Raw genomic sequence first — 576,716 nt, 5'->3', positions numbered from 1 at the left:
CGGCCTCAGAATCCCATCCTGTTCCCAGCGCGGACACCTCCCTTCATTCCTTTCATAGCCTCAGGCCCTTTGATGCAAACCCCCTTTTCCTGTGTGCCCGTCTGTCTCCCCTGTTCTGAGGTAATATAAATTTTATGGTCAAGTTATGTTCCCTAGCGCGAACCCCACCGACTCCATGTACGAGTTAAAGTGCATGTAACTTCCCTCCTGTACCAGCTATGAAGACGCAAATACATTTGCGTCCAACGTTAACTTGTCCTCTTTCAGACCCACCATGAATGGGTTGAATGGTCCGTTCCTAAGTATGCTATGCCAACGTCTTTTTGAAGTGTACTCCTACGTTTTTCAGCCTGGCTGAACGTAGGCCCTGAATCTCTGCCACCGAGCCTCTTTTCTGGCTTCTGACTGCGAGGGCCCCTGCCCAAGCAGCCCCCGTATCCGTGAACTCTGACTTACTTCTAGCGCGGCCCTCCGTGCTCAGCTCAGCCTGCTGCCTGCCAAGATTGACTATAACCTTCGAGTTATCTGTTTCCCTCCCCGAAAATACATTCCTTCCTGCTAGCTTCAGTAAACATCCTTCCTTAGTTACAGGGCTAAAGGGCCGACCTATCTCTGTGCAAGTAATTCATAGCTCCGTTGCCATGCTTTCATGGAAGGCCCCTTGCCCCACGCTTCTCATACAGACACCCAGGCGCTTATACACGCACTCACAGCAAGTATAGAATAGCTTCTGCTCTAGAGACCTTTCTGCCCAGATAGCTTAGTTCCTAAACATCAGATATCAGATATGATAGAAGCACAAGTTGATCTGACATGCCAGACTTCTGTCTCTTTCCGTCAGTGTAAATGTCAAGTCCCCTGCACCCCTCCAATCACACGTCATGCAGCTGCGCGCGCATCCAAGTTTCCGATTTCTGCTGACATTGCCACCTTTTCTGTTAGTGCCACCCATTCGTGACACCTATCAGTGACGTTTCCAGAACACACCTCTAGTTCACGCCTCTTGATTACGCACATGCACCACGTGTATATTGTTATCTTGTCTTCTCTCAGCTGTTACGCCTCTTGCACTGTAAACCTATGTTATGAAATAAGTATATAAGCTATGTACTGTTAATAAAATGTTAGCGCGCTCATCTATCCCTTCTGACACCCTGTGTGGTGGTCAGAACACGATATCCTGATTCCTTTATGAGGAATAAAACCCTTAGAAACTCTTACACCACGGACTCTGTTTTCCTTCATTCTGATTGAGTTATTATTGATTAAGTACTTACCTGCATAGAAATTAAGAGAGTAAATTAATTATTTACGTCATTTTGGCGCCCGAACAGGGACCCCTCCCCCACCTCACGCGCCGGTTGGCGCGTTGCATACTGTGTCCCCTGCCATCAGTTAGATGGAATACACGTGTACCGGCAGGATTTCCTGCATCTCCCTCTGACCCACGGAGGTGACGAAGACTGCAATCAGTGCCCAGACGAGGCGGTGAGGAGTGCGGAGGATCCCGACCAGAGCCCAGCCGAAAGAAGCAAGGTCCGAGGTGTGAAGAGGCCCACCAGTTTTCCGAAGTTTTCCGAAGTTTTCCGAAGTTTTTCGAAGTTCCGAGTCGAGTCCAGTCGAGTTTTCCGAGGCCTTCTGTTTTCCGTGCTTCCCGGTGAGTACCATTGCTGGGTCGTATCTAGACGGGTTTGGGTACGCAAGTCCGGTCTGCACTGTTTTTAGGCAGTGTATCTGTACTGTTTAGCAGTATATCTAGTATTCCGAATTTCTGAAAGTCTGCACTGTTACAACAGTGTATCTGTACTGTGGAGCAGTACTTCTAGCATAGAGGGGTAGTCATCTATGTTTTAAATGTTTTTGTAATTAATGTCGTGGTATGAATGTGATTGTTTTTGTGCATTATTGTGTTTTCTTGTATAAATAGTTATAGTCGGCATTGAGTATCAAGGATCAAGCATTTCAGTATCAAGTCGGCACAATGCCGTTTTTCAACAAGTTAAAGCAGATAGGAACTAGGAAAGGGATGTTAGAGGAAGAGATTCCAATCCCCCCTAGGGACACTCCAGGTAATTTTATGTACAATAAACATGGCATAGATGCCATCCTGTATCTAGAGTTATGGACCGATTATACCAAGCACCTAGAGGAAAGATACCGATGGCCAGTTAACGGAACATGGGATGCCGAGTGCATCATAAAGGTAGAAGAAGTATTACGGAAAAAGAAAGCCAGACAATCTCAGAAAGACGCCATAGAATTTTGGCGTAAGGAATCACGTAAGCGTGCTGAAAGAGCACTCCGTAGAGAAGACAGACTTCAAGAATCAGAAAAGGCCCAAGAAAACGAATTAGTTACTGAGGGAATTCGAGTAAAATTAGAACAAATAGATCGTATCCAAAATAGCCAAGTGAACAACATGTATCTTTTGGCCGAAGGTACCCCTGACGCCATTTCAGAAATACCGAAAAATTTGCCGTCACCATTGGTTCCAACTAAAGTAATGCACAAGACCACTAAAGACATATTCCTAAATTCCTATCTAGACGATGTAGCACCAGCTTACACCAATCTGCCTGTTCGTGCCCTGCCTACAGACAGGGACGGGGGTGGTACTCCACCCCCAGGTCACGTTCCGCCGGTACCGCAACAGACTTCTCCTGTTCCGCCAGCCCCGCCACTTCCCCTACTCAAAACTGACCTACCGAAACCACGTTTGCCTGATCCACCTAAACGACAAGTTCACGTTCAGATACAGACTCCGCGGAGAGATAATGCCCAAGCATCCGCCTCAGGAGGTGCGACAGCGGGTCTACAGACCCCGCCACCGACACACAGATTGCATTTAAAGGACCAACAGAATCCTTTCCAGTCTCCCCACTACTCATCCCGGCTTGAGGCATTGAAAGATAGGATGTCATTCTGCAGATATGATCCAGTACCCGGAACAGACGATCTAATGGTATTAGCATCACTGCGCTTAAGATCTGCCACCGATAGCCTGTTATGCTGTGTGGGAATGCAGGAAGCCCTCGACAGACTATACAAATTCATACAGACAGGGAAAGACCCCGACAGTGTCCAAGCTGCCATGTATAAACAGAAAGTTGACATTCAAAAACAGATATTACGATTCTTCATTAATTGTGTAATAAGAGAACGAGACAGGCCCGGAACAGATCAGAGTGAATTAGACGCATTGAACAAGTGGGGCCAAAATATAGCAGAAGCAAAACATGACAAGGGGACTTGCATAGCCGCTATGTCCCAGAAAATCAGAAAGGCAGTATTAGCTGCACACCAGGAAGAAACTGATAAAACTTCCTCCGAGGAGGAAAATGAAGATGAGACATCAGGAAAGTCTACAGACATGATAGCATATGTAGGTAGGGGAAACTACCTTAGGAAAGGTGTCCGTCCGGAGAGCAAGAGAGTTTTCTTCTCTGCCTTAACAAATCCGAATTCTGCTGAGCATCAGTTCCAGGAAACTGATAAACGGCTTCGAGATCGAGTTGGGTACCATGTACTCAATTCTATGGATGAACAAGAACTCGCCCGATCAGCTGTATCATGGGCCGAGAATGCAGACATATATAATGATGATACCGTAGCACAGACATTTCTGAACCTCTCCCCCGACGAACAGAAATTAGCAGGTGTATACATGATTCAGCACCTTCTCATTAAATACAGAAAACATTATTCCGATCCAGGTCCCTTACACGAGACACTAGAAGCACTACTGATGGATAGATGGAGAGGCTTAAGTACCAAATTAATTCAAATAATTCTAGAACAACGACGCAGATATGATACCTTTGTAAGCTCTGAATATGTTCCCGCCCCACCTCCAGAGAGGAAAATGTACCATATGCAGTGCGGGGGTGGTATTGAAAGTCAGAACCCCTTACGAGAAGTGCACCCTGTTATGGGTGAGGATAAGGTCTTGAAACGCGTGTATGTACACACGCCTCTGACTAAATTAGAACTGTTAGAAATGAAGAAATTAGTCCCGTGCCATGACAAAGACCCTGCAGGTTTTCATAGAGAGCTCAAAGATATGTTACTGATGGGAGACTACACGTATGATGATATCATGAAAATGTTGAAAGTATTACTGCCTACGGGTATATTCGAGAAACTGAAGGAAAAGGAATGGGAGGTGGGAGACACAAAGATTGCCTGGGCAGAAATAGAAGAAGAAGAAAAGAAACGGGTCCCAGGGTTAGGCCTTGGGGACAAAACTAAAGCATTACCAGGTCTGATAGTACAGGTCCTGCCCAGATTATTGACAACTAGAAAGGAGGATTGGGATGCAATCTCGTCCTGTAAACAGAAACATGAGGAAGATACTAGTGACTTCTATTCAAGATTCGAGAAATGTTTTATTATTAATAGTGGCCTCCAGCCAAGTAGCGAGTCGTACCCACATCTTTTTGTATCAAAGTTAGTAGAGAATTCCCTACCGTTAGTTAAAAATAGAGTGTATAAAGTCGAGAGTACATGGCAAGCAAACACGCCATCCCAGATGTTACAAATGTTACAGTATCACCAGAATAGAATTAGGGAAGAACAAGATCAGGAACAGAAACGTATGAAAGACACGAAAATGAAAATGTTAGTAGCTCAGACGGTCCCATCCGACAGTCACAGAAAAGGTACGACCCAGACAAGTCACACTACGGCTCCCGTTAAAGGGACATGTAACTACTGCAAGCAGCCAGGTCACTACGTACACGAATGTCCAGTTCTGAAACATAACATAGCGACAGGTAAAACTAAAGAAAGACCGCATCCACCTAGACAAGACCATAGCCAGCATCAGTCTACACAGAATACACAGCCTATGCATACATCCGCACAGACAGCACAGACCGTAGCAGTACCACAGCCACAGCCCATTGCTGCAACTCAGCAAGTTTCACAACAGATGTACCAGTATGCCCAGTCAGCTTACCCCGAATATTCCCGATATACATGAAACAGCCTAGAGAGGGAAGGTGGCTTGCCTCTTATTGAGATTCCCGTAGATCAAGAAGGTCCTTATGTACATAGTCAAGTATTAGGAAAAGACAGAAAATTCTTAATTGACACAGGGGCAAGTCGCACGACAATAAGTCATGATGAAGTTCCAGGGGCACCCCTCTCAGGCTCACAGAATGTTTCCCTGGGTTTTTCAGGACAGCCTATTGTAAATGAAGTATCAGAACCAGTTCCCCTGGCTGTGGGTCCATTATCACGCGTTACAGACCTGTTACTGACAAAATCATGTCCGGAAAATCTGTTAGGAATTAAAACATTGAAGGCTCTAGGAGCCATAATCTGCTGTTCCCCGGAGGGAGTTAGACTCTTTCTGCGGGATTTCAAGGGTCATTACGTTCTTCGTGAGTTTGACGTCAGATTGAAAAATGTACCTGATTACTTGTGGGCAAAAGGCCCAACTGATGTAGGATGTATGCACATTACACCATACCGCGTTACACTCAAGGCAGGTGTTGTATTACCCAGAATCAGACAATACAAGTTACCACCCGATGCTGTAGTGGCTTTACTGAAAATCATTGAAGAGCTCATTGCCCAAGGAGTGGTCGTAGAGACCGACTCCAATATCTGTAATTCACCCATCATTCCGATTCTTAAACGTACTAATCCCAATGCCCCGCCAGTATATCGGCTGGTGATTGATCTTCGAGAATTAAATAAATGCATTATTCCACAGTATCCTGTGGTCCCCGATATATCATCCCTATTGACTGCTATTGATTCAGAAGCAACGTTCTTTACTGTAATTGATCTCAAGAACGCCTTCTTCAGCGTGCCTATTGATCCAGAGAGCCAATATCTCTTCGGATTCTGTTTAAATGGACGCAGTTTCAAATTTTCGCGCGCACCTCAAGGATTCACAGAAAGCCCCAGCATCTATAGTCAAGCACTGAAAAGACAACTAGATTGTATTCAAATGCCAGTTAACACCGCTTTACTGCAATACGTCGATGATCTGCTGATCACCGCACGAAGTGAGCCCGAATGTGAAAAAGCATCACTGACAGTTTTACATTTCCTGGCCGACAAGGGACACAAGGTGTCTCCTTCGAAGCTACAATTCTGTGTTCAGCAAGTTGTGTACTTGGGTCACTTGCTGTCCAAAGTGGGGAGACAGCTCACTCCCGATCGCATTCAGTTAATTGCAAATATGCCACAACCCCAGACACAAAAGGAAGTGCGGGCCTTCATAGGCCTCACCTCGTACTGCAGACAATGGATTCCCCAGTATGCATTTCTAGCTAAACCACTCATCCAGTTAACGACACAGGAGGCAGCGACTTCGACTGCCCTCCCGTGGACTCAGGAACATACACAAGCTTTTGAAGACTTAAAGAAAGCCTTATGCCAAGCCCCAGTTTTAGCAACACCATGTTACAGCAAACCGTTTACACTTTTTGTTACAGAACGTGATGGTACAGCGTTGTCTGTCCTCACTCAAGATCAAGCAGGTTCACATAAGCCTTGTGCTTATTTTTCTAGTACATTGGATTCAGTAGCCCAAGCACTCCCTGCGTGCTTAAAGTCAGTAGCAGCAACAGCGTTAGCAATAAGACAAAGTGATTCAATTGTTCTAGGTCATCAGTTAACAGTTCAAGTACCACATTCTGTAGAGGTTTTGTTAAACCGAACCCAGACTCAACACTTGACCATAGCACGATTGACAGGTTATGAATTAACACTATTCCAGCCACACATAGAAATCAGACGTTGCAGCATCCTGAATCCAGCAACACTGTTACCTACAGTTATGACAGATCCAGCTCCACATGATTGTATAGAAATAATTAATGCAGTAACAAAGCCACGACGAGACTTAACAGATGTCCCATTGACAAATCCAGACCTGACACTTTATGTGGACGGTTCATGCATGAGAACAAGTACAGGAGAATTAGTGGCCGCGTATGCCGTGACCACTGAAACTGAAATTAAAGAAACACATCGTATTGACACACTGTCTGCTCAAGCAGCAGAGCTCATCGCTCTGACCCGAGCTTGTATTCTAGCCAAGAACAGAAATGTTAACATATACACAGATTCCCGCTATGCCTTCGGAGTTGTACACGACTTCGGAGTCCTCTGGCAAGAACGAGGTTTTCTGACTTCCCATGGGGCCAAGATACAGCATGGCCCCCTCATTCAAGCACTGTTAGAAGCAATACATTTGCCCTCGGGCATATCAGTCATGAAATGTAAGGCACATACTAAAGTTACCGATTCCGTTTCCCAGGGTAACGACCTGGCAGACCAGACAGCAAAACATACAGCACTAACTCACACTCAGACTACTGATGTGACAAAGACAATAGTACCGACACAGTGTATGGCAGTTAGAGATCCCGCCCTAGACGTAATTGATATCCAGACACATGCTACTCCAGATGAAATAAAGAAATGGACTGAACTAGGAGGGATTCAGACAGATCAAGGTTGGGTGACGAAGGGAAAATCTATATGGTTTCTCCCCGACTCAATGGTTCAAGTCATGATAAATACAGCACATAGCCCGGCACATCTAGGAGAGAAGGCGATGTTAGACAGTTTACAGAATCTCTGGTACAACAAACACTTACGAGCAGCAGCAAAACAGAAAGTGCGTACTTGCATGATCTGTTGTCAGTTCAATCCAGGTAAAAGCGTCCCTGTAGAGCAAGGAGGATTCCATCCTCCCGATCACCCTTTTGAAGTCCTCCAGATGGATTATATCCAGATGAATAGCTGCCGAGGATTTAAGTATGTCCTTGTAATTGTTTGTGCTCTGTCCCGTTGGACCGAAGCATACCCAGTCCCAGACTACACTGCTCCGACCACTGCCAGACAGTTGGTTCGTGAATTCTTCCCACGGTACGGTTTGCCCCGTGTCGTGTATTCAGATAACGGACAGCCGTTCTCGTCCGAGTTGATGAGACAAGTTTCCCTCTTGCTAGGATATCAGTGGAGGTTCCACTGTGTCCGACATCCCGAAGCAGCTGGCCTTGTAGAAAGGCATAATCAGACACTAAAAATCCGCCTTGCCAAGATCTGTCAGGAAAAAGGGGTCGACTGGATAGTCGCCCTGCCCGTGGCACTATTCTACATGAGAATGGTCGCCCACTCAAGATCAGGGCTATCCCCGTACGAAGTGGTCTTTGGCAGACCACCGAATATGTGGGGGACGCCCATTCCGAAAAAGATCACTGATGTTGATTGTAACATGTTGACAGATTACCTTGCCTCCTTGATGTCTGCACTCCAATCATGTCGTTCACAGGTTGCCGCAGCCTTCCCTGACAATACCGATGTAAAGGCGCATGAGGTCCGTCCAGGGGACCTGGTTCTCGTCCGGAATTTCGACCGGAAAAGTCCGCTGGAGCCCCGCTGGAAGTCTCCAAAGACCGTCCTCCTTACCACCAGGACCGCTGTGAAGATCGAGGGGAGAAAGGGGTGGGTCCACACGAGTCACATCAAACTATGCAATGAACTAAAAAACGGACTGAAACAGGACTCTGACTCGTCCACCCCCACCAAAGACTGTGTTGAAGCGAAAGACGTTACCGTCTCTAAACGAGAAAAGACTCCCCAAGAACTATACCGAACGAAACTCCGATCTAGCAAGTCAGACAGTTTAATTGTTTAAGTCCTCCCCTAGGTGAATCGGTTAAATAGTTTCTGACATGTATCCCCTAGATCGAGATAGAGAGAGAGAGAGAGAAGCAAAGAAACTTACATACTGTAAATCACTGCGTAGTCACTGTATAGTGACGTTGTTAATAATGTTTTTTCTAAGTATTCTAATTATTATTGCCAGCATTCTGCTACCTATATATTGGCCTATTTTCAGGCGTGAACAATCTGCTTACAATGTCTCTGCTGAACACACTTTTAGTGAACTTCCTGCACATGAACTCTCTTACAGACTTGCGCTGCGCAACAATACATTCATTAGTATGTTACACCATTCCCATCAGACAAATAATGCCACCGACTGTTGGATATGTGGCCGACTCCCTCCCTACCAGAATTACAAGGGAGCTCTGCCCCTCTTTCCGTACCCGTTCACTCACAATGGCTCCTGTGGAGCATGGTTTAAAATAATTAATTCCTTGGATCCTGATATTGCTGTTTTCGATGGAGGCTGGGTTTGGGGAAACTTGAACTTAGTCCTGCTCAACGTCTGTTACCCTGATAAAGAGGGACTTCCCACTCGAATAGGAACTGATCTAGAAAATGAAGTATATGGATTAGGTAATTACACAATTAGCCTTATGATCCTTACTGTTGAATCTGAAACCGCTCCAGTTTTGCCCCATATGTTAGTATTACCGGTCACAGGTGAATTATGTGTTAGTAAGAAAGGTTCAGTACACGTAGGTCATAGTAAATGCACTACTGTGGTCGAATTCAGTGACCATGGTAAATCATCCTTCAAAGCTATCAGTCACTCCTATTTTGTTTGTGGTCATACCGCATACATACGTTTGCCTCCAGATTGGGATGGTACCTGTTACATTGCATTCCTTCTGCCACCTGTTTTTCTAGCTCCCCCTGATTATCATAGAAATACGAATCTAGCACCAAATAGACCCAAAAGAGATATTCCCCTTGTCGACTACACAGAAACGGCATGGGAACAGTACACTGATTTTAATAAAGGATTCTTTTTCTTCCTAGGACCTGTCCAAAACAGTAAATTAATACGCAGATTAACAAGAACACTTGAAGCAGTAGTACATGAAACTGCCTCCGCCCTAGGTAACTTAACAGAGGAGCAATCTGCTATGCGGGTTGTTGTCCTTCAAAATCGTCTTGTGATTGACGTCATCTTGGCAGATAGAGGTGGAGCCTGTAAGGTCATCGGGTCAAGTTGCTGTGTTTTCATTCCACAAAACGCACCATCTGTCTATCAAGCTATTACCCGTTTGCATAAAATTGCGAATCAGATACATCAAAATCCAGGCACCTGGACTTGGTCCGGTTGGTTCTGGACAACGTTAACCGCTTGGGGATGGAAGATCTTATCATTCCTAGGCATTGGCCTTGTTATAGTATTCAGTTGCTGCCTGTGCCTACAGTGTGGGCCAGCGATATGTGGACTGTGTGCCACATCCTGCATTGAGCATTCCAGTTGTCTCTCAAACAGTCAAAGAAAGAAAGATGAACATATAATGTTACAAGAACAGACTGATAGATTCATGAGGATTGATATATCATGAAGGGTCCGTAGGGAACAAGGAGGGAATGAGGTAATATAAATTTTATGGTCAAGTTATGTTCCCTAGCGCGAACCCCACCGACTCCATGTACGAGTTAAAGTGCATGTAACTTCCCTCCTGTACCAGCTATGAAGACGCAAATACATTTGCGTCCAACGTTAACTTGTCCTCTTTCAGACCCACCATGAATGGGTTGAATGGTCCGTTCCTAAGTATGCTATGCCAACGTCTTTTTGAAGTGTACTCCTACGTTTTTCAGCCTGGCTGAACGTAGGCCCTGAATCTCTGCCACCGAGCCTCTTTTCTGGCTTCTGACTGCGAGGGCCCCTGCCCAAGCAGCCCCCGTATCCGTGAACTCTGACTTACTTCTAGCGCGGCCCTCCGTGCTCAGCTCAGCCTGCTGCCTGCCAAGATTGACTATAACCTTCGAGTTATCTGTTTCCCTCCCCGAAAATACATTCCTTCCTGCTAGCTTCAGTAAACATCCTTCCTTAGTTACAGGGCTAAAGGGCCGACCTATCTCTGTGCAAGTAATTCATAGCTCCGTTGCCATGCTTTCATGGAAGGCCCCTTGCCCCACGCTTCTCATACAGACACCCAGGCGCTTATACACGCACTCACAGCAAGTATAGAATAGCTTCTGCTCTTGAGACCTTTCTGCCCAGATAGCTTAGTTCCTAAACATCAGATATCAGATATGATAGAAGCACAAGTTGATCTGACATGCCAGACTTCTGTCTCTTTCCGTCAGTGTAAATGTCAAGTCCCCTGCACCCCTCCAATCACACGTCATGCAGCTGCGCGCGCATCCAAGTTTCCGATTTCTGCTGACATTGCCACCTTTTCTGTTAGTGCCACCCATTCGTGACACCTATCAGTGACGTTTCCAGAACACACCTCTAGTTCACGCCTCTTGATTACGCACATGCACCACGTGTATATTGTTATCTTGTCTTCTCTCAGCTGTTACGCCTCTTGCACTGTAAACCTATGTTATGAAATAAGTATATAAGCTATGTACTGTTAATAAAATGTTAGCGCGCTCATCTATCCCTTCTGACACCCTGTGTGGTGGTCAGAACACGATATCCTGATTCCTTTATGAGGAATAAAACCCTTAGAAACTCTTACACCACGGACTCTGTTTTCCTTCATTCTGATTGAGTTATTATTGATTAAGTACTTACCTGCATAGAAATTAAGAGAGTAAATTAATTATTTACGTCAGTTCCCAAGCCGCCACCTGGCCCTACGGACACTGTTTATTACCCCCCCCCCCCCGTACAGTAGGAAGCATCCCCCTATCAAAGGACCTTCGGGTCGATCGAACACCCCTCACCCCATGAGATCCGATCAACTCCACACATTCCGTGAATCGGCGGAATGTCCAGCTGCGCGATAATCACCACCTGTTGTGACCGGGGTAGGGACTTCAACTGTAAATGTGTGGGAACGGGCTTGAAGCGGGGATTCCTAGGATGCTTTTCCGTACATCAAAGTACTGACAAATATGTGTTTCATGTAATAAAGCAGTAAACCTGAGTATAAGAGGCCAGGCCTCAGAGATGCGGTTAGAGCACCTCGTGACGATACTTGCTGTCTGAATTGATGTGTTCTCCTCCGGAGAGAATAAACCCTCGTTTCCTGCCTTTCAGTCTCCAGCGCCTGCTTCTTCATTTGTTAATATTTTGTGGGCAATAGAGGCGACACCGCCGGGCAACACAAAAGGGTCTTTGGTCACTGGTTGTCTTTGCACCCTTTTACACCTGCCCCTCTAATGACAGTCCCTGCCCCTCCACAGACACTCCCTGCCCCTCTACAGACACTACCTGCCCCTCTACAGACACTACCTGCCCCTCTACAGACACTTCCTGCCCCTCTACAGACACGCCCTGACGCTTACAGACACTCGCTGTCCCTCTACAGACACTCACTGACCCTGTAAATACACTCCCCACCCTTCTAAAGACGCTCCATGCCCCTCTACAGACACTCACTGACCTTTTACAGACACTCCCTGCCCCTCTCCGGGCACTTCCTGCCCCTCTACAGACACTCCCTGCCCCTCTACAGACACTCCCTGCCCTTCTACAGACACTCCCTACCCCTCTAGGGACTCTCCCTGACCCTCTACAGACACTCCCTGACCCTCTACTGACACTCTCTGCCCCTCTACAGACACTCCCAGACCCTCTACAGACACCCCCTGACCCTCTACAGACACTCCCTGCCCCTGTCTGGACACTCCCTGCCCCTCTACAGACACTCCCTGCCTCTCTACAGACACTCCTTGACCCTCTACAGTCGCTCCCTGCCCCTCTACAGACACTCCCTGCCCCTCTCTGGGCACTCCTTGCCCCTCTACAGACACTCCCTGCCCCTCTACAGACACTCCCTACCCCTCTACAGACACTCCCTGCCCCTCTACAGACACTCCCTGCCCCTCTACAGACACTCCCTGCCCCTCTAGGGACACTCCCTTCCCCTCTACAGACACTCCCTGCCCCTCTACAGACACTCCCTGCCCCTCTACTGACACTCTCTGCCCCTCTACAGACACTCCCTGCCCCTCTAGGGACTCTCCCTGACCCTCTACGGACACTCCCTGACCCTCTACTGACACTCTCTGCCCCTCTACAGACACTCCCTGACCCTCTACAGACACCTCCTGACCCTCTACAGACACTCCCTGCCCCTGTCTGGACACTCCCTGCCCCTCTACAGACACTCCCTGCCTCTCTACAGACACTACAGACACTCCTTGACCCTCTACAGTCGCTCCCTGCCCCTCTACAGACACTCCCTGCCCCTCTCTGGGCACTCCCTGCCCCTCTACAGACACTCCCTGCCCCTCTACAGACACTCCCTACCCCTCTACAGACACTCCCTGCCCCTCTACAGACACTCCCTGCCCCTCTCTGGGCACTGCCTGCCCCTCTACAGACACTCCCTGCCCCTCTCTGGGCACTGCCTGCCCCTCTACAGTCACTCCCTGCCCCTCTACAGACACTCCCTGCCCCTCTCTGGGCACTCCCTGCCCCTCTACAGACACTCCCTGCCCCTCTACAGATACTCCCTACCCCTCTACAGACACTCCCTGTCCCTCTACAGACACTCCCTGCCCCTCTCTGGGCACTGCCTGCCCCTCTACAGACACTCCCGCCCCTCTACAGACACTCCCAGCCCCTCTACAGACACTCACTGACCCTCGACAAACACTCCCTGCCCCTCTACAGACACTCTCTGCCCCTCTACAGACACTCCCTGCCCCTCTACAGACACTCCCTGCCCCTCTACAGACACGCCCTGCCCCTCTAGGGACGCTCTCTGACCTCTACAGACACTCCCTGCCCCTCTACAGACACTCCCTGCCCCTCTACAGACACTCCCTGACCCTCTACAAACACTCGCTGCCCCTCTACAGACACTCCCTGCCCCTCTAGGGACGCTCCCTGACCCTCTACAGACACTCCCTGACCCTCTACATACACTCCCTGACCCTCTACATACACTCCCTGCCCATTTACAGACACTCCCTGACCATCTACAGACACTCCCTGACCATCTACAGACACTCCCTGCCCCTCTACAGACACTCCCTGCCTCTCTACAGACACTCCCTGCCCCTCTACAGACATTCCCTGCCCCTTTAGGGACACTCCCTGACTCTCTACAGAAACTCCCTGCCTCTCTACAGACACTCCTTGACCCTCTATAGACGCTCCCTGCCCCTCTACAGACACTCTCTGCCCCTCTACAGACACTCTCTGCCCCTCTACAGACACCCCCTGCCCCTCTACAGACACTCCCTGCCCTGCCCCTCTACAGACACTTTCTGCCCTGCCCCTCTACAGACACTCCCTGCCCCTCTACAGACACTCCCTGCCCCTCTACAGACACTCCCTGCCCCTCTCTGGGCACTGCCTGCCCCTCTACAGACACTCCCAGCCCCTCTTCAGACACTCACTGACCCTCTACAAACACTCCCTGCCCCTCTACAGACACTCCCTGCCCCTCTACAGACACTCCCTGCCCCTCTAATGACAGTCCCTGCCCCTCCACAGACACTCCCTGCCCCTCTACAGACACTCCCTGCCCCTCCACAGACACTTCCTGCCCCTCTACAGACACGCCCTGACCCTTACAGACACTCGCTGTCCCTCTACAGACACTCACTGACCCTGTAAATACACTCCCCACCCTTCTAAATACGCTCCATGCCCCTCTACAGACACTCACTGACCCTTTACAGACACTCCCTGCCCCTCTCCGGGCACTTCCTGCCCCTCTACAGACACTCCCTGCCCCTCTACAGACACTCCCTGCCTCTCTACAGACACTCCTTGACCCTCTATAGACGCTCCCTGCCCCTCTACAGACACTCGCTGCCCCTCTAGAGACACTCCCTGCCCCTCTAGGGACACTCCCTGACCCTCTACAGACACTCGCTGCCCCTCTACGGACACTCACTACCCCTCTAGGGACTCTCCCTGACCCTCTACAGACACTCCCTGACCCTCTACTGACACTCTCTGCCCCTCTACAGACACTCCCTGCCCCTGTCTGGACACTCCCTGCCCCTCTACAGACACTCCCTGCCTCTCTACAGACACTCCTTGACCCTCTACAGTCGCTCCCTGCCCCTCTATAGACACTCCCTGCCCCTCTCTGGGCACTCCCTGCCCTTCTACAGACACTCCCTGCCCCTCTACAGACACTCCCTACCCCTCTACAGACACTCCCTGCCCCTCTACAGACACTCCCTGCCCCTCTACAGACACTCCCTGCCCCTCTAGGGACACTCCCTGCCCCTCTACAGACACTCCCTGCCCCTCTACTGACACTCTCTGCCCCTCTACAGACACTCCCTACCCCTCTAGGGACTCTCCCTGACCCTCTACAGACACTCCCTGACCCTCTACTGACACTCTCTGCCCTACTACAGACACTCTCTGCCCCTCTACAGACACTCCCTGACCCTCTACAGACACCCCCTGACCCTCTACAGACACTCCCTGCCCCTGTCTGGACACCCCCTGCCCCTCTACAGACACTCCCTGCCTCTCTACAGACACTACAGACACTCCTTGACCCTCTACAGTCGCTCCCTGCCCCTCTACAGACACTCCCTGCCCCTCTCTGGGCACTCCCTGCCCTTCTACAGACACTCCCTGCCCCTCTACAGACACTCCCTGCCCCTCTACAGACACTCCCTGCCCCTCTACAGACACTCCCGCCCCTCTACAGACACTCCCTGCCCCTCTACAGACACTCCCTGCCCCTCTCTGGGCACTGCCTGCCCCTCTACAGACACTCCCTGCCCCTCTCTGGGCACTGCCTGCCCCTCTACAGACACTCCCGCCCCTCTACAGACACTCCCAGCCCCTCTACAGACTTTCACTGACCCTCTACAAACACTCCCTGCCCCTCTACAGACACTCTCTGCCCCTCTACAGACACTCTCTGCCCCTCTACAGACACTCCCTGCCCCTCTACAGACACTCCCTGCCCCTCTAGGGACGCTCTCTGACCCTCTACAGACACTCCCTGCCCCTCTACAGACACTCCCTGCCCCTTTACAGACACTCCCAGCCCCTCTACAGACTTTCACTGACCCTCTACAAACACTCCCTGCCCCTCTACAGACACTCTCTGCCCCTCTACAGACACTCTCTGCCCCTCTACAGACACTCCCAGCCCCTCTACAGACTTTCACTGACCCTCTACAAACACTCCCTGCCCCTCTACAGACACTCTCTGCCCCTCTACAGACACTCTCTGCCCCTCTACAGACACTCCCTGCCCCTCTACAGACACTCCCTGCCCCTCTACAGACACTCCCTGCCCCTCTACAGACACTCCCTGCCCCTCTAGGGACACTCCCTGCCCCTCTACAGACACTCCCTGCCCCTCTACTGACACTCTCTGCCCCTCTACAGACACTCCCTACCCCTCTAGGGACTCTCCCTGACCCTCTACAGACACTCCCTGACCCTCTACTGACACTCTCTGCCCTACTACAGACACTCTCTGCCCCTCTACAGACACTCCCTGACCCTCTACAGACACCCCCTGACCCTCTACAGACACTCCCTGCCCCTGTCTGGACACCCCCTGCCCCTCTACAGACACTCCCTGCCTCTCTACAGACACTACAGACACTCCTTGACCCTCTACAGTCGCTCCCTGCCCCTCTACAGACACTCCCTGCCCCTCTCTGGGCACTCCCTGCCCTTCTACAGACACTCCCTGCCCCTCTACAGACACTCCCTGCCCCTCTACAGACACTCCCTACCCCTCTACAGACACTCCCTGCCCCTCTACAGACACTCCCGCCCCTCTACAGACACTCCCTGCCCCTCTACAGACACTCCCTGCCCCTCTCTGGGCACTGCCTGCCCCTCTACAGACACTCCCTGCCCCTCTCTGGGCACTGCCTGCCCCTCTACAGACACTCCCGCCCCTCTACAGACACTCCCAGCCCCTCTACAGACTTTCACTGACCCTCTACAAACACTCCCTGCCCCTCTACAGACACTCTCTGCCCCTCTACAGACACTCTCTGCCCCTCTACAGACACTCCCTGCCCCTCTACAGACACTCCCTGCCCCTCTAGGGACGCTCTCTGACCCTCTACAGACACTCCCTGCCCCTCTACAGACACTCCCTGCCCCTTTACAGACACTCCCTGACCCTCTACAGACACTCGCTGCCCCTCTACAGACACTCGCTGCCCCTCTACAGACACTCCCTGCCCCTCTAGGGACGCTCCCTGACCCTCTACAGACACTCCCTGACCCTCTACATACACTCCCTGCCCATTTACAGACACTCCATACCCCTCTACAGACACTCCCTGACCATCTACAGACACTCCCTGACCATCTACAGACACTCCCTGACCATCTACAGACACTCCCTGCCCCTCTACAGACACTCCCTGCCTCTCTACAGACACTCCCTGCCCCTCTACAGACATTACCTGCCCCTTTAGGGACACTCCCTGACTCTCTACAGAAACTCCCTGCCCCTCTACAGACACTCCCTGCCCCTCTACAGACACTCCCTGCCCCTCTACAGACACTCCCTACCCCTCTACAGACACTCCCTGCCCCTCTACAGACACTCCCTGCCCCTCTACAGACACTCCCTGCCCCTCTAGGGACACTCCCTGCCCCTCTACAGACACTCCCTGCCCCTCTACTGACACTCTCTGCCCCTCTACAGACACTCCCTACCCCTCTAGGGACTCTCCCTGACCCTCTACAGACACTCCCTGACCCTCTACTGACACTCTCTGCCCTACTACAGACACTCTCTGCCCCTCTACAGACACTCCCTGACCCTCTACAGACACCCCCTGACCCTCTACAGACACTCCCTGCCCCTGTCTGGACACCCCCTGCCCCTCTACAGACACTCCCTGCCTCTCTACAGACACTACAGACACTCCTTGACCCTCTACAGTCGCTCCCTGCCCCTCTACAGACACTCCCTGCCCCTCTCTGGGCACTCCCTGCCCTTCTACAGACACTCCCTGCCCCTCTACAGACACTCCCTGCCCCTCTACAGACACTCCCTACCCCTCTACAGACACTCCCTGCCCCTCTACAGACACTCCCGCCCCTCTACAGACACTCCCTGCCCCTCTACAGACACTCCCTGCCCCTCTCTGGGCACTGCCTGCCCCTCTACAGACACTCCCTGCCCCTCTCTGGGCACTGCCTGCCCCTCTACAGACACTCCCGCCCCTCTACAGACACTCCCAGCCCCTCTACAGACTTTCACTGACCCTCTACAAACACTCCCTGCCCCTCTACAGACACTCTCTGCCCCTCTACAGACACTCTCTGCCCCTCTACAGACACTCCCTGCCCCTCTACAGACACTCCCTGCCCCTCTAGGGACGCTCTCTGACCCTCTACAGACACTCCCTGCCCCTCTACAGACACTCCCTGCCCCTTTACAGACACTCCCTGACCCTCTACAGACACTCGCTGCCCCTCTACAGACACTCGCTGCCCCTCTACAGACACTCCCTGCCCCTCTAGGGACGCTCCCTGACCCTCTACAGACACTCCCTGACCCTCTACATACACTCCCTGCCCATTTACAGACACTCCATACCCCTCTACAGACACTCCCTGACCATCTACAGACACTCCCTGACCATCTACAGACACTCCCTGACCATCTACAGACACTCCCTGCCCCTCTACAGACACTCCCTGCCTCTCTACAGACACTCCCTGCCCCTCTACAGACATTACCTGCCCCTTTAGGGACACTCCCTGACTCTCTACAGAAACTCCCTGCCCCTCTACAGACACTCCCTGCCCCTCTACAGACACTCCCTGCCCCTCTACCGACACTCTCTGCCCCTCTATAGACACTCTCTGCCCCTCTACAGACACTCTCTACCCCTCTACAGACACCCCCTGCCCCTCTACAGACACTCCCTGCCCTGCCCCTCTACAGACACTTCCTGCCCTGCCCCTCTACAGACACTCCCTGCCCCTCTACAGACACTCCCTGCCCCTCTACAGACACTCCCTGCCCCTCTACAGACACTCCCTGTCCCTCTCTGGGCACTGCCTGCCCCTCTATAGACACTCCCAGCCCCTCTTCAGACACTCACTGACCCTCTACAAACACTCCCTGCCCCTCTACAGACACTCCCTGCCCCTCTACAGACACTCCCTGCCCCTCTAATGACAGTCCCTGCCCCTCCACAGACACTCCCTGCCCTCTACAGACTCTCCCTGCCCCTCTACAGACACTTCCTGACCCTTACAGACACTCGCTGTCCCTCTACAGACACTCACTGACCCTGTAAATACACTCCCCACCCTTCTAAAGACGCTCCATGCCCCTCTACAGACACTCACTGACCCTTTACAGACACTCCCTGCCCCTCTCCGGGCACTTCCTGCCCCTCTACAGACACTCCCTGCCCCTCTACAGACACTCCCTGCCTCTCTACAGACACTCCTTGACCCTCTATAGACGCTCCCTGCCCCTCTACAGACACTCGCTGCCCCTCTAGAGACACTCCCTGCCCCTCTAGGGACACTCCCTGACCCTCTACAGACACTCGCTGCCCCTCTACGGACACTCACTACCCCTCTAGGGACTCTCCCTGACCCTCTACAGACACTCCCTGACCCTCTACAGACACCCCCTGACCCTCTACAGACACTCCCTGCCCCTGTCTGGACACTCCCTGCCCCTCTACAGACACTCCCTGCCTCTCTACAGACACTACTTGACCCTCTACAGTCGCTCCCTGTCCCTCTACAGACACTCCCTGCCCCTCTCTGGGCACTCCCTGCCCCTCTACAGACACTCCCTACCCCTCTACAGACACTCCCTGCCCCTCTACAGACACTCCCTGCCCCTCTACAGACACTCCCTGCCCCTCCAGGGACACTCCCTGCCCCTCTACAGACACTCCCTGCCCCTCTACTGACACTCTCTGCCCCTCTACAGACACTCCCTACCCCTCTAGGGACTCTCCCTGACCCTCTACAGACACTCCCTGACCCTCTACTGACACTCTCTGCCCTACTACAGACACTCTCTGCCCCTCTACAGACACTCCCTGACCCTCTACAGACACCCCCTGACCCTCTACAGACACTCCCTGCCCCTGTCTGGACACTCCCTGCCCCTCTACAGACACTCCCTGCCCTCTCTACAGACATTACAGACACTCCTTGACCCTCTACAGTCGCTCCCTGCCCCTCTACAGACACTCCCTGCCCCTCTCAGGGCACACCCTGCCCTTCTACAGACACTCCCTGCCCCTCTACAGACACTCCCTACCCCTCTACAGACACTCCCTGCCCCTCTACAGACACTCCCTGCCCCTCTACAGACACTCCCTGCCCCTCTAGGGACACTCCCTGCCCCTCTACAGACACTCCCTGCCACTCTACAGACACTCCCTGCCCCATTACAGACACTCCCTGACCCTCTACAGACACTCGCTGCCCCTCTACAGACACTCGCTGCCCCTCTACAGACACTCGCTGCCCCTCTACATACACTCCCTGCCCATCTACAGACACTCTCTACCCCTCTACAGGCACTCCCTGCCCCTCTACAGACACTCCCTGCACCTCTACAGACACTCCCTGCCCCTCTACAGACACTCTCTGCCCCTCTACAGACACTCCCTGCCTCTCTACAGACACTCCCTGCCCCTCTACAGACACTCCCTGCCGCTCTACAGACACTCCCTGCCCCTCTAGGGACTCTCCATGCCCCTCTACAGACACTCCCTGCCCCTCTACAGACACTCCCTGCCCCTCTCAGGACACTCTCTGCCTCTCTACAGACACTCCCTGCCCCTCTACAGACACTCCCTGCCGCTCTACAGACACTCCTTGCCCCTCTAGGGACTCTCCATGCCCCTCTACAGACACTCACTGACCCTTTACAGACACTCCCTGCCCCTCTACAAACACTACCTGCCCCTGTACAGACACTCCCTGCCCCTCTACAGACACTCCCCGCCCCTATCTGGACACTCCCTGCCCCTCTACAGACACTACCTGCCCCTGTACAGACACTCCCTGCCCCTCTACAGACACTCCCTGCCCCTCTCTGGGCACTGCCTGCCCCTCTACAGACACTCCCTGCCCCTATCTGGACACTGGCTGCCTGTAGGAAAGTAGGATCTACTTTCAGGGTGACCCCCACTCTTTTCTTGGTGTCAGTATGTTTTTGATTATTCTGACTGGGATCCTGTTAATCAGGACCCCAGTCTCTGTCCTTTCTCTCTAAATTGACCATGGTAAGTACCTCTGTACATCCACAATTGTCTACTGGTGCGCCCTTGTAAGTCCCTAGTATATGGTACAGAGTTACCCAGGGCATAGGTACACCAGGGGTCTCCCATGGGCTGGCGCATGTACTGTGCCCCCCTTCAGAGTCCTCTCAATGTGTGACTGCAGGCCTGCCACTGCAGCCTGTGTGCGCTGATGCCAGCACCACTGATGACAAATATACATTTACTTATATCTGAGGTCACGGCACTTAAAACCTATAAGTCCCCCTTATGGCGAGCTCTTCAGTCCTGAAGGCAGGGTGCTTGGTTATAAGGGTGAGGGGGGCCCTGCATGAGCAGGACACCCCTACAAACCCTGGAGTTACTTTTACAGGCTGTTTACGTGCGGTCAGACATTGTAAAACATATAGTGGACATCAGTCATTACAGGATCTCTAACTCTATAGTGGCTGCCCCCCGAACCCAGCCATGTTTTGGTATCAAACATGTAATCATGCCCCAACACTGATTCCAGTGCTGGAAGTACGATCCCATGTACTGGGGGCCTCCCTTGGGGTACCCCCCTGTACTGCCGGTGATAGCCTTTCAGCGGGTGCCGCTGCCGACCAGACACGATTCTGCCCTCCTGCTGCTGAACCAAGCTCGAGCAGGGGAAGGTAGAACAATAGGTTTCCTGTCACAAGGAGGTGTGATCACCTCCCAGACAGGACCTGGTGTACTGGGCTCGCGTGGGGTCGCTCGCCAGCGCCACCAGACTGCTTTGAAGGGCACATTTGGTGCCCTCTTTGCATACTCCAGTTTGAGCCCGTTCAGGGAGACCGTCACTCCCGCTCTGGCATGAAACTAGAGAAAGGACATGGGAGTATCCTCCCCTCTGTCCAGCCCCTTCTCTGGGAGGCGCCCCTGAGTCCTTCCAACCCTTTCCCCAGTGTACTTAAGGGCTTACCTGTGTGTGGTTACTTGGATTTGTTGTGAGACAAGACTCGATCCTGAAACCACGTCCCTCTTCAACCGTCTGGAGACTTGGACTTCGCTGGACTTCTCCTTGAACCGAGACTGCATCACGGCAGACTCCCGCTGCCCCTGGTCTCGCGGTTCTGCAAGTCTTCGCTTGTGTCGGTGCTTCTTTCAAGACCTTCACCAGACCTGCGGGCATCAAGGACATCCGAAATAATCTCTCTTGGAGAGAAGGAGTCACTCCCCTGCATCTGCAGGCACCGCAACGAAGTCGACCGGTCTGCTGCACCTGACGTCCCACAGACTTCGAAAGGCTCAGCAGCACAGGTGGTGGTTCTGGAACCCAATTGAGGCCTGACTTGTCCTCTTTGCAATTTGGAGGCCAGCTGGGACCGAACCCCTGTGCAACATGTTGACTTGCCATTGACAAGGCTTGTTGGCTCTGGACTCCAGAGATCTTCGGGCCACAAGAAGCTCCAGCCTCCAGAATCTCTTCCTGCCAAGATCAGCATCCTCTTTATATCCTCTGCCCCATGGGCCTTCCCTCTTGGTGAGCTGATCGAGGTCCTCTTGCGACTCCTGTGCCTTCAGCCTGTGGGTCCTCCTGGGGTCTTCTCTTGCTCCAGTGCGCTCCCTTGCTTGCTCTGGGCCTGCTCTGACTATCCTTCTGTTGGTGAGTCCCTTGGACCTTGCTGTTCCCAATGTTGCTCCTTTTATGTTTTCCTCTCCAGTTGCAGCTACCAAGGCTTGTGGATATTCCCGCCATACACTGACCCCCTGGTCACTGACACCCGACGTGGGACAGCTCGCGCACCGCTCCTGGTCTTCCTCAGCGTCGCTTGGTCCTCACAGCTGCAGCTCCAAGGTCACCGTCATCTCATCTGACCCGTCCGACAACGGTGGGCATTGCTCTTCCATGCTTCCTCGTCACTCCCATGTAGCCAGGATTGAAGACCACTGTTGTAGCCTATTACATTAAGCATGAGAAGTACTTGTACAACGCACATCCTGAACTCAAGTATTTAAAAGTGCCCTCGTGTGATACGAAAGAAAGAGGCCCAGTGAATTATAATGTTTGCCTAGGATCACACAATTTGGACAAGCAGAGAAGCTGGTATTCATTCAAGGTTATCTGGTTTCACATTCTGAAATGCTGCATCCAGATGGGTGTCTCTGTCTCTCTTCTCTTTTCCACCAAAGGTCATTGTTTTGCCTTTTACTTTTGGTGATGACGAGACAACTCACAGACACAGCAGGCCGGACTGAGGAACCCAGACCCAAGGACGCAGCCAAGAATGGCCTCCAGCCCTGTACATCCTGCCCCCTGCTTCCCTTGTGATGTCACTCCCCCTGGCCTGTACATCCTGTCCCCCCACCCTTCCTCTGTGATGTCACTCCCCCGGGCCTGCATGTCCTGTCCCCCTCCTCCTCTGTGATGCGACTGCCCTACCTGCCACTGTACATCCTGTCCCCCCACCCTTCCTCTGTGATGTCACTCCCCCAGGCCTGCATATCCTGTCCCCCTCCTTCCTATGTGATGTCACTCCCCCAGCCCTGTACATCCTAACCCCCCTTCCTCTGCGATGTAACTCCCCCAGGCCTGTATACTCTGACCCCCCTTCCTCTGTGATGTAACTGCCCCAGTCTTGTATACTCAGACCCCCTTTCCTCTGTGTTGTCACTCCCCCAGGCCTGTATACTCTGACCCCCCCTTCCTCTGTGATGTCACTTCCCCAGCCCTGTACATCCTAACCCCCCCTTCCTCTGTAATGTCACTCCCCCAGGCCTGCATACTCTGACCCCTCATTCATCTTTGATTTCACTCCCCCTGTCCTGCATATCCTGTCCCCCTCCTCCTCTGTGATGTCACTCCCCCAGCCCTGTACATCCTAACCCCCCCTTCCTCTGCGATGTAACTCCCCCAGTCTTGTATACTCTGACCCCCTTTCCTCTGTGTTGTCACTTCCCCAGCCTGTGGGCGTCTGATTCCTCGGGACCTGACTTGATAGATGCCATTCCCACTGGGTGTGCCCTCGCCAGGATGGATAGAACTGGTCGTCGCGGAGGAGGCTTACGAATTCTATAGAAGGATTCCCTTATTTGTCGTACTGAGGCTCTGTCTACTCCTTCTGCCGCTTTTCAGGCTCTTTATTTGTCGATCAACTCTACTCCTTCCATCCCCTTCTCCGGCTCCTGTTTTATTGACAGCCCAGTCCTAGATAGTCAGGATATGATGAAATGAAATGAAATGAAATGAAAAGCAGTTTTTATAGAGCGCAACAGTTGCCCTGAGGCGTCCAGGCGCTAAAACCAGAACAGTGTCTTCCAGAGAGACGATCCAGGAAGGGTCCGAATTAGTTAAACAAAAAGGTCTTGAGCTGTTTACGAAAACTCGCCAAATTGGAGTTGCTTCTCAGATGACATGGAAGAGTGTTCCACAGTCTGGAAGCACTGTAGGCAAAAGAGCGGCCTCCTGATCTAGCTCTGTGGATCCTAGGGACTTTTGCCAAAAAGGCATTTGATGAGCGGAGAGATTTATTAGGCTGATAGGGAAGAATCAGGGCATGATTAATTTCTGGGCCAGTCTTCCAAAAGGCTTGGTGGGCAATACAGAGTGTCTTAAACTGTATTCTATCCCTGACGGGAAGCCAGTGAAGAGTCCTTAGGCCATGCCTTACCGAGGTTCTGCGTGGGAGTCCCAGCAAAGTGCGGGCTGCACAATTTTGTGTCCGCTGTAGTTTTTGCAAGCTGTACTCCGGGGCCCCGAGGTACAGGGAGTTGCTGAAGTCAAGGCGAGATTGAATTAGGCCTTGAATCACTATCTGCTTGGCCTCAAAGGGGAGAAGAGGAAGGATTTTTTTGATTGTCCTAAGTAGGCCAAAGCAGACCGCAGATACCTTGGTTGCCTGGGTATTAAAAGTCAACGATATGTCCAGCCACACGCCCAGACTTTTTATGTTATCTCTGGGAGTGGGAGGAGCACCCATGCTCAGAGGCCATAACAGCTCCAAGGTGGTGGGGGCTGCGGGGCCTAGGAGCATGAGCTCCGTTTTATCATCGTTGAGTTTCAGGCAAGACATGGTCATCCAGCTCTTGACCTCCTCCAAGCACGTCGCTAGGTTGGTTTGTGGTTGGCAGTTGTTCCCTTGCACAAGGGAGACCACTAGCTGAGTATCATCCGCATAGGTAATGATGTTAATACCATGCGGACGAACAATCCCAGCCAGTGGCCTCATATATGCATTAAAAAGCGTAGGGATCAACGAGGAGCCCTGCGGCACCCCACATCCCAGCGGTCTGCTTGAAGAGACGGCCGAGCTTTCAAACACCTGAAAGGTGCGATCACTCAGGAAGGACTTAAACCAGCCCAGGGCTTCTCCTGAAATTCCCAGATCGGATAGACGGTTTATGAGGATTTTATGGTTTACCGTGTCAAAGGCAGCGCTCAGATCGAGGAGGATCACTGCCACTGATCCTCCTCGATCCAAGATCCGCCTTGCCTCTTCTGTCACTGCCAACAGGGCAGTCTCCGTCCCATGTTTGGGACGGAGACTGCCCTGGACGGATGATCAAGCTGTTAGAGCCATTTATTGAGGGGTCTAACATCACCCGTTTGGGCGATTTTAACTTTCATCTGGAAAACATGGAATCCAGAGATACCAAGACCTTATTGGATACTCTGGTCTCCTGTGATCTGACGCAATTGGTGGGGTAGTTATGAAGAGAATAATTCAAAAGGCACTCCACATTGTCATTGCTTAGCTGTGTAGCTCAGTGAGTTAAGCTCTCCCTGCTAACACGTGCTGTGGCCTAATATCGTCGCTCTGAAGTCCACGAATAGATGACCTTTTATTGACAACGCAAGGAAGAAAAGAGAAAAGTGTGTTAACAGGCGATATGGAAAAAATATGAAGTGTATATACTAATAAAAACAAACGAGTCATCCTAATATAGAGCTGTTGTATTGTAGATTTAACTGAATGTAAAATGTAAATGCCAGCATTTGTAAAGCGCACAGCTACCTCCAACGGAGGCATCCCGGAGCTGGGGGTTGTCGGGAAGATCAAGCAATCTATTGCCCAGAGTCACATGGTGCTGGGCTAACCTGCCGTCGGAGCCGGGGATCGAACGGTGAACCCTGTGGTCAGGAATCAGGCACGCTGGCCTCCGCGCCACACCTCTTCCATCAATAAATGTGTGTATTTGTGCTTATGTTAGAAGTCTTTTGTGGCAATAAAGAATGCAAATGGTGATAAAATGATGCTTATTTGGGTGCTTTTGCTAGGTAACATCTAACCGGGAACATTAGAATAGTGGGAGGTAAACAGAAGGGTTAAATTCTAAAATCTAATTTCTGTTGTGTTTATTTTCACATTAGTTCCCATTGAGGCCTGCGCGGCCTCGTCTGAAAATGGCTGTTTAAGTGAAACAATGAAAGATGGCCCCCACGCATGCGCAGTGCACATGAGAAGTGTGAGTGAGCGGCCTATGCTCGGAGCGAGAGATGTCAAGGCCAGCTTGGCCTATGAACGGGAGATGTGCCACGGGATGCCTGCATTTAAAAGACAGGGAAAGGAAGCCAAGGAAACTTTATGATGTGCAAAAGATACAAGGAGTGAACGACAAGTACAAATTGAGAATATGAACGCCTTGGAATGACAGGGCAACATTTCAAACTGGTTTGAACAAGGAGGACATGAGGTGATCATCACCCCCCCCCCCCTAATGGACCAATAAGAAAGGAATACGGACCCTAAAAGTTTCAAATTGAGTTAGATAGTTAGTAAAAAGGTTATAAAGAGCTTGTGCGAAGGCGGTTAAGGATTGGGTCCATGGATTTTATTTTGCACCATGACATGTAGTCGGTTTGAACGATTTTTATGGTGCAAGAGAATTTGAACATTTTGGACTTTAACCATGATGGGACAAAGAAAATGATTGATCGTCGAGATTTTATGTCGGACAGGAGACATTGAGGAGATTAGAAAGACAGTCAGCTTGGGAACCTGTTCAATGTGGTTCTGTCATCTACCTATGACAGATTGGTAATATGCTTTTCTCATTTTTACTTCTTAAATGTACTAAATAAATGCTTAGAATTGTGATTGTCTAAAGAATATGCTATTTCCCTTCCGAAATGAAAAGTAGATAAACTATTGAAATTATAAGCTTGAGTCTGTTTTTATTAGAATAAAAGTCATGACAAAATTAAATGCTAAATAGTTTACAGGAACACTGTGATTGAGCTGGTCTTAATCGCCATCAACTGACTTCTGCTAGTTGGTCCATCAACCAAATAGCGGCGTACCTTGGTGTTTTGTTTTCCTTATGACAGTTGAGTAATTTCTGAAATGTATATAATGTACAGAATATAGAATTTAGATATTGGATAATGAGGTACCCCGCTATCCAGCAGCTCACCTTCTTTTTCACTGATTCAGGGGCATTGTGGTGTGTGAATGTGTGACTCGCGGTGCTATGGGCCCCACCGATGAGTGGGAATAAGTTGCTCCTGAGTTAAGTAGGATGAGTTTGAGGGTTGGTATGAAGCTTTGCTGCATCAATGTCACTCCCTCAGGCCTGCATATCCTGTACCCCCCCTTCGACTGTGATGTCACTCCCCCAGGCCTGCATATCCTGTCCCTCCCCTCCGTGATGTCACTCCCCCAGGCCTGCATATCCTGTCCCTCCCCTCCGGGATGTCACTCCCCCAGGCCTGCAAATCCTGCCCCCCCCTTCGTCTGTGATGTCACTCCCCCAGGCCTGCATATCCTGTCCCTCCCCTCCGGGATGTCACTCCCCCAGGCCTGCAAATCCTGTCCCCCCCCCTTCGTTTGTGATGTCACGCCTGCAAGCCTATATAACCAGAGGGGGCAGTGAGAGGTGTGGGGCAGCAGCCAGGGCAGCTGACTTCGGAGCACAGGACTCAGGGTTCGATCCCCGGCTCTGGCGGCAGCTCAGCTCAGCACTGTTTGACTCTGGGCAACAGCTCACTTAACTTCCACGACGGCCCCCGGTGCCTTGAGACCCGTAATGGTGAGTAGTTTTCTCTTTTCAAATACAGATTTATTTCTGAGTCCAAATCTTTATTTGTAAAGCGTGAACTACTCGCGATTACGGTTCTCAATGTGCTTGGGCCGTCGTGGAAATTAAGTGAGCTATTGCCCAGAGTCGCATGGTGTTGAGCTGAGCCGGGTCGGGGTTCGAGCCCTGAGCCCTGTGCTCCGAAGTCAACTGCCCTGGCAGCTGCACCACATGTCTCCACCTATCGAGACCCGTAAGGGTGAGTATTTTGCACTTTACAAATCTATTTAAATATATTCTATCCAGTGGTGGGCAGTGAGGGAGCAGGCTGCGGGGGGGCTTCGGTGTGTGCAGGGTTTGAGTGCGGGTACGCCCTCAGGCCCCCCTCCGATTCTCCTCTACCCTGGGAGGGGCCAGGCAGGGGCTCACCTTGGCCCCCGCTTCACTGTCGCACCCTCTCAGGGCCCCAGCTTGTGTCCTGGATCTGCTGCGATACGTTGGGGGGTCCCTAGGGGGCTTCCCAGCGTACGCCTGAGTCCTTGGGTTATGAATGGTGTGAATGAGGGTCTTTATGGGGTGGGGGGTGGGGGCATGGTGTCCCAAAAAAAAAAAAAAAAGGTTCCCAGGGGGAGGGGGTTTTGTAGGCCCCCGTATGAATGGTGTGAATGGGCAGTAGCAATGGTCAGAACCTTGACGTGGTGCTACTGCTCACTGGTTGTAACACAACCGGTGCTAATCTGACTTGTGTGCATGGAGTGCCGGTGGAGTGTTCTAAGTGGGGATCCGTAGGTCACGCTCGTCCGAGGGCGCCTAGAGGTGGAGCTTCAGATGCCCCTGCGGGACCACCCGTAGCACTGGTTGTAACACAACTGGTGCTAATCTGACCTTTTGTGTGCATGGAGTGCAGGTGGAGTGTCCTGGGTGGGGATCCATAGGTCACTTTTCCTGGAGACGGAGCTTCAGATGCGCCCTGCGGGACCACCCGTCGCACATCAACCTCAAGAGCTGGCTCTTCAGATGAATTCAGCACTTGGTCTGATCCTCTGTGCCCCCACAGCGCCTTGAGACCCTGACAGGTGAGTAGCCGCACTTTACATATGCTGAGTGATTGATCAGACTAGGCAGTCACCTGGTGTTAATAAAATAGCCTTATTTCTCCTTGGCTTTGTTTTATAAGTTATATACAGTCTGTGTAAAGCGCTGTTTGCACATATTTTTATGTTTTATATTGCACGAACCAGATCCCAAGGGATATCCGAGCGCTTTACAAGATGAAGAAGGTGGAGTAATACTCTAGTATCAATAACAAAAGAATGCCAAACAGTTGTAGTAACCAAAGATAAATAGAAGTGATACAGCATGAGAAGAGAAGAATACAGCTCCAGTAACGATATCAGAAAAGGATACGAAACAGTTCTTGTCGCAATCACAGACTGGTGGTAGACAGCGAGTAATGCAATAAATCGGTCAATACCAAGCTGCCACGGGGGCAGACCTTACATCCGAGAGGCGCCGAGAGCAAAAACACAGGATGATAAGGATTCCAATTGATTTATTTATCTAATAAAGTTATTTTTTCAAAGATGAATAACTTGCGGACATCAAATTTATTGAGTGTCACTTACTCTGCTGCTGTGTATCGATTTAGATTCCGAATGAATTTTCCCGATTCATGACCTTATAAAGGTACAATCCACATTGCCTTATATAGGCATATAAATCCAGCCCTTATTTAGGCATAGCCCATGCTACCCAAATACAGGCATGGCTTCTTCCATCCGTTCATCTATGTCACAACGAGTTCCTGGAAAACCAGACTCTTAAGCTGTAGGGACTTCCTCTTGCCTGGATATTGATTTCTCCAAGAACTCATTTATTATGCATGAACATCTATTCCTTAGGGGTTCATTCATGACGTTCATATGCCTGACTTTTACGTCAATACGGGCATTCCTAGCCACCTCCAAGGTATAAATAAACTTTCACTTGCTATGGCAAAGGACGCTGTGGTTTGGTGCAGTTCGATTAACTACTTGCACGACGCAGCTCGCTACAGCAAGTGCCGAAGGAATCCAACTCTCCAGCTGACGCACTGACTAGAAGCTGACATCCTCCTGCCGAGAATCCAGCTCCAGTGTTTCTGGCTCCCCTTGCGGGGTGTTAGAGATCGAGACCCAGGAAAGAGATACCAACCTCTCTCATTCTAAGGTATGGAGCTGATTAGAACCTAGAGAAACCTTTGGCTATTCTCGGCAAAACTAAACTATAACTAAAAGACAATACTTCTTCCCTCGTACTAGACCTAGGTTAGGTACACTGGGGTCGAATTATTTTGGAAGCACCAGTTGCGTATTTTAGCCTATGTTATTTATGTATGCATCTTAATGAATATGTGATAGCCACAAAACCATGCTATTGCAGTATTATTTTACATTACTGCTAACGCTGATTTGATTGATTTGATTTGATTTTGAGTTTTGTAGAGCGCGCAGCTACCCTAGGGCATCCCGGCGCTAGTGACCACAGTCCTGGAGGATGGGAAGTCAAGGGGGGAGAGCTCAGGGGAAGAGAAGAGTCTTCAGTCTCTTCCTAAATCTGAGGTGGTTTTGTTCTTGCCTCAGAGAGAGTGGGAGGGCATTCCACAGCCTGGGGGCGTTGTATGAAAACAGGCGACCGCCTGTTCTGGCCTTACTAATTCTGGGGACTTTTGCAAGGGAGAGGGAGTTGGATCTGAGTTGTCTAATTGAATGTTGATGAGACACAAGAGGCCTGAGGACGGGAGGGCCTTCGTTGTGCAGAATTCGATGGGCAATGCACAGAGTCTTGAAGTTGATCCGTTCCTTGACTGGCAGCCAATGCAGACTTCTGAGGGCTGGCTTAGCCGAGTTCCTCGCTGCGGTTCCTGTGAGTATTCTTGCCGCCGCATTTTGTGCACATTGAAGTCTGTGAACTACAGAGACTGGGGCCCCCAGATATAGGACATTCCCATAGTCCAATCTGGAGTTCACCAGCCCCTGCATCAAGAGCTTCCTTGATTGAAGGGGAAGTAGATGGAGGATCTTTCGAGCCATCTTCATAAGGCCGACGCACGTTCCCGCAGTTTTCCTCGCTTGTGTTTTAAAACTCAGATCCTGGTCCAACCATATCCCTAGGCTTTTTACCTCGGATTTTGGGGATGGTGGAGATCCCATGCATGGTGGCCAGGGAAGGGGTGAGGGGATTTTATTTGGGTTTCCCAGGAGAAGTATTTCTGACTTTTCCCCATTCAGCTTTAACCGGGACTCGCACATCCATTGGTGAACTTTTTCTAGACAGCTAAATAGATTGGGGAGGGCGTTGTCTGATTGGTTGAGGGACACGACAAGCTGAGTGTCATCGGCATACATTATTGATTTAATCCCAAAAGGTTTAACAATATCCTCGAGGGGTGCCATATACACATTAAAAAGTGTGGGGCTCAGGGAGGATCCCTGAGGCACCCCACACTTGAGTGCCTGAGCCTTCGAGATGGAGAGTCCATCAGTCACTTGAAAAGACCTGTCTTCAAGGAAAGATGAAATCCAAGCTAACGCGGAATCCGCCACTCCTATCAGACCCAGACGGTGAACAAGGGTTGCGTGGTCCACCGTGTCGAAGGCAGCACTCAGGTCGAGGAGGATCACTGCCACTGATCCTCCTACGTCCAGTATGCCCCTTGCTTCTTCGACCACGGCTAACAGTGCGGTGTCCGTCCCTTGTCCAGGTCTAAAACCTGTCTGGGTCTGACGGAGGAGATGATTGGTCTCTAGGAACTCCGAGAGGTGTTGGTTTGCTACTCTCTCGGCGATTTTACTAATCGCCGGTAGCAGTGAAATCGGTCTGAAGTTTGATGGGTCTGTTGGGTCAAGGTGGGTTTTTTTTATAAGAGCCTTCACAGTGGCTTTTTTCCAGTTTGCTGGGACTGACCCATTTTTGAAAGAGGCATTGATCAGGTTGGTGAGAGGAGTGGCAATGGTGGAAGCAACTTGCTTCAGTTTACTAATCGGGGCTGGATCTGATGGGGCGCCGCTTTTGACTTTGTGCAGGACGTTGAGAAAAGTTTCGGTGGTAATTTGGGGGAAGGAGAGCAGCCTCGGGGTATCTTGGGAGGCCGGATGGTAAGGGTCTCTTAGTTCAATTGGCGCCGCCGGGAGGGAGTTCAGAATTATTTCGATTTTTTTCGCGAAAAATTCAGCCATCTGGTTGCATTTTGTACCATCCAGGTCAGGTGATGGTGGAGGTTCCTGTATTTTGGAGAGGAGTTTGACTATCCGATAGGTCTCTTTTGCGGAGTTGGTCGCGGCTGCTATTTGATCCTCAAAGTAGGAGGCCTGTGCTGTTTTTAGTGCATTTTTATAGAGCCTAATATGAGCTTTGTATCCACTTCTGTCTTCTGTTGTCCAGTGCTTTCTCCATTGGCGTTCCAGCCTTTTGCCTTTCCGCCTTAATTCACATAGTTCATCAGTGAACCATGGTAGTTTGGATGATTTCCTATTGGGGGGGAGGGCTTTGAGTGGCAGGACTGTATCGAGAGAGTCGCTAATCCATTTATGTAATTGGATTTCGGCTTTGGATGGGTCGGGATCCATTATAGGTAGGGAGGAGGACAAAGAGTGTTCCCATAGGATGGTATCAAGTTTTTTCCATGGGCGTGACGGGGCCCGGGGGTGGGAAGTGTCCGTAATCTTCCCTGGTAGTTGGAATTTGAAAGGGACCAAAAGGTGGTCAGACCAGGGGATAGGAAGAGGGGTTTGGACAGATAGTTTGGAGAGATTAGAGAAGATGGGATCCAATAGGTGGCCTTTCGTGTGGGTGGGATCATTACTGAGTAGTTGTAGATTTAAGGATTTTAGATCAGTTTTTAAGTCAGTGGCAGGTTTGTTGCCAGGATCATCGAAGTGGAGATTTAAATCCCCGAGGATAGTGAAATTTGGCGTCCCACAAGCCAGCGAGGAGACGGCATCCATGAGTGAGTTTAGGAAACGTCCCACCTGTCCTGGTGGCCGGTAGATTAACACCCCAGTTAGCGTGGTAGATGGTGGAAGTTGTAAAGAAAAAAGGACATTTTCGCTATCAAGAATGGGGCTATCTTTGAATTGACATGCGAGTTTATCGCGATAGATAATCGCGATGCCTCCTCCCGTGCCCGTCGGTCTGTTAAGGGTTTTAATGAAATACCCAGGAGGTAGTGCTTGGATAATGTCTGGGTCGGAACTCTCGGACAACCACGTTTCTGTTAAGAACAGAATGTCTAGGTCTGATTCTGTTAATAGCAGATTGATTTCCGTGTGGTGTTTGGGGAGTGACCTGCAGTTCAGCAGGGCCATCTCCAGGCAAGCAGGTTCCGAAAGGGGCACAGGTAAAGCCCTGTAGGAGCATTTGGAGCATCTGAGAGGCACCTGTTCCGGGGTAATAGATCCGTTACATCTAGTGTTTAACGGTTCTCTAAGTAGGCACAGAGTTTCTTGGGAGTATATGAGTCGAGGCGGTTCCGAGCCGGCCAGGGGTGAGGGCTCTAGGCTCGGTCTGGCGCGGACAGGCGCAGACGGGCTTGCCTTAGGCGCTCCCGCTGCGCTCGTCCGCTGCGCTTCCGGTGGTGGCACATGATAAAGGGGTCAAGGGGGCGTGGCCTACAGGGGGCGTGGCCTGACTTCTCGCCGGGTTGGCGTTTTCACTCAGGGAAATGTTACAGACAGCGCGTGAGCGCTAGATCAGCTGCTCGCTGTGTTTACAAGAGTAGGTGAGTGCCCTGGCGCTTAGTGAAGTTAAAAGCACAAGATTTAGGTGACACAAACAGTGAAAGAAAATTTTAAAAATCTCCCGGCTTCCGCCTCAGGAGTGCGCGATCGTGGTATGCACATCTTCTATTTCGCATTCTGTCTTACGATTGTAGCAGTTCATATCTCTTGCATGAAAAATAAGACTGTTCAATAAACCCTTTTATTGATACGCCCGTCTCTCTATTTCTGTGCTACTCTGTAGAAACGAAACTTGCACGATTGACTGAGTGAAATAGTTACCTATTGTTTCCACGACTCTGAAGATATTGTTCCGAAGTTGTCATGTTTATGTGGTTGTCAGAGACTAATACCTTCTTGTTTATTCAAGAAGGTTCTAGTGACCTCTGAGTTAGCTGGCACACACAATTAAGTTTAATGTACTTGATAGAGACATACTGACCTCAGTCCTGTGTCAAATCTATAGTGTATATAATTCCAATGTGCAGAGCCTATCAGGGATATAGGACCTACAATACTGTGCCATACTATCAGAGTTTGGATCAAAGTCTCACTCCTGGAGTGAGATTTAACTGCTCGCACCCACTACCTAGAGAAAAGCAAGGGCCCAACACCGCCGGCCTGGCACGGGAAGTGGAGAAAGGGTGGGTTCTGCTGGATTTGATACTCTGAGGGAGGTTCTGGAGAAGGTTTGATCTCTTCCTTCTTGCCCTCACTGCCGGCCTGGTGATGCTACGGTTGCATGTTGCGTGTGTTCCTCTGGAGGTGATCACCTTAGCAGCCAGGTGTGGTGGGTCGCTGCTGGTATTATCAGCTGTGTAAGGGTGGCACCGGGTATGCGTGAGGGAAGTGGGACCAGGTGGACTTCTCTTGAGTGCTGGAGTGATTGTCATACGAGCAAAGACCCCAGATGAGGGGCAGATACAAGCAGAAGACCCTTATTGGAGGTAGGATGGTCTGAGGCACGTGTGCAAGGCTTTACCCATGTCAAGAGAAGTCAGACCCAGTGACACTGTTTTTAGGGCGCAGGTTCACTTCCTGCAGCAGCGTCAGCGGGGCTCTGCCGGTGTAGTTTGAAGTGCAATATGGGTCATAATGCCGAGTATTTGGGGTAAGGGAGGACTTTACACAGATAGCTGTGGCGTGAAGCAGCCAAGATTCCTATGAGACAGCCCTGTAATGGCTCCCTGCCCCCCTAGTGTCATCCCCTCCCTCCTTCATGATACTCCATGCCTTCTCATGCATCTTGCCCTTCTCTGGACACTACCTGCCCCTCTACAGACACTCACTGTCCCTCTACAGACACTCCTTGCCCCTATTTGTAAACTTCCTGCCCCTATGCAGACACTCACTGTCGCTCTACAGACACTCCCGGCCCCTCTACAGACACTGCCTGCCCCTCTACGGACACTCCCTGCCCCTATCTGGATGCTGCCTGCTCCTCTATAAACATCCACTGACCCTCTACAGACACTCTCTGCCCCTCTACAGACACTCACTGACCCTCTACAGACACATTGACCCTCTACAGACACTCCCTGCACCTCTACAGACACTCCCTGCCCCTCTACAGACACTCACTGCCCGTCTACAGACACTCCCTGCCCCTCTACAGACACTCCCTGACCCTCTACAGACACTCCTTGCCCCTCTACAGACACTCCCTGCTACTCTACATACACTCACTGACCCTCTACAGACACTCTCTGCCCCTCTACAGACACTCACTGAGCCTCTACAGACACTCCCTGCCCCTCTACAGACACTCCCTGCCCCTCTACGGACACTCCCTGCCCCTCTACAGACACTCTCTGCCCCTCTACAGACATTCTCTGCCCCTCTACAGAGACTCATTGACCCTCTAAAGACACTCCCTGCCCCTTTACAGACACTCCCTGCCATTCTACAGACACACCCTGCCCCTCTACAGACACTGCCTGCCCCTCTACGGACACTCACTGCCCTTCTATAGAGACTCCCTGCCCCTATCTGGATGCTGCCTGCCCCTCTACAGACACTTCCTGCCCCTCTACAGACACTTCCTGCCCCTCTACAGACACTCCCTGCCCCTCTACAGACACTCCCTGCCCCTCTACATACACTCACTGACCCTCTACAGACACTCCCTGCTCCTCTATAAACACTCACTGACCCTGTACAGACACTCTCTGCCCCTCTACAGACACTCACTGACCCACGTGGCTGTTTATTACAGAGACCTGGGCGTCTGATTCCTCAGGACCTGACTTGATAGATGCCATTCCCACTGGGTGTGCCCTCGCCAGGATGGATAGAACTGGTCGTCGCGGAGGAGGCTTAGGAATTCTATAGAAGGATTCCCTTATTTGGTGAGGGAGTGTGGCTCACTGGTTAGAGGCGGCAGACCCGAGAGCAGAGGACGGCCCGGGACCAGGGTTTGATTCCCGGCGCGGCAGGTTTCTGGACCAGGGTCAGCGGACTCGATAATTCTCTCACCTCGGTGCCCACTCTGATCAGCGATCACACTCGGCAACTCTGGGCATTAGCTTGCCTCATCCTCACTAACGGCCCCACCAGACCGCCGGGGATGCCTGGTCTCACCCTGGAGATACCCATTAAGGGACCATCTCTCAGGGAAGCCAGGAAGGGTTTCGCAGCGGTCGAAGCGCCTTGGGACCCTCCGGGTAAGTAGTGCGCTATATAAATGCCTATACATACATACACACATTTATTTGTCGTACTGAGGCTCTGTCTACTCCTTCTGGCGCTTTTCAGGCTCTTTATTTGTCGATCAACTCTACGCCTTCCATCCCCTTCTCCGGCTCCTGTTTTATTGACAGCCCAGTCCTAGATCTTCCTTTAGTCAGGATATGATCGAGCTGTTAGAGCCATTTATTGAGAGGTCTAACATCACCCGTTTGGGCGATTTTAACTTTCATCTGGAAAACATGGAATCCAGAGATACCAAGACCTTATTGGATACTCTGGACTCCTGTGATCTGACGCAATTGGTGGGGTAGTTATGAAGAGAATAATTCAAAAGGCACTCCACATTGTCATTGCTTAGCTGTGTAGCTCAGTGAGTTAAGCTCTCCCTGCTAACACGTGCTGTGGACTACGGGGCACTGGGCCTAATATCGTCGCTCTGAAGTCCACGAATAGATTACCTTTTATTAACAACGCAAGGAAGAAAAGAGAAAAGTGTGTTAACAGGCGATATGGAAAAAATATGAAGTGTGGGGATTGTGTGTGAGCATGACTGGTGATGACAGTCGAAATAAATGAACAGCCTTCTGCAGCAAGAGGACTAATACGTTGATACACTATATTTTGGGGGAAATAACTTTTAGGTTTTGCTCGTACGTATGGCATTATTTTTAAATATACAGTGCAGGAATTTCCTCTGTATCTAGAGCATAAGGCTCGGGTTAGCAATAAGTGCCCCAACCTTGAACCGGACAATAGTTGTCCTTTTGAGAAGACCCCTCACTCACCAACCTGGTTGGTAACATGCATCATCATTGGGGTCCCACCCCATAGGCCGAATGCCTATGGGGTGTGCTGCGACACCTGGTTACAGTGGAGCGGGTTCTTTTGTTTTTTATATGTGAAAAATAATAATAACAGTGAAAGGTGTATTAACAAGCATTTGCAATGCAATGGTCTCGGCATCATTAAAGGTAGAGCAATTGGCATTGCTCATGACATTTCTTTTTTTTTCTTTAAATCATAAATAAATGGCATTGTCATTTACATTGCCAATACACACCACTCTGCACCTGCACTCACTGCTCTGCACACTCACTACTCTGCACACTCACTACTCTGCACACTCACTACTCTGCACACTCACTACTCTGCACACTCACTACTCTGCACACTCACTACTCTGCACACTCACTACTCTGCACACTCACTACTCTGCACTCTGCACTCACTACTCTGCACTCTGCACTCACTACTCTGCACTCTGCACTCACTACTCTGCACTCTGCACTCACTACTCTGCACTCTGCACTCACTACTCTGCACTCACTACTCTGCACTCACTACTCTGCACTCACTACTCTGCACTCACTACTCTGCACTCTGCACTCACTACTCTGCACTCTGCACTCACTACTCTGCACTCACTACTCTGCACTCTGCACTCACTACTCTGCACTCTGCACTCACTACTCTGCACTCACTACTCTGCACTCACTACTCTGCACTCACTACTCTGCACTCACTACTCTGCACTCACTACTCTGCACTCACTACTCTGCACTCACTACTCTGCACTCACTACTCTGCACTCTGCACTCACTACTCTGCACTCACTACTCTGCACTCTGCACTCACTACTCTGCACTCTGCACTCACTACTCTGCACTCTGCACTCACTACTCTGCACTCTGCACTCACTACTCTGCACTCTGCACTCGCTACTCTGCACTCGCTACTCTGCACTCACTACTCTGCACTCACTACTCTGCACTCACTACTCTGCACTCACTACTCTGCACTCACTACTCTGCACTCACTACTCTGCACTCACTACTCACTACTCTGCACTCACTACTCACTACTCTGCACTCACTACTCACTACTCTGCACTCACTACTCTGCACTCACTACTCTGCACTCACTACTCTGCACTCACTACTCTGCACTCACTACTCACTACTCTGCACTCACTACTCACTACTCTGCACTCACTACTCTGCACTCACTACTCACTACTCTGCACTCACTACTCACTACTCTGCACTCACTACTCACTACTCTGCACTCACTACTCTGCACTCACTACTCTGCACTCACTACTCACTACTCTGCACTCACTACTCTGCACTCACTACTCTGCACTCACTACTATGCACTCACTACTCTGCACTCTGCACTCACTACTCTGCACTCACTACTCTGCACTCTGCACTCACTACTCTGCACTCTGCACTCACTACTCTGCACTCACTACTCTGCACTCACTACTCTGCACTCACTACTCACTACTCTGCACTCACTACTCTGCACTCACTACTCTGCACTCACTACTATGCACTCACTACTCTGCACTCTGCACTCACTACTCTGCACTCTGCACTCACTACTCTGCACTCACTACTCACTACTCTGCACTCACTACTCTGCACTCACTACTCTGCACTCACTACTCACACTCACTACTCACACTCACTACTCTGCACTCACTACAGCTTCCTTCCACAGCTAGAACTAGTGCATAATGTCAAAACAGAGAAAACAAGGAAACACACTGAAACTGTCTGTACCACGCCAAGTTCACATTTCGAGCAGCATGTGTTAAATCACGCTTTAGACTACTTCTCTACTCAAAAGTAGTACATTTCCTTCAAAAAGATAAAAATATGACATGCAAACAGTAATGCCGAAACAAACTGTTCAGCATGGGTTTTGATTTACATGAAAACATTAATTTCACTTAAAATAATAATAGTTTTTAGCTAAATTAAATTTACATTTGGATTTAGGGCATATTCACATATTTTTAGTCAATTTAAATGTCAGTGGCAGATGGACACGCTTTCATTTAGCAGCCAAATATACAATAACTTACTGCCCCCGGAATTCCGCCGCGGCCGCACCGGAAGTCAGGCAAGGTCGCCTGTGACGGGGGCGGAGCCGCGTCCGGACCGGAAGAGGAGGCAGGCAGAGGAAATGCGTGGGACGGCCCGGGGCTCCTGCGAGCGTGGAGAGCCCCCGGGGCCGACAACAGGACGTTGTACGCGTGTTGCGGGGCTCCCTTGACCAAGAGGGAGTCCCGGGATAGGAGCCGCAGCGTCAACTCTCCCTGCCGGTGCGGAGCAGTAAGTTAAAGGGGAGAGGGGGGGCCGGTGCGCGCGCGTGTGTGTGTGTGTGTGTGTGTGTGTGTGTGTGTGTGTGTGTGTGTATGTATGAGTGGGGGGGTTCTGTATGTATGTGCGTGCGTGAGCGCTTCTGTTTCTATGTATGCGTGTGTTGTGTGGGAGCCTCGCGCAGCGCTCGTGCTAATGCGCGTGCCAGTTTAGAATCGCCTGCGCGCGGCCAGGAGTGTCTCCTGGGACTGCTACTCGCTAACATAAGATCTCGGCGGAGACGCGCTTACGCGCGGCTTTTAGCCGAGACCTAAAAAGAGACAAAACTGCTCACTGCAAGACTTTATTCTTGAGTGCTTTGTCCCTATTAAAATATATCGTGTGGCACCAGTGCCTATATAGGAAGGCTGTGGTGTCTCAAAACGTGTGGTATATCTAAAAATAGCGTAGTGTGCTATGTGTGTTAATTAAAATTTAGGTCTACATGTTTCAACCATTTCAAAAAAATCTACTGGTTTTCGTCAGGACCGTGTTTTTGAACGGGGTGGTCCGCACACGCTAAGGCGCGTCCAGCCCTCGTCCAAAGTGAAGACCACAAATTATGGTCTTGTGTAAAAAAGTGTGTTTTTATCCTGGATCAGGAAAAAACCTGTAAGAAAAACATATATAGGGTTGGGTTTACGTACCGGGTAAGACAATACAGAGGTACACACTTAATGGATAGGTGAACTGGGTGAATTCACCAGAGCTATAGTGGTAAAAAACCTCAGGGTCAGGTCGTACCAGTGGTCTGTCTCTATTAGAAGACAGTAGTGCTCAGGCAGTATTTACCGCAGCGTGGATGTGCTGGACTTAACTGATTTGTTCACCAATTGTTGTTGTGGCAAACAAACTAGTTCGTATGCTAGTGGTAAACAAACTGTGAGGGAGAGGAGGTAAGGAAAGAGCGATCGCCACCATTCATGCGGCAAACACACAACACGCCAAGGCATAACTGAAGGTGATCGTTCAATATTCGGTTGTGCCTGAAAAAGCTGAATGCGTTTGTAATAAATACAATATATAAAGTGGTAGCGTTGCTTACACGTGAAGCGGTAAATTTGTGCTTCATGGGCAGCGAGTGTTCCAAGACGGCAAGTATCCGTCACCTGAAACAATGCAGTAAGCAGAAAGCACAAACGCAATTAAGATCGCGCCTCATGTTTGAAGCGTATTGGTCAGGAATGCACGACAAAAGTCGTGCTTCTGTTCCTATCTCACTTACTTGCGGCTTCTGCTCGTCTATCCTTAAAACCTACTTGGTTTCCACTCTGTACTGCCCCGTGGAGTGATCCGGAATGAGGACGCCGTAGAGAAGTAAGCAGTTTGCTACTTCCTGGTAGGGCGTGGCTGTAGTCAGGTGTTAACCATGGGCCAATAGGAGCGCGGTTAGGGGGCGGGTGTCAGATGACGCATTCATCTGCCGTTATTGCTGTAGCTGTTGTCAAGGCAACCGCTAGCTGGGTGCGAGTGGGGAACAGACCATGTCTATGCAGATCGAAGGGAAAAAGAGCATTTTTGGAACTGAGATTTCTTTTGGAACAATGCTTTCTTTTTAGAACAATGCTTTCTTTTTAGAAAAGGACCGGGGTGGTCATAGCCAAATGGGGAGATTATTCAATCCAGGCATAGATTGAATCGCGGGCAACAGGGACTTAAAAGATCTGGGTATCCAGATTGTGTGGCAAGAATCAGGGTAATTTTATAGATACATGAGACTATGCACGAGTCCATATACTTTCAGGGCTTTTTGTGTGTCTGATTCCATAAGACAAAATAGGAAAATTAACTCATTACAGAGTGCCATGGGATGTTATCGTTCAAACCGGTCATATGTGTCGCCAGTCTGTAAACCCATCGCTGCTCCTTTTCAAAAAGGCGTTGGCTTAGGTTTACACCTGATGTCACTTGCTCAATTATTGTCCATTGGATCTCATCAGGACTATGTCCCACCGAAAGATAGTGTTCGGTTAGTCTAGTATTGGCCTTTTTGCACCTGATGGTGCTCCTGTGCTCTCCAAGACGTGTTTTTATTTTTCTGCTGGTCATTCCTACATAGCGTAGGTTGCAGGGGCAAGTTAGTAGATACACCACATTTTCACTATTGCAGTTAGTGTGCCCTCTGATCGTCCATACTTTGTTAGGCTCCAGTTGTAAGGTTTTAGTATTTTTAGTGAAGGGGCAAGCACTGCAATTGCCACACTTATAGTGGCCAGTTACTTTTGGTAATCCCCAGGCATTGAGGACTGACTCATTTTCCATCGTAGTTTCTCTTGGTCTTGTGTTAACCACTGCATCTCTGATGCTTCTAGCTCTTTTATATGAAAACAGGGGTTTTTCCCATCTCATGTTTCCGGTGTTCAGAATACCCCAATGTTTTCCTATTATTTTTGTCACATCATTGGATATGGTGTTGTATGTGGTAACACATGTTAGAGGGGTTTGCTCCTCTCTTCTAATTGGATCCTCCAGGAGAATTGCACGTTGTTGGTTGCGAGCTCTTTTTTGACTTTTATTCAAGATCCTCTCCGGGTATCCTCGGTTTTTCAATTTGATAGTGAGGTCCTGAGCTTGCTGTTTGTAATTATCCAGCTCACTGCAGTGTCTGCGCAGCCGTAGGTATTGTCCATACGGTAAGTTTTCCCGCAAAGGTCTTGGGTGGAAGCTCTCAAAACGAAGTAGGGTGTTTTTTGCAGTCGGTTTGTGATGCGTGACTGTTGACAACTTTCCATCAGCTTTCGTTATGGTAAGGTCTAGGAAGACCAAGGAGTCGTGATCCTTCACATAGGTGAATTTCAGGTGATCATCTAGTGTGTTGATCCAGTTGAAAAATGATACTAGAGTATCCTCACTGCCTTTCCAAATCGTCAGCACGTCGTCTATATATCTTCGCCAGAGTAAGATATTAGAGCTGTAGGGGTTGTGCTGGTTGAGAATTAATTTTTCTTCAAAGTTATACACATACAGGCCTGCTACGCTGGGAGCAAAAGTACTGCCCATAGAAGTGCCGCCCGTCTGGAGAAAGATTTTGTCTTCGTATTGGAAATAATTACGCGTCAAGGCCAGTCTTGCACACTCCAGTATAAATTCCTTTGGGGTTCTGTGTGTCCATTCTTCTCTATCAAGCGCCTCTTTGAGCACCTCTAGAGTTGCTTCCTGTGGGATGCTCGTATAAAGGCTCTCAATGTCAAAACTTACCAGGATGGTGTCATCATCTATGGTAAGTTGATCTAGGAGTCGCAGTACACTCTTGGTATCCTGCAGGTAGGTGCTTGTTTTCTGCACCATGGTTTTAAAGAAGAAGTCGCAGAAACAGGATAAAGGTTCAAGTAGTGAGCCGATCCCAGAGACGATAGGTCTGCCAGGTGGTGGTATTATGTTCTTATGCATCTTTGGGAGCGTGTAAAAGTACGGAATCCTACCGTCACTTTTGCATAAAAAGTCAGCCTCTTGTTTTGAGAGGTAACCTTCTGCTTCTCCATGTTCCACTAGTGAGACGATCTCGCTTCGAAGATCATTTGTGGGATCCATTGGTAATCTGCGGTAGTTCCTTTCATCTCCGAGTAGTCTGAGACACTCAGTCTGGTACGCTAGTTTGTCAAGGATAACTATTCCTCCGCCTTTATCGGCCGGTTTGATGACGATGGTGTCTGAGTTTTTTAAGGTGTCAAGTGCAATTCTTTCATGTTTGGTAAGGTTAGTGAAAGGTTTTTTTGGGGACGCTTTTTCAACCTCATTAAATACCGCTTGTTCAAATGTGGATATTTCCACTGGAACTGTATGGGGTGGTGGCATAAATGTTGATTTTTTCTTTAGTCCAGTTTCATTGATGTCTGTGCTATCATCTGCGGTGGTTAACAAAGGGTTAGGCTTTGTACCAACTGTAAATTTGGATAAATTTAAGCTCCATTGTGAGCTAGCGGCATTCTTTAGAAAATTGAGACTGAAAGCCTTCTTTGAAAAGAAAACCACCGCAGATGATAGCACAGACATCAATGAAACTGGGCTAAAGAAAAAATCAACATTTATGCCACCACCCCATACAGTTCCAGTTTCACTAACCTTACTAACCTCCCACCCCCCCTACAACTAAGCCCCACTTACCTCCACTCCGGAATTCTGCAGCCTACGCGGGGCTCTCCCTCGGGCATGGGAGCCCCGTGTCACCAGCACTGCTTCTCTGGCCATTCCGAAGACGGAAGTCCCGCCCCACGGCAGGTTTCGGTTTCGTCCTTCGTGCTTCTGAAGTCCAGTTCATAACTTCTTCCAAATATCACATTGAAAAGCGGTCGGTCGGTCGGTGGGTGTCTGTCTGTTATCTTGACTAGTTGTCAAAATCCTACCCGACACTGCAAGATTCCATTTGTAGGGATTTTTTCGGTGTTTGCTGATGATGCTAAACAAGGTGCGTTTTCTCTTGATTTCTAGTACACATCTTACTAACTCATGATTGACACCAAGGCAGCTTTCGGCAGACTCCGTCATTTAAATTAGAAAAGCTGTTTTGTTGCAATAGGTTCTGTCCGATTTGGGCTGTGGCATCACCTTGAATTTTATTAATATAGATCCAAGAGTTGTATCCATTGTTAATTCAGAAAATGTAGCGTTGCGGACTTGGTACCCACTGTGTGAAGATTTCAGTGAAAATGTCTGTGGTATTAATATTTGATTAAAATACAATTGGTATGGAACAAGTCCACGTGTCATCTCAATATATCCCGAGAGGTCGGTGCCTCAGAATCCTGGTGCGGATGGGTGACCGCCATGTCAGACTCAGGCAAGGTCTTTACTAGCCCCTGAAGAACCTAAGGCTCTTGAGAAATGGTCACTTTTTCACAGTGCACAGGTCGGTGTTTTTTAAATGCCAGTGGGCTGGGTCCGTGTCAATGCACATGTGTGAATAACAGCTGTGAGCCCGTGCGTGAGGTGCATCATCTGAGCTGTGTGCATAATAACAGCTGTGAGCCCCGTGCCTGAGGTGCATCATCAGAGCTGTGTGAATAATAACTGTCAGCCCCGTGCCTGAGGTGCATCATCAGAGCTGTGTGAATAATAACTGTCAGCCCCGTGCCTGAAGTGCATCATCAGAGCTGTGTGAATAATAACTGTCAGCCCCGTGCCTGAAGTGCATCATCAGAGCTGTGTGAATAATAACTGTCAGCCCCGTGCCTGAAGTGCATCATCAGAGCTGTGTGAAGAATAACAGCTGTGAGCCCGTGCCTGAGGTGCATCATCAGAGCTGTGTGAATAATAACAGCTGTGAGCCCGTGCGTGAGGTGCATCATCAGAGCTGTAAGAATAATAACTGTGTCAGCCCCGTGCGTGAGGTGCATCATCAGAGATGTGTGAATAACGACTGTGAGCCCGTGCGTGAGGTGCATCATCAGAGCTGTATGAATAATAACTGCGTCAGCCCCGTACGTAAGGTGCATCATCAGAGCTTTGTGAATAACAACTGTGAGCCCGTGCAGGAGGTGCGTCATCAGAGCTGTGTGAATAACAGCTGTGAGCCCGTGCCAGAGGTGCATCATCAGAGCTGTGTGAATAATTGTGCCAGTCCCGTGCGTGAGGTGCATCATCAGAGCTATGTGATTAATAACAGCTGTGAGCCCGTGCCTGAGGTGCATCATCAGAGCTGTGTGAATAACGACTGTGAGCCCGTGCGTGAGGTGCATCATCAGAGCTGTGTGAATAATAACAGCTGTGAGCCCGTGCCTGAGGTGCATCATCAGAGCTGTGTGAATAATAACAGCTGTGAGCCCGTGCCTGAGGTGCATCATCAGAGCTGTGTGAATAATAACTGCGTCAGCCCCGTGCATGAGGTGCATCATCAGAGCTGTGTGAATAATAACTGCGTCAGCCACATGCCTGAGGTGCATCATCAGAGCTGTATGAATAATAATTACAAATCAACAAAAAGAGAGGTAGGGAAAGGAGTGAACACTCTTAGTCCCCACTGTAACTAGAAAGAAAACAACAAAAGAGTGTTCCTTGGTTTGGAGACACAAAAGTGAAAGAGCACAAGAGACCAACAATGACAATTAGGTTTGTTTGGAAAGCCCTCACTCACCGACCTGGTCGGTGACATGATTCATCATCGGGCCCCACTGGGTGTGACCGAATGTCACCCCAGTGTGCTACAACGCCAGATTTACTGCGGAGCGGGTAATGTGAAGATGTGAGGGCTAAGTGGTGAGTTACGTGAACAGAGTGAAGTGGTGAGTTAAAAATGCCTTGTATGTATCAAAAATTGATTTAATGGTTGATCATCAAGGGCAAAATTAAAAAATGTGTTGGTAAACAAGGCCAACTAATTTGGATGGTCTGTTTCCAATAACATTAAGTGATAGTGAGTGGTCAACATGTTTCTGCCAATGTTGGTATAGTTAACCTGGCATTCGTCAGGACCTAGAGTGAATAAACCCCGGCGGTATGGGCATGCTAAGGCCCACCCTACCAAGGGACGTGAAAGTAAAAAATGTCTGTGGAACTGCAAAATAAAGGGGGGCTTCACAAAACAAAAAGGCGGGAGGCACACACCCTCCTTGTCTTAAGGTCAGAGACAATAAAAATTACATGCACCTGTGAAGGCAAGAGGGTACAAACAGACATAAAGAGACAAACAAACAATTAGTTCTTGGTCAACAGATTTAAAACCGGTGACTTGTGCTCGTGTGGGCTAACAAGTGCACAACACACCACTAGTAGCAGAGGTGCGTGGCTCTGCCTGTGGCTGTATCTTACTTATATTACTTGATAGCATTAACAGTGTCAAGCCAGTCTCACGTGAAGTATGTATCGTTTGAGCACATAAGTACAATGCCCATCAGTGCGCGTGTGTAATATCATGCGCTGCAAGGAAGATACGTGTCATAATGGGGAATGGCGGTACGATAGGGGACCTGAACCGTAACACGCTCACTGTTAACAACCAAGCGATCAATGGCCAAAGGCCTGTGACCACTAACCCCATCCAAGCGTGGTGAGATAGACAGGTTCTCACTTCAAAAGGGATGAACTTTCACCCCATAGACCGCGGGAGGGGGGTGACGGCGTATTTGGCACATCCTGCAAAATGGGAAACGAACAAATAAAGAGACGGGCCTACTATTGAAGCTTCAATGGTACTTAGCTTTTATGGTAGAGTGCAGCCGGAACAGTACTCACGCCCACGCCGCCAGGCACCCGAATGTCCACCTGATCAAACCTCAGAACCGGGTCTCGCCGATCCGGACCTGGGAAGACAAGCCGGTATATGTAGCCGGGCTCGGTGAGCAGCGCGCGCTCTTCCGGGATGGGCGTGGCCTGTGGCACGCATGCGTGGAAAATAGCCAATGAGAGTGCAAGCCCGGGATAAACAAACCCGCAGAGGCATTCACAGACTAGAGAGCGCAATGCGTTGTTTCAACATAGGAACGAAGTAGCTGTAGACAGCGCAATGCGTTGAAACAACACGGAAATTAAGTGGCTCAGAGCGGGAGACTTGAATATAATACGCCCATGCTGGTGAAGATACCAAGTATTTTGGTTATGTTGGGAAGTCTCTCTCACTATTCACTAAGGGCTTGCTACTACAATATTAGGAATTGGCTAATTACTAATATGTGCCTTCTGCTCCTGGCATCAAAGGTCCCCTCGCTTCCTATTGGCTTGATCACTCCTTACCTGATCGGGATTTCACATCCGTTCATGCAAACAATGCCAAACGCTAGGAGAACTAGATTACTATGATTGAACAAGAATACAAGGCACATGTTACTTCACTAAGAACTGGGGTTATCTTTAATCACAACAATATAAACACATACACAGATCTGTATTATAATGGACACATCCACATGTAACTGACAAAGACTATAGATAGAACACACCGCTGCAAGGAAAAGGATTAGCAATAGAATGGCCTAGGGAATAAAGACAAGATTAAGATATAAGTGTAAAATAAACTAATATGACAGAGCTGATATCACCTGATTAGTGTGAAGTCTTGTTCTAGCTGTCATCTGGGTTCCTCTCTCGTCTGTGCCTTGGCTCATCTCAGACTCTCTCTCTCTCTCCTACTCTCTTGGATACACCTCTGCGCTGATCACTTTGCACTGGATTTCTCTCCCCCACGGACTCTCTCCACCTTCCAGCTTCAGTCTAATGGTTTCTGCCGCTCTGGTACTCGTTCATTCCACTAGCTTGTTCCTTCTGGATACGATCTCTGTGCCAATGTCCAATTAACTCCAGCTGCTCCCACAGGTTAATCCACGATACTTCAGTCTCTTCTAAAAGGCATTACTTCAGACTCCAGCTATTCACTCCTCCTCCTGATAAGTAACTGCTTCTGACTGCTTCCTTCAGTTCCAGCTCACTGACTGTCTGTTTGTCTTCTCTCTGTTCCAAGCATTTTCTGTCTCTTCTCCTCTTGCAATTCCACTCCTCCAACTTTACCAACACTCTCTGCTCCTCCAATTCAACTCAGATCTCTCTAGCTTGAACCCTCTCTCTCTCTCCTACTCCAACAGCTCCTCACTCTTCTACCACTCCAGCTTGACTCCTCACCGCTCCTCCAACTCAATTCGACTCCCTGACTCCGCCTCTGCACTTCACTAATATAGAATGCTGTTTCCTCATGGAAAGTTCCAGCCATCAGCCTGCCGCCCACCAGATCTCTGCACCACTTCGCATCAAGGACACACACCCAGCTGGCCAGCCTTTTGTGGTGTCTTCGACACAGAGAATAATACAGCCTACCGATAAGGGCTGGCCCAGACCGGTTCTCTCCAAGTGAACAACAGCTTTAACTATAAACTTTACCTTTACCCTTGCAAGCCTCTCAGCTTCATCAACATGGAGTCTGTTTAGTTTTGGGCCTATACGCCTGAGAAGGATGAAATACCCCTTAGCTCTGTCAGAGTACCTACATAAACCATACCAATGTGTAATATAAAGTCAGGACCACAGGATCCAACCTCTACTATAAGCAAATATATCAAAGCCAATAGGCAATAGACAGATTAGAGTCAAGAATAAGAGATCTATCATCATATTAAGCAGCTAGGTCTGGAAAAAGGGCTTAAAAGGGCCAACATAAGCTAGGAATACCTATCCTAGATGTGAGCAAGATTAAAGTCTATACTACTGCTAAATAGAGCCAAAAACCCTGCCGTTACAGGCGTGCCTACCATTAACAGGGGCATTAACACTAGGCCAATAGGCACCTTAGCATGACTTCCTCGGAAAAACACAATATGTCAAGAATCCCACCCCAGCTGGGGGTTACTCCTCCTTCAGCCCAGCCTGTAGGGGCTTAATTCAGGCTCTTGCCCAGTTCAGGACGTCTTAACAGGATTCTTAGGGCCAACGGGCCCTCGCAACAGTCACCCCAAGAGAAGGGGAGGGGGCGAGCACCGACCCTGTGCCCCGTTACCCTCTCCACCTAGTTTGTGGCCCCACTCCCTGGGCTCCTGATTTCCTAGGGGCAGGCACCGACACTGCCTCGACACCCCCCTTCCTCTTGCTCTGTCGCGGTGGGCGGAGCGGGGCTCTCCTCTTCTTCGTGAGAGCCTCGCCAACCGCTTAACTCCTCACCCAGGTCCCCCTCTCTCCCATGGGGACCCAGGGCTTCTGTCAGCCTCCTCGGGCTCTCCTCGGGGCAGTCTTGCGGCCGGCTGGGGCGGAGCGGGGCTCTCCTCAGCTTTGAGGCGGAGGGGGCAGGTACCGGCAATGTGCCTCGAGGCCCCCCCTCCTCTCCGGGCTCTGGCCGTAAAACTCGGGGCACTTCTCGCAGGCGGAGGCGGGGTAGGCTCCCGCCCTCCGCTCTCTCTCCTCACGGCGTTGTCTCCCGGGTTCCTCCCGGAGCCTCCTCCGGCCTCACCGACCGCAGGATTCCCTCTTCGGGGCACACACCGGCAGGGTGGGCTCTTGCTCCGGTCGCTCTTCACGGGGCTCCCCCTTGACCACGGGGGCCCCGCAGCAGCGCTTCACCCGGGTCCCCCTTCCTCATGGGGACCCGGGGCTGGGACGGCTTTTCCTTCTCGGGCTGCCCGGCCGTCAGCCAATCCCTGCGCGGGCTAATCCGGGCGCGGCGTTGGCGGGCCGATGACGCGACCCGGCGCCCCCGTCACGTGATGCGGGCCCTGACGGCTTCATGCCCTCACCTCTCCTCGGCAGCCCTCTCCTGGAACCGGAGGCCGCTGCAACGATGCCCACCACAGCGGGGGGCCTCCCCGACAGCGCCGGGCCGGGGCGGTGATTTGCGGCGGCAATAAGGGGTAGGCTCCCTTTTAATTAATTATTTAGTTGCTGGCCAGCGCACCAAAACCAGGGTAGGCTCCTCCAGCTCTATTCCCCTCACAGCTCCCTCAGGCCACACGGCGCTTCAGCGCTTACAGGCACAGCGCTTCCGGTGGCAGGTTGGCACCTCGCAACTTGCGGTGCTCAGGGCTTCGCAGCGCTTCGGGACCTCACAGCACTTCAGCCCCACAGTCACAGGGCACAGTGCTTGAGCACGCCACAGTCCCTTGGGGGCACAATCCTCCCCGGGCAGCTCCTCATGACCCAGCACTTCCAAAGGGCCGCAGCTTCACAAGAGGGCAGTAGACAGTCCCACTCCTCACCTCCTGGGCGCTTCTTCCACGCAGCGCTGGCGCAGTTCACGGTCCCCACATTGTCAGGGACCTGGGTAGGGGCCCTTCTTCGTCAGGTGCCCGGGGGACAGCAGAGAGGGAGGGGGTGCAGGGGTGCAGGGCCCAGCTCACAGGCCCATGTGGCGGTAACACCTCGAAGCAGGGCCCCTCTCTTTCCTGTCCCAGCTCTGTCTGTTTCTCTGGTTGCACATGCCCCTTACTTATACCCTCCTTCCAGGCAGTGCCAGAACCTTCTAGAATGTTGGCAAAGCTGGCCTAAACTGGCTCAAGGGGAGGGGTTGAGCACCCTGGGTGCCAGGCTTTCCCTCCAAAAGCTAGGGGTGGCTGGGTAATAATATCTAGACCGCTGACCTATGGCAGTCAGGTGGCAAAACCCATGGCCATGGCATCAATTTTAAATACAGAATATTGCAGTCAGGTGCATTTCTAACATGGGGGAAATTTACAAGTGCTCACACCATTACATGACATTTCATTTTAGAACAGGGCAACTCTTACCACACATGGCCTATACAGGTTTATTCACTTGGGGGAGACATCCCAAATTAGGGGGGCAAAAAGCGAAACATTTTGGGGGAAAGGGCCAAGTCAAACACCTAGGATCACACAATTTGGACAAGCAGAGAAGCTGGTATTCATTCAAGGTTATCTGGTTTCACATTCTGAAATTCTGCCACCAGCTGGGTGTCTCTGTCTCTCTTCTCTTTTCCATCAAAGGTCATTGTTTTGTCTTTTACTTTTGGTGATGACGAGACAACCCATAGACACAGCAGGCCGGTCATACTAATATAGAGCTGTAGTATTGTAGATTGAACTGAATGTAAAATGTAAATGCCAGCATTTTTAAAGCGCACAGCTACCTCTAACGGAGGCATCCCGGCGCTGGGGGTTGTCGGGAAGATTAAGCAAGCTATTGTCCAGAGTCACATGGTGCTGGGCTAACCTGCCGTCGGAGCCGGGGATCGAACGGTGAACCCTGTGGTCCGGAATCAGGCACCCTGGCCTCTGCGCCACACCTCTTCCATCAATAAATGTGTGTATTTGTGCTTATGTTAGAAGTCTTTTGTGGCAATAAAGAATGCATATGGTGAGTAAAATTATGCTTATGTGTCTGCTTTTGCTAGGTAAGATCTAACCGGGAACATTAGAATAGTGGAAGGTAAACAGAAGGGTTAAATTCTAAAATCTAATTTCTGTTGTGTTTTTTTTCACATTAGTTCCCATTGAGGCCTGCGCGGCCTCGTCTGAAAATGGCTGTTTAAGTGAAACAATGAAAGATGGCCCCACACATGCGCAGTGCACATGAGAAGTGTGAGTGAGCGGCCTATGCTCGGAGCGAGAGATGTCAAGGACAGCTTGGCCTATGAACGGGAGATGTGCCCCGGGATGCCTGCATTTAAAAGACAGGGAAAGGGAGCCAATGAAACTTTATGATGTACAAAAGATACAAGGAGTGAACGGCAAGAACAAATTGTGAATATTAAATCATGTTAAAGCCTTGGAATGACAGGGCAACATTTCAAACTGGTTTGAACAAGGAGGACATGAGGTGATCATCACCCCCCCCCTAATGGACCAATACGAAAGGAATACGGACCCTAAAAGTTTCAAATTGAGTTAGATAGTTAGTAAAAAGGTTATAAAGAGCTTGTGCGAAGGCAGTTAAGGGTTGGATCCATGGATTTTAATTTGCACCACGAGATGCTGTCGGTTTGAACGATTTTTATGGTGCAAGAGAATTTGAAAAATGTTGGACTTTAACTATGATGGAGCAAAGAAAATGATTGATCGTTGAGATTTTATGTCGGACGGGAGACATTGAGGAGATTAGAAAGACAGTCAGCTTGGGAACCTGTTCAATGTGGTTCTGTCGTCTACCTATGACAGATTGGTAATATGCTTTTCTCATTTTTACTTCTTAAATGTACTAAATAAATGCTTAGAATTGTGATTGTCAAAAGAATATGCGATTTCCCTTCCGAAATGAAAAGTAGATAAACTATTGAAAATATAAACTCGAGTCTATTTTTATTAGAATAAAAGTCATGACAAAATTAAATGCTAAATAGTTTACAGGAACACTGTGATTGAGCTGGTCTTAATCGCCATCAACTGACTTCTGCTAGTTGGTCCATCAACCAAATAGCGGCGTACCTTGGTGTTTTGTTTTCCTTATGACAGTTGAGTAATTTCTGAAATGTATATAATGTACAGAATATAGAATTTAGGTAAATGAGGTACCCCGCTATCCAGCAGCTCGCCTTCTTTTTCACTGATTCAGGGGCATTGTGGTGTGTGAATGTGTGACTCGCGGTGCTATGGGCCCCACCGATGAGTGGGAATAAGTTGCTCCTGAGTTAAGTAGGATGAGTTTGAGGGCTGGTATGAAGCTTTTCTGCATCAATGTCACTCCCTCAGGCCTGCATATCCTGTCCCCCCCCCTTCGTCTGTGATGTCACTCCCTCAGGCCTGCATATCCTGTCCCCCCCCCCCCTTCGTCTGTGATGTCACTCCCTCAGGCCTGCATATCCTGCCCCCCCCCTTTGTCTGTGATGTCACTACTTGAAAAACGTGATAGTTTGAAGGTTTATGAAATAAAACACCGCTGTGTGCCGCACGCGTGATCAATGCTCACACGCGTGCAGCAAACACAGTGGGGCAGTCCTTGGATTATGAATGGTGTGATTGAGGGTCTTTATGGGGTGGGGGGTGGGGGCATGGTGTCCCAAAAAAAAAAAAGGATCCCAGGGGGAGGGGGTTTTGTAGGCCCCCGTATGAATGGTGTGAATGGTCAGTAGCAATGGTCAGAACCTTGACGTGGTGCTACTGCTCACTGGTTGTAACACAACCAGTGCTAATCTGACCTGTGTGCATGGAGTGCCGGTGGAGTGTCCTAAGTGGGGATCCGTAGGTCACGCTCGTCCGAGGGCGCCTAGAGGCGGTGCTTCAGATGCCCCTGCGGGACCACCCGTCGCACATCAACCCCAAGAGCTGGCTCTTCAGATGAATTCAGCACTTGGTCTGATCCTCTGTGCCCCCACAGCGCCTTGAGACCCCCACAGGTGAGTAGCCGCACTTTACAAAGCCTGAGTGACTGATCAGACTAGGCGGTGGCCTGGTGTTAATGAAATAGCCTTAGTGCCGCTTGGCTTTGTATTATAACGTATAAACAGTCTTTGTAAAGCGCTGTTTCCACTTAGCTTTGTTTATCATAATTCCAATTGATTTATTTATCTAATAAAGCTATTTTTTCAAAGATGAATCACTTACTGGACATTGAAGTTATTGGGTCTCATTTACTGTGCCGTACCGTCTGAGTTTCGATCCCCGTCTCACCCCTGGGTTAAGATTTAACTGCTCGCACCCACTTCCTAGAGAAAATTAAGGGCCCAACACCGCCGCCCTGGCCCCGGGAGTGGAGAAAGGGTGGGTCCTGCTGGGTTTGAGTATCTGAGGGAGGTTCTGGCGAAGGCTTGGTCTCTCTTCCTTCTTGTACTCACTGCCAGTCTGGCACCAGAAGTGGAGAAAGGGTGGGTCCTGCTGGATTTGATACTCAGAGCGAGGTTCTGGAGAAGGTTTGCATCTCTTCCTTCGTGCCCTCACCGGCGACCTAGCGATGCTACGGTTCCATGTTGCGCGTGTTCCTCTGGAGGTGTTTACCTTAGCAGCCAGATGTGGTGGGTCGCTGCTGGTATTAACAGCTGTGTAAGGGTGGCACCGGGTCTCAGTGGTGATTCATGAGGGGAGTGGGATCCAGTGGACCTCTCTGTGTGCTGGAGTGATTGTGTCATACGAGCAAAGACCCCCGATGAGTGGCAGATACAAGCAGAGGACCCTTATTGGAGGTAGGATGGACTGAGGCACGTGTGCAAGGCTTTACCCATGTCAGTTTCAGTTTAAAATGCTTTATTCGGTTTATAAAACATAACCATATAAGCAAAACAAATAAACTTTTTCAGTGAATAAAAAATATTAAAAATCATCAATTAGCCTAAAATGGATATTTCATTTATGTATCCTTTTGACACTACAATTCATGAGCAAAGTTTCCCATCAAATAACAGATACAAAGAAAATATTTATATCACATTAAAACCCTGGAATACATAAAAATGTTGTCATACAAATGTAATGCTTCTTCTCATAATAAGGACAGGATGTTACCAGGGAGTATACCCTAAATCAAAGTATACATACAATTCGAATGTACAGACAGGTCAAATTTCTTCTTATAACACGGTCAAATAATATCAGATGACTATGGATTTCCTGGCAGCTGTACATTTCAATATATATGTCGCAACAAAAAAGCAAATGTCTGGGCTTTCCAAAGAACATATTAAGTTCATTGGTATTTTTGTGGAACGAACAAGGTTTTTTAAATGATAGGTTTTAGATAAAATTTCCTATATGAAGAATAAAAATTACAAAATAATAAAAAGTGGCAGCAACTCTGTCTTGAAGTGTTGTCACATGGACATACAGAGTCTGATCGGGATTTCATTTTGGGAAAAGCTACTAGATGGTGTGCAATACCCACTCTTAAGCGTGTTAAAACAAAACGGTGAGAATTTCGAGTCACGATGGAAAGGTAGGACTGAAAACCAATATTTAATTGTAGGTCCCGGTAAAAGGCCACACTAGATAGCTTTCCAGACATCTTTCCACCGTTTCCTTTTTATATGTAAGAAACATTGTTTTTATTTCTTTTTGGGGGTTTAAAACCACATTCTCGGGTTCAAGAAAAATATTACAGTCAAACCGGAGATTATTCCAGTAATAAATATATTTGAGCCAAGAAATACGGGATACATGATCAAGCCTCAGGCAGTCGCGAATAATCTCTTTTGTAAACTGGGTTTCTGTTTTGGCCCAAATAGAGCGCCATAGCAGCAGGGGGCGTAATGCAGCTATGTCAGAGACATATTCGATTCCTACCTCCTTATTTACTAATTCAGTGGATGCCGAGGTAGGTATGCAGAGTAGCTTTTTAAGAAATTTATTTTCATCTCCCTGGAGTGTTGGATTGTGCTGGTGCCCCCATACCCCAGCACCATACAAAGCCGATGAGGTGCATCGTACGTTGTAAATTGCCATCATGTCTTTTATACTTCTGACCCCCAGTTTTGAGGAAAATCTAAAAATACTACTGGTATTCCTGCTCCTCTTTAAACTGATGTTATCAAACTCATGTTGCCATTTGCCATCCCCTGAGAATGTAATCCCAAGGTAACAAAAAGTTTTAACGTGTTACATTTTAACCTTGTCAATAAAGAAACTAGAGCTTGCTGACTTGGCCTTTCTCCCACATGTCATCACAAAAGTCTTAGTTTTGTTCACCTTAAGTCTCCTGCTTTCAATAAATAACAGGAAATTGTCAATAAGTCGTTGTAGACCAATCTGTGTGCGTGAGATTAAAACAGCGTCGTCTGCATATAATAATATAGGGACCGCCTTCCCTCCTATGTGTGGTGCATCCGCAGGGATCCGACTCAACTCAACAAAAGTTGAGTCGGCCTGATTAATAATGAAAATAAAAAAGGAGCTAAAACACAACCCTGTCGAATGCCTCTTGAAACTTTAAGGGAGGGGGTACATTCACCAAGGGGTCCATAACGTACTTTACAAGATAGTTTCTCATAGAGCCTGGCTAGGAAGTGTATCATTTCATTGGGTGCACCTAAGTCAATTAAAATGTGCCATAATATAGAATGGTCCACGAGATCAAAGGCGCTGCTCAGATCCGCAAAGCAGAGAAACAGTGTACCGTCCTTAGCAGTGGTATATTTGTTAATAAGGAGATCCAAATTAACGCACTGCTCTAGTGTCCAAGCCTTTTCTAAAGCCGTATTGTACTTTGGTTAAAATTGCGTTTTCAGCGGCCAAGGCTTCTAACTTTTTCAACATTATCCTACTCATGGTTTTGATTGATGCATCTAGAAGGGAGATCGGATGGTAGTTACATGCTTTAGATTTTGATCCCTTCTTAAAAAGGGGTATGACTACCGGCTGACTCCATGAGGGTGGCAAACTTCCTTCCGCTGCCGTATTAAAAAATCTTACTAAAAGTTGCGCCCAAAGGTTCATTTTGGTTTTAAACAAGTCTACCGGGACCCCGTCTGGGCCCGGCGCTTTCCCTCCTTTACTATCAATTAAACCTTTGTATACCTCCTCTAGGCTATTTCCGAGGGGCACGGGCTGCCATGCAGAGTCCTCCTGAAGAACTGTTCCTAAAATAATCCTATCTGGGTTAAAAATATTGGTAAAAGGGTCTTCTACTCTCATGGTTCAGTATCTTGCTAGCGCCGGGAAACCCTTTTTGGGTAGCTGTCGCGCTCAATAAGCTAAATAAATAAATAAATAAATAAATAAATAAAATGTTCGATCCACGCATTGCAATCGACAAATGATGTTATTTCTGGTATACTATCGTTCTTTAAGAAGGGAATATTTATGGTCTCCCAGTAAAGTTTGCTGTTGTTCGTTTCAGATGCTAGATTAAGGTTTTGCCATGCCTCTTCTTGAAGCTCCTTTTTCCTTTTGATCAAGGATATTTTATACTTATTACGTAGCATTTGAATATTTATATTATTCCGGGGCTTTGTGCTCAATGCTTGTGTTAACTCATGTAGTGACCTTGTACAACTTTTGTTGAACCAGAGCCTCCTAACATCTCTTTTTCCCCTAGATTTTTTAGTGAAAATACTTTCTATAGTTTCATTAATCCTGATGAAATTTAAAAAGGAAAATTTCAGGGTTAACTTCGTCGCAAAGGCAGTACTCTGTCTCAGTTCTATATTTGTCCACTACCTCTTTGTGTATTTTGGAGGGATCAATGCCAGCCCATTTGCCTCATACCATTTGGTCTTGAGGCTACTATATCCTTAGAGCAGACATTAGTATCAAGCGGTTTATTAACCCAACAAAATAATAGTAAAGATATGCTAATATGATCACTTAAAGCTTCTTCATCAACCCATAAATTAGAGTATTCACTATTACTGGAGATTAGGATGTGGTCAACATTAGTGTTCGCATTCCTACCTGTGAACGTAGGGCAACTGATGTTATTCTTGTTCTTATTACAGGCTAGTAATTCCAGATCAAATTTTACTATCAATTTGTTTAGTAACGAACCATAGGTACAATGGGGGAAGTGTAGATGGTCTGTACCTTCCCCACCGTAATTATCTATCTCTTTCCTGAATCCGCATGGGTTCCCCAATGCCAATGGGCATGGTTGAATATTAAAATCTCCTGCCCATAAGGTGGCAACGCGCCTACTGGGTACTGCCAAAGCTCTTTCAATTTCCTTCTCTAAAGGTAACAACATTTTTTCCCTAGAGGCATCGAAATTATTATTATAAAAATTAACTAGAATTAAATCTGTGCCTCTATTACTTTACAGCCGCAACACCTGGCTATGGGATTCCACTTCTGTGTAACTTCTGGTTTTAAAAATAGTTAGTTTATTGGAAATCAACAGTAGTAGGCCGCCCTTTGCTCTTCCAGCTGAGGAACGAGTAGCATTTAAGCAATATGAGGAGTATCCTTCTATGTGGATCGGTTCCTGACTCCACGTTTCTTGCAGACAGATAATATCATACCCTGCAGTAATAAAATCCTTCCAAAACGGAGTATTTAACTTCCCCTTAATGCCCGCTAAGTTCCAGCTAACTAGTGAATAACCTCCTACTACTCCTTTGGTTATGGCAATAGTCTCTGTCCGTAGTGTTACCGTATCATCATCGAGGTCTGTTCTAGCGGCTCTATTTACTCCGATTGGGTTTCGATGTACTGTTTCCTGTTCTCCTTCAGCAGCAGGGATGTTTATTCCGGCCGTTGTACGGATAGTTCTAGTTGCTCTATGTCATTCCTCCTCATCGCTATTTTTCTGCGAGCATAGTAAGTTTAGGTTTAGCGGTTCGCAAAAAGGGGCCACTTGAGGCAAAGGATCGGTGGTATGTTTTCTGTCTCCTCTAAATATTCCCCTTTTGACCTTCCAGAAAGGTTAGTCTGTTGACGCTCTAACTTCATCCTCTGTCAATCGTTCTCCTCAAGTGAGTCCAAGACCTGGAACCGATTGTAAGTGGAAACAGTAAAGCATGGGCGGGGCCTAGGAAGCATTGGAAGCATCACCCGATGACATGATAGGGGAGTATTCCTGGAGTTAAGATTAGAATCCATTAGGTGCCTGTAAAAGTAGCCTAGAGGGAGTAGAGTCGTATTATACTCTCAGGGTGATGGGAGTGGGGCATTAGCCAACATATTCTGGGCCCAGTATGGAGATCTTAAATGTATAATTATGCAGTTCCCCTCAAATCTTTTCCTGAGTGGGCCCACCCAACCCACCCTTTGCGTTAGGATAATTTGATTGGCTTCCTCCATTGGAAAATTACAATTTGCAGATAGCCAATGGAGGATTCTATTTTTTTGGCTCGCAGAATTTATTTTCCGTTTGATCATTTCTTAATTTAGTGACATTAACTAAAACCGCAACATAGGCCCCGCATTCCGGGGGTAAATTAATGCGGGCCGGGACCTGTCTTGCTCTAGTTGCTATGATCTGTTCTTCCTTGTCTACTGGACAGTTCTTCGCACCCCTAACTACCTGATCAGCAGGTATCGTTTTGCTGTTGCCTGTGACTGGAGTTGCTCCTCCTGAGCTGACCACCTTTAATGAGCTCGGTTTTAATGGCTGTTTCACTACTGTTTGCGTGCTTACTATGGTTTTACTCGTGCACGGGATCGGAGCAGGGCTTTTGTTATGGGTAACTACTTTTTGATTAGTGTTGTTGTTTCTCGCTATAGTTCCACTGTTGCTAATCTCTGTGCTAATAATTTTTGCTATTTGCGCATCCATCACGCCCAGCCTTTTTTCAATATTTGAGATCTTAGAGCTAATGGGTCCTAATCGAGTGGAAAGCAAGGTCTCCATTCTCACCCAAAAACCTACGTTCCCCAACTCTGTACTTGCCTCAGGGGTTTTAGTAACAGTGTTGTTTGACTGACCCTTGCCCTTATCACCACTTAGTCCTATATTATTATGTGCTTCCCTCTGTTGTTTCCTGCTACCTTTGACTGTCTGCTTGCTTATTGGTAATTCATTTGTAATATGTTTGAGTTTATACTTCGCTTTTTGCCCCCTTGTTCGTGCTGGTGGACTATCAGTATTTTCCCTGTCCCCATTTGTCAAATCAGTACTTGGACATGCATCATGACCTTCTACTTCTACCGGGTCATCAACAATAAGAGGAGGGGGGGCTTGACTCACATTCACATTCCTACTTGGTGACAACATGGTGGGAGTTGATGAAAGCCTGCTTCCTAAATTTGAGCATTCACTTGGGGTTGTTTCCTGTTCAGGGCGGTTCTCATTAGTCTCTGCTCCAGGAAACCATGCAAAAGATACTGCGAGAAAGGAATCTGATAAGTTGGCCAAAGCCATAGATATGTTATCTGCATAAGTGGTGGCAAACTAGGGGGGAGAGAAAGACATCTTTCCGTATTCTCAATAGCTGTTACCACCACCCCTATGGTCTTCTGCAGCATTTTATCTATAGCAGTAAGACTAGGTAAAGGGGTAGTAGAAGTTGTTACTTCCTATTTTTTGGCCCTTGCGCAACAGGTGCATTTTTGCCCATGTTATTTATAAATACCGTACAACCACAAACTTAAGTTAAATTAATAGTAGATAAATCCCATAAAGCTGGGAGGCACGAAGGAATCTACAAGTGTTAGTTACCAGTCCAGTTGTATCGATAGCCTGACGGATCGGGGTCTATAAAAAGAATCCTGCCAAGGGGGGGTCCCAGCCCAGCCTCGACCGGCCACAGACGGCCCACCCTTTGCCCGGGCTTAGCCCGGCGCGTCCCCGTGCGTCCTCGCGGGACGAGATAGCACGCTGATCTTTTTGCGCCTCCTGGCGCAGAATGATGGCAGTGGCGGTGTCCTGGGTTGGGGCTGCTGGGAACCGTAGTCCTGACCAGCGGAGCAAAGCCCGGACAGACAGAAAAGCAGTGGGGGTAGGTCGCTCGGTAGAGCGAAGCCCGGCCGCTACACACAGCAAACAAAGGTGAGCCTCGAACGCCTCAGCGGAGTAAAGCCCGGCCGGCGTGAGACCCCCGCAGTGCAGCACAAGGTCCTCGAGAGCACGCTGATCTCTATGTACCTCCTGGCGCAGGATGATGGCAGTGGCGGCGTCCTGGGTTGGGGCTGCTGGGAACCGTAGTCCTGACCAGCGGAGCTAAGCCCGGCCAGACAGGAAAGCAGTGGGGGTAGGTCGCTCGGCGGAGTGAAGCCCGGCTGCTACACACAGCAAACAAAGGTGAGCCTCGAACGTCTCAGCGGAGCAAAGCCCGGCCGGCGTGAGACCCCGCAGTGCAGCACCCATGTCAAGATGGGCCAGATCCAGTGACACTGCTTTAAGGGTAGGTTCACCTGTTGCTGCAGCGTCAGCAGGGCTCTGCGGGTGACCTTTGGTGTGCGATGTGTGTCATAATGCCGAGTGTGTGGGGTAAGGGAGGTCACTCTAGAAGGAAAGGACTGTACTCAGATAGCTGTGCCGTGAAGCAGCCAAGAGTCCCATGAGACAGCCCTGTAATGGCTTCCTTCCCCCTAGTGTCATTCCCTCCCTCTATCCTGACACTCTATGCCTTCTCATGATTCGTGCCCCTCTACAGACACTCCCTGCCCCTATCCGGACACTGGCTGCCTGTAGGAAAGTAGGATCTGCTTTCAGGGTTACCCCCACTCTTTTCTTGGTGTCAGTATGTTTTTGATTATTCTGACTGGGATCCTGTTAATCAGGACCCCAGTCTCTGTTCTTTCTCCGTAAATTGACCATGGTAAGTACTTCTGTACATCCACAATTGTCCACTGGTGCGCCCTTGTAAGTGCCTAGTATATGGTACAGAGTTACCCAGGGCATAGGTACACCAGGGGGTCTCCCATGGGCTGGCGCATGTACTGTGCCACCCTTCAGAGTCCTCTCAAAGTGTGACTGCAGGCCTGCCACTGCAGCCTGTGTGAGCTGGTGCCAGCACCACTGATGACAAATATACGTTTACTTATATCTGAGGTCACAGCACTTAAAACCTATAAGTCCCCCTATGGCGAGCTCTTCAGTCCTGAAGGCAGGGTGCTTGGTTATAAGGGTGAGGGGGCCCTGCATGAGCAGGACACCCCTACAAACCCTGGAGTTACTTTTACAGGCTTTTTACGTGCGGTCAGACATTTTAAAACATATAGTGGACATCAGTGATTACAGGATATCTAACTATATAGTGGCTGCCCCCGAACCCAGCCATGTTTTGGTATCAAACATGTAATCATGCCCCAACACTGATTCCAGTGTTGGAAGTACGATCCCATGTACTGGGGCCTCCCTTGGGGTCCCCACTGTACTGCCGGTGATAGCCTTTCAGCTGGTGCCGCTGCCGACCAGAGACACGATTCTGCCCCCCTGCTGCTGAGCCAAGCTCGAGCAGAGCACAGACTCTGTCCCCTCTGCTTGTAGGATCTTCACTTCCAGAATCCACTGTTGGATTCTATCGGTCTTCTTCACCTTCTTCTCCAGAGCACTTTTCTCCAAGTCTCCCATTGTCGTCTAAGGAGGTTTCCGACGTCTCTTCACCCCTATGCACCTGGCTTCTCTGGTGTAGGTAACCTTGTCTTTGGGACATCCACGGGTGGGGTGGCACTCCAACCTTCCATCCTCCAAGGAAATTCTTCAGGGTCCTCTGGGAAGGGTGCTTCTTCTGTAAAACTGCAACCACGACTTCTCCATCGACTTCCACTGGGCACGGGCGGTGTTCCCACTCTGCACTCAGCCTCCGTGGTGTTCTTGGGTTCCTATCTTGGGGGATTCCTTGTGTCCTCAGCTCCTCCGGGTCGTCTGGTCCAAGTCTCATCATCTCCTGCAGTTTGCATTCCACTTCCTTGATATATGGTTTGGTCTCCCCCTGGAGACCACTGTATTTTGTGCTACTTACCTGATTGCAATTGAAGTGTCGGTGTGTATTTGTGATGATATCTCTGGACGGGAGATATACCAATGTGTTAGTGAGAGTTGTATAGTAAATAGGGATATTTTTATTTATACAATGTGGGGTTCTTTTTCGTGTAATCTACACTACATGATTGAAATAGTAAACAAGCTGCTGAACACCCCTTCAAGATAAGACTGAAGGCTGCTCTCCACAGTTACCACTTTGAGACCTTCCTGTGGTTATCAGAGACCACTAGAATCACCGTAAGGGTTGCACCATTTACTACGTCAGCCTCCTACACTGCTGTTCTCCTATTACCCTAAGTCCTTCATCGTACACTGCCTGTCTCTATCCTGACACTGCGCTCCTCTCTAGTGACACTGTGCACCCCCTCAGAACACTCTTCGACCCCTTCTGTAGTTTAACCCCTTGGCTGCGGGAATGTTTCCCCCGCTGGGCTGGGGGGTGCACACAGTGCCCCGTGCTCATGACGAGATCAGCTATTCATGAGCCACGGTGCTCGTGTGCTCATGACGAGCTGAGCTCGTCATGACCACACCCGTTTGTGTGGAACGATCGCACAGCAGGGGAATCAGCCCAGTGTGTCAGCGTTCCAACGGTCATGACGAGCTCAGCTCGTCATGAGCACATGAGCACCGTGGCTCATGATGAGCTGACCTCGTCACGAGCATAGGAGGGGTTAACACTCCCCAAACATCTAGTGACACTCAGTGACTCTCTAGTGACACTCCCTGCCTCTCTCCTGACACTTCCTGTGCCTTTCCCTACACTCTGGTTCCATCTAATGACATTGTGCACCCCCTCACAACACTCTCTGATGCCTCCCCTAGTTTAACACTCCCACTCGCTCCTCCGCCACCCCCTGCCACTCCATCGCCTCCTCCTGCCACTCCACTCCGCTCTCATGACACTGTACACCTCATGACACTCTACGATCCCTCCTTTTGGTCAACACTCCCTGGTTCTCTAGTGGCATGCCCTGCTCTTCTCTGGACACTTCCTACTAATCCAGTCACACTGTGCGGTTCGACAACGAATGCATCAAATTATGGGGACTTAGTCTACGCACGTCATCAAAATATGTTGGTCCAATTCCTGTCTAGCTCACAGTGCACTGTCTGGACCCCTAAACCTGAGAGGGTCCCGGATGGTGTTTGCAACCTCAGAACATGACCTCTGATCCCCTCCCAGGGAAAGCGTGGAAACAGATCTACCTTTTCGCTTGTACCTTAGGCATGCCCATAGGGAGACGCAAGAAATACGCAAAATGGCATTTCAAGCATTTATTGAAGCGATTGGTTCTTGTGTAGAAGACAAGAGCTGCAGTTATTAGCGGAAGGAAACAAAGCATTGTCACCAGCATTACAAGGATGTCGAAAAAGATGAATAATCCAACCATTATAACGTTGCGGAGAGTATTGTGTCTATGAAAATCTATCATAATGAGAACCCTACCTACCCCGACCTGACTCTAGAGAGCGTAATAAGTGCATTCTGCCAGATCTCCTGGAGTAGCCTAACTCCCCGTTCATCTGTATGATTGATGTATGTGGACGCCGGCCTGGTGTGGAGTAGGCCTCTGTCCTTAGCAGGATGGTTACAGAACTCAGCAGGGCTGGGAACCAGCCACGGGCGGACGTCTGGGATAATACACGGGACTGCTCCTCTGATGAGCTAAATACCAGAAGCAGTTTATACAATAAAAACTGGCCTCATTCACACTGTTTCTTCGGTCCTTAGCTATTTATTATTTGTATTTCTGACTCAGAACTGTCTCAGAATAGACAACATTGTGATAAAATGCTTATGAAGAAATGTGCTTGCAAGCAGAACACTTCCTAAGCAGGCAAAAACGTCACTTGTCTAGAAAGAGGTCAAGTTCAAACGTGAACATGTAACATCAATCAATCAATCAATCAATCAAGGAATTTGTAGAGTGCGCTACTCACCCGTTAGGGTCTCAGGGCGCTTGGGGAAAGAGGTCTGCTACTGCTCGAACAGCCAGGTCTTGAGTTGCTTCCTGAAGGAGAGGTGGTCCTGTGTTAGCCAGAGGTGGATGTGGAGGGAGTTCAATGTCTTGGCTGCCAGGTAGGAGAAGGATCTTCATCCGGTGGTGGCTTTGCGAATGTGTGGGGCGGTGGCGAGGGCGAGGCTGGTGGAGCGGAGTTGGCGGGTTGGTGTGTAGAATGCAAGGCGGTTGTTCAGGTACTTGGGGCCCGCGTCGTGTAGGGCCTTGTGTACGTGGGTGAGGAGTCGGAATGTGATTCTCCTGCTGACGGGGAGCCAGTGCAGATTCTTCAGATGGGCGGTGTTAGACCCGGGACCCTGGCCGGCCAAGACTCGCGTCGAGGTCAGTCAGGGATCGCCAGTTCTAAGTGTCAGGGCAAGGGAGTCACACACCAAGGCAACCCCTACTCGCCCTCTAGGTAACGTGGCGCGAGCAGTCAAGGCTAAACTTGGAGGCGATGTAAGTTAAGTATTTGCGCACGCACCCCCGCAACAACACCCAAGGCCCACCACAAAGAAACACTCCACACAAGGTTATGTAAAAATAGCCTTTGTATTATAAAAATATACATCAGATAAAACACACATCTTATTACACGGTGCCAACAGGCACGGGCGGAATTTACAAGGGATATTTGTACAGGACAGGGCCACCTGGACCACTGTCAAGGGTATCAGCACTTTTTAGAAACAATTACTGTAGCACAATATATAAAAGTAGAGCATACAACCAGTAATCACTGGTAACAGGACCTCTCTAGCACCACCTGTACTAGGGAGAAAACAACCACCTACATGTCACAATACCTATAGGGGTGCAAGGATAAAACACATGATGTATCAACATTCAGAGGTGTAAAGGCACATGACGCATACGCAATACATTCAGCGGTGCAGAATCAATAACCATTACCCCATACTCACAAGTCACCACCTGTGACTGTCCCGGTGTCCCAATGTCAGGGCCTAAATGTGGCAGTTGTCCACTAAGTGCTGGACAACTGGAGCAGGTAAAGTTAACACAAAGTTGGAGCCTCTCTGGACTCAAAGAACCACCACTGTGGCACTGGTGAGCCTCTCTTACCAGTAAGGGGGGCTGCTGAGCCTCTCAGGGCTCCAGCAACAAAAGGGTGCAGCCTCGCTGGGCTGTGGGGTCCCCCTCTCTGGGGACCCAAAGCAATAATGCTGGCAAAGAGCCTCGCTGGGCTCTAAATCAACTGGTGCCCCCGGGGCACCTCGTGGCTCCAGAACGTGGAGATGCCCCCGGAGCCCTCAGGCTCCAAAAACACCCAGGCGCGAGGTCGCGCTACAGAGAGGGGGCGGGGCGGACACCGGCAATGTGTCCCGACGCTCCCCCCCCCCTCCTCTGCAGGCAGGCACTCACCGAACTCGCGCTGGGCTCTCCAGCGGCGGCGGGTCTCTCCCGCTGGTCCCGGGGCTCTCCTCACCTCTCGGGGAGCCTCTGCAGGCTCTCTCTCGGCTCGGCGAGGGAGGCGGGACTTCCGGGTTAACTCTCCCGGGCCGCGCGGTGATTGGTCGACGATCCCTTCACTTCCGGGTCGCCGCGGGCAGCGCGGCGGCTCGCTTTAGGCAGGCAGGCGGGCTCCCAGATGATCCGAGGAGTGGGCTCCCTCGTAGATCAATCAAAAACCGGGCAAAATAAAGCGGCAATGAGCGGGGTGGCACCCGCGCCGTCCAACCACCACACGGGGCGATCGGAGGCCGGGTGGGCACCGGCCTCTGCAGACCACAGCGCTCCCCAGCGCTGCAGGCACAGATGAGCGCTCGTAAGCGCTAAAACAGCAGCACAAAGCACTCCCAGGCGCTGGGGGTAAAATCCAGCGTTTCCAAGCGCTAGGTAGGCGATCTCAGCGCTCCTAGCGCTGAAGGGCAGAGAGCAGCGCTCTCAGGCTGTAGGCAGGCGTCCTCAGTGCTCCCCAGCACTGGAGGACAGGACAGGGCTCCAGCAGGGCTGGAGGCAGGCAGGGGGGCAAGGCTGGGCCAGAGCCAGCACACTGGGTCTCCAGGCAGGGAGACTCCCCAAGTGGCGGTCCTTCTGGCCCCAGCAGCAGCAAAAGCCCCCTCTGGCAGGATCCAAAAGAAGAACATTTTCAGTGGGGACACAGCCCCTTCTTATACCAACAAATCCTTTGTTACAATGTGCAGGGTGGGGGGAAAACCAGTCGCAGCTGGTTCTGGAGCACTCTTGATGGCCCAACCACCCATTCCTTTCACTGGGGAGGCTAGGGTCATTAGACACACCACAGGGGGGCGGAGCCAGCATTGTGTGGGGAAAACCCAGCCCATCCAGGACCCAGGTACACTCCTCCCACACATCACTCATGCTAATCTCCCACTCACCACCGGGCAGACCCATCCAGACTTCCTGGAGCCTGGCATGCCAGCCAGCTCCAGCCAATCACGCTCCAGCACCCTCACTGTACACATATCTCAATGTCCAGAAGTAGCACTTCCCAACTAGACACATACATGCCGCAGACACCATCTTGCAGCATTCACTCTCACGAGTTCAGGCATACCAAACTCGAGCCTGCACTCCCCACGCATCAGGAACTACCAGGGATACACACATTCCCCATGCATTCCTATGGGAGGGCAGGCCAGCCACACTTCACACACGCACTTTCACTCTGGGACTCAGGGGAAAGTGCGCAGAGACCCAAAAATCACTAGCACAGGGTCACAAATAAGGCAAAAAGTCTAGGGGTGAACCTGCCCTGCGGGCCAAGTCCAACACAACCCCCTTCCAGCCAAAACGCAGGGGAGAACAATCACCACCGTGATGGACTTCCCTGCTTGGGGCGATAGAACACGGACGCAGGCCCGCCACTGCCGGGACACTCTCCTGTTCTATGCCACGGTGAACCCCTAGGGTTCCTTCTAAAGCTCCTGTAGGGACCAACTGGGCTACCCCACTGGTACTCCTCAGCTGTCCGCGGCCAGGACCCGGCCCTGGGCCACCCAGGTGCCCCCGGTCCTTGCCAATTCGCAGAGCGGGGGGTAGTAACCCCTGGCACATAGTGTCCATTCTCCACTCTCCCTGTCTGCAAGACAGGACTAGACTGCCACTGGTTCACCAACCTTTGGCCTACAACCTCAGGCGGACCAGGAGTCTCAGAGAAGGCTTTCCTCCCCTTACCTCTTCTTCCAGGGTTCCTCCTCCTCCTGCGAGGGGGACACCCCGAACGCCATTCCACCCTAGGGTTTAACCCCTCAGGTTGCACCGGGGTCAGAGGTGGGCTTTCCCATCCTCTGCACCCCCTTCCAGAGGTCTGCCCTCTCCCAACTGGAGAAGTTCCCCTGGAAGAACCGGTCAGGACACTGCTTACAGTCGTCCTACCCTTCAGGTCAGGCCGAACCTGCACCTGGCCTCCCAACCTCCGGTCTAAAACCTTTGGTGGAATAATTGCCTGGCACTCCAGGACTTCTGGGGACTCACACGCAATCCCCCTGAGGTTGACACATGACCCATGTGTCGTGTGACGGTCCGTCTGGCGCAGATCTCCCGCCTCCTGTCCACCTGACAGGGCGCAAAGATCCCCCAGGCCAGAAGTGGCGCCACCCGGGTCCACCCAAGACCTAGCCCAACTGGCTAGTCTCTGGTCCACTGGTGCATCCACTGGGAAACTCGTCCCCCAATCACTCCTCGCTTCGGACTTCTGTGCCCTCCCAACTGGAGCGACACTGCCGGACACTGGAACCCCTGGAGTTCTGGTTACAGACACTCCAGGTTCCCTAGACACTAGGAGATCCTCCTCAAGTGTACTAACAGGACAGCCTAGGTCCCCAACCTGGTGTTCCCTCAAGAAACCACCCAAGTTCTGAGACAGGGCCTCGGGCCTCGGGGTGCTCTCAGCCACCCCCTGACTCCTGCTCCACTGAGCCAGGCAGTCAGCCCCTTCACCCTTCTCACTATACTGGGACCTAGCTGGGCTACACTGAGCCTCTTCCACCACGCTGGGCTGGAAGCTCCCTGTACCACTACTGTTGGATTCACTCTCTAATGACTGTACAGCACCTCTGGCCCTCTCCCAGCGGTCTGCTTCCAGTGCAAGCTCCCATGGTTCAGACAATCCACACCCCATCAGGTGTTGTCGCAACCCTGGGGGACAACAACTGAGCATCTGCTCTCTGAGAAACACATCGAACAATATGTCCCAATCACATTTTGTGGGCTCCCGTACCCAATCGCACAGGGCTTCACAACAGCCCTCCTCAAAGTCTACCCAAGACTGGTGAGGCAGCCTCCTACTGCCCCTGAATTTCAACCTTAACTCCTCCTCTGGAGAAACAGGAACCATACTCTGGGAACTGGGAGTGGGACTGTCAATACCAACACTTAAAAAGCTGCCACCACTGGACTCCACCCTCCCTGGGGGATCCAGAAAATTCGGACTGCGGGCAGGGGATAACCTACTCTCTAGGGCTATCTTCTCCCTGGCCCAGGCCCTCTCAGCCTCTGCAATCCGCTCATTCACACCCAGCTGCGCCATCCTCCAGGCATACTCTAACCTGAGCTTCTCCATGGCCAGCTGGTGCTCCCTCTCTTCTCTCCTATCCACCCACTCTTCTGGGGACAGGGAAAGGGATGGGGGGCTACATCTGACACGGGACCCAGCAAGGGACTCCCTATCTAGGGGGTACTCGCTCTCTGCTGGCGCCCATCCACTGTCAAACTCACTCTCCACATCAGACTCTACAGGGTTCCCCTCAGACCCACCACCCTCATGGCGTGCGGTCCGGGCCCTCTCCCTCTCACTGTGCTCACGCTCCCAGTCACTCTTCTGCCGCAGGATCATGTTATCCCTAAGCTTGGACTGGGTGTCTGACTCACTCACTGGGATGTCTCTCTCCTTACATAACCGTACCAACTCATGCACACTGTACTTAGACAGGCCACACAGGTTAAAAGGAGATTCCATCTTGACAGGATGCTCACAGACACGTGCAACACAAGGGAACTAGCAATCTGAAGTAGAAGTACACAATTCCAAAACTTCCACTCTCCTTAAAAAAGAACTCACTTATGCGTCCAGGAAAACACACCATTCATCCACACACACCCTCCCCTCGGATCGGTAAGGCAGTTTCTACCACCCCTGACTTCTCAACCTAACCACATGTGACACAGGTACCAAACTCTGGAAGCAGGGCGGGGGACAAATGTACTGAACACAATTATCAAATGACACTCTTCAGGAGAAGCAATAATGGAACTTCACCAAAACACAATAATCCCCAAAATGTGATTTATCTAAAATGCAGAGCTTTGTAGTGGCCAGTTGCTACTGTGGTACAACGCAAACACAAATTCTCATCCCACCGCTGCCACCAATGTTAGACCCGGGACCCTGGCCGGCCAAGACTCGCGTCGAGGTCAGTCAGGGATCGCCAGTTCTAAGTGTCAGGGCAAGGGAGTCACACACCAAGGCAACCCCTACTCGCCCTCTAGGTAACGTGGCGCGAGCAGTCAAGGCTAAACTTGGAGGCGATGTAAGTTAAGTATTTGCGCACGCACCCCCGCAACAACACCCAAGGCCCACCACAAAGAAACACTCCACACAAGGTTATGTAAAAATAGCCTTTGTATTATAAAAATATACATCAGATAAAACACACATCTTATTACACGGTGCCAACAGGCACGGGCGGAATTTACAAGGGATATTTGTACAGGACAGGGCCACCTGGACCACTGTCAAGGGTATCAGGCGGAGATGTGGCTGTGGCGGGGGATGTCCAGGATGAGTCGTTGACTTGCTTGGTCATTGTGAGGGTGGAGTCCAGGATGAAGCCCAGGTTGCGTGCGTGGTCGGTAGGTTTGGGGACAGTGCCCTGGGCAGGTGGCCACTAGGAGTTGTTGCACGCCGAGGGGGGCGGTCCCAGGATGAGGACTTCCATTTTGTCTGAATTCAGTTTCAGACGACTGAGCTTCATCCATACCGCGATGTCCTTCATTCCTTCCTGGAGGCTGGCTCTGGCGGTGTCCGGGTCGTTGGTGAGGGAGAGGATCAGCTGTGTGTCGTCAGCGTAGGAGATGATGTTGAGGTTGTGTTTGCGTGCGATGGCCGCCAGGGGGCTCATGTAAACGTTGAAGAGGGTGGGGCTGAGCGAGGATTCTTGTGGGACGCCGCAGATGACCCTGGTAGCCTCGGACCGGAACGGGGGAGGCGGACTCTCTGGGTTCTACCGGCGAGGAACGAGATGATCCATTCTAAGGCCGCGCCTTGGATTCCGGTGTCGCTGAGACGTTGTATTAGGGTGCGGTGGCATACCGTGTCGAAGGCCGCTGAGAGATCCAGGAGGATGAGTGCAGTGGTTTCCCCGTTGTCGACATAGACCTGATGTCATCGGTGGCTGCGATGAGGGCGGTCTTGGTGCTGTGGTTTGCTCGGAAGCCGGACTATGACGGGTCGAGGGATCCGTTAGTCTCGAGGAAGGCGGAGACTTGCTTGTTGACCGTCTTCTCGATGACTTTGGCAGGAAACGGGAGGAGTGAGATGGGTCGGACGTTCTTGAAGTCCGTAGGGTCCGCGGTGGGTTTTTTCAGGAGGGCGCTGAGTTCGGCATGCTTCCAGCTCTCCGGGAAGGTGGCAGATACGAAGGAGCTGTTAATGACGTTGCGGAGTTGGGGTGCGATGATGGCGTCGGCTTTGTTAAAGATGTGGTGTGGGCATGGGTCGGTGGGGGAGCCAGAGTGTATGGTGCTCATCGTGCGGGCGGGGACTTCGGTGTTGACCGGGTTCCAGGTGCAGAGGGTGGCGGTTGGGTGCGCTGGTTCGGTGGTTGGTCTGTGCGCCGAAGCTGTCGTGTATGTCGGCGATCTTGCTGTGGAAGAAGGAGGCGAGTGCGTTCGCAGAGGTCTTCCGATGGTGTGATGTCGTTGTTGCAGGCGCTGGGGTTGGAGAGCTCTTTAACGATGCTGAAGAGTCCCTTGCTGTTTGTGTGTTGTTGTCCAGGCGCTGTCTGTAGGTAGTTCTCTTGGTGGTACCGATCAGTTGGTGGTGCTTGCGGGTGGCGTTCTTGAGGGCTGTCATGTTCTCTGTTGTCTGGACCTGACGCCAGGTTTTCTCCAGGGAGCGGCAGGTTTTCTTTGAGTTTCTGAGGTCATCCGTGAACCACGTGGCTTTCTTGCTGTGGGGCCTGCTGGGTGGTTTCTTCAGCGGTGCGAGTTCGTCGGCGCAGTCGGTGAGCCATTGTGCGAGGTTGCGGGCCGCTTCGTTGGGGTCCGTCGTGATGGTGGGAGGGTTCTGGCTAAGGGAGGTGGATAGCTGGTCGGCGGGAATCTTGCTCCAGCTTCTGTGGGGGGCCTGTTGCGGATAGTGGTGGGTCGTGGTTTTCTTGAAGGAGAAGTGGACGCAGCTGTGGACTGTCCAGTGGAGTCGGGTGGAGTGGCTGAAGGAGATTTGCTTGCTGGAGGAGAAGACGGGGTCAAGCGTGTGGCCGGCGTAGTGGGTGGGGGTTTTCACTAGTTGCTCGAGTCCGAGGTTGGCGAGGTTGTCCAGTAGGGTGGTGGTGTTGCTGTCATTGTTGTTTTCCAGGTGTAAGTTGAGGTCTCCTAAGAGGATGTAGTCTGGGAGGTGAGGGCGTGCGGGCATACGAAGTCTGCGATGGCTTCGCTTAATTGAGTGCGTGGTCCTGGGGGTCTGTAGATTAGGGTCCCTCTGAGGGTGGTCCTGGGGTCAGTGTGTATCTGGAAGTGCAGGTGTTCGGCGGCTGTGAGGGTGTCTTCCGAGCTGGTCGTGACGCGGATGGTGTTTCTGTGGACAATGGCGTTGCCTCCTCCGGTTTGGTTGATGCGGTCCCTCCGGGTGATCTTGTAGCCTTCAGGGATGGCTATGGCGATGTGGGGGGCTGAGGAGGCGTTCATCCAGGTTTCCGTGAGGAAGGCGACGTCCGGTGATGTTGTGTCTAGGAGGTTCAAAAGTTCGACTGCGTGCCTGTGGACGGAGCGGGTGTTGAGCAGGATGCACTTGAGGTGGTTCTTGCTGGTGGTAGGCTTGGCGGGTGCTGGCCTGGGTCGGAGGCAGGTGAATTTGCACTCTTGGCAGATGAAGGGTCCATGGTTACGTTTCGGGGTGGCCAGGTGGCAGGCGGGGTTCCGGCCGGTGTTGAGTGCGTGGAGGCTGGCGGCGTCGTATATTCGTCGGGTACGTTAAAACATCGGTGAGATCCAGGGTTGCTGGCACTGGGCGCGGTCCAGGCGTGGACGGGCGTAGACGGGCTTGCCTTTGGCACGCCTTCGGCGCGCAATCGGCACACCCGCTACGCGTACGTGTGGACTCCGCCACTTATCTGCTCCTCATGCCTTTTATACCATGTGTTCACTGCATTCTAGAATTGTTATCTTTATGGTATAGTGGGGCTGCTTGTGACTGCATTAAAAGATTAAAGCATAATGAACCTCCTGTCTTGTAATTAAATAAATGTCAAACATTGACCCGGTGCAGAGATCTGGGCCAAAATTCATTCTTTTTTTGCTCCCCATGCCATTCCAGTTTATACCCAGCCATATGCAGATCAGTCTTGACCCTGCTCCCCATGGGAACATTCCAGCATGTACTGCCAGGCCAGGTCCTCCCTGGACCAGAAACAAGCATCTTAGGGCCGGTTTCAGGGTATCACCTATAATCAGTACAAAAGGGGGTGGTGATGGACGGAGCCTCTGAACCAATCAAACACTCACCGTTCTTTAGCCCACTCTGTGTGAGGGTGTGTGAGGGGGTGAGGGTGAGGGAGTGTGAGTGTGAGGAGTGGGTGAGGGTGTGAGGGTGGGTGAGAGCGTGTGTGAGGGTGAGAGAGTGTGTGTGGGTGAGAGGGTGTGTGAGGGTGAGAGGGTGGGTGCGGGTGAGTAAGAGGGTGAGGAGATGTGTGAGGATGAGGGTGTGAGGGAGGGTGAGGGTGTGAGGGAGGGTGCAGGTGTGAGGGAGGGTGAGGGTGTGAGGGAGGGTGAGGGTGTGAGGGAGGGTGAGGGGATGTGAGGGTGAGGGGGTGTGAGGGTGAGAGGGGGTGTGAGGGTGAGAGGGGGTGTGAGGGTGAGGGGGTGTAAGGGTGTAAGGGTGAGTGAGGGTGTGAAGGTGAGTGAGTGTTGGTGAGAGGGTGTGAGGGTGTTTGAGGGTGAGGGGCAGACATCATAAGACAGACATGACTGTGGACTCTCTCCAACTCACATACACCCCTCCAACCACATGGAATGGCAGCTCCCGCAGGGTTCGTTTCTATCCATCAAATGTGTTCTCTCGCTAAACGCAGTGGTGGCCCTAACCCAACCATGGCAGGCGTTCATCCAACTATCTTAAAGATGCGGCCCTCCGTGAGGCACAGAAGTGCACCTCCCTCTCGGTATTGGTTCATCCATCCGCCGCTACCCTAAAGTGTGCCCCGCGCTCCATCAGGGGGCTCCATTCTCCAGATGTGCACACTCCATAGTACCTCCAAACCACAGGGGCGCCTACTTTAGGTGGGCACCCCAACTCAGCTCTTATGTGCACCCCTTCTCCAGCCACAGGTGTGCACTCCACCACCAGGCGTACACACCCCCTGCTCCAACCCCACATGCGCATATCAGCTTCACTAGCCTCCTTCATGCTGGGGTGATTTAGCTCCATCACCCACGGGAGGGTCCTTTCTTTCCCTAGGTGCGCACCCCTCTCCAGTCCCTAGGTATGTCATATTCCACGCCAAGGGTACGTACGCCTGGCTATTCCCAGATGTGTACTCCTCTACACCCACAGGGCACATCCTCTTTTGTTCCATGGGGTTTCCGGGCACCAACCCCAAAGAAGGAGCGGTGCCCCGTTGCCCCAGGAGGTTATCCCTTTAAATGCTCAGGCTTCCTTCCCCCTGGAGCCGGCGATACGTACGCCTCACTATCGCCAGGTGCGTAAACCCCGCCATCCTTATGTGTGCCTCTATCTGGTGCACACTCCTTCTCTTTCCTTCCCTGGAGCACACACCCCTTTCCGCCCAGGTGTGCCTCACCCCATAGAGCCCACCACCCCACCCGCGCACCCATAATACAGCGAGAGGCAGTCAACGCTGGACTCGTCAGGCGTGCCCACCCGCTGTGGTTCTGAAATTCTGGACCCTGCTGTAATACCGGTACCAAGGTCCAACACTCGTGTTTAAAATATCACCGTACCATGACGAATTTGGTATCGGCAGACCGGTAATGATTAGGACATTATCCCTATGCATTTGCGTCATGATTGAGCAATGCTAACACCCTTAAATCATGGTTTCCGTTCCAAACCCTCGGACTCCATTTTGTGAACGGCATCCATCTTATGACTTGCCCTCATATAAGTCAATTGATTGAGGTCAAGCTTGATCTGAAAGGACACGTCCACCTTAGCTGACTTCCCCATGACCTGGCCAAACTGACTCCACCGCCTCCAGCCAAACCTGTTTGGGCAGCTCCTCGCCCAGTGGCCGAGTAAGATATCATCAAGGCACAACATGCCATAAACCATTCACTACATACAGACCATGTTTTCCATACACATACACCTGTCCATGATTCTTGTTTATGACCAGTTTTACGACGGGAGGGTGCCCGACCTTATTGGTGTTTCATCGATATCTGATGGGAATTCTGGGCCTGGCGGGATAATCCATCACGATCTGGACATCCAAAATATGTGCTGACCAGCATGACTTCGCTCTTTGTATTATTGTAGAAATATGTGTATAACCATATCATAAACTCAAGAATTCTTGCCCGCAGCTGTTAATTCTGTATATAAGGAGAAGGCTGGTTCTGTAAAAACGAACAGTCTCCTGAGAACTTACAGCCCGTGCTGTTGTAATTCTAGGACACATGTTACTTGGTTGCAACCAATAAACCTCGATCTCTGACTTCAGCTAGAAGACTCTGTGTTTTTGTAGTCCGGAACAGGGAGAACCGAGAGGTCTTCGGGTGTGGTCCCCTGGCACCACCGGGTTCCTAAAAACCCGGCACCTCAGTTGGCGCCCAACTCGGGGCGGTATCAAGCGGTGACGGTCCAAGCCAGATGTTCGTGAGGAGCTTCGTCTGATAATTCCAGAGGACGGCCAGCCACTTCAGCGACCCCTGCATGTCGACGTGGTTCCGAAGGTCTTTGCTGCGAGGTTCCCCGCGTCCCGACGGCTACGAAGGACTGCTGCCCTGACTATCGCCCTGTTTTGGACCCAGTGATCCTTGGTAGAGCAAAACGATAGACGAGTCTTCTAGTGACGTCACCGATCTTCAATACTCAGTTAAGTATAAGTGGAGCGTCTCCCAGTTCTTAGTTTGGTTCTTAGTTTGGTTCTTAGTCTTGGTATCCTAGAGATACGATTTGTATTGGTTCTTGGTTCTTAGTTTGGTATCCCAGAGATACGGTTTGTATTGGTTCTTGCAAGCACCAAAACCGAGGGATTTGTGTATTCACGACAATATCATAATTAGATAATCCCTTGATGTTTGAAGCTAGACTAGTGAGCGAAGATGCCTGGTCTTAGCAGACTTGGAAACTTGTTTTGTCTTGGTTGTAGTAGGGACTCCCGATTAAAGGATTCGTGTCCGGTTCCTCCGATTGGAACTCCAACATATGAGTTATATATAAAACATGGAGTAGGTCCTATCACGTATAATGAAATATGGATAAGATACACCCGCAAGGATGGTGTTTTAAAATGGCCCCAATATGGTAGTTTTGACTCAGAAGTATTAGACAACCTCGAGATCAAACTGTTTAAGAAGAAAGCCCGGCCGGCGATGTTTGACTCTTTTCGCTTATGGCTCAAAGAAGCCAAACAGAAAGAAAGAAAATTAGCTAAGAAGAATAAAAGAGGTATGTCGATGGTGCAAGCCGCCATCGCATACAGGGATGATGAGGAAGAGCAGGAAAATGAACAAATGCTCAGAAGCAAGAAACTAGCAGTAGATAAATGCTACCCGATGTTACCACATGAGGGACAAGGCTCAAAGGGAACATCAGAGAAAGATCCGTTAATGTCCCACTTATTAAGCTCACCACCCCCATATGCGTTAGACGCTACTGCACCCCCAAAGCGCTTTGTTATACCACGCCCCAGTGCACGAAAAGCAGCTCTTGCGCAAGCACCAGCTCCTCTTCAGCTGGTTCCTACTTCTCCGGCGCAGCCTTCTCAAGGGCCGCCGCCTTTGCTGCATACTCCATCTATTTCTACAACTTTGCCTACCGCTCCACCTGTTAATTCTGATACTACCTCTGCTACTGCTTCGACTTCCTCTGCTGTTGCTTCGACTTCCTCTTTACATCAGCCTGTCTTTTCTGGCGCATTTGCCTCGCCGCAATCTTCTCCTTCTGTCAGACAGAGAGTGGCAAGTACTGTCACTGGTCTATTCTCACCCTTCTTTGGGTCGCCTAAAACGACCCCTAAAACGGGACGTAGACAGTTGCGTAGTCAACTGCCCGATTACGAGGAAAGAGAAGTGCTAAATGAGTTAGCACGCAACTGGGTTACTGACACTGCTAAATATGATGTTCAGTCCGTTATGGAAGTTTTCCGTCAGTGGGATGCGCCCACTCAGAGATACGTATTTGAAGAGATGTGTGTATATCTTTGTGAAGATTTGGAGACAAACGATCCCAAACGCAAAATGCAGGAATTATTTCGTATGCGTTTCAAATTCTATGAAGGCATGATCGTAGGTGCCGAGGTTGAAAAAGCAATAGATCTGTTATTATCCTATAGGAGTAAGGGAAATGTGTCTAGATCACTGTATGAGGATGATGTGTCAGGTAGGAAAAAGGCACGATACCCTATGAGAGAAGTTCCTCCAGTTTGGAGGGAAGGTGATGCGAATGCACAACCACCTGTTCCACCGCATTTCCAGCGTGTATGGGTACATGTCCCCTGGAAAAGATCTGAAGTGTTAGCACTCAAGCAGACATTACCCGATCCACGTAAAAATCCCGCAGGGTATTATAAGGAGTTATCACAAACCGCCAGCTCGTGTATAATGAATTTAGCAGATGTAGACATGCTGTTTGGGAACGTCGTTCCACAGCCTTTATGGAGTAAAATTCGTCATACAGATCATGACCAAGAACTAGGTGACTCATGGGCTAACATTACAGCTACCGATGCTAGACAAGTCGGTGGTTCTAAACCCGAGCCTTTAATAGCAGAACTTCCCGGTAGGATTATCACATACATGAAAACGTTAATGCCCGAACTACGTGTAAATTGGGACAAGCTATCTGCATGCAAGCAGAAGAAAGATGAGAATGTGTCTGACTTTTTCACGAGATTTGAGGAGACCTTCGTCGATCATAGTGGTCAGGATATGGCTACCGAGGGTGGACAAAGGTTGTTTGTGGACAAATTTGTACATAATTTGCTGCCCGAACTCTGCAACAAATTGAAAGATTCAGAGAGTGCTTGGGCTGTTTCCACGTCAGCGCAGATCTTAGCCACCGCCCAGTACTACGAAAATAGGCGCAAAGACGAGCTAGATAAGGCAGACAAAAAGACTAAAGAGTTAAAAACTAAAGTTCTTCTCCAACAAGCCTATCCGCCTCGCACTCCTAGTCAGCCCAATTATCAGCAACCACAGCAGTATTCGAGAAACGCGCAAGGAAACGAGTTCCCCCATCAGCGTTCTCCGTATGGCCCGAATCAATGTGCCTATTGCAAAGAAGAGGGTCATTTCAAAAGTAATTGTCCAGCTCTTGCGCAACGCTTAAACGGTGTTTCCGGTACAAGAGGTAGAGGTGTTCAACAGGCTCCTAGAGGTAGGGGCCGTGGAAATTTCCCACAGAACACCACTTCTTTTCCGCCTCAAAATTCCATGAATAGCTTTGACCAACAGAATAATGCGTCTTCCAGGTCAGCTCAGTACTATGCAGATGACTATTACGCAGAAAACGAGAATGAGGGTAACGATTGCTAGGACAGCCATGGACAAAGAGAGGGAGTTGTTTCAGTTCCAGTACAACAGAATGGACCTTATGTTGAGGTGATTACATCCGGAGTGTCGGAGCCATTTCTGCTGGATACTGGTGCTACAAAAAGTTCTATTATGCACTCAAAACTTCCTGGCGCACCTTTGTCTGGCGAAATGAATGTTTCAGTAGGTTTTTCTGGCGCCCCTGTTAGAAACCCGATCTCCAGTCCCATGCCCCTTTCTGTTGGCCCATGCGAATTAGAAGCACCCCTCATTCTTACAACAGGTTGTGGCGAAAATTTGTTAGGTTTGGATTTGTTAAAGAGATTATATGCGACTTTATACTGTTCTCCTTCGGGAGTACAACTTACCCTTGGTAAGAAAGTAATTACCCCGATGTATTTGTCAAAGGAAGATATTCCGACTGAATTGTCATCCCTACCAGATGTACTTTGGGGGAATGGTTCTAATGATGTAGGTCATCTGGAAATAGCGCCATATGTCATAACATTGAAAGCTAATGTTAGGTTACCACGCATTCCCCAATATAGAATATCGAACGAATGTGAAAAGGCTTTGTTAGCGATCGTTTACGATCTGATCGAGAAAGATGTAATCGAAGAGACAACAGGCAACATTTGTAACAGTCCTGTTTTGCCTGTCTTAAAGCGTACGGATCCTTCACAGCCCCCTGTGTACCGATTTGTGATTGATCTCAGGGAAGTGAATAAGATCGTTGTACCACAGTTTCCAGTCGTCCCCGACATTACTGCCTTATTGACAATGGTTCCACCTTCAGCCAATTGGTTTTCAGTGATTGACCTGAAGAACGCTTTCTTCAGCATCCCAATTGCCGAGGAGAGCAGAGATATCTTTGGCTTCAATTTAGGAGGACGAAGCTTCCGCTTTAAATGCGCTCCTCAGGGCTACTGTGAAAGTCCATCAATATTTAGTCAGGCTCTGAAAACACAATTAGACACGATTGTTCTGCAGGATGGTGCAACTTTAATTCAATATGTGGACGATCTGCTGATCGCTGCAGACACCGAAGAAATTTGCAAACAAACGACATTGTCAGTATTACATCATTTATGTGACATGAAGCACAAAGTCTCGCTTTCCAAATTACAATTTTGTCGACAAGAAGTAACCTACTTAGGTCACATCTTATCGAAGGAGGGAAGGAGACTGACCCCAGAAAGAATACAAGCAATTGCAGAACTGAGTGTCCCAAGGACACAAAGAGAAGTGCGTGCCTTCTTGGGCATTACATCGTACTGTAGACAATGGATACCAAATTTCTCACTATTGGCCAAACCTTTGCTGGCATTAATGCGCAAAGACACACCCAATCCTATGCCTTGGTCTGACGATTGTCAGACAAGTTTCCATGAGTTGCGCGAAGCATTGTGTTCTGCTCCTGTGTTGGGCAACCCCGACTACAGCAAGCCTTTTACATTATATGTCCATGAGAAGGAAGGTTGCGCATTATCAGTCTTGACGCAACACTTTGGGGACAAACAACGTCCATGTGCGTATTTCTCTGCGACTCTAGATCCTGTAGCTAAGGCATTACCAAGTTGCCTGAGGGCCACTGCTGCAGCAGCTGTCTGTATTCGACAGTCTGCTGGGTTAGTCATGAATAATACTCTGATCGTCATGGTCCCACATGCAGTAGACATTTTACTAAACAGAACGAAAACACAGCATTTAACTAGCGCTCGACTGTCCAACTATGAGCTGACACTGTTAGCGAGTCACATACACATAAAGAGGTGTGATACACTCAACCCCGCCACGTTATTACCTATTCCGACAGAGACAGATGAGGTTGAAAAACATGATTGCTGCTTTAGGACAGAAGAAGACACAAAAGGGAGAATAGACTTGCAAGACACTCCCCTTCCTGAATGTAATGATAACTTATGGGTTGATGGTTCATGCTTCAAGTTGCCAAATGGTGATACGACTGCAGCCTATGCTGTGACAACATTGCACACGATTGTAGAGACAGCTCGCATCCCCCACAATTCTGCGCAAGCAGCAGAGTTAGTCGCACTCACAAGAGCGTGTATGTTGGAGAAAGGAAAACGAGTGAATGTGTATACTGATAGCCAATACGCCTTTGGCGTAGCCCACAGTTTTGGAAGATTGTGGCGTGAACGTGGGTTCCTGACGTCACATGGTGCAAAAATTCAACACGGCCAGCTAGTACATGACCTTCTCGAGTCACTGACCTTGCCCCTACAAGTTGCGATTGTGAAATGCAGTGCACATAGAAAGATTCAAGATGATGTTGGTCGAGGGAATGCATTTGCCGATGAGGTCGCGAAAGAGACTGCAAGGAACACAATGAGTCGGATGTATGTTGTAGGTCCTGCTAGATGGACCCCTGATGTGGGTATGTGTGAGGACACCATCGAAAGCGTAAAATCTATACAAGCTGATGCTACTGAGAAAGAGGTGAATGAATGGAGAGAAAGCAAGGGTAGATTAGATGCAAATGGTTGTTGGATCGACCTGTCAGAACATCAGCGATGGATGTTACCTAACGCCTATGTGCTCGCAGTGGTGACAATGGCCCATGGAATGGCGCACATCAGTGTGAAAGGAATATGTAAACTGTTGGCCCCAGTATGGCAGAATGGTGGTATCCCAAAATGTGCAGAGAATCTGGTCAGAAACTGTATGGTGTGTTTGAAGCACAATCCCGGTAAGGGAACCCCATCCCCAGTTGGTCATTTTGCGCCTCCAACGTACCCGTTCGAGGTCTTGCAGCTCGATTTCATCCACATGGAGAGGTGCAATAACCTAAAATATGTGCTTGTTGTCGTTTGCGCCTTCTCCAGGTAGGTAGAAGCGTACCCCCTTAAGGACAACACTGCATTGTCAACTGCCAAAGCCCTTGTCAAAGAATTCTTCCCTAGATTTGGCATGCCTAGGATTGTCTGGAGTGATAATGGAAGTGAATTCGTGGGACGAGTAATGAAGAGAGTGTGTGAGTGTCTAGGTATCCACCAGAAATTCCACGCTGCAAACCACCCCCAATCGGCAGGATTGGTAGAGTGCTATAATAGCACGTTAAAATTGAAATTGGCCAAGATCCAAACCAGCACAGGTCTCAAGTGGCCAGACGCCCTGCCTTTAGCACTCCTGTCCACCAGAATGATTGTCCATTCCAGATTGGGACTTAGCCCACACGAAATTGTGTTCGGCCGCCCAGCTAACATCTGGGGTGTGCCCAGACCCAAGAGATTGAGTGAAATAGAGTACCCAGCACTGTCTGACTATTTGCACGAATTGACAACTAAACTGCATGCTTTATATCAACAGGTCCACAGCTCCTCTCCACCGGCGTCTGACGATCCAGGCCACGCCATCGAACCTGGCTCCTGGATCCTAGTTCGGAACTTCAGGCGAACAAAGAACGAGGAGCCTCGCTGGACCGGACCTTTCCAGGTCTTGCTATCTACCCGCTCTGCAGTACGTGTCCACGGAAAGAAACACTGGGTGCACGGCGCCCATTGCAAAAGGGTCCCGCTGCCCCTTCCATATGACCGGTGGGTCCGGCAAGGAGTCGCCGATTCCGAGACAGAGTTCATACCTCGCTTTGTCCCCTTCAGCGATGCACGATTAAAAGGAACTGGGACCGACAAAGAGAGCGATTGTATTTTGCAAGGATCTGTGCCACCGTCAATGCAGTTGGACATTACAGAACCTGAAACATTGTTTGAAGATCACACCGTACCTGGGAGAGAACGATATAATCTGAGGTCAAGACCAAGGAACTGACGTAATCAAATCAGTGCGATTTTCCCTTTTTCCCATGAACTATTTTTGATTCCACAGCTCTCTTGCCCAGGGAACTAGCTCATTTTTGATTTTCGAACCGCCATCCGGTTCTGCTGCTAGGGCCGCGGTTGAAGTCTGAGGAGTGCAGCCGGGGACGCCTAGGTCAACGGTTCTGGTCGGTCTGAGGGAATTACCCCGGACTGGACAGAGCGCACATCTTGGCAGAAGCAACCTCCCACCGCGGGCAGCAACCAGAGGATGGAGTTTCCGAGGGTAGAGAGACCTGCTAGACACATGAACTTTAACAAGAAAATGTGCATTGTAATGGCGAGAAGGAAATTCTTGATGACATGTATTTTGATGATATGTAGCATAACGATGTTCTTGATTGGTTATACTTTATCCACGTTTCGAGTCACCTTTGTGAACAACACTCAGCCCACACCTCCTCCAACTGTTTCTTTACACTCCTTTCACCCTCTTCCTGAACACGAGTCTGCCAGAAGACTAGAGTTCGTAAATAACTCCTTCATCCAGCTCCTACACCAGCACCAGTCTACAATGAACACATCGAATTGCTGGATCTGTGGACTCATGCCACACACGACAGATAAGGGCATTCCATACTTCATCTTGCCATTCAGTTATTATGGTTCTCTGTGGGCTTTCCAGACCATGTTCCTGTTCGTCCTAGAACCATACCCGCCCCGTTCCACAGAGAGCGATTCCAGCAACAAGGCACTAGTGGTAGGAATAAGAAATATGAGTAGGGATGTTGACACGTATCAAACGATTCCTAAAGATGAACTCACTCCCTACAGCCGTTGGAATGTAACTAAATACGGGATCTCTTTGAATAAAGGCCAGAAAACAAAGAAATCCTCCCCAGTCTGGATAGTGCCCCACCGAGGTCACTTATGTCTGCAAGGTATCGGTAGGGATCCCAAAGCTCAGTTAGGGAAGAGCGTATGCACGGAAACATATGTGTTTGCCTCCCAAACTTCCCCTTCATTCTTGGCGGCTAGAGGCACCTATTTCGTCTGCCACGACAAAGCCTATACATGGTTGCCCCCTGACTTCTCGGGCACATGCTTTATCTCGTTTCTGCTGCCACCCACCTACACGGCCGGGGCAGATTACCATCGGACAAGGACAGCTAGGGGTGTCGTGAGTCAAGACGATACTGCGGGTCAAGAGTTTGGGGACTTCGCAAAGGGTTTTCTGCCATTTTGGGGGCCTATGGTGAACAGCAGGAACATTCGACAATTGACGAGGATAGTTGAGTCCGCCGTGACTGAAACGGCCGGTGCCCTTAGCAACCTGACAGCTGAGCTTCAGTCGGATCGACTTATGACCCTTCAGAACAGGGTTGCCCTAGACCTCATACTTGCAGACCGTGGTGGTGTATGTAGAGTGATCCAATCTAGTTGCTGCATTTTCATCCCTGACAATGCTCCAACAGTGTACCAGGCCATCTCCAAATTACACAAAATCTCTGATTCCCTTCGCGTGCAGAAAGGGGATTGGTCCTTGCTAGGGTGGCTGTGGGAACTGATCTCTGCCTGGGGATGGAAAACCCTGATCTTCATTGGGATGATCCTGGCCGTTCTGTTTATGTTCTGCCTGTTTGTACAGTGCGCTCCTGCAATGTGTGGCCTCTGTGCTACTTTATGTGTAAGGAAGCCTGTATCAAGGGACGAATTGAGCAACAGAATGATGCTACAGCAGCATCTCCATGAATTCATCAATACCGATTTGGATTCAGATTAGCATGAGTCATTGCCTAATATGAGGGCAAAAGGAGGGTCTGTGGTTCTGAAATTCTGGACCCTGCTGTAATACCGGTACCAAGGTCCAACACTCGTGTTTAAAATATCACCGTACCATGACGAATTTGGTATCGGCAGACCGGTAATGATTAGGACATTATCCCTATGCATTTGCGTCATGATTGAGCAATGCTAACACCCTTAAATCATGGTTTCCGTTCCGAACCCTCGGACTCCATTTTGTGAACGGCATCCATCTTATGACTTGCCCTCATATAAGTCAATTGATTGAGGTCAAGCTTGATCTGAAAGGACACGTCCACCTTAGCTGACTTCCCCATGACCTGGCCAAACTGACTCCACCGCCTCCAGCCAAACCTGTTTGGGCAGCTCCTCGCCCAGTGGCCGAGTAAGGTATCATCAAGGCACAACATGCCATAAACCATTCACTACATACAGACCATGTTTTACATACACATACACCTGTCCATGCTTCTTGTTTATGACCCGTTTTATGACGGGAAGGTGCCGACCTTATTGGTGTTTCATCGATATCTGATGGGAATTCTGGGCCTGGCGGGATAATCCATCACGATCTGGATATCCAAAATATGTGCTGCCCAGCATGACTTCGCTCTTTGTATTATTGTAGAAATATGTGTATAACCATATCATAAACTCAAGAATTCTTGCCCGCAGCTGTTAATTCTGTATATAAGGAGAAGGCTGGTTCTGTAAAAACGAACAGTCTCCTGAGAACTTACAGCTTGTGCTGTTGTAATTCTAGGACACATGTTACTTGGTTGCAACCAATAAACCTCGATCTCTGACTTCAGCTAGAAGACTCTGTGTTTCTGTAGTCCGGAACAGGGAGAACCCAGAGGTCTTCGGGTGTGGTCCCCTGGCACCACCGGGTCTCTAAAAACCCGGCACCTCACCGCCACCCCTGTCCTGTCACGCAGTCCCTTATCTGTCCCTTGACAACCGTCTCACGCTCTCTCCTCACCTGCATGGCTGCTCTCTGCTGGACGCCGGCTGATCTTTAGGCTGTGAGAGGAAGGAATGGAATACACGGAGCACCAGGGCCAGCCCCCTGCGTGGAGGGAATCCCGCCCACCATGCCTCCCCTTAAAGGACGCAGTGAACTAAAAAGGAAAGGATGTTTAAAGAGATCTAGGCACTTCAGTCATGTATTGCTTTTAGACAAACCCTCTGACCACAGTATTCAAAGTTTGAGCTGGGCAGCCACCACAGCGAACACGGAAGACAGCGAAACAGAAAGCTGTGACTGAGAGGGCGGGGGCTGCCCACGCATGCGCACTGTCTGTTATGAAGAGGGAGCCCCGGCGCCGGCAGCAGAAGTCCGGGGTCCCAGGAGGGGGCCCGGGTGAAGACCCGGGTGAAGACCATGCTAGACTGACCCGCTGACTGCCGAGGGAAAGAGGGACACGCGGAAAGAGCCCGGTGAGTGGGGGTGAGTGGGGGAGGGGGAATGTGTGCGCGCGTGTGTGCGTGTAGCTGTGGGTGTGCGCATGTGTGGGTGTAGCTGTGTGTGTGTACACGCGTGTAGCTGTGCATGTGTATGTATATGTGTGACTGTGTGTCTGTTAGCTGTGCGTGTGTATATGTGGGGCAGTGTGTCTGTGTAAGTGCGTCCTGATGTGCCGGTGTATGTGTGTTTGTGCGCATGCGTGAGTGTGGCTGCGCGCGATTGAGAGAGCCTGTCTTGCTACGGAAGTTATAATGCACAGAAAGCTTTAACAATTTTATTTTTAGCTAGTCTGCACACGTCATGCAAACCCGCCAGCACAGGCGCGTGCCGCTTGCAGCTTGCCCCAAAATTTTAAAAAACGATACACGGAAGTCATTAGGCGCCCAGGAGAGTCTGCACACGTGATGTAAGCCCGCCAGCAGAAGCGCGTCCTCGAGGTGAAATCGCTGAGGTAAAGCGCGTAACCACCCCCTGTCCTCCATTCCCGGCAAACCCACAACAATAGGTCTTTCGCTGGAGCAGCGCTATGTGCTGCTAACACCAGCGAGACCTAAAAAAGGAAAAGGGTTGGAGAGCGGTTATAAACCTTCGGGAAGTAAACAAGAACCTGGATAACAGACACTTCAAAAAGGAGTGTATTCACCTCCTCAGGGACCTCCTCCTGGAAGGAGATTGGTTGGTCAAGCTGGATTTAAAGGACGCTTACTTTACCATCCCTATGGTGCTTTAATATAAACCCTTCCTTCAGGTCATCTGGAACAACCATCTATTCCAATTTCAGGCTCTCCCCTTCGGCCTTTCCTCTGCCCCATGGTGTTTCACCAAGATTATAAGAACCATTGTCTCTCTTTTGAGAGAAAGAGGTATTCGCTTAATTATTTATCTGGACGACATCCTCATCATGTCCCAACTCCACTCGCAACTCCTGAAGGACCTCAATACTGCCATGGGTCTTATAGAAAGTCTCGGTTTCATTATAAATCGGGAAAAATCTATACTTACCCCTCTAAATCCTTGGAGTTCCTCGGCTTTACCGTAGATACCTCGAATTGCCTTCTCCTTCTTCCCACCAAGAAAATTGCCAAAATTCGCAAAGAGATCAGGTTTGTTCTAAAACAACAATCTCTAACCCTCTGGGAGTTAGTCAGACTTCTGGGCCTACTTTCTTCTTCCAATCAAGCTATCTTTCCGGGACCTCTGAATTACCATGCTCTTCACGGAATAAAAGGAAGGGCTTTCAGGTCTGGTGTATAGTACGGAGACCTTGTGACCTTAGATCAGGAAGCCAGGTCGGAACTCTCTTGGTGGCTGGAGAATTTGGATGCCTGGAATGGCAAAGCAATCTTCGGGTCGGCCCCGGATTTTGCCCTGGAATCAGACCGAGCCTTCACAGTTGGGGTGCTCACTTCCTCGACCAAAAGATGGGTGCTGTATGGTCTCTTGCGGAATCCTATACCTACAACCAGAGCCTCCTCCTATCGGACACATATTTCAATATAAACGTGACCTAATGGGGAAACCCGAACTTCTCTTGTTTCCTTATTTATAGAAATTTCATTTATTCCTATAAGTCACTGTGTCATTGAGAAGCTTGCTGGCCACTCTGACTTTTATTCTGGGCTGCAAGCCTATCAAATTAAAAATGGCTCCTATTATATATATAGATATATATTATTATAGCCAACCTTTAATCAGATTGCCAACATGTTTCGTTGCTGTATGCTTTCGCAACTTCATCAGGGCTTACAGGGGTTACGTCCTTACACTCTTTCCAAGGTGTTTTTCAGTTCAACACCTACAATGGTAGACAGTAACAGGTGGAAAACATAAAAAATTGCTGTACAGAGCGAAAAAAGTGGTAGCCTATAGCGCATAGTAACTGTTGGATCATTTAAAACACAATTACCTGGAGGTGGCAAAGTTACCACATACCAGCACACCTCTTGTCTGGGTCATCGTGTCATTAGATCACGTTTCCCAACGCAAACCCACCGTGCTTCTGGGGATCTATTAAGGTGGACAGAGAGAAAGAGACAAAAGCGGTAAACCATGACAGTGCCTCGATAAACAGAAGCACGGTGGGTTTGCGTTGGGAAACGTGATCTAATGACACGATGACCCAGACAAGAGGTGTGCAGGTATGTGTTAACTTTGCCACCTCCAGGTAATAAAAGTCAGAGTGGCCAGCAAGCTTCTCAATTTTAATGGTGTGAATTACACTTTTGGTTGATTTTTTCACGAGGGGTGTCTATGTGGATGTGTGCACAATTGGGAGTTATTATTTGTGTCTCCAGAGTAGTGAAATTATCTATTAATTTCACTCTTGTCTCTTTCCTTTCCTCTTTCTTTCAACGAGTGAGAGAGAGTCACCGATGATGATAAGTGGGTAAGACTGGTAATCATCAGCCAGTAACCCCTTGTGGTGGTTCTTCCGTGAGGGGCTCTCTCTCTCTCCTCACATTTTTTCATTGTTTGGAAAGTGGGGTTTGAAGGTGGCAGTTGATGTGTGGTTTGTCTTTGAATTTGACACAGTGACTTATAGGAATAAATGACATTTCTATAAATAAGGAAACAAGAGAAGTTCGGGTTTCCCCATTAGGTCACGTTTATATTGAAATATGTGTCCGATAGGAGGAGGCTCTGGTTGTAGGTTTAGACTTTGAGTGGGGGGCAGCCTCCTCCCTTCTTTCCCCCTGTGCTCCAAGTTTAGTGAGCTCTTGCAGAATCCTCCCATCATATACATTTCTTAGAACTTACGGCAGGCTTATACACCCTAATGAGCTTCAAACACTCACTTCAGGGCAGATCTGTCGCCGTGAAGATGGACAACATCTCCGCAGTCTCAAATATCCACCGCCTTGGCGGGACCAGATCAGCAGACCTCTCCGATTTAGCCAAGAAGCTCTGGATGTTTTGCATAGAACACAAGATTTCCCTGAAGGCAGAATACCTCCCGGGAAAGTCGAATTTTTCTGCGGATTGTGTGAGAAGTTAGCCTGGCATATGGTGTCCACTATTCTAGTGGGGACATCGCACCAGTCTAATCGACCCTTATTGGTGGTAGGTTTAAAGACAACCTTATAGACAAGCTATCCTAGTGGTAGCATGGACCAGCAGTCACAGGCTAAGACTTCAGAGAGCATGTGAAGCAAGCTGTTTTACCAATTATAATCCCTTGAGTACCAAATGAAAGGACACCACACAAGATATATATCAAATATATATGTATGTATTTCTAACACAACCCCTCTGCACTCTTTAAGAGGTCAGAGGCCAAAGTACATCACAAGATACTCAATTAGCATACTATAAGTTGCACAAAATACAATTCCGCCCTAGGGGCCTCAGAAACCATATACTACAATAGTGGTATAAGAGCCACTACAGAAATAGTGAATAGGCCTAGGGCCTACGGAATCGCTGGGGCTACACTAGACCAACAAAAGTTAGGAAGTAGGAGACCCACGGGAGACGTGTGCAGTGTCTAAACACAGATGCGAGTTACCATTGACTTATAATGGAGAACGAAGAAGTTACAAAGTTACTGTTTAAGGGCACTTCCAGATGGACTACGACAAAACCCCTTTAAACTAGGACACTTGGAGAGTCAATACCCATGGGAGCACCGGAGTACTCGAGTTACCTCACCCAGGGAAGCCGGGTGCATAGGTGTCTTTTCGTGTCGGGTTTAGTTGATGCTTTTAATGGAGATCTGCAAAAGAAGTGCTGCAGGCGGCCAAAGGAAGAGTGTCCGGGTGGATCCAAGTGTGGATCGAAGAACTGAAGAACCTGAAAGCAAGGGGACATAGTCTGGGTCACTAGCCAGCGACCAGGAAGGAACAAGGAAGGAACCAGGCGATGTCACGATGAAATCAGGTGAAGAGGTGAAGCTTGTCTCTGCAGCCACGAGGACCAGGAGGTGTCGACGACAACCAGGAGCTGGATTCGAGCTGTCCCACAAAGGATCTAGTTGACTGCAGTGTTGGTATCTGGATTGGACCCAACAAGCCTTGGCAAATGCAATCCAAACAGTGAAGATTCGCTTCAAGTCAGACCAGCAAGGCCTGGGGAGCTTCTCCTTTGTAGGGAAGCTGGAGCAAGCCTGGAGCAACCAGGAAAGTAGTTTAGTTTCCAAGGTTAGCAACCGGGAAGATGTGTTGAGCTGAAATGCAAGAGCGGGCCCCACGCGGCACTCGTGGAGTGTGGAGGGCTGAGCTTCGGTGCAAATGGCGCTCAGGTCTGGGGCTTCTCGTATCCCAATGTACAACTGCGAGGGTGCCTCATTAGTTGCACTGTTAGCAAAATGCAGGATTTCCAGGGTGTCCTGTCCCATGTCTCTCATGTCTGCCAAGGGTCTCAGCTTTGCTGTGGATGTGGGTCGAAGTCAGAGAAGTCTGAGAGTCTAGTTCCTGAGTCGCTGAGTCTTCGGGATCCGTCTGGAGTGTCAACAAAGCAGACCGGCAAGTTACTGGTGGTGCCTGTTTACACAGGGTGGTCACTCCTTGACCACAAGGGAGATGTCTTCAGTCTTCCAGTCGAAATAGAATGTCGAAGGTCCAAGAGTTTCATTTCAGAGTTTCGTTCTAGGATAATCTAAAGTCCTGGGGACACAGCACCTATCTTTATACTAAGAAAATGGGCTGGATTACCTACTAGGTCCCTCCTATGGGTGGACCTGGGAAGTGGGTGGTTACACCCCTTTCCCTTTGTCCAGTTTCGCTCCAGAGCTGGGCTGGAGTGCCCCAGCAACTGGTTTGAACCGGGCTATGCATGGAGGACCCTGTGTGCCCCAGGCAGTGTCTGGAAAAGCATCTTTCCATTCAACCCACCCTGCCCCAATACACTACAGGCTGTCTGGGGAGAGCACCTACCAGGGGCTGCAGCATGTATTATGCCCCCCCCTGGCTGGCCCTCAAAAGTGACACCACAGGTCTGTTCACACAGCCTAGGTAAGGTGGTGTAATCACCCCTTACTTAGATATAGTATGCCTATATCTACCTTATATGTAGACACATAGTAACCTGTAAGTCACTCCTATAGCATGCCTTATCAATCCTGGAGGCAGAGTGCTTGGTTTTATGTGAGAGGGTGCCCTAGCATGAGTTGAGCCCCTCTGCAGTTTTTGGAACCATCTCCTTGTAGCTGTTCTATGATATAGCCATACCATTTACTCTTAGGTGCATTATAATCCTCGCGGTTAATGCTAACTTTGGTTTTGCTTTATCAAAACGTGTCATGAAGGTGTCAAACATTTTGAAAAACGACCCTCCCCCCCACCAGTCCTGGTGGAGGGGGTAGCATTCCACCCTTCTAGAGGGAAAAGATATGTATGTTACTGCTTTACCCGGTTAAAGTTAAACAGAGCCTCAGTGTTGGACCCGGCCTCGTGGCGTGGTCCCACTCATCCCGCATGGCGGGTCCCGGACTACCTCAACCCCTGTTCCCTGGCCGAGAGCAGCACCAACCACCCCCCGAGAGCCACCCCTCCGGGCAGCCCCCAGCTCTCCCCCGGTGGAACTCGACAACCTCTCCTCAACACCTATCTTTGTGTGGTGTCCATCTGTAGGGGGGTGATTGCTCATCTGTACGATCCTAGGAGAGGAACCTCACCAGGAGGCCTCTGTTCTGACATGGTTTTTTGCACTATTTCGGAGTGATGAAGACTTTAAGCTTGCTAACATCTATAATCTGTATTCTTACCTTGTGTTGGCCCTTTTAAGCCCTTTCTTCCAGACCTAGAAGAGGATAGCTGCTTAATACGATGATAGATCCCTTATTCTTGACTCTAATCCATCTATTGCCAATTGGCTTTGACATAATTATGTGTCCTTTGTAGTCCTGACTTTATATTACATATTGGTATGGTTTGTGTAGGTACTCTGACAGAGCAGAGCTGAGATGCTTGCAGGGTAAAGGTAATGTTTATAGTTAAAGCTGTTGTCCACTTGGAGAGAACCGGTCTGGGCCAGCCCTTATCGGTAGGCTGTATTATTCTCTGTGTGGAAGACACCACAAAAGGCCGGCCGGCTGGGTGTGTGTCCTTGGCGCGGAGTGGTGCAGAGATCTGATGGGCGGCGGGCTGATGGCTGGAACTTTCCATGAGGAAACAGCATTCTATATTAGTGAAGTGCAGAGGCAGAGTCAGTTAGTTGAGCTGGAGTTGCAGAAAGAGCTTGAGCTGGAGTTGCAGTGAGTTGAGCTGGAGTTGCAGTGAGTTGAGCTGGAGTTGCAGTGAGTTGAGCTGGAGTTGCAGTGAGTTGAGTTGGAGGAGCAGAAAGAGTTCGAGCTGGAAAGAGTTTGAGCTGGAAGCAGTTGAGTTGGATTGAAGCAGAGGAGAGGAGTGGAGTTGCAGAAGGAGTGGAGAATTAGAAAGAGTTTATGTTGAATTGGAGCAGAGGAGAGGAGTGCAGTTGCAGGAGGAGACGAGACAGAAGATGCTTGGAACAGAGAGAAGACAGACAGACAGTCAGTGAGCTGGAACTGAAGGAAGCGGTCAGAAGCAGTTACTTATCAGGAGGAGTTGTGAACAGCTGGAGTCTGAAGTAATGCCCTTTGGAAGAGACTGAAGTTATATTGTGGATTAATCAGTGGGAGCAGCTGGGGTGAATTGGACATTAGCACAGAGACAATCAAATAGAGTGAAGAAGCTAGTGGAGCGAACGGTTATCAGAGCGGCAGAAACCATTAGACTGAAGTTGGAAGGTGGAGAGAGTTCGTGGGGGAGAGGAATCCAGTGCAGAGTGATCAGCGCAGATGTGTGTCCAAGAGTGCAGGAGAGGATCTAAGACGAGCTAAGGCACAGACGAGAGAGGAGCCCAGATGACAACTAGAGCAAGACCTCACACCCCTCAGGTGATATCCTTCTGTATTTCCAAACATTAACCTTGTCCTTATACTGTATGTCTAATCCTTTTTCTTTCAGCGGTATGTTACAGTTCCTGTTAGTTACAGAGACCCCGCAGATCTGTGCATGTGTTTATTCCCATTTTATTGTTATTGTAATAAAGATACCCCAGTTCTTAGTGAACCAGTGTGCATGTGTTGTCCTTATGATAGAGCTAACCTTTCTCAAAAGGAAATAGGAGCGTTTAAATCAGGGAATAACTCTTGCATACAGTGTGTGTCTCTTGTTCTTAAGGCGCAGGTAACCTTTCCTTCTAGTCAGGTGTTACAGCCAGAACAGATGCTGCCCCTGATCAGGTAAGTAGCCACTGAATAATTAGGGAGAGAGAGGAGCCCTTGAGCTAAAAGAATAGTTACACACTAAGTAATTCGGCCATTCCATAATATTATTGTAGTAGTGAACCTTTAGTGAATAGTGAGAGAAACTTCCCAACATAGAGAGAGAGAGAGCTGAAGGTATTCATAGGAGAGTGATCGTCGTTGGTAAGCGGCGTTAATGAGAACACCAGGTGGGAGACTGGTACTTAGGTTCGCCGGATTGTGGACCGGGCTGTGAGTTAGAGAACACTGGGGGGGACACCAGTGCTTAGGTCCGCCGGATTGCGGATCGGGCTGTGAGGTAGAGAACACTGGGGGGGACACCAGTGCTTAGGTCCGCCGGATTGTGGACCGGGCTGTGAGGAAGAGAGCACTAGGGCTGCAGACCGGTGTGTAGGCACGCAGGATTGCGGAAGTGCTGAGCGAGCACTGACTGTAGTCAGTGTGTAATGGTAAATAATCAGAACTGCCCCAGGGTAGATTAGTCTGGACCCATGTGGTCGCGAGACTATGAGGTATGAGTGTGGTGTAGGGCATGGATGTCCTTAGTAATCAGTGAGTATTCCTAGTAATCCCTATAGATTTAGTCGTGTTTCTGATGATATGAGCTTGTATATTGCGAGTTCCCCATCCTCAGGTAGGTACCCAGGTGCCTGGACAGATGGGTCCTGAGGAGGGAGGTGGTTACGTTTTGGCCGGGTTGGTGGTGCTCTGATGAGAATCCGGTCATAACAGCCTCTCACCCCTGCTCGGCCAGCCCTAAGATCCCCTTTCCAACATTGGTGGCAGGCGGTGCGATCCGAGCCGATGCAGATCGTACAGAGAGTAACTCGCCCCACTACGAACAGAAACACACGACGACCATGACAACTGAAGAAACCGGACCAACCTCGGAGTTCCAGATGGAACGACTAGAAGATTATAGCCACAAAGAATTAAAACAGTTCTGCAAAGACTTAGGTATCGCTACCACAGGACTAAGCACCAAAGATGATCTCAAACAGGCTCTGCAGACCTGGGTGGAGACAGGAGCGTCGCCACCCCAAAACGAAGGCATCACAGTCACCGATCTGCACCCAGAGAACACCGCAACCCCAGCGGAGGAAAGAAACACGGGCCTCTCCCACGAGGATGCCCGAGAACGAGAAAGGAGCCGGCTCCACGAATTAGATCAGGCTAGACTTCGCTTAGATGGGGAACTACAACTGGCTGAAAAGAAGATAGCCCTTGAACAACTACGGCTACAGGGAGACCTGGAAGAGAAAAGAAGGCAGAGGGAGTTGGAGGAGAAGAAGCCCGCGTACGAGCACGAGCGCGGTTTGAAAGAACTGGAGATTAAGGCAAAAACCAGGGACACTGGCGTCTCCGGGAGCCGGAGCCCCCCTCCCTCTACAGACACCAAGGTCCACATCCCCAAAGATGTCGTCCGAGAGTACTATAAAAACGACGACATCCAGCAATGGTTTAAGGCCTACGAGGTAGCCATGACCTCACACCGAGTACCAAAAAAAGACTGGGGTGCCGGGTTGTGGGGGAGGTTCGTCAATGAGGGGAGAGACGCCCTGCTCCCCGACGCCGAGATGACCTCCTAGGAACACATGAAAGCCGCCCTCCTCACTCGCTATGGGCTCACCCCCGAGACGTACCGGCAGCGATTCCGAGACTGCAAAAGGATCCCCGGTACCACCTGGGTGGAATATGTGAACTTCTATAGTAGAGCCTTAGAGGGGTGGATCTAGGGCAGCCAAGTCACCACCTACGAACAGTTGTTCAACCTCATTGTATGGGAACACCTCTTCAACAACTGTTTCACCGAACTTAGGCAGCATCTCCTCGACAGTAAACTGACCGAGCCACGTAAACTCGCCATCGAAGCTGATCGATGGGAGAGCACCCGGGTCCCCCGGAACTGGATGGGAGACCAAGGCCGAGCTCACCAGCGATCCCACCATCAGGGAGGCGGAGGAGGAGGAGGCCAGGGCCGGGGCAGGGACACCGCCGCGGTGCCCCCCACCAACACTTCCCCTCCCCTGGCCGGGAGAGGAGCCCCCCCTGCACGGCCGGGGCCCCGCTCGAACGTTATATGGCACAAATGCCAGCGACCCGGTCACTACGCCAATGACCCCAACTGTCCCAGAAACCAGCCATCCAACCCCACGGGTCCGCAAAACCGCCAGATCGCCACCGCCTCCCTGGGGGAGTAGCAGGGCGAAGAAGAAGCAGAAGACTATGAACAGTACCAGACCGAGTGGGAGCCCGCAGCCATGTCCCTGGTATGTCTGGGCGAGAGAGACATTGTCCCCCGGGCCCCGATTCCGGCCAACACCCAGAAGTACAGCCAGTGGGTCACCATTAATGGACAACGGGCCGAAGCCCTCCGCGACACCGGAGCCAACGTGACGGCCGTCCGTTGCCACCTGGTGACCCCGGATCAAATTTTGCCCAATGTACTGTGCCCAGTACGGTCCGTGGATAATTCCGAGAGCCTGTGCCAGATGGCCCGCGTCCCCTTTGAGTGGGGAGGAGTGTCAGGCATACTGAAAGTGACTGTCCGAGACAATGCCCCCGTAGACTGCCTCCTCAGGAACGACCTCGAGAGCTCCCCGTGGGCTGACGTCGAGCGGAGGGAGCACCTGGGGATGCTTGGCCTCCCTGAATGGGCCTGTGCGACGACCCGCTCCATGGCCGCCCGAGCCATCACCCCCACCGAAGAACAAGAGTGGCCCGAGCCTCCACTGCCCGTCGTCGCCGAAGACACCGACTCGGAACCCGGTCCACCGGGGCCCAACTGTGAAGAAGTTGCCCCACTCAGCGACCTCCTGGAACTGGCCCAGTGGCGCCAAGAAGGTGGCCCCACTCGAGAACAGTTCCGGCAAGAACAAAAAACGTGTCCCTCTCTCGAGGGGCTCCGACAACAAACAGCGGCCCAGAGCACAGGGGATGCCTCGGGGGCTCACTGGGTCTATTGGGACAATGAGCTCCTCTACAGCGAGCAGAAGATTGCCGAGCTAGGGGCCAGCCGGGTGCTGGTAGTCCCCCTCCGATTCAGAGACTTCCTCCTGAACCTGGCACATGATGTTCCCCTCACCGGGCACCTGGGGCAGGACAAAACCTACATCCGCCTGGTGACCCGCTTCTATTGGCCCAAGATGAGGAACGATGTGATCAACCACTGCCGAACTTGCCCCACCTGCCAAGCCAGCGGGAAGAGCGGCGGAAAACTGAAAGCCCCCCTGCAACCTTTCCCAGTCGTCCACACTCCCTTCGAGCGAGTGGGAATCGACATCGTAGGGCCCCTGGAGCCCCGGACATCACAAGGTCACCGGTTCATCCTCGTCCTGGTGGACCATGCCACCTGCTATCCCGACTTTATCAAAAAACAACTGCCAGTGCTGCCAATGTGAATCACAATCCTCTTTTATATCAACCACATACGAATAAAACGTTATGTAGGTCCAGTCTATTGTATGAATCAATCTGTTAGGTTTTTATTTTTCATTATTTTGTCATTTTTCTTATATTTTAGCAATTTATTCAATAGTCAAAAGAGCAAACTTTTTAAAAAAAAACAACATCAATCAATATGCATCAAATTTTTATATACATCATTACACCCTTTCATAACTTTCATACACATTCTTTCCTAACAAATCTGTCACATCAAACACACACACACTCAGTCATACTGGTAGCAAAAAAATATTCAGTGCAATTCATATAATTTTTACACAAGAACCATAGTATACATTTTCAGATAACTTGATACAAATACAAATGTCACTTTTTCATATCCTTATGGTTCAAACAAAAATGAGGTCTTAGCATGCTATCCCGAAGCCATACCTCTCCGGACCGTGACAGCTCCCGTGGTGGGCCGGGCCCTGATGGTGAACTTCTCCCGGGTGGGCTTCCCCCGAGAAGTCGTCAGTGATTGGGGCACGAACTTCATCTCCCGATACATGAAGTCCCTATGGCAGCAATGCGGGGTCTCGTACAAATTTACGACCCCCTACCACCCCCAAGGGAACGGACTGGTGGAACGCTTCAATCGCACCCTCAAGGGGATGATCATGGGCCTAGAGGAGCCCTTATGACGCCAATGGGATGTGTTGCTGCCCTGTCTCCTCTTCGCCTATCGGGAGGTCCCCCAGAAGTCCCTGGGATTCAGCCCCTTCGAACTATTGTACGGGCACCCTGTCCGGGGTCCCCTAAGCTTGGTCAAAGAAGGATGGGAGGTGACCGCCCAAGATGCTCCCCCCGATGTGTACCGGTACCTCCTGACCCCCCGGAACCAGACTCGGCGGTTCCGGGAACTTGCCAAGGCCAACCTCGAAGCCAGTCAAGAAGACATGAAACGTTGGTATGATCAAAACGCCTCGTCCATTGAGTTCGAGCCGGGACAACAGGTCTGGATCATGTCCCCGGTTGAACCATGTGCCCTCCAGGACAAATGGACCGGGCCCTTCAAGGTAGTGGAGCGCAAGAGCCCCGTCACCTACCTGGTAGACATGGAGTCTCCCAGGAACCACCTCCGGGTCCTCCACACCAACAGACTCAAGCCTCACTTTGTCCGCTCAGAACTTAGCCTCCTGATGGCTACCGACAGTGGGGCTGAAGAAGACTCCAAGCCCCTACCAGACCTCCTGAATGCCCTCGAAAAAGACGGCTCCGTGGAAGGCGTCAACCTCTCTTCCACCCTGACCCCAGAACAACGCCAAGATTGCCAAGAACTATTGAGACAATTTGCCGATCTATTCTCTCTCACCCCCGGGGTCACCCCCTGGTGCCTCCACGATGTCGACACCGGGGATAGCCCGCCTGTGCGGCACCGGGCCTACCGAGTTCCCGATCGAGTGCGAGCCTGCATCCAGTCGGAAGTTTCCAAAATGCTGGCTCTGGGGGTGGTCGAGCCCTCCGACAGTCCATGGGCCAGTCCTGATGTCCTGGTCCCCAAGGCCGCCGCCCCTGGCGTCGCCCCCGAACTCAGGTTTTGTGTGGACTACCGGGGTCTGAACGCCGTCACCAGAACAGACGCTCACCCCATCCCCCGGGCTGATGAACTGATCGACCGCCTGGGGCGGCACGTTACCTGAGCACCTTTGACCTGACCACGGGCTACTGGCAGATCGGACTCACTCCAGGCGCCCAGGAGAGATCCACTTTCTCCACCCCCGATGGCCACTACCACTTCAGGGCAATGCCCTTCGGAATGAAAAACGCCACCGCCACGTTCCAGAGCCTAGTGAATAAGGTGCTGGCGGGGCTCGAGGAGTTCAGCGCCGCCTACCTGGACGATATCGCGGTGTACAGCCTCCACTGGGCTGAACACCTCCAACACCTCCGGGAAGTCTTGGCCGCCCTCCAACGGGCCGGACTAACCATAAAAGCCAGCAAGTTCCAGATCGGCCAAAGTTCCGTGACCTACCTGGGCCTACAACCCAAGATCGACGCCATCCTGGCCTGGGAGCCCCCGATCACCCAGACAGAGGTCCGAGCCTTCCTGGGGCTCACGGGATATTACCGGCGCTTCATAAAGGACTATGGCAGTATTGTGGGGCCCTCACGGAACTCACTTCCAAAAGACAACCACAGAAGGTACACTGGACACTCGAGTGTCAGACCGCCTTTGAGGCCCTCAAGACAGCGATGTGCACCGCCCCCGTGCTCCAAGCCCCCGATGACAGCCGGGAGTTCATAGTACAAACAGATGCCGATCACGGCATCGGGGCAGTTCTCTCACAAGTCAACACCGAGGGAATTGATCAGCCGGTGGCCTTCATTAGCCAACGCCTGCTGGCCCGAGAACAGCGCTGGAGCACCATTGAGCGGGAAGCCTTCGCCGTGGTATGGGCCCTCAAGAAACTCCGGCTCTATCTCTTCGGCACCCACTTCCGGGTACAAACTGACCACCGACCTCTGCGGTGGCTGATGCAGATGCGAGGGGAGAATCCAAAGTTGTTGCGCTGGTCCATCTCCCTGCAAGGGATGGACTTCACTGTGGAGCATCGCCCAGGCAACGACCACGCCAACGCAGACGGCCTGTCCCGCTTCTTCCGCCTCGGCGAGGAGAATCCCCAAGAAGATGGGTGACTCTCCCTGCCTTCAGCTGGGGGGGACGTGTGTTGGACCCGGCCTCGTGGCGTGGTCCCACTCATCCCGCATGGCGGGTCCCGGACTACCTCAACCCCTGTTCCCCGGCCGAGAGCAGCACCAACCACCTCCCCGAGAGCCACTCCTCCGGGCAGCCCCCAGCTCTTCCCCGGTGGAACTCGACAACCTCTCCTCAACACCCTCGGCTGGCCCGAACACTATCCCGGACCACCATCTCCGACCCAGACTCCATCTTGGGCCCTCCACGACCAGGCCTCGTCGCCTCGGCCCGACCCCAGCCGCAGGCCCAGCGAAGCCCCGACATCAAGGCACCACGATCCGTCCAGGGGGTAAAGAGACCACTTGACGGATCAATGGGGGAAGGAGTTTCGATGGTCCTCCAACCGTCCCCCGACGCCTGGTTTCGATCGCCCCCCAGCCTCCCTGGGCGCTGGCTCCACCCCCTTGCTGGGTGTCTGGACACGCACCTCCCGGCCCCTCCGACCTCCAAGTGCGAGGGTCCGGACATCAAAGGACACCAGACCTATAACTGTGGCAGCTCCGGAGCAGGTCGGTAGCTGTATCCTGGAGTCGAGAGACACCGAGACGAACTCATCCGCGTGGAACCCGCAACCACCTTGGAGCCCTGCTGGCGCTGCCACGGCCCATCTTCGTTGAAACCACCTTTGGAGCCCTGCTGGCGCTGCCGTGGCCCATCTTCGTGAAACCATCTCTGGAGCCCTGCTGGCGCTGCCGCGGCCCATCTTCGTGAAACCATCTCCGGAGCCCTGCTGGCGCTGCCGCGGCCCATACCGAAGAACCCCCCAGCTCGAGGATTGAGAGCTGAGCGCAGGGTATCCCTGTACCAGGCTGGTACCAAGACTGTCCCGCTACCCCCTTCCCTCAGAGACTAAGCTTGAAAGGATCCCTAGATCCCGTTATCCCTGTATCGTTACGATAACCTGCCTAAGAATACTGATAAAAACATTAAGAACCTATCTTTGTGTGGTGTCCATCTGTAGGGGGGGTGATTGCTCATCTGTACGATCCTAGGAGAGGAACCTCACCAGGAGGCCTCTCACCCCTGCTCGGCCAGCCCTAAGATCCCCTTTCCAACACTCAGCATCACAAAATGGATGCTGCTGCCACAGACACGAGTCTGACCTCCTGCTGCTGGACGAAACTCCTGCAGGGGAGGCCTGGACAATAGGTTTCCTGTCAGGGGAGGTGCTGGGACCACCCCAGACAGGCTTTAGTGTATTGGGGCAGGGAGGGCTGCATTCAGAAATGCTTTTCCAGACACTTCCTGGGGCACACAAGGTGCTCCATGCATAGCCCGATTAAAACCAGTTGCTGGGGCACTCCAGCCCCACTCTGGCGCGAAACTGAACAAAGGGCAAGGGGTGTAACCACCCCGTTCTCAGGTCCACCCATAGGAGGGACCTAGCCAGGTAGTCCAGCCCCTAACCTTAGTATAAGTATAGCAGCTGTGTCCCCAGGACTTCAGATTACCCTGGACGAATCTTCACAAGACATATCCTAGACCTTCAACGTTCCATTTCAACTGGAAGACAGAAGACATCTCCCTTGTGGTCAAGGAGGGACCACCCTGTGCAAACAGGCACCACCAGTAACTTGCCGGTCTGCATTTTCGAGGCTCCAGCCGGAACTCGAAGACTCTGTGACACAGGACAAAGACTTCCAGACATCTCTGACCCTTCTCGATGATCCCAGCAAAGCTGAGACCTGTGGCGGACACGAGAGACGTGGGACCGGAACTCCTGGACATCCTGCATTTTGCTAACTGCTTTACTCCAGAAGGTACCCTCGCAGTTGTGCATTGGGATACGAGAAACCCCAGACCCGAGCACCATTTGCACTGAAGCTCGGCCCTCCACTATCCACAAGTGCCGTGTGCGGCCTGCTCTTTCATTTAAGCTTGAGAGCGTCTTCCCGGTTCCTAGCCTGTTGGCTAGTGAGCCATCCAAAGACTTTCTTTTGATTTTTAACTGCTTTCCTGGTTGCTCCAGGCTTGCTCCAGCTTCACTGCAAAGGAGAAGCGCCACAGACCTTGCTGGTCTGCACCAAAGCCAATCTTCATCTCCTATGTGGATTGCGTTTGCCAAGGCTTGTTTGGTCCATTCCGAATACCGACACCGCAGTCAACTAGATCCTTCATGGGACAGCTCCAATCCAGCTCCTGGTTGTCATTGACACCTCCTGGACTTCGTGGCTGCAGAGACAAGCTTCACCTCTACAATTCCTGGTTCCTTCCTGGTCACTGGTTAGTGACCCAGACTTTGTCCCTTCTGCTTTCAGGTTCTTCAGATCTTCAATCCATCCTTGGATCCACCCGGACACTTTTCCTCTGGTCGCCTGCAGCACTTCCATGACCAGACAAGTCAACGCCGTCTCCGCGTCCTGCTTTAACATCCTGCGCATGCTACGGAAGATCTTCCGGTGGATCCCCACTGAACCAGGAAGACGGTCACCCAGGCCCTCGTCACCAGCCGACTGGACTACGGCAACGCCCTCTACGCCGGAACCACCGCCAAGCTCCAGAAGAGACTCCAGCGGATCCAGAACCCCTCAGCCAGACTCATCCTCGACATCCCCGACGCAGCCACATCTCCGGACATCTAAGAGACCTGCACTGGCTCCCCGTCAACAAGAGAATCACCTTCCGTCTCCTCACCCACGCACACAAAGCCCTACACGACCAAGGCCCGAGCTACCTCAACAACCGCCTCAACTTCTACGCTCCCAAACACCACCTCCGATCGACCAACCACGCCCTCGCCGCCGTCCCCCGCATCCGAAGAGCGACAACAGGAGGAAGGTCCTTCTCCTACCTGGCCGCCAAGACCTGGAACTCCCTCCCATCCGACCTGCGCCTGACCCAAGACCACCTCTCCTTCAGGAAGAAGCTCAAGACCTGGCTGATCGAGCAGTAGCAGCAGCGCCCCCCCAAGCGCCTTGAGACCCTCCGGGTAAGTAGTGCGCTCTATAAATGTCTGTGATTGATTGATTGATTGATTTGCAGATCTTCATCGAAAACATGAAAGAAACCCGACACCAAAAGGCACCTATGCACCCGGCTTCCGTGGGTGAGGTAACACGAGTACTCCCGTGGGTCTTGACTTTCGAAGTGTCCTAGTCTAAAGGGGTTTTTTCGTAGTCCATCCGGAAGAGCCTTTAAACAGTAACTTTGTAACTTTTACATTTCCCATAGAAAGTCAATGGTTACTTGCGGCTGTGTTTAGACACTGCACGCGTCTCCCGTGGGCCTCCTACTTCCTAACTCTTGGTTGTCCCTAGAAGCTCCAGCGATTCCACAGGCCCTAGGCCTACTTTCTATTTCTGATGTGATTCTTATACCACTATTTCAGTATATAGTTTGTGAGGCCCCTAGGGCAAAACTGTATTTGTGCAACTTATCGTATGCTAATTAAGTAACTTGTTTTGTGCGTTTACCTCTGACCTCATAAAGAGTGCAGATGGGTTGTGTTTAGAATAAATACATATATATTTGCTATATACCTTGTGTGGTGTCCTTTCATTTGGTACTCAAGGGATTATAATTGGTAAAACAGCTTGCTTCACATGCTCTCTGAAGTCTTAGCCTATTGACTGCTGGTCCATGCTACTACTAGGATAGCTGGTCTATAAGGTTGACTTTACAACCACCATCAATAAGGGTCGATTAGACTGATGCAAGGTGCCCACTAGAACTACTGGACATCATATGCCAGGCTAACTTCTCACAGTTAACCCCACTTTTTGCTCATGTTTCACTGTTTTCGACTTAGTCTGGCTGGGGCCCTGCTATCCAGGACCCCAGCCTAGCTGCTTTCTCCTCTAAATTGATTGCATGTACTTTACATACACTTCAGATTGGATTATGGATACCCTTATAAGTCCCTAGTATATTATATACTATTTACCCAGGGCATAGGTACCCCAGAGGCCTCTCAGGGACTGCAGCATGTATTGTGCCCCCCTGAGAGACCACTCAAACTGACACCACAGGACTGTTACTGCAGCCTGTGTAAGGTGGTGCCTGCACCCCTTACTTAGATATAGGTTCACTATATCTACCTGATCACTGCACATATAAACCTATCGGTCACCCCTATGGCAGGCCTTATCAATCCTGAAGGCAGGGTGCTGGGTTTTGTGTGAAAGGGTGCCCATGCATGAGCAGAGCCACTCTGCAGCCTTCCGAATCCATCCTCCGGGTTGTTAGTGATGCAGCCTAAACCATACACTCTTAAGTGATTTATAGACGGCTGCACAAAAAACATGTTGTGTTTGGTGTCAAACACCTCGGAATCATACCTCCACACCAGTAACTGGTGTGGGAGGTATGATTCCTCCATGGTAGAACCACTAATGTGGGTCACTGGTCTACCCGGCACCAACTTTCCTCAACCTTGGCATCACAAGATGGATGCTGCCAGCCACAGACATGAGTCTACCCTCCTGCTGCTAGACGAAACTCATATGCCACCAAGGTTTTACATGTACAATCGATTACAAGGTTTACAAGCCTCATGCTGCCTCAGTATATTCCAACTGGTAGGGACAAACATGGAAAGCAGACCTTATCCCTCAGCACTATTGCTCGATACACCCACGATCGCCAGACCAAAACCATGCGGAGGATTCAGGAGTTCAGCCAGAGTGCTAAAAGAAGTACCAGAACACGGCTTTACCCAGGAGTGGGATAGATGGCTTAATCCTTGGACCGGGGGGAAAAAAACAACAACCCCCCCCCCACCAGTTTCTCAATGATCCCATTTCAGGGGCACCAGAAAGATCTTTTATCTGGATTCCCAACTCTAGTCAAGTCCAACTTGGAGACCTGCAAGGCAGAAGCACGCCAGTCATTGATAGAAGGGGATGAAGGGTCCTTCCACTTCCTGCATATCTCCCTCCTGGCGAGCAAAATGGCATAAAAGACCAACTTCTTCGCCGAAGCAGGAACCCCTTCAAAGATTCCAAAAATCACCAAAGGGAGATTTAACACAATATTGGAGCCTATATATGCTGAGAGAAGCTTACTTATGTGCTCCCAAAAGAGGGACAGGCGAGGACACTCATAGAACATGTGGATGTCCGAATCGCCCGACAGCCCGCATATAGTACACGCCACCATAGACCCCTGGGTGAATTTGGAGAGTCGAAGGGGAGAGTAGTAAGCTCTGTGAATAGTAAAAATGTGGTTCCTGCGCAACGACGCAGGTTTCACAATATCCCACATCATTCTGCATGACGTATCCCATAGGTCTTGCAGATTGGAATTGCTCATGTGTGACGACCAAAGCTCATCTGGTACCAAGAATACTCCATCCATTTCCACCAAAATCAAGTTATACCAAGATGAGATCTCCTTCTTAGTAGGGGGTTTATCAATTAAGAGAGCTATAAGAGAGCTATAACCACCTATGGGGAATTTACTTCGTCTAGAGGGCTGTGCAGTGTAAGAGCGGAACCAGCTAGATATTTGCAAGTATTTTAGCCTATCCAGATTTGGGCCAATTTTATTACTTAAGCACTCCCAAGATAGCAGCTCCCCCTCAACAAATAGTTCTCCCCAAACCGCCACCCTTGCTTCTCTAATAGGTACTGCAAGCGAATCTCCCAACCAGGGCGGACTGTCGAGCAAATCCCATAAAGGTGTCCTGCTACTATAGTACCCAATTTTAATATATTTAGCCAGTTGAGCCTACATTTTTACCATTCCTAGCAAGATCTTCAATTTGATTTTTTTAAAGAACTTGGGATCTCCAAATTGTAATAGGAATCCTGACTGGCCAATCCCCTCTCCTTTGAGCAAAGTAGAGTACAGAGTCCCTACCCCATACTCCAATGGTTTCTTTATTAGCATCCTGGTATGAGATAGCTGGAACGTCCAGGCATACACCTGAATGTCCGGGGCAGCCAGCCCCCCCTTTTCCCTTCGCCTCCTGAGCTTTTTCCACAAGATTCTTGGAAGATGTTTATTCCAAATAAAGGTGTTGATTTCGGCCTGAAGTTTTTTAATAGAGGAAGGATCAAAATTTAAAGGGACAGTGTTGAATAGAAACAAACTCTTAGGCAAAATTGACATTTTGACCAAGTTAGCCCTTCCCAAAAATGACAATGGAAGGTGTGCCCAAGACTGAAGTAGCTTACGGCAATCTTTAGCTACCTTGGCAAAATTGGTTGTGGCGATCTGGTCTATGTCCCCTATAATTTCTAGGCTCAGATACCTCATTTTGTTTCCTGGCCGAATACCAGAGCTAAATAGGCTCTGGTCCATGCTCCAGGTCATCATCTTGGTCTTTGTGGCATTGATCTCATAGCCGGACACTTCTCCAAATTCCGAGGTGAGCTTAAATATTACAGGTAGGGCCATATCAGCATCAGACGTAAAAATGAGGATATCATCCGCGTAGAGGGCCACCTTTCTCTCCCAACCCATATACGAGAACGCCATGATGTTAACATTGTCCCTCAGACATTGGGCAAAAGGTTCAGCGTATAGATCGAACAGGAGTGGGGAGAGCGGGCAGCCCTGACGCGTACCCCTCGAGATGTTAAAGGGATCCGATAAACCGCCATTGACCAGAACACATGCATTAGGGTTCTGATATAAAAGACCAATTGCCTGGCGAAACCCTCCTCCCACATTGAACTTTGCCAAGGCCTCCGACAGGTACAACCAATTGACCCTGTCGAAGGCCTTGGTGGCATCCAGGGTAAGAACCGCCAAGGGGAGGGACTTCAAAACTGCCAGGTCAATAGCCCCTATTAAATCAAAGGTTAGTTCATATAACTGCCGCCCCTTGACAAACCCCTTCTGATCCGGGTGTAAGATGCTGGGGGTGACACGAGCTAATCTATTGGCAAGAATTGAAGCAAATATTTTGTAATCTACGTTTAAAATAGAAATTGGTCTATATGAGCCACATGCCGTAGATGGCTTTCCAGGTTTTAGAATTACGGTTATGGACGCTCTGTCCCATGACATTGGAGGACACCCACCATCCAGTAAAATCTGATTAAATAATACTATTAGGAAGGAGACAAGTTCCTGCTCCAATACCTTGTAAATTTCGGCCGGTAAGCCGTCTGTACCCGACGCCTTCCCCTTCTTAGCATTATGTATGGCTTTTCTAACTTCGTCCTCTGAAATTTCACTATCTAGCATCTCGCTTTGTTCAGCCGATAGGGCTGTGAGAGTGATCTTACTAAGCCAATCTTTAATGATATCTGGGTTGATGTTCTTATCCTCGCAGTAGATACTCTGAAAAAAATCTCTGAAGGCAGATCTAATGTCCACATCTAGAGAGAGTGGGACGTCATTGACTTTAATTAGCTCGATGTTATTTCGGACCCGGTCCGTTTTAGCTTTCCATGCCAATAACTTCCCCACTCCTTCCCCATACTGCAAGTGAGCGAGTTTACTGGCCTCCCACCTTTCTTGTATCCGCTGATTTAGGATCGAGGCTAGATGGCCCTTTAAAGAAAGTAATCTTTCCCGCAAAGGTAACAGGACAGCGTCAGTGGAGGTGGAATCAGCATCTATATCTTGTTGAGTCTTAACAATATTTGCCTACATTGAGGTCACGGCCTCTCTATATTCCCTCCTCCTGTAAGCCATTTTGTTTGTAATAAGGCCTCTCAAAAACGCTTTGAGGGAGTCCCACACCACTCCTATGCCTGCCGTCCCAACGTTTATCTTTAGAAAGTGACTAACCTCAGACTTGAGAAATAATACATCATCTAGATGGGAGAGCAGAGAGCGATCAATAGACCAACTCCTAGCCGGCACCGCCAGCAGTGATGTAAGTTCCATGACTACTGCAGAATGATCGGATAGATGAAGTGGGAGGTATTTAATATCTTTAACAAGATCAACTAGCGTATGGTTAATGAATACAAAATCGATTCTGGACTGGTGGTGATATTTATAGTTTCTGAAAGAGACACCCTGCTGATCACCTGCCCTTAACCTCCAAATGTCGACATTCCCATACTGCTTCATTGCATTTAGCAAAAAAGATCTTGATTTTGATGGAATTCGGGGTCGACTATTGTGTGATTTGGCCAGAATCGGGTCTAACACAATATTAAAGTCGCCAGCAAAAATTACAGGCTTGGGGAAAGACAGAAGATGGGAAAAGATTGCCTCCAAAGATGACGAGTCATCTTGGTTAGGGCCATAGTACCCCACCATAGTGATTTGAGTGCCCATAATGGAAAGAGAGGCAATAACCCATCTACCGGCTGGGCCGACCTTAGATTCTAACACCCTCGCCTTAAGTTGTTTTTTAAAGATAAGCGATACCCCTCTACAAGTCAAAGACTGAGAGGTAGAAATTGCAAAGTCGATTGTTGGACCCGGCCTCGTGGCGTGGTTCCCCCCCCCCGCTACTCAGCTCCCCTTAAGCCCAGCTCCATACCTAGAAACCCATAGCTGCCCTGCCCATGTCCGACCAAACGCCCATGGCCCGAATGGGCCTGTCCCCGGCCACCCTTCCAGCCCGCGCGCCCCAAACCCGCAAGGCGCCATAGGCCCATCGGCAGCCATTTTCCCTTCCCGAGATCCCTGATGCCGTGGGTCTAGCATGACCCCAGCCCCAGCGCAGCGTAAGCTCCAGACGCACCAGCCCCCGTTGGGAGGGTGAGGGCTACCCTAGTTAGAGAAGACAGGGAGTTTCGATGGCACCTCCGACCTTCCCTGAGAGACTGGTTTCGATCACACCTCTGGTCTTCCCCCTGGGGGCCAGTTTCGATTGCACCTCTGGCCTCCCCGAGTGCTGGCTCCAGACCTGCTGGGCGTCTGGGAATTCCCAGACACATCCTCAAAGGGATCAAAGGGATCAAAGAACCAACCGCCGGGCCTCACCCACGGACCGCACCCACAGCCTCGGACCTCCGCCTGCGAGGGTCCGGACATCAAAGGGTCACTGGACTATATCAAGTGCTGCCCCTGAACTAGCGGGCAGTTGTATCTTGGACAAGGAAGCCCTGCTGATCTGATCGCGGCTGACTGAACCTCGTGAACTCTTTGAGCCCTGCTGACCTCGTCGCGGCTCGAGCTTGAATCTTGAAGACCTCTACCGAACCTCCTGAGCCCTGCTGACGTGGTCGCGGCTCCTCCTGAACTTCCTCCAGAGCGAGCCCTGCTGACGCTGTCGCGGCTCGAGGAACATTCTAGTCCGGCTGGACTATCGAAGTTACCAACCCGAGAGAACCATCCTCAAGTGAGTAGGATCACCAGTGTGACTACCACCTTCCGTATCCCCCGGCTCGAGGATTGAGAGCTGTGCGCAGGGTACGCTACGTACTGGCCTACGAGACTAAGACTGTCCCGCTACCCCCTCCCTAAAGACTTGAGACTCTCTTCGATCCCTCGATCGTTGTACATAAGTGTGATATTACTTTTCTTCGTGATTATAAATTAGTTGATAACTAACCCTTCGGTGTTGTGTCTGTTCATAAGTGTGGTGTGGTCCTCGTGTGTACGATTCGCTACTTGAGGTCTTCCCCGGTGGAGATCCCTCACAAGGCTCGGCATTATTGGTGGGAGAGGTGGGTCACAGAGGAGTTGGGTAGACATAACCCGGCCTCTGGGATCGCCCCTTCTAACATCGATCCACTTGTTCTCCCTAACTAAAGCATCAATTTCAGCCTGGATCAAATGTGTCTCTTGCAAGATGATGACCTGTGCCTCAGAGTCCCGAAGATACTGTAACAATTTTATGGCCCTAGGTTTAGTACGCTGGCCGTTCACGTTCCAAGATATTATCTTTATACCTGCCATAGACATTCGCCCTGACCACTACATACATACACACACAATCACTCTATCACACACACTCTCATTCATACATACACACACAACCACTCTATCACACACACTGTCATACACATACAAACACAGAGACAGCCGCTCTATCACACACACTCTCATTCACACACACAGACACAACCACTCTATCACACACACTCTCATACATACATACACACACAATCACTCTATCACACACACTCTCATACATACATACACACACACAACCACTCTATCACACACACTCTCATACACACACAACCACTCTATCACACACACTCTCATACACACACAAACACAGACACAGCCACCTAATCACACACACCCACGGCCACTCTATCACACACACTCTCATACATACACACACAGACACAAGCACTCTATCACACACACTCAAACACAGACACAGACACTCTATCGCACACACTCTCATACACACCCACACCCACAACCACTCTATCACACACACTCTCATACACACACAAACACCGACACAGACACTCTATCACACACACTCTCATACATACATACACACACAATCACTCTATCACACACACTCTCATACTTACATACACACACAACCACTCTATCACACACACTCTCATACACACACAAACACAGACACAGACACTCTATCACACACATTCTGAAACATACACACAACCACTCCATCACACACTCTCACATACACACACACATACAACTACTCTATCAAACACACTCTTATACTTACATACACACACAACCACTCTATCACACACACTCTCATACACACACACAGCCACTCTTCACACACACTCTCATACACACACAAACACAGACACTCTATCACACAACCACTCTATCACTCACACTAAGATCCTGATCCAGCGACTATTTAACCTGGGAGTGAGGGACACGGCACTTTGTTGGCTCTCCTCCTTCCTTAGGGACAGAACCTTTCAGGTCTGTGAAGGGAATGTGCGATCGGATCTCTTCCCCCTCCAGTGTGGGGTTCCCCAGGGCTCTTCATTGAGCCCTACACTCTTTAACACATACATGGCCCCCTTGGAGGATGTGGTCACTCCCTTTGGGATAAAAGCTGTCACATACGCTGATGACACCCAAATGGTTGTGTCATTTTCACTAGAAGGTGACAAACTCAAAAACCTCCATGACTGCCTAGTAGGAATCCATGCCTGGATGTCTAACTCAAGGCTTAAACTTAATGGCTCTAAAACCGAGCTCATGCTGCTGGGACATCAAATGTCATCCCTCCCCACCGCTATGTGGCCATCATGCTTAGGATCCCTCCCGCAACCCAAGACTGAACTTAAAAGTCTAGGCTTCTGGCTGGAACAAGACCTTTCTTTGAAAACGCAGGCGAAAAAAACAGCTGGTACCTGTGTGGGCTCACTTCGTTCAACTAGGAAGATTCTCCCACTACTCCCCGCTCATCCAAGGTCTAATCTCATCAAGATTAGACTATAGCAACGCCCTCTTCTTGGCTGCCCCAGAATCCACGATCAATGTTCTTCAGAGAACACAAAATGCCGCTGCAAGGATTCTTACAGGTACCTCCCGCAGAGCATCAGCCAAACCTGTCCTAAAGGCACTTCATTGGCTGCCGATCCGTGAAAGGGTCAAATTCAAGGCCTTAGTTACCACACATAGAGCCATGCAAAATCAAGGGCCCCCGATGCTGAAGACCATGCTCTTTCCATATAAACCCAACAGGTCCCTGCGTTCCTCCCAAGGTAACCTGGCTACTGTCCACAGAGTCAAAAAAGCCCGCACTGGAGGGCGTCGCTTTTCGGTTACAGCCGCAACATTATGGAACGCCCTGCCAACCCAGCTACGGGCCGAACTTAACCACATGAAATTCCGGAAGCTACTCAAGACCCACCTTTTCCCGCAATAACCCTTCCCCTTTCCTCCTCTGCTTCCCCCCTCAGTTGTTAATGCAATCCCAGCGCTGGGACGCTCCCGGGCAGCCATGCGCTATAGAAATCCCGCATTCATTCATTCATTCATTCATTCACACTCTCATACACACATACAACTCTATCACACACACTCTCATACACACACAAACACAGACACAATCACTCTATCACACAGATTCTCATACATACACACAACCACTCCATCACACACACACTCTCATACACACATACTACAACTATATCACACACACTCTCATACACACACAAACACACACACAACCACTCTATCACACACTCTCATACACACACACAACCACTCCATCACACACACACACACACACACACAGCCACTCTATCACACACACTCTCATAAACACTCACAACCACTCTAGCACACACACTCTCATACACACACAAACACAGACACAGCCACTCTATCACACACACTCTCATACATACATACACACAATTACTCTATCACACACACTCTCGTACATACACACACAGACACAACCACTCTATTACACACACTCTCATTCACACACACAGACACAACCACTCTCTGACACACAATCTCATACACACACACAACCACTCTATCACACACCCTCATACACACACACAGACACAGCCACTCTAGCACACACACTCTCATACATACATAAACACAATCACTCTATCACACACACTCTCATACACACACAAACCCAGACACAGCCACTCCATCACACACACTCTCATACATACACACACAGACTCAACCACTCTATCACACACACTCTCATTCACACACACAGACACAACCACTCTATCACACACACTCTCATACATACGTATATAAACACACAAACACTCTATCACACACACTCTCATACATACACACATAGACACAACCACTCCATCACACACACTCTCATACACACACAAACACAGACACAGCCACTTTATCACACACACTCTCATACATGCACACACAGACACAACCACTCTATCACCCACACTCATACACGCACAAACACAGACACAGACACTCTATCACACATGCTCTCATACACACACACACACACACACACACACACAGGCACAGACACTCTATCACACACACTCTCATACACACACACAACCACTCCATCACACACACTCTCATACACACACACACACAGCCACTCTATCACACACACTCTCATAAACACTCACAACCACTCTAGCACTCACACTCTCATACACACACAAACACAGACACAGACACTCTATCACACACACTCTCATACATACATACACACACAATTACTCTATCACACACACTCTCATACTTACACACACAGACACAACCACTCTATTACACATACTCTCATTCACACACACAGACACAACCACTCTCTGACACACACTCACATACACACACACAACCACTCTATCACACATACTCTCATACACACCCACAACCACTCTATCACACACACTCATACACACACACACACAGACACAGCCACTCTAGCACACACACTCTCATACATACATAAACACAATCACTCTATCACACACTCTCATACACACACAAACCCAGACACAGCCACTCTATCACACACACTCTCATACATACATACACACACACACACAATCACTCTATCACACACACTCTCATACATACACACACACACACAGCCACTCTATCACACACACTCTCATAAACACTCCCAACCACTCTAGCACTCACACTCTCATACACACACAAACACAGACACAGCCACTCTATCACACACACTCTCATACATACATACACACACAATTACTCTATCACACACACTCTCATACTTACACACACAGACACAACCACTCTATTACACATACTCTCATTCACACACACAGACACAACCACTCTCTGACACACACTCACATACACACACACAACCACTCTATCACACATACTCTCATACACACCCACAACCACTCTATCACACACACTCATACACACACACACACACACACACAGACACAGCCACTCTAGCACACACACTCTCATACATACATAAACACAATCACTCTATCACACACTCTAATACACACACAAACCCAGACACAGCCACTCTATCACACACACTCTCATACATACATACACACACACAATCACTCTATCACACACACTCTCATACATACACACACAGACACAACCACTCTATCACACACACTCTCATTCACACACACAGACACTACCACTCTATCACACACACTCTCATACATACATATATAAACACACAAACACTCTATCACACACACTCTCATACATACACACACAGACACAACCACTCCATCACCCACACACAAACACAGACACAGCCACTTTATCACACACACTCTCATACATGCACACACAGACACAACCACTCAATCACCCACACTCATACACACACACAAACACAGACACAGCCACTCTATCACACACACTCTCATACACACACACACACACACACACACACACACACAGGGCCTCCTTGTGGTGGGTAATCCAGAGGTGGGTGACCTTCCACCTACCATCTGCCGTCAATAAATCATAAACCCACAAAAGGGAGTGCCGGCTTCAACTCGAGACACCCTGATACTTATGTGAGCAGTTTCTGATGCCATCCCAGGGCACCACCCCCTGGAGCTGCAGGGCATCCTGGGGGTGGTGGTGTCTGATGCCAGCACAGGGCACCACCCCCTGGAGCTGCAGGGCATCCTGGGGGTGGTGGTGTCTGATGCCAGCACAGGGCACCACCCTCAGGAGCTGCAGGGCATCCTGGGGGTGGTGTCTGATGCCAGCCGACAGTCCAACCCCTGTCTAGGGCTGCAGGCCACTGTGGGTAGACCTCTTCAAGGCGTGCCTGGGCCCTTCGGGACGTGGTTGTGATAAAACCCAGGGCACGGTGCCCTCCACTGGGCATTGAGGCTGCAGCGGTGGGCACTCTAGCATGCCAGGCCGGGTAGCAGGATGGCAGCAGCGTGTAAGATGCTTACAGGTAAGAGGGTACACGGCATGGAAAGAACATTATTTTTTCTTGGGGGAGCGTTTAAGGAGGGTTCTTTGTTGTGCTCCCAATGATGTGGGAGAGAGCCCTCTTTCGTGTGGGCAGTGCCCGCTCTGGGAAAGCGCGAGCCCCTCACATGGCTCCCACTGGCCCCCACCACCCACCCCCGGGCTACATAGACAGCCAACTTCTTCACCAGGACCCTTGCCCTCAGCTTCTGTCCTGAACCCGGGACTTAGCCTATCAGAGTCTGTTGGCTTCTCCGGTGAAGCTGTTTGCCAAGGACCCCAGCTCCCCAGATGTGCTCCTGTAAATCTGAACGCCATGACCCCCCAGATGTGCTCCTGTGAATCTGTGTGCCATGACCCCCCCAGATGTGCTCCTGTGAATCTGTGCGCCATGAACCCCCCCAGATGTGCTCCTGTGAATCTGTGTGCCAAGGACCCCAGCTCACCCATGAGGTACTCCTGTGAATCTGTGCACCATGAGCCCCCACCCCCCAGATCCTCTCCTGTGAAGCTGTGCGCCAAGGACCCCCCCAGATGTGCTTCTGTGAATCTGTGCACCATGAACCCCAGCCCCCCGATCTTCTCTTGTGAATCTGTGCTCCAAGGACTCCAGCTCCCCAGATGTGCTCCTGTGAAGCTGTGTGCCAAGGACCCCCCAGATGTGCTCCTGTGAATCTGTACACCATGAACCCCAGCCCCCAGATTTTCTCCTGTGAAGCCGTGCACCAAGGAGCCAACCTACGAGCACACCTTGACCCCGCATCAGAAGAACCAACCTATGAGCAAGCCTTGAACCCGCAGAGGAGCCAATCTATGAGCACGCCTTGACCCCGCATGTGAGGACCCAACCGACGAGCACGCCTTGACCGCGCATGTGAGGACCCAATCTATGAGCACACCTTGACCCCGCATCAGAGGCCACAACCTACGAGCACAGCTTGACCCCCGCCTCAGAGGAGCCAACCTACGAGCACGCCTTGACCCCGCAGAGGAGGAGCCAACCCACGAGCACGCCTTGACCCGCATCAGAGGAGCCAACATACGAGCACGCCTTGACCCCGCATCAGAAGACCCAACCTATGAGCAAGCCTTGAACCCGCAGAGGAGCCAATCTATGAGCACGCCTTGACCCCGCAGAGGAGGAGCCAACTATGAGCACACCTTGACCCCGCATCAGAGGCCACAACCTACGAGCACAGCTTGACCCCTGCCTCAGAGGAGCCAACCTACGAGCACGCCTTGACCCCGCATCAGAAGATCCAACCGACGAGCACACCTTGACCCCGCATCAGAAGACCCAACCTATGAGCAAGCCTTGAACCCGCAGAGGAGCCAATCTATGAGCACGCTTTGACCCCGCATCAGAGGCCACAACCTACGAGCACAGCTTGACCCCCGCCTCAGAGGAGCCAACCTACGAGCACGCCTTGACCCCGCAGAGGAGGAGCCAACCCACAAGCATGCCTTGACCCGCATCGAAGGAGCCAACCTACGAGCACGCCTTGACCCCGCATCAGAAGACCCAACCTACGAGCAGCCTTGACCCCGCATCAGAGGACAGAACCTACAAGCACGCCTTGACCCCGCAGAGGAGGAGCCAACCTACGAGCACGTCTTGACCCCGCAGAGGAGGAGCCAACCCACGAGCAGCCTTGACCCCGCAGAGGAGGAGCCAACCTACGAGCAGCCTTGACCCCGCATCAGAGGACAGAACCTACAAGCACGCCTTGACCCCGCAGAGGAGGAGCCAACCTACGAGCAGCCTTGACCCCGCATCAGAGGCTAGAACTTACAAGCACGCCTTGACCCCGCAGAGGAGGAGCCAACCTACGAGCAGCCTTGACCCCGCATCAGAGGCTAGAACTTACAAGCACGCCTTGACCCCGCAGAGGAGGAGCCAACCTACGAGCAGCCTTGACCCCGCAGAGGAGGAGCCAACCTACGAGCAGCCTTGACCCAGCAGAGGAGGAGCCAACTACGAGCACGCCTTGATCCCACATCAGAGGACACAACCTATGAGCACAGCTTGACCCCTGCCTCAGAGGACCCAACCTATGAGCACAGCTTGACCCCCGCCTCAGAGGACCCAACCTATGAGCACGCCTTGACCCCGCAGAGGAGCCAACCTACAAGCACGCCTTGACCCCGCAGAGGAGGAGCCAACCTACGAACACGCCTTGACCCCACAACAGAGGACAGAACCTACAAGCACGCCTTGACTCTGCATCAGAGGACCCAACTTATGACCACGCCTTGACCCCGCAGAGGAGCCAACCTACAAGCACGCCTTGACCCCGCAGAGGAGGAGCCAACCTACGAACACGCCTTGACCCCACAACAGAGGACAGAACCTACAAGCACGCCTTGACTCTGCATCAGAGGACACAACCTACGAACACACCTTGAACCCTCAGAGGAGCAAACCTACGAGCACGCCTTGACCCCGCATCAGAGGACCCAACCTACGAGCACGCCTTGAATGTCAAACTACAGAGTGCGATCTCTTCAGGAGCAGATGACCTTGCCCCAATTCCTCCTTACCGAAACCAGCGACACGTGAAGGCAACTGCCCCTGACTTCAGTCTGGAGGAAAGGGGAAGTGGAAGACAAAACAAGAGAGACTGCTTGGCCACTACTCTTCAAATCCTTCTCAATGAATTTTCTTTTCTGAAAGAATAAACACAACAGTTACTTTTCCCTACTCCATCTAACTAGAAGTATAGTAACTCTCTTTCTGACTAGTTATGTAATTTACCTCAGTGTGGCCAGAAACTAGCCCCTCCCTAGATGTCTTGTCTATTAATTGTATTATTTGGTCATCTGTACAATCTCTGCCCTTAATGTAGTTGGAGTAAAAAAAGGACTAGCCTTTACTTGCCAGGGGAGATCAGTCTTATTATGAAGCTTGCACTTGAATAAGTTAGTGAATGAAATTGCTTATTGATCAAATGAACTCGTGTTTTTTCCGGAAGGAGACTTTGCCTTAGTCTGCATTTGATTCTTGCAAAACTCAACTGTTCCAATTGTCTTAGGACTTTAAATATTGTGTCACCAATACACGGAGTCTTTAACTCAACTAGATTTGTCAAATGTCAATATGCTGCTCCGTTTACTTTTATAGAAGGTCTCAAATAAGGCAACATAAATAAACACTCTTACTTGTAAAGCAGGAGACAACCTCTCTTCACTGAAGCTGCTCCCTGGTTCTAGAACTCTGATACTTTTTAGGTCTCGCGCATAGCGTTGCACTGCGCAGCAGTGCTTGCGCAGCACGAGACATTTAGTAGGTGAAAAACGGGGTTTTAGCACTGACCTAGTGAGGAAAAGTGTTCTTCTGATCGGCATCATTTGTACCAGGACTCCAATGCTTTTTCATTGCCATATCGTGTCAAACACTTCCACACGACCCACCTGTTCATTTCTGCTGATGCCTGAGGAAATTCTAACTGACACAACAAAAACCATCTTGCAGCCTGCATTTCTGCCCAGGAACTGTCACACACCCAACCCCCCCTGTTCTTTGCAGTTCACCAGAAAGCCATAAGACACTCACACCCTGTGTTTTCCATCTCCTGCTCCCAGCCTGGTAAACATCCTTGACACCGTGGTCAGGTTATCTGGACAATGGTCTGACTGCTGGACCTTGATCAGGGTGATTAAACAATAACCTGAAAGACGGGGCTTTGATCAAGGTGATTAAACAATGACCTGCAAGACTGAGCCTTGATCAAGCCGAGTGAACAATGATTTGTGTACCAAGCCTTGACCAGGTCACCATCTACAAACGTCGTCTGGATCTGGTTATCAACTGCAAACACTGCCCTGATTGAACAATGAACTAACAGCCAAAAGACTGAAATGAAAAAGTATAAAAGGATTGTAAGCTGCAGAGTAAACTAGCAGCCTCCTCTGTCTTGTCTCTGACTAGTTTGGGACTCTGTTCCATAGCCCGGGCTATTGAATAAATCTGGGTTCCTCCTGCACACGAAGGCTCCTGTGTCTCCTTTTACTAAGTATGGAAGGTATGGAAGACTTGGGCGATTCCCCCGCCGCCAAGACCCTGTAAGTCGGTTTAAACAGTTCTTCAAATGGCGCCTGAATAGGGACTCCAAGAGCACGAAGTTCAGGCCCGGTGGATGTGAGGAGGTGCACGGAGAGACTCCAACGGAGGTACCCTACCGGAGGGATTCTTGCAATCCGGTAAGCCGAATGACTCGCCCGCTGTTCCTCCCCACCCGGTCTGGGCCACATGACCGCGTTCTTGCTGGAGTCCCCTAGCAAATAATTTCTGGAGCAGGACACAGCCCTACATCTGCAGAAGAGAGCTACCTCTGTAAGGTAAGGGTGGACTGATCACCGACCAAGTCTGTATAAATCTGTTATTGACTTTCGCAAAAGCCAAGCTGTTATTGACTTTTGCCAAAGCCAAGCAATTGAGGTGAGTTTTTAAAACCCACTGGTGTCTGTTCTGTATGATTCTGCTGTTATTGACTATTGCAAAAGCCAAGCAAGCAAGGTGAGTTTTAAAAACCCACTGGTGTCTGTTATCTGTTTCTAAGCATGCCAGTCAAGAGATTATGTTGTTGTATGTGTACGCAGGACTCCCAGCTGGAGGCGGCTTGTCCGCTTCCTCCAGAAGGGACCCCTGGCCATACAATGTATGTTAAACATGGCCCTTCTGCCATAATGTTTTCCTCATTCTGGGTAAAATATACGAAACAAAGTAACGCGGAATTTCAGTGGCCACTTTATGGCTCCTTTAATTCCCAAGTTCTTGTCAACTTAGAGGAACAATTAATGAAAAGAAAAACGCGCCCGTCTATGTTTGAATCTGTCCGATTTTAAAGGAAAGAGATAGAGCAGAGAGCTAGAAAGCAGAAGGCTCAAGAAAGAAAACAAGAACGCATGTCGATGGCCGACCATGCCAGAGAAAATTTACAAAATCAAATGACAAAATCTGTAGAAATAGCTGATAGGGAGCATGGGGCTCGGGTACAAAAATGTTACCCAGCTCGTGAGGAGAAAGGAAAGGGACATATGGAAGGGGGAGGAATAGGTGATTCCTTGCTTGATGCCATGCTAGAGAGCCCTCCTGCATATGCCCCAATGTACCCTGCCCTGACACCTCACACCCTGCATGTCCCCCGCCACGGCACACTCCTGCCCCATTGCCCCTCTTGCTGTTCTCCCTGTCACACCATACCTCCCGATTTTTTCTATGACATCAACCACACCCGCTAACCCTGTCCTTGCTGCGGGAATGACAACAAGTCTCCATCCGCCCAACCCCTGCAGCTTTACCCCTACACGCCACTTTCCTACTTCCCCGTGGTCTGCAGTTAAGCAGGATTTATATAAATTGTTGCATTCCCCCCGACTGGCCTCCTTGCACTCTGCAGTCAGCTTTTCGTCCCTTCAAGAAAATGACCTACAGAGGCAACAGTGTGAATGTTGGATAAATAACTGGAATATTTATGCCTTTAGAGAAATATGGTCCACCTTTTCCCAATGGACGATTATAGAACAAACCACCTGGGCTGAAAACATGTGTACCCTTGTCATGCAAAGATTTGAGAATGCGCTTATGCAGATACCCACCGGATCTGCATAAGTGTGGCTCACTGGTTAGAGGAGGTATACCCCGAAGCAGAGGTCAGACCCGGGACCAGGGTTCGATTCCCGACGCAGCAGGGTCTTGAGCCCAATTGTCCCCGGACTCGATAATTCTCGCTTCGGTGCCCACTCTAAGCACGAGTTCACACTATGCAGCTCTGGGCAATAAGCTTGCTTAATCTCCACAACGGCCCCCCTCCGGCGGGATGCCTGGCTTTCACCTTGGGGATACCCAGTACGGGTTATCTCACAGGGAAAAGCCAGGACGGGTTCCCAATGCAAGCGCCGAGATGCCCTAGGGTAAGTTGAGCGCTATATAAGAACACACATACATACATACATACATACATACATTAATGGTCCTTAGGTCGCAAATAAAAAGAGGCGATGTTTAGGGAGAGGGGATGTTTGGCACTATTTCTGCTTTAATGGCTTACCGTGATATGACCACTTTTCCCAACACCCCTCTAGAAACAGCTATGCCAATGAGAGAGGCAGCCCCTGTCTTTGTTAACGCACTTACCGATGCCCAAAATAATGGCGAGGGGCTGTTGAGGCACACTGGCGCAGGCTTTGGGTTCATGTTCCTTGGAAAAGGACAGAAGTAATGCAGTTAAAAGGACAATTTCCAGATTCCCGGAAGAATCCGGCTGCCTTTTACAGAGAATTAGGTCAGATTATATCTGCAGGTACTCTCGTTCTTGAGGATATAGATTTACTTTTTGGTACAGTTGTCCCCACTGAAATTTGGTACACAATTCGACATACTGACCCTGAAGTAGCGTTGGGAGGTAAATGGGCTGACCTGGAGGCTATGGAAGAAGCAAGAGTAGGAGGGACTAAACCAAAAGCTGCTATCCTGACTTTGCCCGGAAAAATAATAACGTTTATGAAAACACTTTTGCCGGAAACTGTCATTAATTGGGATAAAATAAACCCCTGTAGGCAGCGAAAAGATGAGAATGTGGCTGACTTCTTTACCCGTTTTGAGACAGAATACAAGGGACATAGTGGTTTGGATCCCCGGACCCCAGGTTCTGGCCCAGTGTTTGTCAATAAGTTTGTCAGCAACTTGCTTCCTGAGATCTCCGCCAGGCTTAAGAAAGTTGAAAGTACGTGGTCTGCCCAAACTACGACTGGTATCTTGGCTATGGCACAATATCACGAGAATAGGGAGAATGAAGATAGAGACAAGGAAAGTAAAAAGGTTAGGGATCTTAAGACTAAGGCACTTCTGCAGCAGGCTTACCCTCCCCGAGTTCCCGACACCCGCGGAAATTTCAGACCTCAACCCCAACCCCCTCCAGGGGCTCGCCAGTCTACCCCCTTCAGCCCTCAACGTACGGGAACCCTCCAAACATTGTAAGGGGTATGGCCATTGGATAGATGAGTGTCCTGTGTTAGCTGAAAACATCCGAACAGGGAAGACTCGGCCTTGCGCTCCCAGGGAGGGGAGGCCGACTAGGGACCATGGCCCGCCCTATCCACAGGATAAAGAACGCAGGCCCAGGGATGACGCTCCTGTCCGGCAGTGCCCGGCCAATAGGCTTGATGGGTACAAAGCAACACGCACTTATTACAATGTTGATTATGATGAAGTTGATGAGACAGGGTCCTACCAAGCATAGGACAGCCAGGAAAGGGGTATTACCAGAGTGGAAATTCCAGTGGATCAAAGGGGCGCTGTTAGAAAGGCGATCCTAGGGGGAGGCAGAAGTTGTCTGGCCGACCACCCCGAGACCCACCTCTCCTTCGGGAGTTGGCCGAGCGCCGTCGAGAGGCCTCCTGGTGAGGTTCCTATCCTAGAATCATACAGCCGAGCAATCACACCACTACAAAAGGACACCACACAAGGATAGGTTCTTAGAGTTTTTATCAGCAATCAAGGCAGGTTCTTTCCGCAATATGTACAAACGGATCGAGGGATCCTTAATGTCTCGGTAACTGTGGGAATGGGGTAGCGGGACAGTCTTAGTACCAGCCTGGCACAGGGGTACCCTCCACTCAGCTCTCGGTCCTCAAGCTGGGGGGTTCCGCAAGGTCGAGCCGCGACGTCGTCAGCAGGGCTCCGAGATGGTTCAGCGGGGTTGGGCCGCGGCAGCGCCAGCAGGCTCCGAAGGTGGTCCAGCGAGGTTGGGACGCGGCAGCGCCAGCAGGCTCCGAAGATGGTTTAGCGAGGTCGGGCCGCAGCAGCGCCAGCAGGGCTCTGAAGATGGTTTCAGCGAGGTCGGGCCGTGGCAGCGCCAGCAGGGCTCCGAAGATGGTTCAGCGAGGTCGGGCCGCGGCGGCGCCGGCAGGCTCCAAAGATGGTTTCAGCGAGGTCGGGCCGCGGCAGCGCCAGCAGGGCTCCAAAGATGGTTTCAGGGTTCAAAGTCACAAGTTCTTCTCAGGGTCTCTCGACTCCAGAATACAACTGCTGACCCGTTCCAGAGCTGCCCCAGATATAGGTCTGGAGTCCTTTGATGTCCGGACCCTCGCGCCTGGGGGTCAGAGGGGCCGGGATGAGAGTGTCCAGAAACCCAGCAGGGGGGTGGAGCCAGCGCCCAGGGAGGCCGGAGGGCGATCGAAACCAGGCGTCGGGGGACGGCTGGAGGGCCATCGAAACTCTTCTCCTCATTGATCCGTCAAGTGGCCGTTTTACCACCTGGTCGGATCTTGGTGCCTCGATGTCGGGGCTTCGCTGGGACCGAGGCCGAGGTCGGGCCGAGGCCACAGGGCCCGGTCGTGGAGGGTCCAAGATGGAGTCGGGCCTGAGATGGGGGCCCAGGATAGGGGTCGGACCAGCATAGTGGGGCGAGTAGGGGTTGCCGTGTTCCGGAGGGAGAGAGCCAGGGGTCGCCAGGAGTGGCGGCTCTCGTTAAGGTTGGAGGGGGTCGCTTCAGGCCGGAGGACAGGGGTCGATGTCGTCCAGGGCCCGCCATGCGGGAGGAGTGGGACCACGCCACGAGGCCGGGTTCAACAGGCGCGTATGTTCAAATGTCAGTTGTGGGGAATTATCAGAATTTTCTTTTGGATAATGGGGCCACCAGGTCTTCTAGTGCACGTCTGTCAGTGCCGGAGGCACCCCTTTCTGGCAATATGAATGTCTCCGTGGGTTTTGCAGGATATTGGCCCTGCACATGTTGACGCTCCCTTGGTCCTTACTACAGGTTGCAGTGAAAACTTGTTCGGCATGGATTTACTGAAAGCTCTGTATGCGACCATATCATGTAGTCCCCAAGGGGTATCTCTAACAATTTCCCCCACTGCAGCTTCCTATATGTATCTATCAGGTCCCCTCCCACCAGAGTTGCAGTCTTTACCTTCCTCCCTCTGGGCATCATCAGACACTGATGTAGGGTGTCTCAACATATCCCCTCATGTGGTACACATCCAGCCAGGTGCACTTCTCCCCCGCCTCTGGCAGTATCAACTGCCCACGGAAGGAGAAATGGCCCTTTTAACAATAATATCTGAATTAATGGTCAAGGGCGTAGTGGAGGAGACACGTGGCAATATCTGTAACAATCCCATTATTCCCGTTCTTAAAAAGACCAATGAAGATGCTCTCTCCCCTAAAATATACGATTTGTGATTGACCTGAGAGCCCTTAACAAAATAACAATCTCCCAATATCCTGTTGTCCCCGACATTACAGCCCTTTTAACGATGGTCCCTTCAAACGCTGGCACTTTTACTGTCATAGACCTGAAAAATCATTTTTTCAGCATTCTTATACATCCTGACAGCTTTAGATTCTGCCGCGCCCCTCAAGGTTTCACCGAGAGCCCCAGTATCTATATTCAAGCCCTAAAAAATCAACTAGATTCCTTGGAACTCCCTGATAATTCCACACTATTACAATATGTTGATGACCTCCTCATTGCTGCAAATTCTGCCCCAGCATGTAAAGAAGCTACTCTCTGTTTGTTACGCCACCTTGGCCTCCATAATCACAAAGGGGCATATTATCAAGGGGGTTTATCTCCACTTTTTTGACTATAAAAGCCAAGAAAGCGGAGATAAAATTATCTCCCTATTACCTAGCTGTCGCTAACACCAGTGTGATGGGAGCACGGCCTCTTCACGTTACCCCTCTCGATCACCACCACAATCCCCTGTTGCCCGGACTACCAAAACAACCCGGACTCCACCCCTTTCTCTTTCCCTGCAGGAACCAGTACCAACGCGGGACACAGCGGAAGTACATCCCCGCGACCCCGGAAGTCCCTCCCCCTTTCCGGAGGCAGATCACAGAAAAGCCAGAGGAACCAACAACACAGCGTTCAAGCAGGAAGACTCGTAGCAGGAGACGGCGTGCGAAGAACCCCCGGAGAAGAGAGACGATCCGGAACCAGGAGACGAGGTCTGGACGGAGGACTGGTGGAGTCCAGAGGAGGACGCTGGAGAGCGGCCGCAACTCAAGGACGGAGTTGCGGCGGGCCAAGTGAGTACCAGTTCCGTGTGTGTGTAAATATTAGGCGTTACGAGAGTGTGTAAATAAGTAGTCTGTACATACACCCGTGTATAAAATAGTTCCCTCCTCACGATTCACCGTGCACTGTGTATAGATTGTATATACGTGTGAGAGTGGCACTATCACGACTGTAGATAAATACCCTTGCACGTCCCGACACCAACGTCACCCTATTCCCTGTCCGCGCTATATCTCCACCCCTCTTACCTTCCCGTCCCTTTCCTCACAGTCGTTCTAGCCCCAACACCTCCGGTGAAGGAACAGGATCTTGTCCTTAGATCCACCGACAGAGCTAACGGCCATATTTTCTCTCTCCTTTTCCCCCCCCTCCGAGGAACCACCGTCCGGGAGCTGAGCCTATTGACACCTCGAGGATCGGCCTGACTACCGTCAAGACCAACGGCTGTCCCTGGAAGACCATACCCGGACGACTCCCTACCTCGGAACCGGAACCCGCAATCCTTTTGGAACTCTCTACTTCCCTGTATCATACCATTGCACCTTTGTACTGTAATAAACACCGGCTACGAAATAGCCCACTACATACGGCCTCCACGCCTGTTATTCCGGTCTGCTACCCCCACCAGCCCACAACCAGTTAGCGACAGCTAGTAGGAGATAGCGACCATCTTGGGCCCCACTTTGCATTTATCACTAATGACATGCAAAGTGGGCGTGCCAAGATGTTAGCGACTGCTAACAGTCGCTAACATCGCTATCTCCTATTACCAACTTTTGGAGATATTCGCGCTAAGCAGTTCTTAGCCATGTTATCCAATGGGAGGTGAATAACATGGTTAAGAGCATTAGCTCGGTAATGCCTGAATATCGCGGACTTTTCAGCGATATTCATGCATTGCGGCTGATTTTTATCGCATTTGCGATAAACCTTGGTAATACCAAGGTTTATCTGCGATAAAAATCGCCGCAGGTTGGCGATACATTTTTGTCTCTAACCAAGCAATAGCGATAATTATCGCTATTGCTTGGTAATATGCCCCAAAGTCTCTTTAAAAATGCTTCAGTTTTGTCAAGGGAAGGTGAACTATTTAGGTCATCTCGAAGGAGGGAAGGCAGCTCACCGCTGATCGTGTAGCCATTATCAATGCTATGACCGCCCCACGAACACAAAAGCAGGTGCGAGCCTTCATAGGCCTAACTTCTTACTGTAGACAGTGGATTTCCAATTTTTTGGCCATGGTCAAACCTCTTCTTGCCCTCACTACTAAAGACATATCAGACAGTTCCTTTCCTTGGACTAGAGAGCATGCGCAGGCCTTCCAAGATTTAAAGAGGGCTCTGTGTACTGCTCCAGTCCTCGGTACTCCTGATTATAGCAAACAATTTTTTTCTTTTTGTACATGAGACAGATGGCTGTGCGTGCGCTGTCTTGACCCAGATGTTCGGAGGTCACCATCGGCCATGTGCCTATTTTTCAGCCACCTTAGATACTGTTGCAAGGGCTCTCCCAGGATGCCTACGGGCGACAGCTGCGGCCGCCCCCATGGTCCGTCAGAGTGCGGGGATCGTCATGAACTCCCACCTGACTCTGATGCTCCCCCATTCTGTAGATACCCTCCTTAATAACACCAAGACACAGTACCTCACTAGCCCACGACTCACAGGATATGAACTGACACTCTTTGCCAGCCACATTAACATCAAAAGATGCACTGTACTAAACCCCGCCACATTACTCCCACTGGATACTCAGGATGCACGCTTAGACCCACATGACTGGATATTAAGGACAGAGCAGGAGATGAAGAGACGGGTTGACTTACAGGATAACCCGATAGCAGAACCAGAAGGTACACTGTATGCAAACGGATCATGTCTCAGAGGGTCAGATGGTAACACATCAGCCGCCTACGCCCTCACGACATTAGGGCAAGTAGTAGAAACAGCTTAGATTCCGCAGTGCTCTGCTCAAGCAGCAGAATTAGTGGCCCTCACTAGAGCTTGTGAGTTAAGCAAAGGGATGACAGTAAATATTTATACTAACAGCCAATATTCCTTCGGGGTGGCCCACAACTTTGGGGGGTTGTGGAAAGAAAGGAATTTCCTTACCTCCCATGGGACCAAGATTCAACATGGCCCCCTAATTCACCGACTGTTAGACTCCCTGACACTCCCCAGAAAGGTGGCCATTATAAAATGTAAGGCCCATAAGAAAGTGACAAATGATGTTGGGAAAGGCAATGCCCTGCTGACCAGGTGGCCAGACAAACAGCTCTTAGAAAAAAGGAAGGAATGTATGTAGGAGGTCCCGCTAGGTGGGTGGCAGATGAGGGCATGGTTGAAAACACAGTACAGAGTATGATTGATATTCAGACCCATACTACTCCTGAGGAACTAAGGGTGTGGAAGGAGCAATTAGCAAAGGAGGGAATTGATGGTTGCTGGGTCCGTACAACTATGGAAAGACAATGGATGTTACCTGACAGTCATGTGCTACCAGTAGTTACGATGGCCCATGGTCCAGCTCACATCAGTGCAAAAGGGATGTGTAAACTGTTGGAACCTACATGGTACAACTCTAAGATACCAGCGTATGCTGACAAGCTGGTTAAAACATGCATGATTTGCCTAATGTATAACCCAGGAAAAGGCACAGTTACTCCTAAGGGAGGATTCACTCCTCCTACCTTCCCTTTTGAAGTCCTCCAAATGGATTACATCCAGATAGACCAATGTACCAATTTGAAATATGTCCTAGTGGTGGTCTGTACCTTCAGCCGATGGGTGGAGGCCTACCCCGTCAAAGACTGCACCGCTATCACTACCGCCAAAGTGCTATTAAAAGAGAACCTCCCACAATTCGGTTAGCCCCACTTTGTCTGGAGTGATAACAGCACCCACTTTACGGTTCAAATTATGGAGTATGTCTGTACAGCATTGGGTATAAAACATAAATTTCATGCTTCTAACCACCCCCAGTCAGCAGGTCTAGAGGGGGTGTACAATGGCATCTTAAAAACTAAAATGGCCAAAATAGTAGCTGAGACCGGTGTCACTTGGGTTGATGCTCTGCCCTTAGCCCTACTGTCCACAAGAACAACGGCCCACACCAGAATAGGAATATCTCCCCATGAGACTGTGTTCGGGAGGCCTGCCAATGTATGGGGTGTCCCGCGGCCTAAGAAACTGTCTGGCATTGAATACCCTGTATTAACTGATTATCTGAACAGTCTAACTAATACCTTTTTGTACTCTTTATCACCAGTTGCACGAGGCCATACCTAACAAAAGCGAGGGCCCAGGACACGTTATCCAACCTGGTGACTGGGTCCTGATCCGGAACTTTCAACGTACTAAGAGCCACCGAGCCCTGCTGGACACAGCCCCGTCAGGTGTTACTGGCCACCCGCACTGCTGTGAAAGTAGAAGGTCGGAAGAATTGGGTGCATTCCTCTCACTGCCGGCGTGTGCCTCTGCCCCTCCCCTATGATCAGTGGCTGAGGGAAGGACAAGGTTACTCAGAAACAGAAACAGTCCCGACGTTTGTACCATTCAGCGATGCCAGACTGTATTCTGCATCTACGGAAGTAGAGAGTGACAGCATACTGAAAGGAAGTGTGGAACCTTCCCTTATCTCTGCTCAACACCAAGAACAATTGATTCCCGACCATACTGTCCCTACTTCCGACCGATATAACTTGCGCCCCCGAGGGAAGGCTTGCCCTTGACTTCACCAAGTGCCTATAGGCTGTAGGGCTGTGATCTTCCGAGCTGAGAGAAGTGCTGGTGTGTCAGACTAAGGTACGCCATAGGGCTCCTTGGCACCTGCGGCCAGTGAAGCAACCACCAATCGCAGACAGCCACTAGGGGTCCCTGGCTTAGCACAATGGCTGCCGTCCAAAACACCAGAATCCAGAAACAATATGTTAGTCTCCGACATAGTAAAGGCTTCATGGCTATCGTGGTAACACTGTTTGTCTCCCTCATCCTGTCTATCCTTGGTTGGCTGTTACTGATCTACCACCCTGTTACCTCATCAACTCCTACCCTGAGTCCTGCCGAACACCAGTATTTCACGCTACCAGCCCACAAATTACCCCGCTGTGCAGAATTCTTCAATAACACCTTCATCCAAATGTTGCATCATCACCAGCTGATCATGAACACTTCCAACTACTGGGTTTGTGGACTGAGGCCACATTCCATGATACACCCTGTCCCATTCTTTCCTTACCCCTTTTCCATTTCTGGGTCTTGTCTTGCATGGTGGATGTTGATACAGGAGGCCTACACTGTCAATTGTACTGCCAATTCTGCCCTTGGAACATTTCAGGATGACTTCTGGTGGAACAGATCTGGCCATGTCAATGCTCCTTTTTGCCCGACCAGCTCATCCACAACGCTACTATCACCAGATGAACTCAGTGAGATGGTAGTATTCAACTCAACTAATCGACTAAAATTTTCCAGATTCCGCACAAGAAGGATACTGCCTGATGAACAAGACACTGTGAGTGTCATAAATGTGCAAGGCAGTGTCTGCATTCATGGCCTAGGGACTAAGAAAGTTGGTACCAGTACGTGTGATATCACAAAAGCTTTAAACTCCACATCTCCTCCGAAGCTGGTGGCATCCCCCAACACCTATTTCATCTGTGGCACTGCCGCCTACACTTGGCTCCCCTGTAACTGGTCTGGTACCTCCTATCTGGCCTTCCTCCTTCCACCAACGTATTCTACCCATGGAGGTTATCACCTGTCAATGGATGGCGCTCTATGCCACTCATCTAGGAGTGTCATATCAGCTGAGGATACAGCAGGCCAGGAAACCGGGGACTTCTTTAAACGTTTTCTTCCTTTCTGAGGCCCCCATGGGTCCTTAAAGTCACCATCACAGAAACAGCTGGCACCCTCTCTGTCAATGCAGAGCTACAGGCGGACCGCCTCATAACGCTTCAGAATAGAATGGTCCTAGATGTCATCCTTGCTGATCGTAGTGGTGTGTGTAAATTGATCGGCTCCAGCTGCTGCGTGTACATAACAAACAACGCACCTATAGTGAACGATGCCATCCAAAGTCTGCATTGCCTTTCTTCCGAAATTCACCTGGATGAAGGCAACTGGTCCCTCACAGGCTGGATCTGGGGCCTCCTTTCCCAGTGGGGTGGAGGATCCTCATATTCCTTGCCTTGGGAGTAACTGTCCTGGTCTCCTGCTGTTTGTGCTTTCAGTGCCTGCCAGTGCTCTGTACAATGTGTGTCCAGACCATCAAGCCTCCACCCTCTAACATTCACAACACCAATTTGATGATGATGCTCCAACAAGAAACAGATGGCCTTATGAACATTGACATTTCTTAACCCCTTCCACACTGATGACGAACTGGGCTCGTCATGGCGTAGCCTCCTCGCACGCTGATGACGAGCCCAGCTCGTCACGTAACATGCGTTTTAAAAAATCTCAGCGCAGGAGCGGAATTCCGCTAGCGCGCATGAGGTTAAAGTATTTTCCACTCAATGGCAAAAGGAGGGTCTGAGGAAAAGTGTTCTTGTGATCGGCCTCATTTGTACTGGGACTCCATTGCTTTTTCATTGCCATCTCGTGTCAAACACTTCCACACGACCCACCTGGTCGTTTCTGCTGATGCCTGCGGAAATTCTAACTGACACGACAAAAACCATCTTACAGCCTGCATTTCTGCCCAGGAACTGTCACACACCCAACCCCCCCTGTTCTCTGCAATTCACCGGAAAGCCACGAGACACTCACACCCTGTGTAAATGATTTGTTTTCCATCTCCTGCTCCCAGCCTGGTAAACATCCTTGACACCGTGGTCAGGTTATCTGGACAATGGTCTGACTGTTGGTCCTTGGTCAGGGTGATTAAACAATGACCTGAAAGACCGGGCTTTGATCAAGGGGATTAAACAATGACCTGCAAGACTGAGCCTTGATCAAGCCGAGTGAACAATGATTTGTGTACCAAGCCTTGACCAGGTCACCATCTACAAACGTCGTCTGGATCTGGTTATCAACTGAAAACACTGCCCGATTAAACAATGAACTAACAGCCAAAAGACTGAAATTAAAAAGTATAAAAGGCTTGTAAGTTGCGGAGTAAAGTAGCAGCCTCTTCTGTCTTGTCTCTGTCTACCTTGGGACTCTGTTCCATAGCCCGGGTGTTAGAAGGGTGGTCCCAGAGGCCAGGTTATGTCTACCGGACTCCTCTGTGACCCACCTACCCCACCAATAATGCCGGGGCGGGCCTTGATATAGTCCAGGGGCTCTTTGATGTCTGGACCCTTACAGGCGGAGGTCCGAGGCTTTGGGGGCGGCCCGTCAGTTGGTCCTTTGATCCCTTTGAGGTTGCGTCCGGGAATTCCCAGACGCCCAGCAGGTCTGGAGCCAGAGGTGCACTCGAAACTGGCCCCCAGGAGAAGACCAGAGGTGTGACAGAAACCAGTCTCTCAGGGGAGGACGGAGGTGCAATCAAAACTCCTTGTCTTCTCTCGCTAGGGTAGCCCTCACCCTCCCAACGGGGGCTGGCGTCTGGAGCCTAAGCTGCGCCCGGGGCTGGGGTCATGCTAAGCCCATGGAGTCAGTGATCTCGGGAAGGGAAAATAGCTGCCGGTGGGCCAATGGGGCCTTGCGGGTTTCGGGTGCGCGGGCTGGGAAGGTGGCCGGGGACAGGCCAACACGGGCCGCGGGCGTTTGGTCGGACATGGGCAGGGCAGCCAGGGGTTTCTAAGTACGGAGCCGGGCTAACAGGAAGCTGAGGAACGGGGGGTGGGGGGGAACCACGCCACCAGGCCAGGTCCAACACCGGGCTATTGAATAAATCTGGGTTCATCCTGCAGACAAAGGCTCCTGTGTCTCCTTTTACTAAGTATGGAAGGTATGGAAGACTTGGGCGGTTCCCCCGCCGCCAAGACCCAGTAAGTGGGTTTAACCAGTTCTTCACTAGGAATCGCACACGCTAAGCGCGTGCTTTTTGTTTTGTGCTACCCAATTGGCCTTTGCGTGCGTCTTTTCAATTATCGCTTTTAATTATCGCGCCCAGACACGGGCGCGATAATTGAAAGCACATGGCTCGCAGTGGCGCGCGCGCGCAGCACTCGCGGGCTTCTTTGTTTTCCAAGCGGAAGTGAAAGCGAACGCTTTCCCTGCCGTTTGTTCTATTAGGGTGCCTCGTGTCTATGTCCCTGGCCGCTAGTATCCTCGTGTTTGAGCTCCTGTCCTCGTGTCAGTGTCACTGGCCGCTAGTATCCTCGTGTTTGAGCTCTTATCCTGTGTCTGTGTCCCTGGCCGCTAGTATCCTCGTGGTTGAGCTCCAGTCCTCGTGTCTGTGTCCCTGGCTGCTAGTATCCTCGTGTTTGAGCTCCAGCCCTCGTGTCTGTGTCCCTGGCCGCTTGTATCCTCCTCGTGTTTGAGCTCCTGTCCTTGTGTCTGTGTCCCTGGCCGCTAGTATCCTCGTGTCAGTGTACCTGGCCGCTAGTATCCTCGTGGTTGAGCTCTTATCCTCGCCACCTCTCCACACTCACCGAGTGCTGCGTGGGGCCCTTTTGCATTTTCCTGCTCGACGCGTTGTCCGGTCACTTGCCCGTTGGCTAGTGGCCTCTGTGAAGACGAACCTTCGACTTTACACCGCTGGTCTGGTTGCTTCAGACTAGCCCTTGCTCCCCTGAAAAGGAGCAGTCCATCAGACCTTTCCGGTCTGATCCAGAAGCCATCTTCGAGTCCTGCGTGGGTTGCATTTTCCAAAGCCTGTTGATTCCGATTTGAGAACCAACACCGCCGACAGCGAGAGCCTTTGTGGGACAGCTCGTGTCCACCACCTGGTTGTCCTCGATCCTTCCTGGTCCACGTGGCAGCGGAGACAAGCTTCACAACATCACCTGATCGCAACCCAATATCGCCTGGTTCCTTCCTGGTCACTGGCTAGTGACTCAGACTCTGTCCCCTCTGCTTTCAGGAACTCTACATCTTCGATCCACCCTTGGATCCAACCGGACTCTGCTCTCCTGGTCGTCTGCAGCATCTTTACCTCCAGGCTCCATAGAACTCCACAACGAAACCTGACGCACTTTGACACCTATGCACCCACTTCCTGTGGGTGAGGTAACAAGAGTACTCCGGTGCTCCTGTAGTGGTTTACACCTCTAGTGTCCTAGTTTTAAGTGGCTAAGTTCTAGTCCAGTCAAAAGACTCCTAAAACAGTAACTTTCTAACTTTTACGCACCGTTGACTTGTATTGGTAAACGCGGTTGCCTATAGACACTGCACCTGCATCCTGTGGGCCTCCTATGTCCTAACCTTCGTTAGTCCAGTGTAGCCCCGGCGATTTTCAAGGCCCTAGGCCTTACCATTGTTCGTGACGTGGTTCTTATAACACTATTTTTGTATATGGTTTGAGTGGCCACCAGGGCCTATCCATATTTGTGCAACTTTTGTATGTTATATGAAGTTCTTTGTTTAACGCTTGTGCTTCTGTGCTCATAGAGTATAGGGGATTATTCTAGTAATAAATATATATATTTTATAATATATAACTTGTGTGGTGTCCTTTCATTTGATGTTAAAAGGATTGCATATGGTAAAACAGCTGGCTTCACATGCCCTCTTGAGTTTAGCCTAAGACTGCTTTTGTCCATGCTACCACTAGGATAGCTGGTCTATAAGGTTGACTTACAACCAATCACCTTAAGGGTCGTTTGGACTGGTGCAAGGTGCTCACTACAATAGTGATCAGGCCACCTTCTAACACTCGTGTTTGAGCTCCTGTCCTCGTGTCTGTGTCCCTGGTCGCTAGTATCCTCGAATTGGAGCTCCTGTCCTCGTGTCTGTGTCCCTGGCCGCAAGTATCCCCGTGTTTGAGCTCCTGTCCTTGTGTCCATGTCCCTGGCCACTCTTATCCTTGTGTCCATGTCCCTGGCCGCTAGTATCCTCCTGATTGAACTCCTGACCTCATGTCTGTGCCCCTATCTGCTCCTGCCCCCTGCCCATAAACCCATACCCAGCTGTGCCCTATGTATGTGCCCCTAACCCCATGCCAGCTCCTGTCCTCGTGTCTCCCCCCACCCCCTAACATTTACTGTTTTCCGTGTTTGTGACCCTGCCCACTCCTGCACCGGGTGCCTGTAGCCCTATCAAAAACACTCTACCCAGCCCTACCTGCTATAGCTGCGGCCTGCCACAACACACAAACTACTACTACCGCGGGCTCTGTATGCCTGTCCCCACCCCGTGCACACTCATGCCCCGGTGTCTCTGTCCCTTTCCCTTTGTGCCCCAGTATCTCTGCCTCAGAATTAGTGTCCGCCACCTCAGCCTCAGTGCCCACTGCCCGTGCCAATGAACCAGTATATGCAGCCACTACACTGCCCCATAAGCGTGCCACTAGTGTGCGCGCCGCCTGCATCACCGCCTCTGCCCTCGCCCTAAACACCAGAGCATATAATCCATGAGCGTGCAAGTCCCACGGGATGTGTGTACCACCGGCTGCGGGGACGCTTACTCTACTGCCCTCAATAAACGGCCCTACTCGCTACTGATGCAACTCTAACCTTATTGCCTAGGTTCTTCTACATTATTGCCCCTAGTCACCGGCCCTAGTAATTGCTACCTCCGGTGGCCCAGCCCTTCTTGCCCCAGTGGTTCTGCCCTATCACCCATAATCACCAGCCCTACTGCTCCCTCGTCCCTCCACTAACTCTGCTCTTCTCACATCTGTGATTCTACCCCTACCTCCAATAACCACACCTAGTAACTATGCCCTCGTAATTCCAGGGATACTGACCTTTTTGCCCCGGTGGTTCTATCCTATTACCCCCAAGCACCACCCTAGTAACCGCTCCCTCCTACCTCCTGTCGCTCTGCTTTTCCTGCCTCTGGGATTCTGCCCCATATCCTCAATAACTGCTCTCGTAACTGCACCTTCTTGACTCTAATCAAACTACCAGCGTGTAGTTGTGCAATATGCAATGTACTATTTCTCTGGTATGTGTTCCGGAAGCTGCAGTATTAGTGTAGGCGGTGTGTGCAGGACTGTTTTTCACTGGCAAGTATTTATTTAATAGTCTATATAACAAAAGTTTAATTGCTACTGTCCAGGAGTATGGGGGAGGTTTGTTGAATTAACTATAAACTGATGTAACTGTTTGTGAAGGGAGCTCCTATTTGTAACATGATAAAGCCTTTGGCTTATTGACATTCCGATTCTCTTTAATTAAGGACACTCTGACCCTCTATTATTATGTTTTCTTTTATGTTGTCTATATAGCTTACATCGTGATCACATATCTTTTGTTTACCAAATACGCACTCCCATTGTTCTGTCATCTGTGTGTGCATTTTGTGCCACAGTGGCATACTTAGGTCTCGCATTACTGAAAATTACAGATATTGGTGTTGCATTATTATTTGCACCGCCAAAAGCTCAAACTTTTACTAATGCGAGACCTATTGCATTGCAAATGTTTGTTTCCTCACAGCTACGACCTCTGACGACTTGGTCGGTGACACACCAGTCTCCCAAAGCTTCCTTGAAGTGTTGCACTTCTGAAGTGTGACTGTGAAGTATAGCCGGCAAGGCGCTCTGTTGAGGCAATTTGTAAATATGCCGGTCTCTCACAAGCATAAAACCAAAAATAAATACTCTGTACTTTCCTTAAAAAATGAAGGCTGAAGCTCGCTACAATTATTCTCTGGGTTGCTTGACTGGAAAACGGAGCGTTGGAAAATCGTTCCACACAGAGGTTTCTCTCAGTTGATGTGCGCCGCGCGGCATTCGCAAAAGGCGCAATGGAGGCTCCAAAGTGTCTCAAGGGAAAAAGACTAGACCGCACACATCTACAGGAAGGGGAGCGGTCTGGTCATTCCCTAATGAAACAAAAATCCTCAACAGGCGAAAAACAGTACGTGGAGAAGATTTCCAACAAGGATTAACACTTCCTTTTTTACGAGGGTATTTAGCCAGTGGCGATTTTTAGGATAGGAGGCTGATATCCTTGAATTAACGCTGGAACAGGATAAGGGGTTCCTAGGACCTAGGAGCACGCCTTGACCCTGTATCAGAGGACCCAACCTACGAGTACGCCTAGACCCCTCATCAGAGGACACAACTTATGAGCACGCCTTGAACCTGCATCAGAGGACCCAACCTACGAGCACGCCTTGACCCCTCATAAGAGGAGCCAACCTATGAGCACGCCTTGACCCCTCATCAGAGTACACAACCTATGAACACGCCTTGACCCCGCATCAGAAGACTCAACCTACGAGCTCGCCTTGAACCTGCATCAGAGGAGACAAACTACGAGCACGCCACGACCCCGCATCAGAGGACTCAACCTACGAGCACGCCTCGACCCTACATCAGAGGACACAACCTACGAGCACGCCTTGACCCTGCATCAGAAGATCCAACCTATGAACACGCCTTGACCCCGCATCAGAGGACTCAACCTACGAGCACGCCTTGACCCCGCATCAGAGGACCCAACCTACGAGCACGCCTTGAACCTGCATCAGGAGAGCCAACCTACGAGCACGCCTTGAACCTGCATCAGAAGAGCCAACCTACGAGCACGCCTTGACCGCGCATCAAAGGACACAACTTTTGAGCACACCTTGACTCCGCATCAGAGGACTCAAACTACGAGCACACTTTGACCCTGCGTCAGAGGAGCCAACCTATGCGTACACCTTGACCCCCGCCTCAGAGGAGCCAAACTACGAGCACGCCTCGACCCCGCATCAGAGGACTCAACCTACGAGCACGCCTCGACCCTACATCAGAGGACACAACCTACGAGCACGCCTTGAACCTGCATCAGAAGATCCAACCTACGAGCACGCCTTGATCCCCGCCTCAGAGGAGCCAACCTACAAGCACACCGTGACCCCGTAGAGGAGCCAACCTACGAGCACGCCTTGACCCCGCATCAGAGGACCCAACCGAGGAGCACGCCTTGACCCCGCATCAGAGAACACAACCTATGAGCACGCCTTGACCCCGCATCAGAGGACCCAACCGACGAGCACGCCTTGACCCCGCATCGGAGGACTCAACCGACGAGCACGCCTTGACCCCGCATCAGAGAACACAATCTATGAGCACGCCTTGACCCCGCATCAGAGGACTCAACCTACGAGCACGTCTTGACCCTGCATCAGAAGAGCCAACCTACGAGCACGCCTTGAACCTGCATCAGTAGAGCCAACCTACGAGCACGCCTGGACCCTGCATCAGAAGAGCCAACCTACGAGCACGCCTTGACCACGCAGAGGAGCCAACCTACGACCACGCCTTGACCACGCAGAGGAGCCAACCTACGAGCACGCCTTGACCACGCATCAGAGGACCCAACCTATGATATGATAAATATGATTTCAATACTGCCCAATGGTTCAACAACATGCTGAGAATGAGGTGCGCCACTGTGCCGGATATCAGAAAAAGTTTAATAAAAGTCAGTTAAAAAATAAAATAATGCAGTAGCTCAGAATGTGTTAAAAAATGCAGAAAGATTCAATCATTTCCATGACTACCTAAGGAGTGCAAAAATAAACATGTTGCCATACAGGTCTCCTTTCTGGTTGTCACTGCACACCTCAAAAAACAGAGCAGTACGAAAGGAAAGACATGTTTGTTTTTGTTCTATAAACACTTGCTTTAATTATGCTGTAGCCTGACCTGCCCTTCTCCTCGGCTGATGGCTCTGGCAGCAGGTGTTGTGATGTCAGAACTCCACTATAATAAGTTATCACAGTTGAGTTCCGATGTCTTTTCTTTATAATCTGCGACTGGGTCACCGTTTGTAAAGAAATTAGAAACAGGTTTTTATACAGGGATTGCAGCATCCCATGGATTATAAAAGTATGTAATATATCTGAGCACATTGCACAATAATCACAAAAGCATTAATTGTTGTGATACTGGTTAAGTCTAACACTAACAGTCTTTTCAGCTCTTGGATATTCTGATCTGGTGCCCTACACTTGAACCAGATATACAATATTTGGGAACAAGGAATCCAAGGAAAGACAGATACACCTTACAAAAATATATATTATATCTATCCGAGCACATTATAAAATAATCATAGAAGCATTGTTATCCTATTAAAAATTTCGGTTTGCTTTTACATACCAAGAAAATCAGAATTCAAGCCTTCAGTAAAAGGCAATCATTTTACTATAATTGACACAATTCAGTGCAAATCTTGCTGAGAAGCGTTCATCTTTTTTATGATAATTATTCTCCACACCGTGCTCATTCTGGACCAGACATTTCCTGCAAATAGGAAGCTCTAGAGAGGTTGCATTTCACTGAGGTCAATCTTAAATTCAACTGGCTGTAGACTCTGCACTTCACACCCACATTTAGGACATGTGAAGTACATATCAAACAAATAGTTACTTTTAACACAATAATAACAGAACACATGTGTACAACCTATGGTGTGAGGCATGGTGGGCCACTCACCACAAAGAGAACATTCTTTACTATGCACAGAAACAGATTCAGAATTTGGAAAAGTACTTAGGTGAGGCTTGAAGCAAGAAAATAATCTTGTTTTAAGTCTTTGAACATTAATGAGAGGCAAGAGAAAAATCAGAAATTCAGCGAAGCCGTGCCATAACAGTTCTCTGTTCATGTATTCGAATCCTACTTGACGGACACTCTGAGGCCTACAGAAAACAGATCTGATCCCTAGAAGTCGCTCTGTCAGTGTTGCAAATTTTCCATTTTGAAGGAAAACCAGGAAGTTCAGCAGTCCACTTAGCTTCAGAAGGCCAGCTGTCAAACTAACAATAATTTTTGTTTTGTTGAAGGCTGATCCAAACAGATGGTTACTGAACAAATCGTAAGATCTTTCTTCCAACCATCGCCCGCCCACAGTGCAGATCAGAAACCATAATTTCTGCTGTGAATTCAAAGGCTGATACTTTTGAGTTTGAGAGAGGTCATTTCTGTACTTGATGTCCATGAGGGTCTGACCCACCGTGGCGTTCTTGGAGTAAACTGTGAATCTCCACAGAAAGATCCATAACAACGATTTCAGCTCAGGCTCCACGCGTGCCAGAAACCCTGGTTTAAACCCATGAAAACACTGAGTGAACTGCGACCAAACAAGTTGCTCCAGAGCTTTGTTGAGCTCAAGAGCATCCAACTGACTTATTCTGAGCACAGGGCTGATATTTTCAGAGTTCATCACTTTGGAAGACATGACGTTCGCAACTGTAGTCCTGCAGGGAAAATAATTGGGGAAAATTATACATTTAGCAAACGTAAAGGAACATTTCAATTCTATTAAGGACACATAAGTGAAGATTGTGCTCAACATTCTTCACTGAAAAACTCACAGCAAAAAAACAAATAAACTACAACTCCCATGAGTACTTGTAATATGTCATTAATCACATGACCCCAGAAACTAACCATAGTGATGTGGAACAACATCCCACTGCTTGTTCTCTTTCTTTGTACAAAACATGGCTTTTCTACCAATTCAAAGTAGCAAGTTCCCAATAGGAGTTGTCCCCCAGTGCACCGCGTTAATTGGTACCCGTAGGTATAATGAAGTTCAGTCAGACACAATGTTCATTCCAAGTTATTTTCTTATTATGATTTTCAAAACGTTTGTTGCGATTCCATATCACTTTAGATGTGGTACAAGTATTCCTTAAGCATCAGTAAATACATCCACAATGTTTCTCCCATGCATCCCTATGCATTTCGGGCTCGTACAGCCCTTCGTCAGGGGAGTGGTCATATTTGAGCTCACAGATTTGGCTGTCTATCTTTTTCAGTTTCTCGCAGATCTTGCTCACATGCACGTGAGCGCTCATGGGACGAGTGACTTCACTTGTGATTTTGGTGGCGGCATCGCTTGTTGCCCCGAGGTAGTAGCACAGTCTGTTCTCTTTTCCTTTGGTGTAGCTGCATGTGTGCATCAAATGACTTTCTATAATGCTTGGAGTAAAGTCAATATTCTTTTCTTTCAGTGAGTTGTAAAATGTCTCCAAAAATGTGTTACACACTTCACAATCTATCGCCTGACAACCTCTGGCCAGGAAACAACAAAGGAACAACAGACCAAACGTTGGCATACTTAAAAACGGTGCGTGCCTTACCCATTTAAGTGTTTTCTATCAATTCTCCATGGCTGTAATGTGAGCTTCATTGTTTCTCGTCCGTAGTTACAAGTATAAAACATGGAGATTGTAGGATCTTTCTGGCATAGATACCCCCACCCTTTGCCTGGTGTCAGTGTGGTTTGACTGCAGTTCACTGGGATCCTGCTAACCAAGACCCCAGTGGCCGTGCTCTCTCCTTTTAATTTGGTGGTACTTTGTACACCTCACAATTGGCATACTGGGGTACCACTGTAAGCCCCTAGTATATAGTACTGAGGTACCCAGGACATAGGTGCACCAGGGATCTCTGATGGGCTGCAGCATGTATTGTGACACCTATGGGAGTCCATGCAAACTGTGTCTACAGGAGCTGCTATCGCAGTCTGCGTGAAATGGTGCTTGCACCTTTCATTTAGGTATAGGGTTTCCATTATATCCAGTTCACTGCCCTTTTAACCTATATGTCACCCCTAAGGTAGGCCCTAAAGCAATGCTACTTGAACCCCCATCCTTTAAAAGGGAATGCCTTACAGCACAATTCTCAGGAAGCACAAGAATCCGGAACTCACTAACTTGATGATGACTTTCAAAACAGACCTGAAAACTCTTCTCTTCCAATGTTACTTTAGCTAAGACGTTGCAATCAACTCTTGGCTTAAAACTCAATACTAATTCAACCTTTTACGGGCATATATACCTTTCATACAATCTGTACACTACACCAAACTTTTACTGCTGTATATACCTTGTGTACACTCTGCATTCAACCATACCGCCATATACACCTTCTGCAGACTCTGTATACCACCTCAACCATCTACGAACATACATACATACATAAACACACCTTTTTTACATTCTGTTTATTGCCTTGTAATGTAGCACACCTCGAGATAGGCGTCATGGGTGGTCTAGTTGTTTCAACCTGTCTACGTGTGGTTTTGGTTCAGTCCAGCGAGTATTGCAAATAAAAATACACAGTCATGGCTGAGTAGTCAGTTGTGTGCCCGCAAGTAACCAAGAGAACGTCTAGTGTCATATGTTTTGCTAATACCACGTGTTGGCCTAGCGTGCAAGGCCCGACTCTACACTGGCTACGAGGCCAGTACTCGTACCATGCCCTGATTGCAGTCAGGATCCTGCAGCAACCCGTCGGCCGCCTCCAGCGCTAGCAGTGATCACGTCCACTGTGCGGCAGCTCTGGAACACCCACATCGGCCCGCCGGCATCAGTAAGTGCTGTGGCAAATGCCAAATGGCTAATTATGCATGAGACATTTCAAAGCAAAATAAAATAATTAAAAGAGTAGAGAAGTACCTGTTCGTAAAGTGCCCTCAGCCCCAATAAACGAGCGAGCCAAAGAGCAGAGGCAAATTATCCAAACACACTCAAATCAGCACCCAGCTCCAGGGCCACAGTACCTCTCAGGCCAGCAACAACAGTGAAGTGACCCTGCAACCACAATGAAAACAGCCCCAAGCAGGATCAACCCATAGAATAAAGATATTGAGACAGAAGAAGACAATCTAGCATCAACGGTCCCAGTCGCCAGCAACAGGTCCATAGGAGGGCCCTACATACGCCCCACAAACTGCTCACCACCCCTCTGTCAGGCAAGAGTATTGCATACCCTGCAGTTACAGTGCTCGTACCGTGAGAAAAACACACTCACTCCGAGTTCCGCGAGGACCAATCACGAAACAGCACATATTCGCGACATCATGGTCACAGTTACGACCATATAGCTGTTCATTGTTGAGGGAGCCCCCTCATCACAAGCACCCAAGTGGAAAGAATGGGTGGAGTGACCCCATTTCAATTTCGAAAGCGCCAACGTAGCAGCCGAACAACGTCATGTACTTCTACTACACCTAGGAGGCAAAGATATCCCTGAGATCTATAAAACCCTAGTGGAAACGACTCCTAAGACGTACACAATGTTGATCACAGCTCTGAACGTGCACATTGAACTCAATGGAGAAAAGCACTATGAAAAGTTCTTCCTTATACAGGCCAGTCAAGAGCCAGAAGAATCGATTAAAGCATTTCATGGATGACTGAAAGAGCTTGCGAGTTTCACGAAGAAGAAGAACAAATACGAGGCCAGTTCATTCAAGGGTGCTCATATGCCAAAACCTGAGAAACCGTATTTCAAGTTTAAGGAAAATTGCACCAAGACATTCTGACACTCGGAAGGTCAAAATAACTATCCAAAGCAAGAGCGTCCTACATGGAGGCTTTCTTCCACAGAGTCATCAAGAGAGAACCAGTCAACGCCATCCAACCACGCTGCACAACTGACACCCCAAAACGGCCTACAGAAGCAAAGATGTCATGTGGGTACTGCGGAGTACAACCCCCACAGGCTGAGCGAATGCCCAGCCAGAAGCACAAAATACACGGCCTGCAGAAAGTATAACCACTTTGCCAAAGTCTGCAGGTCACCGAAACCATTTAAGGAGACTGTTCAAGCTGCCACCAGTGGGTCAAAAGTCATGGATGATGAAGTTGCAGAATATACTGTTCACACAATTTTTTCAGTCGGGCCTGTGGCATAGATGCATACCATCAAAACACACATGATGGACGGAATGTGGCAAAACATCCCAGTCACAGATCTGGGTTTAATCCATCGTTATTTTGCTTACCAAGCCACCCCAGTTCTGACATGGCGATATGCAAATCAGTCTCGACCCTGTGCCTCATGGAACAGTCCAGCCCTAACTGCCAAGCCATTTCTTTCCTTGACCGGAATCAAGCATCCTAGGACCAGTTTCTGGCTATCAGCCGTCTTCAGCCAAGATAGCTTGACTCCAGTGGCCTAGTGAGCACGGGACCCACGTCTGGGCATACCCTTTCGACGTAGGGTGAACAGCAAAACATACGAGATGATAGACTGAATGTTGCACAATGGCAAAACATTCACCCCCAGCCACCGATCTGGGTTTAATCCATCGTTATTTTGCTTTCCAAGCCACCCCAGTTCAGACATGGCCATATGCAAATCAATCAGTGGGTACTGCGGAGGACAAACTCACAGACCGAGCGAATGCCCGGCCAGAGGCATAAAATACACAGCCTGCAGAAAGTATAGCCACTTTGCCAAAGTCTGCAGGTCACTGAAACAGAAACCCTTTAAGGAGACTGTTCAAGCTGTCACCAGTGAGTCAGAAGTCATGGATGATGAAGTTTCAGACTATACCACAACCTCACGAATATGGGGAACAACTCAGGAAGAAGCGTTCCAACAAATGAAGTAAGTCCTTTTGGAAGACAGCACCCTGTTATACTTCAATCAGCTGAAACCATCAACCATTGCCGTCTATGTGAGCCTATAAGGGCTAGGAGCCGTCCTTTTCAAACAACAGCACCAAGGTGACCGGACTGCCCTGGCCTGTGCCACTAAATCAGTCACAAGAGCAGAACAAAGATACTATCAAATTGAGAAGGAGGCTATGGCCATACACAGGGCTTCGCAGGCACTTTCTCTTGTACATCTATGGACACACATTTGTAATCAATACTGATTACAAAACCCTTGTGCCCCTCTTACTAGGCTCTGCATCTAAATCACCACCCTGTATCGAGAACTGGATGCTTCATGTACAGGAGTACAATTGCAAGGTGGAGTATCAGCCTGATGCAAAGAACCCAGCGGACTACCTCACCTGCCACCACTGAGCAGCTACTGAGAAAGAAGCAGATAAGCCAAAAGAAACGAAGACTACGACGGATATGTTGCCGAGTGGTCCAGGCCACTCCCACTGTCTTTCGACACCATGATGTCTGTCACTCAAGCTGACAAATGCCTGCAGCTAGCGATGGCAGCAATTTAATCAGGCAAGTGGTACACGCTCTAGACACACATGTCCCAGAGAACCCCACAAGCTAAAAGGAATTTAAAATCTCTATTCAATTTTTGCCATGAGCTCATGACTGAGTCCAATGCATGTCTGCTGTGAGGACCCCGCCTCGAAATACCGTACAGCCTAACAGACCAAACAATGCAACTTGTCCACCAAAGCATAATCAAGACCCAGAGCAGGCTCTTAACTAAATTCTGGTTTCCAGGCATGGATGAAATGGTAGAAGCAGCCAGAGGTGCTAAGTACCAGGATCCTCTGCAGCAGCGTCCCTGGTGCTCACTGAGCCAGGCTTCCAGCAGCCATGGCAGTGCGCTACTTTGGATTATGCTCGTGTCCTGGACGGATGCTACACTTCGTCGTAATAGATGACTATACAAAAAATATCCTGAGGTTAAACGGGTGTGATCCCAAGCACCCTTCGATGTCATCTCAAAAACTGAGAAGTGGAATTCCACCCATGGCTTAATGAAAGAATTGAAAACTGACACTGCTCCGCCATGCCAGAGCCTGGAGTTTGCAGAGCGCCTGTGGTCATGGGGCATCTATCCCAGAGGGATAACACCCGCTGGCCGCGCGCCAACAGAGGAGGAGAGTGAACATGTTTTCTTGTGTGTATTTTTTCCGAATGTGGATAAAAACGGACCTTTGAGCATCTCCTGCGGCGTTCACGGCATTGAGGCGTGCGCGCGCATTTACTGCTCAAACACATGTGGAAATGGACTCCTGTCCGCTTCATTTACCACAAAACACGGAAGAAATATGGATCAAAACAGACAGAAAAGAAACAACAACAACAAATACCGTCAGAGCGGGAGCCCCGCTGTACACGGCGCTCGGAGCGGGGGTGTGTGTAGAAGATAAAACCATCGATACATAAAACCGCCGGCGGGGCGGCAGGGCCCGCGCTCACCGGGCGGCGGCGGAGGAGGCCGGGCCGGGGGGTCTCTCAGGGACCCTGAGGGAGGCCTGCGCACTCACCTCTGGGACTGCGCCTGCGCCTGCGCACTCAAATGTGGGTCTGCGCCTGCGCACTCGCCTCTGGGTCTGCGCCTGCGCGCGCTCCTCTCGGTCCGCGCTCTAGTTGTTGGATGGTACGCGTCTGTGGCGCAGGCTTGCGAATAAAGGGGGCCTGCACACTAAAGGCTGACAGCAGTCTAGTTGTTCGGTAGTAGATGTTTGTAGCGTCATGGAGGGGCGGGGCCGCAAGGGCTTCGCGTCCAATTGGCAGACCTAGGCGTGCACGCAAGAGACAACATTGGGTGGCTGGGAGGCGGGTTTGTAAGGAGTCTGCGGGGATTGGGCAAGCAGGCGCAGGCTCCTCAGTGATGCGGCGGCATGGTGAAAGTTCAGAGAGTGGTGCGTCAGAGGGCGGTGCGTGAGGTCAGAGGGCGGAGCGTAGCGTCAGAGGGCGGAGCGTGAGTTCAGAGGGCGGTGCGTCAGGTCAGAGGGCGCGGCTCCACGCACATGGCCGCCATTTGACACCTTGGGGCGGGCTCTCCGCACATGGCCGGGCCCTTGTGCCGGGGGCGGGGCCGCGCGCACATGGCGCCGGTTGGACGGCCTGGGGGCGGCTGAGGTCACGGGGAGGGGCGAGCGCGAGGCTCCGGCGGGGCCCAGCATGGCTCCCGGGCTCGGCGCCAGGCAGGCTGCGCTGCTGCTTCTGTGTGCGGGGAGAGGCCTGGGGGCCCGAGGGTACAGCACCCCGGCGGAGGCGCGGGCCCTCAGCATGGAGTACCAGGTGAGGGGGGTCAGAGGGCAGGGGCGTAGGAGACCCTAAAATTCGGGGGGGGGGGGGACAGGGACAACCTTGTGGACTTTCCAGTGACAAATCACCGCCCGTTAAACAAATACAATCGCATGCTTTCGAAGTGAAATATTGAGACAAGCAGGCATGTTGTCCCAGTTTTCATGTGTGCTTTATTGTTATTTACATTCATATAGTAATCAGACCAAGTGTTAAAGAACCATGTATATGAATCTTGCTGCACCAAGCAAACATAGGTCGCTGACTCAGGGTGGGGGCGTCGTGTTTGCAAGTTTGCAAACATGTTTTCCACTTAACTATGGCTGTATCATATTTGTAATAATATACACGAAGAGGGGTGGAGAGGAAAGAAAAACCTATAACAAAGCGTACAAGCAGTGACACAGTTGTGTATTATGAAAAACTGCCCTCACTCACACACAATGTGTGTGACATACTTCATCATCGGGTCTGCTGCGACGCCCAGGCGTAGCCACGCTAAGGGCTGAACATAGGGAGGGGAAACATAAAATACAAGGACAAAGTGCAACACAAAACTGAAAGTGACAACCATGTTCACAACAGGAAAAGACAATCCAGGACTGGGTACTGTGTCAGAACAAAAAGTGCAGTCAAAAATAGTGAAGTTAAAACTGGCTCCTGGAAACCCAATTTAACTTTATTGATGGGTTCCAAGGACAGGATTAAAACTGATTTACGGATGGTGGTGTTAAAGTAGGAAGTTAGGAACCCCTAACACCCCTCCTTTACTGCTAATGTCAACATGTTTCGACCTAAGCGTGCCCTCAAATGGTCGGTCACATCGGTCTTCTTCAGGACGTCTGGCTGTCCCAGTTTCATATAGTAACCCCCTTACCTTAGTCTGGTGCTATAGATGTACTAGTAGATTTCTCAATCAATTAGGTCCATGTGGAGGGAATTCCACCAACACGGATGATATGTACTGCAAGGAAATAAATAGCATTCACAACTGTCAACAAGGCCAAATGTTGCCTACACTGGCTCACTGGTTAGAGGAGGTAGACCCTGATGCAGAGGTCAGACCCGGGACCAGGGTTCAATTCCCGACGCGGCAGGGTCTTGAGCTCAAAAATGTCCACGGACTCGATAATTCTCGCCTCAGTGCCTACTCGAATCATGGGTTCACACTCTGCAACTCTGGGCAACAGCTTGCTTAATCTCCACTACGGCCCACCGCGATGGGATGCCTGGTCTTCACCTTGGGGATGCCCAGTAGGGGTTATCTCGCAGGGAAAGCCAGGACGGGTTCCCAAAGCAAGCGCTAAGAGACCTGTCGGTGATTTGGCGCTATATAAATCGAAATTAACATAACATAACATAACACTGCAGTGTTTTAAAACAACGTATTCCCTCGTCTTGCGTAATACCCCTCCATCTTAAATATATTTCTTTATTTCAAACCCACAGGCAACTGCTAGCCACTCAGTTGACCCTACCTTAAACCAATTGTTACAAAAATTGATAAAAGTGTCCTACTAATCTTTTAAAATGCCAAACCTATCGTAAATGGCTCTCACAGGAAGATTATAATCTCCACTAGGTGACTTCATGATCTTTTCGTAATCCATAGTATGTGCCCATATATATGTGTATGTATGGCACTGGGGAGGTGGTGAGTGACTGGCACTGGGGGGGTGGAGAGTGACTGGCACTGGGGGGGTGGAGAGAGACTGGCACTGGGGGGGTGGAGAGAGACTGGCACTGGGGGGGTGGAGAGTATGACTGGCACTGGGGGGGGTGGAGAGTATGACTGGCACGGGGGGTGGAGAGTATGACTGGCACTGGGGTGGGTGGAGAGTGACTGGCACTGGGGTGGGTCGAGAGTGACTGGCACTGGGGGGCTGGAGAGTGACTGGCACTGGGGGGCTGGAGAGTGACTGGCACTGGGGGGCTGGAGAGTGACTGGCACTGGGGGGGGTGGAGAGTGACTGGCACTGGGGGGGTGGAGAGTATGACTGGCACTGGGGGGATGTAGAGTATGACTGGCACTGGGGGGATGTAGAGTATGACTGGCACTGGGGGGATGTAGAGTATGACTGGCACTGGGGGGGTGGAGAGTGACTGGCACTGGAGGGGTGGAGAGTGCCTGGCACTGGAGGGTGGAGAGTGCCTGGAACTGGAGGGTGGAGAGTGCCTGGCACTGGAGGGTGGAGAGTGCCTGGCACTGGTGGGGGGGGGGAGTTATGACTGGCACTGGTGGGGGGAGAGTGACTGGTACCTGGGGGGGTGGAGAGTGACTGGCACTGGGGGTGGGGTGGAGAGTGACTGGCACTGGGGGTGGGGTGGCGAGTATGACTGGTACTGGGGGTGGGGTGGAGAGTATGACTGGTACTGGGGGTGGGATGGAGAGTATGACTGGTACTGGGGTGGCGTGTATGACTGGTACTGGGGGTGGGGTGGAGAGTATGACTGGTACTGGGGGTGGGGTGGTGAGTGACTGGCACTAGGGGGTTGGAGAGTGACTGGCACTGGGGGGTTGGAGAGTGACTGGTACTGGGGGGTTGGAGAGTGACTGGTACTGGGGGGTGGAGAGTGACTGGTACTGGGTGGGGTGGAGAGTGACTGGTACTGGGGGGTGGAGAGTGACTGGCACTGGGGGGGTGTGGGATCTTGACTGGCACTGTGGGGCTGGAGAGTATGACTGGCACAGGGGGGTGGAGAGTATGACTGGCACGTGGGGGTGGAGAGTATGACTGGCACTGGGGGGGTGGAGAGTATGACTGGCACTGGGGGGGGTGGAGAGTATGACTGGCACAGGGGGGTGGAGAGTATGACTGGCACTGGGGGGGGTGGAGAGTATGACTGGCACTGGGGGGATGGAGAGTATGACTGGCACTGGAGGGGTGGAGAGTATGACTGGCACTGGAGGGGTGGAGAGTGACTGGCACTGGAGGGGTGGAGAGTGACTGGCACTGGAGGGGTGGAGAGTGACTGGCACTGGAGGGTGGAGAGTGACTGGCACTGGTGGGGGGGGGGGGGAGTTATGACTGGCACTGGTGGGGGGAGAGTGACTGGTACCTGGGGGGGTGGAGAGTGACTGGTACTGGGGGTGGGGTGGCGAGTATGACTGGTACTGGGGGGGGGGGTGGAGAGTATGACTGGTACTGGGGGTGGGATGGAGAGTATGACTGGTACTGGGGTGGCGAGTATGACTGGTACTGGGGGTGTGGTGGAGAGTATGAATGGTACTGGGGGTGGGGTGGAGAGTATGACTGGTACTGGGGGTGGGGTGGTGAGTATGACTGGTACTGGGCGGGTGGAGAGTGACTGGTACTGGGCGGGTGGAGAGTGACTGGTACTGGGGGTGGGGTGGAGAGTATGACTGGTACTGGGGGTGGGGTGGCGAGTATGACTGGTACTGGGCGGGTGGAGAGTGACTGGCAATGGGCGGGTGGAGAGTATGACTGGTACTGGGGGGGTGGAGAGTATGACTGGTACTAGGGGTGGCGAGTATGACTGGTACTAGGGTTGGAGAGCATAGATTACAGAGCATCTTATCCCTTCAAACGTGCTCGGGAACCACCATTTGATGGAGGTGCTTGTTCAGGGAGCCTGTGGTGTGGGCTGTAGTTAGTGTATTTGTTTTTACCTTCTGAGGCAGATCGTTTATTGACCTCAAGGTTACAGGTTTGTGTTTGCTCTTCTCGCAAGAGGCGCTGGATCGTAGTGTTGTGGGCGTTGCTGTTACTCTGGGGATACTGTGTGTATGCTGAGCTAGCCTGCTCATCCGGCTCGGTGCGGAGGTTGCACGTTATGGCTTCACGCAGTGCTTGATTGCACGAGGGAGCCTTCATACTCTGGGCTAATTACCTGTAAAGGTATCCAGGTGCGTCACATGATGTTTATGCACTGTCTCCTAGGACGACAAGCTTTCATGTTTATTTTGTCCTTGGGACAAGTACGCTCCACCTCCAGCAGCACAAACCCTTTGGCTGCCAGTTTACAGACCACAGGAAGGATCAGGGAAGGGCATTGTCTAAAGTTATTTGTGTTTATTTGTTAATGCTGTTCAAACTTGTATTTATGGATCATGAATGCAAACCTTTATTATTAGGGTGAGCGCTGTAAGGAAGTTACGGACAGTTGTTTCAGTGTAGGAATGTGTACACATTTGCAAAGTTTAACAATAAGTGCCCACATACATTACTCCCAAAATGCCCTTTGATCAGATGCAAATATTTTCAGAAGCTTGAAAGCAAGATTGATGATCCTTTCCTTTCAAAATAAAATGTTCACAAAAAATGCAACTGGGGTGGAAAATGTTTTTCTAAACTACTGTGAAATAATAGGCACCATTTCTTCAAGCATCATTTAGTAAACTGTGTTAATGAATGCCAGTTTTACCAAAAATATTCATAATGGAAAATTAGTACAACCAGTTTCAACAAAATAATAGGAAACATGAAAATGAACAAGCATTGGCAAATTCAGCTGGCTTTATTTATTTATTTTGAAAGTTTTATAGAGCGCGAACAAGACCCTTGCGGGTATCAGAGCTCTTTACAGTAAAATAGTGTATAGGCATAACAAACAGTAAAAATAAGCAGGACCATAAGTATAATATCAAAAAGCAAAGGGACATATCAAGCATTAAGGATAATCAGGACCAAAAGGTTGGCAGCAGAAAACAATCAACGGATAGAAGGGTAAGTCAGATGAGGTGCAAAACGGTACCGATTGGTTTTGAAGGATGATGGTAATACATTGATGGTGAAAACGACAACAACAAGTGGAACAAAGCTGTACATATAAGATCCAAGCATTATATAGGTAGGAAAGAAGAATGGAGTTAGGGGTTCTCCACAGTCATGTGAGGCAATGTTTATGTAAATTTCACCATATGGATGCCTTTTACTTCCAGTTTGAAGGAAGAGGAGGAGGGGTTCAGTCTTATTTCTGGTGGCAGGGCATTCCAGATCCTAGGTGCCATTCCAGAGAAGCGGCGATTGTAAGATTTTCTCTTTTTGAATTTTTGTGGTTTCAGAAGGAGGTTGTCCGCACTTCTTGTTGGTCTTGACCCTCCAGATATTGTGAGTTTTTGTGCGAGATAGCTGGGCACATTGTGATGTAGGGCCCTGTGTGTCATGCAAGCTATTTTCAGGTTGATTCTGGCTTCAAATGGCAGCCAGTTTAAAGATATTAGATTTGGGGAGATGTGGCCCCTTTTTTTGAGCCAGTGATTAGTCTCGCTGCTCCAGATATTGTGAGTTTTTGTGCGAGATAGCTGGGCACATTGTGATGTAGGGCCCTGTGAGTCATGCAAGCTATTTTCAGGTTGATTCTGGCTTCAAATGGCAGCCAGTTTAAAGATATTAGATTTGGGGAGATGTGGGCCCTTTTTTTGAGCCAGTGATTTGTCTCGCTGCCGCGTAGGTAGAGGCTCTTAGAGGAGCTGTAGTGGCCTTGGGGAGACCGCATAACGAGACACTTCCATAGTCCAGCCGAGGTAAAACTAGAGCCTGAACCGCTAACTTGAAGTCATTGGGAGGTAGGAAGGGCTTCAGCTTCCTTGGTGTATTGATATGAAAGTTTACTCTCCTCGTTGAATTACTAATATGCTTCTGCATATTGAGGTTACAATCCAAAGTTATACCAAGTGATTTCGCAGAGTCCACGATGGTTGGTTGAACATAGAGTGCTGTGAGGTGTTTTATCAAATTGTGCATAGTGGGGACTTTGGTGGGTGGGGCAATAAGGAGGAATTCAGTTTTCAAGCCATTCAGTTTGAGGTGATTCACTGCCAGCCATGTTTTGGTGGTCTTAAGCGTATCGTTGAGTAAGCTAATGTCGTCCAAGGTGTTGATTTTGAGGTAGAGTTGAGTGTCGTCTGCATACATGTGAAATTGCACGTTGGATGTTTGTAACAGATCGGTGAGTGGTTCCATGAAGAGGTTGAAGAGTGTAGGGGATAATAAGGAAAGGTGTGGGACTCCTAGCGTAACAGGAACTGGTTTGGACAGGGTGTTGTTGACCTTGAATTTTTGAGTCCAATTATGCAGAAAAGAGGTAAACCAGTCTAGCACTGGTCCTGAGAGACCCATTCTGTATTTCAACAGATTTGTCAAGTGATCGTGTTTGACCGTGTCGAACGCTGAGGAAAGGTCTAACAGGATGAAGAGACATGCTTTGTTCTGATCGAGGAGTTGTAGTGCATCATCAATGATTTGTGTCGAGGCTGATTCCGTGCTGTGATTTGCCCGGAAGCCGGATTGGTGTTTATTTAGGAGGTTGAAGTTGTCGATATGTTTTGTCAGTTGGTGATGAACACATTTTTCCATAAGTTTGGCCAGGGTGGGAATATTGGAGATTGGGCGGTAGTTGTTGAGGTCCGTGGGGTCAGCTGTGGGTTTCTTAAGGATGGGAGACACTGCTCCAACCTTTAATGAGTCCGGGATGCTGCCTTGTAGGAGTGAACTGTTGATGATCTTGGTCCATATGGGTAGTAGCAAAGGTGTGAGATCTTTGACCGCATTTGTGGGGAGAGGGTCCGTGAGGTGATTGGAAGGCTTCAGGGCACTGAGAGAATTTCCTATAGCTTCTTCAGAGTAGGAGTAAAAATATGACCATGTATTAAATTTATAAGCACAGGTGCTCACCATATTCTTGCCTCCGCCGCACAACCGACCACACCATCGACGAGCTACCAATCCATTTTTGCCCTGAAGAAGTCCCATCTGGGACGAAACACGTCGGCTGTTCGTTTCTATCTATTGGAATAATAAAAGAATTAATCAAAAAATTTGGATATCACTTTCAGTGTCTTTGTAACAAGTTCACTGCCTTTTTACAATTCTGATATATGGTGCACCTGTGCTTATAAATGTAATATATGTTAAGTTCTGTATTGAACTATCAATGTGATGGTGGGTGTTGTATCAGTGTGCATATAAACCCCAGTCCACCAATTAAAAGGGGAAATTATTTTTGAGGTTATTGTGGGTCAGGTGCATTGCTATGAAGGTTCCCCCATCCGCCAGTTTTTAGCATAAAAATATGACCATGTTGCGTTGTTTTTCAAGGTAAACTTTGATGGGATTTGTTCAGAAGCGTTAGGGGGTGGGGTTGGGGGGATTTGGTGAGGGGGCCAGAGTGAGAGATTAAGTCCTTGAGGAGATATTTCTTGATGTTCTCAGTCTTTAGGTTAAAGTGGTTAGAAAAGTCATCACAAGATGGTTGTGGGTGAGATAATTCAAGTGGCCTTTGCGGTTGCTCCTTAGATTGCGTTTTGATTAATTCAAAAAGTTTTTGGTGGCATCAGTCTTAGCAATTATTAAGTCCATGATTGCGCCCTTATTGTGTGTCGGACTGTTGCACAGTTGGATGAGGTCTAAGGCGTTGAGGAAGTTTTTGAGGCTGTTGACTACTGTGTCATTAAGGTCGTTCCAGTGGAGGTTAAAAGTCACCCAGGAAAATTTGTGTGTTTCGTCGACCGGTGAGTGATGTGATCAGGTCCATGAGGTGTTTTGTGAATAGGAGGTTTTCGCCAGGTGGGTGATAGATGATGTGGAGCGAGCAGACAGGTTTACCATTGCTGTTGATGTTTAGACTGATGTATTCGCAAGACGGGAGTAACAAAGGTATGGCTCTGATAATGGTAGTTGCTGCGGTGTATGCACGCAATGCCACCTCCAATCGTGCCTCCCAACCTGTCTAGTCTGATGTCATAGTTAGGGGGAACCTAAATGTCGATTAGGGGCTAGGAAGAGTCTGTAAGCCATGTTTCAGTGAGTATGATGAGGTCGGGGTTAGTCGAGATAATGAGGTGGGCTATGTCAGTGGCGTGTTTCGATGCCGATCTACAATTCAGGAGTTAGCATTTTAGACATGGGTGGACGGGGGAAGAGGTGGCTTCCTGGATGAGTGGGACTTTACAGCAATTATTGATGATGATTCCTCTGTTGTGAGACGAGGGCCTGTGAGGGATTCCGAGGATAGAGGGTATGGGCATGTGTGTGAGAGGAACAGTGGTAGTAGAGGGCGGTTCGTTGGAGAGCAGGAGAGAGAGAGAGAGAGAGTGATCGATTGATCTCGGAGAGATGGTTATTGGTACGCGAAGGGCGGGAGGGTACTGATATCCACCTGGGAGCAATGGGTTTTGTGCAGTGGGGGTGTGTGGGGGACTTGGATGATTCATAGCATGCTATTAAGAGCGTGAAGGTCTTCATCTAAGTGTGGACATGATCTCATCTAGTCTAGTGTCTGCTGGGGTTATGGTGGGGTGGGGAGATGCGCTTAATGTGTGTGCAAGGGGTGTCCGTTTGTTAGATGAATGTGGTAGTACCGGGGTGCGTGCGTTCGATTTGTGCGGGTGTATGCGTTTGTGTTAGAGAAAGTGATGTAGATGGTTGGATAGAGGGTTTGCCATTTCGGTCGGCATGAGTGGGAGGAGAAGAGGGAGGCAAATGTTGTTTAGAGGGTGAGCTGGTGTTAGGGAAGTCGAGGGATGGACCGTGTTGTGCAGGGGACTGGTCTGTGGAAGACTGGATGGCGTGAGTCTTGTACAAGTGTAAAAAAAAGTCAACGGGATCGAGCCAGCCGATGAAGCAGGCAAGCAAGAAAAACCAACTTGCCTTTGGTCACGTCGATGCGATCTGCGGGGCTGAGTCACAGCTTCAAACCAAGAGCTGCCGTTGATCCGAGCCTTAATGAGCAAAAGTTGTGGAGGAGTCTGCACAGCTCACGCTACGCTCACATGAAAAGCGTTATGTTGCCATGGTTACAATGTGAAGTCCGTAACACTGACCGCCACGTATACAGAGTGCAATGATAGGACTTCAACATTAATATTGGCGTTGCTATTAGTTGATCCTGAAGGGGCAGAGCTAGGCTGCGATTACGTCCCGAGGATCGCTTGTGCGGGGAGGCGTACTCCGTGTGGCTCCGGGAGCTATTTCCTGATAAATCTGCCTGCTCCCTCACTCCTTATGGACGTCCTTACCGTGATTGCCTCTCTTGTGAGCCCCAATGCGTCATCCTATTACCAGCTGAGCCCTTCCTCTTCTATTTGAGAGGGCAGCAATGTTCAGTCAGCGGACGAATCCTGTCTCTATTCCAAATGCATTCTATTCCGATGTCAGCAGTCCTTGACGGCTTAACCCAGCCAGAGTCGGAGCGGGTAGAAGTGGGCGGTGATGTGAGGGGGGGGGGTCCGGTCGACTCTCCGTTTCGTAGGTGATGTCTTTGTTCCGTCTCTATTCCGATGTCAGTGATACTCGATCGCTCCGACTCCGGCAGGTTTAAGCCGCCAGAAGAGGGCGGCAATGTGCTGTAGAGGGTCCGGTCAACTCTCCGTTTCGTAGGTGAGGGTCCGTCAATAGTCCTCTCCACTGGAGTCAGCGAGGACCGAGGTAGACGTCCGGGTTGGCCCTGCTTCTTATTCAAGTAGCTTTAATCGATGCATTTTCTCTTCCTTGTTCAGTTCCACTGTTCTGTTCTAGTATGTTGACTGCCGCTAATATGGATATTCGAAGCAAGCAGATCCCACGCGCTCGGAGCTCCTTTGGAGAGCTCCTACCAGTCAGCCATTTTGGTACTTGTGTGCGTGGTACTTGAATGCGTGTCTTGTTTGGCAGCGTTTGTAAAACTTTGTGAGAACTGCCAGTCCCTCACCATTAAAACAAACCTTGGCAAGAATAGTTTTTGGTCTTGGAAAGTACAACTCTCCACAGTAGTCCCTGGCACTGAACAAAACTACTTTGTGTGCCGATATGCTCCTTGTAAAAACATGGATGGTTGGATTGATACATAAAATATTTTATGAAAACAAAAGGTTAAATCCAGAACTAATTTGGGGTCGGATTCTTAAAGAAAATGATAAAATTGCATCCATGGATATGTCTTTGCTTTAGTGTAGATTTATGTCTTTCATCAATTCACAGGAATTTGCAGAAGTAGGCCAAGAAATCATAGTCCTAGAAAATATTTGTGAACTGCCTTTTAGCACAAGCAAATATGGATGTGTAAATTTTCTCATGCGAAAATCTGAGTGTTTCTTGGAATGGGAAAACATTATACACTAGCTAAAGAGAACCCCTAAAACAAGCATTGGAAATGCAATAGGTCTCGCATTAGGAAAGTTTGAGCGATTGGTATTGTAAATGACACTTTTTTTATTTATGTGTTGGTTTTGAAAATAGCAAAATTAATAGCTTGGTCAGTTACAATGTCAATAGTTTTAACTTTCGCAAATGTGACACCTATAGCATTTGTAATGCAATGTGTGTTGTATTTACGTGACTTAGATGTATAGATATTACAAATAACAATGGCTTTTAATTTTGTAAATAATTAATACTTAAATAAAAGTTATTGTAATTTATAACGGCAATACCTTAAACGTTTGTAAATAACTTTTGTGAAGATTATGTTCAGTGTATTTTATTGTGATGAAAAACCAAGAACATTGCATTTCCACCTACACACACACACAGCCCCACACACACACACACACACACACACACACACACACACACACACACATATAGATGTGGTGGTGGTGGATCTGGGGGATATGGTGGTGGTGGATGTGGTGGTGGATGTGGTGGTGGATGTGGTGGTGGATGTGGTTGTGGTGGTGGATGTGGTTGTGGTGGTGGTTGTGGTTGTGGTGGTGGATGTGGTTGTGGTGGTGGATGTGGTGGTGGTGGATGTGGTGGTGGTGGATGCGGTGGTGGTGGATGCGGTGGTGGTGGATGCGGTGGTGGTGGATGCGGTGGTGGTGGATGCGGTGGTGGTGGATGCGGTGGTGGTGGTGGATGTGGTGGTGGATGCGGTGGTGGTGGAAGTGGTGGTTGATGTGTTGGATGTGGTGGTGAATGTGGTGGTGGTGGGTGTGGTGGTGGATGTGGTGTTGGTGGATGTGGTGTTGGTGGATGTGGTGTTGGTGGATGTGGTGTTGGTGGATGCGCTGGTGGTGGTGGATGCGGTGGTGGTGGATGTGGTGGTGGTGGATGTGGTGGTGGTGGATGTGGTGGTGGTGGATGTGGTGGTGGTGGATGTGGTGGTGGTGGATGCGGTGGTGGTGGATGCAGTGGTGGTGGAAGTGGTGGAGTGTTGGATGCGGTGGTGGTGGATGCGGTGGATGTCATGGTGGATGTGGTGGTGGTGGTGGATGTGGTGGTGGTGGTGGTGGATGTGGTGGTGGAAGCGGTGGTGGTGGTGGATGCGGTCTTGGTGGTGGATGCAGTGGTGGTGGATGGGGTGGTGGTGGTGGTGGATGGGGTGGTGGATGTAGTGGTGGTGGGTATGGTGGATGTGGTGGTGGTGGATGTGGTGGTGGATGTGGTGGTGGAAGCGGTGGTGGTGGTGGATGCGGTCTTGGTGGTGGATGCAGTGGTGGTGGATGGGGTGGTGGTGGTGGTGGATGGGGTGGTGGATGTAGTGGTGGTGGGTATGGTGGATGTGGTTGTGGTGGGTGTGGTTAAAGTGTTGGTGGATGTGGTGGTGGTGGTGGATGCGGTGGTGGTGGATGTGGTGGTGGATGTAGTGGTGGTGGAAGACGTGTTAGATGTGGTAGTGAATGTGGTGGTGGTGGATGTGTTGAAAGTGGTGGTGGTGGTGGATGTGGTGGTGGATGTGGTGGTGGATGTGGTGGTGGATGTGGTGGTGGATGTGGCGGTGGATGTCATGGTGGATGTGGAGGTGATGGTGGATGCAGTGGATGTGGTGGTGGATGCGGTGGTGGTGGATGCGGTGGTGGTGGTGGATGTAGTGGTGGTGGTGGATGGGGTGTTAGTGGTGGTGGATGATGTGGTGGTGGTGGATGCGGTGGTGGTGGATGCGGTGGTGGTGGATGCAGTGGTGGTGGTGGATGGGGTGGTGGATGTAGTGGTGGTGGGTGTGGTGGATTAAGTGGTGGTGGGTGTGGTGGATGTAGTGGTGGTGGGTGTGGTGGATGTGGTGGTGGATGAGGTGTTGGATGTGGTGGTGGTGGTGGATGCGGTGGTGGTGGATGTGTTGGATGTGGTGGTGGATGTGGTGGTGGATGTGGTGGTGGATGTGGTGGTGGTGGTGGATGTGGTGGTGGTGGTGGTGGATGTGGTGGATGTGGATGTGGTGGTGGTGGATGCGGTGTATGTGGATGCGGTGTATGTGGATGCGGTGTATGTGGATGCGGTGGTGGATGTGGCGGTGGATGTCATGGTGGATGTGGAGGTGGATGTGGTGGTGGATGCGGTGGATGTGGTGGTGGTGGTTGCGGTGGTGATGGTGGATGAGGTGGTGGATGTAGTGGTGGTGGGTGTGGTTAAAGTGTTGGTGGATGTGGTGGTGGATGTGGTGGTGGATGTGGTGGTGGTGGATGCGGTGGTGGATGTGGTGGTGGTGGTGGATGTGGTGTTGGTGGATGCGGTGGTGGATACGGTGGATGTGGTGGTGGATGTGGTGATGGTGGATGTGGTGTTGGATGCGGTGGATGGGGTGGTGGTGGATGGGGTGGTGGATGTAGTGGTGGTGGGTGTGGTGGATGTGGTGGTGGTGGTGGGTGTGGTGGATGTAGTGGGTGTGGTTAAAGTGTTGGTGGATGTGGTGGTGGATGTGGTAGATGCGGTGGTGGATGTGGTGTTGGTGGTGGATGCGGTGGTGGATGTAGTGGTGGTGGATGTGGTGGTGGACATGTTAGATGTGGTGGTGGACATGTTAGATGTGGTGGTGGACATGTTAGATGTGGTGGTGGATGTGGTGAAAGTGGTGGTGGATGTGGTGGTGGTGGATGTGGTGGTGGATGTGGCAGTGGATGTGATGGCGGATGTGATGGTGGATGTGGATGTGGTGGTGGATGTGGTGGTGGATGTGGTGGTGGATGTGGTGGTGGATGCAGTGGATGTGGTGGTGGATGCAGTGGATGTGGTGGTGGTGGTGGTGGATGCAGTGGTGGTGGCGGATGCAGTGGTGGTGGTGGATGGGGTGTTGGTGGTGGTGGTGGATGCAGTGATGGTGGTGGATGGGGTGGTGGTGGTGGATGTAGTGGTGGTGGATGTGGTGGTGGATGTGGTGGTGGATGTGGTGGTGGATGTGGTGGTGGATGCGGTGGTGGTGGTGGATGCGGTGGTGGTGGTGGATGCGGTGCTGGTGGTGGATGCGGTGCTGGTGGTGGATGCGGTGCTGGTGGTGGATGCGGTGGTGGTGGTGGATGCGGTGGTGGTGGTGGATGCGGTGGTGGTGGTGAATGCGGTGTTGGTGGATGCGGTGGTGGTGGTGGATGCGGTGGTGGTGGATGCGGTGGTGGTGGATGCGGTGGTGGTGGATGTGTTGGATGTGGTGGTGGATGTGTTGGATGTGGTGGTGGATGTGGTGGTGGGTGTGGATGTGGTGGTGGATGTGGTGGTGGTGGATGTGGTGGTGGATTACATTGAACCTGCATGCATCAAGTGCGGATTATACAATCTAAAATAATGATTTATTTTGCGCTGACTCGCAACCTTAACCAGCCGTGATCATTTAGAAATAGATAAGACTATCCACTTAGCTGTGTGAATACAGCACATTCTACAGTTGATAATAAAAAGTCACCAACACAACTAAATAAAGAGCATGAAAAGACAAATAAGAAAGCTGGTGAAAAAGAAAACACATTGCCCAAAAAATAGTGCTTCTGCAAACTGCATATATTGTGCAAAAAGAAACGGAGCATTACTGACATTGACCAATAACTTACTTAACAATTCTTTTAAGCTAAAGAAATCCATTGCAGCGCACGTTCAGTGACTAAAAATTGAAATCAAAGCAACCACAATCATCCATCAAAAGAACAGCTCAAGAAGGCTGTATGGTGGGCATCGTAAATAAAAAGTGCACTTTACACGGCCGGCCGGCCGTGAAACTGAAAGCAAGGCCGGCCGGCCGTGAAAGCCTTTGATCTGGCAGGGGGTGGAGCGGCACCAAGCTGGGCAACAGATGGCTGGCGATTTGATGCTGTGCACGCGCATCGGGCACAGCACCAAATCGCCAGTTAGTTAAAGTTTGTTTAAAGCCCTATAGTCTCGCTTCTCTATCAATGCGCATGCGCATTGATAGGTCACGAGACCTAAAAAGCAACTCAACTGGTTTGTACAAACTCAAAAGGGCATTCCAAACCTGGCAATATTGCTTAGTAGATCTGCGGAAAGGTGGTAAAATGAGGAAATTGTTAGAAGTCAAACCCTACTATAGTATGAGCCTTGGTATAATTAGAAAGGCTCCTATCACAGCTTTTATATAATGAGATTGCTGCCATAATGTATCGCAACACCAATGGGACAAATGTATTATTTTACAGGGAAAGTAGATTTCTAAAGCAACTTGTCCCATGGACAAGTAGATATTTTCTAAAGCAACTTGTCCCATGGACAAGTAGATATTTTATTTTAATTCCACACCTCTGAAATCTCATCTTAGATCTCTGCTCCTTAATTGCAGATCAGTGCTAAAGCGTGCTGATGTCATTCTCACTTGAGACCTCGACCTCCTGAACCTTACTGAAACTTGGCTCAATGAATCATACCCTCCTACTTTAAAATACTTGTACCACCCAACGCCAACATCAGACTTGACCGATCTGGTCAAATTGATAGTGGAACTGCATGCATTTACTGCTCCACGCTCACCATGGCTACTATGACACTATGTGAATACCTCAGTATAGAAATCTGCAGCAATAAAAAACCTGTAAGTAAACTTCACACAGTTTACATGCATTAGAAAATTCATGGTCACTACCCCGAAGGAAATAGTGAAACTGCTGTAGTTGTAGGACAATCTCACTCCTAAATGTACACGAAGGTTAGAAATGTTCTGTGCAGTTAAGTTGGTGCTATTCGGTAATCCTTTTGGGACTGAAGGACCAAGTTACAATGCTGAGTTGCGCTATCCCAGACGTGGGTAGCGACACCGAATGCACACAAGAAAGAAAATTTCATGCGAGGTTGTTATGCGTTTGAAGTTGGTTTATTACGAATAAAGTTTTTCTCCAATCTGGATGTTGTATTCACACCATAAAGTTCATGAGAAACATCAATCTTCGTTTCTTATTAATTCATTCAAAATTTCCCCACGATTTCCCAATGCATTTCGGGCTCAGTGCCCTTCATCAGGGGATTTAACAGTACGGTTGGCAAAAAAATACACAAATTTAGTACGCAACATAATGTACATCAAATCAATTCAAAAGTGAAAACAATCACTTTATCAACATTTTATCAAAGATACGCTCTTAGCTTCGACCCACCTAGTATAAACAAAATAGTGCACGCTTAACCCCTGTTAACATGGGATACTATTCAAAAATGGAAAAGTTGTCATGTTCCCCTTAAAAATACTGGAATACAAGAAAAGGTACGGGTGTCGGTGATGAGTGCTCGTGTCGACTCTGTGATATATCAACGTGTGGATTACGAACAGGATGTGTGGTTCGACAAGTTTAAAATAGCCACATGAAACAGAGCAGATAAAAACATCTCGTGTGAGGGTGACACGCCTGGGTTGTATGAACCGTCAAGAACCTGGTTGGTGGAAGGTTATAACCCCAAAGGGGAAGTTATGGCAGTGACAAAAGAAATCAGAGCCATCCTGGCAAAGTAAACGGCTCATTGGTATGACCGCTAATACCTGAACAAGTGAACCAGGTCGCTTACCGATCTCAATGCGTAGTACTGGAAACAAAGTAACCCTCCATGTGCGTCGGCGGTATGGAATGCGAAGTCCCGACCGAGTCTTAACGTAAACGTCGAGTGACGCATGTGGTCATGTGATGGATGAAGTTAGAAAACAGACTGGAATGAGTCTGAATTACGTGAATAGTCGTGTAACGTTGGGAAAGTGCAACAAATGGTGGATCGTGATGTAGAATGAAAAAAAAATAAAAAAGGGTCATTTTTTCAGCAATTTTGCCCAGACCAGGTAGCAAGGAGACCGGGCGGAAATTGGTCAGGTCAGAGGTATCAAGCCCCGGTTTTTTTAGGAGCGTTTTGACTCTGACCTGTTTCCAGCTGGGTGGCACCACACCCCAGGAGAAAGAAGAGTTTAGCAGCTCTGTTGCTAGGGGGGCAATCGTATCTGCAATCTGTTTAAGGATGTACATGGGCGCCGGGTCAGATGGAGAGCCACTCTTCAGGGATGATAGAGTTTTACAGAAATCGTCCCTGGTAATTGCACTGAAAGAGTCCAGCAGAGGGCCGGAGATAGGTGCCGGACAGGTGTCGTCACTGATAGAGGTGACGTTCTGTGGTAGGCTATCAAGGATTCTTTGTATCTTGGTGTCAAAGAACTCCGCTAACTGATTGCACCTAGCTTCAGTATATTCTTGGGAAGTCACCGGGGAACTTCCATAAAAGGTTTGCTTGAGTCCTCGCAGCCTTCAACACCACGCGAGCTGACGATACTCTGCTCACAATCAATATCTGCAGGCTCTGAGAGGCGACGTCCTGCTCTGTGCACCTCATGGATTTATCCCTTGCCAGCTTGTCCCACTACATCCTGCGCTATAATGACATTCCCCTGGGACCTGTTTCTTCTCTGCTGTAAAACGTGGCAGCAATGTTCTGTACAGTGTCACTCTGCATCTCTTTTAAGGCACTGTACGCTGAGTATGTTAAAACTGCCGCTCTCTGCACTGCTAATTTTAACAACTTGTGATGGCGGGTGGGGGCAAGCAATGGACAGGTAAAGGGCAAGCAAAAAGGACAAGGGATGACGGGTAGGTGCAAGCACACAGGCAACGGAGAGTGGGAGGTGGACAGAGGGGGGGAAGGAGTACGCAAGGGTGATGCCTCTCAGTCCGAGGGTCTCTGGCAGTCTGGAGTATGTGGTAGGGCTCCATTTGGTGAAAAGCAAGAGACGCCAGTATGATTGAAAAGAGCATACTCGTCCGCAGCATAAGAGCCAGCACATTGCTCTGAGGCGCTAGAGGGAAGGGACAGATGCACTACATCCAATTACTGAAGACCGAGCACCAGGCCCCATATGCTTCTACAGATCATAATGTACTTAGCGTAGAGACCATAAATCACTGTAATGTCTGCACAAGAAAACACCGTTCAACATTCCCTCGCGCACATGTGAGCTTATGCAAAAAACACCAAAGAGAGGATGCTTCGAACGCGGGGCCCCCAGATCCAGACCAAAAGAGCACTGTCTGGCCTTGTTTGACAGATCTATTTAAATAAACAGCAGGGGTCCTCGTGCTGCCTGGGGCTGCGTGCCACAAAAACAAGCTAATACTTAAAACAAGCATTACAAATGCAATTGGTCTCGCCTTTCATTAAGTTAGTCATTTGCTTTGCTATACAATACCATTAACAAAGCAAATGGCTTTCACTTAATCAAAGGTGAGACCTATAGCATTTGCAATGCAATCGGTCGCGCATTTGCGAGAGTTTGAGCTATTGGCATTGTAAATGCCTGTGCCTATTGGTTGTGTTTAAAAACACCTGCAATAAAAAAAAGGCATTGTCGTTTGCAATGCTGAACGTTCAAAATCTCGCAATTGTGAGACCTATTGCATTGCAAACGATTGCTGTTTTATATGATTTGTTCCAATAATACGGGTTTCCTATAAGAGGTCTACGTGTGAAAGGGTAAAAAAAACCCCTTCGGTTACTATAAAAAAAAAAAAATTTCATCAGAGGATGAAGTGAAACATGCTAGGGCAAGGGGCAGTGGTGTCAGACTGCTCTCCATCGGGTGGAAACTATGCCGAGTAGGGGAACTGAGTAAATGCAGGTATGTTTCATGACCGGTGTCCCAAGATCTTAAGCAACCCCTTTATTGGCTGAGAAGAACTGTTCACACGGAGGAAGAATGCATTCCATGACAAAATACAGGCACGTGCACCAAAATATTTTTCACCTGCAGCGAAGTGCAGTGGACTTGACCGGCGCCCTGCTTGTTATGCTGCTTAGTTACATGATTGTGCAGAGCGTGCTTGTGACTTTGTTGCTATGCACTTGTATTGTATGAACATTTGTAAAGCGCACTGTATCCCTACGGGTATCCAGGCGCTGTGATACACATATATTACCAACGGGGGATGCTATAGATCATACCGAAAAAATTATACTCTGGGAAAAAGTCAGGTCTTCATTTTTTTACGAAACCACATCAAATCCTGTACCTGTCGCAGTTCACAGGGAAGGCTATTCCAGAGGCGATCGGCTGCCACGCCAAACACTCTTCCCCCCCATAGTTACTTACTTTGTTTTGGGTATGATTACCAGATTGGCTGATAAGGAGCGGAGGCTGCGTGTAGGAACATACCATCCAAATGTATTCTGTAGTGTTTTGGGCCCAATTCCATGTAGAGCTTTAAACACGATGCAGAGAGACTTGAACTGTACCCTTTGAGCCACCGGGAGTCAGTGCAACTCTGCCAAAGCCTGAGATGAAGATGACCGACATGGTCTCATAAGTGCAAGTTTTGCTGCTGCCGCCTGAAATCTCTGGAGCCTCTCGAGCAAATATCTCAGACTCCAGTAGCAAAGCATTGCAATAATCCAGGCGGCTCGTGATGATACTTCTCTACTAAAGCTCTGGCCTGGGCTGGAAGCACTGGCAGCACCTTCCACAGTTCTCTAATAGGAGTATAGCAGCTCCCCACCAGCTTGTTAACATGAGACTCTAGGTTCAGCTTATCAATAAAGTTGACCCCCAGATTTCGCACAGTCCTCACAGGTACCAAAGGAGCATCCGTGGGTATAGTCTAAAAATTAGCAGGAAGAACTAGCAGCACTCTGCCTACTCCACAGTGCAGGATCTCTGTTTTGTCATTATTGAATTGCAGGGAGTTCTCTCAACCAAATAACCATTTCCCGCATACAAGCGTGGACATTTTGCAGTGCACCAACATGATCACCTTCCAGAGACAAAATGAGCTGGGTATCATCAGCATAGTTAACCAACCTAGTGTTGAATGACTTGATACCTATCAGCGGCCTTATATAGGCATTAAATAAAATAGGGCTGATTGAGGACCCCTGAGGTACTCGATGCTCCATGTCAACAAAGTCAGATAGATCGCCCCCCTTTCAATCAGCCAAATATGACTGAACCCGTCTCAGCGCTACCCCTACCACCCCAATTTCTTCCAGCCTTGCCAGGAGGATCGCATGATTGACCGTATTGAATGCGGCAGGCAGGTCCAGCAAGATTAAAATAGCAGATTGTCCCCTGTCTGCACTCATTTCAAGATCGTCCAGAACGGTCAACATGTCCCATGGCCTGGGCGGAACCCAAATTGCTCATCTTCCAGCTTGTTGTTAACCTCCAGGAATTGGGAAAGCGACCTGCTCACCAGGCGCTCCATAATGTTCGCTGGGTAAGGGAGACCTGGGCCTTGTACTGTAATTGTCACCGTCGCCAAGAAGAGACAGGCTGTCGGCATGCATGCTGTTTGGCAAGCACCGGCACCTTATTGACTTGGCAGTGAAAAGGGTGCGACAAGGAGGGAGGGGTAACGAAGGAGAGCTGAATAGTCTCTGGTTACAAACTGCAGGCAGGCGCATAGCTATAAAGATTGCTATCGCTCTCAACAGAACACATGGGCCTTGTTTGGGAATGTAAATCCATGCAGATGGAGTTAAGGCGTATCGGGGGCATGTGAAAGGATGCGTGTCTGCGAACTAGCCTATGTCATTTACAGAAGCTTCCGCCAGGTTTGACATTATGCCAAATAAATGCGGACATTTCTTAACTCCTGGTTAGAACAGTGAAAGCGAGACTAGAAGTACCAGAATGCTAATGGCTAGTGGGTAAAACCCTATAAAGGAGCAGTTGTCCTACAGAGCGAGTGGCCGGTTAATAAAGGTTAGTTTGCAAATTAAGGGGAAACACTAAAGTGTCATCAAGTTAGCAGTAGAAGAGCTGAGATTAACCCAAGCTCTTAAAATGGTTTTAAAAACCTGAGGTTGCTAAAACGTGTAAAAGTGTAAACGGACCTATGAAAATGGGAACGGTTATGGGGGGGTGGGGGCAGTTGTTCCCACATTTGACAAATCTGGCATAAAAGGAGTAAACAGTATTTTCACAGTGTTCCGCATTGTTCTAATGAAGCTTGTTCGTGGAAAAATGCATCTCCCTGGAAAAAGAAAACCGGTCCTTTAAGAGCTATGTCCTGCTTTTGGTGCACCCCACAATTTGTAAGCTCGTTTTCCCTCCAGACCCAACCTACTGAAAGCAACGGCGGAGGGGGATACCCCTTTTACACATTATGTTGGAGACTGAGTCTTTGTTATGGTTTTTGTGCACTTTAACACTCACCCGGCAGATTTGTATTCACTTTAGGTGAATCCGAACGAGGCAGGTGGCGTGCAGTATGTACATAAAACGCGCATTGCCCTGGCATGATGGGAATCGGACTTAAAACTAAGCTGCAAATATTGGCTACAACGCCAGCCTCCACGCTGGCCATACATCCACCTACTTCAAGGCCGCCCGAAGCGCACCCACGGACCCTTCGCCTGCCGAAACTGCAGCTCCACCAGCCAATGAACACCTGCACGTCCTGCCAGGCCAGACCAGAACCATCTCAGATGCATACTGCTGAGCACCTGCTCCATCTACAGGCACTCCGTTGAACTCTGGGACCTGCACGACTCATCCTCCCCGGACGTCACCTTCTGGACGGAGACCTGGATGAACCCCTCATCAGCACCAGACGTTGCCATGGCCATCCCGGATGGCTACAAGATCACCCGCAGGGACTGCACAAACAGCCATCGTCCACAGAAATACCCTCAATCTCGACTAACACGGACACCCTCAGCACCGCCGAACACCTGCACGTCCAGATCCACATCGACCCCAAAATCACCCTCAGAGGAACCCCTGTCTACAGACCCCCCCCCCCCCCCCCCCACCCCCCTCCGGGACACAGTTCAGCGACTCCATCACAGATGTTGTCAGCTCTTACACCTTGACTCCACAGACTACATCAGCCTCAGAGACCTGAACTTCCACCTCGAACGCCAATGACAGCAACTCCACAACACTGCTGGACAACCTCGCCAACCTTTGTCTCAAACAGCTAGTCACGTCACCTACCCACTCTGCCAGACACACGCTCGGCCCCATCTTTTCCACCAGCAGCCACGTGCCTTCAGCCACACCACCGAACTCCACTGGACCGACCACCGCTGCATCCACTTCTCTTTCGACAAAAACACCATACACAACCACCCGCAACGAATCCCCCACCGCAGCTGGAACAAGGTCACCGAAGACCATCTAATCGCCACCCTCGCCCAAGACCCACCAACCGACCACACCAACACAGCCGCCCGCAACCTCAGGCAATGGATCAACTGCGCCAACACACTCGCCCGATCAAAAAACTCTCAGCCGCGCCAACAGAAGGGCCATCTGGTTCACCACCGACCTCTAGGCATCCAAGCAGACCTGTCGACTCTAGAAGAAATGGCAAAACAAAATAGAGCAGAGCACATTGCCAGAGTAAGTAACAAGTGGTCCTCTAAAGGATCCAATTCTGTTAAGGGAGAAGCAATATTAGCTGTGTATCCGAGCCAGGGACAACAAACAAATGTGATTCAAATCGTACTTTTTATAGAAAATATATATTTTTATTGATTTTTATGCATATAGTCATTTCTAAAAGACCTTCAAGAATTAAATGTTCAGAAATTAATAAAATCAATCAATGTAATATTTCATGTCATGTAGGGAAGGAAACATCTTCATACTGTTCAGTGTTCCACTCACTCCAGGGCAATTCTGGGGACTCAACAGACACTCGCACCTTCCAGGGATCGTTCAAACTCCTACACATTCACACAGTTCAGGCGGATAGATATCGCATGGCCTGCAACAAAAAGATGGACTTATGGTTGCATGGACGGGGGTGCAACAGTGAGAAGGAACATTAGATGGTATAATGTTGCCGTTCTTGGTGGTAGCGCCGACGCGCGTTTCGGTGTAAGGCACCTTCGTAAGGGCAAGCAGATGCAGCCAGGGAGGGGAACACACAAGCTGAAATCAAAGGGACTTCAAAGCTTTACCGGGTTTGCAGGGTCCGTATTTTCACACTTTATTGGAGAGTGGATTCCTATTCAATCAGGAGGAGAATTCTATTTTTCTTTCCTTCCAAGGACAGTTGAAAAATATGCAGTAATACAATTCATTCTTCGGGGGTTCAGGCTTCGTGTAACAATCGATCAAGCACTATGATCATATGCTGGCGGTACTCGATATATGGTGGCCACGTCTAAACGTCGAGGGGTGGCAGGGAAGAGGGCTTCACGGCTTCCCCTTCCTTCCAAGAGATACAAAGGAGACGAATCCCTGGTAATTAAGGGAGTATAATGGCCGCGTCTGGGTATCAACGGATGGCTGGGAGGAGGACTTCAACGGCACCCGTTCTCTCTCAGAAAGCCGATTCGTGGGAGAAACGAGTCCCTAGGTAGATGAGAAATCGGCACGCTTCCAGACTGCGGTGGCTTTTTTCCATTTCCTTCCAATGGCACCACGAACAGACACCAGACAACCACACAGCCCTCAAGAGCACCAGCCACAGGCACCACCAACTCATCCGAACCGCCAAAAGGACTTCCTTCAAGGAACGCATCAGCCATAAAGCACACAACAGCAAAGAGCTCTTAAGCATCATTAAGGAACTCGCCAACCCCAGCTCCAACTTCCAACAAATTCCCACCGTCACAAGAACACTCTAGCCACCTTCTTCCACCGCAAGAATATATACCTCCACAGGGCTCGACAAATCCACTCGCCCGCTCGCATTTGCGAGGGAGAATGGATCAGGACGAGCTATTTTTAGGTCCTACTCGCCCTTTCTGGCGAGTAGGAAGTCAAACTAACTTTTGTCCTCTGTCTTTGAAAACAGAGCAAAAGTGACAAGATAACATGATTTAAAGGCACTTTTATTGCTCCTAAAGGGAATGAGCAATAAAGATGCCTTTAAATCTTGTTATCTTGTCACTTTTGCTCCGTTTTCAGAGACGGAGGTCAAGTGGGTTGCAGTCAGGTCGAGGGGATTTTCCATGGTACTAGACCTGCAGGACTAGTACCATTTTTCGGATTTGTCGAGCCCTGCCTCCATGACCGCTTCAACACTCAGACCCCCTGACAGCTGCCGACACCTTAGACTCACCGCCCCCCAGTCACACCGGCCTCCTGCTCTCCTGGAACCACATTAACGACGAAGACACCATCAAAACCATGAACATCATCCACTCCGGTTCACCGTCGGACCCCTGCCCTCACCACATCTTCAACAAAGTAAGCTTCATCATTGCACCCCAACTCCGAAAAGTCTTCAGCAGCTCATTTGAGACCGCCACTTTCCTGGAAAGCTGGAAACACGCAGAGATCAACTCCCTACTCAAGAAACCCAAGCCAGACCCAAGGGACCTCAAGAACTTCCGGCCATCTCGCTGCTCCCGTTCCCGGCGAAGTGATCAAGAAGATAGTCAACTGACCCACTTCCTCAAAGAGAACAACACCTTGGACTCATCCCAGTCTGGATTCCGCAGCAACCACAGCACCTAATCCGCCCTCATCGCCGCCACCGACTAAATCAGAACCCTGCTGAACAACGGCTAAACGCGACCCTCATCCGCCTAGACCTCTCGGCAGCCTTTGATACCATCTGCCACCACACCCTATGCACACACCTGCACAACGCAGGTATCTGCGACAAAGCCCTGGACTGGATTACCTCCTTCCTCACTGACAGAACCAAGAGAGTCTGCCTCCCTCCATTCCAACCAAGATCACCTGCGGCGTACCCCAAGGATCATCCCTCAGCCCGACCCTCTTTAACGTCTAGATGACACCGCTCGCCAACATAATCCGATCGCACAACCGCAACATCATCTCCTATGCCGGCAACACCCAGCTGATCCTCTCCCTCACCAAGGACCCCGCTACCGCCACCACCAAAACCACCTTCCATGAAGGAATGAAGGCTGTTGCCGAATGGACGAAGAACAGTCACCTGAAACTGAACTCTGATAAGACGGAGGTCCTAATCCTCTGCTTCCCCCCTCTCCCCACCACTCCTACGCCTGGGACGACTCCTGGTGGCCGGCCTCACTGGGAGCTGTGCTGGCACCCACCAACCATGCATGCAACCTGGGGTTCATCCTGGACTCATCACTCTCAATGACCCAGCAAGTCAACGCCACCTCCTCCTCATTCTTCAACACCCTCCGTATGCGCCGCAAGATCTACAGATGGATCACCACCGGAACCAGAAGGACGGTCAATCAGGCCCGCTTTACCAGCAAGCGGGACTACGGCAACCCCCTCTACTCCGGAACCACGGCCCCAACCACCAGCCTCTGCTGACCTCGCCCTTGCCACTGTTCCACGCATCCACAGAGGCACCACCTGCGGTAGATCCTTCTCCCACCTCGCCGCCAAGACATGGAACACCCTCCCCATCCACCTGCGCAAGACCCAGGATCAGCTGACCTTTTGGAGACTTCTCAAGACCTGGCTGTTCGAACAGTAGCAGCCCCTGCCCCTCAGTACCTTGAGACCCTCACGGGTGAGAAGTGCGCTCTACAAATGATGGATTGATTCATGTACTGGCATTCTTCACAACGCGTGGACGAGACTAAGCACTTTCAAGGTGCACAAGTAAATATTGGGCACAAAACCATCACACAAGTGATTCCAAGCTTTCAGTAGCTCTGTTAAAGCCCCCCCCCTTCCCCCCTGAACCAGAGTTTCATAAACCTCTAGAAGAGATCTACAAACAAAGTGCTAAATGCAAGCTTTAATTTATTGCACCCTGTTTAAGCACCCGCCAGAGATACTCCACCACCAGTTTGAACTTATACTACACGGGTGAGCGATCCTGACCCTTTCTACTGAGCCGCACTGATAGGTTATTTCCCTTCTCTTTCCTTTCTTCCATTTATTTTTGTTTTTCTCGAAGCACTCCTTTCCTTTGTACCTTCAGTTGTCCCCTTCTGATTGTGTCCTCTTTTCTTCGACTTCCTTTTTTTGGTATTTCATGCATGCCTTGCCTTTGCACTCTTCATTTCTTTGTAACCTCGCTCAATTTGCAAACCCCTTTTATACATTGTCATTTTAATCATTTCTTCGTCACCTCGTTTGGCTTATGTGGATCATATTAACATTTTATCCTGCCCCAGTAGTGCCCCCCCAACCCCCGAAGTTGAATTGGGGGCTACAATGCTCCCTGATCAGGCAGAGACGTTTAGACTATTTTTTTTCTAGGGGGTTGGTGGGTCCAATTTGAAAGCACCCCCTATCAGGCTAAGCTGGGCAGGTCCGACCATAATGAGTATGTGTGGGAGGAGGGGGTGGAGGGAAGAGGGGAACAGGCCTTCGACATTGGCCAGAAGTCCTGCGTTGCGCTGGACTCTGTTTGCTATGGAGAAAATCCTATAATCCCATTCTGTCCCTCCTTTATTTTATTTATTTTGAAGGTTTTATATAGCGCGGACAAGACCCTTGCGGGTATCGGAGCGCTTCACAACAAATAAAGGAAATAGACATACACATACATAAAATATTATGGGTTATATTAGTTCAAACAATAACTGTTCCAGCGTATCAAATATCTACAATCCTGCATCTAATAGTTCCGGTGAATTTTGCCGTGAGAATCGATTTAACTTCACTTTTAAAAGATGCCACGTGAGGGTTCTGTCATGTTTTTGGGGGTAAGGCATTCTAAAACCTCGGGGCAATTCCGGAGAGAGCGGTTATAAGTTTTCTTTTTTGGTGAATCATTGTGGTTTCAGTAGAAGGTTATAAGAAGTCCTAGTGATTCTGTTTCCACCCAATGGTATTAGTTTCTCTGCAAGGTATTTTGGTGTTTTGTGATGCAATGCCTTGTGTGTCATACATGCGATTTTCAAATGGATTCTGGCATCAAAAGGTAGTCAGTTCAGGGCACGCAAGTCCGGGGAGATGTGACCATTTCTTTTGGAGCCTGTGATTAGTCTGGCAGCTGCGTTAATTGATGCTCTTAGTGGGGCTGTTGTTCTGGGAAGGCCGCAGAGAGCGACTCTCCCATTTTCCACTCTGGGGATTACTAGAATTGGACTGCCTGTTTAAAGTCATTTGTGGTTATGAAGGGTTTCAGTCTTCTTAAGGTGTTAATTTGAAAGCTTGCTCCTTTAGTTGCTACGCTGGTGTGCTTATGTATATTTAGCTTATTATCCAGAGTTATGCCTAGGGATTTGGCAGAATCGATCATGAGCGGTTGGCCGACTAGTGCGGTTAGGTGCTTCATCCATTCCATGATGGCGGTTGTTTGGCTAGGGGGCGCTATTCGGATATAGGAGGAATTCTGTTTTTAGGGTGTTTAATTTTAAGTGGTTGTTTGCCAGCCAGGTCAGCGTTTTTTGGAGCGTTGAGTTGAGGGACTTGGTGTCTTCAAGTGAGTGAACCTTAATGTAGAGTTGTGTCGTCTGCATACTTGTGATATTGGACCTTTGAAGAGTTGAGAAGCTCTGTGAGTGGTTCCATGAAAAAGTTGAAGAGTGTCAGGGAGAGGGAAGAACCTTGAGGTACTCCTAAAGTGACAGAGTAGGTTTGGATAATGATTGATTGGTCTTGAATCTTTGTGTTCTGTTTTGAAGGAAGATAGTGAAACAGTTGAGAACCGTTCCCAATATACCTATTCAGGAGGTCTAATAGATTGTCGTGTTTGACGGTGTCGAAGGCAAAGGATAGGTCCAGTAGTATTAATAAACAGGCTTTGTTTTGGTCCAGTATATGAGCGTGGGGGCGGGGTACTCCATTTTAAGTGGCTCAAATCCCAAAATTTCGTTTTTGGGAAATCGGCCTTCACGTTTGAGCTAATCCAGTCATTGGGTTTACATTTGCAGCTTTAATATAGTGCTTCATGCTGGATGTCTGCCTCTGAGCGCTTCAAGTTTTCGCAGCTCAAGGAAGTAGGGGAGTGAACTTTCTGAGGAGCACAATTAGTCATAACAAATAATATTTAACCGACTGAGCTGGTTCTCTGCGCTACTTTTTTTGTAAACACAAGCATGGCACTCAAATTCTTTGCTGAACCCTGCTGAAATCAACAAGCGGCTGCCTTGTTTATCTTTGCATTGCCCTTTCACATTCAGTGACAGAGCGATGCAAAAAAATATGCGGCTGAAGTAACCTGATACTGCTAATTAAAACCAGATGGCCCCCTTGAAGATAAGAAATTGCTTTGCGACAGCCGCAAAGCAGACTAGCCAGTCCGGATGGGCCAGGCGAATCGGCGGCAACAAAAATACCTCGGTTCCAATGGCAGCCCCTCCGTTTACCATAAACAGTGACGCCAGCCAATGGAAATGAGGGGCGGGTTTCAAGTCCCTTCTCAGATCTACTCTCTCGCAATCTCTCGCCGAGCGAGCAGCTCTTTTCGCTGCAACGACAGGCGAGACCTAAACAGATGGCACACGGCCGTGCTGCTGCTCGCTCCCGAGCACCCTAGGCCAGGGGACCGAGAAGGTGGGACATGCCTCGCCTTTGGCCCATTGCGTGCTGTCTTTCTAAGAAAGACGAACGCAAAGGCAATATCAGTGAGCAACAAAAAAAAGCACACGCACGAACGTGTGGTCTTGGGTTGAAAGTCCTTACTTAAAGCCTCGCAGGGCCGCGGGTGCGCACTAGCTCAGGCGAGACCTAAAAAAAACAATGAAACACATAGTTGACAATGCCCTGGGATTGCTTGATTAGAATGAACCCTATTGACTTCTACTTCTTGATCTCTCATTGGCCTCTCATACTATCAGATATGACCGCTTGATTGACCTGCTCGTGTATAGGATGGGGCTATCTGGTCCTGTTATAAAATAGTTCACCTCCTTCCTTCAAAACAGAACTCTGAGAGTCAAAATCAGCCCATTCTTATCGACACTGCACCGGTAACAATAAGAGTACCCCAAGGTTGCCCACGGTATTCCGCCTGTTCATGGAACCTCTTGCAGACATTTTGAAACACTAACGCATCCATTACCAAATTTATGCTGAAAAACACCTGTACCTGAAAATCTCTTCACCTGAATACATGAAAACACTGATCTGCACTTTGCGGGTCAGCCATTGTTGGACTTTTTACAATCACCTCCGGCTCCAAACCATGAAACGTGAATTCCTTCTGATCACCCGCCCACAATATCTCGGTCCCGTAGAAGGTTGGCTCTTATAAGTAACAGCTTTGAACTGCTCTCCCCACATTGACTATAATCTCTAGGCATGACTCAGGATAAACATTTTAATATGCAAGATTATATCAGAATAGCCAACCACCAAATTAACATTAGAAAAAATCAAACCCTTTCTGCCCCTTGTGAATTTCCAATCAGCAGTTCAATCTCTGGTCATCTCCTGATTAGATTGCAGGAGTGCCACTCCTGCTGGCCTTCCCAAAGTAAAGTTGTCCCCGTTAAAGGCCACATTGATCTCAGCGGCCAGAATCCTCACGAGTTCCAGGAGAATAGGCCACATTATGCCAGATTTAAAGCATTTTAACTGGCTCCCAAATGAATCCCGAATCCAATTAAAGATTGCATGTCTGATGCACAGGGCCCTTCATCACAATACTCCAGTATATTTGGCCAAAAGGCTTGTTATCCAGGGACAGGCACTCCTTAAGAAGCACTGAGCCTCTTTTATTGAAACCACAGAAGTAAAAAAAAAAAAAAAAAGATTAGCAACTGCTTTCTCCAGCCATGCCCTTAGAATTTGGAATGATCTACCTCCGGAAATCAGTACTAACCCCTTGTCTGCAAACTTTAGAAAAGCAAAAAAAAAGCTCTTAATGCATAGATTCCTTCACCAGGAGCAATGAACCTAGTGTTCGGTGGACTTCCAGAGGTTCTTAGAATGGTAGAGCTTAATGATTCACTGAATATATGTAATTTGTTATATATCCATAGTTATGTGAAAAGCCATGCAGATGTACAATCACATAGTTCCAGCGGCCCTGGTAATAACTACTTGTTTCCATGGCAAGAAACATTCATGCTTGTATGTCTTGTTTTTGTCTCCTAGTCCCAACCTGTGGATACTCTGCCTGCTAGTGGTGGGATCAGAAACTGGAGTTCCATGCAGGTTTTATATACAGCTGCTTCACACCCTATGTGATGCACAGACTTCAGTTTTCTTTAGTGCATGCTGGGGAGGATTGGAACACGCTTGTCTAGTCTGTCCTAGAAGCACCATGGTGCCTAGCTTTTTTTTTGTCCTGCTGATCTTGGCTCAGCAGCTTGTGCTGTGTGGGTCAAGTCACAGCCATTGTTTGGCAAGCCAGTTGCGTCAGGTGAGCCATGCTTCCAGTGAGGACAAATAAAATCTGCGTTCTGTTCAAACATGAGATCTTGCAAGACCTTCTGGCTTGCATGTGACACTGCCTCACCCCGTTCACTGCAGGCTGTGCTGAATTTAATCTTAAATTTATGTTAAGAAAATGTTGGTCTTGGAAACGTGTACCAATATCAGGTTCCGCTTCTACTTATACATGTAATACCCTATGTAAATGCTGTATTGCTCACTCTGTTCTGCCCCAAAGAAATCTAGAGCAGGCTTGGTTTAGTCTTGGCTGGGTAAGCCACAGAGTAAAAGGGGATGTACTCAGGCCTGGCACACATTGCTACACGTGATGTGAATGTATGCTTGGGGAAAACCTATAAATGGAACCATCTTGAGACCCTTTCTCTCGAAGTGGTATTCTGCTGTGTAATGTATGTATGTAATTTTTATATAATGTCCAAGGTTCTTGTGCGCTCTGGTTAGCTAGAGCTGTTGCCAAGACTGCCAAGCAATGCCTTCACCTATCACGTGTGTGTGCACACAACGAGGCAGTCCCAAGCAGGGGACACATTGACCATTCATTCTCCGCACAATCGCAGCATTCTTGATTCGTGAATCCATTGGTGTCTGCTCACAAGGGAATGGTTCATGTTGTGCTGTTGAGGTAGCTTTCTGTGTACCTTCTATCTGGAGTGAAGCCCTTCTGCTTAAAAGTTGTGCTGTCTTGCCTGACTTGTTTTTGTGACTTGTTTTTATGTTTTTGCTGCAATGAATTATCCAATCTACACGCCAGCTAAAAGCAGCCCACCGTTCTATGTATCTATTGGTGAAGCAAATGTAGCAGTCTTGAAAGCGATCTCTTCAAATTCTACCCTGTGAGTAGTGAAGGTGGCTGCTGCTTCCTCGTCATGCTGTAAGGTGGTGGTAGGGCGCATCCTTGTCGAGAGTACAATCCCTTTTCCCTGCCCCTCCGGTGGGGTTGCTGCCTGCTCCCCACCTCTGCAAAGGTCTTTCCAGCCTCGATTACAGGGGACAATGGTCTATCCTGGAGTACCGCATGTTCAGTTTGATTTGCGTTGACGAGGATTATTGGTATTCATAGAAGCCCATATGCGTACGGCTACCCATGTCCGCTTGTCTATCCACAGATTGACCTTTTGTCTATGATTGACTTTACATCATGTCTGTTCCCTTGTTCAGTGGCCATCACTGAAACTAGGACTACCTGGTGGGTTGGTGGGTGACTCCCCAACACCTGCTCAGTGCAGCTTGCTCCCTAAGCCCTAATGCGAACAAGAACCTTTTAGCTGAGCTGTTGAGGGTAAACACTGTGAAAGGGTTTGTGGTCTTCTCTGTGCCCCAGCCGTTGCTAGCACCTTGGTTTCTTATAAACTTCCCTTTTTACTTTCTCATTAGTTAAGGTGGGACTGGATATAGTTTAAGTGTTATTTACTGTGTGTTGGCAGTTTCTGATGCTACTGTATCCTAAACTGGAGAGAGGCCAACATCCTTAAGGTGAAACTAGGCTATCCAGTTGGTATCCATTCGAATTAGGGCCCTGGAATGCAAATGCAGAACACTGCCTGGTAACCACTCTCCTCAGGACTCCTAGAAAAGGTCTATTCTTTGAGGAGAGGGTCTCAATCGCTTCCCTACAGTCTGTGACCATGACCACCTGGTGCTGGGACTAATCAGTGGGGTGACGCTCTTGAACCAGTCCATTGTCTACCATGGACTCTTCTATTGTGCAGGTTCGCTGTTGTGCAAGTTTACTGAAGGTGATCCAAAATCTATGTCTGAACCGGAGGCGTGGCTTATGCATTACTTTCTTCACTTTTATTTAACAGCAAGTTCAAAAGTAAAAAAAAAACATGTAGACAGTACTACAACTACCATGAACCACATGGAGTAACCTTGGCGACCATAAGCCAATCATGTAACAGTCTGATAGTCCATGTGACACAATCCATACTGTAGTCCTTCCTATTTCTTCATGGTTTCACGTCCGTTAAGTCACGTCGCTTTCCGTTTCCTGATATACATTGTTCTAAGGGATTGGTGAGCTTATTGACCAGTGGTTTTTAGGGATCCTGCCCTGCGTTGCACTGCGCAGCAGGGCGAGTGGCCTTTTTGGAGGGTTCCAAAATGGACCCTGGAATCGCACACGCTCGTGCGTTTGCGATTCCTTTTGGCTTCTGTGATTGGCCTCTGCGTGCGTGTGTTTCTTAAAGACTGCATGTAATAGGCCAAAGGTGGGCACATTGCTCCGCCCATGGCCTATTGGTGTCTGTTACGACCACCGGCCGTCATATGGTTTCAATTATCGTGCCCAGACACGGGAGCGATAATTGAAGCCACATGTCGTGCTGTGGCGCGAGTGCGCGTACCACTCCCGGGCTGCTTCTTTTTTGGATCCATTTCAAGGGGAAGGAAGTAAATGAAAGAACCCCTGACATTTTGTTTATTTACGACTCACACGTCCCTCCTGCCGGGTTGCGGGGACTTTTAATAGACACAAATGTTGCTTCACTGCAGGGATATCGAGATAAGTACATGCCCTCATGTCTTTTCCATTCCGAGCCCTGTTAATTAAGACATCCCGCGCAGCAATCGCTTGTTTTTATTTACCCGGCCTATGCTTGCTTTACACTGGAGGAAAACACAACTGACAGGCCGGATCCAAAATCAATCATGAAATTGACATTGTGCTGCCAACAAATCAATTTGACCTTTGGCCCTTTTGTGGCTCGATATCAAACATCCTCCCAGCTTGAGAGGGATCCGGCTGGATCTTTATATATTTATCGGTCTCTAATCCATAAGCTGCCATCCTTACCAGTGAAGAAACCAATGCAACAGAGGGAGAGATTCGCAATTGCCTCTACAAGTCCTTTCATCTTCCAAGAGGGCTCCGGAAAAATCCATTTGGGAAGGAAACCGCACTTTGAACTCACAACCTGTGTGCAGGCAACTACTGAACCCCCCGCCCTCCTCACCCCCCCACACACACTCTCGGTCTCCTGTTTATGCCTCTGCGTGGCTTCTCTCGCAGATGGCGTCTTACTTAGAATAGATGTGTTGTTACCTTCCTCGCTCTGTAAAATATACCATAGTTCCTCGAGTCCCCCCACTTGAACAAATACCCCAAGGAAGTTGCACTCACGTTGCCCACATCAGCTCTTTTAACGCGAAATGTCCCCTACCGTCTCAAAATGTTGTGAATGGGGGTCTCCGATTCCCTCATCTGGTAAGGCTTTGGCAGACAAGAACCCTGACGATTACTTCAGGTTCCAGGCTGCTCTCGCTACTGCAATTGACCGCAATTTCACTGTGCTTAATGTTTTTTAACCTGTAACACGCTGTGTAGCTATCACAGTGCCTGCTGCTATTATTGCTATTTTGCACTCGCTTTTTAAAAATTCGTTGATTACAAACGTACAATTTTTAAACATGCACTAGCTTTTAAACTGTAGCTTTCACAGTTCGCTTTTACCTCTGAAACTTGCGGTGCCCCTGTTCCGCCGCGGGTTGTGCCGTTTGAGCGGAGGGGTCTACACCATCTTGGCAGCGTCACTCTCCCCTGGAACTAGCAGGGTTAGCGCTCCAAGCCCATTAACGGCCCCGCCCACTGGCCCTACTTAACACAGCACGCAGAGCGGACGCGCGCCGGCGGCGCGCCAAAGGCAAGCCCGTCTGCGCCCGGCCGCTCCCGGCCGACTCCAGACGCCAGAGACCCTGCCCGTGACTCCACGACTCCCCTCGCACGCTGTACCGAGGAAATGGGCATTATCAGGTATACAACTACTGAACTTCACAACCTAAACCCAGCCAAATCATCGGTCTCTAACCCCCACCCTCCCAGCTCCCAGCCCAACCCTGCCCCTATCAAACCACCTAAACCTCGTAAAACCATCTGCGCTCCAAAGACTCCACCTAACCTAGTATGTCTCTACTGCAACGCAAGGTCATTGGCCAAACACGCACTAGGGAGATGTAAATTACCACCTCAAACTCACCACTGATCCTTGCACCATAGACCTAACCACCAATCTAGAAGCCTTACAACTCTGTCAACTCCCCACAGGTCCAACTCATATAGCTGGACACACTCTCGATCTCATTTGTACAAATTCCCCTAAAGCCACGATCACACAAAGTAACTTAGTCTTTTGGACGGACCATTTCATCATAGAATTCGCTATAAACGGATCTCAGATCCTGGCGACCCGCCCAAGTAAGATGAAAAAAAGCAGACCATGGAATAAAATCACCATACCAGCCTTTAGTAAATCCTTTTCCCCGCCCTCAATCGCCCAATGCACCAATCTTAGCCTAACCGCCATGGAATTTGAATCAGCCATCACCATTGCGCTTGATGATATAGCACCTATGCGCACCTCCAAGCCTCCAAGAAATAATTCTCCATGGTTTACGCCAGAACTTAAACAAATAAAATGCGCTACTAGGCTGGCAGAGCGAAAATGGAGACTGACAAAAAGTGCCCAAGACAGGCACTTATGCAAAGTGGCTCATAGACAGTATATGCAGGACATTGCTGAGGCCAAAAAAGTTTACCTGGGAAACAGGATCGCCCTAGCAGCCAATTCCCAACGAGAACTGTTTAATATTGTGAAGGAGTTCACCACACCCCCAGGTACGCAACAGGCGCCCCCTGACTCCAAAAACTGGGTGGAATCCGTAGCCTCATACTTTCATGAAAAAATAACCGAAATTCACAAACGGTTTCCCCAACCAACAACAGAGGATGAGGCCAGCACTCCTCCTATTGCAAAGCAAAACTCCTACAGCATCCACGACAACACGCTGAAACTGTTCTCACCCCTGACCGAGCAGGATGTAAATCACGCGCTGCTGAAAATGAAATCTGGAGCACCGGGTGACCCTGCCTCGCCACAAGTCATACACAAAATCTCCCCAGTTTTGATCCCCACCCTGACCAATATTTTTAACCAATCAATACAACACTGTGTTGTCCCTGACCATTGGAAGGAAGCAATAAATAGGCCCATTCTGAAGAAACCTAATGCTGACCCAGATCAATTTGTAAATTATAGGCCCATCTCCCTTTTGCCACTCTTTGGGAAAGTCATGGAGACCCTAATCAATAAACAGCTTGTTGCCCACCTGGAATCTAATAAACTCCTTGACCCATCCCAATCCGGTTTCAGGGCATTCCATAGCACCGAAACGGCCTTGTTGGAGGTTGTGGACAATATAAGGCTATCCCTAGACTCAAAAAATTCAGCCATTCTGATACTATTGGACCTATCTGCGGCCTTCGACACCATCTCGCATCGCATACTGCTAGAGCGCCTTGTTGAGATTGGTGTCGAAGGAAACGCTCCTAAATGGATATCAAGCTACCTTGGAAACAGACGATCAAGGGTCCAAATAGGCGACCACACCTCTATCTCCTATAAAAATGATAAAGGTGTCCCACAGGGATCTATTTTAAGCCCGACCCTTTTTAATATTTATGTTTCCCCTTTGGCCAAAATCATTAGAGAAAGCGGTTTTGGGACAATATCCTATGCTGACGACACACAAATCCTCGTCACCATCAGCCAAAACCATGAGGACGTTAAAAATAGGTTCAAAAACTGTATGACCAATATACAAGAGTGGATGACCAGAAATTACTTAATGATGAACGCAGGGAAGACTGAAGTCATGCTCTTTGGCAAAGCTGACCAAATCTGGTCACCGGACTGGTGGCCTGACGCTCTTGGTGCCTGCCCTGCCCCTAAACCATACGTCAGGAACCTGGGAGTAATCCTAGACAACAAGCTCACCATGTCTGAACATATAAAAAAAACAGTGGGAAGCAGCTACGGCCAGATACGTAGCCTGAGGAACATCTTTAAATGGATCCCGCTCTCAGTACGCATGCCCCTAGTCCAGGGACTGGTTGTAAACAGGATGGACTATGGGAACGCCCTGTTCTCGGCCATCAACCAATCGCTACTTAACCGACTACAGGTCCTTCAAAATACTGCTGCGAGGTTGGTATTAAATCTACCTCCTCGCACCCCGTCAGCAGTATGTCTCAGAACACTGCACTGGCTCCCCGTTAAAAAACGTATAAAGTTCAAGCTCTGCTGCCTGGTCCATAAGGCAGTAAATGGACATGGACCTGCTTATCTGGAATGGAAACTCAAAGCTCACGTCCCAAACAGGACCCTACGCTCTTCCAGTAAAGCCTTTCTCTCCGTTCCCAGAGTTCGAACGGTCAGAAACGGGGACAGAGCTTTCAGCAAAACCGCCCCAGAAGCATGGAATTCCCTCCCCACCTCACTGAGAGAAGAGCCAGATCACGCCAAATTCCGGAAACTACTAAAAACCTGCCTTTTTAATCCCTAGCATACTGAACCCTTAACCCCCTGAATCTGTTGAAATTTTAAGGATCCTTGTATGCTCCCAGCGCTCTGAGACCTTTGGGTAATTTATGCGCTTTACAAGTGAAATAAATGTAATAAATGTAATGTAAATGTAAGGCTTTGAAATCAGCAGAGGGTGGCTGCAGGGGTCTGCTCTCCTCCCCATCCACCTCTTGGTACCCATGTGCCAATCACCCTACACTCCAGGGTGTATCTTCCGGGCCATGTGCATCTGCTAAAGCCAAAGGCTATCCACGTTGCCCCCCACGGGGCGGGCGGTAGTTTAACAGCTGTCACCAAAAAGACCCCCAAATAACGCAAGCATTTTCGATCTAATTCCAAACGATTTTTATCACACACATTTTTAGGTCTCGCCTGTCGATGCGCATGCGCATCGAGCAAGCGAGACTATAGGGGCTCATCCACTCTTTATCTAACTGCAAGGAATCGTGGCGATTCCTTGCAGTGCCCGTGACTTTTAAGGTCAATGCGCATGCGCATTGAGCTTATGCGCATGCGCATTGACCTTAAAAGTCACGGGCGCGTGCACGTCCGTGTTTGTTTACCCTTGCCTACTCTCTCTCTCCCCTCTCCGCCCCCGTTCCGCCCCCTCCCCTTCCCGCCGTGTCGCATTTCTCCTCCCCCCTCCTCTCCTCCCCTGCCTGCCTGCCGCATTTCTCCTCCCCCTCCCCTCTCTCCCCTCCGTCTCGTTTCACACACACCCTCTCCCCCGCTCCGCCCCCTCCCCGCCAACACCGCCTCGCGAGCTCGTCATTCCAAACCCGCCCTCCCCCGCCTGACCCCAGCGCATTTCTCCTCCCCCTCATTGCTCCTACTACAAGCCTTTTCTAATGGATCATCAGAATCATGCCTGCACGGTCGGGAACGAAGCCCGTATCCCCCCCCCCCTCCCCCCACCCCAGAGCACAGCCACCTGGCACCCCGCGGGCTCCGATCCTGGCATAACTTGCGATGCTTCATGCTCTGCACACCGCCTGCCGAGAAATCCCCAAGACACGCCCCTCTGCCACACCAGTTTTGAACCCGGCCTACAAAGTATCGCTGGCGGGAGACTGGTCTCCTGCCCCCGCAACTAGATTAACCCAAAGGACACCAATAACCCCCCCCCCCCCCAAACTCAACTGCCCTTGACAAAAGGCAGGCGCCGTCAAAATCTCCCGTGGTCCGAAATTTGCCAGCCGATCGGGCGCAAGTCAACCTACAGCTCTAACGTTCCTCTCCAGCCAGCATGATGAAGAAATGGTGGAGCGCATGACTGGTGGCATTTGGGCTGACTGGCATGCGGAGAGCATAAGGACAACAGGGTGGTGCAAGCGCATGTGAGTGACTTAGAATCAAGGGCAGCCGCAGCCTCCAGGCAACTTTCCGGCGTCTCCTGTAAAGTCCTTTACACCCTCCCACTCTCCTCGTGTTCAATGACTTTGGGCGGGAACGCAGACTGGGGCTCGCTTTCTTTCAAGTTGGGATACAGACCGTCTGCTCAGCCTTTCTCGCACCGGAGGGGAGCAGCAGGGGCTGTCTTTCCAGGTATTACTTGCACCGTCAACACCGCAGCAATTAGCACACTAGGGCCCGCTTTGCCGGTCCAAACCCATCCTTCCCCCACCCAGGGGGAGGGGGCGCCAAACACCCACTGCAAGCCCCCACCGTCCCACGGCACACTCCCAACTCCACTAACCACTGGGCCAGCACCCCCCCTCCATTTCCTTCCGACCCACTGCAGCCCTATGAGAAATGCCAGTCCTCTATCCGTACCGCCCAACCGCCATCCCCCCGCACTCGACCCCCACAACCAACTTGTGCCCACTCTGGTAATCATGACGCCCCCTGCTGCGTGCATTTACAATGTGATGCGTTCCTTCCGCTGGAGGGCAGATTCGACCACACACTGTTCACAATCACAAGCAGGCTCTGTTCTGCAAGGTGCCGGGGGACCTTCCTGCAGCCCACGCGTTTCTAAAATGTCAGTTCCGTAGGTGTTTCCGACAGCCCTCCCCGCGGCTCACAGCACGTAACTTTCCTTAAGGGATGTTGTTTATCTCGTGTTTTGTTTTCTTTTTATAGGGATATGTTTTTATGCATTTATGACAAGGTCTCGTGGCGGTGTCACCTCGCATCCCAAAATACCTACCCCCTCACCCTCAACCCCTCACCCTCAACCCCTCACCCTCACTCACCCTCAACCCCTCACCCACCCTCAATCCCTCACCCTCAATCCCTTACCCTTAATCCCTCACCCTCAAACCCTCACCCTCAAACCCTCACCCTCAATCCCTCACCCTCAATCCCTCACCCTCAATCCCTCACCCTCAATCCCTCACCCTCAATCCCTCACCCTCACTCACCCACACCCACCCACACTCACCCACACCCACCCACACTCACCCACACTCACCCACACCCACCCACACTCACCTTCACCCTCACTCACCTTCACCCTTACTCACCTTCAACCCCTCACCCTCACTCACCCCCACTCACCCTCAACCCCTCAACCCCTCACCCTCCCTCACCCTCATTCACCCTCAACCCCTCACCCTCACTCACCCTCAACCCCTCACCCTCACTCACCCTCAACCCCTCACCCTCACTCACCCTCAACCCCTCATCCTCACTCACCCTCAACCCCTCACCCTCACTCACCCTCAACCCCTCACCCTCACTCACCCCCACTCACCCTCAACCCCTCACCCTCACTCACCCTCACCCTCAACCCCTCACTCACCCTCAACCCCTCACCCACCCTCAACCCCTCACCCTCAATCCCTCACCCTCACTCACCCACACTCACCCACACTCACCCTCACTCACCCACCCTCACTCACCCTCACCCTCACTCACCTTCACCCTCACTCACCCTCAACCCCTCACCCCCTCACCCACCCTCAATCCCTCACCCTCAATCCCTTACCCTTAATCCCTCACCCTCAAACCCTCACCCTCAATCCCTCACCCTCAATCCCTCACCCTCAATCCCTCACCCTCAATCCCTCACCCTCAATCCCTCACCCTCACTCACCCACACCCACCCACACTCACCCACACCCACCCACCCACACTCACCCACACTCACCCACACTCACCTTCACCCTCACTCACCTTCACCCTTACTCACCTTCAACCCCTCACCCTCACTCACCCCCACTCACCCTCAACCCCTCAACCCCTCACCCTCCCTCACCCTCATTCACCCTCAACCCCTCACCCTCACTCACCCTCAACCCCTCACCCTCACTCACCCTCAACCCCTCATCCTCACTCACCCTCAACCCCTCACCCTCACTCACCCTCAACCCCTCACCCTCACTCACCCCCACTCACCCTCAACCCCTCACCCTCACTCACCCTCACCCTCAACCCCTCACTCACCCTCAACCCCTCACCCACCCTCAACCCCTCACCCTCAATCCCTCACCCTCACTCACCCACACTCACCCACACTCACCCTCACTCACCCACCCTCACTCACCCTCACCCTCACTCACCTTCACCCTCACTCACCCTCAACCCCTCACCCTCACTCATCCCCACTCACCCTCAACCCCTCACCCTCAACCCCTCACCCTCCCTCACCCTCATTCACCCTCAACCCCTCACCCTCACTCACCCTCAACCCCTCACCCTCCCTCACCCTCATTCACCCTCATTCACCCTCAACCCCTCACCCTCACTCACCCTCAACCCCTCACCCTCCCTCACCCTCATTCACCCTCAACCCCTCACCCTCACTCACCCTCAACCCCTCACCCTCACTCACCCTCAACCCCTCACCCTCAATCCCTCACCCTCACCCACACTCACCCACACTCACCCACCCTCACTCACACTCACCCTCACTCACCCTCAGCCTCACCCTCACTCACCCTCAACCCCTCACCCTCACTCACCCTCACTCACCCTCAACCTCATGCTAAAGATTTACAAAAAAACCCATAAACAATTCTAAAAGCACTAACTCTAATGCTGCGAGACCTATTGCATTTCTAATGCTTGTTTTGGGCGGGGGGGTTTACACTGCATACATTTATGTTGGCCATTTTAGAACGGTCATTAAAGGTATAGAGCTCAGTCAGTCTTAATAACGGTGAACATGAGGAGGGAGGGGGAAAGCCAATAATGGTTGGCCTTCTCCCTCCCTCCTCGTGTTCAGAGCCCTCTCTGTAAGCACAAACGCAGTGGTGGATGTGTCACCGAGGAGAGCCATCGTGAGACCTCGCACAGCCCCCCTCTCACCTCCAGCACTCGCCCATTGCCTGCCTCTGTTTACTTTGGCAGCGGAATGTTCAGATCATTAACCCTTTCCCTCTCTGTCAACACTTTCAACAATGTGCAGCGATACCTGGCTGCTGCCTCTTCTCTCTGTGCAGTGATACCTGGCCCGCTGCCGCTTCTCTCAATGTGCAGTGATACCTGGCCCGCTGCCGCTTCTCTCAGTGTGCAGTGATACCTGGCCTGCTGCCGCTTCTCTCAGTCTGTAGTGATACCTGGCCTGCTGCCGCTTCTCTCAACAGTGTGCAGTGATACTGGCCTGCTGTCGCTTCTCTGTGTGCAGTGATACCTGGCCTGCTGTCGCTTCTCTGTGTGCAGTGATACCTGGCCTGCTGCCGCTTCTCTCAGTGTGCAGTGATACCTGGCCTGCTGCCGCTTCTCTCAGTGTGCAGTGATACCTGGCCTGCTGCCGCTTCTCTCAGTGTGCAGTGATACCTGGCCCGCTGCCGCTTCTCTGTGTGCAGTGATACCTGGCCCGCTGCCGCTTCTCTCAGTGTGCAGTGATACCTGGCCCGCTGCCGCTTCTCTCAGTGTGCAGTGATACCTGGCCCGCTGCCGCTTCTCTCAGTGTGCAGTGATACCTGGCCTGCTGCCGCTTCTCTCAGTGTGTAGTGATACCTGACCTGCTGCCGCTTCTCTCAGTGTGCAGTGATGCTGGCCTGCTGCCACTTCTCTCAGTGTGCAGTCAAGTCAAGTCAAGTCTAAGAATTTATATAGCGCACTACCTACCCAGAGGGTCTCAAGGCGCTTAGAAAGGGGAGGGGATTACTTGTCAAATATCAATGTTTTAAGTTGCTTTCTGAATGCTAGGTGGTTCTGGGTGAGGCGAAGGTAAGCGGGGAGAGAACGATACCAAATGGAGTCAGCAGCGTCCACAGTGCGTGGATAGCTGGCCTGCTGCCGCTTCTCTCAACAATGTGCAGTGATACCCGGCCTGCTGCCACTTCTCTCAACAGTGTGCAGTGATACTGGCCTGCTGCCGCTTCTCTCAACAGTGTGCAGTGATACTGGCCTGCTGCCGCTTCTCTGTGTGCAGTGATACTGGCCTGCTGCCGCTTCTCTCAACAGTGTGCAGTGATACCTGGCCTGCTGCCGCTTCTCTCAACAGTGTTGACGTGATACCTGGCCTGCTGCCGCTTCTCTCAGTGTGCAGTGATACCTGGCCTGCTGCCGCTTCTCTCAGTGTGTAGTGATACCTGGCCTGCTGCCGCTTCTCTCAGTTTGCAGTGATACCTGGCCTGCTGCCGCTTCTCTCAACAGTGTGCAGTGATACCTGGCCTGCTGCTGCTTCTCTCAACAGTGTGCAGTGATACCTGGCCTGCTGCCGCTTCTCTCAACAGTGTGCAGTGATACCTGACCTGCTACCGCTTCTCTCAACAGTGTGCAGTGATACCTGGCCTGCTGCCGCTTCTCTCAGTGTGCAGTGATACCTGGCCCGCTGCCGTTTCTCTCAGTGTGCAGTGATACCTGGCCTGCTGCCGCTTCTCTGTGTGTAGTGATACCTGGCCTGCTGCCGCTTCTCTCAACAGTGTGCAGTGATACCTGCTGCCGCTTCTCTCCACAGTGTGAAGTGATACTGGCCTGCTGCCGCTTCTCTCAACAGTGTTGCAGTGATACCCGGCCTGCTGCCGCTTCTCTCAACAGTGTGCAGTGAAACCTGGCCTGCTGCCGCTTCTCTCAACAGTGTGAAGTGATACTGGCCTGCTGCCGCTTCTCTCAACAGTGTGCAGTGATGCCTGCTACCGCTTCTCTCAACAGTGTGCAGTGATGCCTGCTGCCGCTTCTCTCAACAGTGTGCAGTGATACCTGGCCTGCTGCCGCTTCTCTCAACAGTGTGCAGTGATGCCTGCTGCCGCTTCTCTCAACAGTGTGCAGTGATACCTGGCCTGTTACCGCTTCTCTCAACAGTGTGCAGTGATACCTGGCCTGCTGCCGCTTCTCTCAACAGTGTGCAGTGATACCTGGCCTGCTGCCGCTTCTCTCAACAGTGTGAAGTGATACTGGCCTGCTGCCGCTTCTCTCGACAGTGTGCAGTGATACTGGCCTGCTGCCGCTTCTCTCAGTGTGCAGTGATACTGGCCTTCTGCCGCTTCTTTCAGTGTGAAGTGATACTGGCCTGCTGCCGCTTCTCTCAGTGTGCAGTGATACTGGCATGCTGCCGCTTCTCTCAGTGTGCAGTGATACTGGCCTGCTGCCGCTTCTCTCAACAGTGTTGCAGTGATACCCGGCCTGCTGCCGCTTCTCTCAACAGTGTGCAGTGATGCCTGCTACCGCTTCTCTCAACAGTGTGCAGTGATGCCTGCTGCCGCTTCTCTCAACAGTGTGCAGTGATACCTGGCCTGCTGCCGCTTCTCTCAACAGTGTGCAGTGATGCCTGCTGCCGCTTCTCTCAACAGTGTGCAGTGATGCCTGCTGCCGCTTCTCTCAACAGTGTGCAGTGATGCCTACTGCCGCTTCTCTCAACAGTGTGCAGTGATGCCTGCTGCCGCTTCTCTCAACAGTGTGCAGTGATACCTGGCCCGCTGCCGCTTCTCTCAACAGTGTGCAGTGATACCTGGCCCGCTGCCGCTTCTCTCAACAGTGTGCAGTGATACCTGGCCTGCTGCCGCTTCTCTCAGTGTGCAGTGATACTGGCCTTCTGCCGCTTCTCTCAGTGTGCAGTGATACTGGCCTGCTGCCGCTTCTCTCAGTGTGCAGTGATACTGGCCTGCTGCCGCTTCTCTCAGTGTGCAGTGATACTGGCCTGCTGCCGCTTCTCTCAACAGTGTTGCAGTGATACTGGCCTGCTGCCGCTTCTCTCAACAGTGTTGCAGTGATACCCGGCCTGCTGCCGCTTCTCTCAACAGTGTGCAGTGATACCTGGCCTGCTGCCGCTTCTCTCAACAGTGTGCAGTGATACCTGGCCTGCTGCCGCTTCTCTCAACAGTGTGCAGTGATACCTGGCCTGCTGCCGCTTCCCTCAGCAGTGTGCAGTGATACCTGGCCTGCTGCCGCTTCCCTCAGCAGTGTGCAGTGATACCTGGCCTGCTGCCGCTTCTCTCAACAGTGTGCAGTGATACCCGGCCTGCTGCCGCTTCTCTCAACAGTGTGCAGTGATACCTGGCCTGCTGCCGCTTCTCTCAACAGTGTGCAGTGATACCTGGCCTGCTGCCGCTTCCCTCAGCAGTGTGCAGTGATACCTGGCCTGCTACCGCTTCTCTCAACAGTGTGCAGTGATACCTGCTGCCGCTTCTCTCAACAGTGTGCAGTGATACTGGCCTGCTGCCGCTTCTCTCAACAGTGTGCAGTGATACCCGGCCTGCTGCCGCTTATCTCAGCAGTGTGCAGTGATACCTGGCCTGCTGCCGCTTTAAATTTGCTGTTTCCGTCTGATCCTCAACAAAGCACTTTATCGCGCTCTACCCTAATCCCCTCTTCTCATACCTTTTGAGGCTCCTCGAAAGAGGCTGTCCTGATGCTGCCTTAACTTCATGTACATCACCCTAGGGGAGTAACACTGGTCATCTGCAGAGTGGCAGGGGCCACGCTTCAGGGGCCCACTAACCCATCCTAAGCCAAAGGACAGTGAGTATGTGTGAGGTATAGGTGTCCTCTTAGCATTCTGCTAGTAACGTCACTGCATCTGCCACGTGGGACACCTACAGCTAGTCCTAGCTGTTTGGACAGCACTTTGCATGCTGGGACTCGTAGTATTCTATCACCAGTTTCCGCGATAGGTTAAAAAAAAATCACATCATTCAGTGTCGGTCAAATGACTAGGCGGGCTGATGTCGTCACTTGTGTCATGAGCCCAGTTGGCAACTCTAGACGTGGCGTGAAAACACTGCGTGGCCATGATGACTCCTGCAGTGTTTTCTCTCTCCCACTCCATGTTCTTTTCTTGGCTAATGTAAGCGCTTGTGTGCACGGAATTGCACGCTTCTCTCTGATGGAAACAGCTGCCCCAGACTCGTGCTCGGAGTCGGGTATGTCTCTCATTCCCTTTGTTTACATCACCCGTGAATCTTCTGTACACAAACTGGGGTCAGTGTCCCCTCGCGGCCTCGGCCAGCAGAGACCTGTATCACGTGCGGTGTTATCCCCAGGAAACAGTGGTCTAAGCGCTCTCCCCACTTCAATAAATCTGTGGTTCTGAATTATCTGGTGCTCGTGTAAAGCGCCCCGTAACTTCGTGTCGAGATGGCGAAATTTGAAACTGCAAAAAAGTGAATATATAAAAGTACTTATTCATCAGGAGTTCTCAAGTTACATCGGAAAACGCGCGCATTGTAGGTGTTTTTAGGGGTCTCCAACTACACAGGGCGCTTTACTGTTCAAGGCATCTTTAGTTAGGTTTCTCTTTTTGTAATGTTGAGGTTTTTTGCACTCCAAGTGGAGTCTACTTTTCTATTCACCTGTTCCAAGAGAAATCAAAATGGCATGCAGGTTGCATGCCTTATGAGTGCATATGCCACCAGGCTGGTCCATCATAGCACGCATATGCCACCATGCTGGGTCATTCATGCACATGTGTAAAGATGTCTTTTGCGACCCCTGGCACTGTCCCTGCAACCCTTGGCATCTGAGGGGGTCAATGAGACAAAATGAGAAAGCATGCCAGCCGTTTTCCTTCAGAAATATGGCCTTGCTGTTCAATTAATTCACACAGAGGATGTGGCCTAACACCCGGAGCTGCTGACTTTGGGGACTTGTTATGAGTCTCGGTATCCTCTCAACATCCTGTGACTCTAGACAAATCATTTCATATTCTGGTGCCGACCAAAAAACAAAGCATTTGCAATGCAACAGGTCTCGCATATACTCCAGTTTGATCTATTCGCTTGTAAATGACAATGTCTTTTATTTGTTTTGGTTTTTAAAACAAATAAAAGGCAGTTATTTGCATTGCTAATAGCTTAAACTCTCGTAAATGCGAGACCTATTGCATTGCAAATGCTTGTTTGAATTGGGACGTTTTACTAGTACTTCAACTGCGGTTTCTTGAATGCACAGCAGGCTTTCTGCCCGAGCGTTTCTGCTTCATACCGGTGGCGCTCGACCGCAGTCCTGCTCGATACCTGTCGGTGCTCTGGTGACTGCGCTGTCCTGAGCAGGTTATACACTCTGTGCTTGTCTTTCTTCCCCAACCCTCACCTGACACTTCATTGCTGTAAGATTAAGAGCACGGGCCCTTTGCTTTAAAATGCACACATTTTTCCTTAGTCTCAATTTCTCTTACATCCTGTTCACCAGATAGGGGGGTGCCCTTTGGAAGTTGTTACAGGGTGTTCAGTCACTGCGTTCTCACCCCATTATGCCATCCCAGCGAGACTACAACTACTCGCCCTCTTTTTCCTCCATGGAGAAATGGCCCACCCATAGGGCCTCCCTGCATAGTTGGACACGCTCCTCGGCCAGGCTGTTTCCCAGTTGCTTGCCCCTCTGCAGGGGAGTGTTGCTAGGCTGACTGCTCAGGTTTCCAAGGGCACAGGATTCCTCTGGGACTCGTGGGCTGGACCTAGCAAGGTGACATAGGTCCCCACGTGCAAGGTCTGCAAGCATGACGCAAGGCACCTGGTGGGCTTTGGCCAGTTGGTCAAAGTCTTCCATGAGTGTGCATGCTGAAGGGTGCACTCTACTGGGAGGAGGAGAAACCTCGGTTAATGTGCGACAACGTTGAGATGGACCTTCCCCCCCAAGGAGGGCTTCCCCGATCAGGGGGAGGGTCACCTAGAAGGTTTCTTTGAATGAGGCCCGAGACTCGGGCAGATTCTGACACTCCATTTCGGCTGCCTCAGAACCATGTGAGGGGGACACTACCCCTAGTGATATATTTGAGCCCAAGGGTATATATTGACCTCACTCTGTGGAGTGGTTCATGGATAAAAAAGTTGCCCACTATGTAGAGTAGGATCTGCCAACCCCTTAACAAGGAGGTGTGAGCTCGTCTCCAAGCGGAGTCTCCCAGAACTTCCTTAGGGGATAGGGTCACCGCTACTGCCGATATCGACTCAAAGCTGTGACCTATTTCGCCACGTACATGAAAGACCCTAAGAAGGGGGATCGGCTGCTCCTGGAGGTCGTGCCCGGATAAGCTCCTTGACGTGGTAAAACCCTTGGCAAATATTATCGAGCTAGCAGAGCAGGCTAAGCAGACAGGGAGACCCCTATCCACATAGGACGTTGTGAGCTGGGCTCAAAGGGCGGTATGCCGCCTCTGCAACGCCAATTGGGCCTCCTCCACAGAACGTAGCATCGTCCTACTTCCAAACAATAAACCCCAAATAGGTGGAAGTCTTAGTCTGTGGCGAGGCCTGTAGCACAGGGCAACCTGTTCGGGGAGCCTCTCATCAAAGAGTTGGGGAAATTTGTCTCTACCTTTTCAGCGCTTGACAAAGCCCACTCATCCATGAAGATGATATTCCCGGGGAAGGCTTTTGGAAGGGCCGGAAGATGCAGGGGTAGCCCCCCCGCCGCCATTCCTAACAAGGCCCTAATAGATCACAGGCCAAGAGAAACATTTGATGACACGACGGCAGTCTGGGAACTTTCTGCCCCACTCGTAGGGGTGGAAGAGCACAACGACAGAAACCATGGTAAGCCTCATACTTTCATTACCTCTCCATGAGGGGGTGGGGGGGGAGAGACTGCATTTTTCACACACAAATGGATGGAGGGGTCGCTGGAGACTGTGCAAGGGTGCCATATAGACTTTTACAGAACTCCCGCCCAGCCAATAGAGCCCCGCCCACTGCATTTCTCCACACAGGACATGGTTCTTCTTGACCAAGAGGTACAAGACCTTCTGGCCAAGGGTGCTGTATGGTCTTCCGCTCTCCATCACAGAGGCTTCCTCAGCAATCTATTTCTGGTAGAGAAAAGATACAAAGGCTTCCGTCCCGTGATCTGTCTCAAATCCTTTAAAGAATGGCTGGTTTACCGCCATTTCAAGATTGAGGGGATCCAACTCCTCAGGAATCTTCTGCTCCAGGACGATTGGTTAACACATCTAAGTTCAAATGGAGAGGGCAGATCTTAGAGTTTCGGATTCATCCTGTTCGGTCTGTCATCAGCACCTTGGGCCTTTACGAAGCTTCTCAAACCTGTGGTGGAACACCTCCGAATCATGGGCATCAAGTTAATAGTCAACCTCGGCAATATCCTACTAATGATCAATCAAACAAGCTTCTAGTGTCACACCTGAGACTCACCATAACCTTGCTTCAAAACTTGGGGTTTGGCCCCAACCAATAAGCCTGATTTGGTTCCACAGCAGACCATGACTTTTCTGGGTTGTCGTATAAACTCGAGCATCGATCCTGAGATTGCTGGACCAAATGATAGTCAAGATCAGGAAAGAACTGAATAAGGTCCTCAGGAGGGACAGGATTTTTCTGTGGCAGCTGGCCAGGATTGTTGGTTTATCTCCCTTGATACAAGCTATTTTCTCGGGACGACTCCACTACAGGGCCCTGCAAAGGATGAAGTGTCTCATCTTCAGAGAGGCCTTGCGTATTCAGATCCAGTGTCACTGATGTTGGAGAGACCAAGACGGAGATGTAGTGGTGGATAGACCGCATGGAACGGGCAGGCGATGTTCGTTCCCATCCGGACCTCGTGATAGAATCGGACACCAGGCACCTCGGCTGGGTAGCTAGATGTGGCACCACCTCCATGGGAGGCAGAAGGACAGAGGAGGAATTGATCCCTCACATCAATTGTCTTGAGTTACTAGCGGGATCGTTTACTATCCAGTCCCTCACAAGGGACGAGGTATTGTGCTGTGTACTCCTGATAATGGACAACACAGCAGCTGTCCAATATATCGACCAACTGTGCGGTCCCCGCTCACAAGCTCTGGTGGAACTTGCCAAAGACTTCTGACACTACTGCCTCTAACTTCAAATTTCAGTAACTGCGGAATGCGTTCCAGGAGAGCTGAACTCCGTGGCAAACTGGAACTCCAGGCACCTCAAGGATGCCAGCTATTGGAGGCCAACCCAAAGGTATTTCAAGCTCTGATGGGGCCCTTGTCAGGTGGGCTTGGTTGCTTCCAGATGGAACACACCGCTTCCCTGCTACGTCAGCTGGAGACTGGATCCAGAGGCTGGGGTGGTGGATGCCATCCTCTAGAACTGGCCTCTAAGACTCTAGGCCTTTACTCACTTTATCCTGATTCAGTGAGTGGGAGCTCAAGTCAGACAACGGAGGGTGTCCCTAGTACTGATCTCTCCGGTTTGGCGATCACAAGCATGGTTCCCTTCTCTCCTTGAGCTGGCGTGGGCTGCTCCGGTACTCCTGCCACAGTTTCTTGAGATCCTGACGGATCCCCTGAGCCATCCTCATCCTCTGGTTCTTCAGGGCCAGCTCAATCTCATGGCATGGAGGATTTCAGGTGATGCTGGAAAGACGTCGGACTTTTGCATGGAGCTGAATTCCTCCTCCAACGGCATGGACTCCAGGGACTACCAAGAGGTACAGATCGGCTTGTAGGAGATGGTTTCGTTGGTGTGTGGAGTATCACCAGGATCCCGTGGGCACCAGTGTTCAGACCCCCCAGGATATAGCGGCATGGATTAGCAAATTTAGCGGCACAGATATGGAATTTTGGCAGCAATTTTGCGGCATTTTATGTGCAGTATTTCCTACAACAAACACATATCTTCGTTTTTGAGTTATTCAACAACATGAAGCTATGTATATTTGGTTTATTTTAAATGTTCAAGGCTACATATAGGACATAAACATGTTAATGAATAAATCCCCACTGAACCTGTATGCTTGTCGTGTTACTCTTGCAGTTCTTCTGAGCAGTCAAAATCTAGCCCAATATTGTGCTGCTGATTATAATTCAAAAACAATGCCCGGATGGATTGCTCGGAGAGGGACCGTCCTCTAGCTGACAAAATAGTTTTGTAGATGCTGTTGCTCCTTTCAGCATCTGCAGAACTGGTCACACAGTCCTTGTACACAGCTGCAAACTGTGAAAGGATTGGAATGCGGTTAGCCATCCCATGCCAAAAGAGGTCCGTGTCAATCACCCCTGAAACAGATGCCTGTACTGATTCTAAGCCTACATGTTCAAAGTAGAGGCAAAGCCCCTGATCGGGAACTTAGCGGAAACCAAGGATGGCAGAATATGCACTCTTGTCCTTAGGCAGGATGCAGAGTTGTGCAGGATTGAAAAGGTGAACTTGCTACAAGAACCCAATGCCTGGTTGGGCCTCCCCTATGTCTTTGCCCGCCTTTTCCAGAGAATTTTCAAAAGCTTCATTAACCTTGGCTGTTATTTTTTTTCTGTGTCCTAGTTAATGTAGCCCCTGCAGTGGTCTGTAGAAATGGTTGTAGTGACTCCAGAGTAAGGACTGAATTTTTGTTAGGTCCATGTGACGGTTCTCCAAATAATCATACACTTTCATTGTCACTGGTGTCTGACTCCGTCCCTCATCCCCTTTGGTTGGACTTTTTCCAGAGTGTTGAACAATGCAAGCACTCTCCTCCAGTCAGCACAGGGTCAGACTGATTTGCATATGGCCGTGTCTGAACTGGGGCAGTGTAGTGAGCTAAAGAATGATGATGTATTAAACCAGATCAGTTGCCCTAAGTTGGCAGGGTATGCCCGGACGTGGTCCCTTGCTCACTTTACCACTGGATTCAAGCTAGCCAGGCTGATGACTGCTGATTAGCCAGAAACCGGTCCAGGCTGATGACTGCTGATTAGCCAGAAACCGGTCCCAGGATGCTTGTTTCCGGTCCAGGGAAGAGTTGGTTTGGCAGTTCGGGCTGGACTGTTCCCATGATGCACAGGATCAGACTGATTTGCATATGGCAATGTCTGAACTGGGGTGGTGGAGTGAGCTAAAGAATGATGATGGATTCAACCCAGATCAGTTGACTGTGGGTGAGTGCTTGCAATGTTCAACACTCCATCCATCATCCCCTTTGGTTTTGCTCTGGAATAATTCCATCAGATGTAAAATCTTTTGGCATTTTTCGGCCACAATGTCCAATTGCACTTTAATGCAGTTTCTTTGGTTGCTGTTCAAAATCCTTTGCAGATTTTCAAGGGAATCTGGGGGAGACTTGCTGAGTTGCATCTCCGACTCCACAAACCCAGCATAGGCCTCAAAATGCTTGCAATGGTACTGGACAGCTGCAAACCAAAAATGTCACCGGGTACTGCAAAGGTCAGGTGCCATCCGTGGTTTCATCCCATGGTTCTCAGCAAGATGGTGCGGGTACCTTCTCTTTCTGCTACCTGCCATGTAAAAGATGGGCGAGAAGTACAGAAGGAAAGCATTTAGCTCCACAAAAGGCTTCCTAAATGACTCTTCAATAAGGTTTATTATGTGTGCCAAGCAGGTGATATGGAGTTTGTGTACAGATTTTTTCAAAAGTGTATGCCTTGAGCATGTACGCCACATTTTCAGTGTTGAAGTACATGACTTCCTGAAAGGCTATGCTGTACTCTTCGAGCACCTTCACAGCTGCTTGCTCTCCAGACCCATGGTTGCACTGTGAGAGGAACACTGTGTCTGCTAGGTGGGTGTGGAGCTGACTGCCACCCTGCGCAGAGACCACTGCAAATGACACATTCAATACACAACGCCCATCGCCATCAGGAGTTTAATAAAATATAACATTGATCTTCTGCTATTGCAAGTGTTCTTTCAGCTCGTTCTTTGCTACTATATATCTCTCTGGGAGATAACGTTCTTGAAGCTGATGACTCCCAGGTATCGCTCCACCATTTCGTACTCGCTCATGGAGAATCTTGCGCAACACAGGGTGGTCGGTTTTGCTCAGCGGAATGCTCAGGGCTGTGCAGACATTGACCCACTCACTTATAGTTGCCTGGTTTGAGGCACCGGCAGCTGTACTCTTTCTGAAAAGTGAGTTCAGTTATCTGACTGGCACGCTTTAGCGAAGAGTGAGGGTCTGGATCATCTGAACAGCGCTTCAAGTGTTTTTGGGACGGCACATGCATATCCACTGTTTCAGGATGTGGTCCACCGCCATATTGCACACACGGCAAAACGGCACGCCATCATCCGCATGCATCACAGCGCTGTACTCTTTGGTCCGATCTGCTGTGGTTATAGGGGTAGGTAGGTATGATTGGTGCTTCAGTCTTCACAGGCTGCAGACACGTCTCTATCCTGCTTTTGTTGTAGTGGCTTGTTGCTCCCTTGGAATCCAAAAGATCTCAGGCTTGTGACGCACGCACGTAACTCATCTACAAATATATTTAGTGTTACTAGATGTGTTCGAAAAGGGAAAAGGACATTGCAATTGTTGGATGGAAAGTTAAGAAAACATAGGTTAAACATGATTAATAATGCATGTAACTCTGAAGCAAAGTTGCTTACTCCAGTATTGGAACTTTCATAGATTCCCATTGCTTGTATCATTCCCCGTCGTCGGAATGGGAGCCTCGGTAATAATATATATATATATACCTAGGTAAATACACCCTAATAGGTGTAAAAAAGGTAAAAAATTAGGCCTAGGCCTCATTATCTTTTGTAGCCTATTGGTGTCATTATGTAAAAAGACCCAAAGCCACCTTAGCAACCAATCAGATCAGCCTCACCCTGTAGAACCTTCCTGAGAAAGCTCTGAGCCTCAGATTTTCTACCGCTTCGTTGGTGACAGGGAGTCTCCTTAGAGCTCTGCTCTAACTTCAACTTGAGGTACTGTTTAAGCAGTTTTTTCTTGAAGGATTTCTTTCAGCTTTGTCATGGCTGATAAGGAAAAGAAGAGCCTTTTCAGGTCTTGTGCCACTTGTGGCAAAAAACGACTTTATACAGAAGATCAACATAAGGACTGTATTTACTGTCTTTACCCAGACCATAAGGTTGATGGGTGTAGTATATGCAGGAGAATGTCTGTGAAAACCCTCCGTGATCGTGAAGGACGGCTGCTTCTGTGGCTTAGGAAGTTGGAAAGGAGGGATGAAGTGGTTTCTGGCGATGAGGAAGATGCCAGATCATCATCTTCAAAGACTTCATTGAAGAGGGGTGGATCGTCTGTGGAGATTTCAACTGAACCCCCCTCAAAGGCTATGCGTGGGACCTCTGATAGGTCTGGCAAGCCAGGGCCTATCGAATCTCCTCACGTGAGTGTAAAGGAGAGGGAAAGGCAGGCACTGCAGGTGCAAAAGGCTAAACTGGATGAGAGCTCGGCTGGGCCTTCCCACCAGATTAAAGTAGCCAAGTCCGTCAAAAAACCGACTGTAGAGGCCTCTGCAGGGGTCAAGAAGGACTCTAAAGCATCTGAGGTGATTTTTTCTCCTCCGTCGTCGACGAGCCATCCAGCGACGACGAGGATGACGAGAGCGTCGACGAGGACCTCGATGTCGATTCCGTCGACGAAGACTGGATCGACGACGGCGTCGTCGACGATGACCACGTCGACGGTTACCACCACGTCGACGAAGACCATCCCGTCGACGATGACTATTCTGTCGACAGTGGCAATCTCGATGGCGACGATCCCGTCGACGACGACGAGCCCGTCGACGATAACAGCTCCGTCGACGATCCCGTCGACGATGATGAGTCCGTCGACGATGACGGTTCCGTCGACGATGCCGTCGACGGTGAAGGGACTCTCGTCGACGGTCCCGTCGACGACGATGCAGAATAAGGAAACGGTGGAGTTGTTTTCAACGCCGTTGACGACAGGAGCGCCAGAAAACAGCAGAAGAAGGATAACCCCAGATATGACTTCTCCAAGGAAAGTACCTTCATTACCTCCACCTCTTTTGTTGGATGAAGATGACTACTCAGAAGAGGAGAATGAGATGTATGGGGATGCTTACAGTCCATCTCAATTGAATCTGAAATATCATGATTCGGATTTGGATGAGGAGTATTATTATCAAAAGGAACAGCGGCCAGAAAGGCAAGTTGCATACCAGGAAACCCAACCACAGCAGGGTATGGTAACGATGCCTATGAGTCTTTTGGCAGACTTCAGGGCAATGCTGGAAGAGTATAGGAGCAGACAAGGGTCGCAACCTGTGGAAAGTCAAGCACAGGTTCAACCGCAGGTGGTGGCTGCACAGTCAGTAAGGCCTGCACAGGAAGAACATGAAAGGAAATATCCTCGGCAAGTCCAAGTGGATACCTCGGATGAGGATGAAACGGGGCAGAACCATGATCAAGACCAAGATAGTGAATGGAACCAATATATAGCTCCGGATCCGGCTTCACCAGTGCCAGACCCGGTCGACTCGCCTCCGGCTGATGTGGGAGGTTTCTTCAGTTTGATGGAGAGAGCCACAGCGCGCTTTAAGTTAGCGATGCCTACAACTTCTACGGATTGTTTCCTATACGATTTTAAAGAGGCATACCGTAAGGCCGTTCGCTCGATTCCCATTGTAGAGCACATATGGGAGGAAGGGAAGAAAGTGATGCAGACCCCAGCGACGGTCATTCCAACTCTTCCGCGCTTGGAGAAAAAATATAAGGCTCCTGATGACAGTCCCGCCTGTTTGATTGGACAACCTAGACCAGATTCGGTCATATCGCAGGCGGCACAGAAGAAATCGCGGAATCCTTCGGCCACCCTCACGACTCCGCCAGACAAGGAGGGTAGGAGGTTGGACAACGCTGGGAAGCGTTTTTCGTCGATGGCTAGCTTGTTGGTCAGAGCGGCGAATGCCTTGACGATCCTAGCAAGATACGACCGCCAGATGTGGAGTGATGTGGCACACTATGTGGATCTGCTAGCGGATGACCAGAAAGCGGAAGCACAGAAACTTCTGGAAGAAGGACAACGTTCCTCTTCAGAGATGATTGATTGCGCGATGGACATCGCCACCATCTCTTTCCGTGCTCTGGGCAGTGCAGCGGTTCTTTGGCGACAAGGGTGGCTGAGAGCTACATACTTCCGGCCAGAAGTCCAGAATAGGATTTTGGACTTGCCCTTTGACGGGGACATGTTATTTGGGAAGCATGTCGATGAGACCCTGCAGGGTATAAAGAAGGACACAGAGATAGCAAGGGCTCTGGGGAACCTGCAATATAGGAAGACACCGTTCCGTGGAGCACGAGGAAGAGGCTTCACTTCACCTAGAGGAGGTTACCAGCAACAGCGATATTCACAGCAGTCGCAGTCGTACAGGCCTCAGTACGGCAATCAATACTATCAGCGGCAGTCGCAATCCCAGTCTTTCTCTCGCCAGAACGCTCGTGGACGACAGGGGCGTCAGGGCAAGGACGCTGGCAAGCGTCAATAGCGGCCTCCTGACTCTGCCAACTGTTCCTCCGCTTCTGGGATCTCCAGTGGGCGGCAGGATATCACAACATCTGAGCAGCTGGGAAGAGATTACATCGGATCAGTGGGTATTAAACATCATCCGAAATGGGCATACTCTAGAATTCCAGGAATTTCCACCTACAAGAGCTCCCCACGCCACTACTTCGAAACATCTGAACCTTCTTCAAGAGGAAGCTCAACAAATGCTTCAAAAAGGGGCGATCCAACGTGTTCCCCTATCACAAAGGGGAGAAGGTTTCTATTCAAGATTTTTTCTGATCCGCAAAACAAAGCAAAAGTGGAGTCCTATCCTGGACTTGAGGGAGCTCAACACCTATCTCACGAAACTGTCGTTTCGGATGATTTCACTCCAGGACATATTGCGCCTCTTGAACCCAGGCGACTACATGGCAACATTAGACCTGGAAGATGCCTATTTTCATATCCCGATCCATCCAGCTCACAGACGTTTCCTTCGCTTTACAGTAGGCAAGAGTCACTTCCAGTTCATGGTGCTCCCATTTGGATTAAAGTCCGCTTCTCGGATATTCACAAAGGTGCTGGCACCGGTAGCAGCATTTCTGAGGAGACAGTCGCTGGAAGTATTCCCGTACTTAGACGACTGGCTGCTGAAGGCCCCAAGCTTACAAGAGGCATCGAAGGCAGTGAGCACATGCTTGAACCTCTTTATTCATCTGGGCTTACAACTCAACAAGGAAAAATCAGTTCTTCAGCCGGCAGGTACGGTGAAGTTCTTGGGAGCGATACTAGATACTCAGGTGTGCAAAGCCTTCCCATCGGAAGAGAGACAGATGAAACTCATATCGTCAGCCACTCGGTTGCAAAGGAGAAGTTGGATGACAGTCAGGATGTACAAATCTCTTCTAGGGTCGATTTCATCCTGTATTCAATTGATTCCGCATTGCAGACTGCGAATGCGCCCCTTGCAGGAGGAACTGGACCTTCAGTGGAGACAAGTGGAAGGCTCGTTCGACGACAGGGTGACGGTTACCCAGCGAATGAAACGGTCGGTTTCATGGTGGATGAAAAGATCTCACCTCACTGTGGGACTCAGTTTCAAGGCTGCACGGGCTCCTCACGTCATTACCACGGACGCTTCTCTGCAAGGTTGGGGAGCGGTCATGCAAGACCTCCAGGTCAGTGGTCACTGGACTCCGGAGGAGCGTTGCCTACATATCAACGTTCTGGAGCTAAGAGCTATTCGATTGGCAATGTTGGCTTTCCTCCCAAGGATTACAGACTCAGCAATCCTGGTGCGGACGGACAACACCACCGCAATGCATTACGTCAACAAGCAGGGAGGCACAAGATCGCCACTGCTTTCACAGGAAGCCCAAATACTGTGGGAATGGGCGATAGCGCAGAACATCACACTCGTAGCAGAACACCTTCCAGGAGTATGCAACACGAAGGCGGATACGCTAAGCCGCCTGAGAGCAGTCTCGCACGAGTGGGAATTGGAGCACGCAGTGATCAAAGACATCTTCTTCCGTTGGGGGACCCCAGCGATCGACCTGTTTGCAACACCAGGAAACAAGAAATGCCGGTGTTACGCAAGCAGGGAACACCATCGAGGGTCACTGGGGAATGCCCTTTCGATGTCATGGTCAGGCGCGTTTGTTTACGCCTTTCCGCCATTTCCCCTGATTCCTCGAGTCCTCAAACTCAAGATGGACAGGTGCAGGATGATACTAATAGCGCCTGCCTGGGCTCGCCAGTTTTGGTACACGGAGTTGCTTCTGCTATCAGAGACACAACTCATTCTTCTGCAACCCAAGCAGACACTCCTATCGATGTACGACGGCCAGGTTCTTCACCCGAACCCGAGTTCGCTTCAGTTGACGGCTTGGCTCCTGAATACAGAGAGTTTAAGGATTTAAACATCCCAGAGGAATGCAGGACCATCTTGGCACAGGCACGAGCCCCTAGCACTAATAAGACATATAGAGCGAAATGGAAGAGGTTCCATTTGTGGTGTCAGAGGGAAAAAGTACATCCTTTCTCGTCAGCTCCGCATCAACTCTTGCCATACATTCTATCGTTAGCACAAGCAGGTCTGGCTCACGCTTCTATCAAGGTCCACTTGGCAGCTATTTCCAGGTATAGGAGAACAAGATCGGGCCCCTCTCTATTGTCAGCAAGAGTAATAAAACAATTCTTGAAAGGACTGTTTAGAGTTTTTCCGCCAGTGAAGCCCCCACCTCCGGTATGGCTCAGCTGATGACCGCCATTTGAGCCAGTGCATAAAGCGGACCTGAAGTTCCTATCATGGAAAGTGGCGCTTCTTTTGGCACTCACCTCTGCAAGGAGAGTAGGAGAGCTTCAGGCTTTAACCATCAAAGAACCCTTCTTGCAGTTCAAGAATGATACATTGATCCTACGGATGAACCCCAAGTTCATTCCGAAGGTACCGACAGACTTTCATCTTAATGAACCAGTGGTTTTGAAGTCTTTTTTTCGTCGACCTTCAACCCAGGCTGAGAGGACACTTCATTCTCTGGATGTTCAGAGATGTTTGAAATTCTTTCTACAACGCACAGCGGGATTTCGAAAAACACCCCAACTGTTTGTGGCTTTCGGAGCCCCAAGGAAAGGATTTCCTTTGTCAAAACAAGGGATATCTAGATGGATAACCAGTGCGATCCGGTTCTGCCACCAGGCGGCAGGCAAACCTTTACAAGGACAGGTGAAGGCACATTCTACAAGGTCGATCTCAGCATCAACAGCGCTGTTTGCTGGAGTATCCATAAAGGATATTTGCAGAGCAGCCACCTGGAGCAGTACGCACTCCTTCACGAGACATTACTGCCTGGAGGCGGCTGCGAAGGAGGATTCGGCTGTAGGACAGGCAGTCCTGAGAAATCTCTTCCAATAAGATGTGAGCTTTCCTCTCTTCCCTCCTCCTGTTTTTTCAAACATTTCGTTTCTTATGCTTTGTTACTGCCTTATGGTTGTTATAATCTGTGATGTCATTAGTTTATAATGATTCTGTAACTGTGCACGAAATGTTTGAGGTATGCTAACTGCTATCTACTCTGATACAAGCAATGGGAATCTATGAAAGTTCCAATACTGGAGTAAGAAACAAGTTACTTACCTGTAACTTTAGTTCTCCAGTATTGGTAACTTTCATAGATTCCCATGCGCCCACCCGCCTCCCCTGGGAAAGCTCACTTTAGGGCTAGGTGATTATGTGGCAAAGCAACGGCTACGAAAATCTGAGGCTCAGAGCTTACTCAGGAAGGTTCTACAGGGTGAGGCTGATCTGATTGGTTGCTAAGGTGGCTTTGGGTCTTTTTACATAATGACACCAATAGGCTACAAAAGATAATGAGGCCTAGGCCTAATTTTTTACCTTTTTTTACACCTATTAGGGTGTATTTACCTAGGTATATATATATATATATATATATTATTACCGAGGCTCCCATTCCGACGACGGGGAATGATACAAGCAATGGGAATCTATGAAAGTTACCAATACTGGAGAACTAAAGTTACAGGTAAGTAACTTGTTTCATACATGGCGCGTTAACATACAGGTAGGCAGAAGTCCTTCTAAGCGAAATGGCACACTTGTGTGGTCCCGCTAGGCAACTTTGAGTCGTCTATGGAGGGCAGTGGGGGTGTGAGGTAAACATAAAAAACATAAGGCAAACATTTTTCCCCCAAAAAACAGTAGTGCCACAGAGTACCTGCAAATAAAAAATCACATTTGGGCAAAAACGAGAAAAATGAGAAGGATGAGCCACCTGCAAAGAAAGTGAAACCTAACCGCTCAAAACAAATTTGTACAAGTGTACTTTGTAGTAGCACGTAAGCCCGGCGTTTACACTCTGGGGTGGGGGCCAACAGTGCTTAACGGGTGTCTAGGGAAAATCCCAAGACCGCCCCAAACTACCCCCAAGAAATACAAAAAACAAAATTGCAATTGTGAAACACACATGAATCCGCAGAATCCCATCACCAAACCATGCACAGCGCTCCCACCCATCGTAAGCAGGACTTAAATAAAAGTTATTATAATTTATAATGGCAATAGCTTAAAACTTTGTAAATATCTTTTGTAAATTAGGTGCCATGCTTGCCAGTAAAAGGCTGGCTCTAAGGGAGTCAGTTTTCAGTAAGAATGTCATCAGGCACCAAAGGCACGCAGCTGCCGAAGATAAAGTGTGGCGGCAGTTGTACCAATTTTAATTAAAAAAATAAAATCAAGATTCTGGGCAAATTAGTTGACCTCACTGTGCATAAAATTGTAAATGTGTGGAATGTAACGTGATTGTAAATATATAAAATATATCATCACAAATGTGCAAATCTCCTGTTCATGCTCTGTTACAAACCATGTGGGTTTTCTTCAGATCCATACAAACATACGTACATTATCTGTGTGTGTGTGTCTGGGGGTGTGTGTTTAGGGATGTGTGTGTGTGTGGGGGGTGGTGGGTTGTGTGTGTGGGGGGGGGGGGGGGTGGGGTTGTGCGTGTTAGAGGTGTGTGTGTGGGTTGTGTGTGGCTGTATTTACGTAGTCCAGGCCCTAATTTATAGTCCCTTCTTAGGCATCCAAACCCTCTCGAACCAGAAAATGTTTTTTTAATATGGTCTGGTAGGTTGATCACAAAGGTTTGCTACAACTTACAGATTGTGGACATATCTTCTCAAAGTGTTGATCTTCGCTACCAGGTGAAGCCATTACGGCACACATAGTTCAGTTTTTTAATTGTATATATCGGGAGGTGCTGTGGAAAAGGTATTTGCGTTCTGTTTCAAAGAAAATGCTTTTACAGCTAAGCATTCACCATAATATAATGGCTTAAAAAACAATAATGTAAAGCCTGAATAAATGTCACTGTCTAATACTGTAGTTCTTGTATGCATTTCACTAGATAGGTACACTCAATATTTTACTTTGTAGGTCCTACTGAATCCTAAATAAGGGAAAGAAAACTGAATGTGCGCATTAACTACAGTAAATCAAACTCCCCCTGGCATTGTTCACCCTCGGAGGATTCCGAACCACCCGAACCACCCGGATAGAGCTCCCGTCTTCCTTGATCTTCTGAACATTGCCTAAATGTCTTCGGCCCAATTTATATATCAGTAGAGGGCTAATGAAAGTCAGGCTTTATAATCTCCCACTGCACCTCGTGGTTTCAGGCCATGGGCAGTGTATAGTAGGAGCTTATTCGGTGTGTAGAGTAGTTTGTCTCCTGGATACTACCTTATAAAGGAAGTGTTCAGGAAAACAGAACAAATGAGGCGTTGCTTGGCCTCATTGCTACACTCTGTGGCATGTGGAGATCTCCAAAGAACTGTTAAGCAATAGGAAAGAAGCTCCATCTTTAATACTGCCATAGCAACTTGTCCGGATTGCAGGTCAGGAGCGTGTTCGGAAAGGATCAAGGAGACCGTTACTTTCTCTAAAATCAAACCATATGGGAGCAATCACAGCAGCATCCGATCCCACCTCGCTTCACTCATCTCATATAATCCTGCAATTCAAGCTGGGAAGGACCTGTTTTGTGGCATCTAAGGAACGCTAGAATGCTCACCACAGTGGGGTGGAAACTTCCATGGCTAGAGGTTCATGTCTGGGCCAATCAGTAATAGTGCAAAACAAGAAACAAACAACAAGCAAACTCGCCGCCGCAGCCCGGCTTCAACAGGAAGCCAGGCAACCTTTGTTGGGACGTGGGGCGGGGCTGGACAAATACAGGAAGCAGACTGAAGCCTACCCCGCTGCGCTCCTGTGCCCGCCGGAAGATTTGCGTCTCAGCTAGCGGGGCTCCTGTGCTCGTGGAGAGCCCCGCGGCCCCCGCCTGTTGCCCAGAATGACTCGCTGGCTGCCGAGGGACATGCAAGAAGAACCTGGTGAGTGGGGTGTGAGGGGGATGTGCACGTGCGTCTGCATCTGTCTGCGTCTGTGTGTGTGTGTGTGTGTGTGTGTGTGTGTATGTGTGCGACGGCGAGGGTGGGAGGGGTTCTCTATGTATGTGTGCATGCGTGCATGGGCGCTCGTGTGTGTGTGTGTGTGTGTGTCTGTGTATGTGCATGCGTGTGTCGTGTTGGAGCTTTCCAGGAGAGGCGACAGGAGCTGGCCACAGCGAGCGCGTTCGCGTGGCCCGCTCAATTCCGAGCGCGCAGCCAGCTCCTGTCCCCTCTCCTGGAAAGAAGACTCGCTGACAATAGGTCTCTGGCAAGACCGTGCTTTCGCGCGGCTAACGCCTACGAGACCTAAACACAGCACCCCCATGTGCCCCCTGGGCAGGCATGACCAGCTGGCCCAAAAAGAATGCCTCCCTGGGCCCGCCGCATACTGGGCACGCGGCAGGGACAAAACTTACCTGTGCCCAACATTTACATAATAAAAAAATGTGCCCCCCGCGTGCCCTGTGTGCGGTGGGCCCAAAAAGAATGCCACCTGGGTCTGCCACACATTGGGCACGCGGCGGACCCAACATTTTCATAATAAAAAAAATGTGCCCCCCCCCCTTCCCCCCAGGGCCCGCCGCCTTCCCCGTGTGCCGCGGGCCCAAAGAATGCCACCTGGGCCCACCGCACAACGGGCACGTGGCGGGCCCAACATTTACATAATTAAAAAATATGCCCCAAGGGCCTGCCGTGTGCCCAGTGTGCGGCGGGCCCAAAGAATGCCACATGGGCACACCGGGCACGCGGCGGGCCCAGCATTTACATAATTCAAAGAATTTGCACCCCAGGGCCCGCCGCATGCCCCGTGTGCGGCGTGCCGAAAGAATTCCACCTGGTCCCAACATTTACATAATAAAAAAAAATTGCCCCCAGGGCCCACCGCGTGCTCAGTGTGCTGGGTGCCCAAAAAGAATGTCCTCCCCGATCATTGCCAGGTGGGTTAGATGTGTCCTGGTAGAAGCCAGCATTGGTACTACTGCTTTTGGGGCTCACTCGGGGGGGAGGGGTGTATGACTTCAAAGGCTGCCTTTACCCTCATGTAGGCGACTGGGAGGTGTTAGGGCGCCTGGGAACTTCTGGCCGCTGTTGCGCTGGTTGAGGAAAAGTTAACGCCCGCTTTTTGCGTCCCATGTCGCGGTAGAAGGCGTCTGGACAATTTTCGTGCAAATATAGATTGTTGCTGTGCAGTACTCTTAGAGGCCTGCCTTCGGGTGACGGTTAGAATTTGGGAGAGGGTAGAGTAGTGGTTAGAGATGCGTTGTGGGCAGTAAAACACTCACGAGGGACACGCCGGCTATGGTATGCGAGTGCCGTTGGATGGGAAATGGCCTTGTGCTGTGGATTTTACCTGGAGTTTGACAGCTGGGAGAGTGCAGTGCAGGTAGGAGAACAATACCTGCGTGCTTTTATGTTCAGCTTTATCAGACAGTCAAATAAAGGAATGCACTATTCTTTCTGGGCACACCTTCCGCACTTGACTATGTTGAGGAATATACAATAGATACCGATTTTAAGACAGGAAGGCGTGGAATTGTATTTATGCACTAGCTTATATGTACAGAAGTGGTTATTAAATGTCTATCCATGCCCAGCGGAAAAATTACCAGCCTTTTACCACATCAGTCACAGTTTTGGATTCGTAAAATGCCATCCTAATCATCTGAAATTAATAAAAGCAACCACTGACACGTGTTTCGCTGCCATTACAGCTCTTCAGAAAGCTATAGTTTTGTCCAGACACAGGAGCACTCTTTAGAAGTCAAAACAGTGAGTTTTCAGGTTTATAGGCACACATAAATTATGCAAAAAGGGAAGCAAGGAAGTCTGGGTCGTGTTTTTTTTTTTTTTTGCAGTGTTTTATATAGCGCGAACTTTACCCAAACCGAATCTGGTATCCGAGCACTTTACATAACACCAGTTACGTTACATGAGTACACACATTCATTTTTGTTAGGCACAGGGAGATTAAGTGATTTGCCCAGAATCACAGGATGTTTGGCGTCGTTACCGAGACTCGAACCCAGATCCCCAGGTCCGAGGTCGAGGAGAATGTTGGTGGCATTACAGGATGCTCTATATAGGAGCTATTCTCCATCAAAACTAAAAAAAAAACTGCCCAGGGTTCCCTGATTTCTCTTTTTAAAATTTCTTTTTTACCCTTTTCGCTGCGGGGTGTTTCCCCCCCGCTGTGCGGGGAGAGGGGGGCCGCACGCGGCGCCGCTGTGTTTGTGACTAGCTCGTCATGAGGCACAGTGCAGCTGCACTCATGACGTGCGGAGCTAGTCAAAACCACACCTGTTTTCGAACGTTTAGCACAGCGGGTAATTATCCCCGCGTGCCACGTTTCAACGGCCATGACGAGCTCAGCTCGTCATGAGTGCAGCTGCACTGTGCCTCATGACGAGCTGAGATCGTCATAAGCATAGATGAGGTTACATTTTTTTCCCTGAAAGGTATTGTTTGATGTGTGTTGTCAAGTATGCACACATGGACATAGTCATATCTAAACATTTAAGCAGATCGGTCTGCTCATATATTTCCCCAAATAGAAAAATTGATGTGTGTAGAAAAGTGTTTTTGTTCTTTGCTGCTTCCGGGAAGGGCTTGGGGTAGTAGGACAATGGAGCTGGGTATGAGCCTCCTCTAAATCTCCCAGCGAGAGAGAACTCCTGCTTTAGATAGAACACCAAGGGAGAGCACATTTGCAGGAAGAGTGGGAAAGGCGTGGGACAAAAATGGGTGGAGAAATGAGGCCTGAGAAACATAGTGAGGTAAAGTGCAAATTATGAAAAAAATACTGATAATGATATGTGCAAACATTATTTGTTTAGGAAAAGTGCATTATACTCTGCAGTTACACAGCTTAGTAGGCTAACTAATTGTATTGCTGCTTTTTGTACTGCTTCATATCCCTGACAAGGCCCCAAATGACCCAACTTTGCTTCGGGTACTGGGGGCTCTTTCAAAGTGCGTGGCTGAAAAGGGTGTGGGGTGTTACTTGATCTCTGTGGAAGGTGTTGACTGAAGGGATTGAGGTTTAGAAACCTGCTCTAACCGTGATGGTTTGGTATCGCTGCACTGTTGCTTGTAGTTGAGTAGGCACAGGGTCGCCTCTGCTGAGGAGATTTATATTCAAACTACAATTCAGAGGTTGGATTTTCAGCAGACTTCATCCTTTCACCCATCTGAATTGAATAAAACTCCATGGGGTTCAAACAGTATCTATCATTCCAAGGTGCTGTCTCACTGTTTTGCAAAACTTAGAATGTCTTTTTGGGATAACAGTTTAAAAGCAATCCCCCTTCTTAGAAATATTAGGTGTCGATATTTGCTAGTTCAAACCTCAATTAGCCGCATGAAGTGCTGCATCCATTGCCGCTCCGCATACCTTTTCATTTGTTTTTCTTGTTTTACTTATGCTACTGCTATATTATTTGACAAACAAAAATCTAACCAGCCTTAACATTTGCAATGGCAATAGCTCAAACTTTCACTAATGCGAGACCTATTGCATTGCAAATGCTTGTTAGTTCTGTTGCTGTTTCCTTTCTCCGCATATCACTCGCCCTCTCTGAAGATAAACTCGTGTTGTGCGCAGCAGTGCATCATGGCTTCATTGCTGTTTCTCCAGCCTCTGTGCCCTGTCTTGGCATGTCATGTATGCATACATATCAGAAACCTCTTATCCATCGTCTCTTTTTTTAGGCCCCTCCTCTGGAGTAGACCTGGAGCTGTCAAGCTTCAGAGTAAGCCAGAAACCTATGTAATCTTCTAAAAGCACAACAATACAACCCACAGACGGAGAGATGCCTAAACATGGTGTTGGGCGTTCTGGGTTGCAAACACTGTGCAGAGTGGTTTGGGGCCGCCACAGATGGTGCCAGGTACAGACTAGGACCGGTTGGGTGAATCCTCGAGACGGACAACCGAAACCCTGGTGTAAAACAACAACTTTGGAGACTTCTTACAGTCTGTCATTAACACAGCAGTCCTGCTCAGTTCATTCCTACACTGTGACCATCCTTGTACACACGCAAGAGCCAGGAGGACACCTAGAACATGGAAATTCTCACCTGGGGAATCAGAAAAGGCCTCGCACTCTGCCAGCAGGCCACTCTCCCAAGTTCCACCACCTGGGTAGGTCTTGCTGCTAGCATACCACTCCAAGTCTCACCACCTCGAAGACTGAATTCTCGCCAGCCAAAGGTGAATATTCAGATCTGTTGTATGCCTGGAAAGGTGGTTTAGTGGGTGTGTTTTAAGAGCAGGCAGGTTGTAGAGATTCCCCATTTCTATAGTTCAAATCTCTTTATTGGTTTTCAAAACAGAAGAGAAATGGCAGTGCTAGGAGTATGTAACACTCTTCAATGGCACATTGTAAGTAACATATCAAACCCCATACGAACGCCCCCTCCCCCTGACCCGCAGAAGCAGATACATGGGTAGTGTGGCACACCATCCGATGAGCAGTGTCATCCTATTCAGAAGTTTAAGTGGGCTTCGGTGTTGGCATCCGTGAGATGGAAGTAAGCAAAGGTATTTTGGGCGAGTTCCTTGAACTCTGCGGAGAGCATGGCGATTGGTAGACTCCCGAGCTCTCGCTATGATTCGGCATGTGCAGTGAGGGCCAGGGTGAGTCTCTCCATCCCCAGTATGTATCAAAGGAGCGCAGTGCAGGGAGGGTCCGGGTGAGTCTCCATCCCGAGTAGGTATCCAAGGAGCGCAGTGCAGGAAGGGTCAGGGTGAGTCTCTCCATCCCCAGTATGTATCCAAGGAGCGCAGTGCAGTGAGGGCCAGGGTGAGTCTCTCCATCCCCAGTATGTATCCAAGGAGCGCAGTGCAGAGAGGGTCAGGGTGAGTCTCTCCATCCCCAGTATGTATCCAAAGAGCGCAGTGCAGGGAGGGTCCGGGTGAGTCTCCATCCCGAGTAGGTATCCAAGGAGCGCAGTGCAGGAAGGGTCAGGGTGAGTCTCTCCATCCCCAGTATGTATCCAAGGAGCGCAGTGCAGTGAGGGCCAGGGTGAGTCTCTCCATCCCCAGTATGTTTCCAAGGAGCGCAGTGCATGAAGGGTCAGGGTGAGTCTCTCCATCCCCAGTATGTATCCAAGGAGCGCAGTGCAGTGAGGGTCGGGGTGAGTCTCTCCATCCCCAGTATGTATCCAAGGAGCGCAGTGCAGTGAGGGTCAGGGTGAGTCTCTCCATCCCCAGTGTGTATCCAAGGAGCGCAGTGCAGTGAGGGCCAGGGTGAGTCTCTCCATCCCCAGTATGTATCCAAAGAGCGCAGTGCAGGGAGGGTCCGGGTGAGTCTCCATCCCGAGTAGGTATCCAAGGAGCGCAGTGCAGGAAGGGTCAGGGTGAGTCTCTCCATCCCCAGTATGTATCCTAGGAGCGCAGTGCAGGGAGGGTCAGGGCGAGTCTCTCCATCCCCAGTATGTATCCAAGGAGCACAGTGCAGTGAGGGTCAGAGTGAGTCTCTCCATCCCCAGTGTGTATCCAAGGAGCGCAGCGCAGTGCAGTGAGGGTCAGGGTGAGTCTCTCCATCCCCAGTGTGTATCCAAGGAGGGCAGCGCAGTGCAGTGAGGGTCAGGGTGAGTCTCTCCATCCCCAGTATGTATCCTAGGAGCGCAGTGCAGGGAGGGTCAGGGCGAGTCTCTCCATCCCCAGTATGTATCCAAGGAGCACAGTGCAGTGAGGGTCAGAGTGAGTCTCTCCATCCCCAGTGTGTATCCAAGGAGCGCAGCGCAGTGCAGTGAGGGTCAGGGTGAGTCTCTCCATCCCCAGTGTGTATCCAAGGAGGGCAGCGCAGTGCAGTGAGGGTCAGGGTGAGTCTCTCCATCCCCAGTATGTATCCAAGGAGCGCAGTGCAGTGAGGGTCAGGGTGAGTCTCTCCATCCCCAGTATGTATCCAAGGAGCGCGGTGCAGGGAGGGTCCGGGTGAGTCTTTCCATCCCCAGTATGTTTCCAAGGAGCGCAGTGCAGTGAGGGTCAGGGTGAGTCTCTCCATCACCAGTATGTATCCAAGGAGCGCAGTGCAGCGAGGGTCTGGACGAGTCTCTCCATCCCCAGTGTGTATCCAAGGAGCGCAGCGCAGTGCAGTGAGGGTCAGGGTGAGTCTCTCCATCCCCAGTATGTATCCAAGGAGCGCAATGCAGGGAGGGTCAGGGTTAGTCTCTCCATCCCCAGTATGTATCCAAGGAGCGCAGTGCAGAGAGGGTCAGGGTGAGTCTCTCCATCCCCAGTATGTATCCAAGGAGCACAGTGCAGGGAGGGTCAGGGTGAGTCTCTCCATCCCCAGTATGTATCCAAGGAGCGCACTGCAGTGAGGGTCAGGGCAAGTCTCTCCATCCCCAGTATGTATCCAAGGAGCGCAGTGCAGCGATGGTCCGGGCGAGTCTCTCCATCACCAGTGTGTATCCTAGGAGCGCAGTGCAGTGAGGGTCCGGTGAGTCTCTCCATCCCCAGTATGTATCCAAGGAGCGCAGTGCAGTGAGGGTCCCGGCGAGTCTCTCCATCCCCAGTGTGTACCCAAGGAGCGCAGTGCAGTGAGGGTCAGGACTAGTCTCTCCATCCCCAGGAGCGCAGTGCAGTGAGGGTCCGGGTGAGTCTCTCCATCCCCAGTGTGTATCCAAGGAGCGCAGTGCAGTGAGGGTCCGGGTGAGTCTCTCCATCCCCAGTATGTATCCAAGGAGCACAGTGCAGTGAGGGTCAGGGTGAGTCTCTCCATCCCCAGTATGTATCCAAGGAGCGCACTGCAGTGAGGGTCAGGGCAAGTCTCTCCATCCCCAGTATGTATCCAAGGAGCGCAGTGCAGCGAGGGTCCGGGCGAGTCTCTCCATCACCAGTATGTATCCTAGGAGCGAAGTGCAGTGAGGGTCCGGGCGAGTCTCTCCATCACCAGTGTGTATCCTAGGAGCGCAGTGCAGTGAGGGTCCGGTGAGTCTCTCCATCCCCAGTATGTATCCAAGGAGCGCAGTGCAGGGAGGGTCCGGGCAAGTCTCTCCATCCCCAGTAAGTTTCCAAGGAGCGCTGTGCAGTGAGGGTCAGGGTGAGTCTCTCCATCCCCAGTGTGTATCCAGGGAGGGTCAGGGTGAGTCTCTCCATCCCCAGGAGCGCAGCGCAGTGCAGTGAGGGTCAGGGTGAGTCTCTCCATCCCCAGTATGTATCCAAGGAGCGCAGTGCAGGGAGGGTCCGGGTGAGTCTCTCCATCCCCAGTATGTATCCAAGGAGCGCAGTGCAGCGAGGGTCCGGGCGAGTCTCCATCACCAGTATGTATCCAAGGAGCGCAGTGCAGGGAGGGTCCGGGCAAGTCTCTCCATCCCCAGTAAGTATCCAAGGAGCGCTGTGCAGTGAGGGTCAGGGTGAGTCTCTCCATCCCCAGTGTGTATCCAAGGAGCGCAGTGCAGGGAGGGTCCGGGTGAGTCTCTCCATCCCCAGGAGCGCAGCGCAGTGCAGTGAGGGTCAGGGTGAGTCTCTCCATCCCCAGTATGTATCCAAGGAGCGCAGTGCAGGGAGGGTGCGGGCGAGTCTCTCCATCCCCAGTAAGTATCCAAGGAGCGCAGCGCAGTGCAGTGAGGGTCAGGGCTAGTCTCTCCACCCCCAGGAGCGCAGTGCAGTGAGGGTCCTGGGTGAGTCTCTCCATCCCCAGTATGTATCCAAGGAGCGCAGTGCAGTGAGGGTCCTGGGTGAGTCTCTCCATCCCCAGTATGTACCCAAGGAGCGCAGTGCAGTGAGGGTCAGGGTGAGTCTCTCCATCCTCAGTGTGTATCCAAGGAGCGCAGTGCAGTGAGGGTCAGGGCGAGTCTCTCCATCCCCAGTATGTATCCAAGGAGCGCAGTGAGGGTCAGGGTGAGTCTCTCCATCCCCAGTGTGTATCCAAGGAGCGCATTGCAGGGAGGGTCAGGGTGAGTCTCTCCATCCCCAGTATGTATCCAAGGAGTGCAGTGCAGCGAGGGTCCGGGCGAGTCTCTCCATCCCCAGTGTGTACCCAAGGAGCGCAGTGCAGTGAGGGTCAGGGCGAGTCTCTCCATCCCCAGTATGTACCCAAGGAGCGCAGTGCAGTGAGGGTCAGGGCGAGTCTCTCCATCCCCAGTATGCCCCTGTACCGTCCCTCACCCCTACGCCCCCCCCCCCGGCCCCCCGCCGGAACTGATGCCCCCCCCACACCCCCCCCCCCTCACCACTCCGCTCCCCCTTGAACCCCCCCTTGGGCCTGATACCCCTGCCCCCCCAAACCATCCCCGCTTTTTTGCAAATGCTTGTAGAAATGCTGATTTTAACTTGAACCATTCTATTTTGGAGGCTGCGCATCTTTATTTGATCAGTATTCCTCCGCCTCACAGCCTCCGCTCTTCAGGTGATTAATTCCACATAACGCGCCGTGCTGCTTTGAAAATGCTTGTTTACTTATGGAATAACCAGACTGTAAACATTTGGCCCCGGTGAGGCGACGCCACCATCTCTAAATGTGCTTCATGGCATGCAGGAACAGAATGAGGGAGGCACTAGCAAGCCTCTCGCACGGTGACGTCAGTTAAATCAGCATTGAACATATATATGTGGAACTGAGCCAATGAGGGAAGCCAACCCCTGGCCCTGGCCCTGTCAATGCCTCTGCTCTTGTGAAGGATGCTGGGACCAGGCAGGAGGGCTGCCCTTCACAGCGCCCTGTGGAAAACCCAGGAATGGTCCTGGAGGGGTGGCATCCGTGCCCTAAAGGTAGGCAGCACCTCCAGCCTCCAGACGCTTCTTTTCTAGGGATTCAAATCCAGAACTCCAGAACGATTGATGCCAAGAGCTTGATATTCCCGATGTGTTGAAAAACCCTCATCCTTTGATTACAGGAACACCGTGTAGTCCTTTGTGGCCCCCTGTGCTCGGCAGGTCTCCTCAGAGCAAGGACGCGCCTTCCGCTTCCAGGGACACCATTGCTTAAAGAATGCGAAAACTGAAGCACAACTTTTCCCCTTGGTATAAAAAGAACCATTGCAAACGTAAGAATTTTAGGTGTGGCGAGAGACTGCTTTAGCTCTTACCATCCACCAGGAGTGTATCACAAGTCCCAGCAGTGCAATCCTAACAATCCCGTCATTTATAAAGCACCTAGTTACCTCAACGTATGTGTCCCAGCGCTCTAGCAGTAGGCGGCAGGCCACAGTGACCAGAGAAGCAGACCCGATGGCACTAGCCCAGACACCGCCTTCCTGAATACTGGCTCTGGTTCAATATGGCGAACATTAGTTGGCAGAGAGTTCCATAGTTTGGCAGCACCCACCGTGAAACATCTGCCACCTAGCTGAGCTTTCATAAATCGTGGAGTACAAAGCAGATTTTGAGAATTGGATCTCATTGAATGCGTCTGCTTATAGCGACGCAGCCGTTGTTTCAGGTAACTAGGACGTTTACCATGAATTGACCAGAAAGCCAAGGTCCGAGCCTTAAACTCGATTCTCCTTGCCACTGGCAGCCAGTGGAGCTCTTTGATATGTGGAGAAATATGGCGACGAAATGGTACACGTCTGATCAGTCTCGCAGCCGCATTCTCTACCATCTGCAGTCTTCTAACTAGGCACACTGGCAGGCCCAAATAGAGGCTGTTTGCATAGTCCAGCCTGAATGTCAGTAGTATGGACTAAGGTTCTGCGGCAATCCTCCGGCATGAGATGTAGTCATTTCCGCAAATATCTCAATTTGCTGAAGCAGGAGGCTTTCACCTGCCAGATTTGGGCTGAGAAGGAGAGAGCTGATTCCCACTTCACCCCAAAAGTTTTTGCAGTGGCTGCTGGGATGGCGGAGATCCATTTCAACCGGCTACCACAGCTCTGTTGGTGGCTGCAAGGCCTTGCCGAAGAACAACACTTCCGTTTTCTCAGCATTGAGTTTGAGCTAGGTCTTTCAGACAGCCCTTCAATCTTTTTGAAGGAGTCCTCCGACTGATGTTTAAAGGAAAACACCAACTGGGTATCGTCGGCGTATGATATCGCCTTCAACCCCACTTGGCTATAAGTGAGAACAGCGGGCCAGATAAATATTAGAAAGAAGCGGGCTCAGAGCAGACCCCTGTGGTACGCCACACCATACATGGTCCGACTGATGGGGTTGCAGGGCAACTTTCTGAGAGCGATTTTTAAGAACTGACTTCAGGCAAGTGCCACCCCCGATGTCCTTGAGTCTCTGAACCAGAATTGAAAGGTCCACTATGTCGGAAGCCACAGATAAATCCAGGAGCTCCAGCATCGCTGACGCTCCTGAATCCACCGACATTCTCACTGACTCTGCCACCTCTAATAGAGCTGTCTCGGTACTAAAGCCGGACCGTAAGCCGTATTGGGTATCATGCAGAATGTCATGACTTAATGAAATTAGCCAGTTGTCGCTGCTGCATTTTTTTCCAGCATATTTTGGCTGGCGGTGGTAGCAATGAAATTGGTAATTAATTATTTAATTCCCCTGGGTCCACATTAGGTTTCTTTCATGGGGAGGAGTGTGGCATGTTTCCATGTGTACGGGAAAGTGCCAGAAGTGAGAAATGTATTCCGTATATACCCCCCCCCCCCCTACCTGCCGTCACCTACCCAGCCGGACGTTGGACAGATTTTCCCCTCGTCTCTACGTCCTGTCTTCCTCCTACTCCTTTACCCTATCCCCTTCCTGCTCCATTCACCTTGTCCCTATGTTCTTTTAATGCTTTTCTTGATACTTGTGTAACTTTTAACGGATATAATTTGCAACATTATTGTCCCTCATGTAAAGCGCTCTGATTCCATCGGGTCTAGCAAGCGCTATATAATAACTCATTAATTAAATTTGTTCCCATTTAGTACTGTTTCTTCCTTTGTCTACCTCCCTAGCTCATATTCTCTCTCCCTTGAATCTCTCATCTTGCCTGCTAGTCTGCCTATCCCCCTGTCCTTTGTGCCCTTTGACTAAGCACTCCTTCTCCCCTTGTTGGTTAAAGATCCAATATTTATACTCTGGAGTCTCGGCGTACCCGCTCTCCTACTCTGCAGTTTCAAAACTGCATGATTGCAATCAACAATTGGATGAGCAGGCATTGCCTTAAACTGAACTCCGATAAAACTGAAGATCTAGTATTTGGCAATTTATAGCCTACCTGGAGCAATCTGTGGTGGCCAGCTGAGATGCGTTTACCTCCTAAACCTACGGTCAAAGCTAAAAATGTAGGGGTGCTGATCGACAACAGACTCACTTTCTGCCAACAAACTGCTATCGTGTCAGCTTCCTACTTCCTCATAAAAAAAATAAGAAAGATACTCCCGTATATCCCGGTGAATTCTCAAAAAACAGTAATCACGGCAGTTGTGCAATCTAAATTGGAGCACTGTAATGGGCTTTATTTAAAGGCCCAGAAGCAATGTCTTGGGAAGCTTCAGGTCGTTCAAAACTTGGCGGCGCTTTTACTGCTGAATCTCCCACGGCACAAACCGATCTCGAATGATATCCGCAGGCTGCACTGGCTTCTAGTGGCTCAGCGTGTTAAGTTCAAAGCACTGTGCTTGGCATATAAGGCCTTGGCGCAGACAGGTCCTGTTTATTTTCAAAAACTGTCTGGTATTGACAGCTCCGCTCGATGGGGGCTAGACTGCTGTCGGGCCCCAGAATCCGGACCTCTCACTGGGGTGGCCGTGGTTTTCACTACAGTACTTCAAGATTGTGGAACGCTCTTCCACTAGAGATCAGGAGCGCCAACTCACTTGTTGCTTTCAGGAAAAGCCTAAAAACATGGCTGTTCCAGGTCTAGGCGCACAGTTAGGTTATTTTGGGTCCGTAGCGCCAAGACACCGTTTGGTATTCGTGCGCTCTTATAAATCTCATTACCATTAAATATTTCCTTGCTTGAATTATCTGCATTATTAATACGCTTCACCGCATGGTTCCTCCTTGCCTCATCAGTTTATGGAGCTCTTTCAGTGCTTGTTTGTATGCCAGTTTAGCCAAGGCACAATAATCCACCCTCCACTGACGTTCCAGGCGTTTGCATCTATTGTTATGTATCTTAAGAGTCTCTGAGAACCCAGGGGCCGAAGGGGATTTCCTGAAGGTTTTGGTGACTCTAGCAGGGGCGGTGTGCTCCACGGTGGGGCAGTGGGCTCCACGGTGGGGCAGTGGGCTCCACGTTGGGGCAGTGGGCTCCACGTTGGGGCAGTGGGCTCCACGTTGGGGCAGTGGGCTCCACGTTGGGGCAGTGGGCTCCACGTTGGGGCAGTGGGCTCCACGTTGGGGCAGTGGGCTCCACGGTGGGGCAGCGGGCTCCACCGGGAGCAGTGGGCTCCACCGTTGCGGAGATCCACACATTTCAAGCAAGGGCCGGGCACCCTCTCTTTCAAGGGGGCCCCTTCAATCCCGGAGAGTCAGGGGCCCCAACTGCTTCCTGTAGAGAACCCCCTGTGGGTGCCCAGGTGTAGGGGCCACTTCATTGTGTTAAGGTGGTTCTTCTGCTTGCACCTGTTTCCACTTGCAGGCTGCAGATGTAATGTGTGATTGGTTTAAAATATGCGCTGTCATGACAGAGTTGTAAACCTGATTGATTTGTTTTGCACGTCGTTTGTCTTTGATGAGCTTTGCGGCCTCCAGGCTGCCTTCCAGGCCGGGGCCTCCCAGACGGGTCACAGGGGCTCCTTGGCCCCAGAGGGAGCCCTGTGGGCGGCATAGAGTGCCCCGGCAGCAGGGCTTGGCGGCTGCACTTCCTGATCACAAGATGGGAATGTGAACCGGTCCCACCGGGTGACGTCACTCTGGGAGGTGCCACAACCCCCACCCCCCAAACCCCCCCCCCCCCCCCCCCCCCCCCCCATGTCTTGACTTCCTGAGTGGGGCATACGCGTGAGGCGTGGGCTGCTGTGGGGACAGTGTGCATGACTGAGCCAACAGAGCCTGTCTGATCCTGGCTGCTGCAAACGCTTAGTGTCCCGCCTTCGTTCTTGGGCACCTCTTTGGGCACCCCAGCACCTGTGGGTGTAAGGTGCTCCAGGGTTTGTATCCCCCTGATGGAGCAATGCCAGGAGATGGCGCACTGGCTGTGTTTCCGGTCTCATCACGAGTGATGTAAGTGGCCGCATGTAGAGTCGACGCCGCCTTTTGCAGCGTCATCCAGTGTCCAGCGCGGCCAGCACGTACTCTGATCTGAAACGGGTATAGGAAAGTACAAACCGTAAAGCACAAAGTAAAAGGAGCGCACACTGGCAGGGGCCAACATTTCATCCAGGCCACAGGTGCCACAAGCCACCTGTCGTGTGTTGTGAGCTGGTGCAGGTGCTTTCACTTTTTAGGTCTCGGCTTCGAGACCTATTGTAGCTGAGAAGCTCCTCAAGGGAGATAGAGCCGTGAACGAGCCGACCAGGGTCTGTGGACGCGCACACACACAGGCAGGCAGTCACGAGCCTCGCACACACAGACACACACACACCCTCCCTCTCTGCCGCCCCCCTCTACCCCCACTCACCGGGCTCTTTCCCTCGCAGTGGGTCAGTCATGGCAGCAGGCAGACTCGGTGTCTTCTCCGGCGATCTTCAGCTGATGTGCACGCCCACGCTGCGTCTCGTGCGCGCCCACCACGCTGTTTCGCGCCCGTTGATCCTCAGCTTGTTGCTTACAGCCAGTGGGTTGAACTTGAACGTACTCGACAAAATATCCTTATATAACTAAAAACTGAGCATCATCTTCATCTCACGTTTGTAAAGGTAACCATGAACACCAATTGTGTTAAAATATATTGAATACAATAGATCACCTTCCACTCGCCCATACATATACTTTAAATTCCTTATTCATGATTTATTAGAACAAAGCAACGCAGAAGATAATTTTTGGTTGTCTGTGGGTGGGGAGATGGGATTAGCACTCTCTGCCCTCTTTTCCTATCATTGACTCTTTGGCGCTTATAGGAAAAACCCAAGCTGCTTATACTTTAGAGGAATTCTGCATAAGGATTATTATAGTGTGAGTGCAGAGTGCGCACAGTTCAGAGTGCGCAGAGTGCAGAGTGTGAAGTAGTGAGTGAAGAGTGAGTGCGCAGAGTGCGCAGAGTGCTGGTGAGTGCAGTTGAGTGCAGAGTGGTGAGTGCAGTTGAGTGCAGAGTGGTGAGTGCAGTTGAGTGCAGAGTGGTGTGTGCTGGCAATGTAAATGACAATGCCATTTATTTATGATTTAAAGAAAATAAAGAAATGTCATGAGCAATGCCAATAGCTCCACCTTTAATGATGCCGAGACCATTGCATTGTAAATGCTTGTCTGATTGGGAGTTTAGTCCCCTGCAGCTCGTGCAAAGAACAGATGTTCAAAGCCTGGGAGGTATGAAGGCCAGGATGAGGTTTGAAGGGGTCAGCCAGGATCCGGGAAGGCTACCAGTTAAGGCAGTGGTTCCCGAACTTTTCGGACCCGTGGCTCCCTTGACCTAATTGGCAGTTGGCCGTGGCTCCCCACCATTTTATTTACCAGTGGGCGGGTGGGGGAGGATGTAAGCCCGACCTCGGGAGTACTTCCTGTTGTCTTCCTTAAATTAGAACCAATGTAAGGGTTTGATTACTAACCCTTCAAATTAACAGGGCAGACAGATCCCTTTGTCCTTGAAAAGCAAAGTTTATAGGACTGGGAATAGAGAGACCTGGGGATCCGAACACATAAAAATCACATAATCAAATATAGAGCTTCTGCCCTCAGGCTGGAGGCAAAAGCAGACAGACCCTGAGTTCCAAGGACATGAACAGAGCTAATGACCAAATGCTGGAAGCTGGACCAGACACAGCCGATACCAGAATATACTAAATAAAGGCAAATCATAACCAAGAAATGGGTCTGTAACCACAGACTTCAGCTGAGACAGAAAGACACAGCTAATGTAAAACATGATCTTATCTGACTTACTCACAATGCAGGTTATTGGCCCGTATCTGACTTGCGGCCTGAGCGCCAGGCATGGGTACCTGAAAATGGTACTCAGCCCATGATCTCCTAGAACATCCTGTATTACTCTTAATGTCACGTTCTTCTTTGTTTTTTTCCCCTTGATTAAAATATCATCCTGGCAGAAGGTTACATTGGGCACGTTCCATAAGTTTGTACATTAAACGTTGAAACATGGCGGCAGCCTAAGGAAGACAAAAAAGAACTCTCCTAAACTGGTAACACACTATTGGTGTTATAAAAGCCATCAGATGTCCGCTATTAGTGTGTAAAGACACTTGGAGGTAGGCTGACATTAACCAGCTCATGCCCCAGTTAATGATACTATTCATGTTTACATAGAATGTGAAATGATCGACAAATGTGTTTTTATTGAGCTCTTTGAGATCCACAAAGTCTGATTTTGCCATTTGATTTCCTAGCTGCCGATTCAGAAAAGGGGGTGGTGATGAACAGAGTGTCTGAATTGAGCAGACCACTCTTACCCAGTCCAAAGATCAGGGCTTGATCCATCACCGTTATTTATCTCACTGCCCCATCCCAGCTCAGAACCTGGCTATATGCAAATCAGTCTGTCCCTGGCCAGTGCATCATGGGAACAGGGCAGACTAAACTACCAAGCCAATTCTTCACCAGAAAGGAGACAAGCTACCGGGGACCGGTTTCTGGCATTTCAGCCGTCTTCGGCCCGGCTTGCTTGAATCCTGATGGAGCAGTGAGAAAGGGACTCATGTCTGAGTATACCCTGCCACACCTATAGTGGCCAAAAACGATTCAGAAAAGGGGGTGGTGATGAACAGAGTGTCTGAATTGAGCAGACCACTCTTACCCAGTCCAAAGATCAGGGCTTGATCCATCACCGTTATTTATCTCACTGCCCCATCCCAGCTCAGAACCTGGCTATATGCAAATCAGTCTGTCCCTGGCCCAGTGCATCATGGGAACAGGGCAGACTAAACTACCAAGCCAATTCTTCACCAGAAAGGAGACAAGCTACCGGGGACCGGTTTCTGGCATTTCAGCCGTCTTCGGCCCGGCTTGCTTGAATCCTGATGGAGCAGTGAGAAAGGGACTCATGTCTGAGTATACCCTGCCACACCTATAGTGGCCAAAAACGATTCAGAAAAGGGGGTGGTGATGAACAGAGTGTCTGAATTGAGCAGACCACTCTTACCCAGTCCAAAGATCAGGGCTTGATCCATCACCGTTATTTATCTCACTGCCCCATCCCAGCTCAGAACCTGGCTATATGCAAATCAGTCTGTCCCTGGCCCAGTGCATCATGGGAACAGGGCAGACTAAACTACCAAGCCAATTCTTCACCAGAAAGGAGACAAGCTACCGGGGACCGGTTTCTGGCATTTCAGCCGTCTTCGGCCCGGCTTGCTTGAATCCTGATGGAGCAGTGAGAAAGGGACTCATGTCTGAGTATACCCTGCCACACCTATAGTGGCCAAAAACGATTCAGAAAAGGGGGTGGTGATGAACAGAGTGTCTGAATTGAGCAGACCACTCTTACCCAGTCCAAAGATCAGGGCTTGATCCATCACCGTTATTTATCTCACTGCCCCATCCCAGCTCAGAACCTGGCTATATGCAAATCAGTCTGTCCCTGGCCCAGTGCATCATGGGAACAGGGCAGACTAAACTACCAAGCCAATTCTTCACCAGAAAGGAGACAAGCTACCGGGGACCGGTTTCTGGCATTTCAGCCGTCTTCGGCCCGGCTTGCTTGAATCCTGATGGAGCAGTGAGAAAGGGACTCATGTCTGAGTATACCCTGCCACACCTATAGTGGCCAAAAACGATTCAGAAAAGGGGGTGGTGATGAACAGAGTGTCTGAATTGAGCAGACCACTCTTACCCAGTCCAAAGATCAGGGCTTGATCCATCACCGTTATTTATCTCACTGCCCCATCCCAGCTCAGAACCTGGCTATATGCAAATCCGTCTGTCCCTGGCCCAGTGCATCATGGGAACAGGGCAGACTAAACTACCAAGCCAATTCTTCACCAGAAAGGAGACAAGCTACCGGGGACCGGTTTCTGGCATTTCAGCCGTCTTCGGCCCGGCTTGCTTGAATCCTGATGGAGCAGTGAGAAAGGGACTCATGTCTGAGTATACCCTGCCACACCTATAGTGGCCAAAAACGATTCAGAAAAGGGGGTGGTGATGAACAGAGTGTCTGAATTGAGCAGACCACTCTTACCCAGTCCAAAGATCAGGGCTTGATCCATCACCGTTATTTATCTCACTGCCCCATCCCAGCTCAGAACCTGGCTATATGCAAATCAGTCTGTCCCTGGCCCAGTGCATCATGGGAACAGGGCAGACTAAACTACCAAGCCAATTCTTCACCAGAAAGGAGACAAGCTACCGGGGACCGGTTTCTGGCATTTCAGCCGTCTTCGGCCCGGCTTGCTTGAATCCTGATGGAGCAGTGAGAAAGGGACTCATGTCTGAGTATACCCTGCCACACCTATAGTGGCCAAAAACGATTCAGAAAAGGGGGTGGTGATGAACAGAGTGTCTGAATTGAGCAGACCACTCTTACCCAGTCCAAAGATCAGGGCTTGATCCATCACCGTTATTTATCTCACTGCCCCATCCCAGCTCAGAACCTGGCTATATGCAAATCAGTCTGTCCCTGGCCCAGTGCATCATGGGAACAGGGCAGACTAAACTACCAAGCCAATTCTTCACCAGAAAGGAGACAAGCTACCGGGGACCGGTTTCTGGCATTTCAGCAGTCTTCGGCCCGGCTTGCTTGAATCCTGATGGAGCAGTGAGAAAGGGACTCATGTCTGAGTATACCCTGCCACACCTATAGTGGCCAAAAACGATTCAGAAAAGGGGGTGGTGATGAACAGAGTGTCTGAATTGAGCAGACCACTCTTACCCAGTCCAAAGATCAGGGCTTGATCCATCACCGTTATTTATCTCACTGCCCCATCCCAGCTCAGAACCTGGCTATATGCAAATCAGTCTGTCCCTGGCCCAGTGCATCATGGGAACAGGGCAGACTAAACTACCAAGCCAATTCTTCACCAGAAAGGAGACAAGCTACCGGGGACCAGGGGTGCTAGCCAGTCTGAAGATTCAACCTGCTCAAACACAAATCCACATCCTTAAAGCACAAACTCATCACCCCTAAGGGTATTCAGGAGGTGGGATTAAGTGTGCTATTGCCCAGTCACATGATGCTGAGCTGCCACTGGCGATCAAACCGTGAGCCCTGTGCTCAGGAGTCAGCACCTCTGACCGCTGCGCTACCCCTATCACCATCACACCATTTGCAATCTGTTCAATTCTGTGGTGTCTTAGTCACCTAAGTCAAGGGAATATTCTGGACCGTACAAAGTAGCAGGCTCTTTCTACCACTGCACACAGTTTTTAAATGTTTGGTTCTTGATTCTCTTCACCAATGGCATACTAGACACGGAAGATCAATCAATGCAAGACAGACTCTCAGTGCACCGTCCCCTCGACCCCAAAGCAGACGGCCCCTTGAGCCACGAGGCAAGCAGGTGACCAGATCATTCCCTCAAGCGCGAGGCAGACAGCAAAGGTAACCGTCCCTTCAAGGACTCCCCTCAAGCATGAGGCAGACAGCAGAGGAGACCGTCCCCCTCAAGGACTCCTCTCAAACCACGAGGCCGGCAGTCCCGGGGATCTCCCCCCACAAAGCATGAGGTGGGCAGCCGCGGTGACCCCCCCCTCAAAGCACGAGGTTGGCAGCCCCGGGGACCTCACCCCACAAAGCACGAGGCAGGCAGCCGCGGTGACTGCCCCCTCCCCCGCCCCCCTCAAAGCACGAGGTGGGCAGCCCCGGGGACCCCCCATAAAACACGAGGCAGGCAGCCCCGGTGACCGCCCCCCTCAAAGCATGAGGCGGGCAGCCGCGGTGACCGCCCCCCTCAAAGCATGAGGTGGGCAGCCCCAGGAACCTCCGCCCGCCCCCCCTCCCCCCCCACGAAGCACGAGGCGGGCAGTCGTGGGGACCTCCCCCCCACAAAGCACAAGGTGGGCAACCGTGGTGACCGCCCCCCTCAAAGCACGAGGCGGGCAGCCGCGGTGACCGCCACCCCTCAAAGCACCAGGTGGGCAGCCCCGGGGACCTCCCCCCACAAAGCACGAGGCGGGCAACTGTGGTGACTGCCCCCCCTTCAAAGCATTAGGCGGGCAGCCCCGGGGACCTCTCCCTCAAAGCACGAGGCGGGCAGCCGCGGTGACCGCCACCCCTCAAAGCACCAGGTGGGCAGCCAGGGGGACCTCCCCCACAAAGCACGAGGCGGGCAGCCGCGGTGACCGCCACCCCTCAAAGCACCAGGTGGGCAGCCCCGGGGACCTCCCCCCACAAAGCACGAGGCGGGCAACTGTGGTGACTGCCCCCCCTTCAAAGCATTAGGCGGGCAGCCCCGGGGACCTCTCCCTCAAAGCACAAGGCAGGCCTTCGAGGGGACTGTCCCCTGGAGCACGAAGCATGCCTTTGAGGGGACCGTCCCCATGAGCACGAGGAAGGCCTTCGAGGGGACTGTCCCATGGAGCACGAGGCAGGCCGCTGATGCGACCGTCCCCTGGAGCACGAGGCAGGCTGCCGATGGGACGGTCCCCTGGAGCACGAGACAGGTCGCAGAGGGGATCGTCCCCTCAGGGACAGCCCCCAAGCACGAGGCAGACTGTCCCTCGAGCACTCCCCTCATTGACTCCCCTCGACTATGAGGCAGGCCTTGGAGGGGACCGTCCCCTTGACTGAGGCAGGCCTTCGGGGGGACCATCCCCTCGACTGAGGCAGGCCTTCGGGGGGACCGTCCCCTCGACTATGAGGCAGGCCTTCTGGGGGACCGTCCCCTCGACTGAGGCAGGCCTTCGAGGGGACCGTCCCCTGGAGCACGAGGCAGGCCGCTTAGGGGACTGTCCCCTGGAGCACGAGGCAGGCCGCTTAGGGGACCGTCCCCTGGAGCACGAGGCAGGCCGCTTAGGGGACCGTCCCCTGGAGCACGAGGCAGGCCGCTTAGGGGACTGTCCCCTGGAGCACGAGGCAGGCCGCTTAGGGGACTGTCCCCTGGAGCACGAGGCAGGCCGCAGAGGGGACTGTCCCCTGGAGCACGAGGCAGGCCGCAGAGGGGACTGTCCCCTCGAGCACGAGCAGGCCACAGAGGGGACTGTCCCCTCTAGCACGAGCAGGCCGCAAAGGGGACTGTCCCCTGGAGCACAAGGCAGGCCTTCGAGGGGACGGTCCCCTGGAGCACGAGGCAGGCCTTCGAGGGGACGGTCCCCTGGAGCACGAGGCAGGCCTTCGAGGGGACGGTCCCCTGGAGCACGAGGCAGGCCTTCGAGGGGACGGTTCCCTGGAGCACGAGGCAGGCCTTCGAGGGGACTGTCTCCTCGAGCACGGGGCAGGCCGCTGAGGGGACCGTCTGCTCGAGCACGGTGCAGGCCGCAGAGGGGACCGTCTGCTCGAGCACGGTGCAGGCCGCAGAGGGGACCGTCTGCTCGAGCACGGGGCAGGCCGCAGAGGGGACCGTCTGCTCGAGCACGGGGCAGGCCGCAGAGGGGACCGTCTGCTCGAGCACGGGGCAGGCCGCAGAGGGGACCGTCTGCTCGAGCACGGGGCAGGCCGCAGAGGGGACCGTCTGCTCGAGCACGGGGCAGGCCGCAGAGGGGACCGTCTGCTCGAGCACGGGGCAGGCCGCAGAGGGGACCGTCTGCTCGAGCACGGGGCAGGCCGCAGAGGGGACCGTCTGCTCGAGCACGGTGCAGGCCGCAGAGGGGACCGTCTGCTCGAGCACGGTGCAGGCCGCAGAGGGGACCGTCTGCTCGAGCACGGTGCAGGCCGCAGAGGGGACCGTCTGCTCGAGCACGGTGCAGGCCGCAGAGGGGACCGTCTGCTCGAGCACGGTGCAGGCCGCAGAGGGGACCGTCTGCTCGAGCACGGTGCAGGCCGCAGAGGGGACCGTCTGCTCGAGCACGGTGCAGGCCGCAGAGGGGACCGTCTGCTCTAGCACGGTGCAGGCCGCAGAGGGGACCGTCTGCTCTAGCACGGTGCAGACCGCAGAGGGGACCGTCTGCTCTAGCACGGTGCAGACCGCAGAGGGGACCGTCTGCTCTAGCACGGTGCAGACCGCAGAGGGGACCGTCTGCTCTAGCACGGTGCAGACCGCAGAGGGGACCGTCTGCTCTAGCACGGTGCAGACCGCAGAGGGGACCGTCTGCTCTAGCGCGGTGCAGGCCGCAGAGGGGACCGTCTGCTCTAGCGCGGTGCAGGCCGCAGAGGGGACCGTCTGCTCGAGCGCGGGGCAGGCCGCAGAGGGGACCGTCTGCTCGAGCGCGGGGCAGGCCGCAGAGGGGACCGTCTGCTCGAGCGCGGGGCAGGCCGCAGAGGGGACCGTCTGCTCGAGCACGGGGCAGGCCGCAGAGGGGACCGTCTGCTCGAGCACGGGGCAGGCCGCAGAGGGGACTGGTCCCTCTAGCACCAGGCAGGCCGCAGAGGGGACCGGTCCCCTGGAGCACGAGGCAGGCCGCAGAGGGGACCGGTCCCCTGGAGCACGAGGCAGGCCGCAGAGGGGACCGGACCCCTGGAGCACGAGGCAGGCCGCAGAGGGGACCGGTCCCCTGGAGCACGAGGCAGGCCTTCGAGGGGACCGTCCCCTGGAGCACGAGGCAGGCCTTCGAGGGGATGGTCCCCTCGAACGGGAGGCAGACTGCCCCTCGAGCACTCCCCTCATTGACTCCCCTCATTGACTCCCCTCATTGACTCCCCTCATTGACTCCCCTCATTGACTCCCCTCATTGACTCCCCTCATTGACTCCCCTCATTGACTCCCCTCAACTACGAGGCAGACAGTTGTGCAGATGCTCACTCAGATGGGAGGTAGTTATTGATGCCCATGCAGATATTCAAATGATAAAAGAGAACACAACGGTGGTGATGGAACACTCACATTAATTCCCAGCCACCGGTAAGAACACGAGATCTGGACCAGACCTGTGGAAATCAGTCTTGGCCACACCCCAAAGGTCATATCTGACCTGCTGGACACGCCCAACATCTCAGCCTTGTTGGGTTTCATCAGCTAGTGCAGAGTGCGTTGTGGTCAGAGAATTCACTGACCATGAAGAACACAAGCAATAAAACGATGGCATGGAATGCCCGCTGAACAGCCGGGTTCACAATGACTCAAGCAGTGCCAGTGACCCCCAACATTTGAGCATGGTGAGGCGGATTCCCTTCATCGCTTTACCCTTCATCTAAATGCTTGTGTGTTCCCCTGTGAGGAGGGAGATGCTTTGAGGTGTGTATGCTGATCCCAAAGCCCCACCAGACTGGGATCCATCCACACTGGGATCTTGAAAGATCGGTTCTGATCTCAGTGTCCCTTGATCTCCAAGCCACGCTCGCAGCAGACCTTCCCATCGACCGAAATGTGCCACTTGAGACCCCGACATTTGGGGGAGTCTGCCCTGCCGAGTACAGCTCCAGAAGGTGGCCCGGAGGCTAGGACGCCTTCAAGTAAGGCTAGTGCAGCTCTGCAATGCATGTCGGGAGGACAGACAGGCCAGGTCTTTCAGCCACGCCCCCCACTCCTTGTGTTCAGATGGTGGTGTCTACTCACAGAGAAGAGACTGCCTGCTGTGCAGGGTCTCCTTGGATCCCACCTTAAATTGCAGTAGTAACTTTCTTCATACATCTGCTCTGTAACCCTAGGAGCACAAGTGGTGGTGGCCAGGGTCCCTACCTGCAGCCTTTGGTTGGGACAGCAGAGTACACTAGCCTCCACTTGAACCGGGAGAGGGGGCGAGTGTTCCACGGGCCATAGGGCAGGTAGTGTGTGGTCTTATGAGAGGTAGCCAGGAAGAGTTTTGTTGGATTCTTTATTAGTCTCTGGTTCAGGATATTAAATATGTACAAAAGTCCAATAGTATGATGTTCCTTAGCATTCAGTCTTTACTCCAGCCCCACCAGGGGCAGCCTTTTGCTGCTCAGCCCATCTCCAACTGTCTCCACTCATCCTCACAGGCTTTCATCTCAGACACACCAATATTCTAGTACCAACTCTCACACTGGCTGAGCAGCAGCGAGACCGCTAGGCTGGGTAACCTGCATGAACACTGAGAGGATATAACCGAGTGGGTGTGGGGACTGTGGCTACCACCAGGTATTAGGGCCGCAGAACAGCTGCAACACAACTGGATAACCAAGGCCCTTCTTTTGAGCATGTAAGTCTGTACCAAGAGCGAGCATTCAAGGCACTCCCGACGGCAGAAAGCCTTAGAACCTCTAAATGACGCAACAAGTAACCTTGGTCTACAACCAGAGATTTATTTTAGGTACAGAAAATAATGTATTAAAAGGTTAAACAAAAACACAACAGTTGTGTTAGAAATGGGATCCCTGGCTGGCCAGGGCTTGCGCCAAAGTCAGTCAGAGACCACCACTCCTAAGTCAGGGCAAGGGAGTTACACGCCAAGATAACCCCTGCTCACCCTCTAGGTAACGTGGCGCGAGCAGCAAGGCTAAACTTGGAGGCGAGGTGAGTTAAGTATTTGGGCATGAACCCCAACAACAACACTATAGGCCCACCACAAAGGAAACTCCACACAAGGTTATATATAAAAACAGCCTTTGTATTATACCAAAACACATTAGATAAAAACACACACTTTACAATGTGCCAACAGGCACGGGCAGAATTTACAGGGGATATGTACAAGACAGGGCCACCTGGACCACTGTCAGGAATCAGCACTTTTAGAACTTGAAATACAGTTAGAAATAGCACTTAGAACATAGAGTATAAATCACTGTAGCACAAAATAGAACATAAAGCACACAACCAGTAACTACTGGTAAATGGTAAGTACCACCTACGCAATCCTAACCACCTTAAGAACAGGTCACGCAGGGAACCAGGACCTCACTAGCACCACCTGTACTAGCAAGAACAACCACCTAAGTATCACAATACCTGTAGGGGTATAAGCATAGGAACATAACACAAGATGCATAAACATACATTCAGCGGTGTAAGGAAGGAAAACACATGCATCAACAACACATTCAGAGGTGTAAGAACAAGGCACATGACTTATAAAAACACATTCAGAGGTGCAAGCACAAGCAATTGCGCAAAACTCACATGAGCCACAACCTGTGGCAGTCCCTAGGCCCTCTGGCCTTGTTGGGGCTAGGACGCCCTGTGTCCCAGAGTCGGGGCCTAAACGTGGCCCACCAAGTGCTGGGCAGCTGTGTAGATAATGATGGGGCCAAAGGTGATGGGGGAGCCTCGCAGGCTCTGGACAGCTGGTTGTCCCCTCTGGGAGCCTCGCTGGGCTCTCAACACAGTTCACTGCCCCTGAGCCTCTCTGGGGCTCTAAAGCAACAATGGGGCCCTGGAGCCTCGGGGCTTCTAATTAACAATGCCCCCGTGGAGCCTTCGCAGCTCTAACACTGAAGAAATGCCCTCTGAGCCCTCTCAGGGCTCTACACAAGAATGGCCGTCGTTGGAGCCTCGCTGGGCTCAATAACACTCAATGCCCCCGAGCCCTCGTGGGCTCTCAAGAACCAGATGCTCCCTGCAGCGTAGGAGCCCCGCTCGGGGGCTTGCACACAAAGAGATGCCCCCCTTGGATCGTTTGGAGCCTCTCAGGCTCTATGCACCGTTGGAGCGGCCCGGGGCCGCTCTGACCTGTATTCTGTGCCTCCAGCCCTCCCGCACTCGTGGAGCTCCCCCAGCCCTTCACACTCACCGGGCTGCTCTGGGGACTCCGCTGCTCCTCTCAGCCTTCCTCGAGTGAGGTGGGGGCTGGCATCGGTCGCGCTGGTGCGGCGGGCAGGGCTCCTCTCCTCTGGGGTTCTCCTCACAGGCCGGTCTCTTCTCTCGTTGCGGGGCTCTCCTCCCACCCCACACGGGGAGCCTCCCTGGCGGTCACACGCAGGAACACGGGGTCGGCTCCCGCTGCTTCCTGCTTCCGGATGTCCAAAGGTCCCGCCCCCGGCTTGCCTGACTTCCGGTTCGGGCGCCGGGCGGCACCAGGGACGATTTTGCGCAACTTAAGGGGAAAATGCCGGGTGGGCACCGGCTCCTTTAAAATAAGCAATAAATCGAAGCGGGCACTCGATATTGGAGGACAACAGCGGCAATCTGGGGCAAATGCCGCGTAGGCACCGGCTTGGCAATTCACAGCGCTCCCCAGCGCTGTAGGTCCAGAAAAAACGCCCTCAAGCGCTATAAGTAAAACAAAGCGCTTCCAAGCGCTAAAGGCATAAATCAAGCGCTCCCAGGCGCTGGGGGTCAAAGTACAGCGCTCCCAAGCGCTGGGGAAAAGGACAAAGCTCCAGCCAGGTCTGGAGGCAGGCAGGAGGGCAAGGCTGGGCCCAGAGCCAGTCACTGGGTCTCCAGACAGGGAGACACTCCCAAGTGGCGGTCCTCCTGGCCCCAGCAACAGCAGCAGCCCCCTCAGGATCCTGGAACAGAACATTTTGTTAGAGGACACAGCCCCTTCTTATACTTCAAATTCCTTTATCTGTAGGTGCAGGGTGGGGGAGAAACCAGTCGCAGCTGGTTTTGGAGCACCCTTGATGGCTCAACCACCCCTTTCATTCACTGGCAGGGCTAGGGTCATTAGACGCACCCCAGGGGGCAGAGCCAGCATTGTGTGGGGAGAACCCAGCCTCATTCAGGACACAGGTGCACTCCTCCCCTCACATCCGCATCCTAATCTCAGCACTCACCACTGGGCAGACCCATCCAGACATCCTGGAGCCTGGCATCCCAGCCAGCTCCAGCCAATCACACTCCAGCACCCTCACAGCACACGTACAGCCATGTCTAGAAGTGGCACTTCCCCACTAGACACATACACGCCACACATACCATTGCGCAGCATTCACTCTCACAAGTTCGCACATACCAAACTCGCACATGCACACCTCACGCATCAGGAGCTACTAGGGACACAGACATTCCCCATGCATTCCTATGGGAGGGCAGGCCAACCTCACTCCACTCACTCAGAGTGCGCACGCACTTTCCACTGGGACACAGTGAAAGTGCGCACAACCCAAAAATCACCATCACCAATTCACCATTTAAAGCAAAAAGTTTAGGGGTGAACCTGCCAGAAGGGCCAAGTCCAACAAGTTGAAACTTAACAAAAACACTGTGATACAACTTACTGGGACCAAGCCATAACCCTAAACATTAATATAGCCACCAAGTGATGATTCTGGGACTCGGAGCTGGTGCAGGCTACCAAGCTGATGCCAAAACATGGAATAAAACAGGTAACTTTCTAAAAATATTCGAAGGCCAAACAAAACCATGCTCCCCAAATTGAGCCACATAACACACCATCCGAACAAGTAGGGTCCTCGACCAGCCAAGTCTCTGGTGCTCCCAGGATGATGTCCTTGTCAACCGCTGTCCGATTACTGGTGTCCGGTTAGGGGCACAGTAGAGTTAGCAGGAGCGCAGGGACCAGTTAAGGACGATACTGGTTCCTGTGCTTTTCAAGGGCTCACTGGAGCAGTGGGCAGATCAAGGAGAGCTGAGGGGGAGCTTTTACTTTATGGAACTCGACTTTCACATCTACCAATCCTAGGCATGATTTTGCTTCAGTGTGGGCACTCGCTGCACTGCACCAGTCCTGAGTGGGAACTGGTCATTTAGGGGTAGGCAGTGACCAGGACTTCAATAGATCCTGTGCCACAAAGTCTAGATGGATGTGCTGGTTCTGCTCCCCAGAACTTGCATTCCTCTGGCTGGCTCTGCATCCTGCTTTAAGCAGCAGAGTCTGAACCATTCAAGGGCTGCGCTCCTTGAGTCCTGCAGGAAGATACTATCCTTGCTGATGGCCAGATCTCAAAGGCTCCAGAAATCTTAACACAACTGGTTCCGACTGGTCAAGGCATTCTGTGTACTGGCCACAGGCTGATACCCACATCTGCTCCTGCTGACAAGAAAGATGTGCACAACACAGCAAAGGATGGGTGGAGTTCACCCAGGAAGGAGGAACCTACCCTGGGCATGTTTTGGAAAGCCCCCTCCTATCAACCAGGTAGGCCAGAGACGCGCAGGAGCCAGGTGGACCCCACCACTCGCTAGTCCACCGGTGAAACCTACATAATTTGCACTATAAACCTGATGCAGGCCCTGGACAGTTACTAGGGCTGGACAGATTGAACAGGCAGTGCCAGTGGCCATCCTCACAGGGGTAAAGTAAAACAAGGGCCTGTACCTCTGGACTGTCACCTTGAGGCACCCACCGCGAGTGACACCCTAGCCTGGGTTGAGAGGTCAGTAGCCACTCTCAGATAGAAACGAGGGACACTCTGTGTGCTTCAGGCCACCGCTCCAAAGCTCACAACAAGCAGAGCACACGGCACCTCCTGCGGCGCGCACAATTTTCCAGCTCTATTTTGTAAACTTCAACAATACACTATTTACCTCACAAAGTTTACTGAACAAGTAAAGCCTCAGGCTCTTATTTAAAATTTAACAGAGCTTGTGTTGCCTCATGGTGAGCCGTCTGTTGGCCTCGCGGATACAGCGGGGAGTTCATGTGTTCATGGTTCAGAGCTGGACTTCATTCCCAGACCCCACTGTAGCCTCAGAGGACCCCCCCTGTCCTAAGCAGCTTAGGGTCTGCCTTGTGCTCAAGTGACCATCAGTGCCCTCCGCGGTCTGCCTTGTGCTTGAATGACCATCACTGCCCTCCGGGGTCTGCCTTGTGCTCGAGTGACCATCACTGACCTCCGGGGTCAGCCTTGTGCTTGAGTGACCATCACTACCCTCCGGGGTCTGCCTTGTGCTTGAGTGACCATCACTGCCCTCTGGGGTCTGCCTTGTGCTCGAGTGACCATCACTGCCCTCCGGGGTCTGCCTTGTGGTCGAGTGAGCATCACTGCCCTCTGCGGTCTGCCTTGTGCTCTAGTGAGCATCACTGCTTTTCGGGGTCTGACTTGTGCTCAAGTGACCATCACTGCCCTCCGCGGCCTGCCTTGTGCTCGAGTGACCATCACTGCCCTCTGGGGTCTGCCTTGTACTTGAGTGACCATCACTGCCCTCTGGGGTCTGCCTTGTGCTTGAGTGACCATCACTGCCCTCCGGGGTCTGCCTTGTGCTTGAGCGACCATCACTGCCCTCCGGGGTCTGCCTTGTGCTTGAGTGACCATCACTGCCCTCCGGGGTCTGCCTTGTGCTCCAGTGACCATCACTGCCCTTTGGGGTCTGCCTTGTGCCCAAGTGAGCATCACTGCCCTCTGGCGTCTGCTTTGTGCTCCAGTGACCATCACTGCCCTCTGGCGTCTGCTTTGTGCTCCAGTAACCATCACTGCCCTCTGTGGTCTGCCTTGTGCTCGAGTGACCATCACTGCCCTCTGGGGTCTGCCTTGTGCTCGAGTGACCATCACTGCCCTCTGGGGTCTGCCTTGTGCTCGAGTGACCATCACTGCCCTCTGGGGTCTGCCTTGTGCTCCAGTGACCATCACTCCCCTTTTGGGTCTGCCTTGTGCTCCAGTGACCATCACTGCTTTTCGGGGTCTGCCTTGTGCTCGACTGACCATCACTGATTTAGTAACTGATCAGGCCATCATGCATTCAAATAATTCCAACATTCAAGACCGAATATGGGTCATGGGTAATTCTACACTCAAAGAAGTTGTCGGTAAAGCAGAGCTTGCCACCAGATGTTCCAAGGCGGTTATTGATACCAAGAAAGGGAAAAGCATCGGAGTGTAATTAAATCTGCTACTAGTAAAAATACAGAAGGGGAAATCGAGCATGGTTCCTGCAAAAATAGACTCCTTGAGAAGGACCAGTGGACCGCGCATGGAAGACTTGAAGGTGAAATGCTCCCGTTGTGGCAGTCCATTCATCTGGTCATAATGTGTGCCCTGCTTTGCACCAGAGGTGTTCCAAGTATAATGTAAAGAGACGATTTGCAAGAGTGTGCCGTAGAGTAGGGCGGTATGCACTCCTGTTATTCTGAATTGTCTTTTAAAAGGAATGCGTCCTTCGTTTCTCTTCCTGATCACTCGCAAGTGTGGCTGTTGACAGTCTGGTGCAGACTGCTCACACCATTTATCAGTCAGGATTTATATAGGGCTGCTAATCGCCCAGTAGGGTATCCAGGTGCTTGCAGGTCCCAGAAGACTCGGTCGAACAGCTAGGTCTTGAAGGCCCATCGACATTTCGGAGGCGAGGTGATGTCCGAAGCTGCATGGGCAGGCTCTTTCAGGTTTGCTGCGATGTAGGAGAAGGAACGCCCTCCACTTTCAGTGGATGTGGGAAGAACTTTGTGCCTCTGTTGTGGTTATCCTGGAGGTGATGCACCTGTGAAAAGCATCATTCAAGACAGAGTGTGAACTACAGCTTGCGAAGGACACATGAAAAGAAAACCATCACACCCTCGTTCCCGAGGGGCAGACTATCCACATTCCCTGTTTGCCACCTCTGTACAGGAGTAGGACCTTCTGAGCCACTTGTTCAAGTTCCTGACTAAGGAGAATAAACTTCAGAGTACTACTGTGCCGCCAGAGCTGGTGTCTACCTGACAGCCAACTTCCTGGGGTGAGGGCACATGAAGTGGAGTCTGATGTGGCAGAAGACCCCTTTCTTCTCCTGGAAACCTGAGGAGTCTTGCTGGAGCAAGTGGAAAGGACTATGCCACCCCTGCGTTAGGAGCTGACCATGGATGGCAGTGTGGTCCGTAAACCAGTCACTCACAACGCATTTGAGCGGTTTGCTGTGGCGTGGACACTGGTCACTGAACTCCTTGGAGGGACGGTGGTACTTCTAAGTGTGCTTGTGCAGTCTCCTGTCTGTACCAGATATGTGCCTGTGATTCTAGATGCTGTTGGTGATGCTACCTAACTCGTGACAAATTGTTCCCTGCCGCACAAGAAGAGACCTGCAATGGCCCCACGACACCTGATGTGCACCAGTGATTGTGGACAGGATGTCTGTGGAACTACTCCACCCGTGCCAGTGTGTTCCATGTTGCCCAAACAAGAAACAACCTGCGGTCCATGGTGCCCACCTCAGGGTACCCCGCCACCTGCCGGAGTGACTAGCCCAAAACTAAAATAACAAAAAATTTGTTCAAGTAACATTATGCTAAAGGTTTACTTGGTTTATTCCATGAAAACTGTCAAATTGGATTTTTGTTTATGACATTGTTTATATTTTGAGTGCATATATATGAATAGAGCATCACTAAAGCAAGTTATAAAACTTTGTGCATTATTTCATGTTGAATAATTTTTTTACTATTGATTAATTAGCTGAAAATTTGAAACCCTAGGGACACATAGTGAGCTCCCGGGCAGACCTAGTGTGCACTAGGCCTCTACAGTGCAGTATAAATTAAGAGTTGTGGGCACAACTACTTACACTGGGAAGCTCCTAACACTAGATTTAACTTTATCAAGATACGTTGAATTGGACTACTTAGGTGTGCTAGCTACAGATTTACATAGCAGTTTCGCTCCAGCCCCACACTAGACTAGCACCCATAGAAAAATTCACAATGGCTTCTTTTCAAGAAATTGCAAACCTTACTTTCAATCAGGCTGAAATTAAGGTATATGGCACAGATGAGGCAGCATCTATATATTCATTAATTGAGCAAGTACGCACATTCAGCACGTCTAAGGGCACCACAACTCAAATGTTGAAACAATTAGAGTATACCATGCGAAGAGAGGTAAACCAACGGCTCCACGCAACAACATTAATTGAATACTACAAAGTGAAGAGAATCCCTAGGGGATTACGTATTGCACTAAAACCCATGTTATTTAAATTTAACAAAGCACTCATTATAAAGTGGCAAGCGATCCTTAACAAGTGTTCACTGGACCTTATACGGTTGATAATACTTAATGCGAGGATGGATAGAACACAACTATTGAAGAAAACAGAAAAATCAGCCAATGAAAGAATAGTATTCGTAATGAAACACTCTACGCAATCGCAAAGAATAAAACAGATCATCAAGAAACGCTGGGAAATGATCGCCAGTGAACCAGATTTTGCTAACATCTTCAAGAATTTTCCCATCATGGCACATACTCGTTCCAAAAACCTCAGAGAAATACTAAAGCATCCACGGAACAATCAAACAATCACCTACAGAGGCATGCGGAGATGTCATAATTGTGGCCAATGCAACAATGCAGTGGTCAGCAAGGTTTTTGCCCACCCTCAAAATGGTAAAGACATACAGCTCAAACACAGCGCTGACTGTAACACCGCAGGGGTGATTTATGCTATTCTTTGCCCGTGTGGATTAACTTATGTTGGCAGGACCTCTCGCAAAATCAAGACTCGCATAATCGAACATAAGAGTACCATACGCAATAGATCCACCACATCCAGTTAAGCTACACATTGGTCCCAAGCACCCCATACCATTCCACAACTGAGATTCACTGTATTGGAAGTAGTAGAGAAACACATGGGTAAGGATCACCACACAGCGCTATCCCGGAGGGAAACCTTTTGGATAAAAAAATTGGGTACATTGACCCCGGGTGGGCTTAACGATCAGTATGAAATGGCATGTTTTCTATAGATGGTCATTCTGAGTAATTATTTTCCCTCATGTGAATATCTGAATACTCATTTTGGTTAGAGTGTACTTATTAGTATACAGCCAGAGGATCTTCGCTTGATATACTCTGCATAACAGAGTTCATGTTTGTTTTAAATTTCACTTTTTGTAAAGAATTGACATGTAGTCCATATTAACAAACTCACTTTTGATTATTTATTATTTCTGTTTTTATTATATGTTTTAATTTTGGATTTTTCACACTCACTTTACATAACAGTGTAAGACACTCGAGTTGACCTAGTAACGTATAGGCACAGTTTCTAATATAATCTTCGTTCATACACATGGCTGTATGCTCATTAAGGAACATTTCAATATGTCGCCACGTACTCTCATAGTTTAAATTCAGCACCGCGCACGTCCTGTTATTTAAGCGACACGCCGGTAGACCGGATGTTGTTACCGGAAGTAATAGTGAGGTCAGAGGTCGAGATACGCGAGTTCGGCGAGGTAAGAATCGCTTGGATACACTTCATGGGGGTTTACACGTAATTTTAAAGATCGGCAGCTCATGTACATTTATCATATTACAGCTGCAACGGCAACCACACTATAAGTTCTGCCCGTCTGACGCATTGGAACGTTTGCGACTACACGCGAATGCGGTGAGGTAAGGCATGCCTCCTTTGTAGGGACACTCTAGTTAACATTTACCGGTCTCTAATTAACATCGACAGCTGATATGCACCTCTTACTTTTTTAGCGGATTTTACACCTTCTCCATATACATCGGAGACGCACATACTCCTCATTTAGGGTAAGCCATGTACGCACGCATCCCCCTTACAGGTCCGATTCTGAAATGTTCACACTTAACAGTAACGTGAACCTATTTACCACATTCTTCTCAGAGACCCATCACGTTACTCGAGGACTGTTATTTGATACGCAGATTAACACCATAAGTTCAACATCAGGTAGATGTCTTTCTTTCACGCTAGACCAACTCTTGTTTCTGGTTATGGGTTTAAACGGTACTCACATGTACTCTCGCTCTTTTTTTTATTGGGTTTCTCTGCACACTTGGTGGTGTTTGTAGAAACTTCTAAACCATCACGCTTGGCTATTAGCCATGTAACGTTTCTTGTTCTTACCAGTTAATACATGGCTTGGATTCATACCTATGGACTATCATGTTAACTCTATTGTTTAGATCTTGTACATACCATGTAAATACATTGGAATATTTCATTTTTTCACAGTGCTCTGAAAACGGAACTGATGTGACGAATCTTGTGTTCAAACAATCATAACTGGATGAGTTATTAATAATTGTATTCCCCTGAAGAAGGGTCGCAGTTGACCCGAAATGCATTGGGATATGTTATCATTTATGTTTCACAAGTATCATTTGTTCAAGTAACATTATGCTAAAGGGTTACTTGGTTTATTCCATGAAAACTGTCAAATTGGATTTTTGTTTGACATTGTTTATATTTTGAGTGCATATATATGAATAGAGCATCACTAAAGCAAGTTATAAAACTTTGTGCATTATTTCATGTTGAATAATTTTTTTACTATTGATTATTTAGCTGAAAATTTGAAACCCTAGGGACACATAGTGAGCTCCCGGGCAGACCTAGTGTGCACTAGGCCTCTACAGTGCAGTATAAATTAAGAGTTGTGGGCACAACTACTTACACTGGGAAGCTCCTAACACTAGATTTAACTTTATCAAGATACGTTGAATTGGACTACTTAGGTGTGCTAGCTACAGATTTACATAGCAGTTTAGCCCAAAACTAACCCATAGCCTGCTAACAGAATATGCCACTCTGAAAAATCAAGCTGCTACCTTGAAGCACTGACTGACTGCCGTATCCCAAAGTGCCCCTGAGCTATTCAAGTCTTTGCCGGGGCCCTGCACCTGCAAAGAGGACTGCAAGATTGCTGCATCCCAGGGATGCAGCTCTGGTGTGACTACCATTGAGAACTCCCCAGAATGGAAGAACTGGGACAGCTGTGCTAGAGGGGCCCCCTTGCTGCTGACACAACTGGAGGCCATAGGAAGTTCCCCATCGGAAGACAGTGCTGCTCCTCCTGCCTTCATGATCCCGCTGAGTGACTCAACTGTGGTCCAGCACACGTATTAGCAGAAGGGCAAACGCTGCCCAAAGGAACGGGCCAGATACTATCTACCACTCCCAAACCAGAAGAGACTTGTGTTAACATGTGGGGTAGTGCTACAGCTGTGACTGCCACCACTCCATAGATGATCAGAAAGAAGTGAGGTGATGTGTGCAAACTGGGGGCCCAGGCACGGACATCCCCTAGGGGTCCAGGCACGGACCTCCCCTAGGGGTCCAGGCACGGACCTCCCCTAGGGGTCCAGGCACGGACCTCCCCAAAGGGTCCAGGCACGGACCTCCCCAAAGGGTCCAGGCACGGACCTCCCCAAAGGGTCCAGGCACGGACCTCCCCAAAGGGTCCAGGCACGGACCTCCCCAAAGGGTCCAGGCACGGACCTCCCCAAAGGGTCCAGGCACGGACCTCCCCAAAGGGTCCAGGCACGGACCTCCCCGAGGGGCCCTGGCACGGACCTCCCCGAGGGGCCCTGGCACGGACCTCCCCGAGGGGCCCGGTCACCGATGTCCCAGTGAGGCCTCAGATAGCTCACCGTGGCTGGGGTTGTACTTGGCACAGTTTTGCAGATCCATAGTAGGGCAAATCCCGGGACAGTAGAGGCAAACTATCTTCACCCCCATGCTTTGCCCCTTTAGCCCCGTGCCCCTCGTACGGGGTCTCGTAGTGGGTTTTCCTCCCTACGCCTGTTCTTGTCCCTCCCCAGGAGCAGGACTCTTTTTCATCCTTTTTATTGGATGATTTGTATCCTGACACTGCTTGCATTCAGGGAACTACTTTTTAGGTTTCGCTGGGGGGCGGAGCCGTTAGGCTCCTCCTCCAGAGAAATCTAATGAGTACAGTAAGGCACTATGGAACACGCCCCCCGTCCCATTGGCTAGCTCCATAAATGGAGCCTAGCCATTGGACGAGGGGCCTGTCCATCAATGCCGGACCAGACACGGGGGCGTTCCCGAGATTCTTTGGCTTTTGCCGACGTCACGCGACGCCGGGAACGCCCCCGAGTCTGGTCCGGCCCGGCCGTGATTGCTGCTGTCCTGGGCATGTTTTTCCCCGGCACGTTTCCCGCCTCCCTCCCGCCGTTCGTGTTCTCTCCCGCCCCCCCTCCCCCCTCACGCCCCCTGTGTCCTCTCCCGCCCCCTCCCGCCGTCCGTTCCTCTCCCGCCCCCCCCCCGTCCTCGTAGGCCTCCCTCCCGCCGTTCGTGTTCTCTCCCGCCCCCCTCCCCCCGCCCGGGAGTGAGCCGAAGCTCTGCCTGGGCTCCTGAGCCGCTGGTGGAAACAGCCGCGGAAGAGGCCCCGGCCGGCCGTCGTCAGCTCTCCCCCTCAGCCCGGCGATTGGTCCTCGGCCGCCGGGACTCCCCCGCGTCATTCCTGGGCCGGGCAGAGATTGGCCCGACCTGAGAGGCGTCCCCGCGCGCGCCCGGAGGTATCTGGAGTCCGGCCGTCCCTCAAAGCAAGTCCGGAGAGAAGGAGCAATGTGACCCCCGCAAGGAGCCCCCGCCAGAGTGCCCGGTAAGTCAAATGGGCTAGGGAGGGCTCCGTGTGGCAGGGTGTCACTCCTCTGAGCCTGCAAGGCTCCCTCGATATCCGAAGCCCTGCGAGGCTCCCCCGTGTTGTCCTGAGCCCAGCGCTCGCCTATTTCACTTTCAGTTCCCCTCCCGGTGGCACCGCGGCTCCGTGTCCCTCATCCGCACCGGGTTCTTGGCTGCCGCTCCGCTGCCCACCTCCTGCCCCTCGAAGTCCTGGGATGTGTGGCCGCTGACTTTCTTGCACCTCTCCGGACACCTTCAAGCTTCCCTGGGACTTACTGCACCTTGCCAGCAGACCTTTACAACCTTAGGCATTTTATCTTTTTTTTTAATTCATGCAATCTGGGACCTGGAGTTTTTGGCTGGTATAGGACGGGTTCTCATTTAGGTAAGGAGTCATGGGGGGGGGGGGGGGGAGGGGGGGAGGTTGTTAATGCTTAATTCGTGCAGCACTTGTGTCTCACAATAAAATATTGTCCAAGCAGAGTTATTCATTTTATGAAAAGATACGACTTTATGTTCGTATATCCTTAGTAACTTCAAGAAGCGTTCTAGCATAAATCAATATTTCCAGTTACTATCGCAGTTTATGTATAATTAGTTCTGAGGGATGGTAGAGCTGTACTATGGGAAATAGTCACGGGTCCGTGAATGTGCGATGTCACAATCTAGTATGTGTCTCGGTCTTGAGGCGGAAGCACATTTAGAGCACACCCAGGATCAACACCAGGAGTCCCCGCTGCGGGGCCTCTCTTCCGGGTTCCTGTGCAGCTCTGGACGCCGCAGCACTGAGGTGGCACGCGCAGGTTTCGTGAAGGACAAACGGGTGCACGTGGCAGGCGGGGGTTCTGAGACCTATCGCCAGCTGATGCCCTTGGTGATTAAAAACACTGAGGTGGCTGCAGCCAGGTGGGGCTGTCGGGCCGTGCCAGAGGGGCCGTTGGCGCCAGTTATATCTGAGGCAAAACAGCGCTGCCACGTTGAATCTTGGACGTTCGCGTCAGACTTTCATTGCAAAGGCTGAAGGCAGAGGAGCATTGTCCTCTTTCATAGAGCAGCAGTTGGGGGCAGCGCCCAGGGGCACTGGACTCGGGCTATGTTTTAAGACCAGGCTAATTTTTTATGTTTTTAGTCAAGGTTAATATCCCCGCCATGGTCTTTTATTTACTCTGTTCCCCAAAGAAGACTCCTCCAAGGAAGACAGCCAAAAATTCTGCCTGTTGTTTGAGCCTTCCTGTGCACAGCTGTGCAAAGCATCTTTAGGAAAGAGGTGATCCGTGGTCCTGATGGGGCTCAATTTTTGAGGTTGACGGAAGGCACCTGGGGGCTGAGTAGGAGCCAGCATGGCAGATCCCATGGACAGAGATGGTGATCTTCCCAGTGAAGGGCGTGAGACATGTGAGGGTCATAAGAAAGTAGCTTTGTAACTTCGTGCGTACCGAATGTATGGATCATTTATGCAAGAAGTGGTAAGGTCCTACTGTGAAACCAGCTGTGCAATCCTTATTTTTCCAGGGCAGCCAGCCATATCACTTCAAACCTTTTCAGACCGCTCTCTATTGCATTGTCCAGCCTAGAAGAGGAGGGCAGTTGCCTTGGCTCCAATTCTAGGTCATGGTGTCCTTTCTGACCTTCATGACGCCAAAGAGCAGAATCCAAATTCAAGGCCTGTCAACAGATTACATAAGGAGAAGGCAGCCTCCAATGACCAGACTTAGTTATGTTGACACTGGGTTCTTCAGCAAGTACATTATGGCTTCAGCCTGTGGCATGTCCTTTGTCTCTTACCGGCCCACAATGAGGAGCTCCCGGTCCTTAGCACGAGGCCGCATTCGCGCCCAGATGTCCATCGTGAAGATGGTGCTGCTGCTGTTAAAGATGGAGGCCAGAGAGCTCATGAGTGCAGCCAGCATAACCGCAAGCATGAGGCCACGGCCGCCGGGACTCCCCCGCGTCATTCCTGGGCCGGGCAGAGATTGGCCCGACCTGAGAGGCGTCCCCGCGCGAGCCCGGAGGTATCTGGAGTCCGGCCGTCCCTCAAAGCAAGTCCGGAGAGAAGGAGCAATGTGACCCCCGCAAGGAGCCCCCGCCAGAGTGCCCGGTAAGTCAAATGGGCTAGGGAAGGCTCCGTGTGGCAGGGTGTCACTCCTCTGAGCCTGCAAGGCTCCCTCGCTATCCGAAGCCCTGCGAGGCTCCCCCGTGTTGTCCTGAGCCCAGCGCTCGCCTATTTCACTTTCAGTTCCCCTCCCGGTGGCACCGCGGCTCCGTGTCCCTCATCCGCACGGGGTTCTTGGCTGCCGCTCCGCTGCCCACCTCCTGCCCCTCGAAGTCCTGGGATGTGTGGCCGCTGACTTTCTTGCACCTCTCCGGACACCTTCAAGCTTCCCTGGGACTTACTGCACCTTGCCAGCAGACCTTTACAACCTTAGGCATTTTATCTTTTTTTTTAATTCATGCAATCTGGGACCTGGAGTTTTTGGCTGGTATAGGACGGGTTCTCATTTAGGTAAGGAGTCATTTATTACTGTATTTACGTTGTTGAGTGGGGAGTAATATTATTTACAGCGCTTAATGTTGCACTTTTTGCCACCAATAGGCGCTGTACATAACAGGTGTTACTATCACCCGTTTGCATGATGGTTGGGGTATCGACCTCGGAAGGATGAAACGGCGAGTTCGCCTTTCCTTGATTCTAACTGCTACAGGTTAATCAGAGAGCGAGTAAAGAGATCACATATTGTACACAAGATACACACCTGAAGTAAAGAGGTTTAACGCAGCCCGTTTGTAGTATGGGAAAATCAACTGGAAACCAAAGTAGAGAGATAAAACTTTGACGGGAGTTTTAGAAACACGTTTCTGAAGCAGACGGTTCTGTGTATGTATGCAGGAGAGAGATGCGTTAATGTAATTTAGCACATTGAACCCGCACAGACATTATGGTAATGCAGGTGTTTTTTGGCAGACATTGGTGTAGGGCCACGCTGTAACAAAGGCTGGGTGGAGGGTTCCAAATGCCAACCTTCCTTGGGGGGGATGTTTTGTGTGCCTTAGGTCACCCCTTGGTGATCCGGGTTCAGAGAGTGCGGCCTGGCTTTGTGCGTGCTGGCCGGGGTGTCGCGTAAATGGCGGCAGGTGCTGGTGGGCTGCCATGGTTGGCTGACCTCCTGAGTCACTGCCAGCCCATTGGCCACACGGAGAGCCATTTATTTCCTCACAAGTGACAGATGTGCTTGGTGCACGCCAGGCCTGCTAGTTGTGACACGCCCCCCGCAGGGGGCAGGGGGCATGGAGGGGCGAATGCCTCTCTTTGTTGAGGTCTTGAAACCGTCCCTCTGCGTGAAAGAGATCGCCACGCTGTGCCCCTGTGCCACCCTCCAAAGTAACCTGGATGGCATGTGCCATTTATGGAGCATGACAGGGGACCACCATGGCAAAGGACGCAGCTGCCATCAGCAAGTGGTCTTTAAAAACGCATTACATATTTTTTCTGGAATTTAATTAAATAGTGGCAGGATTAGCAAACTGTTTCGATGAGTGAGTCGTTAAAGCTTTGGCCCATATTTACTAAGGTACAAACAGGTCTCCTAACTACAAGGTCCCTACAAAAATACAGTAAATGCTAAACCAGCTTCGGCTTAAGTGCACTTTGTAAAACGACTACTATACCCAAGCTCTGTCACACAGTGTGACCTTTAGCACACAACCTTCTTTTTGAACCCAAAGCTACTCTTTTTGTTTCTGAAGGAGGGATTTAATTAAGCTATTTGTATTCCAATAAAACACATTTTAATACATTTATAGTACAGATCCAGTAAAAAAAGGTAGCATTCTTCATATATTTGATTAGGCAGGAACACACCCAAAAAGTTCACACTAGTAGTTTAAACTCACTATTTCTAATCATGCATCTTTACTGCTGTTCATCTGTAAAGCTGTAATCATACATATTTTTTGTATTTTGCTGCTTTCACGCCGAGACTATATTATACATAGGGGCCCATACGTGCTCTTGAATATACATTGCGCCACCTGGCAGCTCTGCGACACGAGCTCAGAGGATACTGCCACTACAGTAGCTCGGAGTGTAGTCTGTAAACAGAAAGGTGGGAATAAAGCAAGTGTCAATTGCAGAATAATTGGTACCACTTGGTACCACTGCACCAGCCACACTACTTCCCTACTGACCGTTCTCCACTTCAGCCCCGTCTAAATTACAATTCCTGCTTGTGACCCTTTTGCCTGCTTGTGCTTGTTTTCCTGACCCTGTTGCCTGCTTGTGCCTCCGTGTGCCCCTGTTGCCTGCTTGTGCCTCCGTGTGCCCCTGTCGCCTGTTTGTGCCTCAGTTTTCGTGCCCCTGTTGCCTGCTTGTGCGCCCCTGTTGCCTGCTTGTGCGCCCCTGTTGCCTGCTTGTGCCTCCGTGTGCCCCTGTTGCCTGCTTGTGCCTCCGTGTGCCCCTGTTGCCTGCTTGTGCCTCCGTGTGCCCCTGTCGCCTGCTTGTGCCTCAGTTTTCGTGCCCCTGTTGCCTGCTTGTGCGCCCCTGTTGCCTGCTTGTGCCTCCGTGTGCCCCTGTTGCCTGCTTGTGCCTCCGTGTGCCCTTGTTGCCTGCTTGTGCCCCTGTTGCCTGCTTGTGCCTCCGTGTGCCCCTGTTGCCTGCTTGTGCCTCCGTGTGCCCCTGTTGCCTGCTTGTGCCTCAGTGTGCCCCTGTTGCCTGCTTGTGCGTCCGTGTGCCCCTGTTGCCTGCTTGTGCCTCAGTGTGCCCCTGCTGCCTGCTTGTGCCATGTGGGTGTGTGTGGAGGGCTCTGTGTGGCTGTGTGTGTGGGGAGGTTTGTGTGGCTGTGTGTGTGGGGAGCTTTATGTGGCTGTGTGTGTGGGGAGCTTTGTGTGGCTGTGTGTGTGGGGAGCTTTGTGCGGCTGTGTGTGTGGGGAGCTTTGTGCGGCTGTGTGTGTGGGGAGCTTTGTGTGGCTGTGTGTGTGGGGGGGGCTCTGTGTGTGTCATTTGCGAGAGATAAAGCTAGTGGCATTGTAAATGACAATGCCATTTATTTATGTTAAAAAATACATAAATAAAAATAATGTCAAGAGCAATGCCAATAGCTCTAACTTTAACAAAGGCGAAACCATTGCATTGTAAATGCTTGTTTTTTTGGTCTTGTCTGTCGGACAGCACAAGTGACTGGTTGCCAGCTTGCAGCGAGCTTTGAGCCTGTTCCTTGCTTACCGTTCGTTAGCTTGGTCACTCATTTTCTTGCTTTTTGTTGCTTAGCTCAAGCAGGTTTACTTCATAGTCTCATTACTTGTGTCCTTCCGCCACTTACTTTTCATTCTACTTCAGCACTCCATGAGTGTGCATGCTTTCCAGGTGTCTCCTTGTTTGCTTTCCTTATTCACGGCTGTTCCATGTTGCTCTCTTGTATGTGCTTCTGCCCCTCCACCAGTGCTCTGCTTACCCTTGTGTGGTTCTCCCCAGTGTTCTGGCGCTTCTGTGCCATTCCCCCCGTGTGGGCCATTCCCCCCTGTGTGGGCCACTCCCCCAGTGTGGGCCACTCCCCCAGTGTGGGCCACTCCCCCCAGTGTGGGCCACTCCCCCAGTGTGGGCCACTCCCCCAGTGTGGGCCACTCCCCCAGTGTGGGCCACTCCCCCAGTGTGGGCCACTCCCCCAGTGTGGGCCACTCCCCCAGTGTGGGCCACTCCCCCAGTGTGGGCCACTCCCCCAGTGTGGGCCACTCCCCCCGTGTGGGCCACTCCCCCCGTGTGGGCCACTCCCCCCGTGTGGGCCACTCCCCCCGTGTGGGCCACTCCCCCCGTGTGGGCCACTCCCCCCGTGTGGGCCACTCCCCCCGTGTGGGCCACTCCCCCCGTGTGGGCCACTCCCCCCGTGTGGGCCACTCCCCCCGCGTGGGCCACTCCCCCCGCGTGGGCCACTCCCCCTGCGTGGGCCACTCCCCCTGCGTGGGCCACTCCCCCTGCGTGGGCCACTCCCCCTGCGTGGGCCACTCCCCCTGCGTGGGCCACTCCCCCTGCGTGGGCCACTCCCCCTGCGTGGGCCTCTTCCCCCCCCCCCCTCTCTGCGTGGGCCTCTTCCCCTCCCCCCTCTCTGCGTGGGCCTCTTCCCCTCCCCCCCTCCCCGCGTGGGCCTCTCTTCTCCCCCCCCCCCCCTCCCCGCGTGGGCCTCTCTTCTCTCCCCCACCCTCCCCGCGTGGGCCTCTCTTCTCTCCCCCCCCTCCCCGCGTGGGCCTCTCTCCCCCCAAACCCCCCCCCTCCCCGCGTGGGCCTCTCTTCCCCCCCCCCCACCTCCCCGCGTGGGCCTCTCTTCCCCTCCAACCCCCCCTCCCCGCGTGGGCCTCTCTTCCCCTCCCCCCTCCCCGCGTGGGCCTCTCTTCCCCTCCCCGCGTGGGCCTCTCTTCCCCTCCCCCCCCCCTCCCCGCGTGGGCCTCTCTTCCCCTCCCCCCCCCTCCCCGCGTGGGCCTCTCTTCCCCTCCCCCCCCTCCCCGCGTGGGCCTCTCTTCCCCTCCCCCCCCCCTCCCCGCGTGGGCCTCTCTTCCCCTCCCCCCCTCCCCGCGTGGGCCTCTCTTCCCCTCCCCCCCCCTCCCCGCGTGGGCCTCTCTTCCCCTCCCCCCCCTCCCCGCGTGGGCCTCTCTTCCCCTCCCCCCCCTCCCCGCGTGGGCCTCTCTTCCCCTCCCCCCCCTCCCCGCGTGGGCCTCTCTTCCCCTCCCCCCCCTCCCCGCGTGGGCCTCTCTTCCCCTCCCCCCCTCCCCGCGTGGGCCTCTCTTCCCCTCCCCCCCTCCCCGCGTGGGCCTCTCTTCCCCTCCCTGCGTGGGCCTCTCTTCCCCTCCCCCCTCCCCGCGTGGGCCTCTCTTCCCCCCCCTCCCCGCGTGGGCCTCTCTCCCCCCCCCTCCCCGCGTGGGCCTCTCTCCCCCCCCTCCCCGCGTGGGCCTCTCTTCCCCCCCCTCCCCGCGTGGGCCTCTCTTCCCCCCCCCCCACGTGGGCCTCTCTTCCCAACCCCCCTCTCCCCGCGTGGGCCTCTCTTCCCCCCCTCCCCTCTCCTCGCGTGGGCCTCTCTTCCCCCCCTCCCCGCGTGGGCCTCTCTTCCCCTCCCCCCCTCCCCGCGTGGCTCTCTTCTTCCCCTCCCCGCGTGGCCTCTCTTCCCTCCCCGCGTGGGCCTCTCTTCCCCTCCCCGCGTGGGCCTCTCTTCCCCTCCCCGCGTGGCCTCTCTTCCCTCCCCGCGTGGGCCTCTCTTCCCCTCCCCGCGTGGGCCTCTCTTCCCCTCCCCCTCCCCGCGTGGGCCTCTCTTCCCCCCCCTCCCCGCGTGGGCCTCTCTTCCCCCCCCCCCCGCACGTGGGCCTCTCTTCCCAACCCCCTCTCCCCGCGTGGGCCTCTCTTCCCCCCCTCCCCTCTCCTGGGCCTCTCTTCCCCCCCTCCCCGCGTGGGCCTCTCTTCCCCCCCCTCCCCGCGTGGGCCTCTCTTCCCCCTTCCCCCTTCCCCCTCCCCGCGTGGGCCTCTCTTCCCAACCCCCTCTCCCCGCGTGGGCCTCTCTTCCCCCCCTCCCCTCTCCTCGCGTGGGCCTCTCTTCCCCCCCTCCCCGCGTGGGCCTCTCTTTCCCCCCCCCCCTCCCCGCGTGGGCCTCTCTTTCCCCCCTCCCCGCGTGGGCCTCTCTCCCCCCCCTCCCCGCGTGGGCCTCTCTTCCCCCCCCTCCCCGCGTGGGCCTCTCTTCCCCCCCCCCCTCCCCGCGTGGGCCTCTCTTCCCCCCCCTCCCCGCGTGGGCCTCTTCCCCCCCACCCCGCGTGGGCCTCTTCTCCCCCCCCCCCCCCCTCCCCGCGTGGGCCTCTTCCCCCCCCCCCCCCCACCCCGCGTGGGCCTCTTCCCCCCCCTCCCCGCGTGGGCCTCTTCCCCCCCCTCCCCGCGTGGGCCTCTCTTCCCCCCCCTCCCCGCGTGGGCCTCTCTTCCCCCCCCCTCCCCGCGTGGGCCTCTCTTCCCCCCCCTCTCCCCGCGTGGGCCTCTCTTTCCCCCCCCTCCCCGCGTGGGCCTCTCTTTCCCCCCCTCCCCGCGTGGGCCTCTCTTCCCCCCCCCCCGCGTGGGCCTCTCTTCCCCCCCCCCCCCCTCCTCCCCGCGTGGGCCTCTCTTCGCCCCCCCCCTCCTCCCCGCGTGGGCCTCTCTTCCCCCCCTCCCCCCTCCTCCCCGCATGGGCCTCTCTTCCCTCCCCCCCCCCCCCCCCCCCTCCTCCCCGCGTGGGCCTCTCTTTCCCCCCCCCCCCTCCCCGCGTGGGCCTCTCTTCCCCCCCCCCCCCGCGTGGGCCTCTCTTCCCCCCCCCCCCCCCTCCCCGCGTGGGCCTCTCTTCTCCCCCCCCCTCGTGGGCCTCTCTTCTCCCCCCCCCCCTCCCCGCGTGGGCCTCTCTTCTCCCCCCCCCCCCTCCCTGTCTGCACCTCTTCCACCCCCGCTTCCCCGCGTGGGCCTCTCTTCTCCCCCCCCCCCTCCCTGTCTGCACCTCTTCCACCCCCGCTTCCCCGTGTGGGCCTCTCCCCTCCCCCCCCCCCCCCTCCCCGTGTGGACCCCTTCCACCCCCCCGCTTCCCTGTGTGGCCCTCTCTTCCCTGCTCTCCGGTTCTAGCACTTGTGTTCTTCTCCCGACCCACCCACCCTCTTATGGCACGCTGTCTTCTCGAGCACTGTTCTGCCTGCTCCCTATTGCTGCCCCATCCACGGTGTTTTTAGGTCTCACCTGGCGAAGTGCTGTCGCTAGCGAGATCTATTGTTGTGGACTTGCTTCGGAAGGGAGACAGAACATGTGCACGTGCACAAAGGATTTCAATTAAGAACGCGTTTGTGAACGCGTACTGCAACGTGACGCGTGCACATCTCACAATGCCCGGACATGCCATGTGCACGCTCACGGCAATGCACCCAGCCAAGCTCTCACTCACTGGCTCGGTCTGCAGGTTCCCTGGCCGTCTTTTGGCACGCCACTGGTCTCTCCTCACCATTCGGGAGCCCCGTCTTGCCTCTGGAGCCATGCAGTCTTCCTCGCTCTTCTCCCAGTCCCTCTGATGGGGCTGGGACTTCAGCATGGAGCCTACAGGGTTCCGGATGTCGTCCTCTGCGTTTCCTTCCTGTTTGTTTGGCAGGCCCAGCCCACTTCCCAACGAAGGCTGCCTGACTTCCGGTTTCGCCGCCATCTGCACCGGAGGCAGGGTGGCGCACAATATTTAGAAAAGGTTGATTAGGACTGGTGATTGACTTTGCCTCCCAGTTATTTGCAGGTATTTGGGAATGCAGAGTAAACATGGTATATTGGTTGGGAGCTTTTCAGGATGGGCACTCGCACTTTCAAGAGTTTCATTTGAGGTACTATAAGGAGCAGCACAAGGCTTCTTAGAGGACTCTTTTACTGTAGTAGGACATGTTATGGGGGAGCTGCTGGCCACTGAGCTCAATGGTGCGTGGGGTCGCTCTGACAGAAACACGTGATTGGGGAAGTATAACGCCCATGGCACGGCTGATAAATGGAAGAACTAGTGAACGCAATATATGTATCACACTACACGACAATGCTGTTTACATGCTTACAGTACACATGTTTAAAATGTGAGTCCCAGAGAGGTGAAGTGATTGGCTCGGAATCCCCTAATTATTTTTGTCAGTTTGCATTGCTGGGATTCAAGATCAGGACATCAGATTCCAAGGTTTGCAAATTAGCCACTGTTGGACTTGGCCCTTCTGGCAGGTTCACCCCTAAACTTTTTGCTTTGTGAATGTGAATTGGTGGTATTGATTTTTGGTTTGTGCGCACTCTGTGCGTGGAGTTAGGTTGGCCTGCCCTCCCATAGGAATGCATGGGGAATGTCTGTGTCCCTGGTAGTTTCTGATGCGTGAGGTGTGAAGGCTCGAGTTTGGTATGTTTGGGACTTGTGTGATTGAAAGCTGCGCAATGATATGTCCGGCGTGTATGTGTCTAGTGTGGAAGTGCCACTTCTAGACGTGGGTGTGCAGTGAGTGTGCTGGCACGTGATTGGCTGGAGCTGGCTGGTGAGCCTGGCTCCAGGAGTCTGGATGGGTCTGCCCGGTGGTGAGTGTGGAGATTAGCATGCTGATAGCTGGGGAGGAGTGCACCTGGGTCCTGAATAGGGCTGGGCTTTCCCCACACAATGCTGGCTCCGCCCCCTGTGGTGCGTCTAATGTCCCTAGCCCTGCCAGTGAATAGAGTGAGGGGCTGAGCACATCAAGGGTGCTCACAAACCAGCTGCGACTGGTTTTTCCCCTTACCCTGAGCAAAGACAAAGGGAAAAGGTGTATAAAAGAGGGACTGTGACCCCATGAAAATGTTCTTTTCCTGGATCCCTTTTCCTGAGGGGGGCTGCTGCTGGGCGCCAGGAGGACCGCCACTTGGACTGCCTCCCTGCCTGGAGGCCGAGTGAGCTGGCTCTGGGCCCAGCCTTGCCCCCCTGCCTGCCTAAAAGAACTTTGCTGGACTTTATGGTTCCTTATAGCGCTTGGGAGCACTGTTTATTGTCCTCTAGTGCTGGGAGCGCTTTGTTTTGCACCTATAGCGCTTGGCGCTTTATTGCCCACCAGCGCTGGGGAGCGCTTGCCATTTCAAGCGAGTGGCCACCTCGCATTTGTGCCGCCCGTGGCACTTCGCTCTTCATTTAAATTAGAGGGAGCCTACCCCTCCTGGACCCGGGAGAATTGCAGCCGCGGCCTGGGTGACGGAGAGCGCCGAAAAATGAAGTCAGGCAGTCTGTTGCCTGGCGGGAGGCGGGACTTCCGGTCTGCGGGAGGAAGTCCTGCGCACGCCGCCACCTGAAGCTGTCCGGTGAAGAGGGAGAGCGGCGCCGGCCTTCACAGGGCTCCCGGGACTGAGGGAGAGCCCCGGAGTGCCGCCAGGAGGCTGAAGGAGAAGCCCGGCAGAGAGGAGCCGACGCCGCGAGGAGCCGCCGCCTCCCCTGACAACCGGTGAGTGCGGGCGCCCCCGGGGTCACTCCTCCACCCCAGCGAGGCCATTCGTGAGAGCCTGCGAGGCTCGGGGCCAGTTTGGTATTTCAGAGTCCACGGAGGGTGAACTCCAGCATCCGGGGCCACATTCTTGAGAGCCTGCGAGGCTCGAGGGCATCTTTGTTTTAGAGTCTGCAAGGCTCTTGGCGGCATTTTATATTTGGAGCCACGAAGGCTCCCGGGGGCATAAGTTGTTTCTGAGCCCCCCCTGAGAGGGAACGCCCACGGGATTAGGCCACAGTTCTCTTGAGCTTACGGGCTCCCAACGTCCTGGGGGCAGAAGTTAAGTGCGAGTCCCCCGAGAGTGACTCCGAGAGAAAGGCAGTTTTGTGTGGCGCAGGGCGGCCCCAGTTGACAGCGGGCCGCCCCCACGAGAAAGAGGCCATTGTTCACGAAGCTCCGAGCGGCACATTTAGTTAGCGAGCCCTGAGAGGCTCTTGGTTGCCACTTTGTTTCTGAGTCCCCCGAGTGGTACTCCAACGAAGGCCCAGCATTGTTTTCGAGCCGTGAGGGGCTCCAACGGTGGCAGCATTGCTTTGAGAGCCCAAGAGGCTCAGAGGGGGCATTTGTTGTGCAGAGCCACGAGGCTCCTGAGGCTCAAAGTATTTCTTCCAAGCCCACGAGGTGCCCACATGTGTTTGCCCAGTGTTGTTACAGCTGCCCAGCGCTGCTCCGTTTAGGACCCTGACTTTGGGACACAGAGCGTCCTAGCCCTAGGGAGGCCAGAGGGCCTAGGGACAGTCACAGGTGGTGACTTATGCGAGTTTGGCGCAATTGTGTTTCCTTACACCACTGAATGTGTTGGTTATACATCATGTCTTATCCTGTGCTGCCCCTCTGAATGTGTTTTTATGCGTCATGTGTTTTCCTTCCTTACACCTCTGAATGTGTTGTGATGCATCATGTGTAACGTGCCTATACCCCTACAGGGATTTTTGATACTTAGGTGGTTGTTTTTGGCCCTTATGGCAGGTTCACCCCTAAACTTTTTGCTTGTAATGGTGACCTAGTGATGGTGATTTTTAGGGTTCTGCGCACTTTCACTGTGTCCCAGTGGAAAGTGCGTACGCACTCTGAGTGCATGTGATGAGATAGGCCTGCCCTCCCATAGGAATGCATGGGGAGTGTATGTGTCCCTGGGAGTTCCTGATGCGTGGGGTGTACAGGTTCGAATCTGATATGTGCGAACTCGTGAGAGTGAATGCTTCGCAATGGTGTGTGTTGCATGAGTGTGTCATATGTAGAAGTGCCACTTCTAGGAGTCGGCATATTAATATAAAATATGCCTGGCGTGTGATTGGCTGGAGCTGGCTGGTGAGCCTGGCTCCAGGAAGGCTGGGTGGGTCTGCCCGGTGGTGAGTGTGAGATTAGCATGAGTGATGTGTGAGAGGAGTGTACCTGTGTCCTGGATGGGCTGGGTTTTCCCCACACAATGCTGGCTCCGCCCCCCTGTGGTGTGACTGATGACCCTAGCCCTGCCAGTGAAAGAAAGGGGTGGTTGGGCCATCAAGGGTACTCCCAAACCAGCTGCGACTGGTTTCTCCCCCACCCTGCACCTCCAAACAAAGGATTTAGGTGTATAAAAATGGGGCTGTGTCCCCACAGAAGTTGTTCTCTGCCAGGATCCTGAGTGGGCTGTTGCTGCTGCTGGGCCAGAGGACCGCCACTTGGAGTGTCTCCCTGCCTGGAGACCCAGTGAGCTGGCTCTGGGCCCAGCTTTGCCCCCTGCCCTTTGAAAGGACTTTTTCTGGACCTTTATCTACTGCTAGCGCTGGGGAGCGCTTTCTGATGTTCCTAGCGCCTGGGAGCGCTTTTCTTTCCCCTTCTAGCGCTTAGGAGCGCTGTATTTTGCATTTAGCACAGGGAACGCTGTAAATTGCCTTTTAGCGCTGAGGAGCGCTTTGCCTGCCTAGCGAGTGCCCACCTCGCTTATTTTTGATTAATTTGCCCCCTGGCAGGTGCCCACCCTGCCAGGGACATTGCCGCAAATTCTGTGCTTTTACGCGAGGGAGCCCACCCCTCGGTAACTTCATCCCCCGCCTACGAGTGCCTGGACCGGGCCGCCGCGCTGCCCGCGACGACCCGTAAGTGGTTGTTCGGCCGGCCAATCCATGAGCGGGCCGACGGAAGTCCCGCCCCCGTAGCCGCGACCCGGAAGTCAGGCAGGCCGGGGGCAGGACAGAGAAGCAACCGGAAGCGGACGGGAGGCCACCCCGCGCTCTGGTGAGGGCAGAAGCCGGCGTCTTTCCTTGTCCCCCCCCCCCCCCACCGGCTCCCAAAGCGAGGGAGAACCCGGAGAGAGAGGGGAGAAGTCTGCAGAGATCCCCGAGGAGCGGGAGCTCTCGTGAAGCCGCCGCCGCCCACCGCAGGAGAACCGGTGAGTGAAGCAGTGTTGTCCTGGGAAGGGGGAGTGTCGGGGCACATTGCCGGTGCCCGCCCCCCCTCGTGCTCTCTCCCCGAGTGAGGGGAATTGGTGGTGAGCCCGTGAGGCTCAAGGCGGCATCCTCACTGTTTAGAGCCCTAAGAGGGCTGAGGGGGAAATTGTTCATTCTGAGTCCCCAGAGGTGGGAATCCGACGAAGGTGGCATTTCGTGTGTGAGCCTGAGAGGCTCTTGGGGGCACATCATGAGTTAAGAGCCCAGAGAGGCTCAGGCGCCATTTGTGTATTCAGAGCCCAGCGAGGCTCCAAGGGGACAGTCATTCTGCAGAGCCTGTGAGGCTCCCCCATCGTGTTGGCCCCATCACTTGCTACACAGCTGCCCAGCACTTCGTGGGCAGCTGCTCCGTTTAGGCCCCCTGACATTGGGACACAGGGCGTCCTAGCCCTAGAGAGGCCAGTTGGCCTAGGGACAGTCACAGGTGGTGACTTACGTGAGTTTGGCGCAATTGTTATTGTTATGCACCTCTGAATGTATTGTTGATGCATCATGTGTTTTCCCTCCTTACACCTCTGAATGAATGTTATGCATTACATCATGTGTTATGTTCTTACACACCTACAGGTATTGTAATACTTAGGTGGTTGTTTTCTCCCTAGTGCAGGTGGTGCTAGTGAGGTCCTGGTTACCAGTAATTACTGGTTGTGTGCTCTATTTTTATATTTTGTGCTACAGTAATTTACATTCGAAGTGCTATTTCTGAAAGTGTTACTTCTGATTCCTGACAGTGGTCCAGGTGGCCCTGTCTTGTACGTATCCCCTGTAAATTCTGCCCGTGCCTCTGGCACATTGTAAAGTGTGTGTTTTTATCTAATGTGTTTTGGTGTAATACAAAGGCTATTTTTATATATAACCTTGTGTGGAGTTTCCTTTGTGGTGGGCCTTGGGTGTTGTTGCTGGGGTGCGTGGGCAAATACTTAACTCATATCGCCTCCAAGTTTAGCCCTGCTGCTCGCGCCACGTTACCTAGAGGGTGAGCGGGGGTTATCTTGGCGTGTAACTCCCTTGCCCTGACTTAGGAGTGGTGGTCTCTGACTGACTTTGGCGCAAGCCAGGGATCCCATTTCTAACAGTTTTCCTTCCCTACACCTCTGAATGTGTTGTGATGCATCATGTGTAACGTGCCTATACCCCTACAGGGATTTTTGATACTTAGGTGGTTGTTTTTCTCCTAGTACAGGTGTTGCTAGTGAGGTCCTGGTTACCTGCGTGAACTTTTCCTAAGGTGGTTAGGGTTGCGTAGGTGGTACCTATCTGTTACCAGTAATTACTGGTTGTGTGCTACACTTGCTATTGTGTGCTACAGTTGTTATTTTGTGCTACAGTAATTTTATATTCTATGTTCTAAGTGCTAATTCTACCCAGTGCTAAGTTCTAAAAGTGCTGATTCCTGACAGTGGTCCATGTGGCCCTGTCTTGTACATATCCCCTGTAAATTCTGCCTGTTGGCACGTTGTAAAGTGTGTTTTTATCTAATGTGTTTTGGTATAATACAAAGGCTATTTTTATATATAACCTTGTGTGGAGTTTCCTTTGTGGTGGGCCTTGGGTGTTGTTGCTGGGTGCGCGCGCAAAGACTTAACCTACATAGCCTCCAAGTTTAGCCTTGCTGCTCGCGTCACGTTACCTAGAGGGTGAGCAGGGGTTATCTTTGCGTGTAACTCCCTTACCCTGACTTAGGAATGGTGATCTCTGACTTACTTTGGCGCGAGCCCTGGCCAGCCAGTGATCCCTTTTCTAACATTGGTGGCAGGCGGTGAGGATCTAATTTGTGTTTGCGCTGTACCGCAGTGGCAACTGGCCGCACTACAAAACTCTGCATTTTAGATGACCACATTTTGGGGATTGTTTTTTTGAAGTTCCATATTTCTTCTCCTAAAGGTATCATTGTGTAATTGTGTCCAGTACATTTGTTTCCCACCCTGCGCCCAGAGTTTGGTACCTGTGTCACGTGTGGTCAGGTTGAGGAATCGGGGGTGGTAGAAACTGCCTTACCAGTCCGAGGGGGGGTTTGTGTGTGGATGAATGGTGTGTTGCACTGGACAAGTGAGTGTGAGTTCTCTGGGAGAGGGAACTTGCTGAATACCTTTGCGAATTGTGTACTCCTGTGTTAAGTTCAGACCCCTAGGTTCCCTGTGTAATCTTGTCTCAGAACGTCTGCCAAAATGGAGCCTGCTTTTGTGTTCAGTGATCTAGATACATACAGTAAAGAGCAGCTGGTAAGGTTCTGTGAAGAGAGAGACATAGGGTGGGGTGAGTCAAACCCTTACGAACTTAGGGACCGCCTGGTCAGATGGCAAACGGATCTTGAGCGCAGTGAGGAAAGGGCCTGGGCCTCACACCATGAGGGTGGTGGGTCTCTGGGGAGCCCTGAAGATTCAGAAGAGGAGGGAGAAGATGACAGTACCTGGACGCCAGTAGAGAGTGAAGACCCCATAGGTAGGGAGTCCCTTGCTGGGTCCAGCGTAGGAGGCAGCGCCTCATCCCTTCCCCTTTCACCAGAGGCGAATAGGAAGTTAGCCTTAGAGGAGAAAATGGCGTTATGGGCTCATGAGTTGAGTCTTGGGACATTGGCCCTTGAGCAACAGAGGTTAGAGACCGAGAAGGTCTTAGCGTAGGAGAGGATAGAGGAGGCTGAGAGGGCCTTCACCAGAGAGAAGTTAGCTCTGGAGGGTAGACTATCCCCCACGCGCAGTTGTAGTTTTCTGGACTCCCTAGGGCGGGTTGAGTCCAGTGGTGGCAGCTATATTGAGCCCAGTGCAAGAAGTCCCACCCCCAGTTTCCACAGTCTGGTACCTGTTTCCCTAGAAGAGGAGTATAGGTTGAAGTTCAGGGACAGTAGGAAACTGTCTCACCAGTCTTGGGAGGAGTTTGCAGGGGACTGTCAGTGTGCACTGATTGAGTGGTTAGAGGTTCCCACGGGACCTGATTTTGACAAACGGTTTGATCTTTTTCTCAAGGAACAGGTGCTCAGTCGTTGTTGGCCGGAGTTGCGGCAACACCTGTTGAGGTTGGAGACCTTTGATCCTTGGGAGCTTGCAAGGGAAGCAGACAGATTGGAAAGTGTCAGAGGTTCTCTAGAGTCATTAGGGAGTGATTCCAAAAGTAGTGGTTCAGGTATCCTCCAGCCCAGCGTGGTGGAGGAGGCTCAGTGTAGCCCAGCTAGGTCCCAGGATAGCGAGGAGGGTGTAGGCGCTCACTGCCTGGCTCAGTTGAGCATGAGTGAGTGGGTGACGGAGGGTCCCCAGACGCACGAAGCCCTGCCTCAGGACTTGGATGGTTTCTTTAGGGAACACCAGGTTGGGGACCTAGGCTGTCCTGTTAGTCCACTTAAGGAGGATCTCCTAGTGAGTAGAGGACCTGGAGCGTCTGTAACCAGAGCTCCTGTGGTTCTAGAGTCTGACAGTGCCGCTCCGGTAGGGAGGGTACAGGAGTCCAGCGTGAGGAGTGATTGGGGGATGAGTTCCCCAGTGGAAGAACCAGTGGGTCAAGGACTACCCAGTTGGGCTAGGATCCTGTGTAGTGACCATGGTGACACCACTTCTGTTCTGGGGGATCTTCGCGCACTGTCAGGTGGACAGGGGACGGGAGATCTGCGCCAGACAAATAGTCACACAACATATGTATCATTTGTTAGCCTCAGGGGGATGGTGTTTAAATCCCCAGAAGTCCTGGAGTGCCAGGCAATTATTCCACCAAAGGTTCTAGACCCGAGGTTGGAAGGACAGGTTCAGGGTCCGCCTGACCTGAAGGGTAGGACGTCTGTAAGCAGCGTTCTGACCGGTTCATCTTCCAGGGGAACCCCTCTAGTTGGGAGGGTGCAGACCTCTGGAAGGGGGTGCAGAGAGTGGGAAAGCCCACCTCTGACCCCGGTGCAACCTGAGGGGTTAAACCCTAGGTTGTGTGAATGGTGTTCTAAGGGTACCCCTCGCAGGAGGCGGAAGAACCCTAGGAGAAGAGGTAAGGGGAGGAGAGCCTTCCCTGAGACTCCTGGTCTGCTTGAGGTTGTAGACCCTAGGCTGGAGAACCAGTGGCAATCTAGTCCTGTCCTGCAGACAGGAAGAGTGGAAAATGGCTACTATGTGCCAGGGGTTCCTACCCCCCACTCTGCGAATAGGCAAGGACCGGTGGCACCTTGGTGGGCAAGGGCCTGGTCCTGGCCGAGGACAGCTGGGGAGTACCAGTGGGGTAGCCCAGTTAGTCCCTACAGTAGTTTTAGAAGGAACCCCAGGGGTTCACCGTGGCGTAGAACAGGAGGGTGTCCCTGCAGTTGCGGGCCCGCGTCCGTGTTCTATCGCCCCAATCAGGGAAGTCCATCACGGTGGTAATTGGTCTACCCTGCGTTTTGGCTGGAAGGGGGTTGTGTTGGACTTGGCCCTTCTGGCAGGTTCACCCCTAAACTTTTTGCTTTGTGAATGTGAATTGGTGGTAGTGATTTTTGGTTTGTGCGCACTTTCACTGTGTCCCAGTGGAAAGTGAGTGCGCACTCTGAGTGCGTGGAGTAAGGTTAGACTGCCCTCCCATAGGAATGCATGGGGAATGTCTGTGTCCCTGGTAGTTTCTGATGCACGAGTTGTGCAGGCTCGAGTTTGGTATGTTCGGACTCGTGTGATTGAATGCTGCGCAATGATATGTGCGGCGTGTATGTGTCTAGTGCGGAAAAGCCACTTCTAGACATGGGTGTGCGCGTGCAGTGAGTGTGCTGGCACGTGATTGGCTGGAGCTGGCTGGTGAGCCTGGCTCCAGGAGTCTGGATGGGTCTGCCCGGTAGTGAGTGTGGAGATTAGCATGCTGATGGCTGGGGAGGAGTGCACCTGGGTCCTGAATAGGGCTGGGCTTTCCCCACACAATGCTGGCTCTGTCCCCTGTGGTGCATCTAATGTCCCTAGCCCTGCCAGTGAATAGAGTGAGGGGCTGAGCACATCAAGGGTGCTCACAAACCAGCTGCGACTGGTTTTTCCCCTCACCCTGAGCAAAGGGAAAAGGTGTATAAAAGAGGGGCTGTGACCCCATGAAAATGGTTTTTCCCTGGATCCCTTTTCCTGAGGGGGGGCTGCTGCTAGGCGCCAGGAGGACCGCCACTTGGACTGCCTCCCTGCTTGGAGGCCGAGTGAGCTGGCTCTGGGCCCAGCCTTCCCCCCCCTGCTTGCCTACCTAAAAGAACTTTGCTGGACTTTATGGTTTCTTATAGGGCTTCGAAGCACTGTTTATTGTCCTCTAGCGCTGGGAGCGCTTTGTTTTGCACCTATAGCGCTTGGGAGCGCTTTATTGCCCACCAGCGCTGGGGAGCGCTTGCCATTCCAAGCGAGTGGCCACCTCTCATTTGTGCCGCCCGTGGCACTTCGCTCTTCATTTAAATTAGAGGGAGCCTACCCCTTGTGGACCTGGGAGAATCGCCGCCGCGGCCCGGGTGACGGAGAGCGCCGAAAAAGGAAGTCAGGCAGTCTGTTGCCTGGCAGGAGCCCGGACTTCCGGTCTGCGGGAGGAAGTCCCGTGCACGCCGCCGCCTGAAGCTGTTCGGTGAAGAGGGAGAGCGGCGCCGGCCTTCACGGGGCTCCCGGGACTGAGGGAGATCCCCGGAGTGCCACCAGGAGGCTGAAGGAGAAGCCCGGCAGAGAGGAGCCGACGCCGAGAGGAGCCGCCGCCTCCCCAGACAACCGGTGAGTGCGGGCGCCCCCTGGGTCACTCCTCCACCTCAGCGAGGCCATTTGTGAGAGCCTCCGAGGCTCGAGGGCATCTTTGTTTTAGAGCCTGCAAGGCTCTTGGCGGCATTTTATATTTGGAGCCACAAGGGCTTCCGGGGGCATAAGTTGTTTCTGAGCCCCCCCTGAGAGGGGACACCCACGGGATTAGGCCACAGTTCTCTTGAGCCTACGGGCTCCCAACGTCCTGGGGGCAGAAGTTAAGTGCGAGTCCCCCGAGAGGGACTCCGAGAGAGGCAGTTTTGTGTGGCGCAGGGCGGCCCCGGTTGACAGTGGGCCGCCCCCACGAGAAAGGGGCCATTGTTCACGAGGCTCCGAGCGGCACATTTAGTTAGCGAGCCCTGAGAGGCTCTTGGTTGCCACTTTGTTCCTGAGTCCCCCGAGTGGTACTCCAACGAAGGCCCAGCAATGTTTTCGAGCCCTGAGAGGCTCCAACGGTGGCAGCATTGCTTTGAGAGCCCAAGAGGCTCAGAGGGGGCATTTGTTGTGCAGAGCCACGAGGCTCCTGAGACCCCAAGTATTTCTTCCAAGCCCATGAGGTGCTAATGTGTGTTTGCCCAGTGTTACAGCTGCCCAGCACTTAGTGGGCAGCTGCTCCGTTTAGGACCCTGACTTTGGGAAACAGGGCGTCCTAGCCCTAGGGAGGCCAGAGGGCCTAGGGACAGTCACAGGTGGTGACTTATGTGAGTTTGGTGCAATTGTGTTTTCTTACACCTCTGAATGTGTTGGTTATACATCATGTGTTCTCCTGTGCTGCACCTCTGAATGTGTTTTTATGCGTCATGTGCCTTGTTCTTACACCTCTGAATGTGTTTATGCATCATGTGTTTTCCTTCCCTACACCTCTGAATGTGTTGTGATGCATAACGTGCCTATAACCCTACAGGGATTGTGATACTTAGGTAGTTGTTTTTCTCCTAGTACAGGTGTTTCTAGTGAGGTCCTGGTTCCCTGCGTGACCTCTTCCTAAGGTGGTTAGGGTTGCGTAGGTGGTACTTATCTGTTACCAGTAATTACTGGTTGTGTGCTACAGTTGCTATTGTGTGCTACAGTTGCTATTTTGTGCTACAGTAATGTTATTTTCTATGTTCTAAGTGCTAATTCTACCCAGTGCGAAGTTCTAAAAGTGCCTATTCCTGACAGTGGTCCATGTGGCCCTGTCTTGTAAATTCTGCCTGTGCCTGTTGGCACATTGTAAAGTGTGTGTTTTATCTAATGTGTTTTGGTATAATACAAAGGCTATTTTCCTATATAACCTTGTGTGGAGTTTCCTTTGTGGTGGGCCTTGGGTGTTGTTGCTGGGTGCGCGCGCAAACACTTAACCTACATACAGCCTCCAAGTTTAGCCTTACTGCTCGCGCCCCGTTACCTAGAGGGTGAGCAGGGGTTATCTTGGCGTGTAACTCCCTTGCCCTGACGTAGGAGTGGTGGTCTCTGACTTTGGCGCGGGCCCTGGCCAGCACGGGATCCCATTTCTATCAGCCACTAGATGACATTTTCTTCCCTTTTTCCTTACCCAGTTGGATGCATGACTTCCATCTCACTGCGGGGGGATGCTACATAGCCTTGGAGGGCTTGCATCATATCAAGGCGTTTGGTATTTATTTTCGGAGTTCCCATACAAGATCTCTGTTGGCTGAATCTGCCTTGGTGGGTAAAGTCAAATCGATTTTTAGACTTCAGGCGGGATCTCGATCACTCATTCTTGCAAATGAAAGTTACACAGGAAACTTTGCAAGAAGCTAATAAATATTTCAAAGCTTTTATAAACCCTACAGCTAGTCAGCCTCAACCTTTCTTGCAACGAGTCGTTCATGTCAAATAAGTAGAAGCAGTTAGGAGCTTCAGACAGGAGATGTAAAAGAAAATGGGCCCTGGCGGTGCAGAAAATCTAGAAGGCAATTCTGTGGTCGGAGTTTCTCTTATTTATCTGTCAATGTTTGTTTGTGGGAGTTTAGGAGATGTTCTGGCTGAGGTTGGCCAAATCTGAGGACGGTTATCATGCCCTAAATTCAAAAGTGCAGTAAGTGACTGTTCTTGAAGCACATTACATCTCAGCACTGGGAATTAGACCTTATTTGAGGAGATATTGCTGCTCTACTCTCCTATAAACATAGGGTGTATAACGGTCAGGTGGGGATTTGTGTGAAATGTGGTTCTTCATGTGAGTGCATGTGCTTGATGGCTCCCTACCTAGTGTGCTGTAATCGACTCAGATCTACCTATTTTAAAGATAAGCTGTTAAGTTTTTCACCAGATTCTTTTAATTCCTTACCCGTGAGAGCGCAGGCCACCTCACTGAGTGTACATGCGTGTTCTTCCCGGGTGCTTCTACAGCCCAGTGACTTCTGCCACCACTTTGGTGCTTTAAACAACAGTTTTGTTTGAGAGGCGCCGGACTTTGGACTGTGTTGTGGTGTTATAAACTGAAGCACTGTGAGAAGTGGGTGCTTTTCTAAGCCTTTGATGTAAAGGAGTCCAAAGTCTGATTTTTATGTGACCTGCTGTTGTCCTTCAGCTGGGGCTCTGTGTACATCAGCCTTGGGCATTAACGATGCATAGGACCTTTAGCATGTTCTAGTTGAAAGTGAGCCTGTCTCCAGCTGAAGGACAAACTTGCAACCGGTCTTTAAAGTGAGGTGTCTTCTGCACACTTGGGGCTTTCTGCCTTCTGTACATACCTGCTTAAGACTCTCTGGAGAGCCCCTTCCATGTATTATCTAGTTTTCTTCTTTTATTCATTTACACCACATACAAGTGTACAAAGGTTCTGATAACCTGACCATAAGGAACTGTGAAAGGAGTAAAAAGCGCCTGTATATTGTCTTGAAAGCACACATTTATTAACTAGGGTGACTGCCCCACATGTACAGACGTGTTTACTATTGCTTGCCACCTTAGAAAGTGTATGAAGCGAAGAAACTTTGACAAAGACAGTGACTCTGTACACACATGGGATTTCCCAGAGCTGACCTTTCTATCCCTGCCTGGTCTGCCAATGGAGCAGGCCAGTCCTGGCAGTACTTCGTCGTTGAACGCTTGCACTTGTGTCTTTTAGTTAGAGCACATCTGTGCCAGGACACCTGGAGGTGGCCGGACAAGTGAGCACCCAAGCTTCAAGTTAAAGTTGGAGAATTCTTGGATGTAAAGACCTGTCCTCTGCTCTCATGGACTGGGCGGACCTGACCAAAGATCTGACCTTGGGACCAGAGCTCATGTGCTTTCAAACCTTCATAGGAGGATTTTGCAGAGTTGTTGCAACGAGACGCACTGGAGAGTCTGATATGGTGGGAAGGGAGTGTTGAGACAGACCTGGGGCATCTCATCCAGGAAGCTGTTCTGGAGACCTCCTCCAGCAGGTCTGAACCAGTTTGGGTGGACACCTGGCTCTGAAGGATGGAAGCACAGAGGGAACTGTTGGAAAGAACTGTCCCAGAGGACAGTGAGACACGCCTCCACATGGGAGAGCAGAGGACAGTACAGAGAACACTGCCCTGGCTTCTCTGGAATGCGTACATTTCGAGACATGTAATGTTTCTACCATAGCTTTTATTCAGACCAGCTAGGCACCAACCCAGCTAGGCGGTGCACCAGCTAGGCACCAACCCAGCTAGGTGGTGCACCAGCTAGGCGGTGCACCAGCTAGGCACCAACCCAGCTAGGTGGTGCACCAGCTAGGCACTAACACAGCTAAGTGGTGCACCAGCTAGGCACCAACCCAGCTTGGTGCGGCATAATCCGGCTCTTTTGAACTGCCACCTTCTTTTCAAACCATTGCCTCCCTCTTTGGCACCTCTTGCCCTCTCCTAATCTCTGCCCTTCTCTTCCCTCTTCTACCCACGACCACTGCATCCCTCTCTAATACCTTCTGCCCTCGCCAGTATCCATTGCCCTAATCTCTGCTCTCTCTTCTACCCAGGACGCCATCCGGACTCTGAACACGCTGCAGACAAATGCCAGCTACCTGGAGCAGGTGAAGCGTGAGCGGGGGGACCCCCAGCTGCAGCTGGAAGCCATGGGGGGCTTTCTGGAGCGGAGCGGGCTCAAGGTGAGTGTTGGCTGCTGTGGAGGGGTGATTGCAGGGTGGGCAGAGGGAGTGCAGTATGGATGGTGGGGTGACCTAGACTCCCCTGAACCCCTTGCCTATTATCCCCATGGCACCTGGCCCTCTTCTCCCCCCCCGTAGCCCCTGGCCTAGTCTTCCCTCCCCTAGTCTCCCCCTCCCAGCGCTCCTGGCCTAGTCTCCCCACCACCCCCTCCGGAGCCCCAAGCCTAGTCTCTGCCCCCCCGCAGAGCCCCTGGCCTAGTCTCTCCCTCCACCACCCGGAGCACCTGACCAAGTCTCTGTCCCCTTCGGAGCACCTGGCCTTCCCACCCCCAACAGCCAGTCTAGTCTTCCAACCCCCCAACACCCGCCATAGTCTCCCTTCCCCCCCCCCTCAAAGCCCCATCCCCCTCCCATCTTGGAGCCCCAGTCGCCCCCCCACCTGAGCCCCAGACCTAGTCTTCCTAGTCCCTCACCCCAGGAGTCCCCGGCCTAGCCTTTCTAGCCCCCCCACCCAGGAGTCCCAGGCCTAGTCTTCCTGGTCCCCCTCCCCCTCCCCCCGAGTTCCCGGCCTAGTCTTCCTAGTCCCAGCCCCGCCCCCGGAGTCCCTGGCCTAGTCTTCCTAGCCCCCCCCCAGAGTCCCCGGCCTAGTTTTCTAAGCTCCCCCCCCCCCCCCCCCCGAGTCCCCGGCTTAGACTTCCTAGTCCCCCCCGTGGCCCCTGGCCCTAGTCTTCCCTCCCCGCGGCCCCTGGCCCTAGTCTTCCCTCCCCGCGGCCCCTGGCCCTAGTCTTCACCCCCCTGTGGCCCTAGTCTTCACACCCCTGTGGCCCTAGTCTTCACACCCCTGTGGCCCTAGTCTTCACCCCCCCGTGGCCCTAGTCTTCCCCTCCCCCCCCCCGTGGCCCTAGTCTTCCCCCACCCCCCCCCCGTGGCCCTAGTCTTCCCCCCGTGGCCCTAGTCTTCCCCCCCCGTGGCCCTAGTCTTCCCCCCCCGTGGCCCTAGTCTTCCCCCCGTGGCCCTAGTCTTCCCCCCCGTGGCCCTAGTCTTCCCCCCCGTGGCCCTAGTCTTCCCCCCCCGTGGCCCTAGTCTTCCCCCCCCAGTGGCCCTAGTCTTCCCCCCCCGTGGCCCTAGTCTTCCCCCCCCGTGGCCCTAGTCTTCCCCCCCCAGTGGCCCTAGTCTTCCCCCCCCAGTGGCCCTAGTCTTCCCCCCCCCAGTGGCCCTAGTCTTCCCCCCCCCCAGTGGCCCTAGTCTTCCCCCCCCAGTGGCCCTAGTCTTCCCCCCCCAGTGGCCCTAGTCTTCCCCCCCAGTGGCCCTAGTCTTCCCCCCCCAGTGGCCCTAGTCTTCCCCCCCCCCCCCAGTGGCCCTAGTCTTCCCCCCCCAGTGGCCCTAGTCTTCCCCCCCCCAGTGGCCCTAGTCTTCCCCCCCGTGGCCCTAGTCTTCCCCCCCCCGTGGCCCTAGTCTCCCCCCCGTGGCCCTAGTCTTCCCCCCGTGGCCCTAGTCTTCCCCCCCGTGGCCCTAGTCTTCCCCCCCGTGGCCCTAGTCTTCCCCCCCCGTGGCCCTAGTCTTCCCCCCCCCCGTGGCCCTAGTCTTCCCCCCCCCGTGGCCCTAGTCTCCCCCCCCCCCCGTGGCCCTAGTCTTCCCCCCCCGGCCCTAGTCTCCCCCCCCGTGGCCCTAGTCTCCCCCCCCGTGGCCCTAGTCTTCCCCCCGTGGCCCTAGTCTTCCCCCCCGTGGCCCTAGTCTTCCCCCCCGTGGCCCTAGTCTTCCCCCCCGTGGCCCTAGTCTTCCCCCCGTGGCCCTAGTCTTCCCCCCGTGGCCCTAGTCTTCCCCCCCGTGGCCCTAGTCTTCCCCCCCGTGGCCCTAGTCTCCCCCCCCCCGTGGCCCTAGTCTTCCCCCCCCCGTGGCCCTAGTCTTCCCCCCCCGTGGCCCTAGTCTTCCCCCCCCCCGTGGCCCTAGTCTTCCCCCCCCCCGTGGCCCTAGTCTTCCCCCCCCCCGTGGCCCTAGTCTTCCCCCCCGCGTGGCCCTAGTCTTCCCCCCCCCCCGTGGCCCTAGTCTTCCCCCCCCCCCCGTGGCCCTAGTCTTCCCCCCCCCCGTGGCCCTAGTCTTCCCCCCCCCCCCGTGGCCCTAGTCTTCCCCCCCCCCGTGGCCCTAGTCTTCCCCCCCCCCCCGTGGCCCTAGTCTTCCCCCCCCCCCGTGGCCCTAGTCTTCCCCCCCGTGGCCCTAGTCTTCCCCCCGTGGCCCTAGTCTTCCCCCCCGTGGCCCTAGTCTTCCCCCCCCGTGGCCCTAGTCTTCCCCCCCCGTGGCCCTAGTCTTCCCCCCGTGGCCCTAGTCTTCCCCCCCGTGGCCCTAGTCTTCCCCCCCCGTGGCCCTTGTCTTCCCCCCCGTGGCCCTTGTCTTCCCCCCCCGTGGCCCTTGTCTTCCCCCCCCGTGGCCCTTGTCTTCCCCCCCCGTGGCCCTTGTCTTCCCCCCCGTGGCCCTAGTCTTCCCCCCTCCGTGGCCCTAGTCTTCCCCCCCCGTGGCCCTAGTCTTCCCCCCCCGTGGCCCTAGTCTTCCCCCCCCGTGGCCCTAGTCTTCCCCCCCCCCGTGGCCCTAGTCTTCCCCCCCCCGTGGCCCTAGTCTTCCCCCCCCGTGGCCCTAGTCTTCCCCCCCGTGGCCCTAGTCTTCCCCCCCGTGGCCCTAGTCTTCCCCCCCGTGGCCCTAGTCTTCCCCCCCGTGGCCCTAGTCTTCCCCCCCGTGGCCCTAGTCTTCCCCCCGTGGCCCTAGTCTTCCCCCCCCGTGGCCCTAGTCTTCCCCCCCGTGGCCCTAGTCTTCCCCCCCGTGGCCCTAGTCTTCCCCCCGTGGCCCTAGTCTTCCCTTCCCCCCGTGGCCCTAGTCTTCCCCCCCCCCCCCTGTGGCCCTGGTCTCCCCCCCCCCCCCCCCCCCCCCCCTGTGGCCCTTGTTCTCCCCCCCCCCCCTGTGGCCCTTGTTCTCCCCCCCCCGTGGCCCTAGTCTTCCCCCCGTGGCCCTGGTCTTCCCCCCCGTGGCCCTGGTCTCCTCCCCCCCCCCCTGTGGCCCTAGTCTCCCCCCCGTGGCCCTAGTCTCCCCCCCGTGGCCCTAGTCTCCCCCCCGTGGCCCTAGTCGTTTCCCCCCCATGGCCCTAGTCGTCTAGGCGTTCCCCCCCCCCCCCCCCCGTGGCCCTAGTCGTTCCCCCCCCCCCGTGGCCCTAGTCGTTCCCCCCCCCGTGGCCCTAGTCGTTCCCCCCCCCGTGGCCCTAGTCGTTCCCCCCCCCCGTGGCCCTAGTCGTTCCCCCCGTGGCCCTAGTCGTCTAGGCGTTCCCCCCCCCGTGGCCCTAGTCGTTCCCCCCCCCCCCCCGTGGCCCTAGTCGTTCCCCCCCCCCCCGTGGCCCTAGTCGTTCCCCCCCCGTGGCCCTAGTCGTTCCCCCCCCCCCGTGGCCCTAGTCGTTCCCCCACCGTGGCCCTAGTCGTTCCCCCCCCCCCGTGGCCCTAGTCGTTCCCCCCGTGGCCCTAGTCGTTCCCCCCCCCCCCGTGGCCCTAGTCGTCCCCCCCCGTGGCCCTAGTCGTCCCCCCCCGCGGCCCTAGTCGTTCCCCCCCCGTGGCCCTAGTCTTCCCCCCCCCCCGTGGCCCTAGTCTTCCCCCCCCCCCGTGGCCCTAGTCTTCCCCCCCCCCGTGGCCCTAGTCTTCCCCCCCCGTGGCCCTGGTCTCTCCCCCCCCCCCCTGTGGCCCTTGTTCTCCCCCCCCCGTGGCCCTTGTTCTCCCCCCCCCCCCCCACGGCCCTAGTCTTCCCCCCCCCTTCCGTGGCCCTAGTCGTTTCCCCCCCGTGGCCCTAGTCGTCTAGGCGTTCCCCCCCCCCGTGGCCCTAGTCGTTCCCCCCCCCCGTGGCCCTAGTCGTTCCCCCCCCCCCGTGGCCCTAGTCGTTCCCCCCCCCCCCGTGGCCCTAGTCGTTCCCCCCCGTGGCCCTAGTCGTCTAGGCGTTCCCCCCCCCCCCCGTGGCCCTAGTCGTTCCCCCCCCCCGTGGCCCTAGTCGTTCCCCCCCCCCGTGGCCCTAGTCGTTCCCCCCCCCCCGTGGCCCTAGTCGTTCCCCCCGTGGCCCTAGTCGTTCCCCCCGTGGCCCTAGTCGTTCCCCCCCCCCGTGGCCCTAGTCTTCCCCCCCCCCCCCGTGGCCCTAGTCTTCCCCCCCCCCGTGGCCCTAGTCTTCCCCCCCCGTGGCCCTAGTCGTTCCCCCCCCGTGGCCCTAGTCGCCCCCCCCCCCCACGGCCCTAGTCGTTCCCCCCCCCCCCCCCCCGTGGCCCTAGTCTCCCCCGCCCCGTGGCCCTAGTGTTCCCCCCCCCCCGCCCCCGTGGCCCTAGTCTCCCTCCCCCCCCACCCCCATTGCCCTAGTCTCCCCCCCCCGTGGCCCTAGTCTTCCCCCCCCCCCTTCCTGTGGCCCTGTGGACCTAGTTTCCCCCCCTGTGGCCCTAGTTTCCCCCCCCTGTGGCCCTAGTTTCCCCCCCCTGTGGCCCTAGTTTCCCCCCCTGTGGCCCTAGTTTCCCCCCCTGTGGCCCTAGTTTCCCCCCCTGTGGCCCTAGTTTCCCCCCCCCGTGGCCCTAGTTTCCCCCCCCCCCGTGGCCCTAGTTTCCCCCCCCCCCGTGGCCCTAGTTTCCCCCTCCCCCGTGGCCCTAGTTCTCCCCCCCCCCCGTGGCCCTAGTTCTCCCCCCCGTGGCCCTAGTTCTCCCCCCCGTGGCCCTAGTCTTCCCCCCGTGGCCCTAGTCTTCCCCCCCCCGACTCTAAGCTCTCTCCTCACCCCCCGCGGCCCCAGTCTTCCCCTCCACCCCCCGCGGCCCCAGTCTTCCCCCCGCTGCCCCAGTCTTCCCCCCGTAAACATGCACCAGGGTTTGTGAGTTCCTGTTGGCATGCGGCACGGGCTGGGCATGCATGGACCAGGAATGATAAGTTCCTGGTGGCACGGGATGGGTATACATGTACCAGGGTTGGTGTTTTCCTATTGGCACACGGCACAGGGTGGGTATACATGTGCCGGGGATGGTGAGTTCCCATTGGCACACAACATGGGGTGGGTATACACGGACAGGTTTGGTGAGTTCCTGTTGGCACACGGTCGGTTTGTGGACTGCAGATGGTGAGTTCCTGCTGGCACCGGTTGGGTATACATGGACCAGGGATGGAGAGCTCCTGTTGGCATGTGGCATGGGGTGTGTATGTGGACCGGGGCACGGTAGCTGTAGAATCGGACTTTGTTTGGCCACCTGTGGTACTGGGTTGATCTTACACAGTTGTTGCTTCAGTGGTCTGTTTTTTCCATTAGGTTGAAGACCTGGACCAGTTGAACATTATCCACGTCACTGGTACGAAGGGTAAGGTAAGGACCCGTGGGTGGTCTGTCCGCACAGACTAAGTAGTGCTGCTGTCGAATTTGGTACCCTGGACCGCACGCTCCTCAGCAAATGGGTGCTGATCCCATGTGAAAGCAGAAACCAGCATTGCTTTGCCTGACTGAGGCCACAGACCCCGCCACCGACCCATCATGCACCCCTGTGACAGGTACAAGAGCCCACACCCGCCACCGACCCATCATGCACCCCTCAGACAGGCACAAGAGCCCACACACACCATTAAACAGGCCCTAGCATACAACTCCACCTGAAGGTGCGAGCACCCAAGTCACAACAGCAAGACAAGAATTCACCCCACAGACCCTACTCTACCCCATCGCACACCCCACCTGCAGCTGTTGGGCCACGGACCCCACCACCCTGATCAGCCTTCACATACCTGAAGCTGTGGGTCCACAGACTCCACCACCAAGACTACTCTTCAGCCCTCCTGAAGCTGTGGGGCCATAACCCCCACCTGAAGCTGAGGACACAGCCCCCCCCCCCCCCTCCAACCCTAGTACTCACCCCTGTTGTAGCTACAAAGTCCCAGACCCTTCCCGCCTGAAGTTCTGAGGCTACAGACCCGTCTGGCAGCCCTGTCATGCCAGCATCTGTTCCTGGGTAAACTTAAGCACCGCGTTATCACCCAGTGATCAGAGGCTTCGACCCCCCTCTCTGCGTGCAGGTGATGTGTGCTGCCCAGAGCTCAGGGACAGACTGGAGCAATCCTGGAGTGTTGAGGGCTGACTGGACACCAGGGTCTGAGAGATGGGAGCCTGCTGGGTGAGTGAGATGGTCTTTGGGTATGGGTGGGTGGGAGCCTGCTGGGTGAGTGAGATGGTCTTTGGGTATGGGTGGGTGGGAGCCTGCTGGGTGAGTGCGATGGTCTTTGGGTATGGGTGGGTGGGAACCTGCTGGGTGAGTGAGATGGTCTTTGGGTATGGGTGGGTGGGAGCCTGCTGGGTGAGTGCGGTGGTCTTTGGGTAGGAGTGGGTGGGAACCTGCTGGGTGAGTGAGATGGTCTTTGGGTATGGGTGGGTGGGAGCCTGCTAGGTGAGTGCGATGGTCTTTGGGTATGGGTGGGTGGGAGCCTGCTGGGTGAGTGCGATGGTCTTTGGGTATGGGTGGGTGGGAGCCTGCTGGGTGAGTGAGATGGTCTTTGGGTATGGGTGGGTGGGAGCCTGCTGGGTGAGTGCGATGGTCTTTGGGTATGGGTGGGTGGGAGCCTGCTGGGTGAGTGCGGTGGTCTTTGGGTATGGGTGGGTGGGAGCCTGCTGGGTGAGTGCGGTGGTCTTTGGGTAGGAGTGGGTGGGAACCTGCTGGGTGAGTGAGATGGTCTTTGGGTATGGGTGGGTGGGAGCCTGCTGGCTGAGTGAGATGGTCTTTGGGTATGGGTGGGTGGGAGCCTGCCGGGTGAGTGCGGTGGTCTTTGGGTATGGGTGGGTGGGAGCCTGCTGGGTGAGTGAGATGGTCTTTGGGTATGGGTGGGTGGGAGCCTGCTGGGTGAGTGCGATGGTCTTTGGGTAGGGGTGGGTGGGAGCCTGCTGGGTGAGTGCGTGGTCTTTGGGTATGGGTGGGTGGGAGCCTGCTGGGTGAGTGCGATGGTCTTTGGGTAGGGGTGGGTGGGAGCCTGCTGGGTGAGCGCGATCATCTTTGGGTATGGGTGGGTGGGAGCCTGCTGGGTGAGCGCGATCGTCTTTGGGTAAAGGTTGGTCGGAGCCTGCTGAGTGAGTGCGATGGCATTTGGGAAGCGTTAGGAGGGGGGGAGCCTGCCGGGTGAGTGCGGTGGTCTTTGGGTCGGTGTGGGTGGGTGCCTGCTGGGTGAGTGCGGTGGTCTTTGGGTAGGAGTAGGTGGGAACCTGCCGGGTGAGTGCGGTGGTCTTTGGGTAGGTGTGGGTGGGAACCTGCTGGGTGAGTGTGTGGCCTTTGGGTAATGGTGGGTGGGAACCTGCCGGGTGAGTGCGATGGTCTTTGGGTAGGAGTAGGTGGGAACCTGCCGGGTGAGTGCGGTGGTCTTTGGGTAGGTGTGGGTGGGTGCCTGCTGGATGAGTGTGTGGCCTTTGGGTAATGGTGGGTGGGAGTCCGGTTTACATCTGAACTTAGTGTTGATGACTTATCTGCTTTTTTTCAGGGATCAACATGTGCTTTTGCTGAACGAATTCTCAGGAATTATGGACTTAAAACCGGATTCTACAGGTGACCTTCTGGGGAAGGCAGGGTTGCATCAGGATACTGTTTGTTCTTTTTTTATTCATTGTTTGTGATTTTCAATGTGACTGGTGTGTAGACCGTTGAGTACCGGGGCCGGGGCTGGTGTGTAGACCGTTGAGTACCGGGGCTGGTGTGTAGACCGGTGAGTACCGGAGCTGGTGTGTAGACCGGTGAGTACCGGGGCTGGTGTGTAGACCGTTGAATACCGGGGCTGGTGTGTAGACCGTTGAATACCGGGGCCGGTGTGTAGACCGCTGAGTACCGGGGCTGGTGTGTAGACCGGTGGATACTGGGGCTGGTGTGTAGACCGGTGGATACCGGGGCTGGTGTGTAGACCGGTGAATACCGGGGCCGGTGTGTAGACCGCTGAGTACCGGGGCTGGTGTGTAGACCGGTGGATACTGGGGCTGGTGTGTGGATGAGGTGTCAGCCCCCCCTACATAGGCGCTCTAATCTTAGTAGCTATTCAGACCTACTCTGAATTCAGACCCTCCTCATCTTGTGGCCCGAGATGCATTTAGGGCGCCCGTGGCCCGAGATACATTTAGGGCGCCCGTGGCCCGAGATGCATTTAGGGCGCCCGTGGCTCAAGATACATGTTCGAGGCATATGAGCTGCAGATACTACACTATGCATTAGATCGCCACCTGGTGTTGGGCTCAGATGATTGCATGTTGTTGTCGTCTTGGAAGAAGTCTTTTGTAGTCACGAGATAGGTGACTCCTCCCTTGGACGATAGTGCGCATGTGCATCGGCTCCATCCTTAGGTTATTTTTTTCCGCCACTGGGTTCGGATGATAGTTTTCCGCTCCGGCTAGAAAGACTTTTCAAGCACTTCGAAGCGCAAAAAACTTCTCAAAACTAGAAGACCCACTACCAGAGCTTGTTACGCTGCTAAATGGAAAAGATTTGCCATTTACTGCAATAATAATCAAATTGATCCCCTTGGCGCTTCTATCCAAAATATCATTTGCTACCTTCTACATTTACAAAGGTGTACCTTGGCATATTCATCCATACGCCTGCACCTTGCAGCAATTGCAGCCTACTTACAGAACAGACAACATCTGTCTCTTTTTAGAGTACCTGCAATTAAAGCATTTATGGAAGGATTAAAGAGAATCATTCCACCCAGGTTACCACCTTCTCCAGTGTGGAACGTGGTTCTTACAAGGCTTATGGGACCCCCTTTTGAACCTCTACACAAATGTGAACTCCAATTCCTCATGTGGAAAACAGCTTTCCTTATTGCTATCACCTCTCTTAGAAGAGTGAGATACAAGCGTTCACTATACAAGAACCTTTCTTACAACTACATCGTAACAAAGTTGTTCTAAGAACTAATCCTAAATTCCTTCCAAAAGTGATTACTGCTTTTCATTTAAACCAATCTGTAGAGTTACCTGTGTTTTTCCAAACCCCTGACTCGTAGCAGAAAGAGCTCTACGTACCCTAGACGTTAAAAGAGCTCTTCTCTACTATATAGATGGGACTAAATCTTTTCAGAAGACAAACCAATTATTTGTATCTTTCTCTCCACCTCATAAAGGCAACCCCATCTCTAAGGGTGGAATTGCAAGGTGGATTGTAAAATGTATTCAAGTCTGCTATCAAAAAGCAAAACGTACATTAACAGTTCCTCCTAGAGCGCATTCCACACGCAAGCTAGGAGCCTCCGTGGCTTTCTTAGGGAAAATCCCCTTAGAAGACATATGCAAGGCAGCAACATGGTCAACAACACACACCTTCACTAAACACTACTGTGTTGATGTGCAAGCCAAGCAGCAAGCTGCAGTAGGCGAAGCTGTTCTTAAAACTCTTTCAAACAACTGCAACACATACAGGTGATCACTGCTAGGGGACACACTGCTGCACAATCGATGCATAGTGTGTGATCTGCAGCTCACATGCCTCGAACGGAAAATGCTACTTACCAGTATGCATCTGTTCTTGGCATGTAGAGCTGCAGATTAGTACACGCCCTCCCGCCTCCCCTGGACTTGTATCTGTTCCAGTTTCTATCTTACTTAGATGCACACGCATGGACATCTTTTATTTACTTCTACTAACTCCATTTCCCATCTTGGCGAAAAACAATCTAAGGATGGAGCCGATGCCCATGCGCACTATCGTCCAAGGGAGGAGTCTTCTATCTCGTGACTACAAAAGACTTCTTCCAAGACGACAACATGCAATCATCCGAGCCCAACACCAGGTGGCGATCTAATGCATAGCGTAGTGATCTGCAGCTCTACATGCCAAGAACAGATGCATACTGGTAAGTAGCATTTTCCTTAGGGCGCCCGTGCCCCGAGATACATTTAGGGCGCCCGTGGCCCAAGATACATGTTCGAGGCATATGAGCTGCAGATACTACACTATGCATTAGATCGCCATCTGGTGTTGGGCTCAGATGATTGCATGTTGTTGTCGTCTTGGAAGAAGTCTTTTGTAGTCACGAGATAGGTGACTCCTCCCTTGGACGATAGTGCGCATGGGCATCGGCTCCATCCTTAGGTTATTTTTTTCCGCCACTGGGTTCGGATGATAGTTTTCCGCTCCGGCTAGAAAGACTTTTCAAGCACTTCGAAGCGCAAAAAACTTCTCAAAACTAGAAGACCCACTACCAGAGCTTGTTACGCTGCTAAATGGAAAAGATTTGCCATTTACTGCAATAATAATCAAATTGATCCCCTGGGCGCTTCTATCCAAAATATCATTTGCTACCTTCTACATTTACAAGGGTGTAACTTGGCATATTCATCCATACGCCTGCACCTTGCAGCAATTGCAGCCTACTTACAGAACAGACAACATCTGTCTCTTTTTAGAGTACCTGCAATTAAAGCATTTATGGAAGGATTAAAGAGAATCATTCCACCCAGGTTACCACCTTCTCCAGTGTGGAACGTGGTTCTTACAAGGCTTATGGGACCCCCTTTTGAACCTCTACACAAATGTGAACTCCAATTCCTCATGTGGAAAACAGCTTTCCTTATTGCTATCACCTCTCTTAGAAGAGTGAGATACAAGCGTTCACTATACAAGAACCTTTCTTACAACTACATCGTAACAAAGTTGTTCTAAGAACTAATCCTAAATTCCTTCCAAAAGTGATTACTGCTTTTCATTTAAACCAATCTGTAGAGTTACCTGTGTTTTTCCAAACCCCTGACTCGTAGCAGAAAGAGCTCTACGTACCCTAGACGTTAAAAGAGCTCTTCTCTACTATATAGATGGGACTAAATCTTTTCAGAAGACAAACCAATTATTTGTATCTTTCTCTCCACCTCATAAAGGCAACCCCATCTCTAAGGGTGGAATTGCATGGTGGATTGTAAAATGTATTCAAGTCTGCTATCAAAAAGCAAAACGTACATTAACAGTTCCTCCTAGAGCGCATTCCACACGCAAGCTAGGAGCCTCCGTGGCTTTCTTAGGGAAAATCCCCTTAGAAGACATATGCAAGGCAGCAACATGGTCAACAACACACACCTTCACTAAACACTACTGTGTTGATGTGCAAGCCAAGCAGCAAGCTGCAGTAGGCGAAGCTGTTCTTAAAACTCTTTCAAACAACTGCAACACATACAGGTGATCACCGCTAAGGGACACACTGCTGCACAATCGATGCATAGTGTGTGATCTGCAGCTCACATGCCTCGAACGGAAAATGCTACTTACCAGTATGCATCTGTTCTTGGCATGTAGAGCTGCAGATTAGTACACGCCCTCCCGCCTCCCCTGGACTTGTATCTGTTCCAGTTTCTATCTTACTTAGATGCACACGCATGGACATCTTTTATTTACTTCTACTAACTCCATTTCCCATCTTGGCGAAATCCAATCTAAGGATGGAGCCGATGCCCATGCGCACTATCGTCCAAGGGAGGGGTCTTCTATCTCGTGACTACAAAAGACTTCTTCCAAGACGACAACATGCAATCATCCGAGCCCAACACCAGGTGGCGATCTAATGCATAGCGTAGTGATCTGCAGCTCTACATGCCAAGAACAGATGCATACTGGTAAGTAGCATTTTCCTTAGGGCGCCCGTGCCCCGAGATGCAGTTAGGGCGCCCGTGGCCCGAGATGCAGTTAGGGCGCCCGTGGCCCGAGATGCAGTTAGGGCGCCCGTGGCCCGAGATGCAGTTAGGGCGCCCGTGGCCCGAGATGCAGTTAGGGCGCCCGTGGCCCGAGATGCAGTTAGGGCGCCCGTGGCCCGAGATACAGTTAGGGCGCCCGAGGCCTCAGATACAGTTGGGGCGCCCGGAGATACAGTCGGGATAACAGGGCGCCCGTGGCCCGAGATAACAGGGCGCCCGTGGCCCGAGATAACAGGGCGCCCGTGGCCCGAGATAACAGGGCGCCCGTGGCCCGAGATAACAGGGCGCCCGAGGCCCAAGATAACAGGGCGCCCGAGGCCCAAGATAACAGGGCGCCCGAGGCCCAAGATAACAGGGCGCCCGAGGCCCAAGATAACAGGGCGCCCGAGGCCAGAGATTACAGTTAGGGCGCCCGAGGCCAGAGATTACAGTTAGGGCGCCCGAGGCCAGAGATTACAGTTAGGGCGCCCGAGATTACAGTTAGGGCGCCCAAGGCCAGAGATTACAGTTGGGGCGCCCGAGTAGGGCGCCCGAGGCCAGAGATTACAGTTGGGGCGCCCGAGGCCAGAGATTACAGTTGGGGCGCCCGAGTAGGGCGCCGGAGGCCAGAGATTACAGTTAGGGCGCCGGAGGCCAGAGATTACAGTTAGGGCGCCCGAGGCCAGAGATTACAGTTAGGGTGCCCGAGTAGGGCGCCCGAGGCCAGAGATTACAGTTAGGGCGCCCGAGGCCAGAGATTACAGTTAGGGTGCCCGAGTAGGGCGCCCGAGGCCCGAGATAACAGGGCGCCCGAGGCCAGAGATTACAGTTGGGGCGCCCGAGTAGGGCGCCCGAGGCCAGAGATTACAGTTGGGGCGCCCGAGTAGGGCGCCCGAGGCCCGAGATAACAGGGCGCCCGAGGCCCGAGATAACAGGGCGCCCGAGGCCCGAGATAACAGGGCGCCCGAGGCCCAAGATAACAGGGCGCCCGAGGCCCAAGATAACAGGGCGCCCGAGGCCCGAGATAACAGGGCGCCCGAGGCCTGAGATAACCGGGCGCCCGAGGCCCGAGATAACAGGACGCCCGAGGCCAGAGATTACAGTTAGGGCGCCCGAGGCCAGAGATTACAGTTAGGGTGCCCGAGTAGGGCGCCCGAGGCCCGAGATAACAGGGCGCCCGAGGCCAGAGATTACAGTTAGGGCGCCCGAGGCCAGAGATTACAGTTAGGGCGCCCGAGGCCAGAGATTACAGTTAGGGCGCCCGAGGCCAGAGATTACAGTTAGGGCGCCCGAGATTAGTTAGGGCGCCCAAGGCCAGAGATTACAGTTAGGGCGCCCGAGTAGGGTGCCCGAGGCCAGAGATTACAGTTAGGGCGCCCGAGTAGGGCGCCCGAGGCCAGAGATTACAGTTAGGGCGCCCGAGTAGGGCACCCGAGGCCAGAGATTACAGTTAGGGCGCCCGAGTAGGGCACCCGAGGCCAGAGATTAGTTAGGGCGCCCGAGTAGGGGGCCCGAGGCCAGAGATTACAGTTAGGGCGCCTGAGGCCAGAGATTACAGTTAGGGCGCCCGAGTAGGGCGCCCGAGGCCAGAGATTACAGTTAGGATGCCCGAGGCCAGAGATTACAGTTAGGACGCCCAAGGCCAGAGATTACAGTTAGGGCGCCCGAGGCCAGAGATTACAGTTAGGGCGCCCGAGGCCAGAGATACCGAGGCCAGAGATTACAGTTGGGGCGCCCGAGGCCAGAGATTACAGTTAGGGCGCCCGAGTCGGGCGCCCGAGGCCAGAGATTACAGTTAGGGCGACCGAGGCCAGAGATTACAGTTAGGGCGCCCGAGGCCAGAGATTAGTTAGGGCGCCCGAGGCCAGAGATTACAGTTAGGGCGCCCGAGGCCAGAGATAACAGGGTGCCCGAGGCCCAAGATAACAGGGCGCCCGAGGCCCGAGATAACAGGGCGCCCGAGGCCCGAGATAACAGGGCGCCCGAGGCCCGAGATAACAGGGCGCCCGAGGCCCGAGATAACAGGGCGCCCGAGGCCCGAGATAACAGGGCGCCCGAGGCCCGAGATAACAGGGCGCCCGAGGCCCGAGATAACAGGGCGCCCGAGGCCCGAGATAACAGGGCGCCCGAGGCCCGAGATAACCGGGCGCCCGAGGCCCGAGATAACAGGACGCCCGAGGCCAGAGATTACAGTTAGGGCGCCCGAGGCCAGAGATTACAGTTAGGGTGCCCGAGTAGGGCGCCCGAGGCCCAGGATAACAGGGCGCCCGAGGCCAGAGATTACAGTTAGGGCGCCCGAGGCCAGAGATTACAGTTAGGGTGCCCGAGGCCAGAGATTACAGTTAGGGCGCCCGAGGCCAGAGATTACAGTTAGGGCGCCCGAGATTACAGTTAGGGCGCCCGAGGCCAGAGATTACAGTTAGGACGCCCGAGGCCAGAGATTACAGTTAGGACGCCCGAGGCCAGAGATTACAGTTAGGGCGCCCGAGGCCAGAGATTACAGTTAGGGTGCCCGAGTAGGGCGCCCGAGGCCCGAGATAACAGGGCGCCCGAGGCCAGAGATTACAGTTAGGGCGCCCGAGGCCAGAGATTACAGTTGGGGCGCCCGAGTAGGGCGCCCGAGGCCAGAGATTACAGTTGGGGCGCCCGAGTAGGGCGCCCGAGGCCCGAGATAACAGGGCGCCCGAGGCCCGAGATAACAGGGCGCCCGAGGCCCGAGATAACAGGGCGCCCGAGGCCCAAGATAACAGGGCGCCCGAGGCCCAAGATAACAGGGCGCCCGAGGCCCGAGATAACAGGGCGCCCGAGGCCTGAGATAACCGGGCGCCCGAGGCCCGAGATAACAGGACGCCCGAGGCCAGAGATTACAGTTAGGGCGCCCGAGGCCAGAGATTACAGTTAGGGTGCCCGAGTAGGGCGCCCGAGGCCCGAGATAACAGGGCGCCCGAGGCCAGAGATTACAGTTAGGGCGCCCGAGGCCAGAGATTACAGTTAGGGCGCCCGAGGCCAGAGATTACAGTTAGGGCGCCCGAGGCCAGAGATTACAGTTAGGGCGCCCGAGATTAGTTAGGGCGCCCGAGGCCAGAGATTACAGTTAGGGCGCCCGAGTAGGGTGCCCGAGGCCAGAGATTACAGTTAGGGCGCCCGAGTAGGGCGCCCGAGGCCAGAGATTACAGTTAGGGCGCCCGAGTAGGGCACCCGAGGCCAGAGATTACAGTTAGGGCGCCCGAGTAGGGCACCCGAGGCCAGAGATTAGTTAGGGCGCCCGAGTAGGGGGCCCGAGGCCAGAGATTACAGTTAGGGCGCCTGAGGCCAGAGATTACAGTTAGGGCGCCCGAGTAGGGCGCCCGAGGCCAGAGATTACAGTTAGGATGCCCGAGGCCAGAGATTACAGTTAGGACGCCCAAGGCCAGAGATTACAGTTAGGGCGCCCGAGGCCAGAGATTACAGTTAGGGCGCCCGAGGCCAGAGATACCGAGGCCAGAGATTACAGTTGGGGCGCCCGAGGCCAGAGATTACAGTTAGGGCGCCCGAGTCGGGCGCCCGAGGCCAGAGATTACAGTTAGGGCGACCGAGGCCAGAGATTACAGTTAGGGCGCCCGAGGCCAGAGATTAGTTAGGGCGCCCGAGGCCAGAGATTACAGTTAGGGCGCCCGAGGCCAGAGATTACAGTTAGGGCGCCCGAGGCCAGAGATAACAGGGTGCCCGAGGCCCGAGATAACAGGGCGCCCGAGGCCCGAGATAACAGGGCGCCCGAGGCCCGAGATAACAGGGCGCCCGAGGCCCGAGATAACAGGGCGCCCGAGGCCCGAGATAACAGGGCGCCCGAGGCCCGAGATAACAGGGCGCCCGAGGCCCGAGATAACAGGGCGCCCGAGGCCCGAGATAACAGGGCGCCCGAGGCCCGAGATAACAGGGCGCCCGAGGCCCGAGATAACAGGGCGCCCGAGGCCCGAGATAACAGGGCGCCCGAGGCCCGAGATAACCGGGCGCCCGAGGCCCGAGATAACCGGGCGCCCGAGGCCCGAGATAACAGGACGCCCGAGGCCAGAGATTACAGTTAGGGCGCCCGAGGCCAGAGATTACAGTTAGGGTGCCCGAGTAGGGCGCCCGAGGCCCAGGATAACAGGGCGCCCGAGGCCAGAGATTACAGTTAGGGCGCCCGAGGCCAGAGATTACAGTTAGGGTGCCCGAGGCCAGAGATTACAGTTAGGGCGCCCGAGGCCAGAGATTACAGTTAGGGCGCCCGAGATTACAGTTAGGGCGCCCGAGGCCAGAGATTACAGTTAGGACGCCCGAGGCCAGAGATTACAGTTAGGACGCCCGAGGCCAGAGATTACAGTTAGGACGCCCGAGGCCAGAGATTACAGTTAGGACGCCCGAGGCCAGAGATTACAGTTAGGACGCCCGAGGCCAGAGATTACAGTTAGGACGCCCGAGGCCAGAGATTACAGTTAGGACACCCGAGGCCAGAGATTACAGTTAGGACGCCCGAGGCCAGAGATTACAGTTAGGACACCCGAGGCCAGAGATTACAGTTAGGACACCCGAGGCCAGAGATTACAGTTAGGGCGACCGAGGCCAGAGATTAGTTAGGGCGACCGAGGCCAGAGATAACAGGGCGCCCGAGGCCAGAGATTAGTTAGGGCGCCCGAGGCCAGAGATAAGAGGGCGCCCGAGGCCAGAGATAAGAGGGCGCCCGAGGCCAGAGATAAGAGGGCGCCCGAGGCCAGAGATAAGAGGGCGCCCGAGGCCAGAGATAAGAGGGCGCCCGAGGCCAGAGATAAGAGGGCGCCCGAGGCCAGAGATAAGAGGGCGCCCGAGGCCAGAGATAAGAGGGCGCCCGAGGCCAGAGATAAGAGGGCGCCCGAGGCCAGAGATAAGAGGGCGCCCGAGGCCAGAGATAAGAGGGCGCCCGAGGCCAGAGATAAGAGGGCGCCCGAGGCCAGAGATAAGAGGGCGCCCGAGGCCAGCGATTACAGTTAGGGCGCCCCAGGCCAGCGATTACAGTTAGGGCGCCCTAGGCCAGCGATTACAGTTAGGGCGCCCGAGGCCAGCGATTACAGTTAGGGCGCCCGAGGCCAGCGATTACAGTTAGGGCGCCCGAGGCCAGCGATTACAGTTAGGGCGCCCGAGGCCAGCGATAACAGGGCGCCCGAGGCCAGCGACAACAGGGCGCCCGAGGCCAGCGATTACAGTTAGGGCGCCCGAGGCCAGAGATTACAGTTAGGGCGCCCGAGGCCAGAGATTACAGTTAGGGGTAATGTTATTCAGAGATTTTGAATATTTGTGGGGGGATCTTGGGGCCTTGAATGTTATTTTTTCTTGGGTGGGGGGCTACATGAGGTCAATAGGTCATTTGCATTTGGCTGGTTGGTATCTAGCGGTTTGATAGGTTTGAGGCGGAATCCATAGGACTCTGAAACAATTGAGGCAGTGCCCTCTGGTCTTATTTTCTGTGTAGTTATATAAACAAAGGTGCAGTGACACCTTATTGGTTACAACGTGCTGTTTGATAGCATATGTGGCTTTAGATACACATGCTTAACAGAAGTCCGCCATTTAATGTTGGGCTTGGAAGTTGTTTTTCTTCGAAGAAGTCTTTTGAGTCACAAGGTATAGTGACTCCTCTTGCTTTCAATGCACATTGGCATCTGCTCCATTGTGGGATTGTCTTTTTTCCGCCGTCTGATTCGATCGTGGACTACTCTGCTCCATCTCAACATCATTGAAAACTAACATTTAGGCCTTTACCTCCGGTATTGTCGATCGCGGTTTCTCATAGCTTACATCGGTCGCCAGTGGACGTGCTCCTTCGGATGAGGCCAGTTTGTTGGTGGAACTGACCCCTTTTTATTTTAGCCCATGCTGCCAGGTCAAGTTTCCAGATGCTGTCTGTTGGACCTGGCCCTTTCTTCAGGGTTATCCCCCACAGGGTTATCCCCAAACTTTTTGCCTTCCTTCCTCTATATTTCTGACACTATTTTGTTGGTGTTCAGACTCTGGGAACTTTACTGCTGCTAACTAGTGCTAAAGTGCACGTCTCTCCTCTAAACATCATATGATTTGTTTACACCTGTTTAGAATATTTGATTTTCTTGTAAGTCCCTAATAAAGTGCACTGAGTGTGTCAGGGCGTGTAGATTAAATACTACTAGTGGGTCTGCAGCACTGATTGTGCTACCCACAGACGTAGCCCATCTAACCGTGTGAGGCCTGCCACTGCAGGGCCTGGGTGCACAGTTTTCTATCACTATGACTTTGTATTTAAAACTAATTTCTAATCTTTAAAACTACTTTCTAAGCTTTAAACTCCCAATGTATTGCACATAGGTCACCTTTAAGGTAGACCGTAGAGCCCTATGGGTAGGGTGCTGTGGAAGTGAAAGGTAGGACATGTGCCTTTATTGTGTGTCCTGTCCTTGTAATGACAAACATCCTATTTTGCTTTTAACTGCTGTGAGGCCTACTCCTCTCATAGGTTAGCATTAGGAATTTCCTTTTATACTTTTAAGAGTAATTTCTGATCAGAAGGGAGTGGCATTGCCATGTTTGGTATGATTTCACATTACTATTTTTCAAATGCCACTTTTAGAAAGTGGGCCTTTCTCTCTGCATATGGCTCTTTGTACTTAGCAGCCTGACTCCACCCCACTTGTGGGTGACAGCTACAACTTGTGCATGCCTTCCACACACCCACAGCACAGGAAGAGCTGGGTGTGACCGTGTTACATCTGCATTTATTTATCTGTATTCTGGTCGTCTTTCTGAGCTGGGAGAGGTTGTTCACACTTACATTGGTATTGGTTGTGTCCTATCCTTACACAGAGGGCTGATTTACCCCCTACTGATTTCTGCAGCCAGACTGAGTTGAATGGGATTGTTGCTCGCTTTAAGGGTTCCTTTGAAGTTGCCACTTGATCAAAGACATTTTTTAGTGTAAGTAAAGGTGTTTTGACCATGTTTTCTGACACTTTGTGTGACTTGTAACAGACGCTGCTGGCTTTACAAACTGCACATTGCGAGAGGACTGCTGTGCTGCCAGGAGGAACCGCTATTGGAGCTACTTGCTTTGTTGTGCTAACCTACTGGCGGGACTTCCACTATGCTTAGTATTGTGTATGCTGGCCTGCCTGCCTGTTGTTCCCCAAGTGACCCCAAGTGTTTTCCAAGGGCTTGCTGGCTTGCCCCCCAGTTCTCCCCAAGCGTGATGTGCCCGATTCCAGCTCACACACGCCATGTCTGAACTGGGGTTGCTTGGTGAGCAAAATAACGATGGATTAAACCCAGATCTGTGACTGGGGTGAATGTCTTGCCATTGTGCAACATTCCGTCCATCTTGTGTGTTTTGCGGATTCCAGCTCACAGCATAGTTTATCCCGTACCAGTGCTCCGCTTTGTGGTAGCATTCATGGTTGCCAGCTGGTGCTGCTGGGGATTTAGGGTGGTGTATAATCCCAGTTCACATGCCTGTTTATGCAATCTGCATTATGGGTGTGTTCGAGGCATGTGGGCTGCTGAATTCATATCTGTGCATAAATCGCCGCCTAGTGTTGGGTCCGGCTGATCGCACATTGTTGTCCTGGAAGAGTCTTCGAAGTATCACAAGATAGGTGGCTCCTCCCCTGGACTACAGTGCGCATGGGCATCGACTCCATCCTCAGATTGTTTTTTTCCGCCATTGGGTTCGGATGTATATTGGTTCACTCTAGTCGGAATCGATATAAACTTTCTTAAGGCCAAAAGGCCTTTAGTTTTCTCGTCGGTATAGTCTTGCGTTCGGTGCCTGATTCTTCCAGCTCGGTTCCGAGCTGGATTCCAGAGAACCGCGTGCTTTCGACGCGGAGGGCCCAGTCGACGCCACAGACCTTATCGACTGATCATCATGGAACGGAGCCCGTTCAAGAGATGTCCCGTGTGCAACTCCAAGTATCCCCACATCGACGTCCACCCGGTGTGCAACAAGTGTCTGTCGCCGGATCTTGATGAAGCCAGTTGCATGGCTTGTTCCCGTTTTCGATCCAAGAAGAACCTTAAGCATCGATGCGCTGCGCGCCAGGAGGACCAGCAGACAGCACTGGCGCCTGTGGACATCTTCGATGCCGGGGATGATGAGGGAGCTGACCGGGAAGTTGGTGAAAACCTGTTGAATCCCGTGTCGGAGGTCGACTATGACTGACTACGACGCGGACGCTGAACTGTTCGAAGCGGAAGAAGTCGTTGACGAGGTAGGAGATGACGATGGGGCCTTTGGGGCCATGGAGGATAGCTCGAGCAAAGAGCTAACTCAAACTGACATTGGGGCCGAAACGCTTCAAAAGGCTCAGGTCGAAGGATCGCCACTAGGCCTTACCCAAGATCTTACAATGGGTTCTACGGCCCCGCCTTCGGGCTCGGCTACGGACATTACTATTGAGCCGCACCCTGCAAAATCGAAACTGAAAGTAAAACCAACGGTCTCGAGGCAAGCGAAAGCCCTGGTGCCCCCCTCGAAACCGAAAATGCGCATTACTTTGGTCGGATCGAAGGCCTCTGAGCCGTCGGCACTGACAAAGCAGAAGGGTGTTGTCGATCCGAAGACACAGGTCAAGGGCGTCGAGACGACGAAGTCTGCCACGCCGAAGACAACGGTCAAGGTGGTCGAACCGAGTAAATCGGCGCCGAAGGTGGTCGACACAAACAAGGGACTAGGTGATCCGAAGGTTCTCGAGACTCTGCGTCAACATGACAAGGCCACAAGCAGCACAACCCACGAGGCCACGTCTAGTGGTGCCTCGAAGAATCCCGTCGACTCGGCGCGGCCGTCCGCCGCTTTCTCCAAGCAGGTGGCGGACTCCCTAAAGCGCATCAAGGAGAAGGCCTCGACTGTCGGCCCGAAAGATCTCCACCTTCGAAGCCGGTCGAGGAAACCTCAAAAAGCGTTGACGCCCATTCGATTCGATTCGATATGTCTTTATTTCGAATTAAAAATTCATAAAAGACAAGAATACAATCATACACAATGTATAAAAAGACACTCCAGCAATATAATATTATACACACGATATTCCTAAAACCGAAAAGATACTTTAGACATATGTATATAAAAACAGATGGGACAAGGATAATTTACACAAGAATTAATACCACTAAGAACAATACAGGGTGCTATATACAAGTTAATAGAAGGACATTCAACATACAGGGATACCCAATTTCTTGGAACGGATCAGCCAGGCCCATCTTAAAAATTTTGCAACACCTACCACTACGGTTTCTGATCTAATAACACGAAGTTTGTGGAGTGCGTCACGAAAGCCACCACTGTTCAGAGACAAGCAGATCGGCCTTAACCACTTGCTTCTTGGTGCACGGTAAGCAGGGCAACCAAAGAAGAAGTGGCCAACACTTTCCTCCTGGTCTGCACACCAGTGGCATTTGTTTCCTGTAGACATGTCCCATTTTGCTGTAAAAGAATTGATGGGCAAGGTGCCAATTCGGAACTGGTGGTATAGTTTACGATCTGGTACACTTGTGATTAGGTCCCAATACTGTTCTAATGAGGGAACAGCCTTAAACACTAAAAAGGAGCCAGTTATGTTAGCATCCAGGGATTGGTTTACAAGAATAGATTTTCTCCAGGCCCAAAAGAGTGCCTTAAACTCAAGTTTAGAGGGAAAAGTTGCCCCCCCCGGGTTGGACCAAAGCTCCGGAAGACCCATCAGATTCAATACATTTTTAACTACACAAAACCATTGTATTTTGTTTGCCCCCCACATGAGTTTTACCTCCTCCAACTCTTGGGTAAACAGGCCAAGCTCAGGAGTGGTCCAGATGCGGCGCCAAAAAGCCACCACCCGATACTGTCATCTCGTCGATTGGTCTGCAGCCAAGGTCCAATAATAGAGGTTTAGTTGGAGTGGACTGAGGGAGACTAACCAGATTCCGTAGGAACCTGTTCTGCGCAGTTGACAAACTGGAGAGATTCTTATGACCCCAAACTTCTGCTCCATAAAGGGTTGCGGGGATGACCTTCGCCTCAAAAATTTTTAGCACAGGGCTAACACACCTAGTAAGGGAGTTCTTCTGTTCATGGAGCAAACAGCCAGCCAACCTATTAAATTTAAGTTTGGACGTTTCCACTTGAGGGTTCCAGCTGAGTTGGTGATCTAGGGTCACACCAAGGTATGTCATAACCCTTACCTGCTCGATATGGACTCCGTTTAAAGAAACGGTACACTTAGGGGGAGTTTTCTTGCAAAAAACCATAAGTTTGGTTTTGTCTACATTTATTTGCAAGTCATTCTTGCTACAAAACTCGGAAAATCTATTCAGGGCTACCTGAAGCCCGGCTCTAGTTTTAGAAAGCAGGAGGGTGTCGTCTGCAAAGATCAACATGGGGTACTTTCGACCACCCAGCATGGGAGCATCCGACTGTGTGTTGATAAAGTGTTGAGTAACCTGATTAATAAATAAGAGAAACAACGTGGGGGCCAGGACACAGCCTTGACGCACCCCACGTTGTACAGGGAATTGCTTGGTCACCTGCCCCTGGCTACCCCACCTAACCTGGGCATAATTGTCCTCATGTAGTCGCTGGACTAAGATCAAAAGCTCAGGCGGAAATCCCATGCGGCTAAGGGCCTCCCACAACTTCTTCCTTGGCACCAAGTCGAAGGCCGACTTGAGGTCAACAAAAGCAGCATATAACGTACCGCCACCCAACAAGACCACTTTCCAAAAGAGTAATGTAAACCGGAAGACTTGGTCAACTGTACTCGTCCCAAACCTGAAACCCGCCTGCATAGGGGAAAGTATGTTATTTGAATCGATCCAATCCAGAATTCTTGCTAGGATCATTCTCGACACAATTTTCTGGATTGAGTCGATCAAACTAATGGGCCGATAGTTGTTGGGGAGGGAGCGGTCACCCTTCTTGTAAACTGGCAGGATTTCTGCACCCTTCCATGAGGGTGGAATCTCGCCCCCTGCGGCTATGTTATTTGCCAGTAAGGTTATATATGGGATCCAAAGGTCAGGTTTGAGTTTAAAAACGTCAGCGGGAATAGCATCAATGCCAGGAGCTTTACCCGACTGAACTGACTCGAGAGCGAGTGTAGTGTCAGATTCCAAAAATAAAAGTCTGTCTCCAGTGTGTGGGGGTTGGCACATCAGTGTAGTTTCCATCAAAGGAATTGCCGCTATGTTTGGGTCATTAAACTGGGCGGAGTAGTATTCCACCCACAGTTGGGCGGAGACATGGTTTACTGGAACCTGGGCGGCAGGGTCCTTTCTCCTCCTTATAATAAACCAAAAATCCGCTAGACTGGGGGAGTCGCATGCACCTAGGAGATCAAGCCAATAAGAGTCGTCCCATTCACGCTTAGCAGCCTGAATGGTACGCTTATAGCATTGCCTTGTCGTCCTTATGGCATCGGAGTTCCGGGCCTTCACGGCAGCTAATACGCTGCCGCCGAAAGTGGCGCCGAAGGCTTTCACCCCTAGGATGGGCGCCGGCATGCCAGAGAAGGTGCTCTCGGTGCCGAAGTCGACGACAGTGGTCCCAACCTTAAAGCATCGACCATCTTTGTTGGAAGAACAACAAGAACACTTTATCGATGCCGAAACAGGCAGACTTTCCCTCCATAAACGGAAAATTGCCCCGGAACAGCCAATGGAGTCCTATAAAATTCCTTTAAAGAAAAAGGAGGATTCCACTTCAACTCCTGTTCTTGTAGAACCACTTTCTCCACATGGCCATGATGTCTCACCCACTTACTCTAACGTGGACGCTGGGGACGGTGATGATGAAGATGAGTACAGCTATCCTCACTACACCGACCCTGATGATACCAATGAACCCTGGGCAGCTGGTGCTGACCCAGGTGATCCTCACTCTACCCCAGACACTCAACTCTATGCTGTAAAAACGTCGCCTACAGAGGATTCAGCGGCGTTTAATGCCCTCATTGAAAGGGCGGCTAAAAATCATGACGTCCAGCTCCATGCTGACCCCATTGAAGTGGACTTTCTTTTTGACACCTTTTCCGTCTGAGAGAACTGTCAAGACTCTGCCTATGTTGAAGGGTGTCTTAAAACATGCTGGGGAGATCTTTAAAGAGCCTACCAGAGCTAGGGTGATAAACCCTAGAATTGAGAAGAAGTATAAACCAGCGCCTACTGACCCTACGTACATCAAGGGACAGTTGCCTTTGGACTCTCTTGTTGTTTCACATGCCCGGAAGAGGGCTAATTCTCAAACAACGGGTGATGCTCCTCCCCCAGATAAAGAATCTAAGGTGTTTGAGGCATCAGGGAAAAGGGTGGCAGCTCAAGCGGCCAATATCTGGCGCATTTCAAATACACAAGCACTTCTAGCGAGGTATGACAGGGCACACTATGACACACTGGAGACCCTGTTGCAGCACCTGCCAGACGAATACAAAGAGGCAGCTGAGATGCTCATCCAAGAGGGGAAGCTAATATCCAATGCTTCCATTAAATGTGCACTGGACGCGACTGATACCGCGGCCAGAGCTGTCAACACTGGCGTCATGCTGAGACGACATGCCTGGCTCAGAATCTCGGGATTTAAACCAGAGATACAGACCACCATTCTTAATCAGACAGTAAACCCTGATCATCTGTTTGGCCCAGAGGTGGACACCACCTTGGAAAAGATAAAAAAGGACACTGAAACTGCTAAGTCCATGGGGGCCTTGCAGTCCCAGCAATTCAGGGGTGGTTCTTTTCGTCGCTCAAGCACTAGAGGCCAGCTCTCCCAAACCACTCAGTACTATAAAGGCAACACGCAGTCCACATACACCAAACAAACTCGAGTTGGATATCGTGGAAACGGCGCCAAAGGCAGGGGTCGTGGAAACAACAACTCCAGATCCTCTGTCACTAACAAACAGTGACGCCTTGTCACTGCCCCCAGACCACCCAACACCGATCAGGGGGAGACTTCAACAGTTCCTGCCAGTCTGGAAATCCATCACCACAGACAGGGGGGTCACACAGCTTATACAGTACGGTTATTGTCTGGAGTTAATATCCACTCCACCCAACATACCCCCAAGACACCGTCCTATGTCCGCCGAGCATTTGCACTTATTGCAGCAGGAGGTCCTCGTCATGCTGCAAAAAAGGGCAATCGAGCTCGTGCCTGTGGAAGAAAGAGGCACAGGAGTTTACTCACTGTACTTCTTGATACCGAAAAAGCACGGGTCCCTCAGACCCATACTGGACCTCAGACCCCTCAATCAGTACATTCTATCGGAGCACTTTCATATGTTGACCCTGCAGCAAGTACTCCTGTTGCCCAATCAGGGGGATTTTCTCGCAACTTTAGATCTAAAGGATGCGTATTTTCACATTCCGCTGCACCCCGTCACACAAAAAATACCTCCGGTTCACCATCCAAAACCAACATTACCAGTTCAAGGTTTTGCCTTTCGGGGTCACCACAGCACCCAGGGTGTTTACAAAGTGCCTGGCGACGGTGGCGGCGCACCTAAGGAGACAAAACATTCACGTCTACCCGTATCTGGATGACTGGCTCATCCAAGCAAGGTCGGCCCAGCAGTGTGTCGCCCACATGTCCCACACCATTCACCTTCACGATCTGGGATTCTCACTGAATTACCCAAAGTCCCACCTGCAACCAGCCCACATACAGCAGTATCTGGGTGCGACGTTAAACACTCTGGCAGCCACAGCACAGCCAAATTCAGTGAGGATCAACAGCATTCAATCGCTGATACAAAGATTTAGACCTCAACACTCGCTCCCAGCGCGAGTGTTCATGCAGTTGATAGGCATGATGGCCTCCTGCATCTCCATAGTCCCGCACGCGAGACTACATATGCGTCCGCTTCAGGAGTGCTTAGCACTTCAGTGGACTCAGGCTCACGGACAATTGAAAGACCTAGTGTTGGTGAGCGGTCGGGCATACAACTTTCTGCATTGGTGGAATCCACAAAACGTTTGCAAGGGACAACCGTTCCAAGAGCCTGTGCCACAGATCATCCTGACGACGGACGCTTTTCTCCAGGGATGGGGAGCTCATGTACTCCATTACACTGTGCAGGGACTATGGACACCACAGCAAAGGAAGATGCACATCAACCTTCTAGAACTGATGGCTATCTTCATGGCACTAAAAGCCTTCAAAGTACATCTGTGCAACAAGGTCGTGTTGATCCGGACGGACAACATGACGGCGATGTACTACATTCAGAAACAGGGAGGAACACACTCTCCACAGTTGTCTCCTCTGGCTCAGAGCATGTTGAAGTGGGCAAATCAGAGAAACATCTTCCTCATGGCAGAACACCTCCCAGGCAAAGACCATCAGATGGCGGACCTGCTCAGCAGGTACAGCCACCAAATGCACGAGTGGGAGATACATCCATCGGTACTCCACCCGTACTTCCAAAGGTGGGGTCATCCAGAGATAGACCTGTTCGCCACAAAGGAGAACGCAAAATGCCGAAGCTTTGCCACCAGGTTTCCACACCCACAGTCGCAAGGCAATGCGATATGGATGAACTGGTCAGGCAAATTTGCGTACGCTTTTCCCCCAGCACCTCTAATACCGCTGGTGGCAGGCAAGCTGAAGCAACACTCGATGACACTCATCCTGGTTACTCCAACGTGGGCTCGCCAACCATGGTACACCACGTTTCTGGAACTATCCGTGGTACCGCATCAGAGTCTACGTCTCACACCCAGCCTTCTGACGCAGAGCCATGGCGACATTCAGCATCCAGATCCGCAACAGCTCAACCTAGCGATCTGGATCCTGAGGTCTTAGAGTTTGGCTACCTCAACTTACCTCCTGACTGTATGGACATCATCCGGGAGGCAAGGAAGCCCACCACCAGAGCATGCTATGCGACGAAGTGGAAGCGGTTTGTCATTTATTGTGCAGGCCACAAAATTAACCCGCTGGATGCATCTATTCAGAACATCATTTGTTATCTCTTACATCTGTACAAATGTAATCTGGCCTATGCTTCCATTCGCATACATTTATCCGCAATGGCTACTTATCTCCAAAACAGACAGCACCTCTCACTTTTCAGGGTGCCTGCCATTAAAACCTTTCTGGGAGGACTCAAACGAGTCATTCCCCCGCGGACGCCACCAGCTCCGGAGTGGAACCTCAATGTGGTCCTCACCAGACTGATGGGTCCCCCTTTTTAACCACTGCATTCCTGCAAGATTCAATTCTTGACATGGAAAGTGGCTTTCCTTATAGCAATTACGTCGCTACGACGAGTTAGTGAACTCCAGGCACTAACTATCCAAGAGCCATTTATTCAAATTCATTCTAACAGGGTGGTGCTTCGCACTAACCCTAAATTCCTTCCTAAGGTAGTGTCTCAGTTCCATATCAACCAGGCTATAGAACTACCTGTGTTCTTCCAAAATCCAGAGTCACTGGCGGAGAGAATGCTCCACACACTTGACGTCAAAAGGGCCCTAATGTATTACATTGATAGGACCAAGGATTTTAGGAAGACTAAACAACTCTTTGTTGCCTTTGCGCCACAACACAAAGGTAACCCCATTTCCTAGGCTAGTATAGCCAGGTGGATTGTTAAATGTATTCAGATCTGCTATCAGAAAGCCAAGCGCACTCTCACCATTCCACCACGGGCCCACTCCACCCGAAAGTTGGGGGCCTCCATGGCTTTCCTTGGAAATATTCCTTTGGAAGACATAATTAGAGCAGCCACATGGACTACCACACACACATTTACTAAGCATTACTGTGTTGATGTGCACTCCAAACAGCAGGCAGCTGTAGGGCAGGCTGTTCTAAAAACACTTTTCCAAACTGCTGCAGCTGGCACGGGCGGCCGCCGTTAATGGAGGGACTGCTATGTATTCTATGCACAGATATGAATTCAGCAGCCCACATGCCTCGAACCGAATATGCTACTTACCAGTATGCATCTGTTCTTGGCATGTAGGGCTGCTGACATTCATATCGCCCGCCCTCCTCCCCGGCACCTGCAGCGGCTGCAGCATTCACACATACTTCTAGCATGGTCATCATTCACTGAGTTTCACTCCATCTTGGCCACAATGGCTAAAAACAATCTGAGGATGGAGTCTATGCCCATGCGCACTGTAGTCCAGGGGAGGAGCCACCTATCTCGTGATACTTCGAAGACTCTTCCAGGACAACAATGTGCAATCATCCGGACCCAACACTAGGCGGCGATCTATGCACAGATATGAATGTCAGCAGCCCTACATGCCAAGAACAGATGCATACTGGTAAGTAGCATATTCGTTCCGTCACAACCAGAGTGTAATAAAGCGTTTCATGTGGTCGCTGGGATCAGTGCTTGGCCAGTCTAATCTCCCCCTGCGGGTTAAAGTGCTGGCGCTTTCCTATCGACCACACTGGGTGGTGTAACTGACGTGGCAGCACTCTGTGCCTTCCTCCCGAGGCATTGTGGCGTGAAGGGCCCTACTCTGACTCTACCATGAGAGCCTTTTGAATGGCTGGACCCGACCCCCCGAGGCAGCGCAACACTCAGGAGAGAAGCCCTCTCCGTAGGGACCTCCGCCCAGGCTGTGGAGTGCCGGGATCATTTAACGAAGTGGCGAGTCCCACCAGATTAGCGCATCAAGAAGGATGGGAGCTCTCCTCCCAACCTCCCCACAGAGCAGACTCTTTACTCCTGAGTACAGAGCAGCCCAACAGACTCCCCACACAGCTTTGGCACAATCGGGTGCTGTGGAGGGGTGTCGCATTGCGCCCCAGCGGACAGTTAATTTAAAAAGTGCGCAGCTGAGAGGGACCAAAGCAAGCCTATCCTATTAGGCCTGTTCTCATAACTGAAGAATGCCTGGCACTGTCACCCTGACTTCTACCGAGCTCTCTTTTCCTCGCTCCGGCGCCTATACATCTAGTGACCACAGTGGTTAATCCCCAAGTGGGTTTGTGGTCTCGTAACCAGATTCCCAAATACTACAGTTTAATGTATAGTAGGCACGCAGATGGTGTTCCTGTGCCTAAAGTTTTGTTTCTAAATGCCATTGTGTCCTCAGGGCTCCCAGGAATGTACCTTCTGACGCATAATAGGAGTGCACTGTGCCCTATGTTGGTATTATAATCCATGTGATTGACCATAACACTATTTTGCCTGCAAAGTATTTATGGTGGATGTTGTTTTTAGCCCTTTAGTAATCAGGGTAACGAGTACTATCTAAATAATTGCATTATTTGTTTCATGTCATTTTGATCTTGTGATATGAATAATGCAGTGTATTTTTGCATAATCCTATGTGGAGTCTCTTTTGTGATCTATTCATTGTGTTGCTGTGTTAGTATGCTGCGCAAACGCTTTACACATTGGCGCAGAGCAGGCAGGCTTATCGGAGGCAATCAACCAGAGGGTGAGCACAGGTGAACGTTGGTGTATAACTGACTTGCCCTGACTATTGTGGTGGGTTCTGCCTGGCTTGGGTGCATACCCTAGCAAACCAGAAACTCGAGGCATGTGAGCTGTAGATCACATGCTTTGCGTAAGATCACCATCTAGTGTTGGGTCCGGATGTTTTCACTTTGTTTTTCTTGGAAGAAGTTTTCCTAGTCCCAAGTTAGCGGACTCCTCCCTTAGGTGATAGTGCGCATGGTCATCGACTCCATCTTCAGATTGTTTTTACCGCCATCTGGTTCGGATGTATCTCGCTGTGCTCCGGTTCGACTTTGATCCTTCGTTCCTTCTTGGCGCACATTCCACTCCCACACGACAGTATTGTTTACGTTCGCGTTCCCTTTTCTTTGCGGATGGTAATTTCTTGAAGAAAACTTCGATCGGAAAGCTCGTGATAGGCTGTTCGGGCCTAGCCCCTGGTTCGGCTTGCAGTCGATGGAACAAACTCCTTTCTAGTTCTGTCCTCTGTGCCACGCGAAATACCCGCTCACCAACTCTCACGAGGTGTGCAATTTGTGTTTGTCACCCGACCACTGCAATGCGTGCCGAGCTTTCCACTCCAAAAAGACACTTTGCGATTGTCGGGCCAGACGACACGACATGCAAAGACAACACGACATACAAAGACAACAACCAGGTTCCATTGTGGAACTCTTAGGACCACAGTCGGAAGAGGAGAAAGGCGACAAACCCATCGGAGCCTATGAAGAACAGGAAGACCTTTTTGTTTCTGAAGATGGCTCCGATGAGGATGAAGACATCCCGAAGGGACAACATACCGTGAGTACAGCCCCTACCTCGCCCCACCTTCTACTTCCATCAAAGAAGGTGGCCCGGCACCAACCTGCACCCTCTGGCTGCATTGGGTGCCGAGAACAAGCTTCTGAAGCCCCGCCTTCGAGCTCGGCACCGAAGCATACTAAAAAGTCTCTGGCTCTGAAAAGCCCCATGCCAAATCAGGCAACGAGCCAATGACTTCGGAGCTGTAGAAGTCTGGCACCTAAACAAACTTTGGATCTGAAAACCTCGGCCAAGAAATCATTGGTGCCGAAGCATTCGGAACCGAAACATGCGGAGACACCCAAGTCACCCAAAAATGTTTTCGGTGATCCAGCCGCCCGGATCCAAAACAAAAATCCTGGTCATACACCCAAAGACTGGACATATCCCCACTAAAGTGACTTTAAAAAGAGGTGCTAGTACAGAAGATGAATATCATATACCACTGAAAAAGAGAACTGTTGGGACAAATCCTTCTCCTACTCCCCTTCCTTCACCTTCTCTAGCCCAGACTATACCTGTGCCAACTTCACCTGAGCACTCAACCACCACACTCCTGACTATCGGGGGGATGGGGATAACAATGATTACGATCAGCCTGGGGACGTGTGCGATGATTATAATACTGATTCTCCCACTGATAACCTGGACCTATATCCTACCAAACTATCTCCACCAGATGAAAGTGTAGGGTTTGTAGAGTTAAGTAGGGCTGCTAATTACCATGGAGTCCCACTACACAAAGAATTCCTTGAGGATGATTTTCTTTGAGACTCTACAAAACGCACAAAAATCTACACACATGTTGCCCATGTTGAAAGGCATGACCAGACATGTATACACTTTTAAGGATCCTGTTGGGGCACGTATCCTTACCCCGAGGGTAGATAAAAAATACAAGCCTGTCCCATCAGATCCAGTATACATAAAAAGTCAACTACCATTAGATTCACTCGTAGTTTCTAATGCAAGGAAAAGGATAAAGTCCCAGACTACTGGAGGCGCCCCACCACCAGATAGTCAAAATGCCTTGATGCTTAAGGGAAAAGGATAGCTACCCAGGCTGCTAACTTCTGGCAAATTTCCAATACAAAAGTGTTACTAGAACGCTATGTCCGCACACACTGTGATGAAATGGCGTAAATCATCCAGTTTCTCCCTCAACAACACAAATCAAAAGCGCAAGACCTGCTTTGTGAGGGACAGTTAATTTCTAACAACCAAATTAGATGCTGCTGATACGTCTGCCAGAGCTGTAAACACCAGTGTTCATTTAAGGAGAAATGCCTGGGCTGGATTCAAACCGGAGGTTCAAACTTCCATTTTAAACGCACCCTTTGACAGGAACACCTTTTTGGACCGGTGGTAGACACCACTTTGGCTAAAATGAAGAAAGAAACAAAGTGGGTAAATCCATGGGAGCATGTCAGTCTCCACAAGGGCATGGTTCTTCTGTTGCTCCTTTTATAGGACAGGATCTAAAACTGCTTCATCAGACACTGCGTCCACCTATAAGGGCAATAACCAGCCCTCGGGTTCCAAAGGTTTCTATAGAGGCAGTTACAGAGGAAACCATGGCAGAGGTAGAGGTTCCAACACACGTACCTCGCCATCCAACTCAAAACAGTGACCTGCCCATAGTTCCCCCGACCACCTAACACCTGTCGGGGGAAGATTGTCACAATTCCTACCAAAGTGGCAGTCCATTACAACAGTCAAATGGGTTCTCGAAATAATCCATTCTGGTTACTCCCTGGAGTTAATCAACACGCCTCCACACATTCCCCCAAGGTTCACAGACTTCCACCTGATCACCTGTACCTTCTCAAAGAAGAGGTACAATCCCCAATACTAAAATAAGCTATAGAGCCCCTACCACCACCACATCAAGGGTCCGGCGTCTACTCCTTTTACTTCCTGATTCCCAAAAAGAATGGCACTCTCAGACCCATACTGGATTTCAGAGAACTCAACCTTTACATAGTCAGACCACTTCCACATGGTAACACTGCAAAAAATACTGCCTCTTTCGCAAAAGGGCGATTTCCTTTCCACTAGATTTAAAGGACGCCTACTTTCATATTCCAATCCATCCTGCTCACCGCATATTTCTCAGGTTTGTGGTAGCGGGACAACAGCACCAATTCAAAGTGCCCCCATTCGGAGTCACCACTGCCCCCAGAGTCTTCACAAAACGTCTGGCGTTAGTAGCTGCGCATCTCAGAAGACAAAGCATACATGTCTTTCCCGATCTGGACGACTGGCTCGTCAAAGCCAGCACATATCAGCACGGTCGCAAGCACACTTCAGTAACCATTCAGCTGCTTTAACAGCTAGGGTTCTCAATCAAGTGTTAAAAATCACATCTTCAGCCAAACAAAGTTCAAGATTACCTTGGAGACACCCTAGATCATGGGTATTCACAAACTTTCTCTCGGGGGCCAAATTTACAGTTTGGTTTGTGTCCGAGGGCCGCATCGGTGGGGGGCGGGGTCAGTGGGGGAGGGGCGGGGCTAGAGCAACATCATAAAACTGACCATGAGGTTAATCACAGGTCCCTGCAGCGGACGCCTTCGTCCACTGAGCTGTCACGGCATACACACATCTCTCTCTCTCTTTCTCTCTCGGTCTCCCTCCCTCTCTATAGCTCTCTTTCCCTTTCTCTAGCTCTCTCTCCCTCTCTCCCTCCCTCTCTCCTGTCTTTCTCTGTCTCACTCCCTCTCTCTCACTCCCACTCTCTCTCACTCCCTCTCTCTCTCCCTCCCTCTCACTCTCCGTCTCACTCGCTTTCACTCCCTTTCCCTCCCTCTCCCTCCATTTCCCTCCCTCTCACTCCCTCTCCATCTCCCTCCATTTCCCTCCCTCTCCCTCCCTCTCACTCCCTTTCACTCCCTCTCACTCCCTCTCTTCCGTCCCTCTCCCTCCCTTTCCTTCCCTCTCCCTCCCTTTCCCTCCCTCTCCCTTCAATTCCCTCCCTTTCCCTCCATCTCACTCCCCATCAGTCTCCCTCCCTTTCCCTCAATCTCACTCCCCATCAGTCTCCCTCCCGTTCCCTACATGTCATTCCCCATCAGTCTCCCTCCCTTTCCCTCCCTCTCACTCCCTCTCCGTCTCCCTCCCTTTCCGTCTCCCTCCCTCTCACTCTCCGTCTCACTCCCTTTCCCTCCCTCTCCCTCCCTCTCCATCTCCCTCTCCATCTCCCTCCATCTCCCTCCCTTTCCCTCCCTCTCCCTCCCCCTCCCTTTCACTCCCTCCCCGTCTCCCTCCCTTTCCCTCCCTCTCACTCCCTCTCCGTCTCCCTCCCTTTCCCTTCGTCTCCCTCCATTTCCCTCACTTTCCCTCCCTCCATTTCCCTACCTTTCCCTCCATCTCACTCCCCATCAGTTTCCTTCCCTTTCCCTCCATCTCACTCCCCATCAGTCTCCCTCCCTTTCCTTCCCTCTCTCTCCCTCTCTGTCTCCCTCCCTTTCCGTCTCCCTCCCTTTCCCTCCCCCTCCCTCCCTCTCTATCTCCACCTCACTCCCTCCCCCTCCCTGTCCGTCTCACTCCCTGTCTGTCTCTCTCACTCCCTCCCTCTCCCTCTCTCCCTCTCACTCTCTCCCACTCACTCCCTCCCACTCACTCCCTCCGACTCCCTCCCACACCCTCCTTCCCTCCCACTCCCTCCCTCCCACTCCCTCCCACTCCCTCCCTCCCACTCCCTCCCTCTCACTAACTCCCTCCCACTCACTCACTCCCTCCCTCTCACTCTCTCCCTCACCCCCTCCCACCCACCCACTCACTCCCTCCCTCCCTCCCTCCCTCTCACTCCCTCCCTCCCTCTCACTCACTCACTCACTCCCTCTCACTCACTCACTCCCTCCCTCTCACTCACTCACTCACTCCCTCCCTCTCACTCCCTCCCTCCCTCTCACTCCCTCCCTCTCATTCACTCTCACTCACTCACTCCCTCCCACTCACTCCCTCCCACTCACTCCCTCTCTCTCACTCCCTCCCTCTCTCCCACTCCTTCCCTCTCACTCCCTCCCTCCCCCCTCCCTCTCACTCACTTACTCCCTCCCTCCCTCTCACTCACTCCTCCCTCTCACTCACTCCCTCTCACTCACTCTCTCTCACTCACTCACTCCCTCCCTCTCACTCACTCCCTCTCTCTCACTCCCTCCCTCCCTCTCTCCCACTCCTTCCCTCTCACTCCCTCCCCCCTCCCTCTCACTCACTCCCTCTCACTCCCTCTCACTCACTCCCTCTCACTCCCTCTCACTCACTCCTTCTCACTCACTCCCTCCCTCTCACTCACTCCCTCTCACTCACTCCCTCTCACTCACTCCTTTTCACTCCCTCCCTCTCACTCACTCCCTCTCTCCCTCCCTCCCTCCCTCCCACTCCTTCCCTCTCACTCCCTCCCCCTCCCTCTCACTCACTTACTCCCTCACTCCCTCTCACTCACTCCCTCTCACTCACTCCCTCTCCGTCCCCCTCCCCCTCCCTTTCCCTCCCACTCCCTCTGTCATCTCACCCTGCCTGTGTGCCAGCTGGGGCGCACACAACTCACAGCCGCACCCGAGCACTTAACAGGCCATTTGCATGTTAATGTGGCCTTTGTATTTCACCTCTTTTAGGCCCCTGCAGCTTTACTCTGGCCATTGCTTGGATCGCCCGGCCGGCAGCTCCCACAGAGCAGCAGAGTCTCTCGCGCTGCTGCAGACACTTACAAAAAAAAAACGTTAAACACGGGTATGATGTCTCGGGGGTCCGCGGGCCGCCAGGAAAGGCTTGCCGGGCCGCCACAGGCCCGCGGGCCGTACTATGAGTACCCCTGCCCTAGATACTCAGAAGGCTCTAGCGTATCCCAATGCAGCCAGAATTCGAAACATTCAAGCACTCATTCTCAAATTTCAACCCACTCAGTCACTTCCAGCTTGAGTGTTTATGCAACTGCTGGGAATGATGGCATCTTGCATCATGAGTTTCCCACGGCAGGCTGCACATGCGTCCACTTCAAGAGTGTTTAGCCAGTCAGCGGAACCAGTCTTAAGGTCTATTCACCAATCTAGTGTTGGTAAGCAGCCAGACTCGTTGCTCTCCGCAGTGGTGGAAAACACAAAAGGGCGGCCGTTCATAGACCCGATTCCACAGACCGTGTTAACAGAGGATGCATTCCTTACTGGCTGGGGAGCTCATCTTCAACAACACACAGTGCAAGGATTGTGGAGTCGCCAGAAAAAAATGCTCCACATCAATCACTTGGAGCTCCTGGCAATATTTCCAGCTATCAAAACCTTTGAAGATCACCTATGTGACAAAGCTGTGTTAGTCTGAACCGACAACATGACAGCTATGTGTTACGTACAAAAACAGGGGGGACGCACTCTCACCAACTGTCCCATTTAGCCCAGGACCTATGGAAGTGGGCTATTCACCACAACATTTATCTCCTAGCGGAACACCTCCCAAGAGTCTCCAACCAGATTGGAGAAGTGTGGCTCAATGGTTGGAGCGGCAGACCCTGATGCAGAGGTCTAGCCCGGGACCAGGGTTCAATTCCCCGCCTCGGCGGGTCTTGGGCTCAAAATTCCACGGACCTGATAATTCTCGCCTCTGTGCCTATTCCAATCAGAGAGTCCCACTCTACAACTCTGGGCAATAGCTTGCTTAATCTCCACAACAGCCCCCACAACGCTATGGATGACTGGCCTTCACCCTGGGGGTGCCCAGGAGTGGACGCCTCACAGGGAAAGCCAGGACTGGTTCCACAGCGGTATTCGTACAAGCACCATGAGACCCTTGCGGGTGAGTAGTGCGCTATACAAGTATCAATTTACATTTTATCAATTTAAATTTACAACCTCCTCAGCAGACGGAGACATCAAATACACAAGTGGGAACTTTGCCCTTCAAGTTCTACACCCATACTTCCAAGCTTGGGGAGTCCCTTACATAGACCTGTTCGCAACACACGAAAACACAACATGCCAAAGCTTTGCCTCCAGGTATCCACACCCGTTGTCCAAAGGCGATGCTCTATAGATAAACTGGTCAGGGATATTTGCAGACGCTTTCACGCCTCTCCCACTCATTCCATCAGTGGTTCGGAAACTCAGGCAAACATCACTCACGCTTATACTAGTAGTTCCAACCCTGTTTGAACTCTCTCTGGTACCACATCAAAAATTAAATTTAACTCCCAGTCTCCTCACACAGAGCCATGGAGAAATCAGACACCCAGATCCCAAACAGCTGAACCTCGCTATTTGGCTCCCGAATTCATAGTTTGGTTATCTCAACCTTCCACCAGACTGATTGAACATTATTAGAGATGCCAGAAAGCCTACCTCAAGGGCCTGCTACGCAGCCAAATGGAAGCGTTTTGTTATCTATTGCAATAACAAACACATCAACCCCCTTGATGCTTCCATACAGAACATACTGTGCTACCTATTACATTTGCAGCAGTCAGCATTGGCCTATACATCCATCAGACTGCATCTTGAAGCCATAGCAGCTTACCTTTAAAATAGGCAGCATTTCGATGACCTGTCATCAAAGCTTTCATGGAAGGGCTAAAAAGGGTAATACCGCCAAAACTTCTACCAGCCCCAGTGTGGAATCTAAACATTCTCTTCCAGGGGAACCTCATCAATAGCCATAAGCACTGAATATTCCCGCCGTGTGGGGACCCCGGAAATAATATAAAATTTTATTTATGTAAATCGCATATAAATAGCTCCACATATATGTATGCACATATATCCTTTTTTTTCACACCAATGCAGCTTAAAAACAGAGGCTAAACAATGTAAATACTCATACATACACTGTAATTAGCAAGGAAACAAAAAACACATTAGGTCAAAAAGCTCTTGAACTTTGTGCTTTAATGAGCAAAACACTCATAAATCCTGAAATTTGCTAATAAATATACATTGTTAGCCACAGGCTGCATTGAACAGCAATAGCATAGAAAAAAACATTTTCAACAAAAACTGGCACCGTGCCTTTAAGGCAGCCATGACCCCTGGCTTCCCATCATGCCTCAGGGGTGAGAGTTAGGTCAGTTCTTTCCGGCTCCTTCAGTCAGGACCCTGGTTCAACAGCTCAGTTTCTTTTTGACTTTCTGTCAAAAAATACTAGAGAATTTCTACATTTTTTTTTTTTTGGTAAACCTTTATTGATACACAAAGCAGTTACAATAACGGGCAGCAAATCAATAAAAGCCAGAAGTACTCAGCATTTCGCATCCCCATTGCCCCATTGCAACTCAGGATAATGATCGTACCATACAGGTACCAGGATGGAAAAGGTTTCTTTTTTAAATTTAGGGAGGACCAGGATAGGATGCCATACAGTCGAACAATCATTACATCAGGGGCTATCTGTAATCAGGATCTTCGCAGCAGGGCTAATAAAGACAGGGCGTTGATAATAATGCGTATTAAACAGGATAGACATTGAACAGTACAGATCACACGCCACTACTGTACATGCTTGCTGCAACTTAAGTCTGTTTCAAGAAACATCGCCCCTCGTGAGTCGGACCAAAGAAACGTACGGTAAACAACCCATCGCTTGGTTACAAAGAAGAAGGGGAAAGAACAAGGGATAAAGGGAAAGCCAAGAATAATAGGTAAGAACAAAGGGGCCCTAGGAACGAAAAAGAAAAAAGAAAAACAGTAACCCCCCCCTTTGCACCCTTGCCTCCGGCTACGGCCTCCCCCTCCGCAGCGTGCCTGTCGCCCGTTATGGAACCCGAAATGTAGAAGAAAACAGAATAGAGCTATAGCTCGACTTAGGTTAAAATCTGAAGGAAGAAACAGAAAAAAGAAAGAGAAAAGGGGAAAACGGAGGAGGAAACCAGGACAGACCCCCAGCCCACGCGGGCCCCCCCCCCCGCCACAGAAGTCACCCACTCCACACAGTAAGCCTGAATGCAATACAGTACACGTATGATGAGTGGGTACAATCCCTGCCAGTCTGCCATTAGCGCCATCATAACATAGGTGGAGAGTCCCGCACCGGATTGCACTGAAATAGCATCACAATACTCGACCCAGGCCCGCCCAGTTTAATTTATGAATGCAACCCAATCTCTCCGTCACAGGTGTAGGTGGATCAAGGTATCCGACTGAGAAGAGGATGTCTTTCAAAGACACGATAGTACACAATGATATCGCTCGGAGGAAGTAGCTATCCGACTGTCCAGGGGTCATCAGTGAGCGTGAGAGATGGTGCTCAATCCTCAACATCCACCCAGAACAGAGGGAAAAAGGTCTTGCCATAGCGCCACCTCCACCCGCCGCCGCTGATCAGTCAGTCATTAGAACCGGGTAATGCTCCCGTAAGTGATACCATCGTCGAATATTCAGCCTCCTCAGTGATGACTGGACACCACCCAGCGCCACCAACCCTCTGTCGAGCATAGGCCCCACGCATCACAGCATCCAGGCCTCTTCCCGCGGTCTCGATCTGATTCTGTCGTGCGAATTGCAAGTAAGCAATGGCCGCCATGCTATCCCCCAGCTGAAGGTTTTCCATCTCACCCCCAGTAGCGACAATCCTCGTATCCAGCCAGGCTCCAGCGCACCAGGCCAATCCGCCCTAGGTGTCTGATCGCAACATTTTCGTGGCCCCAGCCGATCAGTGAAGGATCAGTATCGGTCCCCTCAGGCGCAATCATGTGCAAGGCGCACCCACACTGAGCGTGTATCGCTAGGCGGAGAGTGTCCCGGTGTAGCTAATCAATCAGCAGGCAAACAGTCCCAGCATGGGCATCAGGAGACACTCACCGCCATCGGGATCGACACAATCTTCTCAGGGCGCCCACACACATAATGACCAGCTGGAGGGGGGGTCGTTGCTCCGATAAGCAGGGGAAAGCAGCAAATCGAATCTAAACATTGCTGCGGCGGTGGGTGAAAATCGCCGTCACAATCCGGTAGGGCCGGGTCGTCATCCTCCCAGACCGGCACTTCCGCCACGCACCCTGCCGTTGTTGTTGCGTTAGTGGCCGGGCAGTTGAGTACCCCAGACCCCGGCTGCAGGCAGGGGCGGGCCGCAAACTTCAAGGCGGCGCATCTCCGGCTAGGAAGCCGCCAGAGAGCTCGGGCGCGCATAGATCTGCACCGCTACATCTCCGCAGCACGGGAGCACAAGAGAGGCGCTAGCTAGGGCGCTAGAAGTGGCGGCGGGAGACCGCGGCCGGCGGAGCCGGGAGCCCGAGCGGCCATCTTGGACCGCGACCTGGCTCCTCCCCCATTTCTACAATTTTTACTTTCACTCAACGTCTTTTGGGCATAGTGTTAGTGCTACCTTTTTTGCATCTGAAAAAAGGAATTTTTCTGTCAAAAATGCCTTCTCTCTTTGACAACTGCCCTTCCTGTGGGAAGAATGCCAAGACTGACACACATCCATCCTGTGTGCATCCTCTGCCTCCCTGATTCTCATTCTGCGAGTTCTTCTGAACACTGCAAGAATTTATCAAAGAGAACTCTCAAGGATAGAGAGACAATTCGTATTTATGGTCTCTCTGAGAGAGGTAGGTCTCCTAAGAGGCAGAAGAAGCGCAGGACGCGATCAACGTCGGGAGAAGTCCCGACTTGCTCACCTTCGGCGTCTGGATTGGCGTCGAAGAGGCCGTCGACGAAGACGATAAAGACTTCAGCGTCCAGAAGTAAGGTACCTCCGCTGCAGTCTACGGGGTGTGCAGCGTCGAGAGAAAGGTCTCCGTGGAAGCATAGGAGCACTACGTCGAGACAGCCGGCGTCGAAGCATCATTACGAATCTTCGATGTCGCGGCTTCCTACGTCGACGCCAGGTCATCGGCGTTCGACGTCGAGGCACTCTCCGTCGACGCCTAGTCATCGGCGTTCAACGTCCATCCTCCGTCGACGCCAGGTCATCGGCGTTCGACGTCGAGGCACTCTCCGTCGGTATCTGGCCAGCGACACTCGATGTAGAGGCATTCCCCGTCGCCGTCACACCATCAACGGTCGACGTTGAGGAGATCCCTGTTGACTTCACAGCATCGACGTTCGTCGAAGCAGCCTCCGCCAACGCCTGGTCAACGGCGTTCGACGTCAAGAGGGTCCCCGTCGTTGTCGCAGCAGCGTGGGTTGAAGTAAAAAAAATATATCTTCGAGGCAGTCTCTCCTCCAAGATCTCAGGGGAGGTCACCTTCGGGGCAGACTGCTCAGGAAACGGCGAGTCAGCCCTCGGATCAGGCTCATGCCTTCACACCACAGCAGAGGTCCCCAAGATCTGCTTCAGCTGCGGAGGTGGAACATTCCTCAGTGTATAGGAGTCCTCCTTCCAAGAGGAAAAGAGTTATCGGATGGACGTGCTTCCAGAAGTCGCACAAGGTCTAACTCCAGACGTAGAGGGGGATCTCCGGTGAGTTTGTCATCATCCTCTTCGGGCTCCCGTTCTCACCGTGGACGATCTTCAGATGTGATCCTCTACTCCTCGGATAGTGAGAGATCCAGACATTCTCCTGCTCGTTCGCAGCATGGGCAAGTGGATTTGCCTTCTCCGGCACGTTCACCAGTGAGAGAGCGCACCCAGAAGTCTCCTTCCATCAGGCTATCACCAAGATGGTGTAGGCCTCTGCATCACTGGGCTCCAGACAAGGAGACAGCAGCCAGGTTGCAAGCTTATCGGGATCAACTAGTCTCCCGACCCAGGGAGAGATCGCGCTCCCGAGTGTGCTCCAGTAGGCGGAGATCGAGGTCTAGGAGACTGGTTCGCAGATCTCGGACTACTTCATCTACGACCCGTTCTCACAGGGATTATTCTCAGACTCTGGCGGACAGTCCTCCATCAAGAGTATCACGTTTCAAGACATTGTGGGCAGGGGTGCTTTGAAACTGGGAGTGTCCATGACTACTCCACAGGTCAAGACTTCTGTGATTTTTGAAACCTTGCATCACAGGACAGCGCCCAAGCCACTGCTGCCGTTGGTACCTGGAATCATAGATCCAGTGAATTAGGTCTTCCTTACTCCAGCGACTATAAAGGCCGACCCAGCAAGGATTCAAGTATCGCTTGCCAGAGGAGGATCCACTCTTCCTCAGGTCTGACCCACCACCAGATCTGTGATCATTGTGGCGGCGAAGAAATCCAGTGCTGTAGCTTCCTCATCCACCGTGCCTCCGGATAAGGAAAGCAAAATACAAGATTCATGGTGGAGAAGAGTCTGCAACACCTCAGCCTCTTTTCTCAAGGTCTCTAATGTGGAAGCCCTTCTGGGGAGGTATGACAGATCCCTGTGGGATTCTCTTCAAAGGTTCATTGAGAGGCTCCCTCAAGACGACCGTAAAGATTTTGAGGAGATTTTTTTGGAGGGCAGCCAGGTCTCCAATCGGATCATAAGCGCCGCAGTGGATGGAGCTACCCTTGCAGCGCATGGCTATGCGCATGGAGTGACGGCGAGAATGTTGTCATGGTTGCGCCTGACAGCCTTGAAACCTGAGGCTCAGGCTAGGATCGTGAACTTGCCCTTTTAATGGGTTCATCACTGTTTAGGGCAAGCAAGGATGAGGAAATGCAACGCATGAAGTCAGAGTTGGACACTCTTAAGGCCGTAGGGCTTGAAAAGAAGAAGGAATTTTGGAGGAAGTACCGCTCCTACAACAAGGGCCCTTCCAAGCAGAGGGTTCAAACCCCTCAATGGCAGAAGAATCAGGACTAACCGGGGCAACGGAAGTCACAGTTCAGAGGCAAGCGAAATTCCAGAGGAGGTGGAAATCTACTCCAGGGCAATAATTCCAACAAGTCCCAGCAGAAGCAATGAGTTCTTCTTTTCCCCAGCACCGTTGACCAGTCCAGTGGGGGCAAGCATTGCGCATCATATGTCAGAGTGGGAAAGTATTACTCAGGACAGATGGGTGTTGACTACACTTCGGAATGGGTATTGTCTTTGTTTCAAACACCTGCCTCCACCCGTCCCCACCCCCAAAGCCAACCTTAAGTCATCAGCTCATTCTTTTGAAAAAAGAAGTAGCGATACTTCTTGCAAAATCAGCCATCGAGAGGGTTCCGATCGCTCAGAGGGGGAAGGGAGTGTACTCCCGATTATTTCTTGGTCATAAAAAGGGACAAAAGGCAGAATTCAGACCCATTCTGGACTTGAACGCTCAACCTGCACATCAAAAAAGAAAAGTTCTGCATGTTGGCACTTCACCAAATATATCCGAATCTCAGGAAGGGAGATTGGATGTGTTCGATGGACCTCCAAGATGCCTAATTCCATTTCCCGGTGCACCCCAAACACAGAAGATTCCTGCGGTTCCATGTGGGGACCTCTCACTACCAATTCAAGGTCCTGCCCTTCGGGTTGAAGTCAGCTCCCCGGGTATTCACAAAATGTGTTGTAGTAGTAGCGCCCGCTCTACGCCGAAGGGGAGTCTTTGTGTACCCGTATCTGGACGACTGGCTACTGAAAGGTCCTTTCCCAGATGCTGTAAGGAATCCATTCCAAACCTGAATCCAGCTCTGTCACCGGTTGGGTTTACATGTCAATTTCAGCAAATCATTCTCACAACCCACTTCCTAGGAGCTCTTTTAGACTCCGAGGTAGGAAAAGTGTTTCCTTCGGAGGAGAGACAGTGTTCTATAACCCAAAAGTGTCAGCTGGTACTTCGCCACAAGGTTCAGAAAGTGCGAAAGATTGCCTCCCTGCTAGGTTCGATGGCTTCATGCATCTTGCTAGTTCCGAATGCCAGGCTGCGGATGCGTCCTCTTCAACAGGATCTGGAGGACAAGTGGGACCAACAGTCAGCTCGCTGGGACGATCAGATTACTCTGTCAGAAACAGCTTGAGCTTTCATTCCATGGTGGACAAAGAAACAGAACATACAGGTGGGTATTCTGTTCCATCAACCTCCTCCTGCTCAGACCTTGATCACCGATGCTTCTCTTCAAGGCTGAGGGGCACACATGGGTCACCTCCAAGTGCAAGGTTTGTGGTCTCCCAAAGAAAGTACGTATCTCATCAACATGCTGGAGTTGAGAGCAGTCCACCTGTCTCTCAAAGCGTTCCTCCCCTCGCTTCAGGAAACAATAATATTAGTACAAACGGACACACCGCCACAATGTACTATTTAAACAACCAGGGGGGAACGCGCTCACGGACTCTGTCAATGGAGGCCCAGCGCATCTGGCATTGACTTCTAGCTCGCAAATTGTTGGTCACGGCGAACCACCTCCCAGGAGAACAGAATGTGAGGGCGTACGCGCTGATTCGGCATTTCGAAGACAGAGAGGACTGGGTTCTGAACGACGAGGTGCTCGAAGGAATCTTCCAGTCTAGGTGTCGTCCCTCCTTAGATCTGTTCGCAGACAACGAAAACACCAAATGCCAAGACTTTGCCTCGTGGTTTTACCGTCCAGGAATAAGAGGGAATGCCCTTTTGATAGACTGGTCAGGGGAATTTGTGTACGCCTTTCCACCACTTCTGCTGATCCCGAAGGTGGTGAGCAAGCTGACACACTCGTGCACGACGATGATCCTCATCGCCCCCGACTGGCTGAGACAATGGTGGTACACGGACCTGCTTCATCTATCAGTGGCTCCTCACAAGAGACTGCCATGCAGGCCGCACCAGTTATCCAAAATGAACGGGAGGACTCATCATCCCAACCTTCCGTCACTGAGCTTGGCAGCATGGATCCTGAGGTCATACAATACGGCCATCTAGGATTGCCACAGAACTGCATGTCCATCCTGAAGGAAGCGAGACGACCTTCCACAAGACCTTCTTATGCCTGTAAATGGAAGCGCTTCTATCTGTGGTGCATGCAACATGGTCCTCATCCTATTAAGGGTCAGGAAGAAGTTGTTCTTCCTTATTTGTTATATCTGGCGAAAGCAGGTTTAGCGTTTGATTCCATTAAGGTGCATCTAGCCGCTATAACAGCGTATATGCGGACACCGTCACAACCTTCTTTTTTCCAGTTAACAGCTGTAAAGGACTTCCTGCAAGGGTTGAAAAAAGTGTACCCTCCAGTGCATCAGCCTTCTCCTCCCTTGGAGCTGAACCTGGTGCTATAGAAGTTAATGGGTCCGCCTTTTGAACCCATTCATAAAGCTACCTTGCAACACCTTTCCTGGAAGGCGGCTTTTTTGGTAGCAATTCCGTCAGCTCGTAGGGTGAGCGAGATCCAAGCGCTCTGTTCCAAGGAACCCTATACGGTTTTTCATTTGAATAGAGTGATACTAAGGACACATCAGTCTTTTCTTCCTAAAGTGGTGTCAGACTTCCATGTCAATCAGACCATTTCTCTGCCCACTTTCTTTCCCAATCCCTCTTCTCCATCTGAGAGGGCTTTGCACTCTTTGGACCTGAAAAGGGTTTTAAAATTCTATCTGTATAGGTCCAAGGCTATACGTCTTTCTGATCAACTGTTTAACTATGGATCGATCAGAACAGGTCGTGCAGCCTTGAAACGGTCTATTTCGAGATGGATTGTTTCGTGTATCAAGCTTGCTTACCAGTTGGCGCAGAAAACTCTTGGGTTTTCTCCTAGAGCACATTCCACCAGGGGTAGAGCTGCGACGGCAGCTTTTCTCCAGAATGTGCCCATGTCTGAGATCTGTAAAGCGGCGACCTGGAAGTCCATGCATACATTTAAAGGACATTACTGTCTTGATTCTGACACTAGAGCAGATACCCAGGTAGGCCAGGCCTCCCTGCGGAATCTGTTTAGCAGCTGAGTACTCGGCTGCTACAAATGTTTCGGTTGGGTCATGTGTGTCTCATTTACCTGCAGGTGGTGTTTGGGCTTGCTACTCTATTCAGTGCTTATGACTATTGATGAGTATCCCCTGGAAGAGAAGGATTAGTTACTTACCTGTAGTCCTAGTTCTCTTCCAGGGGTATCTCCCCCCCCCCCCGAGGGTACATGTAATAGCTGTAGTTCTCTGTTTACTATACATACTCGCACATGGACATCTCTATTCTTTACTACTACTCCATTCTCTTACCCTCTGCGGAAAACAATCTGAAGATGGAGTCGATGTGCATGCGCACTATCACCTAAGGGAGGAGTCCCCTGCCTCGTGACTAGGAAAGATGCGCACTATCACCTAAGGGAGGAGTCCCCTGCCTCGTGACTAGGAAAGATGCGCTCGATCACCTAAGGGAGGAGTCCCCTCACCTCGTGACTAGGAAAGATGCGCACGATCACCTAAGGGAGGAGTCCTCTGCCTCATGACTAGGGAAACTTCTTCCAGGAAAAACAAAGTGCAAACATCTGGACCCAACACTAGATGGCGATCTTATGCAAAGCATGAGATTCTACAGTTTCACATGCCAAGAACAGATGCTTACTCTGTAAGTAGCATTTTCCTTCTAACACCGACATATGCCTGGTGAGTAACTTGTGCCTTTCACCGGACCATCAAGAATCCATTTGCGAAGCATGTAAGTGCTTCCACTTGAAGAAAACACTGCACAAAAAGCGCGCAAGACACCTTGAAATGTCCAGATGCACTGTTTACTACGGATCTGAAGAGTATCGCCATGAGATATACACTCAGGCTTCAGCAGTGGATGAGGCCTCCTTCTCGCAAGGCAACAGTTCAGAGTCACAACTTAAAATCCAGGACATTCCACCAGGACTAACTGTGAGTACTGTTCACGCCTTTATTCCTACCACAGTCAACAACATCCCATCGGGTCGGCAGTTTGGTTTGGACCGACTAAAGCCCTCACACAGGCCACCCCTGCCTTCTGGCCATGGTCCTCACCGAACAGCTTACTGGAAATGCCTAGCCCCAGGATTGATGCAGCAAAAGTCCCATGCCCACCAGTCCTCCTCCTCAAGTCGAGAATCTGAATCGAGATTCCTGGCGCTGAAACCTTTGTCCGCCTCTGCACAAAATCCAAGTTCATCTGACCAGAACAACTTTGCATCAAAACGATCGGCGCTGAAAGACGCTTCAGAACGAAACTGTTCCAACAGGATTATGAACCAGGGTTGACGTGCCTATGTTTCAGAAGAACAAAATGCCAGCTCCGAAACTGTCGAGATTGTGCTGGATCATTTGCAAAAACATCTTGATGCCAGGCAAAAACAGTTGATTCACCATGACACCAGTAGAATCATGGCTACATCCCCCAAAACCAAGGAACATCCAACAAAGAGACAGTTAAGTTTTAAAGAAGCCTTGGAGAGTCCTTGCCCACCGAAGCACAAAAAAAGGTGGGCAAGGCCACCAGTCCACCAGTGGCAGACTGTGCACCACCTTCACCTCCTGCAGATTCATACTACTCCCCATTCTGTTAATTTGCTTGGGGGCCCTGAGTACCACGGGGATGATTGGGACCAACACACTATTCCCCCTCAAGATGACTTTTGGGACACATATGACAGACCCACCAGCATACACAGATCTGGTTCTATATGTGGTGAAACTTCTCCTCCAGTTGATTCTACAACATGCCGGACATCATGGGTAGAGCAGCTATGAAGGCTTCGCTACACACCGAACCAGTGGAGGATGATTTTCTATTCCAGACACTTTTATTCACTCGACGCTCTGCACGATACCTGCCCATGCTTAAAGGTATGGTAAGAGATGCAACCAAAGCACAGTTTATTACAGCGCGAGTAGATAACAAACATAAGGTGTCCCCTACCAACCCAACATACATAAAGGGTCAACGACCACTAGAATCTTATCGTTGCCACAGCAAGAAAGATGGCGAACTCACAAACGTCTGGAGACACACCTCCACAAGATAAGTAGGAAAGAAAGATAGATGCTGTGGGAATTAGTGACTGCACAATCAGCCAACCAATGGAGAATAGCCAGCTCATTTGGTTTTCGCACGCTGGGACGAAAGTGAGGGGCCCCTTCAACATCTCCAGCACAATACAAGAGAACAGTGCAGGAACTAACCCCTTTTTGCATAGATACCCCCTCCCACTTTATGCCTGATATCTGATGCACTTTGAGTGTTCTTTCCCAAAAACCTTTTTTCCGCAATTGACACACCTCTGACCCACATGTAAGTCCCTTGTAAATGGTACCAGTGGTACCAAGAACCTTGTGACCATAAAGGGTCTCTAAGGGCAGCAGCATGTGTTGTGCCACCCTCCGAGGCCCCTCACCAAACAGTCGCACTGAGATTGAAGACCGTGCTTTGGTGCAGCCAAAGCTGAAGAGTCAAAATAGCACACACCCCTGTGTGCCATGCCCACAACCACTGCCTGTGGCACAGGTAAGTCACCTCTCTAGCAGGCCTCACAACCCTAGGACACGGTGCACCATACCACAAGTGCTCCATAGCTGCATGAGCAGTATGCCCCTACAGTGTCTGTGCCCAATCACTGACATTGTAAGTCAAGGGGAGTCATATTGAGTACATGGGCTGGGAGTTTGTCATTACAAACTGCACAGCTCCATGACCGATTTATTGAATGCGAAGTAGTTTGGTATCAAACTTCTTAGCATAATAAATCCACATTGATGCCAGTGGTGGATGTATTACAAAATGCACTCAGAGGGCATCTTAGAGATGCCTCCTGACAAACTACCAACTCTCTGGTGTGCAGCTGACTGGTCTGCACCAGCCTGCCACACATTAACATGTTTCTGACCCCAGAGGTGGGAGCTCTTGTGGGTCAGGGACGAAGGCTGCTTGAGGAGGGGGCGGTTCTTCACACCTATCCCCAAGCAGGAACGGCATTCAAGGCGGTGAGCCTCAAAGGCTTCACATTTTTTGCGGCAAGATCGGCGGGTAAAATAGTAGTCCGGAGTGAGAAAAAAAAAACACTACCCAACAGCGGCTGACTAAGGTTCAGCACATCTACCCCAATCTTTATGAGCATTCAAAGTCCTGTGCAGTCCTTTCCAGAACTTGCCGCAGTTAAGCTGTACTGGCAACCAGATAGTCCTTATAGAGAAAGGAAGGTGCACCAAGAAAAAAGTCTGTCTCTTTTTTTGAAGTAATTTGGTAAAATTGGACATCAGCCAACGCATTTCATTCCACTGGGGATCTTCATCAGGGCTCAAATCACAGTATGTAGAGGAATAATGGGCCCACGTTCAAAATCACTAAGAATTCTTAATAAGAATAAATAAAGTTGGTCCACGTTCCTGACCTCTAAATCACGAAAGGATGTCTTTTTCAAAACGTGTCCTTTCAAGATAAGACCCCCCAATAAGGGAAAGGAATAGATCATCCAGTATCCTTGCTAAGATGCATCAAACGGTAACCGGCAGATTATTCCAAGCGAGCATTCAAAAGAATCATACTATGATGTGAGCCCTGTTGAAGTTTCCCAGTGGAACGAAACACGTTGGCTGATGTCCAATTTTAACGACTCTCTTCAATCAAGAGACACTCTGAACACACTTTGAGACAACAGACTTTTCTTGGTGCACCTTCCTTTCTCTAGTAGTCAGGAGTGGTTTGTCCCCTCTCTACAAGGACCACCCCTATGATGCCCTGGACCGAGGTGACCCCCTCCTTAGGAAATTCTCTATCTTGAATGAAGAATTCGACTCAATCAGGTTAGGGGGGTGCCCCCTCACCGAAGGGAGGGGACATTCTAAGGGTGTAGTCTCCCGAAAGGCAAGTAGCCCATTGGCTGCCATCTGCCAGTACCCGTAACACCCATAAATTCCCTATTTAGGGGCGCTCCTGAACCTTGATCCTCAGATTCCTGTGACACAAGAAGAAAAGAATGAAGACGCCATGGAGCAGAGTTTTGAAGAAGTCTACTGATTTGGCTCTATCCCTACCAGCCTGTCACCTATCTCTTACTCATAGACTCCTTGAAGAAGATGCCTGTCCCACGACTTCCAAGAACTCCAGGAAGACTCATCCAAGACCGGAACTCCAGAGGACAGCGTCCCTGCTCAAAAGTAACACCACCAAGGATTATGTATTCAGGCGGATCCGGGCACCATGCCCACTCTGCACCTGACGCCCACGACCAGAGTTCAAGGGGCTCACCTGTCCTCGGAAGTCTTCCCAGCAATTCTGACCATGACTCCATTGGTGGCTCTCCTGGACCTCACAAAGTCTCCAGCGGCCTCTACACAAAGGGATCCCCAAATGGCTCCGACCAAGAAGATCCAACACCAAAAGGTACTCCTGCATCCTCAGCTCTCTGGCCTTGGGGAGCACAACCAACAGAGCCTCGGCCTCCCCCATGCTCCCAAATATCTACCCAGCCAGCCTCCTGGCGCGAGCCTGCAGTCTTTGTGTGACCGAGTTTCCTCATTGAAACGCATTGGGCGCCCAACACTGATTTTTTTTTTGCACCCGGCATCCGGCCCCTCTGTGCCTCTGGTGTAGCTTTATTGCTGCCTGGTGCCTCCTGTGCTGATCTTTACCTCCAGGGCCTGTGTCCTGAAACTTTGAGTACTTACCCGCAAACAGTGCCCGTTCGAGGTGCCCCCAGTCTCCATTGCTTTACATTGGGCCAATGACCTCTGCACCCCGCTGCCCCAGTGCCGCTGGTGGGGCAGTACCTACCTTACGCTTAACCTGGCCCAGTGTTGGTCAAAACCCTTGAATACTAGGATTGTAAGTAGAGTACTTACCTGCTAATGCAGAACTGTTTCCTCTTATAGGATTACATTGCCTTTACAAATCTATTGCAAAGTTTTGCTGTTTTAAATCGATTCTACAAAAGTATTCTATTGTTGTAAAACATTTATTCCGCCTGGGAAAAACCTACCCTACTGCATTTTTTAAAGTATTACTGCTTTGACATCTGTTACTTAATGGCAACAGAGTATTTCATGGTTCTAGAAATAAAATAACCAAATAATTTTTTTAACAAAACAATTGGCCTGGATTCAGTCTTTGAGCGTGTTCAACCATTTCTTGCCAGTGTGTGTACAATAAATGCTTAACACTGTCCTCTGATTTAGCCTTACTTCTCGCCCACACTACCACAAATAGAAGGCCATTTTCTCTCTAACTTTTACCTCTGCCTACCTTTCGGGTTCCACTAGACTCTATGCACACTATACCTTACTTTGATGTAGTATATACAGAGCTAGCTTCCTACAACAGGCATTTGAGATTGCCTTAGAAGGCAAGCTGATAACGCTGTGCACTAGATGCAGCTGATGCATCTGCAAGAGGTATTAACACCAGTGTCCTCATACGAAGACGTGCCTGGCTCATGGTCTCCGGTTTTAAGCCAGAAGTTCAATAAAATATCCTCACAAAGGTTCAAGGAATGTGAAAAGTTACAATTTACACAAACAAATACTAACAATAGACCGTTATTAACGAAGCTTCGTAACTTTCCTGCTTTTTAACGAGAAGACCCCGCACGCTAAATCAATGTGCTGAAGAGTACTTGTCTCCCATTCCGTGACTAATTTCACCGGATTGACTCTAACAGCCACGAGGTTAATATATTTATAAGGAGTGGAATAAATTGATTTCCACTACCCCTTTCTGTACTAATATTATGTATATTTACATCGGAGAAACATTCAAATTATCAGCAACTGCTACATTTGTTTCTCTCGTTATTGGAAATTGTTATGTTGGATGCTCAGTTAAAATTCATGTCCTGATGATGACCTGAATTTATAATAAAGGTCGAAACGCCATTGACGCAACTGTAGCTGCAACTAATGAAGGACACATTGTTTTGTTTGTGGCAATTTCAGTGTTGTTCTGAAACCCGCCCCTCTTTTTATGTAATTCCTTCTGTCCGCCACTTATCTGGTTTTCGTATCGTATATTAACTTTTATATGTACCAGTATATATTTCTGAGCCTTAGTTTGTGTTTTTACTGAATACATTTTTTATGTGTTTCCAGATATTCTTTATATGGGCCATTATTGTTTCTCTAATGTTTCCTTTTTTGTGTATGAATAGAGGTTTGGTGTTTTTAATAACGGTCTACTGTTAGTATTTGTGTAAAGTATAACTATTCCATTCCTTGAACCTTTGTTAGGATAAAATACTCATTGCCCCTGGTTCAGGTTTATAGGGCAGCCCCTATAAACAATAAAATATCCTGGCACTTCCTTTTAATGAGGATAAACTTTGGTTGTTGAGAAAATGAAAGAGGACAATGAAATGGCCAAAGCCATGGGGGCCACTCGCCCTATCATTGAGTGGCAGGAGGCACATTTGCTGATAACACCTCTACATATCGGCGTCCCCAGTCTCAACGTACATCCCCCAGAGGATATTATAGAGCTCCTTTGGAGGGAACAACTCCAGAGGCCTAGGCAGTTTCAATGAACAGCAGCTACGGCCACAAAGCCTTGACTTACCTGCCTCTCTCCCTGTTCATAGTACACCTGCCGGGGAAAGACTTCAACAGTTCTTCACACATGACAGACTATCACCTCTGACCAGTGAGTGTTAGATGTTCTGTAACATGGTTGTTGCCTGTAGCTCACTTCCACACCTCCAAACATGCCACCCCCCGCACACACAGGCTGTCCGCAAACCATCACCTGCTACTCCAAGAGGAAGTTGGCTCTAAAAAAGGGAGCAATAGGACCTGTACCACTACACCAACAGGGCACAGGCATTTACTCACTTATCTTTCTCATTCCCAAAAACGACGGGTCCCTCAGGCCAATCTTAGACTTCTAAATAGATACATTCTCTCGGAGCACTTCCATATGGTCTCAACAAGATGTCATTCCACTACTACACCAAGGCGACTTAATGTCTGCATTGTACCTAAAGGACGCCTACTTTCACGTTCTAATTTACCCAGCACATCCGCAGTACCTCAGATCTGTCCTAAACGGAAAGCACTTTCAATTCAAAGTACTTTCGCTCGGGTTCACCACAGCCCCCAGGGTGATCACCAAATGTCTAGCAGCAAAAGTAGCAGCTCATCTGTGCAGACAAACGATTTACCTTCTCCCATAACTAGACGATGGGCTCATCAAACGTTCAAACTATTGGCTGTTTTCAACACATTCATCTCGGTTTCACAGTTCATGCACTCTGGTCCTTCCTACAACCTCACCTCGGAGCCTTCCTTGATTCTCACACAGGAATATCTTACCCAGATACAGCAAGGATTCAATCCTTTCAAACAAGTAGCCGAGAGTTTGACTCCTCAACATATAACATTAGAAACAGTTATGTTCCTCCAAGGCTCAATGCATCATGCATAGCCATAGCACCTTATGCCAAACTAAGTATGTGCCGTTGCAGAATGCTTAGCGCACCCATGAACTCCAGTTTAGGGAGAGCTGGAAGATCGAGTGTTGGTCAATCGTTAAACTTGCCAGTCTGTGCCGTGCTGGAATTGCAGCACTCTGCTAAAGGGGAGGCCTTTCCTAGACCCAGTTTCACAGAGCACAATAACACACATCACTCACAGGCTGGAGAGAACACTCACAGGAGTTAACTGTTCAGGATCACTGGACACCGAGCCAAACTCCTCTCCATATCAAGCGCCTAGAGCTGTTAGCTGTTCAACAAGTGCTGAAAGCAATCCTTCCACACCTCGCGGGGAAAGTGGTTCTTATCAAAACATGACTACCATGCGTTGTATACCAAAAGAGGGGGGCACCAGGTCCCCTTAGCTATCGGACTCAGCACAGACCATCTAGAGGTATGCTCTCAGACACAACTTTCCTCTCTTAGCGTAGCACATACCGCGAGTGGACAGCGACTTTGCAGATCTTCTCAGCAGGAGACAAGAAGTCCACGAGTGGGAGCTCAATCTACAAGTCGCCACCTATTCTTCCAACAATGGTGTCACTCTAGCATAGACCTTTTCGCCACAGCAGAAGCGCCAAATGCCCAAACTTTGCTTCCAGCATCCCCAGTCCAAGGGCAATGCACTATGTATGAGTTAGTCCGGGATATTTGCTTTTGTTTTTCCACCTCTGCTTCGTTTGTCATTTGCAAACTGCGGCAGACGTCTCACCCTCATTCTAGTGGCTCCCACATAGGCGAGCAACCAAAGTTCAATACACTACTCGAGCTCTCATTAGTAGTCCCTCGCCAGATACTTCCCAACTGGCAGGACCTTCTGACCAAAAACAGGGAGCAGTAAGACATCCCAACCCCAGATCTCTGAACCTTGCAGTCTGGCTCCAGAGGTCTTTGAATTTGGTTATTTGACTCTACCTCAGCGTGCATGGATATTTTTAGAGGCAAGAAGGCCCACTACTCGCTCCTGCTGTGTTGCAAAGGGGAAATGATTTGTGTACTGTTGCCATTTGAAGGATATTAACCCAATATCGGCAAAGCCTCAAGACATTGTTACCTTCTCCATTTACAAACTTCAGGGTTATCCTTCACTTGCATAAGACTGCACCTACTGGCGGTCGCTGCAGATCTCCAAAACCAAGAACAATCTTTTGTTTTCAGGATTTCTGTCATTAAAGCTTTTCTAGAGGGTCTTAAAAGAGTTAATCCACCTGGAGTTCCTCCGACACCAGCGTGGAACCTCAATTTTGTGTTAACAAGCTTGGTGGCCCCCCATTTGAACCTTCCAAGTCTTCTGCAGTGCCTTTCTTGGTAGGTTACTTTTCTCACTGCAGTCGCGTGACTCGGACGTCTCGGTGAGCTTCAGGCATGTACTCTAGAAGAATCATTCTTTCAACTTCATAGCGATAAACTGGTACTACGTACCAAACCCTACAGTTCTTTCAAAACTGGTCCCACAGTTCCACTTAGATCAGTCTATTGAATGGCCAGTATTCTTTCCACAGCCTAATTCAGTTGAGGAAAAAACTTTACAAATACTAGATGTGAAAAGCGCACTCATGTATATTCACAGAACTCAGTTGTTCAGGAAAATACAACTATTTGTTGCATTCTCAAAATCACATAAAGGTAGGGCCATCTCTAAAGTAATCGTTTCAAGTTTGATTGTAAAATGAATCCAAACTTGTCACCCTAAAGCTAAAAGAACTCTACCTATCCCTCCAAAGGCGCTCGCTACTAGAAAGAAGGGGGCCTCTATGTCCTTTCTAGGTAATCTGCCCATGGCTGACAAATGTAAGGCAGCTACATGGACTACACCGCACACCTTTACAAAACATTACTGTGTAGATGTTATGGCTCGTCAACAAGCCAATGTGGGCCGGATGGTTTTACGAACTTTAGTTTAATCAAACTCAACCCACAGTCTTTACAGTCTATGCTATGCATATGTATCTAGAGCCACATATGCCATCAAATGTCAAGTGTTACTTTTTATGGCATGTAGTGCTGTAGTTTCACATGCGCCCACCCTCCTCCCTGGACACCTATGTTGGTTGCGATTATCTACATTAAACATCACATTATTTTTGCACGGTCATCTCACTAGGATACATCCTCCTTCGCACTCCATCCTCACCCACCTTCGGTGTAAGGATGATGTATCCTGGTGAGAGGACCAGGCAAAAACTACCTAACGGTGGAGTCAAGGACCAAGTTCGTTTCAAGCAAGAGGAGCAGTCACTACACCTTGTTACTCGAAAGACTTAGTAGAAGAAAAGTAACTTGCACACTTCCAAGCCCAACACTAGTTGCAGACTTATGCTAAGCATGTGAATCTACAGCACTACATGCCACAAACAGATGCTTACTGGGTAAGTAACATTTTCCTTTTTCTCTCACCCTTTTGCAGTTCTCCACACTTGGTTCAGGTGAGAGAGAGAATCCGAATAAACGGACAGCCAATTGGAAAAGAGCTCTTTAGCAAGTACTTCTGGCAGGTCTACAACCGTCTAGAGGAGACTCAGGTAAGACTTTCTGCCATGGATTTCTAGCAGACACTGCGATCCAACCAGAAGTGACCCTGGGAAAGACGCTTTGGGCTTGAAATTAGCATATTAGGCACTTTGCGAGGGACGCCCCGGTAGGGGCGCTTTGCGAAGGAGGCCCAGGTAGGGGCGCTTTGCGAAGGAGGCCCAGGTAGGGGTGCTTTGCGAGGGAGGCCCAGGTAGGGGCGCTTTGCGAGGGAGGCCCAGGTAGGGGCGCTTTGCGAGGGAGGCCCAGGTAGGGGCGCTTTGCGAGGGAGGCCCGGGTAGGGGCGCTTTGCGAGGGAGGCCCGGGTAGGGGCACTTTGCGAGGGAGGCCCAGGTAGGGGCGCTTTGCGAGGGAGGCCCCGGTAGGGGCGCTTTGCGAGGGAGGCCCCGGTAGGGGCGCTTTGCGAGGGAGGCCCCGGTAGGGGCGCTTTGCGAGGGAGGCCCCGGTAGGGGCGCTTTGCGAGGGAGGCCCCGGTAGGGGCGCTTTGCGAGAGAGGCCCAGGTTAGGGGCGCTTTGCGAGGGAGGCCCAGGTTAGGGGCGCTTTGCGAGGGAGGCCCAGGTTAGGGGCGCTTTGCGAGGGAGGCCCAGGTTAGGGGCGCTTTGCGAGGGAGGCCCAGGTTAGGGGCGCTTTGCGAGGGAGGCCCAGGTTAGGGGCGCTTTGCGAGGGAGGCCCGCTTTGCGAGGGAGGCCCAGGTTAAGGGCGCTTTGCGAGGGAGGCCCAGGTTAGGGGCGCTTTGCGAGGGAGGCCCAGGCAGGGGCGCTTTGGGAGGGAGACCCAGGTTACGGGCGGTTTTTGAGGGAGGCTCGGGTAGGGGCGCTTTGAAAGGGAGGCAGGTGTTAAACTTGCTGCCACCACTGAAGTGTAGTGCTGTGGCTGGAGCTGTTGATTCAGTATGGATTTGGCAGGGGTGATGGTGTTAACGTTCTTTTCGGACCCACTTTGCAATGTAATGCAATATCTCTAGCAGTGACATGCAGTATTGTAATAAAACCTGCCTGCACACAGTACTGACCGGCTGGGTGGGAAGGGTACCTATGGTGCAGTTCTTTCTTTCCAGTTTCTGTGCTTCAGGGCAGAGGTCGTGCAGGTGCTCGTGCTTAAATTTTGACTCCACTCCTTTGTCTGCAGGATCCATGCCGCGCCAGCATGCCAGCTTATTTCCGCTTTCTCACCCTCATGGCCTTCCATGTGTTTTTGCAGGAAAAGGTGAGTTGCTGTTCACTGTTTGTGCCTCCTTCACCACAGCTTGTCCTATGTCTCCTTATCAGAAGCCCTCCCCCTCTACTCTTCCTGACATGTTCATTGAGCCGGGGTGGATGACTCATTCCTCTCTTCTGGTGGAGTTTGCAGAGGTTTGGCCACTCTGCGTTCTGCTTGGAATTCTAAGTCCTGGCAGAACTATGACCACAGTTGCATGGCAGAGTTGTTTTCTGGCACATCTCTCGAATGTAGGCGAGCCAGAATTTGTATCCCCTCGCATGATATTTGCGCGCTTCAACGCCTGCCAGCAAGATTTCTCAACGCGTGCGGTCGCGACTGTTCACGTTGAGAAAGCTGCAGCTCGAGTAGAAAATCTGCTCCAGTGATAGAAAGAAGCAGCACCCTATGTTGTGCCGCATGGTGATGTTTTCACTGATTTTACCTCGCAAAACACGTTCCCGGTGCTACAAATCAGCTCGAGAAGTGAGACATATCAAAGTTCGAGGCATGTGGGCTGCTGAATTCATATCTGTGCATAGATCGCCGCCTAGTGTTGGGTCCGGATGATTGCACATTGTTGTCCTGGAAGAGTCTTCGAAGTATCACGAGATAGGTGGCTCCTCCCCTGGACTACAGTGCGCATGGGCATCGCCTCCATCCCCAGATTGTTTTTTTCCGCCATTGGGTTCGAATGTGTTTCGGTCCCGCTGTCGGAACCGATAGTACTTTTCTTTTTCTACTTGAGACCTAACGGTCTTTAGGCTGGGCGTCGGTACTGTTTCGTTCGGGTTATCTTATTCTCAGCTCTGAACACTCTCTGCCCCTCCGCGTGCTCTCGGCGCGGACGGGCCTACTCGACGCTCGAAGTTCCTATCATGGAACGTACTCCGTTCAAGAAGTGCCCGGTGTGCAATTCCAAATATTCACACCTCGACGTGCACCCTGTGTGCAACAAGTGTTTATCACCGAAACATGACGAGACCAGGTGTATGGCCTGTTCCAAGTTCCGGTGCAAGAAGACCCTAAAGCAGCGTCGCGCCGCTCGGCTCCAGGCCCAGTTGGCGGAACCCCCTGCGAGCCTGCCGGACAACATCTTCGAAGGTTTTGAAGTTTCGGACTCTAACCCTGCGTCGGAGGGAGAGGAAACCGGCGACGCGGAAGATGCGGACTTTTATGAAGCCGGCGACGAGGTAGGGGACGACGATGAGGCCATTGCCACCGTGGGGGATAGCTCGGAGGAAGAGCATCCCCAAACTGACTCAGGGGTTAATCCCCAAGACACGGCCCAGGTCGAGGGATCGCCTTCGGGCCTTACCCAAGACCTCGTTACTAGTCCAGCAGCCCCGCCTCTCGGCCCGGCCACGGACATTTCGGAGGGGCCACTCCCGTTGAAGGAAGCGAAAGTGAAGCCATCGGGATCCACGCAGTCGGTTTCGAAACCGAAAGTGAAAGCTCCATTGATGGTGCAGAAGGCTCGGGAGGTGTCAACACCTAAGGCAATCAAGATGGCCGACTTGAAGAGCCACGCCAAGATGGCCGACCCCAAGGCCTCGGGGTCGACGCCGAAACCAAAGGCGGCCGACGCGGCTGCGTCGGCGCCGAAGACATTGGGGGTCGACGACCCAAAAAAGGCTCCGAAGAAACGCCAAAGCGATTCCACGGCTCTGGCTGTTCCGGCTCCGACCGTCGGAACCAAGGATGGAAAGGTGTCGACTCCGAAGACACTGCCCCCGGCTGACTCGACTCCCGACTCCGGGAGAGCTCACAAGCCAGTCAAGCCCTCTCCGGTATTGGCGAAGAAGGTAGTGGAATCCCTCCAACGGATTCGAAGCGCTGAAGTTCTCGAGCCGGAGGGAGTGAAGCCGAAGCCCGCATCGAAGCCGGCGAAGGCGCAGACGCCTATTCGCTACACCCTGCCGCCGAAATCGGCGCCGAAGGCCTTCGCTCCGAAGCAGGGGGCGGACGTGCCCTCGAAAGAGACATCGACGTCCAAGGCGGCGTTAGGGGTGTCGAAGCCTCTGCTCCAGCCACTCGCAGAGGAAGAGCGCCGAGAGGTCGTCATCGACGCCAAAACTGGGAAATTGTCCCTCCTCAAAAGAAGAATCACCGCGGAACCGGTGCTGGAGCATTTTCGGATTCCTCTTAAGAACAAGAAGGACTCGACGGGTGCTTCGGACCCTATGGAGCCTTCGTCTCCCACACATGTAGAACGTTCTCCTACTTGTTCTAATGCAGGGGAAGGTGACGATGAGGAGTACGACGAGTACAACTATCCGGCATACTCGGATCCGGAGGAGGAACCTGCTCCTTGGTCTGCCGGAGCCGACCCGGACGACCCGCAATCGGGTCGGAGGACTCAGCGGCCTTCAACGCTCTCCTCGAGCGAGCTGCGGCTAACCACGACGTCGAGCTGCACTCGGACCCGGTGGATGTGGACTTTTTATTTGACACTTTCTCAGTAGCCGAAAAGTCAGTCAAGACACTGCCGATGCTTAAGGGGGTGCTAAAACACGCAACGGAGGTCTTCAGGGAGCCCACCCGGGCGCGTGTCATCAACCCTCGCATTGACAGAAAATATAAGGCAGCGCCCTCGGATCCCACATACATCAAGGGACACTTGCCACTGGACTCGTTGGTTGTATCCAACGCTCGGAAGAGGGCGAACTCGCAGACCACTGGTGACGCTCCTCCCCCAGACAAAGAGTCCAAGATCTTCGAGGCCTCTGGGAAACGAATTGCTGCACAGGCAGCAAACATTTGGAGAATCTCAAACACACAGGCCCTACTTGCACGCTATGATAGGGCTCATTATGACACCTTAGAAACACTGCTGCAACACCTGCCTGACCAGTACAAGGAGGCAGGAGAAATGCTTATTCAGGAAGGCAAGCTCATCACAAATGCATCCATTAAATGTGCGCTGGATGTGGCTGATACGGCCTCCAGGGCAATCAACACTAGTGTGTTGCTTAGACGGCATGCTTGGCTGAGAATTTCAGGGTTCAAGCCCGATATTCAAACGACAATACTGAACCAAACTGTTAATCCTGACCACCTATTTGGCCCTGAGGTGGATGCGACGCTGGAAAAGATGAAGAAAGATACGGACACTGCCAAGTCTATTGGGGCCCTCCAGTCTCAGCAGTTTCAGAGCGGTTCCTTTCGTCGCTCCAATTCCAGAGGCGCCTCAAGGGGTCAGGCATCGCAGTCCACCCAGTATTACAAAAGTAACACCCAACCCTCATACAACAACAAGGGTAGAGGTGGCTACAGAGGCAATAACATCAAGGGCAGGGGACGTGGAAACAACAGCTCCAGGTCCGCCACCGCCAACAAACAGTGACGCCTTGTCACTGCCCCCCGACCATACAACACCGGTCGGGGGGAGACTCCAACAGTTCCTGCCCGCGTGGAAATCCATCACCACGGACAGGTGGGTCAAGTCTCTTATCCAGTACGGTTATTGTCTGGAACTTACTTCCATTCCACCAAACATACCCCCAAGAAGCCGTCCTATGTCCGGCGAGCACTTGACCTTGTTGCAGCAGGAAGTCCTGGTCATGCTGCAAAAAGGGGCAATAGAGCCCGTTCCATTGCAGGAAAGGGGAACAGGGGTTTACTCCCTGTATTTTCTAATCCCCAAAAAGGATTGATCCCTCAGGCCCATCCTGGACCTCAGGCCCCTCAACTGGTACATTCTCTCGGAGCACTTCCATATGCTCACGTTACAGCAAGTACTCCCTGTCAGGAATTTACAAATTGCATCTACCTATGTTCCAAGAGTAGGGAATGGTGGAAAGACAATTGTAAAGCCTTGTCGGGTAAATATTTGGTACCCGTGTAATTCCAAATAGATTCCCTCGTTATCATGTAAATAGGTTCAGGTCATAGTGGGGTTAGTTCCTTCCTAAGATGGCCGCCACGATAGCCACTGAAGTCATTCAGAGTTTAGTACGTGAGGGCTAGTTGATGTGCGTCTCGCGCAGCGTTCTAACTGCGCACTTCAACTGTTCGAGTTCCTGAGGTGACAGCTAGAGTCTTACGCTCCGTGTCAAGTATTCGTGACAGGAGTAGTTTTGGGATATTCTTGAGTCCGCTAATCTAGAGACTTGCCTAGAGAGAGTTTCATCTGTCGAAAGTTACTTTTGAGTGAAGTTCGTGAAGAATCGTTCTTCCGTCTGTTGCTGAGACTGAAACTTCGTTCATCTCCTTCCGTCGTGGGAGCCAGTTCACTCTGCTGAAGCTCGTCTGTGGACTTCTTCTCAGAAGGTTCAACGGACTCCACCAACCTCTTGCGGAGCATGCGAGAGGAACAGTAAGCCAGCGGCTGCTTTCTCCTTCTTCCCCATTGTCGGCGAACTTGTGCTGAACAGCTACTCCCTTCTTGCGTATAACCTGCTCTTTCCTCCCCCTCTTGCCTCCCTTGTTCCTTTTTGCGCGCTTCATTGCATTCAGCATTGGAAACCTTGGAGCCACATGTTCGCCACAAGGCATCAACAGACATAAACAGAACCCCAGTTGGGGCTATTACAGAAAGCTTACAGGTAAAGAAGGAGAGAGAGGGTTTTAGTCCTGGGTTGTAGAATTTTCCGTAAGGAACATTTAGTAATGTTAGTCTTTGTCCTGCAGGCTTGAAGCTCTCTGAATGTATCTACACATCTTAAAGAAGAGTAGCAATACCTTTGGGAACTACTGGTAGGATAAGATTCATTATTTACATAGAGTGAGAAAGTTGGTAGGTAGAAGTGGTTGTTTATTCTCTTCCCCCCTGTTCTGTGCATTAGGCATCTACAGAAACCGAAGTCCAGGTCAAGAGTGATCTACCCAATCGGTGAAGGTGCCAGAAGCTCTCAAGGTGTCTCTTCTCTGTCCACTTCCCCTTTCCCTGTCACTAGTGCGTTCGCCCATGTGGCGGAGTCACTGGTGGTAGGGTGATCGGGTACAGCATCACTGCCTCTGCGAAGATTGGAGCCTTCTGACACTCCCTCTGCTTCAGCAGGGGGACTTCCTGGCTACGCTGGATCTGAAAGATGCATATTTTCATATCCCACTGCATCCTTCCCACAGGAAGTATCTCAGGTTCACGATTCAAGACCAGCATTACCAGTTCAGGGTTCTGCCGTTCGGGGTCACCACGGCGCCGAGGGTATTTACAAAGTGCCTGGCGACCGTGGCGGCGCATCTCCGGCGCCAGAACGTCCATGTCTACCCCTACCTGGACGACTGGCTCATTCAAGCAAAGACAGAACAACAGTGCGTCGACCATGTGTCACGCACCATTCATCTCCTGCACGATCTGGGATTCTCTCTGAACTACCCCAAGTCCCATCTCCAGCCCGCCCACGTGCGACAGTATCTGGGCGCGACTATCGACACTCTGGCAGCCACTGCGCAGCCAAATTCAGTGAGAATCGCCAGTATTCAGGCGCTGATCCAACGATTCAGACCTCAACACTCGCTTCCAGCGAAAGTGTTCATGCAGTTGATAGGCATGATGGCCTCCTGCATCTCCATCGTCCCGCACGCGAGACTACATATGCGTCCGCTTCAGGAGTGCCTTGCACGTCAGTGGACTCAGGCTCATGGGCAACTGACAGACCTAGTGTTGGTGAGCGGTTGGGCGTACAACTCTCTGCATTGGTGGAATCCACAAAACCTTTGCAAGGGCCGACCATTCCAGGAGCCTGTGCCACAGATTGTCCTGACAACGGACGCCTCTCTCCAGGGATGGGGAGCGCATGTACTCCAGTACACGGTGCAGGGACTATGGACACTACAGCAAAGGAAGATGCACATCAATGTGTTGGAACTGATGGCAGTCTTCATGGCCTTAAAGGCGTTCAAAGTACATCTGTGCAACAAGGTCGTGTTGATCCGGACGGACAACATGACGGCCATGTACTACATCCAGAAGCAGGGAGGCACACACTCTCCACAGCTGTCTCATCTGGCTCAGAGCATGTGGAAGTGGGCCATTCAGAGGAACATCTTCCTCATGGCAGAGCATCTCCCGGGCAAGGACAATCAGATGGCGGATCTGCTCAGCAGGCACAGCCATCAAATGCACGAGTGGGAGATACATCCATCAGTACTCCAACCGTACTTCCAAAAGTGGGGTCATCCAGAGATAGACCTGTTCGCCACGAAAGAGAACGCAAAATGCCAAAGCTTCGCCGCCAGGTTCCCACACCCGCAATCACAGGGCAATGCGATGTGGATGAACTGGTCAGGCAGATTTGCGTACGCTTTTCCCCCAGCACCTCTGATACCGCTGGTGGCACGCAAACTCAGGCAGCACTCGATGACTCTCATCCTGGTTGCTCCAACATGGGCTCGCCAACCATGGTACACCACGTTTCTGGAACTCTCCGTGGTACCGCATCAGAGGCTTCATCTCACCCCCAGCCTTCTGACGCAGAGCCATGGCGACATTCAGCACCCAGATCCGCAACAGCTCAACCTGGCGATCTGGCTCCTGAAGTCCTAGAGTTTGGCTACCTCAATCTTCCTCCCGATTGCATGGACATCATTCGAGAGGCAAGGAAGCCCACTACTAGAGCTTGCTATGCGGCTAAATGGAAGAGGTTTGTCATCTACTGTGTTAACCACAATATTGACCCGCTAGATGCTTCCATTCAAAACATCATTTGTTACCTGTTCCACCTGTATCAATGCAATTTGGCGTACTCTTCCATCCGCATTCACCTGTCTGCTATGGCAGCATACCTCCAGAATAGGCAACATCTGTCGCTCTTTAAGGTCCCTGCGATCAAGGCTTTTTTGGAAAGACTCAAGAGGGTCATTCCACCAAGGACACCACCAGCTCCAGAATGGAACCTCAATGTGGTTCTTACCAGACTGATGGGTCCTCCCTTCGAGCCACTGCACTCTTGTGAGCTTCAGTTCCTAACTTGGAAGGTTGCGTTCTTAGTAGCAATCACATCGCTACGGAGGGTTAGCGAGCTGCAGGCGCTCACCATCCAAGAACCTTTCTTCCAGGTACATGCTAACAGGGTGGTGCTCCGCACTAACCCTAAATTCCTGCCCAAGGTGGTATCACAATTCCACATTAACCAGACGATCGAATTGCCAGTGTTTTTCCAAAACCCAGAGACGCTGGCGGAGCGCATGCTCCACACCCTTGATGTTAAGAGGGCCTTGATGTATTATGTAGACAGGACAAAAGATTTCCGCAAAACCAAACAACTTTTTGTTGCTTTTGCTACTCACCACAAGGGAAACGCAATCTCCAAAGCGGGGATTGCTAGGTGGATAGTGAAATGCATTCAAATCTGTTACGCTAAAGCTAAACGCACTCTCACAATTCCACCAAGAGCCCACTCCACCAGAAAGATGGGGGCCTCTATGGCTTTCCTAGGTAACATTCCCTTGGAAGATATTTGTAGAGCAGCTACATGGTCTACCACGCATACTTTCACAAAGCATTACTGTGTAGACGTGCACTCTAAACAGCAGGCAGCTGTTGGTCAGGCTGTTCTCAAAACACTTTTTCAAACTCCTGGAGCTGGCACGGGCGGCCGCCGCTAATGGAGGGACTGCTATGTATTCTATGCACAGATATGAATTCAGCAGCCCACATGCCTCGAACTGCAAATGCTACTTACCAGTATGCATCTGTTCTTGGCATGTAGGGCTGCTGACATTCATATCGCCCACCCTCCTCCCCGGCGCCTGTAGCAGCTGCAGTATTCGTTTACATATATTTATATGCTCTTAGCATGGGCATCATTCACATACTTCACTCCATCTCTGCCAATGGCTAAAAACAATCTGGGGATGGAGGCGATGCCCATGCGCACTGTAGTCCAGGGGAGGAGCCACCTATCTCGTGATACTTCGAAGACTCTTCCAGGACAACAATGTGCAATCATCCGGACCCAACACTAGGCGGCGATCTATGCACAGATATGAATGTCAGCAGCCCTACATGCCAAGAACAGATGCATACTGGTAAGTAGCATTTGCATTCTGCCGGCTCACAGAGTTTTTATGTAACCCTCCAAGTTGCGCCCACCCCTAACGCTGAGACTGCTCTTGTGCTTCGAAGCTCACTCTGATTTCTTTTGTCCTAGGTGGATCTGGCAGTTGTGGAGGTCGGCATCGGTGGAGCCTATGACTGCACCAACATTATCCGGTATTGAACCTCGTCCCTTCTCTGCACACGCTTCAGTCCCTGTTCATCAATGTGGCGATGTAGATTCTTTTCTGTCACTAGCAGCAGAGCCCCGATGTCCCTCCTCCTTTCTTTGTTTCTTGAGCTCTGATGTTGATTGAATATTTTCTAGGACTAGCCTGAATAAGTAAAATGAAGAGGAAGGTTTGTGATAACTCCGCTTTAACTAATCACCCTGATGCAGCTACTCGTAGTTAAGTGGGCTGCAACCCTTAGTCCTCTTTAAATGGAGCTGTGCAAGCCACAACGCTCAAGCCGGGTATGAGTCTACCCGGGCCTATGGCCCTCCTGAACACTTGATGTAAAGTTGACCTCCCCTTCCTCTATATCATTCCAGAGGCTTTGTTGGTTAAAGGGGAAGTTTTTCTCTATGAAGAAAACTTGGCATGCTGTGTGTGGTTTTGGTAGAATGTCTAGTTGAAGTACTGGGCAGTGTAGCCTGTGGATATAGGCTGCATTATATGTCTTAAAATTCTCTCTTAAGTGTCTGTGCAGGACTGCATTGTTAGACAGCTTAATAGATTATTTTTGATTGCTCCGGGGTCCACGCTCATGAGCGGGACTATTCACTAGATTATGACTATAACAGAGATACCCCTACTACAGAACTGGAGTTACAGGACAGAAACTACTCCTTCGCCTCAGACGGAAGTTATGTTTGTATGGGAAAATAAGTGTTTGAGGCATGTGTGCTGTAAATACACATGCTTTGCATACTCCCACTTTCTTTTGTTGGGTCCGGATGTTTGCAAGTTGTTTTTCTTTAAAGAAGTCTTTTCCAGTCATGAGGTAGGTGACTCCTCCTTTCGGTGATAGTGCGCATGGGCATCGACTCCATTGTTGGATTGTATTTTTTCTGCCATCTGGTTCGGACGTGCATTGCTGTGCTGATTCGAAACCATTAATCAGGATCCCTTCGATTCGCAATTCACTCTACCCTTGTCAGTATTGTTTTCAATCACGTTACCATTTTCTATGTGTCTAAGAACTTCTTTATTGTCCATAGGAAACTCAGGGCCTTCGATGGTCGTATCACTAAAAATACAAGATTTGAAAAAAATATTGTCTATGGGTGTTCGTGGAAGACAATTTCTGTGGACTGGAATCCAGAGAACGCTTATGTGATTCTGGTATTTTACTGACCTCTGCTGGTCGTTTTCTATCAAGAGAGTGAAATAGAGGCATTTGCCAGAAAAGTAAAAAAAGAAAGACCCTCAACAGAAAGCAATTCTGGTATTTTACTGACCTGTACTGGTTGTTGTCTATCAAGACAGTTAAATAGAGGCTGTTGAACAGAAAAAAAGTCCCTAAGCGTAAGCAGACGAGTCCTAGGGCTGATCTCCAGAACCCACAAAGTACATACACATATAAGTATACACTAAAGTATATACAAAAGGTCTCAAATGCTCAACCTAAAAGGAAGATAGACACCAAGTAAAGAATACCTCTAAAGAAGAAAAAGGACACGGAGAGTAGTCCTAATAATATTCCTACAGCTAGTTCACCCTTTTCACCAGTACCTGTCATACCAGCTTCAGACCCTTAACATATTACCCCTCTAGGGTCTCCAGACATAGATCAAGGTATAGCCGATAATGGAGACAACTTTGATCAGCTACCTGACCCATGGGATGATTAGAACATTGATCCACCAGGAGACATGATCCTGATCTGTTTCCAGCCAAACCTTCCCCTCCTGATGACACATATCAAGAGTTCATTGCCAGAGCAGCCACTTATCATGTGGTCACTACATAAAGACGACCTAAAAGATTTCCTTTTTTAATCTTTAGGAAATACACACAGAACATCTGTCTTTGCCCTTGTTAAAAGGCATGATGAGGCATGCAGACAACATTTTTAAGGATCCGGTTAGGTCTCGAATACGAACACCTAGGGTCGATTTTAATTTTTTTTATAAAGCCCCTCCATCTGAGCCGGTCTTTATTAAGGGTCAACTGCCTTTTGGATTCCTTAGTTGTTTCAAACGCATGTAAAAAAGCAAATTTAGAGTTCAGGAGAAGTACCTCCTCCTGACAAAGAATCAAAATCAATAGATGCTTTAGGAAAGAGAGTAACTGCTCAGTCAGCCTATCATTGGCAAAAAACCAACCCTCAAGGGCTATTGGCTAGGTATGATAGGGCACATTGGGATGAGATGGGAGAATTATTGCAATATATTCCTGAAAAAGACAGAAAAAAGGGGCTAGAAACGCAAGCTCATTTCCAATTCATCTATTAGATGCGCTTTAAATGCTGAGGAATCAATACCAGCATTGTACTAAGATGGCATGTATGGCTACGAATTTCTGCTTTCAAACCAGAGGTTCAATAAACTACTTAATGCACCATTTGACAAAGAACACCTTTTTGGGCTTCAGATAGACCAGTCGCTAGAGAAAATGAAAAAGGACACAATAGTGGCAAAATCAATGGGCGCCCTTCAGCCTCTGTCTAATAGAGGTTCCTTTTGTCGCTCCTTCTATAGAGGGGGCCCCAAAAATATCACGGATGCCTCCACATCTTGATATAAAACACAGGCACAGTCTCCTTTCTTTAGAGGATTTTAAAGAGGTGGATACAGAGGTAACCACTTCAAAGGAAGAGGTAGCGGTACACCATCACGTACCCCACCCGCTACTAACAAACCACGACTTGATACCAATTCCTCCCGAACATTCATCACCTGTAGGGTAGGGGGAAGATTACATCAGTTTCTACCCACCTGGCAGTCAATAACAGACAAATGGGTGTTGAATATTATCCAACATGATTACTGTCTGGAATTCACAAGCAACCCCCCCCCCCCCAACATCCCCCCTTGTGTTCACAAACTGTCTTTCAAACACAAAAATCTACCTCTAACAAGAGGTACAGGCTCTTCTAACAGCCTACAAGTACTTCCACTTTTGCAGCAAGTCGACTTTGTCAACACTAGACTTAAAGGATGCGTACTTCCATATACCCATTCAGCCAGCACATCACAAATACCTCAGATTTGTGATAGGAAAAATCAAGATCAATTCAAAGTGCTTCCGTTTGGAGTAACAACTGCATCCAGAGTGTTCACCAAGTGCCTCGCAGTAGTAGCAGCACATCTGAGACACCAACAAGTACATGTCTTCCCATACTTACACGATTGGCTCATAAAAGCCAACTCGCATCTCAAATGTGTGCATCACTCATCCCATCTTCAACCCAATCAAACACAACCGTGTCTGGGAGCCATTCTAAAGACTCACGTGGCTCTAGCATATCCCAATACAGCCAGGATTCAGAATTTACCAAACCTGTTACAACAGTTTCAAGACAACCAGTACCTCTCAGCCAAACCCTTCATGGAGTTACTGGGTTTGATGGCATCATGCATGTTGATAGAGCCGTATGCAAGACTAAACATGCGCCCTCTACAAGAATGCTTAGCATGTCCGTGGAATCGAGCACAGGGTCAGCGACGGATCTAGAGTTGGTAGACAGTTGCACTCATCGCTCTCTGCAGTGGTGGAACACACAGCATTTGTGAAAAGGGCAGCCGTTCAACGACCCGATTCCACAAGTTGTGCTCACAACAGACATGTTTCTCAAATGATTGGGTGGGGCAGGGAGGGTCACACTTAGAATAGTTGACAGTTCTCGGTCTTTTGAACTCCAAACAGCAGAACTATCACATCACCTACCTAGAGCTGCAAGCAGTTCAACTAGCGTTGAAAGCATTTCTACCTCACCTGGTAAGTAAATTTGTCTTAACCCTGACGGACAGTATGACAGCAATGTACTATATTCAAAAACGAGCGAGGGAGGGCACTCTCTAAAACTGTCACGCCTCTCTCAGACCATTTGGCGTTGGGCAATTCATTACAAAATCCGTCTACTAGCAGAACACCTTGCAGGCTCCGACAACATATTTGCTGATCTCTTCAGTTGAAAGAAACACCAAATACTTAAATGGGAACTTTACCCCCAAGTTCGCCTTCTGTACTTTCACAAATGAGGATTCCCAAAAATAGACCTCTTTGCCACAGCAGGGAACTCAAAATACCCAGACTTGGCCTCCCTGTTCACACACCCTCTATCCAAAGGCAATGCCCTATGCATGAACTGGTCAGGGATATTTGCTTACGTTTTTCTGCCTGTCCCTCGCCTTCCATTTGTGGTTCTGAAGCTCAGGCAAACATCACTCGCACTAATCTTAGTGGCTCATTTAGAACCACGGAGAAATCAGACACCCAAACCCCAAGGAACACAATCTGGTCGAGTTGGCTCCTGAAGTCATAGTTTGGATACTTCCTTTTGCCACCAGGTTGTATGACTGTTCTTAAAGATGCAACAAGCCTACCACAAGAGCATGTCATCCTGCAAAACGGAAAAGATTTTTTCTATATTGTAACAACAACCAGATTTATCCGCTAGATGCCTCTATCCAAAATATTTCGTTACCTTTTGCATCGACTGTGAGTTGGTCTAGCCGAAACATCTATTCAATTGCAGTGAGAAGTTGGCCTGGTATATGATGTCCACTATTCTAGTGGGCACCTTGCACCAGTCCAAACAACCCTTATTGGTGATAGGTTGTAAAGTCAACCTTTATGGAAAGCTATCCTAGAGGTAGCTGTGGAGAGCAGCCTTCAGGCTAAGACTTCAGAGAGCCAATTAGCGAGTTGTTTTACCAATTATAATCCCTTGAATACCAAATGAAAGCACACCACACAAGGTATATATCAAATATATATGTATTTATTCTAAACACAATCCCTCTGCACTCTTTATGAGGTCAGAGGTAAAAGTATAATACAAGTTACTTAATTAGCATACGATAAGTTGCACAGTATACGTTTTGCCCTAGGGGCCTCACAAACCATATACTAAAATAGTGGTATAAGAACCATGTGAGGGTTAGAAAGCAGGTCTGGGGCCTATAGAACCGTTGGGGCAACCAGGAATCACCCAAGGTAGGTATGCAGGAGGCCCACGGGGTCTAAACACAGCCGCGGATCACCATTGACTTTCTATGGAGAACAAACAAGTAACCATTTTAAAGAATAAGGGCACTTAGAGGTGAACTACGATGGAACCCTTTTATACTAGGGCACTTCGAGAGTCACTATCCACAGGAGCGCCGGATTACTCGTGTTACCTCACCCAGGGAAGCCGGTTGCATAGGTGCCGCTTGGTGTGGGGTTTCGTCGTCGATTCCAATGGAGAGCTGCGAAGAAATGCTGCAGGCGACCAAAGGAAAAGTGTCCTGGTGGATCCAAGAGTGGATCAGAGATGTGAAGTACCTGAAAGCAGAAGGAACAGAGTCTGGGTCACTTGCCAGTGACCAGGATGGCGAAAGGAAGATGCCAGCCGATGTCGGGTGCTTTAAGAAGAAGAGGCGAAGCTTGACTCTTCAGCCACGAGGACCAGGAGTTATCGACTATGACCAGGAGCTGGATTTGAGCTGTCCCACGAAGGATGTGGAGTGCTGCAGCGTCTGAATCTGGATTGGACCCAACAAGCCTTGGCAACAGCAACACACGCAAGATGACAAGATTGGCTTCGGTTCAGAGAGCAAGGTCTTGGGGACTCCTCCTTTGGAGGGGAGTCAGATCACTTCTGGAGCAACCAGGAACGCTCAAAAGCAAAGGTATGGCCTTTGTGGGGGCTCACTAGCCAACGGACAAGGAATCGCGAAGGCACCTCAAACTGAAATGCACAAAGCGGGCCCACGGAACACTCGTGGAGTGTAGGCCTCTGAACTTCGGTGCAAAAGGTGCTCGGGGCAGAGGCTTCAAATACCCCAATGCACAACTTCGGGATACCTCGAAGTAGGTACAGTAGCAAAAATTCTGGATGTCCAGGAGTTCCGGTCCCTCGTGTCAGCTATGGGTCTCAGCTTTGCTGGGATCTCGGGTCAGCCTCAGATGTCTGGAAGTCCGTGTCCTGTGTTGCAGATTCTTCGGGATCCGGAGGGAGCCTCGAAAATGCAGACCAGCAAAGATGCTAGCACCTCCCTGGACAGTAAACCTATTGTCCAGGCCTCCCCTGCGGGAGTTTCGTCCAGCAGCAGGAGGGCAGACTCGTGTCTGTGGCAGCAGCATCCATTTTGTGATGCTGGGGCTCTGTTTAACTTTATCCTGGTATACCAGTGTGTACATGTCTTTTCCCTCTAGAAGGGTGGAATGCTACCCCCGCTGCCAGAACTGGCAGGGGGGGGGGGTAGTATTCCAAAGTGTTAGACACCAAACACATGTTTTGATAAAGCCAAATCACAGTTGGCATTAGCCACAAAGATTTTAATGCACTTAAGAGTATATGGTATGGTCATATCATAGGACCGCTAGAAGGGGATGGTTCCGAAAGCTGCAGAGGGGCTCAGCTCATGCTAGGGCACCCTCTCACAAAAAACCAAGCACTCTGCCTTCAGGATTGTCGAGGCCTACCATAGGAGTGACTTATAGGTTAATATGTGTCTATATGTAAAGGTAGATATCGATATACTATATTTTAGTAAGGGCTGCATGCACCACCTTACCCAGGCTGCAATAGCAGACCTGTGGTGCCATTTTGGAAGGCTAACCAGGGGTGGCATAATACATGCTGCAGCCCCTGGTAGGCCTCTGGGGTACCTTTGCCATGGGTACCTAAGGTGCCATATACAGGGACTCTCAAAGGTAACCCAGTAACCAATCTGGATGTGCCTAAAGCACATGGAGTCCATTTTATAGAGAAAGCAGATAGCCTGGGCCCTGAATAGCAGTACCCCACTCCAACCAAGTCGAAAGCCAGCAAAACACCAGGCAAAGGGTGGGGGTAACCATATAGTCAGATTCCATCTTCCTAGAGTTGCATCTTGCGGCAATATCTGCTTTCTTGCAAAACAGACATGTATCTTGGTTCAAGGTTCCAGTAATTAAAGCCTTTATTGAGGGCCTTAAAAGAGCAATACCACCGAGTGTACCTCCTGCACCAGTTTCAAATCTGAACATTGTACTTACAAGAATCATGGGTCCACCCTTTGAACCATTACACAAGTCTTTACAGGTCCTTTCATGGAAGGTAGCATTCCTCATTGCGATCACTGCATTAAGGAGAGCTGGTGAGCTACAAGCATTAACCTCTGAAGAACCCTTCTTTCAACTTCATAGAGAGAAGTTCTTTTCACCAAACCCAAAAGTAATTTCTGCTTTTCATATTAATCAGTTGTTACCTGTGTTCTTCCCTCAGCCTGACTCAGCAGCAGAAAGAGCTCTTCACACACTTGATGTCGGAAGAGTGTTATTGTACTATATTGAAAGGACAAAAGAATTTCTAAATCAAAACTATTTGTTGCATTTGTTTCACTTCATAAAGGCATTCCTTGCTCTAAATCTGGTATTTCAATAGGAATTGTTAAATGCTTTCAAACTTGCTATGCTAAAGCTAAAATACCTTGTATCAATATCTCCTAGAGCGCATTCCTCCTGCAAAATAGGAGCATCTGTGGCCTTTTTAGGTAACATTTGCAACACCACTGCGTACCACGTTCCCTCGTCTGTAGCCACGGTAGGAGGAGACAACATGCCAAGGTCTGGAGAAGTTTCAATACCACTGGCATCCCCCAGTTCCTTTCTCCAGTCTTGCTCAGTATCTAGCTGGTCAGTTAAAGAGTCACCTGACCCCTCCCTGTCCTCCTCATCCTCTGGGTGCCACTGTTGGTGGAAAGGGACCCCAGGAGTGAACAGGGGCATGAAAACCCCACCCAGCGCCGGATCCGACCTCCCTCTCGACCGGGACCTCGAACGTTACGGAGCAGACTGTTGGCGTTCAAGCAGCTTTCGGGACTGATCCCGCAAAGCCTCAGACGTCAATAACTGACAGTCGGAGCATGATTTGCGGTTGCGCTCCAGGCAAAAGAGACGCACGCAGTATGGATCCGAAACAGACATCACTCTTTTACAGGAACCACAGGCCTTGGAGACTCGAAACAAGAAGTCGACAAAAGTTGAGGAAAACGTAGTAAAAAATGACTGAGGTACTGCTCTTCCCGGATCTGCGCTGACTGGCGCGCAAAAAGAAAGAACTGACGTCAGCGCGCAGGGCGGTGTTTAACCCCTTCGATGCTCATGACGAGCTCAGCTCGTCATGAGGCACAGTGGAGCTGTGCTGATGACGAGCTGAGCTCGTCATGAACAATGGGTAAACATCAAAGGTCAGCACAGGAGAAAAATATCCCTAGCAGCCAAGGTGCTAAGTAGCTGTCGTGACATCCTCCCGGCGATCACAACCAACGCGGAGCCGACCGACGCGACTTTCCGACGCGCAGAGGTACTGCTGATGTCTGACGCCTAGGGGTAATTCTAAGGTAAGGAATCTATAACTAACTAATGTTTCTTACAGATATATTGTTACCGAAGAGAAGTAACTTGTGCATCTATACCTCCTAGAGCGCATTCCTCCCGCAAAATAGGAGCATCTATTGCCTTTTTAGGTAACATTCTCATAGCTGACATTGGTAAATGTGTGTGGTGTAGACCATGTAGCTGCTTTACCGAACACTATTGTGTGGATGTGTAAGCATGACAACAAGCCAATGTCGGCCAAGCTGTTCTAAAGGCACTATTCAAACAACCAACATCTACTGGCGAGCCACTGCTTTGGGAGAATACTGCTGTATCGTCTATGCAGAGCATATCTATCTACAGCACACATGTCTCAAACTGATTGTTACTTATTGAGTAAGCATCTGTCCTTGAAATATAGAGCTGTAGATTCACATGCACCCTCCCTCCTCCCTGGACACCTGTGGTTGTTGCAGTTCTTATTATTCATTCTACATATGCATGGACACCGCTTTACTAAACTCACTTACTCCGTTCTCGCCACCTTGCAGGAAAACAATTTAACAACTGAGTCAATACCCATGCGCGTTATCTTCGAAAGGAGAAGTCCCCTACCTCGTGACTGGAAAGACTTCTTCGATGAAAAACAACTTGCAAACATCCGGACCCAACACTAGATGGCAGGAGTATGCAAAGCATGTGAATCTACAGCTCTACATGCCAAGAACAGATGCTTACTGGGTAAGTGACATCATCCTCATTGTAAATACAGTTTTTGAAAAGTTATTTTTGCAATAAGTATTTTTGAAAATGCACACACTCAAGGAAGCCCTCTCTAGGGGAAGCTTCTAGGCACCAGCTGCCATAATGTCTGCGGCACCTAAAGTAAGGTACCCCTGCCTCCAAGCAATGATCTTCACCCCCAGTCACTCAAGGCATGTTGGGGGCATCTAAGGTGATATATTGCCTAGTGGAAAGAAAACCCTTTGGACACGCTTTTCCACAATGAATGTGTGCGCACGCAGGAAGTCCCCACAGCCATTTTAAAATTTAGTAAAAAATTGAAGCCTGGTTTGGTGCAAAAAATATGAAAAAGCTTAATTGCAGATATAAACAAAGGGCTCAAAATTAAAGTTGTGCAAATAAGAAAATTGGTGACCTAATTGTTGTAATCTATTAAAAATAAATCGGTTCCCTTCTTTGCGAGTCTTAGCTAATAAAAATAGAAGCTTCCTAAATGGTACACATACATCTGCTCATCAGATTCTTATTTTACCAGTCAGTCACCTCCTAGAGGCAAGTCCAGTCGTCATTTCAGTTTTGTCGATGTTCTCAAGAGCACCAGATAGCAAGTGCCAGTGTATGACCTTGTTGCAGACTGTCGTAGATGCTCCCTGTCAAGTCTGAAGCATCTCTCTCCTTGAGGCTCTGGAACAATATGTAATATTTTCCCATGTTAATTTTGGAAAAATGAACCCTGTGAAAAGAGTGTGAATAAAAATAGATGAATATGCACAGTAATTAAATTTTCCTCTAAATATCCGTTGTTGTGAATATATATTTAAGCCATGGTTGTCATAAGAGTAAGTATACATCTGAAAGAAGCAGGTTAGTTTTAGATTCCTTACCTTAGAATATCCCCAGGTGTCAGACTGGATCCGGAAAGATTTAGTCAGCAGTACCCCTGCGCGTCGCTAGGTGGCATCTGTGGCTCTGCGTCCGTTGTCGGCGTCGTGATCGCCGGGATGACGTCGTCAGAGTACTTAGACGCCGCACTCGCACGCTGACGTCAGTTCTTCTTTTTTCCGCGCCAGCAAACGCAGATCCGGGAAGAGCAGTACTCTTAGTCATTTTTTGACTAAAGGTTTTGATCTATTTTGATCACTTCTTGAGTCGACCTTCGACTCGCGGTGCCGATAGGGATGCCTGGGTTTAAGCCTTGCGAGGACTGTCACTGCTTGATGTCGGTGACCGACCCCTACCGTTGGTACCTTTACTGTCTCTGGGCCGACCATGATGACAAGTCGTGCCCTGACTGCCGGGCCTTGACCTCGAAGGCTAGACAGGAGCGGTACAAAAGGGGGAGGTGATGGACGGAGCATCTGAATCAATCAAACACTCACACCCAGTCAAAAGATCTGGGTTTAATCCATCACCGTTCTTTAGCCCACTCTGCCACCCCAGTTCAGACATTGCTATATGCAAATCAGTCTGACCCTGTGCCTCATGGGAACAGTCCAGCCCGAACTGCCAAGCCATGTCTTCCCTGGACCGGAAACAAGCTTCCGAGGACCGGTTTCTGGCATTCCAGCCGTCTTCAGCCCGGCTTGCTTGAATCCAGTGGCAAAGTGAGCAAGGGACTCACGTCTGAGCATACCCGTCCACACTTATGGCGGCCAAAAGCGGTACAAAAGGGGGTGGTGATGGACAGGACAGGAGCGGTCCCGTAAGCGGCTCAAGCTACAGCAGTCTGCTCCGCGTCGCTTGAGGTCCCAGTCTAGGAGGAAGTCAGGGGACCGGTCGCAGAGCCACAGTCATCGCCGCTTGACGAGTCACCACCACTCGGGCTCCAAGTCCTCAGGTAAGTGGAGGCATTCAAAAAAGAAGTCGAAGAGACGTCATCGCTCTTCCGACTCCCCCCGACGTTCGCGTAACGCGGCGGGGTGTGAGCCGCAGGCGCCGCGTCCAGCCCCACACCCGCTGGTCCCTGGGCTGCACACGACGCCGGAGGAAATACGTGACTTCCTCTTGGCCATAAATACTCACTTCCCTCTGTCGGACCCTGTCCTGGCGCCTATAGGCCTCGCGGGTCTGTCTGAGAGCCCTAGCGGGCTGGCGGCTCCGGCGCCAACGTAGACTTCGGTCCCGACGCCGCAGAGCCCCACAGGATCCAGGCCTGGATCCGGGTTGTCACCAGTCGACCTTACGACTCCACTGCTGGCGCCGACCACGGGGGTGTCTCCCTGACGCCGTCCCCGGACGACGACTTCCCCAGTCCCAGTCCCAGCCCGGGTCTGGCGTCGGACCGGTGCTGTCTCAGGCGACGACGGATGAGCTATTCACCTACGACCCGGCTCCTTCCTTTTTCCCTGACTATCAGGAGATGGATGACGAGGAGGACTGGGAGGGGTCTGAGGACCCTCTGGCACTGCAGTGCCAGTTGAGCCAGGACTGGGCAGACGAGCTAGGGGAGGCCAGTGGTCTGGACACTTCGCCCGACACTGGATTCGTCTCTCCTCCCTCCGTGGCTAGGGAGGACGGGGCTGCTTACAGCGTGGTGTTGACTAGGGCGACCAAGGCCTTGGCTCTTGAGCTCTCTGTCGCGGCCCTGATGACTAACTTCCTCACTAAGGTGCTCAAACCGCAGGCAAGCTCCTCGGAGCCTCTACTGCCGTTTAACGAGGCCCTCACTGACGTTCTGATGGGCACCTGGTCCAAGCCCTCCAGAGGTCTTCCTGTGGATCGGAACATGGCCTGACTCCACCGCCCAGCTCCGGCTGACCCTAGCTTCCTGTCCATTCACCCCACCCCGAGAGCCTGATGATCTAGGCCTTTACGTCCCAAACCGCATTCCCGACCGCTCCTCCGGATCGGGAATCCATAAGGTACGATCAGTTTGGGAAGAAACTGTTCTCCTCCTTGAGTTCGAGGCTGCGGTCTGTCAACACCGCCTGTCTTTTGGGCCGTTACACCCATTCTTTGTGGGATACGGTTGCGGAGGTGCTGCCTCAGTGCCCAGAGGAGGCCCGGGGAAAGCTCACCCAAGCTCTAGCGGAAGGGCAGGATGCAGCACGTTACTCCATACGGTGTGGACTTGACTCCACGGACTCGCTGGGTAGGGCGATGGCAACGACCGTGGCGGTTCGTCGCCACACCTGGCTGAGGTCCGCCAACTTTTCGGGGGATGTCCAGGCCACCCTCATGGACATGACCTTTGATGGCAGTCGCCTCTTTGCGACCAGGCGGACAGTGTGCTGGAGCGTTTCAAGGACTCCAGGGCTACAGTCAAGTCCTTGGGCCTAGGCCAACGCCAGCAAACGTCCGCTTTTCGCTCCTTTCATGGCCAAGGAAGGGGCGCCCCACACGTCCAGCCAGCCACAGGCCGCAGAACCAGTCTCAACACGGTCGCGGACGTGGTTACCGCCGTGGCGGTTCTGGGGAACACCAGCAAGGTCAGTCCACACCCGCCCCGCAGCAAACTCTGCTGTTTACCGATAAAATCTAGTCCCATGCCTCTTCCTCTGCTTATCTATTGAAATCTTATTTGGCATCAAAGCGCAGAGATACTCCAGTTGGAGTCGATTCCAGCGCTATATAAACTAGTAAATAAATAAATAAATCTGCCTCCTAGTCCGGCATTTCAGACCCATTCGACGCCAGTGGGGGGCAGGGTTCGCCATCACTTCCTCCACTGGCGTACCATCACGTCGGACAGTTGAGTGCTGCAAATCGTTCGAAGGGGCTACTCCCTCCCCTTCAAGGTGACCCCTTCAACCATGCCACCGTATGTCGGGGGATCACTTGCAACTTCTGCAGGAGGAAGTTACGGGACTCTTGGCTAAGGGAGCCATCGAGCGCGTTCCTGGGCCAGAAGTAGGACGTGGTTGCTATTCCCACTGCTTTCTGGTACCCAAGAAGGGCAAAGGAGGCCTATGCCCTATCTCGGACCTACGGAGCGTCAACGACTTCCTCCGGAAGGAGAAGTTCAAGATGCTGACTTTGGCTCAGGTCCTAGCTGCCCTGGACCCAGAAGACTGGATGGTAGCATTGAACTTGCAGGACGCGTATTTCCACATCCCCTTCCTGCCGACCCACCAGTGTTACCTGCATTTCACAGTAGGCCACGAGAACTTTCAGTTTACAGTGCCCCCCTTCGGCCTTGCGAGCGCCCCACGGGTGTTCACAAAAGTGATGGCGGTGGTCACAGCTCATCTGCGCATATTAGGGGTTCCAGTCCTCCCCTAGCTCGACGATTGTTTGTAGAAGGCGGGCTCGCCCCAGACAGCCTTCTCCCACCTCAAGACTACGACCAACCTCCTGCACTCACTGGGGTTCTCCAACGTGCCGAAGTCACACCACTGCCCCTCTCAGAAGCTCCTTTTCATCAGAGCGGTTCTGGACTCAGCGCAGTTTCGAGTTTATCCCCTTCACCCCCCCCCCCCCCCCCCCCCCCCCCCCAACAGCGGGTTCAGGATATTCAGGCTCTGATTCCGATCTTTCAGCCTTTATCCCGAGTCTAGGTCAGGTTGACGCAGCAGCTCCTGGGGCTTATGGCCTCCCGCATCTTTCTGGTGCATCACGCCAGGTGGCGGATGCGGGCTCTGCAGTGGGTCATGAAGTTTCAGCGGGCACAGCATCAGGGCAACCTGTCCAACCACGTCCTGATCTCGGAGGGCACTGCGAGCCAGTTGCAGTGGTGGCTCACGAACCGCGATTGGGTCAGCGGCAGATCTCTCTCCCTTTCCCAACCGGAGCACGTAGTGGTGACAGATGCGTCCCTCCTGGGATGGAGGGGGGGGGGCACATGGGAGAGAGGGAGATCAGAGGCCTCTGGTCTCCGGCGGAGTCCCGGCTCCATATCAACCTTCTGAAGTTGCGGGCGATACTACTTGCACTGAAGGCATTCCTCCCCTCTGTCCGGGGAAGTGCTCACGGACAACACCACCGCCATGTGGTACTGCAACAAACCGGGCTGGGTGGGGTCGTGGACCCTCTGTCAGGAGGCTCTTCGCCTCGGGACATGGCTGGAACACCAGGGCGATACCCTGGCGGTTCAACACCTGGCAGGTTCCCTGAACACCAGGGCGGACAAACTCAGCCGCCGGTGCATGATGGATCACGAATGGCGTCTGAACTCTGACGTGGCGCAAGGTCTCTTTCGGCAGTGGGGAGAGCCTTGGTTAGATCTATTTGCCACTGAAGAGAACGCGCAATGTCATCAGTTCTGCGCGTTGGAATTACCAAGGCGGCACTCGCTCAGAGACGCTTTTTGTCACAAGTGGAGCTGCGGTCTGTTGTACACCTTTCCGCTTATACCACTTCTGCCCAGAGTGCTGAAGAAGATCAAGCGCGACCGGGCCCAAGTCATCCTTGTGGCTCCGGACTGGGCACGAAGATACTGGTATCCCAAGCTACTCAGCATGTGAGTCGATCCTCCGATTCGTCTGCCTCTTCAGGAGGACCTTATGTCGCAGCAGCAGAGGACGGTTCTCCACCCTAACCTGTCCAGTCTCCACCTACATGCGTGGACATTGAGCGGCGGCAGTTGAGGCCATTTGACTTGCCTCCTGAAGGTTGCGATGTGATTCTGGCAGCCAGGCGTCCCTCCACAAAAACGGTATACGCCTGCAGGTGGAACAAATTTGTGGCATGGTGCTCAACAAAGGCTGTGGATTCATTCTCTGCCCCCTTTCAGAGGTTTTACTCTTCCTCCTTTCTCTTGCCCAGCAGGGCTCTGCTCTGGGCACTATCAAGGGCTACCTCTCGGCCATTTCAGCCTTCTTAAGGCTTCCTGATGAGCTTTCTCTTTTCAAGTCCTCTGTTGTAAATAGATTCTTGAAAGGAATCACGCATATGTTCCCTCCTGTTCCCTTCGTGATGCCTCAGTGGGACTTGAATCTTGTTCTAACGTATCTGATGTGCGCTCCCTTTGACTCACTTCATAACTGTCCTCTTGGTCCTCTGACTCTTAAGACTGCATTCCTGGTTGCCATCACCTCTGCGAGGAGAGTGAGCTCCAGGCTCGATCTTCTAAACCTCCTTTCTTCTCTGTCCATCCGAACAAGGTTGTTCTAAGAACTCGTCCTTCTTTCCTGCCAAAGGTGGTTACAGCCTTTCCTATCAGGCAGTCCATCACCTTGCCCACCTTCTTTCCGCCTCCGCATCCTTCCAAGGAGGAAGAGAGGCTCCACCGTCTGGACCCATGTTAGACGGGACCTGGAAGGTCGGCCGAGGACAAGGGGAGAGGCCTCCGGGGAGAGCCGTCTCCTAGCGATCGCACAGACAAGTAACTTCCCCCCCCACAGATGGACACCACACAAAGATAGGGTTTACGCTTTTTATATGCAGTTCTTGAAGTAAGGTAATACGGTACAGTGAGATCAGGATACGAGGATCCTCTCAATTCTAGTCTCTGGTAGGGAAAGGGGGTAGCGGGACAGTCTCGTTACCAATCTGGTATTGAGATGGAATGATGGTAGCTCACAATCCTCGAGCTCGGCGTTTTGGAAGGTCGGGCCGCGGCAGCGCCAGCAGGTCCCGAGGAGGTCGAAGGTAGCAACGGGCCGCGGCAGCGCCAGCAGGTCCCGACGAAGATGGTGGTTGCAAGGGGGCCGCGGCAGCGCCAGCAGGTCCCGACGAGGACGTAGGTTGCAAAGGGCCGCGGCAGCGCCAGCAGGTCCCTACGAGGATGAAGGTTGCAGAAGGCCGCGGCAGCGCCAGCAGGCAGGACGACAGTTCACAAGGCAGGGATGTGGCAGCGCCAGCAGTCCGTCAAGGATGAGTGCTTCACGGTGTCTCTCGACTCCAGGATACAACTGCCTTCCTGCTCTGGAGCTGCCTCAGTTATAGGTCTGGCGCCCTTTGATGTCCGGACCCTCGCACTTGGAGGTCGGGAGGTCCGGGATGAGGGAGCCCAGACACCCAGCAGGGGGGTGGAGCCAGCGCCCGGGGAGGCTGGGGGCGATCGGCACCTGGCGGGGGAGAGCCATCGACACTCCTCTCTCCCATTGACCGGCCAAGTGGTCCGTTCACCTCCTGGGTGGATGGTGGTGCCGGGATGTCGGGGCCTGGCCAGGCCCAGGGTTGGGGTCGAGCTGAGGCCACTCGGCCTCGTGGTGCAGTGTCCAAGATGGCGGCTGGGCCCGGGCAATGGTGCTGACGGTGGCCCGGCGTGGTCTTGGCCAGGGCGATGCTCCACAGTGAAGTCCATCCCCTGCAGGGAGATGGACCATCGCAACAGTTTGGGATTCTCCCCCCGCATCTGCATTAACCATTGCAGGGGGCGATCTGTTTGTACCCGAAAGTGGGTACCGAAGAGGTAGGGTCGGAGCTTCTTGAGGGCCCACACTACTGCAAAGGCCTCCCGCTCGATGGTACTACAGCGCTGTTCTCGGGCCAGCAGGCGTCGGCTGATGAAGGCCACTGGTTGGTCGACTCCCTCGGGGTTCAGTTGGGAGAGGACGGCCCCAATGCCATGGTCTGAGGCATCAGTCTGGACGATGAACTCACGGCTGTAGTCGGGGGCCTGGAGCACAGGGGCGGTGCACATGGCGGCCTTCAGCTTCACGAAGGCCGCTTGACAGTCTGGGGTCCAGTTGACTGTTTTTGGTTGTTTCTTGGATGTGAGTTCCGTGAGGGGCCCCACAATGCTGCCATAGTCCTTCACAAACCGCCGGTAGTATCCGGTGAGCCCCAAGAAGTCTCCTCTCAATTCTAGTCTCTGGTAAGGAAAGGGGGTAGCGGGACAGTCTTGTTACCAATCTGGTATTGAGATGGAATGATGGTAGCTCACAATCCTCGAGCTCGGCGTTTTGGAAGGTCGGGCCGCGGCAGCGCCAGCAGGTCCCGAGGAGGTCGAAGGTAGCAACGGGCCGCGGCAGCGCCAGCAGGTCCCGACGAAGATGGTGGTTGCAAGGGGGCCGCGGCAGCGCCAGCAGGTCCCGACGAGGACGTAGGTTGCAAAGGGCCGCGGCAGCGCCAGCAGGTCCCTACGAGGATGAAGGTTGCAGAAGGCCGCGGCAGCGCCAGCAGGCAGGACGACAGTTCACAAGGCAGGGATGTGGCAGCGCCAGCAGTCCGTCAAGGATGAGTGCTTCACGGTGTCTCTCGACTCCAGGATACAACTGCCTTCCTGCTCTGGAGCTGCCTCAGTTATAGGTCTGGCGCCCTTTGATGTCCGGACCCTCGCACTTGGAGGTCGGGAGGTCCGGGATGAGGGAGCCCAGACACCCAGCAGGGGGGTGGAGCCAGCGCCCGGGGAGGCTGGGGGCGATCGGCACCTGGCGGGGGAGAGCCATCGACACTCCTCTCTCCCATTGACCGGCCAAGTGGTCCGTTCACCTCCTGGGTGGATGGTGGTGCCGGGATGTCGGGGCCTGGCCAGGCCCAGGGTTGGGGTCGAGCTGAGGCCACTCGGCCTCGTGGTGCAGTGTCCAAGATGGCGGCTGGGCCCGGGCAATGGTGCTGACGGTGGCCCGGGCCAGTGATACAGAGATGTTCGGGGGCAGGCGTCCCGTAGGGGACGGGTTGCGGGTTGCTTCTGGGGGTAGCACCTGGAGAGCCGATGTCCGGGCTCTGTCATGCGGGAAGGGAGCGAGCCCTTCCTGGGGCCTGTCCAACATGCGTCCCCCCCCAGCTGAAGGTGGGGAGAGTCACCCATCCTCTTGGGGACTCTCCTCGTCGAGGCGGAAAAAGCGTGACAGGCCATCCGCGTTGGCGTGGTCTTGGCCAGGGCGATGCTCCACAGTGAAGTCCATCCCCTGCAGGGAGATGGACCATCGCAACAGTTTGGGATTCTCCCCCCGCATCTGCATTAACCATTGCAGGGGGCGATGATCTGTTTGTACCCGAAAGTGGGTACCGAAGAGGTAGGGTCGGAGCTTCTTGGGGGCCCACACTACTCCAAAGGCCTCCCGCTCGATGGTACTACAGCGCTGTTCTCGGGCCAGCAGGCGTCGGCTGATGAAGGCCACTGGTTGGTCGACTCCCTCGGGGTTCAGTTGGGAGAGGACGGCCCCAATGCCATGGTCTGAGGCATCAGTCTGGACGATGAACTCACGGCTGTAGTCGGGGGCCTGGAGCACAGGGGCGGTGCATATGGCGGCCTTCAGCTTCACGAAGGCCGCTTGACAGTCTGGGGTCCAGTTGACTGTTTTTGGTTGTTTCTTGGATGTGAGTTCCGTGAGGGGCCCCACAATGCTGCCATAGTCCTTCACAAACCGCCGGTAGTATCCGGTGAGCCCCAAGAAGGCTCGGACCTCGGTTTGGGTGACGGGGGGCTGCCAGGACTGGATGGCAGCGATCTTGAGCTGGAGAGGGGCCACCAGACCGCTCCCCACTTGGTGCCCGAGGTAGGTCACGGACCCCTGGCCAATTTGGCACTTGCTGGCCTTGTTTGTGAGGCCGGCTCGTTGAAGGGCCTGCAGGACCTCTCTGAGGTGGTGGAGGTGGTCTTACCAGTGGCGGCTGTATACCGCGATATCGTCCAGGTAGGCGGCGCTGAATTCTTCGAGGCCTGCCAATACCTGGTTCACAAGTCGTTGAAAAGTGGCTGGAGCGTTTTTCATGCCGAATGGCATCACTTTGAAATGGTAGTGTCCATCCGGGGTGGAGAAAGCGGATCGTTCTTGGGCCCTGGGGGTGAGGCCGATCTGCCAGTAGCCCGCTGTCAGGTCGAAGATGCTTAGGTAGCGGGCAGCCCCCATGCGGTCAACCGGTTCATCTGCTCGGGGGATGGGATGAGCGTCGGTTCGGGTGACAGCGTTCAGACCCCGATAGTCGACGTAGAATCGGAGCTCGGGGGTGGTGCCCGGGGCAGCCGCTTTGGGGACCAGTACGACCGGGCTGGCCCAGGGGCTGTCTGAGGGCTCGATGACTCCGAGTGTGAGCATTTTGGAGACTTCTTCTTGGATGCAGGCGCGCACCCGATCTGGTACTCGGTACGCCCGGTGTCGGATAGGGGGACTGTCCCCAGTGTCCACGTCGTGAAGGCACCAGGGGGTGACCCCGGGGGTGAGGGAAAACAGGTCTGCAAATTGCAGCAGGAGGGCCCGACAGTCTTGGCGCTGCTCCGGGGTCAGGGCATCGGAGAGTCGGACCCCGTCCACCGAAACCATCTTTTTCAAGGGTCCTCAGTAGGTCAGGGAGGGGCTCGGTGTCTTCTTCCGCCCCACTAATGAACAAAAGAAGGGGGTTCCCCGTGGGTAGCTTAAAGATATAGGCAGGCCATAGGGGGGAAGACAACTGTGAATAGAGCAAGAGAGAACACCCTGCCTTGGGATATAACGGCCCTAACTAGAGGGTCCAACAGATATATAGAACGGGGTGATAACCCTAGAAGTTTGCATTGCACACAACAGACAAAAGGTCAATCCAAGAAGACTCTACAAAATATATTAGAAAAATATATGTTTTTATTATTTTTTTTGAGGTAACAAAATTATAAAAAGTGAATTGTATTTTAGTTTCTCGTGATACATTTAGAGCATAAAAAAGACATACACTGATATGGAGACAACAACGGGAGGGGAAATAGTACTACATTAAGACCTACCCAGTACCAGCCACACTTCAACCACACTATCACACTTACTCATATGTATTCTCACTCAACCTCATGTTCTACCATTCAACTTTCATTCTTCCATTCATTCTTTTAATCCTGGCGTGTGCAACACATAGATGGTCAATATGTTGCATGGATCGAGATGTTGGTCCAGGCAGATGACTTTAACTACGGGTCCTGATGTAATTGGGACTAAGAACCGTATTCCTGGAGACAAAAGCCGACGCGCGTTTCGGTGACTGGCCGATAAGGCCACACCTTCGTCAGGGCTAGGGGCAGTATACTGGGAGGGACACAAGTATAAAATCTGTATATTTTTCTATTAGGGGGAACCACAAGTGTGTAGTAGGCTCTGCTGCACTGGAAGGCTAATGTTTTTAACTTTCATAGACTGGACTTCAGAAGTATTGATCCTGAAGCGTCTTGAAATAATGAACGCAGATGATAGTAGAAATAGGGTAAACTTTTTTCGGCACAGGGGGTTAATAATCTCCAGGACACTCCCTGAGTGTGTCACTGATCAGAAGGCAAAATCCAGCGGAATTCTAATTGAATGCAGGGCGATTAGAGAAGCGATATCCGGGTTCTATATCTCCGAAGGTTTGAGACGACACGCTGCTGTCAGTTAAAGTTTCTTCCAAGTGTAGATAGCGTTTTTCAATGGAGTTCCGCCTATTTCTCCACCCAGCAGTCGGCGGAACCCCATTTGATGAAGACGGTCCTCGTTTCTAAGGCATCCCATCGACCCGTCTTCTTTTGTGGCAGTAAGCCGGGTGGAGAAATAGGCGGAACTCCATTGAAAAACGCTATCTACACTTGGAAGAAACTTTAACTGACAGCAGCGTGTCGTCTCAAACCTTCGGAGATATAGAACCCTGATATCGCTTCTCTAATCGCCCTGCATTCGATTAGAATTCCGATGGATTTTGCCTTCTGATCAGTGACACACTCAGGGAGTGTCCTGGAGATTATTAACCCCCTGTGCCGAAAAAAGTTTACCCTATTTCTACTATCATCTGCGTTCATTATTTCAAGACGCTTCAGGATCAATACTTCTGAAGTCCAGTCTATGAAAGTTAAAAACATTAGCCTTCCAGTGCAGCAGAGCCTACTACACACTTGTGGTTCCCCCATATAGAAAAATATACAGATTTTATACTTTTGTCCCTCCCAGTATACTGCCCCTAGCCCTGACAAAGGTGTGGCCTTATCGGCCAGTCACCGAAACGCGCGTCGGCTTTTGTCTCCAGGAATACGGTTCTTAGTCCCAATTACATCAGGACCCGTAGTTAAAGTCATCTGCCTGGACCAACATCTCGATCCATGCAACATATTGACCATCTATGTGTTGCACACGCCAGGATTAAAAGAATGAATGGAAGAATGAAAGTTGAATGGTAGAACATGAGGTTGAGTGAGAATACATATGAGTAAGTGTGATAGTGTGGTTGAAGTGTGGCTGGTACTGGGTAGGTCTTAATGGAGTACTATTTCCCCTCCCGTTGTTGTCTCCATATCAGTGTATGTCTTTTTTATGCTCTAAATGTATCACGAGAAACTAAAATACAATTCACTTTTTATAATTTTGATACCTCAAAAAAAAATAATAAAAACATATATTTTTCTAATATATTTTGTAGAGTCTTCTTGGATTGACCTTTTGTCTGTTGTGTGCAATGCAAACTTCTAGGGTTATCACCCCGTTCTATATATCTGTTGGACCCTCTAGTTAGGGCCGTTATATCCCAAGGCAGGGTGTTCTCTCTTGCTCTATTCACAGTTCTTCCGCCCCACTGTCTGTAGGCTGAGCTCTGAGCGCACGAAGTGTGGTTTGAGTCTGTTGGCGTGGAGGACCCAGAGGGGGTTCCGGGGGGATTCTGTGTCGATGAGATAGGTGACAGGGCCCTTGCGTTCGACCACCTTGAAGGGTACTGTCCATTTGTCTTGCAAGGCACAAGGCTCGATGGGGGACATCACCCATACCTGCTGACCAGGCTCGAACTCGATGGAGGAGGCATGTTGATCGTACCATTTCTTTATGTCCTCCTGACTGGCCTCAAGATTGGCTTTGGCGATCTCCCTGAATCGCCTGGTCTGATTGCGGAGGGTCAGGAGGTACTTATAGACGTCTGGAGGGGTTTTCAGGGGGGCCATCTCCCATTCTTCTTTAACTAGGCTGTGGGGCCCTCGGACAGGGTGTCCGTACAGGAGCTCGAAGGGGCTGAAGCCGAGGGACTTCTGGGGGACTTCTCGGTAGGCGAAAAGGAGGCACGGGAGCAGCACGTCCCACTGGCGGCGTAGGGGTTCCTCCAGCCCCATGATCATCCCCTTGAGAGTGCAGTTGAACCGCTCGACCAGTCCGTTTCCTTACGGGTGATAGGGGGTTGTGAATCGGTAGGTGACTCCGCACTGCTGCCAGAGGGATTTCATATATTTGGAAATAAAGTTCATGCCCCTGTCGCTGACGACCTCCCGGGGGAAGCCCACTCGAGAGAAGATCCCCATCAAGGCTCGGCCTACCACTGGTGCTGTCACAGTTCGAAGGGGAACGGCCTCGGGATAGCGGGTGGCGTGGTCCACCAGGACCAGGATGAATCGGTGCCCTTGTGCTGTTCGGGGGTCCAGGGGCCCCACAATGTCTATTCCCACCCTTTCGAACGGGGTGGTGACGACGGGGAATGGTTTCAGGGGTGCCTTGAGTTTTCGGCCGCTCTTTCCGCTGGCCTGGCAGGTGGGGCAGGCCCGGCAGTGGTTGGAGACGTCATTTCGCATCTTTGGTCAGTAAAAGTGGGTTACCAGGCGGTTGTAGGTTTTGTCTTGCCCCAGGTGCCCAGCCAGGGGGACATCATGTGCCAGGTTCAAAAGGAAGTCTCTGAAGCGGAGGGGCACTACCACCACCCGACTGGCCCCCAATTCCGCGATTCTTTGCTCGCTGTACAGTAGGTCATTGTCCCAATAGATCCAGTGGGCCCCTGCGGTGTCTCCCGCGCTCTGGGCGAGTGCTTGCTGTCGGAGTCCCTCGAGGGAGGGACAGGTCTTTTGCTCCTGCCGGAATTGTTCCTGGGTGGGCCCCCCCTCTTGACGCCACTGAGCCAGGTCCGGTAGGTCCTGGGGCTGAGCGGGCCCTTCCTTGGTTTGTTCTGGGGGGTCAGTATGGACGGTGTCTTCCTCTGGAGTGATCGGGGGAGGAGGTGCTGGCCATTCGGGTTCTTCGGGTCTGGGGATGGCGCGGGCGGCCATGGACCGGGTGGTTACGCACGCCCAGTCCGGGAGGCCCAACATCCCCAGGTGCTCTCTTCTTTCAACGGCCGCCCCCGGGGAACTCTCGAGATCGTTCCCCAGGAGGCAGTCCACGGGGGCATCATCGCGGACAGTCACTTTTAGCATGCCGGACACTCCTCCCCATTCGAAGGGGACGCAGGCCATCCGACACAGGCTCTCAGAATTGTCGGCCGATCGGACGGGGCAGAGAACGTTTGGCAGGATTTGTTCTGGGGTCACCAGGTGACAGCGGACAGCCGTCACACTGGCCCCCGTGTCACGCAGGGCTTCGGCCTTGCGCCCATTTATGTTCACCCACTGGCTGTATTTTCTGGTGTTGGCGGGTAGGGGGACCCGCGGAATCATGTCTCTTCCCCCTAGGCAAGCTAGGACCATGGCGGCAGGTTCCCACTCGGGCTGCTCCTACTCGTACTCTTCATGCTCTTCGGAGATTTGCTCTTCTCCTAGGGCGGCGGCAGCGACCTGGCGGGGCCCGGGAGTCTGGTTCTTTGGGCAGTTCGGGTCGCTGGCATAGTGGCCGATGCGCTGGCACCGGTGGCAAGTAACGTTGGCTCGGAACCCTGGGCGCATCGGGGGGGGGGGTTTCCCCGGCCGGGGGCGGGGTGGTGTTGGCGGGAGCTGCCGGGACGGCATCTCTGCCCCGGCCCTGGCCTCCTCCTCCTCCTCGGGGACGATGGTGACCTTGGTTGGTTCTGTTCTGCTCGTTTGGCCCACTCTGGGCCACTCGGGTGCTTTCCCATCGGTCAGCCTCAGCGGCGAGCTGCCGAGGTTCAGTCAATTTACTGTCGAGGAGGTGCTGCCTGAGCTCGACAAAGCAGTTGTTGGAGAGGTGCTCCCACACAATGAGGTTGAAGAGTTGCTCGTAAGTAGTTACGTGGCTCCCCTTTATCCATCCCTCGAAGGCTCGGCTGAAATAGTTCCCATATTCTACCCAAGTCGTACCCGGGATCCGTGTGCAGTCGCTGAACCTCTGGCGGTACATCTCGGGCGTGAGCCCATATCGAGTGAGGAGAGCGGCCTTCATGTGGTCATAGGACGTCATCTGATGGTCCGGGAGCTGTAGCAGGGCATCGCTGCCTTCACTGACGAACCTCCCCCATAGACCGGCTCCCCAGTCACTTCGATCGATCCGGTGGGAGGTCATGGCGATCTCGTAGGCCTTGAACCACTGTTGTATGTCGTCGTTCCGATAATATTCTCGGATGACATCTTTAGGGATGTGGACCTTTGGTTCTGTAGCGCCTGGGGTGCGCGGTTGCTCGGGTACCCCTAGTTCTTTGTTCTGTTTCCGCATTTCTATCTCTGCGAGCTTGCGCTCGTGTTCGTATGCCAGTCTTTTCTCTTCGAGTTCTCTTTGTCTTTGCTTTTCTTCCCGCTCTTCTTGGAGCCGTAAGTGTTCCAAGTTTATCTTTTGTTCTGCCAGTTTCAGCTCTCCGTCCAACTTGAGCCGTGCCAACTCTAATTCGTGGAGTCTGCTTTTTTCTCGTTCCTGGATCTCTTCCCGGGAGAGACCCGCTCTTCTTTCTTCGGTCGGAGTGGTGTTTGTCTCTGGTGCTTCGAGGTTTTGGTCCCGGGGTCTGGCGGTTTCTGCCCAAGATTCTAGGGCGTGTTTGAAGTCCTCTTTCGTGCTCAGACCGGTGGTAGCAATGCCTAGTTCTATGCAAAATTGTTTTAGCTCTCGATGGCTGTACTCTTCTAGTTTTTCCATCTGGAATTTCTCTGTGGATCCGCTCTCTTTGGTTGTCATTGTGGTTTAGTCGTGGGGTGAGTTACTCTCTGTGCGATTACGCGTTGGTTCGGATCGCGCCGCTGGCCACCAATGTTAGACGGGACCTGGAAGATCGGCCGAGGACAAGGGGAGAGGCCTCCGGGGAGAGCCGTCTCCTAGCGATCGCACAGACAAGTAACTTCCCCCCCACAGATGGACACCACACAAAGATAGGGTTTACGCTTTTTATATGCAGTTCTTGAAGTAAGGTAATACGGTACAGTGAGATCAGGATACGAGGATCCTCTCAATTCTAGTCTCTGGTAGGGAAAGGGGGTAGCGGGACAGTCTTGTTACCAATCTGGTATTAAGATGGAATGATGGTAGCTCACAATCCTCGAGCTCGGCGTTCTGGAAGGTCGGGCCGCGGCAGCGCCAGCAGGTCCCGAGGAGGTCGAAGGTAGCAACGGGCCGCGGCAGCGCCAGCAGGTCCCGACGAAGATGGTGGTTGCAAGGGGGCCGCGGCAGCGCCAGCAGGTCCCGACGAGGACGTAGGTTGCAAAGGGCCGCGGCAGCGCCAGCAGGTCCCTACGAGGATGAAGGTTGCAGAAGGCCGCGGCAGCGCCAGCAGGCAGGACGACAGTTCACAAGGCAGGGCCGTGGCAGCGCCAGCAGTCCGTCAAGGATGAGTTCTTCACGGTGTCTCTCGACTCCAGGATACAGCTGCCTCAGTTATAGGTCTGGCGCCCTTTGATGTCCGGACCCTCGCACTTGGAGGTCGGGAGGTTCGGGATGAGGGAGTCCAGACACCCAGCAGGGGGTTGGAGCCAGCGCCCGGGGAGGCTGGTGGCGATCGGCACCTGGCGGTTGAGAGCCATCGACACTCCTCTCTCCCATTGACCTGCCAAGTGGTCCGTTCACCTCCTGGGTGGATGGTGGTGCCGGGATGTCGGGGCCTGGCCAGGCCCAGGGTTGGGGTCGAGCTGAGGCCACTCGGCCTCGTGGTGCAGTGTCCAAGATGGCGGCTGGGCCCGGGCAATGGTGCTGACGGTGGCCCGGGCCAGTGATACAGAGATGTTCGGGGGCAGGCGTCCCGTAGGGGACGGGTTGCGGGTTGCTTCTGGGGGTAGCACCTGGAGAGCCGATGTCCGGGCTCCGTCATGCGGGAAGGGAGCGAACCCTTCCTGGGGCCTGTCCAACAACCCAAAACGTGAGCTCTCATTCTATCTGGACCGCACACACTAGTTCCGGGTGGACGACCAGCTCTTTGTTGGTTACGTGGGCTGAAAGAAGGGACAGGCGGTGCACAAGTGGACCATCTCTCGGTGGGTCGTCTTGTGTATCAAGGTTTGTTACTCCTTGGCAAAAAAGGAGCCTTTTCTTGGGCTGCGAGCCCATTCTACTCTGGCCACGGCAGCTACTACTGCCCTGAGTCGGGGAGTCCCCTTGCAAGACATCTGCCAGGCAGCTACGTGGGCCTCGCTGCACACGTTCGCAAGACACTACTGCCTGGACAGCCAAGTCCACAGAGATGGCTTTTTCGGCCGTTCCGTTCACCAGGACTTTCTGGTGTGATCTTGGTTTGCACACCCACCAGCGGGGTTGATATTGCTAGCGTATCTATTCTAAAGTAAGGAATCTAACACTAACCTGTTTCTTTCAGATGCACAAGTTACTTACCTTCGGTAACAGTATATATTTGTAAGAATCAGTAGTTCGTGTTAGATTCCTTACTGCCCCACCCATCCTCCCCGTTCTGCGAACCGAAATCTAGGGTTAAGGACATCCCTTTCAGGGCTCTAGTTTCATGGCACCAGTGTCTGTTTCTATCATGGCTCTGTGTTCCTGGCGCGTAAAACTATGTACAGAACTGACATCTGCGCGCGAGGGCGGCGTCTAAGTACTCCGTCACCCCGGCGATCACGACGCCGGACGCGGAGCCGCAAATGACGCCTAGCGGCCCGCAGGGGTACTGCTGACGAAAACTTTCCCGATCCAGTCTGACGCCTGGGGATATTCTAAGGTAATGAATCTAATACTAGGCCCTGGAAAGGGGGGAACATGGCGGCAGTGGGCTGAGCTGCCGCGGTACTCCGTCCTAGCTCCCACGGAGCGTCTGGGTTATATCGCTGAAATGAGGCTCCTTTAAAGATTTTGTGCAATTCTTCAATCTAAATCTATCTCAGCATTTGGCTACAGCTTCAAACCCTAAAGCGAAAAGTGGTAAAGGTTTTTCTTAGGGTGTGCGAGCCGTTTGTTTCCTCCTTCGGCTCCATGTGCTTCGAGAAGGGCGTTTCCTGTGCCATTACAGTGATCCCCGGAGTTCTTTCGCTGAGCTCTCAGGCAGCCCGGCTGTTGCAGAGGTCGCAAACGCCTTCCTGGAAGTGGTGCCGAGCCGCCCTGGAGCTCCGTCGAGGCAGACGGCTAAGGTCCCTTCGTAGAGACCTCAGCCCAGCAGCGCTAGCGGCCACACAGGGAGCTGCGAAAGCAGACAAACCAGCAAGCGGAGATACGGTGGCGGTAGCCGCTACTGCAGGGGTAAACGCATCGGCAGCAGCAGGAACGGCTGCAGCGGCTGCAACGCAACCCGGATTATCGAACTCGGTGGAGCCAGCAGCTACAAGAAAGGTGAAGGGGGGGCAAGGTGTGGGGAGGAAAGCGGATAATAAAAGCGCTAGAAAACTCGAGGAGGCTTTGGAAGAGGGAGACGACCCAAGCATATACAATAATTTGCAAATATATGTTGGTATTAAGGGTCAGAGAGGGAAAACATTCACAAAATCTCAGAAGTTCTCTATAAGGAAAGTAAATAAAGCTAACAGGGCTAATTGCAAAGAGGAGGGACTGTGTGGATCTCTGGCACAGGCAGATAGGCTGGGATCAGGGGGGGGGGGAAGCCCAAGCTGAAGTGGGATCTGAATGGCTAGGTTCGAATGGCATTAGCGAAAGCAGCAGTGCAAAGGCTGGTAGTAGTAGCACCAGCAATATCAGCAATACATCATTAAAAACCTCTTCCTATCTCTCTGCAGAGGCAAAACCCAAACGGGCAAAGAAATCAAAAAAGGCTAAGACAACTCTAGATCAGAGCACGAAGATAACGCCTTCACTCCCTCAGGTTTTGAATCTAGCGCAGAGTAATCCCTCGGAAAACTATACACCCTAAGATATAGCTCCACCCATAGTTACACTAGGGAATCAGTCCTCTTTGTGTGATTCACTAAGCATGAAGGTGGTAACGGAGGTTCACGATGGAGTTCACCCCAGTGTAACAGACGGTGTAACCACTGACGTTACATCGGCAGATCTAAACTCAGTTGCCCTCCCGATAGATACATTGACAGAGGGGTAGGAAATGACAACTGCCAGGATGACCCCCCAGTCATCAGTAAGAACATAGATACTCCCACGACATCAATGGGGTTGGCAGGAACTGAAGTCAGCTCTCCGGTCGAAAATATGCATCAGAAAACTGGCATAAATCCTGAGTTAGAAGAAACAGAGGAGATAGTAATTGCAGAAGAGACAGAAGAGACAGAAGGGGCTGAAGGGATTGGTCATCAACACCCGAAGGTCCTCTAAATGTAGATCAAAACTTCCAGTCTCATCCTATATGCGATCTACCTTTATGCTCGGATACCTCCATTGGTTCACCTACCTTACGCACTAATATACCCCCAGATCTTTCACTCTCTTCAATAGCATCCATGTTTTCAAATTTATCGGCTGATATTAAACGTGGATTCGAGGAGTCTTCAAAAATTCAGAGAGAGATCAGGTCTTACTGTGAGTCGCTTGACACCAAAATAGACGGGCTTTTTGTTAGAACTGGGGTGTTGGAAGAAACGACAGCTGTAATGTCAGTGGAACTGGAAAACGTTAAGGAAGACATAGTCAAACTAAAAAGAGAATATTGCACTTTCAGATAGAATGGGGGTCCTTGAAAATAATGCGCGGCACTGTAATATTCGTATATTACATGTACCCGAAGGAATTGAGGGATCAGACAAGTCCTTTATCACCCAACTCATCAAAAGGTCTCTTAACTTATCACATACTGATGATGAATTGAAAGCAGACATCCAACGTGTTCACAGAGATCCTTATAGGCGTAACCCCCAGCGCACGAAGCCCATGAAGATACTAGTTAACTTTCACACCTACGTACTGAAGGACCACATTCTCAATTTAGCCCTTAAACAAAAATCCCTGTCTGGTGGTGACTTAATTTTTCAAATAAGATCCGATCTCTCTAGAGCAACCTTAGACAGACAGTGGGAACTGGGTGGGAGAATGGAGGCCTTCAAGAACTTGGGTGCATCAGTTCAGTGGAGTTTTCCTGCAGCCTTGAAGATCATGCTTAACAATAAAATGCATTATATCCGCACAGTTCAGGCCGCAGATGAAATATTGATGAGTTTAGGCACTCCTAAAAGATGAAGCCGGTAAGGTTAAGTAGGGGTAGGAGATTGTTAAATGACTACTCTCGTTGCTTATAAGCTCGCAAGTTTGCGAATTGAACACCGTGTCTAAAAAGGATCTAGAGGAATAGAGGTATAGAGAGAAAACAAAAAAAAAAAGGAAAAAGAAGCAAAAAAAACAAACCGGAAAAAAAAGGAAATTCTAAGTGAAACCATAACATAACAAGATTCCTAATAATAATTACCTGAAAAAAAAATAATAAATATTAAAAAATAAGTTAACCACAATAAATACTAAACTTAACCACTTAATCTCTAAGGAATTTAATCCAGTATATCGGAGTAGCCTAATCAACTGAAACCCAGATAGATCTGGTGAGCCCTCTAATACTAGAATCAACAGTGCTCCGTGGGGCTTGGAATGGGTTAGGGGTACCAAATCGGACGTGTCCCGGTGGACAAACAAGGGTTCCTCAAGGGACGGTGGGAGGGTTTCACGGGGGTGAGGGGTAGGGTTAAAAAGTATTAAATGTTTCTCATCTCTGAATTGGTAAACATCTTCATTACTGTTAAAAAATGGACAGAATACAAATTTCGGATCTATATCATGGGCTAGGAGTCAGAAAGATTTCGCCTCAATGGATACATCAACTATGAGTGTAATTAAGATACTCTCCTGGAATGTTAATGGCCTGCGCACCAAACCTAGATCTAATACAATAATACAATATCTACGTGACATTGATGCGCAGGTCATTATACTACAGGAGACTCCTCTGGTTGAGGCTGAAGTACACGACTTGGTAAAGAAAAACAACTGGATAGATTTAGCTGTTACTACATCGCAAACACTAAATATTAGAGGCGTTACCATTCTTTTAAAAAAAACAATCAATACTAGACTTTTAGAGCAGAAAACAGATCCCGCAGGCAGGTGGCCATCGCAACAGTGGCGATAGGCGGCTCACGCCTTACGATAGTGGGATATTACGGGCCTAACAGGGATGATCCCAATGCCTTAGTATCATTATTCTCTGAATTACTGCACTTTTCAGAACCTGTTATAAAGCAGGCGAATTCAATATTGTACTCGATCCTTCATTAGACAAGACTAGTTCTAGTCGACAATATACCTTGTCTAAATCTAGAGACTTTTTACTCAAAACCATGTCACAATACGGCATTATAGATATATGGAGGGTAAGATTCGGACAGAAAATCGGCTTTTCTTTTCGAAATTAAAAATATCGCCTTAGATCTAGGATATATTTTTTTCTAGTTAGTAGAGTGTTACTTAACTTAACTAAGAATGTCAGTTACCTACCATCCCATCTGTCGGACCATTCGGCGGTACTTTTAGATATTGAAGTACTTATTCAACCTCCAATTAGGTCATGGTCTATGGATAAGTCTTTCCTTACATCACTTGAAGATTTAGAGTACATCAGAGCAGAACCAAAATATTTTTTTCTGAGCAATATCGGTTCTGCTAGCTCGAGTACTGTATGGGACGCTTTCAAATGTTTAAGAGGGATTATCAAAAACAAGATAACGTTCCGAAGGAGGCAGTACACCCAGGAAGTAGCATCTATCGAGGCTAACCTATTACTGGCCCAGAGTGAACTAGATTCTTCTGATTCTGCAACACCAGCTAAACAAGAGAAAGTGTTGAAACTTAAAGGGCAATTAGCTTCAGAACTTAATCAACGTGTACTTCGAAGGTGGGAAGCAAGTAAACTTGCCCACTGTGAATTTGGAGAAGGGGCAAGTAAACTGCTAGCTTGGAAATCCAGAACCGATCGAACCCGAAACAATATAGGGGCAATAAAAACTAGTTTGGGTATCGAAACTTCGGACGCAGAAATAAGATCTGCCTTTAAAAACTTTTTTGAAAATATATATCAGGAGGATAAGAATATCCCATCTGATAGCATCAAGGAGTGGCTGAGTAACATCTCCCTGCCATCTCTTTCCCCAGAGCAAACGGCCTTTTTTAGGTCAGACTATAACGGAAGAAGTAGTGATTGCTATTCATAACAGCAAAAATGGCAAGGCGGCCGGGCCAGATGGCTTGCCCGCAGAGAAATACAAACGCCTTGCGGAAGTTATTGCTCCTTTTCTAACCATATTATTTAACCAAATTCTGTTGGAGGGAGACTTACCACCTACATCTTGGAACAATGCGACGATCACAATTATCTTGAAACCAGGCAAGGCTTCTTCTGACTAGTCAAGTCAAGTCAGTATATTTATATAGCGCGCTACATACCCAGAGGGTCTCAAGGCGCTTGAAGAAGGGTGGGGAATTACTTGTCAAATATCCACGTTTTAAGTTGCTTTCTGAATGCTAGGTGGTTCTGAGTAAGGCGAAGGTGAGTGGGAAGTGAGTTCCAGGTTGTAGCTGCCAGGTAGGAGAAGGATCTACCTCCCATGGTGGTTTTGTTGATGCGAGGTACAGTGGCAAGGGCTTGGTTGGAGGATCGTAGCTGGCGGGAGGGGGTGTAGAAGGAGAGTCGTGTGTTGAGGCATTCGGGTCCGATTTCGTAGAGTGCTTTGTGTGCGTGAGTTAGGAGCCGGAAAGTAATCCTCTTATTGACGGGGAGCCAGTGGAGGTTTTTCAGGTGGCCAGAGATGTGTTCTTTACGCGGGATGTCTAATATGAGCCTGGCTGAAGCGTTCTGGATGCGTTGGAGTTTTTTCTGGAGTTTTGCGGTGGTACCGACGTAGAGGGTGTTTCCGTAGTCCAGTCGGCTCGTGACCAGGCGTGGGTGACTGTTTTTCTAGTTTCGGTGGGGATCCAGCGAAATGTTTTTTTGAGCATGCGAAGGATGTTGAAGCAAGATGAAGAAACGGCGTTGACTTGTCTGTTCATCGAGAGTGAGGAATCCAGGATGACGCCCAGGTTCCGTGCGTGGTCTGTCGGGATGGGTGCTTTTCCAAGGGCCTCTGGCCACCAGGAGTCATCCCAGGCGGAGGGGAAGGTGCCTAGGATGAGGACTTCTGTTTTGTCTGAGTTCAGTTTCAGACGGCTGTGCTTCATCCATTCGGCTACTTCTTTCATTCCTTCATGCAGGTTGGTTTTGGCAGTGTTAGGGTCTCTCGTGAGTGATAGGATCAATTGAGTGTCGTCGGCGTAGGAGATGATGTTGAGGTTGTGTTGGCGTGCGATGGCCGCGAGGGGGCTCATGTATACGTTGAAGAGGGTGGGGCTGAGTGAGGATCCTTGTGGTACGCCGCAGATGACTGCAGAGGCCTCTGACTTGAATGGTGGAAGGCGGACTCTCTGGGTTCTTCCGGTGAGGAACGAGGTGATCCATTCCAGTGCTTTTCCTTGGATTCCGACGTTTCTGAGGCGTTGTAAAAGGGTGCTATGACAGATCGTGTCGAAGGCTGCGGAGAGGTCGAGGGGGATGAGGGCGACTGTGTCACCATTGTCCAGTAGAGTACGAATGTCGTCTGTTGCTGCGATGAGGGCGGTTTCAGTGCTGTGCTTGGCTCGGAAGCCGGATTGTGAGGAGTCGAGGGATTTGTTGGTTTCGAGGAATGCAGCGAGCTGGTTGTTGACCGCTTTCTCGATGACTTTGGCCGGGAATGGAAGGAGTGAGATAGGGCGGTAGTTTTTGAGTTCGGTGGGGTCAGCTGTGGGTTTCTTCAGGAGGGCGCTGAGTTCGGCATGTTTCCAGCTTTCCGGATGAGGTTGCGGAGTTGAGGGAGCAGTTGATGACGTCTCGGAGGTGCGGTGCTATAATGGAGTCTGCTTTGTTAAAGATGTGGTGAGGGCATGGGTCTGTGGGGGATCCTGAGTGGATAGAGTTCATCAGACAGATGGTGTCCTCAGTGGAGATTGGCTTCCAGTCATTGAGGGTGTTCAGGGGGGTGTGGGGGTCCTGCAGGGGGTTGGGTGGGTTGGTCTTCGGGTCGGTTGTCGAAGCTGTTGTGGATGTCTGCAATTTTGTTGTGGAAGAATGAGGCTAGGGAGTCACAGAGGGCTTGGGAGGGGGTGATGTCGTTGGAGTTGGACGAGGGGTTGGTAAATTCCTTGACGATGTTGAATAATTCCTTGCTGTTGTGGGCGTTGCTATCTAGTCGGTCCTTGAAAGCGGCTTTCTTGGAATTCCGGATCAGTTGGTGGTGTATGCGGGTGGCGTTTTTGAAGGCGTCCTTGGTGCTGGTGGTTGGGTCCTTTTTTCCAGGCCTTCTCAAGGGAGCGACAGAGTTTCTTGGATTTCTTAAGCTCATCGTTGAATCAGGAGGCCTTCTTGCTGCCTAGTTTGATTTGTCTTTTTTTCAGTGGTGGTAGGATGTCGGCGCTGTTGGATACCCATTGGGTGAGGTTAATGGCTGCTTGGTCTGGGTTTGAGGAGTGGGCTGGGGGTATTTGAAGAAGCGATGAGGAGATCTGGTCGATGGTGATTTTGTTCCAGTTTCTTTGCAGAGTGGGTTGGGGGTGATTGTTGGATGTGGGCTTGTTGTAGGTAAAGTGAACGCAGCTGTGGTCAGTCCAAAGGAGAGCTGTGGTGTGACTGAAGGAGACATGTTTGCTGGAGGTGAAGATAGGGTCGAGTGTGTGACCTGCGATGTGGGTGGGGGTAGTGACAAGTTGTTTAAGTCTGAGGTTGACTGTGGCTCTTATCGCCCTATTTCAATACTTAACACAGATTACAAGATTTTTACCTCACTCTTGGCTAAGAGGTTGGGTAAGGTTGCTCCTTCAGTCCTGCATTCAAATCATAAGGGCTTTGTCAAGGGTCGCCAGCTCTTCGAGCTGACCTATGACTTGATAGGAGCAATTGATATGGCTACTAGCTCATCATTGCCCCTGGCGGTTCTCACATTGGACGCGACCAAGGCCTTCGACAGGGTCAACTGGTTGTACCTGTCGGAGGCCTTGGGAAAGTTCGGTGTGGGCGGGGCCTTCCGCAGAGTAGTAGAACTCTTGTATCAAAATCCATCTGCTTCCGTTTTGGTCAATGGCGGTTTGTCAGAATCTTTCAAAATTACAAGGGGAACTAGACAGGGTTGCCCTCTATCGCCCCTGCTTTTTGATCTCTATATTGAGACGTTTGCTCAAAACATTCGTGATGAAAGCAATATTATACCTTTCAAATATAGAGACTGGGAAAAGGTGTCCCTATATGCGGACAACATTATGATAATGACTTCAGATATCAGCTCTGCATTTCCATCGGCTATAAAATTAGCACAGGAATTTAGTAACATCTCCGGCTATGAAATAAATGCCTCCAAGACCGAGGTTATGGAGCGGAATAGTGTAACAACGGGGCTTCCTGTGCAACTTTGTGGTAGCATGAGATACTTGGGCATAAGAATCGTCAAAGATATAAACCTGATTGCTTCTACAAACTTTACCTGAGTTGCTAAGGAATGTAGGAAGTTAATGGGCTCTGGGAGTCATCTCCCTTTGACACTTTTGGGTCGCTCAAATCTAGTGAAAATGACCATTTTACCTAAGTTAACTTTTATTTTCAATAGTATCCCTCTATTTTTGATACCACACTAATAGCGAAGATGCAGAGTGATATTTCTTCATTTGTTTGGAAGAAGAAATGTGTAAGAATAGCTTGGAAGAAATTAGAGCGACGCAGGGAGAAGGGTGGTTTGGCAGGCCCAGACCTTCAGATTTACGCCTGGGCATTTCAGATGTCGCATGCCCGAATGCTTTTAAATACTCCATCAGACCATGACACCGGGTCGATGTTTAAAACTTGGTATAATCTCAGTCACCACCAAAATAGGATACTACTCAAACAGATCTCCCATATGGGATCTTCCTGTTTCTCTAGGTGGGGCTAACAACGTTTTGATATATCCATTAAAAGATGCCAACATCTCTACCTGGGGGGACCTGTTTGTTGAAGGGGTTATGCTTTCCTGGGAACATTTATTAAATAAGGTGGGCCCCAATCTTTCTAGATTGAAGTATTTACAAATCTCAAGCTGGGCACAAGCGCAATCTTCTGGGGCGTCTCGTCGCGTCCATATGCCCATAGGTGGTAGTCAATTGGAATCTTCCCTACTAGATAAAACACCAGGACCAGAGGAGGTTTCTTTCTTCTACAACTTAATTTTGGAGGACATTGATGGGGATTTTCACCTCCAAGATCAACTTTGGGGTTTCCTGATGCCATCTGTCAATCTACAGGAATTTTGGTTAATTTCCTGTAACGTTCTCTGGGATATAGTGAAACCGGCTTGGCTTCGCAGAAATCATCTTTATACTCTTCACAGGGCATACTACTCCCCCCCCCAAAGATTGTCTAAATTTTCAAGAGCAGAACCTGTGGTGTGCGCCCGGTGCGGCCTTGTGGAGGCTTCGGACACACACATGTTGTATGAATGTCCTCAGTTAACATCATATTGGCAATCAATTGGTAATAAACTAACATCTCTAACAGGCTCCACAGTGATAATAGATCTTCAATTAGTAATATTTGGAGTAGTGGAGCAGAAGCGCAGCCCAAACAACAACCTATTGTTCTATTCCATGTTGTTGGCCCGACGAGAAATATGTAAGCGATGGAAAGAGGTTTCTTCCCCGACGTTCTACGACTGGTGTTCCTCTATGTTACAAACATCAAAGATGGACATGGCCAGGTCTGGAACATCAAACAAAAGGGCATTCTGGCAGATACTCGTTTAGTTCCATAAGTTTGAGCTGGGGGTTCCCCCCTCCCCCTCCCCCCAGTTCCGATGATTACAAAGCTATGATACTCGTCCTCTGCTTTAACATCCTCGCTTCCTACACAGCAAATTGGTGGCGGTGGCAATGGCAATGGTGGTAACTGGCTTTTGGTAAATATCTGTCAAAAACATTTTGGGGTTGTGAGGTGGAATGGTTTGAACGACTTTGCTGAGGGGTGTTGGCGGAATCTCATATCGAATATAGCCCCACCAGCCTTGGGCTGAGGCAGCTTGTCAATCATACTATGAGCCATATTACCCTGTCCGAAAGCTTGACAGATTAGTACCATGGTAGAGATGAGGAACAAAAAAAATTAAAAATAAATAGAGGAATCTAATACTAACTACTGTTTCTTAAAGATATATCGTTACCGAAGGTAAGTAACTTGTGCGTTATGATTTAGACATCGAAGAAAAAAGGCAAGACAAAGCTGTAAGCCTTCCTATGCTGCCATATAGAAAAGATGTGTCCTTCTGTACTGCCTGCACAAGCAGCCTTTTAGTATCTAATGCAAGACCTCTTTTAGCTGCTGCACCTAAATGTTCAACTTTGCGTTGCCAAAGCAAAATACATAGTACTTTTTGTGTCTAGAACCCATTCCACTTGGAAAACCAAGTGGCCATTATGGCTATCTTAGGCAACTCCCCTTGTGGACAGAAGAGAAGCTCTAAAGTGGTCTTCTGTGCAGTTTCACCAGGCACCAGGCATTAATGTGTGGATAATTCATGCCGGAGAAGAAGTGAAAGTTGGAAACTGTCCTTACAGCTTTGTCCCAGATATCTTCTGCTCCAGATCACAGGTGACGGCCTTCGGGATGAAGAGCTGTGTGTTTCAGTTCGTGCAATGCATGTGTTGTGCAGCAAACAGTACACATATGTAGCTGTCATCATGCTGCTCCTACTTGTAGATTCACACAGACCCTCCCAGCAGCTCCTAGAGCTGTGGATTCACATCCACCCTCCTGGCAGCTCCTGGAGCTGTAGATTCACATGCACCCTCCCACCCTCCTGACTGCTCCTAGAGCTGTAGATTCACATGCGCCCTCCCACCCTCCTGGCTGCTCCTAGAGCTGTAGATTCACATGCTCCCTCCCACCCTCCTGACTGGTCCTAGAGCTGTAGATTCACATGCACTCTCCTGGCTGCTCCTAGAGCTGTTGATTCACACGCACCCTCCTGACTGCTCCTAGAGCTGTAGATTCACATGCACCCTCCCACCCTCCTGACTGCTCCTATAGCTGTAGATTCACATGCGCCCTCCCAGCAGCTCCTAGAGCTGTAGATTCACATCCGCCCTCCCACCCTCCTGGCAGCTCCTAGAGCTGTAGATTCACATGCACCCTCCTGGCAGCTCCTAGAGCTGTGGATTCACATGCGTCCTCCCACCCTCCTGGCTGCTCCTAGAGCTGTAGATTCACTTGCGCCCTCATGGCTGCTCCTAGAGCTGTAGATTCACATGCACCCTCCTGGCTGCTCTTAGAGCTGTAGATTCACATGCACCCTCCTGGCTGCTCTTAAAGCTGTAGATTCACATGCGCCCTCCCACCCTCCTGGCTGCTCCTAGAGCTGTAGATTCACACGCGCCCTCCTGGCTGCTCTTAGAGCTGTAGATTCACATGCGCCCTCCTGGCTGCTCCTAGAGCTGTAGATTCACATGCGCCCTCCTGGCTGCTCTTAGAGCTGTAGATTCACATGCGCCCTCCTGGCTGCTTCTAGAGCTGTAGATTCACACACGCCCTCCTGGCTGCTCCTAGAGCTGTAGATTCACATGCGCCCTCTCACCCTCCTGGCTGCTCCTAGAGCTGTAGATTCACATGCACCCTCCTGGCTGCTCCTAGAGCTGTAGATTCACATGTGCCCTCCCACCCTCCTGGCTGCTCCTAGAGCTGTAGATTCACATGTGCCCTCCCACCCTCCTGGCTAATCCCCCGCGCTGTGGATTCACATGCGCCCTCCCACCCTCCTGGCTGCTCCTGAGCTGTAGATTCACACGCACCCTCCTGGCTGCTCCTAGAGCTGTAGATAACATGCACCCTCCTGGCTGCTCTTAGAGCTGTAGATTCACATGTTCCCTCCCACCCTCCTGGCTGCTCCTAGAGCTGTAGATTCACATGCACACCCCTGGCTGCTCCTAGAGCTGTAGATTCACATGCGCCCTCATGGCTGCTCCTAGAGCTGTAGATTCACATGCACCCTCCTGGCTGCTCCTAGAGCTGTAGATTCACATGCACCCTCCTGGCTGCTCTTAGAGCTGTAGATTCACATGCACCCTCCTGGCTGCTCTTAGAGCTGTAGATTCACATGCGCCCTCCCACCCTCCTGGCTGCTCCTAGAGCTGTAGATTCACACGCGCCCTCCTAGCTGCTCTTAGAGCGGTAGATTCACACGCGCCCTCCTGGCTGCTTCTAGAGCTGTAGATTCACACACGCTCTCCTGGCTGCTCCTAGAGCTGTAGATTCACATGCACACCCCTGGCTGCTCCTAGAGCTGTAGATTCACATGTTCCCTCCCACCCTCTTGGCTGCTCTTAGAGCTGTAGATTCACATGTGCCCTCCCACTCTCCTGGCAGCTCCTAGAGCTGTAGATTCACATGCACCCTCCTGGCAGCTCCTAGAGCTGTGGATTCACATGCGTCCTCCCACCCTCCTGGCTGCTCCTAGAGCTGTAGATTCACTTGCGCCCTCATGGCTGCTCCTAGAGCTGTAGATTCACATGCACCCTCCTGGCTGCTCTTAGAGCTGTAGATTCACATGCACCCTCCTGGCTGCTCTTAAAGCTGTAGATTCACATGCGCCCTCCCACCCTCCTGGCTGCTCCTAGAGCTGTAGATTCACACGCGCCCTCCTGGCTGCTCTTAGAGCTGTAGATTCGCATGCGCCCTCCTGGCTGCTTCTAGAGCTGTAGATTCACACACGCCCTCCTGGCTGCTCCTAGAGCTGTAGATTCACATGTGCCCTCTCACCCTCCTGGCTGCTCCTAGAGCTGTAGATTCACATGCACCCTCCTGGCTGCTCCTAGAGCTGTAGATTCACATGTGCCCTCCCACCCTCCTGGCTGCTCCTAGAGCTGTAGATTCACATGTGCCCTCCCACCCTCCTGGCTAATCCCCCGCGCTGTAGATTCACATGCGCCCTCCCACCCTCCTGGCTGCTCCTGAGCTGTAGATTCACATGCACCCTCCTGGCTGCTCCTAGAGCTGTAGATAACATGCACCCTCCTGGCTGCTCTTAGAGCTGTAGATTCACATGTTCCCTCCCACCCTCCTGGCTGCTCCTAGAGCTGTAGATTCACATGCACACCCCTGGCTGCTCCTAGAGCTGTAGATTCACATGCGCCCTCATGGCTGCTCCTAGAGCTGTAGATTCACATGCACCCTCCTGGCTGCTCTTAGAGCTGTAGATTCACATGCACCCTCCTGGCTGCTCTTAGAGCTGTAGATTCACATGCGCCCTCCCACCCTCCTGGCTGCTCCTAGAGCTGTAGATTCACACGCGCCCTCCTAGCTGCTCTTAGAGCGGTAGATTCACACGCGCCCTCCTGGCTGCTTCTAGAGCTGTAGATTCACACACGCTCTCCTGGCTGCTCCTAGAGCTGTAGATTCACATGCACACCCCTGGCTGCTCCTAGAGCTGTAGATTCACATGTTCCCTCCCACCCTCTTGGCTGCTCTTAGAGCTGTAGATTCACATGTGCCCTCCCACTCTCCTGGCTGCTCCTAGAGCTGTAGATTCACACACACCCACCTGGCTGCTCCTAGAGCTGTAGATTCACATGCGCCCTCCTGGCTGCTCCTAGAGCTGTAGATTCACACGCACCCACCTGGCTGCTCCTAGAGCTGTAGATTCACATGCGCCCTCCTGGCTGCTCCTAGAGCTGTAGATTCACGTGCGCCTTCCTGGCTGCTCCTAGAGCTGTAGATTCACACGCGCCCTCCTGGCTGCTCCTAGAGCTGTAGAGTCTCACGCACAGCATGAGAACTTGTGCATGAGGTTTATTGAAGCCATTATTTTACATACATGTATACATTACTCCAGACGCTTTACTGTCTGCGTCACCTTTCTGCCCCTACTCTTTCCCGTGTGGGTAAAGCCCAATCTAAGGAGGAGCTGGAGTCCTCGTGCTTTGCAGATTTCAGGGGCGTTCACAAGTCACCTCTAAGCCACTACTTTGAAGGATAATAACTCTTAACATCTGTGTCGATTTTGACTGACCTTGCCCTCGTGGAGATTCTGCTAGTTTTTCCTGGACTTGCATCTCAGCTAGTCGGACCCCCATGCGCGGGTCCCGCTTCGTGGGTTGGAGGTGTTGTTATTGGACCCGGGGGAGAGACTTTGAGGTTGGTGGAGCCGGGGGCAGAACGGACAGCAGGGCTGCGAGCGGTTAGGGACTCAGTTGCCCAGGAGTCCCTGCAGGATTGAATTACCAGCACCTGGCCTGCTCTCCCTGCTTGCCACGCTCCCCGACCGAAGGGTAACAAAAAGCCCAGCCCTCTTGTCTACTGTGGGACGCCGATTTTGACTGACCTTGCCCTCGTGGAGATTCTGCTCGTTTTTCCTGGACTTGCATCTCAGCTCGCCGGACCCGCTGCGCGGATCCCGCTTCGTGGGTTGGAGGTGTTGTTATTGGACCCGGGGGAGAGACTTTGAGGTTGGTGGAGCCGGGGGCAGAACGGACAGCAGGGCTGCGAGCGGTTAGGGACTCAGTTGCCCAGGAGTCCCTGCAGGATTGAATTACCAGCACCTGGCCCGCTCTCCCTGCTTGCCACGCCCCCCGACTATCCTCCTTCCTCTTAAGCTGGCGTAGTAGCCCGCTGCGCGGGAGCGTCCCGGGAGAGGCCAGGGACAAGGGCGAAGCCCGGGACAAGGGCGGGCCCGTTTAAGCCTGTTAAAGACCGGGTAAGACTGGACTGGGCCACCTTATTTACATTTGCCCCGAAATACCTATATACCTATATCTCGATACCTTTATCTCCACCCTCATTGGACAAATATTACTCTACATCTTCTTTTACACTGTATTAGCCTCGATTATTCCCCAACTACACCATGACAACTAGAGGTAGTAGAAGCAAAACAGCACAAGGTGCAGCACAGATAACTGGCCCAATCGACCAGTTTATTACTAGGGCTAACGAGGCAATTGACCAGGGCATAATCCTGCTAGAACGAAGGGTATCGCAGGATTTGGCCATGGCCAAACGGTCTTTGCTGGGCTCCCTGGCTGTAGCTAAGACACCTAGATGCCTATTGGAATCCGGGTCACTACTGAAAGTACATGTAGAAACACATACTGTGCCAAGCACGGTCGACCTGTCAGCATCTTTAGAGTTTTCGGACTCGCAATCATCTATGTTGTTAGAAAAAACCCCTGTTCTTTTTGCTAGCCCGAACCGGGAGGATCCCATCACAGTACCAAACAGGGGATTAAGGGAGGGAGCGATACCTAAACAAAAGAAATCAAGCGAATCATCCGAAGAAACAATCTAATAAAGATTTACCCACTATCCAGCCATCAGCACAAGTTGGTCCAACACAGAGAGAATTAACCACTTCACCAACAGAAATAATTAATCTTTCCTCGAACATAGCAAACCTTAGTGTAAACAGCGACACGGGTGGAGGCTGCAAAATTTGCCGTCTAAATAACCAACTGCTAACTAGATTAGGGGAATTAATTAAAATCTATATACAACCCATTGAACTGACCCTCCTAAAGATTGAAAAACAGATAGCAGCTCTGATTGCAACTTCAAAAATCCAAAAGGGGACGGGTCCTATACAAACAGTGGTGCAAAAAGCGAATATCAAAACCCCTAAGGCAGGGGCGCAAGCCACAAAAGCCGCCACTGAAGTGTCATCTGTAAAACAAAAGCCCCCCGCCACAGTGGTGAAGGGCCCTGATACAACAAAAACTTTAGTTCCCCCTAAAACCCAGATGCCCAACCAAGCTAAGCCCCCAGGGGTACAAAATACCAACACCAGGCCCAGGGGGAGGGGTAGACATCCAATACATCTACCACCAGAAGCAAGTCCCTATGTGGTGATTATGACTGGGGTTCCTGAGCTGAGTACAAATACGGAAGAACCAGGCTGGTCTTTAAGTATTGCACTGGTTGTCTAGACCTTTACCACCATACTCTGCTAGTAGAGTCTCAATGGTTCGCAGAGTCCCCTGTATAGGCAAGGAGCCGAAAAAAATCCTAGGAGACTGAGTTATTGTCAACTTTGACGACCCACTCACAGTTGAGCACATTTGCTCCCGGGGTATGTCAGCAACAAATGACGGGATAGATACAAAAAGACTCTCCTACTTCTACCCGCCAACACCTCGCTATAACGAAGGCCCAGAATGGAACTGGACCCAAGTAGGAAACTGGGACAGGAGAAGAGACTGGGTTGATTGGCCCGGATATGGAGGTAGAGATGCTGCTCCCCCCTTAGGCTGGAGAGGCATCCCACTCGCAAACAGATTTGACTGCTTAGGAATGGTATATTGACCACCAACGTGCACCAGTTTGGAAAGCACAGGTACCCCGCTCTCGGAGTTTAAATCCCTAAAACCATCATTAAGTTCCCCGAGATAATCCTCCACAAACTGTCTCCTTGATATGATGACTGAATCAAAATCCATAACCCCCTCCTTCCCCGTAGAAATAACCTCTGATTTACCAATGTCTCTAGTTGCACTAAATAAAATTGAGATACCTGGTAACGTGGGGAAGGTAGTTCCCCCAAGATCAATAGATCCAGATGTATTGCTAGAGAATTCTAATATCCCTGACGACCCCTCTGAATTACATTCCACTGCTCCGATACCGGACTCGTACCCACGGTCAGGTACTTTAGCCTCCAACGCTCACCCTAACATCAGTGACCAGGCAACCCCTACTCTGACCCTTTCTGTCCTGTTTTGGAACGTCGCTGGCCTTCGCTCCAAGATTAACCACAAACCATGGCTAGACACAGTAAGTGCACATCAAATAGTATGCTTACAGGAAACCTGGGCCATTGAGCCTATACACATCCAGGGTTATAAAACATACCATGCCCCAGCTAGTTCTAAAACTTACGGTAGACCTAAGGGAGGTTTAGCAGTATATACCTCAAATAATTTACCACCTATGAACTGAATTGTTCTTCTTTCCAGCGAAAACTTCCAAATCTTAAAGGTCTCATCTAACAAGCGTACGTTGTACTTTTTTGTTAACTTGTATAATAACCTCCAGTCTGCTGAATGTGTCAAAACTCTAACTGAAATTACATCCTTTCTAATTGAACAACGGAACAAATACTCCTCCCTTACTTGCTATGTGATTGGGGGGGGAGGGGGGATTTTTATGTTTCTCTGTGTAATTACCACAAGAATGGTACTTGTGGTCTCCAGGACGAAAACGGATGCTCCTGGACCCATTTCACACACACGAACCTAGGTAACTGCCTAAATGAGTGTCTTTTCTCACTGGAGTTGGAATATGCGAATGACCTTGTGGATCCACCCGCCGAATTCCTTCCAACATTTCATGGAAGGGGTCTGTCAAGTGTCATCAACTGCATTCTATGCTCCCAGATAATAAAGGGTCAACTGAAAACCTTTAAAACAGGTTCTGATATTAGCAGCGACCACTTTCCTAATAGTGTTACCCTGTTAATTAACAATGCTTTACCCCAGCTAACTAGGGTCAACTTATTAAACCAACAAACATTGTCCATGGACAAAGTAAATGGCTTTTCTGTAAAATGGTCCGAAATCGACCCAAAAGCAATCACTGCCAAAGTGATATCCAGAGCCTTCCATGGATGAACAACTGTTTGGCAACAGACTCCTCACCCCAGTTGATTATGTCTAGTTTTCTGGAAATTATTAGAATCATACGGGCAGAATTGTTTCGTAATCATAAATCCAGAAAAACGGAAACCAAAGGCTGGTTTAACTCAACCTGCCGTAAAGCTTTAACTGACTTAAAAAGAGCCCTACACAACCAAGCCAGAGATCCTGCCGAGATTGTTAAACCTAGAAAGGCTTACAAATTGGCACAGCCGAATCGCAAAAAGGAAATCCAGAAGAATCTATGGGCCCAACTACATGAGAGCTGCCTATGCAAAGACAGCTCTCTGTTCTGGCGCACGGTTAAATCACCCTTTCTGGTAGATGCCACTTCTTCCCAACACCTAGACGTGGCAGTGACGGCCGACGAGTGGGTGGCCCACTTCTCAAAGATATTTGGTGGCCCCTCCGCAAATACTATAACTGAGGTTCACGTGGCAGGTGAACGTACCGGGGACCAAACATTTCCTATTGACCTCCATTTCGATCACAATGAGGTTATTAACGTGCTGTCATCTTCCAAAACTGGTAAGGCCCCCGGCCCGGACGGGGTTCCTCTAGATTTTTTTGTACATAACTTCGAACTCTGGTCACCTCTCGTCACCCAGGTAATGGCAGCAGTTACAAAAATAGGCCTAATAAGACTCTTGGTCATCTTCTATCCTGCTCCCAATTTTTAAGAAGGGCGAACGTAACAATCCAGCTTGTTACAGGCCCATCTCCCTCCTGGACTCCTTGGGGAAAGTCGCTGGCCGGCTGATCTTGGAACGTCTCCAGGATTGGGCGTCTATGAATAACATCCTGACAGATCTCCAGTACGGCTTCCAGGAGGGATGTGGTACTGTTGAGCAGGCATTGAACCTAACCCTTCTGATTGGTAAATATGTGGGGGCTAAAAGAGGTAACCTGTATCTAGTCTACGTTGATCTTAGCGCAGCATTTGACTGCGTCATTCACTCAAGGCTGTGGTCCATTCTTTGTGAATTGGGGGTAGACCCCCCCCTATTCAATTTCTACGTGAACTCTACTCCGATGCTACTACATGCGTGAGATACGGGATGGGCGGCGAATTATCTCCATCTTTTCCAGTAAATAAAGGTGTTAGACAGGGTTGTGTCCTGGCTCCCTTCTTATTCAATCTCTACACCAACGGGCTGGAAGCGGCCATGCTTGAAGGGAGACAGGACCTTCCATCTATTAATCACCGCCCTATTCCCGCTCTGCTATACGCGGACAACTCTGTAATTTTAGCAAGAACATTAATCCAGTTACAAAGACAGTTAGATAAATACTGTCAGTTCATGCTCTCATAAGGGTTGAAAGTGAACAAAAACAAAACCTTTGTTATGCACATCGGACCAAGGGCGAAGAACCCTAAACCAGTTTTCATTGAACAAGTTAGGTGTGAACGCACCAGGGAATACCCTTATTTAGGAATCTTATTGGACGACAGACTATCTTGGAAACAAGCCATGATAAGTAAAAAGCTACTTTTTCAGAGAGCAACATCAGCTCTCGTTTCCTTTTCGAGGAAACTGGGTAAACCTGCCCCAGCCGAGTTGCTTAAAATCTACCACGCTAAATGCCACAGCGTAGCAACCTACGGCGCAGGGGATTGGGGTTACGCTCCTGTAGATAACTTGCAAACGGTTCAAAACAGGTTCTTAAAATACTTATTAGCACTTCCCCAAAGCGCCCCAATATACGGTTGCCACATCGAGCTGGGTATCGATTACCTGATAGATAACATCAGATGCCAGACAATTCTGTTGTGGCACCGTCTTGGGCCAAAATGCAATGCCATCTAACCCATTCTTTGATAACTGATTGCTTAGGCCTGGAAAATTGGAGCAAAATTCCTTGGCTTCTATATGTCTCCAATTTCCTTAAGGATTTGAACTGTACAATCTACTTCTCAGAACCAACGACAATGTCAGATATCACCAGGAAAGACCTGAAAAAACTTTGCCTAATCCATCTTAGAGATCTGCGTCTTTCCCAAGAAGTAATTAAACCCTCAAATGTACAGATCCTATCGGTCCAGTCTGGTTTTTGGAATCCAACCATACCTAACATTCCACCTAACTAATCATGAAAAATATGTTTTGACTAGGTTCCGATTTAACTCTTTTTTTCGCCTAGTTACCTTTCCCAATGAGCAGGACTGGTCGCATGACTTAATGAAATGCCCATGTGACGGTATATAATCGAAATTTGCCTAGCGTAGTAACGGTAAGTTTCAATTCTATTAAGGACACGGAGGCGAGGATTATGCTTTTCTCTCTTCGCTGTTTATTATCACAACATCACACAGCAGCCAGAAAAGCATCAAAACGTGAAATTCTTTTAGTATTCCCAACACAGGAATATCAGAAAAACATTGTAATAACATCGTTTAATAACTACAAGTCCCATGAGATCAACATTAGGCAGTCCTTCTTTAGTGTCCATAAATCCCAATATAAGGCGTCCAACCAACGAACTCCTCCTTTCTTCGTGGCGAGTCAGGCCAAAGTCTCAAGCATCTCTTTTCGCACCATCATTCCCTGGCGGAAAAAAGAACAGTGTGAGCTAAGCCATACCCGCTAAACTTGAAGACAAATCAACAAGCAGAGCATCAAGTCAATCGACATGCAACCCATGAAAAATAGTAACCATACTGCAAGTCGGAAAACGGATTACTTACTCCAGTACGGGCAGGATCTCCGCAGGAGGTATGGGTGGGATAATCCTCGCCTCCGTGTCCTTAATAGATTTGAAACTTACCGTTACTACGCTAGGCAAATTTCGATTCTATGTCAGGACCGGAGGCTTCATATTATGCTTGTTTAAAGCTTGTCCACCACCAAACTAGCAATATCCACCACTGGCTTAAGATAGAACCTTTTGAAGGTGGAATCCGAAGACCAGTCCGCAGCGCGCATGAGGTCTTCTAATCGTGCCCCAAGGGCAAACGCTTTTGAGGCCATGGCCCCTCTTGCCGAGTGAGCTCCGAACTGCCTCGTATCAATACCAGCTTCCTGCATCACCCAACGCACCCACCGGGCTATAGTGGGGGAAGAGACAGCCTTGTGCGGTTTGCGCGGCGCAATCAGTAACTGCCGCTCGCCCGGAGGGCGAAGTTCCGTTGTGACATCCTCGTAGGTTTTCAAACACTGTACCACACACAACTTAGGGGCATCTGCAAATGCCGGGTAGGAAATAGACCTTGTAGACGATTTCGTGCGTCGGCCCACGGTAAAGGTCACCCCATCCGGGGAGAACGCTCTCGCCGTGACATCCAGGGCACGCACATCAGACACCCTGCGACAAGACACTAAGCACAGGAGCATCGCCAGTTTAGCTGACAGTTCTTTTAAGGAAAGATACTTGTTAGGCTGCCAGGAAAGAAAAAGGTTCAACACTACGTTGACATCCCACAGGACTGAATACCGTGGCTCCGGCGGTAAAGCCAGACGCACTCCCCTTAGGAGTCGGCACACCAGGGGGTGCTCCCCGACCGCCACTCCATCCAGCTGCACATGAGCCGCTGATATGGCAGAACGAATCGTATTAATCGTCCGGTATGCTAAGCCGGCAGAGAGTTCTGCAAGAAAATTCAGGATAGGAACGAGGCCTGCGACCATGGGATCCAAATCCCGTCGAAGACACCAACGAACCCACCTGGCCCAAGCCGATCTATACCTCTTGGCAGTGCTGCCTGCCCAGGCCTTGGACAAAAAGTGCTGAGCTGAGTTCGAAAGGCCAGGGAGCGACCAACGTCGCCTGAAAACCTCCATGCCATGAGGCGGAGAGAACCCTGGAGGAGATGGTGAGGGACCCCGTCCGGATTGAGGAGAAGACGAGGGAGCCGGGGGAGTAGGATTGGAGAATCCCAGGAAAGTTCCAGAAGAACTGGAAACCATACTTGCGACCTCCACACGGGCGTCACCATCACCACGTCCGCCATCTGACGGCGAATCTGGGCCGCGGCCCGCACTATCATGGAGAAAGGCGGGAAGGCATACGGCCGTTCCAGACTCCAGTCCTGGAGGAACGCATCCGTCTCCTCCGCCAAGGGGTCCGGTCTCCAGCTGAAGAACCTCGGGAGCTGGAAGTCCAGACGGGACGCAAACAGGTCTATGGAAAACGGTCCCCAGCATGCCGCCAGCCAGCGGAACACTTGAACATCCAGCTTCCACAGGCTGGAGTCTCGGAGATATCTCGAGTGCCAATCCGCCACCTGATTGGCCCGACCCGGCAGGTATTCCGCCGTAACCGAGACTTGATGGGCGAGACAATAATCCCAAAAGTCTTTCGCCAGGTCCGCAAGGGCTCTTGATCGCGGACCCCCTAAATGGTTCACATACCGAACCGCTGAGACGTTGTCCATCCGTAGAAGGACGCATGACTTCACTGAGTCCCTCATCCAGCAACGGACGGCGAACGAACCTGCTAGAAGTTCCAAGCTGTTGATGTGAAGTCGCTGTTTGTCGGACGACCAAGCGCCGCCTGTGGAGAAATCCCCGCAGCGGGCGCCCCAGCCAGACCTGCTGGCATCGGACTCGATCACCAAGTCCGGAACGGACCCGAAAATCGCACGGCCGTTCCACGCTTCCATGTAGGCGAGCCACCAAGACATTTCCTCTTTGACCTCCACCGACAGGGGAATCAAGCGGTCGTAAGAGAGCCCTCTGCGCAAATGATGCGCTTTCAGTCGCTGAAGAGCCCGATAGTGAAGAGGGCCCGGGAATATCGCCTGAATGAACGATGAGAGAAGGCTTACTACTCTGGCCACTTGCCGGAGGGAGGTGTGCGATTTGGAGATAGTTTGCCGAAGCACATGCTTGATTTTGGCCATCTTCCTGGACGGCAAACTGAGTGTCGATTTCACCGAGTCCACCAGAAAAGCCCAGGAACACCATTTGCTGGACGGGTGTGAAAACCGACTTCTCCCTGTTGACAATAAACCCCAGACCTTGTAACAGGGAGACTGTCTGAGACAGATGAGCGGTCAACTTGCCCGGGTCCTGGCCCAACAGCAATCAGCCGAATCCCCTGACTCCGCAGGGTTTCGATGGCCGGGTGCAGAATTTTTGTAAAGCACCAAGGGGCCGAGGAAAGACCGAACGGAAGGGCCTTGAACTCGAACACCATATCCTTCCAGCAAACTGAAGGAAACGACGATGCGGGGGGTAAATCGGAACCACCAGATACGCATCCTTGAGGTCCAGACGGACCATCCAGTCATTCGGGAGCAAAACGTCCCTCAAAAGATGGATGCCCTCCATCTTGAAGTGGTTGTACACCACCCAGCCATTGAACTCCTTTAGGTTGATGACTGGTCGACTGCCCCCGTCCACCTTTTCCACAAGGAAAATATTGCTCAGGAAACCCCGGGGGTGGCGCGTTGTTCGACAAATAGCCCCTTTGCGCAGCAGCGCCGAGACTTCTTCGTCGATCAAGAGCGCGTCCGATTGAGAAAACGTTATGGGCCGAGGAGGCTCTACCTGGCACGGCTGGTCGTAAAACTCTATGCGGAACCCTCGCACGGTCTGAAGGACCCATGCGTCTGCTGTAATAGCCTCCCACACCTGGGGGAAACGCGCCAACCTCCCCCCCCAATAACAACCTGATCCGCAGGGATAACACTCACCGTGTGAATTGTTGCTGCCGGAGTCGTTCCGGAAGTTTCCGCGTCCTCTGAAACGCTGTTCTCTGGTGGGGTAAAAGTTGTTGTAATTCGCGGACGAGTTGTAGCCTCCCCTGCCGGAGCCATGCCCTTTTCCGGGCTGTTGCTGACCATCACGGCCGGTCATGAGGCCCCTACCACGACCAGCCCCCCGGGAAAAACGCTGGTGGAAGACCCGCTTGATGGTTGACTGGGCCTTGTCCAGGGAGGTGAAGGTGGAAACAAACTTCCCCAGTTCTTTTATGAATGGCTCGCCAATGAGCCCTCCTTGGGCAACAGCGCCAGCTTCCGACGAAGCCAAGTCGCCCAACTTGGGATCCAATTTTATCAGCAGCGACCGACGCCGTTCGGTCGAAAGGGCACAGTTGGCATTCCCCAGGAAGATAACAGCCCGCTGCGCCCAGTCGGACAGTACTTCCGGGCAAATGGCGCTGCCCGACACCTTGGCTTCCTCGGCCATATCGAGAATCTTGGTGAGGGGGCCAATGGTGTCCAAGAGCTTGTCCTGGCAGGATCGCCAGGAGCGGTCGATCCCCCTCCGGGGGTCCTTGACGAACTTCGCCATGAAGGTGGCCATTTTCCCATCGAGCTCCGGCGTCATGGCCACCTTCCCATCCAAAGTCGGGCGGGGACATTCGCCCCTCAAACAGCTGCGCGCCTCCTTCTCCAAGGGCTTGCGGAGGCGGCCCGCCACAAACTACGCCACCTTATCACCAGGCACCCAAGCGGCCGACCGCGGGTGCATGATCTCGTCCGGGTCCAGCATGCCTGAAGTGTCTTTGGGCAACTCCGTCGAATTGGACGCCGGTCGCCATGACCGCACGGAGTCCTCGTCGTCGTCGTCGTCCGGATCCGCGGGGGAAACCCCCCCCCCCCCCCCCCCCCCCCCCCCCCCCGGGTAGGCCGGGACAACGTCCGCCGGCGTTGAAAGGGTCTGAGGCGGAGGCGCCTCGGAGGCCGACCCGGACGCTTTAGCCAGGAAAACGCTCAAAGGCGTCCTTGTCCACACCTTGTGAACCACTGGGACCCGCGTCCCCACGTGGCTTCTTGGCCGCCGGAGGCTGGCTAGGGTCGTTGGCGGGAAACCCCCCTAGAGCCGATGCCAACTTGGCACATTCCACGACAATGCGAGCTGAAAGTCTGTCCTCCATAGGCCCAACGATTTCCTGCACGCACCGGTAAATCGACTGGTCTAACAGCCACATAGAACTCGTCGTCTTGGAGGTACTGGTGAGACTCCTCCTCCTCGACGTAGTACCCCTCAGACATGGCGTCCACCACACAGTAGAGAAGGAATTGGAAACTGAAGGTTCCGATGGCGTACACAGACAGCCACGTGTGGGCCAACCGAAGGTTAGCAAGGGTTGTAGGCCGGCGGAACAGGGCAATCAAAAGGCAGCACCAGCCTTCACAGCGCGCCGACCCTCTCTCCAGAGACCGGGTCGCACCGCCTCCCAGCGCGCTCGAGCGGGGAACACCCCAGCGGAAGCTGATGTAGAAAAAGGTGCTGAAAATCGCCCGCAGGCGGCAACGTGGTCACAACCACTAGTACAGACCCCACCGGGGCGTTCAAACACGGGGCAGTACAACCCAAGAGGGCGTCGGGGTTAGGCGGCAGCAGGGCACCTGCGATGTCGACTCCCCAGCGCGGCTCCAATCAGTGAGACGAAAGCTGCGTGCGGGCAGGCGAGACGCAATGGCGCCCTCTAGCGGCGAACTCAACACCGCGGAATGCACGGGGACATCGCGTAAGGGGCGAAGGCGTCCCCGCGATGGAAGGGGCTCTGGAAGGGAAAAAACCCCACAGACCCCCCAAAGCAACAGTCAATGCAAATAGAGTAAGAGAAACACCAAAAACCTCAAACACAAATGTGCAAGAGAGGGAGAATAGCACTTAACTGGCTGCGAAGCAGCGAAGAAAGAGGAGGAGTTCGTTGGTTGGTCGCCTTATATTGGGATTTATGGACACTAAAGAAGGACTGCCTAATGTTGATCTCATGGGACTTGTAGTTATTAAACGATGTTATTACAATGTTTTTCTGATATTCCTGTGTTGGGAATACTAAAAAATTTTCACGTTTTGATGCTTTTCTGGCTGCTGTGCGATGTTGTGTTAATAAACAGCGAAGAGAGAAAAGCATAATCTGAAGCCTCCGGTCCTGACATAGAATCCCAGTCTACAATGCATGTAACTTTGTTCTGTAGATATTACGAGCACCCCCGCAAGCGTTGGATAATTCCCCTACTTCGTAAAATGGGCCTAAGAACTTGCCGGCCCGCTTACCTCGCCTTGCAGTCATTAGATTCTCAATGCGCTGATAAGTGCATAGCTTGCTTTTTAAAATCATGTCTAGAAACTCGCTGTAAAGTCTGAGCTTCTGTTTACTTGTTTTCTTGTCTTCTTGTATAGCATCTTAATGAATTATTTTCAGTAACTGTTTCCCTTAAATGATTAAGTTTTTAATTGCATCAAAACATTGAAATTTTATTATGTATTGTAATATTTTATCTCTGTACTTTTTATGGTTCTGCTATGTGATAACCGAATAAAAGTTTTAAAGTGCACAAGTAACATCTGTGTCCAACTCTAGATGGCAGGACTGCACAAAGAGCGTGAATCCACAGCACTTTAAGCTGCAAACAGATGGTTTCCTCGTCATGTAAATTAAATAGTTGAACTAGCTAGTACTTGAGGTCGCGCACAGTCGAGCACTCATGATGTTAAAGGCTTTGTTCACTATATTGTCATCTCAGTGTTAAAGTCGATGCATTTGTTTGTAGCCTTCACACAAACACTTCTAGGCCAAACTCTGTCAGTCAGGAATTGCTGTATGGATTGTAAAATGAAGTGTAGTGTAATATGTACGCGTTCAACAGACTTTTACAGGGAAAAGCTCATTCACACATTTTACAAAAAGGTTTCCCCCAAACAATCTTGGAAACAATCTATTAGTTTATCTGTGTAGGGTCCCATTATGGACCTCGGTGCAGACCTCCACTCACCATTGTATTGTGAAATGGATTCCCATAATGCCCTAGTGCCGCTGGTCCTCTCTGCCGGCAGCAGCAAGAGGTGGGGAGTACTACAGGACAAGTGGTCTCCTACTGCGTTACCCATTAGTAACCCTTGCTTTGTCGTGGTATAGCTTCTCGTCTATCCTTGTCGAAGAAGTTCTAAGTGACTAATTACACTTGAACTTCTAATGCATCTCTCTGATACAGCCCTTTATTCAGGTGGGAGATGAGACTCCATCGGCAGTGGAGCCTGTGAGCGGATTCAGTTTGGGTTGATTCATCCTGTGTGCTGTGGTCAAACATACTTTGAGAGGTCCAGTGTTCCAACGATTACTGGATGGTAAATATTGCACGTCATGTCATCTCCAGCACTACATGCCTCAGGCCATGGATGCTTCCCTTCTAAAGAGACGGTGCATCCACTCACAACACGCACACAACTGCCGGTCAACAGACCTCTGCAGACTAGTTTGTGGCAAACACACCAGAATAATGTGGAAAGCAGTGCTTGTCAACATTCAGTGCTGCGGCACAGCAGTGCAGACACAAGTTCCTGAGACACTCTTAGCACCATGCCCTTTTCTAGTAATGTGAACGCAGTACTGCAACACTGCGCTTTCAGTTGATTGTGGCCCTGGAGTCTGACCTTCATATTCCCTCTCCTTAGAAAGCCCATTGTGTGCGGAATCTCCTCTCTGGGCATCGACCACACCAGCATCTTGGGCGACACCATCGAAAAGATCGCCTGGCAGAAGGGTGGCATTTTCAAGGTAATTAAGCTGCTTCAGGTTTGGCACGGTTTGTTGGGGTGGTGGAGGGGTGCATAGTTTGAGATATTGGACAGCTATGAGATGGGGTTTGGGTCAGGTATGGAGATGGGCCAGAGCAGTAAACTGAGGGGTCCCAGCCTCTGAGAAGCCCAGCCCTAAATAGGTCAGACGAGCCATTGAACTAGGGCTGAGGACAGCCCCCTTTCACTCTGCTCAGTTTCTCACAGTTTGTGCTTATGGTTGCAGTTTGTGGGCACCTGTTCTACTGCCAAGTTGTGCACAGTGCTGGACCCTGAGGTCCCTTGGGCACAGACACACCGGTCTATGTCGGAAGATGCTTACCACTTAAACTACAGAGCACAGCATCTCCGTTCTAAACTGCTCAGTACCCTCTGGGCTCTGAAGAGACCACTGTCTTTTCTATACTGCTTGGTCCTCTGAGGGCCCTACATAGCCCACTCTATCACTTCTATACTACATGATACCCTCGGGGCCCTACAGAGCCCTATCTCGCTCGTCTATACGACACGGTCCCCTCTGGGTCCTACAGAGCTCACCCTCGCCCTTCTATACTGCTCAGTACCCTCTGCGCTCTGAAGAGACCACTGTCTCTTTTCTGTACTGCTTGGTCCTCTGCTGGCCCTATAGAGCCCACTCTTATCACTTCGATACTGCTAGTGTATCGACTCAGAACCACAAGGGCTTTGTGCAGTACAGGATTGTAGGAAATTCGGATCTGCTTTCATGGTTAACCCCTCATTTATTTGCTGGTGTCATTCTGTTTTCTGACTAGTCTGCCTGGGATTCTGCTAATGAGGACCCCAGTCACTGCTCTCTCCTGAACTCCCTAACCTTTGTTGCTTTCCTCGTCTGTTGCTGCTGCCAAGGTTTGTTGGTACTCCCGCTAGACACAGACACCCCCACCCCCCCACACCTGGTTCTCAACTCTCAACATGGGACAGCTTCTGAACTGCTCCTGGTCTTCCTCTGTGTCGCCTGGTCCTCACAACAGCAGCGACAAGGTCACCATCAACTCTCCTGCCTCTTTGTTCATTGGTCTTCCGTGCCTTCTGGTCACTCTCGAGTGGCATAGACTCTGTCATATATAAAGCCAGCCTCCTACAAGCATGGGGTGTGGACAGAGGGTACTGCACAGCCCTGGACGGAGAGCAGCGTCTGTAGAAACAGTGGGTACTGCACAGAGTAGGATAGTGAGGGTGGGGGTCCATACAGACCAGTGGGTACTCTGCAGTATAGGACAGTGTGTGTGAGTTCTGTACAGCGCAGGCGTTGCTCTGCTCAGTTAGACCCTGTCTGCCCTTCGAATACTGTCTTGTTTGATATTTCTTGTTCACAGCCTGATGTTCCAGCATTTACAGTGCCCCAGCCCTACGGACCTCTGGAGGTGCTGAAGAACCGGGCAACTGAGATAGGGGTAAGTGCCCACAAAACTGGAACTAAATGCTGGGCGTGCCTGTGAGGATGTTGGTTGGGCGGGAGGAGTTCAGACCCTGTGGCCAACCCCTGTCTTAAGTGAGCAGTTGGAACTGACGCCTACCTTCCTCTTTCCTGCAGTGTCCTCTGTCGCTGTGCCCACATTTGGATGCCTATGAAGATGACGACAAAGCCATTATCTTGGGACTGGCAGGGGAGCACCAGCGATCCAATGCTACGCTGGCCCTGCAGCTGTCGCAGACGTGGCTTCAGCGCAAAGGGTACCGAGGTGAGAGGATCTGCAAGTACCTAAGGGCCTACGACAGGCTTCTTAAGTGAGGATCACATTTTTACTGCTGCAAGCAGCCAGCGTGTTCTCTGAAAAGGGATTTATAAAGGCTTGAGTAAATATGGGACTGAAGCTTCGCAGCACTGTTCCTTTTCTGGATTTGTGTGCTCTGCATCTGTTCTGCCATCTAGTGATTGGGTCCGAAATAGTGTTTTGTCCTTCTCCTTTTTATGTCTCGCCTGGTGTTAGCAGTACGCATGCGATGCTCTCGCCATGCGAGGGCCTTTTGGAATAAATACGGATTCCGCAGCTAGATGTGCACGCGTACGGAGGGACAGAAGATGTGCACTCGCTCGACAGCGTCACCCTGCTGCTGGCATGGGAGAGCCCCCTCCTGGCTGGCACCATCGTCTCGTCTCCTCTCGGCCCGCCACAGAACATTCCTACCGTTACTACATCCCACACAGCCAGTCCTGCTTACTCAGATGTATTCCACCTCTAAAGTGAGCGCAACGGAAACTCACCTATTTTAACCAACTTCATTTTTAATTGCGGTCTCAGAAAATAAATTTGTAGAAGGTCTGGACTGAAACGTTCCCGTTTGCCTATTACTGAGTGTATTTTAGTTTAAACCTGGTATATTTTTTAACTCATTGATTCCCTATTATTAATATGTATCCGCATGGGCTGGTGGTATTAAAGCGCAGAGTGGGCGTTGCCGCACTAACAAATAAAAAGGAAAACCCCACTGACCTGCTTTAACAGCAGACTCTGTGGTTCTTTGTCTCAAGCAGTAACCTGAAACTAATTTGTTTTAGATGAGGAAAAGTGGATGTAACTATGCATGTGCCTGGCCGGGCGAGAGATTACTCGCCCTGGCGGGGGGCACAAGGCAGTGTTGTGACACCAGGGCAATGGGTGCTGCACGATTTGATGTCTGTGATTTTCTTCGTCATTGGGCGTTAAGTTCTGCGACCAGGGGCCCGTAGCGCTATGGAGATTACAGGCAGGGTTGCCCTGGAGTCAACAAAAGTGTGAGCCCCTCCCAATACTGGTATTGGTTAGTTTCGAAGAGGACGAGCTGGGGAGAGGAGCCCCCAGTGTATTTGGGACACGTGAGGGAAGGAGTGAAAGGAGAATGTATATTCGGGTCCCGCGATGGGAACTCCGAGCTGTTCTGGGCTCGGTGGACACTGTCCACTTTTCAGATGAAGTTGCAGTTTGCTCCTGGCTCTGTCCTTACGTCAAAGCAGAAGGGCTCTGAGTTGCCAGTGCTACCAACCCATTTGCAGCTACCCAGTGACTTTCGATCCCCCAACCTGCCCGTCTCCATTGATCTGCTGGCTGTAGGTCTCCATCAGGTAATATACGAGGGATTTTATTTAAATGCACAGTTATATTTAAGGAGAGCTTAATATAAATCATGTGACATCACCTGTCTGATTTGTTTACTGTACAAATTGGGAATCATTGCGATAGCGCTAGAGCACGTTTAACGCGTTCTTCCTACAACTGCTGTCTGAAGTATTTGTACTGATAAGATGGAAAAACATCAGCTTTCAGTGATGTAACAATTGTTATTTTACTAGTGGGGTCATCAAAATAACAAAAATGCGGTTAAAAAAAACTGGCCAGTTGGGTGATAGCCCTAGAGTTACTAAAAGTCTCACTTTTTCAGTTCCCCTTCTTTAATAACAAAAAACAAGCACTGAAAATGCAATAGGTCTCGCCTTTCATTACGTTAAAGCCATTTGCTTTGCTATACAATACCATTAGCAAAGCAAATGGCTTTAACTTAAAGGCGAGACCTATTGCATTTTCAATGCTTGTTTTTTTGTGGTCCTTGTCGAGCACCATTTAGTTGTAAGTTCATCCCTTGTGATGCAGACTGCGCCTCGGAAGTTCCTGTGCGTCACCGCCATCTTCAGATTCTTTTCTTTACGCTGTTGGATCTGGGAGACACCGGAGGCGCCAATGAATCTCTAAGGACCTGAAGAGAAGGAAAAGGAGCACTGAAATCGCCAGAGGCCACGAGAAACATTGAAGAGCAGGAGGAGCGCTCCCCTCGGGGAGGGAGACCGTAATGCTGCAGGACACGAGACCTGAGAATGCAGAGAAGAGGAACAGATCCGAGATATGGAAGGCACCCCTTTAAATTCTGTTGCGATTGTCATCACAAGTTCGCGCAGAGGGCTCCACATGAAGTCTGTAACCTGTCTCCTAACAGATCGCAATGCCAAAGACTGCGAGGCCTGCGCTGAGTTCCTACCAGAGAGACTCAAGGGCAGAGAAACAGCGACTCGCAGATCACACCAAGGCCGGCACCAAAAAACCAGAAGAATCCCTCAAAAGTCTGGGTGGCACAGGGAGGAGAGTCTTATGCGAAAGGATGGTTTGCAAAAGAGCAGAAGCCACGAGTAAAGTGGAGCGGGGTTCCGAATAGGGGGACAACTCAAGCCCCAAAGGTGACCATGTCATCAACACACGACACTTACAGGTCGGCTCAGACACAAGGAGTTGCATGGGTCTCGACCAAAGGACACTAATAGGGGCAAACCTTTGTAACAAGCCTCGAAGCAGGCAAGTGCAAAGGAGGTGCTGAAGGAAAGGGTCAAGGAGGCAAAGCACATGGAGTAGATTACCTTCAAGAGGACACCATCCTTGACGACTGATGTCAAAGGTTCGTTTGAGGTTGATGGGGAAAGACGCCAACTCGAGGCTGAGATGACAGTGCTCCTGCAGCAGAAGGAGTTACTCTCTCAAGTTCTTTCGTATCCCAACGAAACCTTCAGAGCTGAGAGACTTGGGAGAAGAGTTGCCTGACATCGATGTGCCATCGACCCCTGAACCACACTAGGAAACGCAGGAGGACCTCTGATTACGAGGAGAGGAGTCCAGTGAGGCAGAGAAACAGAGCTGCTCTAGATGAGTGAAGGATCTTTATGCCGAATCCCCTGAGGAGGCAGAGGAAAGCTACCCTTCGAGGCCCTCGCCCCTAGACGACCTGTCCATGTCCTATGGACTAACCAAGAGGCCAGCAGAGACATAATGGGCGGGGGGGGTCCAGCTAGAGGAAGAGAGGGAGGAATCGTGCTTCCATATCAAAACTCTGATGCCATCTCAAGGAAATCTAAACCTGCCCATGTTCCTCCGCATTATAAACCAGGTCAAGAAAGCCTTCAAGGAACCTGCCTCAGCTAGGCGATTACTCCTGGAGTGGAGAAAAAATATAAGCATTTCACTCAAAACCCCCAATACATAGAGGGAAACCTACTCGCAGACTCCATGATAGTGGCCACAGGCAGCAAATAGGAGCAATGCCCCCACTTTGACTTGCCCACCTCCAGAGAAGGAAAGCAAGAGGATGAGCCTGGTGCGTAGGAAGATGGAAAGGGAGGCGGTGGCGCAATGAAGAATTGCAAATCCCAACACTTTCCTTAACAGATACAGCCACCAACAACGAGAAGAAATGGAAGGATTGCTGCAACAACTCCCAGAGAACGTCCCCCGAAAAAAGCAAAAGCAGTCATCCAGGAGAGCAAGAACATTGCCAACTCGTTGGATGGAGCGGACACCGCCAGCAGACCGCTGTGCACGGGCACCACACTGAGGCAGGCATGGCTCAGCATTTTCGGAGCTGACACCGCCAGCAGACCGCTGCGCACGGGCCCCACACTGAGGCAGGCATGGCTCAGCATCTTCGGAGCGGACACCGCCAGCAGACCGCTGTGCACGGGCACCACACTGAGGCAAGCATGGCTCAGCATCTTCGGAGCGGACACCGCCAGCAGACCGCTGTGCACGGGCCCCACACTGAGGCAGGCATGGCTCAGCATCTTCGGACGGACACCGCCAGCAGACCGCTGTGCACGGGCACCACACTGAGGCAGGCATGGCTCAGCATCTTCGGAGCGGACACCGCCAGCAGACCGCTGTGCACGGGCCCCACACTGAGGCAGGCATGGCTCAGCATCTTCAGAGCGGACACCGCCAGCAGACCGCTGTGCACGGGCACCACACTGAGGCAAGCATGGCTCAGCATCTTCGGAGCGGACACCGCCAGCAGACCGCTGTGCACGGGCACCACACTGAGGAGGCAGACATGGCTCAGCATCTTTGGAGCGGACACCGCCAGCAGACCGCTGTGCACGGGCCCCACACTGAAGCAGGCATGGCTCAGCATCTTCGGAGCGGACACCGCCAGCAGACCGCTGTGCTCTTGCCACACACTGAGGAGGCAGGCATGGCTCAGCATCTTTGGAGGGGACACCGCCAGCAGACCGCTGTGCACGAGCCCCACACTGAGGAGGCAGGCATGGCTCAGCATCTTCGGAGCGGACACCGCCAGCAGACCGCTGTGCTCTTGCCCCATACTGAGAAGGCAGGCATGGCTCAGCATCTTCGGACGGACACCGCCAGCGAGCCGCTGTGCACGGGCACCACACTGAGGCAGGCATGGCTCAGCATCTTCGGACGGACACCGCCAGCAGACCGCTGTGCACGGGCCCCACACTGAGGCAGGCATGGCTCAGCATCTTCGGAGCGGATACCGCCAGCAGACCGCTGTGCACGGGCCCCACACTGAGGAGGCAGGCATGGCTCAGCATCTTCGGAGCGGACACCGCCAGCCGTCCGCTGTGCACGGGCACCACACTGAGGCAGGCATGGCTCAGCATCTTCGGAGCGGACACCGCCAGCAGACCGCTGTGCACGGGCACCACACCGAGGCAGGCATGGCTCAGCATCTTTGGAGCGGACACCGCTAGCCGTCCGCTGTGCACGGGCACCACACTGAGGCAGGCATGGCTCAGCATCTTCGGAGCGGACACCGCCAGCCGTCCACTGTGCACGGGCACCACACTGAGGCAGGCATGGCTCAGCATCTTCGGAGCGGACACCGCCAGCAGACCGCTGTGCACGGGCACCACACTGAGGCAGGCATGGCTCAGCATCTTCGGACGGACACCGCCAGCAGACCGCTGTGCACGGGCACCACATTGAGGAGGCAGGCATGCCTCAGCATCTTCGGAGCGGACACCGCCAGCAGACCGCTGTGCACGGGCACCACACTGAGGAGGAAGGCATGGCTCAGCATCTTCGGAGCGGACACCGCCAGCCGTCCGCTGTGCACGGGCACCACACTGAGGCAGGCATGGCTCAGCATCTTCGGAGCGGACACCGCCAGCAGACCGCTGTGCACTGGCACTACACTGAGGCAGGCATGGCTCAGCATCTTCGGAGCGGACACCGCCAGCAGACCGCTGTGCACGGGCACCACACTGAGGCAGGCATGGCTCAGCATCTTCGGAGCGGACACCGCTAGCAGACCGCTGTGCACGGGCACCACACTGAGGAGGCAGGCATGGCTCAGCATCTTCGGAGCGGACACCGCCAGCAGACCGCTGTGCTCGGGCCCCTCACCGAGGAGGCAGGCATGGCTCAGCATCTTCAGAGCAGACACCGCCAGCAGACCGCTGTGCACGGGCACCACACTGAGGAGGCAGGCATGGCTCAGCATCTTCGGAGCGGACACCGCCAGCAGACCGCTGTGCACGGGCACCACACTGAGGCAGGCATGGCTCAGCATCTTCGGAGCGGACACCGCCAGCCGTCCGCTGTGCATGGGCACCACACTGAGGCAGGCATGGCTCAGCATCTTCGGAGCGGACACCACCAGCAGACCGCTGTGCACGGGCCCCACACTGTGGAGGCAGGCATGGCTCAGCATCTTTGGAGCGGACACCGCCAGCAGACCGCTGTGCACGGGCACCACACTGAGGCAGGCATGGCTCAGCATCTTCGGAGCGGACACCGCCAGCAGACCGCTGTGCACCGGCACCACACTGAGGCAGGCATGGCTCAGCATCTTCGGAGCGGACACCGCCAGCAGACCGCTGTGCACGGGCACCACACTGAGGCAGGCATGGCTCAGCATCTTCGGAGCGGACACCGCCAGCAGACCGCTGTGCACGGGCACCACACTGAGGCAGGCATGGCTCAGCATCTTCGGACGGACACCGCCAGCAGACCGCTGTGCACGGGCACCACACTGAGGAGACAGGCATGGCTCAGCATCTTTGGAGCGGACACCGCCAGCAGACCGCTGTGCACGGGCACCACACTGAGGCAGGCATGGCTCAGCATCTTCGGAGCGGACACCGCCAGCAGACCGCTGTGCACGGGCACCACACTGAGGCAGGCATGGCTCAGCATCTTCGGAGCGGACACCGCCAGCAGACCGCTGTGCACGGGCACCACACTGAGGAGGCAGGCATGGCTCAGGATCTTTGGAGCGGACACCGCCAGCAGACTGCGGTTCACGGGCACCACACTGTGGAGGCAGGCATGGCTCAGCATCTTCGGAGCGGACACCGCCAGCCGTCCACTGTGCACGGGCACCACACTGAGGCAGGCATGGCTCAGCATCTTCGGAGCGGACACCGCCAGCAGACCGCTGTGCACGGGCACCACACTGAGGCAGGCATGGCTCAGCATCTTCGGACGGACACCGCCAGCAGACCGCTGTGCACGGGCACCACATTGAGGAGGCAGGCATGCCTCAGCATCTTCGGAGCGGACACCGCCAGCAGACCGCTGTGCACGGGCACCACACTGAGGAGGAAGGCATGGCTCAGCATCTTCGGAGCGGACACCGCCAGCCGTCCGCTGTGCACGGGCACCACACTGAGGCAGGCATGGCTCAGCATCTTCGGAGCGGACACCGCCAGCAGACCGCTGTGCACGGGCACCACACTGAGGCAGGCATGGCTCAGCATCTTCGGAGCGGACACCGCCAGCAGACCGCTGTGCACGGGCACCACACTGAGGCAGGCATGGCTCAGCATCTTCGGAGCGGACACCGCTAGCAGACCGCTGTGCACGGGCACCACACTGAGGAGGCAGGCATGGCTCAGCATCTTCGGAGCGGACACCGCCAGCAGACCGCTGTGCTCGGGCCCCTCACTGAGGAGGCAGGCATGGCTCAGCATCTTCAGAGCAGACACCGCCAGCAGACCGCTGTGCACGGGCACCACACTGAGGAGGCAGGCATGGCTCAGCATCTTCGGAGCGGACACCGCCAGCAGACCGCTGTGCACGGGCACCACACTGAGGCAGGCATGGCTCAGCATCTTCGGAGCGGACACCGCCAGCCGTCCGCTGTGCATGGGCACCACACTGAGGCAGGCATGGCTCAGCATCTTCGGAGCGGACACCACCAGCAGACCGCTGTGCACGGGCCCCACACTGTGGAGGCAGGCATGGCTCAGCATCTTTGGAGCGGACACCGCCAGCAGACCGCTGTGCACGGGCACCACACTGAGGCAGGCATGGCTCAGCATCTTCAGAGGGGACACCGCCAGCAGACCGCTGTGCACGGGCACCACACTGAGGCAGGCATGGCTCAGCATCTTCGGAGCGGACACCGCCAGCAGACCGCTGTGCACGGGCACCACACTGAGGCAGGCATGGCTCAGCATCTTCGGAGCGGACACCGCCAGCAGACCGCTGTGCACGAGCACCACACTGAGGCAGGCATGGCTCAGCATCTTCGGACGGACACCGCCAGCAGACCGCTGTGCACGGGCACCACACTGAGGAGACAGGCATGGCTCAGCATCTTTGGAGCGGACACCGCCAGCAGACCGCTGTGCACGGGCACCACACTGAGGCAGGCATGGCTCCGCATCTTCGGAGCGGACACCGCCAGCAGACCGCTGTGCACGGGCACCACACTGAGGCAGGTATGGCTCAGCATCTTCGGAGCGGACACCGCCAGCAGACCGCTGTGCACGGGCACCACACTGAGGAGGCAGGCATGGCTCAGGATCTTTGGAGCGGACACCGCCAGCAGACTGCGGTTCACGGGCACCACACTGTGGAGGCAGGCATGGCTCAGCATCTTCGGAGCGGACACCGCCAGCAGACCGCTGTGCACGGGCCCCACCCTGAGGAGGCAGGCATGGCTCAGCATCTTCGAAGAGGACATTACCAGCAGACCGCTGTTCACGGGCCCCACACTGAGGAGGCAGGCATGGCTCAGCATCTTCGGAGCGGACACCGCCAGCAGACCGATGTGCTCGGGCCCCTCACTGAGGAGGCAGGCATGGCTCATCATCTTCGGAGCGGACACCGCCAGCCGTCCGCTGTGCACGGGCACCACACTGAGGCAGGCATGGCTCAGCATCTTCGGAGCGGACACCGCCAGCAGACCGGTGTGCACGGGCCCCACACTGAGGCAGGCATGGCTCAGCATCTTCGGAGCGGACACCGCCAGCAGACCGCTGTGCACGGGCCCCACACTGAGGCAGGCATGGCTCAGCATCTTCGGAGCGGACACCGCCAGCAGACCGCTGTGCACGGGCCCCACACTGAGGCAGGCATGGCTCAGCATCTTCGGAGCGGACACCGCCAGCAGATCGTTGTGCTCGGGCCCCTCACTGAGGAGGCAGGCATGGCTCATCATCTTCGGAGCGGACACCGCCAGCCGTCCGCTGTGCATGGGCACCACACTGAGGCAGGCATGGCTCAGCATCTTCGGAGCGGACACCGCCAGCAGACCGCTGTGCACGGGCACCACACTGAGGCAGGCATGGCTCAGCATCTTCGGAGCGGACACCGCCAGCAGACCGCTGTGCACGGGCACCACACTGAGGAGGCAGACATGGCTCAGCATCTTTGGAGCGGACACCGCCAGCCGTCCGCTGTGCACGGGCACCACACTGAGGCAGGCATGGCTCAGCATCTTCGGAGCGGACACCGCCAGCAGACCGGTGTGCACGGGCCCCACACTGAGGCAGGCATGGCTCAGCATCTTCGGAGCGGACACCGCCAGCAGACCGCTGTGCACGGGCCCCACACTGAGGCAGGCATGGCTCAGCATCTTCGGAGCGGACACCGCCAGCAGACCGCTGTGCACGGGCCCCACACTGAGGCAGGCATGGCTCAGCATCTTCGGAGCGGACACCGCCAGCAGACCGCTGTGCTCGGGCCCCTCACTGAGGAGGCAGGCATGGCTCATCATCTTCGGAGCGGACACCGCCAGCCGTCCGCTGTGCACGGGCACCACACTGAGGCAGGCATGGCTCAGCATCTTCGGAGCGGACACCGCCAGCAGACCGCTGTGCACGGGCACCACACTGAGGCAGGCATGGCTCAGCATCTTCGGAGCGGACACCGCCAGCAGACCGCTCTGCACGGGCACCACACTGAGGAGGCAGACATGGCTCAGCATCTTTGGAGCGGACACCGCCAGCAGACCGCTGTGCACGGGCCCCACACTGAGGAAGCAGGCATGGCTCAGCATCTTCGGAGCGGACACCGCCAGCAGACCGCTGTGCACGGGCCCCACACTGAGGAAGCAGGCATGGCTCAGCATCTTCGGAGCGGACACCGCCAGCAGACCGCTGTGCACGGGCCCCACACTGAGGCAGGCATGGCTCAGCATCTTCGGAGCGGACACCGCCAGCAGACCGCTGTGCACGGGCCCCACACTGAGGCAGGCATGGCTCAGCATCTTCGGAGCGGACACCGCCAGCAGACCGCTGTGCAAGGGCGCCACACTGAGGCAGGCATGGCTCAGCATCTTCGGAGCGGACACCGCCAGCAGACCGCTGTGCTCGGGCCCCTCACTGAGGAGGCAGGCATGGCTCATCATCTTCGGAGCGGACACCGCCAGCCGTCCGCTGTGCACGGGCACCACACTGAGGCAGGCATGGCTCAGCATCTTTGGAGCGGACACCGCCAGCAGACCGCTGTGCACGGGCCCCACACTGAGGAAGCAGGCATGGCTCAGCATCTTCGGAGCGGACACCGCCAGCAGACCGCTGTGCACGGGCCCCACACTGAGGAAGCAGGCATGGCTCAGCATCTTCGGAGCGGACACCGCCAGCAGACCGCTGTGCACGGGCCCCACACTGAGGCAGGCATGGCTCAGCATCTTCGGAGCGGACACCGCCAGCAGACCGCTGTGCTCGGGCCCCTCACTGAGGAGGCAGGCATGGCTCAGCATCTTCAGAGCGGACACCGCCAGCAGACCGCTGTGCACGGGCACCACACTGAGGCAGGCATGGCTCAGCATCTTCGGAGCGGACACCGCCAGCAGACCGCTGTGCACAGGCACCACACTGAGGCAGGCATGGCTCAGCATCTTCGGAGCGGACACCGCCAGCAGACCGCTGTGCACGGGCCCCTCACTGAGGAGGCAGGCATGGCTCAGCATCTTCGGAGCGGACACCGCCAGCAGACCGCTGTGCACGGGCCCCACACTGAGGAGGCAGGCATGGCTCAGCATCTTCGGAGCGGACACCGCCAGCCGTCCTCTGTGCACGGGCACCACACTGAGGAGGCAGTCATGGCTCAGCATCTTCGGAGCGGACACCGCCAGCAGACCGCTGTGCACGGGCCCCTCACTGAGGAGGCAGGCATGGCTCAGCATCTTCAGAGCGGACACCGCCAGCAGACCGCTGTGCACGGGCACCACACTGAGGCAGGCATGGCTCAACATCTTCGGAGCGGACACCGCCAGCAGACCGCTGTGCACAGGCACCACACTGAGGCAGGCATGGCTCAGCATCTTCGGAGCGGACACCGCCAGCAGACCGCTGTGCACGGGCCCCTCACTGAGGAGGCAGGCATGGCTCAGCATCTTCGGAGCGGACACCGCCAGCAGACCGCTGTGCACGGGCCCCACACTGAGGAGGCAGGCATGGCTCAGCATCTTCGGAGCGGACACCGCCAGCCGTCCTCTGTGCACGGGCACCACACTGAGGCAGGCATGGCTCAGCATCTTCGGAGCGGACACCGCCAGCAGACCGCTGTGCACGGGCACCACACTGAGGAGGCAGGCATGGCTCAGCATCTTCGGAGCGGACACCGCCAGCAGACCGCTGTGCACGGGCCCCACACTGAGGAAGCAGGCATGGCTCAGCATCTTCGGAGCGGACACCGCCAGCAGACCGCTGTGCACGGGCCCCACACTGAGGCAGGCATGGCTCAGCATCTTCGGAGCGGACACCGCCAGCAGACCGCTGTGCACGGGCACCACACTGAGGCAGGCATGGCTCAGCATCTTCGGAGCGGACACCGCCAGCAGACCGCTGTGCACGGGCCCCTCACTGAGGAGGCAGGCATGGCTCAGCATCTTCGGAGCGGACACCGCCAGCAGACCGCTGTGCACGGGCCCCACATTCAGGCAGGCATACTAATCGCTCCGCAATAGGCCAGACATGCACGGTACTCAGATCTACTAGAGATGCCCAAAGGACAAACCAAAGCAGCTCTGGTTCTGTTAACCATGTAGGACAGAGCAGTGCCTCACCTGGAGCCTGCCACACTCAACCTAGCGGCGTGGTTCCTGAATAATTAGTTTGGACACCTTCAACTGCCCCCTAGGACCGTGGAAATCCTGAGGGAGGCTAGAAAACCAAGCACCAGAAGGTGCTCCACAGTGGACCAGACACAACCACTAATGGGGACACCAAGAAAGACTAGAAACAAGGACCGAACACGAAATGGTAGTTACGTCCCTTACCCACCTAGTAGGCTATGGCGTGACCTATGCATCACTAATGATCCAACTGGCCGCCATAGTTGCGTACACCAGGGCAACAACACGGAGCAGCCTCGTCACACTACCAGTAAAGAAAAGATTTCTGTAAGGATCAGAAAGTAGGGCCACCAAGAGCAGCATCAGCACCATGTGGAACTGAATACTGTGCTCACGCAACTCATGGCAGAACCATTTGAACCAATGCACAAGGCGGAATTGAGGTTCCTACCCCTACAGATAGCCATCCTGTCACTCCGCAGGCTCTGCGAGCTGCAAGAACTGACAAAGGCCCATGCCTTCAAATACACAGGGACATGATTGTCCTGCGTGAACCCACACTTCCTACCCACGGTGATCTTGCCAACCAGACCATCCAGCTGCCCGCCTCCTTTCAGGACCCTAAGACTAAGATGCGTCACTTTTCATACTTTTATTTTAAACACTTTTTATATACCTTCGATGCTCGTAGAGCACTCATGTACCACCTACAAGAGACAAAAGCAATCTGGCGGGGGAACCCCCTCTGCCTTCTTTGGCAAGGCTAGCAGCGGTACACCAGTAACCAAGGCGAGAGGGTGTGGCCCAACGGCTAGGGCGGTCAACCGCAAATCTGGGAAACCAGGTTCGAGTCTCTGCAACGACTCAACATCCTGTGATTCTGGGCAAATCACTTCATCTCCCTGTGCCTAACCAAAATGAGTGTGTCCTTCTAAAACGCAGCTGGTGCTCATGTAAAGAGCTCCGATACCCGATACCTTCGGGTTAAGTTTGCACTATAAAAATATTCTGTGAAAAAAAGGGGATAATTGCACGTTGGATAGTAGAAACTATCAAAATATGCTACGAAGACTCGTCCCACATGCCCCATGGCGCGCTCAACCAGGAAGCAGGGTGCAACCCTAGCATTCCTAGAAAACGTACTTCTTGCCGACATCTGCATGGCTGCAACCTGGGCGTCCCTACACACCTTCATGGAACACTACTGTGTGGGCATCATCTGAACGAGGAAGCATAGGTGGGACGAAGACTGTTTCCTGTTTGCCAGTTCACCCACATTGAAACACATCCTTCCTAGAGAACCAAACACCACTGGGTAATCCGATGCACAGCATGGGAATCCAGAAAAAGATTCCAGCTGCAAAACAAAATGGTAACTTGCCAGTAGAAGTAGTTTTGCGGCATGAAGAATTTTCTGGATTCACATGCAACCCTCCTGCCTCTTCAGAAATAGAGGAAAAAGCAACTATTAAAGATAACAGACAAGAGGAAGTTCAAGGGGGGAAAAAGAAACAAAACAAGAAAAAAGGAGCGAGAAACATCCAGGGTGCCGTCTGACATCACACAAGGGATGCACTTAGACTACCAAATGGTGGTCGATTTTCAAAAAGCAACAAAAACAGAAGGACCAAACCTGATTCTGGACTCAACGACTAGATGGCCGAATAGACGCACATCATGTAAATCAAGAAACCTCATCAGGCTGTAAAACGACTCCTGCTGGTAAGTCACCATTTTGTATTCTTTGATCATGTGGGCCTCTGATTACCAGGGTACGAGCAGTCTCTGCAGACCCCAGGGTATGGGGCTTTACTGGTCCCAGTTTAAGGTGGAATTAATTTCGAGTAGCGGAGGCGAGGTATTGAGCTGTTTATGAATATGTTTGTGAGATGAAGTTGGGGGAGAGTTGAAGTGGGGGGTGGAGTGTGGGGTGGAGCCAAGTATTGTTGGGTTCTTGGGTCTCCTGCCTCACTAATATGGTGAAGATGCAACCTGAACACCCGTTTGGGGCTGAACTAAAACTAGGATTTGCAACTAATTTTGTGGCTTTGCCTTCTGCTGTTGTGTGGTAGGTTTGATAGTGGTTGGGTTTATGATAGGTGTGTGCTGTTGATGGGAGGTTGGCATCATGCTGTTGTATTGTGTTTTAGTTTCATTATAGAGTTTTCACCCCAGGCAAGGCACGGAAGTGTTTTTTGGAGTTGTGTAGCGGCCAACTCCGTTGACTCGTTGAGGATGGACTCGCCTGCCTTAGTCTGGGCACTGTAGATGTTGTGCATGAGGGCCAGAGTTGTGCCCTTGTTGCTCTGCGTGCATGTGCTTGATCTTGAAACTAAACGGTGTGGGTTCAAATGCTAAAGCATAAGAGGTGAGACCGTACAAGTGAGGAGTTCCTTCCTACAAGTGGTCTTTCAAGCAAGTCCCCTACCATGTGATGATGCTGTCTAGAAATACCTCTTCCGCTGGTTCTTAGAGTGAAGTGGTGTGTGGTGTCCATGTGAGTCCACATGTGTGGGGCATGAAGGTGGATGGCAAATTGTGTTGCCAGAGTTTGCACGTTTGTTGTGTGATGACAACGGGTGGTGTTGAATGGGGAGAACAGTTAAGCAGGTAAAAGTGCAGGGATTGTTTTTCTGTGTGTGGATATTACTGTCTCTCAGGATTTGTCTGTGCTTTCAAGAAGCTAGAAATGGAGTGAAGAAGATGAAGAGGAGTGAAGAATGAAGAAGTGGTTTTAGGAAGAGGCTAGAGATGAGGATGGGGAAACGGAAGAAAAGCAAGGAAGTGAAATCAAGAAAGAAAATGAGAATCCAGTACAGAGCGTGGAGAGCAAAGGAAGAGCGCAAAAAAATAGACTAAGCAGGAGGGCACAGAGCAGGAAGCGGAAGCAAGGATGGGGCAGGAGTGGAAAGAGGTTAGAATAAAGGTGAGTTGGGAGAAAATAAGTGAAGAGAAGGAGAGCAGGAAGAGTGAAACGTGAAGGTGAGGAGGCCTAGAGTGCAGGAATGGACAATGAAATGTAAAATGCATTTGTCTTCATTGTGGGTTAATGGTGTATTTATCGTTTGCATTAACGCACTGGTGCCTCACAGTAATATCAATAGTGCTTTCACCACCAGGCCAATCTCTTCTCTTCTCCTTCACAGATATTGGTGAACCAAAGGATCCGTTGCGGAACTGCCAGCTCCCCGCGGGGTCACTGCTGCCACTGGCCACAGTCTTTCGGCCCAGTCTGTCCATGCTGGAAGGTAAGGACATGACCCCCTCAGCCCAGTCTGTCCATGGTGAAGGGTAAGGTGAAGGATATGACCCCCTCAGCCCAGTCTGTCCACGGTGGAATGGTGGAAGCCCTCTCCCTTTTGATACTACAATGAGTACGGTGGGACCTACCTACGGCAGGGGAGGCCGGGCCTGTGGCAGTGATATGAGGTTGGAGGGAATATGGCGGAGTTAACCCTACAATGATGACTTAAAGCCGGAGCCAGAGGTTGACCTGGAGCTTCGGACTAGTGAACTGTGGTGTATGAGGACTGGCATTTGCTTACAGGAGAAGAGGAAAGGAAATGTGGGAGCAGATCAATCAGCGTACTTGTAAAGCGCGCTACCTACCCGTGAGGGTCCCAAGGCGCTGAGGGGATGGGCGGGGAATGCTGCTACTGCTTGAATAGCCAGGTCTTGAGGAGTCTTCTGAAGGCGAGTAGGTCTTGGGTCTGCCGTAGGTGGGCAGTGAGGGTGTTCCAGGTCCTGGCGGCGAGGTAGGAGAAGGATCTGCTGCCTGCGGTCGTTCGCTGGATGCGGGGGAAAGCGGCGAGGGCAAGGCTGGCAGAGCGGAGCTGGTGGGTGGGGGTGTAGAAGCTGAGCCTGCTGTTAAGGTAGGCTGGTCTGGCGTTGTGGAGTGCTTTGTGTGCATGAGTGAGGAGCTTGAAGGTGATCCTCTTGTCGACGGGGAGCCAGTGTAGGTCTCAGGTGGGGGTTGATGTGGCTGCGGCGGGGGACGTTGACGATCAGTCTGGCGGATGCGTTTTGGATGCGTTGTAGTTGTCGTAGGTGTTTGGCTGGAATTCCTGCGTAGTGCGTTGCCGTAGTCCAGTCTGCTGCTGACGACAGCCTACGTCACCGTTCTTCTTGTTTCGGTTGGGATCCACTTGTAGATCCTGCGGAGCATGCGGAGGATGTTGTAGCAGGAGGAGGAGACGGCGTTGACTTGCTTCGACATTGCGAGGGAGGAGTCGAGGATGAATCCTAGGTTGCGTGCATGGTCGGTGGGTGTTGGTGCTGTTCCCAGGCTGAGGGGGTGGGTCGGAGGATGAGGACCTCTGTCTTGTCCGAGTTCAGCTTCAGACGGCTGCTCCTCATCCAGTCGGCGATGGCCTTCATTCCCTCGTGGAGATTGGGTTTGGCGGTGTGGGGGTCCTTGGGGAGGGAGAGGATGAGCTGGCTGTCGTCAGCATAGGAGATGATGTTGAGGTCGTGATGGCGGGCCACTAGTGCGAGGGGGTCCATTCAGACATTGAACAGCGTCGGGCTGAGGGATGAGCCCTGGGGGACCCCGCAGATGATGTCGGTGGCTTCGGATCGGAAGGGTGGGACGCGGACGCTCTGGGTTCTTCCGGAGAGGAAGGACGTGGTCCAGTCAAGAGCCTTCTCTTGGATTCCGGCTTCTAGGAGGCGTGTCTTTAGAGTGCGATGTCAGACCGCGTCGAAGGCGACTGACCGGTCCCGGAGGATGAGGGCTGATGTTTCGCTGTTGTCTAGTTGGCGCCTGATGTAGTCTGTTGCAGCGATGAGGGCAGTCTCGGGGCTATGGTTTTGTCTGAATCCGGACTGGGACGGGTCCAAGATGTTGTCTTCCAGGTGGCGGGCCAGTTGCATCTTGATTATTTTTTCGATAACCTTTGCCGGGAACGGGAGCAGGGAGATGGGCCGGAAGTTCTTGAGGTCCTTGGGGTCCGCTTAGGGCTTCTTGAGGAGGGTGTTTATTTCGGCGTGCTTCCAGCTTTCCGGGAATGTCGCTGTTTCGAAGGAGATGTTGATGACCTTCTGTAGTTGGGGTGCGATGGCTGCGTCTGCTTTGTTGAATACGTGGTGTGGGCACGGGTCAGACGGAGATCCTGAGTGGATGGAGTTCATGACCTTACGTGTCTCGTCGTCGTTGATGTTGGACCAGGAGGTCAGGTGGTTGGCGCTGGTGGTGTTCACAGAGGTGTGGTGTCTGGCGCAGTCGGGCAGTCGGGCGGTCCTGGTGTTGAAGCTGTAATGAATGTCAGCGATCTTGCGGTGGAAGAAGATGGCTAGTGAGTCGCACAGTTCTTATGAGGGCAGGATGTCATTGGCGCTGGGGTTGGAGAGTTCTTTTACGATGCTGAAGAGCTCTTTGCTGTTGTGTGCATTGTTATCCAAGCAGTCACTGAAGGAGGATCTTTTGGCTAATCTGATGAGGTGGTGGGGTCTGCGGGTGGCGTCCTTGTGGGCTGCGTGGCTGTCCGGTGTGCGTTCGTGGAGCCATGTCTTCTCCAGTTTCCAGCATGCACGTTTGGAGGCCTGGAGCTTGTTGGTGAACCAGGTGGCTCTCCTGCTGGCGTGGCTGTTGGAGGGTTTCTTGAGTGGGTCTAGGGTGTTGGCGCAGTCGTCGATCCACTGTCTGAGGTTGTGGGCTGCGGCGTCTGGGTTGGTGGGGTCGGTGGGTGTTTTCTTGGCGAGGGAGGTGGTCAGCTGGTCTTCGGTGACTTTGCTCCAGCAGCGGCGAGGCAGCTGTTAAGTGCGGTGGTGCGTGGTTGGTTTCTTGAAGGTGAAATGGATGCAGCGGTGGTCGGTCCAGTGGAGTTCGGTGGTGTGGTCGAAGGCGACGTGGGAGCCTGTGGAGAAGATGGGGTCAAGCGTGTGGCCGGCGGTGTGGGTGGGTGCTGTGACGAGTTGTCTGAGGCCGAGGTTTGCGTGGTTGTCAATCAGGTTGGCGGAGTTGGCATTTTTGTTGTTCTCGAGGTGGAAGTTCAGTCTTTGGAGGTTTGGTGGTTCTGGCGCAGGTGAAGCTGCAGGTGTGGCAGGAGAAGGATCCGTGGGTCTGTTTCGGGGCGGCTTGGAAGCAGGTGTGGTTTCGGCCGGTGTTGAGGGAGTAAGCGTGAGACGTTGTGTCTCAAGGTCCGAGAAGGCATTGTCAAGGCCTCTTCTAGACTTGCCCGTGTCAGTGTCAACCTAGGATGATGCATTACTGTTGTAATACTTTATTCGATAGATTTATCATAAAAGTAAATACATTTCCTATCTAATACAAACAATAAAAATACATACAGCTAAAATACAGCCAATAAAAACATTACATTTTTTTATTTACAATAAAGTGCAAGGCAGATTTAAAGTACAGTGATGAATTTAATCATGGACATTTCATCATCAGTCTTGACCATAATTAACTAGCGCATTTGTTTTTTAATATAATAGTACGTATCAGCCATGCCCTTCCCAAGAACTTTGCAACCCCACAGATCAGGGACAGAGATGACGTATCTGATGTGAGAATGCGTACAGCCGTCTTACATTGTCTTACTCCTAGCCCTTTACAAACTGGTTTTAGCTATTTCTTCTAACATCCCTGTATGCTTTACAAGCAAACAAAAAATGTGGTAGGGACTCACTAGGGCAAGGACAACCCCGGACAGGTGGCTTGCTCTAACCTAGACTTCTTCTATCTCTCTGTAAAATCATTTAATGGCAGTGTCCCATATCTCATTTTTAAAAAGAGCGATCTGTCTTTTGGGACTTGTATGAAGTCCAGGAAAGGTTCCAGCTTTCTGATAGGTTTATGCTCTAGAAATGTATTAGTTAGGGCCCCCCACGTAGTACTGTGTAATTCCTCTACCTGGACCCACTCTCAATAAATTTGTTTCATATTTTCTTTGGGAGGGGGTGTTTGGGCCAACCAAGCATCTTCCAGACCCAGGTCTATGACCAGCTGCCTTAAATTATTCAGCCACATGATTTTCTTTGAGCTGTTCAATTTAATTAATTTGTCCAATACTAAGGCATAGTTCGCCAATTCGGGTGTCCTCCTCAGGCGCACCCAGAACAATAAGGGGCGGAGACGAGCTATATATTTTATTGAACGTTTGCCCAAATCATGGTAGAGTGGTTTTAAGGGTGTTGAGAGGGGGAGGGACACCAGATCCCTCATAAACTTGTTCTTGGCTTTAACCAAATCCATGGAATTTTCAAACCCTTACATTTCTGAACCATACACTGCGGAAGCTAACGCTTTTCCTTCGTATACCACGAGAGCCGGGGCTATGGGTTTACTAATTGAGATTTGTTGGTTTCTCAGAATTGCCCCCGACCCTCTTTTAAGATTTAGGAGCATTTTGGCCACATGGAGTCCCATTTCATTCTGTTGTTCACCCTGATGCCTAGATAATCAAATGCCTCCACCACCTCTAATGGGGATCCATTTAGGGTAATAGTAATCATCCTTTGTTTTCTAGATGTTGACAATACCATCAGCTTGGTTTTAGAGGTGTTAATAAGCAAACCCCGGGAATCACAAAACAGATTAAAACTGTCCAACAGTTTCTGTAGCCCCATAGGGGTTTTGGCCATCAGCAGGGTGTCATCTGCAAAAAGGAGGGTAGGTGTTTTCTCTCCCGCCAGGACCGGGGCATCGGCTGGGTTCTCTCTCAAAAGAGAGAAAACAAAGTCGGTGCCATCACACAGCCCTGGCGGACCCCCCTGTTCACAGGGACCCTGCCAGTCAATTGTCCCTGGCTCCCCCATCTGATTTAAGCATAATTTTCCTTCATGGACTTTTTTGATAAACTCCAGAAGATAACGTGGGAAGCCCATGTCATTTAAAACCTGCCAAAGCTTTGCACGGGGCACCAAGTCGAAGGCGGTTTTTAGGTCAATAAAGGCCGGGTGTAAGCTTCCTTTCCCGGTGGAAACAGTTTTCCAGTAAACCGCAAAGAATCTGAAAACCTGGTCCATGGTACCCACCCTTTCCCCGAAACCAGCCTGATAGTGTCCGAATGTTCCCCTCTTCAAGCCAGGACCCTATTCCAGAGACAATGACCCTGCCCACTACCTTTTGGACCGCATCGATTAAACTGATCGGCCTATAGTTGGCAGGGTCCTCCCTGGCACCTTTCATATATACGGTTACGACTTCGGCTCCCTTCCACGACTCGGGGGCAGGGTGTCCCTGTGCAGTGAGGTTCATGAGGAGGGCGATGTAGTTGGCTCATAACGGGGGATCATGTAGGAATAAATCACCGGGAGGCAGTCCGGCCCCGCCGCCTTTCCCGGGGCTGTACTTGTTATGGCCAGTTTAACCTCATTAATGGTGAAGGGATCAGGTGGTTCAATGATATCTTGAGAAGCCTCTCTGTAGCCCTTGGCTTTGATCTTGTTCCATCTCACCCCAGTATAGTTTGAAAAAGTGTGAGAACCAATGCTGCTCAGTTATGTGGTTTGGGATGGGTTCTGCTCCCCTTCTGCTAAGTTTGTTTATTAACTCCCAGAACAAGGTGGAATCTTTTAACTGAGCAGCTGCTTTAAGCTGTTGCCAGTGGTCCTCCTCCCACTCCCGTTTTGCCAGATACACCGTATTACTGTATTCCTTTCTGGCAACCCTTATGGCAACGGGATCTTTACTACGCAGGGCGATGGTTATAGACTTTCTTTTTTCCCTACACCTGGCCGTGTACCACAAATTACCACACTTGGGCGTTTTATTCTTATTCCCTCTAATCACCTTTGCAGTTTTTCTATAAGGCACCTATAGAGATCTCTTCGGCCAGGTCCCTGCGTAGAGTCTTGGGGCATGTTAAATGTGGTCAGTTCCCTGCTCATCGCTAATACTAGCTCTTTGATGCCAAACAGGGTTTCTTCCTGACATGCCACCTTCTGCCATTTTAATCTGCGGTTACAATTAGAAGGGACCACCTCTTTTGTTATTCGTAGTGGGGTTTTTGGTACTTCTCCCTGGTTTCCCCACATAATTTTCATACATAGAGGGTTATGATGGCTGTCTTGCGACGGGATCACCTCCATGTCTAATAATCTCCCCCAAAAGTGAGTATTGAGCCGAATATAATCAATACGTGAGGGACGGCTGGGTCTGTTAAGTCATTGCCCCATTGGGATCCCAGGTGGTTCTGCCGTTCAACGCTCGCAGGTTGTATTCTAACGCAAGAGCATTGATTCGGACCGGCCTCTGTGTCCATTTCCCAATTGTTGACACATTTAGAGGGGGAATTCCCTGCCTCGCATCTTCCTCACTCACCCCCGTTCGATCTTCCTCCATTAGCGGCTCATATGTACAATTACAGTCACCTCCCACCATGATATTGGCCAAAGGTGGGACGCCTGCTAATGCAGTTTCTAAAGCTGCTATGTATCTGAGCTTTGTCCCCCCGGGGTGCCTCTTGCGTAAACATTGAACAATTCTACAGAAGTGTCATTGTGATGACCTTTGACAGATAAATGCATAATATCGCCCGAACCTGAATTATGATTGGTGATGTCACAGTTTAATGCCACACTGACCCATATCCCCCAGATGGGTGCCCTTTCCCTAAGTTAATTGCCGGAATAAAGAAAGTAGAGTACCCAGACTTGTACAGCGGGACCGTGCTCCAGGTCTCCTGAAACATGCAGATCTCATACTTGCTGATAAACTCATTCCATTCCGGGAAGGCCAGTTTCTTTTGGAGACGTGCTATGTTCCAGGAGAGCAGTCTGATCACATTGATGTTTCCTTCCTCACCACCGGGGGAAACCTGCTGGGGCCAAGCCCATTAGGTTCAAGTTGTCCGGTCCAACGGGCGCTCTTTAATCAAGGGACCAATTCTCAAGCTCAAATGAGTCTGCAGTCCCCGATCTAGACCCTTACGAGTTCACATTACTTAAAGTTGCCATAGTTGCTGGGATCAGTTTTTTCGTATTAACTGCAACAGATGTGTCAGCCACATGTACAGAGGGCATTTCCTTGTATAGTCCATCTATTTTATTCAGTTCGGAATCGTCCTGCATACTGTCTATAGACCTCAATGGAAAATATCTGATTTGGATATTAGAATGCTTAGGTGGGCAGGTTCGATACTCCAAGGATACCAAGCTTTCCGCCATCGCCACTACACCGCTTGATTTCAATGCAGTCTGTATGGGAACTAAACGGGGAGAGTCTTTTGACACTGATCCTATCCTCCGTGATGATTGATCTGCGTCCCCTCACATGTCGTATCCAGTGAATGGCTTTATTAAGAACGGCTTCACTGCTCTCATAACCGTGGCCCCCACAAGGCTTTGGGGCCCTGGTTAGCTATACCGTTGCCTTTGAATTTCCCCGGAGCTTATCAATAGACTGGGGTCTCTGGCAATCGCCCACGCTTAGCCCTTTATAAACCGTGCTTGGACTACCAGGGTTTATTTTACTCGGGCATTGGTCGTGGCACTTTTGAATAGATCCCCCTGATTCCGTGGCATCTGCATACGAGCCCGTATTGGGGAGCACAGCGGAGCTCTTATTGCCTTTCTGTCTATTGACCGTGATACCTTTTCCTAGAATCCCGCCACCTAACTTGGGCTTTATGAGGGGGTTTCCCTTGTATTCGATGATGTTACTAATGCGGGCGGTGTTTAAGAGATTACTTTTTTAGGCCCACCCATTTCCCCCTTCTGTGATAGGTCCATCAGCAATTTTTAAATTGAAACCAATTCCCTCTCCAGAATTCCTATTTTATTCATCAATAACCTGTTCGAGGATAGACATGTGGAACAGTCCACATGGGTACCCATCTTGGGATCCAATTTCCTAGTGCCTTGTGATATTGCTTCAATTAGATCCCCAGATTTGCCTTCTAAAACAGCAAATCTGTTGGAGCAGGGGATGATTTTCTCGCTTGGTACCCCATTTTGGGCCTTATTAGAAATCTCCGGTATATTCTCAGGTGGAACAATCTTAGTGGGCAGATTAACAATATTTGAAGGTTCTGTAGGACCCAGTTCCAATAGGCCCTCGGGTGGTCTATGCACTTCACAGATAGGACGGGGGGAAGGGGTTTCTTGTTAAAAATAGCAGGGATCACCTTGCTCCGGTCTGCTTTAGGGGGCACATTAAAAGAATCACTTTCCTCCCTCACAATAGGTCCGGGATTCCCCCCTAGAATCTCCTCACATTCGCTGACAATGGCTTCGATGCTTGAGAGGACACAGTTAGTGGCCGAATGCGGAGTCCTTTTTGCTTTGTTCCCCTTTTTTGTAATTGCCAGAGCTGGAACCCCTCCATAGATTTCCTTTTGCCCATTGTTACCAATCAAACCCCCCTTGGTAGCTTTGTTATTAATTATTAGACACCCTTTGGGTAGAATTGTCAATACACCATTAGCAATAGTCCCCCTCGTGATCCCCACAGTACCTTTTAGTCCATATGCTCTTGTTATAGGTGCGATTGGAAACCAGATGTAAGAGAGGTGGCCCAGCCTTGCCTCTTCCTGTCGCGGACGGGCGTGGGTCGCCCAGGCAGCGCCCACGCGCGTCCCGCGCTGCGGGAGGCGCTTCGGACTTTTGAGCGCCTCCGGGCGCTTGAGAATGACGTGCGTTGTGCGCGCCCCACTTCCTGCCGGTAATTGGAGACCTCCGGTGCCGATGCTGGTGCGAGGCAGTAAAAGCGGTCACCTTACGGGGCTTTAGCCTGCCCCCGACGTGGTCCCAACAGCAGGTGTGGTGGTGCAGAGTATTACAGCTTTTGGACTGGATGGCATTATTGGACGAAACGTCGTACCTAACCAGACCCCCACTTCTCGGTGACATTTCTGATAACTATTTTTAGAGGGGACGTTCAAGGGGACGGCACCACGTGACTCCGTCCTGACGTCGTCCGTGACGTCAGCGAGGGCACAACTCCCACCCCGGCGCGCCTACGTCAGTTTTTTCTCTTTTCCGCATGCAATGCGGATCCGGATTGTGTGCTGGCCTGTTTTCAGGCCTTCTTCCCTTGTTGTTCACGCTTTGGCATTAGTGGAACAGTGTGCGAATGCCTTCGGGTTTCAAGACGTGCACCTCCTGTGCACGTCCCATGTCGGCGACGGACCCTCACCCGATTTGCATGTGGTACCTGGGTGAGCACCACGACTCGACGGATTGCAACGCATGTCAGCACCTTAAACCTAATTTGCGGCGGGAGCGCCAGATGAAATTGCTGTCGGCCTGCTTGTCCAGGTCAGTGTCGTCCCAGCGTCCGTCATCTACCTCGGAGGCAAGGACCCGCCGGTTCCGTCTGCGGCATCGTCCCTCGCCACGGGCCCATGGACGTGGTTCACCGGCTGGTAGGTCCTTCAGCTTGTCTCCGAGGCCTTGTCCTCCTTCAGCGGTGGGCGCAGGCTCTCCTAGGGACGTTTGCCCCAGCCTGTCGCCTTCCTACCCACCGTTTCTCGATGTTGGAGTGACTAGGGCCCAAATGCAGCCTACGCGGCGGCGCGGCAGGCTTCTTTGGCCCCTCCACCACCTCTTGATACGACCGTGGATCCCTTGCCTCGTGCGGGGACTTCTGTGGCGGCTATGGCGTCGAAGGTTCCGGCTTCAGGTCGTAGGAGGGTGGTGTCGTCTAGGTGTAGTCATTCGTGGCTGCCCTCTTTGGCGCCTGGCGTCCCTGCCTCACCGTAAATCCCTACGGGGCTCCCTGTGGTGTCGCAGGATATCGCCGGGGCTTGGCCTCGAGCCCCCCTCGGTCCTCTGAGCAGGCGGCTGCCGTGCCGGCGCAGTTTCGGCACCAGGAGCCTTCCTCCCCGGCGGAGTCACGGGTGGAGGCTGGGTTATGGGGTGCTTTCCTGATTCCCTCTAGGTCCTTGACCCGGGTGGCTGCCACGTCTGAGGCCGAGCTGGCGCCTTTTCAGCGCCGCTCCTTCGCTGTACTGGTGTTGACCCCGCACCATTCTCCTGGGGAGCACGTGGTGGCAGAGGTCGACCCGGGGCCGCACATACCCACTCCAGCGACGATCGTTGTTAAGGCGCCGGTGGCGGACTCCACGGAGCCATGCTGGTGTTGGGTTCTTGATTTGTCTCCTGAGCTTCCTTCCTCTTCTGAGGTCTGTCATCTGTTGGTGTCTTCCTCCCCAGAGACAGGGCACTGCATTGTTGCTGTTTCAGGGGCATCTTCCATGGAGGGCTCCTCGCGGCCTAAATCCTCGAACCCTTCTTTCCGTGTCTCGCGGCTGGCTTTTCCACCAGCCTCTCCGCCTTCCCCTGGAGCCCTTCAGGTCCCCCATTCATCTGTGGATCTCCCACTATTCCGGGGTTGGCCGTTTCCCAGGGGCGTAGAGACGGACGGCTCAGTCTGCAGCCGTAGCCCATGGAGGAATTACTTTCTCCTCCTCGACGCCCTACTGAGGCCAGTGTTGCTTTTGTTCTGGCTATTTCCACAGCTGCTGGTGTTCTGCGGATGGGTGAACCTGTCACTCCATTTCCTATGAATAACCTTTTGGAAGTTCTCCACCAGGGCTCTGGTGGACGGTAGTTGTTCCTTCCTTTTTGAAGCGTTGGTGCATAATTCTCTTCTGGGGGCGTCCTACCACGGGTGATCCGGTGCCTCAGACGCTCCTACATCGCCACCGTCCGGCTCCGCATGACCCTGTCTGCCTTTCCTTCCACCCTTTTACTCCAGTCTCTTCTGCGGACTGCCTTTCTGTTCTTGCCTGTGGTGGTGTTTCTCTGTCTTGGGAGGCCTGGTGGCTGGATTCCTGGGGGCGTAACGTCTTCGCTTCTTCCAGTGCTGCCTTGCGGGCACTCAACACTCTGTGTCTTGGCTAGGGCTACTTCCAGCCTGTGGGACTCTATGGAGTCTCTTTCTAGGGGTCATTCGGAATTAGTTTTCTGGCCTTGCCCTTGTTTTGAGCCTGGTGTCGTCGGAGCGTTCTGTTTGGTGGCACTTGTCCCGGCCAGCTTCATCTGCCTGTTCTTCTGGTCTGTGGCTGGGGGCTTTGGCGTGTCCCCTTGCGCTCCTGCTTCTTGTTCTGCTGGAGCCTTGTGAGGCTACATTTTTCTTTTGCGCCTGCCCCTACTGACTGAGGCACTGTTCTGTCTTGGTTGTCTACTTCAAGCTGTGATAGGTCCGGCTGCCCTCTTCACAAGATGTGTTTTCCGATGGAGGCCTTTGTCTTCGGTTCCACCTCTTCTCCTTGGAGTTTTCGGGTAGTCCTCTTCCTCAGTGCATGTCAGTTCTGCCTGTACCTCTGGGACTTCTGGCAGGGGTCTCCAGTACCTTGACTGTGCTTGGGGTCCTCTGGCCCCTTTGTGGCTTGCCCATGTTTCCTCCTGCTTGGTGGGGCTGGGCTGCCTCTCTTGTCTTCATAACGCATCCTCTGAGGGGTTGGTGTTACTCTACAATGGCGAGGTCTCTTCTGCTTTGGGGGGGGGGGGGTAATGGACCGTTCTCCCTGTCCCTGTGACTCATCCTCTATTGGGGCTCTGTGTTCAGGCTGGGGAGGCCCTCTCGCAGACCCTCCTTCTCCTTGGGTTTGGCTAGGAGTTCGAGGCATGTGGGCTGCTGAATTCATATCTGTGCATAGATCGCCGCCTAGTGTTGGGTCCGGATGATCGCACATTGTTGTCCTGGAAGAGTCTTCGAAGTATCACGAGATAGGTGGCTCCTCCCCTGGACTACAGTGCGCATGGGCATTGACTCCATCCCCAGATGTTTTTTTCCGCCATTGGGTTTGGATGCTAACTCCTATACTCCAACTTCATATTGGTTCACTCAAGTTCGGAATCGATATAAAACTTTTCTCTTGGCCAAAAGGCCTTTAGTTTACCGTCGGTATTGTCTTGCGATTGGTGCCCAGCTCTGTTCCTGCTCAGTTTCCAAGCCGGACATCCAGAAGAGCCGTGTGGCTTTTCGGCACTGAAGGCCCGGTCGAAGCCAGAGGCCTTATCGACGAACCATCGTGGAACGGAGCCCGTTCAAGAGATGTCCCGTGTGCAACTCGAAATATCCCCACATCGATGTCCACCCGGTGTGCAACAAGTGCCTGTCGCCGGATCACGATGAAGCCAGCTGTATGGCTTGTTCCCGTTTCCGATCCAAGAAGACGATTCGTCTTCGGCGCTGCGCGCAAGGAAGCCCAGCAGATGGCACCTGACCCCGTGAACATCTTCGATTCCGGGGATGATGAAGCAGAGCGGGAGGTTCAAGGGAATCTGTCGGATCCCGCCTCAGAGATAGACTCCAGCTACGACGCTGATGTTGAGATGCTCAAGGCGGAAGACGTCGTCGACGAGGTAGGAGACGACGATTGGGCCTTTGGGGCCATGGAAGATAGCTCCAGCGAAGAGCTAGGCCTACAAACTGATACTGGGGCCGAGACACTTCATAAGGCTCAGGTCGAGGGATCGCCACATGGCCTTACCCAAGATCTTCCACTGGGTTCTACAGCCCCGCCTTCGGGCCCGGCTTCGGACATTTCTAAGGAGCCGCAAGTTGCCAAATCGAAACCGAAAGAGAAAGCTTTGGTGTCTACGCAATCCAAAGCACTAGAGGCGAAATCTAAACCAATAGTGCGTCCTGCTTTGGTCGGCTCGAAGTCCTCAGAACTATCGGCTCCGACGAAGCATAAAGTTGTTATCGACCCAAAGAGGCCGTTCAAGGGCATAGAGTCGAAGACTGCCGCTCCGAAAGCACCGGTCAAGGTCATCGACCCGAAAAAATCGACGCCGAAGACCGTCGACACCGACAAGGGACTCGGAGCTCAGAAGGTTCTCGAGCCTCTGCGTCGACCAGACAAGGCTAAAAGTGTTACAACCCTCGAGTCCACGCCAGGCGGTGGCCGGAAGGGTTCCGTCGAGTCAACGCAGCCGTCCGCCTCCTTCTCGAAGCAGGTGTCGGAATCGTTGAAGCCAAGGCTTCGACGGTCGGGTCAAAGGATACTCCACCTCCAAAGTCTGCCGATAAACCTCAGAAGACGTCGGCGCCCATCCACTTCACGCTGCTGCCAAAAGTGGTACCGAAGGCCTTCGTCCCTAGAACGGCCGTCGAGACGGCCAAGAAGGTGTCCACGGGGCCGAAGCCCATCGACTACCCTCGCTTGAAAAGCAACAGTTCATCGATGCCGAAACAGGCAGACTTTCTGTTTATAAACGAAAGATCACCCCAGAACATCCCATGGAGTCGTATAGAATCCCGTTGAAAAAGAAAAGTGATTCTACTACTGCACCCGTTCTTGTGGAACATATATCTCCACGTGACCAGGATGTCTCGCCCGCTTATTCTGATGTAGAAACAGGGGAAGGTGATGATGAGTACAACTACCCTGTGGACACTGATCCAGAAGATCATAATGAACCCTGGGCAGATGCTGCTGACCCGGGGGATCCACACACTGCCCCGGACACTCAAATGTATGCTGTAAAAACTTCGCCTACTGAGGATTCAGTGGCGTTTAATGCGCTTATTGAAAGGCAGCCAAGAACCATGATGTCCAGCTCCATGCTGACCCTATTGAAGTGGATTTTCTGTTTGACACCTTTTCCACCTCAGAGAGGACAGTCAAGACTCTGCCTATGTTGCAGGGTGTCTTGAAACATGCTGGGGAAATATTTAAGGAGCCTACAAGGGCCAGGGTGATAAACCCCAGATTTGAAAAGAAGTACAAACCGGCGCCTGGAGACCCTACCTACATTAAGGGACAGTTGCCGTTGGGCTCGCTAGTTGTTTCTAATGCCCGGAAAAGGGCTAACTCACAAACAACGGGTGATGCTCCTCCCCCTGATAAAGAATCTAAGGTGTTCGAGGCATCAGGGAAAAGGGTGGTGGCTCAAGCGGCCAGCATCTGGCGCATTTCAAACACTCAGGCACTCTTAGCCAGGTATGACAGGGCCCATTACGACACACTGGAGACCCTCTTGCAACACCTACCAGACGAATATAAGGAGGCAGCAGAGATGCTTATTCAGGAAGGGAAGCTCATATCAAATGCTTCTATCAAATGTGCACTGGACGCAGCAGACACCGCGGCCAGATCCGTTAACACAAGTGTCATGTTGAGGCGACATGCCTGGCTCAGAATCTCCGGGTTCAAGCCAGAGATACAGACCACCATTCTAAATCAGCCAGTAAACCCTGATCATCTATTTGGCCCAGAGGTGAACACCACCTTGGAAAATATCAAAATGGACACTGAGACTGCAAAGTCTATGGACGCTCTCCAGTCGCAGCAGTTCAGGGGTGCTTCTTTTCGTCGCTCAAGCAATAGAGGTGTTTCCAGAGGCCAGCTGTCCCAGCAGACACAGTACAATAAAGGTGGTGCGCAAACCACATACGCCAAGCAAAGTAGAGGTGGCTATTGTGGAAACCGCGCCAAAGGCAGAGGTCGTGGAAACAGCTCCAGATCCTCCGCCACTAACAAACAGTGACGCCTTGTCACTGCCCCCCCGACCATACCACACTGGTCAGGGGGAGACTCCAACAGTTCCTGCCGGTCTGGAAATCTCACCACGGACAGGTGGGTCACAAAGCTTTATCCAGTACGGTTATTGTCTGGAGTTAACATCCACTCCACTCAACATACCCCCAAGACACCGTCCTATGTCCGCCGAGCATTTGCACTTATTGCAGCAGGAGGTACTTGTCATGCTGCAAAAAGGAGCAATCCAGCTCGTGCCTGTGGAAGAAAGAGGCACAGGAGTGTACTCACTATACTTCTTGATCCCAAAAAAGGACGGGTCCCTCAGACCCATACTGGACCTCAGACCCCTCAATCAGTACATTCTATCAGAACACTTTCACATGCTAACATTGCAGCAGGTTCTACCATTGCTCAGTCAGGGAGATTTCCTTGCAACATTGGATCTGAAGGATGCATACTTTCATATTCCGCTACACCCATCACACAGAAAATACCTCAGATTCACCATTCAGAATCCGCATTACCAATTCAAGGTCCTCCCTTTCGGAGTGACGACGGCACCCAGAGTGTTCACAAAGTGCCTGACGACAGTGGCTGCACACCTACGGAGACAAAACATTCACGTCTACCCTTATCTGGACGACTGGCTTATCCAAGCGAAGTCGGCCCAGCAGTGTGACGCCCACATGTCCCACACCATTCACCTTCTTCACGATCTGGGATTCTCACTGAATTACCCAAAATCCCACCTGCAGCCTGCCCACATACGGCAGTATCTGGGCGTGACAATAGACACTGGCAGCCAAAGCACAGCCAAATTCAGTGAGGATCAACAGCATGCAATTGCTGATACAAATATTCAGACCGCAACACTCGCTTCAGGCACGATTGTTTATGCAGTTGATAGGCATGATTGCCTCCTGCATCTTCATAGTCCCGCACGCGAGGCTACATATGCGTCCGCTTCAGGAGTGCTTAGCACGTTGGTAACCGGTCGTGCATACAACTCTCTGCATTGGTGGAATCCACAAAAACTTTGCAAGGGACGACCGTTCCAGGAGCCTGTGCCACAGATCGTTCTGACGACGGACGCATCTCTCCAGGGTTGGGGAGCTCATGTACTCCACTACACTGTGCAGGGACTATGGACAACGCAGCGAAAGAGGATGCACATCAACCTTCTAGAGCTGATGGCTATCTTCATGGCAATGAAGGCATTCAAGGTACATCTGTGCAACAAGGTCGTGTTGATGCGGACGGACAACATGACAGCCATGTACTACATTCAGAAACGGGGAGGAACACACTCTCTACAGTTGTCTCATCTGGCTCAAAGCATGTGGAAGTGGGCCATTCAGAGGAACATCTTCCTCATGGCGGAACACCTCCCAGGCAAGGACAATCAGATGGCGGACCTGCTCAGCAGCTACAGCCACCAAATGCACGAGTGGGAGATACATCCATCAGCGCTCCACCCGTACTTCCGGCAGTGGGGTCTTCCAGACATAGACCTGTTCGCCACTAAGGAGAACGCCAAATGCCGAAGCTTTGCCGCCAGGTTCCCACACCCACAGGGCAATGCGATATGGATGAACTGGTCAGGCAGATTTGCGTACGCTTTTCCCCCAGCACCTCTAATACCGCTGGTGCCACGCAAGCTGAAGCAACACTCAATGACGCTCATCCTGGTTGCTCCAATGTGGGCACGCCAACCATGGTACACCACGTTTCTAGAACTATCCGTGGTACCGCATCAAAGGCTGCGCCTTACACTCAGGCTTTTGACGCAGAGCCATGGCGACATTCAGCACCCAGATCCGCAACAGCTCAACCTGGTGATCTGGCTCCTGAGGTCTTAGAATTTGGCTACCTCAACTTGCCTCCCGACTGTATGAACATCATAAGGGAGGCAAGAAAGCCCACCACCAGAGCATGCTATGCGCCGAAATGGAAGCAGTTTGTCATTTATTGTGCAGACCACAACATCAACCCGCTAGACGCGTCTACTCACAACATCATTTGTTCTCTGTTACATCTATACAAATGCTATCTGGCCTATGCTTCCATTCGTATACATCTGTCCGCACTAGCAGCTTATCTACAAAACAGGCAGCATCTCTCCCTTTTCAGAGTGCCTGCCATTAAAGCTTTTCTGGAAGGACTCGAACGAGTCATTCCTCCCCGGACCCCGCCAGCTCCTGAATGGAACCTAAATGTGGTCCTCACCAGACTGATGGGTCCACCTTTTGAGCCTCTACATTCCTGCGAGATTCAGTTCTTGACGTGGAAAGTGGCTTTCCTGATAGCGATTACATCACTGAGACGCGTTTGTCAGCTCCAGGCACTAACTATCCAAGAGCCATTTATACAAATTCATTCCAACAGGGTGGTGCTTCGCACTAACCCTAAATTTCTTCCTAAGGTAGTCTCACAGTTCCATATCAATCAGACTATTGAACTGCCTGTGTTCTTCCAAAATCCTGAGTCAGTGGCGGAGAGGATGCTCCACACACTAGACGTCAAGAGGGCTTTAATGTACTACATAGATAGGACCAAGGATTTTAGGAAGACTAAACAACTCTTTGTTGCCTTTGCGCCACAACACAAAGGCAACCCCATTTCCAAAGCAGGTATAGCCAGGTGGATCGTTAAGTGCATTCAAATATGCTATAAAAAAGCCAAGTGCACTTTAACGGTCCCCCCAGGGGCCCATTCCACCCGAAAGTTGGGGGCCTCCATGGCTTTCCTTGGAAATATTCCTTTAGAAGACCTATGTAGAGCAGCCACATGGTCTACCACACACACATTTAGCAAACACTACTGCGTAGCTGTGCACTCCAAACAGCAGGCAGCTGTAGGGCAGGCTGTTCTAAAAACACTTTTTCAAACTGCTGCAGCTGGCACGGGCGGCCGCCGTTAATGGAGGGACTGCTATGTATTCTATGCACAGATATGAATTCAGCAGCCCACATGCCTCGATCTGAATATGCTACTTACCAGTATGCATCTGTTCTTGGCATGTTGGGCTGCTGACATTCATATCGCCCGCCCTCCTCCCCGGTGCCTGTCGCAGCTGTAGCATTATCTTTTGCATGACCATCTCTTTCTTTACTATCTCCATCTCTGCCACAATGGCTAAAAACAATCTGAGGATGGAGAGGATGCCCATGCGCACTGTAGTCCAGGGGAGGAGTCACCTATCTCGTGATACTTCGAAGACTCTTCCAGGACAAGAATGTGCGATCATCCGGACCCAACACTAGGCGGCGATCTATGCACAGATATGAATGTCAGCAGCCCTACATGCCAAGAACGGATGCATACTGGTAAGTAGCATATTTGTTTCTATTCTACGTTAAGGAATCTGCTGGTAGTAGTCTATCAGATGTATGAGTTACTTACCTTCGGTAACAATGTTTCTGGTAGAGACCATTCTAGCTGCAGATTCCTTCACGACCCGCCCTTCCTCCCCGTTCTGCGAGGGCCTTTCCTTTGTCTTCTGCACTCGCCTGCCTCCTGGTGGTTGTCTCCTGCGAATGCCTTTCTCATACTCCTTCCCTAGGGGGATGCTCGTCTTGTTGTTGCTTCATTCCTTCCTTTCTGGTGATTGGTTGATGGTGTCATGAGTGCTCCTGTGCCTATGCACCCTGATCATGTCCTTCTTCCTTTCGTTGCTTGCACTTCTGACTACATTGCAGTCCTTTGGGTTGAGGTCCCTTGGTCGGGTCTCAGCCTTTAGATCTTTGGGAGCTGTCTCTCCTTGCTGGTGTTGTCTGGGGGTGACTTGTCGTTGCTCTTTCGTTCTGGCATTTGCACCCTTCTCTGTTCCGGGCGGGGGTGGCAGGCTATTCGTCTGCTGTGCAAATTTTCACATGCTTTCTGCCCCCGGGAGGCTGTTGTAAAAGTTTGCGATGCTTGCTTGCAGTAGCTGTGCTCTGTTCTTTCCTTCCAGCTTTTGGTGCATAATACCTGGCACTCTTCTGGATGGGGTTGTTCCTCACCATTCGTTTCTTTCCTTTCTGTGTAGCTGATTTTTTCGCACACTGTTACCGTATTTTCAGTTTTTTGTTTGTGATGGCTCCACTTTGAAAAGTTCTCTGAGGAAAACTGACGAAGGCGCGCCGGGGTGGGACTTGTCCTCCCTGACGTCATGGGCGCGGACGACGTCAGGGCGGAGTCACGTGGTGCCGGCGCGCAGGGATGCTGTGGCAAAAAAGTTTTCTGGATCCAGTCTCACGCCTGGGAATAATTCTAAGTTAAGAAATCTGCGGCTAGAATCGTCTCTACCAGATACATTGTTACCGAAGGTAAGTAACTCGTACATCTAAAACAGTAAACGCCAAAAGATTCAGGACAGATGCTTTTGTTTGTTTTCCAATTGGGCTTTGAAGACGTGCTAGATTGCATAGTTAGCATGGAAGTTGTAGACCTCTTCTAAATCCAGATTGTAATGTAATATTGTGAGTGTGAAGCTTTTTGTCCTAGGACTCTGAGTAAGAGAGAAACTGAGGTGAGGGCATCGTCTCAATACCACATCAAACCAAGTTCCAAGTGTTCCTTAAGGAAAAGGGGTTGTTGAAGAGAGTTAACCTCGAGGAAGCGGAGGAATCCCAGGGCTCTGATGCTGCAGATTCAGTTTCAATTGAGTTGGCGAATGAGGTGCTGCTACCAAGGACACTCCAATAAACAAGGCTGTGCAGTGGCACAGCGTCGTGGTGGAAGGGACCCCTAAAACAAAGGAGTCTCAAGGGTCGAAGTGTCAAGACAACAGAGTGGCCCAAACCTGCACACTTCGCCTTGACTCCAAAGTGGCATCTAGATCAGAAGGAGAAAGACCAGAATAAGAGCTTTTCCTAAAAGAAGGGCATTATCAACGTCAAAAGGAAAAATAAATGCAAGCTTAAAGGTAAATTAGCTACCATACTGCAAAAAAAGATTAATGATGCAGTAGTTAAGGATTTCCTTAACACCAGAGAGAGTAAAACCAGGATCCACGGACCCGCTCTCCAGCATTCACGGACCCGCTCTCCAGGATCCACGGACCCGCTCTCCAGCATTCACGGACCCGCTCTCCAGCATTCACGGACCCGCTCTCCAGCATCCACGGGCCCGTGCTCCAGCATCCACGGGCCCGTGCTCCAGCATCCACGGGCCCGTGCTCCAGCATCCACGGGCCCGTGCTCCAGCATCCACGGGCCCGCGCTCCAGCATCCACGGGCCCGCGCTCCAGCATCCACCGGCCCGCGCTCCAGCATCCACCGGCCCGCGCTCCAGCATCCACGGGCCCGCGCTCCAGCATCCACGGGCCCGCGCTCCAGCATCCACCGGCCCGCGCTCCAGCATCCACGGGCCCGCGCTCCAGCATCCACGGGCCCGCGCTCCAGCATCCACCGGCCCGCGCTCCAGCATCCACGGGCCCGCGCTCCAGCATCCACGGGCCCGCGCTCCAGCATCCTATCTGAGGTGCACATTAAAGAACATTGGGGGTATTTTTTCCATTTCAATGCAATATCGGACAACAAGCCAAGGGCCGAGCTTGGAAGAAGAATTGAGCGGTTACAAAAGCAGATTCATGACCTTGCCAAAATATGCCAGTTGAGGCGTCGAGCATGGAACAAATCCATGGCGTGTGCGGCCTATTTTTATCAGTTTAAACCAAGATCTTATACCAAGACTTGGGATTCCTGAAGATGTTTGTCAGAATACATTCAGTATGACCACTCTGCAGATAGTCGTAACGATGCCGAGGATGGAAGACTCCTTGCCGACCACAGCTCTCCAGGACCCCTACTTCAGTATCCAGATGAACTGCAGCCACAGGTAAAACCTCAATATTGTGCCACGCAACGCTTCTTTTCGGTTCCGAGCTCCACTATTTGGGATGCAGTGTGCCTAGGCTGTTTGCAGAGTGCTTTGGAGCAGTGGCACACTTCAGAAAGCAGAGGATGCAGGCGTATATGGAGCCTGAATTAAACGTTTGGTCAGAACTGCATACATCGGGTAATGGTTATGAAGCACCGACTGGGTTTCGCTCTAAATCTGGAGAAATCCACGTCTCGCCTACAAAGGAAAAAAAATCTTCCTTGGGGTAGAGTTGGACTTAAGCAGGGCAACGGCTGCATACCCTGTCCAAGAAAGAGTGGCTGCACTGACAGGTTTGCCTCTATTGGAAGAGGCCGCCTGACGGTGAGAATGCAGATGGAATGACTGGGTCTAATCAATCAATCATGACATTTATATAGTGCTCTACTCACCCGGATGGGTCTCAAGGCGCTGGGGGAGAGGGGTCCGTTACTGCTCGAAAAGCCAGGTCTTGAGTTGCTTCCTGAAGGAGAGATGGTCCTGGGTTAACCGAAGGTGGATGGGGAGGGAGTTCCATGTCTTGGCTGCCAGGTAGGAGAAGGATCTTCCTCCGGCGGTGGCTCTGCGGATGCGTGGAACGGTGGCGAGGGCGAGGCTGGTCGATCGTGGCTGGCGGGTGGGCGTGTAGAAGGTCAGGCGGTTGTTGAGGTACTTGGGGCCCAGGTTGTGAAGGGCCTTCTGTGCATGGGTGAGGAGTCTGAACTGGATCCTCCTGCTGACGGAGAGCCAGTGCAGGTCTCTCAGGTGGCCGGAGATGTGGCTGTGTCGGGGGATGTCCAGGACGAGTCGTGCTGAGGCGTTCTGGATGCGCTGGAGTATTTTCTGAAGTTTGGCTGTGGTTCCGGCGTAGAGGGTGTTTCCGTAATCCAGTCGGCTGGTGACGAGTGCCTGGGTGACCGTCTTCCTGGTTTCGGTGGGGATCCATCGAAAGATCTTTCGGAGCATGCGCAGGGTGTTGAAGCACGATGATGAGATGGCGTTGACTTGTCTGGTCATCGAGAGGGAGGAGTCCAGGATGAAGCCCAGGTTACTTGCGTGGTCCGTTGGCTTGGGAGTGGTGCCCAGGGCAGGGTGCCACCAGGAGTCGTCCCAGGCGGAGGGCGATGACCCCAGGATGAGGACTTCCGTCTGATGGCTTCATGCTGCCTGCTGTCAGACTGCATATGAGACCCGTCCCAGAGTGGCTGTTGGGATAATGCGCTGTCGACGGGTCCTGGGGTGTGGTTGTTACTCCCACTACTTTCTGGTTCCCAAGAAGGGCAAAGGGGGCCTACGCCCTATCTTGGACCTACGGTACGTCAACGGCTTCCTCTGGAAGAAGTTCAAGATGCTGACTTTGGCTCAGGTCTTAGCTGCCCTAGATCCTGGAGACTGGATGGTAGCGTTGGACTTGCAGGACGCATATTTTCACATCCCCGTCCTGCCGGCCCACTGGCGTTACCTGCGGTTCACGGTAGGCCACAAGCACTTTCAGTTTACCATGCTCCTCTTCGGCCTTACCATCGCCCCTCGGGTGTTCACGAAAGTGATGGTGGTGGTCGCAGCTCATCTGCGCAGATTAGGGGTGTCAGTCTTCCCCCTATCTCGACGACTGGTTGTTGAAGGCGGGCTCGCCCCAGACAGTCGTCGGCCTCCTCCAGACTACGGCCGAACTCCTGCACCTGCTGGGGTTCTCCATCAATGTGCCGAAGTCACACCCGTGTCCCTCTCAGAAGATCCTCTTCATCGGAGAGGTTCTGGATTCGGCACAGTTTCGGGTTTATCCTCCCGAGCAGCGCGTTTGGGATATTCAGGCTCTGATTCCGATCTTTCAGCCTTTTTCCCGAGTCTCGGTCAGGTTGACGCTGCGGCTTCTGGGACTGATGGCCTCCTGTATCCTTCTAGTGCATCACGCCAGATGGCGGATGCGGGCTCTGTAGTGGGACCTGAAGTTCCAGTGGGCCCAGCATCAGGGCAACCTGTCCGACCACGTCCTGATCTCGGAGGGTACTGCGAGGCAGTTGCAGTGGTGGCTCATGGACAGCGATTGGGTCAGCGGCAGATCCCTCTCCCTTCCCCACCACCCGGAGTACGGAGCTGTGACGGATGCGTTCCTCCTGGGTTGGGGGGGCCACATGGGAGAGGCGGAGATGTTATGTTATGTTATGTTATGTTACGACTATTTATTGTGCGCACAGATACTCCAGCCAAGGAGCGTCCTGGTGCAGAGACAAGGTAGCACGTAACACAACAACAGGCTAAGAACAAAACTAAGGAACAGCTAAAACAAGAAGGTTTTTATAGCCCTCCGAAAGGTCAGAAGGTCCTCCAGCAAGCGAATTTCAACAGGCAAGGAGTTCCAAGCTGACGCAGCCATTACCTTAAACGAGCGGCCTCCCATACGGCTAAGCCTGAATCTGGGAACCACCGCAAGGGCCAGACCCTGAGAGCGAAGGCTACGGGCAGGGACATAAAAAGACAGACAGCTCGACAGGATTTCCGGGCCTGTACCTCTCAAGATTTTAAAGGCAAGGCACAAAACCTTGAAGAGGATGCGCTTCCTAACCGGAAGCCACTGTAGGGAGCGAAGGACACCTGTCACTGAGCAGAATCTGGGCAAACCCACAATCGCCCTTGCCGCAGCATTCTGAACCCGTTGTAAGCGGGTTAATTCAGCCTGGTTAGCCCCAGCCAGGAGAGAGCTGGCGTAATCCAGGCGGGAGATGATAGTAGCCTGGATCACCAACTGCCTGGTCGGGGCATCAAAGAACTTGAGAACAGGTCTCAAGCCCCTCAGGAGACCGAAACAACAGGCCGCGGTTCTTTTAGTATGGCCTACAAAAGAGAGGCCCGCATCCAGCCATACCCCCAGATTTTTCACTTCCGATACCGGGATCGGAGTAGGTCCCAACTCTGAGGGCCACCAGTGGTCACCCCACAGCTCCACTCCCTTCCCGACGACCATCACCTCTGTTTTAGTGGCGTTTAGCTGAAGGCAATTGCCTGTCAGCCAACTAGCCACCGCCTTCAGTCCGGAATGAAACCTAGGGGCCTCAATCTCCGCATCCCCGCTGAGAGTAACCGCCAGCTGAGTGTCGTCGGCATATGAGACCAAGGTAAGGCCCCACTGCCTAGCGACATCAGCCAGCGGTCTCACGTAAAGATTGAATAACGTGGGACTCAGCGAGGACCCTTGCGGAACCTCCATGGCCAGTGGTTGGTAGTTGGACTTGAAGGGAGGGATGGCAACACAGAAGGAGCGGTCATCTAAAAAGGAGCGGAACCATTGCAACACCTGACCGCCAATGCCAGTCTCCTCGAGCCGGCGTAGGAGGATGCTGTGGTCTACCGTATCAAAGGCGGCGCTAAGATCTAACAAAATAAGCGCCGCCGTTTGACCAGCATCCAACTTTGCCCGGAGATGTTCCACCATCACAAGTAACGCAGTTTCCGTACTGTGCCCAGCACGGAATCCGTTTTGTGTGGGGTCGAGGGCCTTGGTCCGAGTCAGATGTTCAGACAGGGCCAGGTTGACGTGGGCCTCCGTGATCTTGGCTGGCCAGGGTAACAATGAAATGGGGCGGTAGCTTTCAGGCTTGGAAGGGTCCAGGGTGGGCTTTTTAATAATCGGGGACACCACAGCTTGTTTCCACTTAGATGGAACAGTCCCCGTTTCCAAGGAAAGGTTGACAAGGGAACATACGGCTGTACGTCCCATAAAGGCTTGGTCTCGAAAGAGAGCAGGCCTTACTGGATCGGATGGGGACCCAGATTTGACTTGCAACGCAAGTTTGTCAAAACCATCCAAGGTGAGGGGGGGAAAGCAAGCAGTGTAGTCTGATGGTGGACCCCATTAATATTTTCCTCAGTGAACCCTATGCTAGGGAATGTCCTATATATAGCTTGGACCTTCCCCAAGAAGTAAGATACAAGGGATTCACAATGGGAAAGGGAGCTCACGGTCGTAGAGGTAGTCCGCTTCGCTGTGAGATCTTTAACAGCCTTAAAGATAGCTTTAGACGGATTCGGACTGTTCCGGAATTCAGTGGCATAAAAAGCCGCACGGGCTCGGCAGATAGCTCGATGGTAAAGCTTAACGGACTTGGCCTCTGGTCTCTGGCGGAGTCCTGGCTCCACATCAACCTTCTGGAGCTGCGTGTGATCCGGCTTGCACTGAAAGCCTTCCTTCCCTCTGTCCGGGAAAGTGTAGTGCAGGTGTTCACGGACAACACCACTGCCACGTGGTATTGCAACAAACAGAGCGGGTGGAGTCGTGGACACTTTGTCAGGAGGCTTTTCGCCTCTGGCAATGGCTGGAACACCAGGGCGTCTCCCTGGTGGTTCAACACCTGGCAGGTTCCCTGAACGCCAGGGCGGACGAACTCAGCCGCTGGTGCATGATGGATCACGAATGGCGTCTGAACTCAGACGTGGCGCAAGGTCTCTTTCAGCAGTGGGGAGAGCCTTGGTTAGATCTATTTGCCACAGAAGAGAACGCGCAATGTCATCAGTTCTGCGCATTGGAATTTCCAAGGCGGCACTCGCTCAAAAACTCATTTCATCTTGAGTGGAGCTGCGGTCTGTTGTACTCCTTTCCGCCTATACCACTTCTGCCCAGAGTGCTGAGGAAGATCAGGCGCGACCGGGCCCAAGTCATCCTTGTGGCTCCGGACTGGGCACGAAGATACTGGTATCCCGAGCTACTCAGCATGTCAGTCGATCCTTAAAATTCGTCTGCCTATTCAGGAGGACCTTCTGTCGCAGCAGCAGGGGACGGTCCTCCACCCGAACCTGTCCAGTCTCCACCTACATGCGTGCAGATTGAGCGGCGGCAATTGAGGCCATTTTACTTGCCTCCTGAAGTCTGTGATGTGATTCTGGCAGCCAGGCGTCCCTCCACAAAAAAGGTATACACCTGCTGGTGGAACAAATTTGTGGCATGGTGCACAGCAAAGGCTGTGGATCCTCTCTCTACCACCCTTTCGGAGGTTGTCCTCTTTCTTCTTTCTCTGGCCCAGCAGGGCTCTGCTCTGGGCACTACCAAAGGCTACCTCTCTGCCATTTCAGCCTTCTTAAGGCTTCCTGATCAGCCTTCTCTTTTCATGTCCCCTGTTGTAAATAGATTCTTGAAGGGCATCGCTCACTTGTTACCTCCTGTTCCTTTCGTGATGCCTCAGTGGGACTTGAACCTTTTTCTGATCTATTTGATGTGCGCTCCTTTCGAGCCACTTCATAACTGTCCTCTTAGTCTTCTAACTCTTAAGACTGCATTCCTGGTTGCCATCACCTCTGCCAGGAGAGTGAGTGAGTGAGTGAGCTCCAGGCTTTATCTTCTCAACCTCCTTTCCTCTCTGTCCATCCGGACAAAGTTGTCTTGAGAACGCGTCCCTCTTTCCTGCCCAAGGTAGTCACGGCCTTCCACATTGGGCAGTCCATCACCTTGCCCACCTTCTTTCCGCCTCCACCTCCTTCTAGAGAGGAAGAGAGACTCCACCGTCTGGACCCAAAACGGGCGCTCTCATTCGATCTAGACCACACACGCCAGTTCCGGGTGGATGACCAGCTCTTTGTTGGTTACGTGGGCGCTAAGAAGGGACGGGCGGTGCACAAACGGACCATTTCTCGATGGGTCGTTTTGTGCATAAAGGCTTGTTATTCACGGGCTAAAAAGGAGCCTCCAGTGGGGCCACGTGCCGATTCCACTCTGGCCACGGGGGCTACTACTGCCCTGGGTCGGGGAGTCCACTTGCAGGACATCTGTCAGGCAGCTACGTGGGCCTCGCTGCACACGTTCGGTAGACACTACTGCCTGGACAGCCAAGTCCAGAGAGATGGCTTTTTCGGCCGTTCTGTTCTCCAGGACTTTCTGGTGTGATCATTGGTTCGCAGACCCACCACCGCCGTTGGTATTGCTGGGGTATCTATTCTAAGGTAAGGAATCGGAACACTAACCGGTTTCTTTCAGATGCACAAGTTACTTACCTTTGGTAACGATATATCTGTAAGAAACAGTAGTTGGTGTTAGATTCCTTACTGCCCCACCCATCCTCCCCGTTCTGCGAACCGATATCTAGGGTTAAGGTTCTTCCCTTTGATGGCCCTAGTTTCATGGCACCAGTGTCGGTTTTTATCATGGCTCTGTGTTCCTGGCGCGAAAAAGCTATGTATAAGAACTGACGTCTGCGCGCGAGGGCGGCGTCTAAGTACTCTGATGTCATCCCCGCGAAACGACGCCGACGACTGACGCGGAGCCGCAGACGACGCCTACCGACGTGCAGGGATACTGCTACGCAAAACTTTCCGGATCCAGTCTGACGCCTGGGGATATTCTAAGGTAAGGAATCTAACACAAACTACTGTTTCTTACAGTTATATCGTTACTGAAGGTAAGTAACTTGTGCATTTGGCGTCCTAATAAGATCATTATATACAGTGTGCAAGCTTGCACCAAACGTTAACCCTATTGCTGAGAAATTACAGTCCGCTGCCTTCAGTACTGTAACATGACGTCCTCGGGTGCCCCTTATCCATACTGCCAGCCCCCCTGATGCTCACCGTGTCGCGATGGGGCAGCTGACACTGCAGCATTGAAAGCAATTCACTAGTGCGGCGTCCACAGTCCCACGTTTACTGAAACAGGATGATATTGGAAGTCCTAACAAAGTTTAGCATGTTCGGTTTAGTAGGATTATCAATTGTTACCTGGGGGAACCATCATGGAATGGACAGTTTTTTTTTTTTATTGCATGCGTTTCTCCAGAGTATAGTTACGCCTGTTAAAAAAGCAAAAGTTGTTCGATGGATTCTAGAAACAATATGGCTGCGTTGGCAACTAAAACACTAGGTAACAGACCAGGGACATCCCGCCAGAAACAAAGGAGCGACGTTAGCTGTGCGATCTCATGTGTTTATTAAGGAACATGCGTGAGGCCACATGCTCATCCGTACATACTTTCTCTAAACATTGTATAGATATCAAGTTGGAAATAAGTGTAGGTAGGGCAAATTGTACTGAAACACTTGGTGCCCTTGCTTCAACCCCTCTGCCTGGGTGGGAGGGGGAGAAAACAGCTACAACATCTGTGCAGAGTATGTAAATCTAAAGGAGGATTCACGTGGGACTTACCTGTGGCAATGGTTGGCCTTCTAGATACTCGTCCTTGTTTACGTGCAGCCCTGCCGCTGAAACCGGCACGGCAGGGAGGGGGTAAAAGAATAATCTGAAAGTGGGGAGGGGGAAGGGGCGGGGTGCATGGTATTTTGAGGCAGAGTGCTTCAGTTTAACCATAACGTGGTCAATACCTTCTCCCAAAAACGTGTTTACTTTCTAAACGCTTGCAGAATGAACTCCGGATGACTGTGTAAAGTGGAGCTTGAGAATCTAAAAGGGTTTAAAGCTTATGCTGTTCTTGCAGGCATGGACAAAGGTTGTCATTGTCTACTCTTCTTTTACTAATGGCTTCTCTTCTGTCTGAAGGACTGCAAGACACGGAGTGGCTGGGCCGCACTCAGATCCTGCACCGAGGGCCCGTTTCCTACTACATCGACGGGGCTCACACCAGCAGCAGTGTACAGGCCTGTGTCCGCTGGTTCCGCCATGTGGCTCTGAATGAGGACAAGCCAACAACGTAAGCGCCACTTTTGATTGATGGGTTCCATGCTTGAGCGACAAGTGGGTTTGCTTTAACCTTCTCTTTAGACGGGTGTGCAGTGAGCCGCTCCACCTCGCTTCAGAGGGGCGCTGATCTTGGGCGCCTGAATCTCGGCTTTGCTGCTGCTCTGCACGTGTCCACTCTGAGCACCTTCTGCTTGCAGTGCTCCCTGGCCGGTCTAGAGGGCTGATGTGGGTACTTGGTTGCATGGTTAGGTTTTGATGACCTTGAAATGTTCTCGTGTGTTGAGCACTGCCCTGGTTTTGGTTGAACGTCGCCTGAACCGCGCTTTGTGTGAATCTCAGACCTGCTCATGTGCCGGTCTCCTTACCTGTTTGTATCTAGGCTTCCTCCTCCGACGAACACGCTGTAGACGTGGTTATAGTCCAGTATCTTGACTTGAAGCACACAACCAGGCACACACTCCTGAGAGAAACACATGTAACACACAGATATTCTTAAGACCGGGACAGCTAGGCACTCAATCCTAAAACACAGAGCCTGCCCTATATACATTGAGCACATCAGTCCAGATGTGTTCTGTAGATTCATGCTTCGCTGAGGTTTAGTGCCTTTGCATTAATTTTGTGTGTTTGCTAAAAAATACAAGACATCACACCCGAGGAGCCCACAAAACCAATGGAAAGGCACCACACTCGAGCCTCGGTTAACCATACCAGACATTTAGGTGTTTACATGTAATGATTTTAAGTCATCGAACATGAATGAAATTTTAAATAATTATTTGCATGTCATTACCGATTTTCTTCATGCCAACCTCCTCCGCTCAGCACAATTAATGGGTATACTGCATTCAACGCCCAGTTTCCCATAACCGACATGTTTCTTGATTTCACCCTTCATCTCTGGGTATTATCTGTTCAGTCCATTATCTCCATTGTACAATGCACAGTTAGCACCTGTTGACTCTGTATTACAAAATGTATGTTATTTGCTATTTTATTTGTACAGCGCTCTGATACCAGAAATAGTGTTATCTGAAAGAAACACGTTAGCTAGATTCCTTACCTTCAAATAATCCCCAGGCGTCAGACTGGATCCAGAAAGTTTTCGTCGGCAGTACCCCTGCGCGTCGGTAGGCGTCTGCGGCTCCGCGTCCGTCATCGTGATGGCCCGGATGACGTTGTTTAAGTACTTAGACGCCGCCCTCGCGCGCTGACGTCAGTTCTTTTTCTTTTTTCCGCGCGAGGAAGAGCGTACCCTTAGTCACTGTTTGACTAACTTTTGGGGTTTTTTTCGTCTATCTTTTTCGAGTCGACATTGACTCCTGGTGCCGGTAAGGATGTCCGGCTTCAAGCCATGTGACGCCTGTCACCGACTGATGTCAGTTACCGACGCCCACCGTTGGTGTCTCTATTGTCTAGGGGCCGACCACGACGACGAGTCGTGCCCCGCCTGCCTGGCCTTGACGTCGAAGGCTAGGCAAAAACGTTACCGTAAGCTGATCGAGATCCGGCAGTCTGCTCCGCGCCGCTCAATTAGGTGGTCGAGGGACCGGTCGCGGAGCCGGAGTCATCACAGTTCGTCGGGATCTAAGTCCTCTCACTCCAGTAAGTCGAGGCATGGGAAGAAGTCGTTGAAGAAACACCATCGTTCTTCGACCTCCCCTCGCCGGTCGTGCGACTCTGACCGGCGACCGGTAAATTGTTCACCTATGCCCAGGCACCATCATTTCTGCCTGTTTATAAGGACATGGATGAAGGGGAGGACTGGGAGGGGTCTGAGGAACCTCTGGCACAGCAGTGCCAGGTAAGTCCGGACTGGGCAGATGAGCTAGGGGAGGCCAGTGGTCTAGACACTTCGCCTGACACTAGTTTTATCTCTCCTCCTTCCGTGGCTATGGAGGAGGGAGCTACTTAAACTGTGGTGCTGCGCAAGGCGGCCACGGCCTTGAGCTCCCTGTAGCGGCCGTGAGGACTACCTCCTCTCTGAGGTGCTTCAACCGCCAGTAAGCTCTTAGGAGCCTCTGCTGCAATTCAATGAGGCCCTCACTGAAGTTCTGATGGGCACTTGGTACAAGCCCTCCACAGTCCCTCCTGTGGTTTGGAACGTGGCCCTGCGCCACCGCCCTGCTCCGGGCGTCCCCTGCTTTCTGTCCACCCACCCCACCCCTGAGAGTCTGGTTATCCAGGCCTCCACGTCCAAGACTGCCTTGCCGACCGCACCACCAGACTGGGAATCCAAAAGGATGGAACAGTTTGGCAAGAAACTGTTTTCCTCCCTAAGTCTAGGGTTGCAAAGTATTGATACCCCATTCCTTTTGGACCATTACACCCACTCTGTGGGATACGGTGGCAGACTTGTTGCTCCAGTGCCCGGAGGAGGCCAGGGCACGGCTCGCTCAAGCTCTTGCTGAGGGGCAAGATACAGCACAGTATTCCATCCGATGCGGACTTGACACCACAGACTCGCTGGGTAGAGCAATGGCAAATATGGTGGCGATTCGTCGTCACGCCTGGCTGAGATCCACAAACTTCTCAGGTGATGTCCAGAGCACTCTCATGGACCTGCCTTTAGATGGCTGTCGTCTCTTTGGCGACAAAGCGGATAGTGCGCTGGAGAGTTTTAAGGACTCCAGGGCTATGGCCAAGTCCTTGGGGCTGTCGGCCCAGCACCAGCAAACTTCTGCTTTTCGCTCCTTTCGTGGCCACGGAAGGGGCACCCCCACGTTCATCCAGCACAGGCCGCAGAATCAACCACAACGCGGTAGCGGATGTGCGTTCTGCCGTGGCAGAGCAGGGGGACAGAAAGCTGGTTAGTCCACATCTGCTCCTGCAGCATCTGCCTCAAAGCCTTCCTAGTCCGAGCTTTCAGGCCCATTCCACGCCAGTGGGAGGCAGTTCACCATCACCTGCTCCACTGGCGTACCATCACTTCAGACACGTGGATGCTGCAAATCATCCAAAGGGGTTACTCCCTCCCCTTCGAGGCGACCCCTCCAGCCATGCCACCGCAGTACCACTGCATGTCGGGGATCACTTGCAACTTCTACGGGAGGAAGTTACTGCCCTCTTGGCCAAGGGGGCCATCAAGCGCGTTCCTGGCCCAGAAGTGGGACGGGGTTGTTACTCCCACTACTTTCTGGTTCCAAAGAAGGACAAAGGGGGCCTACGCCCCATCTTGAACCTCAATAGCATCAACTTCTTCCTCCGGAAAGAGATTCGAGATGCTGACGTTAGCTCGAGAAACATTAGTTAGATTCCTTACCGCCCCACCCATCCTCCCCGTTCTGCGAACCGATATCTAGGGTTAAGGTTATCCCTTTCAGGGCCCTACTTTCATGGCACCAGTGTCTGTCTCTGGCATGGCTCTGTGTTCCTGGTGTGGAAAGCAATCGCGCGAGGGCGGCGTCTACGTACTCCGTCATTCCGGCGATCACGATGCCGACGACGGACGCAGATGACGCCTACCTACGTGCAGGGGTACTGCTGAAGAACACTTTCCGGATACAGTCTGACGCCTGGGAATTATTATAAGGTAACTAATCTAACTAACTAATGTTTCTTACAGATATATCGTTACCTAAGGTAAGTAACTTTTGCGTTTGTCCTTTATAAAACTTCATAAATAAATTTCACCCAGCCAACAGACAAAACCAGTGGAAAGGCACCAAACTCAAGCCTCGGTTAAACATACCAGAAATCACACCCAACCGAGGTTTGAGTTTGGTGGCTTTCCATTTGTGTTGTGTGTTGGGTGGGTGTGATGTCGGGTATGGTTAAGAGTTTGGCTGTGGTCTGGTATATGGCTGGTGAATTGAAGTAATGGATTGGCTGTGGTTTGTGCTTTGGCCGTTAGATGCATTTGGGTCTGTCAGGATGAGATGGATGGGATAGGTAGACAGCTAGAGGTCTTCAACAGTTATGGGTTGTTAGTGGTTCTGGTGGAGCAAGGAGGGCTTCTTGTTTGGGGGCAGTGAACGAAGATAAAGATTCTGGATGTTTATGCTTTGTTTATTTCTCTTATTTAGTGGTTCGGTGGTTAGAGTGCTGCTGTTCAACGCCACAGGGGAACGAGATACTGGCGCCCTGCTAAAGCTGCTTCAGGTAGGGTCTGGTACCTTGGTTGTCTTCAGTGGTGGGGGGGGGGCAGACTGTGAAGACTGCTCCAGATCTCCAGGGGTCTCATGACACCCGAGCCCTCAGTATATGGGGGCCCTCACTACACTGTCGGGGAACTCCTGTGCCATAGTATCCCATGCCCGAGGTGTAGAATCGGTTGGCATGGCGTGTAAGCGGGCTGCTGTGGCCCATCTGTTTGGTACCTTCACAGCTGTGCTATAAGCTACTGAGTCCTTCTGTGGTGTTGTGGGAATCTGCTGTGTGTGAATGGCTGTCCTGCAGCTTTTTAACGTGTTTTATAGACCATGCAATCACCCAGTGGTCTTCCTTGGGCTACCACACAGTACAGCAATGCAAAGCTATTGAGAGGTGCATATGAGAACAAAACTTTTCCAGAAGTATTCTAAAATGCAAATGGCCTGCTGTTGGGTGTACTGATAACATGTGGGAGTCTTAGCTGCTTTACGGGCAAAGGTCATGCCTCCTTCCCTGCTTCTGTCCCCCTAATCAGATCTAGCAAAGAAGTAGAGCGGACAGGGTGCCTTTATTGATTGGGGATCGCTAGATTGCATTTGACTGCACCGCTCGGGCCATATAGAGATGTTCGAGGCATATGGGCTGCAGACCACACACTATTGCATAGATCGCCATCTGGTGGTGGGCCCGGATGAGTACACTTTGTTGTTGTTTTGGAAGAGTCTTTGTGTGCTGAATGACTCCTCCCCTAGATCGTAGTGCGCATGGGCATCTACTTCATCTTCAGATTGTTTTTTTCCGCCATCGGGCTCGGATGTGTTCATCGATCGGTCCCGTTACCGATCTCTTTTTGAATCCATAAATTAATCTACAACATCGTCTTCGACACTGATTCCGGTTACCCGCGTCTAAGAAAGGCTCCACTTCTCGATTCCAGCCTTCGTCGGGGCCGTCGGGCCCAACTGCGCCATTGGGCCTTTGGCTCATGGAAAGAACACCCTTCAAGAAGTCCCCTCAGTGTGGACACAGGTTTCCCCACACTGACCTTCATGAGATTTGCAACCTGTGCTTGTCTCCAGAGCACGAGAGTCGAGACTGTGAGGCCTGCGCTTCGTTCTGGTCCAAGAAAACAATTGTGGACCGTCTAGCTCAAAGAGCAATGGAGCAGTCATCGTCGTCGACACCAGACCTCATCATTAACGAGGTGCTGATAGAGGTAGACGTCAAAGAGGACCAAGAAGACGTTGCTTCAGAAGCAGAGGATCAATCCAAAGATGACTATCTTCTTCCAGCTGGTCAACTGGTCGCGTGAGTAAGAACGTCGACCCTGTTGTGAGAAGTTAGCCTGGCATATGATGTCCAGTAGTTCTAGTGGGCACCTTGCACCAGTCTAATCGACCCTTATTGATGGTGGTTGTAAAGTCAACCTTATAGACACGCTATTCTAGTGGTAGCATGGACCAGCAGTCTTCAGGCTAAGACTTCAGAGAGCATGTGAAGCAAGCTGTTTTACCAATTATAATCCCTTGAATACCAAATGAAAGGACACCACACAAGGTATATATCCAATATATATGTATTTATTCTAAGCACAACCCCTCTGCACTCTTAATGAGGTCAGAGATCAAGATACGTCACAAGTTACTCAATTAGCATACGATAAGTTGCACAAATAGTGTTATGCCCTAGGGGCCTCACAAACCATATACTGAGTAAAACATTGTTAAAAAAGTGATCAAATAAGTTGACTTGACAAGGTTAGGTCAGTAAGTGGGTTTAATAACCTCTTCCACAAGCAGCAACGATCCACTGACAAAACATAGAAGGATGTTACTCCAGTATTGGAACTTTCATAGATTCCCATGGCTTGTATCATTCCCCGTCGTCGGAATGGGAGCCTCGATAAATAAATAAAATATATATATAATCAATCACGAGCAAATGTCCCAAGTATGAGAGGAGCATCCAAAGCTGGTGCCGGCGGCGAGGTTCAGGACACCCTCGCAATATTTACTTTTCAGCAAAAAAACTTCTCAAAAGAGAAAGACGCCGCACACTACTTCGTTGGTTGAGTTTGTTGGTTTATTTTCTGTAGGTTCCCCACCTACGCGTTTCGGACATGAATCTGTCCCTGATCACGGTCACAAACAATAGTCCATCATTACTGTTTACATTAAATACCTGTAGACACCACATGGCTATTATGATGCATTGTGGGCTCAGTAGTTTTTGGATCAGTCTATTTCCACACAGTGCACTGTGATTTACCGGATCGCGGCATTTCTGCGACACATTTAGAGCTCTTTAGTGATTATTAGAGAGTAATTGCTAGTGCGCAAGTATTTCATGGCAATTTTAAACATATGGGTGATTTCACCTTATGTAGCGCAAATAATCGCTGTTGAGGAAGTACCGGACTGAGTGTCCATTTGATCATTACTGGCTGGTCAAATGGACACTCAGTCCGGTACAATTGCCATGAAATACTGTGTGGAAATAGACTGATCCAAAAACAGGTATTTAATGTAAACAGTAATGATGGACTATTGTTTGTGACCGTGATCAGGGACAGATTCATGTCCGAAACGCATAGGTGGGGAACCTACAGAAAATAAACCAACAAACTCAACCAACGAAGTAGTGTGCGGCGTCTTTCTCTTTTGAGAAGTTTTTTGCTGAAAGTAAATATTGCGAGGGTGTCCTGAACCTCGCCGCCGGCACCAGCTTTGGATGCTCCTCTCATACTTGGGACATTTGCTCGTGGTTTAATAGTTCATGAGAGGGAGCCCAGCACTATCGTCTTGCTTTTCATGAACTTGGGAACGCTATTTTGTATCGCCCTCGGGAAAGGCTTCAAGAGTTCAGCGGCTTGAATAAACTTCAGGCCTACAAAGGGATTTTGTTGCCTCTGGAGGGCGTTTCCCAAAGCAAAGACGACATTTGGCACACCAGCGGAAACAATCTGTTTTTTCATTTTCTGAAGTGGGATAGAACACACGTGTTCTGCTACGAACAAACCTAGCTAAAATCCCCACGAAACAAACACATGTCACGTAATTATTTATTTATTTTTTTTTAAATTTTTGGAAGACCTTTATTGATAGAAAAAGGCAATACAATTTTGCGGCCCGAGGGCTCACACATACGGTACATTGCAACATACTGAGAGCACAAATGATACGTTACAGAAGGACTGAGGTCTAATTTTAAAAGTTTTTCCTTTAGGATAGACACAAGCAGGATAATGTAGCACAACAAGTCAATGCTGGTGTTAAGCAATCAGGATAGACAAGCATATAACGGATGAAAGCACCAGAGACGCTGCGCGGCACCTAATGGGAAACGTCTAAACCCCAAGGAAGGAAAAAAGGAAAAAGAATAGAAGGCCCATAGAACAAAAAGAAAAACAAAAAAAGGGAAGAGAAAGCAATCCCCCCCCGTGTACCCCCCACCCTGCACCCCTGCAGCTGGCTACGGCCTGTCCCCCCCTAGCAGTGTGCCTGTCGCCCAAGAAAGGAGTCCCGAAATATAGAGAGTAAGAAAAGGATACAATCCTAAAGCTCTCATAAAATAAGAAAGGTGGGGAGGAGCCCACTATCCGCCCCCCGGCTCCGCGATCTTGCACAACTAGCAGCAACACAATGCCTAACGCCCAATATAAAGAACATGCCCGATACGCAGAGGAAACTAGAAACCCAGCAGCAGCGCACAGTGTAAGCAAGGCAGCATGACCCAACCAAGACACCCAGGACAGCAACAAGGAAGTCCCCAAATCGTAAATAACAGCGCAGGCCCACGTTACAGTTCTCAGCACCATCAATGCGTTCCCGGGTCACACAAAGAAACTACTCTGACCCCCCCCCCCCACCGGCTGCCCCATCTGCAGGAGCGGTGCAAAAAAGGAATCGACTGTCTGATGGCAAATAATAGTCCCAGAGCGCAGAATGAAGCACAGTGATGATACCAGCGATGTGGAATAGCAACATTATGTCCCCCATTCGCCACAATCGGCAACAAAGATTCCGCCAGTTAGATAGAAGAAGTGGCTATCCTTGTCCCGATTTCTCCTTACCACCGCAGACCAGAGTAGCCGATGCAGGTGCAGATGGCAGTCCAGGTAAATATCCGCAGTGCGAGTAACTCGATGCATCCATAGCAGTCAAACCCATGAGTCCCAAAGAAGATGCAGAGTGCGCCATCCTTAACTCGTAGGGTGCAGCCAGGACAGGGAAGGAGATCCCCGCGCCCATCACCTCTCGGGGCGAGTCTCGAAGATCCGCGAGCCTGGCGAGGAGGAATGGCTCACGCCGTAGCGGAGGCTCCGGAGGGGCATATGAATTCGGGCGTCGACCTCTCGCAGCTGATGGTAGTGGCAGGCTTGGGGTCACGAAGGAGCCATTGTCACCAGTGGTCGCCATCTTATCACAGGCGAAGGTGGAACAAAGAGCGGTGTCGAGACCCTGCGAGTCGGCCATCTTGAGACGGGCCGAATCACTGAGTATGCCCTCTATCTTGTTTAGCAGGGCGCAGCTAAAACGTAGAGCATCTGAGTGAAGGGAAAGTATCGCTTCCAATATATCACCATAGCCAAGAGTGACAGCACGCATGTTATCAGACATGTCTTCCCTCGCAGGGCGCCCAGAGACACTGGTCACAGCCAGGTTGTGGGACAATTCACAGTGCGCCCACCATAGCATCAGGCAGGGAATCCCGGATTCTGAGCAGGCTGCGCCCCATAAAGGAACAACTTGTCGTACTGCGAGGGGCAGATGACTGAGCCTGGGTGCAAACAAGAGCACAATCCTTACAATATGTCGTCCCGCTGAATTTCGAACACCCGGTCAGGCCGGGAGCCGTCGCCAGTAACGGGACGGGGTGCAGGCGAAGGCTACACAAAGAGCAGGACGACTGCCCGTAGCATACAGTTGTATCCGGGTTCGCATAGACAGCACCAGCAATGCAGCGGGATGTGGGGAAGGGTCCGCTGCCCTTCAATAGTTACCGACCGGGACCTCACATTCACCAAGCCCAGGTACGCGAGCTGGACGGCCGGCCACCGCAGTCACTCGAGATCCCGGTCTGAATGCAAATACGGGCCGCCAACTGTGACCGAGCGTTTCCTCCACCCGCAGAAGAGCAAATGCTCCAGGATTTCGTGGCGGGTCACCGGAGTGCATTTGCTATCGAAATCCGCCTCTTTGATTCAGGATATCTGGCAGGAGAGGCTCGAAGGCGGAGATGGTCCCCGGAGCCGAGGGACTACGCGTCCGATCCGAGCCCCATCTTGGCTCCTCCCCCTGTCACGTAATTATTAAATATCACAATTGAATGTGGAGATCTAAACAACACATCCCAAATCAACGCCTCCTCCAGTAATGGAACTAAGAACAGCAAAACGCCTTGAGAAAGCCGAAAATATTTTCTCCAAAAATGCGACCGGATCTAACCCTTCAGCTGCGCAAAATGTGACCAGTGACCAACACCAATGTTAAACCAACTACGAAACAATTATTCCAACAACTAGAGAAATTACAGAGAAAAGAAATCTCTAAAAGCTGGGAAATTTTGACACTGGATAAGTACACTGAACTAGGTTTAGTCCCAAGAGGACTGCGTATATTCACATTACCAAATCATCCGGACACCAGCCCAGAAATGCTGGAAGAGTGGGGACAGAATAATATGGACTGTTCACGTAAAATGATACTCATCATCTTGAAACATGCCAGGAAAGATGTTGACAACCTACATATCAAGATAAAAGAGCTTGAGGACCAAATACAAACACAAGGTGAAGATGGAGAAACTGTGAACAATCTACGCAAGAATATGGATAAAAACCTAGACAGACATGATAATGAAATCCAGGAGAGAAAACCGCGCAAATTCAAACGCGATGAAGCTGATTTTGCAAACGGTACTATATTCACGTTTGCTAAACGTTTTGATTTACTGAAGCGACAACCTCAAGTGGGATCATCAAATACACAATATGACACCACTGTCAGTGAAACGGAATCGGAAGCAAGCGAGGGTGAACAAACCAGAGTGGCATCAGAAAGACTCACAAAGATCAACAAACCCCAAAGATAAGGGGAGGAGGACGCGGCAATCCAACAATGAGAGGAGGTGGAAGGGGACACATGACAAACCCTATCCAAGGAGGAAAACCCGGAGAGGTAAAAAATCAAAGATACCCGCTCCGCAACAGGACAGTCAGAAAATAGGGGAAAAATGCGAATCTGACCCCACGCTGATAATCAACTTATCAGACCACAACCTAACAAAACCAGAGGAGACCGTATTAAGAAGAGGACTGTCTTTTTGTCCAGATAAACATCAGGACCAAGTTGAAACTCGGATTGACATATATAAGTATGTGCGAAAACTAAAATTAAAAAAAAAATTCAAAAAACAAACGGGGGGAACAAACACCTCCAGCGATCGAACCCGTCTTGAATAATGAACCTCAAGTCTTTGTAGTAGCGGATGGCACTAGTTTACAGACTGCCTTCGAACTATCGCACGAAATTGATGAAACCGAACTTACCAACACTCAAACGCTTTCCCAAATGGGCCATGTGGTAGGAGCACGTCCTAAAACCAACCTGAAAAACAAATCCAAATTTTGTCCTGTTTTACATCCTGGCAACCGCATAGATGTCTTTCATGATCTGGTTGTGGCAGAACTAGAGACAATGAAAAATACTACTGACAAAAGAGAAAATGTAACAAAAAAGGAACGTATAGCATTAAAAAGCCTCCAGTCCAACGCAATAATAGAAATAAAACCTGCGGACAAGGGGGGTAATATCGTGATTCAAAATAAAACAGACTGCTTGGAAGAAGCCTATCGCCAGCTAAACAATGGAACCAATTACGAAGTCTTGCAGCACAATCCAACTGCGTATATGACCAACAAACTGCACAAATGCATACAAACGTGGCAGGAAAATGGCCTAATAAGCATGGAAGAGAAAAACTTTTTAACAGTTGTACATCCAGTAATGCCAACAATTTATTTTCTAACAAATTCACAAGACTCATCAAACCACCGGCACGTCCAATAATATCTAGCTGTGGCTCATTGTGTGAAAACGTATCTTCCTATGTAGACTATTTTTTGGCTCCGATAGTTCCAACACTCAGTTCCTATATCAAAGACACTGGGGACTTCCTCAGGATTATCATGGGGGTGGATTGGCAACCAGAGTATTGGCTAGCAACGATCGATGTTGTCTCGCTCTATACCTCCATCCAACGAGATATAGGACTGATTGCAACAAAATACTTCCTTAACCAGAGACCCATATCAGAACTACGTCATACAAACTTGGTAATAGACATGATGACTTTCTGTTTGGAAAACAACGTTTTCACTTTTGATAAGAAAATCTATAAACAGACTTGCGGTTGTGCCATGGGAGTTTCCTTCTCTCCAAGCTATGCTAATCTCACCATGGGATGGTGGGAGAAAAACATAGCTTGGAGGGAAGAAAACAAACCATATACCACGGATGTGGTTATATGGCTCAGATTTATAGATCTGTTCTTCTTATGGAAAGGGACGAAACAAAGACTTTTTGAGTATATTGAGATCCTGAATGCAAATGAAGTTGGACTACAATTCACTTCAAACATTCAAAAAAATTAAATAGAATTTTTGGACACGAACATCTACGTCAAAAACAACAAATTAGAAACTACTGTCTTCAGGAAAGCGACGTCAACAAATAGTGTACTACTCGGAACCAGCTTTCACCCTACCTCATTGAAAAAGAGTATCCCTTATGGGGAATTTTTACGAATGAAAAAGAATTGCTCAGAAGAGAACGAAATGGAAAACAAGTTCAAGGAAACTAAAGACCGTTTTTCCAAACGTGGATATAAAGATGCAGATATAATAAAAGGTGAACAAAAAGCAAGAGCCAAATCAAGAGCTGAGACATTGGTACCAAGGAAAAAATCCACAGTGAACAACACGGAGGAAGATCAACCACGACTTATTTTGACGTATTCAAAGGAAAGTTATAAAATCCGACAAATTCTAATAAAATATTGGAATGTGCTTAAAAAAGACACTGAAATAGGCACTTTAATTGGTGACAAACCTTTGGTCACGTATCGTAAAGCTCCCTCTATTCGAGACACACTAGTGAATAGCCACTTCAAGAAAATAAAGACTCAGAGCTGGCTAGAAAAAAGACAACTGGGTTTTAGCAAATGTACGACATGCAAAGCGTGCAAAATTGGTCAAAACATCAAAACCATAACGGATTCAGGGGGAAGAATTTTTGTGATCAAGGACAAAATAACATGTGAATCACAATTTGTGGTATATCAAATTCAGTGTTTCTGTGGCAAGAAATATATTGGTTCTACTATCTGTCCACTCAAAAAAGAATTCTCGAACATACCAGAGCTATCCAAAACAATGACTTAACCTATGCAACAGCCAAACATCTAAAAACTCATCCAGGAAAAACCTGGCAAGATATGAAATATGCTGGAATTGCCATGGTGGGTGAAAATGAAAGAGGGGGTGACCGTGTTATTAAACTAAGAAGGCTTGAATCAAAGCTAATAATAAGATTCAAAACCAGAAGCCTGTGGGGCCTCAACGCCGATGAGGAACTTTATGTACACTTATAATCTTGATAACTAGAACATTTTTGAGAAATATACCTATGAAAATCAGCAAATCTTTGTTTCCAAAAACAGTAAATTCAATATATGTGATTATGAATAAGTAAAAGTATTTTAAGTATCTTTGCACTGTGACTACTGTTGATCAAAGCATGAAACGACACAAGGGAACTCGTAGGCACTTAGCCAGTAATGATCAAATGGACACTCAGTCCGGTACTTCCTCAACAGCGATTATTTGCGCTACATAAGGTGAAATCACCCATATGTTTAAAATTGCCATGAAATACTTGCGCACTAGCAATTACTCTCTAATAATCACTAAAGAGCTCTAAATGTGTCGCAGAAATGCCGCGATCCGGTAAATCACAGTGCACTGTGTGGAAATAGACTGATCCAAAAACTACTGAGCCCACAATGCATCATAATAGCCATGTGGTGTCTACAGGTATTTAATGTAAACAGTAATGATGGACTATTGTTTGTGACCGTGATCAGGGACAGATTCATGTCCGAAACGCATAGGTGGGGAACCTACAGAAAATAAACCAACAAACTCAACCAACGAAGTAGTGTGCGGCGTCTTTCTCTTTTGAGAAGTTTTTTGCTGAAAGTGTATGTATGTATATATATATATATATATATATATATATATATATATAAACACAGAATTCCCTCACTCCGGATCTGCGAATGCGGTCAAAGCCTCCACGCCAACTACACACACACACACACACCTCGGTAAATACACCCTAATAGGTACAAAAAGTAAAACATAGGCCTAGGCCTCATTATCATTTGTAGCCTATAGGTGTCCTTATGTAAAAAGACCCAAACTCACATTAGCAACCAATCAGATTAGCCTCACCCTGTGGAACCTTCCTGAGAAAGCTCAGAGCCTCAGATTTTCTACCGCATCGTTGGTGACAGGGAGTCTCCTTAGAGCTCTGCTCTAACTTCTACTTTGAGGTATTATTTAAACTGTTTTGTGACAGGATTTGTTCAAAATTTAACAATGGCTGATAAGGAAAATAAGAGCCTATTAAGGCCTTGTGCCACTTGTGGTAAAAAACGGCTTTATGTGGAGGACAAACACGAGGACTGTATATATTGTTTATACCCTGACCATAAGGCAGAAGATTGTAAAATATGCAGTGATGTCTGTTAAGACCCTTCGTGATTGTGAGGGAAGATTACTTATTTGGCTCAGGAAGTTGGAAAAGAAGGATGGAGTGGTATCAAGTGATGAAGAGGATGCCAAGTCAACGTCTTCTAAAACGTCTCTAAAGAGGGGTAGATCATCTGTGGAGGTATCATCTGAACCCCCCTCAAAGGCTGTGCGTGGGACCTCTGATAGGTCTGGCAAGCCCGAGCCTGGCGAATCTCCTCACGGAAGTGTAAAGGAGAGGGAAAGGCAAGCACCTCAGGTGCAGAAGGCAAAACTTGATGAGGGCTCGGCCGGGCCTTCACATCAGGATAAAGTTTCTAAGTCCTTCAAGAAACCAACTGTAGAAGCTTCAACAGTGGTTAAAAAAGGCTCTAAGGCCTCTTCAGTGACTTTGTCTCCTCATCCGTCGACGAGCCATCCCGCGACGAAGAAGACGACGACAAAGGCGTCGACTAGGACTACGACGACGATGCCGTCGACGAAGACTGGGGCGACGACAGCGTCGACGACAACTACGTCGACGGTTACCACCTCGTCGACGCAGACAATTCCGTCGACGATGACCATCCCGTCGACGATGGCAATCTCATCGACTGTGACAATCTCGTCGACGATGGCTGTACAGCCTATGGATATGGTGGACTCATTTATGACGCCGTCGACGGCAGGTGCGAGGGAAAGCACCTGGAAAAGGAGGATAACTCCGGATATGACATCACCTGGAAAGGTGACTCCATTACCCCCAGTCCTGTTATTAGACGAACAGGACTACTCAGAGGAGGAGAATGAGATGTATGGAGATGCATATAGTCCATCACAGTTGCATCTTAAATACCATGATTCTGACTAAGAAAATGAGTATTATCAGCAAGAACAGCGACAGCAAAATCAAGTTGCATACCAGGAAGCCCAGGTACAGCAGGGCACGGTTACTATGCCTATGAGTCTTTTGACAGACTTAAGGGCAATGCTGGAAGAATATAGAAGCAGACAAGGGTCGCGACAAGTGGAAAGTCAGGCGCAAGTTCAGCCACAGGTGGTGGCAACTCAGTCTGTGCCACATGTGCCACATGTGGAAGAAGAGGGGGTATATCCTCGGCAGACACCAGACCGGGATAACACCTCGGATGAGGACGGAGCAGGTGACAACCAGGATCAGAACCCGGATAGTGAATGGAACCAGTATATTATTCCGGATTCGGCTCCTCCGGTGCCTGACCCGATAGATTCACCTCCGGCGGATGTGGGAGGTTTCTTCAGCTTAATGGAGAGAGCCACGGCACGCTTTAAACTAGCCATGCCTACAACATCCTACGGATTGTTTTTTATATGATTTTAAAGAGGCTTACCGTAAGGCAGTGCGTTCGATTCCCATTGTAGAACATATATGGGAAGAGGGAAAGAAAGTGATGCAGGCCCCGGCGACGGTCATTCCGACCCTACCTCGCCTAGAGAAGAAGTATAAAGCTCCTGATGACATTCCTGCCTGCTTGATTGGACAACCAAGACCAGACTCGGTCATATCACAGGCAGCGCAGAAAAAATCGCGGAATCCTTCGGCCACCCTCACAACTCCACCAGACAAGGAGGGTAGAAGGTTAGACAACGCTGGGAAGCGTTTTTCATCAATGGCTAGCTTGCTGGTCCGGGCAGCCAATGCCTTGGCAATTCTAGCGAGGTACGACCGCCAGATGTGGAGTGATGTTGCAGCCTATGTAGACCTACTGGCGGATGACCCTAAGGCCGAAGCGCAAAAACTTCTGGAAGAGGGGCAACGTTCATCTTCAGAAATGATTGACTGCGCGATGGACATTGCAACCACTTCTTTCCGTGCTCTGGGTAGCGCGGCTGTTCTTAGACGGCAGGGTTGGCTCCGAGCTACTTACTTCCGACCAGAGGTTCAAAATAAGATTCTGGACTTACCCTTTGATGGGGACATGTTTTTGGAAAACATGTCGATGACACCCTACAAGGAATAAAAAAGGACACAGAGACGGCTAGGGCTCTTGGTACCCTACAATATAGGAAAACACCGTTCCGTGGGGCTAGAGGAAGAGGCTTCACTTCGCCAAGAGGTGGTTATCAACAGCAACGGTACTCGCAGCAGTCGCAGTCGTACAGACCCCAGTACGGCAATCAGTATTATCAGAGGCAGTCACAATCTCAGTCGTTCTCTCGTCCGAACTCTCGTGGACGTCAAGGGCGTCAAGGCAAGGAAGCTGGCAAGCGTCAATAGCGGCCTCCTGACTCTGCCAACTGTTCCTCCGCTCCAGGGGTCTCCAGTGGGCGGCAGGATAACTCAACATCTGAGCAGCTGGGAAGAAATAACATCGGATCAGTGGGTATTGAACATCATCCGACATGGGCATACGCTAGAATTCCAGGAATTTCCACCTACAAGAGCTCCCCACGCCACTACTTCAAAACATCTAAACCTTCCGCAATTGGAAGTTCAACAAATGCTTCGGAAAGGGGCGATCCAACGTGTTCCCCTAGCGCAAAGAGGAGAAGGTTTCTATTCAAGATTTTTTCTGATCCGCAAAACAAAGGAAAAGTGGCGTCCGATCCTGGATTTAAGGGAGCTCAACATCTATCTCAAAAAACTGTCGTTTCGGATGATTTCGCTCCAGGACATATTGCGCCTCTTGAATCCTGGCGACTTCATGGCTACGTTAGACCTGGAAGATGCCTATTTTCATATCCCGATCCACCCAGCTCACAGACGTTTCCTTCGCTTCACAGTAGGCAAGAGTCACTTCCAGTTCATGGTGCTCCCATTTGGATTAAAATCCGCACCCCGGATATTCACAAAGGTGCTGGCCCCGGTAGCAGCTTTTCTGAGAAGACAGTCGCTGGAAGTATTCCCGTACTTAGACGACTGGCTGCTGAAGGCACCAAGTTTCCAAGCAGCAACAGAAGCAGTGGAAACATGTTTGTCTCTTCATTCATCTGGGTTTGCAACTCAACAGACAAAAATCGGTTCTTCGACCGGCGGGTTTGGTGAAGTTCCTGGGAGCAATACTCAATACTCAGGTGTGCAAAGCCTTCCCATCGGAAGAGAGACAAATGAAACTCATGTCTTCAGCCGCTCGATTGCAGAGGAAAAGTTGGATGACAGTCAGGATGTACAAATCTCTTCTAGGGTCGATTTCATCCTGTACTCAATTGATTCCGTACTACAGGCTGCGAATGCGCCCCTTGCAAGAGGAACTAGACCTTCAGTGGAAGCAGGTGGAAGGGTCTTTAAACGACAGGGTAACTGTCACCCAGCAGATGAAACAGACGGTTTCATGGTGGATGAAAAAATCTCACCTCTCGGTGGGTCTCAGTTTCAGAGCGGCGCCGGATCCTCGCGTCATTACAACAGACGTCTCCCTTCAGGGTTGGGGAGCGGTCATGCAAGATCTCCAAGTCAGTGGACACTGGACGCCAAAAGAACGTCACTTGCATATCAATGTTCTGGAGCTTAGAGCTATTCGATTGGCAATGTTGGCTTTCCTTCCAAAGATTTCAAATTCTGCCATCCTAGTGCGTACGGACAACACCACCGCAATGCATTACATCAACAAGCAGGGAGGCACAAGATCGCCACTGCTTTCTCAGGAAGCCCAGCTGTTATGGGAATGGGCAATCTCACAGAACATCATGCTCGTGGCGGAACACCTTCCAGGAGTATGCAACACGAAAGCGGATACGCTAAGCCGCCTGAGGGCAGTCTCACACGAGTGGGAATTGGACAACGCAGTGGTCAAGGACATCTTCTCCCGCTGGGGGACCCCAGCGATCGACCTGTTTGCCACTCCGATGAACAAGAAATGCCGGTGTTACGCAAGCAGGGAACACCATCGAGGATCGCTGGGGAATGCCCTTTTGATGTCTTGGTCCGGCGCATTTGTTTACGCCTCTCCGCCATTTCCCCTGATTCCTCGAGTCCTCAAGAAACTCAAGATGGACAAGTGCAGGATGATACTGATAGCGCCCGCCTGGGCTCGCCAGTTCTGGTTCACGGAGTTGCTTCTTCTGTCGGAGGAACAGCCCATTCATCTTCACTCCAACCAGACTCTTCTATCACTGTCCAGCTGCCAGGTTCTCCACCCGAACCCGAGCTCGCTTCAATTGACAGCATGGCTCCTGAACACAGGGAGTTTAAGGATCTAGACATTCCGGAGGAATGCAGGAACATCTTAGCACAAGCACGAGCTCCTAGCACTAATAAAACATATAGAGCGAAATGGAAGAGGTTTTATTTATGGTGCCAGAGAGGAGGAGTGCATCCATTCTCATCAGCTCCGCATCAACTCTTACCATACATTCTATCTTTGGCACCAGCAGGTCTGGCTCATGCTTCCATCAAGGTCCACTTGGCGGCTATTTCCAGGTATAGAAGAACAAGATCTGGTCCTTCTCTGTTATCAGCAAGAGTGATAAAGCAATTCCTAAAAGGACTGTTTAGAGTATTTCCGTCAGTTCGGCCTCCACCTCCGGTTTGGCACTTGAATGTGGTCCTTGCTCAACTGATGAGATCGCCTTTTGAGCCAATACATAGGGCGGACTTGAAGTTCCTTTCATGGAAGGTGGCGCTTCTTCTGGCACTCACCTCGGCAAGGAGAGTGGGAGAACTCCAGGCTTTAACTATCAAGGAACCTTTCTTGCAGTTCAAAATGATACCTTGATCCTCCGAATGAACCCCCGAATGAACCCCAAGTTCATTCCGAAGGTACCGACAGACTTTCATCTTAATGAACCGGTGGTTCTGAATTCCTTTTTTCCTCGGCCTTCAACCCAGGCTGAGAGGACACTTCATTCTCTGGACGTTCAGAGATGTTTGAAATTTTATCTTCAACGCACAGCTAGATTTCGGAAGACGCCCCAGCTGTTTGTGGCTTTTGGAGCCCCAAGGGAAGGGTTTCCTTGGTCAAAACAGGGAATTTCCAGATGGATATCGAGTGCGATCCGTTTCTGCCACCAGGCGGCAGGCAAGCCGTTGAAAGGACAGGTGAAGGCGCACTCCACAAGATCGATCTCATCGTCTACAGCACTGTTTGCGGGAGTATCGATAAGGGATATTTGCAGAGCGGCCACCTGGAGCAGTACTCACTCATTCACGAGACACTACTGCCTGGACGTGGCTGCGAAGGGGGATTCGGCTGTTGGTCAAGCAGTCCTGAGAAATCTCTTCCAGTAAGAGGTGAGCTTTCCTCTCTTCCCTCCTTCCTGTTTTTTCTCACATTTCGTTAATTATGCTATGGTTACTGATTTATGATTATTATGATGCGTTATATCATTGGTTGATAATTGTTTTGTAACTATGAACGAAATGTTTGAGGCTTGCTAACTGCTATCTACTCTGATACAAGCAATGGGAATCTATGAAAGTTCCAATACTGGAGTAAGAAACAAGTTACTTACCTGTAACTTTAGTTCTCCAGTATTGGTAACTTTCATAGATTCCCATGCGCCCACCCACCTCCCCTGGGAAAGCTCACGTCTGGTCTAGGTGACTCTGTAGCAAGGCAACGGCTACGAAAATCTGAGGCTCTGAGCTTTCTCAGGAAGGTTCCACAGGGTGAGGCTGATCTGATTGGTTGCTAATGTGAGTTTGGGTCTTTTTACATAAGGACACCTATAGGCTACAAAAGATAATGAGGCCTAGGCCTATGTTTTACTTTTTGTACCTATTAGGGTGTATTTACCTAGGTGTGTGTGTGTGTGTGTGTGTGTGTGTGTGTGTGTGTGTGTGTGTGTGTATATATGTGTATATGTATATATATATATATATATATATATATATATATATATATATATATGTATATGTATATATATATATATATATATATGTATATGTATATGTATATGTATATATATATATATATGTATATGTATATATATATATACATTCCGACGACGGGGAATGATTCAAGCATGGGAATCTATGAAAGTTACCAATACTGGAGAACTAAAGTTACAGGTAAGTAACTTGTTTCTTCCAAGGGCTTAAAGGACAAGAGAGAATAATATCACACTAAGGAAGTGGTATAAGAACCACGTGAGTTAGACAGCAGGCCTAGGGCCTGTGGAATCGCTGGGACTACACTAAACAACCCAAGGTTAGGAAGTAGGAGGCCCACGGGAGACGCGTGCAGTGTCTAAACACAGTCGCGAGTTACCCTTGGCTTATAATGGAGAACGAAGAAGTTACAAAGTTACTGTTTAAGGGCACTTCCGGATGGACTACGGTAGAACCCCTTTAAACTAGGACACTTCGAGAGTCAACACCCACGGGAGCACCGGAGTACTCTAGTTACCTCACCCAGGGAAGCCGGGTGCATAGGTGCCTTTTGGTGTCTGGTTTCATCGTCTTTTTCAATGGAGATCTGCAAAGAAGTGCTGCAGGCGACCAGAGGAAAAGCGTCCGGGTGGATCCAAGGGTGGATCGGAGATGTGAAGAACCTGAAAGCAGAGGGGACAGAGTCTGGGTCACTACTAGCCAGTGACCAGGAAGGAACCAGGCGATGTCGAGTTGATTTCAGGTGAAGAGGTGAAGCTTGTCTCTGCAGTCACGCGGACCAGGAGGCGTTGACGATGACCAGGAGCTGGATTCGAGCTGTCCCACGAAGGATCTAGTTGACTGCAGTGTCGGTATCCGGATTGGACCCAACAAGCCTTGGCAACTGCAACCCACGAAGGATGTCAAGATTGGCTCTGTTGCAGACCAGCAAGGTCTGTGGCGCTTCTCCTTCAAAGGGAAGCTGGAGCAAGCCTGGAGCAACCAGGAAAGAAGTTTAGTTCAAAAGAAAAGTCTTCAGGGGCTCACTAGCCAACGGGCAAGGAACCGGGAAGACGCGTCGAGCTGAAATGCAAGAGTGGGCCCCACGTGGCACTCGTGGAGTGTGGAGTGCTGAGCTTCAGTGCGAATGGTGCTCGGGTCTGGGGCTTCTCGTACCCCAATGCACAACTGCGAGGGTACCTCAGTAGTCGAGCAGTTAACAAAATACAGGATGTCCAGGGTGTCCGGTCCCACGTCTCTCGTGTCCGCCACGGGTCTCAGCTTTGCTGTGGATGTGGGTCGGAGTTAGAGAAGTCTGAGAGTCCAGTTCTGGTGTCGCTGAGTCCTCGGATTCCGGGGAGAGCGTTGACAAAGCAGACCGGCAAATTACTGGTGGTGCCTGTTTGCACAAGGTGGTCACTCCTTGACCACAAGGGAGATGTCTTCCGTCTTCCAGTCTGAATAGAATGTCGAAGGTCCAAGAGTTCTGTATCAAAGTTTCTTTCCAGGATAATCTAAAGTCCTGGGGACACTGCTCCTATTCTTATACTAAGCTAAGGGGCTAGATTACCTCCCTGGGTCCCTCCTATGGGTGGACCTGGGAAGGGGTGGTTACACCCCTTTCCCTTCGTCCAGTTTCGTGCCAGAGCTGGAGCTGGAGTGCCCCAGCAACTGGTTTGAACCGGGCTATGCATGGAGCACCTTGTGTGCCCCAGGCAGTGTCTAGATGCATTCAGTGAATGCAGCCCTCCCTGCCCCAATACACAAAACCCATGTCTGGGGAGGTGCTAGCACCTCCCTGGACAGGAAACCTATTGTCCAGGCCTCTCTTGCTGGAGTTTCGTCCAGCAGCAGGAGGTCAGACTCTTGTCTGTGGCAGCAGCATCCATTTTGTGATGCTGAGGCTCTGTTTAACTTTAACCGGGTAAAGCTGTAACCTACATGTCTTTTCCCTCTAGAAGGGTGTAATGCTACCCCCGCCGCTGGAATTGGCCTGGGGGGGGGGGGGTAGTTTTCCAAAGTGTTTGACACCTTACACGACATGTTTTGATAAAGCCAAACCAAAGTTAGCATTAACCGTAAGGATTATAATGCACTTAAAAGTATATGGTATGGCTATATCATAGAACAGCTATAAGGAGATGGTTCTGAAAGCTGCAGAGGGGCTCAGCTCATGCTAGGGCACCTTCTCACATACAATCAAGCACTCTACCTCCAGGATGGTTACGGCCTGCCATAGGAGTGACTTATAGGTTTCTATGTGTCTATATATAAGGTAGATATAGCTGTACTATATCTAAGTAAGGGGTGATTACACCACCTTACCCAAGCTGAGTGGTCAGCTTGTGGTGTCAATTTGGAGGGCCAGCCAGGGGTAGCATAATACATGCTGCAGCCCCTGGTAGGCCTTGGATTCACCTATGCCCTGGGTACCTATGGTACACTATACAGGGGCTCACAAAGGTGACCCAATACCCAATCTGGTATGTATCTAAAGTACATGGAGTCCATTTTATAGGGAGAGCAGATAGCCTGGGGCCCTAAATAGCAGGATCCCAGGCCAATTAAGTCGAAAACAAACAAAACACTAGGCAAAAAGTTGGGGTAACCATATAGTCATATATCCACCTTCCTACACCTGTTCACCCCACCATACCGGACAGGCTTCGGTTCCACCTCCACCTTCGGGTCCAGCTGCACACCGAACAAAACCTTCCGACGCCCCGCCTTCAGGCTCTGCAGTGAAGAGTACTAAAAAGCCTCCAGTCGACTCGGGCTCGAGTCAGTCTGTCGGTCCCGAAAAACAGGAAGTACTAAAGCCAAAGTCAACACCGGCACAGAAACCTCCATTGGTACCGAAAACAGGCGAACCGAAACTAAGTTCGGCGCCCAAGGAGGTTCCCAAAGCTACAAAACCGAGGACAACCCTGGTTCCGAAAAAAGTGGACCCGAAAACAGTTCCGATACCGAAACATGTTTTGGCTCCAAGGGCAGACTAATCTAGACACACGGGAACAAAAGCTTCGGATCCAAAAAGCACAGATCCAAAGTGTAGGAGAGTAGGTTCTGCAATCCTATGATCACCCAGATTTTTTGCTTTTGTTTCACTGGTTTACGACTTTCTCTGGCTGTGGGCCTGCCAATCAGACCCACAGCCTGGCTGTTCTCTTTCTAAATTACGACATGTACCCTAGGTGCATTTACCAATTGGTACTGGGCCACCTTATCAGACCCTGTAACTCAGGGCATAGGTGTACCCAGGGCTGCCAGGGGCTGCAGCATGTATTATGCCACCCCTGGCTGGCCTCCTAAATTTGACACAACTGGCTGCATGACAGCTGGGGCAAAGTCGTGTAATCACCCTTTGCTGTAGGTGTAGTATACCTATACCTAACCCTAAAATGGACACACAGATTCCTATCAGTCACTCCTATGGCAGGCCTTAACAATCCTGAAGGCAGAGTGCTTGGAATCGTGTGAGATGGTGCTCTGGCATGAGCTGAGCCTGTCTGCAGCTTGCGGAACCAAGTCCTAATAGCTGTTCCATGATATCGCATACCATATACTCTTAAGTGCATTATAATCCTCGCGGTTAAATGCTATCTTTGGTATTGCTTTATCAAAACATGTCGAGTAAGGTGTCATACGAATTGGAATACTAACCCCTCGCCAATTCTGGCGACGGGGTTAGCATTCCACCCTTCTAGAGGGACACGACATGTATGTAACTGTGAACCCCGGTTAAAGTTAACTGAAGCCTCAGCTCCACAAAATGGATGCTGCCACCACAGACACGAGTCTGACCTCCTGCTGCTGGGAGTCCTTCCAGCGAGGGAGGCCTGGACAAAGGGTTTCCTGTCCGGGGCGGTGCTAGCACCGTCCCAGACATGGTTTTGTGTATCCTGGGTAGGCATTGCTTTTCAGGAAGGTGACTGCTGAGTGGCACCCCGGTGCTCACTACGCATAGGCCAGTCAGAACCAGTTCCAGGGGCACACCAGCCCCTGGCCTGGGGAAGTCCGGCAGGGGAGAGGGGTGTAACCACCCCCCTCCTGGTCCCACCCATAGGCAGGACCTAGTCACCGGGTCAGCCCCCTTTTTTAGTATAAAGATAGGAGCGGGCCCCCTGTTCAAATTAGATCATCTTTGGAATCAAGATACCACTTTCTTCGAAAGGACTTCACGATTTCTTCTTCAAGATTCTCCCTTGTGGCTAAGGAGTAGTCACCCTGCATCAAGCGGGCACCATCCTAAAGAACACTGCGGTCTGCTGCAAGTCCTTCATCACGAATCCGACGACCCAGCTCGACGAGACCCGGCTTCCCTGGCACCTCTGACCTCTACTCACCTCTACAGCCAAGCTGAGAACCGTGAGTGCGACGAGACCTCGAGGGACCGACGATCGCCAAGACTGCACGACATCTTTACTGCAAGCCCACCGTGTCCTCCACTGGTGAGTGCTTTGGGGTCCGAGAAGCCCCGACCCTGCGCAGCTCCAGCACCCAAGGTCAGCCTCCCTGCATCTCCACGATCTGCGTGGGGCCCTTCTGCTGTTTGCTGTGCACCGCGTTGTTTGGCTACTAGCCGGCTGGCTTGTGGCCTTCTGAACGACGCCCGACGACATCTCTGCTGCTGGTCTGGTTGCTCCAGGCTGGCCCTTGCTTCCTTCTTCGAGAGAGGCACCCCGGACCCTCCTGGTCCACTCCAGACGCCATTTTAGGTCCACCGCGTGGGCTTGAATTTGCCAAGGCTTTGTTGCCCAATCCTGGGTCCAGCGACGCCGACAGCTTCTAACTTCGTGGGACAGCTCGATCCTCCATCCTGGTCGCCGACAACGCCTCCTGGTCCGTGAGATCTTCGAGCTCAAGCGTCACCCACTCACCTTGTCGAGGTGGCTACCATCCGGTGCCCTCCTGGTGCCCACTGACTACTGGCTAGTAGTCTCGAACTTGGTCCCCTCTGCTTTCAGGTGTCATCTATCTTCGAGATCCAGGCTTGGATCCAACTGAACTTTCTTCACTGGTCACCGGCCAGCATCTTTTCTTCCGGCTCCTGGTCCGTCTACGAGGATTCCCGACGTCTTTTCAGACCTATGCAGCTGCAGCCCCTGGGCTAGGTAACTTCGGCATTTCGGTGCCCCAGCATAGCCTCACTATCCAAGGGTCAGAATCTACTTTCGTTTTCTCCCTACCAGGTCGGGTTCGCCCGAGAACACTAACTTTCTACTTCCTAGCTACCATAGACTTTTGTCCGCATCTCGCGTGAGAGTGCACACACTGCACCCGAGTCCCCTAGGCCTCCTAGAAGTAATCTAACGATTCCCTAGTCAAGTCCTAGCGATTCCAAAAGCTATTAGTACTGTACTTACCTGCTAGGAATTTCACATTCCACTTTCAGAGTATATGGTTTTCCGTGCCCCTCGGGCATTTGTATATACTTAAGTATTTTTGTAAGAGTTTTGGTTTGTGCTTAGTACCCTGTCCTCATAAAGAGTACAGGGCTGTTGTGATCTTTAATAAATAACTGTTTATTTTCATAACACTTGTGTGGTGTCCTTTCACTTGGTGTTCAAGGGGTATATGTGTGGTAAACAGCTGGCTTAACACGCCCTCTCGAGTCTTTAGCCTTAGACTGCTCGTATCCATGCTACTAGGATAGCTGGTCTATAAGGTTGACTTACAACCAATCATCAATAAGGGTTGCTGGACTGATACATAGTGTTCACTAGAATAGTGAGCACTGCATATCAGGCCACCTTCTCACACAAAGAAAAGACAAGAATAGCCTTCGGAACCGGATCTGATCTCCATGAACTGGCTGTGCTGTATCCTGTGCCCCCAGTGTTTGGAGGGGATCTGATCTCCGTGAACTGGCTGCGCTGTATCCTGTGCCCCCAGTGTTTGGAGGGGATCTGATCTCTGTGAACTGGCGGCGCTGTATCCTGTACCACCAGTGTTTGGAGGGATCTGATCTCCGTGAACTGGTTGCGCTGTATCCTGTGCTCCAGTGTTTGGAGGGGATATGATCTCCGTGAACTGGCTGCGCTGTATCCTGTGCCCCCAGTGTTTGGAGGGGATATGATCTCCGTGAACTGGCTGCGCTGTATCCTGTGCACCTTCAGTGTTTGAAGGGGATCTGATCTCCGTGAACCGGCTGCGCTGTATCCTGTGCACTTTCAGTGTTTGGGGGGGGATCTGATCTCCGTGAACTGGCTGCGCTGTATCCTCTGCACCTTCAGTGTTTGGGGGGGGGATCTGATCTCCGTGAACTGGCTGCGCTGTATCCTGTGCTCCCAGTGTTTGGAGGGGGATCTGATCTCTGTGAACTGGCTGCACTGTATCCTGTGCGCCTCCAGTGTTTGGAGGGGATCTGATCTCTGAACTGGCTGCGCTGTATCCTGTGCGCCTCCAGTGTTTGGAGGGGATCTGATCTCCGTGAACTGGCTGTGCTGTATCCTGTGCCCCCAGTGTTTGGCAGGGGGATCTGATCTCCGTGAACTGGCTGCGCTGTATCCTGTGCCCGCCCAGTGTTTGGAGGGGGATCTGATCGCCGTGAACTGGCTGCGCTGTATCCTGTGCCCCCAGTGTTTGGAGGGGATCTCATCTCCGTGAACTGGCTGCGCTGTATCCTGTGCCCCCAGTGTTTGGCGGGGGATCTGATCTCTGTGAACTGGCTGCGCTGTATCCTGTGCCCCCAGTGTTTGGCGGGGGATCTGATCTCCGTGAACTGGCTGCGCTGTATCCTGTGCACTTTCAGTGTTTGGAAGGGATCTGATCTCCGCGAACTGGCTGCGCTGTATCCTGTGCGCATCCACTGTTTGGAGGGGATCTGATCTCCGTGAACTGGCTGCGCTGTATCCTGTGCACTTTCAGTGTTTGGCGGGGGATCTGCTCTCCACGAACTGGCTGCGCTGTATCCTGTGCACAGTCAGTGTTTAGCAGGGGATCTGATCTCCGTGAACTGGCTGCGCTGTCTCCTGTGCACTTTCAATATTTGGCGGGGGATCTGATCTCCGTGAACTGGCTGCGCTGTATCCTGTGCACTTTCAGTGTTTGGCGGGGGATCTGCTCTCCACGAACTGGCTGCGCTGTATCCTGTGCACAGTCAGTGTTTAGCGGGGGATCTGATCTCCGTGAACTGGCTGCGCTGTATCCTGTGCACTTTCAGTGTTTGGCGGGGGATCTGCTCTCCACGAACTGGCTGCGCTGTATCCTGTGCTCCAGTGTTTGGAGGGGATATGATCTCCATGAACTGGCTGCACGGTATCCTGTGCCCCCAGTGTTTGGAGGGGATATGATCTCTGTGAACTGGCTGCGCTGTATCCTGTGCACCTTCAGTGTTTGGAGGGGGATCTGATCTCCGTGAACTGGCTGCGCTGTATCCTGTGCCCCCAGTGTTTGGAGGGGGATCTGATCTCCGTGAACTGGCTGCGCTGTATCCTGTGCACTTTCATTGTTTGGAGGGGGATCTGATCTCCGTGAACTGGCTGCGCTGTATCCTGTGCCCCCAGTGTTTGGAGCGGGATCTGATCTCCGTGAACTGGCTGCGCTGTATCCTGTGCGCATCCACTGTTTGGAGGGGATCTGATCTCCGTGAACTGGCTGCGCTGTATCCTGTGCACTTTCAGTGTTTGGAGGGGATCTGATCTTCGTGAACTGGCTGCGCTGTATCCTTTGCGCATCCACTGTTAGGAGGGGATCTGATCTCCGTGAACTGGCTGCGCTGTATCCTGTGCTCCCAGTGTTTGGAGGGGATATGATCTCCGTGAACTGGCTGCGCTGTATCCTGTGCGCCTCCAGTGTTTGGAGGGGATCTGATCTCCGTGAACTGGCTGTGCTGTATCCTGTGCCCCCAGTGTTTGGCAGGGGGATCTGATCTCCGTGAACTGGCTGCGCTGTATCCTGTGCCCGCCCAGTGTTTGGAGGGGGATCTGATCGCCGTGAACTGGCTGCGCTGTATCCTGTGCCCCCAGTGTTTGGAGGGGATCTCATCTCCGTGAACTGGCTGCGCTGTATCCTGTGCCCCAGTGTTTGGAGGGGATCTGATCTTCGTGAACTGGCTGCGCTGTATCCTGTGCACCTTCAGTGTTTGGAGGGGATCTGATCTCCGTGAACTGGCTGCGCTGTATCCTGTGCACTTTCAGTGTTTGAAGGGGATCTGATCTCCGTGAACTGGCTGCGCTGTCTCCTGTGCACTTTCAGTGTTTGGCGGGGGATCTGCTCTCCACGAACTGGCTGCGCTGTATCCTGTGCACCTTCAGTGTTTAGCGGGGTATCTGCTCTCCACGAACTGGCTGCGCTGTATCCTGTGCACCTTCAGTGTGTGGAGGGATCTGATCTCCGTGAACTGGCTGCGCTGTATCCTGTGCTCCAGTGTTTGGAGGGGATATGATCTCCGTGAACTGGCTGCGCTGTATCCTGTGCTCCAGTGTTTGGAAGGGATATGATCTCCGTGAACTGGCTGCGCTGTATCCTGTGCGCGTCCAGTGCTTGGAGGGGATCTGATCTCCGTGAACTGGCTGCGCTGTATCCTGTGCTCCAGTGTTTGGAGGGGGATCTGATCTCCGTGAACTGGCTGCACTGTATCCTGTGCGCCTCCAGTGTTTGGAGGGGATCTGATCTCTGTGAACTGGCTGCGCTGTATCCTGTGCCCCAGTGTTTGGCGGGGGATCTGATCTCCGTGAACTGGCTGCGCTGTATCCTGTGCACTTTCAGTGTTTGGAAGGGATCTGATCTCCGCGAACTGGCTGCACTGTATCCTGTGCGCATCCACTGTTTGGAGGGGATCTGATCTCCGTGAACTGGCTGCGCTGTCTCCTGTGCACTTTCAGTGTTTGGCGGGGGATCTGATCTCCGTTAACTGGCTGCGCTGCATCCTGTGCACTTTCAGTGTTTGGCGGGTGATCTGCTCTCCACGAACTGGCTGCGCTGTATCCTGTGCACCTTCAGTGTTTAGCGGGGGGATCTGATCTCCGTGAACTGGCTGCGCTGTATCCTGTGCACTTTCAGTGTTTGGCGGGGGATCTGCTCTCCACGAACTGGCTGCGCTGTATCCTGTGCTCCAGTGTTTGGAGGGGATATGATCTCTGTGAACTGGCTGCGCTGTATCCTGTGCACCTTCAGTGTTTGGAGGGGGATCTGATCTCCGTGAACTGGCTGCGCTGTATCCTGTGCCCCCAGTGTTTGGAGGGGGATCTGATCTCCGTGAACTGGCTGCGCTGTATCCTGTGCACTTTCAGTGTTTGGAGGGGGATCTGATCTCCGTGAACTGGCTGCGCTGTATCCTGTGCCCCCAGTGTTTGGAGCGGGATCTGATCTCCGTGAACTGGCTGCGCTGTATCCTGTGCGCATCCACTGTTTGGAGGGGATCTGATCTCCGTGAACTGGCTGCGCTGTATCCTGTGCACTTTCAGTGTTTGGAGGGGATCTGATCTTCGTGAACTGGCTGCGCTGTATCCTGTGCGCATCCACTGTTAGGAGGGGATCTGATCTCCATGAACTGGCTGCGCTGTATCCTGTGCTCCCAGTGTTTGGAGGGGATATGATCTCCGTGAACTGGCTGCGCTGTATCCTGTGCTCCCAGTGTTTGGAGGGGATCTGATCTCCGTGAACTGGCTGCGCTGTATCCTGTGCCCCCAGTGTTTGGAGGGGATCTGATCTCCGTGAACTGGCTGTGCTGTATCCTATGCCCCCAGTGTTTGGCAGGGGGATCTGATCTCCGTGAACTGGCTGCGCTGTATCCTGTGCCCGTCCAGTGTTTGGAGGGGGATCTGATCTCCGTGAACTGGCTGCGCTGTATCCTGTGCCCCCAGTGTTTGGAGGGAGATCTGATCTCCGTGAACTGGCTGCGCTGTCTCCTGTGCACTTTCAGTGTTTGGTCGGGGATCTGAACTCCGTGAACTGGCTGCGATGTATCCTGTGCACTTTCAGTGTTTGGCGGGGGATCTGCTCTCCACGAACTGGCTGCGCTGTATCCTGTGCACCTTCAGTGTTTAGCGGGGGATCTGATCTCCGTGAACTGGCTGCGCTGTATCCTGTGCACTTTCAGTGTTTGGCGGGGATCTGATCTCCGTGAACTGGCTGCGCTGTATCCTGTGCTCCAGTGTTTGGAGGGGATATGATCTCCGTGAACTGGCTGCGCTGTATCCTGTGCTCCAGTGTTTGGAAGGGATATGATCTGCGTGAACTGGCTGCGCTGTATCCTGTGCCCCCAGTGTTTGGAGGCGATCTGATCTCCGTGAACTAGCTGCGCTGTATCCTGTGCACATCCAGTGTTTGGAGGGGATCTGATCTCCTTGAACTGGCTGCGCTGTATCCTGTGCCCGCCCAGTGTTTGGAGGGGGATCTGATCGCCGTGAACTGGCTGCGCTGTATCCTGTGCCCCCAGTGTTTGGAGGGGATCTGATCTTCGTGAACTGGCTGCGCTGTATCCTGTGCACCTTCAGTGTTTGGAGGGGATCTGATCTCCGTGAACTGGCTGCGCTGTATCCTGTGCACTTTCAGTGTTTGAAGGGGATCTGATCTCCGTGAACTGGCTGCGCTGTCTCCTGTGCACTTTCAGTGTTTGGCGGGGGATCTGCTCTCCACGAACTGGCTGCGCTGTATCCTGTGCACCTTCAGTGTTTAGCGGGGTATCTGATCTCCGTGAACTGGCTGCGCTGTATCCTGTGCACCTTCAGTGTTTGGAGGGGGATCTGATCTCCGTGAACTGGCTGCGCTGTATCCTGTGCCCCCAGTGTTTGGAGGGGGATCTGATCTCCGTGAACTGGCTGCGCTGTATCCTGTGCACTTTCAGTGTTTGGAGGGGGATCTGATCTCCGTGAACTGGCTGCGCTGTATCCTGTGCCCCCAGTGTTTGGAGCGGGATCTGATCTCCGTGAACTGGCTGCGCTGTATCCTGTGCGCATCCACTGTTTGGAGGGGATCTGATCTCCGTGAACTGGCTGCGCTGTATCCTCTGCACTTTCAGTGTTTGGAGGGGATCTGATCTCCGTGAACTGGCTGCGCTGTATCCTGTGCCCGTCCAGTGTTTGGAGGGGGATCTGAACTCCGTGAACTGGCTGCGATGTATCCTGTGCACTTTCAGTGTTTGGCGGGGGATCTGCTCTCCACGAACTGGCTGCGCTGTATCCTGTGCACCTTCAGTGTTTAGCGGGGGATCTGATCTCCGTGAACTGGCTGCGCTGTATCCTGTGCACTTTCAGTGTTTGGCGGGGATCTGATCTCCGTGAACTGGCTGCGCTGTATCCTGTGCTCCAGTGTTTGGAGGGGATATGATCTCCGTGAACTGGCTGCGCTGTATCCTGTGCTCCAGTGTTTGGAAGGGATATGATCTCCGTGAACTGGCTGCGCTGTATCCTGTGCCCCCAGTGTTTGGAGGCGATCTGATCTCCGTGAACTAGCTGCGCTGTATCCTGTGCGCGTCCAGTGTTTGGAGGGGATCTGATCTCCGTGAACTGGTTGCGCTGTATCCTGTGCTCCAGTGTTTGGAGGGGATATGATCTCTGTGAACTGGCTGCGCTGTATCCTGTGCACCTTCAGTGTTTGGAGGGGGGTCTGATCTCCGTGAACTGGCTGAGCTGTATCCTGTGCCCCCAGTGTTTGGAGGGGGATCTGATCTCAGTGAACTGGCTGCGCTGTATTCTGTGCTCCCAGTGTTTGGAGGGGATATGATCTCTGTGAACTGGCTGCGCTGTATCCTGTGCCCCCAGTGTTTGGAGGCGATCTGATCTCCGTGAACTGGCTGCGCTGTATCCTGTGCGCGTCCAGTGCTTGGAGGGGATCTGATCTCCGTGAACTGGCTGCGCTGTATCCTGTGCTCCAGTGTTTGGAGGGGGATCTGATCTCCGTGAACTGGCTGCACTGTATCCTGTGCGCCTCCAGTGTTTGGAGGGGATCTGATCTCTGAACTGGCTGCGCTGTATCCTGTGCGCCTCCAGTGTTTGGAGGGGATCTGATCTCTGTGAACTGGCTGCGCTGTATCCTGTGCCCCAGTGTTTGGCGGGGGATCTGATCTCCGTGAACTGGCTGCGCTGTATCCTGTGCACTTTCAGTGTTTGGAAGGGATCTGATCTCCGCGAACTGGCTGCGCTGTATCCTGTGCGCATCCACTGTTTGGAGGGGATCTGATCTCCGTGAACTGGCTGCGCTGTCTCCTGTGCACTTTCAGTGTTTGGCGGGGGATCTGCTCTCCACGAACTGGCTGCGCTGTATCCTGTGCACCTTCAGTGTTTAGCGGGGGATCTGATCTCCGTGAACTGGCTGCGCTGTATCCTGTGCACTTTCAGTGTTTGGCGGGGGATCTGCTCTCCACGAACTGGCTGCGCTGTATCCTGTGCTCCAGTGTTTGGAGGGGATATGATCTCCGTGAACTGGCTGCGCGGTATCCTGTGCCCCCAGTGTTTGGAGGGGATATGATCTCTGTGAACTGGCTGCGCTGTATCCTGTGCACCTTCAGTGTTTGGAGGGGGATCTGATCTCCGTGAACTGGCTGCGCTGTATCCTGTGCCCCCAGTGTTTGGAGGGGGATCTGATCTCCGTGAACTGGCTGCGCTGTATCCTGTGCACTTTCAGTGTTTGGAGGGGGATCTGATCTCCGTGAACTGGCTGCGCTGTATCCTGTGCCCCCAGTGTTTGGAGCGGGATCTGATCTCCGTGAACTGGCTGCGCTGTATCCTGTGCGCATCCACTGTTTGGAGGGGATCTGATCTCCGTGAACTGGCTGCGCTGTATCCTGTGCACTTTCAGTGTTTGGAGGGGATCTGATCTTCGTGAACTGGCTGCGCTGTATCCTGTGCGCATCCACTGTTAGGAGGGGATCTGATCTCCGTGAACTGGCTGCGCTGTATCCTGTGCTCCCAGTGTTTGGAGGGGATATGATCTCCGTGAACTGGCTGCGCTGTATCCTGTGCTCCCAGTGTTTGGAGGCGATCTGATCTCCGTGAACTGGCTGCGCTGTATCCTGTGCCCCCAGTGTTTGGAGGGGATCTGATCTCCGTGAACTGGCTGTGCTGTATCCTATGCCCCCAGTGTTTGGCAGGGGGATCTGATCTCCGTGAACTGGCTGCGCTGTATCCTGTGCCCGTCCAGTGTTTTGAGGGGGATCTGATCTCCGTGAACTGGCTGCGCTGTATCCTGTGCCCCCAGTGTTTGGAGGGAGATCTGATCTCCGTGAACTGGCTGCGCTGTATCCTGTGCACTTTCAGTGTTTGAAGGGGATCTGATCTCCGTGAACTGGCTGCGCTGTCTCCTGTGCACTTTCAGTGTTTGGTCGGGGATCTGAACTCCGTGAACTGGCTGCGCTGTATCCTGTGCACTTTCAGTGTTTGGCGGGGGATCTGCTCTCCACGAACTGGCTGCGCTGTATCCTGTGCACCTTCAGTGTTTAGCGGGGGATCTGATCTCCGTGAACTGGCTGCGCTGTATCCTGTGCACTTTCAGTGTTTGGCGGGGATCTGATCTCCGTGAACTGGCTGCGCTGTATCCTGTGCTCCAGTGTTTGGAGGGGATATGATCTCCGTGAACTGGCTGCGCTGTATCCTGTGCTCCAGTGTTTGGAAGGGATATGATCTCCGTGAACTGGCTGCGCTGTATCCTGTGCCCCCAGTGTTTGGAGGCGATCTGATCTCCGTGAACTAGCTGCGCTGTATCCTGTGCGCGTCCAGTGTTTGGAGGGGATCTGATCTCCGTGAACTGGCTGCGCTGTATCCTGTGCTCCAGTGTTTGGAGGGGATATGATCTCTGTGAACTGGCTGCGCTGTATCCTGTGCACCTTCAGTGTTTGGAGGGGGGTCTGATCTCCGTGAACTGGCTGAGCTGTATCCTGTGCCCCCAGTGTTTGGAGGGGGATCTGATCTCAGTGAACTGGCTGCGCTGTATTCTGTGCTCCCAGTGTTTGGAGGGGATCTGATCTCTGTGAACTGGCTGCGCTGTCTCCTGTGCACCTTCAATGTTTGGCGGGGATCTGATCTCCGTGAACTGGCTGCGCTGTATCCTGTGCACTTTCAGTGTTTGAAGGGGATCTGATCTCCGTGAACCGGCTGCGCTGTATCCTGTGCACCTTCAGTGTTTGGAGGGGGATCTGATCTCCGTGAACTGGCTGCACTGTATCCTGTGCTCCCAGTGTTTGGAGGGGGATCTGATCTCCGTGAACTGGCTGCGCTGTATCCTGTGCGCCTCCAGTGTTTGGAGGGGATCTGATCTCCGTGATCTGGCTGCGCTGTATCCTGTGCACCTTCAGTGTTTGGCGGGGATCTGATCTCCGTGAACTGGCTGCGCTGTATCCTGTGCACTTTCAGTGTTTGAAGGGGATCTGATCTCCGTGAACCGGCTGCGCTGTATCCTGTGCACCTTCAGTGTTTGGAGGGGGATCTGATCTCCGTGAACTGGCTGCACTGTATCCTGTGCTCCAGTGTTTGGAAGGGATATGATCTGCGTGAACTGGCTGCGCTGTATCCTGTGCACTTTCAGTGTTTGGAGGGGATCTGATCTCCGTGAACTGGCTGCGCTGTATTCTGTGCTCCCAGTGTTTGGAGGGGATCTGATCTCTGTGAACTGGCTGCGCTGTCTCCTGTGCACCTTCAGTGTTTGGCGGGGATCTGATCTCCGTGAACTGGCTGCGCTGTATCCTGTGCTCCTTTAGTGTTTGGAGGGGGATCTGATCTCCGTGAACTGGCAGCGCTGTATCCTGTGCACTTTCAGTATTTGGAGGGCGATCTGATCTCCGTGAACTGGCTGCGCTGTATCCTGTGCGCGTCCAGTGTTTGGAGGGGATCTGATCTCCGTTAACTGGCTGCGCTGTATCCTGTGCCCCCAGTGTTTGGAGGGGATCTGCTCTCCACGAACTGGCTGCGCTGTATCCTGTGCACCTTCAGTGTTTAGCGGGGGATCTGATCTCCGTGAACTGGCTGCGCTGTATCCTGTGCACTTTCAGTGTTTGGCGGGGATCTGATCTCCGTGAACTGGCTGCGCTGTATCCTGTGCTCCAGTGTTTGGAGGGGATATGATCTCCGTGAACTGGCTGCGCTGTATCCTGTGCTCCAGTGTTTGGAAGGGATATGATCTGCGTGAACTGGCTGCGCTGTATCCTGTGCCCCCAGTGTTTGGAGGCGATCTGATCTCCGTGAACTAGCTGCGCTGTATCCTGTGCACATCCAGTGTTTGGAGGGGATCTGATCTCCTTGAACTGGCTGCGCTGTATCCTGTGCCCGCCCAGTGTTTGGAGGGGGATCTGATCGCCGTGAACTGGCTGCGCTGTATCCTGTGCCCCCAGTGTTTGGAGGGGATCTGATCTTCGTGAACTGGCTGCGCTGTATCCTGTGCACCTTCAGTGTTTGGAGGGGATCTGATCTCCGTGAACTGGCTGCGCTGTATCCTGTGCACTTTCAGTGTTTGAAGGGGATCTGATCTCCGTGAACTGGCTGCGCTGTCTCCTGTGCACTTTCAGTGTTTGGCGGGGGATCTGCTCTCCACGAACTGGCTGCGCTGTATCCTGTGCACCTTCAGTGTTTAGCGGGGTATCTGATCTCCGTGAACTGGCTGCGCTGTATCCTGTGCACCTTCAGTGTTTGGAGGGGGATCTGATCTCCGTGAACTGGCTGCGCTGTATCCTGTGCCCCCAGTGTTTGGAGGGGGATCTGATCTCCGTGAACTGGCTGCGCTGTATCCTGTGCACTTTCAGTGTTTGGAGGGGGATCTGATCTCCGTGAACTGGCTGCGCTGTATCCTGTGCCCCCAGTGTTTGGAGCGGGATCTGATCTCCGTGAACTGGCTGCGCTGTATCCTGTGCGCATCCACTGTTTGGAGGGGATCTGATCTCCGTGAACTGGCTGCGCTGTATCCTCTGCACTTTCAGTGTTTGGAGGGGATCTGATCTCCGTGAACTGGCTGCGCTGTATCCTGTGCCCGTCCAGTGTTTGGAGGGGGATCTGAACTCCGTGAACTGGCTGCGATGTATCCTGTGCACTTTCAGTGTTTGGCGGGGGATCTGCTCTCCACGAACTGGCTGCGCTGTATCCTGTGCACCTTCAGTGTTTAGCGGGGGATCTGATCTCCGTGAACTGGCTGCGCTGTATCCTGTGCACTTTCAGTGTTTGGCGGGGATCTGATCTCCGTGAACTGGCTGCGCTGTATCCTGTGCTCCAGTGTTTGGAGGGGATATGATCTCCGTGAACTGGCTGCGCTGTATCCTGTGCTCCAGTGTTTGGAAGGGATATGATCTCCGTGAACTGGCTGCGCTGTATCCTGTGCCCCCAGTGTTTGGAGGCGATCTGATCTCCGTGAACTAGCTGCGCTGTATCCTGTGCGCGTCCAGTGTTTGGAGGGGATCTGATCTCCGTGAACTGGTTGCGCTGTATCCTGTGCTCCAGTGTTTGGAGGGGATATGATCTCTGTGAACTGGCTGCGCTGTATCCTGTGCACCTTCAGTGTTTGGAGGGGGGTCTGATCTCCGTGAACTGGCTGAGCTGTATCCTGTGCCCCCAGTGTTTGGAGGGGGATCTGATCTCAGTGAACTGGCTGCGCTGTATTCTGTGCTCCCAGTGTTTGGAGGGGATATGATCTCTGTGAACTGGCTGCGCTGTATCCTGTGCCCCCAGTGTTTGGAGGCGATCTGATCTCCGTGAACTGGCTGCGCTGTATCCTGTGCGCGTCCAGTGCTTGGAGGGGATCTGATCTCCGTGAACTGGCTGCGCTGTATCCTGTGCTCCAGTGTTTGGAGGGGGATCTGATCTCCGTGAACTGGCTGCACTGTATCCTGTGCGCCTCCAGTGTTTGGAGGGGATCTGATCTCTGAACTGGCTGCGCTGTATCCTGTGCGCCTCCAGTGTTTGGAGGGGATCTGATCTCTGTGAACTGGCTGCGCTGTATCCTGTGCCCCAGTGTTTGGCGGGGGATCTGATCTCCGTGAACTGGCTGCGCTGTATCCTGTGCACTTTCAGTGTTTGGAAGGGATCTGATCTCCGCGAACTGGCTGCGCTGTATCCTGTGCGCATCCACTGTTTGGAGGGGATCTGATCTCCGTGAACTGGCTGCGCTGTCTCCTGTGCACTTTCAGTGTTTGGCGGGGGATCTGCTCTCCACGAACTGGCTGCGCTGTATCCTGTGCTCCAGTGTTTGGAGGGGATATGATCTCCGTGAACTGGCTGCGCGGTATCCTGTGCCCCCAGTGTTTGGAGGGGATATGATCTCTGTGAACTGGCTGCGCTGTATCCTGTGCACCTTCAGTGTTTGGAGGGGGATCTGATCTCCGTGAACTGGCTGCGCTGTATCCTGTGCCCCCAGTGTTTGGAGGGGGATCTGATCTCCGTGAACTGGCTGCGCTGTATCCTGTGCACTTTCAGTGTTTGGAGGGGGATCTGATCTCCGTGAACTGGCTGCGCTGTATCCTGTGCCCCCAGTGTTTGGAGCGGGATCTGATCTCCGTGAACTGGCTGCGCTGTATCCTGTGCGCATCCACTGTTTGGAGGGGATCTGATCTCCGTGAACTGGCTGCGCTGTATCCTGTGCACTTTCAGTGTTTGGAGGGGATCTGATCTTCGTGAACTGGCTGCGCTGTATCCTGTGCGCATCCACTGTTAGGAGGGGATCTGATCTCCGTGAACTGGCTGCGCTGTATCCTGTGCTCCCAGTGTTTGGAGGGGATATGATCTCCGTGAACTGGCTGCGCTGTATCCTGTGCTCCCAGTGTTTGGAGGCGATCTGATCTCCGTGAACTGGCTGCGCTGTATCCTGTGCCCCCAGTGTTTGGAGGGGATCTGATCTCCGTGAACTGGCTGTGCTGTATCCTATGCCCCCAGTGTTTGGCAGGGGGATCTGATCTCCGTGAACTGGCTGCGCTGTATCCTGTGCCCGTCCAGTGTTTTGAGGGGGATCTGATCTCCGTGAACTGGCTGCGCTGTATCCTGTGCCCCCAGTGTTTGGAGGGAGATCTGATCTCCGTGAACTGGCTGCGCTGTATCCTGTGCACTTTCAGTGTTTGAAGGGGATCTGATCTCCGTGAACTGGCTGCGCTGTCTCCTGTGCACTTTCAGTGTTTGGTCGGGGATCTGAACTCCGTGAACTGGCTGCGCTGTATCCTGTGCACTTTCAGTGTTTGGCGGGGGATCTGCTCTCCACGAACTGGCTGCGCTGTATCCTGTGCACCTTCAGTGTTTAGCGGGGGATCTGATCTCCGTGAACTGGCTGCGCTGTATCCTGTGCACTTTCAGTGTTTGGCGGGGATCTGATCTCCGTGAACTGGCTGCGCTGTATCCTGTGCTCCAGTGTTTGGAGGGGATATGATCTCCGTGAACTGGCTGCGCTGTATCCTGTGCTCCAGTGTTTGGAAGGGATATGATCTCCGTGAACTGGCTGCGCTGTATCCTGTGCCCCCAGTGTTTGGAGGCGATCTGATCTCCGTGAACTAGCTGCGCTGTATCCTGTGCGCGTCCAGTGTTTGGAGGGGATCTGATCTCCGTGAACTGGCTGCGCTGTATCCTGTGCTCCAGTGTTTGGAGGGGATATGATCTCTGTGAACTGGCTGCGCTGTATCCTGTGCACCTTCAGTGTTTGGAGGGGGGTCTGATCTCCGTGAACTGGCTGAGCTGTATCCTGTGCCCCCAGTGTTTGGAGGGGGATCTGATCTCAGTGAACTGGCTGCGCTGTATTCTGTGCTCCCAGTGTTTGGAGGGGATCTGATCTCTGTGAACTGGCTGCGCTGTCTCCTGTGCACCTTCAGTGTTTGGCGGGGATCTGATCTCCGTGAACTGGCTGCGCTGTATCCTGTGCACTTTCAGTGTTTGAAGGGGATCTGATCTCCGTGAACCGGCTGCGCTGTATCCTGTGCACCTTCAGTGTTTGGAGGGGGATCTGATCTCCGTGAACTGGCTGCACTGTATCCTGTGCTCCCAGTGTTTGGAGGGGGATCTGATCTCCGTGAACTGGCTGCGCTGTATCCTGTGCGCCTCCAGTGTTTGGAGGGGATCTGATCTCCGTGATCTGGCTGCGCTGTATCCTGTGCACCTTCAGTGTTTGGCGGGGATCTGATCTCCGTGAACTGGCTGCGCTGTATCCTGTGCACTTTCAGTGTTTGAAGGGGATCTGATCTCCGTGAACCGGCTGCGCTGTATCCTGTGCACCTTCAGTGTTTGGAGGGGGATCTGATCTCCGTGAACTGGCTGCACTGTATCCTGTGCTCCCAGTGTTTGGAGGGGGATCTGATCTCCGTGAACTGGCTGCGCTGTATCCTGTGCGCCTCCAGTGTTTGGAGGGGATCTGATCTCCGTGAACTGGCTGCGCTGTATCCTGTGCACCTTCAGTGTTTGGAGGGGGATCTGATCTCCGTGAACTGACTGCACTGTATCCTGTGCTCCCAGTGTTTGGAGGGGGATCTGATCTCCGTGAACTGGCTGCGCTGTATCCTGTGCGCCTCCAGTGTTTGGAGGGGCATCTGATCTCCGTGAACTGGCTGCGCTGTATCCTGTGCACTTTCAGTGTTTGGAGGGGGATCTGATCTCCGTGAACTGGCTGCGCTGTATCCTGTGCCCCCAGTGTTTGGCGGGGGATCTGATCTCCACGAACTGGCTGCGCTGTATCCTGTGCACTTTCAGTGTTTGGAGGGGATCTGATCTCCGTGAACTGGCTGCGCTGTATTCTGTGCTCCCAGTGTTTGGAGGGGATCTGATCTCTGTGAACTGGCTGCGCTGTCTCCTGTGCACCTTCAGTGTTTGGCGGGGATCTGATCTCCGTGAACTGGCTGCGCTGTATCCTGTGCTCCTTTAGTGTTTGGAGGGGGATCTGATCTCCGTGAACTGGCAGCGCTGTATCCTGTGCACTTTCAGTATTTGGAGGGCGATCTGATCTCCGTGAACTGGCTGCGCTGTATCCTGTGCGCGTCCAGTGTTTGGAGGGGATCTGATCTCCGTTAACTGGCTGCGCTGTATCCTGTGCCCCCAGTGTTTGGAGGGGATCTGCTCTCCACGAACTGGCTGCGCTGTATCCTGTGCACCTTCAGTGTTTGGCGGGGGATCTGCTCTCCACGAACTGGCTGCGCTGTATCCTGTGCACCTTCAGTGTTTAGCGGGGGATCTGATCTCCGTGAACTGGCTGCGCTGTATCCTGTGCTCCAGTGTTTGGAGGGGATCTGATCTCCGTGAACTGGCTGCGCTGTATCCTGTGCTCCAGTGTTTGGAGGGGATATGATCTCTGTGAACTGGCTGCGCTGTATCCTGTGCACCTTCAGTGTTTGGAGGGGGGTCTGATCTCCGTGAACTGGCTGAGCTGTATCCTGTGCCCCCAGTGTTTGGAGGGGGATCTGATCTCAGTGAACTGGCTGCGCTGTATCCTGTGCACTTTCAGTGTTTGAAGGGGATCTGATCTCCGTGAACCGGCTGCGCTGTATCCTGTGCACTTTCAGTCTTTTGGGGGGGATCTGATCTCCGTGAACTGGCTGCGCTGTATCCTCTGCACCTTCATTGTTTGGAGGGGGATCTGATCTCCGTGAACTGGCTGCGCTGTATCCTGTGCGCCTCAAGTGTTTGGAGGGGATCTGATCTCCGTGAACTGGCTGCGCTGTATCCTGTGCGCCTCCAGTGTTTGGAGGGGGATCTGATCTCCGTGAACTGGCTGCGCTGTATCCTGTGCACTTTCAGTGTTTGGAGGGGATCTGATCTCCGTGAACTGGCTGCGCTGTATCCTGTGCCCCAAGTGTTTGGCGGGGGATCTGATCTCCGTGAACTGGCTGCGCTGTATCCTGTGCGCCTCCAGTGTTTGGAGGGGATCTGATCTCCGTGAACTGGCTGCGCTGTATCCTGTGCGCCTCCAGTGTTTGGAGGGGATCTGATCTCCGTGAACTGGCTGTGCTGTATCCTGTGCGCATCCACGGTTTGGAGGGGATCTGATCTCCGTGAACTGGTTGCGCTGTATCCTGTGCTCCCAGTGTTTGGAGGGGATCTGATCTCCGTGAACTGGCTGCGCTGTCTCCAGTGCACCTTCAGTGTTTGGCGGGGGATCTGATCTCCATGAACTGGCTGCGCTGTATCCTGTGCTCCTTTAGTGTTTGGAGGGGATCTGATCTCCGTGAACTGGCGGCGCTGTATCCTGTGCCAGTCAGTCAGTCATTATACTTTTGTTCGACACATGTATCATAAAAAGTGCAAACATACAATACACACGTAAATATAAAAACCATTTCATCATTTAAAAGAATACATATACAAATCATGTGGGTATGTTGACTGAAGAAACATTATTTAACAACTTTAACCTAATGATCCAGGCACATGATAAAAACTTTGCAACCCCACAAATAGTAACCATACAAGAGGTGTTGGAGATGAGGATACGTAATGCTGATTTGTGATCCCTGACTCCAAGATTCTTTAATACAGGTTTTAGCCATTTGTTCCTAGGTAGGGTATATGCTTTACAGGCAAAAAAGAAGTGGCATAATGATTCTTCAGGATTTGTACAGCCTGGGCACTTTGTATCCTCTTCCCTCCTTCTACTCCATCTAGACGTGACATTTTTAAGGGGCAATGTTCCATGTCTAAATTTCAGATAAAGTGTCCTAACCCGAGGAATCTGGATAAAATCCAAAAACAATTCTAGCTTTATATTACACTTATGGGTCAAAAAATTCTCAGTTAATTGTCCCCAATTTGAGTTCTGTAAAGCCTTGGCCTCAATCCAGTCCCAGTATAGTTTTTTTACCATTTGTTTTGGTGGAGGGGATTGGGAGGCCCATGCATCGCATAAACCCACGCTAGCTACAAGTTGTTTTAAGACATTTAACCACTTGATTTTATCTGAAGTGTTTAATTTTAACATTTCATCCAACACTAAAGCATAATTAGCTAATTCGGGAGTCCTCCTCAAACGTACCCAATATAGGAGGGGACGAAGCTGAACAATGTCCAGAATGGACCTCCTACCTAGATCTGCAAATAATGGTTTTAATGGGGTAGAAGTTGGTAGTGAAACCAAGTCCCTCATGAACTTATTCTCAGTTAGGACATGATTATTGATGTTCTCGATGCCCCATATTTCTGAGCCATAAACCGCTGAGGCTATTGCTTTTCCCTCATAAACTGACAAGGCAGGGGCAATTGGCCTGCTCACTGAGAGACGCTGGTTTTTTAAAATAGTGCCGGAAACTCTTTTAAGGTTTAAAATAATTTTACTTATATGGGGTTCCCATTTCATATTATTATTAATTCTAACACCAAGGTAATCAAACTCTTCGACCACCTCAAGGAGAGATCCATTCAAAGTCAGGTGTATATTCCTGTGGTTTCTCTTGGCGGTCATGACCATTAGTTTGGTTTTTGCAGTGTTTATTGTAAGTCCCCGTTCCTGACCAAAAACACTAAACTGGTCAAGGAGAGTTTGGAGGCCCTTGGGGGTTTTTGATAACAGAAGGGTGTCGTCGGCAAAGAGGAGCGATGGTGTTTTCTCCCCAGCTATAATGGGGGCATCTGCCGGTATCTCTTGCAGATGTTTCACCACCCCATTTATGAAGAGGGAGAACAAAGTGGGGGCCATCACGCACCCCTGCCGCACCCCTCTGTTAACAGGGATACTCTTTGTGAGTTGTCCCTGCGTCCCCCATCGTATCCTAGCATAGGTACACTCGTGAAGTTTGATAATAAATTGTAGCAAATAGGATGGGAAACCCATGTCCAATAAAACGTCCCATAATTTGGCACGGGGTATTACATCAAATGCAGTTTTTAAATCTATAAAGGCCAGGTAAAGACTCCCTCTGGCTATTGACACTGTTTTCCAAAAAACTGCACAAAATCTAAAAACTAGATCGATTGCTCCTACATTACCTCTGAATCCTGCCTGGAAGTGGGACAAGATGTTATCTTCCATAAGCCAGCACTCAATCCGATTTATAATGACCCTACCAACTACTTTTTGAATGACATCAATTAAACTAATTGGTCTGTAGTTGGCAGGGTCCTTTCTCTCACCCTTTTTAAAAATAGTGACGACTTCAGCGCCTTTCCACGAGTCAGGTACTTGGTGGCCAGACTGGATGAGATTCATAATGTTTACAATTAAATCGGCCCAAACCGTGGGGTTATGCAACAGTAGATCCCCCGGGATTCCATCCGGACCGGGTGCCTTGCCAGGTGTTATTTTATGAATAGCTTCCTGAACTTCACGGGGCGTAAACAACACATCTATGGTGTCACTATTTTGTTGAGCCAAACAGCCAGTATCTAGTGCTGGAGGGGCTGGCACAACTTTCAGGCTGCCTTCGCCATATAATTTAGAAAAATGAGAGTGCCATTGGCACTCAGTTATATGATTTGGAATGGGCTCAGCACCACGTCTGTCAAGAATATTTATCAATTTCCAGAATACAGTGGCGTTTTTCCCATGGGCCGCTTCCTTTAATGCCTGCCAATGTTCCTCTTCCCAATCTTTTTTGGCTTTCGCAATGCTAATGCGATAATCTTGTCTTGCTGTTTTGGCAGCTAGTATATCCTTATTTTTTATGGCCAAGGAGATGGCTTTTCTTTTTTCCCTACAAGAGACAGTATACCAAAGGTTACCCTTCCTTTGGGTATGTTTAATTAGTGGACATCCCTTATTTTTTTTAGAAAAGAACATACTAATCTCCCCTATTAAATTCTTATACTTAGCTGCTAACGTGGATCCCCGGGACTGGAGAGGAGTTTGGTGAGCTAATGCCAAGGCACTCGAAGCAGCCAGAACTAGAACTTTGATGTTGTCAAGTGTCCCTTCACCGCACCTGACCACGTTCCATTTAAGCCTGCGGTTACAGTTAGAGGGAACTAATTCTTTAGTAATCAGCCCATTTAAGGCATTATTGCCAATATTGTCACCCCACAACATACCCATACAAAGGGGATTGTGGTCACTATCAATCCTCTGACAGACCTCCATATCAACAAGATTAGCCCATGACCAAACATCTAAAAGGATATAATCAATCCGTGACGGGCAGCCTATTCGATTAAAGGTCATAGCGCCCATACGGTCTGATGTAGTGCGGCCATTTAAGGCCCATAGGTCGTGGGCAGACACCAGGGCGTTTAGCTGAATAGCTCTGGCAGACCACTTCTTAATTGGGGCCAGTGATAAGGATGGGATGAACTGGTTCCCTAATTTATTATGAGAACCCAAGTGGTCCTCCTCATCAAGGGGCTCAAAAGTGCAATTAAAATCACCTCCCACCAATACTGAGGATTTAGAGGGGAGGGAGGATAGCCTATTGTCTAACAGCTCAAATATGGGTGAAGATTGACCCCCTGGTAGACCTCTGGCATAAACACAGAAGAGTTCCAAGACATTTCCGTTGGAATGCCTTTTAACAGTTATGTGAAGTATGTCATTGGTGAGGATATGTTTAACAGTAACTTCACAATTCAGATCTATCCTGATCCAAATAAGTAGGCCTCCCGATGGACGCCCCTTCCCCTGTTGAGTTGCAGGGACAAAAAATGTGGAATAACCATGCTTGTGTTCTGGCTGAACACACCAAGTTTCCTGGAACATACAGATATGATAATCCTCTAGGAAATTAATCCAAGCAGGATTAGACAGATTTTTCTTTAGGCCTGCTATGTTCCAGGGCAGAATTTTAATAAGGGGAGATGCCAATGGGGGGTTTTTAGAGGGTGTCAAAATATCAATATCCCCTGCCAGTGTGTCTAGATTATCACTATCCTGGATGGGTGGATCCTCCCTAGCGTTGGAAATAGGACCACTGTCTAGGGGAATAAATACCCCTCTCTCATTGGAAACTTCAGGAGACTGAGGTGATGGTCAGTCCACCTCTTCCAGCCCATTGAAACGGTTGTAACAGGGGAATAAAGGATAGTTAAGCTGTGGACCCCACCCTTCTCCACTAAACTGGGGATCACCCTTCCAGTGGTGCCCCTTCCTCCTATGAACTAGATTCCATCCTTCCTCAGAAGCCATTCCCCACTGTTGTGGGTTCTGATAGGTGGATTTAACATTCCAATTACTACCTTTCCCTAGCCCTTTATTTGCCGGCCTCAGCCAACTCCATCTAGCATCCTCATGACCCTCTTGCATATAAAAAAAAGACAGAGGTTTGGCTGATACCACCGACTTGTTATCACATGGAGGAAAAGAACAAATAAATTCAACCAATCGTGGGTCCTCAAACGTGATGACGACACAATCACCCTTTATACTTTTCTTCTTCCCACCTACCCAAGGGGCCCGCTCTAGCATAAGTATGTCCTTGTTTAGACCAGGGGGTGGAGGATAATTTTTATCAAGCCAGTGGCATATTTTGTTTTTAATTGCCCAAAATGGCTCAGAAGTAGATGTAGGCAGCTCAGGGATGCCCGTCAAAACGACCACAAACGGACATGCATCAGGTGGTAGATTGATGTTTCGTCGTGTGATGGTTTTTCTGGGCTGTGGCTGGGGGATGATGGGAGCTGGGGTACTAGGCACCTTTCTCTTCGCAACGTTTGGACATTTGGAAGTGGGGGGTTTGTTGGTACTCTGTGTGCTGTTCGCCAGCTGGAGAGTATTAAGCGAGCTGGTTGAGGGTACCAAAGTAGTCCCCGTGGGTGGATTTTTAATACTGGGCACATTAATGAGAGGGGGTGGTAAAACCACCGAGGTACAAGGACCGGGGATAATCAACTTGGGGTCTTGCAGCAAGAGAATAGTAGCAAGTTGGTGTTCTATGTTAACAAGCCTAGTCTCCAGGGGCAAGAGCAGTGATTTAATCAGAGTGGACATAGAATTTATTAAAGAATCAAGCCCTCCCTCCGAGTTAGTTGAAGAATCATTGCTTTCACTAATATCCAATATACAGGCCAAGCTGCTATCATGCGTTGTATCATCCGGGACCCCCAGAGATAATAAATGAGGAGTGGAGTCTAACATGTCAGACTCGAGTTGGTCAATGGGGGCCTGTAAAGTCCCTTCATCTGCCATCACCACACCCAAGTTATCCTCCCCAAGGTTAGAGCCCATAGCCCCTTGTGGAATTATGACAGAATTATCAATTGGAAGGTTCATTGTGTTTGGAACATTTAGGGCTATCATAGTAGAGTCAGACCCGCCTGTAAAGAATCATTATCACGGTGAGTTACTGTCACTGTTACTACTGGTTTATTTGAATGGGGAGTGGCGGTAAGTGGTATACTCATAACGGGGGCATTAATAGGTAATGGTAGTGGGCAGATAACAGGGGTTTGGTCATTAACCGACTGGCCAGGGGAAGGAGCGGAATTATTTCTTCCTTGGGGCGGGGAATGTATCAGGGCAATGTTGCCAAGTGATGACCTTTTCGCTTGGGCGAGATCCATCGAAACCCTCCTTTCCATAAGAGAAATTCCCTGGTCTATCAGAGAGTTAGTGCGTGAAATAAAATTATCTAAAGTGCCAATAACTTTCTTAATTTTATCATTACCAGCTCTCTGACTCCGGGTTTTACGGGTGGACATTGCTAGCAAAAGAAAAACTTGCTAAGGATAAAAACTAAAACCCCAACAGCCAGTTAACACTAAAACAAGTAACACATAAGTCTAGCTATGCAAAAAGTGAAAAACCAAATAGGTAAGTGGCTGGTTGGCTTTATGCACAGAGTCAATAGTCAAGTCAAGTCAAGTCAAGTCAGAACATTTATATAGCGCACTACATACCCAGAGGGTTTCAAGGCGCTTAGGAAGGGGAGGTGGATTATTTGTCAACCACGTTTTAAGCTGCTTTCTGAACGCTAGGTGATTCTGGGTGAGGCGAAGGTAAGCGGGGAGTGAGTTCCATGTTTTGGCAGCCAGGTATGAGAAGGATCTGCCTCCCATGGTGGTCTTGTTGATGCGAGGTATAGTGGCGAAGGCTTGGCTGGAAGAGCGGAGTTGGCGGGAGGGGGTGTAGAAGGACAGTCGAGAGTTGAGGCAATCTGGTCCGATGTCGTAGAGTGATTTGTGTGCGTGGGTAAGCAGTCGGAAAGTGATCCTCTTATTGACGGGTAGCCAGTGGAGGTCTTTAAGGTGACCGGAGATGTGTTCGTTGCGTGGGATGTCTAATATGAGCCTGGCTGAGGCGTTTTGGATTCGTTGTAGTTTCTTCTGGAGTTTCGCGGTGGTACCTGCGTAGAGGGTGTTTCCGTAGTCCAGCCGGCTCGTGACTAGAGCGTGGGTGACTGTTTTCCTTGTTTCGGGGGGGATCCAGCGAAATGTTTTTCTGAGCATGCGAAGAATGTTAAAGCAGGAAGAGGATACGGCGCTGACTTGTCTGTTCATTAAGAGTGAAGAATCCAGGATGACGCCAAGGTTCCGTGCGTGGTCTGTCGGGATGGGTGCATTTCCGAGGGCTTCCGGCCACCAGGAGTTGTCCCATGCAGAGGGGGATTTACCTAAGATGAGGACTTCTGTTTTGTCTGAGTTCAGTTTCAGACGGCTTTGTTTCATCTATTCGGCGACTTCTTTCATTCCTTCGTGTAGGTTAGTTTTAGCGGTGCTGGGGTCCTTGGTGAGAGATAGGATCAGTTGAGTGTCATCCGCGTAAGAGATGATGTTGAGGTTGTGTTGGCGGGCGATGGCCGCGAGGGGGCTCATGTATACGTTGAAGAGGGTGGGACTGAGTGAGGATCCTTGTGGTACGCCGCAGATGATTTCGGAGGCCTCGGACTTAAATGGTGGGAGGCGGACTCTCTGGGTTCTTCCGGTGAGGAACGAGGTGATCCATTCCAGTGCCTTACCTTGGATTCCGATGTTTCTGAGGCGTTGTAAAAGGGTGCTGTGGCAGACTGTGTCGAAGGCTGCAGAGAGGTCGAGGAGGATGAGGGCGACTGTGTCTCCATTGTCCAGTAGAGTTCGAATGTCGTCTGTTGCTGCGATAAGGGCGGTCTCAGTGCTGTGTTTGGCTCGGAAGCCAGATTGTGAGGGGTCGAGTGATTTGTTGTCTTCGAGGAAGGCGGCGAGCTGGTTGTTGACAGCTTTCTCGATGACTTTGGCCGGGAATGGAAGAAGCGAGATGGGGCGGTAGTTTTTGAGTTCGGTGGGGTCTGCTGTTGGTTTTTTCAGAAGGGCGGTGAGTTCAGCGTGTTTCCAATCTTCTGGGAAGGTAGCGGAGTTGAAGGAGCAGTTGATGACGTCTCGGAGGTGCGGAGCTATTACGGAGTCTACTTTGTTGAAGATGTGGTGGGGGCATGGGTCTGTGGGGGATCCAGAGTGGATGGAATTCATCAGGCGGATGGTGTCCTCAGTGGAGATTGGGTTCCAGGCGTTAAGGGTGTTAACGGGGGGAAGATGGTCAGTTGATGGTGGGGTGGGTTGGCTTCCGGGTTGGTTGTCAAAGCTGTTGTGGATGTCAGCAATCTTGTTGTGGAAAAAAGAGGCTAGGGAATCGCAGAGGGTTTGAGAGGGGGTGATGTCGTTGGAGTTGGCCGAGGGGTTGGAAAATTCCTTGACGATGTTGAAAAGTTCCTTGTTGTTGTCAAGTCGATCTTTGAATGCTGTTTTCTTGGCTTTTCGGATCAGTTGGTGGTGAGTACGGATGGCGCTTTTGAAGGCGTCCTTGTTGCTGGTGGATGGGTCTTTTTTCCAGGCCTTTTCAAGGGAGCGGCACAGTTTCTTGGATTTCTTGAGGTCGTCATTGAACCATGAAGCCTTCTTGATGCCAAGTTTGTGTTGACGTTTTTTCAGTGGTGCTAATGTGTCGGCGGTGTTGGATAACCAAAGGGTGAGGTTGGAGGCGGCTTCGTTGGCATTAGAAGAGAGGGCTGGGGAGGTTTGAAGGAGTGATGTGGAGATCTGCTCTGTGGTGATTTTGTTCCAGTTTCTTTGTAGAGTTGGTTGGAGGTGGATGATGGGTTTCGGCTTGTTGTAGGTGAAGTGAACGCAGCTGTGGTCAGTCCAGAGGAGATCTGTAGTGTGGCTGAAGGAGATATGGTTGCTGGAGGTGAAGATGGGGTCGAGAGTGTGACCTGCGATGTGTGTGGGGGAAGTGACCAGTTGTTTAAGTCCGAGGTTGGAGAGGTTGTCCACGAGGGTGGCGGTGTTGCGGTCGTTGCTCTTTTCAAGGTGGAAGTTGAGGTCTCCCAGAAGGATGTAGTCTTTGGAGGGGAGCGCGTGTGGGGTGATGAAGTCCGTGATGTCTTCACTGAATTTTGCGCGTGGTCCTGGTGGTCTGTAGAGGAGGGTGCCTCTGAGTGTGGTCGTGGGGTCGATGTGGATCTGGAAGTGAAGGTGTTCGGAGTTAGCGAGGTTGGCGTCAGAGCTGGTTGAGATGCGGATTGATTTTTTATGGACGATGGCGATTCCTCCTCCTGTATGGTCGGTGCGGTCCTTGCGAGTGATCTTATAGTCTTCAGGGATAGCGATGGCGATGTCAGGGGCGGAGGAAGCGTTCATCCATGTTTCCGTTAGAAAGGCGACGTCAGGAGAGATGGTGTCTAGTAGGTTCCAAAGGTCAATGGCGTGCCTGTGGACCGAGCGGGTGTTGAGAAGGATGCATTCTAGGTGGTTGGGGTCGGGAATCTGTGTTGTGGTCGCAGCGGAGATGTTGTCGGTCCCGCTAAATTTGCAGGAGAGGCAGGAGAACGGTCCATGGGTGCGTCCAGGAGCGGCTTGGACGCAGTTGGGGGAGCGGCCGGGGTTAAGGGCTAGGAGGGTGGCGGCATCATAGGTAACGCGGGGGGGCTGGGCAGCGCGAGGGCCAGGGGGTCTGGCGCTGGGCGCGGTCCCGGCGCGGACGGGCGTAGACGGGCTTACCTTTGGCGCACCTTCGGCGCGGCCGTAGCGCGTGGACGCTGCGCGTTGGGACATCTGTCTAAAATGGATAGTGGAGGGGGCGGAGCGTGGGAGGGGCGGCTGGGAGGCGGGAGCGAGGTGCAGGGAGGGTCTGGGACGGGCCGAAAGTAAACACGAAATGGCGCTTAGGAAAACAAATGCTGCGAGGGTTCCCAACAATAGTTCAGGCCAGCAGAGGATAGCGCTATACCAGTTAGAGCGACGAAGCGCTGTACAGGGAAAATAGCGAGGCACCCCACAAGAACAATATAATTAAATAGATAGCAAGGCACAGCAGTTTTGCAGAGCGCAGTGTAGCTAAGTATTTCTATATAATTAATATCAAGGCAGTAATCCCAATCAGGTACAGCAGCTTGGCAGAGCGCAGCGTAGCTAAGTAATTCAATAAAATTGATAGTAAGGCAGTAATCCCCAATCAGGTACGATACCACGAGAGGAGGTGGGGGAGCGATCCGCTTCTGGAGGCAGCAGGGCAGTCACAGCTTTCTACCAGGGCGAGCGCAGCCTGTATCTCTGTGGGTGGGAGGGGCGGCTGGGAGGCGGGAGCGAGGTGCAGGGAGGGTCTGGGACGGGCCGAAAGTAAACACGAAATGGCGCTTAGGAAAACAAATGCTGCGAGGGTTCCCAACAATAGTTCAGGCCAGCAGAGGATAGCGCTATACCAGTTAGAGCGACGAAGCGCTGTACAATAATGATAACAGCAGAGATACAAAGAATAGTAGGGGTATGCCCAGGCCAGGCTCTGCGGACCACGGAGGGCCACAGAGGGCCCTCCCTTGTCCCGGGCTTCTCCCGGCGCGCTCCCGCGCCGCGGCACCTAGGAGATGATTTATTGCAGGTGTGGGAGGGGAGGAGCCAGCAGGGAGAGCGTCGCAGCTGTTGTCAATGCAGAGGGGCAGGCGCTCCTGGGACTTGGAGTCCTGCGCCTGCCCTCGCTCGCAGCCCTGCACCTACCGCCGCCCCAAGATGGAATTTGGGCTGTTCGGTGGCTTAGCTCCCAAGGTCACAATTATCAGAGTCCAGGAATCCCGCAGGCGAAGCGGGATCCGCGTAGCGGGTACCGCGAGGAGTGGCAGCAAAGGGAAGAGCAATCCGGCGTGAAAGTGCTTGCAGTCCCCAGTCCTTGGCAGGTAACAGAAGAGGAAGCAATCCTGTGCACTTTCAGTGTTTGGAGGAGATCTGATCTCCGCGAACTGGCTGCGCTGTATCCTGTGCGCATCCACTGTTTGGAGGGGATCTGATCTCTGTGAACTGGCTGCGCTGTATCCTGTGCACTTTCAGTGTTTGGAGGGGATCTGATCTCTGTGAACTGGCTGCGCTGAATCCTGGGCGCATCCACGGTTTGGAGGGGATCTGATCTCCGTGAACTGGCTGCGCTGTATCCTGTGCTCCCAGTGTTTGGAGGGGATCTGATCTCCGTGAACTGGCTGCGCTGTCTCCTGTGCACCTTCAGTGTTTGGTGGGGGATCTGATCTCCATGAACTGGCTGCGCTGTATCCTGTGCTCCTTTAGTGTTTGGAGGGGATCTGATCTCCGTGAACTGGCGGCGCTGTATCCTGTGCACTTTCAGTGTTTGGAGGGGGATCTGATCTCCGTGAACTGGCTGCGCTGTATCCTGTGCGCATCCACTGTTTGGAGGGGGGTCTGATCTCCGTGAACTGGCTGCGCTGTATCCTGTGCGCCCAGTGTTTGGAGGGGATCTGATCTCCGTGAACTGGCTGCGCTGTATCCTGTGCACTTTCAGTGTTTGGAGGGAATCTGATCTCCGTGAACTGGCTGCGCTGTATCCTGTGCCTCCAGTGTTTGGAGGGGATCTGATCTCTGTGAACTGGCTGCGCTGTATCCTGTGCCTCCAGTGTTTGGGGGGGATCTGATCTCCGTGAACTGGCTGCGCTGTATCCTGTGCACTTTCAGTGTTTGGAGGAGATCTGATCTCCGCGAACTGGCTGCGCTGTATCCTGTGCGCATCCACTGTTTGGAGGGGATCTGATCTCTGTGAACTGGCTGCGCTGTATCCTGTGCACTTTCAGTGTTTGGAGGGGATCTGATCTCCGTGAACTGGCTGCGCTGTATCCTGTGCACTTTCAGTGTTTGGAGGGGATCTGATCTCTGTGAACTGGCTGCGCTGTATCCTGGGCCCCAGTGTTTGGAGGGGATCTGATCTTCGTGAACTGGCTGCGCTGTATCCTGTGCACCTCCAGTGTTTGGAGGGGATCTGATCTCCATGAACTGGCTGTGCTGTATCCTGTGCGCATCCACGGTTTGGAGGGGATCTGATCTCCGTGAACTGGTTGCGCTGTATCCTGTGCTCCCAGTGTTTGGAGGGGATCTGATCTCCGTGAACTGGCTGCGCTGTCTCCTGTGCACCTTCAGTTTTTGGTGGGGGATCTGATCTCCATGAACTGGCTGCGCTGTATCCTGTGCTCCTTTAGTGTTTGGAGGGGATCTGATCTCCGTGAACTGGCGGCGCTGTATCCTGTGCACTTTCAGTGTTTGGAGGGGGATCTGATCTCCGTGAACTGGCTGCGCTGTATCCTGTGCACTTTCAGTGTTTGGAGGAGATCTGATCTCCGCAAACTGGCTGCGCTGTATCCTGTGCGCATCCACTGTTTGGAGGGGATCTGATCTCCGTGAACTGGCTGCGCTGTATCCTGTGCACTTTCAGTGTTTGGAGGGGATCTGATCTCCGTCAACTGGCTGCGCTGTATCCTGTGCGCATCCACTGTTTGGAGGGGGGTCTGATCTCCGTGAACTGGCTGCGCTGTATCCTGTGCACTTTCAGTGTTTGGAGGGAATCTGATCTCCGTGAACTGACTGCGCTGTATCCTGTGCTCCCAGTGTTTGGAGGGGGATCTGATCTCCGTGAACTGGCTGCGCTGTATCCTGTGCCTCCAGTGTTTAAGGGGGATCTGATCTCCGTGAACTGGCTGCGCTGTATCCTGTGCACTTTCAGTGTTTGGAGGGTGATCTGATCGCCGTGAACTGGCTGCGCTGTATCCTGTGCACCTTCAGTGTTTGGAGGGGGATCTGATCTCTATGAACTGGCTGCGCTGTATTCTGTGCCCCCAGTGTTTGGAGGGGGATCTGATCTCAGTGAACTGGCTGCGCTGTATCCTGTGCACTTTCAGTGTTTGAAGGGGATCTGATCTCCGTGAACCGGCTGCGCTGTATCCTGTGCACTTTCAGTCTTTGGGGGAGATCTGATCTCCGTGAACTGGCTGCACTCTATCCTGTGCTCCCAGTGTTTGGAGGGGGATCTGATCTCCGTGAACTGGCTGCGCTGTATCCTGTGCGCCTCCAGTGTTTGGAGGGGATCTGATCTCCGTGAACTGGCTGCGCTGTATCCTGTGCTCCCAGTGTTTGGAGGGGGATCTGATCTCCGTGAACTGGCTGCGCTGTATCCTGTGCGCCTCCAGTGTTTGGAGGGGGATCTGATCTCCGTGAACTGGCTGCGCTGTATCCTGTGCCCCAAGTGTTTGGCGGGGGATCTGATCTCCACGAACTGGCTGCGCTGTATCCTGTGCACTTTCAGTGTTTGGAGGGGATCTGATCTCCGTGAACTGGCTGCGCTGTATCCTGGGCCCCAGTGTTTGGAGGGGATCTGATCTTTGTGAACTGGCTGCGCTGTACCCTGTGCACCTTCAGTGTTTGGAGGGGATCTGATCTCCGTGAACTGGCTGTGCTGTATCCTGTGCGCATCCACGGTTTGGAGGGGATCTGATCTCCGTGAACTGGTTGCTCTGTATCCTGTGCTCCCAGTGTTTGGAGGGGATCTGATCTCCGTGAACTGGCTGCGCTGTCTCCTGTGCACCTTCAGTGTTTGGCGGGGGATCTGATCTCCATGAACTGGCTGCGCTGTATCCTGTGCTCCTTTAGTGTTTGGAGGGGATCTGATCTCCGTGAACTGGCGGCGCTGTATCCTGTGCACTTTCAGTATTTGGAGGGGGATCTGATCTCCGTGAACTGGCTGTGCTGTATCCTGTGCACTTTCAGTGTTTGAAGGAGATCTGATCTCCGCGAACTGGCTGCGCTGTATCCTGTGCGCATCCACTGTTTGGAGGGGATCTGATCTCCGTGAACTGGCTGCGCTGTATCCTGTGCGCCCAGTGTTTGGAGGGGATCGGATCTCCGTGAACTGGCTGCGCTGTATCCTGTGCGCTTTCAGTGTTTGGAGGGGATCTGATCTCCGTGAACTGGCTGCGCTGTATCCTGTGCTCCCAGTGTTTGGAGGGGGATCTGATCTCCGTGAACTGGCTGCGCTGTATCCTGTGCACTTTCAGTGTTTGGAGGGGGATCTGATCTCCGTGAACTGGCTGCGCTGCATCCTGTGCACCTTCAGTGTTTGGAGGGGATCTGATCTCTATGAACTGGCTGCGCTGTATTCTGTGCCCCCAGTGTTTGGAAGGGGGTCTGATCTCCGTGAACTGGCTGAGCTGTATCGCTTGCACCTTCAGTGTTTAGCTGGGGATCTGATCTCCGTGAACTGGCTGCGCTGTATCCTGTGCACCCAGTGTTTGGAGGGGATCTGATCTCCGCGAACTGGCTGCGCTGTATCCTGTGCGCCCCCAGTGTTTGGAGGGGATCTGATCTCCGTGAACTGGCTGCGCTGTATCCTGTGCTCCCAGTGTTTGGAGGGGATCTGATCACCATGAACTGGCTGCGCTGTATGCTGTGCACTTTCAGTGTTTGGAGGGGATCTGATCTCCGTGAACTGGCTGCGCTGTATCCTGTGCACCCAGTGTTTGGAGGGGATCTGATCTCCGCGAACTGGCTGCGCTGTATCCTGTGCGCCCCCAGTGTTTGGAGGGGATCTGATCTCCGTGAACTGGCTGCGCTGTATCCTGTGCTCCCAGTGTTTGGAGGGGATCTGATCACCATGAACTGGCTGCGCTGTATGCTGTGCACTTTCAGTGTTTGGAGGGGATCTGATCTCCGTGAACTGGCTGCGCTGTATCCTGTGCACTTTCAGTGTTTGGAGGGGGATCTGATCTCCGTGAACTGGCTGCGCTGCATCCTGTGCACCTTCAGTGTTTGGAGGGGATCTGATCTCCTTGAACTGGCTGCGCTGTATCCTGTGCACCTTCAGTGTTTGGAGGGGGATCTGATCTCCTTGAACTGGCTGCGCTGTATCCTGTGCCCCCAGTGTTTGGAGGGGATCTGATCTCCGTGAACTGACTGCGCTGTATCCTGTGCTCCCAGTGTTTAGAGGGGGATCTGATCTCCGTGAACAGGCTGCGCTGTGTCCTGTGCCCCCAGTGCTTGGAGGGGGGTCTGATCTTCATGAACTGGCTGCGCTGTATCCTGTGCTCCTTTAGTGTTTGGAGGAGGATCTGATCTCCGTGAACTGGCTGCGCTGTATCCTGTGCCCCCAGTGTTTGGAGGGAGATCTGATCTCCGTGAACTGGCTGCGCTCTATCCTGTGCACTTTGAGTGTTTGGAGGGGATCTGATCTCCGTGAACTGGCTGCGCTGTATCCTGTGCGCGTCCAGTGTTTGGCGGGGGATCTGCTCTCCACGAACTGGCTGCGCTGTATCCTGTGCACCTCCAGTGTTTGGCGGGGGATCTTCTCTCCACGAACTGGCTGCGCTGTATCCTGTGCACCTTCAGTGTTTAGCGGGGGATCTGATCTCCGTGAACTGGCTGCACTGTATCCTGTGCTCCAGTGTTTGGAGGGGATCTGATCTCCGTGAAATGGCTGCGCTGTATCCTGTGCTCCAGTGTTTGGAGGGGATATGATCTCTGTGAACTGGCTGCGCTGTATCCTGTGCACCTTCAGTGTTTGGAGGGGGGTCTGATCTCCGTGAACTGGCTGAGCTGTATCCTGTGCCCCCAGTCTTTGGGGGGGATCTGATCTCCGTGAACTGGCTGCGCTGTATCCTGTGCCCCAAGTGTTTGGCGGGGGATCTGATCTCCACGAACTGGCTGCGCTGTATCCTGTGCACCTTCAGTGTATGGAGGGGATCTGATCTCCGTGAACTGGCTGCGCTGTATCCTGTGCGCATCCACGGTTTGGAGGGGATCTGATCTCCGTGAACTGGCTGTGCTGTATCCTGTGCTCCCAGTGTTTGGAGGGGATCTGATCTCCGTGAACTGGCTGCGCTGTCTCCTGTGCACCTTCAGTATTTGGTGGGGGATCTGATCTCCATGAACTAGCTGCGCTGTATCCTGTGCTCCTTTAGTGTTTGGAGGGGATCTGATCTCCGTGAACTGGCGGCGCTGTATCCTGTGCACTTTCAGTGTTTGGAGGGGGATCTGATCTCCGTGAACTGGCTGCGCTGTATTCTGTGCACTTTCAGTGTTTGGAGGAGATCTGATCTCTGCGAACTGGCTGCGCTGTATCCTGTGCGCATCCACTGTTTGGAGGGGATCTGATCTCCGTGAACTGGCTGCGCTGTATCCTGTGCTCCCAGTGTTTGGAGGGGATATGATCTCTGTGAACTGGCTGCGCTGTATCCTATGCACTTTTAGTGTTTGGAGGGGATCTGATCTCCGTGAACTGGCGGCACTGTATCCTGTGCTCCTTCAGTGTTTGGAGGGGGTCTGATCTCCGTGAACTGGCTGCGCTGTATCCTGTGCGCCCAGTGTTTGGAGGGGATCTGATCTCCGTGAACTGGCTGCGCTGTATCCTGTGCACTTTCAGTGTTTGGAGGGGATCTGATCTCCGTGAACTGGCTACACTGTATCCTCTGCTCCCAGTGTTTGGAGGGGGATCTGATCTCCGTGAACTGGCTGCGCTGCATCCTGTGCACCTTCAGTGTTTGGAGGGTGATCTGATCTCCGTGAACTGGCTGCGCTGTATCCTGTGCACGTTCAGTGTTTGGAGGGGGATCTGATCTCTATGAACTGGCTGCGCTGTATCCTGTGCCCCCAGTGTTTGAAAGGGGATCTGATCTCCGTGAACTGGCTGCGCTGTATCCTGTGCACCTTCAGTGTTTGGCGGGGGATCTGCTCTCCACGAACTGGCTGCGCTGTATCCTGTGCACCTTCAGTGTTTAGCGGGGGATCTGATCTCCGTGAACTGGCTGCACTGTATCCTGTGCTCCAGTGTTTGGAGGGGATCTGATCTCCGTGAAATGGCTGCGCTGTATCCTGTGCTCCAGTGTTTGGAGGGGATATGATCTCTGTGAACTGGCTGCGCTGTATCCTGTGCACCTTCAGTGTTTGGAGGGGGGTCTGATCTCCGTGAACTGGCTGAGCTGTATCCTGTGCCCCCAGTCTTTGGGGGGGATCTGATCTCCGTGAACTGGCTGCGCTGTATCCTGTGCCCCAAGTGTTTGGCGGGGGATCTGATCTCCACGAACTGGCTGCGCTGTATCCTGTGCACTTTCAGTGTTTGGAGGGGATCTGATCTCCACGAACTGGCTGCGCTGTATCCTGTGCACCTTCAGTGTATGGAGGGGATCTGATCTCCGTGAACTGGCTGCGCTGTATCCTGTGCGCATCCACGGTTTGGAGGGGATCTGATCTCCGTGAACTGGCTGCGCTGTCTCCTGTGCACCTTCAGTATTTGGTGGGGGATCTGATCTCCATGAACTGGCTGCGCTGTATCCTGTGCTCCTTTAGTGTTTGGAGGGGATCTGATCTCCGTGAACTGGCGGCGCTGTATCCTGTGCACTTTCAGTGTTTGGAGGGGGATCTGATCTCCGTGAACTGGCTGCGCTGCATCCTGTGCACTTTCAGTGTTTGGAGGAGATCTGATCTCTGCGAACTGGCTGCGCTGTATCCTGTGCGCATCCACTGTTTGGAGGGGATCTGATCTCCGTGAACTGGCTGCGCTGTATCCTGTGCTCCCAGTGTTTGGAGGGGATATGATCTCCGTGAACTGGCTGCGCTGTATCCTATGCACTTTTAGTGTTTGGAGGGGATCTGATCTCCGTGAACTGGCGGCACTGTATCCTGTGCTCCTTCAGTGTTTGGAGGGGGTCTGATCTCCGTGAACTGGCTGCGCTGTATCCTGTGCACCTTCAGTGTTTGGAGGGGGTCTGATCTCCGTGAACTGGCTGCGCTGTATCCTGTGCTCCCAGTGTTTGGAGGGGATCTGATCTCCGCGAACTGGCTGCGCTGTATCCTGTGCACTTTCATTGTTTGATGGGGATCTGATCTCCGTGAACTGGCTGCGCTGTATCCTGTGCTCCCAGTGTTTGGAGAGGGATCTGGTCTCCGTGAACTGGCTGCGCTGTATCCTGTTCAGTGTTTAGCGGGGGATCCCATCTCCGTGAACTGGCTGCGCTGTATCCTCTGCACCTTCAGTTTTTGGAGGGGGGTCTGATCTCCGTGAACTGGCTGCGCTGTATCCTGTGCTCCCAGTGTTTGGAGGGGGATCTGGTCTCCGTGAACTGGCTGCGCTGTATTCTGTGCATCTTCAGTGTTTGGAGGGGATCTGATCTCCGTGACCTGGCTGCGCTGTATCCTGTGCCTCCAGTGTTTGGAGGGGGATCTGATCTCTGTTAACTGGCTGCGCTGTATCCTGTGCCTCCAGTGTTTGGAGGGGATCTGATCTCTGTGAACTGGCTGCGCTGTATCCTGTGCTCCCAGTGTTTGGAGGGGATCTGATAACCATGAACTGGCTGCGCTGTATGCTGTGCACTTTCAGTGTTTGGAGGGGATCTGATCTCCGTGAACTGGCTGCGCTGTATCCTGTGGTCCCAGTGTTTGGAGGGGATCTGATCTCCGAGAACTGGCTGCGCTGTATCCTGGGCTCCCAGTGTTTGGAGAGGGATCTGCTCTCCATGAACTGGCTGCGCTGTATCCTGTTCAGTGTTTAGCGGGGGATCTGATCTCCGTGAACTGGCTGCGCTGTATCCTCTGCACCTTCAGTGTTTGAAGGGGATCTGATCTCCGTGAACCGGCTGCGCTGTATCCTGTGCACTTTCAGTCTTTGGGGGGATCTGATCTCCGTGAACTGACTGCGCTGTATCCTCTGCACCTTCATTGTTTGGAGGGGGATCTGATCTCCGTGAACTGGCTGCACTGTATCCTGTGCTCCCAGTGTTTGGAGGGGGATCTGATCTCCGTGAACTGGCTGCGCTGTATCCTGTGCGCCTCCAGTGTTTGGAGGGGATCTGATCTCCGTGAACTGGCTGCGCTGTATCCTGTGCTCCCAGTGTTTGGAGGGGATCTGATCTCCGCGAACTGGCTGCGCTGTATCCTGTGCACTTTCAGTGTTTGATGGGGATCTGATCTCCGTGAACTGGCTGCGCTGTATCCTGTGCTCCCAGTGTTTGGAGGGGATCTGATCTCCGCGAACTGGCTGCGCTGTATCCTGGGCTCCCAGTGTTTGGAGAGGGATCTGCTCTCCATGAACTGGCTGCGCTGTATCCTGTTCAGTGTTTAGCGGGGGATCTGATCTCCGTGAACTGGCTGCGCTGTATCCTCTGCACCTTCAGTGTTTGAAGGGGATCTGATCTCCGTGAACCGGCTGCGCTGTATCCTGTGCACTTTCAGTCTTTGGGGGGGATCTGATCTCCGTGAACTGGCTGCGCTGTATCCTCTGCACCTTCATTGTTTGGAGGGGGATCTGATCTCCGTGAACTGGCTGCACTGTATCCTGTGCTCCCAGTGTTTGGAGGGGGATCTGATCTCCGTGAACTGGCTGCGCTGTATCCTGTGCGCCTCCAGTGTTTGGAGGGGATCTGATCTCCGTGAACTGGCTGCGCTGTATCCTGTGCTCCCAGTGTTTGGAGAGGGATCTGCTCTCCATGAACTGGCTGCGCTGTATCCTGTTCAGTGTTTAGCGGGGGATCCCATCTCCATGAACTGGCTGCGCTGTATCCTCTGCACCTTCAGTGTTTGGAGGGGGGTCTGATCTCCGTGAACTGGCTGCGCTGTATCCTGTGCTCCCAGTGTTTGGAGGGGGATCTGGTCTCCGTGAACTGGCTGCGCTGTATCCTGTGCACCTTCAGTGTTTGGAGGGGATCTGATCTCCGTGAACTGGCTGCGCTGTATCCTGTGCCTCCAGTGTTTGGAGGGGATCTGATCTCTGTGAACTGGCTGCGCTGTATCCTGTGCCTCCAGTGTTTGGGGGGGATCTGATCTCCGTGAACTGGCTGCGCTGTATCCTGTGCTCCCAGTGTTTGGAGGGGATCTGATCACCATGAACTGGCTGCGCTGTATGCTGTGCACTTTCAGTGTTTGGAGGGGATCTGATGTCCGTGAACTGGCTGCGCTGTATCCTGTGCTCCCAGTGTTTGGAGGGGATCTGATCTCCGCGAACTGGCTGCGCTGTATCCTGGGCTCCCAGTGTTTGGAGAGGGATCTGCTCTCCATGAACTGGCTGCGCTGTATCCTGTTCAGTGTTTAGCGGGGGATCTGATCTCCGTGAACTAGCTGCGCTGTATCCTCTGCACCTTCAGTGTTTAAAGGGGATCTGATCTCCGTGAACCGGCTGCGCTGTATCCTGTGCACTTTCAGTCTTTGGGGGGGATCTGATCTCCGTGAACTGGCTGCGCTGTATCCTGTGCGCCTCCAGTGTTTGGAGGGGATCTGATCTCCGTGAACTGGCTGCACTGTATCCTGTGCTCCCAGTGTTTGGAGGGGATCTGATCTCTGTGAACTGGCTGCGCTGTATCCTGTGCACTTTCAGTGTTTGATGGGGATCTGATCTCCGTGAACTGGCTGCGCTGTATCCTGTGCTCCCAGTGTTTGGAGGGGATCTGATCTCCGCGAACTGGCTGCGCTGTATCCTGGGCTCCCAGTGTTTGGAGAGGGATCTGCTCTCCATGAACTGGCTGCGCTGTATCCTGTTCAGTGTTTAGCGGGGGATCTGATCTCCGTGAACTGGCTGCGCTGTATCCTCTGCACCTTCAGTGTTTGAAGGGGATCTGATCTCTGTGAACCGGCTGCGCTGTATCCTGTGCACCTTCATTGTTTGGAGGGGGATCTGATCTCCGTGAACTGGCTGCGCTGTATCCTGTGCTCCCAGTGTTTGGAGGGGGATCTGATCTCCGTGAACTGGCTGCGCTGTATCCTCTGCACCTTCATTGTTTGGAGGGGGATCTGATCTCCGTGAACTGGCTGCACTGTATCCTGTGCTCCCAGTGTTTGGAGGGGGATCTGATCTCCGTGAACTGGCTGCGCTGTATCCTGTGCGCCTCCAGTGTTTGGAGGGGATCTGATCTCCGTGAACTGGCTGCGCTGTATCCTGTGCTCCCAGTGTTTGGAGAGGGATCTGCTCTCCATGAACTGGCTGCGCTGTATCCTGTTCAGTGTTTAGCGGGGGATCCCATCTCCATGAACTGGCTGCGCTGTATCCTCTGCACCTTCAGTGTTTGGAGGGGGATCTGATCTCCGTGAACTGGCTGCGCTGTATCCTGTGCCTCCAGTGTTTGGAGGGGGATCTGATCTCCGTGAACTGGCTGCGCTGTATCCTGTGCTCCCAGTGTTTGGAGGGAATCTGATCACCATGAACTGGCTGCGCTGTATGCTGTGCACTTTCAGTGTTTGGAGGGGATCTGATCTCCGTGAACTGGCTGCGCTGTATCCTGTGCTCCCAGTGTTTGGAGGGGATCTGATCTCCGCGAACTGGCTGCGCTGTATCCTGTGCTCCCAGTGTTTGGAGAGGGATCTGCTCTCCATGAACTGGCTGCGCTGTATCCTGTTCAGTGTTTAGCGGGGGATCTGATCTCCGTGAACTGGCTGCGCTGTATCCTCTGCACCTTCAGTGTTTGGAGGGGGATCTGATCTCCTTGAACAGGCTGCGCTGTGTCCTGTGCCCCCAGTGCTTGGAGGGGGGTCTGATCTTCATGAACTGGCTGCGCAGTACCCTGTGCACCCAGTGTTTGGAGGGGATCTGATCTCCGTGAACTGGCTGCGCTGTATCCTGTGCTCCCAGTGTTTGGAGGGGATCTGATCTCCGTGAACTGGCTGCGCTGTATCCTTTGCCTCCAGTGTTTGGAGGGGGGTCTGATCTCCTTGAACTGGCTGCGCTGTATCCTGTGCACTTTCAGTGTTTGGAGGGGGATCTGATCTCCGTGAACTGGCTGCGCTGTATCCTGTGCACTTTCAGTGTTTGGAGGGGATCTGATCTCCGTGAACTGGCTGCGCTGTATCCTGTGCACTTTCAATGTTTGGAGGGGATTTGATCTCCGTGAACTGGCTGCGCTGTATCCTGTGCACCTTCAGTGTTTGGAGGGGATCCGATTTCCGTGAACTGGCTGCGCTGTATCTTGTACCCCCAGTGTTTGGCAAGGGATGTGTGTGTGAGTGGTCTGTTTGGTTTCTGTTCACCTGGTGTATTGGGGCGGGGCAACTTATCTGCATGAGTGGACCGTGCAGTCTCCCGTGCCCCTTATATTTAGCCGGGGTCCGATCTGTGTGAATGGGTCTCCTGTGATGTCTCCTGTACCCCTGGTTTATGAGGTTGTAAGCTGTATGAAAGCCTGTTTGTATCTTTGCCCCTTTGCTTTTTCTCACAGTAATTTGCTTCTCTTTCCTTCCAGCCCTGCCAGTTTGACTATGCTGTCTTCTGTCCCAACATTTCCGAAGTTTCGTCTGCGGGGAATGCAGGTCAGTTGTTGTTTCTTCTGCCTCCCTGTGTCGATGATGATCCCGTGGCACTCCGCCGAGGGGCGCGGCTGCTGTTGCTCAGACTCGGTGGGCGATACTGGGACCACTGCTCGTGCCAGTGGTGATTAAGTGCTACTGGGCCCTGGGGCAGCATTCCATTTCTAATGGCACATCTTGAATATTCTTCACCTTGCCTTGTGGGCAGTAAGGCGTGCTTAGAGACAACTTATTTAATATTTGAAATCTGGCTTTTCTACCGGTCATAAAGGTGATTCTGATCGAGATTTCTAGCTGCAGATTTTTCAGCTTTTTAATATTTTTCTAGGCGTCAGACTGGATCTGGGAACTTTTCAGCAGTCCCTGGATACCCCCTCGACACCCCGTCGGCTGGTGCCGTGCAACTCCGCGTGGATCCTGTTGTGCTCGGGAGATGAAGACCGGAGCCTATATAGGCGCCATCCCCCCACGCTTGCATCCCCCCTGCCCCCCTCCCCCCCCAATTTTTTATGCCAAGTAGGGACACATGTCTGGCAGATCCCCATAAGGTAGACCTGGGTGTGTTCCCTTCTCAAACGCCTGCACCAGCTGCGCATCGATGAATCCGAAGCCCATCAGGAACCTCGAGGCAAAGCTTTACAGCACAGATGAAAATTCTCGCTGGTACCACTGCAAGTGTCGGATCTCATCCACAGTGTGATCCTGTTCCCAGAGTTGACTAAGCCACGCTAGAGGTAGGTGTTTGTTGCGCTCAAAATCATCAGGTAAATCAAAAAAGCACCAATCAAAGCAGGATTCTGCTCCTTCACGCCACTCTCCTTCACGCGAACAGCCACACCTCGATCTCACCTCCTAACTTGGCCATCTTTGGAGCTGATTTCTGCTGCTGGTTCTGGCAAACCAGAGTTTTTCTGCGTGAATCTTTTCTGGATTCACATGCTGTGCATTATTTTGACATCTTGTGGTTTGGTCCAAAATTGTATTTTGTCCTAGTCTTTTTTCTTTCTTCTTTTTTCTAACCCTATTGGGGGGCGTCGACATGCCTCCATTTGGTGTCCCCTTTTGACGTCTCTTTGCTTCCTCTGGATGCTCCCACCTTTGGGTGCCATATTCAGATTATTTTTTTCCGCCGTTGGTTCTGTATCGATGTGGAAGGAGTTCCAGGGTTTGGAGGAAAGAATCTGCAGGACATCGGATCAAGGTACCAGAGAGCATTAGAGGGAAGGGACTACCTCATTGACGACTGGAGAACAATGCGCGTGCAGGGAGGTCCCTGGGCGGGGTGATGGAAAAAAACACTGTTCAAGTTCTGCCAGAGCTGTCATCACAATTTTGCCCAGAAGGACCAACGTTGAGTCTGCAACCTCTGCCTAACGGTAGATCACCGAAGTGAGCACTGGATAGCGTGTTCTGCGGTCACCCCAAAGACCCTTAGGGAGAGGCAGAGAAGCGCCCACGACAACATGCAGGGTCAAAGGCCAGCCCCATCGCTGCGAGATGTGAACCTTTCAAGCGAGGAAGAGGACAATGTTGCAGAAGGTCCAGAAGTGGAGACGGAGACCGACGTCCAAGTGGTGGAGGTCGAATAGTCTGTTAGAGAGGTAAGAGCCATCGTCTTCGAAGAAACTAGAAGAGTCTCAAAAAACACCTCAGCACCCAAGCAATCAACAGACCGTAGGATCCTACGAAAAAGGACTCTGAAGCAGCAAAGACCCTTGAAATTTCCAAGGCTTCAAAAGACAGTCAAGGAAAAGACACATTACCGTCGAAGCGAGAGAGTTAAAAACCGAAAGGCATGGCCCGTGTCAGCACCATTCATAAAAGAGCCTTCAATCTAAAAAACAAAGACAGAAATTCTCGACATCGAAACACACGTGTTGGAGATTGAAAAGGAAGAGGCTTGAAACCGAAATGGCAAATATTTGAAAAAGAGAAGGATTTCGACGAAAGCCCAAGACTGTTTGAAATACAACCTAAAAGCTCGACCACACTCGAGAAAAACGTCAATGACCTAGAGCCTTCCTTAACCCCCGAACCTCAGGAGTAAAAGGCAGAAGAACTGCTTTTTTAGGAAGAACAAACATACATGGGGTCAGAAAGCCCGGCGTTCCACAAGGTACATTGGCAAGACCTGGACACAGATTCCCAAGAAGAGACAGTAAAACCCTATCCTTCAAGGCCTTCTCCACCAGATGATGTTGGGATGGACAATAAAGTAATTAAAAGGAAGGCAGATACATATGGAGTCCAACTTGAGGAGAAAAAACATCTGTCATGCTTTGTATTCGAAACTCTACTGCAGACACAATCTAGAAACCAATTCCTCCCTATGTTACTAAGTGTGCTAGATCAGGAGAAGGAAGCGTTTAAGGAACCTGCCTCTTGCGAGGCATTACACGAGAAGAAACACACACACAAGTTATATTAAGGGGTCAGTTACTGCAGATTCCATCATAACCTCCACGGCCAGGAAGAGGGCAAAAAGGGCCAAGTATAACTGGACCTCCCCAGATAAAGAAAGTAGAAGAGTGGACCTTAAAGGATGAAACGTCGAAGTGTTGCAAACCAATGGCGTATTGCAAATTCAAATGCTCTGCTCAACAGCCACGCATATCAGCACTAGGAGGAGAAAGGGGGCCTGCTGGAGCCCCTACCAGAACAATACCAGAAAAGGGCAACAACACAATTGGTAGAAGAGGGGAAGAACAGAGCCAATATGTGCCTGAAATCAGCCCCGAATGCCGCATCAACATCAGTCAGGCAAATGATGATCGGTATCTTAAGACACTCATGGCTGCACATCTCACGATTCAAACCAGAGGTGCAAAGCATCCTTCATGCACCCTTCATTGGGGACCGCCCTTCGAAAGCGTGGTAGAGGAGACCCTAAATCAATTAAAGAAGTACCAGACGTCCAGATCAATGGGGGCTCTACAGTGCAGTGGGGGCATGCAGAGAGGAACCACCCCCTCCAGAAGGCCAGCGGGTAGCAAGAATCTACACCCCACAACCTGGCATCAAATCTACCAGCAAACGTATCAAGCAGGAAAACAATTGCAGCAGCTGTGGCAGCAACAAAGCTGGCTGTACCACCAAGGGAGGCAGTCCGTCAAGGACGTCCATGTGGAAGAGGCCAGTCGCAGAGGGGACATCCCCCTACAACCAAGTGACTTAACATCTGACGTATTAGACACCCCAAAACGACCAGAAGTGTGCAGGCATAGAAGACAAAGCGACAAAAATCAAAACCAAACAGTTCCTCCAGCATGCTGCACCAGTAGGAGGCAGACTAAAACACTTCCTTCAAAAATTGAAGCAATTCTCTTCGGACAAATGGAGTCTAAACATGATACAATACGGTTACTGCATAGAGCTAATCAAAACACCTCCAAACAGAGGCCCAAGAAGGAAGGTACATTCCAAGGGAGAAACACACCTACTTAAAGATGAAGAAGAAATGTTGAAAAAGGAAGCAGAAGAGTTCAATCAATCATTTGTAAAGCGCACTACATACCCGCGAGGGTCTCAAGGCGCTGGGGTGGGAGGGGGTGGGGGCACTACTGATCGAACAGGCAGGTCTTGAGTATCCTCCTGAAGGTCAGCGGGTCTTGGGTCTGTCGTAGGCTCAGTGGGAGGGTGTTCCATGTCTTGGCGGCGAGGTGGGAGAAGGATCTCCCACCGGTGGTTGTTCTTCGGATGCGCGGGACTGTGGTGAGTGAGAGGTCGGCGGAGCATCGCTGGGGCTTGGGGATGTAGAAGGAGAGCAGTCTGTTAAGGTAGGCTGGGCCGGTCTTGTGGAGTGCCTTGTTTGCCTGGGTGAGGAGCTTGAAGGATATCCACTTGTTGACGGGGAGCCAGTGCAGGTTTCTCAGGTGGGGGTTGATGTGGCCGTGACGTGGTACGTCGAGGATCAGTTGTGCTGAGGCGTTTTTGATGCATTGTAGTTGTTTGAGCTTAGTCTGGGCTCCCACGAAGAGTGCGTTTCCGTAGTCGAGTCTGCTGCTGACGGGGGCATGGTTGACTGTCTTTCTTGTATCTGTCGGGATCCATCTGTAGATCATGCAGAGGGTGTAGAAGCAGGAGGAGGAGACGGCGTTGACTTGCTGGGTCATTGAGAGCGTTGAGTCAAGGATGATTCCCAGGTTGCGTGCGTGGTCGGTGGGGGTCGGGGCTGCCGTCCGCCACCAGGAGTCATCCCAGGCTGAAGTGTTGGAGCCGAGGATGAGGACCTCCGTATTGTTCGAGTTCAGCTTAAGAAGGCAGCGACGGCCTTCATTCCTTTGTGGAGGTTGACTTTGGCAGTGATGGGGTCCTTGGTGAGGGAGAGGATCAGCTGAGTGTCGTTGGCGTAGGAGATTATGTTGAGGTTGTGCTCTCGGGCTACCTGTGCGAATGAGGCCATGTAAATGTTGAACAGCTTCGGCTGAGGGAGGATCCCTTGAGTATGCCGTAGATTATCTCGGAGGCTTTGGAACGGAATGGGGGGAGGCGGACGCTCTGGGTTCTGCCGGAGAGGAAGGCGGTGGTCGAATCCAGAGCCTTGTCTCGTATCCTTGAGGCGTGGAGGCGTGCGTGTAGTGTGCGGTGGCAGACGGTGTCGAAGGCAGCAAAGAGGTGTAGGAGGATGAGTGCTGTGGTCTTGCCGTTGTCTAGCAGGGTCCTGATGTCATCGGTGGCTGCGATGAGGGCAGTCTCGGTGCTGTGGTTGCTGTGGAACCCTGACTGGGAAGGGTCCAGGATTCTGTTTTCTTCGAGGTATCGGGTTGGCTGTCGGTTGACAGTTTTCTCAATGACCTTGGCCGGGAAGGGGAGCAAAGTGATGGGCCGGAAGTTCTTGAGGTCTCTTGGGTCTGCCTTAGGTTTTTTGAGTAGGGCGTTGATCTCAGCGTGTTTCCAGATCTCTAGGAAGGTCGCGGTCTCGACGGAGCGATTGATGACGTTGCACAGGTGGGGTGCGATGGAGCTCTTTGCTCTGTTGAAGACGTGGTGCGGGAATGGGTCTGACGGAGAGCCGGAGTGGATTGTGCGCATGGTCTTAATGGTGTCATTGATGCTCCCGCTGGCCCAGGCTAGCAGGGGGTCGGTGTCGATGGTGTGCGGAGGGTCTGTTGTGTCACGGTCTGTTGGGTCTGTCTGGGTGTTGAAGCTGTTGTGGATGTCTGGTTCGAGGCATGTGGGCTGCTGAATTCATATCTGTGCATAGATCGCCGCCTAGTGTTGGGTCCGGATGATTGCACATTGTTGTCCTGGAAGAGTCTTCGAAGTATCACGAGATAGGTGGCTCCTCCCCTGGACTACAGTGCGCATGGGCATCGACTCCATCCTTAGATTGTTTTTTTCCGCCATTGGGTTTGGATGTATATTGGTTCACTCCAGTCGGAATCGATATAAAAAGTTTCTTAAGGCCAAAAGACCTTTATTTTTTTCGTCGGTATTGTCTTCCGATCGGTGCCAGTTCTGTTCCAGCTCAGTTCCCGAGCCGGATATCCAGAAGAGCCACGTGCTTTTCGACGCTGAAGGCCCGGTCAACGCCAGAGGCCTTATCGACGACCCATCATGGAACGGAGCCCGTTCAAGAGATGTCCCGTGTGCAACTCCAAATATCCCCACATCGACGTCCACCCGGTGTGCAATAAGTGTCTGTCGCCGGATCATGATGAAGCCAGTTGCATGGCTTGTTCCTGTTATCGATCCAAGAAGACGCTTATGCATCGACGCGCTGCGCGCAAGGAAGCCCAGCGGACTGCACCGGAGCCAGTGGACATCTTCGATGCCGGGGATGATTAAGGAGCAGACCGGGAGGTTCGGGAGAACCTGTCGGATCCCGCGTCGGAGGTCGACTCCAACTACGACGCTGATGTTGAGATGCTCGATGCGGAGGACGTCGTCGATGAGGTAGGAGATGACGAAGGGGCCTTTGGGGGCCTTGGAAGATAGCTCGAGCGAGGAGCTATGCCCACAAACTGACACTGGGGCCGAAACGCTACATAAGGCTCAGGTCGAGGGATCGCCGCAAGGCCTTACCCAAGATCTTCCAATAAGTTCTACGGCCCCGCCCTCGGGCTCAGCTTCGGACATGTCTAAGGAGCCGCAAACAGCGAAACCGAAAGTGAAAACACCGGTATCGACGCAAACGAGAGCACTTGTGCCTACCTCTAAACCGAAAGTGCATATTGCTTTGGTCGGCTCAAAGTCCTCGGACCTGTCGGCACCGACGAAGCCAAAGAGCGTTGTCGACCCGAAGAAACCTAAAGGCGTCGAGACAAAGTCTAGCCCGCTAAAGGCAAAGGTCAAGGTGGTCGACCCGAACAAATCGGCGCCGAAGACAGTCGACACCGACAAAGGACTCAAGGATCCAAAGGTTCTCGAGCCTCCGCGTCGGCCGGACAAGGCCAAGAGTGGAACAGCCCCCGAGTCCACGTCTGGTGGTGCCTCGAAGGACTCCGAGTCGACGCAACCGTCCGCCTCCTTCTCGAAGCAGGTGGCGGACTCCCTGAAGCGCATCAAGGACAAGGCTTCGGGGGTCGGGCCTAAGGACCCTCCACCTTCTAAGCCTGCCGATAAACCTCAGAAGACCTCGGCGCACATCCACTTCACTCTGCCACCGAAAGTGGTGCCGAAGGCTTTCGTCCCTAAAATGGCAGTCGACGTGCCCAGGAAGGTGTCCACGGTGCCGAAGCAGACAACTGTGGTCCCGGCTGCGAAGCATCGACAGTCCTCGTTCGAAGAGCAACAAGAACAGTTTATCGATGCCGAGAAAGGCAGACTTTCTCTTTATAAAAGAAAAATCGCCCCAGAAAAGCCAATGGAGTCCTATAAAATACCACTAAAATGGAAGAAGGATTCTACTTCCACACCTGTTCTTGTAGAACCTGTATCTCCAGGTGGCCATGATGCCTCACCTACTTATTCCGATGTGGACACTGGAGAGGGTGATAATGACGAATACAGCTATCCTGTGGACACTGATCCAGATGACACAAATGAACCCTGGGCAGATGCTGCTGACCCAGGTGATCCACACACTGCCCCAGACACTCAGGTGTATGCTGTGAAAACGTCGCCTACTGAGGATTCGGCAGCGTTTAATGCCCTCATTGAAAGGGCAGCTAAGAATCATGACGTCCAGCTCCATGCTCACCCCATTGATGTAGACTTTCTTTTCGACACCTTTTCCGCCTCAGAGAGGACTGTCAAGACTGATGTTGAAGGGTGTCTTGAAGCATGCTGGGGATATATTTAAGGAGCCTACAAGGGCCAGGGTAATAAACCCCAGGATTGAAAAAAAGTACAAACCAGCGCCTGGCGACCCTACTTACATTAAGGGACAGTTGCCATTGGACTCTCTTGTTGTTTCCAATGCCCGGAAGAGGGCTAATTCACAAACAACGGGTGATGCTCCTCCCCCAGATAAAGAATCGAAGGTGTTCGAGGCATCAGGGAAAAGGGTAGCAGCTCAAGCGGCAAATATCTGGCGTATTTCAAACACTCAGGCACTCTTAGCCAGGTATGACAGGTCCCATTACGACACACTGGAGACCCTGTTACAGCACCTACCAGATGAATATAAAGAGGCAGCTGAGATGCTCATCCAGGAAGGGAAGCTCATATCAAATGCTTCTATTAAATGTGCACTGGACGCAGCAGTCACCGCGGCCAGAGCTGTTAACACTAGCGCCATGTTGAGACGACATGCCTGGCTCCGAATCTCCGGGTTCAAGCCAGAGTTACAGACCACCATTCTAAATCAGACAGTAAACCCTGATCATCTCTTTGGCCCAGAGGTGGACACCACCTTGGAGAAAATCAAGAAAGACACAGACTGCAAAGTCTATGGGGGCTCTACAGTTGCTGCAGTTCAGGGGTGGTTCTTTTCGTCGCTCAAGCAATAGAGGTGTTTCCAGAGGCCAGCTGTCCCAGAACACACAGTACTATAAAGGTGGCGCACAAACCACATACACCAAACAAAGTAGAGGTGGATATCGTGGAAACAGCGCCAAGGGCAGAGGACGTGGAAACAACAACTCCAGGTCCTCCGCCACTAACAAACAGTGACGCCTTGTCACTGCCCCCGACCATACAACACCTGTCGGGGGGAGACTCCAACAGTTCCTGCCAGTCTGGAAGTCCATCACCACAGACAGGTGGGTCACAAAGATTATCCAGTACGGTTATTGTCTGGAGTTAACATCCACTCCACCCAACATACCCCCAAGACACCGTCCTATGTCCGCAGAGCATTTGCACTTATTGCAGCAGGAGGTACTCGTCATGCTGCAAAAAGGAGCAATCGAGCTCGTGCCTGTGGAGGAAAGAGGCACAGGAGTTTACTCACTGTACTTGATACCAAAAAAGGACGGGTCCCTCAGACCCGTTCTGGACCTCAGACCCCTCAATCAGTACATTCAGTCAGAGCACTTTCACATGCTAACACTGCAGCAGGTCTTACCGTTGCTCAACCGGGGAGATTTTCTCGCAACATTAGATCTAAAGGACGCGTATTTTCATATTCCGCTTCACCCGTCACACAGAAAATACCTCAGGTTCACCATCCAAAATCAACATTACCAGTTCAGGGTCCTACCTTTCGGAGTCACCACAGCACCCAGAGTGTTTACAAAGTGCCTGGCGACGGTGGCGGCACACCTACGGAGACAGAACATTCACGTCTACCCTTATCTGGACGACTGGCTAATCCAGGCAAAGTCGGCCCAGCAGTGTGCCGCCCACATGTCCCACGCCATTCATCTTCTTCACGATCTGGGATTCTCACTGAATTACCCAAAGTCCCACCTGCAACCCGCCCACATACGGCAGTATCTGGGTGCGACGATAGACACTCTGGCAGCCAAAGCACAGCCAAATTCAGTGAGGATCAGCAGCATTCAATCGCTGATACAGAAATTCAGACCTCAACACTCGCTTCAAGCACGAGTGTTCATGCCGTTGATAGACATGATGGCCTCCTGCATCTTCATAGTCCCGCACGCGAGACTACATATGCGTCCGCTTCAGGAGTGCTTAGCACGTCAGTGGACTCAGGCTCACGGACCGTTGAAAGACATAGTGTTGGTAACCGGTCGTGCATACAACTCTCTGCATTGGTGGAATCCACTAAACCTTTGCAAGGGACGACCGTTCCAGGAGCCTGTGCCACAGATCATTCTGACGACGAACGCATCTCTCCAGGGTTGGGGAGCTCATGTACTCCACTACACTGTGCAGGGACTATGGACAACGCAGCGAAAGAGGATGCACATCAACGTTCTTGAACTGATGGCTATCTCCATGTCAATGAAAGCATTCAAAGTACATCTGTGCAACAAGGTCGTGTTGATCCGGACGGACAACATGACGGCTATGTACTACATTCAGAAGCAGGGAGGTACACACTCTCCACAGTTGTCTCATCTGGCTCAGAGCATGTGGAAGTGGGCCATTCAGAGGAACATCTTCCTCATGGCGGAACACCTCCCGGGCAAAGACAATCAGATGGCGGACCTGCTCAGCAGGTACAGCCACCAGATGCACGAGTGGGAGATACATCTATCGGTACTCCACCCGTACTTCCAAAGGTGGGGTCATCCAGAGATAGACCTGTTCGCCACAAAAGAAAATGCCAAATGCCGAAGCTTTGCCGCCAGGTTTCCACACCCACAATCTCAGGGCAATGCGATATGGATGAACTGGTCAGGCAAATTTGCGTACGCTTTTCCCCCAGCACCTCTGATACCGCTGGTGGCACGCAAACTGATGCAACACTCGATGACTCTCATCCTGGTTGCTCCAACGTGGGCACGCCAACCATGGTACACCACGTTTCTGGAACTATCCGTGGTACCGCATCAAAGGCTGCGCCTCACACCCAGGCTTTTGACGCAGAGCCATGGCGACATTCAGCATCCAGATCCGCAACAGCTCAACCTGGCGATCTGGCTCCTGAAATCTTAGAGTTTGACTACCTCAACTTACCTCCTGACTGTATGGACATAATCAGGGAGGCAAGGAAGCCCACCACCAGAGCATGCTATGCGGCGAAGTGGAAGCGGTTTGTCATTTATTGTGCAGACCACAACATCAACCCGCTAGACGCATCTATTCAAAACATCATTTGTTATCTCTTACATCTATACAAATGTAATCTGGCCTATGCTTCCATTCGTATACATTTATCCGCAATGGCGGCTTATCTCCAAAACAGGCAGCACCTTTCCCTTTTCAGGGTGCCTGCCATCAAAGCCTTTCTGGAAGGACTCAAACGAGTCATTCCTCCACGGACCTCACCAGCTCCCGAATGGAACCTTAACGTGGTCCTCACCAGACTAATGGGTTCCCCTTTCGAGCCACTGCATTCATGCGAGATTCAGTTCTTAACATGGAAAGTGGCTTTCCTGATAGCGATTACGTCGCTACGACGAGTTAGTGAACTCCAGGCACTAACTATCCAAGAGCCATTCATACAGATTAATTCCAACAGGGTGGTGCTTTGCACTAACCCTAAGTTCCTTCCTAAGGTAGTTTCACAGTTCCATATCAATCGGACTTTAGAACTGCCTGTGTTCTTCCAAAATCCTGAGTCAGTTGCGGAGAGGATGCTCCACACGCTTGACGTCAAAAGGGCCTTTATGTACTACATTGATAGGACCAGAGATTTTCGGAAGACTAAACAACTATTTGTTGCCTTTTCGCCACAACACAAAGGTAACCCCATTTCCAAGGCTGGTATCGCCAGGTGGATCGTTAAGTGGATCGTTAAGTGTATTCAGATCTGCTATCAGAAAGCCAAGCGCACTCTAACAATTCCCCCGCGGGCCCACTCCACCCGGAAGTTGGGGGCCTCCATGGCTTTCCTTGGAAATATTCCTTTAGAAGACATATGTAGGGCAGCCACGTGGTCTACCACACACACATTTACCAAACACTACTGCGTAGCTGTGCACTCCAAACAGCAGGCAGCTGTAGGGCAGGCTGTTCTAAAAACACTTTTTCAAACTGCTGCAGCTGGCGCGGGCGGCCGCCGCTAATGGAGGGACTGCTATGTATTCTATGCACAGATATGAATTCAGTAGCCCACATGCCTCGAACCGAATATGCTACTTACCAGTATGCATCTGTTCTTGGCATGTAGGGCTGCTGGCATTCATATCGCCCGCCCTCCTCCCCGGCGCCTGTATGTCTTCCTCAGTCTCCCTCACCATGCTTGGCTTCGGGACGGCGAGTTCCCTGAGAATATTCGGGAGCAGCTCATTGATCTTCAGTTTGATGGCAGCCTGTTGTTCCATGCTCCGGCTGACTCTGCCATCCAGAGGTCCATGCACTGTAAAGCTCCAGGAGGCCCTCAGTGCTCCTGGTACCAGTCTTCTAGACCCAGACAGCAAACTATGGTTGCTGCCGACCAGAGACACGATTCTGCCCTCCTGCTGAGCCAAGCTTGTAAATGTAAATGTACAGGAATTTATATAGCGCAAATCACCGAGCGGTTTCTAAGCGCTTGCTTAGGGAACCCGTCCTGGTATTCCCCTGTGAGATAACCCCGGCAGGGTATCCGCAAGGTGAAAGCCAGGCATCCCTCCGCGAGGGGCCGTTGTGGAGATTAAGCAAGCTATTGCCCAGAGTCGCAGAGTATGAACCCGTGAATCGAGTAGGCACCAGAGCGAGAATTGTCGAGTCCATGGACATTTTTAGGACTCAAGACCCTGCCGAGCCGGGAATTGAACCCTGGTCCCAGGCTGACCTCTGCTTCCAGGTCTGCCTCCTCTAACCAGTGAGCCACACTTCTCCACATCTTGAGTGGGGAAGACAGGAAAATAGGTGTTCGAGGCATGTGAGCTGTAGATGACATTCCATCTAGTGTTGGGTCTGGATGTATGCAAGTTGTTTTGGGGTGCTCATATTAAACCGAATCATTCAGGGTCGTAGGTCAGGGTGCTCTTCTATTAACCCTTATTCTCTATCCTAGGTTGAGGTGCTCATATACTGAGCCTAATCTTTCAGGCTCATGGTCTCTGCAATAGTGTCACTTTCTCATATTTGTTTTTTAACACGGGCTGTCCAGTTGTGGTTCAAGCTGTCCTGCCGTACGTTTAGAACTGAGACGGACAACGTGCAGAACTTGGTGGCTGAAGGGGCTGTACTAACTGCAACTGTCTGTTTGCGCAATGGATTTGGGGTTTGTGTCCAGATGCATTGTGAGTTTGGGCAGAGAGTATCATTAGTAACCTCAACACTGAAAGCTTTAAGACAGATTGTTACAGATAAGTAACTTTTTCCTTACTAGCAAAGTTTTTTTTCTTCTTTTGGTGTTCCTCTTGTTCTCCCATGTGTAGTAAGTATATCAGGTTAAGCTGTAAAGGAGGGTCAGGTTATAGTCTACTCTGCCAGGGTCAGCTGTAAAGGAGGGTCAGGTTACAGTCTACTCTGCCAGGGTCAGCTGTAGAGGAGGTCAGGTTGTAGTCTACTCTGCGAGGGTCAGCTGTAGAGGTCAGGTTACAGTCTACTCTGCCAGGGTCAGCTGTAAAGGAGGTCAGGTTATAGTCTACTCTGCCAGGGTCAGCTGTAAAGGAGGTCAGGTTATAGTCTACTCTGCCAGGGTCAGCTGTAAAGGAGGTCAGGTTATAGTCTACTCTGCCAGGGTCAGCTGTAAAGGAGGGTCAGGTTATAGTCTACTCTGCCAGGGTCAGCTGTAAAGGAGGTCAGGTTATAGTCTACTCTGCCAGGGTCAGCTGTAAAGGAGGTCAGGTTATAGTCAACTCTGCCAGGGTCAGCTGTAAAGGAGGTCAGGTTATAGTCTTCTCTGCCAGGGTCAGCTGTAAAGGAGGTCACGTTATAGTCTACTCTACCAGGGTCAGCTGTAAAGGAGGGTCGGGTAATAGTCTACTCTACCAGGGTCAGCTGTAAAGGAGGTCAGGTTATAGTCTACTCTACCAGGGTCCGCTGTAAAGGAGGGTCGGGTAATAGTCTACTCTATCAGGGTCAGCTGTAAAGGAGGGTCAGGTTATAGTCTACTCTGCCAGGGTCAGCTGTAAAGGAGGTCAGGTTATAGTCTACTCTGCCAGGGTCAGCTGTAAAGGAGGGTCGGGTAATAGTCTACTCTACCAGGGTCAGCTGTAAAGGAGGGTCAGGTTATAGTCTACTCTACCAGGGTCCGCTGTAAAGGAGGGTCGGGTAATAGTCTACTCTATCAGGGTCAGCTGTAAAGGAGGGTCAGGTTATAGTCTACTCTGCCAGGGTCAGCTGTAAAGGAGGTCAGGTTATAGTCTACTCTGCCAGGGTCAGCTGTAAAGGAGGGTGAGGTTATAGTCTACTCTACCAGGGTCAGCTGTAAAGGAGGTCAGGTTATAGTCTACTCTACCAGGGTCAGCTGTAAAGGAGGTCAGGTTATAGTCTATTCTCTCCCAGGTTCAGCTGTAAAGGAGGTCAGGTTATAGTCTACTCTGCCAGGGTCAGCTGTAAAGGAGGTCAGGTTATAGTCTACTCTAAGAGGGTCAGCTGTGAAGGTCAGGTTATAGTCTACTCTGCCAGGGTCAGCTGTAAAGGAGGTCAGGTTGTAGTCTACTGTGCCAGGGTCAGCTGTAAAGGAGGTCAGGTTATAGTCTACTGTGCCAGGGTCAGCTGTAAAGGTCAGGTTATAGTCTACTCTGCCAGGGCCAGCTGTAAAGGAGGTCAGGTTGTAGTCTACTCTGCCAGGGTCAGCTGTAGAGGAGGTCAGGTTATAGTCTACTCTGCCGGGGTCAGCTGTAAAGGAGGTCAGGTTATAGTCTATTCTCTCCCAGGTTCAGCTGTAAAGGAGGGTCAGGTTATAGTCCACTCTGCCAGGGTCAGCTATAAATGAGGTCAGGTTATAGTCTACTCTGCCAGGGTCAGCTGTAAAGGAAGTCAGGTTGTAGTCTACTGTGCCGGGGTCAGCTGTAAAGGAGGTCAGGTTATAGTCTACTCTGCCAGGGTCAGCTATAAATGAGGTCAGGTTATAGTCTACTCTGCCAGGGTCAGCTGTAAAGGAGGTCAGGTTGTAGTCTACTGTGCCAGGGTCAGCTGTAAAGGAGGTCAGGTTATAGTCTACTCTGCCAGGGTCAGCTGTAAAGGTCAGGTTATAGTCTACTCTACCAGGGTCAGCTGTAAAGGAGGTCAGGTTATAGTCTACTCTGCCAGGGTCAGCTGTAAAGGAGGTCAGGTTATAGTCTACTGTGCCAGGGTCAGCTGTAAAGGAGGTCCGGTTATAGTCTACTCTGCCAGGGTCAGCTGTAAAGGAGAGTGAGGTTATAGTCTACTCTGCCAGGTTCAGCTGTAAAGGAGGTCAGGTTATAGTCTACTCTACCAGGGTCAGCTGTAAAGGAGGTCAGGTTACAGTCTACTCTACCAGGGTCAGCTGTAAATGAGGGCCAGGTTATAGTCTACCTGGGTCAGCTGTAAGGGTCAGGTTATAGTCTACTCTGCCAGGGTCAGCTGTAAAGGAGGGTGAGGTTACAGTCTACTCTGCCAGGGTCAGCTGTAAAGGAGGTCAGGTTATAGTGTACTGTGCCAGGGTCAGCTGTAAAGGAGGTCAGGTTATAGTCTACTGTGCCAGGGTCAGCTGTAAAGGAGGGTCAGGTTATAGTCTATTCTCTCCCAGGTTCAGTAGTAAAGGAGGTCAGGTTATAGTCTACTCTGCCAGGGTCAGCTGTAAAGGAGGTCGGGTTATAGTCTACTGTGCCAGGGTCAGCTGTAAAGGTCAGGTTATAGTCTACTCTGCCAGGGTCAGCTGTAAAGGAGGTCAGGTTATAGTCTACTCTACCAGGGTCAGCTGTAAAGGAGGTCGGGTTATAGTCTACTGTGCCAGGGTCAGCTGTAAAGGTCAGGTTATAGTCTACTCTGCCAGGGTCAGCTGTAAATGAGGTCAGGTTACAGTCTACTCTGCCAGGGTCAGCTGTAAAGGAGGTCAGGTTATAGTCTACTCTACCAGAGTCAGCTGTAAAGGAGGCTCAGGGTATAGTCTACTCTACCAGGGTCAGCTGTAAAGGAGGTCAGGTTATAGTCTACTCTGCCAGGGTCAGCTGTAAAGGAGGGTGAGGTTATAGACTACTCTACCAGGGTCAGCTGTAAAGGAGGTCAGGTTATAGTCTACTCTGCCAGGGTCAGCTGTAAAGGAGGTCAGGTTACAGTCTACTCTACCAGGGTCAGCTGTAAAGGAGGTCAGGTTATAGTCTACTGTGCCAGGGTCAGCTGTACAGGAGGGTGAGGTTATAGTCTACTCTGCCAGGTTCAGCTGTAAAGGAGGGTCAGGTTATAGTCTACTCTGCCAGGGTCAGCTGTAAAGGAGGTCAGGTTATAGTCTACTCTGCCAGGGTCAGCTGTAGAGGTCAGGTTACAGTCTACTCTGCCAGGGTCAGCTGTAAAGGAGGTCAGGTTATAGTCTACTCTGCCAGGGTCAGCTGTAAAGGAGGTCAGGTTATAGTCTACTCTGCCAGGGTCAGCTGTAAAGGAGGGTCAGGTTATAGTCTACTCTGCCAGGGTCAGCTGTAAAGGAGGTCAGGTTATAGTCTACTCTGCCAGGGTCAGCTGTAAAGGAGGTCAGGTTATAGTCAACTCTGCCAGGGTCAGCTGTAAAGGAGGTCAGGTTATAGTCTTCTCTGCCAGGGTCAGCTGTAAAGGAGGGTCGGGTAATAGTCTACTCTACCAGGGTCAGCTGTAAAGGAGGGTCAGGTTATAGTCTACTCTACCAGGGTCCACTGTAAAGGAGGGTCGGGTAATAGTCTACTCTACCAGGGTCAGCTGTAAAGGAGGGTCAGGTTATAGTCTACTCTACCAGGGTCAGCTGTAAAGGAGGGTCGGGTAATAGTCTACTCTACCAGGGTCAGCTGTAAAGGAGGTCAGGTTATAGTCTACTCTGCCAGGATCAGCTGTAAAGGAGGTCAGGTTATAGTCTACTCTAAGAGGGTCAGCTGTGAAGGTCAGGTTATAGTCTACTCTGCCAGGGTCAGCTGTAAAGGAGGTCAGGTTGTAGTCTACTGTGCCAGGGTCAGCTGTAAAGGAGGTCAGGTTATAGTCTACTGTGCCAGGGTCAGCTGTAAAGGTCAGGTTATAGTCTACTCTACCAGGGTCAGCTGTAAAGGTCAGGTTGTAGTCTACTGTGCCGGGGTCAGCTGTAAAGGAGGTCAGGTTATAGTCTACTCTGCCAGGGTCAGCTATAAATGAGGTCAGGTTATAGTCTACTGTGCCAGGGTCAGCTGTAAAGGAGGTCAGGTTGTAGTCTACTGTGCCAGGGTCAGCTGTAAAGGAGGTCAGGTTATAGTCTACTCTGCCAGGGTAAGCTGTAAAGGTCAGGTTATAGTCTACTCTACCAGGGTCAGCTGTAAAGGAGGTCAGGTTATAGTCTACTCTGCCCGGGTCAGCTGTAAAGGAGGTCAGGTTATAGTCTACTGTGCCAGGGTCAGCTGTAAAGGAGGTCCGGTTATAGTCTACTCTGCCAGGGTCAGCTGTAAAGGAGAGTGAGGTTATAGTCTACTCTGCCAGGTTCAGCTGTAAAGGAGGTCAGGTTACAGTCTACTCTACCAGGGTCAGCTGTAAATGAGGGCCAGGTTATAGTCTACCTGGGTCAGCTGTAAGGGTCAGGTTATAGTCTACTCTGCCAGGGTCAGCTGTAAAGGAGGGTGAGGTTACAGTCTACTCTGCCAGGGTCAGCTGTAAAGGAGGTCAGGTTATAGTGTACTGTGCCAGGGTCAGCTGTAAAGGAGGTCAGGTTATAGTCTACTGTGCCAGGGTCAGCTGTAAAGGAGGGTCAGGTTATAGTCTATTCTCTCCCAGGTTCAGTAGTAAAGGAGGTCAGGTTATAGTCTACTCTGCCAGGGTCAGCTGTAAAGGAGGTCGGGTTATAGTCTACTGTGCCAGGGTCAGCTGTAAAGGTCAGGTTATAGTCTACTCTGCCAGGGTCAGCTGTAAAGGAGGTCAGGTTATAGTCTACTCTACCAGGGTCAGCTGTAAAGGAGGTCGGGTTATAGTCTACTGTGCCAGGGTCAGCTGTAAAGGTCAGGTTATAGTCTACTCTGCCAGGGTCAGCTGTAAATGAGGTCAGGTTACAGTCTACTCTGCCAGGGTCAGCTGTAAAGGAGGTCAGGTTATAGTCTACTCTACCAGAGTCAGCTGTAAAGGAGGCTCAGGGTATAGTCTACTCTACCAGGGTCAGCTGTAAAGGAGGTCAGGTTATAGTCTACTCTGCCAGGGTCAGCTGTAAAGGAGGGTGAGGTTATAGACTACTCTACCAGGGTCAGCTGTAAAGGAGGTCAGGTTATAGTCTACTCTGCCAGGGTCAGCTGTAAAGGAGGTCAGGTTACAGTCTACTCTACCAGGGTCAGCTGTAAAGGAGGTCAGGTTATAGTCTACTGTGCCAGGGTCAGCTGTACAGGAGGGTGAGGTTATAGTCTACTCTGCCAGGTTCAGCTGTAAAGGAGGGTCAGGTTATAGTCTACTCTGCCAGGGTCAGCTGTAAAGGAGGTCAGGTTATAGTCTACTCTGCCAGGGTCAGCTGTAGAGGTCAGGTTACAGTCTACTCTGCCAGGGTCAGCTGTAAAGGAGGTCAGGTTATAGTCTACTCTGCCAGGGTCAGCTGTAAAGGAGGTCAGGTTATAGTCTACTCTGCCAGGGTCAGCTGTAAAGGAGGGTCAGGTTATAGTCTACTCTGCCAGGGTCAGCTGTAAAGGAGGTCAGGTTATAGTCTACTCTGCCAGGGTCAGCTGTAAAGGAGGTCAGGTTATAGTCAACTCTGCCAGGGTCAGCTGTAAAGGAGGTCAGGTTATAGTCTTCTCTGCCAGGGTCAGCTGTAAAGGAGGGTCGGGTAATAGTCTACTCTACCAGGGTCAGCTGTAAAGGAGGGTCAGGTTATAGTCTACTCTACCAGGGTCCACTGTAAAGGAGGGTCGGGTAATAGTCTACTCTACCAGGGTCAGCTGTAAAGGAGGGTCAGGTTATAGTCTACTCTACCAGGGTCAGCTGTAAAGGAGGGTCGGGTAATAGTCTACTCTACCAGGGTCAGCTGTAAAGGAGGTCAGGTTATAGTCTACTCTGCCAGGATCAGCTGTAAAGGAGGTCAGGTTATAGTCTACTCTAAGAGGGTCAGCTGTGAAGGTCAGGTTATAGTCTACTCTGCCAGGGTCAGCTGTAAAGGAGGTCAGGTTGTAGTCTACTGTGCCAGGGTCAGCTGTAAAGGAGGTCAGGTTATAGTCTACTGTGCCAGGGTCAGCTGTAAAGGTCAGGTTATAGTCTACTCTACCAGGGTCAGCTGTAAAGGTCAGGTTGTAGTCTACTGTGCCGGGGTCAGCTGTAAAGGAGGTCAGGTTATAGTCTACTCTGCCAGGGTCAGCTATAAATGAGGTCAGGTTATAGTCTACTGTGCCAGGGTCAGCTGTAAAGGAGGTCAGGTTGTAGTCTACTGTGCCAGGGTCAGCTGTAAAGGAGGTCAGGTTATAGTCTACTCTGCCAGGGTAAGCTGTAAAGGTCAGGTTATAGTCTACTCTACCAGGGTCAGCTGTAAAGGAGGTCAGGTTATAGTCTACTCTGCCCGGGTCAGCTGTAAAGGAGGTCAGGTTATAGTCTACTGTGCCAGGGTCAGCTGTAAAGGAGGTCCGGTTATAGTCTACTCTGCCAGGGTCAGCTGTAAAGGAGAGTGAGGTTATAGTCTACTCTGCCAGGTTCAGCTGTAAAGGAGGTCAGGTTACAGTCTACTCTACCAGGGTCAGCTGTAAATGAGGGCCAGGTTATAGTCTACCAGGGTCAGCTGTAAGGGTCAGGTTATAGTCTACTCGGCCAGGGTCAGCTGTAAAGGAGGTCAGGTTATAGTCTACTCTACGAGGGTCAGCTGTGAAGGAGGGTCAGGTTATAGTCTACCAGGGTCAGCTGTAAAGGTCAGGTTATAGTCTACTCTGCCAGGGTCAGCTGTAAAGGAGGGTCAGGTTATAGTCTATTCTCTCCCAGGTTCAGCAGTAAAGGAGGCCAGGTTATAGTCTACTCTGCCAGGGTCAGCTATAAATGAGGTCAGGTTATAGTCTACTCTACCAGGGTCAGCTGTAAAGGTCAGGTTATAGTCTACTCTGCCAGGGTCAGCTGTAAAGGAGGTCAGGTTATAGTCTACTCTACCAGGGTCAGCTGTAAAGGAGGTCAGGTTATAGTCTACTGTGCCAGGGTCAGCTGTAAAGGTCAGGTTATAGTCTACTGTGCCAGGGTCAGCTGTAAAGGAGGTCAGGTTATAGTCTACTCTGCCTGGGTCAGCTGTAAAGGAGGTCAGGTTATAGTCTACTCTGCCAGGGTCAGCTGTAAAGGAGATCAGGTTGTAGTCTACTCTGCCAGGGTCAGCTGTAAAGGAGGTCAGGTTATAGTCTACTCTGCCAGGGTCAGCTGTAAAGGAGGTCAGGTTGTAGTCTACTCTGCCAGGGTCAGCTGTAAAGGAGGGTCAGGTTATAGTCTACTGTGCCAGGGTCAGCTATAAAGGAGGTCAGGTTGTAGTCTACTCTACCAGGGTCAGCTGTAAAGGAGGTCAGGTTATAGTCTACTCTGCCAGGGTCAGCTGTAAAGGAGGTCAGGTTGTAGTCTACTCTACCAGGGTCAGCTGTAAAGGAGGTCAGGTTATAGTCTTCTCTGCCAGGGTCAGCTGTAAAGGAGGTCAGGTTATAGTCTACTCTACCAGGGTCAGCTGTAAAGGAGGTCGGGTTATAGTCTACTGTGCCAGGGTCAGCTGTAAAGGTCAGGTTATAGTCTACTGTGCCAGGGTCAGCTGTAAAGGAGGTCAGGTTATAGTCTACTCTGCCTGGGTCAGCTGTAAAGGAGGTCAGGTTATAGTCTACTCTGCCAGGGTCGGCTGTAAAGGAGATCAGGTTGTAGTCTACTGTGCCAGGTTCAGCTGTAAAGGAGGTCAGGTTACAGTCTACTCTACCAGGGTCAGCTGTAAAGGAGGTCAGGTTACAGTCTACTCTGCCAGGGTCAGCTGTAAAGGAGGGTCAGGTTATAGTCTACTGTGCCAGGGTCAGCTGTAAAGGAGGTCAGGTTGTAGTCTACTCTACCAGGGTCAGCTGTAAAGGAGGTCAGGTTATAGTCTACTCTGCCAGGGTCAGCTGTAAAGGAGGTCAGGTTATAGTCTACTGTGCCAGGGTCAGCTGTAAAGGTGGTCAGGTTATAGTCTACTGTGCCAGGGTCAGCTGTAAAGGAGGTCAGGTTATAGTCTACTCTGCCAGGGTCAGCTGTAAAGGAGGTCAGGTTATAGTCTACTGTGCCAGGGTCAGCTGTAAAGGAGGTCAGGTTATAGTCTACTCTGCCAGGGTCAGCTGTAAAGAAGGTCAGGTTACAGTCTACTCTGCCAGGGTCAGCTGTAAAGGAGGGTCAGGTTATAGTCTACTGTGCCAGGGTCAGCTGTAAAGGTCAGGTTATAGTCTACTGTGCCAGGTTCAGCTGTAAAGGAGGTCAGGTTACAGTCTACTCTACCAGGGTCAGCTGTAAAGGAGGTCGGGTTATAGCCTACTCTACCAGGGTCAGCTGTAAAGGAGGTCAGGTTATAGTCTACTGTGCCTGGTTCAGCTGTAAAGGAGGTCAGGTTATAGTCTACTCTGCCAGCGTCAGCTGTAAAGGAGGTCAGGTTATAGTCTACTCTACCAGGGTCAGCTGTAAAGGAGGTCAGGTTATAGTCTACTCTGCCAGGGTCAGCTGTAAAGGAGGTCAGGTTACAGTCTACTCTACCAGGGTCAGCTGTAAAGGAGGGCCAGGTTCTGCGGTAAAGAATGTCGGGGTGTAGTCTTCTCTAGCAGGTTCAGCTTCAAAGGTCAGGTTATAGTCTACGGGGAGGGTTCATGTTTCCTAGGGAATGTCCTGGCAGGCTGGGATGTCATCTTGTAAAAAGCGTGACTCCTTTCTCTTTATCCCTCTTACTGCAGATCAACAGAACTTCAACGTGACGCTTGAGAACATACTGACCCGCTGCCTGGAGAACCAGCGCAAGTGGAACGGGCTCATGGAGGAGATGTCGGATGACATGTGGATGAGTGAGGTGCAGGAGTTGGGCCACCTGAGGAAGCATGAAGGCCTCCGCGGCAGACACCTGCTCTATGTCCCATCAGCCGAGCGCCTTCTGAACGCCAACTCATTGGTCTTCCCGTGTATCTCACACGCTTTGCAGTGGATCACTCAAGGCCGCGACCCAGAGTTTCGACACCCCCCTGCCAAGGGACTGCATCAGCACACAGTGGCTGCCAGCGGAGCTGTCCTGCTGAAGGAGGCCACCACGGTGCAGGTGCTGGTCACAGGAAGTCTGCACCTGGTGGGCGGAGTCTTGAAGCTGCTCGACCAGTCTCTGTCTCAATAACCCAGTGCCATGGCTGGTATCTGCAGGCTCTCTGGACGCCACAGATACTGTGCTCCTGAAAACAGTTTTAAATTAATCAGATGATCTTACTTGAATATTTATCTCTGCATCTGAGGACTCTGGCACTAAAGTTATGGATGTGCAGAGAAGGGACCCAGGGGGGAGGGAGCAAGGGTTGCCTTTTTGTAAAAACCCAATCAGTAAACTAAGCAGATTGTCTCTTGTGTTACTGTGGCTGAAGATTTTGCCTTTTTTACATTCAATGTAGATAAAGGCTTCTTCCCTCAGCCAGGAGAGGAGCTGACAAGTGCCCGCTCACACCTAGGATGGTTGTGGAGCTGAGATTGGGGTGAAGTTGTACTCAGTTGGCCAAAGGCCCAAGCAAAACATCGTATTCTACTTGAGTCTAAAGGAACAAGGAATAGATGTTACACATTATTGGGGTGTTAATCAATCATTAGATCTTTATTGGAGTCATAAAGCGCATCCATAAAAGCAATTCCACACAAAAGATACGATCAGCCGTGCAAAATACATTGATACATTTCATTTCACTTTCCAAAGATAAATTACACTTGCAATATAAAACACGAAGTCCCCCATTTTGCTTTGTTAATAAATTACCGACCTCTATATGTAAACATAGCCACATCTTGATCTTGTTAAAACAATGTAGTTATAATTCCTCCTACTACAGTTCTTTCCTCCTTTATATTTGTGCTTTTTGATATATATATACACTAAGTGGAAGGAACTAGAGTCGCTTTTTACTAGCGTAAGAAACCGCCCATAGGAATGATGACATTCTGCCGCACACCTCTAGTGCTGGCAGACATTGTAAAAACAAGTATGGGGGGCCGTGTGTGTAATAAGCAGGATAGCCTACCTCTCTCTATACACCGTGTAAAACTTCTAAAAACCACATGCACAGTATCCTGAGGCATCCTATCATCACAAGGGCAGTTAGGGAGAGTTGGAGACCATCATTCATGATGGGAACGGTAATTAACCTATGAAATATGTCCACTCTTAAACGCGTGAGAATATACCCATGGCGAGTATTTATTTAAAACACTTTTAAGATGAAGCTGTATATTAAAAGTACTTAAAATTAGTAGATTTTTTAAAACACTTGGTTTTCAAAGTTCGGTAGTCAATTTTAATGTATCCAGATGTACCATGGTTAGCGTTTCTCTGCTAATCTTTCCTAATGATTCTGTTTTCTCGAAATACTCTGGGTGCGCCATATCACAAAAGAACCTCTGGACATACGCCGACCATGCACTACGTGGATGCGAGACTGATTTTAGACCATCACCAAATAGAACCAATCCTATTGAGGCCCAAACTCTAGACATCAGATCACACAGACCTTAATTGTGCACTATCTTTAATCCAGTCTGTCACAAAGGGAACGCCAAGTTTCGGCATGAGATACATATACTAAGGTGCTTTTTGGGACTGCCAATAGGTATCTAAAAAAATAATTTTCTACTAGCTGCACACCTTCGTTCTTCTTATCCCCCATACTGTGCTTTGTAGATCTTCACCATCCTCTCCGGGGGCTTTGAGCCCAATCGCGTTGCAAAGGTTCTAAGAGCCCAACATGCCTTCGTGTATAGTTTCTGTCTGTTGTCGATTGCATTATTCCAAGAACTGGCTTTATCGAATAGGACCCCTAGATAAGAGGTGTCAGTGAACTCAATCTTTGAACCGGATATTATGTCCCTACATTTCATGGATTTCTTACTGCATTTCATAATGTATGTTTGTGAATGGTTCACCTGGAGGCCCAGTTCTCTCATATAATGGACAAAGCTCTTAAGCAGCAACTGTAAGGCCAGAGGGGTGCGAGCCATAAGGACTGCGCTGTCTGCGTAAAGGAGGGCCGGGACAGACGCCTATTTGTGGAAGATCTTTTACAAGTGTCACTAGGTCCTCCCCCACAGTGTTGATATGTAGTGAGAAGAGGAAAGGAGCTGGGATACAACCCTGCCTCACCCTTCTCCACGGCGAACGTTTCTGTGCATTCTCCCCTGGCACCATGCCTAACCCAGGCTCTGCACTCCGTAGAAAGGTCTCTCAATAAACTAATAATCGGGATCCCTACCCCCAAATCTTTCAGTTTTGACCACAGTTTGTGTACCATGCAGTCAAACGCTGATGAAAGATCAAACGAATGCTAGATCGAGTATCCCCTTACTCATCCTCAAATATTTCCCAAAAATTATATTTAGATTAAGGCTTTTCTCTATCTTGCCAATCCCAGTGCTAAACCCATTTGAAGGTTGAACAATTTCTGGTGTGTTTCAGCCTAATTCTGTAGCCTCTCCAAGATTATACGTCCTGCTATCTTGGCTAGGGAGTCAATCTGGGAGATAGACCTGTAACGGGCAGGTTTTAGGCAATCTCCCTTTTTAGGTCTTGCCTGAGCGAGCCAGCGCGCATGCGCTGCTGTGCGAGGCTTCTGGTAAGGACTTTTAACACTGAACACACACTTGTGCTTTTTTTCTGCTCACACACTATTGGCCTTTGCGTGCGTCTTTCTAAGAAAGACTTGGTTTTTAGAACACAAGGGAACCCAATAGGAGGCCTTGGGACCGTGGGTTAGTTAACTTATTACAAAGAACAGGGGTCCTAAGGATTTACAGTATGACAAGAGAATAATAATATAGACTACAATCAGTGCTATATTTTTTTCAGCGCCCAGCCGGGCGTGGGTTTATTCAAGGAATAATGTAGAGTCGTGTTGACCCAAAGAGGGGCCAAGATAAGCGGCGGGATGGGGTACAGTCCTGTACCTATCCCAAAAGGTTTGAAAAACCAATCAAAGCAAGAGAGATAGAAGGAAGAAGGAAGTTTTTCAGGCAAGAAACAAGTTGTTGAGCCAGAGGGTGACTTGCAATTACAGTAAACAGTTTCACAAGATTCACCCTACAGTGTAAACAATTTCAAGTATACATATTAAATCATATGTTACACTGTATAGCGCGTCGACGTTTCGATCCCTAAGGGCTCATAATAAACTGGGATCATCATCAGGACAGTTTTACAATTAATGCCTGCATTTCTATGCGAAAGCCTTCAAGGGCCAAAATTGCGGGTATGATGGCAAGAGATTATTTTCTTCCCGGTGCAAGGAGCTTGTTACTGGCGCTACTTGGAGCAGTCGCAAGGGGTTGGCGATGGTTGTTCCGAATGGAGGAGAGATTTCCTCCTACCGGTTCAAGGAGCTGGATGCTGGCTACGCTTGATGTAGCCGTCAGAGGGGAGTAACACCGGAACGTAATCCGTTTGGAGGAGATTAATCCGTGTGGAGGAGAAGGTAGTCTCCTTTGATTAGCTCCAACGATTATGCTTGCTTCTCAATCGAAGCGGCGGCAGGGCGGGTGAAGCTCGAACACAGCACAGCGGATTCGCGCTGCAAGTGAAAGGGGTAGAAGTCCATCGAGCTTCACCCGCCCCGCCGCCGCTTCAATTGAGAAGCAAGCATAATCGTTGGAGCTAATCAACGGAGACTACCTTCTCCACACGGATTAATCTCCTCCAAACGGATTACTTTCCGCTGTTACTCCCCTCTAACGGCTACATCAAGCGTAGCCAGCATCCAGCTCCTTGAACCGGTAGGAGGAAATCTCTCCTCCATTCGGAACAACCATCGCCAACCCCTTGCGACTGCTCCAAGTAGCGCCAGTAACAAGCTCCTTGCACCGGGAAGAAAATAATCTCTTGCCATCATACCCACAATTTTGGCCCTTGAAGGCGTTCGCATAGAAATGCAGGCATTAATTGTAAAACTGTCCTGATGATGATCCCAGTTTATTATGAGCCCTTAGGGATCGAAACGTCGACGCGCTATACAGTGTAACATATGATTTTAATATGTATACTTGAAATTGTTTACACTGTAGGGTGAATCTTGTGAAACTGTTTACTGTAATTGCAAGTCACCCTCTGGCTCAACAACTTGTTTCTTGCCTGAAAAACTTCCTTCTTCCTTCTATCTCTCTTGCTTTGATTGGTTTTTCAAACCTTTTGGGATAGGTACAGGATTGTACCCCATCTCGCCGCTTATCTTGGCCCCTCTTTGGGTCAACACGACTCTACATTATTCCTTGAATAAACCCACGCCCGGCTGGGCGTTGAAAAAAATATAGCACTGATTGTAGTCTACATTATTATTCTCTTGTCATACTGTAAATCCTTAGGACCCCTGTTCTTTGTAATAAGTTTTATAAGAAAGACAGCACACAATTGGCCGAAGGCAGGTGCATGTCCCGCCTTCACTCTCCCCAGGCCTAGGGAGCTCTGGAGTGAGCAGCACCGCAGCCGGGTGCCAGCTGCATACCTCACATTCCTTGCATTGTGCGCGCACCCCACTTGTTTCTCTACTTGTATTAAGGTCAGAGGATTGTTAACGCATGGAAGCCTCCAGGCTAGTCGATGGTACACACTATTAGCGGTATGAGTTTTTCATCTGAGGAGTCACACTACGTTTGTTTCTATGACCTGTCGTCCCGTGGGGTAATGCATGCTTATCTTGCATGAAGGGGAGTCTGACAGCTCAGAGGGTTAAGTCGTCATTGCTTACGGCTAAGTGCAAGCACTGTGTGACTACAGCTTTGAGCAGCACTTGCTGGCCGGCTTTCCAACCCCCTGGGGTGTGGGAGACCTCACCTCTCTTGGTCCAGTGGGGGACACCAAACCCCCCTCCCCACCCCCATCCCCCAGATCTAGACTTTGCATGTTTTACAGCAGCTCGTTCTCTGTACAAACAATGGTGTCACCTGGTTGTGCTCTTGGGTTCGGATCGTTGGTCGGGGTGGGGGAAGGGAAGTACAGAATTGATACATTTCCCCGTGCCTTGTACACTGTACAGAAGCCTCTTCAGAGGATCTGTGGTACATCCACTGAAGCCAGCGATGTACTTTGAGGGTCGGGTCGCTCCCAGGGTACAAGTCCTAAACAAGCATTTGCAAAGCAATAGGTCTCGCTTTTGTGCGAGTTTGAGCTCTTGGCATCGTAAATGACAATGCCTTTTAGTTATGTTTTGTTTTTTAAAACCTAAATAAAAGGCATTGTCATTTACAATTCCAATAGCTTAAACTCCCGCAAATGCGAGACCTGTTGCATTGTAAATGCTTATTCTAGACTGTGATTGATTCTCTCCATGTTGTTAAAAGGCCTGTAGTGTGTGCGGCCCTCCATACTATGGTCAATAGTGGCGCTCACAAGGCAATGTGGCTCTTGTATAAATCTACTGGGATGGCATCGGGTCCTGGCATTTTGCTACTTTTACTCACTTGAATTGCGTTGGTGACTTCTTCCAGGGACATTAAGGCAATCGACTGAGTTTGGTTGGAAATTAATTCCTCACTTTTAATAACTCCCTTGACCTGTGACCTAGAGAAGTGCTTAATCCATTCTTCCCCTAATATTGCTTTCAATTTTGTGAAGGTCATCTGTACTCCATGGGGATGAATTAACTATCTTCCGGAAGGTTCTTTCTCTTTTACAGTCACTTGCCTGCTGTAATGTTTCCCAGGCAGCCTCTCATTGGCAGTTTCCTTCTCTTCAGTGCATGTTTGTATTGTGTTCTGCTGCAGTGAACCTCATTTGCTCTTCTAGGGTTTCTGTGTAGTGCCTGCTTCAAGGATTTGTGGGTCTTTGTTCAAGGGGCGTCAAACCACTCTTTTCCCCTTTGTTTATTCATTTCTTATCATCAAGGAGGCTCTCTTGCTCCCTGGCCTCCATTATCTCATTCGGAGTGGGGTATCTCAAGCATAGCATGCTAATCATTAACAGGATGGTGTAGAAATGTGCTGCTGGACACAGTTGGGGAGTGGGTTAGTAAGCGTATCGTTGCCAAAGTAAGGAGGGGTCATGAACGTCGCTTAGGAGTGAGGGGCTGTACAGATCTGGAGCTGCACTGTAAAGAGTGGTAACGATCTGTACTGGTTATCGCTGTGATGCACACTGCACCTCAAACACTGGCAGAGTTTGTCCTCGTTTAAATGTTTAATTATTCAAAGCATTTGTGCCGGCGGCGTTTGGTGCAACATTCAAACAGACCTTAATAGAATCTTGCAATTAATGAAATGCCGCAGTCTTCAAAAAGAGGATAGAACTGAATAGTAAGTTCAGTGTCTGAAGTTAAAAGTGCCACTGGGTTGTACCAAGGGGGCAAGAATGCCCTCCGTTCAGGAGAAGACCGCGTGCAGGTTAGACACTTTACCAAGGGCCGGTTTGGCTGTCAAAGATGAAATGAACTTCACCTGTCCCAGGGCTTAAGGGAACGAAGAGTGGGGGATGGGCTGTTCGGACACTGTGGGATCAGTGGGAAGGACTCGAGACTCGTTGCATGGGTGATGCTTCTTTTAACCTTGGCTCTGGTTTACGACTGTGCCCGCATCCTCATGTAATGCACTCTTTCTCTGGGCCCCATGCCAGGGTACTCCGTCTCCTGGTAGGTTCACCAGGTGCCTCTCGTCCTCTGCCTGGGTTTGTAATTTGTTTCCATAATATAAGGCATCAATAGATCTTTGAACTTCTGTGGATCAACACCGATCCTGTTGTGCTCCCCTCCCCAATGGCCACCCTGAGAGCGACCCTGTACCCCTACCCGCCTTGGGATAGGGGCTCCAAGATCATGATTGTATTGCATAGTAACCTCTGATGGTTCTGTCTGCTCCGGCAGTGCATAGTAACCTCTGATGGTTCTGTCTGCTCTCGCAGTGCTTAGTAACCTCTGATGGTTCTGTCTGCTCTCGCAGTGCTTAGTAACCTCTGATGGTTCTGTCTGCTCTCGCAGTGCATAGTAAACTCTGATGGTTTTGTCTGCTCCCGCAGTGCTTAGTAACCTCTGATGGTTCTGTCTGCTCCCTCAGTGCATAGTAACCTCTGATGGTTCTGTCTGCTCCTGCATTGCCCAGTAACCTCTGATGGTTCTGTCTGCTCCTGCAAGTGCGTAGCAACCTCTGATGGTTCGGTCTGTTCCCGCAGTGCATAGGAACCTCTGATGGTTCTGTCTGCTCTCGCAGTGCATAGTAAACTCTGATGGTTCTGTCTGCTCTCGCAGTGCTTAGTAACCTCTGATGGTTCTGTCTGCTCTCGCAGTGCATAGTAAACTCTGATGGTTTTGTCTGCTCCCGCAGTGCATAGTAACCTCTGATGGTTCTGTCTGCTCTCGCAGTGCTTAGTAACCTCTGATGGTTCAGTCTGCTCCCTCAGTGCATAGTAACCTCTGATGGTTCTGTCTGCTCCTGCATTGCCCAGTAACCTCTGATAGTTCTGTCTGCTCTCGCAGTGCTTAGTAACCTCTGATGGTTCTGTCTGCTCTCGCAGTGCATAGTAAACTCTGATGGTTTTGTCTGCTCCCGCAGTGCATAGTAACCTCTGATGGTTCTGTCTGCTCTCGCAGTGCTTAGTAACCTCTGATGGTTCTGTCTGCTCCCTCAGTGCATAGTAACCTCTGATGGTTCTGTCTGCTCCCTCAGTGCATAGTAACCTCTGATGGTTCTGTCTGCTCCTGCATTGCCCAGTAACCTCTGATGGTTTTGTCTGCTCCCGCAGTGCTTAGTAACCTCTGATGGTTCTGTCTGCTCTCGCAGTGCTTAGTAACCTCTGATGGTTCTGTCTGCTCCCTCAGTGCATAGTAACCTCTGATGGTTCTGTCTGCTCCTGCATTGCCCAGTAACCTCTGATGGTTTTGTCTGCTCCCGCAGTGCATAGTAACCTCTGATGGTTCTGTCTGCTCTCGCAGTGCATAGTAAACTCTGATGGTTTTCTCTGCTCCCGCAGTGCATAGCAACCTCTGATGGTTCTGTCTGCTCTCTCAGTGCATAGTAACCTCTGATGGTTCTGTCTGCTCCTGCAGTGCCCAGCAACCTCTGATGGTTCTGTCTGCTCTCTCAGTGCATAGCAACCTCTGATGGTTCTGTCTGCTCTCTCAGTGCATAGTAACCTCTGATGGTTCTGTCTGCTCCTGCAGTGCCCAGCAACCTCTGATGGTTCTGTCTGCTCCCTCAGTGCATAGTAACCTCTGATGGTTCTGTCTGCTCCTGCATTGCCCAGTAACCTCTGATGGTTTTGTCTGCTCCCGCAGTGCATAGTAACCTCTGATGGTTCTGTCTGCTCTCGCAGTGCTTAGTAACCTCTGATGGTTCTGTCTGCTCCCTCAGTGCATAGTAACCTCTGATGGTTCTGTCTGCTCCTGCATTGCCCAGTAACCTCTGATGGTTCTGTCTGCTCCTGCAAGTGCGTAGCAACCTCTGATGGTTCGGTCTGCTCCCGCAGTGCATAGTAACATCTGATGGTTCTGTCTGCTCTCGCAGTGCATAGTAAACTCTGATGGTTTTCTCTGCTCCCGCAGTGCATAGTAACCTCTGATGGTTCTGTCTGCTCTCGCAGTGCTTAGTAACCTCTGATGGTTCTTTCTGCTCCCTCAGTGCATAGTAACCTCTGATGGTTCTGTCTGCTCCTGCATTGCCCAGTAACCTCTGATGGTTCTGTCTGCTCCTGCAAGTGCGTAGCAACCTCTGATGGTTCTGTCTGTTCCCGCAGTGCATAGGAACCTCTGATGGTTCTGTCTGCTCTCTCAGTGCGTAGTAACCTCTGATGGTTCGGTCTGCTCTCGCAGTGCTTAGTAACCTCTGATGGTTCTGTCTGCTCCCTCAGTGCATAGTAACCTCTGATGGTTCTGTCTGCTCCTGCATTGCCCAGTAACCTCTGATGGTTCTGTCTGCTCCTGCAAGTGCGTAGCAACCTCTGATGGTTCTGTCTGCTCCTGCATTGCCCAGTAACCTCTGATGGTTCTGTCTGCTCTCTCAGTGCGTAGCAACCTCTGATGGTTCGGTCTGCTCCCGCAGTGCATAGTAACCTCTGATGGTTCTGTCTGCTCTCTCAGTGCATAGTAACCTCTGATGGTTCTGTCTGCTCCTGCAGTGCCCAGCAACCTCTGATGGTTCGGTCTGCTCCCGCAGTGCATAGTAACCTCTGATGGTTCCGTCTTCTCCCGCAGTGCATAGTAACCTCTGATGGTTGTGTCTGCTCCTCTGATGGTTGTGTCTGCTCCTGCAGTCGCATCAAATTGTGGAGCGCTCTGGCTGTGCATTATGGGTGGGTCTTGAATTGTTTGTTTTATTCTTATTTTTTGTTTGTTCTGCTGAGTGGGCACAGTCGACCATTTGGTTTTATCTCCCTAGTCAATTACGTCAGATATACACGCTGCAATCTCACGTTTTTGGGAACCATATTCAGGTAGCTACCAGAAAGGAGTTTGTTTTTATTATTTTTGGTAAGGAAACGATAAAGAACTGGAAGGCACGATGAAAGACTATTGAACACAGAAGGACACCAAGGAAGTCACTGGTTTTCACTGAGAATCTTGGGGTTTTTCAACTGTACCAGGCAATAAGGTCTTTGACCCGGAGGCTGAGGAATACTGTTGGGGCACAGAGCACGCGACAGTCAGCTTATATCCTAAAAGCCAGAACAAGTTTGCCCAGAAGGGTAGTCCTCAAATCTGCAACATGTGTCTGCTCAAGGACAACGGGCCAGAGGGCTGCAACTCTTGGGCCGAATTTCAACCAAAGATCCTCCGAGTAAGAGAAAGCCAGAGCCGGCTGCACTACACCCGGGCACTGGAATAGACTCCAAAGGCAGAGGAGACCTAGAGTGGTACTGAAATGGCACAGTGGCAAGATTCTGGTGCAGAGACAATTGACGCGGAGCGGACAGGTGTCAAAACAGGCGTCGAAAGGTGCCGAAGTTTATAGGCATAAGGTACCGAAGGGGAGACCTGGGAAGGACTTAATGGGCCGGACTCCAAACCCAAGCCTACTTCAACCTTGAAGATCGAAGGAACCATACGGAAGCTGAAAGAACCCTTTGATCCAAACACTGATACCTAAGAAGGCAAACCCTTGCAGCCAGCTCGCTCTCCGATAGGGGATCGAAGGCACAGGAGGGAGAAGTCGCCCTCTGAGGGGGGGATGCTTTGGTGCCAAAATAGAAAGCACCAGCAGAAGAGGTCGACCCAGAGAAGATTCTGCTCTACGTCGGAAGTAAGAGGTGCCCTCAGGACAAAATGGCGGCCTTAATCAAAATGAGTCAGACTCCTTAAAGGCATGCAATATCCCACTCCAACCCTTAAAAGAAAGACTGCTCATCAGCCAAGCCGAAGAATCTGAGTCAGAACTCCCAGCAACACCCGCGTCAGCGGAGGAGCAAGAGGAGAGCTTAGAATTAGAAGACCACCCCTACCAGGAGGGATGTTCAAAGCGGACACCTTTGAAGACTGAAGGAGGGTGTCCAGATGTACTCCTCGAGATCCGCAACACCAGATGACACATCTGTATAAAGCAGCGGTGAAACGGGCGGCAGCCGCCCACCCTGTCAAACTGGAAGAAGAGCAAGGAGAGTGCTGCCTTCTGCTTGAAACTCTGTTGGTATCGCAGCCAATGCTTCCAAGTGTGCTGGACCAGGGAAGAGAGGCCTTCAAGGAACCAGCCATGTCGAAGGCGGTCAGTCCAGGTGTTGAAAACTACAGACAAAAGAGTGCAGCTACATCATGGAAACAGTGGCTACAGATTCCATTATGGTCTCCATGGCACTCAAGCTGGCCAGTTCACCAGCATCAGTGGCACACCCTCCGATGGAGACCGCAATCTGGTGGAAATGGTGGGTAAGAAGACAAAACGATTAGCAGCGGTCTAATGGAGAATTGCTAAATCGGACACCCTCCTGAACTGGTCACCAGTAGCGGGAGGAGATGGGGAGTCTTCTTTAGCATCTCCCAGGAGGGAAAGCATTTGTCCAGGAGAGAGACTGTTTGCAGCGCCTGCTTGAAATCCGCCCTACACGCTATATACACCGCCAGTAGGCAAGTCTGCACTGGGACAGCGATCGGGAGGTACACCTGGCTGAAATCAGCCCCAGACACTGCGTACACCGCCAGTAGCCAACTCTACATCGGTATCACGCTCGGGAGGTACACCTGGCTGAAATCAGTTCTAGACGCAACGTGCCCTGCCAGGAGGCTACTCTACACTCAGACCATGGTCAGGAGGTACGCCTGGCTAAAATCCACCCTCCACGCTATGTACACCGCTAGTAACCAACTCTGCCTCGGACCTGGGTCGGGAGGTACGCTTTCTTTAAATCCGCCATAGACGCTGCGTACACACACATTGTAGTGAGATCACGCTCGGGGGGGGGGGTACACCTGGCTGGAGTCCACCCTAGACACAATGTACACCGCCAGTAGCCAACTCTGCACAACTACCATGCCCAGGAGGTACGCCTCCTTGAAAAGAGCCCTAAATGCTGCGTACGCTGCCAGTAGGCAACTCTGCACCTGGACCGTGCTCATCCCTAGACCCTGTGTACATCGCCAGTAGGCAACCGTGCAGTGGGGCTACACGCAGGATGAATTCTTGGTCGAGTGCATCTGGTTACCCGGACTATGCTCTAGATGTACCCCTGGCTGAGTGGATCTAGTTTCAAGCAGGAGGTGCAGGCAGCTGTGGTGAACATGTCCCTCTTTGGAAGGCAGCGGACGAGTCCCTTTAGAGAATGAAAAATAAAACCACTACTACCGCGGATGCACAGCAATTCTAAGGACTATTTATGGGACCAACAGACCCGAGAACAAGTGCACGAGGGAGTTCATGACTGTCCACCTCCTATTCGTCCTTCACTGCACGGCAACAAGGCTACAACACTGCGGCAATACAGTGGGGAGCAGACGCCGCCCTTGCACAGAGGATGCTGGCCACACCAGCAGGGGACGCCACAGAACGCCTGCCGCTGCAACACCAGTCGAGAGCAGAAGCGGAGGATCCCTCGGTGAATGGCACATCGCCTCTGACAAAAGGATACTCCATATAATCCGACAGGGATAATGTATAGAACTCTTAAAACCGCCACCCAACACCCATCCACAGACAAGACCCCCAAAGCAGCAGGGACACCCAACATCCAACCACAGACAAGACCTCCAAAACAGCAGGGACACCCAACATCCAACTACAGACCAGAACCCCAAAGCAGCAGGGACACCCAACATCCAACCACAGACAAGACCCCTAAAGCAGCAAGGACATCCAACCACAGACACTACCCCCAAAGCAGCAGGGACACCCAACATCCAACCACAGACCAGACTCCCTAATTAGCAGGGACACCCAACATCCAACCACAGACCAGACCCCCGAAGCAGCAGGGACACCCAACATCCAACCACAGCCCAGACCCCCATAGCAGCAGGAACACCCAACATCCAACCACAGACAAGACCCCTAAAGCAGCAAGGACACCCAACCACAGATCAGACCCCCGAAACAGCAGGGACACCCAATTACAGACGACCTCCAAAGCAGCTGGGAACCCAACATCCAACCACAGACAAGCCCTCCAAAGCAGCAGGGACACCCAACATCCAACCACAGACACGACCCCCGGAGCAGCAGGGACACCCAACATCCATACAAATACCAGACCCATGAACCAGCAAGGACACCCAACATCCACCCACAGACCTGACCCCCGAAGCATCAGGGAAACCCAACATCCACCCACAGACCAGACCACCGAAGCAGCCAGGACACCCAACATCCAACCACAGACCAGACCCTCGAAGCAGCAGGGACACCCAACATCCCACCACAGACCAGACCCCCAACATCCCACCACAGACCAGACCCCCAACATCCAACCACAAACAAGACCCCCAAAGCAGCAGGGATATCCAACCACAGACCAGACCCCCAAAGCAGCAGGGACACCCAGCATCCAACCACAGACCAGACCCCCGAAGCAGCAGGGACACCCAACATACAACTACAGACAAGACCTCCAAAGCAGCAGGGACACCCAACATCCAACCACAGACCAGACCCCGGAAGCAGCAGGGACACCCAACATCCAACCACAGACAAGACCCCCCAAGCAGCAGGGACACCCAACATCCAACCACAGACCAGACCTCTGAAGCAGCAGGGAACCGAACATCCAACCACAGACAAGACCCCCAAAGCAGCAAGTACACCCAACATCCCACCACAGACAAGACCCCAAAAGCAGCAAAGACACCCAACATCCAACCACAAACAAGACCCCCCAAAGCAGCAGGGACACCCAACCACAAACAAGACCCCCAAAGCAGCAGGGACACCCAACATCCAACCACATACAAGACCCCCAAAACGGCAGGGACACCCATCATCCAACCACAGACAAGACCCCCAAGGCAGCAGGGACACCCAACATCCAACCACAGACCAGACCCCTGAAGCAGCAAGGGCACCCATCATCCAACCACAGACCAGACCCTCAAAGCAGCAAGGACACCCAACATCCAACCACAGAGAAGACCCCCAAAGCAGCAAGGCCACCCAACATCCAACCACAGACAAGACCCTCAAAGCATCAGGGACACCCAACATCCACCCACAGACCAGACCCCCAAAGCAGCAAGGACACCCAACATCCACCCACAGACCAGACCACCGAAGCAGCAGGGACACCCAACCACAGATTAGACCCCCGAAGCAGCAGGGACACCCAACATCCTACCACAGACCAGACCCCCAACATCCAACCACAAACAAGACCCCCAAAGCAGCAGAGACACCCAACATCCAACCACAGACCAGACCCCCAAAGCAGCAGGGACACCCAACATCCAACTACAGACCAGAACCCCAAAGCAGCAGGGACACCCAACATCCAACCACAGACAAGACCCCCAAAGCAGCAGAGACACCCAACATCCAACCACAAACAAGACCCCCCAAAGCAGCAGGGACACCCAACATCCAACCACAGACAAGACCCCCAAAGCAGCAAGGACACCCAACATCCAACCACAGACAAGACCCCCAAAGCAGCAGGGACACCCAACATCCAACCACAGACCAGACCCCCGATGCAGCAGGGACACCCAACATCCAACCACAGCCCAGACCCCCATAGCAGCAGGGACACCCAACTTCCAACTACAGACAAGACCTCCAAAGCAGCTGGGACACCCAACATCCAACCACAGACCTGACCCCCGAAGCAGCAGGGAAACCCACCATCCACCCACAGACCAGACCACCGAAGCAGCCGGAACACCCAACATCCAACCACAGACCAGACCCCCGAAGCAGCAGGGACACCCAACATCCCACCACAGACCAGACACCCAACATCCCACCACAGACCAGACCCCTAACATCCAACCACAAACAAGACCCCCAAAGCAGCAGGGACATCCAACCACAGACCAGACCCCCAAAGCAGCAGGGACACCCAACATCCAACCACAGACCAGACCCCCAAAGCAGCAGGAACACCCAACATCCAACCACAGGCCAGAACCCCTAAACAGCAGGGACACCCAACTACAGACAAGACCTCCAAAGCAGCAGGGGCACCCAACAACCAACCACAGGCCAGACCCCGAAAGCAGCAGGGACACCAAACATCCAACCACAGACACGACCCCCAAAGCAGCAGGGACACCCAACATCCATACACAGACAAGACCCGTGAAGCAGTAAGGACACCCAACATCCAACCACAGACAAGACCCCCCAAGCAGCAGGGACATCCAACCACAGACCAGACCCCTGAAGCAAAAGGGAACCCAACATCCAACCACAGACAAGACCCCCAAAGCAGCAAGGACACCCAACATCCCACCACAGACCAGATCCCCGAAACAGCAGGGACACCCAACATCTAATCACAGACAAGACCCCCAAAGCAGCAGGGACACCCAACATCCAAACACCGACAAGACCCCCAAAGTAGCAAAGACACCCAACCACTGACAAGACCCCCCAAAGCAGCAGGGACACCCAACATCCAACCACATACAAGACCCCCAAAACAGCAGGGACACCATTCATCCAACCACAGACTAGACCCCAAAAGCAGCAAGGACACCCAACATCCACCCACAGACCAGACCCCCGAAGCAGCAGGGACACCCAACATCTAATCACAGAAAAGACCCCCAAAGCAGCAGGGACACCAAACATCAGACAAGACCCCCAAAGCAGCAGCGACACCCAACATCCAACCACAGACAAGACTACCAAAGCAGCAGGGACACCCAATATCCAACCACAGAAAAGACCCCTAAAGCAGCAAAGACACCCAACCACAGACAAGACCCCCGAAGCAGCAGGGACACAAAACATCCAACCATAGAAAAGACCCCCAGCAAAGACACCCAACCACAGACAAGACCCCCGAAGCAGCAGGGACACAAAACATCCAACCACAGACAAGACCCCCAAAGCAGCAGGGACACCCAATATCGAACCACAGACAAGCCCTCCAAGCAGCAGGGACACCCAACATCCAACCACAGACCAGACCCCCGAAGCAGCAAGGGCACCCATCATCCAACCACAGACAAGACCCCCCAAAGCAGCAGCGACACCCAACATCCAACCACAGACAAGACCCTCAAAGCAGCAAGGACACCCAACATCCAACCTTAGACCAGACCCCCAACATCCACCCACAAACAAGACCCCCAAAGCAGCAGAGGCACCCAACATCCAACCACAGACCAGACCCCCAAAGCAGCAAGGACACCCAACATCCAACCACAGACCAGACCCCCAAAGCAGCAGGGACACCCAACATCCAACCACAGACCAGACCCCCGAAGCAGCAGGAACACCCAACATACAACTACAGACAAGACCTCCAAAGCAGCAGGGGCACCCAACATCCAACCACAGACTAGACCCCAGAAGTAGCAGGGACACCAAACATCCAACCACAGACATGACCCCCAAAGCAGCAGGGATACCCAACATCCATACACAGACCAGACCTCCAACATCCAACCACAGACACGACCCCCAAAGCAGCAGGGACACGCAACAACCATACACAGACAAGACCCGTAAAGCAGCAAGGACACCCAACATCCAACCACAGACAAGACCCCCCAAGCAGCAGGGACACCCAACATCCCACCACAGACCAGATCCCCGAAGCAGCAGGGACACCCAACATCTAATCACAGACAAGACCCCCAAAGCAGCAGGGACACCCAACATCCAACCACAGACAAGACCCCCCAAAGCAGCAGGGACACCCAACCACAGACAAGACCCCCAAAGCAGCAGGGACACCCAACATCCAACCACAGACAAGACCCCCAAAGCAGCAAAGACACCCAACCACAGACAAGACCCCCAAAGCAGCAGGGACACCCAACATCCAACCACAGAGAAGACCCCCAAAGCAGCAGGGACACCCAACATCCAACCACAGACAAGACCCCCAAAGCAGCAGGGACACCCAACCACAGACAAGACTCCCAAAGCAGCAGGGACACCCAACATCCAACCACAGACAAGACCCCCAAAGCAGCAAAGACACCCAACCACAGACAAGACCCCCAAAGCAGCAGGGACACCCAACAACAGAGAAGACCACAAAAGCAACAGGGACACCCAACATCCAACCACAGAGAAGACCCCCCAAAGTAGCAAGGCAACCCATGGCCTTGAAAAAGGAAATATCGACCTACCATGGAACCGATCTATAGAAATGGTGACACTGTCAGACCGGGGGCAAAGGGTGTACTCGGCCTACCTCCCAGTGCCAAAAGCAGACTTCAAGACCCATCCTGGTCCTCTGACCCTGAACAGGTACATCAAGACACACAGGTTTCAGATGATGCTTTGCAGGAGGCCAGCCAACTCAACAGAAAAGGGGACTAGATGAGAACAGTAGACCTCAAGGACGCATACCCACACACGTCACTGAACTGAGTGTAGGAGAGTAGGGTCTGCAATCCTATGGTCACCCCAGATTTTTGCTTTTTGCTTCACTGGTTTACGACTTACCCTGGCTGTGGGCCTGCTAATCAGACCCACAGCCTAGCTGTTCTCTCTCTAAATTGACATCCATGTACTTTAGGTGCATTTACCAATTGGTATTGGGTCACTCTTGTGAGTCCTTGTACAGTGTACCATAGGTACCCAGGGCATAAGTGCACCCAAGGCCTACCAGGGGCTGCAGCATGTATTGTGCCACCCCTGGCTGGCCATCTAAACAGACACAACTGGCTGGTAACACAGCTGGGGAAAGGTGATGTAATCACCCTTTGCTGTGGATATAGTATACCTATATCTAACCCCAAAATGGACACATATACTCCTATAGGTCACTCCTATGGCAGGCCTTATCAATCTTGAAGGCAGAGTGCTTGGAATTATGTGAGATGGTGCCCTAGCATGAGCTGAGCCTGTCTGCAGCTTTCGGAACCAAGTCCTTATAGCTTTTCCATGATAACGCTATACCATATACTCTTAAGTGCATTATAATCCTCGCGGTTATTGCTGACTTTGGCATAGCATTATCAAAACATGTCGTGTAAGGTGTCATACGCTTTGGAATACTACCCCCTCGCCAGTTCTGGCGACGGGGTAGCAGTCCACCCTTCTAGAGGGATAAGACATGTATGTAACTGTAACCCCGGTTAAAGTTAACCCGAGCCTCAGCATCACAAAATGGATGCTGCGGCCACAGACAGAAGTCTGACCTCCTGCTGCTGGTAGTCCTTCCACCAACGGAGGCGTGGACAAAGGATTTCCTGCCTGGGGAGGTGCTAGCACAACCCCAGACAAGACTTTGTGTATACAGATAGGCAGGGCTGAAAGGAATGAGACATGCCTGGGGCACACAAGGTGTCCCTGTGCATACCCCGGTTCAAACCAGTTGCTGGGTCACTGTCCGGTTTCGTGCCCGTGCCGGGGCTGGAAAGGATAGGGGGTGTGTTAGACGGGGACCTGGAGGGTCGGCCAAGGACAGGGGAGAGGCCTCCGGTGAGGGCCGTCTCCAGCGGTCGTACAGACGAGTAACTTCCCCCCCACAGATGGACACCACACAAGGATGAGGTCAACACTCTTTATATACGATTCTTGAAGTAAGGTTATCAGCGATACAGTGAGATCAGGATACGAGGGTCCTCTTAATTCTAGTCTCTGAGGGGAAAAGGGTAGCGGGACAGTCTTGGTACCGGTCTGGTATGGGGTGGCAAGATGGGTAGCTCACAATCCTCGAGCTCGGAGTTCTGGAAGGTCGGGCCGCGGCAGCGCCAGCAGGCTAGGATGATAAGTCTCACTTGAGAAGGGCCGCGGCAGCGCTGGCAGGCAAAGGCGATGGTTCACACAAGGATGGGCTGCAGCAGCGCCAGCAGGCAGGAACGATGTTTCACAAGGATGGGCCGCGGCAGCGCCAGCAGGTCCCGACGAACTTGTAGGTTGCAGAGGGCCGCGGCAGCGCCAGCAGGCAGGACGAAGGTTCACAAGGATGGGCCGCGGCAGCAGGTCCAGACGAAGGTGTACGTTGCAGAGGGCCGCGGCAGCGCCAGCAGGCAGGAACGATGTTTCACAAGGCAGGGCTGCGGCAGCGCCAGCAGTCCGTCAAGGATGAGTTCTTCAAGGTGTCTCTCGACTCCAGGATACAACTGCCTTTCTGCTCTGGAACTGCCCCAGTTATAGGTCTGGTCTCCTTTGATGTCCGGACCCTCGCACTTGGAGGTCGGGAGGTCCGGGATGAGGGTGTCCAGACACTCAGCAGGGGGGTGGAGCCAGCGCCCGGGGAGGCTGGGGGCGATCGGCACCTGGCGGGGGAGAGCCATCGACACTCCTTTCTCCCATTGACCTGCCAAGTGGTCTCTTCACCTCCTGGGTAGATGGTGGTGCCTCGATGTCGGGGCCTGGCCAGGCCCAGGGTTGGGGTTGAGCTGAGGCCACGCGGCCTCGTGGTGCAGTGTCCAAGATGGCGGCTGGGCCGGGGCAATGCTGCTGATGGTGGCCCGGGCCGGCCGATGTCGGGGTGTTCGGGAGCAGGCGTCCCGTTGGGGACGGGTTGCGGGTTGCTTCTGTGGGTTGCCGGGGTGGTTCTTCTGGTGACACCGGGAGAGCCGGTGTTTGGTCCTTGTTATGCAGGGAGGGAGCGGCCCCCTTCACGAGGCCTGTCCAACATGCGTCCCCCCCAGCTGAAGGCAGGGAGAGTCACCCATCTTCCAGGGTACTCTCCTCGCCGAGGCGGAAAAAGCGTGACAGGCCGTCCGCGTTGGCGTGGTCCTGGCCAGGGCGATGCTCCACAGTGAAGTCCATCCCCTGCAGGGAGATGGACCATCGCAACAGTTTTGGGTTCTCCCCCCGCATCTGCATCAGCCATTGCAGGGGCCTATGGTCTGTTTGTACCCTGAAATGGGTACCGAAGAGGTAGGGCCGGAGTTTCTTGAGGGCCCATACTACTGCGAAGGCCTCCCGCTCGATGGTGCTCCAGAGCTGCTCTCGGGCCAGCAGGCGTTGGCTGATGAAGGCCACTGGTTGATCGACTCCCTAGGCGTTGAGTTGAGAGAGGACTGCCCCAACGCCATGATCTGAGGCGTCCGTCTGGACGATGAATTCCCGGCTGTAGTCGGGGGCCTGGAGCATGGGGGCGGTGCACATGGCGGCCTTCAGCTTCTCGAAGGCCGCTTGACAGTCCGGAGTCCAGTTGACGGTTTTGGGGTTTTTCTTGGAGGTGAGTTCTGTGAGGGGCCCCACAATGCTGCCATAGTCTTTTACAAACCGCCGGTAGTATCCGGTGAGCCCTAGGAAGGCTCGGACCTCGGTTTGGGTGACAGGAGGTTGCCAGGACTGGATGGCAGCGATCTTGAGCTGAAGGGGGGCCACCAGACCGCTCCCCACTTGGTGTCCGAGATAGGTCACTGACCCCATGCCAATCTGACATTTGATGGTGAGGCCGGCCTGCTGGAGGGCGTACAGGACTTCTCGGAGGTGGTGAAGGTGGTCTGCCCAGTGACGACTGTATACAGCGATATCGTCCAGGTAGGCGGCGCTGAAGTCTTCGAGGCCCGCCAATACCTGGTTCACGAGTCGTTGGAACGTAGCTGGAGCGTTTTTCATGCCGAATGGCATCACGTTGAAGTGGTAGTGGCCATCCGGGGTGGAGAAGGCGGATCGTTCTTGGGCCCTGGGGGTGAGGCCGATCTGCCAGTAGCCTGCTGTTAGATCGAAGATGCTCAGATAGCGGGCAGCCCCCAGGCGGTCAACCAGCTCATCTGCCCGGGGGATGGGGTGAGCGTCGGTGCGGGTAACAGCGTTCAGGCCCCGATAGTCTACACAGAACCGGAGCTCGGGGGCGACGCCCGGGGCGGCAGCCTTGGGGACCAGTACGACTGGGCTGGCCCAGGCGCTGTCGGATGGCTCGATCACTCCTAGAGCCAGCATTTTGGAGACTTCGTCCTGGATGCAGGTGCGCACCCGATCTGGCACTCGGTACGCCCTGTGTCGAATAGGTGGACTATCCCCAGTGTCCACGTCGTGAAGGCACCAGGGGGTGACCCCTGGGGTAAGGGAGAACAGATTCGCAAATTGTAGCAGGAGAGCCCGGCAGTCTTGGCGTTGGTCCGGGGACAAGGCCTCGGAGAGTCTGACCCCTTCCACGGAGCCATCTTTTTCACGGGTCCTCAGTAGGTCAGGGAGGGGCTCGGAGTCTTCTTCCATCCCACTATCTGCTGCCATTAGTAGGCTGAGCTCCGAGCGTACAAAGTGGGGTTTGAGTCTGTTGGCGTGGAGGACTCGGAGTGGGTTCCGGTGGGAGTCCATGTCTATTAGGTAGGTGACAGGGCCCTTGCGCTCTATCACCTTGAAGGGTCCTGTCCATTTGTCCTGCAGGGCACAAGGTTCGACTGGAGACATCACCCATACTTGCTGGCCTGGTTCGAACTCGATGGAGGAGGCATGTTGATCGTACCATTTCTTCATGTCCTCCTGACTGGCCTCCAGGTTGGCTTTGGCGAGTTCCCTGAATCGCCGGGTCTGGTTGCGGAGGGTCAGGAGATACTTATACACGTCCGGAGGGGTCTTCTGGGGGGCCATCTCCCAGCCTTCCTTGACCAGGCTGAGGGGGCCCCGGACGGGGTGTCCGTACAGGAGTTCGAAGGGGCTGAAGCCGAGGGATTTCTGGGGAACTTCTCGATAGGCGAAGAGGAGGCACAGGAGCAGTATGTCCCATTGGTGACGTAGGGGTTCTTCCAGGCCCATGATCATTCCCTTGAGAGTACGGTTAAACCGGTCGACCAGTCCGTTTCCTTGTGGGTGATAAGGGGTCGTGAACCGGTAGGTGACCCCGCACTGCCGCCAGAGAGACCTCATGTATTTTGAGATAAAGTTCGTGCCCCTGTCGCTGACGACCTCCCGGGGGAAGCCCACTCGAGAGAAGAGCCCTATCAGGGCTCGGCCCATCACGGGTGCTGTCACGGTCCGAAGAGGAATGGCCTCGGGGTACCGGGTGGCGTGGTCCACCAGGACTAGGATGAACCGGTGCCCCTGGGCCGTTCGGGGGTCTAGGGGCCCCACGATGTCTATTCCCACCCGTTCGAACGGGGTGGTGACGACGGGAAAGGGTTGCAAGGGTGCTTTGATCTTTCGGCCGCGCTTCCCGCTGGCCTGGCAGGTGGGGCAGGCCCGGCAGTGGTTGGAGACATCATTTCGCATTTTGGGCCAGTAAAAGTGTGTTACCATGCGGTTGTATGTTTTGTCTTGTCCCAAGTGTCCAGCAAGGGGGACATCGTGCGCTAAGTTCAAAAGGAAGTCTCTGAAGCGGAGGGGCACCACCAGCACCCGACTGGCCCCTAGCTCAGCAATTCTTTGCTCGCTGTAGAGTAGGTCATTGTCCCAATAAATCCAGTGGGCCCCTGCGGTGTCTCCTGCGCGCTGGGCGAGGGCTTGCTGCCTGAGTTCCTCGAGAGAGGGACAGGTCTTCTGTTCTTGTCGGAATTGTTCCTGGGTGGGACCACCCTCTTGACGCCACTGGGCCAGTTCGGGAAGGTCCTGGAGTTGCACGGGCCCTTCTCCGTTTCGTTCTGGGGGATTGGCACTTAGGGCGTCTCCCTCCGGGACGATCGGGGGAGGAGGTTCTGGCCATTCGGGTTCTTCGGGACTGGAGATGGCGCGGGCGGCCATGGACCGGGTCGTTATGCAGGCCCATTCAGGGAGGCCCAACATCCCCAGGTGCTCTCTTCTTTCAACGGCTGCCCAGGGGGAACTTTCGAGGTCGTTCCCCAGGAGGCAGTCCACTTGGGCATCATCACGGACAGTCACCTTCAGCATTCCGGACACTCCTCCCCACTCGAAGGGGACGCATGCCATCCGACACAGGCTTTCTGAATTGTCGGCTGACCGGACGGGGCAAAGGACGTTCGGCAAGATCTGCTCCGGGGTCACCAGATGACAGCGGACTGCTGTCACACTGGCCCCGGTGTCGCGTAGGGCTTCAGCCTTGCGCCCATTTATGTTTACCCACTTGCTGTATTTTCTCGTATTGGCGGGTAGGGGAGCCCGCGGAATCATGTCTCTTTCCCCTAGGCAGGCCAGGGTCATGGCGGCTGGTTCCCACTCGGGCTGTTCCTGTTCGTATTCTTCATAATCCTCTGGGGCTTGCTCTTCTCCCAGGGCGGCGGCAGCGACCTGGCGGGGTATAGGATTCTGGTTCTTTGGGCAATTAGGGTCGTTGGCATAGTGGCCGGTCCGCTGGGACCGGTGGCGAGTAACGTTGGCTCGGAACCCCGGACGCATCGGGGGGTTTCCCCTGCCGGCCGGGGGCGGGGTGTTGCTGGCGGGAGCCGCCGGGACGGCGTCTCTGCCCCGACCCTGGCCTCCTCCTCCTCCTCGGGGGCGATGAGGACCTTGGTTGTTTCGGTTTGGCTCGCTGGGCCCGCTTCGGGCAACTCGAGTGCTTTCCCATCGGTCAGCTTCAGCGGCGAGCTGCCGAGGTTCAGTCAGTTTACTGTCGAGGAGGTGCTGCCTGAGCTCGACGAAGCAATTGTTGGAGAGGTGCTCCCACACAATGAGGTTAAAGAGTTGTTCGTAGGTGGTTACCTGGCTGCCCTTGATCCACCCCTCGAATGCTCTGCTGAAAAAGTTCGCGTACTCCACCCAATTTGTACCCGGGATCCGTTTGCAGTCACGGAACCGCTGGCGGTACATCTCGGGCGTGAGCCCGTATCGAGTGAGGAGGGCGGCCTTCATGTTGTCATAGGACGTCATCTGATGGTCCGGGAGTTGCAGCAGGGCGTCGCGCCCTTCGTTGACGAACCTCCCCCATAACCCGGCTCCCCAGTCACTTCGGGAAATCCGGTGGGAGGTCATGGCTATCTCGTAGGCTTTGAACCATTGCTGGATATCGTCGTTCCGATAATATTCTCTGACGACATCCTTGGGGATGTGGACTTTAGGGTCTGTAGTGCCAGGAGTGTTTGGCCGCTCGGGCACCCCGAGGTCTTTATTCTGTTTCCGAAGCTCTATTTCTGCTAGATTGCGCTCATGTTCGTAGGCCAGTTTTTTCTCTTCTAACTCTCTGTTTTTGCTTCTCTTCCCGCTCCTCTCGGAGCCGCAAGTGTTCCAATGTTATCTTTTGTTCCGCCAATTTCAGTTCTCCGTCCAACCGAAGTCGTGCCAGCTCTAATTCATGGAGTCTGCTTTTTTCTCGTTCTCGGATCTCCTCCGGGGAGAGACCCGATCTCCTTCCTTCTGTCGGAGTGGTGCTCGTTTCTGGCGCCTCGAGGTTTTGGTCTGGGGGTACGACCGTACCCGTCTCCGCCCAAGATTCTAGGGCCTTTTTGAAGTCGTCTTTCGTGCTCAGTCCTGTGGTAGCAATGCCTAGTTCTATGCAGAACTGCTTTAGTTCTCTGTGGTTATACTCTTCTAATTTCTCCATCTTGAATTTTTCTGTGGATCCGCTCTCTTTGGTTGTCATTGTGGTTGAGTCGTGGGGTGAGTTACTCTCTGTACGATTACGCGTTGGTTCGGATCGCGCCGCTGGCCACCAATGTTAGACGGGGACCTGGAGGGTCGGCCAAGGACAGGGGAGAGGCCTCCGGTGAGGGCCGTCTCCAGCGGTCGTACAGACGAGTAACTTCCCCCCCACAGATGGACACCACACAAGGATGAGGTCAACACTCTTTATATACGATTCTTGAAGTAAGGTTATCAGCGATACAGTGAGATCAGGACACGAGGGTCCTCTTAATTCTAGTCTCTGAGGGGAAAAGGGTAGCGGGACAGTCTTGGTACCGGTCTGGTAAGGGGTGGCAAGATGGGTAGCTCACAATCCTCGAGCTCGGAGTTCTGGAAGGTTGGGCCGCGGCAGCGCCAGCAGGCTAGGATGATAAGTCTCACTTGAGAAGGGCCGCGGCAGCGCCGGCAGGCAAAGGCGATGGTTCACACAAGGATGGGCCGTGGCAGCGCCAGCAGGCAGGAACGATGTTCCACAAGGATGGGCCGCGGCAGCGCCAGCAGGTCCCGACGAAGGTGTAGGTTGCAGAGGGCTGCGGCAGCGCCAGCAGTCCGTCAAGGATGAGTTCTTCAAGGTGTCTCTCGACTCCAGGATACAACTGCCTTCCTGCTCTGGAGCTGCCCCAGTTATAGGTCTGGTCTCCTTTGATGTCCGGACCCTCGCACTTGGAGGTCGGGAGGTCCGGGATGAGGGTGTCCAGACACTCAGCAGGGGGGTGGAGCCAGCGCCCGGGGAGGCCGGGGGCGATCGGCACCTGGCGGGGGAGAGCCATCGACACTCCTTTCTCCCATTGACCTGCCAAGTGGTCTCTTCACCTCCCGGGTGGATGGTGGTGCCTCGATGTCGGGGCCTGGCCAGGCCCAGGGTTGGGGTTGAGCTGAGGCCACGCGGCCTCGTGGTGCAGTGTCCAAGATGGCGGCTGGGCCGGGGCAATGCTGCTGAAGGTGGCCCGGACCGGCCGATGTCGTAGTGTTCCGGAGCAGGCGTCCCGTTGGGGACGGGTTGCGGGTTGCTTCTGTGGGTTGCCAAGGTGGTTCTTCTGGTGACACCGGGAGAGCCGGTGTTCGGGTCTTATTATGCGGGGAGGGAGCGGCCCCTTCACGAGGCCTGTCCAACAGGGTGTAACCACCCCCCTTCCTGGTCCCAACCATGGGAGGGACCTAGTCACTAGTACAGCCCCCTTTAGCAGAATAAAGGTAGGAGCTGGTCCCATTCCAAATTAGATTATCCTGAACAACTTTACAAGAAGAAACTCTGGACTTCGACGTTCTGCTCCACAGAAGACTGAAGAAATCTCCCTTGTGGCTAAGGAGTGACCACCCTGCACAAGCAGGCACCATCAAGCGTCCTAGCGGTTAACTTTGTCGTCCTTCCTGCCTGGAACCAGACTTCAGAGCCCGACGAGACCCGGACTCCCAGACCTCTCCGACCTCTACCCACATCTGCAGCACAGCTGCGACCCGTGGGTGCGACGAGACACGTGGGACCGGCAATCTTTGAAGAACTGCACTTCGCTTCCAGCACGACCTCTGAGTCACCCTCGAGAAAGTGCTTTGGGGATTGAGAAGCCCCAGCCCCGAGCAGCTCCTGCACCGAAGACCAGCCCTCCACCATCCACGATATCTCTGTGGGGCCCTTCTGCCTGGTTGCTGCTCGACGCGTTGTCTGGTCACTTGCCGGCTGGCTTGTGGCCTCCGAGACGATGAACCTTGAAATCTACACCGCTGGTCTGGTTGCTCCAGACTGGCCCTTGCTTCCTTCCAAAAGAGAAGTACCCCGGATCCTCCTGGTCTGCACCAGACGCCATCTTCACTTGCCGCGTGGGTTGCCTTTGCCAAGGCCTGTTGACTCTGATCCTGGAACAGTCACGGCCGACAGCGAGAGCTTGCGTGGGACAGCTTGTGCCTCCATCCTGGTCGTCGAAGACACCTCCTGGTTCACGTGGCTGCAGAGTCAAGCGTCACCTCTTCACCTGATCGCGACAACATCATCTGGTTCTTTCCTGGTTCCACTCCGGTCACTGGCTAGTGACTTTGAACATTGTCCCCTCTGCTTTCAGGTCTCCATCTTCCTCGATCCGCCCTTGGATCACTCCGGACATTTTCCTCCTGGTCGCCTGCAGCATCTTTCTCCAAGGCTCCATTGACTTCAACGCAGAAACCCGACGTACTTTCACACCTATGCACCTGCAGCCCGTGGGTGAGGTAACTAGAGAATTTCGGTGCTCAAGGGTAGATTGACTCTCCTAGTGTCCAGGTATCCAGTCGTTTTAGTCCTAACTCGTCGGAACTGTCTTTTACTTACCTTTTCGTAATTTGTAGTGTCCATTGACTTTGTTACGCATCTCGCGTGTGAGTTCACACTCTGCACACGCGTCCCGTGGGCCTCCTGCCCCTTACCTAAGGTTAGGGTAGTGTAGTCCCAGCGATCCTGCAGCCTCTGGACAGCTCCATTCCTTCTATCGATTTCCTTATACCATTTACTTAGTATATGGTTTGTCGTGCCCCTTGGGCACCATTGTAATTTGTGCAACTTAACGTATTTTTCTTAAGAGTCTTGTCATGTGCTTAGCCCTCTGATCTCATAAAGAGTTCAGAGGTGTTTTGTTAGTCACAAATGTCTTGTTTATTTTCATAACAACCTGTGTGGTGTCCTTTCACTTGGTATTCAAGGGGTTATATGTGGTAAAACAGCTGGCTTCACATGCCAAAAGAGCTTAGCCTAAGACTGCTTTGTCCACGCTACCATTAGGATAGCTGGTCTATAAGGTTGACTTACAACCAATCACCATAGGGGTTGTTTGGACTGATACAAGGTGATCACTAGAACTAGTGAGCATCATATGTCAGGCCAACTTCTCACACTGAGGACATGAACGTCTTGAATTTGTGATGGGCACGGTACATTGCCAGGTTACGGTGTTACCCTCAGGATAAAATTGGCACCCGCGTGTTAAAACATTCCTGGCCAATGTGATGGTGCATCTAAGATGAGAAAGCTTCATCTCTTCGCCTGCCTGGACGCCTGGCTCGTAAACGGATGAAGTAATATCTACAGTGTACAGGCCCAACAAAACTGGTCATACAAACGCTGCCAAATTTAAGTTCTCAGTCAACCTGGAAAAATTGTCCATGGTCCCAGAAGAGGACAAAGGAATTCCGAACAGGAAAGAGCCTTCCCTGTAGAGTGCAGAGTCGGCTCGCCTGCACTGATACTCACGCTCTGAGAGTGAAGCTCACGCGCATGATGGCATCATATATACACCTCGTAGCGGATCCCAGACTCCACAGGAGACTTCTCCTGCAATATCTACAGAGACACTAGTCAAAGGCAGCAGAGTTGGGAAGGTCTAGTGGTTGTAACAGAGAATAAACAAGGAAAGACAACAGCAACATCACAGGAGGCAAACCTTTCAGACCACTAGTTCCCATCACAACAGAAGCAGTAGGGGCCTGTAGAGCCTGTAAGATGCAGTTCAACACACAAATATCCTGTGACTCAAGACTGCTCCTAGCCCTCCAAGTCTTCCAATCACAAGTCGTGGACGTTTGTACAGATACTAACTGACCGCAGTACACCCATGTTCTACCTCCATAAACAAGACTGCACAAGATCACACAAGCTATCCAGCATGACTCAGGAGATGCGCGTTACAGAGGAACATAATGCCAATAGCAATCCACTTACTGGCAGAATCAAAAAAAGAACTCGACCCACTACAGAGGCAAAACAGCATTTCCCACGAATGGAAAGTAAACCCGTTGACACTAGGCCCGGTCTTCAGCCAGCGGGCAACCCTGCACGTGGATTTGTTTGCAAGATGCCAAGACTTTGCGTCCAGGTTCTGAAGCCACCAGTCGCTGGGCTGCCATCTTCAGATGGGCGGAGAGATTTGCATGCGTCTCTAATAATAGTGCATTACAAATCAGCACTGATAATCCTTGTCTCACCACAGTGGACCAGGTAAGTACAGTTCTCAGACCTTGTAGGGAAATATGACGCTTTTACCAACACGGCCGGACAGGCTGACCGTACAAGGGAGCAAAGTTTTCCACACGGAACCACTGGCTTTGGCAGTGCGGCTCCTGGGAACATGGCCCTTGGACATCTCCAGCTGCCAAAAAGATGCAAGAATTCACTCCAAGACCAATAATACGCAGGGGTTATCCAAAGAAATTGAGACATTTTATTAAAAAGGTGCACCAAACAAAATGACCCCACAGTCCTTAGATACCTCACATGCCTACTGAAGAAGGGTCTCTCCTACACCACGCCAAAGGGACACCGGGCAGACATTGTAGCATTCACAAGAAGTGTGAAAGGAATAAAGTCCCCCTAACTTCCCCCACCAGTGGTCATGTGGTTCCTGGAGGTGGCAAAAAGGCTGGCGCTGCCCAAAACAATACAATACCAATTTCTAAAGCACACGGCTGCCTCCGGAAAGGCGTCCCGGCACTAGCTGCCTAGCTAAATAAAGAAACGTTTTAGATTGCAGAGAAGAAGAGGATTGCAGTTTTTTCCTCAACCTTGTTTCAGATGGAGAAAGCCTAAAGCTGTAGGGAGGGCAGTCCAGAGGCCAGCAGTGAGGAAGGAGAGGGGGCGTCCTCCTGTCCTCGCTTTGAGCTCCAGAGGGGTTCAAAGACGCCTTTGGTTGCTGGATCTCGCTACTGGTCTGGGGTAGGCTTTCATTCTTTTCTTAGAGATGCATGAACGTCCCTGAGCTGTAGGGCTGTAAAGGCTAGGGTGAGCGCCTTAAATAGGAGCCAGTGGAGGTGACCAAGAGGAGGTGTTAACCAATGGGAGACTGGAATATTCCCAATCAGTCTGGCTGCTGCGTTCTGTACGATCCGCAGGTGACGCAGTAAGTAAGCATTGCAAAAAACACACTTGATGGACAGAATGTAGAACAATGTCATACATTCACCCCAGTACAAGGATCTGGGCCTAAATCCATCGTTTTTTTGCACTCCACACCACCCTGGGTTAGACACTGGCTATATGCAAATCAGCTCTGACCCTGTGCCTCATGGGAACCGTCCAGTCCGAACTACCAAGCCATGTCTTTCCCAGACCGGAATCAAGCATCCAAGGACCGGTTTCTGGCTATCAGCCTTCATCAGCCTGGATAGCTTGACTCCAGTGGTGTGGAGAGCCTGGGACTCACGTCTGAGTATACCCAGCACACTCGAGGTGAAAATTGCAAAAAACACAGTTGACTGGGGTGAATGTATGACATTGTTCTACATTCTGTCCATCAACTGTGTTTTTTGCAATTTTCACCCCGAGTGTGCTGGGTATACTCAGACGTTTGACCCATGTTTTCCGATGGCTTGTCTCAGCCCAGCTCAAATGTAACGAGGACAAGTCAGAGCTACTTTTTTATGGCAATTTTCCGGCCAATTTTAGGGAGCTTTTTTGGCCGGCTGATTCTGCATGTCCTAGCTATCACGGAGGCCCGGCCAAAAATCTGGGGGTCTGGTTTGGACAGGATCTTAAGTTTGAAGCTTATCTAAAAAAACTTACTGCGACCTGTTTCGCGACCCTCAAGTCACTCAAGAGATTCCTTCCCCTTCTCCACAGGGAGGCGAAGGAGACTGTTCAGCGTGCTCTGATCCTGTCAATTTAGAAAAGGGGGTGGTGATCCTGTCAAGGCTCGATTATGCCAATGCTCTTTACAGTGGTCTCCCTAAATACCTTATAAAGCGGCTGCAGATCATTCAGAACGCGGCCGTGCGACTTCTGTTCAATCTTCCACGAAGAACTAGTGCAGTGCCCATCTTCGAGAGCTCCACTGGCTCCCAGTGGCACATCGCATTATGTTCAAATCATTGGTTCTGGCTTTTCGGGCCGTGCATCAGCAAGGCCCACAATACTTGCACAAGAGGTTCACCTTTTACACTCCTCATCGTGCTCTTCGATCGGCCAATCTCCGTCTGATGTCTATGCCTAAAGTCAGATATGCGAGACTGGGTGGTCAGTCAATTTCTGTCCAAACAGCATGGGCCTGGAATGCCTTGCCGTTTTTTCTGAGATCATCAACTACATTAGCAGGATTTAAGAAAGGTCTAAAAACCCATCTTTTTAATCTCAGTATTTAGTTCTCTGTTTCTTTCTTTTCTTGGATTGGGTCAGCTTAGTGCTCACATATCGCGCCAGGATACTTTGTAGTAGCAGAGCGCGTAATAAAATGTTTTATAACATAACATAACATCAACTGTGTTTTTTGCAATTTTCACCCTGAGTGTGATGGGTATACTCAGACGTGAGTCCCAGGCTCTCCACACCACTGGAGTCAAGCTATCCAGGCTGATGAAGGCTGATAGTCAGAAACCGGTCCTTGGATGCTTGATTCCGGTCTGGGAAAGACATGGCTTGGTAGTTCGTACTGGACTGTTCCCATGAGGCACAGGGTCAGAGCTGATTTGCATATAGCCAGTGTCTAACCCAGGGTGGTGTAGAGTGCAAAAAAACCGATGGATTTAGGCCCAGATCCTTGTACTGGGGTGAATGTATGACATTGTTCTACATTCTGCCCATCAACTGTGTTTTTTGCAGTAAGTAAGCAGGCTAACCCAAGTAAAGACAGTTTGCACAGTCTAGTTTGGATGTCACTAAAGCGTGCAGGGTAGTCTTACGTGTCTCCTTTGGGACAAGGTGAATCATTCTTCTTAACCCCTTCGCTGCGGGGCTAATTCCCCTGCGGTGCGGGGTCGAGGGGGGCCGCACGCGGCGCCGCCGTATTTGTGACGAGCTTGGCTCGTCACGCTGCACGGTGGCGCTGACCACGCCCGTTTCGAACGTTCAGCACAGCAGGGAAATTATCCCCGCGTACGAGCGTTGCAGCGGTTATGACGAGCTCAGCGCAACCGTGCCTCGAGCACGGAAGGTGTTAAAGACTTAAGGTTGGCCACGCAGCTGGCTGTTGTACTATTCACTTGGAGAGGCAAGGAAGAGTTCGAGTCAAATATGACTCGCTCATAGCGGTTAGTGTGCCTCTGTGTCTGAGGGCCACCAGCGGCTCTCGTCAGTTCCTCACCTAGTACCGAAAAAGAGGACCCCAGTTTTATCAAAATTAAGTCTGACGAAATTGTCGCTCATGCAATTGCCTACAGATTTTAGGCACTCTTAAAAACATTTAAGAACTGGTGTGTGTTTCTTCTGAAAAGATGGGAACAATTGGGTATCGTCAGCATAAGAAAGACCCCAAGTTTCAGTTAGGCTAGCTAGGGGCTCCAGATAAACCTTAAAAAGGGTGGGGCTTAGGGCAAAGCCCGCGATACACCGCATCCCATTGGTTGCGGAAGGAAAAGGAGATAGGACCGCTCGTGTGCTGTCCTCAATTAAAGATTTAAACCATAGGAGGGGCTGGTGTCCCCAAGTTCCTGAGCCTGTTGAGAAGAATCTCAGGAGAGCCTGTGCCGAAAGCTGGAGACCAGCCTAGGAGCAGCACCATGGCCGCGGGGTTGTTGGCAGGTCTCTCTCTAAGAGATTAGTCGACTCCAGCAAGGCCAACTCGGTGCCAGATCCAGTCCAACGCCGGATTGGACTCTTGAATATTTGGCAGTTGCCTGTTAAAAAGTTCCTCTAAGATTTCCACCACTGCCCGCAAAAGAGACACTGGTCCATAGTGGCTCGAGATCTTGGGGTCCGCATGAGGTGTTTTTGAGCAGTGGAATCAGCAGAGCCTGGAGTTGGGCACTAGGGCAGAGTCCATGGAAGCAATCATCAGCTTGTTCAAGATGACCTCTTTTCAAGAATATCCGGCGAGAAGTGGTCCAGTGAACAGCGCCCACACCCATTGGAAGCCTCAATCTGCTATCCATGTGACAACAAACAAGACAGAGTATAGTGCAGGATTACAATTCTTCACCTTATAAATGGCCTTTTTGGTAGCCGTAGCATCACTGCGCAGGTTAAGAGTTACATACTCTAACCGTGCAGGAACCATACACCCTAACGCAGAATCACCAGGTGATGAGAACTAATCCTGACTTCCTGCCCAAGGTGGCGTCACGTTTTTATGTCAACCAAGCAGTACTGCTTCCAGGGTTTTTCCAGCACCCAAGTCTGAAGCAAAGTTCACTCTGCACACACGAGACGTTAGGGGGGCTGTGATGTACTCCATGCAGGAAACAAAACCATAAGGAAGACCGACCTGCTTTTCATCTCATTCGTCACTGAAACTAAGGGAATCCCAGTAACCAAGGCAAGCATGGCGAGCTGGGTTGTCCAGACAATACACACATGTCTCTCAGAAGCAGGAGTAACTTCAGAGGAAAGACCAAGAGGGCACTCCACAAAAAAGACGACCGCAACACTCTCCCTCAGAGCTGAGGTCTGAATCCACCGTAGGCTCCTGCACAGGTCTCCGTAGAGACCTCACCACACACTACTGTGTCGACATTGAAGCAAGGAGACCTCACCGCACACTACGTGTCGCCATTCAAGGAAGAATACCTCACCGCACACCACTGTGTTGGCATTCAAGGAAGGAGACCTAACTTCACACCACTGTGTTGGCATTCAAGGAAGGAGAACTCACCCCACACTACTGTGTCGGCATTCAAGGAAGGAGACCTCACTGCACACTACTGTGTCGACATTCAAGGAAGGAGAACTCACCGCACACTACTGTGTCGACATTCAAGGAAGGAGACCTTACTGCACACTACTGTGTCGACATTCAGGGAAGGAGACCTCACCGCACACTACTGTGTTGACATTCAGGGAAGGAGACCTCACCGCACACTACTGTGTCGACATTCAGAGAAGGAGACCTCACTGCACACTACTGTGTCGACATTCAAGGAAGGAGAACTCACCGCATACTACTGTGTCGACATTCAAGGAAGGAGAACTCACCCCACACTACTGTGTCGGCATTCAAGGAAGGAGAACTCACCCCGCACTACTGTGTCGGCATTCAAGGAAGGAGACCTCACTGCACACTACTGTGTCGACATTCAAGGAAGGAGAACTCACCGCACACTACTGTGTCGACATTCAAGGAAGGAGACCTTACTGCACACTACTGTGTCGACATTCAGGGAAGGAGACCTCACCGCACACTACTGTGTTGACATTCAGGGAAGGAGACCTCACCGCACACTACTGTGTCGACATTCAGAGAAGGAGACCTCACTGCACACTACTGTGTCGACATTCAAGGAAGGAGAACTCACCGCATACTACTGTGCCGACATTCAGGGAAGGAGACCTCACCGCACACTACTGTGTCGACATTCAAGGAAGGAGACCTTACTGCACACTACTGTGTCGACATTCAGGGAAGGAGACCTCACCGCACACTACTGTGTTGACATTCAGGGAAGGAGACCTCACCGCACACTACTGTGTCGACATTCAGAGAAGGAGACCTCACTGCACACTACTGTGTCGACATTCAAGGAAGGAGAACTCACCGCATACTACTGTGCCGACATTCAGGGAAGGAGACCTCACCGCACACTACTGTGTCGACATTCAAGGAAGGAGACCTTACTGCACACTACTGTGTCGACATTCAGGGAAGGAGACCTCACCGCACACTACTGTGTCGACATTCAGAGAAGGAGACCTCACTGCACACTACTGTGTCGACATTCAAGGAAGGAGAACTCACCGCACACTGCTGTGTCGACATTCAAGGAAGGAGACCTCACCGCACACTACTGTGTCGACATTCAAGGAAGGAGAACTCACCGCACACTGCTGTGTCGACATTCAAGGAAGGAGACCTCACCGCACACTACTGTGTCGACATTCAGGGAAGGAGACCTCACCGCACACTACTGTGTCGGCATTCAAGGAAGGAGACCTCACCGCACACTACTGTGTCGACATTCAGGGAAGGAGACCTCACCGCACACTACTGTGTCGACATTCAAGGAAGGAGAACTCACCGCACACTGCTGTGTCGACATTCAAGGAAGGAGACCTCACCGCACACTACTGTGTCGCCATTCAAGGAAGAAGACCTCACCGCACACCACTGTGTTGGCATTCAAGGAAGGAGACCTCACTTCACACTACTGTGTCGACATTCAAGAAAAGAGATCTCACCCCACACTACTGTGTCGACATTCAAGGAAGGAGACCTAACTCCACACTACTGTGTCGGCATTCAAGGAAGAAGACCTAACCGCACACTACTGTGTCGACATTCAAGGAAGGAGACCTAACTCCAAACTACTGTGTCGGCATTCAAGGAAGAAGACCTAACCGCACACTACTGTGTCGACATTCAAGGAAGGAGACCTCACTGCACACTACTGTTTTGACATTCAAGGAAGGAGACCTCACCGCACACTACTGTGTCGACATTCAGGGAAGGAGACCTCACCGCACACTACTGTGTCGACATTCAAGGAAGGAGACCTCACCGCACACCACTGTGTCGACATTCAAGGAAGGAGACCTAACTTCACACTACTGTGTCGACATTCAAGGAAGGAGACCTCACCGCACACTACTGTGTCAACATTCAAGGAAGGAGACCTAACTTCACACTACTGTGTCGACATTCAAGGAAGGAGAACTCACCGCACACTACTGTGTCGACATTCAAGGAAGGAGACCTAACTTCACACTACTGTGTCGGCATTCAAGGAAGGACACCTAACTTCACACTACTGTGTCGGCATTCAAGGAAGGAGACCTAACTTCACACTACTGTGTCGACATTCAAGGAAGGACACCTAACTTCACACTACTGTGTCGACATTCAAGGAAGGAGACCTCACTGCACACTACTGTGTCGACATTCAAGGAAGGAGAACTCACTGCACACTACTGTTTTGACATTCAAGGAAGGAGACCTCACCGCACACTACTGTGTCGACATTCAAGGAAGGAGACCTCACTGCACACTACTGTTTTGACATTCAAGGAAGGAGACCTCACCGCACACTACTGTGTCGACATTCAGGGAAGGAGACCTCACCGCACACTACTGTGTCGACATTCAAGGAAGGAGACCTCACCGCACACCACTGTGTCGACATTCAAGGAAGGAGACCTAACTTCACACTACTGTGTCGACATTCAAGGAAGGAGACCTCACCGCACACTACTGTGTCAACATTCAAGGAAGGAGACCTAACTTCACACTACTGTGTCGACATTCAAGGAAGGAGAACTCACCGCACACTACTGTGTCGACATTCAAGGAAGGAGACCTAACTTCACACTACTGTGTCGGCATTCAAGGAAGGACACCTAACTTCACACTACTGTGTCGGCATTCAAGGAAGGAGACCTAACTTCACACTACTGTGTCGACATTCAAGGAAGGACACCTAACTTCACACTACTGTGTCGACATTCAAGGAAGGAGACCTAACTTCACACTACTGTGTCTGCATTCAAGGAAGGAGACCTAACTTCACACTACTGTGTCTGCATTCAAGGAAGGAGACCTAACTTCACACTACTGTGTCTGCATTCAAGGAAGGAGACCTAACTTCACACTACTGTGTCAACATTCAAGCAAGGACACCTCACCGCACACTACTGTGTCGGCATTCAAGGAAAGAGACCTCACTGCAAACTACTGTGGCAACGTTCAAAGAAGGAGAACTCACTTCACACTACTGTGCCGACATTCAAGGAAGGAGAACTCACCGCACACTACTGTGTCGACATTCAAGGAAAGAGACCTCACCCCACACTACTGTGTCGACATTCAAGGAAGGAGACCTCACTTCACACTACTGTGTCGACATTCAAGGAAGGAGACCTCACTTCACACTACTGTGTTGGCATTCAAGGAAGGAGACCTCACTTCACACTACTGTGTGGACATTCAAGGAAGGAAAACTCACCGCACACTACTGTGTCGGCATTCAAGGAAGGAGAACTCACCGCACACTACTGTGTCGACATTCAAGGAAGGAGAACTCACCGCACACTACTGTGTCGACATTCAAGGAAAGAGACCTAACTTCACACTACTGTGTCGGAATTCAAGGAAGGAGACCTCACCGCACACTACTGTGTCGGAATTCAAGGAAGGAGACCTCACCGCACACTACTGTGTCGACATTCAAGGAAGGAGACCTCACTTCACACTACTGTGTTGGCATTCAAGGAAGGAGACCTCACTTCACACTACTGTGTGGACATTCAAGGAAGGAAAACTCACCGCACACTACTGTGTCGGCATTCAAGGAAGGAGAACTCACCGCACACTACTGTGTCGACATTCAAGGAAAGAGACCTAACTTCACACTACTGTGTCGGAATTCAAGGAAGGAGACCTCACCGCACACTACTGTGTCGGAATTCAAGGAAGGAGACCTCACCGCACACTACTGTGTCGGCATTCAAGGAAGGAGACCTCACCGCACACTACTGTGTCGGCATTCAAGGAAGGAGACCTCACCGCACACTACTGTGTCGGCATTCAAGGAAGGAGACCTCACCGCACACTACTGTGTCGACATTCAAGGAAGGAGACCTCACCGCACACTACTGTGTCGGCATTCAAGCAAGCACAGGTGGGACAGAGTACCTGAACAGCTGCTTTCAAATAAGAACCTGCTCTCTGCTCAGCCTCCTGCAGGACAGGCCAATACCTCTACACAAGCTGTGTACGTGATGCGTTACAAGGAAAACTGTTCAAGCCCACGGACAAGGGGACGTATTCATACATGTATGCAAAGTGCCGTGGGCGTCATTTAGTCGGTGGGAATCCCACTCTAAATTAGTGAGTCTGCTATAAATCTGTTGATTTGAGCAATATAGACAAAAGATCTCAGTTCAAAATGACAAAGTTTGACATGGGTTTTATTGATGTATTTTCTCAACAATCAACCTTAGAGCTTCTCTGTGCTCGGTTAATAATGTCTGGCTCAACTTTCCTTTTTTTAAATTTTATATAGCACAAATTTGACACGAGCACCAGCTGTGTTACAGATGGACACATTCATTTTGTTGGGGTCGGGCAGATTAAGTGATTTACCCAGAATCACAGGATGTTAACCTTCCCTGCTGTGACTCGAACCTTGTTCCGCAGCTTCAAGGTGGAACACTCAAGCCGTTAGACCACATCCTCTCCCTTTGTGTGAAACCATGTTCTTTTGTCTGTGTCTTATCTGTGTTTTTGCAGGTTCCTGCTATTGCTGGGGATGGAAGACTGCCTTAGATTTGACTTCTGAATAGTGTAGGAGAGTAGGGTCTGCTTCCTATGGTTACCCCCACTTTTTGCTGTGTTTCACTGGTTTTTCAACTTTAATGTGGCTGTGGACCTGCTAATCAGGACCACAGCCCAGCTGTTCTCTCTCTAAATTGATACCATGTACTTTAGGTACATACCAGATTGGTTACTGGGTCACCCTTGTGAGCCCCTGTATAGTGTACCTTAGGTACGCAGGGCATAGGTGCACCTTAGGCCTACCAGGGGCTGCAGCATGTATTGTGCCACCCCTGGTTTGCCTTCCAACCTGACACCACAGGTCTGTTCACACAGCCTGGGTAAGGTGGTGTAATCACCCCTTGCTTAGATATAGTATACCTATATCTATATATACATATAGACACGTATACACCTATAAGTCACTCCCATGGCAGGCCTTGACAATCCTGGAGACAGAGTGCTTGGTTTTATGTGAGCGGGTGCCCAAGCATGAGCTGAGCCCCTCTGCAGCTTTCGTAACCATCTCCTTATAGCTGTTCTATGATATAGCCATACCATATACTCTTAAGTGCATTATAATCCTCGCGGTTAATGCTAACTTTGGTTTGGCTTTATCAAAACATATTGTGTAAGGTGTAAAACACTTTGGAATAGTACCCCCCTCGTCCGTCTCGCAGGGGTAGCATTCCACCCTTCTAGAGGGAGTAGACATGTAGTTACTGCTTTACCCTGTTAAAGTTAAACAGAGCCTCAGCATCACAAAATGGATGCTGCTGCCAAAGACACAAGTCTGCCCTCCTGCATCTGGACGAAACTCTGGCAGGGGAGGCCTGGACAATAGGTTTCCTGCCCAAGGAGGTGCTGTCACCTCCCCAGACCGGCTCTTTGTGTATTGGGGCAGGGAGGGCTGCATTCAGTGAATGCTTTCCAGACACTGCCTGGGGCACACTAGGTGCTCCATGTATTTCCCAGTTCAAACCGGTTGCTGGGACACTCAGCCCCAGCTCTGGTGTGAAACTGGACAAAGGGGAAGGGGTGTAACCACCCCCACCCCAGGTCCACCTATAGGAGGGACCTTAAAGTTAGTCCAACCCCTAAGTGTAGGATCCCAGTCCCTAGGACTTTAGATTACCCAGGACGAAACTCTGAAACATATATCCTGGACCTTCGACATTCCATTTCAACTGGAAGACGGAAGACATCCCCAATGTGGTCAAGGAGTGACCACCCTGTTCAAACAGGCATCAAAAGCATATTTTCCAGTCTGCATTTTCGAGGCTCCTGCCGGATCCCGAAGAATCTGTGACCCAGGACACGGACTTCCAGACATCTCTGACCCCGACCTTCGCTCACAGCAAAGCTGAGACCCGTGGCGGACACAAGAGACGTGGGACCGGAACTCCTGGACATCCTGCATTTTGCTACCTGCATTGACTTTCCGAGGTATCCTGAAGTTGTGCATTGAGGTGCTTGTAGCCCCAGACCCGAGCACCTTTTGCACCGAAGCTCCGAGCTCCACACTCCACGAGTGGCCCATGGGCTCGCTTTGTGCTTTTCCGCTCAACATGCCTTTGCGGTTCCTAGTCTGTTGGCTAGTGAGCACCCAATAAGACAATCCTTTATTACAACTTGCTTTCCAGGTTGCTCCATGCTTGCTCCAACTTCCCTGGAAAGGAGAGGTTCCACAGACATTGCTGGTCTGCACCGAATTTCATCTCGACATTCTGCGTGGGTTGCGTTTGCCAAGGCTTGTTGGGTCCAATCCGGATTCTAACACCGCAGTCAACTAGATCCTTCATGTGACAGCTTGAATCCAGCTCCTGGTCATCGTTGACACCTCCTGGTCCTCGTGGCTGCAGAGACAAACTTCACCTTTTCCCCTGAAATCAGCCGACATCCGGTTGCATCTTTCTATCGCCATCCTGGTCACTGGCTATTGACCCAGACTCTGTCCCTTCTGCTTTCAGGTTCTTCAGATCTTCGATCCACCCTTGGATCCACCGGACACTTTTCCTCTGGTCGCCTGCAGCACTTCTTTGCAGATCTCCATTGAAATCGACGACGAAACCCGACACGAAAAGACACCTATGCACCCGGTTTCTCTGGGTGAGGTAACACGAGTATTCTGGTAGTCTTGAGGGTATTGGCCCTCCTAGTGTCTAAGTCTAAAAGGGTTCCATTGTAGTCCATCCGGAAGTGTCCTTAAATTGTAAATTTGTAACTTGTTTATTTCCACTAGAAATTCAATGGTAACTTGCGGCTGTGTTTAGACACTGCACGCGTCTCCCATGGGCCTCCTACTTCCTAACCTTAGGTTGTTTAGTGTAGCCCCAGCGATGCCCTATGCCCCAGACCTGCTTTCTAACTCTCATATGGTTCTTACACCACTATTTTAGTATATGGTTTGTGAGGCCCCTAGAGCAAAACGTATACTGTGCAACTTATAGTATGCTAATTAAGTAACTTGTGATGTACTTTGGCCTCTGACCTCATAAAAATTGCAGAGGGGTTGTGTTAGAAATAAATATATATTTATTTGATATATACCTTGTGTGGTGTCCTTTCATCTGGTATTCAAGGGATTATAATTGGTAAAACAGCTTGCTTCACATGCTCTCTGAAGTCTTAGCCTATGACTGCTGGTCCATGCTACCACTAGGATAGCTTGTCTATAAGGTTGACTTTACAACCACCATCAATAAGGTTGACTTTAGACTGGTGCAAGGTGCCCAATAGAACTAGTGGACATCATATGCCAGGCTAACTTCTCACAAATAGTACTTAGTGTCAGTTGGTCGGGATCTGTCAAATATCTTTTTCACTTTGATAACTTTATTTCGGTCAAAGACCATAAAAGTGCAATAAAATATATACAAGCACAATGATAAAACATAGATACATTAGAATTAAAAAGTTATTAAACTTTGGTTATCAAAGAAATAGTAGAGGGTAAAAAGCAGTAGTCCGTTATTTCTTGTGAATAAAAACAGTTCTTCTCCGCCACATGCCAAATAAAAACCGGGAGACGGCAAAAACAATGCGAGGGGCAGTGTCATAAGTTAGCACTCTACAAGCGTGTACACAGTGTCTGAAGCCCAGGTTTTTGCATAATGGGATGATCCAGCATTTCCGAATTTCCTTGTATGCTGGACAAAAAAAAAGGATATGTATAATGTCTTCCCTGGCGTAATTACAGGCAGGGCAGTTGGCCTTCATCATTTTTGCCCATCTGGATGTCAATGCCCCAACCGGTAGAGAGCCGTGCCTCAGTTGGATATATAGTTTTCTTGCTAGTGGAGGCTGCACCAGGTCCAGAAACACCTCCGTCCTGTATTCGGCTTTTGTTGTGAGGAACTCAGTGGACAATCTGCCCAGGGAAGTAGAACAGTGTAGCAGTTTGAGATTATGCGATCTTACAGCTGCCACCAGTACAGTCCTTTGCATCCTCGTGCAGCTGTCCTCCGGTGTGTCCCAAAGTTGGGGAAGACCAATTTGGTAAAGGAGAGTCTTAACATGTACCAGCCAGGGTATATTCTTGTTCTTTAGCTGCCCCCAAATAGTATTGAATTCCGCTCTAAACGGTTCAAGCTCCGGCACAGACCAGAGCCTTCTCCAATATAGCAGAGGTCGGGCAGCCACCAGGTCAGTAATAGGTTCCAGACCCAGGTCCAAGCGTAATGGTAGCAGGGGCGTACTTTGTGGAAGACCAAACAGATGTCGCATGAAGGCCTGCTCGACTTTCAGTAAGTTGCATGCATTCGTGTGTCCCCAGAGTTCTGCAGCGTACAAAGCTGCCGACCTGACCTGTGTTTTGTATATCTCTAGGGCAGGGGTAGCCGGTTTAAAGGTTGAGGCACTATGGAGTCTGCCTACGCCACCCATAATCTGTGCAAGTCTCAGGGAGGATTTAGAGACTTGATGGTCCCATGTAAAGTGCTCTGTCAGAGTCACCCCCAGGTATATAAAGGTCTTGACTCGCTCTAGTGGGGTTCCATTCAATGTGGGGTTTGGGCGGGTGTGCCTCGGGGGGTTGAAGATCATGAACTTGGTTTTCTCCAAATTGACCTCCAATCCCCACGAGGCACAAAAGGAGACAAACCCGTCCAGGACCCGCTGGATGCCAGATGATGTCCGCAACAACAACAAAGTGTCGTCCGCGAACATCAGAGCGGGCACCCGTCCAGTAGCCAGGCGTGGAGCATCGTTGTCCCTGACACAATTAAGTCTATCTATCAGGCCATTAACATACAAGCTGAAGAGAGTAGGGGCCAGTACGCAACCCTGGCGTACACCCCGGGTAACAGGGAAGCGGTCAGATAATTCCCAGTTTTTCCCACACCTCACCTGGGCGTAGTTCCCAGTATGAAGCCGGGTTAGGGAATCTAGTAAGTAAGGAGGGAGACTAAGTTCCTCCAACACCGTCCAGAGCCTCTCCCTAGGAACCAGATCAAATGCGGCCCGCAGGACCACAAAAACAAGGTAGAGGCTGCCACCCTCTACTCTTGCAGTTTTCCAGTATAGGACCTGGAGTTGAAAGATCTGGTCCAGAGTCGAGACCCCTGATCTAAATCCAGCTTGGAGGGTGGTCAAAGTTTTATTTTCCTCCATCCAGCCCAGTAATCTCTCCAGTAGGATTCGGCCCATCAGCTTCTGGGTCGTGTCGAGTAAACTAATTGGTCTATAATTTGATGGGGCGAGCGGGCAGCCCTTTTTAAAGATTGGAACAATCTCGGCTCCCAGCCAGGTCTCAAGTACTGGGGAACCCTGTAGAACAGCATTAAACAGGACCATCAAGTATTGGGCCCAGATTTTTGGCTGGGAACAAAAAATATCTCCAGGGAGCTTATCCAGACCCGGGGCCTTATTCGGAAGCAGTTTCTCAATTGCCAGTTCAACTTCCCTGAGTGTAATATGGTCTAAGCTATTAGTGGAAGTCCTGTTATGGGCATCCTGTCTCACTATTGGGAATCCAGGGCCCGAGGCCTCAGGCAGTCTACACTTGTGCGGGGGTCTGGGGCCGTGGGAATCTCGGGAGCTTGGTTGGGGCTGTGATTTTGACAGGGGGAAGTCCCAGAGCCCGGGGCCCCCAGCAGTTGACACTCGTGCGGGAGGTCCCGGGCCATGCAGGTGCGTGGAACCGAGATCCCGGGCCCGAGGCCCCCGGCAGTCGGCTCTCGTGCAGGGGGTCTGGGGCCATGGGAATCTCGGGAGCTTGGTTGGGGCTGTGATTTTGACAGGGGGTAGTCCCAGAGCCCGGGGCCCCCAGCAGTTGACACTCGTGCGGGAGGTCCTGGGCCGTGCAGGTACATGGAACCAAGCTCCCGGGCCCCGGGGCCCCTGGCAGTCGGCTCTCGTGCCGGAGGTCCCGTGGCGCACAGGCTCGAAGATCCAAAACCAGTTGTGGCAACTTATCCTGGCGCTGGCACCCAGTTTCCTCCATCTCCGGACTTGTATAAAGTGACTTAAAGTGGGCCTCCCACACTATAGGAGCGATATTCGAGACCCCAGCATCTCTCTCACCTGCCACTGAGGAGGTATCAATTAACCAGAAGGTCTTGGAATCTTTTAGGAGTAGTGCCTGTCTCAATTCATCCCACCTAGATTCCTCCCACTCGCTCTTTGCCCTAATGAGCACCTTCTTGTACAGCAATCTTGATGCTCGAATTTTAAGGATATCCCTAGATTTAATTGCCTTAAGAAGGTCTTTTTTTTAATTTTTACATGCGTGGTTGTGCCAGGGGTGTGTTTTGGTCCGACGCAACTTAGTCCCACTGACCGGATAGAATACGTCCCCTAGACTCTCAACTAACTTTCTGTGGGTCTCTATAGTCTGCCCATGGGAGGTGGAATTGCCCATATCGCTTATTAGTGGGATAGCTATCTGGTAGATTTTTGCGAGACGGGTAGGAGAGTCCAGGCAAGAAGGCCATTTAACTCTTCTCCTGTTGTTAGATATAATATGTGGTGGGGCTGTCAGGCTGGAACTAGCGTCAGGGTTAGTTAGTCCAAATGCACCGGGTTTGAGCGTTAGGACCAACGCATTGTGGTCGCTATCGTGCCTTGGGACAACCCCAAAATCTTTAAACTTGTCCCAATGTTTGGCTTCCAACATAAGATAGTCAATGGTGGAAGTACGATTTATCCTATTATATGTGGGCAGGCCGGAACTTTCGTTGTTGCCCCTTCCATTGCATGCCCGCAGAGACATTGCAAGGGTCAAGGCTTTGATTTGTAGTACTAACGGGGTCCAAGCCTTAACCGGGGCAATTCTTGGGGCTGGAATGTGCCAGAGCAGGTCGACCTCATCCTCCTCACACAACTCGGATCCATCCAAAGGTTCGAACTGGCACGGGGGGGGCGAGTCAAGATACAGGGTTGATCGTCGTTGTTAATAGAGGACTCAACTGAGGCCAGTGGTAAATCATCAGCTACTGAGGTCTCAGCCGGGATCTGTGCACAGGGCAGCTCGGCAAAGGTGGATGTTAAATAAGAGTCCAGAATCGTGGGATCGATGGCAATAACCGAGCAATCTTCGCCATGGTCTTTAGAGCTTATTGTGGGTGGGAAGGATAATCTTCTTTCGGTATTTTCAATTGCGTTGGCAACCACCCCTATGGTCTGTTGTAACATTTTATCAATGGCCGTCAGTGTTGGAAGGGACTGCGGCATTGTGGCCTGAAGTCTAGTATTTGGGCGAGAAGCAGGTGGTTTAGTTTTCTTGCCCCGGATACTCATTTTTGCTGGGGGGTGCTTCCTTGATTAACAGCAGAGTATGGGAGAAAGTATTTAAAGAAACGAATAGTCCCGCACAAGAGAAATGTATCACTTACACTCTTAAGGGAGGCAGCTGGCTCAATGACCCACAGTTAAAAGGCAGGGAAGAGCGGATGACAGTACCTTATTAGTGAGTTCCAAGTGCTTTCAGGTTTGAATTCCACTGGTAATGGAGGTGGCCCGTCCCGTCCCCTGTCGTCCACGGACGGCCACGGACTGCCCGGGCTCTGCCCGGCGTCGCCCGCGCGCGTCCCACGACGCGGGAGGAGCGGCTCGATGATAAGCACCTCCGGGCGCAGGCAAGTGACGCAGACGCTGCAGCCGACGTCCACGTAATGCAGCAGGGCACGCTGGGGGTTGTAGGCACAAGACAGGAGCCCTGGTGTCCAGGAAAGCACTCTCCCCACTCGGCGGCCGCAGGATCTTACAAGCGGCGGCGGGGGAGAGTGAAGCAGGGAGTCGCGATGGACAGTACGTCCCTGGTAAGCCTGGCGCCGTCGCAGTAGCACCCAAGCAGTTCTTGCCAAATATCACAATCTAATTAGAACTGGAAAAGAAGCCCATATACACACCTCTGTTTGCTTCAATTTCGCACTCTGACTGTGTTCCGTATGCCGTGTACTCCAGTTTTGCGGGGGCAGAGACACAGTCTTATGACCCTCACTTGCTGTCCGATTTGGGGGGTTCCAGCAGAGTTGCGATTTTTTCCTGGGGAGACTTGAGGCTCTGATCCCAGCTGATTGAAAAATCTCCAGGCCTGTGCGGAGTTCGCTGAGTTCTGCAAGCGGTGGAGTGCGTTAGGTCGCGCCATTCCCCTTTTTTTAGCGCCAAGTGTTTGTCCCACGCTGGAAAATCAGTGCGACCTGCACCATGTGCATCGCAAGAGGACGCTGCTTGTTTCGGCCGCTCGAGTGCATGTTCCACTCGAGTGGCAGCATTCTCAACGCGAACTGATGGTTTCTCAAACTGAGCGGTCACGAACATCTGCAATTGCCACATTGAGGAATCTCTCTCGGAAGTGGTGTCGCGGTGGATTTTCCTTGCTTGCGCTTGTCAACTTAACATTGGGGAGCGAGGAAAAAACTCTGCTCCGCGGAGTGCGCAAAACTCTGCGAATGGAGCGGAGTTTACAGCGCAGGCCTAAACATCTCCAGCTGCTGCGTCCAACCCCCGGGATGGTCCCTTCTGCTGAGGAGAGACCACAGGCTCACCTGGGCTGCACTCTGACGAATCTCGAGACAGCTGTGGCGACAGCATCTGTAATGGAAAGAATCCTTCCTCTGGCACCAGTCAGCACAGGGGTGACTCTGGCGTGGTGTTGTCACTCCTTCATCTTCAGCGGTGTGACGCCGGACTGGTGTCGTTTCTACTTTATAAAACGGCCACGAAGCAAGTTGCAGGGGTGCTGCCTGCAGGAGTTTGAGACAACAAAGGGGCCGCGCACATGTGTACAGGGAAACTCTTTGTAGGATGAACAGTGATAAGGACCGGCGCCAATCCCCTGTTAGCTCCCAGTGCTGCGACCATGGCATTCAGCATTTCTGCCAACATGTCCCCCAGAAACCCGCGCCGATTGGTCGGAGATGATGCAGAGACAGGAACCGTTTCATTCGAACAGGTCTCCGCAGCGAACGGCGGGTTTTATGAAGGGGTCTGCGGGGCGGGGGCTCTGCCTGCGGGGGCTCTGCCTGCTGTGACCTCTGCCTGCTGTGACCTCTGCCTGCTGTGACCTGTGGCTGCTGTGACCTCTGCCTGCTGTGACCTCTGCCTGCTGTGACCTGTGCCTGCTGTGACCTGTGCCTGCTGTGACCTCTGCCTGCTGTGATCTCTGCCTGCTGTGACCTCTGCCTGCTGCGACCTGTGCCTGCTGGGGCTCTGCCTGCTGTGACCTCTGCCTGCTGTGACCTCTGCCTGCTGTGACCTCTGCCTGCTGCGACCTGTGCCTGCTGTGACCTGTGCCTGCTGTGACCTGTGCCTGCTGTGACCTCTGCCTGCTGTGACCTCTGCCTGCTGCGACCTGTGCCTGCTGGGGCTCTGCCTGCTGTGACCTCTGCCTGCTGGGGCTCTGCCTGCTGTGACCTGTGCCTGCTGTGACCTGTGCCTGCTGTGACCTCTGCCTGCTGTGACCTCTGCCTGCTGCGACCTGTGCCTGCTGGGGCTCTGCCTGCTGTGACCTCTGCCTGCTGGGGCTCTGCCTGCTGTGACCTGTGCCTGCTGTGACCTCTGCCTGCTGTGACCTCTGCCTGCTGTGACCTCTGCCTGCTGTGGCCTCTGTGTCCTCAGAGGCCTCCAGGCACTTCAGTCCCACTCGGTGGTGGCCTCTTGGAGGGCGTGGCCTAGAGCTATCCTGCTGGGAGTGTGTGAGGTCACGGGGTGCGGTGTGTGGTGTGTTTGTGCGGCCCCCCGGTGTGACACTCTCACCAACCCCTTAGGACCAAACCCTCAGCTCGGCCCTGGGCAGCCGAGGCTCTGGGCGGCCAGGCTCACACAAAGGAACAATAAAAGAAGTAATCCGCAAGACACTCAAGAAATCAGACATCAAATTATAACAAGCATTGGCAAAGCCAGTAGGTTTTGCCCATGTAAGTTCTATTGGCGTTGCCAATGTTTTTTTAAGATGATGCTCGGCATCGATGGCTGCTTTGAAAAACGGCTCAAAGTGAGGAAATAAAATAAGTTCTGTGGCGCGTCCGGCGCTCAGCTCCTCGGAGAGACATTTCTTGTTTACTTGAAGCCAAGTCGCAAACATCATTAAGACACTTCAGCAAAGCGAAGAGCTCGGAGACAGCACGTGTCAAAGCGGCTCCGTCCTTCGCCTTCACGCACCTCACGTGAGTGTAAGAACAACACGCACAACCCCTGATGCTGCAGGGAGCAACAGGGTGAAGGTACCGGGCGGTGCCCCTGAGAGCACGTGACTGACCCAAGAAGCAACAATCAAAACTTGATCAGCACCTTACCCTGGGTGCTGGGGCGGTGGGCTGCGGGTGTAAAGCGCTTCAACGCCGTGTCAGGGGGCATTAGCGCTATATAATGACATTATGATACAACTGCAACCAAAGCGGAGGGAAAAACACCCTTGTTGTTCACATTTGCGTTAAATTCATGAGTGAGCCACAAGGTGGCGGTCGCGGCTCACTCTTGAGGTGACCTGCGCACCGCAGGCGGAAGTGTCACTCCAAGCAGAGCGCGGTGGCGGCTCTCTGTGCTCTCTAAGGTGGGCCCCAGGCTTCCTCGGGTTCAGTACAGCGCCTGTGAGTCAACAGGCACCGCATTCTCGACAAAATGTCATCAAAAGTCAAACCACAGCGCACTCATGGGTGTGGCGGACTGGCCTGCAGATACAGGCACTCGAGGGGCGCAGGTTGAAAAGAAAAGAAATAGCCCCAGCACTGCAGTGCCTGCAACGTAAGGGCACTGTCCACGGACACAGTGCTTGGTCTCGGCTCCATGGCAAGAAATGACTCCAGACAGAGGCGAGGAGGAGGTGCTGACCAATCAAACTAGAGTGACGTGAGAGTCAGCCAATGGGAACTAAAGTTAAGTTATGGGCGGACTAAATCAATACAAGAGATTTGACAAGCACAGCGCAAGCGAAACCTAATAATTTATTTATTTATTTATTTAAGAAGCTTATAAAGCGCGCAGCTACCCCCGTCGGGGGTGTCCCGGCGCCTGTATTTTTATGTACTGTTAGATACTACAACACAAAAGATCCATTGAAGGGTTCCAATATATATAGCATTTACAAGGAATTTATCAAGTTATTTCACTCAACTGCAAACAAGCATTGGAAATTCAACTACAGTTTAGCACTTAGAAACTTCGTCACTAAAAGGTTTGGGCTAGTTGAAATGTGGTCACTTGGAGTCACTTTAGGCAACCAACTCCAGTTGGGAACTCGTCAGGGGACCAACAAGGTTCTCCGAAACATTTACTTCAGCTGATGAAGCATTCGTCAGTCTGTTCCGGGCACTTGTATTCTTTGCGGGGCTTCTTTATGGAAGAGGCCCACCTGCAAGGGAGGAGGATGCTGGAGATTCTCAAAGGCCGATGCTGTGGACGCGATTCAGCGACGGAGGCAGGAAGCGGGCTCTGTATATACTGTACCAAAGTAAGGTGTAGTGTGCGCAGAGGCCAGGGAGTCCCTTGTTGATACACACCGGCTAAAGTAGGTAATACTAACAGCTCTCTTTGTGGTCGTGTGGGCGAGCCGTTATCAGAGGGCTGTTACAAGCATGTATTGTACACACTCAGGCAAGAAATGACTGCACAAACTAAAAGACTGAATCCAAGACCAATTGTTTTGGATAAACAGTCACTACCTTGTTACTTGATTTTAGAACCAGGAGGAACTCGGTTGCAGGTTAGTGACAGTTTCAAGAATTGCAGTAATACTTTTCAAGATGCCGTAGGAATTGTTTTTAAAGGTGCAGAGAGGGCCTGTCTCCTGGCTTGGTAGTTCGGGCTGGACTGTTCCCATGAGGCACAGGGTCAGACTGGTTTGCATATGGCCATGTCTGAACTGGGGTGGCAGGGTGGGCTAAAGAACGGTGATGGATCAAACCCAGATCTTTTGACTGGATGTGAGTGTTTGATTGGTTCAGATGCTCCGTCCATCACCACCCCCTTTTGTACTGCTTTTGGCCGCCATAAGTGTGGCAGGGTATGCTCAGACGTGAGTCCCTTGCCCACTTTGCCACTGGATTCAAGCAAGCCGGGCTGAAGATGGCTGAAATGCCAGAAACCGGTCCTCAGAAGCTTGTTTCTGGTCCAGGGAAGACATGGCTTGGCAGTTCGGGCTGGACTGTTCCCATGAGGCACAGGGTCAGACTGATTTGCATATGGCCATGTCTGAACTGGGGTGGCAGAGTGGGCTAAAGAACGGTGATGGATTAAACCCAGATCTTTTGACTGGGTGTGAGTGTTTGATTGGTTCAGATGCTCCGTCCATCACCACCCCCTTTTGTACCGCTTTTGGCCGCCATAAGTGTTGCAGGGTATGCTCAGACGTGAGTCCCTTGCCCACTTTGCCACTGGATTCAAGCAAGCCGGGCTGAAGATGGCTGAAATGCCAGAAACCGGTCCTCAGAAGCTTGTTTCCGGTCCAGGGAAGACATGGCTTGGCAGTTCGGGCTGGACTGTTCCCATGAGGCACAGGGTCAGACTGATTTGCATATGGCCATGTCTGAACTGGGGTGGCAGAGTGGGCTAAAGAACGGTGATGGATTAAACCCAGATCTTTTGACTGGGTGTGAGTGTTTGATTGGTTCAGATGCTCCGTCCATCACCACCCCCTTTTGTACCGCTTTTGGCCGCCATAAGTGTTGCAGGGTATGCTCAGACGTGAGTCCCTTGCCCACTTTGCCACTGGATTCAAGCAAGCCGGGCTGAAGATGGCTGAAATGCCAGAAACCGGTCCTCAGAAGCTTGTTTCCGGTCCAGGGAAGACATGGCTTGGCAGTTCGGGCTGGACTGTTCACATGAGGCACAGGGTCAGACTGATTTGCATATAGCCATGTCTGAACTGGGGTGGCAGAGTGGGCTAAAGAACGGTGATGGATTAAGCCCAGATCTTTTGACTGGGTGTGAGTGTTTGATTGATTTAGATACTCCCTCCATCAACACCCCCTTTTGTACCGCTTTTGGCCGCCATAAGTGTTGCAGGGTATGCTCAGACGTGAGTCCCTTGCCCACTTTGCCACTGGATTCAAGCAAGCCGGGCTGAAGATGGCTGAAATGCCAGAAACCGGTCCTCAGAAGCATGTTTCCGGTCCAGGGAAGACATGGCTTGGCAGTTCGGGCTGGACTGTTCCCATGAGGCACAGGGTCAGACTGATTTGCATATGGCCATGTCTGAACTGGGGTGGCAGAGTGGGCTAAAGAACGGTGATGGATTAAACCCAGATCTTTTGACTGGGTGTGAGTGTTTGATTGGTTCAGATGCTCCGTCCATCACCACCCCCTTTTGTACTGCTTTTGGCCGCCATAAGTGTTGCAGGGTATGCTCAGACGTGAGTCCCTTGCCCACTTTGCCACTGGATTCAAGCAAGCCGGGCTGAAGATGGCTGAAATGCCAGAAACCGGTCCTCAGAAGCTTGTTTCCGGTCCAGGGAAGACATGGCTTGGCAGTTCGGGCTGGACTGTTCCCATGAGGCACAGGGTCAGACTGATTTGCATATGGCCATGTCTGAACTGGGGTGGCAGAGTGGGCTAAAGAACGGTGATGGATTAAACCCAGATCTTTTGACTGGGTGTGAGTGTTTGATTGGTTCAGATGCTCCGTCCATCACCACCCCCTTTTGTACCGCTTTTGGCCGCCATAAGTGTTGCAGGGTATGCTCAGACGTGAGTCCCTTGCCCACTTTGCCACTGGATTCAAGCAAGCCGGGCTGAAGATGGCTGAAATGCCAGAAACCGGTCCTCAGAAGCTTGTTTCCGGTCCAGGGAAGACATGGCTTGGCAGTTCGGGCTGGACTGTTCCCATGAGGCACAGGGTCAGACTGATTTGCATATGGCCATGTCTGAACTGGGGTGGCAGAGTGGGCTAAAGAACGGTGATGGATTAAACCCAGATCTTTTGACTGGGTGTGAGTGTTTGATTGGTTCAGATGCTCCGTCCATCACCACCCCCTTTTGTACCGCTTTTGGCCGCCATAAGTGTTGCAGGGTATGCTCAGACGTGAGTCCCTTGCCCACTTTGCCACTGGATTCAAGCAAGCCGGGCTGAAGATGGCTGAAATGCCAGAAACCGGTCCTCAGAAGCTTGTTTCCGGTCCAGGGAAGACATGGCTTGGCAGTTCGGGCTGGACTGTTCACATGAGGCACAGGGTCAGACTGATTTGCATATAGCCATGTCTGAACTGGGGTGGAAGAGTGGAGTAAAGAACGGTGATGGATCAAACCCTGATCTGTTGACTGGGTGTGAGTGTTTGATTTACTCTAACACTCCGTCCATCATTCCCTTTTATCACATCGATACCTAGTACTGAGAATGTGGCCATAAAGTGGGCGTAACCCTGCACGAGGCCTGCTTCCTTACAGAGCGTTTCTCTCCTTCGGCTTTGGATGATGCTGTTCCAGCCCCGTGTTCACCTGGTCAGCTAACCTCTTGTGAGACCGTTCACGCCCTCTGGATCCTTCTTGGTGACGTCGGGCAAGTACTGCCTGGTTGAGATAAAGCGCTCTCCCCAGAGCCGCTCCTCAATAATGAACTGAGTTAGGAAACGCCGATCGTTTGTTCCATCCCTTGCACCCATTCGATCCAGTCAAACACCGTCGCGGATCGACTCTTGACTCGATCGATCCCACTGGTGTAACGCAACTCGAGGGGGCCTCCCGGCCAGGCACGTGGGGGTCCCTCTCTGGGTTCAACCAGGAGCTCTGCAGCCAGAGTGCTGTGCTGAGGGGGCCCCCTGGAGCCTGGGCCCCCCTGCGTTGCGGGGGCCTGTGTTACGCCCCTGATCCATCCTCTTGCTCTTACTGAACCTCTGCAGGTATTGGGGTGACTTCAGACTGTTCAGTTCAGTTCAAGAAACTTTATTTCGATTGAGTTATACAATCATAAAAAGTGCATAGTAAAAAAGTTACATCGACATTGTAAAAGAAAGTTATCACATGTGCAATATTAACTAAGGTAACAACAAAGCAATAAGTTTAGTCTTTAAAAAGAATGTCGCCTATGCAGTGTAACACGGTTTATCAATTGGATGTAAATTGTATATAAAAGTTACAAAGCAGGGTCAGTCAGTTGTAAACTAGTTGTAAACTAGTTTTCAGACATGCTTTTAAAAAACAGGCTATACACTTAGCAGCAAATTGTGAGTCTAAAAACTGTAGTGCCAGGAGAGCAGGTCTGCATCTTCTCAAGCCCATTTGGCGGAGAAGAGGAACTAGCCAGCGTTTGCGCGGGGTCTCGTAAAAGCTACAAAATAGAATTACATGTAGGGTAGTCTGGGGTTCATTACCATCACAGGGGCATCTAATTAATTCACGTGACCAGTCTGAAACCCCGGGAAACGAAACAAGGCGATAAAAGGAGTCAAAGCGAAATCTAGTTAAAACATATCTATCGTAGTTTGATAAATAGAAGGACAGATACGGCTGCATGCCGGGTGTGGTTTGAATCGTCAATAGATGACTGTTTGTAAGTTTACCAATCTCTGAACACATGCGGAGATCTCTTAGGTGGTTAACACACAAAGTCTTCAGAGCCTTCCTGGATATGTCCACGAGTGAGGGAGGGTCAGTAAAAAATGTTAAACGATTCAAATCGTTCAGAAAATTAAACACATAAAGTAGCCATGGGATCTTTTCCCAGTGGGTCAATGACAGGCAATCGGTTATCAGTGACCGGGTGAGATGACAATGCTCTTTGATCCATATACGGTGCCAGAGGAGGATTGGTTGGTATCTGATGGTGTCGGTTAGATAATCCAAACCTAGCTCAATGTGACTGCCGTAATTTGGAGCGCTTCGAGGGAGGGCTAGTACATATTTCAAAAAAAACATTTTCAGTTGTTTGGAGCTCTCCGACAGGAGCGTAACCCCATACGCCCGCTCCGTAAGTTGCCACACTAAGACATTTAGCTTGATAGATTTTGAGCAACTCATCAGGAGCTGGCTTCAGGACTTCAGACTGTTATTCGGCACATCCTTCATTTCCTTTTGTATCAGGGCGTCCTTTTCGAGCATCACGGTCATCCCTTGAACCGGAAGCAGAGTCAGTAGTCACTTACTGAGATTTATCATTCCGGCGTCACGGCTGCATTCAGTTTCAACGGCGGATCTAACATAAAACCAGTGGCGTAACAAAACTTGAGGGGCCCCCTGCAAAGTACACGGAAGGGATGAACCGGAACCAGTCAGGAGCGCTCATGCCAGGGGCCCCCTGCAAAGTACACGGAAGGGATGAACCGGAACCAGTCAGGAGCGCTCATGCCAGGGGCCCCCTGCAAAGTACATGGAAGGGACCCACCTTGCACCGGAACCAGTCAGGATCTCTCATGCCAGGGATCCCTTGCAAAGTACACGGAAGGGACGCACCAGAACCAGTCAGGAGCGCTCATGCCAGGGGCCCCCTGCAAAGTACACGGAAGGGACCCACCTTGCACCGGAACCAGTCAGGGGTGCTCATGCCAGGGGCCCCCTGCAAAGTACACGGAAGGGACCCACCTTGCACCGGAACCAGTCAGGATCTCTCGTGCCAGGGGCCCCCTGCAAAGTACATGGAAGGGACGAACCAGAACCAGTCAGGAGCGCTCATGCCAGGGGCCCCCTGCAAAGTACAAGGAAGGGACCCACCGCACACCGGAACCAGTCAGGAGCGCTCATGCCAGGGGCCCCCTGCAAAGTACATGGAAGGGACCCACCGCGCACCGGAACCAGTCAGGAGCTCTCATGCCAGGGGCCCCCTGCAAAGTACACGGAAGGGACGAACCGGAACCAGTCAGGAGCGCTCATGCCAGGGGCCCCCTGCAAAGTACATGGAAGGGACCCACCGCGCACCGGAACCAGTCAGGGGTGCTCATGCCAGGGGCCCCCTGCAAAGTACACGGAAGGGACCCACCGCGCACCGGAACCAGTCAGGAGCTCTCATGCCAGGGGCCCCCTGCAAAGTACACGGAAGAGACCCACCGCGCACCGGAACCAGTCAGGAGCTCTCATGCCAGGGGCCCCCTGCAAAGTACACGGAAGGAACGCACCGGAAGCAGCGCCGGCTGCGCATTGCCGGTGCGCAGTGCGGGAAGCAGACGGCGCGCAGGCGCTGCTGAATGTGTCCCAGTGTCAGAAAATTACAACAGGACAAGTTCAACATGTTTCACTGGGGGCCAACTTTGTGTCAAGGGGACAGCGTCCACCCTGACTGGCGCCTGGGCAGGGTAAAGTTACATATATGGTCACTCTGCTGCACCTGGTCGGTGGGCCTTTGCCACCGGTAACGCCCTCGGCCATTGGCCCGCACTCTGCACTTCTCGCGAGAGTCTGCACAGGCACATTGTGCAAAGCTGTCAATTTACTAGAGAAGCAGTTCTTATCTTCGCCACTAGATGGCGCTCTCCCTCCATTCTTCAGTTTGGATTAAGATGTACTGCTCCTTTGACGTACGCCACCAGTGCTTAATTTGAGGCGGGCCCCTTGAGAACTGGCGCTTATTCTTCCATAACGGACTTTGAGCACTGCAAAAAAGAGGCGAGGAAGAGAAAGAGAGGAAAAAAACCAGGCAGGGGTTTATTACTTTATGGACCTGGTTGTTCATCAGATTGGTTTTTCATTATCATCAAAATACTTTATTCAGTATTTTTACAACCATTAAAGTAAACAAAAAACATACATACAAGAAGGTTGAAGAACAGACAGCGCCATGAAGCCTTATCAAACGTGCAGATTCAAAGCGGCCGGTGACTTCTACAAAATAAAAAGCCCATCACTTGTAAAATAGTTAAAAGGGAACAACAGCCTTGAATACCTGATGATACAAGGGATCAAATGAGACTGTACATCCCTGAGGATACACAGTACACAGGAAGGATACAATGTATCAAGAAGGATACATAGGCCCGTGGAGACCATACAAACCTGAGGATACACGGTACAAAGGAAAGATACAATGTATACAGAGGAATACATGGGTCAGTGGAGACCATACATACCTGAGGATACATGGCACAAAAGGATACATGGGTCCGTGGAGACCATACACACCTGAGGATACACAGCACAAAGGAAGGATACACGGGTTCGTGGAGACCATACATACCTGAGGATATACGGTACAAAGGAAGGATACAATATATACAGAGGGATACACAGGTCCGTGGAGACTACACATACATGAGGATACATGACACAAAAGAAGGATACACGGGTCCGTGGAGACCATACATAAATGAGGGTACACGGCACAAAGGAAGGATACAATGTATTGAAAAGGATACACGGGTCCGTGGATACCACACATACCTGAGGGTACACTGCACAAAGGAAGGATACAATGTATACTGAAGGATACACGGGTCCGTGGAGACCATACATACCTGAGGATACATGCCAAACATGAAGGATACATGGGTCCGTAGAGACCATACATCCCTGAGGATACACGGTACAAAGGAAGGATACAATGTATACAGAGGGCTACATGGGCCAGAGGACATCATACATCCCTGAGGATACATGGCCCAAAGGAAGGCTACACTGTATACAGAGGGATACATGGGTCCGTGGAGACCATACATACCTGAGCATACATGGCACAAAAGAAGGATACATGGGTCCATTGAGACCATACATACCTGAGGATGCATGGCACAAAGGAAGGATACACAGGTCAGTGGAGACCATACATACCTGAGGATACACAGCAAAAAGGAAGGATACAATGTACACAGAAGGATACACGGGTCCATGGAGACCATACATATCTAAGGATACATGGCACAAAGGAGGATACAATGTATACAGAGGGATACACGGATCCGTGATGACCATACATACCTGAGGATCACGGCAGAAATGAAGGATACAATGTATATAGAGGGATACATGGGTCTGTGGGGACCATACATACAAGAGGATACGCTGTACAAAGGAAGCATACAATGTATACAGCGGGATACACGGGTCAATGGAGACCATACCTACCTGAGGATACATGGCACGAAGGAGGATACAATGTATACAGAGAGATACACGGGTCAGTGGAGACCATACATCCCTGAGGATACACGGCACAAAGGAAGGATACAATGTATTCAGAGGGATACACGGGTCCGCGGAGACCATACATACCTGAGGATACATGGCACAAAAGAAGGATACACAGGACTGTGGAGACTATACATCCCTGAGGATACACGGCACAAAGGAAGGATACAATCTATACAGAGGAATACATGGGGCATTGAAAACTATACATACCTGAGGATACACGGCACAAAGGAAGACTACATGTATACAGAGGGATACACAGGTCCGTGGAGACATTACATACCTGAGGATAGATGGCACAAAGGAAGGATACACTGGTCCGTGGAGACCATACATACCTGAGGATTGACGTAAATAATTAATTTACTCTCTTAATTTCTATGCAAGGTAAGTACTTAATCAATAATAACTCAGATCGGAAGAAAAAAGACAGAGTCCGTGGTGTTAGAGTTCTTAGGGGTTTTATTCCTTAAAAAGGAATGGTCATGACCAAGATATCGGATTCTGACCACCACAGGGGTGTCAGAAGGGATAGAGCGCCACATTTTATTAACAGTACATAGCTTATATACTTATTTTACACCATTGGAAACAGTATAGAAGGCGTAACAGCTGAGAGAAGACAAGATAACAGTGTCCACGTGTTACTAGTGCGTAATCAAAAGGCGTGGACTAGGCGTAACTGGAGGTGTGTTCTAGAAACGTCACAAGTAAGTGACACATGTGGGTGGCACTAAACTAGAAATGTTGCAATGTCAGCAGAAATCTGAGGCTTGGATGCGCGCGCAGCTGCATGACGTGTGATGCACGTGAGACTAGAGGGTGCATGGGGACTTGACATTTACACTGACGGAAAGAGACAGAAGTCTGGCATGTCAGATCAACTTGTGCTTCTATCATATCTGATATCTCATGTTTAGGAACTAAGCTATCTGGGCGGAAAGGTCTCTAGGGCAGAAGCTATTCTATACTGACTGTGAGTGCGTGTATAAGCGCCTGGGTGTCTGCATGAGAAGCGTGGGGGCATGGGCCTTCCATGGGAGCATGGCAACAAGGCTATGAATTACTTGAATTACTTGCACAGAGACAGGTCGGCCCTTTGGCTCTGCAGCTGAGGGTAATGTTTACTGAAACTAGCAGGCAGGAATGTATTTTCGGGGAGGGAAACAGATAACTCGAAGGTTATAGTCAATCTTGGCAGGCAGCAGGCTGAGCTGAGCACGGAGGGCCGCGCTAGAAGTAAGTCAGAATTCACAGGTACGGGGGCAGCCTGGGCAGAGGCCCTTGGAGTCAGAAGCCAGAAAAGAGGCTCGGTGGCAGAAATTCAGGGCCTACTCAGCTAGAGCTGAAAAACGTAGAAGTATACCACAAAAAGACGTTGGCATAGCATACTTAGGAACGGACCATTCAACCCATTCAAGGTGGGTCTGAAAGAGGACATGTTAACGGTGGACGCAAATGTATTTGCGTCTTCATAGCTGGTACAGGAGGGAAGTTACATGCACTTTAACTCGTACATGGAGACGGTGGGGTACGCGCTAGGGAACATAACTTGACCATAAAATTTATATTACCTCATTCCCTCCTTGTTCCCTACGGACCCTTCATGATATATTAATCATCATAAATTGATCAGTCTGTTCTTGCAACATCATTTGCTCATCTTTTTTTTTCTTTGACGGTTTGAGAGGAAACTGGAATGTTCAATGCACGATGTGGCACACAGTCCACATATCGCCGGCCCACACTGTAGGCACAGGCAGCAGCTGAATACTATGACAAGGCCGAAACCTAGGAAGGATAGGATCTTCCATCCCCAAGCAGTTAACGTTGTCCAGAACCAACCAGACCAAGTCCAGGTGCCTGGATCCTGATGTATCAGACTTGCAATTTTATGAAGACGTGTAATAGCTTTATATACGGATGGTGCGTTTTGTGGAATGAAAACACAGCAACTTGACCCGATGACCTTACAGGCTCCACCTCTATCTGCCAAGATGACGTCAATAACAAGACGGTTTTGAAGGACAACAACCCGCATAGCAGATTGCTCCTCTGTTAAGTTACCTAAGGCGGAGGCAGTTTCATGTACTACAGCTTCAAGTGTTCTAGTTAATCTACGTATTAATTTACTGTTTTGGACAGGTCCTAAAAAGAAAAAGAATCCTTTATTAAAATCAGTGTACTGTTCCCATGCCGTTTCTGTGTAGTCGACAAGTGGGATATCTCTTCTGGGTCTATTCTTTACTAGATTTGTATTTCTATGGTAATCAGGGGGAGCTAGAAAAACAGGTGGCAGAAGGAATGCAATATAACAGGTACCATCCCAATCTGGAGGTAAACGTATGTATGCGGTATGACCACAAACAAAATAGGAATGACGAGTAGCTTTAAAGGACGATTTACCATGATCACTGAATTCGACCACAGTAGTGCATTTACTATGACCTACGTGTACTGAACCTTTCTTGCTAACACATAGTTCACCTGTGACTGGTAATACTGACATATGGGGCAGAGCTGGTGCGGCTTCGGATTCTACAGTAAGAATCATAAGGCTAATTGTGTAATTACCTAATCCATATACTTCATTTTCTAGATCAGTTCCTATTCGAGTGGGGAGTCCCTCTTTATCAGGGTAACAGACGTTGAGCAGAACTAAGTTCAGGTTTCCCCAAACCCAGCTCCCATCGAAAACAGCAATATCAGGATCTAAGGAATTAATTATTTTAAACCATGCACCACAGGAGCCGTTGTGAGTGAACGGGTACGGAAAGAGGGGCAGAGCTCCCTTGTAATTCTGGTAGGGAGGGAGTCGGCCACATATCCAGCAGTTTGTAGCTTTATTAGTCTGATGGGAGTGGTGCAACATACTAATGAATGTGTTATTGCGCAGCGCCAGTCTGTAGGAGAGTTCATGTTGTGGTAACTCACTAAAAGAATGTTCAGCAGAGACATTGTAGACAGATTGTTCATGCTTGAAGATAGGACAGTATATAGGAAGCAGTATACTGGCAATAATAATTAGAACGCTTAGAAAAAACATTATTAACAATGTCACTATACAGTGACTACGCAGTGATTTGCAGTATGTATTTCTTTTGACTTGTCTCTCTCTCTCTCTATCTCGATCTAGGGGATACATGTCAGAAACTATTTAACCGATTCACCTAGGGGAGGACTTAAACAATTAAACTGTCTGACTTGCTAGATCGGAGTTTCATACGGTATTCCTCTTGGGGATTTTTCTCTCGTTCGGATACTTCAAAGTCACTAGTTTTGATACAGTCTTTGGTGGGGGTGGACGAGTCAGAGTCCTGTTTTAGTTCATTTTTCAGTTCATTCCAAAGCTTAATATGACTCGTGTGGACCCACCCCTTTCTTCCTTCCAACTTGACGGCGGTCCTGGTAGTAAGGAGGACGATCTTCGGGGCTTTCCAGCGGGGCTCCAACGGGCTTTTCCGGTCGAAGTTCCGGACGAGAACTATGTCCCCCGGACGGACCTCATGTGGCTTTACATCAGTGTTGTCAGGAAAGGCTGCGGCAACCTGTGAACGACATGATTGGAGTGCAGACATCAAGGAGGCAAGGTAATCTGTCAACATATTACAATCTACATCAGTTATTTTCTTCGGAATGGGCGTCCCCCACATATTCGGTGGTCTGCCAAAGACCACTTCGTACGGAGATAGCCCTGATCTCGAGTGTGCAACCATTCTCATGTAGAATAGTGCAACTGGCAGGGCGACTATCCAGTCGACCCCTTTCTCCTGACATATCTTAGCAAGTCGGGTCTTTAATGTCTGGTTATGCCTTCCTACAAGGCCTGCGGCTTCGGGGTGTCGGACACAGTGGAACCTCCACTGATATCCTAGCAAAAGAGAAACCTGTTTCATCAACTCGGATGAGAATGGCTGTCCGTTATCTGAATACACGACACGGGGCAAACCGTACCGTGGGAAGAATTCACGAACCAGCTGCTTGGCAGTGGTTGGGGCGGTGTAATCTGATACTGGGTAAGCTTCTGTCCAACGGGAAAGTGCACAAACAACTACGAGGACATATTTGAAACCTCGACAACGGTCCATCTGGATATAATCCATCTGGAGGACTTCAAAAGGGTGATCGGGAGGATGAAATCCACCTTGCTCTACAGGGACGCTTTTACCTGGATTGAACTGACAACAGATCATGCAAGTACGCACTTTCTGTTTTGCTGCTGCTCGTAAGTGTTTGTTGTACCAGAGATTCTGCAAACAATCTATCATGGCTTTCTCTCCTAGATGTGCAGGACTATGTGCTGTATTTATCATGCTTTGAACCATTGAGTCGGGGAGAAACCATGTACATTTTCCCTTCGTCATCCAACCTTGATCTGTCTGAATCCCTCCTAGTTCAGTCCATTTCTTTATTTCATCTGGAGTAGCGTGTGTCTGGATATCGATTACGTCTAGGGTGGGATCTCTAACTGCCATACACTTTGTCGGTACTATTGTCTTTGTCACATCAGTAATCTGGGTGTGAGTCAGTGCTGTATGTTTTGCTGTCTGGTCTGCCAGGTCGTTACCCTGAGAAACAGAATCTGTAACTTTAGTATGTGCTTTACACTTCATGACTGATATGCCCGAGGGCAAATGTATTGCTTCTAACAGTGCTTGAATGAGGGGACCATGTTGTATCTTGGCCCCGTGAGAGGTCAGGAAACCTCGTTCTTGCCAGAGGACTCCGAAGTCGTGTACAACTCCGAATGCATAACGTGAATCTGTGTATATGTTAACATTTCTGTTCTTGGCTAGAATACAAGCTCGGGTCAGAGCGATGAGCTCCGCCGCTTGAGCAGACAGTGTGTCAATACGATGTGTTTCTTTAACTTCAGTGTCAGTGGTCACGGCATACGCAGCCACTAATTCTCCTGTACTTGTTCTCATGCATGAACCGTCCACATAAAGTGTCAGGTCTGGATTTGTCAGTGGGACATCTGTTAAGTCTCGTCGGGGTTTTGTCACTGCATTAATGACCTCTATGCAATCATGCGGGGCTGGATCTGTCATAATTGTAGGTAACAGTGTTGCGGGGTTCAGGATGCTGCAGCGTCTGATTTCTATGTGTGGCTGGAATAGTGTTAATTCATAACCTGTCAATCGTGCTATAGTTAAGTGCTGCGTCTGGGTTCTGTTTAACAAAACCTCTACAGAGTGTGGTACTTGAACTGTTAACTGATGACCTAAAACAATTGAGTCGCTTTGTCTGATTGCTAGCGCTGTTGCTGCTACTGACTTCAAGCACGCAGGGAGTGCCTGAGCTACTGAATCCAATGTACTAGAAAAATAAGCGCAAGGCTTATGTGAACCTGCTTGATCTTGAGTGAGGACAGACAACGCTGTACCATCACGTTCTGTAACAAAAAGTGTAAACGGTTTGCTGTAACATGGTGTCGCTAAAACTGGTGCTTGGCATAAAGCTTTCTTTAATTCTTCAAAAGCCTGTGTATGTTCTTGAGTCCAAGGGAGGGCAGTCGAAGTTGCTGCCTCCTGTGTCGTTAACTGGATGAGTGGCTTGGCTAGAAATGCATACTGGGGAATCCATTGTCTGCAGTACGAGGTGAGGCCTATGAAGGCCCGCACTTCCTTTTGTGTCTGGGGTTGCGGCATATTTACAATTAACTGGATGCGATCGGGAGTGAGCTGTCTCCCCACTTTGGACAGCAAGTGACCCAAGTACACAACTTGCTGAACACAGAATTGTAACTTCGAAGGAGACACCTTGTGTCCCTTGTCGGCCAGAAAGTGCAAAACTGTCAGTGATGCTTGTTCACATTCGGGCTCACTTCGTGCGGTGATCAGTAGATCATCGACGTATTGCAGTAAAGCGGTATTAACTGGCATTTGAATACAATCTAGTTGTCTTTTCAGTGCTTGACTGTAGATGCTGGGGCTTTCTGTGAATCCTTGAGGTGCGCGTGAAAATTTGAAGCTTCGTCCATTTAAACTGAATCCGAAGAGATATTGGCTCTCTGGATCAATAGGCACGCTGAAGAAGGCGTTCTTGAGATCAATTACAGTAAAGAACGTTGCTTCTGAATCAATAGCAGTCAATAGGGAGGAGATATCGGGGACCACAGGATATTGTGGAATAATGCATTTATTCAGTTCTCTTAAATCAATCACCAGCCGATATACTGGCGGTGCATTGGGATCAGTACGTTTAAGAATCGGAATGATGGGTGAATTACAGACATTGGAGTCGGTTTCTACGACCACTCCTTGGGCAATGAGCTCTTCAATGATTTTCAGTAAAGCCACTACAGCATCGGGTGGTAACTTGTATTGTCTGATTCTAGGTAATACAACTCCTGCTTTGAGCGTGACACGGTATGGTGTAATGTGCATACAGCCTACATCAGTTGGGCCTTTTGCCCACAAGTAATCTGGTACATTTTTCAATCTAACATCGAATTCACGTAACATATAATGACCCTTGAAATCCCGCAGAAAGAGTCTAACTCCCTCCGGGGAACAGCATATTATAGCTCCTAGAGCCTTCAATGTTTTAATTCCTAACAGATTTTCTGGGCATGATTTCGTAAGTAACAAGTCTGTAACACGTGATAACGGACCCACAGCCAGGGGAACTGGTTGCGATACCTCATTTACAATAGGCTGTCCTGAAAAACCAAGGGAAACATTCTGTGAGCCTGAGAGGGGTGCCCCTGGAACTTCGTCGTGGCTGATTGTAGTGCGACTTGCCCCTGTGTCAATTAAGAATTTTCTGTCTTTTCTCAATACGTGACTGTGTACATAAGGACCTTCTCGATCTACAGGAATCTCAATAAGAGGCAAGTCACCTTCCCTCTCTAGGCTATTTCATGTATACCGGGGATAATCTGGATATGCGGACTGGGCATACTGGTACATCTGCTGTGAGACTTGCTGAGACGCGGCAATGGGCTGTGGCTGTGATACCGCTACTGTCTGTGCTGGAACTGAAGAAGCAATTTACAAAAGGGGGTGGTGATGAACAGAGTGTCTGAATTGAGCAGACCACTCTTACCCAGTCCAAAGATCAGGGCTTGATCCATCACCGTTATTTATCTCACTGCCCCATCCCAGCTCAGAACCTGGCTATATGCAAATCAGTCTGTCCCTGGCCCAGTGCATCATGGGAACAGGGCAGACTAAACTACCAAGCCAATTCTTTACCAGAAAGGAGACAAGCTACCGGGGACCGGTTTCTGGCATTTCAGCCTCTTCGGCCCGGCTTGCTTGAATCCTGATGGAGCAGTGAGAAAGGGACTCATGTCTGAGTATACCCTGCCACACCTAAAGTGGCCAAAATCGATTTACAAAAGGGGGTGGTGATGAACAGAGTGTCTGAATTGAGCAGACCACTCTTACCCAGTCCAAAGATCAGGGCTTGATCCATCACCGTTATTTATCTCACTGCCCCATCCCAGCTCAGAACCTGGCTATATGCAAATCAGTCTGTCCCTGGCCCAGTGCATCATGGGAACAGGGCAGACTAAACTACCAAGCCAATTCTTTACCAGAAAGGAGACAAGCTACCGGGGACCGGTTTCTGGCATTTCAGCCTCTTCGGCCCGGCTTGCTTGAATCCTGATGGAGCAGTGAGAAAGGGACTCATGTCTGAGTATACCCTGCCACACCTATAGTGGCCAAAATCGATTTACAAAAGGGGGTGGTGATGAACAGAGTGTCTGAATTGAGCAGACCACTCTTACCCAGTCCAAAGATCAGGGCTTGATCCATCACCGTTATTTATCTCACTGCCCCATCCCAGCTCAGAACCTGGAACTGAAGAAGCATGCATAGGCTGTGTATTCTGTGTATTCTGTGAAGACTGATGCTGGTTATGGTCTTGTCTAGGCGGATGCGGTCTTTCTTTAGTTTTACCTGTCGCTATGTTATGTTTCAGAACTGGGCATTCATGTACGTAGTGACCTGGCTGCTTGCAATAATTGCATGTCCCTTTAACGGGAGCTGCGGTGTGACCTATCTGGGTCGTACCCTTTCTGTGACCGTCGGCTGGGACCGTCTGTGCTACTAACATTTTCATTTTTGTGTCTTTCATACGTTTCTGTTCCTGATCTTGTTCTTCTCTAATTCTATTCTGGTGGTATTGTAACATTTGTAACATCTGGGATGGCGTATTTGCTTGCCATGTACTCTCGACCTTGTATACACGGTTTTTAACTAACGGTAGGGAATTCTCGACTAACTTTGATACAAAAAGATGCGGGTACGACTCGCTACTAGGTTTGAGGCCACTATTAATAATGAAACATTTCTCAAATCTTGAATAGAAATCACTAGTATCTTCATCATGTTTCTGTTTACAGGACGAGATAGCGTCCCAATCTTCCTTTCTAGTTGTCAATAATCTTGGCAAGACCTGTACTATCAAACCTGGTAATGCTTTAGTTTTGTCACCAAGGCCTACCCCTGGGACCCGTTTTCTTTCTTCGTCCTCTATTTCTGCCCATGCAATCTTTGTGTCCCCCACCTCCCATTCCTTTTCCTTTAATTTCTCGAAGATACCCGTGGGCAATAATACTTTCAACATTTTCATGATATCATCATACGTGTAATCCCCCATTAGTAACATGTCTTTAAGCTCTCTGTGAAAACCTGCAGGGTCTTTATCATGACACGGGACTAGTTTCTTCATTTCTAACAGTTCTAGCTTGGTCAATGGCGTGTGTACATATACACGTTTCAAGATATTATCTGTACCCATAACTGGGTGTACTTCTCGTAAGGGGTTCTGACTTTCAACGCCACTTAGGCGTTGCATGTGATACATTTTCCTTTCTGGAGGCGGGGCGGGAACGTATTCAGAGCTGATGAAAGTGCCATATCTACGGCGTTGTTCTAGAATTATTTGTATTAACTTGGTACTTAAGCCTCTCCATCTATCCATTAGTAGTGCTTCTAGTGTTTCGTGTAAGGGACCTGGATCAGAATAATGTTTTCTGTATTTGATGAGGAGGTGCTGAATCATGTATACACCTGCTAATTTCTGCTCGTCTGGGGAGAGGTTCAGAAATGTCTGCGCTACCGTGTCATCATTATATATGTCTGCATTCTCGGCCCATGATACAGCTGATCGGGCTAGTTCTTGTTCATCCATAGAATTGAGTACGTGGTACCCAACTCGATCTCGAAGCCTTTTATCAGTTTCCTGGAACTGATGTTCGGCAGAATTCGGGTTTGTTAAGGCAGAGAAGAAAACTCTCTTGCTTTCTGGACGGATGCCCTTCCTGAGGTAATTTCCCTTACCTACATATGCTATAGTATCTGCAGTCTTTTCTGGTTCTTCAAGTTCTTCTTCCTCCTCGGAGGAAGCTTGTTCTTTGCCCTTTTCGTGTACTGCTATCACTGCTTTTCTAATTTTCCTATACATACTGGCTATGCAATTCTGTCTATCATGTTTCCCTTCCGATATATTTTGACCCCACTTGTTCAGTGCATCTAATTCACTCTGATCTGTTCCAGGCCTATCTCGTTCTCTTATTAGACAATTTATGAAAAATCGTAGTATCTGTGCTTGGATGTCAACTTTCTGGTTTTCCATGGCATTCTTGATACTGTCAGGGTCTCTCCCTGTCTGAACAAACTCGTATATTCTATCTAGACGGTCCTTCATTCCTACATAGCATAGCAAGATATCAGTAGCAGATCTTAACCGTAGTGATGCCAATATCATTAGATCGTCTTTACCGGGTACTGGATCGTATCTACAAACTGAAATGTTTTCCTTGAATGCGTCCAAGCGGGGTGACCTGAACGTGAGAGGACTCTGTATATCCCTGAGATTTAATCTGTGTGTCAATGGCGGGGTCCGAGGACCCGCGGTCGCACCCCCTGAAGCGGAGGCTTGGGTATTATCTCCCTGTGGAGTCTGTTTTTGTACTTGAATTTGTCGTTTTGTTAGATCAGGCAAACGTGGTTTCGGTAGGTCTGTTTTGAGTGCAGGAAGTGGCGGGGCTGGCGGAACAGGGGAAGTCTGTCGCGGTATCGGCGGAACATGACCTGGGGGCGGAGTGCCACCCCCGTCCCTGTCAGTAGGCAGGGCACGAACAGGCAGATTGGTGTAAGCTGGAGCTACATCTTCTAGGTAGGAATTCAGGAATATATCTTTAGTGGCCCTATGAGTTACTTTAGTTGGAACCAGTGGTGGCGGCAGATTTTTCGGTATTTCTGAAATGGCGTCAGGTGTACCCTCAGCCATAAGATACATGCCGTTTACTTGGCTATTTCGGATGCGATCTATTTGTTCTGTTTTTACTCGGATTCCTTCAGTAACTAATTCGTTTTCTTGAGCTTTATCTGATTCTTTAAGTCTGTCTTCTCTACGGAGTGCTCTTTCAGCACGTTTATGTGATTCCTTACGCCAAAATTCTATGGCGTCTTTCTGAGATTGTCTGGCTTTCTTTTTCCATAATGCCTCTTCTACCTTCATGATGCACTCGGCATCCCATGTTCCATTAACTGGCCATCTGTGTCTCTCGTCTAGATGTTTCGTGTAATCGGTCCATAATTCTAGATACAATATGGCATCTATGCCATGCTTATTATACATAAAGTTACCTGGAGTGTCCCTAGGGGGGATAGGAATTTCTTCCTCTAACATCCCTTTCCTAGTTCCTATCTGCTTTAACTTGTTAAAAAACGGCATCTTGTTTACTTAATACTGAATGTTCGATTTCTTACTGCTTAAATCTAGACACAACTAGTTACATAAGAACACAATAATGCACATAAAACAGTCACTCATACCACGACATTAATCACATAAAGAGACATTTGCTACATATATAACTACCCCCTATATCGGATGTACTGCTAAACAGTACAGATACACTGGTGTAACAGTGCAGGAATTCAGAATACTAGATATACTGCTAAACAGTACAGATACACTGCCTAAAAACAGTGCAGACCGGACTTGTGTACCCAAACCCGTCTAGATACGTCCCAGCAATGGTACTCACCGGGAAGCACGGAAAACAGAAGGCCTCGGAAAACTCGACTGGACTCGACTCGATACTTCGGAAAACTTCGGAAAACTTCGGAAACCTGGTGGGCCTCTTGACACCTCGGACCTTGCTTCTTTCGGCTAGGCTCTGGTCGGGATCCTCCGCACTCCTTACCGCCTCGTCTGGGTACTGATCGCAATCTTCGTCACCTCCGTGGGCCAGAGGGAGATACAGGAAATCCTGCCGTTACGCGTAGGTTCCGTCTAACTGATGGCAGGGGACGGAGCGTGCAACGCACCAACCGGCGCGTAAGGTGGGGGAGGGGTCCCTATTCGGGCGCCAAAATGACGTAAATAATTAATTTACTCTCTTAATTTCTATGCAAGGTAAGTACTTAATCAATAATAACTCAGATCGGAAGAAAAAAGACAGAGTCCGTGGTGTTAGAGTTCTTAGGGGTTTTATTCCTTAAAAAGGAATGGTCATGACCAAGATATCGGATTCTGACCACCACAGGGGTGTCAGAAGGGATAGAGCGCCACATTTTATTAACAGTACATAGCTTATATACTTATTTTACACCATTGGAAACAGTATAGAAGGCGTAACAGCTGAGAGAAGACAAGATAACAGTGTCCACGTGTTACTAGTGCGTAATCAAAAGGCGTGGACTAGGCGTAACTGGAGGTGTGTTCTAGAAACGTCACAAGTAAGTGACACATGTGGGTGGCACTAAACTAGAAATGTTGCAATGTCAGCAGAAATCTGAGGCTTGGATGCGCGCGCAGCTGCATGACGTGTGATGCACGTGAGACTAGAGGGTGCATGGGGACTTGACATTTACACTGACGGAAAGAGACAGAAGTCTGGCATGTCAGATCAACTTGTGCTTCTATCATATCTGATATCTCATGTTTAGGAACTAAGCTATCTGGGCGGAAAGGTCTCTAGGGCAGAAGCTATTCTATACTGACTGTGAGTGCGTGTATAAGCGCCTGGGTGTCTGTATGAGAAGCGTGGGGGCATGGGCCTTCCATGGGAGCATGGCAACAGGGCTATGAATTACTTGAATTACTTGCACAGAGACAGGTCGGCCCTTTGGCTCTGCAGCTGAGGGTAATGTTTACTGAAACTAGCAGGCAGGAATGTATTTTCGGGGAGGGAAACAGATAACTCGAAGGTTATAGTCAATCTTGGCAGGCAGCAGGCTGAGCTGAGCACGGAGGGCCGCGCTAGAAGTAAGTCAGAGTTCACGGGTACGGGGGCAGCCTGGGCAGAGGCCCTTGGAGTCAGAAGCCAGAAAAGAGGCTCGGTGGCAGAAATTCAGGGCCTACTCAGCTAGAGCTGAAAAACGTAGAAGTATACCACAAAAAGACGTTGGCATAGCATACTTAGGAACGGACCATTCAACCCATTCAAGGTGGGTCTGAAAGAGGACATGTTAACGGTGGACGCAAATGTATTTGCGTCTTCATAGCTGGTACAGGAGGGAAGTTACATGCACTTTAACTCGTACATGGAGACGGTGGGGTACGCGCTAGGGAACATAACTTGACCATAAAATTTATATTACCTCAGGATACACAGCCCAAAGGAAGGATACAACGTATATAGAGGGATACGTGGGTATGTGGGGACCATACATCCCTGAGGATACACAGCACAAAAGAAGGATACAATGTATACAGAGGGATACACAGGTTTGTGGGGACCATACATACCTGAGGATGCCCAGTACAAAGGAAGGATACAATATATACAGAGGGATACACTGGTCCGTGGAGACCATACATACCTGAGGATACATGGCACAAAGGAAGGATACATTCTATACAGAGGAATACACGGGTCAGTGGAAACTATACATACCTGAGGATACACGGCACAAAGGAAGCATACAACGTATACAGAGGTATACATGGGTATGTGGAGACCATACATGCCTGAGGGGACACGGCACAAAGGAAGGATACAATGTATAGAGAAGGATACACGGGTCCGTGGAGACCATACATCCCTGAGGATACACTGCACAAAGGAAGGATACAATGTATACAGAGGGATACATGTGTCCGTGGAGACCACACATACTTGAGGGTACATGGCACAAAGGAAGGATGCAATGTATACAGAGTGAAACACGGACCAGAGGAGACCATACATACCTGAGGATACACGCACAAAGGAAGGATACAAGGTATAGAGAAGGATACACAGGTCCGTGGAGACCATACATCCCTGAGGATATACGGCACATAGGAAGCATACAACGTATACAGAGGTATACATGGGTATGTGGAGACCATACATGCCTGAGGGGACACGGCACAAAGGAAGGATACAATGTATAGAGAAGGATACACGGGTCCGTGGAGACCATACATCCCTGAGGATACACTGCACAAAGGAAGGACACAATGTATACAGAGGGATACATGGGTCCTTGGAGACCATACCTACATGAGGATACACAGCACAAAGGAAGGATACAATGTATACAGAGGGATACATGGGTCCATGGAGAAAACATATACCTGAGGGTACACGACACAAAGGAAGGATACAATGTATAGAGAAGGATACACAGGTCCGTGGAGACCATACGTCCCTGTGGATACACGGCACAAAGGAAGGATACAATGTATACAGAGGGATGCATGGTTCCATGGAGACAATACATACCTGAGGATGCATGGCACAAAGGAAGGATACAATGTATACAGAAGGATAAACGGGTCCGTGGAGACCATACATACCTGAGAATACATGGCACAAAGGAAAGATACAATGTATACAGACGGATGCACGGGTCCGTGGAGACCATACATACCTGAGGATACATGTCAAACATGAAGGATACATGGGTCCGTAGAGACCATACATCCCTGAGGATACACGGTACAAAGGAAGGATACAATGTATACAGAGGGCTACATGGGCCAGAGGACATCATACATCCCTGAGGATACATGGCCCAAAGGAAGGATACAATGTATACAGAGGAATACATAGGTCCGTTGAGACCATACATACCTGAGGATGCATGGCACAAAGGAAGGATACACAGGTCTGTGGAGAACATACATACCTGAGGATACATGGCACAAAGGAAGGATACACAGGTCCGTGGAGACCATACATACCTGAGGATAAATGGGACAAAAGAAGGATACATGGGTCCGTGGACACCATACATACCTGAGGATACACAGCACAAAGGAAGGATACACAGTTCTGTGGAGACCATACATACCTGAGGATTCATGGCACAAAAGAAGGATACAATGTATACAGAAGGATACACGGGTCCATGGAAACCGTATACACCTAAGGATACATGGCACAAAGGAGGATACAATGTATACACAGAGATACACTGGTCAATGGAGACCATATATACCTGAGGATACATGGCACGAAGGAGGATACAATGTATACAGAGGGATACAGTATTCAGTGGAGACCATACATCCCTGAGGATACACGGCACAAAGTAAGGAAACAATGTATACCGAGGGATACATGGGTTTGTGGAGACCATACATACCTGAGGATAAACGGCACAAAGGAAGGATACAATGTATACAGAGGAATGCA

General features: G+C 51.4%; 2 protein-coding genes across 6 annotated transcripts; one reads left to right on the top strand and one right to left on the bottom strand.

Annotated features, from left to right (window-relative positions):
* Positions 1-113,258: 113,258 nt before the first annotated feature.
* Positions 113,259-506,906, top strand: FPGS (folylpolyglutamate synthase). 5 transcript variants are annotated; one of them, XM_086950761.1, is made up of 16 exons: positions 113,259-113,301; positions 138,358-138,473; positions 262,462-262,590; positions 267,886-267,939; positions 270,087-270,151; positions 317,050-317,164; positions 318,301-318,378; positions 326,466-326,527; positions 379,439-379,541; positions 380,899-380,976; positions 381,117-381,264; positions 395,737-395,838; positions 423,290-423,440; positions 427,456-427,531; positions 485,291-485,357; positions 506,243-506,906. In XM_086950761.1, exons 1-16 carry the CDS (start codon positions 113,274-113,276, stop codon positions 506,668-506,670), a joined length of 1,800 nt encoding a protein of 599 aa, XP_086806887.1. In that variant the 5' UTR covers positions 113,259-113,273; the 3' UTR covers positions 506,671-506,906. The 5 variants fall into 5 exon arrangements, with proteins under 5 accessions (XP_086806887.1, XP_086806888.1, XP_086806891.1 ...); XM_086950762.1 differs by lacking the exon at positions 318,301-318,378; XM_086950765.1 differs by lacking the exons at positions 113,259-113,301; positions 138,358-138,473 and adding an exon at positions 143,791-144,093.
* Positions 135,995-143,374, bottom strand: LOC147662958 (peroxisome biogenesis factor 2-like). Its single transcript, XM_086950766.1, has 2 exons — positions 143,157-143,374; positions 135,995-137,598 (listed from the first exon to the last, which is right to left on the bottom strand). The coding sequence occupies exon 2, from the start codon at positions 137,577-137,579 to the stop codon at positions 136,659-136,661; it is 921 nt and encodes a 306-aa protein (XP_086806892.1). The 5' UTR covers positions 137,580-137,598; positions 143,157-143,374; the 3' UTR covers positions 135,995-136,658.
* Positions 506,907-576,716: the final 69,810 nt, after the last annotated feature.

This window comes from Lissotriton vulgaris, unplaced genomic scaffold (genome assembly GCF_964263255.1).
Source record: "Lissotriton vulgaris unplaced genomic scaffold, aLisVul1.2 SCAFFOLD_995, whole genome shotgun sequence".
Classification (NCBI taxonomy): Eukaryota; Metazoa; Chordata; class Amphibia; order Caudata; family Salamandridae; genus Lissotriton; species Lissotriton vulgaris.
This window is presented reverse-complemented; position numbering and strand designations above follow the sequence as displayed.

Excerpts from the sequence above, each read along its gene's own strand:
- FPGS (XM_086950761.1), top strand. The coding sequence starts at position 113,274 with ATGGCAGCAGCGTGTAAGATGCTTACAG. Across the intron at positions 113,302-138,357 it reads AGCGTGTAAGATGCTTACAG|TGAGTTGTAAAATGTCTCCA; the intron begins GTAAGAGGGTAC and ends CTTTTCTTTCAG. Across the intron at positions 379,542-380,898 it reads AGAAGGGTGGCATTTTCAAG|CCTGATGTTCCAGCATTTAC; the intron begins GTAATTAAGCTG and ends TCTTGTTCACAG.
- LOC147662958 (XM_086950766.1), bottom strand. The coding sequence starts at position 137,579 with ATGTCTTCCAAAGTGATGAACTCTGAAAATATCAGCCCTGTGCTCAGA.